Source organism: Haematobia irritans, chromosome 2 (assembly GCF_050003625.1).
Source record: "Haematobia irritans isolate KBUSLIRL chromosome 2, ASM5000362v1, whole genome shotgun sequence".
Taxonomy (NCBI): domain Eukaryota; kingdom Metazoa; phylum Arthropoda; class Insecta; order Diptera; family Muscidae; genus Haematobia; species Haematobia irritans.
In genome coordinates this window covers 85,665,032-86,241,747 of record NC_134398.1, presented here as the reverse complement: position 1 = coordinate 86,241,747, position 576,716 = coordinate 85,665,032, and the positions used below count along the sequence as shown (strand labels likewise).

The 576,716-nt window shown below is 34.0% G+C and overlaps 7 protein-coding genes and 6 long non-coding RNA genes across 37 annotated transcripts; 7 read left to right on the top strand and 6 right to left on the bottom strand.

Moving 5' to 3' along the window:
* The first annotated feature begins 45,466 nt into the window (after window positions 1-45,466).
* LOC142225700 (uncharacterized) lies at window positions 45,467-85,557 on the top strand. The gene is made up of 2 exons (XM_075295543.1): window positions 45,467-45,703; window positions 83,863-85,557. The coding sequence occupies exons 1-2, from the start codon at window positions 45,680-45,682 to the stop codon at window positions 85,192-85,194; spliced, it is 1,356 nt and encodes a 451-aa protein (XP_075151658.1). The 5' UTR covers window positions 45,467-45,679; the 3' UTR covers window positions 85,195-85,557.
* A 7,294-nt stretch (window positions 85,558-92,851) lies between these two features.
* LOC142225696 (uncharacterized) lies at window positions 92,852-189,671 on the bottom strand. Of its 7 annotated transcripts, XM_075295534.1 has the most exons (18): window positions 189,587-189,671; window positions 188,605-189,352; window positions 144,897-145,118; window positions 144,764-144,831; window positions 137,561-137,757; window positions 137,319-137,506; window positions 136,183-137,251; window positions 135,914-136,126; window positions 130,455-130,998; window positions 128,804-129,655; window positions 99,878-100,014; window positions 99,054-99,820; window positions 98,887-98,989; window positions 94,728-94,898; window positions 93,709-94,662; window positions 93,414-93,641; window positions 93,100-93,339; window positions 92,852-93,037 (listed from the first exon to the last, which is right to left on the bottom strand). In XM_075295534.1, exons 3-18 carry the CDS (start codon window positions 145,076-145,078, stop codon window positions 92,981-92,983), a joined length of 5,970 nt encoding a protein of 1,989 aa, XP_075151649.1. In that variant the 5' UTR covers window positions 145,079-145,118; window positions 188,605-189,352; window positions 189,587-189,671; the 3' UTR covers window positions 92,852-92,980. The 7 variants fall into 7 exon arrangements, with proteins under 7 accessions (XP_075151649.1, XP_075151648.1, XP_075151653.1 ...); XM_075295533.1 differs by having other exon boundaries at window positions 188,605-189,671; XM_075295538.1 differs by lacking the exon at window positions 130,455-130,998 and adding an exon at window positions 130,134-130,224 and having other exon boundaries at window positions 188,605-189,671.
* On the bottom strand, window positions 109,351-110,900 carry LOC142225699 (uncharacterized). Its single transcript, XR_012719368.1, has 2 exons — window positions 109,578-110,900; window positions 109,351-109,497 (listed from the first exon to the last, which is right to left on the bottom strand). It is a non-coding gene; the product is annotated as an uncharacterized LOC142225699 (long non-coding RNA).
* LOC142225698 (uncharacterized) lies at window positions 115,838-131,925 on the top strand. 3 transcript variants are annotated; one of them, XR_012719367.1, is made up of 3 exons: window positions 115,838-116,068; window positions 116,251-116,359; window positions 131,599-131,925. XR_012719367.1 is itself a non-coding variant. In XM_075295540.1 (3 exons), exon 3 carries the CDS (start codon window positions 123,382-123,384, stop codon window positions 124,510-124,512), a length of 1,131 nt encoding a protein of 376 aa, XP_075151655.1. In that variant the 5' UTR covers window positions 115,838-116,068; window positions 116,251-116,359; window positions 123,378-123,381; the 3' UTR covers window positions 124,513-125,076. The 3 variants fall into 3 exon arrangements, 2 of the variants coding, with proteins under 2 accessions (XP_075151655.1, XP_075151657.1); XM_075295540.1 differs by lacking the exon at window positions 131,599-131,925 and adding an exon at window positions 123,378-125,076; XM_075295542.1 differs by lacking the exons at window positions 115,838-116,068; window positions 131,599-131,925 and adding an exon at window positions 123,378-125,076 and having other exon boundaries at window positions 116,221-116,359.
* A 68,511-nt stretch (window positions 189,672-258,182) lies between the features above and the next one.
* LOC142225695 (uncharacterized) lies at window positions 258,183-268,209 on the top strand. Its single transcript, XR_012719366.1, has 3 exons — window positions 258,183-259,181; window positions 267,785-267,932; window positions 268,000-268,209. It is a non-coding gene; the product is annotated as an uncharacterized LOC142225695 (long non-coding RNA).
* Window positions 262,615-264,655, bottom strand: Fgop2 (Fibroblast growth factor receptor 1 oncogene partner 2). The gene has a single exon (XM_075295518.1). It carries the CDS (start codon window positions 264,464-264,466, stop codon window positions 263,420-263,422), a length of 1,047 nt encoding a protein of 348 aa, XP_075151633.1. The 5' UTR covers window positions 264,467-264,655; the 3' UTR covers window positions 262,615-263,419.
* A 4,351-nt stretch (window positions 268,210-272,560) lies between the features above and the next one.
* LOC142225694 (uncharacterized) lies at window positions 272,561-274,110 on the top strand. Its single transcript, XR_012719365.1, has 3 exons — window positions 272,561-273,332; window positions 273,397-273,502; window positions 273,568-274,110. It is a non-coding gene; the product is annotated as an uncharacterized LOC142225694 (long non-coding RNA).
* Window positions 274,111-278,550: 4,440 nt separating this feature from the next.
* Window positions 278,551-513,820, top strand: Nhe3 (Na[+]/H[+] hydrogen exchanger 3). 16 transcript variants are annotated; one of them, XR_012719364.1, is made up of 16 exons: window positions 278,551-279,101; window positions 284,471-284,595; window positions 284,656-284,844; window positions 284,898-285,187; window positions 285,255-285,396; window positions 287,453-287,761; window positions 287,820-287,931; window positions 288,001-288,154; window positions 288,225-288,276; window positions 288,466-288,498; window positions 317,570-317,700; window positions 338,410-338,518; window positions 368,733-368,873; window positions 369,975-370,120; window positions 439,045-439,153; window positions 513,617-513,820. XR_012719364.1 is itself a non-coding variant. In XM_075295520.1 (15 exons), the coding sequence occupies exons 1-14, from the start codon at window positions 278,822-278,824 to the stop codon at window positions 439,120-439,122; spliced, it is 2,145 nt and encodes a 714-aa protein (XP_075151635.1). In that variant the 5' UTR covers window positions 278,551-278,821; the 3' UTR covers window positions 439,123-439,153; window positions 513,617-513,820. The 16 variants fall into 16 exon arrangements, 14 of the variants coding, with proteins under 14 accessions (XP_075151635.1, XP_075151636.1, XP_075151634.1 ...); XR_012719363.1 differs by lacking the exon at window positions 513,617-513,820 and adding an exon at window positions 451,166-451,360; XM_075295520.1 differs by lacking the exon at window positions 369,975-370,120.
* LOC142223137 (uncharacterized) lies at window positions 455,155-457,171 on the bottom strand. Its single transcript, XR_012718596.1, has 3 exons — window positions 455,864-457,171; window positions 455,695-455,799; window positions 455,155-455,629 (listed from the first exon to the last, which is right to left on the bottom strand). It is a non-coding gene; the product is annotated as an uncharacterized LOC142223137 (long non-coding RNA).
* An 11,981-nt stretch (window positions 513,821-525,801) lies between the features above and the next one.
* On the bottom strand, window positions 525,802-527,314 carry LOC142223136 (uncharacterized). The gene is made up of 6 exons (XR_012718595.1): window positions 527,232-527,314; window positions 526,978-527,022; window positions 526,751-526,815; window positions 526,272-526,336; window positions 526,066-526,142; window positions 525,802-525,978 (listed from the first exon to the last, which is right to left on the bottom strand). It is a non-coding gene; the product is annotated as an uncharacterized LOC142223136 (long non-coding RNA).
* A 10,023-nt stretch (window positions 527,315-537,337) lies between these two features.
* Window positions 537,338-537,740, top strand: LOC142223135 (uncharacterized). The gene is made up of 2 exons (XR_012718594.1): window positions 537,338-537,469; window positions 537,527-537,740. It is a non-coding gene; the product is annotated as an uncharacterized LOC142223135 (long non-coding RNA).
* Window positions 537,741-546,530: 8,790 nt separating this feature from the next.
* LOC142225691 (uncharacterized) lies at window positions 546,531-547,579 on the bottom strand. 2 transcript variants are annotated; one of them, XM_075295516.1, is made up of 2 exons: window positions 547,361-547,502; window positions 546,531-547,196 (listed from the first exon to the last, which is right to left on the bottom strand). In XM_075295516.1, the coding sequence occupies exon 2, from the start codon at window positions 547,194-547,196 to the stop codon at window positions 546,984-546,986; it is 213 nt and encodes a 70-aa protein (XP_075151631.1). In that variant the 5' UTR covers window positions 547,361-547,502; the 3' UTR covers window positions 546,531-546,983. The 2 variants fall into 2 exon arrangements, with proteins under 2 accessions (XP_075151631.1, XP_075151632.1); XM_075295517.1 differs by having other exon boundaries at window positions 546,969-547,196; window positions 547,361-547,579.
* A 12,823-nt stretch (window positions 547,580-560,402) lies between these two features.
* On the top strand, window positions 560,403-562,008 carry Spn27A (Serpin 27A). Its single transcript, XM_075295515.1, has one exon. It carries the CDS (start codon window positions 560,561-560,563, stop codon window positions 561,905-561,907), a length of 1,347 nt encoding a protein of 448 aa, XP_075151630.1. The 5' UTR covers window positions 560,403-560,560; the 3' UTR covers window positions 561,908-562,008.
* Window positions 562,009-576,716: the final 14,708 nt, after the last annotated feature.

The window sequence follows — 576,716 nt, the reverse complement described above, 5'->3', positions numbered from 1 at the left end:
TATATGGGTGCTATATATAATTATGGACTGATATGAACCAATTCCTGCATGGTTGTTGGATACCATATACTAACATCACGTACCAAATTTCAACCGAATCGGATGAATTTTGCTCTTCCAAGGGGCTCCGGAGGTCAAATCTGGGGATCGGTTTATATGGGGGCTATATATAATTATGGACCGATTTCGACCAATTTTTGCATGGAGTTTGAGGCCATATATTAACACCACGTACAAAATTTCAACTGAATAAGATGAATTTTGGTCTTCCAAGAGGCTCCGGAAGTCAAATCTGGAGATCGGTTTATATGGGGGCTATATATAATTATAAACCGATGTGGACCAATTTCTGCATGGTTGTTAGAGACCATATACTTACACCATATACCAAATTTCAGCCGGATCGAATGAAATTTGCTTCTCTTAGAGGCCTCGCAAGCCAAATCGGGGAATCGGTTTATATGGGGGCTATATATAATTATGGACCGATGTGGACCAATTTTTGCATGGTTGTTAGAGACTATATACTAACACCATGTACCAAATTTCAGCCGGATCGGATGAAATTTGCTTCTCTTAGAGGCCTCGCAAGTCAAATCGGGGGATCGGTTTATATGGGGGCTATATATAATTATGGACCGATGTGTACCAATTTTTGTATGGTTGTTAGAGACCATATACTAACATCATGTACCAAATTTCAGCCGGATCGGATGAAATTTGCTTCTCTTAGAGGCCTTGCAAGCCAAATTTGGGGGTCCGTTTATATTGGGGCTATACGTAAAAGTGGACCGATATGGCCCATTTGCAATACCATCCGACCTACATCAATAACAACTACTTGTGCCAAGTTTCAAGTCGATAGCTTGTTTCGTTCGGAAGTTAGCGTGATTTCAACAGACGGACGGACGGACGGACGGACATGCTCAGATCAACTCAGAATTTCACCACGACCCAGAATATATATACTTTATGGGGTCTTAGAGCAATATTTCGATGTGTTACAAACGGAATGGCAAAGTTAATATACCCCCCATCCTATGGAGGAGGGTATAAAAAGTTAAAATTAACCATTAAAAATATGAAAAAGCATGTTATAAAAAATTGAATTAAAAGAACTTCTTGTGTAGTTAAAATAAAGAACATCATTGCGAGTGCATTTTCTGGAAGTGCTTTTAAAGTTGTGCCTTTGGAAGAACTTCCAAAATTTTTTGGTGGGTAGCATTTAACACCATCGCTCTAAAATGTCTTTTATTTTTCTTTAATATTAAGAAAATAAACCTTTTAAATTATTTTAGCTGCAAAACTCGAACTTAATGCCCGCTTTTATATTTTAACATACAAGCGGTTGCACAGAAATTGTTCTCTTTTGATTCTTTCGCTGTGTTATGTTGATATCTTTTGTCAACTCTCCCGGTTTCCATCTCTATTTCTTTCTCTATACTCTCTCTGTCGCTTTGAATAAAATATCACAACATATGTATGTTTAGTCGAAATTTGTAAATTTATATATGTTTGCATTCACACATATGATTTTTATGAAACATTCATGCCCAAACATAATATATTCTAACATATTTATATATTGTGTTTTAAAATTGTGCCCGAAACACATTTTGTTTATATCGGAACATTTAACAACATATTTTTCTAAGAGTGTAGATGATTTTGAAATGATGGAGCTGATTGAATGACCAATTTAGCTTAATTAAAGGAAATGAATAAAAAATATATTATTTTAGTACGTCTAATTTAAAAAGGCTCAATAGAAAACGGTATTCACATTTTACAATTGATTACCTTCAATAAGTGTAGATTGTGTTCCATGTTTACAATACCACAAAACACAGGTAATTCAAAATGCGTTCTGTCACATTTTGTCCATTTTGCCCATTTGTTGCTGCACACTTTATTTATTTCAACAGACAGGATGTCGCTAGTCTTGTTTTTCAATTTACGCGAACAACAAAAAACCAACCGTTCGTTACGTGTTACTTCCACAGACTGATCTATCCATCATACGTTGTTGAATAAATACACATTCCCTTGTTCTCTTTTCGCTTTTTCTCTCCATCACTCAAATTTCAATCACAAAGGTGATTGAATCAATCACATTTTAATTGAGAACGTAAAAGTTTTCAATCACGTTTGTAATTGAATATTGTTGCCGAATTTATTAACAAATTGATTGAATCAGTTAATATTTTAATTGGAAACTTAACAAATATCAATCATTTTTTTAATTGGTTTTTATTCAGATTCGATTAAATAAATAATTGAATCCATTAGCATATTAATTGAATCCGTTTCCAAATTCAATTAAGTGTCTAATTGAATAAATTTCGTTAATAATTTTTTGTGTGTAGTAAAATTGATCTTGATATGGCCCTTAAGATTTTTTCTGCTTGTCTAGTTTATAATTCTCTTAAATTTTAGTTTATCAATGGCATTGTATTTTATTTCAATTTTACAACACCATAAGATTTATATCCTACCAACTTAAAAATCCAGTATTATTTTGGTTAACTTGGTTATTTTTTCTTTAAAAAACCCAATGATAAAATTTGGTTAAGAGTCCCTTTAAAATGTCGACGAATGAACTATTTTCAATAAATTTTTCCACAATACATAGAATTTAAATAATTAAAGGAATAAAAAACCTTATACTATTAAGAAAATCTTTCTTTAAGCAAAAGTACTTCATTATAAAAACTTATGATGAAAGTTCTCAATACAATGGTTTTTGTGAATAAAAATTACCGGCACGTGGGAAGAGAAAGTAGTTCATTTTAAAATAAATTATGATAAAAAGTTCATAACATAAAAAGGTCACATTATAGTTAAAACCCCAAATTTTTGGAATAAAACTTACCAAATCTCTATTAAATTATACGCTAAGGAGAAATATAAAAATTTGTGCGAATCCATCTGGGGTTGCTCTGAAATTAAATATTTTTTTACAAAAAAGAAAAACATTAAACTGGTTCCCAAAAAATTGATTAAGAAATAATAATATACATAAAAATATCATTTTTAAAAGAAAACCACATTTTAAAACAAGTTAGTAAAGTCTAAAGTTGGGCGGGGCCATTATATTATACCCTTCGCCACTATGTAGACCCAAATTTTTGATACCATCTCAATTCCTTCAAATTTTCCCATATACACCCAGAAAAAACGTGACCCCTTCTTTATGTTAAAATGAACTCATTGTGAAGAAAGTTGAACTTCGTATAGCGCCAAAGACATTTTTATTTGTTTGAACGATATGATTTTCGTAGAAATTAGGTAGAATGCATTCCATATATTAGTTAGCATTTTCCTATATTTATGTACCACTATACTACAAAATGAAAAAATTTAACTGAATTGAATTCATATGTTATATGGAATGATTTTATTGAACTTTTTTCATTCATTTGGACAAATCTTACATATTTGTGGTAAATCTTTTACTTCAAAATTAGAACTACTTACCTTCGTTTTTAAATACAGTTTTATTTATTTATATAGCCATTTTTAAAAGACATGTTTTATTAATATATTAAATATATTTATTAAGAATTAACAGCATCGACTGGCCTTGAAATATTAGTTTATTATTCCACTATTTCCAATTTCCATATAAAGTTACCAACTGTAAAACGTGATGCTTTTCTTCTTCTTGTTCCTTTCACTTTTAATAAGATGCGTAACGACTTGTCCTCCTTTTAAAATTTCAATCCCTACAAATATAAAAAATCATACACCATTTTTTCACAAAAGGTTAGCGTCACTGTATGAATGTTACCTGATAATTGAAGATTCCAAAATGGAGATGAATGAAGGGGTTGTTATTCTGTTGCTGTTTTCTTTCTTTATACACCATCACGAACATTGATAGACTTATTGTTTGTTATTTATGTTCAATAATTTTGAAAAAAAAACGAAAAATTGTTTGTTATTTATTATATTGTTTTACTATATTATTTTTTAAAAATCTCTCCGTATACCATAACAACGCGATTCAAACTAAAAAACAACCCATGCGCAAACATATCGATTACATCGATGACAGGTATCAATTACAGGTAGATAAAAGAAATACAGGAAAATTTCCTATATTCTAACAAGTGTGTTTCCTTAAGTTTTGAAAGGATTGAATACTTCTTAGTACGAATGAACTAAAAAATTTTTCTATGCCAAGTGTTATTCGTATGTATGATAAGCTTTCTATAATAAAGGAATGCAGTGTTATCGTTTTATAAGAAATTTCACTAAATTTGAGGAAACTTGGTTTTAGTTCGGTTTTTGTTTATTTTTGCGAATGCTTTGTTATCAGTTAATAAAATTTTCTTGTTCAGTAATAAATTCTTATACCCAGCGAAGAAAACAGTATTAGTAAAATTCCATGCCTTATTCTAGTTAATGAACTATTCCTAACTGCTTTCAGTTTAGAATTTTTTTACTGAAACAAGTAAATTTTATTAATTCACACAAAAATTTAACTTAATGGAAATAAAATGGATAAACTAAATTTATAAACATTTATTCCTTTAGTTTCGAAGGCACTTTTTTTCTGGGTGTACAAATATTTAAATCAGAACCGATTTGGAGAAACATTTTTAGTCTTCTGGACTTTAAATTTAAATCGGCTACCGACCTGTAACGTAACACAATTAAGAAAAAACTATGAGAAATATAAAGCTAAAGTAATTTTATTTATTGCACAAAAGTCCATTTATGATTTATCCGGCGATACACATTTATTAGAGGTGTTTTTGCTCCTTAGTAGTAGTTATTTCACAAGGATATTGACTAGGGTTTTTTTCCCGGGAATTTGCTATTTTTTATATAATAGAGGGGTTTATATGGCAAATGACAGTTGAAATCTAGTTAAAGTGCACTGAAAAAACAGTGAACCCACCAGGAAAGAACATTTTAGTTAATTGTTGAAAATTTTGATTATTTGTAGAAAATTTTAACTAAACAGTATTATAAACGCAGATTTCGCTCCGATTTCGCTAAAACAAGTAAAAAATTTTCGACAAATTTGAGAAGATTTATCAGACAAAATTATTATTTTTCACTTATTAAAGAAAATTTCGTAGTTTGAAGGAAAAAATTGGAGTTCAAAATTGCAAAAATGTCTTTAGTGCTATACGAAGTTCATGATGGACGCATTATTGGTAAAATTTACAAATATTAAGGAATTCTGAACTATTTTGTGGGAGACACGAATTTAGTTCATCTTTATACTTCAATAGTGTATAATTTTTTCTTACTTACGTACGCAAAAAATTGTTAATGGCATGCAAATTTTCTTAAAACGTAATAATTCCATGAACTAAAAGAGAATTAAATCAGCTTTAGTGAAATATGGGGTTCACTTTTTTTTGAGTGTGGTCTTTGGAAATATAATGTGAATGACTATGGTACCAAGTAGTAGTAGTTGACTTGTGGGACATACATGGTAGTAGGTTCTATGCTCCCAATTGTTAAAAAGAAGGTTGCTCTTCCTAATTTATGATTGTCCCAGCAAAAACTCCTATTACCAGGTATGAGTACAAGTATGCCTGCGCCAAATTGGTAACAACTTCCTCGTACATATATCAGTAGTAATACTTTTACACGGGCATGACATTGGAGGAAAGTACTTCCGTGCAAGTATACCAGCAGTCGTTTTGTAATTCAACACCTGTTGTTTTGTAATTCAACACTCTATTGCACGCTCCACGACATGGATCTATTCAATGATGTTATTTTGTAATATAAATTATGTACAATACAACTTTAGAAAACGAAGGTATATTTTATTGACAATTTTTTCTGAAATGTAATTTGGCATTACTTATCGCTACTATTAACGGTGCCCACTGTAGAGCCGAACCTGGACCTCAAGATATGATTTTGATTACCGGTATTAATAGAAGAATCACTTTTTGCCTACACAGGTAAGTTATTATTTTTAAACCCCAGGTAATACTGCAAGTAATAACTTTTTGATTACCGGTATTACTGAAAGAATCACTAGTGCTTACCCAGTTTTTGCTGGGGTCATATATATGTAAACCGACATGCCGATAGACTGGTCGACTGAGTAAACCTTTATAAAGGTAAAATGTTCCGTACCTTATGTAACCCACGTTTGCAATTGCATAATTTCAAAATTTCATAATTATTGCAAGCAGGGCTGTGGAGCCGGAGTCGGAGTCTGAAGATTTTGCTGGAGTCGGGGTCGTAAAAATTTTGCTCGACTCCGACTCCGGCTAAACCAATTTTTTTAAAACACTTCACATTTTGTAACTGAGCAAGTTTTTACGCAAATTAGTTTCCATTGCGTTATTCATTCGATCAATGTACAGCATGATTGTAAATGAAAATCAACTTCCAATTACGGCTATCTTTTTATGTGTCCTAGAATGTTAGACTTGCAGATGGTCTGGATCGATCCAATTTAATGCCCATATCAATTTATTTGAAATATTTCTAACAATCGAAATTATATTTTTTTAATTTTATTTTAAGGCCATATACATATGTGGAATATTGACAGAAAATTTTTTCAAAGTTTTTTTTTTATAGAAAATTTTGTCAAAATGTTATTTCGTTGTTGTTTTTTTATTTCAGCTTAAAACCATACATTGACTAAACTACAAGAGTAGCTTAACCAAGCTTCCTCTGTTGGTTAAGCTACTCTTGTAGTTTAGTCAATGTATGGTTTTAAGCTGAAATAAAAAAACAACAACAATGCTTAAAGAACAAAACCAACAATAACAAAACAAAACAAATGGAAAATGTTATTTCTATAAAAAGTTTTGTCAAAATTTTATTTCTATAAAAAATGTATTTAAATTTTATTACTATAGAAATATTTTTTTCTATAGAAAATTTAGAAAATTTATGGAAAATTGAGTCAAAATTTTGTTTCTATAGAATATTTTGCAAAATTGTATTTCTATAGAAAATTTTGCAAAATTTTGTTTGTTACACAAACATTTTTTCATTTTTATTTCAATTGATAATTTTATTTCTATAAAAATTTAAGTCAAAATTTTATTTCTATAGAAAATTTTGGCAAAATTTTATAGTAATAGATTTTTTTATTAGAAAATTTGGTCAAAATTTCATTTCTATAGAAAATTTTGCCAAAATTTTATAGTAATAGATTTTTTTATTAGAAAATTTGGTCAAAATTTTATTTCCATAGAAAATTTTGTCAAAATTTTAATTCTTTAGAAAATTTAGTCAAAATTTTGTTTCTGTAGAATACTTTGCAGAATTTTATTTACTACACAAAAATTTTTCTAAAATTGTATTTTTATTGATAATTTTTTTCAAAATTTTATTTCTATAAGAAAAAATTGTAAAATTTTATTTCTATAGCAAATTTTCTCAAAATTTTTTTTCTTACTGATGCTCACTGATACTCACTGCTGTAAAAAATGTAGTCAAAATTTTACTTCTATAGAAAATTTAGTCAAAATTTTACTTCTATAGAAAATTTAGTCAAAATTTTGTTTCTATAGAATATTTTGCAAAATTTTATTTCTATAGAAAATTTTGCAAAATTTTCTTTGCTACACAATTTTTTTATTAAATTGTATTTCTATTGATAATTTTTTCAAACTTTTATTTCTATAAAAAATTTTGCCAAATTTTATTTCTATAAAAATTTTATTTCTATATATTTGGTCAAAATTTGATTTCTATAGAAAATTTTGCCAAAATTTTATTTCTATAGAAAATTTAGTCAAAATTTTATTTACTAGACAAAAATTTTTCCAAAATTGTATGCTCACTGATACTCACTGCTAAGTCGAAAACTTGTAAAAATGACTCAAATTTTTCAATGAATGAATCATAAATGCATTTTTGCGAAATTGTCTGATTTGAGATTTTATCAAAATGTAGATCTAAATACAAAGTTGTGCAGAGTATATTATAATCGGCCCGTCCGACCTTAGACTTTCCTTGCATTTGTATTTTTTGTTAAAATTGTGTTACGTCCCACAACGTTAGATTTAAATTTTAAGTACATAGATTTTGTAGAAGTATATACAATTTTGTCTAAATCGATTCGGATTCAAATTCATGCATATGGGAATATAAACCTTTATATAGCTCGCAACAAATTTAAAGGATTTGAGATAGTATCAATAATGTTGGTCCACAAATACATATACTGTTGGTAACTTCTCATATTATGATGGGTTTTATATCATTATTTTCTTTATTAAACATTGCCCTAAATTTGAAATATAGAGTTCAATTGGCATCTAATGTGAAATTAAGACCTTTTTTTGCACACATAACATAAATAAATACGATACATAAATAAATACGATAATAGAACCACAAATTAGTGGTATTAAAATGAGATTTAGTTATATTACCCGGAGTCGAGCTGATGAAAAATACAGGAGTCGGAGTCGGAGTCGGAGTCGAGCAAAATTGGCTCGACTCCACAGCCCTGATTGCAAGGATGTTTTAATGAAATATGAAAATTCTAAGCTTTATTAAGATAGTTATTTTAATTTCAAGTTTATACCTCATACACAATAGGATCGAAATCTATTAAAAATTGATTTTAAATCTCTTATTTATAAGGCAAATGACAGTTAAAATCTAGTTAAAGTGGATTTTGGAAGTGTAATGTGAATCAGGTATTAGGCGATAGTGTTTCCCTTTTGGGAATATTGACCGAATATGTGCATATAGTGACCCTATTTTAAAATGGTGAAATCGAAATAAGTTTCTTTCATTTCCAAACAGTTCTTTAATGTTCAAAAATCCCTCTATACTAATAGTGTGTTTCCGAAAACTATACCCAAAGAGACTGTCTTAACCATTGTAAAAAAAAAATTGTATTACAAAATATTTTGTATTTTAGTATGATTTATGGCTGATGTAAGAGATCAACAGAATATATATTGTCAGTTGTCCTGGTAGGGCCTTATATCCATAGCTTTAGGTTATTTCTAATTTATTCAAATGTCTAAATGTATACCACATCAAAGCAGGTTTCCCTTTGACCGGGATCCCGGGAAATTCGAAAAAATTCCCGCTTTCCCGGGAATGGAAAAAATGTGACAATATTTGGCCACATCGAGCGACATTTAGTGTGTAAATATAACCATAGCGATAGGCGGTAGGCGAACACTTATTTACGTGTATTTGTTATGGGAAGCCCAAAATCCGCGACGGAATACCGTGACGGCTAGCGGCGTGTCGCTAAATTAAAACTTATTCTAACTCCTTGGCGAAAACTGGTATAGTGTTGCCATCGCTTATCATTTTTTTTAACTCGACACTAGGAATTGCTGTTGCCTGGACACGTGTAGATTATTTTTTCTTGAAATAACTCAACAAATAACAAGCCATTGTATGTTTTTATTCAACTTCATTGTTTAATATTGTCAAAGCATGCTGTATTGACAACCAAAACGCTTTGAAACGTGAAAAAGGGAATTATTCGCCGTCAAGCTTATTGTATTTGCCGTTGCGGCAAAAATGTTTCGCCTACCGCCTATCGCTATGGTTATATTTACACACTTACACAGGTGGAACCTTATCTAAATCTTCTGTGGAAAGTATCGGGGACATCTTCTAATGACGTGAACTAAAAATAAGAAAAAAAGTTGTATACAAATATAGTGCACCATTTTACTAAAAAATAAAATAGTTCATATTTTCCTAAAATGGCAGAAGTTTGCTTAAATTGAGTTCATAAGTCTCTCAAATTAGTAAATTTTACTAAAATTGTACCTGTCTCGAACTTCGTACAGCGCTAAAAACATTTTAACAATTTTTAAATCCAATTTTTTCTTCCAACATATGAAATTTTTTTAAACAACAGAAAAAAATTAATTATTTTTAAAAAATTGTCTTCAATTTGACAAAAAGTATTAACTTATTTGTAACATGTTGCAATTAGAAAACTATTTTAGTTAAAATTTTCTAAAATAAACCCACATTTTCTTCCACGGGAGGTTAACTTTTTTTTTGGGTGTTGCTGCCAGAATAAGGTTTTCCACATATTTCGAAACAAAATGATTCCCGCCATTATGCGGGGCATCTTTGCAGCAAATACACCTTGTTGTAAAGTTTTTTCCTCATATTCATTTGGGAGCCACCGTGGTGCAATGGATAGCATGCCCGCCTTGCATACACAAGGGTTCGTGGGTTCGATTCCTGCTTCGACCGAACACCAAACAGTTTTTCACCTCAGTAATGCTGGTGACATTTCTGAGGGTTTCAAAGCTTCTCTAAGTGGTTTCACTGCAATGTGGAACGCCGTTCGGACTCGGCTATAAAAAGGAGGTCCCTTCTCATTGAGCTTAACATGGAATCGGGCAGCACTCAGTGATAAGAGAGAAGTTCACTAATGTGGTATCACAATGGACTGAATAGTCTAAGTGAGCCTAATACATCGGGCTGCCACCTAACCTAACCTAACCTAACCATATTCATAAAAGTTAACGTAAACTTTAATTCCACTATTACCATACAAATTCCTTAGATAAACTGTCAGTAAATTATTAGGAATTAGCGTTTGATGGTGTCCTTTTTATTTTATTATAATATTCTCAAGTTATTATGTTATTAATCAGTTAAAATAGTACATGTGAATTGCTTTGTACACTGAAAAAATTTTGTCGTGAGGCCAAAGATTTCATATCCTTCAAATACGAACGCGAATTTTGCTTAAAATAGCATTTGTGAATTTCTCTTATATAAACTATTTTTCTTGTCCAAAAGTCGACAAAGTCGTTTTGTCCTTAGAGTTAAGTTATTCAACTTAAAAATGGGTATCTTTACTTGAAAGAAAATTTTGTTAGGCTAGGTTCAACTATGAAAAATTCTTAAAATTAATGAAATAGTCTTCATATTTGTGGAGTTTTTGTATCTTGACCACAAACCAAAAAAGCGTTCAAAAATAGAAGATGTTTTTCAACACTTTATTTTAAAGACGTATTTTACTTGATACATAGAATAATCTCTACTTGAAGTTGCATTTGGAAATTTAAGTTGTCGTTAGCACGTTTTTAAAGTACTGTGATAGCTCATAAAGAAAAAGTTGAAAAACGAATAAATTCAAATTTGATTCGGAATCAATACCAAATCATTAGTGTACAAAATCTTTGGAACCAGGCATGCTTTTTCCAGTGTATGCAAGAAAAAATTAAGGAAATAAAGTGTTGAATTATGTATTAGTTTTCTAACATCAAAAAATACAATAAAAATATCGTATTGATAGGATCAAAACATTATTAAACGCGCGATAAAAACCAATCTGCTATTTATTAATGGAATGGAATTACATTTACGAAAATTGGACAATAAAACGTTTGTTTGGGTAATTTTCCAAAAAAGTTATTCAGTATGAAATTGCAAGACAGTAAGAATGGATTTACTCTCTTGGGTAAAATTAGCAAACATGTACGTTCATGAATGAATATCATTAATTAAGCGGTTTTAAACCAATTAAAACGAAACATATTGATATTTTCTAATGCACTTCTATGTGACGTTGTGCAATATATCGCACATTGAATTTGTTGATGATTAACCATCTGATAATTGCAAGTTTTTACTGGGAAAATTTTTCTTTTTGATGTAAACGAAGGACTTCCAGTAGAATTTTGTGATAGTAATCAAAATGTATCGAGTATGCAAATAGAGCTAATATGACTTAGATATTGTTGCAGTCTCACAGAAGTAGAATTAAAATAAATATAATTAAACGATAGTTAGTGCTACGTTAGCTAACGAACTCTTAAACTGTACTATGGACATATCTGTTATCTTGCCTATATATTCCATATGTCAGTTAGGAACTCAACTGCTGAAAAATTTTCAGTTAAATTTAACCGAAGAGAAGATATTTGAAATTTACTTTCTGTTAACTGACAGTTAAAGCCTAACGGAGCTACGTAAGTTAGTTAAATTTCAATCAATAATGTGAATTTTGATGCGTCAAAAAATTTACTTTTTTTCTAGCTTTTTTGGGGCAAATCTAGCGGTTTTTGCTCATATGACCGTATACGCCAAATTTTCACACCCAATCACGTAAAATTTTTTCACAGAGAGTATAATTGATATTCTACTAATCCTTGCTAAATTTGGTTGAAATCGGTTCAGATTGAGATATAGTTCCTATATAAAGGGTGATTCTTTTGAGGTTAGGATTTTCATGCATTAGTATTTGACAGATCACGTGGGATTTCAGACATGGTGTCAAAGAGAAAGATGCTCAGTATGCTTTGACATTTCATCATGAATAGACTTACGATCTGCCACAACGTCGAATTTTCAGTGAATGGGCCCTAGAAAAGTTGGCAGAAAATCCGCTTTTTTATCGACAAATTTTGTTCAGCGATGAGGCTCATTTCTGGTTGAATGGCTACGTAAATAAGCAAAATTGCCGCATTTGGAGTGAAGAGCAACCAGAAGCCGTTCAAGAACTGCCCATGCATCCCGAAAAATGCACTGTTTGGTGTGGTTTGTACGCTGGTGGAATCATTGGACCGTATTTTTTCAAAGATGCTGTTGGACGCAATGTTACGGTGAATGGCGATCGCTATCGTTCGATGCTAACAAACTTTTTGTTGCCAAAAATGGAAGAACTGAACTTGGTTGACATGTGGTTTCAACAAGATGGCGCTACATGCCACACAGCTCGCGATTCTATGGCCATTTTGAGGGAAAACTTCGGAGAACAATTCATCTCAAGAAATGGACCGGTAAGTTGGCCACCAAGATCATGCGATTTGACGCCTTTAGACTATTTTTTGTGGGGCTACGTCAAGTCTAAAGTCTACAGAAATAAGCCAGCAACTATTCCAGCTTTGGAAGACAACATTTCCGAAGAAATTCGGGCTATTCCGGCCGAAATGCTCGAAAAAGTTGCCCAAAATTGGACTTTCCGAATGGACCACCTAAGACGCAGCCGCGGTCAACATTTAAATGAAATTATCTTCAAAAAGTAAATGTCATGGACCAATCTAACGTTTCAAATAAAGAACCGATGAGATTTTGCAAATTTTATGCGTTTTTTTTTTAAAAAAAAGTTATCAAGCTCTTAACAAATCACCCTTTATATGTCTTCCACCCGATTTAGTTTCATATAACTACCGGAGACCAAATTTTCATTTCTATTTACTTGCCTTGGGAGTAGAATTAAGATTTTAGCATTATGTAATTCAAATTTGTTAAGATTTGGATATAGCGCTCATATATATATATATATATATATATATATATATATATATATATATATATATATATATATATATATATATATATATATATATATATATATATATATATATATATATATATATATATATATATATATATATATATATATATATATATATATATATATATATATATATATATATATATATATATATATATATATATATATATATATATATATATATATATATATATATATATATATATATATATATATATATATATATATATATATATATATATATATATATATATGAGCGCTATATCCAAATCTTAACAAATTTGAATTACATAATGCTAAAATCTTAATTCTACTCCCAAGGCAAGTAAATAGAAATGAAAATTTGGTCTCCGGTAGTTATATGAAACTAAATCGGGTGAAAGACATATATATAGGAACTATATCTCAATCTGAACCGATTTAGCAAGGATTAGTAGAATATCAATTATACTCTCTGTGAAAAAATTTTACGTGATTGGGTGTGAAAATTTGGCGTATACGGTCATATGAGCAGCGTTGCCAAAATTGTTTTACCAAAAACCGCTAGATTTGCCCCAAAAAAGCTAGAAAAAAAGTAAATTTTTTGACACATCAAAATTCACATTATTGATTGAAATTTAACTAACTTACGTAGCTCCGTTAGGCTTTAACTGTCAGTTAACAGAAAGTAAATTTCAAATATCTTCTCTCCGGTTAAATTTAACTGAAAATTTTTCAGCAGTTGAGTTCCTAACTGACATATGGAATATATAGGCAAGATAACAGATATGTCCATAGTACAGTTTAAGAGTTCGTTAGCTAACGTAGCACTTACTATCGTTTAATTATATTTATTTTAATTCTACTTCTGTGAGACTGCAACAATATCTAAGTCATATTAGCTCTATTTGCATACTCGATACATTTTGATTACTATCACAAAATTCTACTGGAAGTCCTTCGTTTACACCAAAAAGAAAATTTTTCCCAGTAAAAACTTGCAATTATCAGATGGTTAATCATCAACAAATTCAATGTGCGATATATTGCACAACGTCACATAGAAGTGCATTAGAAAATATCAATATGTTTCTTTTTAATTGGTTTAAAACCGCTTAATTAATGATATTCATTCATGAACGTATACATGTTTGCTAATTTTACCCAAGAGAGTAAATCCATTCTTACTGTCTTGCAATTTTATACTGAATAACTTTTATTGGAAAATTACCCAAACAAACATTTTATTGTCCAATTTTCGTAAATGTAATTCCATTCCATTAATAAATAGCAGATTGGTTTTTATGACGCGTTTAATAATGTTTTGATCCTATCAATACGATATTTTTATTGTATTTTTTGATGTTAAAAAACTAATACATAATTCAACACTTTATTTCCTTAATTTTTTTTTGCATACACTGAAAAAAGCATGCCTGGTTCCAAAGATTTTGTACACTAATGATTTTGGTATTGATTCCGAATCAAATTTGAATTTATTCGTTTTCAACTTTTTCTTTATGAGCTATCACTGTACTTTAAAAACGTGCTAACGGCAACTTAAATTTCCAAATTCAACTTCAAGTAGAGATTATTCTATGTATGAAGTAAAATACGTCTTTAAAATAAAGTGTTGAAAAACATATTCTATTTTTGAACGCTTTTTTGGTTTGTGGTCAAGATACAAAAACTCCACAAATATAAAGACTATTTCATTAATTTTAAGAATTTTTCAGAGTTGAACCTAGACTAACAAAATTTTCTTTCAAGTAAAGATACCCATTTTTAAGTTGAAAAACTTAACTATAAGGACAAAACGACTTTGTCGACTTTTGGACAAGAAAAATAGTTTATATAAGAGAAATTCACAAATGCTATTTTAAGCAAAATTCGCGTTCGTATTTTAAGGATATGAAATCTTTGGCCTCACGACGAAATTTTTTCAGTGTACAAAGCAATTCACATGTACTATTTTAACTGATTAATAACATAATAACTTGAGAATATTATAATAAAATAAAAAGGACACCATCAAACGCTAATTCCTAATAATTTACTGACAGTTTATCTAAGGAATTTGTATGGTAATAGTAGAATTAAAGTTTACGTTAACTTTTATGAATATGGTTAGGTTAGGTTAGGTTAGGTGGCAGCCCGATGTATTAGGCTCACTTAGACTATTCAGTCCATTGTGATACCACATTAGTGAACTTCTCTCTTATCACTGAGTGCTGCCCGATTCCATGTTAAGCTCAATGACAAGGGACCTCCTTTTTATAGCCGAGTCCGAACGGCGTTCCACATTGCAGTGAAACCACTTACACAGAAAAAAAAGTGTCTCGTAAATTTAAGAAGATTTTTACAATAATTTATTACAAGAATTTTCTAGAATTTTAGTTCATTTTTCGTATCTTTAACGAAAATTAACTACTCGAAAGGAAATTTTACAAATTTTAAGTAGCAATCGTTTAGTTTATAGCCTACAAAATACGATGGAAATTTCCTTAAAAATTTTCTTAACTGGTAGTTAAAAATTATTTCGTCATACTATAAAACTACTTATGAAATGTAAAATACTTTCTAAGTAATAAGTGTAATTTACTATAAAGAGTTTTTGTATGAGAAAATATTTTTTTACGAAAATTGAACTTGAAAGCGGATAGCAATTTCTTACTGGCAATTCCTATAGTTAATAACAGTTGGTACAACATTTCTCAATGAAATAATTTTAGTTCACATGTAATTAAATTTATAGACATTTTCGTCAAAAATGGGTAGATATCATTTCATGAAGTTTTTGCTAATTTTAAGTTAAACGTTACATCGTTCTGATACTGATATGCATTTAAGAGTATTGTTTTTAGAGTAAATTGTGGACAGATGCGATGAACTAATGCATAGTACACAGATCTTTCTCGTCAAAGTGGAATATGTGTAATGTAAAGATGATGTTACTTGAAATTTTTTTGAGAGTGAGAGCATGCAATGCAGTAATGAGAAATGGTAGCGAGTGATGGGGATGTTGTGTATATCTGAGCATGGGGTTGTTTTTATTTTGTTCTTTCAGTGGTGTGTGTGTGTTTATTATTCGCGAATGGATTATTTGTCTGGATTAGGTGTTGTTTTCAATGAAGGCACATGTGTTTTTGTTGTTGTAGAAATGTTTTGGTTTTGCTTGGTTTTGTTTGGCATGCTTCAGTTGTATAGTTGGCGTTGGCGTGGGCTGTTGCACCTTTTTAGCAAGTGTGTGACAAGGGAATATAAATGTATGGAATATTTTGGTTTTTTTGAGACATATATTGGTGTTTGTTTATTAAAACTTTTAAATGAAAGATATTAATATTTTAGCGATGAGTTGTACAATGGCGAAGTGATGATCGGTAGCTTTGAAAAAAGTTTTTAAGAATGTTCAATATTTAGGAAAAAATGCTGAAATGGAAAGTACATTGAAATTGTTTTATCTAATTTAATTTTTATTATTCAATGTAAAAAATAAATATTCAATTTCAGAGTAACTCCAGATGAATTTGGAAAATTGTTTGTTACACCTCGGCGTATAGTTTAATTATAAATAGGTAAGTGTTCTTTTTTCAATGTGGGTTTCTTTTAAAAAATAATATTCTTTATGTATATTATTATTTGCTAATTTTTATTATTTTTTAACCAGTTTCATGTTTTTCTTTGTTGTAAAAAACTATTTAATTTAAGAGCAACCCCAGATGGATTCGGTCAATTTTTTATATTTCTCCTCTGCGAATAATTCAATAGAGAAGTGGTAAGTTTTCTTTTAAAAATTTGCTTTCTTTTCACTAGAATATTTACGTTTTCATGACCTTTTTATTATTATCAAAATTACATGTTTTTAATATTACTTTAACTTATTTTAGTATTACTTTAATCAAATATTTTTGGAAACCAATTTAATATTTTTAATGTAAAAAACAAATATGTATTTAATTTCAGAATAACAATTTGGAAACATTTTTATGAATTGGCAAGCTTTCTTTAACATTTTTTAACCAGAATATTTACTTTTTTATGCATATTATTTCTTTAATTAGATTTTTTTGAAACCAATTTAATGTAAAAAATAAATATTTAATTTCAGAATAACCCCAAATTAATTTCGACAACTTTTTAACCTTAGTGTACAATGTAATAGAGAATTGGTAAGTTTTATATTAAAACTTTGGCTTTCTTTTAACAAGAATATTTATTGTATTATGTCCTTCACATCGATAACAACACAATTTTATTAGTTAATATATTACTTAATTCATTATTTTTCTAATTGTTTCAGGTACAAACTTTATGAGGTACGTTTATCTAAGAAAAGTTGAATTCCTTATACCATTTAATAAAATGCCCCCAAATATGGTAAGTTATAAGCTAATTTAAAGAGCTAAAAAATTATATTTTATTACATGTTAATTTTTAACAATTTTCATTATTCCTTCCATTTTTTTCAGCAAGATATGTGAAAAATATACTTACGATGAATAAAAAACTAAGGAAAAGTCAAAATGTCCAAAAAGCGAGTTAAAATAAATTACTTTCTTGTTCCACGTGGTCATAATTTTTATTCACAAAAACATTGTATTAAGAACTTTCACCATAAGTTTATGTAATAAAGTACTTTTGCTTAAAGAAAGTTTATTTTTATTGTATGAACATTTTCATAATAGTAAAACGGTTTGTTCTTCCTTTAATTATTTAATTTCTCTGTACTGTGGAATGATTGATTTAAAAATAGTTTAGTCGTCGACATTTTAAAGAGACTGTTAACCAATTTTTATTATCGGGTTTCCCAACAAATAAGCAAGTAAACCAAAATAATACACACTTTTTAACTTAGTAAGGGTATATAAATCTTATGGTGTTGTAAAAATGAACTAAAATACAATGTTATAGTTTAACTAAAATTTAAGAGAATTATAAACTAGACATGTTGACAAAAATCTTAAGGGCTAAATCATGGTCAATATTACTACAGTTTAGTTCATTTTGCAATGGAAAAGGGTTCACTGTTTTTTCAGTGTAGAGAAGCTTTGAAACCCTCAGAAATGTCACCAGCATTACTGAGGTGAAAAACTGTTTGGTGTTCGGTCGAAGCAGGAATCGAACCCACGAACCCTTGTGTATGCAAGGCGGGCATGCTATCCATTGCACCACGGTGGCTCCCAAATGAATATGAGGAAAAAACTTTACAACAAGGTGTATTTGCTGCAAAGATGCCCCGAATAATGGCGGGAATCATTTTGTTTCGAAATATGTGGAAAACCTTATTCTGGCAGCAACACCCAAAAAAAAGTTAACCCACCGTGGAAGAAAATGTAGGTTTATTTTAGAAAATTTTAACTAAAATAGTTTTCTAATTGCAACATGTTACAAATAAATTAATACTTTTTGTCAAATTGAAGACAATTTTTTAAAAATAATTATTTTTTTTTTCTGTTGTTTAAGAAAATTTCATATGTTGGAAGAAAAGATTGGATTTAAAAATTGTTAAAATGTTTTTAGCGCTGTACGAAGTTCGAGACAGGTACAATTTTAGTAAAATTTACTCATTTGAGAGACTTATGAACTCAATTTAAGCAAACTTCTGCCATTTTAAGAAAATATGAACTATTTTATTTTTTAGTAAAATGGTGCACTATATTTGTATACAACTTTTTTTCTTATTTTTAGTTCACGTCATTAAAGTTAGCAAAAAATTATTCATATAAGGAACATTTACTTCTAATCTTCATGAACTAAAATAAAGTTTAGTTGGCATTAGAGCCCCTTTTTTCTGGGTGAAGGCTTAAACGCCGTTTTATCCATATTTCAATAGAAACATGTCGAAAATAAAAAAAAAAATAAAAGGGTCATGAAAAAAGTCAGAAAAAAAGCTAAGAGCTAAATGCATTTTTTTTACGCTAAACGACTTAAAAAAGCCAAATCTACCGGGAAAATAGCTAAATTGGCAACGCTGCATATTAGTCTAAATCGGGCGAAATATAGGTATGGGAGCTACGAGTATATCTAAATCTGAACCGATTTCAAACAAATTTAGCAAGCTTTGGTAGAATGTCAATTCAACTCTCACGCAAATCGGTAGTAAACATTGGCCTCTGTGGTGATATGAGTTAAGAAAATGTAACAAAACTTTTTATTTTATTCACTTTAATGTCAACTTTTTTAATTATTTTAAATACATTCCTGAATACAAAAATACAGAAACTTAAAATAATTGAAGAAGCATTTTTGCAGATATTAATACAATGGCTTAATTGTGAACAATTATGACCCATAGCGGGAAAGTCATATTTGATTTCTATCAGCATTTTGTGTGATCTCCGCGTGCTTTCTTAATTGATTTTATTCTTTTTGGCATACTTTTTACGAGTTTATTTAACACTTCTGGATCAATATTTACCCAGGCTTCAATAGAACGGTCCCAAAGTTCATCAAGGGTCCTAGGCGAATAATTTTTAGAAAAAATTTTTCTGTTTAAAATAGACCAAAGATGTTCGATTGGGTTTAAATCGGGCGATTGGGGAGGCCAATCTAAAAGCTTGATACCATTTTCTTCGAACCACTTTTTAGACTTTAGCGTTATCCTGCATAAAGGTGTCGTTTTATCCTTGTTCCAAGCCAAATATGTCCAGACTTGGAAGATATGAGTCTTCAAGAATGGTGATATAGTCCGCAGCACACTTTTTACCTCTTATTCGGCGAAGTACTCCAAGTTGGTTTCCACGAAAACAACCCCTAGCCATTAATAAGCCACCTCCAAATTTTAGTGTCTGTCAAATATTTCGTTCTTCAAATCCAACGCTTTTATCCACCCATGTCCACTGCCTTCCATTAGAGCCAACGCTATTGATTTTTGTCTCATCTGACCAAGTTACCCGCATCCAATCGTCTATTGTGAAGTTTTCGTATTTTTGTTTTTTGCAAAGCCCAGGCCTTTTTTTCTTTCGGCTTCCGAGGCTTTGTTACTAATCTACTGGCTTTCAAGCTTCTACGAACAGTTTTGGTACACACGTCTAAGTTATGTTCCTCATTTAATATTTGCTTGACCTCAACAGTTGTATTTACTGCACCGGTAGCGATCAATCGCTTAGCTTCGCGCCTATCAGCCGGCGAAAGTTTTTTTGTGCGACCTGCTGGATTATCAATAATTTCCAAATTATTCTGATTTTTTACATTATTTATAAATCCAACTGAGATGTTATATTTTTTAGCGATCTCTCAAAATGGGGCTCCTTCTTTTAAATCTTTTACGACATTCTGTTTCAAAAGAGTACCTTGGTCCATCCCATCGCAAAAATAAACTAAATAGATAAGAAATTCAAAATATTGATGAAAAATCTGTAAGAAGGTATCGTCTAAACATTATTTTTCTTACTTTCTTAATCAAATTCGCAAACAACAATTTAAGTTTATTGAAATTGTTAGAAAACATTAACACAGAGTCAATATTGTTCACATATGTGGATTTATCGCTACATGAATATAAACAAAAGAAGAGTAAATTTGGAAACGAAAGATGCCATATTTTCACTAACTAGTCCCTTGCCCATAGACAAAGTATTAGAGTTACAAAGTCTCTATCTTTGATGTATATTTTTTACATTAATGTTTTCTCTATATTTTTTTTGGTGCCACCGTGGTGCAATGGTTAGCATGCCCGCCTTGCATACACAAGGTCGTGGGTTCGATTCCTGCTTCGACCGAACACCAAAAAGTTTTTCAGCGGTGGATTATCCCACCTCAGTAATGCTGGTGACATTTCTGAGAGTTTCAAAGCTTCTCTAAGTGGTTTCACTGCAATGTGGAACGCCGTTCGGACTCGGCTATAAAAAGGAGGTCCCTTGTCATTGAGCTTAACATGGAATCGGGCAGCACTCAGTGATAAGAGAGAAGTTCACCAATTTTTACATAATAAATACTAAAAACGTCATGCTTTATATGTAACTTTTCTTTTAAATTTTTCCCCTGATTGTTAATGCCTGCATAGTTGGTCAAAATGTATGAACCAATTTATTAAAACCCTTTAATGCCGCCAGCAAAGAACATAGTTTTATAATATTTTCTATTATTAATAAACATGAGCACCAACGCTTCCACACGGATGAAAAAGACTGTTTTTCATATGTTTGGCTATAAACATTATATGTTTGGAACACAAATTTTTAAACATATAATGCATATAATGTTCATAAACTAGCATAACATGTTTGGGACATATATGTTAATATGTTAGAACATATTATGTTTGGGACATAAAATGTTTGTAAATATAATATGCTTGGATGCAAACATATATTAATTTAGAAATAGCCTATAAACATATATGTGTTTAGTAGCTTGGAGCGCTATTTAACAGGGAGCGATATTGAATTAAGTTGGTGGTTGTTGCTTGTTATTACAAAATTAACATTTTATTTTTCCTTGGGCAATTGATCAGCTACTTCTTGGATCCTTACAAACTGTGTGGTCCGCTGTTCGAATCCCCGTCCGGCAAAAGGTAAAATTAAAATAAAAAAAATCATACAATTGAATAATTTCTTCTACAATGTTTGTATTACAGAAAAAGGTGCTAAGAACTAAAAAATCTCGTGGAAGTGAGAAAGATGTGGGGGAATATACAATTGGGCAGAAACAAAATTTTGAGCATTCAGGTCGAAAACCTATGTTGTTAGCACCTATATTACCTGTTTATTTTCATAATTCATTATGATTGTAAATATATAAATAAATAAATAAAATTTTGAGCACAATATTGTTTGCGAGAATTTTTTTTAGGCGTTTAATATTTTTGGGTGCAAAATGCTTCCAAACATATTATATGTTCACATAATAACATATTGTTTTTTGGAAGACAACATTATTGAATTTGGATGAAAAAATACAAAATGTTTGGAACTTAGACTACCCAAACATATATTGTTTAGATCAATATGCTTTCAAACATATTATATATTGGAAGAGATCAAACATATAAATGTTTGGGCAATACCCAAAAATATATATGCTTGAAGCAAAATATGTTTGGGAGTATATGTTACAGAAGCGATTTTTTGTGAGCGTGCAGTTAATATTGTTTTTCGTCAATTTTTTCTAAAGCAATAAAAAATCTTCGAATCGCGACGGCGCACAGTGGGGTTTTTGATGTCAAAAGTGGGAATTAATTCGAAGTAGCTTTCCCTGTTTATAGTTTTAACTTTTTTCGGCCAAATTCTCTAAAAGACATAAAACCAATCAAATTTTAAATATTTTTTAGTCCACATTTTATTTGTTTTCCATTAGTTAATTTGCAACAAAAAAAAGAGAATGAATATCTGCTTTTTGTTTTGTTTGATTCTTAACAATTATTATCATCATCGTCAGTAAAATTACTATATGTATCATTATCATCAACACTGGCATTTTGATCACCATCAAGATTTGACTCAAATATCAACATTTGAATTGCTTCCATAGGCAAATTGTGGGGTTTCTTCTCTTTTAATTTCTCATTTCTGATATAACTGGATCCGAAGTATGTTAATTAACAGTATTTTTAATATCTCTTCATTTGACTTTTCCATAGAACATTTTCGCAAAAAATGCTCTCTAAAATTTTTAAAATCTTTGTTTCTAGCTTCTTGCGCTTCTTGCGCTTCTTCCGACAACTGTCCAATTGGAAGTAAAGCGTGGTTAATTATTTCTGCTCCAAGTAATAAATATTTGTGCACAGTTGGGGACATATAGTACCAGGGGTTGAAAAATGTATTTCCATTTAATTTCAAAATGTGCAAAAAAGTGCAGACAACTTTTTCATCTATGCTTTCAAAAGAGTTTATTGTTTTAGAAAAAATAGACTTTTTTACTTAATTTGGCTTTATTCACAACTATTTGTCGACATATTTCTCGAAATCCTCTAATTTAAAGACTTACGAGCGAAACTAAATTTCAAATAATAACACAAGTCAAATATAAAAATAAAAAACACAAAAATAATCTTATTAACCTGAGGATGAAGGTTCCATTATTATTTTTTTAATTATCGCTTTAGAAAACACTCAAAACTAATCTTTAAGACACCAAAAATTTATATTTATATCGCACGCAAGGAAAACGTAAAATAACTCCAACTTCAAACATATATAGTGACACAACGGTAGTTGTCAAAGACACAATTTTTGCGCTAGTGATGTGGAATTTTGTGTACTTTTACCGACTATAAAAATTTTTTCGGTTCTCCTAAATTTCATTTTTCAATTAATTCCCATTTTTGGTATCAAAAACCCCAATGTGCGGCGACTCAAACTGTACTGAAAAACTCGAACACAAAAAATCACGTGTTGCCTCCAAAACGTTACGTTTCGGTTTTTGTCTCGTATTATATGATTGTATTGTATACATATGGGAGTAACTCTATGTTGTGGCTCTCTCACGCTAAGAGAAAACCAGTATTTTTGATATATTAAGTAAAATTTCATTAATTTTATGAAAACGTCTCTACATATTATTAAAAAATTCATAATTTCATAACAAGTATTTATGAAAACAATATATTATGTAAGTGTACACATTTTTTATGAAAAATTCCATAAATTTATAAAAATGTACAAATTTATGTACAAATTCATATTTTATTTGTTTGTGTGTAGTCTAAGTGAGCCTGATACATCGGGCTCCCACCTAACATAACCTTCTCTATAGTTTCGTGAACAATTCGTTTAATCGGGCTCAAATTTTGGCTATCCCAATATCTGGAAAGGGGATTCGTTTTGTGGGGTTGAGGCGAACAAGACTCCGACATTTTTTTTTTTTGCCCTATATAAGTTGCGGTCACTCTACTGGCTATTTTGCCAATAGATTTCAACAGTCAGTTGCCTTATGAAAAGGGGTTTAAAAAAGGGGATTTTTACATTTTGAAGAAATTTTTGAAAGTTTGAAACATTTTCGGCAATAAACGTGGAGTACTTTGGCTTTTCGAATTTGTCAAAATTTGTACAAATAATCATGATTCTTACACACTCCACAGCAAACATAGAAATTTTTAATAAGCTAAACTAAAATTAGATGATAGCGGGAGAATAATTCATTGGAAGGAATATTCTGTTCAAAAATGACCTATAATTAAATGTTATTAAATAACTCAAGTTGATGATTTAGTCAGAATGTGCAATAGAAATGTTTACCCAGCAAAAACTATGTAACCACATCGCATTACAATTGACATTACCAGGAGTAAAGCTGTCATTACACGTTGCATTACATTGCGGCGAGTTATAATGACAAACTTGTAATGACAAAAATAAATACTTCTCGGTAATTTTCGAATTGTTATTCTCAAATTTTTAGGCAGTTGTAGTTAATATAATTATTTACATAATCGAGCACTTACATAAAAAATCAAAAAGAAAATGTAATGTAACGGTAATTCTGAAGATTTTTCCGTTAGGAATTTTTTATCACAAATATTTCATAATAATTGTGTTTAATGACATTATCATATTATGTTTTAAATAAATACTTTCTTATACCTCATTCACATTACACTTCCAACATGCGTTTAAACTAAATTTCAAATGCCATTTGCCTTATAAAAAAGAGACTTAAAATCCACTTATAGTAGATTTCGAACCTTATGTGAATTGGCTATTGGATATATTGTATCGTAATTCACGAATCCAACTACCTTAAACAACCTACATTTATTTCTATTTTAAGTGTGAAATTAATTTGAGTGTAATCTTATTTAGATTATTTATTAGAATTTTTGTTTATTTATACAATATTCGTTTCTATTCAAGTAGTTCTCATATTACAGCACCACTCGCCATATTTTGATCCATTGTTATCGGCGATAGAAATCAATATTTTCGAGATTTGGTTGCCTGAGACAATAAGTGGCTATTTTGCAAGCTCTGGTGTATCTACGAATAAGTCATTACGTATTAGGTGATTATATGCTTTAAATGCACTACTTATTTTATGGCCGAAAGTATGCCTGGGAAGAAGTACTTCCCTCCTAGGACATGCGTATGTAAATGTAATCCGAAGCGATGCCAATTAATAAGTGGTTATTAATTTTTAAATAGGCTTACCTAAGAGATTACCGGGTAATGAGAGTTTTTGCTGGGTTACTAATTATGATGAAACTGGATTTTTTTCTTGAGTTTCGCAATATTCTACTTTTAAATAAAAATGTTACTGAAGTAATAATATTTTAGAAAAATAATTTTTTTGATAAAAAATTACAAAATATATTTGTTTAACCAGAAAATGATTTTTATGTTAATGTTATTTTTATAACGAAGTCAGTTTATGTGTGTGTGTTGTTTTTTTTTTTTTTTGAGATGCATAGTTGTCTACATTGATTTTCTGTTTTGCATATGAAATAAATACTTTTGTTTTATGTTTAACCAAGAAAATATGTTTAATTTTAATATTATTTACATTACCGATTTTTTGACGATTTTTGAAAAGCAAGTGCCGATTATGACGAGTTTTATTGAAAAAAGTCACGATTTGTCTTGAAAAGTTATTGGCAGCCCAGCGCTCGCTATCATTTTTATACCCACCACCATAGAATGGTGACGGGGGTATAATAAGTTTGTCATTCCGTTTGTAACACATCGAAATATATATATTCTTGATCAGGGAGAAATTCTAAGACGATATAAGCATGTCCGTCTGTCCGCCTGTCTGTCTGTTTTAATCACGCTGCAGCCTTCAATAATGGCGCTATCGTCCTGAAATTTGGCACAGATTCGTCTTGTGTTCGCAGGCAGGTCAAGTTCGAAGATGGGCTATATCGGTCCATGTTATGATTAGTCCCCATATAAACCGACCTCCCGATTTGGGGTCTTGGGCTTATACAAACCGTAGTTTTTTTTTCCAATTTGCCTGAAATTGGAAATCTAGAGGAATTTAAGGACCATCAAAAAGTGTACCGAAAATGGTGCCTATCGGTCCATGTTTTGCTATAGCGCCCATATGGACCGATTTCCCGATTTTGCTTCTTGGCGTCTAACCGATTTGCTTAAAATTGGAAATCTAGAGGTATTCTAGGGCCATAAAGAGGTGTGCCGAAAATGGCGTGTATCGGTTCATGTTTTGATATAGCCCCATATAGACCGATCTCCCTATTTTACTTCTTGGGCTTCTATAATCCGTAGTTTTAATCAAATTTACCTGGAATTTGAAATCTAGAGGTACGCTAGGACCATAAGGACGTGTGTCGAAAATGGTGAGTACCGGTCCATGTTTTGATATAGCCCTCATATAGACCGATCTCCCGATTTTACTTCTTGGGCTTCTAGAATCCGTAGTTTTTACCCACATAGACCGATCTCCCGATTTTACTTCTTGGGCTTCTAGAATCCGTAGTTTTTACCCACATAGACCGATCTCCCGATTTTACTTCTTGGGCTTCTAGAATCCGTAGTTTTTACCCAATTTGCCTGAAATTGGCAATCTAAAGGTATTCTAGGAAAATAAAGAGATGTGCCGAAAATGGTGATTATCGGTCCATGTTTTGATATAGCCCCCATATAGACCGATCTCCCGATTTTACTTCTTGCGCTTCTAGAATCCGTAGTTTTTACCCAATTTGCCTGAAATTGGAAATCTAGAGGTATTTTAGGACCATAAAGGGATGTGCCGAATATATTGAGTATCGGTACAGTTTTTGATATAGCCCCCTTATGAACCGGCCCTCAGATTTGGGGTCTACATTCTAGAACTACAATTAAATGTGCTGAATACTCTGTGTATCCTTCCATGTTTTGGTATAGCCCCCATTACACCGAACTCCCGACTTAACTCCTAGGGTTTCTAGAAATTGTAGTTTTTATCAGATTTCCCACAAATTGAAAATATACTAGCATTTTAGACCCATAACAAAGTGTATATGATTTAGTTTTATCGGTCCATTTACCATTTACCAAGGCCTCCATATAGACCGATTTCACTTATTGAGGGTATAGAAGGCGCACTGATCATGAAAATTGCTTGAAACTGATTGCAAAATTTCCAGATTTTACTTCTCGTAGTCATTTAAATAATTGGGATGAAAATTCACAGATTTTAGATTTCAAATCAAGGCGTTATTTCATTATTTTCTTGCACTTGCAAGAGATGTTTATGATTTTTGTAAAACTAAAACAAAAAATGGTTGTTATAAATTCTGAATCTGATCTAGTCTTATAGGTAAAATTTTTACATTTGAACTGATCTGCTTGGGAAAATATCTGTCATCAAACGCCCCTGATATTTTCAAAGGAAACTATTATATTTGATTCATGGTGGTGGGTATTTAAGATTCGTCCCGGCAGAATTTACTACTGTATATACTTGTTCATTATTGCATTGCTCCCTTACTGTCATGCTACATCTATTGCCTTTAGACATTTTGGCCAAACAGTCAGCTGCAACAACGGCTGTGCGGTTGCGCGAGCTATCGCTGTGGTCGGAAAAAATGTACGGTCATAGTTCGGTCTTCAAAATAATGCCAGATGTGCCTAACGTAGTGGATTATACCCTGGCAAAACCACTTTTCGACAAAAAGTTTGAAACTCTAATTCCCAACAGTGAGGCGTGGTGTACACAGACCCCGGGGAATAAAAGATATATAGATTTCTATACTGATGGCTCCAAATTGAATGGACAAGTGGGGTTCGGAGTATATTCTAAAGATCTGGAAATTCGAATAGCGAAAAGATTACCTAATCACTGTAGTGTTTTTTCAGGCTGAAATATTGGCAATAAGAGAGGTGGTGAATTGGCTGAGAAGTAATGTTCCAACAAATATTGGCATTAATATATACTCAGACAGTCAACCTGCAATAAAATCTTTGGACTCTGTGTTCCTTAACTCGAAAACGGCCATAGACTGCCGCAAATCTCTCAACGAGATGGCTGAGCAGTACAATATTCACCTAATATGGGTGCCTGGCCATAGGAACATACCGGGGAACTGCGAAGCAGATGTGTTAGCAAGGCTAGGAACTACCTTACATATTCCAGGGGAACTAGAATCTGTTGGTATGCCTCTGGCCACCTGCAAGCTCTTACTGCGTGAGAAGGTTGTTATGATGGCCAATATTCGATGGGAAAATTGCAAGGGTTGCAACGACACCAAGCAAATATGGCCCCATTTAAACTTAAACCGCACACTAGATATGCTAGTGTTCTCAAGGCGTCAGATAGCACTCCTGATATCTGCTATAACGGGTCGCTGCCTGATAGGCGAATTTGCAAAAACTATAGGTGCGAAGTATAATGACTATTGTATAAGCTGTCATGATGTGGAGGAAAAGAAATCAATTAAACACCTCTTGTGTGAGTGTCCTGCTTTTTGTGTAAGGCGTAAGCGAATTTTAGGAGCATATAGCTTTAGATTACTGGCTGACCTGGAAAACGTTAACTTAAGCAGTTTGTTAATGTTTTTGGAGCAATCTGGTTGGTTCCACAAAAGTAAATAATAGAGAAGGTTCAGTGGTTAAGACTAGAAGTGCCCATATACAATGCTTGCTCTCACCCTCAAACAAAATTTGAATTCCAACACAATTATATTGAACATATTCTGAAAATATATATACTTGAAGCGGAATATGCTTGGTTGTTTATGTTACGGAGGCGATTTGGTAACGCTAGTCTAAACAAAGATTCCCATTTTTTATCATTTGAAAATATTTTTATATGTACATCGTTGATTAAATTAATTATGCTATTCATATAAGTGAACCATTTAGTGTTATTAACGACAATAGCTACAGGCCATAATAAAGCCATCAAAAACTTTGTTCAAGTTTTAATGCAGCTAACACACATAATTTACCATAAATGTTGTCATATGGACGACTACATTGCTGGCATACAAAATGTCATATTATCATTGATTATTGTAGCGCAATTGCCATTAGCTACTTAATTTTTTTCTATTGATTTTATAGCTAATATCTTATGGCAAGAAACACAATTCATCGATAATCCATGACCTGACAAACAAAAACAAAAAAAAACTCGAGATAGCCGTGGACAAAGAAATAAAAATTAAGACGATACAACATTGGTGATGGCACAAATTTGTACGTGACAACCTTGTGACTGTTGCACAAGAATTCCCATAAATGTTCAATTTTTTCTCCCTCAAACGCTCCCGTCGAATTTTTTCTTGATGTATGGCTATATTAAATTTGTAAATTTTGATTCGGTTTGAAGCGAATTAAGGTTTCTTCTGTTTTGCAGTTAGAGAGCAACCAAATATGCACATGACCAGTACGTAGGCAGGAGTTATGCCAAAATTTCATTGAAATTTCCATGATATTTTACACAAAAGCACAATATAATCCACCAATAACGAAATACTACACATTCAAGTTGCTAGCCAGCGTCTTGCATCTCGCCAAATGGTTGATATTAGAAACGAGATTCCTCTATGTTGTTCGTAGCATAGGTTATGCAATTATTTTACATGACAGCAAGTGATGCCAACAAAAAAATTGGAAATTGGAATTTGCTATATTTGCATGAGCACAATGTCTGCGTAATTTTTTCCAAGCCTCCCAAATGGGGGGAAGCCTTGGTGCTTCCACTCACTTCAGTGTCTTTGAGATCGAATGCAATAAAATCATATCAAATATATCGTGGACTCAATGTTATGCAGCTGAATCAAGATCAGCAGTTAAGTGGATACAAAAAGAAAATAAACACATCAAGCTAAAGTTTACGCCACATGACCGGGTAATTCACTTATTTGTCTGGCATGCCAAGCAAGCAGCAATCGAATAGAAAAACGTGCCACAAAATTATCCCAAGGCGTCAAATGCTTACTAAGATTTATATTATTATTACTCTGATCATTTTGATATTTGGGTACGTAACAAAAAAACAAACATATATTTGTATACACTCAAAAAAAAGTTACTTGGATCCAAAGATTTTGGTATTGATTCCGAGCCAAAGATGCGGATTCTTTAAAATAAAGACATTTTTTTAGCGACCTATGTTGCTTTAAATCTAGGATCAATAAAATTAAAATTGAGTTGTTAGAGATTCCATTTATCGAATTTTCATTCCCTTTTCGTGGTATATTCATAAAGCTATTGACGTACAAACAAATGACACTTTAACAATCCAAATTATAACAGATACTTCAAAGAAAAATGTTTAATTCCAAATAAAAAAACTTTAAACCAAAGATGCTAAATCCTCAAGATAAGTCTTAGCCTATATTTGAAGCGTTTTAATCTTAAATTTAAAGATTCAATATTTCAGTTAATTTAAGGACTAATTCTTTAAATAAAAAATATGTTCCTTTACTCTAAGGAAAATTGGTTCAAAGATATACGACTTTAACCGAGGTACGCAAATTTCCAAAATTTGTGTCTCAAGTTTAATAAAAAATTTGAAGCAAAGATTATAAATTTCATCTTAATTAAAATTTCATTATTTTAAAGAAATTTGTTCTTAGTAATTTCTAAATTGCGCATCCCAAAATTTAGGTTGTGTAATCTTTAATATTTCGTAAATATTTTTTCAGTGTATGGAGATCTACTGACTTAGTAGGCTAAGTCGACTTGGCATGATGAGAAGAGTATCCTATAAACATGAAAAACCACCCCTACTGAATAAGTAAAACTACGCATTTGTGTGGTAATAATAATGATTTCGGGATGCAGATATGTATGGGAGACAAATCTAAATCCAAGTCCCAGTAGGAACCACCGCAATGCAATGGTTAGCATGCCAGCCTTGCATACACAGAGTCGTGGGTTCAAACCCAGTTTCGAGCAAAGATCAAAAAGTTTTTCACCGGTGGATTATCCCACTTCAGTAATGCTGTTGAAATTTCTGAGTGTTTCAAAGCTTCATTGAACTTAACATAGAATCGGGCAGCACTCAGATGATATCACAATGGACTGAATAGTCTAAGTGAGTATGAAATATCGGGCTGCCACTATACCTAACCTAAATCCCAGTCTACCCTTCTTGGATGTCAATTGACCCATTTTTCCTAGCAATTAGAATTCTAAGCAAAATTCTGTTCAACACCCTCAAAACAAATCGCTTCTCTAACATATGTTCCAAACATATTTTGCAGGAAGCACATATATTTTTGAATATTGCCGAAACATTATTATGTGCACATATTATATGTTTGGAAGAATTTTGAGCCAAAAATATTATATGCTTGGAAGAATTTTCTCCCAAAGAAGATTGTGCTCATTTCCTCACATAATTTTCACTTCCACGATTTTTTTTGTTCTTGGCACCTTTTTCTGTAATACAAATAATGTTGAAGAAATTATTCAATTGTATAATTTTTTTAAATTTTACATTTCGCCTGGATGGAGAATCGAACCGGGAACCATGCAATTTGTACTCCAACACACTACAACTGGGCTACGTAGCTGTTATAGTCACCAATAGACAATTATCGTTATAAGTTACATTTATATAGCATAGCTTGCAGTGCCCACGAGCCGATGCAAACAAAACATTATTCAACAGAAACATATATTTGTTGGCCACGTAGAGCAGTGGTTAGCATGTCCCCCGTGCATGCAAAGGGTCCTAGGTTCAAGGGTCCTAGGTTCAAGGGTCCTAGCTACCGTGGTGCAATGGTTAGCATGCCCGCCTGCATACACAAGGTCGTGGGTTCGATTCCTGCTTCGACCGAACACCAAAAAGTTTTTCGGCGGTGGATTATCCCACCTCAGTAATGCTGGTGACATTTCTGAGGGTTTCAAATCTTCTCTAAGTGGTTTCACTGCAATGTGGAACGCCGTTCGGACTCGGCTATAAAAAGGAGGTCCCTTGTCATTGAGCTTAACATGGAATCGGGCAGCACTCAGTGATAAGAGAGAAGTTCACCAATGTGGTATCACAATGGACTGAAAGTCTAAGTGAGCCCGATACATCGGGCTGCCACCTAACCTAACCTAGGTTCAATCCCTGCTCCGACCGAACACCAACATTTTTTTTATACCCTGCGCCATATTATAAGTTAGTGCATATGTTTGCAACACCCAGAAGGAGACGAGATAGACACATGGTGTCTTTGGCAAAAATGCTCAGGGTGGGCTCCTGAGTCGATATAGCCATGTCCGTCTGTCCGTGAACACATTTGTGTAATCAAAATCTAGGACGCAGTTTTAGTTTGGCTCAGAATAGAACCCTATTGATTTTGGAAGAAATCGGTTCAGATTTAGATATAGCTCCCATATATATCTTTCGCCCGATATGCACTTATATGGACGCAGAAACCAGAGTTTTAGCCCACTTTGGTTGAAATCTTGCACTAGGAGTACAATTAGTAGTGTAGTCAATTGTGCCAAATTTTATTGAAATCGGTTCAGATTTAGACATAGCTCCCAAATATATCGTTCGCCCGATTTACACTCATATGACCACAGTGGCCAATCTTTTACTCCGATTTAATTGTAATTTTGCACAGGGAGTAGAATTAGCATTGTAGCTATGCGTGCCAAATTTAGTTGAAATCGGTTCAGATTTAGATATAGCTCCCATATATAGCTTTCGCCCGATTTACATTGATATGACCACAGAGGCCAATTTTTGACTCCGATTTAGTTGACATTTTGCACAGGGAGTAGAATTAGCATGCGTGCCAAGTTTGGTTGAAATCGGTTCATATTTAGATATATGTTTTTGTGATTTCGACAAAAATGGTCAAAATACCAACATTTTCCTTGTAAAATCGCCACTGCTTAGTCGAAAAGTTTTAAAAATGACTCTAATTTTCCTGAACTTCTAATAAATATATATCGCGCGATAAATCATAAATAAACTTTTGCGAAGTTTCCTTAAAATTGCTTCAGATTTAAATGTTTCCCATATTTTTTTATTCACATTGTGTTCCAGCCTAGTGCATTAGCCGACTTAAATTTTGAGTCTATAGATTTTGCAGAAGTCTATCACATTCTGTCCAGATCGAGTGATACTTAAATGTATGTATTTGGGACAAACCTTTATATATAGCCCCCAACACATTTGAGATCTACAAAGTGGTGCAGGGTATAATATAGTCGGTCCCGCCCGACTTTAGACTTTCCTTACTTTATATTTATATATTATTAAATAAATTTTTTACAATGAAACTTCGAAATGTGTGTTATTAAAGCTTTATTTTATTTATATAAATGAAATGGACTGAACTTTTGGATAAAATATTATTTTTTAATTGCAAAAATAACAATTTTGTAACAAAAAAAATATTTTTGTTATAAAAGAAATTCAAAAACTCTACCAAAAGAAGAACGTGAAGTCGAGTATAAACATATATAATTTTAATATACACATAAATTTATTTAGGCGTGAACTATTTCTTACTAGCATTTAACACCATTTCAAATGCATTTAAAATTTATCGTATTTTGAAATACAAATTAATATGAATATTTATTAACGAATAAGTTTGTACTTAATTTCATTTATACCTTTAGGGCCGGAATTAAGTTGAAATAATCGCACTAAAGTGGCCATGTTTTCTTTTCTTTCATAATTTATTTTAAAGCAAATAAACTTTTTCAATTGTTGCTTTGGATCGAGTTTTGCCACTAAAATGAAAAATAATTTAGCGGCAAAACTCGAACTTAATGCCCGCTTTTATTTTTGAAAGTGTACGTCAACTCATTCTTGGACTACTTATTAATAACGAGGAACTAAACTTTTTTTCTGAAGATCCCTTTGTAATTTTTATATATATTCCACTTTTTTTTTAATTTCCTTTCTTGCTAAATATTTTGACTTACTCGTCGTACGTTCCAATTTCTTTTGACGAACCAACAAAAAAATTGTACCCATAATGCTAAAATGGTAAACAAAACACATGTTCACACATTCTTAAATTGCAGCTCTCAAGGCAAAAACACATGCTGTTTTGTTTAATGTCCAGTCTCTTGGTTCCGAATGTATATTCTCTTTACTCCGAATACGCAATTTAATGTTCAAATTAACTAATATTTAGACTTAAGCATATCTAATTTTTGGCGAAGCCTTATTAACATGGCAAGCGCATATCCAAAACTAATGAACACGTAAAACAGTTTTCCGAAACAACATACAAGCAGTTTCACAGAAATTGCTCTCTTTTGATTCTTTCGCTGTCTTATGTTGATATCTTTCGTCAACCCTCCCGGGTTTTTTTTTATACTCTCTCTGTCGCTCCTTGAATAAAATATCACAGCATATACTGTTGGAAAAATATGTTTTTCATATGTTCCGATATAAACAAAATGTGTTTCGGGCACAATTTTTAAACACAATATATGTAAGTGCAAACATGTAATGTTCCTAAACTAGCATTGAATGTTTCGGACACATATGTTAATATGTTAGAATATATTATGTTTAGGACAAGAATGTTTCATAAAAATAATATGTGTGAATGTAAACATATATAAATTTATATATATATATATATATATATATATATATATATATATATATATATATATATATATATATATATATATATATATATATATATATATATATATATATATATATATATATATATATATATATATATATATATATATATATATATATATATATATATATATATATATATATATATATATATATATATATATATATATATATATATATATATATATATATATATATATATATATATATATATATATATATATATATATATATATATATATATATATAAATTTATATATGTTTACATTCACACATATTATTTTTATGAAACATTCTTGTCCTAAACATAATATATTCTAACATATTAACATATTTGTCCGAAACATTCAATGCTAGTTTAGGAACATTACATGTTTGCACTTAAATATATTGTGTTTAAAAATTGTGCCCGAAACACATTTTGTTTATATCGGAACATATGAAAAACATATTTTTCCAACAGTGAAGAAATAAGAAAACATATTCCCAGTAAATAATTATTATAAAATTGGAAGCACCAAAATTATACAATTACTGTACACGCTCAAAAAAAATCGGCTCTGTAATCATGAACATTACTCATATAAAGGTTTACATTTCCGTATACAAAATTTCTCAAAATTCAAACCTGTAAAGTCCTGGGACGAAACACAATGTTAGTAGAGAATGTGGGAAACATTTAAATCTGAAGACATTTATGGGACGATACATACACGGACAAAGAGAATTTTTTTCATATGTTCTTACATATGTTCTTCTAAAGGGAAAACTTTAACAGCACTTCCAAAAATGTCCTCCCGCAGATGTCTTTATTTTAACTACACAGGAAGTCCTTTTAATTCAATTTTTTATGCCCTCCACCATAGGATGGGGGGGGTATATTAACTTTGTCATTCCGTTTGTAACACAACGAAATATTGCTCTAAGACCCCATAAAGTATATATATTCTGTCTCGTGGTGAAATTCTGAGTCGATCTAAGCATGTCCGTCCGTCCGTCTGTTGAAATCACGCTACCTTCCGAACGAAACAAGCTATCGACTTGAAACTTGGCATAAGTAGTTGTTATTGATTTAGGTCGGATGGTATTACAAATGGGCCATATCGGTCCACTTTTACGTATAGCCACCATATAAACCAATCCCCAGATTTGACTTGCGGAGCCTCTAAGAGAAGCAAATTTCATCCGATCCCGCTGAAATTTGGTACATGGTGTTAGTATATGGTCCCTAACAACCATGAAGGAATTGGTCCATATCGGTCTATAATTATATATCGCCCCATATAAACCGATCCCCAGATTTGACCTCCGGTGCCTTTTGGGAGAGCAAAATTCATCCGATTGGGTTGAAATTTGGTACATGGTGTAAGTATATGGTCTCAAACAACTGTGCCCAAATTGGTCTACATCGGTTCATAATTATATATAGCCCCCATATAAACCGATCCCCAGATTTGACCTCCGGAGCCTCGTGGATGAGCAAAATTCATCCGATTCGGTTGAAATTTGGTACGTGATGTTAGTATATTGTCTGTAATAACCATGCAGGAATTGGTCCATATCGGTCTATAATTATATATCGCTGCCATATAAACCGATCCCCAGATTTAACCTCCGGTGCCTTTTGGAGAAGCAAAATTCAACCGATCTGATTGAAATTTAGTACGTGGTGTTAGTATATGGTATCTAACAACCATGCAGATATTGGTCCATATCAGCCTCGATATAAGCGAACCCCATATTTAAATTTTGGTTTTCTAAATAAGTACTGTGCAAAAGTTCATATCGATTCGTAATTATTTGTAGACTTACCTATACATATCTTTTTTGTCTAATATATACCACGTATGGACTAACTTACAATCTAGAAGACGATGTTAAGAATTTTTAAGTATTACCACAACCCAAGTAATTCGATTGTGGATGACAGTCTTTCGTAGAAGTTTCTACGCAATCCTTTGTTTGTTTCAAATAGGTTAGGTTAGGTTAAAGTGGCAGCCCGATTAAATTTCATGCTCACTTAGACTATTCAGTCCATTGTAATACCACATTTAACCAAAAGTACTTTTAGTCCAACCCTTTCGACCCTAAAGTTGCCTGTGGGCAACTTTCTGTGTTTTGAGACTCGCTGTCAGCGTTGTTTTTGTTTTCGTTCATAAAAATGTAACGGTATCGAAACCTTCAAGTGTTTTCTTCAAGTTGAATGAAAAATCATCTAATTTGGTTGTCAATTAACAAACATTTTTTCATTAATACGCACGTGCCTCAAGAAAAAATATTTGCGAATTTAAAAAGAGATTTTTATACATGTGACCTTTTTTCAGAAATTTCAACTAAAATGTTGAAAGTTCTTATTAAATCCGTTGTAGTACATGTCGAATAAAATATTTCTGGAAGTCAAATCTTAGAATTGCAAAAACACAACCGATGAGAAATTTTTAAAATTGAAAAGTTGCCTGTGGGCAACTTTGGGTAATCGTGGTAATAAAATTACATATTTTTGAACATAACATAAAACTTCGATTGGGATGTCCCAGTGACGAGAAATGCGGCGATGATGTGGAAAATATATTTGCAGGGCAGTTTGAAAGGAATCGTAAAAAGGGAGGAAGTCACTTCTTGGAAACATACTAGTGGATTAGCACGAACATTGGCGCTTTATAATACTTTGGTTTTTTTTTTACACCGCCAGTAAAATTGACATGGGTTCAAAACAAAAAAAAAATAAACATTTTTGTGAGTCACGCGTGATTCACGCGAAGCCGTGAATGAGATTTAAACGAAATCACGTGAATGTGCGTGAACGTGACTAAATAAAAATGTGTGGCGCGTGATTAAAATTTCTCCGAAATCAAGGTCCCGATAAAAATTCACTTTCACGATCCAACTCAAGCTCACGATCCAACTCAAGCTCACGATCCAACTCACGCTAAAGATAAAATTCACGTTCACGATAAAATTCATGTTCACGTTAAAATTCACACTCACGGTAAAACAGAGACACAACAAGTCACATTCACGAACAAATGCACGTTCACGACTAAATTCAAGCTCACCGATTTTAATCACCTTTACTTATTTAATCACTCTTAAGATTTCAATAGGGTGAGTTACGAGAAATTTCGTGAATTACGAGAATTTTATTGAGCCACTAAAATATTCGTGAATCACAAGTTTTGTTGTGAAGTACGAAAATTGTCGTGAATCGTGCGAAAGCGTGAGGCATAAACCTTGTTCATGTGTGAGCGTGCGCGAGTATAACTTTTCATTTCGTGAATTAACGTGAGCGTGAATTCATGTCCACATGGCGTGCATGAGTACAAATATTTCTTCGTGAATGTGTTTGAGTGTGAGTGAAATTCCACTCACGCGCGCACCTAAGTATATATTTACTGTAAAATAACAAAAAACTTAAAAAAATCCAATAAAACGTAATACGTCTATCATTACAAAACAAACAATTTTGTAGCCACAATTGTCCAAAGTTGCCCACAGGCAACATTATCTACGGCCTAAACGAATGTGCGTGAAGACCCGAAATTTTGGCTAGACGCTTCTTAAATGACTTTAACATGATTAAAAATAAAAAACAATTTTAGCGGTCGAATTAATAAAATGGTACAATTTATTTAAATTTTGTAAAAAAAAATGATAAATCCATTCTATAAAAATTGCGAATTTTTGAAAATATTCGAGATCAAATGTTTCAGACAAACGTTATAAATTATAAAAAATTATAAAAAAAATATTATTTGATAAAATACCACGAAAAATTTTAATTCATAACAAAACACTGAATTCGGATCACACCTTAAGAAGTAAATTAAATTCAGTGCAACGGCTGTTAAAATGATGGACATTCGTCCTATGACAAGCCAAAGTTTCACTACATTTTTGGAGACGCTTTTGTTTTTCAGGGATTATTTTTAAGTGCATGTTAATGTGTTAGAACATATTATGTTTGGGATATAAACTGTTTGTAAATATAGTGAGCTTATGTAATATGTTGCATCCAAATATATTCATTTAGAAATTGTCTATAAACATATATGTGATTAGAAAGAGAGATCTAGAGTGTATGCTGCAAGTAAAAGAAATGAACCAATTGGCGCCTTAAAAATATATACAGACAAAGAAAATTTAATTAAAAATTTTTTCTACCAGTGCATGCCTAAGGTGAAACATAATCTGTTGGTTTCGACACACCTCTTTATGGTCCCAAAATACCTCTAGATGTTCAATTTCAGGCAAATCGGATAGTGAATACAGTTTCTAGAAGCCCAAGAAGCAAAATCGGGAGATCGGACAGTATAGGGGCCATACCAAATCATAGGTTAGGTTAGGTTAGGTAATGTGGCAGCCCGATGTATCAGGTTCACTTAGACTATTCAGTCCATTGTGATACCATAGTGGTGAACTTCTCTCTTATCACTGAGTGCTGCCCGATTCCATGTTAAGCTCAATGACAAGGGACCTCCTTTTTATAGCCGAGTCCGAACGGCGTTCCACATTCCAGTGAAACCACTTAGAGAAGATTTGAAACCCTCAGAAATGTCACCAGCATTACTGAGGTGGGATAATCCACCGCTGAAAAACTTTTTGGTGTTCGGTCGTAGCAGGAATCGAACCCACGACCTTGTGTATGAAAGGCGGGCATGCTAACCATTGCACCACGGTGGTTCCCATACCAAATCATGGACCCATACGGACCATTTTCGACTCACATCTTTATGGTCCTAAGATACCTCTAGATTTTCAATTTCAGGCAAATCCTATAGAAAATACTGTTTCTAGATGCCTAAGAAGAAAAATCGGGAGATCGGTTTATATGGGGGCTATACCAAACATGGACCGATGGGCACCATTTTTGGCACACGTTTTTATGGCCCTCAAGTACCTTTAGATTTTCAATTTCAAGTAAATTGGATAAAAACTACGGTTTTTATAGGCCCAAGACCCCAAATCGGGAAATCGGTTTATATGGGGACTATATCAAAACTTGGACCGATATAGCCCATCTTCGAACTTGACCTGCCTGCAATCACAAAACGAATCTGTGCCAAATTTCAGGACGATAGCGCCATTGTTGAAGGCTGTAGCGTGATTACAACAGACAGACAGACGGACATGCTTATATCATCTTAGAATTTCTCCCTGATCAAGAATATATATACTTTATATAGTCGGAAATCGATATTTCGATGTGTTACACACGGAATGACAAAGTTAATATACCCCCCATCACCATTCTATGGTGCACCCTCAAAAAAAATCGCCTCTCTAACATATGTTCCAAACATATTTTGCAGGAAGCACATATTTTATTGGATACTGCCGAAACATTAATATGTTTGTTTTATGTGAACATATTCTACTTTTGGAAGCATTTTGAGCCAAAAATATTATATGCTTGGAAGAATTTTCCCCAAAGAAGATTGTGCTCATTTCCTAACATAATTTTCACTTCCACGAAATTTTTTAGTTCTTGGCACCTTTTTCTGTAATACAAATAATGTTGAAGAAATTATTCAATTTTATAATTTTTTTTAAATTTTACCTTTCGCCTGGACGGAGAATCGAACCGAGGACCATACAGCCAACACACTACCACTGAGCTACGTAGCTGTTATAGTCACCAGAAGACAATTATCGTTATAAGTTACATTTATATAGCATAGTTTGCAGCGCCCACGAGCCCATGCAAACATAACATTATTTAACAGAAACATACATGTGTTGGCAACGTGGAGCAGTGGTTAGCATGTCTGCCGTACATGCAACGGGTCGTGGGTTCAATCCCTGCTCCGACCAAACACCAATTGTTTTTTTTTTTAATTTACACATTTATATTTATACTATATTAAATTTTTATAATGAAACTTCGAAATGTGGGTTATTAAAGATTTACAGTCAGAAAAAGTGCTTGATATAAACGAAATGGACTGATCTTTTGGATAAAATATTATTTTTTTATTGCAAAAATAACAATTTTGTAATAAAAAATTGGTTTTGGTATAAAAGTTTGATATTTTGGAAGGAATTCAAAAACTCTAACAAAGGAAGAACGTGGGGTCGAGTATAAACATACATAAATAATTTTATAATATACACAAATTAAATAATATTTAGACTTAAATTAAATAATATTTAGACTTAAGCGTATAAAATTTTTGGCCTTATCATAAAGCAGTTTCCGAAACAACATATAAGCGGTTTCACAGAAATTGCTCTCCTTCGATTCTCTCGCGTTAATTTGATATCTTTCGTCAACCCTCCCGGTTTTTATCTCTATTTCTTTCTCTATACTCTCTCTCTCCCTCTCTCTCTCTCTGTCGCTCTCTGAATAAAATATCACAACATATATATGTTTACTCGATATTTGTAAATTTATATATGTTTACATTCACACATATAATTTTTATGAAACATGCATGCCCCAAACATAATATATTCTAACATATTAACATATGTGTTCCAAACATTTAGTGTTAGTTTGAGAACATTACATGTTTGCACTTAAATATATTGTGTTTAAAAATTGTGCCCGAAACACATTTTGTTTATATCGAAACATATGAAAAACATATTTTTCTAACAGTGTGGTGGGTATAAGGCCATATAAGTGCATATCGGGCAAAACATATATATATGGGTGCAATATTTAAATCTGAACCGAATTAGCTGATATTCTGCGAGTTTTACAAAACTCACAAAATATTCGGATGTATGAAATTTGAAGAAGATCAGTGGATAAACACGTCAATTATGACCAGATCAGTGATAGATATATATGACAGTTATATATTTATATAGCGTTTGTCTTTGAGCCAAAGTAAGACCTCATGTCAAATTTAAGGACGTTCGGACTTACACTGCGAGCTGTACTTTGCACACAAAAACACACCGTACACCCTCAAAAAAATCGCTTCTGTAACATATACTCCCAAACACATTTTGCTTCAAGCATATATATTTTTTGGTATTGCCCAACCATTTATATATTTGATTTCTTCCAATATATCATAAGTTTGAAAGCATATTGGTCTAAACAATATAATATGTTTGGGTAGTTCAAGTTCCAAACATTATGTATTTTTCCATCCAAATTCAATAATGTTGTCTTCCAAAAAACTATATGTTATTATGTGAACATATAATATGTTTGGAAACCTTTTCAACCCAAAAATATTATATGCTTAGAAAAATTTTCTCCCCAAGAAGATTGTGCTTAAAAATTTTTTTCTGCCTAATTGTATATTCACCTCACATTTTTCTAACTTCCACGAGTTTTTTTAGTTATTAGCATCTTTTTCTGTAATACAAACATTGTAGAAGAAATTATTCAATTTTATATTTTTTTTTAAATTCTACCTTTTGCCGGACGGTGATTCGAACAGCGGGCCACACAGTTTGTAAGCCAGCACACTATCCACTGGGCTACGTAGCTGTTATGGTCATCAAGAGATAATTATCGTTATAAGTTATATTTATATAGCATAGCTAGCGGCGGCCACGAGCCGATGCAAACATAACATTGTTTAACAACATAACATTGTTATACATACATTTGTTGACGTCAGCCTTGCCAAGGATTCGATCCCTGCTTCGACTGGCGCCAATTTTTTATTTTTTTTACATATATATTCCAGATACGTTCGGAATATCCAGAAAAGGTGTTCAACATTACATACTACTATATTAAATTTTTACTACGAATCTGTAAAGTGTGTCTTATAAAAGACTTAAAGTCAGAAAAGAACAGTGCTTGATTTAAACGAAATGGACTGAGTTCAAATCATATATTATTTTTTTACTGCAAAAATAAAAATTTTGTAACAAAAAAGGTTTTTGTATACAAGTTTGAAATTTTCGAAGAAATTCAAAAACTCTTATCAAAGAAGAACGTGAAGTCAAGTATATATATATATAAATATTTTTCCATCGAATCCTAAGGTCTAAACAGTAATTTTACAACCAGCACATAAATTTATTTTGGTGTGAACAATTGTTTGCTAGCATGTAGCACCATTAATTTAGAAATCCAAATAAATATGAATTTTTATTAACGAATAATTTTGTACTTAATTTAATTCGTAAGGCCGGTATAAATTTGGCATTATCGCGTTAAAATTACCATGTTTACCCTTCTACTTTTCTTTAATAATTTATTTTAAAGGAAATAAACTTATTCAATTGTTGCTTTGGATCATTTCCCACCATGTTATAATACAATTTACCGAAAAAGTTATAATGTTATTCTGGTTTTACCGATTCGAGTTTTGACGCTAAAATGAGAATTAATTTTAGTGACAAACCTCGAACTCAATGTCCGCTTTTATTTTCGAAAGAATCCGTCAACTCCTCTTGGACTACTCATTAATAAAGAGGAACTAGTCTTTATTTTTATAGATCTTACTGTTTAATTGTTCACTGTTTCCCCCTGTTTTCATTTAATGTTACAACTCTAAAAAGAGTACACTGAAAAAAATATTGTCGTGAGCCCAAAGAGTTCATGTCCTTTAAAGAAGAATACAAATTTTGCTTAGCTTAGAAGACGCATTTCTCTAATATAAAGTTTTTTTTTCATGTTCAAAAGTCGATAAACTTTTCAATGAAGTCGTGTTATCTTTATAATTAAGTGATTTGACTTGAAAATGGGTATCATAACATGAAAAAAAATATTTTTGGACTAAGGTCAACTTGACTTCAATAATTCAGAAAAATTCTTTAAAATTAATGAAATTGTCTTTAAATTTGTTGCATTTTTGCATCTTGATTACAAAGCAAAAAATCGTTAAAAAATAGGACATGTTTTTTAACACTTTATTTTAAAGACGTTTTTAATTGAAACATAGCATAATTTCTACTGGAAGTCTTATTTTTAACGGACTTTTTAGAGCATATGAAAAAAGCTGAAAAAGCGAAAAATTAAAATTTGCTTCATAGTGTCAAATACACAAAACCCACATTTAAAAGAGAATTGTGTCTTAAAAGTATCCTTACTTGAATTCTCGGCTTCATTGGCTCGGAATCAATACCAAAATTGTTAAAGTAGAGACACAATTTTTGGAACCGGGCATGCTTTTTTTTCAGTGTATAGTGCCCCTTCGTTAGTTTTTATGAAGGTCCCTTTAATTATCTTTGTTTGAATATTTTGACTTACTCGTCCTACGTTCCGATTTGTTTTGACGAAACCAAAAAAATTGTGCCCGTAATGCAAAAATGATAAACATAAACAAAACTCATGCTCTTGTTTTTTCAAATGCCTTTTCTCTTGGTTCCGAATACTCATTTTAATATTTTTACTTAAGCATATACAATTTTTGTGCGAAGTCTTATATCACAACATACATATATATGTGTACTCCAAATTTGTAAATTTAGACTCGTTTATATTCACACATAGTATTTTCCAATCTTTAATGAAATTTTCTTTATGTATATATATTTTTAAGGCGCCAATTGGTTACTTTCATTATTTTACTTCCAGCATACACTTTATGTCTCTCTTTCTAAGCACATATATGTTTATAGTCTATTTCTAAATTAATATATGTTTGCATCCAAGCATATTATATTTACAAACATTTTATGTCCCAAACATAATATGTTCTAAAATTATAACACATATGTGTCCCAAACATATTATGCCAGTTTATGAACAGTATATGCTTGCACTTAAAAATATTTTGTTTAAAAATTTGAGTTCCAAACATATAATTTTTACACTCAAACATATGAAAAACAGTCTTTTTCGTCCGTGTATACTAAACGATGGGTCTCAGACTTGACCTTTTTGGCGTTCAATACAAATGAACTAACTTTTTATACACTACAGCGTAATTGATGAGAAAAAATTTCATTCAGTTGAATTTTCAAGGCTTAACTTATGAAGCAATACAAAGGATTTGAAAACGGAGTATTTTTGCCCATGTAAAATTTATTGGAGATGATACAAATTTAGCAAATTGGTGATGATCCTATTTAGCAAGTTAAGTCCAAATCTCTTTTTTGAAACATAGAAAAGGCTTAGTAAGAAATTCTATTTGTAGGAAGAGTCTTGCAAAATCCACACAGATGTTCTTTCGGGCATATTTGCATGACCCTGACAATAACGAAATAAATTCATATACATTTACTGCAATTAAAAGCAAACATTTCAATCATTTTGTTTTTTTTTTTTTCATTAATTAAAAATAATCATTTATTCCATTTAATTAATTCCAAAGAGTGCGGTCATGGATATGCAGATGCTCACATTTCCATGATCACACATTGACACTTACATTTACGGAAATATGTTAGAGTCTATTGAGAGGCGTACATACTCAATGAGGGTAAGCTTTTGTAGTTTGTTTACAATTTGCCCATAAAAAAAGCCGGTAAAAACAATTTTTACAACCACAGCCGTTACCAACTCAATGTATCTTCTCACACAGTTATGAAACCAAAAGTGATTCTCCCATTGAAGCTCAATACTGCCGCCAAGCACCATCAAACTCACTCAAAGCTTTCGCTTTCAATGCACTTTCCGCAATGCTCATACCGGGAAGATAGCCCTACATACATGCTCCAAAGCTCCCCACCATATGGGGAATATACCACATGCGTTGTTGTGATTTCAGCGGGCCATGTTCATGGCAACGTTTTGGAAACAGCATTACACAGGTTTCTGTTTGTTTTTGCCATTAGTTTCTCAACTGGGCTTTGTTTTGGTCGTTTTTTATTTTCGGGCAACTTGATAGGTGTGTGGCACTGCTAATATCATCTTTCGAGTATTTAACTGGAGTATGTGACCATTATTGAAACAGTTTATTCCTCACTGAGGAGTGAAGTAGTTTAAAGGTTTGACAGGCATCCCCGGCGCATCAACCAACTGCAAGCCATCGGAAGGATACATCTGGGGCTAATCTAACGATATAACGGAATTTTTTTATTTATTTTAACGCGGTCGTACTACCACCAAATCTAAATCTAAAAATAATTAATACAAATTAATTAAATGACCCGGGAGTCATGCGGATCCAGCGGAGTCTAGTGGTATGCAATCTATATTTAATGTGTGCTAAAAAAAAACAAGTAATATTAAATGGATAGTAAAAGACATTTAAGTGTTTTGTCAAAATAAACTATGTGAAACGAATCAATTTTGTTTATAAAGTGAATATAAGTCACACGATGTGGAAAAATTACATGAAATTTGTAACTGTGATATTATCTTGAATTTTTAAACCCCATTTCATGCATGGTTGGATCAAAAAGGAACCACTTACGCAGACCAACTCTAAAGATGTTTTAACATTTTATTGCCAACAATTGAAGCCAAGTGGAAAACATAATGCGTTTTTACATCAATTAGTTGTTGTTTTTTTTTATTCATGGCGCAGTCTTTTATATGTTATTCGTCAATAGATTTTTTTATGAGTTTTTCCTTCCCGTTGTGCGATTTCATTTATTTCATAAAGTTTATTAACACTCACGAATTGTGGAAGATTTCTGAAGTGATTTTTATTAGACCATTTTCCTTTTTCAACAAGCATTTTTCATTTCATTTGCAAAAGCAATGATGCCTACTTCGATAAAACGAAAGACTCAAGACACAAACGTTAGTTATGCCAGACGCAAGGTGGAAAAATTAATGGCAATGAATTTTGAATGTTACCATGGCTTCGTCATAGCCATCTATGTATGTTACGAGTATATCGCTGGACTGTGCAAAAACAAACCTGAAATGAAAAGCCAAAGAAAACAAAAAAAATATCAACTTTATCCTACGAGAAAATTCGAATGTGTGTTAATATGTATCAATTGAAATGTTGTCTAATTCAGGAAGTAAAATGATCCACATGCACAAACTTATATAACCTTCTTCGATTATTACATGAACAAATCAATTTCGTCACTAAGTAGGGTTTACTTATATCCTGTGGCATACGATATTGAATTTTTGTAGCCACTTTGCGGCTATTAGTTTTTTTTTACGAATTGATTAATTGTAATTTAACACGAATCATATAAATCAGTCAATGATTTTTTTTTATTTTCGGATTGCTACTGAGGAGTGAGCAGGAACAGTTTAACTTAAAATATCCAGATATGTGGGATATGGATAGAATGGGGTACGCTATGATGACGGTAAATATAGATGTCCTAGATTAGGCAAAGTTAAGCTTTGAATGGCGGCACGGACGAAAAAGACTGTTTTTCGTATGTTTGGGTGGAAAAATTATATGTTTGGAACTCAAAATTTTTAACACAATATTTTTAAGTGCAAGCATATAATGTTCATAAACTAGCATAACATATTTGGGACATATATGTTAATATGTTAGAACATATTATGTTTGGGACATAAAATGTTTCTACATATAATATGCTTAGATGCAAACATATATTAATTTGGAAATAGCCTATAAACATATATGTATTTAGAAAGAGAGACCTAGAGAGTATGCTACAAATAAAATAAAGGAAGTAACCAATTGGCGCCTTTAAAATATAAATTTTTTACTATCAGTGTATGCCCTAAGGTGAAACATAATATGTTTGAACAATACAAACAATATTTTGTTTGCACCAATCCTGAAAATATATATGCTTGAAGCAAAATGTGTTTTGGGGTAACATATATGTTACAGAAGCGATTTTTTTGAGGGTGTGTTGATGAATGTGGAATATTCATAGAATAGGAAGCGGAGGTGGATCCATTGTAGCACAATGGGTCCAAGAAGTGAGCATGAAAAGATACATTTAGCATGACAGAATCAAACAGTTTAATATATTTACGATAATGGCAGATGACAAACATGAAACCGGGATTAATTGAAGGCACGATAAGACAATATTCATTTCTTTTTGATTTTAAGAGGAAATAAAATGAAATGTTTTATTCGAAACAACATGTGCTCAAGCTTATAATCATTTAGCAAGAATTGATTTTTATTTGTACATACACTGAAAAAAAAGCATGTCCGGTTGCGATTCCAAGCCAAAGAAACTGAGAATTCAAGCGAGGATAACTTTAAAACACCATTATTTTTCAAATTAGAGTTCGGCGTACTTTTTTTAGGAAACAAATTTTAATTTAATAGTTTTTCCAGCTTTGTTCTTTATGTGCTACCAAACTCCTTTAAATACGTGTTACCTAAAACTTCCATTTCTATATTCAGACTCGAATTCAAGTCGAAATTATTCTATGTTTCAATTAAAAATTGTCTTTAAAATAAAGTGCTGAAAACGCCTCCTATTTTTGAACGTGTTTTTGTTTAGTTGTCAAAAGATATCGGTACCAGTCTATGTTTATGGTCGAATCCATCTTTTTTAGCAGGCATCTGAAAATGTAAATATGACCCTGATGCTATAACGTGCAATTCGCGTTGATTCCGAATCACAAAAATACACAAAAAAACCGTTTAGAATCATTTTAATCAAGGGATAGAATTGCTATAAAAGTGTTGGACTAAGTGTATTGAAGTTTCAGGAGATTATTTTGAAAAATAAAAATATTTTTGAAAAACTAACTATTCTCTTTCATTGATAGGCTAAGAAGTTTCCGAACCGCCCTCAACTTTTTTTTAATAATCCATAGAATATATTTTGTTGGACGTAAGCACAAAAAACACTGATTTTTGATAATATAAAGTGTTTGTCCAAAAGTCGATAAAGTTTCCAATTAAGTCGTTTTGTCCTTCTAGTTAAGTGATTCGACTTAAAAATGCATATCTGTTTTTTCTTTCATGTAGAAAATTTTATTAGATTAAAGTCAAATTGCGTTAACACAATGGACTGAATAGTCTAAGTGTGCCGGAATCAGATCGGGCTGCCACTTTAACCTAACCTTTAATCTTTAATGTCAAATGGCTCTAAAAAATCTGAAAAATTCATGAAATCATTTTTACATTCCTTGACGTTTTTATACCCACCACCATAGAATGGTGATGGGGGTATAATAAGTTTGTCATTCCGTGTGTAACACAACGAAATATCGATTTCCGACTATAGTATATATATTCTTGATCAGGGAGAAATTCTAAGACGATATAAGCATGTCCGTCTGTCTGTTGTAATCACGCTACAACCTTCAATAAAGGGTGATACGGTCAAAATTTGGTCAAGGGAAAACGCGTGTAAATCGGTGGAATCGTTTATTTAAAAAATCAAATTAAATTTCTTTTTCAAGTTCAATTAGTATAAAATTCAGGAAAAATATTCAGTTAGGCTTTCGTTTTTCCAAATCCGAATTGCCGGGCCTCACGCTTAAAACCTGCCATCAGATTTTGTACAGCCACCTTGTCCACCTTCTTCGCCGCAGAAAGCCAGTTTGGTTCAAAAAATATTCATATAATCTCATGTGTAGAAAATTTTATTTATGCATAGGTATGTATACAATATTTTTATACCCACCACCATAGAATGGTGACGAAATATCGATTTCCGACTATATAATGTATATATATTCTTGATCAGGGAGAAATTCTAAGACGATATAACGATGTCCGTCTGTCTGTTGTAATCACGCTACAGTCTTCAATAATGAAGAAATCGTACTGAAATTTTGCACCAACTCGCCTTTTGTCTGCAGGCAGGTCAAGTTCGAAGATGGGCTACATCGGCCCAGGTTTTGATATAGTCCCCATATAAACCGACCTCCCGATTTGGGGTCTTGGGCTTATAGAAATAGTAGTTTTTATCCAATTTGCCTGAAATTTGAAACCTAGAGGTATTTTATGACCACAAAGAGGTGTGCCAAAAATGGTGATTATCGGTCCATGTTTTGGTATAGTCCCCATATAGACCGATGTCCCGATTTTACTTCTTGGGCTTATAGAAACCGCAGTTTTTATTCAATTTACCTGAAATTGGAAATCTAGAGGTATTGTAAGACCACAAATACGTGTGCCAAAAATTGTGAGTATTGATCCATATTTTGGTATAGCCCCCATATAAAACGACCTCCCGATTTGGGGTCTTGGGCTTATAGAAACCTTAGTTTTTATCCAATTTGCCTGAAATTGGAAATCTAGAGGTATTTTCGGGCCATAAAGAGGTGTGCCGAAAACGATGAGTATCGGTCCATATTTGGTAATGCCTCCATATAGACCGACTTCACTTCTTGAGGGTGTAGAAGGCGCACTGATCATGGAAATTGCTTGAAACTCATGTAAAATTTCCAGATTTTACTTCTACAGATTTAAGATTTCAAATCAAGACTTTATTTTATAATTTTCTTGCACACTTACAAGAGATGTTAATGATTCCTCTAAAACTCAAACAAAAATGGTTCTTATAAATCCAGAATCTGATATAGTCCTCATAGGTGAAATCTTTAAATTTATCTTCGGGAATATCCTATAGTCCTCAAGCCCTCCTGAAATTTCAAAGGAAACCCTAATATTTGGTTCATGGTGGTGGGTATTTAAGATTCGGCCCGGCCGAACTTAGTGCTGTATATACTTGTTATAATATTAAATTGAGCCGACGGGCTTTTTTGGGCAGCAAATAAATCAATGACTTCTTCAGTCGGCACATTTATTCGGCGATGAACCGACATTAATGCCAATCCTTTGAGTCTACTCTCGATAGTCGAATTTCTAAGATACGTCTTTAATCTCTTCATTGTTGAAAATGAACGTTCGGATGAGCACGTAGTAACTGCAGGGATGGAAAATGCAGTACTATAGTACTTTTTTCAAACCTTTTTCACCCCGGTCAGTACCGTAGTACCCGCGAATGATTTAGTACCTTTTGTGTAGACATTTTTGAGTCGATATCAGATTTATGGTACAATAGCTTTGACAAAATATTTTAAAATTTTGAGAAAGTCTTTATCAACCTTATTTGCTAATAGTCTTTTACAAATATGGCAAAACAGACATGTTCATGTAGGAAGAAAATCTCGATTTTGTAAAAGACATAGTCAAAAACAGGATTTTATTGAACTTCAAGAAAGTTTTAGTCGAAAAAAGAATGCGATTCTATATTATCGATTTTTTATTTCGGTAGAAATAGTTGTCAACATTTTATTTCTATATAGAATTTTTGCAAAATTTAATTTTTATAGAAAATTTTGTCAAAATTTTATTTCAATTGAAAATTTTGTAAAAATTTTATTTCTATAGGAAATTTTTGCAAAATTTTATTTCTATAGAAAATTTTGTCAAAATTTTATTTTCTTTAAAATTCAGTCTCTTGACAATAATCTTCCAGTGAATTTTTTGTTGAAATTTAGTAAAAAGTACCTTTCCGCTCAAAAATACCTTTTTTGTACTTTCTTAAAAATTGTATTTTCCATCCCTGAGTAACTGGCAAAGTGACCAAAATTTTTAAAAGAATATGCACGTTTGGAAAAATCTCTTTATTGCTTCCATCGCTGAATTAGGCAGGTTCTTTTCGCAGGTTTTGCGCCATTTCATTTACACTGTGTGTTTGGCTGTTTCGAGTCATGTTCACAAAAAGAACAACAAACACACATAAAAAGCAGAAATACATTTTCCAAAAATGAAATTTGTGGTGCGAGAACAAAAATAATTTGTTTTTTTTTTCGACCGTCGTTTGACGGGCTTTTCAACTAGTATTCTTTGATTTGTGCAAGTTTTATAGGTAAGCGTTTTTCAAAATTAAACCTCCAGATTTTCTTCAACATCTTCGATAAGATTTTTCTATGCAGCTAAAAATATATATTTATTTATATAAAAATATTCATTCATTTCGGGGGGGGTTTGATCCCCCTCATCCCCCCCCCCCTGAATACGGCCTTGAGTCGATAGTCCTGCTCGTTTTTTGGCTCGATGCACGGTTGTAGACGATACATTTGCGGCATCTCGGAGAGAGAGGTTAGGGTTTCGCTTGAAACTACCGGCAACTCTCTTTGTCGTCTCATCGGCTTCCGGTTTTCGATTTCCCCCCGATCCAGACTTCCTGGCTGTCGACAAACGTTCCCCAAACACTTTTATTACATTTGTAACGGTTGATTTGGCAACTTTTAGCGATTTTGCCAGCTTTGCGTGCAAGTAGCTCGGATTTTCGCGAGCAAAATTTTGATACGCTGCTCTTCTTGCTTGGACGGCATTTTGACAACTGAAGAGTGAATTCCAAAATCAAAATAGGAGCAACATTCTACACACACACCTTCAAAATGAGGGGTTTTTAAATGCAAAATTGAAAGAAATACGTCAAGTTTTTATTGGCCAAATTTTGACTGTTTCACCCTTTAATGGCGCTGTCGTCCTGAAATTTGGCACAGATTCGTTTCTTGTTTGCAGGCAGGTCAAGTTCGAAGATGGGCTATATCGGTCCAAGTTTTGATATAATCCCCATATAAACCGATTCCCGATTTGAGGTCTTGGGCTCATACAAACCGTAGTTTTTATCCAATTTGCCTGAAATTAAAAATCTAGAGGTACTTGAGGACCATAAAATGTGCCGAAAACGGTGCCCATCGGTCCATGTTTTTGTATAGCCTCCATATAGACCGATCTCCCGATTTTGCTTCTTGGGCTTCTAGAAACTGTATTTACTATCCGATTTGCCTGAAATTAGAAATCTAGAGGTATTTTGGGACCATAAAAAGGTGCCCCGAAAATTGTGCCCATCGGTCCATGTTTTAGTATAGCCCCTATATAGACCGATCTCCCGATTTTGCTTCCTGGGCTTCTAGAAACTGTATTTACTATCCGATTTGCCTGAAATTGGAAATCTAGAGGTATTTTGGGACCATAAAGAGGTGCGCCGAAAATGGTGCCCATCGGTCCATGTTTTGGTATAGCCCCTTCTTGGGCTTCTAGAATTCGTAGTTTTTACCCAATTCGTCTGAAAGTGGAATTCTAGAGGTATTTGAGGAACATTAAGAGGTGATGAGTATTGGTCCATGTTTTTTGCACAAAAATTTAAATATACTGGAATTTTAGACACTCAAAAATCTGTATCAAATTTATTTTTACCGGTCCATTTGGCAACTCAAACAAAATTGGTTCTCATAAAACCAGAATCTGATCTGGTCTTCAGATCAGATTCAGTAGAATCTTTAAATTCAGTAGGTTAAGTTAGGTTAGGTGGCAGTCCGATGTATCAGGCTCACTTAGACTATTCAGTCCATTGTGATACCACATTGGTGAACTTCTCTCTTATCACTGAGTGCTGGCCGATTCCATGTTAAGCTCAATGACAAGGGACCTCCTTTTTAAATTCAGTAGAATCTTTAAATTTTTTCTTCGGGAAGCGTACTTGTTGAACTGATTTGCTTTGGAGAAGATTTGTCATCAAACCCACAGAATGCTATATATTATCAAGTAACCTACGCTACGACAAAGAGTTTTCAAAGTAAACTATTATATTTGATACATGGTGGTGGGTATTTAAGATTCGGCCAGGCCGAGCTTACTGTTGTATATACTTATTTTACTTTTACTTCTACTTGAAGTTGAATCTGATTTTGGAATAAATTTTATTTGTGTTATTTTGGCTCGGATCAATACCAAAATTTCAGTATATTTTGATCTCAAACGAAGAGTTGGACATATTTTTATTTTTACATGTAAAGTAAATGTACGAAAGGGCACACGGAAGCGAATTTATGGCAACTGTAAACTGTTTTGTGGAAAAATCAGAATCAGATTTTTATTTTGTTTTGCAACAAAATGAATGCAAAACAAAATATGTATCTCAAGTAGATAACCATTTGCTCTCATATGATTCTCACACTGTGTTGTGTTGATATCTCTGTTTTTATCTGCAAAAATTGTTCACGAAATCAATTGATCCAATTAATTTTTTAATTGAAGTGTCATCAATCACGAAAATGATAGTATCAAACACAGTTTTAATTGGGTATAAACAAATATTTGATAAAAAAGTTAATTGATTTGAAGTGAAAATTTCAATTCATTTTTTAATTGATTCAATTAAAAAGTTAATTGATGTTGATTGCAAAACTCAATTAATTTCTTCAATTAAAACGTGACCATTTTCATTTACTTTCTTATCTGACTTTATGTTTTTAGTTTGATTAAAAAAATTATTGTTTGAAATAAATTATTATTTCAATATTTATATATTCTGGGTCGTGGTGAAATTCTGAGTCTATCTAAGCATGTCCATCCGTCTGTTGAAATCACGCTAACTTTCGAACGAAACAAGCTATCGACTTGAAACTTGGCACAAGTAGTTGTTATTGATGTAGGTCGGATGGTATTGCAAATGGGCAAAATCAGTCCACTTTTACGTATAGCCCCCATATAAACCGACGCTCAGATTTGGTTTGCGGAGCCTCTTGGAGGAGCAAAATTCATGCGATCCGGTTGGAATTTGGTACATGATGTTAGTATATGCTCTCTAACAACCATGCAAAAATTGGTCCATATCGGTCCATAAATATATATATAGCCCCCATATAAACCGATCCCCAGATTAGGCTTGCGGAGCTTCTAAGAGAAACAAATTTCATCCGATCCGGCTGAAATTTGGTACATGGTGTTAGTATATAGTCTCTAACAATCCCGCAAAAATTGGTCCACATCGGTCTATAATTATATATAGCCCCCATATAAACCGATCCCCCGATTTGACTTGCGGAGCCTCTAAGAGAAACAAATTTCATCCGATCCGGCTGAAATTTGGTACATGTTGTTAGTATATGGTCTTTAACAACCATGCGAAAATTGGTCCGCATCGGTTCATAATTACATAAAGCCCCCATATAAACCGATCCCCAGATTTGACCTCCGGAGCCTCATGGATGAGCAAAATTCATCCGATTCGGTTGAAATTTGGTACGTGGTGTTAGTATATGGTCTCTAACAATCATGCAGGAATTGGTCCATATCGGTCCATAATTATATGTAGCTCCCATATAAACCGATCCCCACATTTGACGTCCGGAGCCTCTTGGAAGAGCAACATTCACCCGATCCGGTTGAAATTTGGTACGTGGTGTTAGTATGCGGTCTTAATTATATATAACCCCCATTTAAATCGATCCCCAGATTTGACCTCCACAGCTCTAGGAGAAGTAAAATGCATCCAATCCGGTTGAAATTTGGTATGTGGTGAAACTTGGTACATTGTGCTAGTATATGGCCGCTAACAACCATGCCAAAATTGGTCCATATCGGTCTATAGTTATATATATGCCCAAAAATAGTCTACCAAAATTTTATTTCTGTAGAAAATTTTGCCAAAATTTTATTACTATAGAAAAATTTGTCAAAATTTTATTACTATACAAAATTTTGTCAAGATTTTATTTCTATAGAAAATTTTGTAAAAATTTTATTTCTACAGAAAACTTTGTCAAAATTTTATTGCTATAGAAAATTTTGTCAAAATTTTATTTCTATAGAAAATTTTGCTAAGCTGAATTGTAAGTTAGTCCCCGTATGGACTAACTTACAATTGAGAAGACGGTGTTAAGAAGGTTTAAGATATCTTGCCATCGGCAAGTGTTACCGCAACCCAAGTAATTCGATTGTGGATGACAGTCTTTAGTACAAGTTCTTATGCAATCCATGGTGGAGGGTACATAAGATTCGGCCAAGTATATACGGCCGTATATACTTGTTTTCTGTGTGCTCTTTATTTTTTCTCTTTCTCTCATATGTGTCCCAAACATTATATGCTAAGGTAGGAACACTACATTTTTGCATGTAAATCCAACTCGTTACACTTTTTTACAACGGAACATACGAAAAACATTTTTTTTTTTATCGGGGTAGAACTAACGGTGCTTCATGAAATAGGGGTAGGTTGTACCCATAGATAAACTATTAAACTTAATTGTAATTCATTAAAATTTAACTTAACTTTCTTTCCTTATTTGCTTTCCCATGCACAAGTCTCATATTCCAGCATGGGAAGTTTAAAATCATTGTGTACAATTAAATAAGTATTATGTAATTACAATGTTAGGTTTCATGAAAAAATTTAATCAAAATAGATCTATAAGCTAATAACCTTAATATATTTTATCGAAAAACTGATGATAGACTCAAAAAATATTAAAATTTAAATTTGACAATTCTAAAAGAGGAGAAAATAATAATAATTAAAATAAAATTTATAATAACAGATAATGGATAAAAAATATTAGAATTGAAAAATTGAAAATAATAGTAAAAGGAAGAAAAAAAAATTAAAAGAAAATTTTTATAACAAATAAAGTAAAGGTATAAAGTATAAATAAAGTTTCATATTGCATAAAAACGAAAACAAACATTATTTTAAGATTTAAAACTGGATAGCAAACAATATAGAGAAAGAAAGAGAATAAACAAACTAGTTTAATTATTACTCAAAAACGAGATGATATTTTTCTTAAAAGCATCTGCGTTGCTTATACATTGGATATTATAAGTAAGTGAGTTCCACAGACGGATGGAGTTAATAAAATATTGCCACTCAGAGACCAAACAATTGTGGCGAAGCAAAATTAATCTTTTACCCCTATTAGATCTTGAGAAACGCAGGCGTTAAAATAAATGCACAGGGTGACCACTATAAATAACCCTATGCATTAAAACAAGGATTCTTAACTTAAGTAGATTGTGAAAAGTCATGTCATACAAGCATACGGAGAAAGCCGAAACACTGTCATATCTTCGTATACCATATACGTAGAGAGTAATGCTATTGAACGTCCTATTCATTCTCTGCATGCTTAAACATCGCAATTAGCAAACAGTTCACAACCGTAAAGCAAAATAGACATCAAGAATGATTTGGCTACACTGAAAAAAAAGCATGCCCGGTTCCAAAGATTTTGTCTTTATTTTAAAAATTTTGGTATTGATTCCGAGCCAAAGAAGCGGAGCATACAAGTAAGGATACTTTTAAGACACAATTCTCTTTTAAATTTGGGTTTTGTGTACTTGCTTCTAGGAAGCAAATTTTAATTTTTCGCTTTTTCAGCTTTTTTTCTTCATATGCTATCAAAGTCCTTTAAAAATGAGTTAACAACAACTTTATTTACCAAATTCAGACTCGACTTCCAGTAGAAACTTTGCTATGTTTCAAGTAAAAAACGTCTTTAAAATAATGTGTTGAAAAACGTGTCCTATATTTGAACGATTTTTTGCTTTGTAGTCAAGATGCAAAAAGACAACAGATCTAAAGACAATTTCATTAAATTTAAAGAATTTTTCTGAATTATTAAAGTCAAGTTGACTTTAGCACAAACATTTTTTCTTTCATGTTATGATACCCATTTCTAAGCGAAATCACTTAATTATAAGGACAATACGACTTCATTAAAGAGTTTATTGACTTTCGGACAAGGAAAAAAACTTTATACTAGAGAAAAGCGTCTTCTATGCTAAGCAAAATTTGCATTCGTATTTTAAAGACATGAAATCATTGACCTCACGACAATATTTTTTTCAGTGTAAGATAACCCTTACTTTTAGCGGAGGTCAACGTTGTGATTGCCATAGTATCCGAAGTATAGAATAGACACGCCCATACATGGCAGTAATGTGGTCGGCCCACGTCAGAGTACTGTTGAACATTACCCCAAGATTCCTGGCACGCTCTACTATCTCAATCGCCTGATTATCTATCTTTATGTCGACATTAATTGCGTCTGTCTTGTAACTCCAACTTTTTCTAAAATTGCTTGTTTTTAATAAATTTTATACAATTTGACTGAAAATAATAACTTATTTGTATTAGTAAATTATTTTAGTTAAATCTTTCCAAACAAGATCTATATTTTCTTTCATGGGGTGTTTATTCGATGTTTTTGATTTGTACAATGCGTTGTTAAAACTAGGAAAATGTAGTGGCCGTGTATGCTATTTGTAATTTTGTAAATAAAAAACATGAATTAAAGTTAAAGAAAAAACCATTGGCATCAGTTTAGCGACGTGTATTTTCTTTATGTGTAGCTAATGAATTTTATTTGATAGCAAAGTATATTTTTCCATGTCTTTCTCGATAGTTTTTTGTGTATAAATATTATTTTTAACAAATATTCCTGGTGACAATAACTTCGATTGTTATACAATACGCATTGGAAAGAACGCATGATTTTGCACCTTCAAAAAAAATCGCTTCTGTAACATATGCCCCAAACAAATTCTGCTTCAAGCATATATATTTTCAGGTTTGGTCCAAACAAAATATTGTTTGTATTGTTCAAACATATTATGTTTCACCTTAGGCATACACTGGTAGAAAAAAATTGTAATAAAAGTTTCTTTGTGTATATAGATAACATATTTTTTAAGGCACCAATTGGTTATTTCTATTCTTTTACTTGCAGCATACTCTCTAGGTGTCTCTTTTTAAACACATTTATGTTTATAGGCTATTTCTAAATTAATGTATGTTGGCATCCAAACATAATATATTTACAAAAATTGTAAGTCCCAAACATAATATGTTCTAACATATGAACATATATGTCCCACACATGTTATGTTAGTTTATGAACAATATATGCCTGCACTTAAAAATATTGTGTTAAAAAATTTAAGTTCCAAACATATAATTTTTACACCCAAACATATGAAAAACAGTCTTTTTCGTCCGTGTGGTAATGATTCCGAGCCAAAGAAGCGGATAATTGAAGTAAGGATATAGTTAAGACACAAGTGTCTTTTATATTTGAGTTTTGTGCACTTGATTCCAAGAAACAAATTTTAATCAATTCGTTTTTTCTGAGTGCTATCAAAGTCCTTTGAAACGTTAAAACTTAAATTTCCAAATTCAGACTCGATACCAAGTGGAATAGTATAATTGTTGTTGAAAAAATCGTATTTTTGGATGCTCTTTGCTTTGTAGTCAAGATACAAAATGTCAAAAAATTTAAAGACAATTTCATTAATTTTGACTTGACTGACGAATTTTTCACAATTATTAAAGTCAAATCATTTTTTTTTTTTTTGGTAGAGATACCCCGATTTAAGTCGAATCTCTCAATTCATTGACTTTATGTCACAGAAACTCAACTTCTATGCTAAGCAATATTCGAATTCATCTTGTAAAGACATAAAATCTTTGACCTTTTTAGTGCATGGCGCAGTGATTGGGGTACTCTGTAAAATCCCATTATCTCTACCAAAAAGTGTTGAGGCAACAGCATTATCCACGATTTGTCTTTAAACTGTCGTTATCGGTAAATTAGCACTTTCCCTTAACATCACGATCTTTGATTACAGCAATGCCAATAAATGTGGAACACCCGTACATTACGTTTACTCCAAGCCAAGGCTCTAATAAAAAGAAATGACATAATAATAGCTTTTCAACAATTATGATGTTGAGTTTCGAAGAATTATAGACCACAACCATGCTATTTTCAAATCTGTATGAAACGATAATCACAGTAGCAGACAGTGTACAATTAACACCTACGAAAACTTTGTCAGTTATTTCGATATAGTTCATTCCCCAAGCTACTCATATTACAGATCAAAACAAACGAAATATCCAGAAATCTATTAAAATCTATTTAAATTTTCAAGGTCGAACATGCTAACAAACAAATCGCATCTCTCACCCATAAAACAAAGTAGTTTTAGCTTATTTATTTATTTTTTTTTTTAATATTTAAATTACCATATAGAGCGCCAACTACAATGCCTTAATATATCAATAATTTTGCGACCGAAAAGCCAAACCACAGACAAAACAAAAAAAACACACACACAACGCATCATGCCTATTATACAACATGGTATTAGCATATCTGACTCAGCGTTTTTGAAACGTAAACATTCGCTTTTTCCCATTTTTGTTGGCTTCCAAAAGTCAATGGACTTTATTTGATTTTAGCTCATGATAGAGTCTGCGGTATATCATGGTGTGCGTATGACCTACTTATGACGATGAGCTAATTTAAATGAATGCTATCAATTAATAATAAAATATATTTAAATCGGTATGAATATTTCTGATAACATATTTCTTAGCCAGGAAAGGAAACTTGTTCAAGGTGTGTATGGACAAATGAAAGAGTTTGCGAAATTTTTTAAATTTCGTGACATCCTAATTGATTTGCATTGACATGGAATATTATTGCAACATGTGCTTTTCTTAATACATGTTAAGCAACGATATTTGGCGCAAGAAAAATTGCGTTTTCATTATCATACTCTGGTGAAGATTTCGAATGAGATAAATGGTAACGAAAGACTTAAGACACAAGCGGACATGATGAAAAGCAACACTTGGTACACCAATTATGAAGAGTATTCGAGGTGAATGTTTGTTGTAAATAGGAAAAAATGAATAAAGTCGTCGGAAACACATTAAACATTGCTGGCAATTTTTTCATAACAAATAATTGTGGATGGAAATTCGTAGTAAACATTTCTAATCTTTAAGTTCGATTTTCTAGACAGACTTAAAGAAATTATTCTTCCTTCTCGAACGAAATTTTAGAAAAACGACTTTTTTACCTCTGGGTTACGTACACGGAAGAAAACGTGTGTTTGTTATATGTTTGGATACAAAAATAACATGTTTGTAACACAATATGTATGGGTACAAAAACACTGAAAAAAAATATTGTCGTGAGCCCAAAGATTGCATGTCCTTAAAATACGAATGCGAACTTTGCTTAGATTAGAAGAAACATTTCTCTTCTTTGATATAATTTTTTTCCTTGCCCAAAATCAATGAAGTCATTTTGTACCTATAGTTAAGAAATTCAATTTAAAATTGGGTATCATAGCATGGAAGAAAATTTCGTTTTAGGACCACTTGTATTTAATACTCCTGAAAAATAACTTCAACGTTAATGAAATCGTCTTTAAATTTGTTGACTTTTTGCATCTTGGCTACAAAGCTAAAAAGTGTTTAAAAATAGGATATGGTTTCTAACACGTTATTTTAAAGACGTTTTTACTTGATACCTAGCATAATTTTTACTTGTAGTCAGTCTGACTATGGAAATTAAAGTTGTCTTTAACACACGTTATAGACTTTGATAGCACATGAATAAAAAAACTGGAAAAATTAATAAATTAAAATATGTTTCCTAGAACCAAGTACACAAACTCAAATTTAAACGAGTAATTTATCTTAAATGTGTCCTTACTTCAATTCTCCGCTTCATTGGCTTGGAATCAATATCAAAATCATTCTTTGGAACCCGGCATGTTTTTTTCGATTTAGTTTATTATGTTTGGAATCGATATGATAATATTTTACAACATAATATGTTTAGGTGAATAAATTTTTTAATACAAATAATGTTTCCACAAAAGCATACAATTCTTATAACAAACGTCGAAAACAGGGCTGAAGATTTTGCTGTAGTCGGAGCATGCATCGTAAAAATTTTGCTCGACTTATACTCCGAATCGTGGGTTCGATTCCTGCTTCGACCGAACACCAAAAAATTTTTCAGGGGTGGATTATCCCACCTCAGTAATGCTGGTGACATTTCTGAGTGTTTCAAAGCTACTCCAAGTGGTTTCACTGCAATGTGGAACGCCGTTCGGATTCGGCTATAAAAAGGAGATCCCTTGTCATTGAGCTTAACATGGAATCGGGCAGCACTCAGTGATAAGAGAGAAGTTCCTCACTGTGCACTATGGGGCAAATGAGCGGATTTTGCGGCAAAAAGTCAGTCTTTCGGTAGTTTAAATCGGAAAAACTGATAACGTCATTCTGTTTCAGACATCCCAGTAGCTCGAAATACAAAATATTAGACACATATGACAACTCATTGCTTTTAAAACAAGCTGGCTGGCTGTTTTTAGATAGTTTACATTTTGAATCGCTAGTCAAAAAAACACATTGTAGAAAATTTGCTGTAAAAACTAAACTAATAAGCGAATATACATTGTGTAAGATGGAAAATAGTACTAGAGGTACGTAAAATAATAAAAAAAAATATTAATAATTCGTTTGTGTTTGTGCGAAAAGAAATGTGTTGTGTTAAAGTGGTAAGTTTTTTATAATTTTCATGTAATGTTTGTGTTTCGTGGAATGGTACTATCCATACATTTACATTTTGGTATGGGAAGAAAGGTTATTGTGTGTACTTTCATGTGGTTTTAAGTTTAATTCCGGCAGCATCCGGCTTATAATGAAAAAAAAATCAAAAATTCAAAAAATTCAGTGTTTCTAAAAATAAAAAAATTGAACTCGTAACATTTTGACTGCAAAAAGGTCGGAATTCCTTTGGTGTCGTATTCCAAATTTTCAAGGAATGCAAAGTAAGCTTGCATGGCAAACATGTAATATTTTCACTCGAGCCAAACAAATGGAATGGAATAAACGCAGACAGCAGATGCGTCTCATTGACTGTTTGCGGGAATTGCTTCACTAAATAGAAATAAATGTTATAATATAGACTTAATCATGCAAAGAAGGACTCGAGAATTCAATTTTCAATAGAGCCATCTTTGTGTGCAATTTGAAGCAAATTAAGGTGAAACTCTGGCCTCTGGGACCAATAAAGTGCATATAAGGTGAACGATATATATGAAAGCTATATATAAATCTGAACCGATTTCCACCAAATTTGGCATGTATTGCTAGAATGTTATTTCTGATCCCTGTGCAAAATTTCAAACAAATCGGAGTAAAACTTCGGTTTCTGTGGTCACATTTGTGTAAATCGGACGAAGCATATATATGGGAGCTATATCTAAATCTGAGCCGATATCAACCAAATTTAGCACACTTGCAAATACTATCAATTTTACCCTTTGTGCAAAATTTGAAGAAAATCGGGGTGAAACTATGGCTTTTTGGGCCTTATATGTGTGTATCGGGCGTAAGATGTATATTGGAGCTATATCTAAATCTTAACCGATTTCCTCCAAAATCAATAGGGCTCTATCCTGACCCAATACACATACGTGTGCAGAATTTAAAGTCAATTGGTCTAAAATTGCGACCTAGACATTGAATACAAAACCACAGTCTAGTGCAGGGTTTCAATATTAAAGGTTTCAGTGGGCAGATCGATCTGAAAATTTCTATGAGCTCTTCTGACGTTATGCACAACACGTGTTCCAAATTTTAAGCCGATAATTGCCTTTTTGTAGTTTTTGACCCAAAACCAGGTCGTTGGCCCCATAGTTGGCTGTGGTATGAAAGTCCCCATATCTACCCGATATCCTTGGAAGCGGCTATTTTAATGTAAACCTCCGGAAACGTGCCAACTGAGCAAGTCATTTGGAGGCAGTGGGTTTCACCAAAGCCATCTAACATTCGTTACATTAAATTTATGGTCTTTAATCTCCATTACTGATACACAGTCGAAAAAGACTGTTTTTCATATGTTTCGGTGTACTGTATGTTTGAAACTCAAATTTTTAGCCCATTATTTTCAGGTGTAAGATTATAATGTTCGTAAATTACACCCAAAGAAAAAATACTTCCCTCCGGAACGAAATTTTAGACAAATTCCTTTAATGTAAAGTATTTTCGTTAAGAGCAAGTATATTGATTGATTGTCTTCAATACGTTTTATTTTCTGTTAACCTATTTCCTGCCATTGTACTCGCTTGAGTACAGAAAATTGGCAACATTTAATATCGCAGAACTTTGTTTACAACATTTAATATCGCAGAAATTACACTGGTACAAAAATGCTTCGTACTATTAACGAACGGGCTTCGTTGATTATTTTTCGTTATAAGAACGAACGTGATCGTTAATACAATGAAATCAATTGTAGAAAGACAATTTCGTGTTTTTGTTTTTCGTTATATGAATGAAATAAGTTTAGTTAATATTACGAATATAAACTTTGAATTTTTTTCGGGAATTAGAATAAACATGTTTGCAAAGATGGAATTATTATAATCATTTGCACATAGAGAGAAACTTTTGGAAAGCTTTAGCCAGTTCTTTTATATACTCCCTAATTGGAATTGAAAATTTCATTTATAAAGCGAATGTGATCGTTAATATAACGATACGGATCGTTAAAAAATAAATTTAAAATTGGTATCTTTCGTTATATTAATGAAATATGTTCATTAATAGTACAAATGGGACTTTGAGTATTTCTGTCTCTCTATACTCTCTCTAATACGCCTCTACATACTCTTTCTAATACGTCTGTGGCGCCTACACTCAAAAAAAGTTTACTTGGATCCAAAGATTTTGACCTTCCCTTAAGGAGTTTGGTATTGATTCCGAGCCAAAGATGCGGCTTTTTTAAAATAAAGACATTTTTACGGACCTCCCTGGCTTTAAATCTAGGATCAAATAAATTAAAATTGGACACAGATCTCATTCATCGAGTTTTTATTTTCTTTTTGCGATATATCAATAAAGGTATTTATGTTCAAACAAATTCCAATTTCAAAATCCAAATCATGCCAAATACTTCAAAGTAAAACCAGTTTTCTTAATGCTAAAAAAAAAAAATTAAACCAAAGATGCAAATCCTTAAAATAAGTCTTAGCCTATATTTGAAGCCTTTTTATCTTAAATTTAAAAATTCAATATGTCAGTTGAGTTAAAGACGATTTCTTTAAATTAAAAATATTTTTCTTTATTTTAAGGAAAATTTGCCTTACTTCAAAGATCTACAACTTCAGCAGAGAGACGCAAAATTTCAAGATTTGTGACTTAAATTTAATGAAAAACAAATTTTTTTGAAGCAAGGATTATAAACTTTCTTTTAATTAAAATGTCATCGTTTTAAAGAATGTTGTCCTTAGCATTGCGTAAATTTTGAGTCCTAAAATGTAACATGCATAATCTTCCATATTAGGTCAATATTGTTTTCAGTATATATAATGTGTACATACACATGTATATAAACTAACGGTAAAAAGTTCAACTGAAAAATTGTCTGATGGGCACCTTCATTTGGTCGTTTGTATTATACAACGTTTACGTTCTTTTCGCTGAAAAGTACAGATGCTCATTAGAGTTTCGTTTTGAATTATAAACACAGATCGTGGGTGAGTTAACTTATTTTATATTCGCAAGAAATTTGGTGTAAATTTTGGGAAGTGAACTTTCAGATGAAAACGTGTAACAATTACCAGAATCAACATAAATGGCAAAGAAATTGGAGGACTTGTATTATTTCCTACTATATATAAATTATATTTCTAACATCTTAACAAAAAATAAGAATTTGTTAGGTTTCATTAATATAACGTTTGTGTTCATTGATGCAACGTTCGTCTTTCATTCAGACAATGAATGATTTTCATTCATACAACGTATAAGCTGCATCCATTCAATGAATAAGATTCATTCATACAACGAATAATTTTCGTTAATTCAACGAAAAGGCTACGTTATAGCAACTTAATTATTCGTTAATACTACGAAATGTATTCCATAATGGGTTTTGTAAATAAAACGTAAAAGTTCGTTGTTATAATGAAATACTACATTGGCTGACTTTTACTCGTTATTTTTCCGTTAATACATCGTAGGAATTCATCGTATTAACGAAACTTTTTCTACCAGTGTAGGCAACGTTTCTTTTTGTTTTTATGTTTAATGTTTTTTGTATTTGTTTTTTATATTTTTTAACTGAAGTTAAGTGTAAATATATAAATGAATTAATTTTTTTTTATTTTAAATGTTAAAACGTAAACATTGCTTAAAACGTAAACATTGCTTATCTAAAATTTCGTTCTTGAGAAAACAAAACTCATATTTCAGTGTAGCATAACATGTTTGCGATATATGTATATGTTAATTTGTTAGAACATGTTATGTTTGGGACATAACACATTTTTACACACAAAGAAAATTTCATTAAAATTCAGCCAACGAAAAATTTTCATTGATATAACGAAACAATTTCATTAATAGAATGAAAATATTCTTTAATAGTACGAAACGTTACGTTGATTTACAGAAAATTCGTTATAATAACGAAAAACTTCGTTGTATTAACGAATTTATTTCATTGGATGACTTTTAACGACACATTTCGTTAATATAACGAAACTTTTTATATTAGTGTACATGTGGGTGCAAACATATACTAATTTATAAATTGCCAATAAATATACATTTAGAAAGAGAGACCGAGAGAGTAAACGCAAGATAAACTATGGAAGTAACAATAGTCCGTTACTATTGTGTGAAATAAATGAAATGAAAGTTTCATTAAAAGTTTTTTTTTTTTTTTTTACCAGTGCACTATGGCTGAAATCGCGATTTCAGCGACATAAAGTCAAATTTTCAACTTTAAATTTTTAATATATTCTAGATGGGGTTTACTAACTAACATATTAATAGTAAAAAATCAAAATAGATTGTTACTATTGGCATCCCTGTTTATGCACAAACAGCCGTTAATATTGACAAAACTTTTAATAGGTGGTAACAAGAGTAAAGCAGCGCAATTTTTGTAGAATTAAAAATTTTTTTTTTTATACATATTTTTATAACAAAAATATATGTCAATATGAGTTTTAATGCTCTAGGTGAGTAGTTTAAATATATACAAATAGAATTTGCTAAAATTCTTTGTATTTCGTGGTTATTTTGATGGCTTTTTTGTGAAATTTTGAAGTTTTATCGTTTTTCGTGGAGTAAAACTAAAAATGTTTTGAAGTGCCATTAGAAATTTCTACATGTGATTGTTTATAAAAACCTCCAGTTTTATGTCATGGCAAAAATGTCTGCTTTTGTCTGCTAATGACTGAATGAATGATATTTTTTCAGAAACACTCAGGTTTAAAAATTTTGAAATCTTTGAGTTTTTTTTTGGCAATTAAGAGAAATTATTCGAATTATATTATAAAGGGTGATTTGTTAAGAGCTTGATAACTTTTTTTTTTAAAAAAACGCATAAAATTTGCAAAATCTCATCGGTTCTTTATTTGAAACGTTAGATTGGTCCATGACATTTACTTTTTGAAGATAATTTCATTTAAATGTTGACCGCGGCTGCGTCTTAGGTGGTCCATTCGGAAAGTCCAATTTTGGGCAACTTTTTCGAGCATTTCGGCCGGAATAGCCCGAATTTCTTCGGAAATGTTGTCTTCCAAAGCTGGAATGGTTGCTGGCTTATTTCTGTAGACTTTAGACTTGACGTAGCCCCACAAAAAATAGTCTAAAGGCGTCAAATCGCATGATCTTGGCGGCCAACTTACCGGTCCATTTCTTGAGATGAATTGTTCTCCGAAGTTTTCCCTCAAAATGGCCATAGAATCGCGAGCTGTGTGGCATGTAGCGCCATCTTGTTGAAACCACATGTCAACCAAGTTCAGTTCTTCCATTTTTGGCAACAAAAAGTTTGTTAGCATCGAACGATAGCGATCGCCATTCACCGTAACGTTGCGTCCAACAGCATCTTTGAAAAAATACGGTCCAATGATTCCACCAGCGTACAAACCACACCAAACAGTGCATTTTTCGGGATGCATGGGCAGTTCTTGAACGGCTTCTGGTTGCTCTTCACTCCAAATGCGGCAATTTTGCTTATTTACGTAGCCATTCAACCAGAAATGAGCCTCATCGCTAAACAAAATTTGTCGATAAAAAAGCGGATTTTCTGCCAACTTTTCTAGGGCCCATTCACTGAAAATTCGACGTTGTGGCTCGTTAGTAAGTCTATTCATGATGAAATGTCAAAGCATACTGAGCATCTTTCTCTTTGACACCATGTCTGAAATCCCACGTGATCTGTCAAATACTAATGCATGAAAATCCTAACCTCAAAAGAATCACCCTTTAGGAATTACATATTGAAGTCTGGCGGTTTGAGATATGAATAACTCCTTTGCATGCGTAGTCTTGGCAGCAAATAAAAACACAAAATTAAAAAAAAATTGGTTCTTCATGTTGAAAAGTCGAAATCATACGACAGTGGAAACGGTGATGAAAATCATTTTTCGCACGAAAGAGAGAAGAGCTTAGTGAAATATTTTTCACAACATATGAATGGTCCCCGATGTCTGCCACAATATACAAAATATTACTATTACCGCTCGTAAGGATTCAAAGGTGCACAATATACTTCACATGCATCTCAGAGCTGGATAACTCTGGCTGATATATTTCTTGTTTATAAGAACCTACACATACCACACTCAAAAAAAAGCTTACTTCTATCCAGAGTTTGACCTCCCTTAAGGATTTTGGTATTGATTCCGAGCCAAAGATGCGGCTTCTTTAAAATAAAGAAATTTTTTAGCGACCCATCTGGCTTTAGATCTAGGACCAATAAAATTAAAATTAGGATACAGATCCCATTTATCAAATTTGCATTCTCTTTTCGCGGTTTATTAATAAAGCTACTCACGTACACACAAATTCAAGTTTAAAAATTATAACGGATATTTCAAAGTAAAAAATGGTTTCTTAATTCCAAAAAAAAAACTTTAAACCAAAGACGCTAAATCCTAAAAATAAGTTTTAGCCTATATTTGAAGCGTTTTTATCTTAAATCTAAAGTTTCAATATTTCAGTTAATTTAAGGATTTTAATAATGCTCATGTTTTCAGACACGTCGCTAAGGTAAATTGCCAATAAAATTATTCGTGAGTCGCGGTATTTTTAGTAAGTTGCGACATTTTCGTGCGTGAATGTACGTACACTGAAAAAAGCATGCCCGATTCCAAAGATTTTGTCTTTACTTTAACAATTTTGATATTGTTTCCAAGCCAAAGAAACAGAGAATACATGTAAGGATTATTTTAGACACAATTCTCTTTTAAATTTGGGTTTTGTGTACTTGCTTCTAAGAAGCAAATTTTAATTTTTCGTTTTTCAGCTTTTTTCTTCATATGCTACCAAAGTCCTTTAAAAGGGAGTTAACGACAACTTTATTTTCCAAAGTCAGACTCGACTTCCAGAAGAAATTATGCTATGTTTCAAGTACAAAACGTCTTTAAAATAAAGTGTTGAAAAACATGTCCTATTTTTGAACGATTTTTTGCTTTGTAGTCAAGATCCAAAAAGGCAACAAATTCAAAGACAATGTCATTCATTTTAAAGAATTTTTCTGAATTATTAAAGTCAAGTTGACTTTAGCCCAAAAAATTTTTCTTTCATGTTACGATACCCATTTTTAAGTCAAATCACTTATTTATAGAACAATATGACTTCATTGAAAAGTTTATCGACTTTTGGACAAGGAAAAAAACTTTATATTAGAGAAATGCGCCTTCTATTCTATTTTATTCTATTCATTGTATTTGTGCGATATATTGATAAAACAATGCACGTGCAAACAAGTGTCAGTTTAAAACCATACTTCGTTTGATTTAAAGGCATTTTCTTTAAATTAAAAATGGTTTTCCATACTTTAAGTAAAATTTGCCTTACTTCAAAGACCCACGAGCAAACTTTAAAATATGTATCTTAAATTTAATCAAGCAAATTTTTGAAGCAAAAATTGTTAATTTTATTTTAATTATAATTTCATTATTTTAAAGAAATTTGTCCTTAATATTGTGTAAATTGAATTTCAGTGCGGTTCACACATTTAAGACACAATTCTCTTTTTAATATCACCTTAGCATACTTTATACTACGAAACAAATTTGAAAATACGAGGGCGGTTCGGAAACTTCTTAGCCTATCAATTAAAGAGAATATTTAGTTTTTCAAAAATATATTTTTGTTTTTTCAATATAATCTCCTGAAACTTCAATACACTTAGTCCAACGCTTTTCCAGCAATTCTATCCCTTGATTAAAAGAGTTTTCCTCAAGGTCTTCAAAATAGTGGTTTACAACTGTAATTGCATCTTCATTTGAGGTAAAACGCTTGCCAGCAAGGAATTTTTTTAGATTGGGAACAAGTAAAAGTCACTGGGAGCTAAATCAGGAGAATAAGGTGGGTGGTCAAGCAACTCGTACTTTAATTCTTTGATTTTAGCCATTGTTAAAAAACTCTTGTGCGCTGGTGCATTGTCATAATGAAAAATTATTTTTTTTGTATTGTAAGCCAGGACGTTTTTCTCGAATTTGTACATTTAATTGATCCAAAAGGTTGCAATAGTACTCGGAATTTATTGTTTTGCCCTTTTGCAGATAGTCAATCAATAAAATACCTTTGAAGTCCCACAAAACCGTTGCCATAACCTTACCAGCCGATTGAATTGTTTTTGCCTTCTTTGGGGCACTTCCTCCAGCTTCAGTCCATTGTTTCGATTGTTCTTTTGTCTCTGGAGTATAGTGGTGGATCCATGTCTCATCAGCAGTTATGAAACGACGCTTAAAATCCATTTTATTTCACTTAAAACGATCCAAACAAGCTTGAGAAATGTTCATTCTTATGCGTTTTTGATCGACTATTAACAAATGCGGCACCCATCTTGGAGAAAGCTTTTTATCTGTAGTTCTTCATGCAAAATTAAATGGAGTCGATCATTTGAGATGCCCATGATATTAGCAATTTCACGCACTTTTATTCGTCGTTCATTTAATACTATATCATGCACTTTGGCTACAATTTCTGTTGTTGTTGCGGTTTTTGGACGTCCACTACGTGGTTCACCTTCAGTGCCTGTACGACCACGTTTAAATTCAGCAACCCAATTTTTTACTGTTGCATATGACATTCACCATATCATTATGAATTTCTTGTCCCGATAAACCATTTTTATGTAAATATTTAATGACACCACGCATTTCTAATTTTTCCATTGTAAAAAAAAAATTGCGAAGGCGTCTTTTTTGAACACCTGTTTCTATATGAAGGAGTTGCCAAATCGAAACAAAACTTAACATGTGTTAATATAATTATAATTATTAATTATAATTATCTAATTAATATTAGACATCAATGTATAATAAATAAATATTTTTACTTGATCAAGAAAATTTTGTAGTTTGAAGGAAAAAATTGGAGTTAAAAATTGCAAGAATGTCTTTAGTGACATAGGAAGTTCATGATGGACGCACTTGTAGTAAAATTTACAAATTTAAAGAAATAATGAACTATTTTGTGAGAAATAAGAACTTTAACTGTAAATCTTTATGCTTAATTTGTGTATAATTTTTTTCTCGTTTTTTTTTTTACTTCATGTAACTTACGTACGCAAAAAAATTATTAGAGTAAAGGAAACTTTCTCCAAACATAATAATTCCATGAACTAAAATATAGTTAAATTGGCTTTAGTGAAACAGTGATAAACAAAGGTCAACAATCCAAATTAAATGATTAATTAATTCTAAAAAATATTTCTGAATAATTAAAGCCAAATTGACCTTAGACCTACATAACTGTGGCTGTGCTAAGCAAAATTCGCATTCGTATTTTAAGAACACGAAAACTTTGTGAAATTGATATGTGTATTTCAAGGAACATGTTTCATCCCTTAATGTCAGTATAAAGTTCGCATTATGGGACGAAAATAGTAATTTGTTCATGGTTGCTTGTTCTTAATAATTCAAATTTAAAGAAAATAAAGTTTTGGTATTGGTATTTGGACACGAACCAATTTCATAACCAATTTGACACACATATTGTTTTAGCTACACTTGTAGGTTAGTCGACATATGTTTTTAAGATGAAATTAAAGCCGTACTGTGAATATTGAAAACGAAAGCAGCAAATTAGAAAATTTTACCATAAGCTTAAATGTGCCAATTTCCTTGCTTCATAATCTAGATTTACGTTTTCACGAATACTACCCAGCAAAAACTCTCATTACCCGGTAATCTTGTATATAAGCCTATTTAAAAATTAATAACCACTTATTAATTGGCGTCGCTCCGGATTACATTTACATACACATGTCCTAGGGGGAAAGTACTTCTCCCCAGGCATACTTTCGGCCATGAAATAAGTAGTGCTTTTAGAGCATATAATCACCTAATATGTAATCACTTATTCGTAGATATACCAAATTTGCAAAATAGCCACTTATTGTCTCAGGCAACCAAATCTCGAAAATATTAGTTTCTATCACCGATTACAATGGATCAAAATATGGCGAGTAATGCTGTAATAGGAGCACTACTTGAATAGAAACGAATATTGTACAAGTAAACAAAAAATCTAATAAATCATCTAAATAAGATTACACGCAAATTAATTTCACACTTAAAATATAGCATTTTCACTTCAAATGAAACCTTTTACATTTCAAATGAAACCTTTTTCAAATCAAATGAAAACTTTTTCAAATAAAATGAAACCTTTTTCAAATCAAATGAAACCTTTTTCAAATCAAACGAAACCTTTTTCAAATCAAATGAAACTTTTTGCAAATCAAGTGAAACATTTTTCATTTCAAATGAAACTTTTTTCAAATCAAATGAATCTCTAAAATCAAATGAGTGCTTACTGATGGATGAATTTTAATTAACCAACAATAATTATTTTCGGATAAATTTTTATATCACTAAAAGCAAAACTACACTTTTTTGTAAACATTTTGTTGAAGGATTATGCGTTACTTTCTTATGTGTATACTTAACAATTTCTTTTCAATGTTTTTTAGGAATGTAAACCTTCTTAAATAAAAACTCTTCTTAATTGAATATATATACATACATTTTATTCATCGATTGATTAGGACTTAAGTTTATAAGAAATTAAATTCACTACAATTAATTCATAAGAACTTACAAAATATGAATTATTGTTATATTAAAATTATAATGTAATATTAGAAAACAGTGTAATAATTTAAAGCATGATTTATAACTAATTCAGTGCAAGGGTTGTCGGCTTGCGGCTTGTGGAATTTTCAAGACCATGTCCATAACATAATTTTAGCAATCGGTTTGATTTAATTGTTGAATACTTTCCTCGATAACTTGTTAACGTTATGTTCAATTCCTATATTGCTTAGGATTGAACGTGCGTGGAATTTCATTTTGGAGAATGCTTTCTCAATGGGGTTCAGCATGGGAGAATATGGTGGTAGAAACTTTATGATACATCCTCTGCAATTTACCATGTTTGCGATATCCTGGCCTTTGTGGATACGTGCATTGTCCATAATAATGAAAGAATTTTCCAATTGCGGGTTAATTTTTTCCAGAAGCTGCGTCATAAACATTTTAAATCGTTCAGCATTCACCGTAGAATTGGATACGACCATGTGGTGGACCACACCTACATTGTTTATAGCTGCAATCAATGTGACATTTCGACCTTTGACTGTTGGAACAACAACTGGCGCTCTGATGCCCTTTCTGGATCTGGCTTGAGATCTTCTGAGATGTAGGTTAAACCCACACTCATCGACGAAGATTAACTTTTCCCGTTGATGTGGAACCCATTGTGTAAATTCGTTTGCATAATTTTCTCTTAATTGAATTGTTCGTTCACAGTTCATTCTATCCATCTCAATCGAAGCTAATTTCAACGTTATTTTGAGCTTTCTGAGCGCATTATTAATGGATGTTAATGAAATATTTATGCCCTTTTCTCGAAATAACTTAGTTTTTATAGTTTTCAATGTAATTCCAGGCTCACGTTCCACATATATTTCAATCCAATTAATAATGTCGTCCGTCAATACTGACCGCCGTTTTCCTCCACGTCTTGCTTCCACCAAATCTTCATTTCTTTTATACCGTGATATAATCGTTTTAGCTGTATTTATTTTAATGGATGGTAATTTTGCGGCTTCTCCAATGCATTTTCCTTCTTCATATAATTTTATAAAAAGCATCTTTGTGTCTTTTGTAATTTTTGAGTAGGTTCCTGGGTTTCTTTTTGGAACAGCTATTGCTCGCTCTTCATTGATTTTGACGTCAGACATGCTGCTTTCTAATTCGACTGGCATACTATGATTGGGCTCCCAACAATCGGAGCTTCCCGAACTAAAATCAGTCTCACTCATTGTAGTATCAATTTGCAACTAATGTAATGTTTCTTATTTTCAATGTAAAGAGCTGCTGATCTTTCCAATGAGTTTCTATTTTTAAAAATAACGGTTTATGTAAACAACAACAAGAAGGTGACTTTAAAGACAATTCTTTTGAAGACGCATAATCTTTTTCTAATATTATCATCGAAAATATCAACCAATCGAAAATCCACAATGAGTTATTGTAAACAGTTTTCGCACGAAATTTGATAATAAAAAATTGAAATCACATTTAAAATATAGGTTAGGTGACATTAAGTCAAAATATAAAAATATATTTAAATATAACACGCGCAAAAACCGAAAAATTCTAAATTAAAAAAAATTAACTACGAAAAAAATATCGCATATGACATTAGAGTGTCTAAATTTCGTTGTGGAGGAAATTATTATTTTTTTCAACATTTCCCATGTATACACATTATACATAGTAGAGCTCGACAAAAAAAAAGCAATAATCGGCCGAAGCCGATTATATTCCTCAAATTTGTAATTAAAGAAATTTGAAGTGTTTTATTCAATATTAGAATATTTATTTAGAATGCATACATACAACAATAAATGGCAATTCAGTCCAGTAGTTTGATATTATAATGACAATTTTTTTTTTATAATTTTTTAACGTTTTATTTGTACTGGGTGTTTGGACTGAAATAAATTCAACACTTGGACAAATCAATATCAAATAAATTATTCAAAAAGCTTCGGCTTCGCTTAATCGACTTCATGAAGCCGAAGTCCGATTCGTGGCCGATTATCGATTTTTGGCCGAAAGCCGAAGCCGGAGCTGATGCTTTGGTCGAGCTCTAATACATAGCAATTAAGCCCTAACCATCAATGGTTTATAGTAAGATTTCAACTAAAAATCTGGGTCAAATATAAATATATTTTACAATTAATTGCAAAAGATTCATTTGATTTGAAAAAAGTTTCATTTGAAATGAAAAAGGTTTCACTTGATTTGCAAAATGTTTCATTTGAATTGAAAAAGGTTTCATTTGATTAGAAAAAGGTTTCATTTTGTTTGAAAATGGTTTCATTTGAAATGTAAAAGGTTTCATTTGAAGTGAAAATGCTATAGAAATAAATGTAGGTTGTTTAAGGTAGTTGGATTCGTGAATTACGTTATAATATATCCAATAGTCAATTCACATTAGGTTCGAAATCTACTAAAATGGATTTTAAGTCCCTTTTTTATTATTGTGTTTAAAGGTATTTTAATAAGCGACACCTGTTCATGAAAACAAAAGATATAACAACTAGAATACTAAAATATAGGCATTTGAAATCTAGTTTAAGTGCATTTTGGAAGGGTAATGCGAATGAGGTATAAGAAAGCATTTATTTAAAACATGTTAATGGAATTAATTTAAAGCACAATTATTATGAAATATTTGTGATAAAAATTTCTTAACGGAAAAATGTTCAGAATTACCGTTACATTACATATTCTTTTTGATTTTTTAAGTAAAAACTCAATTATGTGAATAATTATACCTAATGGACCAACATTCTATTTTATTAAGTCATTAACAGTAAACTGCATAAAAGTTTGAGAATAACAATTCGAAAATTACCGAGAAGTATTTATTTTTGTCATTACAAGTTAGTCATTAGAACTCACCGCAATGTAATGCAACGTGTAATGACAGCTGTACTCCTGGTAATGCCAATTGTAATGAGATGTGGTTACCTAGTTTTTGCTGGGTACCAATTCATTTTGGTTTCATTTTTTTATTTTACATTTTCAAGCAATACTGCTTCTGCGCATTTTCTCTGGGTTACATTATTCGAATATGGCATTGCTTTTATAATCATTTAGTAAAGACATTAACCAGTTAATGATGATTCTGCCTTGGCAACGCTCTACTCATCGCTATCACATTCGTAGGTTTTGTACGTATTCTGTTTGGTGGGTGTGGGTGCTTGTTTATCTCAAAAATTGCTTTTTCAGTGAAATAAATAAATAAATAGCGAGTTATATATTAAAATTGCCAATTACTATTTCACTGACCATCGTTTTCCCTGAAGTTTAAATTCAAAACTAGTAGTGTCGAACAAATATTACCACAAAAGGCAAGTGGAATGAATCGTATTTTTTTTAATGTTAAAACTATGAGTAAGGTGTATGTTATGAATCAAAGGCCTACACAAGACATTTCTATATTCTAGTGTGGACAATAACATAAGGTGTCAACTTGTATAGAAATATCTACGAAAATATAAAAAACTAAGTCCACCAAAATCTTCCAAATTGCAACAATAGTATTGAAGAATCTGACCAAATTTTGGTTGTTGGTAGAGAACAAATAATTATAGTAATTTTCTTCAAAGAAATATTTTATTTTTAAGCAATATATTTCTTCAATTAAAAATTTAAGATTGATGTTTTTCGTTTATTTTTATTTCCAATATTTATTTTTATTTCCAAACACAGAAATTTTTCAAATGTATACCCACAAAAAAAAAATAATTCTTTCCTCCCAAACTATGTAACAGGGCGTGTTCAGAGAGTGAGGTTTGGGAATGTTCTTTCTAATCAATTTGATGTAATATCTGGAGCTCCTCAAGGTAGTCATCTTGGACCTGTCCTTTTTACACTCTTTATAAATGACTTACCCTGTGTTATTGAAAATGCTCATGTATTAATGTATGCTGATGATGTCAAAATCTTCTATTCTTTTTATGACCCTATTGATCAAACTTTATTACAGTCTGATCTTGAAAATTTCTCATTGTGGTGTGATATAAATTTGATGCAATTAAATATCTCAAAGTGTAAGCAGATGTCATTTTATAGAGTTAAACGCAGTAATACTAGTTACTTTCTTTACAGTCGTGAACTTGAAAGGGTTGAGACTTTTCTTGATCTTGGTATTCTTTTATATAATAGATTAAATTTTAAACAACATTTAACTATGATGATTAATAAAGCATACAGCTCGCTTGGTTTCATGAAGAGATGGTGTAAAGAATTTGATGATCACTGTGTCACAAAAATTCTGTACATTTCTCTTGTTCGTAGTACCCTAGAATATGGCTCAGTTATATGGGACCCTGTTTATAAAATATATTCGGATAAAATTGAATCAGTTCAAAAACAATTCCTTATTTTTTGCCTGAGAAATCGAGGAAGGACTTATCTTACACTACCTTCGTACAAATTTAGACTTGAACTAATTAAACTTCCGTCATTAATTAGTCGAAGAAAAATGTTAAATATTACGTTTATTATGAATATTATACATGGAAAACTTATTTCGAGTTTTATTTTGATTCGTATTAGTCTAACTGTACCTCTTAGACCAACAAGGAACTTCCGTTTATTAAGTATACAATACTTCCAGAGAGAGTTTGCAAATAATGATTCCCTTCGCCACTTATGTGATGATTTTAATAGGTATTATCACATCATTAATCTTTCTGAGGATAGAAATATGTTAAAACGTAAAATGATTCTTTATTTGAATGAATGAATGAATGGAATTTATAATATATTTCCGATCTTTATTGTGTATATATGTAGTTTTAAGTATTAGTCTGTAAGGATATTGTATCTATAGACTTAAATAATAAAAAAAAATTAGACAAACATATATAGTTTCCCGTTTGATTTTCGCTGTAAGGAAGTTTGTTTTGGAGAAATGTATATACTTTTTGTGATAAACTTTGATATTTATATAGGATGTAAAAATAATTTCATATGTTAGAGACTTTCTGGCATATTGCATTTATCTTCGCATAATTCTCACTTCCGCGAGGAAACACCTTCTTCTGTAATACAAACAAAGTAGAAAGAATTATTCGATTTTATAAATTTTACCTTTCTCCTGAACGGAGAATCGAACCGCGGACCATACAATGTTTTCATCAATAGACAATTATCGCTATAGCCATCAACGGAAACAGTAAAGCACGAGCCTATGTAAAGAAAGTTTATGTGACAGAAAACTACATTTAGTTGGCCACCGTGGATCAATGGTTAGCATGCCCGCCTTTAATACAAAGGGGTTCAATGTGGGATCGATTCCTGCTTCGACCAAACAGAACCAAATATTTTTTATACCTCCACCATCGAAATATTGGTCTAAGACCCCATAAAGTATACATATTCTGGGTCGTGGTGAAATTCTGAGTCAATCTAGCGATGCCCGTCCGTCCGTCTATTGAAATCATGCTATGGGTCACATCAGTCCACTTTTACGCATAGCCCCCATACAAACGGACCCTCAGATTTGGCTTTCGGATCCTCTTAGAGAAACATTGTTCGATATCGGTCCATAATTATATATAGCCCCCATATAAACCGATCCCCAGATTGGCCCCCGGAGTCCTTTGGAGGAGCAAATTTCATCCGATTCGATTGAAATTTGGTACATGGTGTTAGTATATGGTCCCTAACATTCATGCAAAAATTGGTCCGTATCGGTCCATAATTATGTTATATATAGCCCCCATATATAGCCCCCATATAAACCAATCCCCAGATTTGACTTCAAGAACAACTTGGAGGAGCAAATTTCATCCGTTTCGATTACAATTTTGTACGTTGAGTTAATATATGACCTCTAACAACCATATACAAATTGGTTAATATCGGCCCATAGTTATATATAGCCCCATATAAACAGCGCAAAAATTGGTTCATATCGGTTTCCTTGCCATCGGAAATAATTCGATTGTGGATTACAGCCTTTAGTAGAAGTTTGTACGTGGAGGGTACATAAGATTTGTCCTGGCCGAACTTACGGCCGTATATACTTGTGTTACATATATTCCAAAAAGTTTCGGAAAATTCCGAAAAGATATTCGACATTACATACTTAAAGGCTGAAAGTCAGAAAAAAACATTACTTGATATATGCGAAATGGATTGTGTTTTTGGATAAAAGAATTATTTTTTTATTTAAAAAAGTAAGATATCATTAAGCTGCGGAAAATTTCGTCAAAAATAATAAAATTTAACCACAAGCAAATAAATTTTTTCAAATAAAAATAAGTTAAATTGGCGTTAGTTTAACTATGGAATTTTTTTTCTGTGTGATAAAAGTTTGAAATTTTCTATATATTTTTAACTAACCAGTGTTAATATTGAACTTCGTATGTCGCTAAAGAAGCATGTACCTATAGTAAGTTCAACATTTTCCTATAGGTTAGTAATTTGCTTTAACTTTTGTCAAGTTAAAATTTAACTGTTCAGAAGTAAATTATTAACTAAATAATAAATTTGTTAAAAACGGAAAAAAAAATAATGTTCTGGATTTCCTAGACCACCTGGTGACTTGGAGCTAGGAGACCTCAAGGGGGAGGATCCCCATTTCTACATATCATATTATATTTAATACAAACCACTTACTCTTCTGTAGTACAAATCCTTTAGAATCATTTATTAGATTTTATTTTTATCATTTTATAAAATTTTACCTTTTGTCCGGACGGAGGATCGAACCGCGTACCATCAGTTTTCTAACTAAACACACTATCCAGTGGGCCACTTAGCTCTTATACTCATTAACAACCAAATGTCACTTTGTTTATTCTATTCTAGCTTGGCTGCATGTTTTCATAAACACATACAGTCAAGGGTGTCTATTTTTAGAAACACCACACGAGCACATGTTTCGGAGACGAACAAGTGTCTAGAAATAGATTCACTTAACGGTAGTTAGAACTGACATTCATCGTTAGTTTATTTAAACTAAAAATGGAAATTTCATGTCCAACTAGACTTCGTAATATTGTACAGTAAAAGTTCAGTAGCGCTGAGAAAATTTTTCGTACGTTCGAGAAAATACGTATTCCATATTATTATATTTGCTTCAGTCCATTTACGACCTCATTGGGAGTTCTTAATCATTTTGCTGGTAATGGCCGTAAGTTCAATTTACTTCCACTGAGTTAATTTTGTTCATCAATAGTTAAATTTAACTAACTGTGAGTACTCTTTTGAACTACTCAATAATATGGAATTAACTTGTAGTTACGACGTTCAATTTTCTAAGTGTATGTCTCAAAAATTTTATGAACTAAACGTGAGTATAAAGTTCAATGACCGTACACATAAGTTCAATATGAACTAAAGCAAAAGAAGATTTTCGTACGATTCCCAAAAATAATAAGAATGAACTACTGTATGGTTAAAATGGTCATGATTTGGCGCCAATGATTTTCTTCTTTGGTTTTAGTTAATTTTTTCTTCTATGAGATGATGTAATTTTAGTTAAAAAGTACAACAGGGCATTAAAAAGTACAACAGGGCATTAAAATTTTCTGGTTTTAACAACGCTTTGTGAAAATCTTAAAATGTGGACTAAAATTTAGTTCAATTGTCGTGCGAGATAGTTCATTAAAACAGTTCACGTTTTTTCGGTGTAGACTTCGCAATATTGCACAGTAAAAGTTCTGTAACGCTGAGAAACTTCTTCGTACGTTCGAGAAAATACGTATTCCCTATTATTATATTTGCTTCAGTCCATTTACGAACTCATTGGGAGTTCTGAACCATTTTGCTGGTAATGGCCGTAAGTTCAATTTACTTCCACTGAGTTAATTTTATTCATCAATAGTTAAATTTAACTAACTGTGAGTACAATTTGAACTACTCAATATTATGGAATTTACTTGTAGTTACGACGTTCAATTTTCTGAGTGCAAGCATGTTTTTCTTTTGTGTGCAATCACGAAAAGCCAACCAACCAATAAATTAAACAATTGATATAAATAGCATTTATTTTCGTGTGCACAGATTGGCACTCTATTTAACCCTAAATTTAAATTTCTCTTGTGCTTTTGTACTGTTCAACATCCGGTCGAAGGGGAAAAGTTTTTTTTAAATAGAAAAAAGCCAGTTGATTTTTTCACTTCCATGGAAATTCTTTTGAGAAGATTTTGTAAATTACTCGAGTATTCAATTTTTAGTTGAGTATAAGTAGAAAACATATATTTATAGAAAAATATGTGCCGAAAATAACAAAATTAAAACGATGTAGAACATAAAAAAAAATATTTTTGTAGAAAAATATTTAATAAGAACTCACCGCTGATGTGATTTGAACCTGCGTGTAGAATGTTACGCCTTGGTTTCATATTACGATCATATCACAAACACATTAATTGACGTTTCGATGCTTCATGTCCATTAACGTTTGTGGCTGTTGTGGTGCCAACAAACCCAGGTTCAACACCCGGTCAGAGCGAAAAAATTCTCAAATTGAAAAAAATTAGATAGCAAGAATACAAAAGTATTCTTCAAAGAACGGACTATTTCTGTCCTATGACACGCTCATGTAAAATTCATTGGAGATGATCCAAGTTTGCACTACACAAATTGGGGATCCAAACTACTTCTTTGGAAGCTCTTTTTTTACTGGGCACTTCTTCAAAAATTTAGAATCATGAAGAATAACAATGCAATTTTAAAGTTTGTGTCTAAATATATTAAATACCGATCAATTGACCCAACACGAAGATTAAGACTAAATTATATAACTAAATTATATATTAGCCACGCTGTAGTTCATTCTTATTATTATTATGTTTTAGCAAGTGATGTTATACCAACTCCTTAACTGCCATGCAAACAAAAATTGGTACAGAATTCTGCAGTGGGGAGCAAAACAGAGTGCATGTGGACCACTTAAGAGTACACTTTATTTGCTTAATAAAAACCGTCTATTGAGTCCAATTGCTACAAAATATATATTTCATTTATGCTTTATTTCCTGATAAACAAAACTGTACATTCAGATAAATTATATACCTACCAGTAAGTCTGAATCCAGTTTTGAAACTTTAGCCCACAGTCCTTTGTATTTATCTAATTATGGTTTAACTCTTCTTGACATACTTCTATTAAGTTTTTTATTATTTATGTTGAAATATCCGACTAATTGTGCTGAACTTTGCTCTAGATCTTATCGCTATTTTTTGGTGCTCTGTGGTGTAACTCAAGCCCATTTTAACCAGAGCCCATAAATTCTCAATAGTATTGAAATCAGGGCTTCGTGGTGGTATTCTGAGCATTTGAGAATTGAGCTCCGACAAGCATTTCCTTACTATTTTGTAAATATGCTAACGTTTGCCGTCTTTTAGAAAGACAACTTGATCCTCAAGGTAGGCGAAAACCTCCACAAACTCAGGCAAACTTTATTGCACAATATCAAGGTAGTCTCCGTTTTTTCATGATTCCTTACTATTAACCAATGGTCAAGTGTGTTACCATCCCCATACCACGAGATTTCCCCTCTATGTTTAACGCTTTGTGTGATGTGGAGAGTTTGCAGTTACCAGGTCATTATCAGTAATATTCGGAAGTCGTTACCAGTAATGTTCTTTTGCATCATATTAAAAACGGTTTATTTTTGTTTCATCTGACCATTTAACTTATTTCCAGTAATCACCGACCCAATCTGTGTGGGCTTTAATAGACATTTTCTATGTAATAAAGTTTGCACAAAGTGAAAATATTCGCTCGGTTTTGCTCCCCACTGTAAATAGTCCATATATAAACCGTCGCACAGTGGTTCTAAATCGCTTTTTTAATAACTCTGCACAGTGGTTCCAACTAGTGGGTCCACTAGTGGGTCCACGGGCTGACCGGTAGGCGTTGAAAGTTGGTCACCTCGGGGGTACCAAATTTTGTTTTAGCTGTCAAATCCGCAATTATGAACCGATTTCGATGATTGCTGGATAGAACTTGTAAAACCCTTCAAAAAAGCGTTTGTGATTATATTTTATAGTTTTCGAGATATGGGCCCACAATTTATTTTTTTGCAAAATTTTAACAAAGTGTGGTCAGAATTTTGAATCTACAGGATCTGTTTTTGGTCGATCCTTTTTTTTTATTAACTGCAATAAAATTTTATTTTTTTGATTACGAACATATCGATGCCCTCATTCCAGAGTACGCTAAGTCGACTTAGCATTTTTTGATGGATTTCGCTGTTATTTATTCGGATTGATGTGAATTGCATCCTGCATTTATTGGACACTTCTATCAAAAGTTATGGTTAATATTGTACTTAGCCTGTGACTAAAGTTTTAAAAAATGTCCAATCAAAAAAGGACAAACAGATTTGTTCGGTCTAAAGTGGTCTAAGTCATTTCTAGCCTTGTTCTATTATTACTATTTTGAGTTCGTACATACTAAAAAATATAATAAATATGATTTTAAGACCGAAAATAAGGGAATTTCTATTGTATACGGTTTTAAAAAGTGGTCTAAGTCATTTCTAGCCTTGTTCTATTATTACTATTTTGAGTTCGTACATACTAAAAAAAATATAATAAATATGATTTTAAGGCCGAAAATAAGGGAATTTCTATTGTATACGGTTTTTTGGGAAATTAAAAAAAAAGGCTTTGAACTTGCTTACTGTAAAATTCACTTTTTAGACTTAGCGTACTTTGGAATGAAGTCATGGTTGGGGAGACACCGTGTGCAATGGTTAGCATGCCCGCCTTGCATACACAAGGTCGTGGGTTAGATTCCTGCTTCGACCGAACATCAAAAAGTTTTTCAGCGGTGTATTATCCCACCTCAGCAATGCTGGTGACATTTCTGAGGGTTTCAAAGCTTCTCTAAGTGGTTTTACTGCAATGTGGAACGCCGTTCGGCTATAAAAAGGAGGTCCCTTATCATTGAGCTTAACATGGAATCGGGCAGCACTCAGTGATCAGAGAGAAGTTCACCAATGTGGTATCACAATGGACTGAATAGTCTAAATAAGTGAGCCTGATACATCGGGCTGCCACCTAAGCAAACTAACCTAACCTATGGTTTGCCTCAATGAACTTTGTTTGGCTTCTAGGAACAATTCTAACAATAAATGAAAACTTCTTTGGTCTAAAATGTCGTTTCCCAGAAACATAAATAGAAATTTGACGGTTCTCGTCGGATAATATTTAATGTATTCGCAAAACTATATTTATCTCTCTAGTTTACACATCGGGATCTTATTTCGATCCACAAATTCACGTATTTCAGATTTTAATTTTGTTCGCCCGTCCTTTAAAAATACTAAAATTCGATGGGGCCACGCCAATGACCATACTCTAAGTACTTCGATTGTGGATGACAGTCTTTAGTAGTACACAACCCATTGTGGTAATGTACTTGTTTTAATTAGCCTTTTTGTCCTTGAACCTCTCTTGTTTATGTTTTTAACACACAACAAACGTATTTTACATTTGAAATCTTCAGATATTGAATTTTGCGAGTATAACAACGAAATTTATCATTTCAACGAATGTATACATTTGAAAATTGAGATAAACTTGAAAATTGGTACCAATCCTCTGACAGGCTCGTCAATGGAAATTAGGCCGTGGGACTATATTACAGTAACTCATATTTTAATTCGATTACAATGTAAATTTGATTTTTTTGGAAATGGAGTAGCCGAATGAATTTATTGTAGATTTAAAATTATATGAATTTTACATTAAAAAAAAAAACAAATCTGTTTGTTTACTTTCTTTACAGTTATCGGCATTTAGTGTTTTACTCATATCCAGTTCTTTGGTCCATGGCAAAGCCGTACCCGAAAATGTTCAGAAGAATATTTTAGCTCAGGAAAGGGTTCCAAGCAGTAATACCGGTGATTTGCACACATCAGAGTCGCAAGTGTCGCAAGTAGCGCAACAGCGGATAGATTTCGATGAGTATCATCACCATCATCATGAACATCATCATGATCCAGGCTTTTGGAAAAAGAAAGTAACCTGGAAAGAGGGTTGGAAGAAAATCTGGAAACCTGCAAAGAAACAAATCTGGATACCACAATGGAAACAGATTTGGAAGCCTGTTTGGGTTCCGGTGAAAGTGCCATCATGGAAAGAAATTAAAGTACCAGCGTGGAAACAAATTTGGAAACCAGTGTGGAAGGAGATCCAAGTTCCGGCCTGGAAAGAAATACAGGTGCCAGACTGGAAGAAGATTTGGAAGCCAGTTTGGGTTCCCACTAAGGTACCAGCATGGAAGGATATTCAGGTACCAGCATGGAAACAAATCTGGGTTCCGGTTTGGAAAGAAATACAAGTGCCGGCTTGGAAAGAAATCCAAGTTCCAGAGTGGAAACAATATTGGACCCCAGAATGGATCAAGGTTGGCATTCCAGGTGAAAAGTTCTTAGGAAAAGATCATGATGGCTGGGAATACACTAGTCACGATTTATGGAAAAAGAAGTTGATATGGAAATCCCACTGGAAGAAGATATGGAAACCTGCCAAGAAACAAATTTGGGTACCCAGTAAGAAGCTTGAATGGAAAGAGGAATGGAAACAAATATGGAAACCAGCCAAGAAACAAATTTGGGTTGAAGACAAGAAACTCGAATGGAAGGAAGCATGGAAACAAATTTGGAAACCAGCCAAAAAACTGATATGGGTACCGGACAAGAAACTTGAATGGAAAGAAGCATGGGTACAAATCTGGAAAACAGCCAAAAAACAAATATGGGTCGAAGACAAAAAACTTGAGTGGAAGGAAGCATGGAAGCAAATATGGGTACCAGGCTGGAAAGAAGTTTGGGTTCCCGACTGGAAGAAGATCTGGAAACCAGTTATCATTTCCGAATGGTTCCCCTCACCCGATCACCATGACCATCACCACGAGGAACATGGCTGGGATCGCAAAGACGACAAATCAAACAAGGTGGTGTGGAAACGCGATGACAATGCAGTGGCCGCATCCAACGGAGGCCCAGCTCAGAAGTCTACTCAACTCCAACCGGTACAAACGGTGGACTTTGCAAATAAGCCAACAGCAAATGTACAAACAGAGACTTCAAAAGCCTTCAAATTTCCTGGAGCGTAAAGAAGACATCCATATGTAGTATTTAAAATTAATTTTATATAGGCCATTTTGATTGTTTGATAGAAATCAACTCTCTGTATATAACTGTCTTCTACATTGAATTTCATTTCTTCAACTTCCAAATCTTTCCAACCATATCATCTAACTGTAAGCCTCTTTTCAATGCTGTAACTCTTGAACGCTGTTTTACTCCCGAAAATCATTTTAATTTAAATTATTTTAATTGTATGTATATTTAATTTAAGTTATATCGCTCGAAGTGTTGACCGATCCATAGGATCCGTTACTCACATCCTAGCCTAAGTCATGTCTACAATAAGCAAAAGCAATTGTATTAAATAAAAAACCTTTTGAAATCTAAAAGTTACTAGAAATGTGTACTGCAATTTTGAAAACGAGGAGGGCATGCCAAGTGTTTAATTTTCTTTCACTAACTCTAGATCAAGATTAAACTTTGAAACTTGAAATCGACACGAGAATCTCTTACTAGGATTTTGGGGATCTAAGGATTCTATGAAACAATCTTCTTATAGGATTCAAATAAATCGACGAATCAGAGGAACTAAGGCTCCAAATGGGAATATCGCACGTATCTACAAATGATATACAGTGAATCCTCTGAAAGTTGGACACCTACGGTCGCCTAAATTTTGACCACATTTGGGAGGTGTCCACTTTTGAGAGGTTAATTTTAATGTGTTAATATAGTAAACGTCCCCAAACAACTGTCCACATTTGGGAGGTGTCCGGTTTTCAGTAGATAATAACAAATGAGAGGTTATGTTTGATTGATGAGACGGAAGTAGAGCGACTGTTTCAGTTGACACTAGAATCTAGAAGCAGCTTAAAACCAGATGATCGCGCAAGTTTTGCCCTCACACACACGAAAAGATGAAAAGAAATAGGCTGTCCATTATATCTCTTTTAAAGAGAACATATTCTCTTTTTGTGTTCGTATCTTTTTGTTCACTCCCTTTTTTTGGTGCCGTATTTTTATGTCTAACAGTGCTCTTTATGTACTCTATTTAAAAAAAATCCTAGATTGATGGAATTTTATTTATTTAGTAGGAATTCGCCACTTTACTGGGTTAAATATGTTGACAAATTAAAGCCGGAACACAATTGCGATGTTTCGACGTACGGTGTAAAAATTAGAAATGTAATTGAACGTACGACGTAAATAAGCCAATACGTTGTCGTCGTCAATTTATTTTGTTTCTTTTTTAAGAAAATGTGATTCTTTTTGTTTTTTATTGTTTTATTATACATTTATTTCGTTGTTTCTATCATTAGAAACTATTATTATTTTAATTTTAGCATCAATAAAATTATTAATTATTTAATAAAGAATTTTTTTTATTATAAACTCGTTTTTAGTTAAAATGTTTTCTTTTTTTAAAGCGAAAGTTCTCTTTTGAAAATTATCCATATGGAAATCCTAAAAAGAAACATAAACAACCATATACGGCCATAAGTTCGGCCAGGCCGAATCTTATGTACCCTCCACCATGGATTGCGTAGAAACTTCTACGAAAGACTGTCATCCACAAATTTCAACTCACTCGGATGAAATTTGCTCGTCCAAGAGGCTCCAAAACCAAATCTCGGGATCGCTTTATATGGGGGCTATAAATGATTATGTACTGATATGGACCACTTTTGGCATGGTTGTTAAATATCATATACTACCACCACGTACCAAATTTCAACCAGATCGGATGAATTTTGCTTCTCCAAAAGGCACCGGAGGTCAAATGTGGCGATCGGTTTATATGGGAGCTATATATAATTATGGACTGATAGGAACCAATTCCTGCATGGTTGTTGGATACCATATACTAACATCACGTACCAAATTTCAACCGAATGGGAAGAATTTTGCTCTTCCAAGATGCTCCGGAGGTCAAATGTGGGGATCGGTTTATATGGGGCCTATATACAATTATGGACCGATATCGACCAATTTTTGCATGGTCATTACACACAAAAAAAAAATTTTTTGATTTCAATCACGAAAATCGCGGATTCAATCATTTTTTTAATTGAAATGTCTTCAATCACGAAAATGATAGTATAAATCACCCATTTTGATTGAAAACCAACACGATTTTCAATAAAAAATTTAATTGACTTTTGTCACGGAATCAATTAATGGTGTGATTGAATCAATTAAAAACGTGATTGATTTTTAACATAAAATTCAATCACAGTTTTAATTGAATCAATTAAAATTTTAATTAATTTCGCGACAAAAATCAATCAACTATTTGATTCATTCAATTAAATAATTAATTGAAATTGGCTATAAATTTCAATCAAAAAATTTATATATTGCGACCCCAAAATCGTATTTAATTTTATTTGAAATAAAAGAAAATATGTGTTTCTTATAAAACATATTTAATATTTTATTATTTTTTGAATTATGCAATAGACAAATAAATTTGGTTCTTGTCATTTGTGGTTTGTTCTAACATAACTTACAAATACAATTACATAAATTATATAAATCAATATCTTCCTTATAATAATAACCATGTTAGCATGGTCCTTCTAATATGTAGATGCGCCTAGATTTCCAATAAATCAGCAACCTGTAAGCTAAATTAGTTTTTCTGAAAGTAAACAGAGTAATTCGAATTTAATTTTGTTCAATTAAAAGTTAATTTTGTTAAACATTACCTGCATAGAATATCAAGTTCAATTCTTAGTTCCAGGTTGCAGATTTATAATCTTCTTTTGCAGTTGTAGTCTTTTAGCATAAAAAGGCGTATTAAGGAGCTCGGTAATTTAATTTTAGTAACAATTCATTTCCAAAATTTCCGCACATTGAAATCGTCTATTAAAATTTGACCCAATCATAGACAAAAATAAATAAGCAATGTAATATTTGGTATTATATTGATGATACTTTGCAAATTCTAAAAATAGAAAAAATATATACATAAATGGGAAATACATATTTTTAATATTTTCGGATATTTTTCATATTTTTAAATCCAAAAGAAAGAACTTTTTTACAATTACATAATTCAGCTCATTAGTTTATATATCAGATATACTGCTCTCTACTTGGGTTCAAACTGAAAAAGGCAGGTAAAACAAAAATACAATTTAATGCCAACGCCACTTCGCAACATATTTGATAAAATGATGGAGTTGATGGGATTGATTGGTCAATTTCACGAAATAAAATTGGTCACTAAAAGAAATGAATAAAAAATATATTATTTTAGTCCGTTTAATGTAAACAGGCTTCAATGGAAAACGGTATTCACATTTCACAATTTCTTACCTTCAATAAACGTAGATTGTTTTCCATTTTTACAATACCACAAAACACAGGTAATTTCAAACGCGTTCTCTCATATATTTTTTCAAACCTTTACCACGTGGCCATTTGTTGTTGCACACTTTATTTATTTCAACCCTTTGCTATGATTTGTTGTTGCGTTCAAAATATTTATGCACACATTTTCAATGCAGCAGACAGAATGTCGCCAATCATGTTTTTCAATTTACGCGAAAAACAAAAACCCATCCGTTGACCATCATACATTGTTGAATAAATACCCATTCTCTTGTTCTCTTTTCGCTCTTTCCATTGCTCAAAATTATTCAATTTCAATCACAAAGGTGATTGGATCAATCACATGTGTAACTGGAAACGGTAAAATTTCAATCACGTTTGTAATTGAAAATTATTTCCGAATTGATTAACAAATTTATTGAATCAATTAATATTTTAATTGGAAACGTAACAAATATCAATCATTTTTTTAATTGGGTTTTATTCGGATTTGATTAAATAATTAATTGAATCAATTAACATATTAATTGAATCCGTTTCCAAATTCATTTAAGTGTTTAATTGAAAAAATGTTGGTGATAATTTTTTGTGTGTAGAGACCATATACTAACATCATGTACCAAATTTCAGCCGGATCGGATGAAATTTGTTTCTCTTAGAGGCTCTGCAAGCCAAATCGGGGGATCGATAGCTTGTTTCGTTCGGAAGTTAGCGTGATTTCAACAGACGGACGGACGGACGGACATGCTCAGATCGACTCAGAATTTCACCACGACCCAGAATATATATACTTTATGGGGTCTTAGATCAATATTTCGATGTGTTACAAACGGAATGACGAAGTTAATATACCCCCCATCATATGGTGGAGGGTATAAAAAGGGTATTCTAACGATTTCTGGATCCGTTTATTTAATAAAGGGTGATACGGTCAAAATTTAGTCAATATAAACTTGACGTATTTCTTTCAATTTTGCATTTAAAAAACCTTAACACCCCTCATTTTGAAGGTGTGTGTGTAGAATGTTACTCCTATTTGGATTTTGGAATTCACTCTTCAGTTGTCAAAATGCCGTCCAAGCAAGAAGAGCAGCGTATCAACATTTTGCTCGCGCATTGCGAGAATCCGAGCTACTCGCACGCAAAGCTGGCAAAATCGCTAAAAGTTGCCAAATCAACCGTTACAAATGTAATTAAAGTGTTTGGGGAACGTTTGTCGACAGCCAGGAAGTCCGGATCGGAGGGAAATCGAAAACCGGAAGCCGCTGAGACGACAAAGAGAGTTGCCGGTAGTTTCAAGCGAAACCCTAACCTCTCTCTCCGAGATGCCGCAAATAAGCTGGGTGTATCGTCTACAACCGTGCATCGAGCCAAAAAACGAGCCGGACTATCGACTTACAAGAAGGTAGTGACTCCAAATCGCGATGATAAACAAAATACGACGGCCAAAGCGCGATCCCGGAGACTGTACACGACGATGCTTACGAAGTTTGACTGCGTAGTAATGGACGACGAAACCTACGTCAAAGCCGACTACAAGCAGCTTCCGGGACAGGAGTTTTATACGGCAAAAGGAAGGGGAAAGATAGCAGATATTTTCAAGCACATAAAACTGTCAAAGTTCGCAAAGAAATATCTGGTTTGGCAAGCCATCTGTACCTGTGGCTTGAAAAGCAGCATTTTCATAGCTTCCGGGACTGTCAATCAAGAAATTTACGTGAAAGAGTGTTTGAATAAACGTCTGCTGCCTTTCCTGAAGAAACACGGTTGTTCCGTACTGTTTTGGCCGGATTTGGCATCTTGCCATTACGGTAAAAAGGCCATGGAGTGGTACGCCGCCAACAACGTGCAGGTGGTTCCCAAGGACAAGAACCCTCCCAACACGCCAGAGCTCCGCCCAATTGAGAAATACTGGGCTATTGTCAAGCGGAACCTAAAGAAGACCAAAAAAACTGCTAAGGACGAGCAGCAGTTCAAGGCAAACTGGCTTTCTGCTGCGAAGAAGGTGGACAAGGTGGCTGTACAAAATCTGATGGCAGGTGTCAAGCGTGAGGCCCGGCAGTTCGGATTTGGAAAAGCGAAAGCCTAACTGAATATTTTTCCTGAATGTTGCTCCTATTTTGATTTTGGAATTCACTCTTCAGCAAGAAGAGCAGCGTATCAAAATTTTGCTCGCGCATCGCGAAAATCCGAGCTACTCGCACGCAAAGCTGGCAATATCGCTAAAAGTTGCCAAATCAACCGTTACAAATGTAATTAAAGTGTTTGGGGAACGTTTGTCGACAGCCAGGAAGTCTGGATCGGGAGGAAATCGAAAACCGGAAGCCGCTGAGACGACAAAGAGAGTTGCCGGTGGTTTCAGCATTTTCATGGCTTCCGGGACGGTCAACCAAGAAATTTACGTGAAAGAGTGTTTGCATAAACGTTTGCAGCCTTTCCTGAAGAAACACGGTTGTTCCGTACTGTTTTGGCCGGATTTGGCATCTTGCCATTACGGTAAAAAAGCCATGGAGTGGTACGCCGCCAACAACGTGCAGGTGGTTCCAAGGACAAGAACCCTCCCAACACGCCAGAGCTCCGCCCAATTGAGAAATACTGGGCTATTGTCAAGCGGAACCTAAAGAAGACCAAAAAAACTGCTAAGGACGAGCAGCAGTTCAAGGCAAACTGGCTTTCTGCTGCGAAGAAGGTGGACAAGGTGGCTGTACAGAATCTGATGGCAGGTGTCAAGCGTGAGGCCCGGCAGTTCGGATTTGGAAAAGCGAAGGCCTAACTGAATATTTTTCCTGAATTTTATACTAATTGAACTTGAAAAACAAATTTAATTTGATTTTTTTAAATACACAATTTCACCGATTTACACGCATTTTCTCTTGACCAAATTTTGACCGTATCACCCTTTAAAAAAGGAAGAAAAATCCGCGTATGTGGACAAACAATGATTTCTGAAAATATCCACATATTCATGTGAGCAACGATTTGATAAGTTACAAATTATTTTTCGGCTAAGTTTCCTTCGAGTTGTCAAAGTTTTTTTTTTCAAAATTCCGTTTTAGATATATATATTTCTAAAAATTTCAACCAGAATTCTTTTTTTAGTGTAAATACGCCATTCGCTAAACTTTATCTAAACTTTTCGGCTGCTGAAGTGCAGACCAGCAGACCACAACTCATATACAGTATAGGTCTAACTACTGCAGTATACAGTCAATGTACAATTTTCGGTTTTAGTCCCCACTTTTGCCTATTGTTTTTTGCATGAGCACAAGGCTACCGTAGCTTTTGTCGCCCTTTCTTCAATATTCAGCTTCCTGTCCAATGTTACTCCAAGGTATTTTGCACCTCCACCAAAGGGAATTTCAATAACACCTAAGGAGATGGGCTTAACGTTTGCGTTCTTTGAAGCACATGACTAGTTCTGTCTTTTCATGAGGGCTTCCTGTATAATATCTCTAATTGTGGATGGGAATTTACCCCTTACTGCAAGAGCCACATCATTTACGTATGCCTTCACTATTTTTCGTTTTCTAGGGAAACCAGAAGGTTGTTTATAACAACATTCCAAAGAAAAGGTGATAGAACTCCTCCTTGGGAAGTGCCTCTCTTCACATATATCAGCGATCGCTGATAGCTATAGTCGTATTTGTGTCGATGACAACAAATTTAAAAATTTGCTTCTACATTGTTGGTATTACATAAAAAAATGCTGAGAACAGGCGTTTTTATGAGTTTTTATATGAATCACTCTGTTGTCTGACAGCTGTTTTGACAGTTTAAAGTACTGTCTCTACTCAGTATTGTTTGGCAAATAATCATGAATAGGTTAACTCCACAACAACGCTTCTAAATCGTGGAAATTTATTTTCACAGTTTCAAAGTTCAGTGTTCAATTAAAAATGTCGCGAATTTCTTCTCTTCAGTGATGAGGCGTATTTGGAGCAAAGATAATCCACACGCCGTTCAAGAAGTACCAATGCATCCCGATATACATATGTACTCTTTGGTGCAGTCTATGGGCTGGTGGTATCATCGGTTTTTATTTCTTTAAAAATGGGGAAGGACGACCCGTTATCATAAACAGAGTAAAAGACTTGAAAGTGAGATGCAATTAGTAAAAAGTAAAAAAAATATGTTAGTCTTTCATTTATTTCAGACCATGTAAAAGACAGCAGAATTTTTCACAGAAATTTTGCATATGGAAAATTCTTCCCTTTGAACAAGCTGTGAAATAAATCAAATAAAATTAACTAAGTGAAAATCAATGTACACTGTCGTTGCCCCTCTTTTCCTATTATCTTTTTCGAATAAATAATAGTTCCGCGATAAAAAACAATACGGTTCATAAAATTCTGTAACAGTATTTGTATATGTATAATTTAATTGATAAAAAGTTGCTATGGTATGTGAGAAATTAAAATAAAGTAAATTAAATAATAACAATACATATTACAAAAGAAATGTAATTACAATTAATTATCATTTGGCCACTTTCCTTTTTGTAATCGGAGTGGTAGGCGTGGGCGGTTTAGCTATCTGTAAGTGTGAAAAATTATCGATTAGAATATTTTGGCGGTGGAAGTCTAATTCTAATTTACCGATCGTATAGGTTTCGGTGTTACAGAATTTGCTGGGGGTGGATCGCGAGGCTGAGGTCCATTTTCATCACCCACCACTGTCACTGCCACGGGTCTATGCTCGTTGGACATTCTTTCTGTGCTGCCACTACGCGACGTTGATCCCGATCTTTTGAACATACCCGATAAACGTCCACGTAAATCCTTCTTACTCGCTCTCATATCACTAGCAACGCTAATGTCAGAATCTGATCCTTGAATCTAAAGAGTACAAGACAAATTATTTGAGCATTCACTTTAACTAGCTAAAGTAGGAATACGTAAGGAATACCCACCGATATTTCACTCTCGGAATTGCGACCACTCTTGGCGAGACTTCTAAGTTTACCCATGAGACTTTTCTTTTTCTTGCGTGGCCCTCGTGGTATATCACTTTGTGTGGATCCCCCAGAGAGACGCGAATCAAGTCGGGAATCGAAGCTTGAGTCCCGCACTAGACCACCCAACTCGGAATCGATGGACTGCATGGAAGAAACACTTCCATCATCTTGGCGCCAAATATTCTATGGAATCGAAATTGGGCATTTATTAGAAAATGTGTGTTTTTGAAATCACAAATCAACTGATTACCTGATCCTTTTGGATCGAATGATCCAAAGACAAACTCTTTCTAATCAAACTTCCATTATGACTAGATCTTGAAAGTTTTGTGCCATTTCTCTGCGTACTTGCGGAACTGGCTACTGAACTTTGGCTGCCATGGGGGTCATTTTCCTGTGAAGCAGCCCTTCTTAGATTACTTCGTCTCATACGATAGCGCTCATGTTCTTCTTCGTTGATCCGTTGGAACTTACGCATCTCTTCAGAAGCTTCAGCGAGTCTAGCTAATACACTAGATACAGTTGAAGGATTCATAGATGGCGATGGACTACGGTTTCGTCTTGCCGCTGCAGTTTCGGGTTTCAGGTCGTTCGGTGTTGAGCCACCCAATCTATTGGCAGTTAAGTCAGGTGCTATTTTCACCAGTTCATCAACTGTATGCAGTAGAGCTCCCAATTTACGTTCGCCCCCTTCTTGCTCCATGCGGCGCTTTATTAATTCCTTTTCGTAGCGTTCACGTTCTCTTCTTAGTTTCTCATTGGATGTTCTTAGCTTAGCGTGTACGTCTCTTAATTCTAAGAGATCGCATTGTAGCTCTGCTATCTTTCGGCGACCCTCTTCCATCTCTTCTTCTGTGGTTCGCTTCAATTGCTCCAAGCGTCTCTTGGACTCCAAACGTTCCTTGTCACGTTCACGTTCCACTTCGAACAAGGTTTGCCGCAAATCGCGAGCCAGAGTAGATGTTTCTTGCAATAACCTCTGTTGATCTTCGCGCTCCTTTTGCCATGATAGCTCAAGTTTTGTTTTCATTCCAGGAATCTTTGTGCGTCCTGATCCAATAACACGTTCCTCTTCGAACTCATTTAGTTTCGATTGCATTTCGGAAATTTTTATTTCATTAGCACTCCGTTCCGAAACTAATTCAGTCTTTACTTTGCTAACTTCCAAGCGTGCTTCGACCAGTTGATCTTCTAAGCTACCAATCTGCAAGGGAAAATTGTTCAGTCCCTTTGTCGTTATATAACTTATGATATCTATATACCACATACCTGTTGCTCCAAATAGGCAATCTTGCTCTTGTCATCTTCATCACTACTGTGCATGGATCCTCGGCTTTGTCTACCGGCATTATTGGCTTTAAGATCGCCAATTTTCTTCTGGGCCGATTCCAACATTTGCTTAAACGCATCTCGATCCTTTTTGAAACGTTCACATTGTCGCTAAAAGATTAGTTCAGTAGAGATAATGAATAAATTAACAGGTTGAAAAAAGTTCCGTATTTTTGCACTCGTAGATTTAAAGCTAACTGTCAAACTTATTTCGGCACATAAGGAATATGTTTTTACGAAGAAATCTGCAACATACAAGATTTTTATATCTTTGATATATTCCATCTCCGAAAAACAGAGATTGCAAAATTGTTGTTTTCTCTTGGCGAAAATACAGTTTAAAGTAAAAAAAAATACTTTATTTGCCAATGCACAGTGGTCGGTGCTGTATGGAGTCAGCGGCCAAAAATACTTCCAGTTTAGGTATCATTGTGAAACTTCGGCCACAGCTTTATAATTATGTCAGAACTATTTAATGATAAAATGGAATTGATTGATGACGTTTTGGTGTAGCCCCCTATATAGACCGATCTCCCGATTTTACTTCTTGGGCTTCTAGAAACTGTACTTTCTATGCGATTTGGCTGAAAATTGAAATCTAAAGGTATTTTAGGTGTGCTGAAAATGGTGTTTTAGTATAGCCCCCATATAGACCGATTTCCCAATTTTACTTCTTGGGCTTCTATAAACCATAGTTTCTATCCGATTTCAATGAGATTGGAAATCTAGAGGTATTTTAGGACCACAAATAAGAGTGCCGAAAATGTTGCCTCTCGGTCCATGTATTTATATAGCCCCCATTTAGACCGATCTTCCGATTTTATTTTTTGGGCTTCTAGAAAACATACTTTCTATCCGATTTGCCTAAAATTTAAGATCTAGAAGTATTTTAGGATCACAAATTGGTGTAACGGAAATGAGGTGAATCAGCCCATGTGTTGGTATAGCCCACATATAGACCGATCTCCCGATTTTACTCCAAGGGCAGTAGTTTTTATCCGATTTTCATGAAATTGCAAATCTTGTGGTATTTTATAAACAAATTCATTGTAAAACAAGATTGTTTTGAAAATTCATCCTATTTTCATCGATACATTTGAACCACTTAACTTATCACAGATCCAATTATACACGTTTGTTCGTCATCTCAATACCTTGCATTCAAGTACAAACAACGATATAATCGGACATTTCTAACTTGAGTTTGTTTAGTGAAAAAAAAGTCATAAAAACTAAAAATAACGGGATATCTCAAAAACGGTTCCATAAAAAATATTTTAACCTTCATTTTCGAATTCAGCAGATCAAAATACATAAGAAAAGTCATCAAACGTACATTTTCAATGTAACCTAGTGGTAACAACAACCACACAAAAATTCATATTTGGAATTAAAAAATAAGATCACTTCGGTATTAAAAATATAACACAAAGAGGAGCAAAAGAAAGCAGCTGATTTTATCAGTTTAGAATCTTGAAATATTAACTAATAAAACACAAAAAATCCCATTGGAGACTTCTGGGGGGAACACAACTAAAACTCTAGTTAAAATTTACATATAGGGACGAACGAACACGTAACAATGAGACTGAAAATTATTAATTTTATAACAAATTTAAAACAAATTTTACACATTGTTATTATTTTAAAATATAGTTAACATCATTTAATTCAATATTCATTTCGATTTATTTCGATAGAAGTTTTAATTCTTTTGTTTTATTTATTTTAAGTTGCACTTCATTTAATACTTTTTAACACTGCAAAATTCAACTGCTTACGTGCTCTCTCTTTTACTTAAAGATTACAAAAGGAATAAAACAAAAACAAATTTAAATTTTAAAACCTTGTTTGCATAAGAAACAGTTGCCACACTTTTTGACAAACTTGTAACTTTAATTTGTTATTGTTGGCCAATGGAATCGACCACTGTGCAATGGAAGACATTATCGAACTTGAAGTTCCATTAATTTGCAAAAACCAACATTGTACGGAGACTCTTTAATGTAGAAACCTGGTTCTGCAACATAATTGCTTATTTATAGCATTTTCTCTTCAAATGAAACTTATTTCAAATCAAATTAATACTTCTTCAAATCAAATGAAACCCTTTACAAATCAAATAAAACCCTTTCAATTTCAAATAAAACTGCTTTCAAATCAAGTGAATCTTTTGTAGTAATTATTAATGAAATTTTGACCCAGATTTCTATTCGAATTCATACTTTAAATCGTGGATGATTCGTGTACAATTACTGTGTACATATGCAATGCCAAGAAGGAAATAAACGATATTGCTAACAATTTTATACTTTAAGACTGATTTAAAATATTGACAAGAAAAACAACTCAGATTTGGTTCCGTACACCCATATCAGAATTTTCTCTTTTCTTGGTAAAATATTTTTTGAGAAAATCTATAATTGTTAGTTTTTTGTGCGTGCTTATATGATATGTGATATCTATTTCTTGCAAATAGGCACAATTTCGTAAAAATAAATATTGGTATATACATCGCAATATCTTGACTTATGATGAATTTTCAAAAATATGCATTTTTTTATTAATTAAACCAAAAATCAATCCCAACAAGTATATACGACCGTAAGTTCGTACAGGCCGAATCCTACCCAGCGAAAACTCGGTAACCACATCTCATTACAATTTACATTACCAAGAGTAATGCTGGCATTACACATTGCATTACATTGAAGTGAGTTATAATGACTAACTTGTAATGACAATAATAAATACTTCTCGGTAATTTTCGAATTGTTATTCTCAACATCTGTTAATGACTTAATAAAATAAAATAAAATAAATGATGGTATCATTAGGTATAATTATTCAAATAATTGAGCATTTAAAAACAAAACTCAAAAGTTAAGGAATATAATTCATGAATATTTTATAATAATTGTGTTTTAAATTAATGACATTACCATATTATGGTTTAAATAAATGCTTTATTATACCTCATTCCCATTACACTTTCAAAATCGACTATAACTAGATTTCAACTGTCATTTGCCTTATAAAAAAGGGAGTTAAAATCCACCTTTTGTAGATTTCGAACATAATGTGGCCTATTAGGTTTATTATAAAATATAACACGAATCAAACTCCCTTAAACATCCCAGTTTTATTTCTATTTTAAGTATGAAATTAATTTGCGTTTAATCTTATTTAAATGAATTGTTACATTTTTGTTTATTTCTGCAATATTCGTTTCTATTCAAGGAGTGTTCATATTACAGCATTACTCGCCATATGATCCATTGTAATCGGCTAGATAAGTCAATATTTTCGCGATTTGCAATCTTTGGTATATCTACGAATAAGTGATTACATATTAGGCGATTATATGCATTAAAAGCACTACTTATTTCATGGCCGAAGGTATGCCTGGGGAGAAGTATTTTCCTCCTAGGACATGCGTGTGTAAATGTAATCCGGAGCGATGTCAATTAATAAGTGGTTATTAATTTTTAAATAGGCTTACCGGGTAATGAGAGTTTTTGCTGGGTAATGTACCCTCCACCATGGATTGCGTAGAAACTTCTACTAAAGAATGTCATCCACAATCGAATTACTGGCAAGTTATCTTAAAACTTCTTCACATTGTCTTCTTAATTCCGCTACATATATTGGAATAACTTGAAAACGGTTCTACATATTAAATCTTTAAGCCGTCCTTACATTATTTTTCAATTTCCCAAGTAGTTTTAGAGATATCGTTCAAGTTTTGAACAAAAAATTGAAAATTTTAACAAAAAAAATTGTTTGTTCCTTAAAAATTCCTAAAAAATCAATATGGGATTGTGTAATAAAAATGGAGAAAGTAAGTTATTGGAGTCATCGGAAAGACAAGGAGATGAGGAAATCTGTAAATTTCCTGCAGAGGGATGCATGATCTAAGATATCCGCATTAAAATACTCCAGAAACTATGAGGGATAGAATGATGGAAGGAATTGTTGATATAACTTCGATACACGGGCCTTGGATCATTGGCAGCAAGATAAATGGATTAAACCATGTTTTGATTAATTGTCCTTTTAGAATAATTACACAATTAAATCCACCAGAATTAATAATTACCTGCATTGATGTCAGTTCCCCACTTAATGTTTTCACTTGTTGTTCATAACGTAGACGTGTCGTAGCGACTTCAGATTTCAATTGAAGTTCAGCACTCTCTAATCTAATGATTGAAAAGATTTAGATTAGTATCCGGGTCCCATAATATACGTTAAAGACGAACTTACTTCTTTCTTAGTGACTTAATTTCATTCTCCAAATCGACGCTGTGTCCATTTAGCGATGATTGGGCCTGTTCAATGCGGCTAAAATCATTTAGTTTGCGATTCAAATCGTCATTGTCCTTCCTCAGTTGGAAGACCAAATCAATGTTCATTTCATTTTCTCTCCTCAAACGTTCATACTCATGAGTTTTTTCGTCGAGTTTATTTTGCAACATCGTCCTTTCGTACTCCTTTGAGTTATTTTTCAACGTCTTGGTTTCCAGCTCTTGGATTTTCTTTTGTGCCTCATTCAATTTCTTGGCAAGTTCTGTTCGGTTTACACGAATCGATTCGAGCTCAGTTATCTTCTGATTGGCATTATTCAACTCTGTTTGGAGATTATTTTTCTCCGTTGATAACTGGGCCCTCATCAGAATTGTTTCTTCGGACATCTTCTCCCATTGAACATTGAGATCGTTGTACCGTTTGGATTCACTGTCCAAAGAGTTCTGAAGTTCCTCGAGTTGTTTCTTCAGGTCTTGAACTTGCTTAGAATCTGATTTTGAGGACTTTGTCTTCAATTCTTTGATTTCTTTTTCCATCGTTAGCTTGGTTTTATCGGCTGTTTTCCGTGCCTGCAATAACTCGCCATCTTTCTGGCTGAGTTTACCTTCAAGTTTTTCTCGATCCTTTCGTTCCTTTTCCAATTCCTTTTCAAGCTTGAAAAGTTTCTCCTTTTCGGATTTCATTTGCTGTTCCAGTGTGGCCTTGCTCGATTCCGTCTGCTTAATCTGCAAAGCAATACGATTGGTAGATCATTTATGAATAGAGATGCCGACAATATTTACCTGATTGTCTTGCTTCTTCAGTTTCTCTTCTAGGTCCTTTATCTTAGAGTTGCAATGTTTGATATCATCTTCTGATTTCTTAATTTGTTTCTCTAAATCAGAAAACTTCGATGATGTTGCTGATAGTTTAGATTTTTCTGTGAAAAATATGGACTTTAAAATCTTCACAAATAAAATAAAAATGTGGAAATTTAATAAAAGTGTGTACTTCATTTACATACATTTTTTTCTTATTTTTACTTCGCGTCATTAAAGTAAATAAAAAATAATTAAAACAAAAAAACTCATATTTGGCAAAATTTAATGGACAAAAATAATGTTGAATCAGCTATAAAAATTTTCATCCTTTTTATATAATCTGAGATATTCGTTCAAAGAAAATAAAATAATTTAAATCCTGCTGATCAATTGCCGAACTAATATCAAGAAACAACAGAACAACAAACGAACCTAAGTACGTTCTGAAAGGTATAACTTGATTTTAAGTATGTATTTTATTTGTTTTCTACACTGAAAAAAATAGAAGACGCATTTCTCTAGTATAAAGTTTTTTCCTTGACCAAAGGTCGATAAACTTTTCACGGAAGTCGTATTGTCCTTATAATTAAGTGATTTGATTTAAAAATGGATATCATAACATGAAAGAAAAAATGTTTGGGCTAAGGTCAACTTCACTTTAATAATTTAGAAAAAATCTTTAAATTTAATGAAATTGTCTTTAAATTTGTTGTCTTTTTGCATCTTGACTACAAAGCAAAAAATCGTTCAAATATAGGACATGTTTTTCAACACTTTATTTTAAAGACGTTTTGTACTTGAAACACAGCATAATTTCTACTAGAAGTCGAGTCTTAATTTGGAAAATAAAGTCGTCGTTAACTTGTTTTTAAAGGACTTTGATAGCATATGAAGAAAAAAAGCTGAAAAAGCGAAAAATTAAAATTTGCTTCCTAGAAGCAAGTACACAAAATCCGATTTTAAAAGAGAATTGTGTCTTAAAAGTATCCTTACTTGTATTCTCCGCTTCTTTGGCTCGGAATCAATACCAACTTTTTTAAAGTAAAGACAAAATCTTTGGAACCGGGTATGCTTTTTTTCAGTGTATGGTAGAATGAAGTTATCAAATTAACTTTGTTGTTTTGTTAAAAAATATTTGAAAACTATAAAACGAAATTGTTTGATTTTCCTTCCAAAACTGAATTCTTATAGATTATAGTTAATAATTTTTTTAAATCCATCCCAGTAAAAAAAGAGTTTCCAAAAAAGTAGTTTGAATCCCCAATTTGTGATCCGAAAGTAGTGCAATCTTGGATCATCTGCAATGAATTTTACATGGGCTTGCTTTAGAAGTTGTGCCTTGAAAGTTCATTTGGATGAAGAAATTAAAAAAATTAAAAAACCATTTTTTTCCATTTTCACTTTTTTAATCAGTATTTTTTGTTACACTTTTATTTTCTTATTATCCAATTTTTACAAATTGAAAAGCGTCTTCGTTTCCACCGGGGGTTGAACCTGGGTCTGTTGGCACCATAACAGAACGCCTTTGTACACTCGGCCACAAACGCCATTGAACACGACGCATCAAAATGTCTATTCAAATGTTTGTGACATGAACCTAATATGACACCATGGCATGATATTCTAACTACTTTCTGAGATGTTTTTTTTATTATTATGAATAAAAAAATAGAGAACGCTGGTTCAAATCTCACAAGCGGCATTTTTTATACCCTAAACCACGTAGGGGTCAGGGTAATAATAACTTTGTTTTATTAAATAATCGTTTTTATTTTGTTTGTTTTTTTTTCGGCATATATTTTTGTATAACTATATTTTTTCCATTAAAAATCAACAAAAAATTAAAATTTTTCGTAATTTCTCAAAAGGGCTTCCATGGAAGTGAAAAAGTCAATTTCTACAGGTTCAAACCCCAGCGGGGATGATTTTTTTACTTTTTTAATGATTTTCTATTCTTTTTTGCGAAATTTATATGTCCAAAACTTAAATTTAAATAAAATAAGACTTGTCCAAAAGGACTGCATTGGATGTGCTTTTAAAGAAATGTTTGTGGACTTGTCCAAAAGGACTACATCGGAAGTAGAAAAAATTGATGGGGGATTCCAGGATTTGTTATGCCATGAAATCGATTTAGCCCAATGTGGCTTTTAGATTATGAAAATAAGTGAATAAGTGAAATGAAAACATAGTTACCTATAAGAAAAAACTCATATCCGTTATCTACTTTATCACCCAAATGGATCAACAGTTTTTCCTTTCCTCACTACTACCCAAATCATTATGATGCTCTTAACGTTAAGAGCACCTATTCTTATACGGTTTTCTCACCAAAAATGTTTTGGGGTATGACATGTTTTCCCTTTACAAGCATTTCAAAACGAGTCGTTTTCTTCATATAACAAATTAAGGTCAAACACACAAGTTTAATCCTATCCTATACAATCCTGTACAAATCGGCTCGGATCTATGATGGGCCTTGACCGCATTTCTACTTTACGTACTCAAATTCACATGAGTGCACACACAGCATCTACCGAGTGTTCTATTGCCTTAACCAGAAACGATATCTAATTTTGTTTCAGCTCGGTTAGTGAAGGAGGATTGGAAGACAATATTTGTTGAATTCAGTCGCTATATATATTGAGGGCTTTATTTAATCCAAATCTATCAGAGATACGCACGGACGAAAAAGAATGTTTTTCATATGTTTGGGTGTAAAAATTATATTTTTGGAACTCAAATTTTTAAACACAATATTTTTAAGTGCAAGCATATAATGTTCATAAACTAGCTAAACATGTTTGGGACATATATGTTAATATGTTAGAACATATTATGTTTGGGACATAAAATGATTGTAAAAATAATATATTTGGATGCAAACATATATTAATTTAGAAATAGACTATAAACATATATGTGTTTAGAAAGAGAGACATAAAGTGTATGCTGGCGCCTTAAAAATATATATACACAAAGAAAATTTCATTAAAGGTTGGAAAAATGCTATGTGTAAATATAAACAAGTATAAATTTAAAAATTTGGAGTAAACATATATATGTTGTGATATAAGACTTCGCCAAAAATTGTATATGTTTAAGTAAAAATATTGAAATGAGTATTCGGAGAGAAAATTCATTCGGAACCAAGAGAAAAGACATTTGAAAAAAGAGTATGATTTTTGTTTATCATTTTCGCATTACGGGCACAATTTAAAAAGTCCGTTAAAAACAAGACTTCCAGTAGAAATTATGCTATGTTTCAAGTAAAAAACGTCTTTAAAATAAAGTATTAAAAACATGTCCTATTTTTAACGATGTTTGCTTTGTAATCAAGATGCAAAAATGCAACAAATTTAGAGACAATTTCATTATTTTAAAGAATTTTTCTGAATTATTAAAGTCAAGTTGACCTTAGTCCAAAAATTTTTTCTTTAATGTTATGATACCCATTTTCAAGTGACGTCACTTAATTATAAGTACAACTCGACTTCATTGAAAAGTTTATCGACTTTTGAACATGAACAAAAACTTTATATTAGAGATATGCGTCTTCTAAGCTAAGCAAAATTTTTATTCTTATTTTAAGGACATGAATTCTTTGGCCTCGCGACAATATTTTTTTCAGTGTACTCTTTTTAGAGTTGTGACAGTAAAATGAAAACAGGGGGAAACAGTGAAAAATTAAACAGTAAGATCTATAAAAACAAAGATTAGTTCCTCTTTATTAATGAGTAGTCCAAGAGGAGTTGACGGATTCTTTCGAAAATAAAAGCGGGCATTGAGTTCGAGTTTTGCCACTAAAATTATTTATCATTTTAGCATCAAAACTCGAATCGGTAAAACCAGAATAACATTATAACTTTATAAATTGTAATATAACATGGTGGGGAATGATCCAAAGCAACAATTGAATAAGTTTATTTTCTTTAAAATAAATTATTAAAGAAAAGTACAAGGGTAAACATGGCCATTTTAACGCGATAATGCCAACTTTATACCAGCCTTAAGAATTAAATTAAGTACAAAATTATTCGTTAATAAAAATTCATATTTATTTGTATTTCTAAATTAATGGTGCTACATGCTAGAAAACAATTGTTCACACCAAAATAAATTTATGTGTTGCTTGTACTGTTTAGATTTTAAATATAATGTGCTTTCGAATGGTTATCGTAACTTTAGGATTCGATGGAAAAATATTTATATATATACTCGACTTCACGTTCTTCTTTTGTAAGAGTTTTTGAATTTCTTCGAAAATTTCAAACTTGTATACAAAAACCTTTTTTGTTACAAAATTTTTATTTTTGCAATAAAAAAATAATATATGATTTGAACTCAGTCCATTTCGTTTATATTAAGCACTATTCTTTTCTGACTTTAAGTCTTTTATAAGACATACTTTACAGTTTCGTAGTAAAAATTTAATATAGTAGTATGTAATGTTGAACACCTTTTCGGGATATTCCGAACGTATCTGGAATATATGTAAAAAAATATATGTAAAAAAAATAGTGTCGGTCGAAGCAGGGATCGAACCCAGGACCCTTGGCATGCAAGGCGGGCGTACCAACCACTGCTCCACGTCGCCAACAAATGTATGTTTAACAATGTTATGTTTGCATCGGCTCGTGGGCGCCGCAAGCTATGCTATATAAATATAACTTATAACGATAATTATCTCTTGATGACCATAACAGCTACGTAGCCCAGTGGATAGTGTGCTGGCTTACAAACTGTGTAGTCCGCTGTTCGAATCCCCGTCCGGCAAAAGTAAAATTTAAAAAATTATAAAATTGAATAATTTCTTCTACAATGTTTGTATTACAGAAAAGGGTGCTAAGAACTAAAAAACTTGTGGAAGTGAGAAAAATGTGAGGGAATATACAATTAGGCAGAAAAAAATTTTTGAGCACAATCTTCTTTGGGAGAAAATTCTTCTAAGCATATAATATTTTTGGGTTCAAAATGTTTCCAAACATATTATATGTTCACATAATAACATATAGTTTTTTGGAAGACAACATTATTGAATTTGGATGGAAAAATACATAATGTTTGGAACTTATACTACCCAACCATATTATATTGTTTAGACCAATATGCTTTCAAACATATTATATATTGGAAGAAATCAAATATATAAATGTTTGGCCAATACCCAAAAATTTATATGCTTGAAGCAAAATGTGTTTGGGAGTATATGTTACAGAAGCGATTTTTTTTTTGAGGGTGCGATGAAGGAAACTCTCTACCAATAGGATCAGACTTTGGAAATTTTACGACTATATATCATGAAAATTTGGAACTGAATATTATCTTTTATTATTCTAAATAATTAATCGAAACGACGGACAAATGTTGTCAGGTTTGGCGTTTTCCCCCAATTTTAGGGTTTTAAAAAACATCTTACACTTTAAAAGGTGGAGAAATTATAAACCAAATTCGGAACATTTGTAAACCACATTCGGAACAATTCCAGAATGATTTTGCAGAAAAAAGATGAGGGAGGTCAACCTAAGTTCCACAATATATGCATTAACCCTTAAATGCAAAAGGTCACAAATTCCTCCGAAAAATATATAATATGCAAAATGGTGAATAAAGAATATCTGTACCCAAAGAATTTTACTTTGATCCAAAGATTTTGACCTTCCCTTAAGAATGGTATTGATTCCGAGCCAAATAAGGACATTTGTAGCGACCTATCTGGCTTTAAATCTAGGAACAATAAAACTAAAATTAGGATACAGATATCATTTGTCAAATTTTCATTCTCTTTTCGCGGTATATTAATAAAGCTATTCACGTACAAACAAATGCTAGTTTAAAAATCCAAATTATAACGGATACTTCAAACTAACAATGCTTTCCTAATTCAAAAAAAAAAAACAACTTTAAACCCAAATTTTTATATTGATTTAAGGATGATTTCTTTAAATCAAAGATGTGTTTTTTTACTTTAAAGAAAATTTGCCTTAGTTCAAAGACATGCGACTTTAATGGAGAGACGCAGATTTCTAAAATGTGTATCATAAATTTAATGATAAAAATTTTGAATAAAAAATTATAAACATTATTTTAATTGAAATTTCATTATTTTAAAGAATTTTGTCCTTAATATTTTTAAATTGCGCGTCCTAAACTGTAGGTTGCCTAATCCTTAATATTACGTAAATACTTTTTTTTCAGCGTGCATCCACACTTGTTAAAAAAATAAATTATATGCTTTTTTTGAAAAAATAGTAGTTGTATCTTAAAAAAAATACGGGTCCTGGTATCTCCTATAGATTTAATTGTCCAAAATTTGAGTTTAAATTAAATATTGGAAATAAGAATAGAAAATCAATAAAAAGGTAAAAAAATAATAAAAAAAAATTCATCCCCGCTGAAATTTGAACGTTTTCACTTCGATTGAAGTTCTTTTGAGAAGGTTTTACAAATTACGATAGTTTTTTAATTTTTTGTTGATCTTTAATTGAAAATATAAATTTATACAAAAAATTTATGCTAAAAAAAAACAAACTAAAACACATTGTTTTTAGTTTTTTTAGCATAAAGAACATTTTTTTAGAAAAATATTTAATAAAAAATTACCGCTGATGAGATTTGAACCAGCGTTATTTATTTCTTCATTCATAATAATAAAGAACATCTCAGGAAGTAGTTAGAATGTCATGCAGTGGTCATAATAGGTTTTTTTTTAATAAGTATTATTTATTTACAAAAATCGCTCCGCGTCACAAATGACATTTAAGGAGCAAGTTGAAAACTTTTAATTACCAACATACATTAGAATAAAATTATCTGCACTGAAAAAAATATTGACCTAATATGGAAGATTATGCAACTTAAATTTTAGGAATCGAAATTTACCCAAAGTTAAGGACAAAATTCTTTAAAATAATGACATTTTAATTAAATGAATGTTTATAATCCTTGCTTAAAATTTTTTTCATTAAATTTAGGACACGAATCTTGATATTTTCCGTCTCTCTCTGCTGCAGTTGTATATTTTTGAAGTAATTTTTCTTAAATAAAGAAAAACATTTTTAATTTAAAGAAATCGTCTTTAACTCAACTGACATATTGCATTTTTAAATTTAAGATAAAAAAGCTTCAAATATAGGCTAAGCCTTATTTTAAGGATTTGCATATTTGGTTTAAAGTTTTTTTTAACATTAAGAAAACTGTTTTTACTTTGAAGTACCTGTCATAATTTGGATTATAAATTGGAATTTGTTTGTACATAAATACTTTTATTAATATATCGCAAAAAGAGGATAAAAATTCGATGAATGAGATCTGTATCCAATTTTAATTTTATTTATCCTAGTTTTAAAGCCAGAGAGGTCCGTCAAAGATGTCTTTATTTTAAAGAAGCCGCATCTTTAGGTCGGAGTCAATATCAAAATCCTTAAGGGAAGGTCAAAATCTTTAGATCCAATTAAACTTTTTTTGAGTGTACAATCAAAATAATTTTTCGGAAGTAAAAAAAATAGATTTATATACACCAGCTTAATAACTTGCAAACATATACAATATGCTATATGTAATTATACAATAGTACACAATTTAATTTAGATTTTGATTCAAAGAAGCACTTGACCAAAAAATTATGGAAAAATAAACCAATGTTCTCTTAAAAACAAAGGTTTCCTTGAAATGAAGAAAATAGCAGGAATATTAGATATTGGTTTTTAAATATACTCCTGTAACATTTGTTGATGGTGAGCGCTCTTTTCTTAGTACAATAACTTTTTAAGACCTAACTAATGGGGAAAGCTTTGTGTTTGAAAACCTAAAAACACCTTGTTTACGCCAATAACGCAATATATTAAAACTGATCTCTCTTTTATGGACTTAGTTGCTTTATTTTTATTTAATTATACTTTAACACATTTTCAATGTATGGATTTTTTTCTTTTTATGTATTTTTGTATTTGTAAACATACACGTAAAAAAAATAATTCTTTCCTCCCAAACGAAATTTTAGACAAACAAAGTTCGTTTCTCATTTGCTTTTTGCTGTAAGGAAGTGTATTTGGAAAAAAAGTATATACTTTTTCTGATAAACGTTTATTCTTTTCCAGGATGTAAAAACAATTTCATAAAGACAAACTCAAAAAAAAAAATTTTTTTCTTGCTAATTGCATCTTCTCTCACATCCCCGAGATTTTTTAGTTCTTAACACCTTTTCCTGTAATACCAACAATGTAGGAGAAATTATACGATTTTATAAATTTTTTAATTTTTTTACCTTTCGCCTGGACGGAGAATCGAACCGCGGACCATGCACTTTGTAAGCCAACACACTAACCACTGAGCTATGTACCTGTTATGGTCATCAATAGATAAATATCCATATACGTTTTATTTGTGTAGCATAGCTTGCGGCGCCCACGAACCGAATAAATAAAGTTTATTTAACAGAAACAAACATTTAGTTTGGCACCGTGGAGCAGTGGTTGCTACGTCCGACTTGCATGCCAAGGGTCGTGGGTTCGATCCCTGCTTCGACCAAAGTTTTTTTTTGTTTACATATATTCCAGATATGTTCGGAAGATTCCGAAAAAATGTTCAACATTACATTGTAGTATATTAAATTTTGAACTGTAAAATGTGTCTTATTAAAGACCTAAGGTCAGAAAAGAACAGTGTTTGATATAAACGAAATGGACTGTGTTGTTGTTTCAAAAATAACTTTTTTTATTGAAAAAATAAAAAAATTGTAACAAACGAATTCGTTTGGTGATAAAAGTTTAAAATTTTCGAAGCAATTCAAAAAACTTTAACAAAAGAAAAACGTTTTCGGTACACGTTTTCCAAACGTTTTTTTTTCTTTGCGTGTATTAAGCTATTTATTGAATTGTTAATAGCCTTTTTGGTAAATTACTTGCAATATTTATTTTTAAAATAAAATATTTAAAAAATATTTCTAATTGCATATTTCCTGTTTTTTTTTTTTTTTTTTTGCATAATTTCCTATTTTAAGTGCACGTTTTATGCGCATATTTCCTATTTTTTAGTGCATGAGATTCTTTGCCCTACTGATGACATATCGATTTTATATCCATATAAACATGATACTATCCTCAAAATGGAAATGGAAAGGGGCTATGCACTAGATAGGGTCGCGAAAAAAAGTTCATGCAGTCACCCCCCAGTTTTGTAGCATATTTGAAGACAATTTCAGAACACTAAAACTTTTTTTTTTTCCGTGCACCCTACGACCCCCCGAAATGCAATTTACTGTACTGTGTCGTCATTTGAAGTCCGATCGAAAAGAAACGCATATCGTTGTTCATGGTTGATCAGGGGCTATATTTCGTGCATTGGTCATTTTTGACTCCGACGTCAAATTTGATTTTTAATTTTTTTATTTCGCTTCGTATACCCCTATGATGCCCATTTCTTATAACCATTATAAAGATCTTATCAAAATATGAAACTTTTGCTTTGGAAGTATTTAATTATATTCATAAACAAAAATGTTACAGAGATTTTAAAAAGTCAATAGGTCACCCTACACCATCAAATAGCTTTTGCTGTGTTGTCATGATATCCGATCGAAACCACATGCACATCGTTATTCACATCTACGAAATTAATTTGAAAGGTATTTAATATACACAAACTGTTTATCTGTAAATTTCTAACCGTATCATTGTATACATACTCGTTGTGTGCACTACGACATTTTCTGCGTTATGCAAAGTTCTTGTGTTTTTGCTTGAACAACTTGAGAGCCTACTGTTTTAAAATCTAACAATCAATCTAACAATAAAAGTAAGTGGTAACGGAATTGTGGAAAATTACGAAGATCGTTATGCTGCTTACACATTGGTTAAATTTCTGCCTTTCAACATCTGACTACGCCGTATTTTTTTTTGCGTTTTCTTGTCATCTTCACAATGGTGAGCAATGTTGTCACATGAGTAAATACTTTAAACAAGAAAATATTAGATTAGATTTGTATTTGATTTGAGTACATTTCATGTTTATTAATTGTACAATTTTATTATGCGGCTAACAACTTTTTAGAATTAATTTATAACAAATCCTGTCTAGAATCAAGTTTACTATGTTGTTGGCGACTTTTAATTTTGGATATTATATAACCCAATCGTTTATCGTCTGTAACATGACTAGTAGATTCATTTTTAACCTGCTTTCTTTAAATATAAAAGGAATTCAATAACTTGATGATTTGTTGGTAATTTAGTTTTGTCGATAACCCGAGCTTCGAATTTCATTTTGTTTTCACTTTTTTCAAATACTATCAACAGCCTTCTCTCACAAAAATATGGACAGACTTAAGAAATCATGTAGCGAAAGTGTTTGTTAGATTTTTTGCTAGAACAATTTGAGAGCCTACTGTTCTCAAATTGTTCTAGCAAAAACACATGCACTTTGCATAACGCTGAAAATGCCATAGTGCACACAACGAGTATGTATACAATGATACGGTTAGAAATTTACAGATAAACAGTTTGTGTGTATTAAATACCTTTCAAATTAATTTCGTAGATATGAATAACGATGTGCATGTGCTTTCGATCGGATATCATGACAACACAGCAAAAGCTATTTGATGGTGTAGGGTGACCTATTGACTTTTTAAAATCTCTGTAACTTTTTTGTTTATGAATATAATTAAATACTTCCAAAGCAAAAGTTTCATATTTTGATAAGATCTTTATAATGGTTATAAGAAATGGGCATAATAGGGGTATACGAAGCGAAATAAAAAAATTAAAAATCAAATTTGACGTCGGAGTCAAAAATGACCAATGCACGAAATATAGCCCCTGATCAACCATGAACAACGATATGCGTTTCTTTTCGATCGGACTTCAAATGACGACACAGCACAGTAAATTGTATTTCGGGGGGTCGTAGGGTGCACGGAAAAACAAAAGTTTTCGTGTTCTGAAATTGTCTTCAAATATGGTACAAAACTGGGGGGTGACTGCATCAACTTTTTTTTTTGCCTTAGGCCGTGACCAGAGAATGAAGCCGCCGAGTCGCGCCGCCGATTTTAGCCGCCGCCGACCAGTTTCTTCCAGCCGAAGCCGCCGCCGAATATATCGACTCATCTCGACTCATAATTAGCCGCCAAGTAATCAAAAATATTGATTTAAATCAGAAAAATTTATTAATAATTGTTGTATTTTTTGTTAAAATGTTTAACTTTCAACCCAAAATTCATCAGTATCATGTTTCTATAATAGCTTTGCAACCATTTAGCTCAGAAAATGTAAATGAAATGAAAATTTGATTGTAAGTTTGGTTGTACAACTAATCTCATTACCATTCGGATTACCTCAAATCGATTTTATAATGGATAATTGTCCGCCGCCGAATAGACGATTTTATATCGGCTTAGCCATCAAGCCGCCGCCGCCGGAGGCAAAAAATTAGTGTCAGCCGCCGCCGGCAAAAATGGGTCGGCTTCATTCTCTGGCCGTGACCCTACCTACTATGCACTTGCTAATGAGTATATGAGGTTAAACAGACTGGTTTTGAATACTGCTAGTAAGTTTTCGATCGAACTATTGGTCTAGTGGGGTGTAAATTATTTAGGTTTAAATCGGTGAAATCGAAGGTTTCGTCTGCTATTGGGATGCTGTATACGCTTAAGCGGAAATTAATTGTTGCGACGAAACTCCTGGTTTACAATGCTTTGATACATGGTCATTTGGAGTACTTAGCAGTGGTTTATTCTCACAAAAGCTGTAATGATTTGAAAGTTCTACAATCTGTTCAGAACAAATCTCTTAAATGTGTTTTTGATTTGATTGCTCGTCACAGTACCACATCTCTGTTTCGTGGTCTTGCCAGAGGTATACTTCCTATTAGGGGTATATACCAAAAACAATTACTTTTATATGTGTATAAGTCATTGATTTCTATGAGTCATCTGTCAATTAATTTTAATTAAAATTCGAACATACATAACACTAGGAACTCATCGAGCACCGTGTCGACTAAAATGAAAAAACAAAGGGTGGATTTTGCAGGCAGTGTTGAATTCAATAATTTTCCGGTTGGTATAAAAAGTAGTGGAACTTTCCCAATTTTTAAGACATTTTTATTATTATTTTAAATCAAAACATCGAAGTGCTTTCTACATCATTTATTTTCTTAACAAAATTATTTATTAAATCGACTGAATCTGCCAAAGAATTTGGTCCTAGTTTTTTTATTACTTCACATAAAAACCTATAATTGCTGTGCACAAAAATCAATTGAGATTTGAGAGAAGGCAAGTGTAGCAGTTCTTTTACGCGCTTAAACGTCCAGTGAGGAGACGCTGGAGATACTATTGGACAACAATTTCCTGGAAATCAGACGATTGAGCCAGGTTCTGGCGGTGCCACAGCTGCTCACCTGGCATTTCCTATCGAGGAAATTGTATCGGAATCTAGAATAAAATGGGCGTTAAATAGTTTTGGACCATTCAAATCCCCCGGACCTGATGGACTTACTCCGACGGAGTTACAAGCAGTGACTGACAGAATTATCCCCTGGTTGTCGGCGATATATACAGGATGTATCCGCTTAGCACATATTCCAGGAAAGTGGAGGGATACAAAAGTCGTGGTCATACCTAAAGCGGGAAAAGCCTCTCACTCGAGTGAGAAAGATTTCCGACCAATCAGCTTATCCTCATTCATACTTAAGACTCTGGAGAGGATGATATATATTTATCTTAGCACTAGCGTCGATTCAAGTTTGCTCTCGAAACGACAGCATGCATACTCGAAGGGCAGGTCAACTGAGACCACATTACATGAACTAGTCAGCTTTATTGAAAGCTCACTATCTGTCTATGAATACACAATCGTGGCGTTTCTAGACATCGAAGGGGCGTTCAATAACGTCCATCCGAGCTCGATATTAAATGGACTGACAACTCTGAATGTTGATCCGTGTATACTTAGACTGTTACTCGAACTTCTAATGAAGAGACGTATTTCAGCCACAATAGGACAAGGAAACATACAAAGGTATGTGAACAGAAGCACTCCCCAAGGTGGAGTTCTATCACCTCTTCTTTGGAATGTTGCTATAAACAACCTTCTGGTTTCCATAGAAAGAGAAAGGATAAAAATGGTGGCATACGCAGATGATATGACTCTAGCAGGGGAAAATTCCCATCCACAATCAGAGATATTATACAGAGAGCCCTCCGGATGACTGAGAAATGGGCGAAAGAGAATGGTCTTGGGGTAAATCCTGCAAAGACAGAATTAGTCGTGTACTGCAAAGATTGCAAAAGTCCCACGGTTAAGCCAATATCTTTGGGGGGTGGTGCATCTATTACCTTTAGACATTTTGGCCAAACAGTCTGCTGCAACAACGGCTGTACGGTTGCATGAGCTATCGTTGTGGTCGAAAAAAAGATACGGTCACAGTTTGGTCCTCAAAATAATGCCAGATGTGCCTAACGTAGTGGATTACGCTCTGGCGAAACCACTTTTCGGCAAAAAGTTTGAAACTCTAATTCCCAACAGTGAAGCGTGGTGTACACAGACCCCGGGGAATAAAAGATATATAGATTTCTACACTGATGGCTCCAAATTGGATGGACAAGTGGGTTTCGGAGTATATTCTAAAGATCTGGAACTTCGAATAGCGAAAAGATTACCTAATCACTGTAGTGTTTATCAGGCTGAAATATTAGCAATAAGAGAGGTGGCGAATTGGCATTAATATACACTCATACAGTCAACCTGCAATAAAATCCTTGGACTCTGTGCTCCTCAACTCGAAAACGGCCATCGACTGCCACAAATCTCTCAACTATATGACTGAGCAGTACAATATTCACCTAATATGGGTGCCTGGCCATAGGAACATACCAGGGAATTGCGAAGCGGATGAGTTGGCAAGGCTAGGGACTACCTTACATATTCCAGGGGAACTAGAATCTGTTGATATGCCTCTGGCTACCTGCAAGTTCTTACTGCGTGAGAAGGCTGATATGATGGCAAATGTTCGATGGGAGAATGGCAAGTATTGTAACGACACCACGCAAATATAGCCCATTTAAACTTAAACCGCACACTAGATATGCTAGTGTTCTCAAGACGTCAGATTTCACTTGTGATATCTGCTATTGGCGCGACGTATAATGACTATTGTAAGAGCTGGCATGATGCGAAGGAAAAGGAATCAATTAAACACCTCTTGTGTGAGTGTCCGGCATTTTGTGTAAAGGTGGGTATTAAATTCGAGTTTAGCCGCTACAATCGTAATTTTTTCACGATTACTTTTCTTTAATAATCCATTTTGAGGAATACAAACTTTGTGAAAATTTCCTTTTGGATATTCCCCATCAAGTTATAATGAAATCTGCAACAAATATGTATAATTTTATGGCCTTTTTTACTGATTTGCTTTTCACTTTAATTAAAAAATGACGATTTTAGCGGCTAAACTCGAACTTAATACCCACCTTAAGGCGTAAGCAAATTTTAGGGGCATATAGCTTTAGATTACTGGTGGACCTGGAAAACGTTAACTTAAGCAGTTTGCTAATGTTTTTGGAACAATCTGGTTGGTTCAACAGAAGAAAATAATCGAGAAGGTTCAGCGGATAAAACTATAAGGGCCCATATGTAATAAAGGGTGATACGGTCAAAATTTGGTCAAGGGAAGACGCGTGTAAATCGGTGAAATCGTTTATTTCAATTAGTATAAAATTCAATTAGTATAAAATTCAGGAAAAATATTCAGTTAGGCTTTCGCTTTTCCAAATCCGAATTGCCGGGCCTCACGCTTGACACCTGCCATCAGATTTTGTACAGCCACCTTGTCCACCTTCTTCGCCTCAGAAAGCCAGTTTGCCTTGAACTGCTGCTCGTCCTTAGCAGTTTTTTGGTCTTCTTTAGGTTCCGCTTGACAATAGCCCAGTATTTCTCAATTGGGCGGAGCTCTGGCGTGTTGGGAGGGTTCTTGTCCTTGGGAACCACTTGCACGTTGTTGGCGGCGTACCACTCCATGGCTTTTTTACCGTAATGGCAAGATGCCAAATCCGGCCAAAACAGTACGGAACAACCGTGTTTCTTCAGGAAAGGCTGCAGACGTTTATTCAAACACTCTTTCACGTAAATTTCTTGGTTGACCGTCCCGGAAGCCATGAAAATGCTGAAACCACCGGCAACTCTCTTTGTCGTCTCAGCGGCTTCCGGTTTTCGATTTCCTCCCGATCCAGACTTCCTGGCTGTCGACAAACGTTCCCCAAACACTTTAATTACATTTGTAACGGTTGATTTGGCAACTTTTAGCGATATTGCCAGCTTTGCGTGCGAGTAGCTCGGATTTTCGCGAATCGCGAGCAAAATTTTGATACGCTGCTCTTCTTGCTTGGACGGCATTTTGACAACTGAAGAGTGAATTCCAAAATCCAAATAGGAGCAACATTCTACACACACACACCTTCAAAATGAGGGGTGTTCAGGTTTTTTAAATGCAAAATTGAGAGAAATACGTCAAGTTTATATTGACCAAATTTTGACAGTATCACCCTTTAGGTACTTTTAGTAAATGTGGTATCACAATGGACTGAATAGTCTAAGTGAGTCTGAAACTTAATCGGGCTGCCACTTTAACCTAACCTAAGACGGCCTCATGCGTTCCTCCCCCTTTGACAAAAGCAAACTGTGATCTAGATATAAGAAAATTATCCCCTCAAATACCTCGTCAATGGACGATAAAAGTACAATCGGTATAAAATCTTCCGGCGTACAAGGATGTGAAACTTTCGGTATCGGTATAACCTTAGAACACTTTAAAATCTCCGGATATATCTACTCATTGATCCTAGTATTAAATATGTCAGCAATATAAGGTGATAAAATATCACAGCATAACTCAGTCGAAATATTATCACTAACAGAACTCTTTCCTTTCCTTAACGTCATTGTTTAAGTTCAAATTCGTATGGTCAAAATTTATTCGTTAGATGGGGACTTAAAATATTGTAAAATGATAATTTCCCCCTCGTTAGAAAATGTACCCTAAGCTCTGGATGCAGCTCTGTGCTTTCAGCACAATTCGTTACATTTCTCTAACGAGTCGCGCCATTACCGTCTTGCGGCGTCTAACTTTTGTTATTATTCGTTTCTGGATTACGTCCGTCCAACGATTGTTTTGTAAAAGGTAAATAATAATCTCCCAAAAATTCAATAAAATTACGTTTTATTGAAACATCATTGAAAAGAAAAACTAAATCCCTTGTGTTTTTATTTATTTTATTTCTCGGTGCTACGCAATCATTGGTCCTTCGGGCCGGATACTTGCTTACAGCAATTAATAAAGGGTTTTCTTTTTCTTTTCCAAAGGAAAGTGCTGATATTGTGAAGCAACAACAAAAAAGCAGCCAGTTTGCAGCCATATTTGTGGAGAATTTAAATTGAAAATTTATTTAAATAATTATATATCAACACACAGGTGCGTATGTCAGTGTTTTATTAAAATAATTGAGCAAATCGTGAGTGTTTTAAATTTAAACCGCGGTCGTTTTACAACATCGATACAATTATTTCGTTTTTGCCGACGGCAAATTGCATTTCAATAAGCACACATTCGTTGCTACATACGTACGCACATTTCTTTCGTTTGTTTGATTTCGTTTTGTTAAATGATATTCAAGTGAAAGAATAATCAAAATAAAAAGTGAAAAATCTATTGTATATATTGGTGTTGTGTGGTGAATTTAAACGTTGACAGTGCTTATTTACTTCAAAACATTATTTGCAATTACGTTGCCTTTAACTTGAAGTAAATAAAACAATAACAAAATACACGCAGACTCCAAAGGCTCTGTTGGTCGTATTACTATTGTAAACAAACATCAATCGTCACTGCAGTCAACGTTTGAATTACATACCTACGTATGATCAGTGATACACACACGTATATACATACATATTTTTTTTTGAGCTGTGTTTCTTTGGTTTATTTGTTAACCCTCACGGGGCCGCGAGTCGTAAATATTTTGAGGAAAATTATAAAAATTTTTGAAATTGAGTTTTTTGGGTTTTCGTGTTGTATGACCCATTAGCGTTACGCGCATTAGTAAAGATTATCGGTTTGGTCACTGTGCACCCTACAGGCGGTCCGGTACGATCGTATAATTTTTATTTTATCATATATATTACGTATATATTTTTATTTCTATATTTTTTATTATGTGCGATTTTTAATTTTTTTTGGGGAGATTATTTGGCGTGGAAGTGTAGAGGTGTATTTTACAGTCCGTGCACCCTACATTTGGTCTTACAGACATTTTTTTTATAATTTCTTATAATTTGTTGAATTTTTTTGATCATCTGGTTTTCGTGTGTGAAGTTTTGATACAAATTGGCGGCAGTCAGTATTCTTCGGTACACTGAGCGTAATTTTCGTAAATTCATTCATACACTGAGAGAAATAGTTCGAAGATTTTAGTAGAATTTTGAGATTTTTAGAATTTGACTTGAATAATTTGCCTATTTTTTGTACAAGGGGAAAATATTTTGTGATTCGGTACACTGAACGAAAATTAATTGTTTCTACACTGAGAGAAAAATAGTCCAATATTTTACAAATTGTTTGAAATTTTTGATTTTAAGTTTGAAGTGGTTGTTTTACGAACAATTGTTTACACTTCAAGAAATTTTGTGGTAATTTTGGTGCAGTGTGAGAATTTGATACACTGAAAGAAAAATTTTGTAAATTTTTGTTTTTGCATTTTTGGGCATTTTGTGCAAATTTATTGATTTTTCGGCCAGTTTTCGCTGTCGATAAGTGCGTGTTCACATACTTTACGAGTTTTTGTGAATTTTTGTGACGCTAAATTATTTTCAATATGCCAGTTAATACATTCGCGCGATTCATTAGAGCCGCTGATGCGGTTGTGAAGTTTGGGACACGGGTTAGCTCTTTGAAGGAGGAGAATTTAGATGTTTATTCTCTAAGGGCTCAGGTCGAAGAGGCGAAATCACTCTGGGAGAAAGTGAAAGAGAGGTATGAGGAGTGTTTAGACGATCTTCAGGAGGATTCAGATAAGGGAAAGGTAGAATCTGCTGACGGCAAGTATGAGGCAACTTATGATGCCTATATTCGTATTGTTTCCTCTATCGAAAGGAAAATAGACGGTCTAAAAGCCGTTCCTAGGGCGTCAACTCCTATACAGCAGGCCGATGTGGCGGATATTTCTGCTCGTTCTGGTAATGTGGATGTATCGGGAAATTCTCTTTTGTTAGGTGTTGACCATGGTGCGGTCCATAGTTTGGCGTTACCACCATGCGATATTGAGGTTTTCGATGGTGACTTTCAGTCTTGGCCAACATTTAGGGATTTGTTTACTGCTGTTTATGTAAAAAATTCCCGTCTGAGTGATATTGAGCGCTTGTGTCATTTGCTCAAAAAGACTAGTGGCGACGCCCGTGAAGTTGTAAGAAGATTTCCTCTCACTGATAGGAGTTTCGAGTTAGCTTGGAGGACGTTAAAGGAAACTTATGACAACTTGAGAATTTTAGTCAGCAATCAGTTGAAGCTTCTTTTTGACCTTCCGGTCTTAGACACCGAGACAAGTTCTGGGTTGAAGAACTTGCAGCGTGGTATAAACGCATGTATTTCGGCGATGGCTGTGAATAACGTTCCTACGAACGATTGGGATCCGATTTTGATATATTTGTGTGTGCAACGTCTACCGAAGATTAGTGTTACTTTGTGGGAACAGGGTATAAGTGATAAGTCTGCGTTGTCGTCTTGGGTGGACATGGATCGTTTTCTTACGGAAAGGATTCAGACACTCACGTGTCTCCGCGATTTGAAGGGTATCGATGCTTCGAAGAAAACTGATGGCAGGAAACTGCGAACGCATTTTACGAATGCAGTTCCGAAATCTTCGCCATCTACACAGTCTTACACAAGTTTACATACGATTTAAGAAATTGTATTTTCATTAATTATTAAAATATAATGAAATATGCATATATATGCATTAGATTTTGTAAATTAATTTGAAAAACAAAGTATTTGTCAATTTTCAAGAAGATGTTTTTAGTCTGGATTATAAACAACAACAAGAAACATGTTTAGTTATAAGGTAAAAACCTCAAGGGTATGTAAACTTATGTGAGACTGTGTATGTCGCGTAATTCGCAATACACTTCTCATTCTTCTAGAGATTCCGTAGATAAGATATGTGTTCTTTGTCCACGACAAAGCCATCATCTTCGTGTTTGTCCGAAATTTAGGAATCTTTCTGTGAATGATCGGTTGACTGCTGTGAAACGGTACCGCTGTTGTTTCAATTGTCTATCTCGTAGACATGACGTTAACAACTGTGCTACATCTCGCAGTTGTGAGAAGTGTCAAGGAAGGCATCATACTTTGCTTCATCGCGATTCTTCCCATTCTACGAATGTGGCGACTACGTCTTCGACGGTTTCGGCCGCTCGTCCTACGGATTCTAGCGGTTTGATTGACCCGCAGCCTTCCACTTCGTCTGGAATCGTGTCTGGCACTTCGGCCAGGCAAGTATTTCATGTTTCCCAGAACAGGTCGGTACTATTAGGGACGGCTATGGTGAACATCGTTCATCAGGGTATGACGTACCCAGCTCGGGCTCTTATTGACCCAGCATCGGAAGCCTCCTTTATTACCGAAAAAATGCAAAAGTTGCTTAGGATTTCGATAACGAGTGCGACGTCTTCGATATCGGGCGTGAATCAATCGGTTTCGATAACTTCTCGAGGTATTTGCCCTCTGAGTATAGGGTCACCCATAGATGGATCGGTCTTGGTAGAGGCGACTGCGTTGGTCCTGCCTAGGATTTCTGGGAATTTACCGTCTTTCCAAGTGAGTCGGAATTATATGTCACGTTTGCCAAATTTGCGTTTAGCTGATCCTAATCTGTTCGATAGTCGTCCGGTTGATCTATTGTTGGGGGCAGACGTGTATCCCAGAATTATATTACAGGGGGTTCAGTCTGGTATTTTAGGTTCGTTGATTGCTCAACAGACAGTCTTCGGCTGGCTCATTACTGGTTCAATTCCCACTTCTAATGTGACGGTTTTTTCAACGACTGTTGAATTTATGGAAGAAGATGGTCTTGACAAGACTCTTCTTCGGTTTTGGGAATTAGAGGACTTACCAAGACGGGCAATTTGTTCTCCCGCAGATAAATTTTGTGAGGAAAATTTTAAGAATACCACATATAGGGATTCCGATGGAAGATACGTAGTGACTCTTCCGATAAAACCCGAATTAAAGGGACACGTCTTGCTTGGACATTCGCGGACAAGTTGTTTGAAGCAGTTTATTCGTGGTGAGGCTTCGCTTTTACGAAAGCCTGAAACAAAATTAATGTATGACGGGGTGATTAAAGAATATTTGGACTTGCAACATATGAGACCAGTGTCGTCGACTTCTCCTGCAGATCAAACTGTGTGTTATTTGCCACACCACCCGGTAATCAATCCGGACAAATTGACGTCCAAACTTCGAGTTGTCTTTAATGCTTCGCATAAGACCTCAAATGGTAAAAGTCTGAACGACATTCTTTATGTGGGACCCACATTACAATTGGAATTGGTTCATTTGATTTTGAGGTGGAGATTTTTCAAATACGTTTTTAATTGCGACATCACACAGATGTACCGCCAAATTAGGGTAAATTCGGCCCATACTTCTCTGCAGCGAATTGTCTTTAGGGACTCCCCACAAAAAGATGTACAAGACTATGAGCTGCAGACCGTGACATTTGGAGTGAATTGTGCTCCCTATTTAGCTATACGGACGTTATTGCAATTGGCCGATGACTCCGAAGATGACTATCCCCACGCGGCACATATTCTACGAAGGTGCATGTACGTGGATGATGTTTTGACAGGATACCATGACGTGGATACTGCTGTTGAATCTAGGGACCAATTGATTAGAGTACTATCATCGGCAAAGTTCGAACTGAGGAAGTGGACTTCTAATGAGCTAGCCATTTTAGAATCGCTTCCGGCTGACCATTTGGTTGACGCCAAATTACTGGAGTTTGTTGAGGCCAGTAGTTCGAAACCGTTGGGTATTAGGTGGAATGCGCAGTTAGACTTGTTTTATTTTGAGATGAAACCGATTGAGCGAAAATCTCGGTTTACGAAGAGAGAGGTTTTATCGGCTATAGCTAGGCTATTTGATCCTGTTGGCTGGCTGGGGCCAGTTATTATAGTGGCGAAGATAATTATGCAACAGGTTTGGTTGGATAAGATAGGATGGGACGAGTCTCTTCCGTTACAAACTGAGCGACAATGGCGAAAGTTTGTCGAGACCTATCAGGATGTGAATCACGTTCGTATTCCTCGATGGGTCAATTACTCCACAGACTGTGAGGTAGAATTACATGTTTTTTCCGACGCCTCGGAAAAAGCATACGCGGGGGTAGTATATGTTCGTGTGGTTACGCCGCAGGGACAAATCTTCACCCATTTGCTATCTTGTAAGACTAAGGTAGCCCCCATCAAATCTATATCTTTGCCACGTTTGGAGCTTTGTGGGGCAGTTTTGGCCTCAGAACTTTACAAGTCTATAGCCAGGGAGTTAGATATTGAATTTCGACGTGTTTATTGTTGGACGGATTCTACGATCGTCCGCTCTTGGCTTCGAAAGACGCCATCTACGTGGTCTACTTTCGTTGCGAATCGCGTATGTAGGATTCAGGAGAATACTGGGGGACAGAATTGGTACCATGTTCGTTCTGAGGACAATCCGGCCGACTTGGGAAGTCGCGGAGTGTCGCCTGCAGAGTTGGCAGTTTCAACGCTTTGGTGGCATGGACCAGAGTGGCTGTGCTCAGCTAGTTCTCAGTGGGATATTAGTGATTTGACCCCTCTTGAGACTGACGTTGAGGTACGGGCGGTCAAGACTCACGCATCGTTTTTTACGAACTATGAGGACATTTTAGAGAGATTTTCTTCGTTAGATAGGGCTCTACGAGTCATCGCGTATATATTTAGGTTTTATCAAAGGACCCATTATTCACATGCTAGTCGAAATGTGTATCACGACACGACGTTGACGGCAACCGAATTAAAGGCAGTGAGATTACGTCTAGCTGTTCTTTCTCAAAGGGCTCATTATCCAGATGAGTACGGTTGTTTGATGGAAAAGAAACCGTTAGGTTCCAGGAGTTCGTTGTTGTCATTGAATCCATTCCTGGATGAGGAGGGGGTTATGAGGTTGAATGGTCGTTTGAGTAGGTGTCCTACCCTTTCGTATAGTGAGCGACATCCAATTATAGTGCCGTATAATAGTAGATTCGCTAGGTTACTGGTGAAATATGTTCACGACATATCTATTCACGGAGGAAACCAGTTGGTTCTACGTCTTATTCGGATTGAGTATTGGATTCCTCGTTTAACATCTTTGATTAGATCGACTATTAACCGGTGTAAACGGTGTCTGTTGGATAGGAAGAAGTCTTGTACGCAGATCATGGCGGCTCTCCCACCGGAGAGAACTGTACTTACCAGACCGTTTACTACGACTGGCGTTGATTTTGCGGGGCCTTTCGAAATTAAGTCATTTATAGGGCGCGCATGTAAGATAACAAAGGGTTATGTTTGCGTTTTTGTATGCTTTTCGACGAAGGCCATACACTTGGAAGCCACATCAGACTTGTCTACGACAACATTTCTGGCTGCCTTTCACAGATTTATAGCTCGGCGTGGTTGTCCCAAGACCATTTTTTCGGATAATGGTACAAATTTTGTAGGCGCTTCACGCGAAATGGAAAAAGAATTGAGAAGTGTTCTTAAGGAGGGACGTGATAAGGTGTGTTCCGCATACCAGTTTCAGCAGCTTTCCTGGCAGTTTATCCCTGCCGGGGCGCCACATATGGGTGGTCTCTGGGAAGCTGCTGTCAAAAGCTTCAAGACGCATTTTAGGAAACATGCATCTGGATTCAAATATACATTTGAAGAGTTTTCGACTGTTCTTTCGAGAATTGAGGCTTGTTTAAATTCTAGGCCGTTGTGCCCGATGAGTGAAAGTTCTCAAGAGTTGGTGGCACTTACGCCCGGCCATTTTTTGGTAGGATCTCCGATCTTGGCGCCTCCTGAACAGTTAGAGGAGGAATCACCACTTCATTTGGTGCATCGATTTAGGAAAATGAAGGCGCTGTCGCAACAGTTCTGCTTACGGTGGAAAGATGAATATTTGAAAGGCTTACAGAAAAGGTATAAATGGAAATTTCCGCAGCGTGATATCGAAGTAGGGGACTTGGTAGTAATTCGTGATGAACAATTGCCTCCTACATCGTGGAAGTTAGGTCGTGTGGATGACGTCCACCCGGGATCTGACGGTCGCGTTAGAGTTGCTGACGTGAGAACGGCAAACGGTGTTGTAAGACGGCCGGTGGTAAAATTGGTCATACTGACCGAATAGTTTTCGATCGTTCATATAGTAAGCGTCATCTTTCTTTTCGCAGTACAATGGAAAATATGAGGGAAATTGTTAAGACTCTCCCTGACTACGAGGATGACGTCCCGATGTCCGATGAGGAAAGAGAGATTTTAGAAAATGATGTTGCACCGGTTCTTCGCGAGCCGTTACCAGCAATCAAGCAGGTCCCTGACGTCGGGATGACCCCAGTCGTCGCCTCTTCACAAGAGGTAGTACCGGCACAAAGAGTTATCCCTCCGTCGGGGGCTGATACGGCTCCAGCTGAAGTATCTGCAACTAAGGCAGCAGAATCTTCGTCTTCCCCTACGGGGACTGCCCAAAGAAATTCGGACTCGAGCCCAAAGCTTCATTTGAACAATTGTGTGTTATGCAGGCGGAAGCATAATCTACGGTCGTGCCGCAGGTTCTTGAAAATGCGGTTGGAGCAAAGGCTGCGCACCGTAGTTCTTCATCGGGTGTGCTCCAACTGTCTGGGCAGGTCACACATGCGGTCGACCTGCAATAGTCGCGAAAGGTGTCGCGAATGCGGAGAGAGCCACCATACGCTTCTGCACTCCTTCGACCAGCAACAACGTCCTTCCGCTCCATCGTCCGATTTTTCTAAGAGAAAGTCCAAGTCAAGTTCGTCCGTTAACTCGTCCGCGTACTGTATCACGAATACCGCTCCCATATCTGGTCCGATGTTGGTTCTACAACCAACCGTCACGCTTGGTCCCACTATAGTCCTCTTGCTTGTCTTGCCCGATCGTCGAATTCCTGTCCGAGCTGTCCTCGACCCGTGTGCGGGGTATAGTATGATTTGTAGTAGTTTAGCTCTCAGCCTACGGCTTGTCTCAGCGATGACGTCGCATGACGCATTTTGTCCGCTTGTTGCTGTCTCCCGACACAATGCAGAAAGTAAATTGGTTTTTTCTGCCCGGGTAACAGACCTGACCCGTGTTGTCACCCCATCGTCGTCGGCTCCAGATACGATACGGGAACATTTCGAGTGTCTCCAGCTGGCCGACCCAAGGTTTTACCGTCCTTCCGGGGTGGGGTTGGTTCTAGGGCCCGATGTCTACGCACGGGTTCTAAAGACACAAATATTTTCGAGTCCTGGATTCCCATTGGCGCAGCTAACGATGTTTGGCTGGATAGTGTCAGGTCAATGCCAACCATAAGTGTCGTAGGTCATCCTGGCCAATAACCCAGACACTTCAGACCCTCCGGGTCAACGGCTCTACGAGCATTTAGTTAAGAATTCATGAAGTTTGAAAAAATTTAAAGAACTAATAAAAAAAAATTGCTCAATTTGAAAATGATACTGACAACGCATTTTATATTTATTTTGATATCAATATATTGTACATATGTAATATCCTATGAATTAATGAATTTCAATTACAACATAGCTGGATGTTGCAAGGCGGGCGGAATGTTTAAGTTCAAATTCGTATGGTCAAAATTTATTCGTTAGATGGGGACTTAAAATATTGTAAAATGATAATTTCCCCCTCGTTAGAAAATGTACCCTAAGCTCTGGATGCAGCTCTGTGCTTTCAGCACAATTCGTTACATTTCTCTAACGAGTCGCGCCATTACCGTCTTGCGGCGTCTAACTTTTGTTATTATTCGTTTCTGGATTACGTCCGTCCAACGATTGTTTTGTAAAAGGTAAATAATAATCTCCCAAAAATTCAATAAAATTACGTTTTATTGAAACATCATTGAAAAGAAAAACTAAATCCCTTGTGTTTTTATTTATTTTATTTCTCGGTGCTACGCAATCAGTCATTATAACATCATATATATCGCTAGTTCCAACTACACGAAAAGAAAAACTACGACCATGCATTCTGAGCGTCCTCAGCAGATTATAATTGTCTGTACCGCCCATAGGAATAGTAGATTTCAACAAACAGATTCAATAAGAAAGTTATTACGAACTTCCGATGTATCTAACACACAACCTTCTGCATCCGTTATGTTCAAATCACGATTACCTATCAGCATTGTACCTTAACAAATTCGCCGTTATGTTCAAATCACAGTTTTTAGGGTCAGCATTGTACCTTAACAAATTCGCCTCAAAGTAATTATTCTTCAGATTCAACAAGCCCATTTAACAATTTCGCTTATTCTCCACAATTTCCCACCAATATGGCCATTACACCCATATCTCTTCGATTTTTAAGAACCGTTTCTTCTCCTCAAACGAGGACCATAAGTTATTGGTTACATGGTGGCATGCCTCCAGTGATCCAGTTGTTTTAATGTCTCTTTTATACAAATCAATACTTCTTTAATAGGAGCATTATCATCACCTTAACATATATGACAGATAAACTCCTCGTTGTCACTATCCAATAATCGTTCAAACTCACTCTTTTCAAGCATCGTGAATTGAGCATGGAAAAATCTATTACAATCGCATGAGATATTATCATCCTCCACATCATACTCCACATCAACCGGCAATTTGCACTGAACACAAAATGTTTTTTTCCGGGCATATTGACCAACTTTGAAAGCACTTTTTAGAAGTTTTAATTTCTATACAACTATCACACTTGATAACAGATAGTTTCTTACATAAAATATTTTTTCTTTTAAGTAACTACGGAGCGATCACAATGCGTGTTTTTATTTAACCAGCGTTGCCAACTTTAATATCACAAACATTTTAATAGACGTTCAATGGCGTTTGTGGCTGAGGCGTTCTGTTATGGTGCTCCGATGGAAGCGAAGAAGTTTTTCAATTTGTAAAACTTGGATAATAAGAAAATAAAAGTGTAATAAAAAATACTGATAAAAATAAAAAGTGAACAAGGCACAACTTCTAAAGCAATGCAAAGGATCCAAAAATGGAGTACTTCCGTCCTATGACAAGCACATGGAAAATTCATTGGAGATGATCCAAGTTTGCACTACTTCCGGATCACAAATTTGGGGATCAAAACTACTTTTTTGGAAGCACTTTTTTTGTTGGGTTATTATGTTTACAGAAAGTTTCCTTTATTCTAAAAAAAATTTAGCGTGCGTTAGATAAATGGACAAAAAAACGGAAAAGAATTATACACAAACGAAGCATAGTTCATTATTTCTTAAAATTTGTAAATTTTACTGCAAATGCCCTCATCTTGAACTTCGTATGGCACTAAAGACATTCTTGCAATGTTGAACTCCAATTTTTTCCTTCAAACTACTAAATTTGCTTTAACAAGTGAAAAAAATTATTTATGTCTAATAAATTTTCTTAAATTTGTCGAAAAATATTTACTTACTTTTGTGATATCAGCGATTGTAATACTGTTTAGTTAAAATATTTTTAAATTATCTAAATTTTCTAAAATTAACAAAAATGTTTCCTCATTGTAGGTTAACTGTTTTTTCAGTGTAGTAAATAGAGATATATTTACACTACACGGCTTGTTTACCAACATTACTTTCACCTCTGATAAATATTATTTAACTTCCAATTTGTAGTTTTTTTACTTTTTTGTCAAAATTTGATTTTTGAGTGCACATTACACAGAAGTAGAACAAATTTTCCGGAAAAACATATTTTTAGAAAGAAATACAGCAAACTTGATTTTATAGAATTCGGTCAAAATTTTAAGACGTACGAATTTTTTCTGGTTGTTTTTTAAAAGACACAGCGCGCATTTAAGGTTTAACCATGCTGCGGAGTCGAAAGATTTTGCTGGTGTCGGGTTCGTAAAAAATTTGCTCGACTCCAGCCAAACCAAAATTTTATAATTTGGTTCCATTGAGATCTTCAATCGATCAATGGCTGCAATTGCGCTGCAACTTCCAATCATGGATATTATTCTTGAAGGTTAGACTAGAAGATGGGCTGAAATGATCCATTTTAATGCCCACACAGAAAAAAAATTTCCGTAGTTAAACTAACGCTAAATTTAACTTATTTTTATTGGAAAAAATTTATTTGCTTGTAGTTAAATTTTATTATTTTTATCGAAATTTTCCACAGCTTAATGAAATCTTACTTTTTTAAGTATGTGTCAAAAATGTTATGAACTAAACATGAGTATAAAGTTCAATGACCGTACACATAAGTTCAATATGAACTAAAGCAAAAGAAGATTTTCGTACGATTCCCAAAAATAGTAAGAATGAACTACTGTACGGTTAAAATGGTCATGATTTGACGCCAATTATTTTCTTCTTTACTTTAACTTATATTTTTCTTCTATGAGATGATGTAATTTCGTGAACTGCAGTTAAAAAGTACAACAGGGCATTAAAATTTCCTGGTTTTAACAATGCTTTGTGGAAATCTCAAAATGTGGAGTAAAATTTAGTTCAATTTTCGTGCGAGGTAGTTCATTTTTCCAGTTCACTTTTTTCGGTGCACCACCATAAAATTCTATTTTTAAAATTTCGATTTTAATTTTTGTATCTTTCACAACTACTATAATACATGGTTTAAATCGGTTCAGATTTAGATATAGCTCCCATATATCTTTCGCCCGATATGGATTTCATTTGTCTCAGAGGCCACAGTTTGGACTTGGTTTAATTCACATTTTTCAAGAAGCCAAATTTGGTTGAAATCGGTCCAGATTTAGATGTAACTTCTACATATATATCTTTCGCCCGATTTAGATTCATATGACCACCGGAGACCGAGATCTTCATACTGATTTACTTGAAATTTTGCACTGAAAGTAGAATTAATATTTTAGAAATATTTGCCAAATTTAGTTCAAATTGGTTAAGATTTAGATATAGCTCCCATATATTTGTACGCTCGATTTGGGGAAATATGATGCTAAATTTCATATTTTAAGGTGAGTACTATGTTCCATTTTTTTGTTTTCACCGAAACACTACAAAATTATGGATTGAAATGATATAATATATTGATTGCGAAACATTTAATATTTCTAAATTAAAGGCCGGTACTCTGTTCGGTTTTCGCGTTGAAACTCCATACAAAATCAAAAAATGCGAAAAATTTGCGAAATTTTTTCCATTTGTGATACTTTGTTTTTTCGTGTTGAAAAACTGACGTTTATAGCACGGCGCCATTTGCAATGTGAATTAAGAAATAATTTATTTATTAAAAACTATTTGTGCGGGTTTATAAATCAAACACGGACCATATTTTTGTTCCGAAACTATACAAAGGATCAAAGGAATAGCAGATCAATTGTCCAAGGAAAAATAAAATGTTATTTTGTAAAAACAAGCAACAACCACCAACTTAATCCAATATCGCTCCCTGTAAAATAGCGCTCCAAGCTACCTAAAAAAACGCCGCTTTCTATGTGCGAAATAATGGTTTCCATAAAAATTTTTCGCAAGAATGAACATAGTACCGGCCTTAATTGATTAAAAGAAGCAACCGTAAAAATAAACTGATTTTCAGCTTGAAAAGTGATTTTTTCGTCGTTGTGTATACGCTGCAACTAATCGAACATCGAAAAAAGGTCAATTTGTACTTACGTAAATCAGACTCAGCTTGCATTAGTTTCGTTTTGTATCTGTTCAATTCCTCTTCCAATGATTTCTTTTCAGACTGCAAATTTTGTAGGTTATATGCACCACTATTGGCAATAAGCGCTCTCATTTCGTTGATTTCGTTATCCAACTCCTCAACCCATTTCTTTAATTGATTCTTTGGCGTCAAATCTGTAACTCGAATTTCAGCTCGGGGAGGCAATTTGGTATTCGCATCTTGCAGTACGAGTTTCAATTTCGTTTGCAGGTTATCTCGTTCTTCCTCAACTGTTAAGAGTTGTTGTTTAAGTTTCGATAGTTCCCCAAGATTGCCGTTTTCAGAAGAAGACGTTTTGCGTAGAGAAGTCAATTGCAATTTCTTATTTTCTTTCTGGATTCGTTCATTCTCGGTTTCGAGAGCAGTAATTTTAGATCTAAGAACTACCGCCTCTTGTTCAACCATGTCCAATTGACGTTTAGAATTCAAACCCGCTCCTGATGTGGCCGTCGATTGCAAACGCTCAATTTGTTTGTCTTTCTCCGTTAGCGATTTTTGTAGTTTTTCAACTTCGTCATTCAAGGCCTTGAGTTTCTTTTCGGTTGTGGAGAATGGAGCCTTTTTGTCTGTTGCCAAAACTAGTTTGTCTTGTAATTCTCGAACTTGCTTCTTGGACTCTGAATTCTGTTTCTCCAATTCCTCCACTTTCTGGCGTAGTATTGAGGCTTCCTGTTCATTCAATTCTAAAAGAATACGCAATTCTGCCGGATCTTCCTCATCGGAAATGCCTTCATCACGTTCGGCCTGAACCTCTGGTGCCAAACGACGAGGCGCTGGACTAAGTTTTCGATTCGCCGAGGCTAGAATAGTTCATAAGGTTAGGGCTACATACTGCAAAAGAATCAAACTCAAAGCGCATGCGTAACACACATAACAATAACATTGGGATTCTCATGATAATTTAATAACATTTTAGAGGATAATGAGATTCAATTTTTGATCGACCAAATTCCTCGGCATGAGCAGCTGCAAAAAATGGCAATGTAACACAGGCGAGGGGTGAGTAATATTTGGGACTTTGGAATGAATGAGGTGCACAACATTGATAACAAGAATTAGTATACATTTGCAAAAGCCAGCTAGACGAGAATATGGTCTCATCGAACAATCCTTCAGAAGCTGAAGGGCCTCTGAAGGAAAGTTCCCGAAACACATTTCACAAGAGAATTTCACCTTCTCATCTAACAAAAGGGATTTTCTTTGTTTGCTTTATTTATTTCTTATACGAGTATTATTTTTGCAATTAGAGAACATTGAATAATTAACAACTTATCATACTTCGAGAACGTGTTGCCATTTTTTTCAACTGCATCATAAGAGAATCATTTTCATCCTCCATGCGGGCAACTTTTTTCCTTAAATTTTCCGCCTGTAAATATTAAACAAACAAAAATAGTTTAGCCAAAGAACAACGACAAGAAACATTTGCCGGAGTAGGCAATAATTTTGTGTATCCCAATTGATTTGTATGAAGGCAAAAGCTGTAGAAGGATATCGGTGACCGTAGCAGGCAACAGTTTTTGAACGTAATTAGTGATGAGTAACGAATAATTAAGAAACAAAGATAATTTTCACTACGATTGGATGTAATTGCAGTACCTGCCCCAGCACCAGATCTAAGAGCATGGGATATCATACTGGGAAAAATAAGAGACGATGGTGGAGCTATGGTCGCAAAGGTAGAGAGAGTAGCAGCAAACGGTGAGCGTTCGCGTTCCTGTATATTTCGGAATATATTCGATATTTTGATCGATTCATTTCCTTCCAGATCAATCGAGGCATTGAATTCATTCCTTTGCTTCGCAGCAGCATCTTGACTTTTGAAAGTTTCCAAAGTTTGAGTTTCTACATCCCGAGAGTCCAAAGTCGGATATGTTTGTATTTCTAGTACCTTCGTTGATATTATGTCATTGGTATCTGTTGCAGCATCTTGAATATTGGGTAAACTTGGATCTTCACTCTCTGTTTGAGTAGCCCATGTATGCAATTCCACAACATCAGTTTGGGTCCCCAAACAAATCGTCTGTTCTTTGCAGTTTTCTGTTTGAGTCGATCTTGGAAATTTCAAAATTTCATCTATTTCCAGTGTTTGAACTCCAATATTTACTAATGACTTTGACAATATCTTTTTGAAATTTTGCAACTTTATATTTGTAAGGGACATTACGTTAACAAATGGTATATGAACATGTTTTGTTTTGTATTTATGTAATAGCTTTCAAAGGCAGTTTGAAAAGGCGTAGAGGGGTTAGACAATTCAATCAAAAAATGTCCCTACCAAATATATTGATTTAAGACCCCATAAAATATGTACCCATAGACTTAGAATCTGCTCATTCGATCTGGCACTTTATGTACGTCTGTCTATGTTCGCAAGATTCCGGTCTCTATGACACAGGGGAACAAAATTGAACTTTTTTCGTGTTGATTTGAAATTTGTACCAAATTATTAGTAATTAGGGGTCGCTGAATCCAAATCTGCTCTTGGTTTTTTTTCTATCAGCTCGATTTTTCGAGATACACCGTTATGTTCAAAATCAAGGCACTTCGGCCACATATATTGGAATAACTTGAAAACGGTTCAACTTATTAAATTAAAAAAATTTAAGAAAATCCCTTACAATATTCTCTTTAAGCTGTCTTTACATTGTTTTTCAATTTTCCAAGTAGTTTTAGAGATATCGTTCAAGTTTTGCAAAAAAAATTTAATTTTTTGACAATTTTTTTTTAATCTTTAAAACAGAAACAGCAGAAACAAAGATCAAAATCTTGAAAACCTGAAAATCTTGGAGACTTCAGTGAAGAACAAGGTGAACGTTTCCATCAAGATATCAGCACTATAGAGGAGCGGTACCAGGGTCACTGGGATAAGCATATGATGGCGGACTATTGCTGGAGCATTAAAAATAATCCCTCTAAACAAGATTATTTAAGAAAATCTTATAAAAGAAAATTTTTCGATGAGTTGTAATTACATTGTAATATTTGTGTTTTAAGTTTTTATTTTTCTTAAAATTTCTCTTATTGTGTTAAATTAAAAAGTATAGTTGATAGAAATGAACAAAATCAATAGCTGTGGACAGATTATAATGAAATAAAACTAATTTTATTCGAAATATATTTAAAAAAAAGTTATTTTTGCAATATATGTAGCAGATGTGGCTTAATTTTGAACATAACGGTATATCTCGAAAAGTCGAGCTGATAGACAAAAAAACCAATTGCATATTTGGATTCAGCGTCCCAAATAATCTTAAAAACGATAATCCATTCTTAATCAACAGAACCGTAACAAAAATAAACTTATTATATACAAACACTTACCCATTAGAAAATGTTATTTATGTATGGAAATCGCGATTTATTTCAATTCAGTAAATCGTGAATAAAATCAAAAGTTGTGCACCGATTTTAATTAAATAAAGCTCATTCTATTGGAAATATATTTAATTAACTGTTTTTGGAATAAAACTGTGATTTTTGTACCATATTGTTTTTTTATGATTTTTTAAAAATCAAAAAAAAATAATTTTTGTCAAAAAATTCATCAATTTTCTTAAATTTTTTTAAATTTAATAAGTTGAACCGTTTTCAAGCTATTCCAATATATGTGGCGGAAGTGCCTTAATTTTGAACATAACGTTATATCTCGAAAAATCGAGCTGATAGAAAAAAACTGAGAGAGAGATTTGGATTCAGCGTCCCAAATAACCTTAAAAATGATATTCAGTTCTTAATCAACAAAATCACTGTTCCCCTGTGTTATGAGCCGATTTTGTTGGATTTCGGTATAAAGAGTTTTTCGGTGCAAGGACGAACGCTATTGAATTTGGAAATCGGATCAAATGTAGACATAGCCCACATATAACGCCCTGTTCCAAATTTCTTCAAGTTGGTTAATAATTGCGATCGGAATCCTGCGAACAACAAATACATAGACAGACGATCGGACGGGGAGGTGATTTTGAGTCGATTGGAATATATTTTATGGGGTGTAATCAATATTTCTAGTAGGCACATTTTTTTGCAGATCAACGTTTTTATACCCTGACCACTATAAGGTTTAGGTATAATTAGAATAGTTGCATTATTTAATTTTTTTTTTTTAAATTAGTTTTAAAATTCAATCAATATATTAATTGGAAAAATTATGATGGTGATACTTTTTTGTGTATGATTATTCAAGCCTTCGGTTTGATGTATTTATATTATACATTTTTTATTTTTTCTTTCGTTTTATAATTTTGTATTTAATATTTTATAAATTTTGGAATATTGGAAAATATTAAAAAAATTAACTAAATTTTCTACAGGGTTGTACCGAATCAAGGTGATCGGATGAAATATGCGCTCCAAGAACTAAAATCAAGGGATCGGTAAATATTGTGGGTTATAAACTCGAACGCATACATTAACGTCCCACCTGACTGAACGAAATCTATAGCTTTTGGAAGCTCAAAAAAATATATCTGAAAATTTAATGCTAACAGAAAAATATTCACCTATGTATTTCTAATTAATATTTGAATTGAATTTTCGAAAAAATTCAATTAAAAATTCAATTGATTCAACAATTTTTTAATTAAAATAAAATTCAATCACAAAATTTAATAGTGTCAATTAATTTTTTAATTTTTGGTGATTGATATTATAATTTCGTGATTGAATCCAGTGGTATACTACACGAAAAAAATCACCAAAAAAAAGTTAATTGAAGCCGAAAGCTCAAATTAAAAAGTATAGTCAGTTAAGTACATGATTGAATATATTTAATTAAAGTTTTTAATTAATTTATTAATTACACTAGTTTACAAAATAAAATCAAAATCAAATGTACATGAACATTTGATGAGATTTTACTTTTTTATGTATTTCGATATGCTGAATTCGAAAAAATTTTTAAAAAATTTTTTTATGGAACAGTTTTTGAGATATCCCGTTATTTTAAAATTTTCGCTCTTTTTTCACTAAACAAATAATATCTTGAGTTAGAAATGTCCGATTATATTGTGATACTTAAATGAAAGGTATTGAGATGACGAATAATAATTGGATATGTGATAAGTTAAGTGGTTCAAAAAATATTGATGTAATAAGGGCAAATTTTCAATAAAAATCATGTTTTGCAGTGGCCCTTTTCTGCCGGAAAAGTAAAAACCATATTAGTTTAGTTAAAAAAGAGCGAAAAAAAACTAAAAATAACGGGATATCTCAAAAACTGTTCATAATTTTTTTTAATTTTTTTCGAATTCAGCAGATCAAAATACATAAGAAATGCCAACTCTCATCAAATGTACATTTTCAGTGTAAACTAGTGTTATCATTGGGATATCACAAAAATATTTTCATTTAAAAATATGTTTGAAAACTTTGTTCGGAAATAATTAGTTCCTACATACCATATGTACTATTCAATGATTCAGTAAATTTTGTCAATCTGTACAGGATTATTTGAAAATACCAAATTGAGAATTCTACGAATTCGTCAACCAGAACAGGAGTCTGTCTACACTGAAAAATATTTTGTCATGAGGTCAAAGATTTCATGTCTTTAAAATATGAAATCAAATTTTGCTTAGCATAGAAGGCGCATTTCTCTAATATAAAGTTTTTTCCTTGTCCAAAAGTCGATAAACTTTTCAATGATGTCGTATTGTTCTTATAATTAAGTGATTTGACTTAAAAATGGGTATCATAACATGAAAGAAAAAATGTTTGGGCAAAGGTCAACTTGACTTTAATAATTCAGAAAAATTCTTTAAATTTAATGCAATTGTCCTAAGATCTGTTGTCTTTTTGCATCTTTACTACAAAGCGTTCAAATATAGGACATATCTTTCAAAACTTTATAAGACGTTTTTTAAAGACGTTTTTACTTGAACCATTGCATAATTTCTGCTGGAAGTACAGTCTTAATTTGGAAAATAAAGTTGTCGTTAACTCGTTTCTAAATAACTTTGATAGCATATGAAAAAAAAAGCTGAGAAAGCGAAAAATTAAAATTTACTTCCTAGAAGCAAGTACACAAAACCTAAATTTAAAAGAGAACTGTGTCTTAAAAGTAGTATCCTTACTTGTATTCTCCGCTTCTTTGACTCGGAATCAATACCAAAATTTTGTGAAGGAAACATTTTTTTAGGTTTGCGAGTGTCGCTATCGATATCCAAGATGATGATATGTGCGAAGAAGTTTCAATTATCAGGAATGTTCATAAAATTATTAACGAGTTTAAAAAAAAACTTGAGAATAGAGTTATTTCAATTGGAGACCAAAATTATTATGAACTACTCAATAGTGCAGTAAACGTGACGGTCGCTACTCGGTCATAATTAACTTTTCACAAATTTTTGCAGAAACTGGAAGAAAGGAAAACTACTTAAGTCTTGCATATATGAATTGCTGTCTAGAGAGAATTTTATAATCTCACTTTTTGTCTTATTATATTTCCAATTTCCATACTAATAATTTTTTTTTAAAATTGTTGCAAGTCATTTGCTGGTGCAACTAAAGCTTGTACGGTCATTTGGACCACGCAAAGCAAGAATAGTTTGAAGGTGCGAATGAAAGAAAGAAAACTAGTATATTTTTGAATAAATACAATATAAAAGCATTTCTTGCATCTCTTTTATCGGGGAGCCAAGCTAAATTAAATTAAAAAATATTCACAATTTCTTTAAGTCAAAATTAAGTACTATACCGTTGTAAACGTAGGTCGTAAAAGTCACAGTTTGCGATATGCCAACCCTGGTGGTAGGTGCGTGACAAGAGACCTGGTCGAGTCCAAACGTCGTGTCACCCTACTTATGAAACTACTTCGAGAACCTTTGAAACACTCAGAAACGTCCACAGCGTTACTGAGAGAATATAATAAACTGAAATTGAACCCAGCACCTTGCTGGCCCCTTTCATAGTGCTGTATGAATTACTAAGTTCATTTTCTCCTTTGTAAGGAAGGATAATCTATGTGTAAAAAGATCGTTTCGAATTGACCCCACCGAAATATCGAGTATCACTTTCAATCTGCCTTTGAATGATGGTCTTTGCTTTGTATAACTTACCTCCTCTTCAGCATATTTCAGTTGTTCTTTGAGATCCGATTCCCTCTCAACCGAGTCCTGTAGATCACGCATCAGTTGCTGTGGATCTTCTTGAGATCCACCTCTTGTTAGAGACTCACGAGTGAATCTGGCATCGGCAGAAGTGGATTTTCCCAAAACTCCCAACATAGGTGGTTTCTTTTTGCCAGGATTTCGTAGTTCATCTGCCTCAGACTGAAATGATTATGTTTGTGTAGATTACTTTTTTGCTCCCGTATATTAATACCCACCTGCAACTTCTTGGAAAGTTCCTGGGAGAATCGTAATTCATCTTCCAACTGCTTAATTTTAGCCAGTAGTTCGTTGTTACCATTGCTTTGACGTTCCTGTTCCAGGGTTTCGATTTTACGCTCACATTTCTTCAATTTAAAACTGAGAATTCTGCAATTTTTAGTAGTCTTCTCTAAATCCTTTTGGAGATTAGTTTTAGCTCTTATTTCATCGTCCCGGAAAGTATCTTGCATCTCATCCATTTCCGCATGCAAATTCAAATTTTCTTTTTTCAAATCTTGATTTTCTTCCATCAGCTCTTCACAAAGTTGTTCGGTGGCTTGAAGCTTCCTTCGAAGTTCATTCTCACCATTTTTCGGATTGTTTTCCAAATCCTTCATGCGAGAATTTAGCTTACGTTTCTCCTCGGAAATCTTGTCCAGTTGTTCCTTCATCTCGTTCACTCGCTGCTGTAACATAAGGGCTTCGGAGGCCGCGGTTCGGTTGGAAGCCATATCAATGGAAGCTAGCCGTCTCAACAGAATATCGCTTTTTTCTCGTTCTGCCTTTTCGGCTCGAGCTTTCATGGCCTCAAGATCCTTACGCAATTTGTTCAACTCATCCTGGGTCTCATTCGTTTCCGGACTTTCAGTCATCATCGACATATTATCACTGTTGGACTTCTTGTTCTGAAAGGCATTCTCTTTTATATTGAGCATAAATGCAACATCTTGAGCGGTTTTATGGCGTTCAACTTCTTTTCGTCTAGCCGCTGCCGAGGAGGATGATGATGTTGAAGAAGATGTCGTCGAAGTAGTTGTAGACGAGGATGGTGTTGTTTTTAGTTTTATTGGTGTCGGTTTCGCCGGCGTTGGTGGTAATGAATCCTTTGTGTCTGTTGCTGGTGCCGACGAGGGCCTTGGTGGGACTGTTGTGTTTGAACTCGAGCTGGACAATTTCTTCGGCGGTAAAGATGCATTCTTATTAGATTCTTTGGCACCGCTACTCCCACTGCCACCTGTGGACGACGAAGACTTGGAACGCTCAGGTCGATCTGGCGGTGTTTTATTTTCACTGTTTTCACCCTCCCTAAAAACAAAACGAATACAAAATATTTAGTTTTCGATTAAAGAGAGAGCGCGCTGAGCATTCTTACCCCTCATTCTTCCTAGGCAGAGATCTTTCGCGACTTGATTCTCTAGAATTTTGGCTCCGTTGTTTTTTCAATAGGTTCATTTTTCTCACTCTTTCCGCCAGGCTATCGGTGGACTGAATGACCAATTCATCTGGAATATTTTTCGCAGATGACGTAGTTGCCGCACTTTGCATCAACGAATTTTCTACCTACAAAATAAGGGAACAATTACCGAGAAAATGTCACAACTCAAAAAGTCTTACCTCCTTTAAATCCAATGTCGTCGTGTGACGCCTTGGAGGCGTGGGCAATTTTATAGTAACATTAACTTCATTATCGTCGGCTGCGGGCCTTCCACTAGAACGCGGAACAGCTCGGTTCTGGTCATCAACCTCATCTATATCGGGTGTGGAAGCCCACGATTGTGGTCGCTTCTTAAGCTCTACATTAAAGTGTACAACTGTTGTTGAGAAATCGTTCGTAAGATATCCGAAGCATGCAAACGATGCGCACGTTCGTATTCAAATTCGTGTGTGAGTACATTGCAGATTGCGAAGTGAGCGTTTACGTGGTAAGTTTTCACATTTTAAGGTATTAGTCACCAATCAAACCATTACAAGTTAATTCAAATACGCAATGTCCAATGAAATAGGGCACAACCCCGTTCAAACGACCATATGAAATGACCATCGAAACAACGTCCATTGTGGTTTTCACAGTAACGGATATAGTGATGAATATTGTCCAATATCAAAATTCGGACCAATTTAAGTTTTCCAATCACATGCCAATGGGATTACATAGAATAGTAGTGATGATAGTAGTAGCAGAAGTAGTTGTAATAGTATTAGTAGTAGAAGTGATAATAGATGCATTAAATCGAAAAGTAATAATGATGACGAACACATGTCAGTCGAACAGTTTTTGAGTATGCAAATGATACGAAAGTGAGGTATGACAGTCAGTAGAATTAGGGATAAACAAAGTAAAACTAATGAACATTCTTAGATTAGAAGGCGAGTTTCCAGAGGACGCCGTCAGCTCACAAAAATAATTCTTTCTTCAATGATGCTTATTTGTTGTTGTTAGAGTGGTTTCTTTAAAGGAAATCAAATTTATGGTAACCATTGCAACTTTTATCCGCAACGAACTTTAGTTGGCATTAAAAGAAAAAGTTTAATAGGAAGAGGAAAGTCAGTTTTTCCAAAATTTACGTTCAAAGAAAAGTACGAGCACGGGAACATAGTGATACTGAGAATATTACCTATTGACTCTTTGTAGACAATCAGGGCCGCCGTCGATTAAGTCGGTTCGTCTCTACTAAAACCTAATGGAAATGTGTTTATCAAAATCTGTTTTCTTTTTTTAATTTGTTATATTTTCTGCCATGAAACTAATTTAATATTACGATTATAGAAACTAATTTAATATTACGATTCTATAAACATTTTACAAAAATTAAAATTTGATTGACTGATTGGTTGTACAATTTATCTCATATCGGTTCGGATACTTTTAATTTGTTTCTTTCTTTATGGATAATTGACCGGAGTCGAATACAGTAGGAAACAGATATAATCACATCTCATATAAGAAAATAAATAATAAACTTTCATAAACACAGACGTAAACTCTCCCTAAATTTTTGTTTATTTAAAAAAGTAATGTAAATATATTGTTGTGCTGCTCACACCTAGTATGTTGCGCACACCTTGTGTACTAATATTTGTTATTTACGTAGATCTCCATCGAAGATTAACGAAGTTAGTCGAAATATTGGATAATACATTTAATAATTAATCAAAAATGGTAAAAACTGATTTTTTATTAAAAGGACCTCAAACCGAAATAATAATAAAATGAATTATTTAATATTCTTTGTAATCCTTTATTTTTTAGATTATTTTAAATACACCCAGAAAAAAGTGCCTTCGAAACTAAAGGAAAAAATGTTTATCAATTTAGTCATTTTATTTCCATTAAGTTAAATTTTTGTATGAAATAAAAAAATTTACTTGTTTCAGTAAAAAAATCCTAAACTGAAAGCAGTTAGGAATAGTTCATTAACTAAAATAAGGCATGGAATTTTACTAATACTGTTTTCTTCGATGGGTATAAGAATTCACTACTGAACAAGAAAATTTTATTCACTGATAACAAAGCATTCGTAAAAATAAACAAAAACCGAACTAAAACCAAGTTTCCTCAAATTTAGTAAAATTTCTTATAAAACGATTTACTATAGAAAGCTTATCATACATACGAATAACACTTGGCATAGGAAAATATTTTAGTTCATTCGTACTAAGAAGTATTCAATCCTTTCAAAACTTAAGGAAACACACTTGTTACAATATAGGAAATGTTCCCATATTTCTTTTGTCTACCTGTAATCGATACCTGTCATCGATGTAATCGATATGTTTGCGCATGGGTTATTTTTTTTAGTTGGAATCGCGTTGTTATGGTATACGGAGAGATTTTTAAAAAATAATATAGTAAAACAATATAATAAATAACAAATAAAATATTTATTATTTTAAAATAGTGAGAAAATTTTTCGTTTTTTTTTTCAAAATTATTGAACATAAATAACAAACAATAAGTCTATCAATGTTCGTGATGGTGTATAAAGAAAGAAAGCAGCAACAGAATAACAACCCCTTCATTCATCTTCATTTTGGAATCTTTAATTATCAGGTAACATTCGTACAGTGACGCTAACCTTTTGTGAAAAAATTGGTTTATAATTTTTTATATTCGTAGGTATTTAAATTGTAAAAGGAGGACAAAATCGTTACGCAGCATCTTATTAAAAGTGAAAGGAACAAGAAGAAGAAGAGCATTACGTTTTACAGTTGGTAACTTTACATGGAAATTGGAAATAGTGGAATAATAAACTAATATTTCGTCGATGCTGTTAATTTTTAATACATTTATTTAATATATTAATAAAACATGTCTTTTATTGAAGAGAAAATGCCTATATAAATAAATAAAACTGTATTTAAAAACGAAAGTAAGCAGTTCTAATTTGAAAAAAAGGTTTACCTTTTACCTTTGGCGCTATACGAAGTTCAACTTTCTTCACAATGAGTTCATTTTAACTTAAAAAACTGGTCACTTTTTTTTGGGTGTAGCAATTGTGGTACCACAAAAGACTATAAAACTAAGCACCTTTAAAAAATACATATTGACTGAATTTTTTTTAAGTTTTTTTTTTTATTCTAATTGTTCAGATTGGAGTTCTTAAATTTTACTTTTTTACTTTTTTCATAAAAACATTTTAAAACTATGAACCGAAATTTTGTTATATTTCTTTGTGAAATATATTCCAATAGGAAAGAAATTTCTTCTATAAATGTATGTAAGAAACTTTTTTCTTATATGCAATAATTGTCTATTAGAAAAAAAACGCATATAAGAAAAACATTGCGGTTTGACTGCGGAGTGAGTTTTTATATCCGTTACCCACTGTATAAAAATTTGTATTCGCTCTGCCGTCAAACCGCTGCAGCCGGTAGGAAAAATTGAGTATCAACTGCCGCCGACAAAAATGGGTCAACATCATTCTCTGGTATGTATACAGGCCATTGAGGGAAAATCTCGCTTATGGGCTCTAACATATACACCACTGAAACAAGTATTTTCGTGAGGGCAAACGTTTCATGTCCTTCAAATGCGAATAGAAGACGCATTTCTCTGATATAAAGTATTTGCCTTGTCGAAAAACTTTTCAATGAAGTCGTTTCGTCTTTATAGTTAAGTGATTAGGCGCCAATGATTTGTTTCTTTACTTCTAATTCCTTGATTCTTTTATGAGATGGTATAATTTCGTTTTAACAACGCTTTGTGGAAATCCCAAAATGTGGAGTATAATTTTGTTAAATTTTCGAACGACGTAGTTCATACTTGCTATAAAACAGTATCCTTTTTCTGTGTAGGCTCTCTTATAAATGAAAAAGCATTTTACTTTACATATTTATAATACGTCCATTATTTTTTTGTTTTAATTTGCTGCTTTAGGATACATCTAAACCATATAAAAATAATCTTGCCACCAATTTATATTCTCATTTATAATACTCTCAACACCCAGAAAAAAGTGACCCCTTCTTTAAGTTAAAATGAACTCATTGTGAAGAAAGTTGAACTTCGTATAGCGCCAAAGACATTTTTATTTGTTTGAACGATGTGATTTTCGTAGAAATTAGGAATAATGCATTCCATATATTAGTTAACATTTTCCTATATTTATATACCACTATACTACAGAATGAAAAAATTTAACTAATTTGAATTCATATATGGAATGATTTTATTGAAATTTTTTCATTCATTTCGACAAATCTTACACATTTGTGGTAAAACTTTTACTTCATAATTAGAACTGCTTACCTTCGTTTTTAAATACAATTTTATTTATTTCTATAAGCAATTTTATCTTCAATAAAAGACATGTTTTATTAATATATTGAATATATTTATTAAGAATCAACAGCATCGAATCTCTTTGAAATATTAGTTTTTTATTCCACTATTTCCAATTTCCGTGTGATATTATCAACTGTAAAACGCACTTTTTCTTCTTCTTGTACTTTTCACTTTTAATAAGTTGCTGCCTAACGATGTTGTCCTCCTTTTACAATTTCAATACCAACAAATATAAAAAATCATAAAACATTTTTGTTGCAAAAGGTTAGCCGCACTGAATATTACCTGATAATTGAAGATTCCAAAATGAAGACAAATGAAAGGGTTGTTATTCTGCTGGTGTTTTCTTTCTTTATACACTATCACGAACATTGATAGATTTATTTAAAAAAACGAAAATTTTTCTCACTAATTTAAAATAACAAATATTTTATATATTTTATTTGTTATTTATTATATTATTTTACCATATTATTTTTTAACAATCTCTCCGTATACCAAAACAACGCGATTCCAACTAAAAAAACAACCGACGCGCAAATATATCGATTACACCCACGCGCAAACACATCGATTACGATGACAGGTATCGATTACAGGTAGACAATAGAAATTTAGGAAAATTTCCTATATTCTAACAAGTGTGTTTCCTTAAGTTTTGAAAGGATTGCATACTTCTTAGTACGAATGAACTAAAATATTTTTCTATGCCAAGTGTTGTTCGTATGTATGAAAAACTTTCTATTATAAAGGAAGTCGCAATTATCATTTTATAAGAAATTTTACTAATTTTTAAGAAACTTGGTTTTAGTTCGGTTTTTGTTTATTTTTACGAATGCTTTGTTATCGGTGAATAAAATTTTCTTTTTCAGTAGTAAATTCTTATACCCAGCGAAGAAAATAGTATGAGTAAAATTCCATGCCTTATTCTAGTTAATTAACTATTCCTAACTGCTTAAAGTTTAGGATTTTTTTACTGAAACGAGTAAATTTTATTATTTTTCACAAAAATTTACCTTAATGGAAATAAAATGGATAAACTATATTGATGAAAATTTTTTCCTTTAGTTTCGAAGGCACTTTTTTCTGGGTGAAGTTAAAAAAGGAATGCACATTATTTTGTGTTCAAGAAAAAATTGGTAAATAAGGTTTGAATGTGGAAAGACATTCAAACCTTATTTACAAGGTCTGACTTGTAGACGTTGAAAGTTGGTCACTTCGGGGGTATGAAATTTTGTTTTAGCTGTGAAATCCGCAATTATGAATCGATTTCGATGATTGTTTCTTTGCTGCATAGATCTTATAAAAAGTTAGCGTGTACACTCAAAAAAAAGTGAACTCTCTATTTCACTAAAGCCAATTTAACTTTATCTTAGTTCATGGAATTATTATGTTTGGAGAAAGTTGCCTTTACTTTAATAATTTTTTGTTTACGTTAGTTAAATTAACTAAAACCGAGGAAAAAAATATACTCAAATGAAGCATAAAGATTAACTAAATTCGTGTATTCCACAAAATAGTTCAGAATTTCTTTAAATTTGTAAATTTTACCAAAAAGGCGTCCATCATGAACTTCGTATATCACTAAAGACATTCTTGCAATTTTGAACTCCAAGTTTTTCCTTCAAACTACAAAATTTTCTTTAACAAGTGAAAAAACTTAGTTATGTCTAATAAATTTTCTTGAATTTGTCGAAAAATATTTACTTATTTTTATGACATCGGCGTGATGCCAACGTTTGTAATACTGTTTAGTTAAAATTTTCTACAAATATTCAAATTTTCTAAAATTAACCGAAAGTTTTCTTCCTGGTGGGTTCACTGTTTTTTCAGTGTACGAATATCTTTTATAGTTCGCGAGATATGGGCCCCACAATTTATTTTTTGGAAAATTTCAATAAAGTGGGGTCGGTATTTTGAACCTACTTGACCAAAATGACCGAAAAAAGCTTAAAACGTATCTTCATTTGGTTTTCTATACGAAACTAGTTTGGGAGAACCCGTGTAAAAATTGAGGGATCTAATCAGATATGATTAGATCTTAAAATTGACCCCTTTAGATATAAGCAGATATACCCAATATGATGAGATAGAATTAGATATAAATGTATATAATTCCATATATGACAAGATCTAACATCAGATCAAATAATATATAGCGACAGATATAATTACATCTAAGACATCTAATTCCATTGTAATTAGATATGATTAGATCTTACCTTTTATGGGATCTACTCATATCTCATTGTATCAAATTAGATCTCTCAATTTTTTTCTCGGGAAGGAAAAAATGTTACGACAGAAAGAATAGGTGCCTTTTTCGAAAAAAAATTTTCAAATATCTGTATTTTTATAAAATTTCAAAATGCGGAGTCTACAACTTTTAATCTAAAGTACATAGATACATAATTTTTTCTTTAATCGTACGTAAAATGTAAGGAATGCAGCTAAGAAATTAAACGAACCGTCTAGGTTGAAAATACTGACCCCACTTTGTTCAAAATTTCCAAAAAAAAAAACAAAACGTGGGGCCCATATCTCGCGAACTATAAAAGATATTCGCAAACGCACAAGCAAAGAAAAAATCATCGAAATCGGTTCATAATTGCGGATTTGGCAGCTAAAACATAATTTCTTACCCCCAACGCCTACATGTTAGACCGTTGACCATCTAGGGACCCAGAAACTCACAACGAAAAAATTATGTTGATATCTTTATCCGTTCCAAAGTTACAGAATTATTAAAAAAAACGATTTGGAACCACTGTGTAATGCTGCAAACAACCGTCATATCTCAAATTATTTTTGGCTCTCTTCAGTCTTCACTAAAAATGTTCTTCGATAAAATTAGCAATAATTTCGTTAACTACGCATTCAAATATATGTCAGAGTCCGATTAAACAATCTACATTTTACGAAATCGTGCATTATAAATTGCTGATTATGTGTTAGTAAATTTGGAATTGCTCTGATGAAAATATTTGTTATTTCAAATAAAAACCATGGTCATATTTCAGAAATTACCATACCAATGTCGTTACTTCCACCGTTCGAGGTGGATAAATTCTGTGTAGAAGTCCATGTCCGGGACGAAGGCCTATGAAAGTAAGAAGAGGATTGAAGTGTTGTAGTTTAAACCACGTTATGACTCAATGCTCCTACCTTGAATTAAAGCCATCTGAGAGGTTTGGTGATGATGCAGCTACATCATCGATTCCTCGTCGCCCACCATGCTCTTTGTAGTCGCGAAAGCAACGCTTACATCTTGTTGGATATCTCGTTTGTGGATGAAATCCCAATGGACATAACTGATCTCCTTTTAAAGATGGATATAAATGATGCATTTAAGTTTTGATGATAATACCCAAATCATAAATATGTGTCCTGTAAATAAAATAAAATTGGCTTATTTGTTGAACAAATTGATTTTTACAACCTCCGAAAAGTCGATTATCTAACATAGGTCGTAGACATAGTTTGCAAATCACGTATATTCATAAATACATTCTGATATATATATTTTTATGTGAACTTATAATATTTTGGGAGCAGTTTGACCCAAACAATATAAAATATTTGTGTTCTTAAAAAGAGAAAATTATTTGTCGTAGGTTGCATATACACGAATAAAAAGACTGTTTTTCATATGTTTCGGTGTAAAAATTATATGTTTGGAAATCAAATTTTAACACATTATTTTTGAGTGTGTTTGGGTCATATATGTTAGAACACATTATGTTTGGGACATTACATTTTCTTACATTACATTTACTTACATTAATTTAGAAATTTCGTATAAACATTTATATGATAGGAAACTTCAGCGAGAGAATACAGAAAAAAGATTGCGACGAAGATAAAAAACGAAAGAAATGTAAAATATTTAGGATACTGAGTAAACATTCGTGACTGCATACCGACTTTTGTATATAAATAAATGTTAGGGGCTAATATTCAAATAAATTACAAACGAACATTTTTATTTGTGTAAATATAATTTATATTTAAGACATTTTTCTGCAAGCAAACAAATTTTTAGAACTTGGAATTGACTATTTGGGGCCTCAAAAAAGATAAGCTTAGGCTAAAACATAAAATATACACTCAAAAAAAGTTTACTTGGATCCAAAGATTTTGACCTTCCTTTAAGGATTTTGGTATTGATTCCGAGCCAAAGATGCGGCTTCTTTAAAATAAAGACATTTTTTAGGGACCTCCCTGGCTTTAAATCTAGGATCGATAAAATTAAAATTGGATACAGATCTCATTCATCGAATTTTTATTCTCTGTTTGCGATATATTAATAAAGGTATTCATGTACAAACAAATTCCAGTTTCAAAATCCAAATTATGCCAAGTACTTCAAAGTAAAGACAGTTTTCTTAATGCTAAAAAAACTTTAAACCAAAGATGCAAATCCTTAAAATAAGTCTTAGCCTATATTTGAAGCATTTTTATCTTAAATTTAAAAATTGATTTAAAGACGATTTCTTTAATTTAAAAATGTTTTTCTTTATTTTAAGGAACATTTGCCTTACTTCAAAGATATACAACTTCAACAGAGGGACGCAAAATTTCAAGATTTGTGTCCTAAATTTAATGAAAAAAATTTTTGAAGCAATGATTATAAACTTTCTATTAATTAAAATGTCATTACTTTAAAGAATTTTGTCCTTAGCATTGCGTAAATTTCGAGTCCTAAAATTTAAGTTGCATAATCTTCCACATTAGGTCAATATTTTTTTCAGTGTATATGCTTGAAGCAGAATATGTTTGGAAACATAACAGAAGCGATTTTTATTAGGCTGTATATATTAATATTTTCCCATCAAATCATATAGCTCTTTAACGACAACCATTCGCAAACACACTAGTTTTAAATCCTAAACAATATATTTTTTAATCCACACATACATTTATTCGTGAGTGAACTAGTTTTTACTTACAATTAAACCTTATCTGAATTGCATAAAACATTACATAACTCTTCATATGTAAAAAAATCAAACTTTAATTACTTATTTCCAAAAATGAGAGCAAATGGTGATCTATGCAAGAGGAGAGTCGCTAATAGAGTTTATCTTGCGCACTAACCTTGTAGTTTGCGATATGAATCATACGCAGATGATGTGGCTCTAGAAATCATGGGAAAATTCCCATCCACAATTAGAGATATTGTACAGAGATCCCTCCGGATGAAATGGGCGAGACATGTACTGCAAAGAAGTAAAAATTCCCATATTTAAGCCAATCTCCTTAGGGAGAGAAGTGCCCACACGGACGAAAACGACTGTTTTTCATATGTTTGGGTGTAAAAATTATATGTTTGGAACTCAAATTTTTAAACACAATATTTTTAAGTGCAAACATATAATGTTCATAAACTAGCATAATATGTTTGGGACATATATGTTAATATGTTAGAACATATTATGTTTGGGACATAAAATGTTTGTAAATATAATATGCGTGGATGCAAACATATATTAATTTAGAAATAGACTATAAACATATATGTGTTTAGAAAAAGAGACATAAAGTGTATGCTGGAAGTAAAATAATGAAAGTAACCAATTGGCGCCTTAAAAATATATATACACAAAGAACATTTCATTAAAGATTGGAAAAATACTATGTGTGAATATAAACAAGTATAAATTTCCAAATTTGGAGTAAGCATATATATGTTGTGATATAAGACTTCCCCAAAAATTTTATATACTTAAGTAAAAATATTAAAATGAGTATTCGGATAGAAAATTCATTCGGAACCAAGAGAAAAGACATTTGAAAAAACGAGCATGAGTTTTGTTTATGTTTATCATTTTCCTATTACGGGCACAATTTTTTTTTTGTTTCGTCAAAACAAATCGGAACGTAGGACGAGTAAGTCAAAATATTCAAAAAAATATATGTAAACAAGTATGTACGGCCGTAAGTTCGGCCAGGCCGAAGCTTATGTACCCTCCACCATGGATTGCGTAGAAACTTCTTCTAAACACTGCCATCCACAATCGAATTACTTAAGTTGCGGTAGCGCTTGCCGATGACAAGGTATCTTAAAACCTCCTAACACCGTCTTCTAAATTGTATGTAAGTCCATACGTGGTATATATTAAATCAAAAAAGATCGATCCAATACGTATATAATTCAGTTTTACAAAATTTTCTATAGACATAAAAAAATTTTAACAAAATTTTCGATAGAAATAAAATTTTCACAAAATTTTCTACAGAAAGGAAATTTTGATAAAATTTTCTACAGAAATAAAATTTTAACAAACTTTTCTATAGAAATAAAATGTTAACAACATTTTCTATAGAAATAAAATTTTTACTAAATTTTCTATAGAAATAAAAATTTTACAAGATTTTCTAAAGAAAAAAAAAATTTACAAAAATTTTCTATAGAAATAAAATTTTGACAACATTTTCTATAGAAGTAAAATTTGGAGAAAAAAAATCTATAGAAATAAAGTTTGGAAAAAATTTTCTATAGAAATAAAATTTTGACAAAATTTAATAGAAATAAAATTTTGACTAAATTTTCTATAGAAATAAAATTTTGACAAGATTTTCTACAAAAATAAAATTTTAACAAAAATTTTCTATAGAAATAAAATTTTAACAAAATTTTCTATAGAAATAAAATTTTGGTAGATTATTTTTGGCTCGAGTGGCAACCATGATTATGAACCGATATCATATGCTGACACCACGTACCAAATTTCAGCCGGATCGGATGAAATTTGCTTCTCTTAGAGGCTCCGCAAGCCAAATCTGGGGATCGATTTATATGGGGGCTATATATAATTATGGACCGATATGGACGAATTCCTGCTTGGTTGTTGAATACCATATACTAACACCACGTACCAAATTTCAACCGGATCGGATGAATTTTGCTCCTCTAAGAGGCTCCGGTCAAATCTGGAGATCGGCTTATATAGAGGCTATATATAATTATCGACCGATGTGGTCCAATTTTTGCATGGTTGTTGGAGACCATATACTAACACCAGTGTCAAATTTCAGCCGGATCGGATGAAATTTGGTTTTCTTAGAGGCTCCGCAAGCCAAATCGGGGGATCGGTTTATATGGGGGCTATATGTAATTATGGACCGATATGGACATATTTCTGCACGGTTGTTAGAGACCATATACTAACACCATGTACCAAATTTCAGCCGGATCGGATGAAATTTGCTTCTCTTAGAGCAATCGCAAGCCAAATTTGGGGGTCCCTTTATATGGGGGCTATACGTACAAGGGGACCGATATGGACCAATGTTTGCATGGTTGTTAGAGACCATAGACTAACACCATGTACCAAATTTCAGCCGGATCGGATGAAATTTCCTTCCACGTACCAAATTTCAACCGGATCGGATGAATTTTGCTTCTCTAAGAGGCTCCGGAGGTCAAATCTGTAGATCGGCTTATATAGAGGCTATATATAATTATCGACCGATGTGGACCAATTTTTGCATGGTTGCTGGAGACCATATACTAACACCATGTGCCAAATTTCAGCCGGATCGGATGAAATTTGGTTTTCTTAGAGGCTCCGCAAGCCAAATCGGGGGATCGGTTTATATGGGGGCTATATGTAATTATGGACCGATATGGACATATTTCTGCACGGTTGTTAGAGACCATATACTAACACCATGTACCAAATTTCAGCCGGATCGGATGAAATTTGCTTCTCTTAGAGCAATCGCAAGCCAAATTTGGGGGTCCCTTTATATGGGGGCTATACGTACAAGGGGACCGATATGGCCCATTTGCAATATCATCCGACCTACATCAATAACGACTACTTGTGCCAAGTTTCAAGTCGATAGCTTGTTTCGTTCGGAAGTTAGCGTGATTTCAACAGACGGACGGACGGACGGACATGCTCAGATCGACACAGAATTTCACCACGACCCAGAATATATATTCTTTATGGGGTCTTAGAGCAATATTTCGATGTGTTACAAACGGAATGACAAAGTTAATATACCCCCATCCTATGGTGGAGGGTATAAAAATAAAAATAAAAACAATGGTTTCGGTCGAAGCAGGGATCGAATCCAGGACGCTTGGCATGCAAGGCGGACGTACCAACCACTGCTCGACGTCGCCAACAAATGTATGTTTAACAATGTTATGTTGTTAAACAATGTTATGTTTGCATCGGCACCGCAATCTATGCTATACAAATATAACTTTTGTTATAACCATAATTATCTCTTGATGACCATAACAGCTACGTAGCCCAGTGGATAGTGTGCTGGCTTACAAACTGTGTGGTCCGCTGTTCGAATCCCCGCCCGGCAAAAGGTAAAATTTAAAAAAATTATATAATTGAATAATTTCTTCTACAATGTTTGTATTACATAAAAAGGTGCTAAAAACTAAAAAAAACTCGTGAAAGTGAGAAAAATGTGAGGGGATATACAATTAGGCAGAAAAAAATTTTTGAGCACAATCTTCTTTGGGAGAAAATTCTTCTAAGCATATAATATTTTTGGGTTCAAAATGTTTCTAAACATTATATATGTTCACATAATAACATATAGTTCTTTGGAAGACAACATTATTGAATTTGGATGGAAAAATACATAATGTTTGGAACTTAGACTATCCAAACATATTAGACTATCCAAACATATTAGACTATCCAAACATATAAATATTATATTTTTTAGACCAATATGCTTTCAAACATATCATATATTGGAAGAAATCAAATATATAAATGTTTGGGCAATACCCAAAAATGTACATGCTTGAAGCAAAATGTGTTTGGGAGTATATGTTACAGAAGCGTTAGTTAATGTGGTATCACAATGGACTGAATAGTATAAGTGAGCCTGAAACTAAATTGGGCTGCCACTTTAACCTAACCTTAACCTAACCTAGGGGTTAGGTGAGTGTGTAATATACGTTGGGGTTATTTTGGAAAATTGTGCATTGGCTGTACACGGCAGTGGTTCAACCTATCATGTTATATGGTGTTGTGGTCTGGTGGCCGGCACTTCAGCAGCCGTCAAGTTTAGATAAAGTTCAGCGAATGGCTAGCTTATGTATCTCAGGTGCATTCAGTAAGACAAGATCAGATTCTCTTAATGTCATCTATTGCACCAACGGCTGTGCGAGCTATCGCTGTGGTCGAAACAAGGCACGGTCACAGTTTGATCTTCAAAATAATGCCAGGTGTACCAATCGTAGTGGATTATACTCTGGCTGCACCGCTTTTCGACAAAAAGTTTGGAACTCTAATTCCCAACAGTGAGACATGGTGCAAACAGACGCCAGGGAATAAACGTTAAATGAATTTCTACACTGATGGCTCCAATTTGGATGGGCAAGTGGGTTTCGGAGTATATTCTAAAGACCTGGAACTTCGAATAGCGAAAATATTACCCAATCATTGTAGTATTTTTCAGGCTGAAATATTTGCAATAAGAGAGGCGCCGAATTGGCTGAGAATTAATGTTCCAACAAATGTTGGCATTAATATATACTCAGACAGTCAACCTGCAATAAAATCCTTGGACTCTGTGTTCCTTAACTCGACAACGGTCATCGACTGCCGCAAATCTCTCAATGTGATTGCTGAGCAGTACAATATTCACCGAATATGGATGCCTGACCATAGGAACATACTGGGGAACTGCAAAGCGGATGAGTTAGCAAAGCTATGAACTACCTGCGTGACTAGGCTGTTATAATGGCAAATGTACCATTTAAACTTAAACCGAACACTAGATATGCTAGTGCTCTCAAGACGTCAGATATCACTCCTGATATCTGCTATAACGGGTCGTTGCATGATAGGCAAGTTTGCTAAAACTATTGGCATGAAGTATAATGACTATTGTATGAGCCGCCACGATGCGGAGGAAAAGGAATCAATTAAACACCTCTCATGTGTGTAAAAACCCTGCTTTTACAAACGATACCACCTGAAGGCCCCCTATAAAATTATTTACTATTTATCTCTTTCTTGCACTAAATATTTCATATTCCATTTGTTTCTTGATTGACATTAAAATGACATTTTTAGTATCGCACTTGGCGCAACATGTTTTAGTTGTACAGTTGAATTCTTATTCACGGTCAGAGAGTATAGAGCGAGCTTTGAGTATTGAATAAACGAGTCCTAACCTTAAAATTTGAGCCTTACTTTATTTTGAAAGGGAAACAATTTATTGCATATTTTCGACATGTGAATGTACTGTATTTTGTGTAAGGCGTAAGCATATAGCTTTAGATTACTGGCGGACATGGAAAACGTTAACTTAAGCAGTCTGCTTATATTTTTGGAAGAATCAGGTTGGTTCAAGAGAAGAAAATAATCGGGTAGGTACAACCATTAAAACTAGAAGTGCCTACAAATAAAAGGTATTTTTAGTTAATATGGTATCACAATGGACTGATTAGTCTAAGTGAGCCTGAATCAAATCGGGGTGCCACTTTAACCTAACCTATATATGGCCTATATCAAAGCATTGCCCCCATATCGACAGAATTTAGAAAAGGCTTTTACAAAATTAAATTCGGATAAAAATGTCGGCTTTAATGTCATAAAGAAGCCAAACCAGGATATATATCGGAATGAATAGTCTAAGTAAGCCTAGGGAGCCACCGTGGTGCAATGGTTAGCATACCCGCCTTGCATACACAGGGTCGTGGGTTCGAACCCAGTTTCGTCCAAACACCAAAAAGATTTTCAGCGGTGAATTATCCACCTCAGTAATGCAGGTGACTTTTCTGAGTGTTTTAAAGCAACTCTAAGTGGTTTCACTACAATGTGGAACGCCGTTCGGACATTGAGCTTGATAAGAGAGAAGTTCACCACTGTGGTATCGCAATGGACTGAATAGTCTAAGTTAGCCTGAAACATCGGGCTGCCACTATACCTAACCTAAGCCTAATATATTGGGCTGCAGAATACCTAACCTAAGCTAATCTATATGGGATCTATATCAAAACATATACCGATATATACAAAAGTTAAATTTCAGGAAAATCGGATACAAGTAGAGGAAGTCTAAGTCGAAGATGGGCAAACAGAAAATATACACGAGAAGAATATCTCAACAGTTAGAACTCCCTTAAAAGGAAAGAAAACTCAGATGGAATCGGCTATTGACAAATCTCCAAGCAGAACCCCAAATAAATATCAAGCAAATGTAAAAGAAATTGAAATGGACATTTCCAGTTTGGGCAAAAACAGTTTGTTGGTAGAGTCTAAGGAAGAGAACAAACGATCCGTCGTATCCAAATTGGCGGAACGGAGGAACAATAGCAAATATATAAGGCAAATGACAGGGTGCCAACCACTCTACACACAGTTGGACTAAAGTTGCCGCCAAAGTGATGGATTGGAAGGAAGGACGACAAATCTCCATTCGCAAAGAAGGAAGAAAAGCACTCACTGCCGGAGTGAAAGGAAGAGGGGTGATGATGCGTTGGCGCCGGAAAAAGAAGATCCCGAAGGAGAAGATCCCAGCGTTACCACAAGGATTATATAAAGATTATTTCTGAATTATATTATTTCTTTTTTTATGATATCAACGCAGGCTGGTTTTTCATCCAAATCAATTACTTTACATTAATTAAAATTTTAAATGCGAGCTAATTGGACATGAAGATTAAGGAATTGGTATTATTATGCTATTGAAAAGAAAATGCCAGATACCCATCTTACAAGCCTGACTATACATATGTTTCAGTGTTGGCTAATCCACATTTCCATAGTCTCTAGTAAGATCTGGCTGGGTGAGGTGATTCAATTTGGGTCTTATATACTAATTTTTTATGGAAATTACACACGAGAATCATTTCTCCCAAGTTGAATCATTTTTTCATCACCACTGTGCATCATCTTCTCATATAGCTACAATCCCTTAATCTTATTTTTTCGATTTCAATTTGTTATTACATTACTGCAACAACAGATTGAAATCTATTTTTAGAGGCATTGCTGAATTCACCTGATTGGTGAATGATCACACAATGTCTTGTTTCTAGTCAACAACAAATACTGTGATAACTATTTGAAACTGGTTTCAAGGACACAACAACAATTCTTACGACAACATTAGTAGTGTTTTGTTTACCTTTTACGACGGGCTCATCGTAGCTTACTATTTTTATGTTAGCCTGATATCAACGCATTATTATTTCTAAATAACATTATTTGTAAAGTTCTCCAGCATACGTTAATCATTATAATTTTATATATCTTAAACATTAGAATGTAATTATATAATACAGTCCAGTAACTTAAGAATACAGCCCAGCAGAATGTTGGAAGATCTGGGCACTTTGCATTTATTTTAATTATCCTAATATCTCATTTTATAGAGGCTAATAGCAACAATATTAGGCATTATATTTTCCCGCCGGCAGAATGTTAAAAATAAATATGTTTTGAACATGAACGGCAACAATAAAAATATCTTAGGATTGGTCCCTATCATTGACGGAGATTAGGGACGCATTTGTTTACTTAGGGTCGCAATAAAAATCATTGCACTAGCTGATAAGAGCGCATATGTATGTACTTGGGATCTTAATGTAACAAAGTAGATAAGAGATAGTTGTGTGCTACGATCACTTGGTCTGATGTTGTAAGTGTATATAAGGAAGAACATTTTTATACCCTTCACCACTACTGTGGTACAGGGTATAATAAGTTTGTGCATTTGTATGTAACGCCAAGAAGGAGTAATCATAGACCAACCTTTTAGTATACGGATCGGCTAGAATTAAATTCTGAGTCGATTTAGCGATGTCCGTCTGTCCGTCTGTCTGTCTGCCCGTCTGTCTGTCTGTTGATGTATTTTTGTGTGCAAAGTACAGCTCGCAGTTTTAGTCCGATTGTCCTAAAATTTGGTATAGGGTCCTGCTTCGGCTCAAACACGATCCCTATTGATTTTGAAAAAAATCGGTTCAGATTTAGATATATCTGCCATATATATTTTTCTGATCTGGTCATAATTGGCGTGCATATCAACCGATCTTCCTCAAATTCCGTACATCCGAATATTTTATGAGTCTCGAAAAACTTGCAAAATATCAGCCAAATCGGTTCAGATTTAGATATAGCTCCCATATATAGCTTTCGCCCGATTTACACTCATTTGCCCACAGAGGCCAATTTTTTTGCTCCGATTTAGTTGAAATTTTGCATAGGGAGTAGAATTAGCATTGTAACTATGCGTGCCAAATTTGGTTGAAATCGGTTTAGATTTGGATATATCTCCCATATATAGCTTTCGCTCGATTTACACTCATATGACCACAGAGGCCAATTTTTAACTCCGATTTAGTTGAAATTTTGCACAGGGAGTAGAATTAGCATTGTAGCTATGCGTGCCAAATTTGGTTGATATCGGTTCAGATTTCGGTATAGCTCCCATATATATGTTTTTCTGATTTCGACAAAAATGGTCAAAATACCAACATTTTCCTTGTTGGAAATAAATTAGTATGAAATGAATACTCATCTAGTTTGGTTGATTATCCTAACAGAAATACAAGTATACATTTATTGTGATATGCGTTGTATTTTGAACAGAATATAACATTTTTTTCTGACAATGTAGAACGAATTGTTCGATAAATGCAGTAAAGCCTGAAAAGAACAGTTCTTGATATCAACGAAATGGACTGTGATTTAAAAAAAAAAGTATTGTTTTCAATTGTTTTTTTTTTTTTTTTTTTTTTTTGCATGATAAAGGTTTGAAATTTTCAAAGAAATTCAAAAGACTATAAAAAAAGCAACGTTTGCGATACCCGTTTTTTGCTTGTCGACGCACCTTGGTCACCTTGGCCTCGCAAGAATGAAATGATTCTCATATAAGTAACATGAGGAAATCCTGCAGGAAGCTCATTAAAAAAGCAAAGTCCACAAGAGTTCTGGAGAATTGGGACACTTACAAGATGAATCTGAGAGGATATAAACGAGAACTGAGAAAGGCTCAACATAACTCTTGGAATGAGAATACGTCAGAGGCTTCCAGACTGTGGAAGGTACTAGCATCCACTAACTCCGCTCCAGGTTTCATTAAAACATCGGAGGGCAATTGGACAACGTCCAGTGAGGAGACGTTGCAGGTACTTTTGGACGTTTGAACCATGTTCTGGCGTTGTAACAGAGGCTCAGCGGTCATTTCTAATCGAGGAAATTGTATCGGAATCTAGAATAAAATGGGCTTTAAATATCTTTGGACCATTCCGGACCTGATGAAATTATTCCGGCGGAGTTACAAGCTGTAACTGACAAAATTATCCCCTGGTTGTCGGTGATATATAAAGGATGTATAAACTTAGCATACACGCAGAGAAGAAACATGATTGTCACAATCATATTCGAAGAGCAAAATAATATGATAGCAGCTATTTTTGCGGCGACCATGTAACATTTTAACCTGCAACCATGTTGGCTCAGTGAACATGGTTCTAAGAAAAATACAATTGTCTTCATCTAAAATGTTATTATATTGATAAAAAGAATTTTGTTTCCATTAAAAGACAGTGGTCACGATTTAAAATGTTTTGGTATTCATTCAAAATGTTTTTCTTCCAGTTAAAAGAACATGGTCACAACCTAAAATGTTTTGATCTTTATGAAAAAACTTTTTTCGTCGTCGAAAAAAGGACGCCACTTGAGAAAAGAAAACACAAAATTAACTTTATTTATTTGTTTTTATTTATTTATAAACTAATTCATTGTTTATTTGTATTTATAATGCCGTTCAAGCAAACATCATATATTTTTACACACTCTATTTTATTTCAATTTCAACAATAAGTAATTATTCCATATTTACATCGTGCCCATCAAATGTACAAACGCAGGCATCATGTAACTGCAAATAAAAATAAATGATCCATATAGCAAAATGTAGAACAAAAAACAGGTACATTTTTCAATTACACTTTCCTTTTTTGTGTTCACATAAAACCACGTGCCACTTCTGAATAAATAAATTAACACAAAACACAGTAAATCGGTATTCTCCGTCCATTCCAAGAAACAATCAACACACGACTGACGCGCAAAATGAAAATCGTGTGTACCTGCTCAATGTTTTTATAAAATTCTTGTCGCTGCAAAAAAATTAAAAAATTAAATGGTTACGAAAACAATGTACATGGTCTTTATGGCCATGTAATGGTTGTAGACATGTCTATACGTAAACTATAAAAATACTTTTTTCTCTGCAAAAAAGTAAAAAAAATTGAATGGTCAGGTACATGATTTTCCTGACCATATAATGGTCTCAAATTCTATCATTTAAATAATAGAACATGTTTGCGGCATTTGAGAACCATTTAAATGCTTATTGCCAACATATATTTTTCTCCTCTCGAAAATTATTTTTACAAAGACAAAATACATCGTTTTCGCGACCATTACATACTCTAAATAAGCATTAAATGGATGCGGCAACCATGTCCAAACATGTTTTTTCTGTGCGTGTATATTCCAGAAAAGTGGAGGGAAACAAAAGTCGTCTTCATACCTAAAGCGGGAAAAGCCTCTCACTCGAGTGCGAAGGATTTCCGACCAATCAGCTTATCCTCATTCCTACTTAAGACTCTGGAGAGGATGATAGACATTTATCTTAGAACTAGCGTCGATTCAAGTTTGCTCTCGAAACGACAGCATGCATACTCGAAGGGCAGGTCTACTGAGACCGCATTGCATGAACTAGTAAGCTTTATTGAAAGCTCACTATCTATCAATGAATACACAATCGTAGCGTTTCTAGACATCGAAGGGGCATTCAATAACGTCCATCCGTTGCACTGAATTTATTTATTTATAATACAAAAAGCCGTATGGCCAAAAAAACTGTATTACATAGCATATAAATCCTTGAATTTGCATCACTTCTTTAGGTGTGATCCGAATTCTGTGTTTTGGATGTAAATTAAAAAATTCTGTGATATTTTGTCAAATAAATAATTTTTTTATAATTTTTAATGGATTCTAACGCTTGTCAGAAACGTTTGACTTCAAATATTTTCAAAAATGCACAATTTTTTCAGCTTAGATTTAGCATTTTCTCGACAAAATTTTTAATGATTTGTACAATTTTATGAATTCTTACTCCGTTTTTGACGTATTTGAAAGAAAAAACTTACCCATTAAAAGTATAAAAACACCAAGTTATATAAAATTAAATTAAAAGAACTTCCTGGGTAGTTAAAATAAAGAACATCATTGGGAGTGCATCTTCTAGTAGTGCTTTTCAAGTTGTGCCTTTGGAAGAACTTCCAAATTTTCTTGTTGGGTTAATATTGAAGAAAGGGCGGGAAAAGCCGCGGTAGCTTTGTATTCGTGCAAAAAGCAATAGGAAAAAAGTGGGGACTAAAGCCGAAAATTGTGCATTGGCTATACACGGCAGTGGTATATAATGCTATATGGTGTTGTACGAATAGTCTGGTGGCCGGCACTTCAGCAACCGACAGGTTTAGATAAAGTTCAGCGTATGGCGTGCTTGTGTATCACAGCCGCATTCAGTAAGACAGGAACAGACTCCCTTAACGTCATGCTGTAACCGCTATGCGGTTGCTATCGCTGTGGTCGGAAAATTTTACGGTCATAGTTCTGTCCTCAAAATAATGCCAGATGTGCCTAACGTAGTGGATTACACTCCACTCCACTTTTCGACAAAAACTTTGAAACTCTAATTCCCAACAGTGAGGCGTGGTGTGCCAAGACCCCGGGGAATAAACGATATATAGATTTCTCCACTGATGGCTCCAAATTGGATGGACAAGTGGGTTTTGGAGTATATTCTAAAAATCTGGAAATTCGAATAGCGAAAAGATTACCTAATCACTGTAGTGTTTTTCAGCCTGGGATATTAGCAATAAGAGAGGTGGGGAATTGGGAAGTAATGTTCCAATAAATATTGGCATTAATATATACTCAGATAGTCAACCTGCAATAAAATCCTTGGACTCTGTGTTCCTTAACTCGACAACGGTCATCGACTGCCGCAAATATCTCAATGAGATGTCTGAGCAGTACAATATTCACCTAATATGGGTGCCTGGACATAGAAACACACCGGGGAACTGCGAAGCGCATGAGTTAGAAAAGCTATGAACTACCTGCGTGTGTATGCTGTTATAATGGCCAATGTACGATGGTAGGATTGTATGGGCTGTAACTACCAAGCAAATATGGCCCCATTTAAACTTAAACCGCACACTAGATATGCTAGTGCTCTCAAGACGTCAGATATCACTCCTATAACGTGTCGTTGCCTGATAGGCGAATTTGCAAAAACTATTGGTGTGAAGTATAGTGACTACTGTATGAGCTGTCATGATGCGGAGGAAAAGGAATCAATTAAACACATATCTTGTGTGAGTGTCCTGCATTTTGTGTAAGGCGTAAGCAAATTTTAGGGGCATATAGCTTTAGATTGCTGGTGGACCTGGAAAACGTTAACTTAAGCAGTCTGCTAATGCTTTTGGAACAATCTGGTTCAACAGAAGAAAATAATCGAGAAGGTTCAGCAGTTAAAACTAGAAGTGCCTATATGTACTTTTAGTCAATGTGGTATCACAATGGACTGAATAGTCTGAGTGAGCCTGAAACTTAATCGGGCTGCCACTTTAACCTAACCTAACCTTTGAGGACATCGCAGGCCCAACGAAGTGGGCGGAATAAAAATATTTTTATGTTATTTTATATCAAAATAATAAATTGTCTCATATTCACGTCATAAAACTCCTCGTTACGCAAATAAGAACAATGTGTTATATTATGGAATTTACTGAAATAAAAAGCTGTTTATTTACGGCGCAAGTAAAAATAACAAAAATGTTCTTGGTCATAAAAAAAAAATATCAAAAAATTCGGTATATGTTCCAGAGAATTTTGTTATGGTCAAGTATTACGTTATAGGGCCCAACACATAGACTCCCTGACCGGCGCTCTCACCCACCATCGATTCATCTGTGTAACAAATATTTTCCTCTGACATTTGTTTTAGAATGATTAGAAAGTGGAATTTGGACGAACTGCTGCATCCAATTAATAGACAATTATGGTGCAGTCAACCTACTTTGAAATCGATTTACAAAAATTCCCAAATGTTTGAAAAATCACAAAAACCGAAACCATTTTATTTGATTGATATCGTCAATTAGAGATTAATGCCCATATTCTTAATAATTTACTGACAGTTTATCGACGGAATTTGTGCAGTAATGGTAGGTTTAAAGTTTACGTTAACTTTTATGAATATGGGGGTAAAACATTTATTGTCGGTATTGTGGCAACTACCTTCCTAACACCTCTATTTTATTTACTTGTTATTTTAAAATAATTATTAATCAAAACATGCTTTGGATTTGGTGAAGAAAATGAGTTGTCATTTTCAAATTGTAGAAAATACCTACAGTATCTCTTCCTTCGATTAGTACTTAACCGGAGTATAAACTATTGAAAAAATTTTGGAATTTCGATTTATCGACACGATAAATAATAACAAGACATTGAGTTGTATGTTTCTTGTTTATTTGTTCCCAAAAGAATCAACGAAGTTATTCATGTCAAATGTCAGCTCAAAATTAGCGATTTTCCGGTAAAATTGTTAATGTTAACTTATATGTTAATTGAGCTAAAGTGAAATTTAAACGTTTTAAATAAAAATATATTCGCAAACCATAGCTGATGACCTTAGCAGCCAATGGTACTTTTCTTTTTTATCATACGTTTACTGTATGATTAAAATAAACAATAAATAAATATTCGCAAACCCTTCGTTACGCATTTTAAATCTTTCAATAAACCCAGCTATCGCACGTATGAAAATAGAAGTGTCAAACATATTTTTTAGCATCCAAAATATTTATATCTTTTATGCAGGCTTGTCTGGCAGCGGTGTGTTCATTCTAATATTTTTTCTTCCGAAAATACGCAACATGCTCTTAAAATGTTGATGTCTACCCAAACGATAAACGATTATGTGTATGTACGTATTTATAGGCATTCATTCTGTATTTACAGTGGCCAAAAGCTCACATTCGGATGCCCACTATATAGCATGCATATATAGTAGACCAGTGCATGAGAACATTCATATTCATCGTGCACACAACTGCACTCTTGAAACGGTTCGAGAAGACTGAATCATCGTCGATGATCGAATGAATAGAATCAGGACTGCCAATTTAGTGGGCATTTTGACGATTTTCGAATCAAAAAAATAGCAAATGCCTATTTTCCGATTTTTTGCCTCAAAAATGACGATATTAGGTCCATTGAAAATTTTTTTAATGTAATTCATTTGTTTACCCGAAAATTCAGCAAACTAGGCAAAGAGAGTCTGGTGGCCGGCACTTCAGCAGCCGACAAGTTTAGATAAAGTTCAGCTGGAGTTCCCCAGGGATCCGTACTTGGACCCATACTACACCCAGAAAAAAGTGACCCCTTCTTTAAGTTAAAATGAACTCATTGTGAAGAAAGTTGAACTTCGTATAGCGCCAAAGACATTTTTATTTGTTTGAACGATGTGATTTTCGTAGAAATTAGGAATAATGCATTCCATATATTAGTTAACATTTTCCTATATTTATATACCACTATACTACAGAATGAAAAAATTTAACTAATTTGAATTCATATATGGAATGATTTTATTGAAATTTTTTCATTCATTTCGACAAATCTTACACATTTGTGGTAAAACTTTTACTTCATAATTAGAACTGCTTACCTTCGTTTTTAAATACAATTTTATTTATTTCTATAAGCAATTTTATCTTCAATAAAAGACATGTTTTATTAATATATTGAATATATTTATTAAGAAACAACAGCATCGAATCTCTTTGAAATATTAGTTTATTATTCCACTATTTCCAATTTCCGTGTGATATTATCAACTGTACAACGCACTTTTTCTTCTTCTTGTACTTTTCACTTTTAATAAGTTGCTGCCTAACGATTTTGTCCTCCTTTTACAATTTCAATACCTACAAATATAAAAAATCATAAAACATTTTTTTTGCAAAAGGTTAGCGTCACTGAATATTACCTGATAATTGAAGATTCCAAAATGAAGACAAATGAAAGGGTTGTTATTCTGCTGGTGTTTTCTTTCTTTATACACTATCACGAACATTGATAGATTTATTTAAAAAACGAAAATTTTTCTCACTAATTTAAAATAACAAATATTTTATATATTTTATTTGTTATTTATTATATTATTTTACCATATTATTTTTTAACAATCTCTCCGTATACCAAAACAACGCGATTCCAACTAAAAAAACAACCGACGCGCAAATATATTGATTACACACACGCGCAAACACATCGATTACGATGACAGGTATCGATTACAGGTAGACAATAGAAATTTAGGAAAATTTCCTATATTCTAACAAGTGTGTTTCCTTAAGTTTTGAAAGGATTGCATACTTCTTAGTACGAATGAACTAAAATATTTTTCTATGCCAAGTGTTGTTCGTATGTATGAAAAACTTTCTATTATAAAGGAAGTCGCAATTATCATTTTATAAGAAATTTTACTAATTTTGAGGAAACTTGGTTTTAGTTCGGTTTTTGTTTATTTTTACGAATGCTTTGTTATCGGTGAATAAAATTTTCTTTTTCAGTAGTAAATTCTTATACCCAGCGAAGAAAATAGTATGAGTAAACTTCCATGCCTCATTCTAGTTAATGAACTATTCCTAACTGCTTACAGTTTAGGATTTTTTTACTGAAACGAGTAAATTTTATTATTTTTCACAAAAATTTACCTTAATGGAAATAAAATGGATAAACTATATTGATGAAAATTTTTTCCTTTAGTTTCAAAGGCACTTTTTTCTGGGTGTACCCATACCTTTTATTTACTTCTGACCTTCGACAATCCGTCGAAGCTGTAATCGGAACATTTGCTGACGATACTGCAGTATTATCAGTAAACAGAAATCCAGCACCAGCTAGTCAAAAATTGCAAAGATGATGAAGATTGGAGAATAAAAACGAATAAATCAAAATCCACACAAGTAACATGTACGTTGAATAAAAAATCATGTCCTCCAGTTAAATTAAACCAAATCGAAATACCACAGAAAGATGAGGATTTGTATGTATCTCGGAATGCATCTTGACAAAAAACTGAACTGGAAAAAGCATATCGTAACCAAAAGGAAATCACTTGGTATACAGTTCAATAAACTAAACTATTTAATCGGTACTAGATCAAAACTTTCTCTAGAAAACAAAATTCTAACCTATAAGTGTGTCATTTTTGTTTCAACAAATTCTGAAAATATGTTTGGGAATATATGTTACAGAAGCGATTTTTTTGAGGGTGTAGTACAGTAGTTTTCGCTTAAGATTTAATATTATAATTGAATTAATTTTTTTTCTTGAAAATGTATCTCATTTATTTAAATATACACAGAAAAAAAAGTGTCTCGTAAATTTAAGAAGATTTTTACAATAATTTATTACAAGAATTTTCCAGAATTTTAGTTCATTTTTCGTATCTCCAACGAAAATTAACTACTCGAAAGGAAATTTTACAAATTCTAAGTAGCAATCGTTTAGTTCATGGCCTACAAAATACGATGGAAATTTCCTTAAAAAATTTCTTAACTGGTAGTTAAAAATCCGTTTGTCATGCTATAAAACTACTTGTAAAATGTAAAGTATTTTCTAAATAATAAGTGCAATTTACCATAAGATTTTTTTGTATGAGAAAATATTTTTTTACGAAAAATGAACTTGAAAGTTGATAGCAATTTCTTACTGACAATTCCTATAGTTAATAATTGTTGGTAAAAAATTTCCCAATGAAATAATTTTAGTTCACATGTAATTAAATTTATAGAAATTTTCGTCAAAAATGGGTAGATATCATTTCATGAAGATTTCGCTAATTTTAAGTTAAACGTTTCATCGTTCTTATACTGATATGCTTTTAAGAGTATTGTTTTTAGAGTAAATTGTGGACAGATGCGATGAACTAATGCATAGTACAGAGATCTTTCTCGTCAAAGTGGAATATATTTAATGTTAAGATGATGTTACTTGAAATTTTTGAGAGTGAGAGCATGCAATGCAATAATGAGAAATGGTAGCGAGTGATGGGGATGTTGTGTATATCTGAGCGTGGGGTTGTTTTTGTTCTTTCAGTGGTTTGTGTGTGTGTTTATTATTCGCGAATGGTTTATTTGTCTGGATGAGGTGTTGTTTTCAATGAAGGCACATGTGTTTTTCTTGTTGTAGGAATGTTTTGGTTTTGCTTGGTTTTGTTTGGCATGCTTCAGTTGTATAGTTGGCGTTGGCGTGGGCTGTTGCATCTTTTTAGCAACTATGTAACAAGGGAATATAAAGGTATGGCATATTTTGGTTTTTTTTTAGACATATATTGGTGTTTGTTTATTAAAACTTTGAAATGAAAGTTACTAATATTTTAGCGATGAGATGCACGATGGCGAAGTGATGATCGGTAGCTTAGAAAAAAGTTATTAAGAATTTTCAATATTTAGGAAAAAATGCTGAAATGGAAAGTATATTGAAATTGTTTTATCTAATTTAATTTTTATTATTCAATGTAAAAAATAAATATTAAATTTCAGAGTAACTCCAGATGAATTTGGAAAATTGTTTGTTACACCTCAGCGTGTTTTAATGATAAATAGGTAAGAGTTCTTTTTCAATGTGGTTTTCTTTTAAAAAATAATATTCTTTATGTATATTATTATTTGCTAATTATTATTATTATTTTTTTTTAACAAGTTTAATGTTTTTCTTTGTTGTAAAAAATATCTAAGTTAAGAACAACCCTAGATGGATTCGGGCAAATATTTATATTTCTCCTCAGTGTATAATTTAATAGAGAAGGGGTAAGTTTTCTTTTAAAATTTGGCTTTCTTTTCACTAGAATATTTAAATTTTTATGACTTTTTTATTATCAAAATTACATGTTTTTAATACATTATTTTAGTATTACATTAATTAAATATTTTTGGAAAATTTTTGTTACACCTCAGCATATAGTTTAATCATAAATTGGTAAGTATTCTTTTTAAAATGTGGTTTTCTTTTAAAAAGGATATTTTTTATTTATATCATCATTTGCTAATTATTATTATTATTATTATTTTTTTTTTTTTTTTTTTTGAAACTAGCTTAATGTTTTTCTTTGTTGTAAAAAAAATATTTAATTTCAGAGCAACCCCAAGATGGATTCGGGCATATTTTTATATTCCTCCTCAGTGTATAATTTAATAGAGAAGGGGTAAGTTTTCTTTTAAAATTTGGCTTTCTTTTCACTAGAATATTTAAATTTTTATGACTTTTTTATTATCAAAATTACATGTTTTTAATACATTATTTTAGTATTACATTAATCAAATATTTTTGGAAAATTTTTGTTACACCTCAGCATATAGTTTAATCATAAATTGGTAAGTATTCTTTTTAAAATGTGGTTTTCTTTTAAAAAGGATATTTTTTATTTATATCATCATTTGCTAATTATTATTATTATTATTATTATTATTATTTTTTTTTTTTTTGAAACTAGCTTAATGTTTTTCTTTGTTGTAAAAAAAATATTTAATTTCAGAGCAACCCCAAGATGGATTCGGGCATATTTTTATATTCCTCCTCAGTGTATAATTTAATAGAGAAGGGGTAAGTTTTCTTTTAAAATTTGGCTTTCTTTTCACTAGACTATTTAAATTTTTATGACTTTTTTATTATCAAAATTACATGTTTTTAATACATTATTTTAGTATTACATTAATCAAATATTTTTGGAAACCAATTTAATATTTTTATTGTAAAAAACAAATATTTAATTTCAGAATAACAATTTGGAAACATTTTTATGAATTGGTAAGCTTTCTTTAACATTCTTTTAACCAGAATATTTAGCTTTTTTATGCATATTATTTCTTTAATTAGATTTTTTGGAAACCAATTTAATGTAAAAAATAAATATTTAATTTCAGAGTATCCCCAAATGAATTTCGATAACTTTTTAACCTCAGCGTACAATTTAATAGAGAATTGCTAAGTTTTATATTAAAACTTTGGCTTTCTTTTGACAAGAATATTTATTGTATTATGTCCTTCACATCGATAACAACACAGTTTTATGAGTTAATATATTACTTAATTCATTATTTCTCTAATTGTTTCAGGTACAAACTTTATGAGGTACGTTTATCTAAGAAAAGTTGAATTCCTTACACCATTTAATAAAATGGCCCCAAATATGGTAAGTTACAAGCTAATTTAAATCAGCAAGATATGTGAATATACTAACGATGAATAAAAAACTAAGGAAAAGTCAAAATGTCCAAATAGCGAGTTAAAATAAACTACTTTCTTGTTCCACGTGGTCATAATTTTTATTCACAAAAACATTGTATTAAGAACTCTCATCATAAGTTTTTATAATAAAGTACTTTTGCTTCAAGAAAGTTGAATTTTAATGTATGAAAATTTTCATAATAGTAAAACGGGTTGTTGTTCCTTTAATTATTTAATTTCTCTGTACTGTGGAATGATTGATTTAAAAATAGTTTAGTCGTCGACATTTTAAAGAGACTGTTAACCACTTTTTATTATCGGGTTTCCCAAAAAATAAGCAGGTAAACCAAAATAATACTGACTTTTTAACTTGGTAGGGGTATATAAATCGTATGGTGTTGTAAAAATGAACTAAAGTACAATGTTATAGATTAACTAAAATTTAAGAGAATTATAAACTAGACAAGTTGAAAAAAATCTTAAGGGCTAAATCATGGTCAATATTACTACAGTTTAGTTCATTTTGCAATGGAAAAGGGTTCACTGTTTTTTCAGTGTATTTATAGCCATATTCCTTTGAAAGTGCGAAAGCAGTTATATACCAATTTGACATATAAAAGAATTTGCTTAACTGTCGAATTTTACATATTGTTCAAAAAAGGTATGCAACTATGGGTGTGGACTATAACGAAAAATTTGCACTAAATGTCACTAACTCGGGTAAAGTAATGTATTTCTGCAAATGTATGTTTATATGGGGCATATACCTAAATCTGGACCGATTTAAATCAAACTCGGCACACTTGACGATACTATCAAATATACTTCTTGTGCAAAATTTGAAGCAAATCAGAGAAAAAATCTGGATCTAGAGCCATATAAGTGCATATCGGGCGTACGATATATATGGGGGCTATATCTAAATCTGAACCGATTCCAACCAAACTCGACATGCATAGCTAGAATGTTAATTATACTACCTTCTAGGATTCGTAGAATTTTGTAGGGAATGCAGTTAAGAAGAAAAATTATGAATCCACTGAAAAACAGAACTTCTAGGTTTAAAATACTGACCCCACTTTGTCAAAATTTTGCAAAAAAATAAATTGTGGGGCCCATATTTTGCGGACGGTAAAAGATTATTGCACGCCTGTCGAAATCGGTTAAAAATTGCGGAGTTGGCAGCTAAAACAAAATTTCATACCCCCGAGGTGACCAATTTTCAACGCCTACATCACAGCCCGTGGACGCTCTAGAGACTTAGAGGAAAACACTTCGTCTTTCACACACTGAAAAAATTATGGTGATATCTTTATCCGTTCAAAAGTTGCAGAATTATTCCAAAACAAAAAAAAAACGATTTGGTACCACTGTGCGACGTGCAACTTCACCCTCAAAAAATCGCTTCTGTAACATATGCCCCAAACACATTTTGATTCAATCATATATATTTTCAGGATTGGTCCAAACTGTTTATATTGTTCTAACATATTATGTTTCACCTTAGGCATACATTGGTAGAAAAAAATTAATGAAATTTTCTTTGTGTATATATATTTTAAAGGCGCCAATTGGTTACTTCCATTCTTTTACTTGCAGCATACTCTCTAGGTCTGTCTTTCTAAACACATATATGTTTATAGGTTATTTCTTAATGAATATATGTTTGCATCCAAGCATATTATATTTACAAACAGTTTATGTCCCAAACATAATATTTTCTTACATATTAACATATATGTCCCAAAAATGTTATGCTAGTTTATGAACATTATATGCTTGCACTTAAAAATATTGTGTTAAAAAATTTGAGTTCCAAACATATAATTTTTACACCCAAACATATGAAAAACAGTCTTTTTCGTCCGTATACAAATACGTACAATACATATAAAAGTTATTGTTATTGTTACTATGTGAGTGCAAAAAAGAATCGAAATCCTCGATTCCTACACTCCATTTTCGAAAACAAATTGACCCGTTGTGTTTGATCGAAGACTGAAGTTATTTGATTGACCGTTTCATACAACACAAACGGGAAGCAGTTATGGTTTTATTCGAACGTACAAACATCGGTTCAATCGGGAACCAAAAACAATTGAATATGCAGATGGGAAATTGGCCGACGTCATACCAAAGGGTTCATTTACGGTGTTCGGAGCATACACGTTCGTTCATTTTTAATTTGCAATTTTTTTTTTTGTTAAAATCTCACAAATGATGTTAAATTGTGAGTAAATAATAACTAGAAACATTTGACCAATTTTTCTACGTCATTTCCTGATATTCTATTTTTATTCTTAGTTTAATTTTTGGAACAAAAAATAAACGACACGTTTGCAACGAACGCCGTCAATGGTTTGATACTCTCTGCTGCCATTTTCCTATCTTAATCTTCAATTGTTTTTGTCGGGAACAACTACAAATCTCTACCTTACTTGTTGGGCTTCGAGTTGTTCTCGAACACAAAAATATATGACCGATGCAACCAAAGATTATAGAAGAGGAAGATGGGAGATTGGCTACTGAGAAATTAAGAGCACGAAATAAATTTCCATAAAGGGAAAAATGTAATTATTTTTGTTGTTGCCTAAAATTTAACATTGTTTCATTAAGAAAATTAAATTTTTCATTTAAAAAATAAAAACTAAAAACTACTAAAAGATTACAAACATGTATTAAACTAATGTGGTAAATGCAACATTTAGTATGACGCAAGCCAATCTCCCTTCTTCCTCAAATCTATAATCTTTGGATGCAACGCTCTTGTACCATGTACACAGAAAACAATTTCATTTGGCGCCAATGATTTTCTTCTTTACTTTTAGTTAATTTTTTCTTCTATGAGATTATGTAATTTCATGAACTGCAGTTAAAAAGTACAACAGGACATTAAAATTTCCTGGTTTTACCAACGCTTTGTGGAAATCTCACAGTGTGGACTAAAATTTAGTTCAATTTTCGTGCGAGGTAGTTCATTCTTCCTATAAAACAGTTCACTTTTTTTCGGTGTATTGAATTAGTAAACCACAACTGCACAGTTCGAATTCTGAGTTATTTCGGCAAAACTCAAATCTCTAGAAGTAGAATAAAATAACTTTTTCGGCAAATTATATTATAACAAAGCAACAATTGAAAAGGTATATTTTCTTACAAATTAATTATTAAAGAAAAGTAAACGTGAAAACATGGCGTGTAAGTTATGGCTTTCATGATATTCATATGAAGATATACAAAAGCGAGCAGCCAAAGGACTCCGAAACGGACAAGCCGGTAGAGTCGAAGCCGAAGGAGACATAAAAACTGCAGACATTGACGAACATCGTATGCGGGAAGTTTCTACAGGATCAAACCTCGAGAGTCACCGAGATCTGTGAAGAAGAAGCTTTTGATGGCTCAATTGAAGTGACTGATGTGACGGTGGTTGGAAATTTGGGTCGTTCTACGGTTCCTCCAAATAAATCTTCACCATTGTAAGGCTGCTTGTGCTACCTTAAAAGTTCTCCTGATGAAAGGAGACATAGATATAGTTCTTATTCAAGAACCATACATATAAGAACAAGATCTGTGAATTAAACTAATTGCTAAAAACGAACTAAACTTTTTTCTGCTTCCTTCATTGAGCAACGCAGACACTGTCGTAGCCAGTCTAGAGATATCCAAATGCAAATATTTGGTATCTTCGGTCTACATGGGAGTTGATAGGGAGATGCCTCCATGTGCGTTAAGACCTTAGTTGAGGAGTCACTGAAAACAAAGATAAAACTCATTATGTGATGCGATGCAAATGCATATCATAGTATTTGGGGGAAGTAGTGATACTAATGCAAGGGGAGAGTCGCTAATAGAGTTTAGTTTGCGTACTAACCTAGTAGTTTGCAATAAGGGAGATGCACCAAACTTCAGTGTTGCCAACTCCCCAAGGCCAAAAAGCACCAAAAATATATTATAAATTCTAACATACCACCTTCCACCACAAAATCGAAAATTAAACGCACTACTAAAAAAAAAAAAAAAAAAACTTCCGAAGATGTATTATACAACTTTTGTGAATTGAATTTTAAGAAGTTAACGTGGGTATTAAGATCGAGTTTAGCTGCTAAAATTACCATTTTTCATAATTACTTTTCTTAAGTAATTCATTTTAAGGAATACAAACTTTGTGAAAATTTGCTTTTCGCTATTCCCCATCAAGTTCTAATAAAATTTGCAGCAAATATGCATAATTTTATGCCTTGTTTACTGATATAGTTTTCACATTAGCGGCAAAACTCGAACTTAGTACTCACCATTATGAACCGCTATTTAAGTATATACTTGGATTAGTTTTAATGCTTTCGTCCAATTCATTTTGATCAGTGATGTTTTTCAACTTTCAAAATATTAATATATGGAAGGAGTCTATTGCTTATTTCAGTTGTGCGTGCTTTTCTGAATCTAATACAAACGTTTTTAATGACATCTTTACAAAATTCAAAAATTCGACACTCATCGCTCGACTTTCCTACAGAATACCCTAAATAACAATATTAATTAAAAAATAATCAATACCAACTTCATAACAATAAAATTCTATATTTGGCAATAAATTTGAGTTTTTTCGGCTCTTGAAAGACTAATCAAAATTTTTGTATCAATTAAACTTAATACTGTTCAAAATAAAAAAAGCACCAAAAGCCCTAAATGAAAATGCCAGAAAGCACCAAGTTGGTGCTTTTTTTGAAAAGGCACCAAAAAGGCAATTTGGTGCTTTTTAGAAATCAAAAAGCACTAAATTTGGTGCTAAAAGCACCAAATTGGCAACACTGCCAAACTTAGTAACCAAAAACAGGCAAGAGGTTTTGGACGTCATATTGGTCTCTCCGGAACTGAATGATAAGATATCTGAGTGGCAAGCTTCTCAGCTCATCGCTACATCAGTTTCAGATTGGCTGTTCGTACTTCAAAGACCATATTTCCGCCAAATGTTAGGAAAGCTGATTGGAATAGGTATAGGGATCGTTCAATATGATGATACCGGAAATACCAGAGACAAATATGAGCACTGTGCAAGATATCGAACATGCAGTGGAGCGGATTACTAAGGCCTTCAACATGTCACTGAATGCTGCATGCCGTAGAGGGAAGCCAAGGGGAAAAAATCGACCGTCATGGTGGTCTACGGAGTTAAGTAATATGAGGAAATCCTGCAGGAAGCTCTTTAACAAGGCAAGGTCCACAAGAGCTCCGGAGGATTGGGGCCCTTACAAGATGAATCTGAGAGGTTATAAACCAGAGTTGAGAAGGGCTCAACATAACTCTTGGAATGATTACTGCAGCAGTATTGAGAATACGACAGAGGCTTCCAGACTACCGAAGGTACTAGCATCCACTAACTCCGCTCCAGGTTTCATTAAAACATCGGAGGGCAATTGGACAACGTCCAGTGAGGAGACGTTGTAGGTACTTTTAGACACACACTTTCCTGGATATCAGACGGTTGAACCATATTCTGGCGGTGTAACAGAGGCTCAGCTGTCATTTCTTCTCCAGGAAATTGTATCGGAATCTAGAATAAAATGCCCTTTAAATAGCTTTGGACTATTCAAATCCCCCGGACCTGATGGAATTACTCCGGCGGAGTTACAAGCAGTGACTTAAAGAATTATCCCTTGGTTGACGGTGATATATAAAGGATGTGTAAACTTAGCATATATTCCAGAAAAGTGGAGGGAAAAAGTCGTTTTCATACCTAAAGGGGGAAAAGCCTCTCACTCGAGTGCAAAGGATTTCCGACCAATCAGCTTATCCTCATTCCTACTTAAGACTATGGAGAGGATTATATACATTTATGTTAGAACTAGCGTCGATACAAGTTTGCTCTCGAAAAGGCAGCATGCATACTCGAAGGGCAGGTCTACTGAGACCGCATTGCATGAACTAGACATACGCAGACGATGTGGCTCTAGCAGTCAGGGGAAAATTCCCATCCACAATCCGAGATGTTATACAGAGTGCCCTCCAGATTACTGAGAAATGGGGGAAAGAGAAAGAATGAATAATCGAGGCGTTTATAGACATCGAAGCTCGATATTAAATGGACTGGCAACTCTGAATGCTGATCCAGATATACTTAGGCTGCTAGACGAACTGCTAATGAGGAGACGTACTTCGGCCACACTAGGACAAGCAAACATAAAAATGTATGTGAACAGAGGCACTCCCCAAGGAGGAGTTCTATCACCTCTTCTTTGGAATGTTGTCATAAACAACCTTCTGGTTTCTCTAGAAAAAGAAAGGATAAAAGTGGTGACATACGCAGACGATGTGGCTCTAGCAGTCAGGGGAAAATTCCCATACACAATCCGAGATGTTATACAGAGAGCCCTCCAGATTACTGAGAAATGGGCGAAAGTAAATCCTGCAAAGACAGAAATAGTCATGTACTGCAAAGATCGCAAAACTCCCACGGCTAAGCCCATATCCTTAGGGGGTATTCAAATTCCCTTTGGTGAGTGTGCAAAATACCTTCGCGCTATCGCTGTGGTCGGAAAAAGGTTACGGTCACAGTTCGGTCCTCAAAATAATGCCAGATGTGCCTAACGTAGTGGATTATACTTAGGTTAGGTTAAAGTGGCAGCTCGATTAAGATTCAGGCTCACTTAGACTATTCTTGTTTATTTTTCTTTGTTGAACCAACCAGATTGTTCCAAAAATATTAGCAGACTGCTTAAGTTAACGTTTTCCAGATCCGCCAGTAATCTGAAGCTATATGCTCCTAAAAGTTGCTTGCGCTTTACACAAAATGCAGGACACTCACACAAGAGGTGTTTAATTGATTCTTTTTCCTCCGCATCATGACAGCTCATACAATAGTCATTATACTTTGCGCCAATAGTTTTTGCAAAATCTCCTATCAGGCAGCGACCCTTTATAGCAGATATCAGGAATGATATCTGACGTCTCGAGAACATTAGCATATCTAGTGTGCGGTTTAAGTTGAAATGGGGCCATATTTGCTTGGTGTCGTTACAACCCTTGCAATTCTCCCATCGAACATTTGCCATCATAACAGCCTTCTCACGCAGCATGAGCTTGCAGGTAGCTAGGGGCATACCAACAAATTCCAGTTCCCCTGGAATATGTAAGGTAGTCCCTAGCCTTGCCAACTCATCCGCTTCGCAGTTCCCCGGTATGTTCCTATGGTCAGGCACCCAAATTTGCGGCAATCGATGGCCGTTTTCGAGTTGAGGAACACAGAGTCCAAGGATTTTATTGCAGGTTGACTGTCTGAGTATATATTAATGCCCGCATTTTTTGGAACATTACTTCTCAGCCAATTCGCCACCTCTCTTATTGCTAATATTTCAGCCTGAAAAACACTACAGTGATTAGGTAATCTTTTCGCTATTTGAAGTTCCAGATCATTAGAATATACTCCGAAACCCATTTGTCCATCCAATTTGGAGCCATCAGTGTAGAAATCTATATATTCTTTATACCCCGGGGTCTGTGTGCACCACGCCTCACTGTTGGGGATTAGAGTCTCAAACTTTTTGTCGAAAAGTGGACTCGCCAAAGTGTAATCCACTACGTTAGGCACATTTGACATTAGTTTGAGGACAGAACTGTGACCGTAACCTTTTTCCGACCACAGCGATAGTTCGCGCAACCGCACAGCCGTTGTTGCAGCTGACTGTTTGGCCAAAATGTCTAAAGGCAATAGATGCAGCATGACATTAAGGGAATTTGTTCCTGTCTTGCTGAATGCGCCTGAAATACACAAACACGCCATACGCTGAACTTTATCTAAACCAGTCGGTTTCTGAAGTGCCGGCCACCAGACTACAACACCATATAGCATTATAGGTCTAACCACTGCCGTGTATAGCCAATGCACAATTTTTGGTTTTAGTCCCCACTTTTTTCCTATTGCCTTTTTGCACGAATACAAAGCTACAGTTGCCTTCCTCGCCCTTTCTTCAATATTAAGCTTAAAGTTCAGCTTCCTGTCCAAAATAACGCCAAGGTATTTTGCACAATCACCAAAGGGAATTTCAATACCCCCTAAGGAAATAGGCCTAACCGTGGGAGTTTTGCGATCTTTGCAGAACATGACTAATTCTGTCTTTGCAGGATTTACCCCAAGGCCATTGTCTTTCGCCCATTGTTCAGTCATCCGGAGGGCCCTCTGAATAATATCTCTGATTGTGGATGGGAATTTTCCCCTAACTGCCAGAGCTACATCATCTGCGTATGCCACCACTTTTATCCTTTCTTTTTCTAGAGTAACCAGAAGGCTATTTATAGCAACATTCCAAAGAAGAGGTGATAGAACTCCTCCTTGGGGAGTGCCTCTGTTCACATACTTTTGTATGTTTGCTTGTCCTAGTGTGGCTGAAATACGTCTCTTCATTAGCAGTTCGTCTAACAGCCTGAGTATACATGGATCAACATTCCGAGTTGTCAGTCCATTTAATATCGAGCTCGGATGGACATTATTGAACGCCCCTTCGATGTCTAGAAACGCCACGATTGTGTATTCTTTGACAGATAGTGAGCTTTCAATAAAGCTGACTAGTTCATGTAGTGCGGTCTCAGTAGACCTGCCCTTCGAGTATGCATGCTGTCGTTTCGAGAACAAACTTGAATCGATGCTAGTTCTAAGATAAATATCTATCATCCTCTCCAGAGTCTTAAGTAGGAATGAGGATAAGCTGATTGGTCGGAAATCCTTCGCCCTCGAGTGAGAGGCTTTTCCCGCTTTAGGTATGAAGACGACTTTTGTTTCCCTCCACTTTCCTGGGATATATGATAAGTTGATACATCCTTTATATATCACCGACAACCAGGGGATAATTTTGTCAGTTACTGCTTGTAACTCCGCCGGAGTAATTCCATCAGGTCCAGGGGATTTGAATGGTCCAAAACTATTTAGCGCCCATCTTATTCTAGTTTCTGATACAATTTCCTCGACAGGAAACGACCGCTGAGCAACTGTGGCACCGCCAGTACATGGTTCAACCGTCTGATTTCCAGGAAAATGTGTGTCCAATAGTACCTCCAGCGTCTCCTCACTGGACGTTGTCCAATTGCCCTCCGATGTTTTAATGAAACCTGGAGCGGAGTTGGTGGATGCTAGAACCTTCCGTAGTCTGGAAGCCTCGGACGTATTCTCAATACTGCTGCAGTAAGCATTCCAAGAGTTATGCTGAGCCTTTCTCAGTTCTCGCTTGTATCCTCTCAGAATCTTCTTGTAAGCGTCCCAGTCCTCAGAAGCTCTGGTGGACTTTGCCTTGTTAAAGAGCTTCCTGCAGGATTTCCTCATATTACTTAATTCCGTAGACCACCATGGTGGTCGATGTTTCCCCCTTGGCTTTCCTCTAGGGCATGCAGCTTTCAGTGAGATGTTGAAGGCCTTAGTAATCCGCTCCACTGCGTATTCGATATCTTGCACATTTCTCATATTTGTCTCTGGTATTTCCGGTATCATCATATTGAACGATTCCCTATACCTATTCCAGTCAGCTTTCCTTGCATTTGGCGGAAATATGGTCTTGGTGGTATGAACATCAAATTTGAAACTGATGTAGCGATGATCTGAGAAGCTGTGTTCACTTAAAACATGCCACTCAGATATCATTTCATTCAGTTCTTGCGAGGCCAAGGTGATGTCCAAAACCTCTTGCCTGTTTTTAGTGACAAAGGTTGGGACATCTCCCTTGTTGCAAACTACCAGATTAGTACGCAAAATAAACTCTATTAGCGACTCTCCCCTTGCATTAGTATCACTACTTCCCCATATACTATGATGTGCATTCGCATCGCATCCCATAATGAGTTTCGTCTTTGTTTTCCGTGACTCCTCCACTAAGGTCTTAACGGCATATGGAGGCATCTCCCTGTCATGTCCCATGTAGACCGAAGATACCCAATATTTGCATTTGGCTATTTCTAAACTGGCAACGACAGTGTCTGTATTGCACATTGAAGGAAGCAGAAACAAGTTGAGCTCGTTTTTAGCAATTATACAGGCTCGATTTACATCATTACCACTATACTGCAATAGTTTGAACCCCGGAGTACTTAATTCACATATTTTGTTTTTATAAACATATGGTTCTTGAATAAGAACTATATCTATGTCCCCTTTCATCAGGAGAACTTTTAAGGCAGCACATGCAGCCTTACAATGATGAAGATTTATCTGGAGGATCCGTAGGACCATCGAGATTTTCAACAACCGTCACATCAGCCGCTTCAATCGAGTCATCAAGAATGTCCTCTTCAGAGATATCGGTGACTCTCGCAATAACCATAGGTTCAACTTTGGTGAGTTCTGAGGCAGTAGAAGCCTCCTCACGCATACGGTATTTATCCATGTCTTCAGATGTCTTGGTATCCCCCTCGACTTCGCAAGAGGATCCGCTTACTTCTGATTCAGACAGAGGCTTGTCCATTTCTGAATCCTTTAGCTGATCGTTTTTATACACCTTCATTTGGATATAATGAAAGCCATAACATACACGGCCCTGGGACTTTGCTAGATGTGGCAAAGACTGAGTGTTCAATATAAGCACTGCATGCCGTCTTGGCCCATCCACTTCATCCAAACGGCCAACCTTCCAATCAGCTGTTGGAAGATCTGGATTGCATTGTTTCAGTCTATTTCAAATAGATTCAGGGTCAGGAGGGTTTGCAGGTATCCACGCATGTGCTCTTGGTCTAGCCGGTATGTCTTTCTTCTCGACTAACTCTAGAGCAGCTCCTTCCCAAACTTCACCAATTAGTATCAGAGCAGCTTTAAAACATTCTATAGACCTCTGGTCCTCAAATGCGACTAGCTTAAATCGTCCTTGATACCAACCAGCCTCTTGGTGTCGAGGATCTGGGCCGGGAAACTTTTCCAGCACCTGTGAGTAGACGCCAGACAAAGCATTCTCAATTTCCCCCCATTTTTGCTTTGGAACCATACCGTCCAATGCTCCTTTATTAATGATAGCCATCACAAGGCTGTCTTTAGCAACTGAGGCAAACGATCGTTGATCCCTTTTGGAGGATGGCAGCTCGTTCGGTGATCGTTCCCTTTTTCCAGCCTCAAGAATTCCTTGAGCCCATTTTAAGGAATCGCTTTGTTTAGCCGACAACGTGCTTGGGTCGAGTGATCCTAATTTCTTTAGGATAAACAAAGCATTTCTGCGTTCTTTGAATCTCTTTCGTGAGGGATTACCTCCTTTTGATGCCGTTACCTTGGAAAAGGTCCGACTTGTCAAATTGTCGCCACCTGTCGACCCGTCTACAGGTCGACTAATTGGGCCTAACTCTTGGTCATTGCCCAAATTTATAACTCCAGTCGATACCCGTCCACTGGGCCCTGAAGTTAGCAACCCAGTGGATGTCTTTGAATTTCTTTGCATGGTGGCCTAATATCCCACCACACTTGAAATTCGTAGTAGGTACTTATTACGATGATTTTATCCGCTATTAAAAAACACGTCCGTTCCGTTCGACGGTTGAAATATATCATTATACTTTGGCGAGACCACTTTTCGACAAAAAGTTTGAAACTCTAATTCCCAACAGTGAGGCGTGGTGCACACAGGTCCCGGGGAATAAACGATATATAGATTTCTACACTGATGGCTCCAAATTGGATGGACAAGTGGGTTTTTGAGTATATTCTGAAGATCTGGAACTTCGAATAGCGAAAAGATTACCTAATCACTGTAGTGTTTTTCAGGCTGAAATATTAGAGGTGGTGAATTGGGAAGTAATGTTCCAATAAATATTAGCATTAATATATACTCAGACAGTCACCCTGCAATAAAATCTTTGGACTCTGTGTTCCTTAACGCGAAAACGGCCATCGACTGCCGCAAATCTCTCAACGAGATGGCTGAGCAGTACAATATTCACTAATATGGGTGCCTGGACATTGGAACTAGAGGTCTGCACAATTTGTAATTGCAGAGTACACGTGTACTTGCTAAATGAGTACATCTATTTGAGAGAGTCGCAAAACAATTGGTACACATTTTAATGAACACCAAAAGCCACGAGTAACTTATTGTTGCTACTCTGATGTCTTCACTACCAAAAAACACATATTCCTCTTTCTCTCTTATTGAAGTGTACTCAGAGTCATCACGTCGAGTATGTTGCGAGAACAAAACTTCATAGAGTACTCCATGTACCACGTGCAGTTTCAGAAATACAAGAAAACAGTTACTCTCCATAATATATGTTTTCGGATTGATATAAAGAACGGCAAACGTTAAGGTAAGTGTGTGACATAAATAAATATATGAAATATGTGACATACATACATATCTATGATTAATAATAATGGAAAGATTTGCTTCTCACATAGCTAAGCAATACTTGTGGTACCACGTGATACGAGATAATCCATGTTGTACTTTTTCTCAAGTACTTACATTTTTATTGTTCCTTTTTTCGGAACACATATTGTTTCGGATAAGTACTTGGTGGTATTTGACAAGCAAGTGTTCTCTTCACTTCACTACTTGCGCTCTGAGAGAAAGACAGTGTATGTACTATATTCGACAGCGAATTGCATACATGTAGTGAAAAGTTATTCGATGCAGACCTCTAATTGGAACATACCGGGGAACTGCGAAGCAGATGAGTTAGCAAGGCTAGGAACTATCTTACATATTCCAGGGGAACTAGAATCTGTTGGTATGCCTCTGGCTACCTGCAAGCTCTTACTGCGTGAGAAGGCTGTTATGATGGTCAATGTTCGATTTGCAAGGGTTGTAACGACAACAAGCAAATATGACCCCATTTAAACTTAAACCGCACAATAGATATGCTAGTGTTCTCAAGACGTCAGATATCACTCTTGATATCTGCTATAACGGGGGGCTGCCTGATAGGCGAATTTGCAAAAACTATTGGTGCGAAGTATAATGACTACTGTATGAGCTGTCAAGCTGCGGAGGAAAAAAAATCAATTAAACACCTCTTGTGTGAGTGTCCTGCATTTTATGTAAGGCGTAAGCGAATTTTAGGGGCATATAGCTTTAGATTACTATTTCGAAATACGATAAATTTTAAATGCATTTAAAATGGTATTAAATGCTAAAAAAAATAGTTCACGCCTAAATAAAGGGTGATTTGTTAAGAGCTTGATAACTTTTTTTTAAAAAAAAAAACGCATAAAATTTGCAAAATCTCATCGGTTCTTTATTTGAAACGTTAGATTGGTCCATGACATTTACTTTTTGAAGATAATTTCATTTAAATGTTGACCGCGGCTGCGTCTTAGGTGGTCCATTCGGAAAGTCAAATTTTGGGCAACTTTTTCGAGCATTTCGGCCGGAATAGCCCGAATTTCTTCGGAAATGTTGTCTTCCAAAGCTGGAATAGTTGCTGGCTTATTTCTGTAGACTTTAGACTTGACGTAGCCCCACAAAAAATAGTCTAAAGGCGTCAAATCGCATGATCTTGGTGGCCAACTTACCGGTCCATTTCTTGAGATGAATTGTTCTCCGAAGTTTTCCCTCAAAATGGCCATAGAATCGCGAGCTGTGTGGCATGTAGCGCCATCTTGTTGAAACCACATGTCAACCAAGTTCAGTTCTTCCATTTTTGGCAACAAAAAGTTTGTTAGCATCGAACGATAGCGATCGCCATTCACCGTAACGTTGCGTCCAACAGCATCTTTGAAAAAATACGGTCCAATGATTCCACCAGCGTACAAACCACACCAAACAGTGCATTTTTCGGGACGCATGGACAGTTCTTGAACGGCTTCTGGTTGCTCTTCACTCCAAATGCGGCAATTTTGCTTATTTACGTAGCCATTCAACCAGAAATGAGCCTCATCGCTGAACAAAATTTGTCGATAAAAAAGCGGATTTTCTGCCAACTTTTCTAGGGCCCATTCACTGAAAATTCGACGTTGTGGCTCGTTAGTAAGTCTATTCATGATGAAATGTCAAAGCATACTGAGCATCTTTCTCTTTGACACCATGTCTGAAATCCCACGTGATCTGTCAAATACTAATGCATGAAAATCCTAACCTCAAAAGAATCACCCTTTAAATTTATGTGTATATTGTTTATACTTGATTTCACGTTCTTCGCTGGTTAGAGTTTTTGAATTTCTTTCAAAATTGCAAACTTTTATACCAAAAACATTTTTTGTTACAAAATTGTTATTTTTGCAACAAAAAAACTAATATTTTATCCAAAAGCTCAATCCATTTCGTTTATATCAAGCACATTTCTTTTCTGGCACTAAATCTTTAATAACCTACATTTCGAAGTTGCGTTATAAAAAGTCAATAAAGTAATAATAATGTCGAACAACTTTTCAGAATTTTTGGAATATATGTAAAAATAAATGTAAAAAAATTGGTGTTTGGTCGGAACAGGGATTGAACCCACCACCCTTTTCGTGCAAGGCGGACATGCTAATCACAGCTCCACGTGTATGTTTCTGTTAAATAATTTTTTGTTTGCATCGGTTTGAGTGCGCCGCAAACTATGCTATATTAAAATAACTTATAACGATAATTGTCTATTGATGACAATAACAGCTACGTAGCCCAAGTGAATAGTGTTTTGGCTGGCAAACGGTATGATCCTCTGTTCGATTCTCCGTCCAGAAAGTTAAAATTTAACAAATTTATAAAATTGAATAATTTCTTTAACATTGTTTGTATTACAGAAAAAGGTGGTAAGAACCTCGTTGAAGTGAGAACGATGTTAGAACGATGTGAGGGAATATGCAATTAGGCAGAAATAATTTTTAAACACATTCTTCTTTGGGAGAAAATTCTTCCAAACATATGCTATTTTCGAGCTCAAAATGCTTCCAAACATATAGTAAGTTCACATAAAACAAACATAATAATGTTTTGGCAATATCCAAGAATATATGCGCTTACTGTAGGGATGCCAGACGTGCTCTTTTTTACAAAATGTTCTCTTAAAACAAGATAGGCCAAAAGAGCACGCAAAAGTGATCTATTTTTAGTTAAGTAATCTTTTTGTGCTCTTTGTATTCATCACAACAAATATTACTCCAACGCGATTCAATAAATGGTAAAAGTAAACTGAACATACGTAAATGTCATACTACGAAATGTTCCTACGCCGTTATTTTTTAATTAAATAGTGTTTTACTTTATATATCAGAGTCGAAGAAGGGCACGCCGATGTTGCTTTTTCATTTTTTACCCTTTTCTAAATGTAAACAAACTTCTTTCAATAAAATTTTTCACAAAAATACCAAACAAATGACTTACAAAGTATTGTAAGAAAATTAGCTTGAGTTGAAAGTGGTTTATTTTATGTATATGTTATGAACCTTTTTTATGTTTAAATAAATTATTATGGAATTAAATGTTTTTATTTTATTTGAAAAAGTGTGCTCTTTTTTTCGTATGTGCTCTTTTTATAAACTGAATTTGCTCTTTTTGTCTCTTCAAAATCTGGCAGCCCTAGCTTCCTGCAAAATAAATTTTTGAGGGTGCAAAACTATACATTAAGATAAATAATGTACCTATACTAATGCATTTATTAAAATGAAAGTATGTCTGAATCCAGTTTTGCACTTTATGTATAATGCATTAATATCAAATGTCTTAGTATTTAGCCCATAGTTCTTTATTTCTAATTAGGGTTTTAACTTGACTTGACATACTTTTACTAAGTTTTTTTTATTATTTCTTTTGGAATATCCGACTAATTGTGCTGAGCTTGTCTCTAGATCTCATCGCTATTTTTTGGTACTCTTTGGTGTAATCTCAAGCACCTTTTAACCAGAGACCATAAATCCTCAATGGGATTGAAATCGGGGCTTTGTGGTATCCTTTTGAGCATTTGAGAACTGTGCTCCAACAACCATTTCCCACGAGCCGATGCAAACAAAACATTATTTAACTGAAGCATATATTTGTCGGCCAAATGGAGCAATGGTTCGCATGTACGCCTTGCATGCAAAATATCGTGGGTTCAATCCCTGCTCCGATCGAAGTAATATGTAATGTCGAAAAGATGTTCGACATTACATATTACTATATTAAATTTTTACAATGAAACTTCGAAATGTGGGTTATTAAAGATTTACAGTCAGAAAAACAACAGTGGTTGATATAAACTGAGCTTTTGGGTAAAATATTATTTTTATTATTGCAACAATAACAATTTTGTAACAAAAATATGTTTTTGGTAGAAAAGTTTGAAATTTTGGAAGAAATTCAAAAACTCTAACAAAAGAACGACGTGAAGTAGAGTATAAACCAGTGCTGCCGCTACTACTTCAATCGAAGTATTTTGCTTCATTTTCATAAAATTTACTTCGTCACTCCTTCTTCCAAAAATCTGCTTCACTTTTTGTCCTGCTTCAAATTTTTAATTTTTTTCCCATATTACCTAATTTTTTTCCTATTCCTTTAATTACGATGAACATAGCGGTTTTAATCATTGAATTATTAACCGATGTGGAAAAATTTTTGCATAGTTGTTAGCAGGGCTGTGGAGTCGGAGTCGGAGTCGGAGTCTTGGAGTCGGAGTCTGAAGATTTTGCTGGAGTCGGAGTCGGAGTCGGAGTCGTAAAAATTTTGCTCGACTCCGACTCCGGCTAAACCAAATTTTTTAAAACACTTCACATATTTGTAACTAAGCAAGTTTTTACGCAAATTAGTTTCCATTGCGTTATTCATTCGATCAATGTACAGCATGATTGTAAATGAAAATCAACTTCCAATTACGGCTATATTTTTATGTTTCCTAGAATGTTTGACTAGCAGATGGGCTGGATCGATCCATTTTAATGCCCATATCAATTTATTTGAAATGTTTCGAACAATCGATATTATTTTTATTTTATTTTAAGGCAATATACATATGTGGAATATCGGCAGAAAATTTTTTCAAAGTTGTTTTTATACAAAATTTTGTCAAAATGTTATTTCTATAAAAAGTTTTGTCAAAATTTTATTTCTATAGCAAATTTTGTCAAAAGTTTAATTCTATAAAAATTTTATTCAAAATTTTATTACTATAGAAATATTTTTATACCCTGCTCCACACTGTGGAACAGGGTATTATAAGTTAGTGCATATGTTTGCAACACCCAGAAGGAGATGAGATAGATACATGGTGTCTTTGGCAAAAATGCTCAGGGTGGGCTCTTGAGTCGATATAGCGATGTCCGTCTGTCCGTAAACACATTTTTGTAATCAAAGTCTAGGTCGCAGTTTTAGTCCAATCGACTTAAAATTTGGTACAAGTATGTGTTTTGGCTCAGAATAGATCCCTATTGATTTTGGAAGAAATCGGTTCAGATATAGATATAGCTCCAATATATATATTTCGACCGATATGGACTTATATGGCCCCAGAAGCCAGAGTTTTACCATTATTTGCTTAAAATTTTGCACAAGAAGAACAATTAGTACTATAGTCAAGTGTGCCAAATTTTATTGAATCGGTTCAGATTTAGATATAGCTCCCATATATATCTTTCGCCCGATATGGACTAATACGGTCCCAGAAGCCAGAGTTTTACCCCACTTTGGTTGAAATTTTGCACAGGGAGTAGAATTAGCATTATAGCTATGCGTGCCAAATTTGGTTGAAATCGGTTCAGATTTAGATATAACTCCCATATATAGCTTTCGCCCGATTTACACTCATATGACCACAGAGGCCAATTTTTAACTCCGATTTAGTTGAAATTGTGCATAGAGAGTAGAATTAGCATTGTAGCTATGCGTGCCAAAATTGGTTGACATCGGTTCAGATTTAGATATAGCTTCCATATATATGTTTTTCTGATTTCGACAAAAATGGTCAAAATACCAACATTTTCCTTGTTAAATCGCCACTGCTTAGTCGAAAAGTTGTAAAAATGACTCTAATTTTCCAAAACTTCTAATACATATATATCGAGCGATAAATCATAAATAAACTATTGCGAAGTTTCCTTAAAATTTTAGACTTTCCTTACTTGTTAAATGTATGTATTTGGGACAAACCTTTATATATAGCCCCCAACACATTTGACGGATGTGATATGGTATCGAAAATTTAGATCTACAAAGTGGTGCAGGGTATAATATAGTCGGCCCCGCCCGACTTTAGACTTTCCTTACTTGTTTTCTATAGAAAATTTAGTCAAAATTTTATTTCTATAGAAAATTTAGTCAAAATTTTATTTCTATAGAAAATTAAGTCAAAATTTAGTTTCTATAGAATATTTTGCAAAATTTTATTTCTATAGAAAATTTTGCAAAATTTTGTTTGTTACACAAATTTTTTTTAAAATTTTATTTCTATTGATAATTTTATTTCTATAAAAATTTAAGTCAAAATTGTATTTCTATAGAAAATTTTGCCAAAATTTTATAGTAATAGATTTTTTTATTAGAAAATTTGGTCAAAATTTTATTTCTACAGAAAATTTGGTCAACATTTTATTTCTATAGGAAATTTTGTCAAAATTTTATTTCTATAGAAAATTTAGTCAAAATTTTGTTACTGTAGAAAATTTTCCAAAATTTTATTTCTATATAAAATTTTGCAAAATTTTATTTACTAGACAAAAATTTTTCCAAAATTGTATTCAGTGAGCATACAATTTTGGAAAAATTGCTGCTAAAATAAGCTTGTAGAAATGACTTAAATTTTCAAATTTTTCAATGAATGAATCATAAATGCATTTTTGCGAAATTGTCTATACAATTATAAATATTTCCCAAATATTGCCCGAGTTTTGTAGAAGTCTGATTTGAGATTTTATCAAAATGTAGATCTAAATACAAAGTTGTGCAGAGTATATTATAATCGGCCCGCCCGACTTTAGACTTTCCTTGCATTTTTATTTTTCGTTAAAATTGTGTTACGTCCCATAACGTTAGATTTAAATTTTAAGTACATAGATTTTGTAGAAGTATATACAATTTTGTCTTCAGATTCAAATTCATGCATATGGAAATATAAACCTTTATATAACTCGCAACAAATTTAAAGGATTTGAAATAGTATCAATAATTTTGGTCCAAAAATACATATACTGTTGGTATATTCTCATATTATGATGGGTATTTATATCATTATTTTATTTTTTAAACATTGCCATAAATTTGAAATATAGAATTAAATTGGCATCTAATGTGAAATTAAGATCTTTTTTGGCACACATAAATAAACACGATACTTTATATCGTCCACTTACGGTACCCCCACAATAGAACTACAAATTAGTGGTATTAAAATGAGATTTAGTTATATTACCCGGAGTCGACTCCGGAGTCGGAGTCGGAGTCGAGCTGATGAAAAATGCTGGAGTCGGAGTCGGAGTCGGAGTCGAGCAAAATTGGCTCGACTCCACAGCCCTGGTTGTTAGAGACCATATACTTACACCACGTACCAAATTTCAACCGGATCGGATGAAATTTGCTTCTCTAAGAGGCACCGCAAGCCAAATCTGGGGACTGTTTATATGGGGGCTATACGTAAAAGTGGTCCAATATGGCACATTTGTAATATCATCCGACCTACATCAACTACTTGTGCCAAGTTTCAAGTCGATAGCTTGTTTCGTTCGGATGTTAGCGTGATTGCAACAGGCGGACATGCTCAGATCGACTCAGAATTTCACCACGACCCAGAATATATATACTTTATGGGGTCTTAGAGCAATATTTCGATGTGTTGCAAACAGAATGACAAAGTTAATATACCCCCATCCTATGGTGGAGGGTATAATAAAATGAATTCTATTGTTTTGTTTTCAAAAATGTATGCTACTTCAATTTTATTCAATCTACTCCACTTCTTTCCAAAATCTACTTCACTCAATTTTTCACTAGCGGCAGCACTGGTATAAACATACACAATTTTACAATATACACATAAATTTATTTAGGCGTGAACTATTTTCTACAAGCATTTAACACTATTTTAAATGCATTTAATATTTATCGTATTTAGAAATATAAATAAATATGAATTTTTTCGAATGTCTATTCTCTCTACTCCGAATACCCATTTTAATATTCAAATTGAATAATATTTAGACTTAAGCATATCAAATTTTTGGCGAAGCCTTATTAACATGCCAAGCGCATTGTGGCTTGACGATTTGATTTTTATGACTTTTGTAAGGCTGGATGTGTCTTAAAAATCCTTCTGACGAAAGGAAGCATAGGTTATGGATTATAATCAATTTCAAGAAACTTTTTCCAAATTTAGAAAGGTTACTTTTTCAAATTATTAAAAACTCAAATTTCGAATTTTGCAGAAAAAATATTTTTTCTGATTCAATCACGAATTAATTAATACAATTAAATTTTTAATTGAAATTGCTTCAATCACGAAAATGATTTAAGTATCAATGACAGAATATATATAAAAAATAAAAATATTCTTGATTAAAGAATTAATTTGGATACTTTCAATAAATATAAATTTTTTCGAATGTCTATTCTCTTTACTCCGAATACCCATTTTAATATTCAAATTAAATAATATTTAGACTTAAGCATAGCAAATTTTTGGCGAAGCCTTATTACCATGCCAAGTGCATACACAGAAAAACAAATCATTAAAAATTTTCCAATTAAAACTTAATTGAGTTTTAAAAACTATTCAATTAAAAATTTAATTGATTAAACATTTCTTTTAATTGAAACAAAAATCAATCTCAAAACTTAATAATATCAATTAATTTTTTCATTGGATCAATTAATTTTTAAATTGATACTATCACTTCGGTGGTTGAAAACATTTCAATTAAAAATTGATTGTATCAATTAATTTCGTGATTGAAGACCAAAAATAATATTGACCAAATCCTTTGGTCTACTGCAGAATTCACAAAAATAAAAAATTGAATATGTTTTATAAGAAACGCATATTTTCTTTTATTCCAAATAAAACTATATAAAATTTTGGGGTGCAATATATACAGTTTTTGATTGAAATTTATTGCCAATTTCAATTCATTATTTAATTGAATCAATCAATTAGTTGATTGATTTTTGTTGCGAAATTAATAAAAATTTTAATTGATTCAATTAAAACATTGATTTTGATTATGTCAAAACCAATCACTGTTTTAATTGATTCAATCATACAATTAATTCCATGACAAAAGTCAATTAAATTTTTAATTGAAAATCGTGTTGGTTTTCAATCAAAATGGGTGATTGATACTATAATATTCGTGATTAAAGACATTTCAATTTAAAAAAATATTATTGAATCCGCGAATTTCGCGATTGAAATAAAAAAAAACAAATTTTGTGTGTAGTATGTAATGCAGGACATAATTTCGAAATCTTTCTAACATATTTGCAATATATGTACTCTTACACCGTGGTGCAATGGTTAGCATGCCCGCCTTGCATACACAAGGTCGTGGGTTAGATTCCTGCTTCGACCGAACACCAAAAAGTTTTTCAGCGGTGGATTATCCCACCTCAGCAATGCTGGTGACATTTCTGAGGGTTTCAAAGCTTCTCTAAGTGGTTTCACTGCAATGTGGAACGCCGTTCGGACTCGGCTATAAAAAGGAGGTCCCTTGTAATTGAGCTTAACATGAAATCGGGCAGCACTCAGTGACAAGAGAGAAGTTCACCAATGTGGTATCACAATGTACTGAATAGTCTAAATGAGCCTGATACATCGGGCTGCCACATAACCTAACCTAACGTACTCTTACTTTATTTCAATATCCAAAAGTTGTACTTTTAAGAAAGTGGCCAACTAAAGGTATGTTTCTGTTAAATAAAGTTTGTTTCCATCGACTTGTTTGCGCTGAGTTACTTGTGCGTTGATGGCTACAGCGATAATTGTCTGTTGATCAAATGACAGCTACGTAGCTCAGTGGATAGTGTTGGGATACAACCTGTATGATTCGAGGTTCGATTCCTCGGCCAGGCGAACGATAAAATTTACAAAATCAAATAATTTATTCTGCATTGTTTGTATTACAGAAAAAGTTTCTAACAACTAATTACCTCGTGAATGTAAAAAAGATGTGAGGGAAGATGCAATTAGCCAGAAAAATATTAAAATGAGTTAGTCTTTATGAAATTGCTTTTACATCCTGTAAAAGAATCAACGTTTATCACAAAAAGTATATAATTTTCTTCCAAACAAACATCCTTACCACGAAAAGCAAATGGAAAACGATATTTGTTTGTCTAAAATTTCGTTTGGGAGTACAGAATATTTTTTGGCGTGTAGAAGCTTCCGCCAATGAGACTCGCAAACGTAAAATTTTAAAATTTTTTATATGCTCCGAAACCTACTCCAAACATTTTGTATTAATACAGAGTCAAAATAAGTAAACACTTCTGTTTTAAGTGTATGTGAGGCAATATTTACTTTTGGCCACAGTATAGTTCGTCACACACATTTACGTACGATATACTACTTTGTGTGTAGATATGTGCCAGATTGTGTGGAAGTATTTTATGGTGCCTTAAATGTCGGCAGAAACACGATGCTAATATTACAAAAACCAAAAAAGATCTAAAGAAATAAATAAAAACGCCACTCTTACAAAGAACAATTTGGACATTACTTACAAGAATTTACAAATATCTGCTCAAATAGGGGCAAATACAAGAGCTCCCAACCAACAACAGGTTGAGCACAAGAGAACGGGTGGAGAAGTGATGCTGTTGAAAGATGTATGCTAATCGCTGGGCTTAGCTGCTGCTGATGCAGCACGCGCGCCGTTGGCTAACTGCAGGAAGTTCTTTGGTATGCCACACAAGCTAAAAGAAAATTCAAAACAAATGGCCCGGGAACGTAGAAAACAACAGCCACGACCGAAGAAGAAGGCACAATCACCGATGAGATGTTGCCTAGCTGGCGGTAAGTGGTTGCGGCTACTTTTTTCCGAGTCGCTTTGTAATTTCCGAACAAAGTTGCGTAACACTTTTTTCAGTGTACTTTTCTTTTCTAATTGCTCTAATAATGATCGTCGAAACACTCACTTGCACCTCCACTCCTCACTCACCAACAACAATCATTCAGTACTAATTTTTCTCAGCACTTTTTTTCACTTGTATTTTTTCTAGACCAGGAACGGTATAACAACGAACAAGTTGTGACATATTTCCAAACGATTCGTGATTCGTTCAGTGCGCATCCCTCACAGATTCTTGATTTATTTCATTCGATGGTGGACACTTAAATATTTTTCTTTGTTACTCTTGCGTTTTATAAATTTTGGAAACTTATTTAATATCGTGAGCGAGGGAGCGGGGAGGCAGTCTAGATTTATTTTGGAATTATCACCAAAAAAACAGAGTTCGTCGAAAAAATTAGCTGTGTTATAAAAATAGAACTCATTCGAACTAAATTGCAACACACCTAAAACAGAAGAACTCTTCCGCAGTACTCCAAATGAATTTAATTTTATTTAACGAAATTTTATAAATTTTACAAAAGAAACACAATTGATAGAAATATTCGTCGATTTCCAAAAGGGAAAATTCTAATATTTTTGCTGTGCACAATTCAATTCGATTTCTTAATGGATTTCACTATAGTATTGTATACCCGTCTCTTTCACACTTGCAGCATTTATGGGGCTGTTAAATAGTACGGCACAAATTTCACGGATTCGATTGTGGTAGCAACCATTAGCGGGTCCGGAGAAGAACTGAAATGAGAAAACGTCTGCTATAGATCACAAAGCCAAACCAAGAAAACTCTGCGAAAAATCGATTTTCTCTTGTGTGTTGCTGTCATCGCATATTGTTTTGTATGTATCGGATCATTTTCCGAAGATTTTTGTAGTGGCCACATTTACTGATAGAAATGACGATTTGATTTTTATGACTTTTGTAAGGCTGTAAGTGTCTTAAAATCCTTCTGACGAAATGTAGCATAAGTTATGGATCAAATTAAAGAAACTTTTTCCAAATCTAGAGAGGTTACTTTTTCAAATGATTAAACACTCAAATTTCGAATTTACCAGAAAAAATAATTTTTCTGATTCAATCACGAATTAATTGATACAATTTAATTTTTACTTGAAATTGCTTCAGTCACAAAAATGATTTAAGTATCAATTACAGAATATATATATAAAAAATAAAAATATTCTTGATTAAAAAATTAATTTGGATACTTTCAATAAGTTTTTTAATTTGTTCACTTAAATATTTAATTGATTTTTGCCACAAAACTTAATTAATTGTTTAAATGAGGTAATCAATTATTTATTTTTTATAGATTATTTTACTTTAGGTGAAGTAATTTTCATAGGATTTAGAGTTTTTTAACATTGCTTTTTTTTGGATTTTTCTTTGGATCTGAGACAAAATTTAGAAACTAATTACTTCGGAACAGAATTTTCAATTACATATGTTTTTATTTGGAAATATCTTTTCATTTGATTAAAATTTTAATTTGGATAGTTCATATTTTAATTAAACAAGTGACGATGTTCAATCATTTTCTTAATTGACATTATTTTTAATTTATTAACAAGTAAGGAAAGTCTAAAGTCGGGTGGGGCCGACTATATTATACCCTGCACCACTTTGTAGATCTAAATTTTCGATACCATATCACATCCGTCAAATGTGTTGGGGGCTATATATAAAGGTTTGTCCCAAATACATACATTTAAATATCACTCGATCTGGACCGAATTAGGTAGACTTCTACAAAATCTATACACTCAAAATTTAAGTCGGCTAATGCACTAGGGTGGAACACAATGTTAGTAAAAAAAATATGGGAAACATTTAAATCTGAAGCAATTTTAAGGAAACTTTGCAAAAGTTTATTTATGATTTATCGCTCGATATATATGTATTAGAAGTTTAGGAAAATTAGAGTCATTTTTACAACTTTTCGACTAAGCAGTGGCGATTTTACAAGGAAATTGTTGGTATTTTGACCATTTTTGTCGAAATCAGAAAAACATATATATGGGAGCTATATCTAAATCTGAGCCGATTTCAACCAAATTTGGCACGCATAGCAACAATGCTAATTCTACTCTCTGTGCAAAATTTCAACTAAATCGGAGTTAAAAATTGGCCTCTGTGGTCATATGAGTGTAAATCGGGCGAAAGCTATATATGGGAGATATATCTAAATCTGAACCGATTTCAACCAAATTTGGCACGCATAGCTACAATGCTAATTCTACTCCCTGTGCAAAATTTCAACTAAATCGGAGCAAAAAATTGGCCTCTGTGGTCATATGAGTGTAAATCGGGCGAAAGCTATATATGGGAGATATATCCAAATCTGAACCGATTTCACCCAAATTTGGCACGCATAGTTACAATGCTAATTCTACTCCCTGTGCAAAATTTCAACTAAATCGGAGTTAAAAATTTGCCTTTGTGGTCATATGAGTGTAAATCGGGCGAAAGCTATATATGGGAGATATATCCAAATCTGAACCGATTTCAACCAAATTTGGCACGCATAGCTACAATGCTAATTCTACTCCCTGTGCAAAATTTCAACTAAATCGGAGCAAAAAATTGGCCTCTGTGGTCATATGAGTGTAAATCGGGCGAAAGCTATATATGGGAGATATATCCAAATCTGAACCGATTTCAACCAAATTTGGCACGCATAGTTACAATGCTAATTCTACTCTCTGTGCAAAATTTCAACTAAATCGGAGTTAAAAATTGGCCTCTGTGGGCAAATGAGTGTAAATCGGGCGAAAGCTATATATGGGAGCTATATCTAAATCTGAACCGATTTGGCTGATATTTTGCAAGTATTTCGAGACCCATAAAATATTCGGGTGTACGGAATTTGAGGAAGATCGGTTGATATACACGCCAATTATGACCAGATCGGTGAAAAATATATATGGCAGCTATATCTAAATCTGAACCGATTTTTTCCAAAATCATTAGGGATCGTCTTTGAGCCGAAACAGGTCCCTATACCAAATTTTAGGACAATCGGACTAAAACTGCGAGCTGTACTTTGCACACAAAAATACATCAACAGACAGACAGACGGACATCGCTAAATCGACTCAGAATTTAATTCTAAGACTATCGGTATACTAAACGATGGGTCTCAGACTTTTCCTTCTTGGCGTTACATACAAATGCACAAACTGATTATACCCTGTACCACAGTAGTGGTGAAGGGTATAAAAAGTTAACTGTATCAGTTAATTATACCCACCACCATAGAATGGTGACGGGGGTATAATAAGTTTGTCATTCCGTTTGTAACACATCGAAATATCGATTTCCGACTATATAAAGTATATATATTCTTGATCAGGGAGAAATTCTAAGACGTCTGTCTTTTGTAATCACGCTACAACCTTCAATAATGGCGCTATTGTCCTGAAATTTGGCACAGATTCGTCTGTTGTTTGCAGGTCAAGTTCGAAGATGGGCTATATCAGTCCAAGTTTTGATATAGTCCCCATATAAACCGAACTCCCGATTTGGGGTTTTGGGCTTATAAACACTATAGTTTTTATCCAATTTGCCTGAAATTGGAAATCTAGAGGTATTTTAGGACCATCAAAAAGTGTATCGAAAATGGTGCATATCGGTCCATGTTTTGCTATAGCGCCCATATGGACCGATTTCCCGATTTTGCTTCTTGGGCGTCTAGAAAGTGTATTTTCTATCCGATTTGCCTGAAATTTGGAATCTAGAAGTATTCTAGGACCATAAAGAGATGTGCCGAAAATGGGGTGTATCGGTCCCGATTTTACTTCTTGGGCTTCTATAATCCGTAGTTTTAATCCAACTTACCTGAAATTTGATATCTAGAGGTATTTTAGGTGTGCCGAATATATTGAATATCGGTACAGTTTTTGATATAGCCCCCTTATAAACCGGCCCTCCGATTTGGGGTCTACATTCTAGAACTATGTTACAATTAAATGTACTGAATACTGTGTGTATCCTTCCATGTTTTGGCATAGCCCCCATTACACCGAACTCCCGATTTAACTCCTAGGGTTACTAGAAATTGTAGTTTTTATCCGATTTGCGACAATTTGAAAATATACTGGCATTTTAGACCCATAACAAAGTGTACGAGGGCAGCTCGGAAACTTCCTAGCCTAGCACAAAAAGCGCGGTATAAACAGAAAAATGTTAAGTGTTTTGGAAACTTCCATCTCTGTTCTGAACACATGTTACATTTTGTTTCGATCTGGCAACTCTTTCATATAAAAACAGGTGTTCAAAAAAGACGCTTTCGCAATTTTTTTTTACAATGGAAAAATTAGAAATGCGTGCTGTCATTAAATATTTACATAAAAAAGGTTTATCGGGACAAGAAATTCATAATGATATGGTGAATGTGTTAGGTGAAAGTGCTCCTTCATATGCAACAGTAACAAATTGGGTTGCTGAATTTAAACGTGGTCGTACAAGCATTGAAGATGAACCACGTAGTGGACGTCCAAAAACAGCAACAACAACAGAAATTGTAGCCAACGTGCATGATATGGTATTAAATGATCGACGAAAAAAAGTGCGTGAAATTACTAATATCATGGGCATCTCAAATGATCGACTCCATTTAATTTTGCATGAAGAACTACAGATGAAAAAGCTTTCTGCAAGATGGGTGCCGCATTTGTTAAGAGTCGATCAAAAACGCATAAGAATGAACATTTCTCAAGCTTGTCTGGATCGTTTTAAGCGACATAAAGTGGATTTTAAGCGTCGTTTCATAACTGTTGATGAGACATGGATCCACCACTATACTCCAGAGACAAAAGAACAATCCAAACAATGGACTGAAGCTGGAGGAAGTGCCCCAAAGAAGGCAAAAACCATTCAATCGGCTGGTAAGGTTATGGCAACGGTTTTTTGGGACTTCAAAGGTATTTTATTGATTGACTATATGCAAAAGGGTAAAACAATAAATTCAGAGTACTATTGCAACCTTTTGGATAAATTAAATGTACAAATTCGAGAAAAACGTCCTGGCTTACAACACAAAAAAATAATTTTTTTTTTAAGACAATGCACAAGAGTATTTTAACAATGGCTAAAATCAAAGAATTAAAGTACGAGTTGCTTGACCACCCACCTTATTCTCCTGTTTAGCTCCCAGTGACTTTTACTTGTTCCCAAATCTAAAAAAATTCCTTGCTGGCAAGCATTTTACCTCAAATGAAGATGCAATTACAGTTGTAAACCACTATTCTGAAGACCTTGATAAAAACTATTTTATTCAAGGAATAGAATTGCTGGAAAAGCGTTGGACTAAGTGTATTGAAGTTTCAGGAGATTATATTGAAAAATAAAAATATTTTTGAAAAACCAACTATTCTCTTTCATTGATAGGCTAAGAAGTTTCCGAACCGCCCTCGTATATGATTTTGTTTTATCGGTCCATTTACCAAGGCCTCCATATAGACCGATTTCACTTATTGAAGGTATAGAAGGCGCACTGATCATGAAAATTGCTTGAAACTGATTGCAAAATTTCCAGATTTTACATCTCGTAGTCATTTAAATAATTGGGATGAAAATTCACAGATTTTAGATTTCAAATCAAGGCGTTATTTAATCATTTTCTTGCACTTGCAAGAGATGTTTATGATATTTGTAAAACTCAAACAAAAAATGGTTCTTATAAATTCTGAATCTGATCTAGTCTTCATAGGAAAATATCTGTCATCAAACCCCCCTGAAATTTTCAAAGGAAACTATTATATTTGATTCATGGTGGTGTGTATTTAAGATTCGGCCCGGCCGAACATACTACTGTATATACTTGTTTTGTAATCGATTACGTTTTCAACTTAAATGAAATTTTTATACTTTTCCTCTATTGGTTAAGCTACTCGTGTAATTTAGTCAACGCATGGTTTTAAGCTGAAATCAAAACAAGAATCATTTCCTAAAATATGTAAATTTTACCAATAATGCACCCATATTGAACTTCGTATGACACTAATTTGTTCGTTCTTTAACAAGTAGAAAGCAATAATTATGTCTAATAAATTTTCTTGAATTTCTTGAAAAAATTATTTTTGTGAAGTCGGCGTGACATCTGCGTTTGTAATACACTTTATTTAAAATTTTACAAAATTAACCTAATTATTCTAAAAATAACCAAAATGTTCCTTCATGAAATCATTTAAATAGAAATGGAAACCAACTCGCTCGCGTTTTGTGAGTATTTTTGAAGAGCTTGTATGCTCGTGACGAAGTGGTTATTGTATTAAGCGCAAGCTTACGCAAAAAAGTGAACCATCTATTTCACTAAAGCCAATTTAACTCAAGTTTAGTCCTTGGGAAAACAAATTTCTTTACTCTAATAATTTTTTGCGTACTTTAGTTAAATAAACTAAAAATCGGGGGAAAAATAATACACAAATGAAGGAAATAGTTCCTTATGAACAAAATAGTTCATTATTTCTTTAAATTTGTGAATTTTACTACAAATGCGCCCATCTAGAACTACGTATGGCACTAAAGACATTCTTGCAGTAAAAAAAAAATAATTTTAAAACCAACAATAACTAACAAAATGGATGAAGATAGAGAAAGCAAGCTCAAAAACAAACCCAGCCAACTGCTCTTTTGAACCTATAAGCTTTTTTACAGGCTATTATTTCAAAAATGAAAACTCTAAAATTTTATAATTTTATTGATCCAAATTGATCGTTTTATTTGGCTGTAACACTGCAACTCTACTAACTATCAAAAAACAGAATATATACGGCCGTAAGTTCGGCCAGGCCGAATCTTATGTACCCTCCACCATGGACATGGACTGTCATCCACAATCGGACTACTTTGGTTGTGGTATCTTAAAACTTTTTAACATCGTTTTCTAAATTGTGAGTTAGTCCATACGTGGTATATAAAGGGTGATTTGTTAAGAGCTTGATAACTTTTTTTTTTTAAAAAACGCATAAAATTTGCAAAATCTCATCGGTTCTTTATTTGAAACGTTAGATTGGTCCATGACATTTACTTTTTGAAGATAATTTCATTTAAATGTTGACCGCGGCTGCGTCTTAGGTGGTCCATTCGGAAAGTCCAATTTTGGGCAACTTTTTCGAGCATTTCGGCCGGAATAGCCCGAATTTCTTCGGAAATGTTGTCTTCCAAAGCTGGAATAGTTGCTGGCTTATTTCTGTAGACTTTAGACTTGACGTAGCCCCACAAAAAATAGTCTAAAGGCGTCAAATCGCATGATCTTGGTGGCCAACTTACCGGTCCATTTCTTGAGATGAATTGTTCTCCGAAGTTTTCCCTCAAAATGGCCATAGAATCGCGAGCTGTGTGGCATGTAGCGCCATCTTGTTGAAACCACATGTCAACCAAGTTCAGTTCTTCCATTTTTGGCAACAAAAAGTTTGTTAGCATCGAACGATAGCGATCGCCATTCACCGTAACGTTGCGTCCAACAGCATCTTTGAAAAAATACGGTCCAATGATTCCACCAGCGTACAAACCACACCAAACAGTGCATTTTTCGGGATGCATGGGCAGTTCTTGAACGGCTTCTGGTTGCTCTTCACTCCAAATGCGGCAATTTTGCTTATTTACGTAGCCATTCAACCAGAAATGAGCCTCATCGCTGAACAAAATTTGTCGATAAAAAAGCGGATTTTCTGCCAACTTTTCTAGGGCCCATTCACTGAAAATTCGACGTTGTGGCAGATCGTAAGTCTATTCATGATGAAATGTCAAAGCATACTGAGCATCTTTCTCTTTGACACCATGTCTGAAATCCCACGTGATCTGTCAAATACTAATGCATGAAAATCCTAACCTCAAAAGAATCACCCTTTACAAAAAGGAAAACGAAAGAGAATGTAAGCGTGCTCTTATTTTTCTCGTTTATTCTTAATCTTCGGAACTGTCAAACATAGTTTGACACCCATGGTTCATCTATATGTATTCTATTGTCTATGGGCTCTCCCATAAGAATCACCAAGTTCATCTGAATTTGTTTTCTTTGGTAATACAACTGAATATTCACCAGGGAATAGACGCACTGTGTTTTGAATAAAATGTTGCTCACAGAACTCATCATCCGAATTAGGCTGCCCAGGGTTACCAAAACTCTTTGCAATATCATCTAACGATTCATGTTCGCCTTTTGTAATGGCCGATGCAGCGGCTAATGAACATGCATTCGAGTGAGATGCGCCCCCACCAGCCATCCAAGACGGGTTTTTTTGTAAAATTGTCGAATTATTTCCACAGCGTATTTGGCCAACACTCATTAATTCGAAAAATAGGCCAGCGCCAATAAGTAGATCTATTCTTCCCCTCTCACAAAAGCTAATTTAATATTATGAGGGATTTTAAATTCATTTACCTTAAGATTCCGATTTGGCTGGTATTCTGTAATCGATGGTATCACAACAGCTACGAATGAAACAGAATATTCACTGTGGAATGATTTCATTAATATTTCTGTCGATTTATATATTACAATATTTATATTACAATATTTGAATTTCTCACATTTAACTGGACCTGCTTGACAAATCGAGTTGTTATAAAATTTAGCTGGGAGGCCGAATCTAGAATCGCTCAGCATGGAACGAAGACACCAGAATTAGTTTTAACCAAAACGATAGCGGTCGCTAACAAAACATTTGTACCATCAGCAGTTTCGAATTTTTGGGTAGGATTTGATGAAACGAGAGTAGATTGTGTTTGTACTTGCGGTGGCTGCGAGGAAGATGGTGGGTGTCCTTGATTGATGTTGTTGCTAGCTTGTGAGGGTGTTGATTCAAAATTATTCTCGATATGTAATAGCGAGTGGTGTTTCATTTGACAGGTATTGCGGGGCCCAAACTTACATTTCTGGAGTCTATGACCTTTTCTTAATCAGTTAAGACACAAATTTAGCCTCTTTACTTCTCTAAAACGTAGCGTTGGGGCGAGATTTGAAAACTGCGAGCAATGATCATTTGCATTACAAAATGTACAAATCGGTTGTTTGGCTCCGGAAGCAATCAAAACATTTCGACTTTGGCAATTCGATTTCTTACTTGATTGTTGATTAGATGTGGTTGATTTCATAGAGCTCTCAAGATTTTCCATCATACGACATCTTCGTTCAAGAAAGGAAGCCATGAATGACTATGTTGGAAATCTATCATTTTGCAACCCTTCTTCCCACTTTGCTTGTGTTTGGTGATCTAGTTTAGAAACCACTACATTGACAAGAAATCCATCTGCCAATTGCTCTTTGGTACATATCGTTTCGAGAGCTCGTATATGGGCGTTGAGTTCATCGCTAAGCTGGCGAAGACTGGATGCAGACCCTTTTTCAACACTTTTCAACCCAAAAACTTCTTTGATATAAATACATCTGAAAAAGAAGCTATTTATTATCGAATCGATTTTTAAGTAATTCAATTGCTTTATCATAATTTGCATCATTCGGCTCCAAAGATGATATCGTATCCAATGCAGATCCTGTTAAGAGAGACCGTAGATGCTGGAACTTTTCTATATTGGTTAAATCCATACGTTGGCTATAACTGTGGTAAACATAGCAAAAAAGTTCGGCCAATCGGTGTATGAACCACTGAAAGCTGGAATTTTTAGCTCTGGCAGTCGAGTTTTGCGGATGTTTCTAGTTTTACCTTTGCTTCAAAATAAGATTTCATAAAATTATCTCTGATAGTTTCATCCAAATTATCTCCTTGATAATCTTCCAAAATTGATAGGAAATTTTCGAAATTTGTATTTAAGCTTTCAACATAATCGAGGGGGACGGACAGATCAGCTTCATCCAGTGTTTTTAATTCATCGGAGGTAATGCGCTTATTACACTTCTCCAGCTGCTTACCGATTAATTCCACTTTTTTATACCCTCCACCATAGGAGGGTATGGTGGAGGGTATGGTTTGTAACACATCGAAATATTGCTCTAAAACCCCATAAAGTATATATATTCTGGGTCGTGGTGAAATTCTGAGTCGATCTGAGCATGTCCGTCCGTCCGTCTGTTGAAATCACGCTAACTTCCGAACGAAACAAGCTATCGACTTGAAACTTGGCACAAGTAGTTGTTATTGATGTAGGTCGGATGGTATTGCAAATGGGCCATATCGGTCCACTTTTACGTATAGCCCCCATATAAACGGACCCCCAAATTTGGCTTGCGATTGCTCTAAGAGAAGCAAATTTCATCCGATCCGGCTGAAATTTGATACATGGTGTTAGTATATGGTCTCTAACAACCATGCAAAAATTGGTCCATATCGGTCCACTTTTACGTATAGCCCCCATATAAAGGGACCCCCAAATTTGTCTTGCGATTGCTCTAAGAGAAGCAAATTTCATCCGATCCGGCTGAAATTTGGTACATGGTGTTAGTATATGGTCTCTAACAACCGTGCAGAAATATGTCCATATCGGTCCATAATTACATATAGCCCCCATATAAACCGATCCCCCGATTTGGCTTGCGGAGCCTCTAAGAAAACCAAATTTCATCCGATCCGGCTGAAATTTGGCACTGGTGTTAGTATATGGTCTCCAACAACCATGCAAAAATTGGACCACATCGGTCGATAATTATATATAGCCTCTATATAAGCCGATCTCCAGATTTGACCTCCGGAGCCTCTTAGAGGAGCAAAATTCATCCGATCCGGTTGAAATTTGGTACGTGGTGTTAGTATATGGTATTCAACAACCAAGCAGGAATTCGTCCATATCGGTCCATAATTATATATAGCCCCCATATAAATCGATCCCCAGATTTGGCTTGCGGAGCCTCTAAGAGAAGCAAATTTCATCCGATCCGGCTGAAATTTGGTACGTGGTGTCAGCATACGATATCGGTTCATAATCATGGTTGCCACTCGAGCCAAAAATAATCTACCAAAATTTTGTTTCTATAGAAAATTTTGTTAAAATTTTATTTCTATAGAAAATTTTTGTTAAAATTTTATTTTTGTAGAAAATGTTGTCAAAATTTTATTTCTATAGAAAATTTAGTCAAAATTTTATTTCTATTAAATTTTGTCAAAATTTTATTTCTATAGAATTTTTTTTCCAAATTTTATTTCTATAGATTTTCTCCAAATTTTACTTCTATAGAAAATGTTGTCAAAATTTTATTTCAATAGAAAATTTTTGTAAAAATTTTTTTTCTTTAGAAAATCTTGTCAAAATTTTATTTCTATAGAAAATTTAGTAAAAATTTTATTTCTATAGAAAATGTTGTTAACATTTTATTTCTATAGAAAAGTTTGTTAAAATTTTATTTCTGTAGAAAATTTTATCAAAATTCCCTTTCTGTAGAAAATTTTGTGAAAATTTTATTTCTATCGAAAATTTTGTTAAAATTTTTTTATGTCTATAGAAAATTTTGTAAAACTGAATTATATACGTATTGGATCGATCTTTTTTGATTTAATATATACCACGTATGGACTTACATACAATTTAGAAGACGGTGTTAGGAGGTTTTAAGATACCTCGTCATACGCAAGCGCTACCGCAACTTAAGTAATTCGATTGTGGATGGCAGTGTTTAGAAGAAGTTTCTACGCAATCCATGGTGGAGGGTACATAAGCTTCGGCCTGGCCGAACTTACGGCCGTACATACTTGTTAAGCACTGCGATAGATCGGAGCTCTCTTTATCCGATTCCTTGGGATTAGATGTTGATGAAGTATTAAAACCTGGCATATTTTTCCAATTTTTAAGCAGAAATCCAAAATTCAATTATTATAATGGATTACGCAATATTCGCTGGTTGAGCAAGTCTCAAGTTTTTTTGGCTTACAATCCGACTAATTGTTTTCTTTTAGTACCCGACTTGGCACTAAAAATTTTGTAATTTTAGTGATCCAAATTGATGATTTTATTTGGCTGTAACAATGCAACTCTACTAACTATCAAAAAAACAGAATATAAAAAAAGGTTTCCAAGCAAAAAAGAAGTGAGAAAAAATATCAAAAGCATTATCATCTTCTTGTTGATCATTATCTCTTTAGGCAAGTTCATAGAATATCAATATGCATTTTTGCATTGCGTCGCATGTTGTTGTTGATTTTGTAGAGAGAGCGTAAACATGCATTTCAGGGGTAAACACACAAGCATACATATTTATGCGTGGCTGATGCAACGTTTGTATGTTTAGCCATAGGTATAATGCTGGATGCTGTTACTACGGGTGATATTGATGATATTGATTGCTATTTTTCGCACAGTGGTTTATCCGAACATGCTCCATGATTTGACGTTGGCAAAGGAAAAGAGATATGCTTGCAAATTTGTTTAGACAAAGCCGACTATCAAAATCCTTTTATCGGGTGGTTCAAGTGTACACACAAAAAAATTAAATTTGTACATTGTTAAAAATTTATGGACGTTCACGTAATATATTTTTTCGTAAATACATGTTATTAAAATATGAAATTTTTATTAATATGCATGAACTCTTTCATAAAATTAATGCAACTTTACAAAATATATCCAAAAAAAGTGTTTTTCTCTTAGCGTGATCCATAAGAGAGTTACTCTCATATACAATACAAGCATACTTGTATATGCAATACAAGCATATAATACGAAACAAAAAAACAAACATAACACAGCAAAGACAGTGTTTGTGTTTTTCAGTATAGCTTGAGTCGCCGTCGTGATACGACAAATATTTATTGCTGGAAAAGGGTGACGAAATAAAACAATATTAGGTGGAAGCGTTTGTGCTCATGCTTATATATAATATAAAATATTATAAAATGCATGTTCTTTACTTGCTGGACTTTAATGTGCTTTTTAAAAAATGGATTCATATACCCTCAAAAAATCGCTTCTGTAACATATACTCCCAAACATATTTTGCTTCAAGCATATAAATTTTTGGGTATTGCCCAAACATTTATATGTTTGATTTCTTCCAATATATAATATGTTTGAAAGCATATTGGTCTAAACAATATAATATGTTTGGGTAGTCTAAGTTCCAAACATTTTGTATTTTTCCATCCAAATTCAATAATGTTGTCTTCCAAAAAACTATATGTTATTATGTGAACATATAATATGTTTGGAGGCATTTTGAACCCAAAAATATTATATGCTGAGAAGAATTTTCTCCCAAAGAATATTGTGCTCAAAATTTTTTTCTGCCTAATTGTATATTGCCTCACATTTTTTTTCACTTCCATGAGTTTTTTTAGTTCTTAGCACCTTTTTCTGTAATACAAACATTGTAGAAGAAATTATTAAATTTTATAATTTTTTTTTTTCAATCTACCTTTTGCCGGACGGGGATTCGAACAGCGGACCACACCACACCATTTCCCGAAAAGGTGTTCAGCATTACATACTATTATATTAAATTTTTACTACGAAATTGTAAAGTGTGTTTTATAAAAGACTTAAAGTCAGAAGAGAAAAATGCTTGATATAAACGAAATGGACTGAGTTCAAATCAAATATTATTTTTTTATTGCAAAAATAAAAATTGTGTAACAAATAAGGGTTTTTGTATACAAGTTTAAAATTTTCGAAGAAATTCAAAAACTCTTACAAAAGAAGAACGTGAATTCGAGTATATAAAAATATTTTTCCATCGAATCCTAAGTATAACGATAACCATTCAAAAGCACATTATATTTAAATTCTAAACAGTAATTTTACAACAGCACATAAATTTATTTTGGTGTGAACAATTGTTTGCTAGCATGTAACACCATTAATTTAGAAATACAAATAAATATGAATTTTTATTAACGAATAATTTTGTACTTAATTTAATTTTTAAGGCCGGTATAAATTGGTATTATCGCGTTAAAATGGCCATGTTTACCCTTTTACTTTTCTTTAATAATTTCTTTTAAAGAAAATAAACTTATTCAATTGTTGCTTTGGATCTTTCCCCACCATGTTATAATACAATTTACCGGAAAAAGTTGTAATGTTATTCTAGTTATTTCTAATTTTAGCGGCGAAACTTGAACTCAATGCCCGCTTGTATTTTCGAAAAAATCCGTGAACTCCTCTTGGGCTACTCATTAATAAAGAGGACCTAATCTTTGTTTTTATAGATCTTACTGTTAAATTTTTCACTGTTTCGCCCTGTTTTCATTTTACTTTCACAACTATAAAAGGAGTGCACTGAAAAAATATTGTCGTGAGGCCAAAGAGTTCATGTCCTTAAAATAAGAATACAACTTTTGCTTAGCTTAGAAGACGCATTTCTCTAATATAGAGTTTTTTCCATGTTCAAAGGTCGATACTTTCAATGAAGTCGTGTTGTCGTTATAATTAAGTGATTTGACTTAAAAATGGGTATCATAACATGAAAGAACAAATTTTTGGACTAAGGTCAACTTGACTTTAATAATTCAGAAAAATACTTTAAAATTAATGAAACTGTCTTTAAATTTGTTGCATTTTTGCATCTTGACTACAAGGCAAAAATCATTAAAAAATAGGATATATTTTTCAATACTTTATTTTAAAGGCATTTTTTACTTGAAACATAGCATAATTTCTACTGGAAGTCTTGTTTTTAACGGACATTTTATAGCATATGAAAAAAAGCTGAAAAAGCGAACAATTGAAATGTGCTTCGTAGAGTCAAGTACACAAAACCCCATTTAAAAGAGAATTGTGTCTTAAAAGCATCCTTACTTGTATTCTTCGCTTCTTTGGTTCGGAATCAATACCAAAATTGTTAAAGTGGAGACACGATCTTTGGAACCGGACATGCTTTTTGTTCAGTGTATAGTGCCCTTTCGTTAGTTTTTATAAAGATCCCTTTAATTACCTTTGTTTGAATATTTTGACTTACTCGTCCTACGTTCCGATTTGTTTTGACGAAATAAAAAAATTGTGCCCGTAATGCGAAAATGATAAACAAAACTCATGCTCTTTTTTTCAAATATATTTTATCTTGGTTCCGAATGAATTTTCTCTCCGAATACTCACTTTAATATTTTACTTAAGCATATACAATTTTTGGCGAAGTCTTATATCACAACATATATATGTTTACTCATAATATGTTGAAGTTAGAATAAATAAGTTGCTTAATTTGTCGTTTTCGTTTTCTACGAATACTGGCAACTTTAATTTTGGTTTTCGTAGTGGGTAAGGTTTGTGCTACCTTGTTGCAACCCTGTGGAATTTTTACACAGATTTTACCGAGTAATTCGTTTGTTGTTGTTGTGGTTGCTGCCCGTAGAGTACCCTAGAGTCCCTACTGACTCACTGCGGTCGTTTCTGGACTACGATTAATTTTTTGGAGCACTTATGTGCTTATTGTGGTCCCTACTGGCCAATTAGATATAAGTTGAATTTTGAAAAGAATTGAATTAAATACTTGAAGAGAAAATTAATTGAATAAATGATAGAAAATATGAAACACTGCACTGTGCCTTTTAGTCATAAGCTTTGTATATAGTTAGTAACTAGATCGACTCAGAATTTCACCACGACCCAGAATATATATACTTTATGGGGTCTTAGAGCAATATTTCGATGTGTTACAAACGGAAAGACAAAGTTAATATACCCCCATCCTATGATGGAGGGTATAAAAACAACAACATCTGTTTTTATTCATATGACCTCAAGCCGAATTAAACAAATATAATGTTGATAAAATTTTCTATAAAAACAAAATTTTGACAAAATTTTCTATAGAAATAAAATTTTGACAAAATTTTCTATAGAAATACAATTTTGATAGAATTGTCTATAGAAATAGAATTTTGATAAAATTGTTTATAGATGTTAACAAAATTTTCTATAGAAATAAAATTTTGCCAAAATTTTCTATAGAAATAAAATTATGACAACATTTTTTATAGAAATAAAATTTTGATAAAATTTTCTATAGAAATAAAAATTTGATAAAAATTTTTATAGAAATAAAATTTTCACAAAGTTTTCTATAGAAATAAAATTCTGATAAAATTTTCTATAGAAATACAATGTTGATAAAATTTTCTATACAAATAAAATTTTGATAAAATATGGCCCACTTGCAATACCATCCAACCTACATCAATGACAACTACTTATGCTTATGTTTCAAATCGATAGCTTGTTTCGTTCGGAAGTTAGCGTGATTTCAACAGACGGACGGACGGACATGCTTAGATCGACTCAGAATTTCACCACGACCCAGAATATATATCCTTTATGGGGTCTTAGAGCAATATTTCGATGTATTACAAATGGAATGACAAAGTTAATATACCCCCTTCCTATGGTGGATGGTATAAAAAACAGACAAAAAATACAAAAATAAATTTACTTTTGCTATTTACATATAAAAACATAACAAATTTAAACATTTACCTTGTTAGAATTACTCATTTTGTCGTCAATAAGCTTAACTATTAATTACACACTTATATCTAACTTCTTTTCTCATTAAGCATGATTCCAAATTTTGCCATAACATTCTCGAGAACTTTGCAAATTCCCAAAGCTCCCGTTACATGTTCGAGTATTCTCGGTTATCTCGTTTCACCAAATGCAATCGAATGTTTGCTTGCGACCGAGAATTGAAACAAATGCACAAGTTCAATGATGTGACGTCACAACAGCATTCACTCGATACTGATTTAATGGGTTTGATTCAAACCATGTCTCATTCATACATTTACATTCATTCGAACCGATTCGATCAAGCCAGTGTTCTCATTTTATTCATTCGATCCAGTGTTGCCAGGTTAGGGGTTTTCCCCCTAAATTTAGGGGGTTTTTTCACGTTTAGGGGGATTTTTAGGGGTAACATTTATTTGGGGGGATTTTTGGGGGTAAAAAATTATTTCAGACCTTATAAAGTGGAGCAATTCTCAAGCAAATTCGGAACAATTCTACCATGAGTTATGAGAAAAAAGATGCGAAAAGTCAACAAGAAGATCCTAAATACAAACAAGTATCCAATAGCATTATTTTCGTTATCTCTTCTGTTGAAAGGGCATTTTTAATATTTGACAAAATTAAAAACAATCGTATTTTAACTTAGCAGCTGAAAGCTTTTTAATAGTAAGCCCGCTTTTTAAATTGATATACATATTGTATTATACATCCATAAAAAAAAATAATTTCCTCAGGGATGAAATTTTAAACAAACGAAAATCTCTTTTGTTTTAAAGTATTTTCTTAAATAGCAAATTTTATTTTTTATTTACTTCAAACGAAAAAAAAAGCATCAAAAGAAAACTTAGTTTTTCTAAAATTTCGTTTCTCAGGAAAGAACTCTTCTTTCAGGATATATATTTGTTTTAAATTTAATTCTTAAAGTGTATCACTACAGGATTTTTTCACGTAATTTTGGGACCACTTTTCGTACTTTTATACTCTGAAATTTTTTGGGGGTTTTTGAAAAAAGCTTAGACCAATTTAGGGGTTTTTTTCATAAGATTTGGGGGGAAGAATCAAAAATCACCTGGCAACACTGATTCGATCAACGAAGATTATTCAGTCTTCTCGAACCGTTTCATGAGTGAAGTTGTGTGTGCTATGAATGAATGTTCTCATGCAATGCTCTAATCTCTATACAGGACATACTTATCAACACCCTTAGTGTCATAGACGAATGGTCTAAAGTATCGGGAGCAAACATATCATTCGATAAAACCAAACATCTGCATATATGCAACAAACGGAACTGTAGACCTATTAATATTACTTACAACAATAACTATATTGAGAATTGCGATACATGTAAAATATTAGGAGAACATTTTGATCATAAGCATAATTTTAAGAATCATTGTATTCATTGGCGGAGCTAGAAATTTTCTCTGGGGGGGCTATGCCCCCCCCCAGACACCCTTCAACATTTTGTCGGAATTTCCGAAGCGATAAATTACGCCTATTGATAAAACTATACATCCTCAATTTTATTGCGGTGTTAAAGGCAATATGCAGCAAAATCAATCAAAAACAAAAAAAAAAACTCAATCACAAAAATTAGTTGTATCAATTAATTTTTTAATTGGCTTTGATGATTGATACTATCTTTTTTTTTTTTTTTTTTTTTATTGAATACATTTCAATTAAAAACAAGTAAGTAAAGTCTAAAGTCGGGCGGAACCGACTATATTATACCCTTCACCACTATGTAGACAAACATTTGTGTTACCATCTCAACTACTTAAAATTTGCTGGGAGCTATATAAAGGTTTGCATGTCCAGATACAAATACTTTTAATGGAAACAATTTTTTGTACTTCTACAAAAACTCTAGAATTAAAATTTAAATCGGCTAACGCCCTGGGATGATACACAATGTTAGTAAAAAATATGGGAAATATGAAGCGAGAGAAATTTTAATGCAATTGTACAAAAGAGATTTATGATTTTTCAGGCGATACATATGTATTCGAGATATAGGACAATTTGAGTAATATTTACAATTTTTGCTACTCAGCAGTGGCGATTTTACAAGGATATTGGTTAGATCTCGCCAAGATATGTGAAGGGCGACTTGGAGCCTTATTTAAAACTCATCCGTTCTGTGGAAATTTTGGCATTGCAGTGTGTAGGATATGACTAAGATATGGGGAAATCATCACAGAATTTTGTGTAAACTGTGAGAATTTTGGCCATATTTGTATTCTCTGTGGAAACTATCCAGTCAATTGGAGGAAAATCCCATTGAAAATGGGTCTAAAATATGAAACAGTCGACCATATTTCCCCAACTCTGGTGTACGTATATATGGGAGCTATATACAATCTGAACCAATTTTGACTAAATTTGACATGCATAGTTAGAATAATAATTCTGCTATCTATGCCAAATTTCACGTAAATGGGAGTATAACTTTGGGCCCCCTGGTCATATGAGTGCAAATCGGACGGGAGATATATATAAGAGCCATATCTAAATCTGAATCGATTTCAACCAAATTTGGCACAATTACCTATACTACTAAACGTACTCCTTGTGCGAAATTTGAAGCAAATCACGGCAAAACCCTGGATTTTGAGGCCATATAAGTTCAAATCGGACGAAAGATATATATGGGAGCTATATCTAAATGTGAACCGATTTCAATCAAGTGTACCAAGCATTGGTAGAATGCCAATTCTACCCTCTGTGCAAAATTTCATGGAGATCGGTAGTAAACTTTGGGCTCTGTGGTCATATGAGTCTAAATCGGACGAAAGATATATATGGTAGCTATATCTAAATCTGAACCGATTTGGCTGATATTTTGCAAGATTTGCGAGATTGATTAAATATTTGGATATACAGTATTTCAAGAAAATCGGTTGATAAACACGCTAACTATGACCACATCGTAGATAATTATATATGGCAGCTATATCTAAATCTGAACCGATTTTTTCCAAAACCAATAGTAATTGTCTCTGTCTCAAGAAAAGGCCCTATGCCAAATTTGAGGACGATCGGACTTAAATTGCGAGCTGTACTTTGTGCACAAAATTACATATACAGACAGAAAGACAGACGGACATCGCTAAATCGACTCAGATTTTAATTCTTACCCGATCGGTATACTAAAAGATGGGTCTATGACCACTATTTCTTGGCGTTATATACAAATGCACAAACTTATTAAACCCTGTACCACAGTAGTGGTGAAGGGTATAATTAATTAGATCAATTAATTTCATGGTTGAAGACAAAAAATATTTTATTGTGTGTGGGAGCCGGTTCCACGACACCGCTATAAATAATCAAATAGCAACTTACCATTATTTAATATAACAAAAAATAAAAGCATTGCTTTAAGTATGTGTTTGAAAAATATTTTATTTAAAATGTGTGTTTTAAAACAGGACTAGAAATCATAAAGCAAAACATAAACTTAACATATTCATCGTGTATAAAAAATACTAAGAATAAAAAATTAAATAAAAGGCAAAAAATAAATTGAATATTATAAAACGTCTATCTTCGATTAGTTTTAAAAATTCTCTGAGAACAGAATACAACGAAGCAACTGTCGAGAGCAGCGGTGCCAACTCTGTGGATTTTTCGTGATTTTGACGATTTTAGATGGTAAATTGGGCATGTGACGATTCATGATTTTAATCAACGTAGTTATAAATTGACTATTTTTGAAAATGTGCGTCTCAAGTTTCCTTTTAGTGTTTTTATTACGTGTTTTTAGTTGTAATGTAAATATCAATACTAAAAAATATGCTTAACATACTCTCTCTGCCACAATCTTAATTGGATTAAACACATCGCAAAGCTTGAATTAAAATATAAAACAACTGTAGCTTTGATTATTCTGGGTGGGCAAGAACTATTCTGGGGGGGGGGGGGGTGGTCATAGCCCCCCCCCCTAGCTACGCCAATGAATTGTATTAGTCTTACGAAGAGTTTACAACCCCGACTAAATATTATCAAATACTTATCGTCACCTCGTAGTCATGTGCATAGAAATAATCTTCTAAAAATCGCCCAAGCTATAATTCTGTCAAAAATAGACTATGGACTTATACTCTACAATGTTGCCCCGAAAGCCGCTATGTCTGCAATCGAGAGCACTATCCATAATGCAATCAGATCCAGCCTACGTGCTTTTAGAACAACTCCAGTACAAAACTTATTAGCTGAGAACAGATTCGAGTCATTACCCGAAACTGAAATGCCGACTCTCATACAAAACAATTTGCATACAACCCAACATCTTATCAAAGGAAATATTACTACTGGGTAAACGTAAGACTAACATACGATGTCCTTCTGCCCTTTGTGGTATATTCAAAATATCTAAAAATTTGGGTCTGACCAAGTTCAAAACACCTATTCATAAACACCCGCCATCGGCTTTATATACAAAAATATTTGATGCCTCTCTAACAAACCTGAATAAGAACAATACCAACCCAACAATTTTTCGTTCCTTATCTAATGAAAAATGGATGGTTGGGATAGAGTTGAACACCTCTTTCGCCGTTGTATCGGAAAATGGTGACATTCTATCAACAGGAATAGTCCATAAAGACGCTTCCATATATGATGCCGAAGATCTCGCAATTCAAAAGCATTGGAAATATGCAGTAAAAGACGGGGAAAACTTTAATATGTTCAGACAGCCGATCTGTTTTTAATGCGTGTTCTAATTGCTGGAATAAATAACATAAGCACGAATCTATTGTTCAAATCCAACAACTTATGCTTGATATGAAAAACATAGTAAAACTCATGTGGAGCCCCAGCCATGTTGGCATAGCTGGGAATGAAAAAGCCGACTGCATTGCAAAAGAAATTCCCAGTTATTTCCCCACTTACAGTTTTATACCTGCTAATAAAAAATGTTTGATAAAATTGGCGCTAACAAAATACAGATAACCATTGGGGTACATACAACCACCTGTATAAAACAATAAATCCTAACAGAACGCCTCTGAAGTTACCCCCCTATACATCCTATCAACCTAATAAATGTTTTACTCGTCTTCGACTCACTCACAGCAAACTCACGCATGGACATATTTTATCCCGAGATTCCCCACCATTATGCGACTACTGCAAGCAAACCAACCTCACTGCCAAACATTTTCTATCGGAACGCACATCACTTAAAATTATCTTTCAGAACGTGTTACAAACCGACGATTTAGTAACTATCTTGCAGCACCCCAGCCAGGATAATATTAATAACATATTCGCTCTTCTTAAATCTCATAACTTACAAAGCAAAACATAATGTACGTAAAACATAAAAAACAATAATTTTTATAATTTACTAACCCTTTTTATACCCTCCATCATAGGATGGGGGTATATTAACTTTGTCATTCCGTTTGTAACACATCGAAATATTGCTCGAAGACCCCATAAAGTATATATATTCTGGGTCGTGGTGAAATTCTGGGTCGATCTAAGCATGTCCGTCCGTCTGTTGAAATCACGCTAACTTCCGAACGAAACAAGCTATCGACTTGAAACTTGGCACAAGTAGTTGTTATCGATGTAGGTCGGATGGTATTGAAAATGGGCCATATCGGTCCACTTTTACGTATAGCCCCCATATAAAGGGACCCTCAGATTTGGCTTGTGGAGCCTCTAACAGAAGCATATTTCATCCGATCCGGCTGAAATTTGGTATATGGTGTTGGTATATGGTCTCTAACAACCATGCAAAAATTGGTCCACATCGCTTCATAATTATATATAGCCCCCATATAAACCGATCACCAGATTTGGCTTGCGGAGCCTCAAAGAGAAGAAAATTTCATCCGATCCGGCTGAAATTTGGTACATGATGTTGGTATATGGTCTCTAACAACCATGCAAAAATTGGTCCATATCGGTCCTTAATTATATATAGCCCCCATATAAACCGATCCCCAGATTTGGCTTGTGGAGCCTCTAAGAGAAGCATATTTCATCCGATCCGGCTGAAATTTGGTACATGGTGTTGGTATATGGTCTCTAACAATCATGCAAAAATTGGTCCACACCGGTCCATAATTATATATAGCCCCCATATAAACCGATCCCCAGATTTGGCTTGCGAAGCCTCAAAGAGAAGCAAATTTCATCCGATCCGGCTGAAATTTGGTACATGGTGTTGGTATATGGTCTCTAACAACCGTGAAAAAATTGGTCCACATCGGTCCATAATTATATATAGCGCCCATATAAACCGATCCCCAGATTTGGGTTCCGGAGCCTCAAAGAGAAGCAAATTTCATCCGATCCGCCTGAAATTTGGTACATGATATTGGTATATGGTGTCTAACAACCATGCAAAAATTGGTCCTCATCGGTTCATAATTATATATAGCCCCCATATAAACCGATCCCCAGATTTGGCTTGCGAAGTCTCCAAGAGAAGCAAATTTCATCCAATCCGGTTGTAATTTGGAACATGGTGTTAGTATATGATCTTTACCAAGCGTGACAGAATTGGTCCATATCGGTCCATAATTATATATAGCCCCCATATAAAACGTTCTCCAGATTTGACCTCCGGAGCCTCTTGGAGGAGCAAAATTCATCCGATCCGGTTCAAATTAGGAACGTGGTGTTAGTATATGGTCGCTAACAACCATACCAAAATTGGTCCAATCACACAAAAATTGGTCCATATCGGTTCATAATCATGGTTGCCACTAGAGCCAAAAATAGTCTACCAAAATTTTATTTCTATAGAAAATTTTGTCAAAATTTTATTTCTATAGAAAATTTTGTCAAAATTTTATTTCTACACGCAAAAAAATAATTCTTTCCTCCCAAACGAAATTTTAGACAAACAAAGTTCGTTTCTCATTTGCTTTTCGCTGTAAGGAAGTGTATTTGGAAGAAAAGTATATACTTTTTGTGATAAACGTTTATTCTTTTCCAGGATGTAAAAACAATTTCATAAAGACTAGCTCAAAAAAAAACATTACTTTCTTGCTAATTGCATTGTCCCTCACATCTTTCTCACAACCATGAGGATTTTTAGTTCTTAACACCTTTTCCTGTAATACCAACAATGTAGAAGAAATTATACGATTTTATAAATTTTTAAAATTTATTTTACCTTTCGCCTGGACGGAGAATCGAACCGCGGACCAGGCACATTGTAAGCCAACACACTAACCACTGAGCTATGTACCTGTTATGGTCATCAATAGATAAATATCCATATAAGTTATATTTATATAGCATAGCTTGCGGCGCCCACGAACCGAATAAACAAAGTTTATTTAACAGAAACAAGCAGTTAGTTTGGCACCGTGGAGCAGTGGTAGCTACGTCCGACTCTCATGCCAAGGGTCGTGGGTTCGATCCCTGCTTCGGCCAAAGTTTTTTTTTGCTTTTGTTTTTTTTTTTACATATATTCCAGATATATTCGGAAGATTCCGAAAACATGTTCAACATTACATTGTACTATATTAAATTTTGAACTGTAAAATGTGTCTTATTAAAGACCTAAAGTCAGAAAAGAACAGTGTTTGATATAAACGAAATGGACTGTGATGTTATTTCAAAAATAACTTTTTTTATTGAAAAAATAAAAATTTTGTAACAAACGAATTTTTTTGGTGATAAAAGTTTAAAATTTTCGAAGCAATTCAAAAAACTATAACAAAAGAAAAACGTTTTCGGTACACGTTTTCCAAACGTTTTTTTTCTTTGCGTGTAGAGAAAATTTTGTTCAAATTTTATTCGGTTCATAATAAAATTTTCATCATTGTGAAAATTTTATTTCTATAGAAAATTTTGTTCAAATTTTATTCGGTTCATAATCATGGTTGCCACTCGAGCCAAAAATAATCTACCAAGATTTTATTTCTATAGAAAATTGTGTCAAAAGTTTATTTCTATAGAAAATTTTGTAAAAAATTTATTTCTATAGAAAATTTTGTTAAAATTTTATTTCTGTAGAAAATTTTGTCAAAATTTTATGTCTACTTTGTCAAACTGAATTATATACGTATTGGATCGATCTTGTTTGATTTAATATATACCACGTATGGACTTACATACAATTTAGAAGATGGTGTTAGGAGGTTTGTGGATGGCAGTGTTTAGAAGAAGTTTCTACGCAATCCATGATGGAGGGTACATAAGCTTCGGCCTGGCCGAACTTACGGCCGTATATACTTGTTATTACCTCATTTATATCACCTACATTGATTAGTCATAAGCCGATAGCCTTAGTTGCTATTGCTTAATTTTCTTTTTATTTATTGTAATTTTAATTATAACAAATATGGAAATAAATAAATAACAATCTACAGCGCCAAAAAATTGTTATACATTAAACCAATTTAGTTTAATTCAGATTTATTATAACAACACGCAAAAAATAATTCTTTCCTCCCAAACGAAATTTTGGACAAACAAAGTTCGTCTCTCATTTGCTTTTCGTTGAAAGGAAGTGTATTTGGAAGAAAAGTATATACTTTTTGTGATAAACGTTTATTCTTTTCCAGGATGTAAAATCAATTTCATAAAGACTAACTCAAAAAAAATTTTTTTCTGGCTAATTTCATTTTCCCTCACATCTTTCTCACTTCCACGAAGTTTGTTAGTTCTTAGCACCTTTTTCTGTAATACAAACAATATAGAAGAAATTATACGATTTTATAAATGTTTAATTTTTTTACCTTTCACCTGGACGGAGAATCGAACCGCGGACCATGCACTTTGTAAGCCAACACACTAACCACTGAGCTATGTACCTGTTATGGTCATCAATAGATAAATATCCATATAAGTTATATTTATATAGCATAGCTTGCGGCGCCCACGAACCGAATAAACAAAGTTTATTTAACAGAAACAAACATTTAGTTTGGCACCGTGGAGCAGTGGTTGCTACGTCCGACTTGCATGCCAAGGGTCGTGGGTTCGATCCCTGCTTCGACCAAAGTTTTTTTTTTTTTTTACATATTCCAGATATGGTCGGAAGATTCCGAAAAATGTTCAACATTACATTCTACTATATTAAATTTTTACTATGAACTGTAAAATGTGTCTTATTAAAGACCTAAAGTCAGAAAAGAACAGTGTTTGATATAAACGAAATGGACTGTGTTGTTGGTTCAAAAATAACTTTTTTTATTGAAAAAATAAAAATTTTGTAACAAACGAATTTTTTTGGTGATAAAAGTGTATACTTTTCGAAGCAATTCAAAAAACTCTAACAAAAGAAAAACGTTTTCGGTACACGTTTTCCAAACGTTTTCTTTCTTTGCGTGAAGAAAAAAAAACAACAAAAGATCATAAGAGTAAATTAAAAAATGATTTCATATCGCTATATTACTCAGCAAAACATTTTAACCCTTTCACTACCGAAATAAACCTAATACTAAAAACTTTAATTTTTCTTCTATTTTTACTTGTACTAACAGCATGTAAATAGAACAAAAATTGTCATTTTGAATTGTCATTTGGGAAAATAGAATTTGGTGTCTTTTTCGAATGTCCTTCTAAGTGGACATCAGTGGTGAAAGGGTTAAGGGTTTTGATTAGTTTAGGTATATTTTCGCAAACTTGTGTTAATCCTTTTGTACTTTATCGCTTTAAGTAACTTCTTAGAAATATCATGGCATCCAAATTTTTATCCGGTAAATGCGATCTTGTCATATTTTAAATTCTTAAACCCCGAGAAGAAATTAGGGTTAGAAAAATTCCATACCTTATTCTTCACAGAAAAAAATTTCACGAAAATTTTTCCAATTAAAATTTTAATTGAGTTTTCAAAAATATTCAATTAAAATTTAATGGTTTCTACAATTTTTTTAATTGAAATAAAAATCAATCACAAAAATGAATAGTATCAATTAATTTTTTAATTGATCTTCAATTAATTTTTTAATTGATACTATCATTTCTGTGATTGAAGATATTTCATTAATTGGACCAATTAATTTCGTGATTGAATCAGAAAAAAATTTTTGTGTGTAGTTAACGAACGTTTCCACCTGCTTTCTGTTTAGGATTTTTATACCCTCGACCATAACAGATTGGGTGATAAGTCCCCGGACTGACACATAGATGGCGTCGCTAGTATTAAATGCATATTATTTTTATATAGTACCAAACTTCAAATGATTCGTGTCAAAATTTGACGGGTGTAAGTCAATTAGTTTGTGAGATAGAGCGTCTTTTGTGAAGCATCTTTTGTTATTGTGAAAAAATTAAAAAAAAAGGAATTTCGTGTTTTGATAAAATACTGTTTTCTGATGGGAAAAAATACGGTGGAAGCAAAAACTTGGCTTGATAATGAGTTGCCGGTCTCTGCCCCAGGGAAATCAACAATAATTGATTGGTATGCAAAATTCAAGCGTGGTGAAATGAGCACGGAGGACGGTGAACGCAGTAGACGCCCGAAAGTGGTGGTTACCGACGAAAACATCAAAAAAATCTACAAAATGATTTTGAATGACCGTAAAATGAAGTTGATCGAGATAGCAGAGGCCTTAAAGATATCAAAGGAACGTGTTGGAAGCTCTGTGCAAAATGGGTGCCGCGCGAACTCACATTTGACCAAAAACAACAACGTATTGATGATTCTGAGTGGTATTTGCAGCTGTTAACTCGTAATATACCCGAGTTTTTCCGTCGATATGTGACAATGGATGAAACATCACTACACTCCTGAGTCCAATCGACAGTCGGCTGAGTGGACAGCGACCGGTGAACCGTCTCCGAAGCGTGGAAAGACTCAAAAGTTTTTATCGATTATCTTGAGAAGGGAAAAAGCGGCGTTATTGGAGCGTTTGAAGGTCAAAATCGCGGCAAAACGGCCCCATATGAAGAAGAAAAAAGTGTTGTTCCACCAAGACAACGCACCGTGCCACAAGTCATTGAGAACGATGGCAAAAATTCATGAATTGGGCTTCGAATTACTTCCCCACCCCCCCGTATTCTACAGATCTGGCCCCCAGCGACTTTTTCTTGTTCTCAGACCTCAAAAGAATGCTCGCAGGGAAAAAATTTGGCTGCAATGAAGAGGTGATCGCCGAAACGGAGGCCTATTTTGAGGCAAAACCGAAGGAGTACTACCAAAATGGTATCAAAAAATTGGAAGGTCGTTATAATCGTTATATCGCTCTTGAAGGGAACTATGTTGAATAATAAAAACGAATTTTGACAAAAAAAACGTGTTTTTCTTTGTTAGACCGGGGACTTATCGCCAACCTGTTAGGATGGGGGTTTATTAACTTTGTCATTCCGTTTGTAACACATCGAAATATGGCTCAGAGACCCCATAAAGTACATATATTCTGGGTCGTGGTGAAATTCTGAGTCGATCTAAGCATGTCCGTTCGTCTGTTGAAATCACGCTATCTTTCGAACGAAACAAGCTATCGACTTGAAACTTGGTACAAGTAGTTGTTATTGATGTAGGTCGGATGGTATTGCAAATGGGCCATATCGAGCCACTTTTACGTATAGCCCCCATATGAACCGACGCTCAGATTTGGCTTGGAGGAGCAAAATTCATTTGATCTAGTTGAAATTTGGTACATGGTGTTAGTATATGGTCTCTCACAACCATGCAGAAATTGCTCCACATCGGTCCATAATAATATATAGCCCTCATATAAACCGATTTCCAGATTTGGATTGCGGAGCCTCTATGAGAGACAAATTTCATCCGATCCGGCTGAAATGTGGTACATGGTGTTAGTATATGGTCTCTATTAGAGGTCTGCACAATTCCGTTTGTAAATGCAGAGTTCACGTGTACTTGCTACATGAGTACATCTATTTGAGAGAGTCGCAAAACTATTGGTACACATTTTGATGAACACCAAAAGCCACGAGTAACTTCTTGTTGCTACTCTGATGTCTTCACTACCAACAAACACATATTCCTCTTTCTCTCTTATTGAAGTGTACTCAGAGTGATCACGTCGAGTATGTTGAGAAAACAAAACTTCATAGAGTACTCCATGTACCACGTGCAGTTTCAGAAATATAAAAAAAAACACTTACTCTCAATAATATATGTTTTGGTTTGTTATAAAGAACGGCAAACGTTAATGTAAGTGTGTTACATACATGAATATATGAAATATGTGATATACATACATATCTATGATTAATAATAATGGAAAGTTTTGCTTCGCATATAACTGAGAAATACTTGTGGTACCACGTGAAGTGAAGAGAATCCATGTTGTACTTTTTCTCAAGTACTTACATTTTTATTGTTCCTTTTTTTCGGAACACATATTGTTTCGGATAAGTACTTGGTGGTATTTGACAAGCAAGTGTTCTCTTCACTTCACTACTTGCGCTCTGAGAGAAGGACAGTGTATGTACTATATTCGACAGCGAATTGCATACATGTAGTGAAAAGTTATTCGATGCAGACCTCTAGTCTCTAACAACCATGCAAAAATTAGTTCACATCGGTCCATAATTATATATAGCCCCCATATAAACCAATCCCCAGATTTGACCTCCGGAGCCTCATGGATGAGCAAAATTCATCCGATTCGGTTGAAATTTGGTACGTGGTGTTAGTATATGGTCTCTAACAACCATGCAGGAATTGGTCCATATCGTGCCATAATTATATGTAGCTCCCATATAAACCGATCCCCAGATTTGACCTCCGGAGCCCCTTGGAAGAGGAAAATTCACCCGATCCGATTGAAATTTGGTACGTGGTGAAATTTGGTACATTGCGCTAGTATATGAGCGCTAACAACCATGCCAAAATTGGTCCATATCGGTCTATAGTTATATCTAGCCGATTCCCAAATATAATCTACAAAATTTTATTGCTATAGAAAATTTTGTCAAAATTTTATTGCTGTAGAAAATGTTGTAAAAATTTTATTTCTATAGAAAATTTTGTCAAAATTTTATTTCTATAGAACATTTTGTCAAACTGAATTATATACGTATTTAATCGGTCTTTTTTGTTTAATATATAACCCGTATGGACTAACTTACAATTGGGAAGACGATGTTAAGAAGTTTTAAGATACCTTGCCATCGGCAAGTGTTACCGCAACCCAAGTAATTCGATTGTGGATGACCGTCTTTTGTACAAGTTTCTATGCAATCCATGGTGGAGGGTACATAAGATTCGGCCTGGCCGAACTTACGGCCGTATATACTTGTTTCTACTAAAACAAGTAAATTTGTTTATTTTACACATAAATTTAACTTAATGAAAATAAAATGGCTAAACAAAATTGATTATCATTTTTTCCTTTAGTTTCGAAGGCACTTACTTGAATGTGCACGCAGAGTAACCGTGAAAACAAGCTGGTTTTCAGCTTGAAAACTGAACATAGTACTCAGATTTACACTTTCCTTTTTTGTGTTCACATAAAACCATAAGCATTAAATGGATGAGGCCAAAAATGTTTTTTCTTTGCGTGTATATACACTTGCGTGATGCTATTCATTCAGATGGTGACGTTCAGAATTTTGGACGTCTAACGATTCTCCCATCATCTTATACCAGAAGCCCACGTCACATGCACGAATACGCTCAAGATGCTATGACGTATGTGCGAAATTATTGAACTACGGATTTATTTGTTACGTTCACATGCAATCCGAATTGGACGGAAATTGAACGTGAGTTGGAACCGGGCCGAAAACCGCAAGATCGCCATGACATAATCGCCAGAGTATTTCAGCAAAAACTCAAGGTTATGATGGATGTCCTTACTACGCATCGAGTTTTTGATGACACACGTTGTTATAGCATATGTACTCGGTGGAATGGCAGCAGCGTTGACTACTACATGCTCATATACTAATTTCGTTGCTGAACAAATTACATTCAAAGGAAGTGGATAACATCATATCATATCATATCCGCTGAAATTCCTGATCCAGTCACTGATCCCCACCTACACGACATTGTGACAACACAGATGGTGCATGGACCGTGCGGTGCATTAAATCCATTATGGCCTTGCATGGCTGATGGAAAGTGCACAAAACGATATCCGTGATCGTTAGTTGCTGAAACAGTCACAGGTAACGATGGATATCCAGTTTATCGTCGGCGTTCAAAAGAAGATAATGGTCGAACTATCAAAGTTAAAGTCAAGATGTTGAGATCCGAAATTAATTTATTGTACCATATTGCCCGCTTCTATCACGAATTTTCGAAACATTCGTGATAGAAGCTCGACTTTGCAACCGAACTCCACTCTCAGTAAAAAAGACTTATCCCGAATTTGATAGAGGCAACCATTATTAACGGAAAGTAAGCAGGTGAAAATGTATGTATTCCTCGAATACCAATGATTCCGACTGATCTTCCGTTTGACTTCAAAAGATTGCAATTTCCAGTTCGCATTGCGTTCGAATGACCATTAAGAAGTCGTGAGGCCAATTGCTTAGTGTTTGCGGTATAAATTTAGAAAATCATTGTTTTTCACATGGTCAGTTATACGTTGCGTGTTCAAAAGTTGGGAAACCATCCGCTTTGTTTGTGTTAACGTCAGACCAAAAAATCAAAAAATGTGGTTTACCAAAGAATGAAACGAATAATTTGCGGACACGTATAACACTTCGATTCAGTAATTACGTAGGATTCACTCTCATTTAGACAAGTTCAACTAAATAACACTATATTTTTGTAATCGAAATAAATTCATTACTGCTGTGAAATGAAATAAAATTTTTCTTTTTAATATATAAAATAAAATTAAAAATTTTTCTTCATCTTTTAATCACCAAACGAAATGTTACATAAGACGAAGCTAGCAAAATGGCGAACGGAGTTTGCCGAGTTTGCTGGTTTATTTATAAACGAAATCATTGTCGTGCAAGCAAACATCACATATTTCTACACACCAAGAAAAAAAGTGCCTTCGGAACTAAAGGAAAAAATGTTCATCAATTTAGTTTAGCCAATTTATTTCCATTAAGTTAAATTTTTGTTAAAAAAAAATAAAATTCAGTAAAAAAATCCTAAATTGAAATCAGTTAGGAATAGTTCATTAACTAGAATAAGGCATGGAATTTTACTAATACTGTTTTCTTCGCTGGGTATAAGAATTTACTATTGACCAAGAAAATTGTACTCACTGATAACAAAGCATTCGTAAAAATAAATAAAATATGAACTAAAACCAAGTTTCCTCAAATTTAGTAAAATTTCTTATAAAATGATAATTCTGACTTCCTTTATTATAGAAAGCTTATCAAACATACGAATAATACTTGGCATAGAAAAAATTTTAAGTTCATTCGTACTAAGAAGTATTCAATCCTTTTAAAACTTAAGGAGACACACTTGTTAGAATATAGAAAATTTTCCTATATTTCTTTTATCTACCTGTAATCGATAAATGTCATCGATGTAATCGGTATGTTTGCGCGTGGGTTGTTTTTATACCCTCCATCATAGGATGGGGGTATATTAACTTTGTCATTCCGTTTGTAACACATCGAAATATTGCTCTAAGACCCCATAAAGTATATATATTCTGGGTCGTGGTGAAATTCTGAGTCGATCTAAGCATGTCCGTCCGTCCGTCCGTCTGTTGAAATCACGCTAACTTCCGAACGAAACAAGCTATCGACTTGAAACTTGGCACAAGTAGTTGTTATCGATGTAGGTCGGATATTGAAAATTCGGTATTGAAAATGGGCCATATCGGTCCACTTTTACGTATAGCCCCCATATAAAGGGACCCTCAGATTTGGCTTGTGGAGCCCCTAACGGAAGCATATTTCATCCAATCCGGCTGAAATTTGGTATGTGGTGTTGGTATATGGTCTCTAACAACCATGCAAAAATTGGTCCACATCGGTCCATAATTATATATAGCCTCCATATAAACCGATCCCCAGATTTGGCTTGCGGAGCCTAAAAGAGAAGCAAATTTCATCCGATCAGGCTGAAATTTGGTACATGGTGTTGGTATATGGTCTCTAACAACCATGCAAAAATTGGTTCACATCGGTCAATAGTTATATATAGCCCCCATATAAACCGATCCCCAGATTTGGCTTGCGGAGCCTCAAAGAGAAGAAAATTTCATCCGATCCGGCTGAAATTTGTAACATGATGTTGGTATATGGTCTCTAACAACCATGCAAAAATTGGTCCATATCGGTCCATAATTATATATAGCCCCCATATAAACCGATCCCCAGATTTGGCTTGTGGAGCCTCTAACAGAAGCATATTTCATCCGATCTGGCTGAAATTTGGTACGTGGTGTTGGTATGTAGTCTCTAACAATCATGCAAAAATTGGTCCACATCGGTCCATAATTATATATAGCCCCCATATAAACCGATCCCCAGATTTGGCTTGTGGAGCCTCTAACAGAAGCATATTTCATCCGATCCGGCTGAAATTTGGTACATGGTGTTGGTATATGGTCTCTAACAACCACGCAAAAATTGGTCCACATCGGTTCATAATTATATATAGCCCCCATATAAACCGATCCCCAGATTTGGCTTGCGAAGTCTCCAAGAGAAGCAAATTTCATCCAATCCGGTTGTAATTTGGAACATGGTGTTGGTATATGATCTTTAACAACCGTGCCAGAATTGGTCCATATCGGTCCATAATTATATATAGCCCCCATATAAAACATTCTCCAGATTTGACCTCCGGAGCCTCTTGGAGGAGCAAAATTCATCCGATCCGGTTCAAATTAGGCACGTGGTGTTGGTCCATATCGGATCATAATCATGGTTGCCACTAGAGCCAAAAATAATCTACCAAAATTTTATTTCTATAGAAAATGTTGTCAAAATTTTATGTCTACTTTGTCAAACTGAATTATATACGTATTGGATCGATCTTTTTTGATTTAATATATACCACGTATGGACTAACTTACAATTTAGAAGATGGTGTTAGGAGGTTTTAAGATACCTTGCCATCGGCAAGCGTTACCGCAACTTAAGTAATTCGATTGTGGATGGCAGTGTTTAGTTGAAGTTTCTACGCAATCCATGATGGAGGGTACATAAGCTTCGGCCTGGCCGAACTTTCGGCCGTATATACTTGTTTTAGTTGGAATCGCCTTGTTATGGTATACGGAGGGATTGTTAAAAAATTATATAGTAAAATAATATAATAAATAACAAATGAAATATATAAAATATTTGTTATTTTAAATTAATAAATTAGTGAGAAAAAATTATGTTCGTGATGGTGTATAAAGACAGAAAACAGAATAACAACTTCTTCATTCGTCTTCATTTTGGAATCTTCAATAATCAGGTAACATTCAGTGACGCTAACCTTTTGTGCAAAAATTGGTTTATGATTTTTTTATATTTGTAGGTATTGAAATTGTAAAAAGAGGACAAACTCGTTACGCAGCAACTTATTAAAAGTGAAAGGTACAAGAAGAAGAAAAAATGCGTTTTACAGTTGATGACATTACATGGAAATTGGAAATAGTGGAATAATTAACTAATATTTCGATCCTGTTGATTCTTAATAAATATATTTAATATATTAATATAACGTGTATTTTATTGAAGAAAAAATTGCCTATATAAATAAATAAAATTGTATTTAAAAACGAAGGTAAGCAGTTCTAAGTTTGAAGTAAACAGGTTTACCACAAATATGTAAGATTTGTCCCAATGAATGAAAAAAGTTCACCAAATTCATTCCATATATGAATTCAATTCAGTTAAATTTTTTCATTCTGGAGTATAAGGGAACATAAATATAGGAAAATGTTAACTAATATATGGAATGCATTCTACCTAATTTCAACGAAAATCACATCGTTCAAAAAAATAAAAATGTCTTTGGCGCTATACAAAGTTCAACTTTCTTCACAATTAGTTCTTTTTAACTTAAAGAAGGGGTCACTTTTTTCTGGGTGCACACTCTATTTTTGGTTTAATTTCAACAATAAGTAATCATTCCATATTTACTTCGTGCTCATCAAATGTACAAACGCAAACATCATGTAACTGCAAATAAAAATAAATGATACCATATAACAAAATGCAGAACAAAAAACAGGCATTTTTATACCCTCCACCATAGGATGGGGGTATATTAACTTTGTCATTCCGTTTGTAACACATCGAAATATTGCTCTAAGACCCCATAAAGTATATATATTCTGGTTCGTGGTGAAATTCTGAGTCGATCTAAGCATGTCCGTCCGTCCGTCCGTCTGTCCGTCCGTCTGTGGAAATCACGCTAACTTCCGAACGAAACAAGCTATCGACTTGAAACTTGGCACAAGTAGTTGTTATTGATGTAGGTCGGATGGTATTGAAAATCGGCCATATCGGACCACGTTTACGTATAGCCCCCATATAAACCGATCCCCAAATTTGACTTGGGGAGCCTCCCGGAGCAGCAAAATGCATCCGATCCGGTTGAAATTTGGTACCTGATGTTAGTATACGGCCTCTAACAACCATGCAAAAATTGGTCCATATCGGTCCATAATTATATATAGCTCCCATATAAACCGATCCCCAGATTTGACCTCCGGAGCCTCTTGGAGGAGCAAAATTCATCGGATCCGGTTGAAATTTAGTACGTGGTCTTAGTATACGGTCTCTAACACCCATGCAAAAATTGGTCCATGTCGGTCCATAATTATATATAGCCCCCATATAAACCGATCCCCAGATTTGACCTCCGGAGCCTCTTGGAGGGGAAAAATTCATCCGATCCGGTTGAAATGTGGTACCTGATGTTAGTATACGGTCTCTAACAACCATGCAAAAATTGGTCCATATCGGTCCATAATTATATATAGCCCCCATATAAACCGATCCCCAGATTTGACCTCCGGAGCCTCTTGGAGGGGCAAAATTCATCCGATCCTGTTGAAATTTGGTACCTGATGTTAGTATACGGCCTCTAACAATCATGCAAAAATTGGTCCATATCGGTTCATAATTATATACAGCTCCCATATAAACCGATCCCCAGATTTGAACTCCGGAGCCTCTTGGAGGAGCAAAATTCATCCGATCCAATTGAAATTTAGTACGTGGTGTTAGTATATAGTCTCTAACAACCATGCAAAAATTGATCCATATCGGTTCATAATTATATATAGCTCCCATATAAACCGATCCCCAGATTTGACCTCAGGAGCCTCTTGGAGGAGCGAAATTCATCCGATCCAGTTGAAATTTTGTACATGGTGTTAGTATATGGTATCTAACAACCATGCAAAAATTGGTCCATATCGGTCCATAATTATATATAGCAAAAGTCATCCGATGCGGTTGAAATTTGGTACATTTTGACAATATATGGCCTCTAACAGCCATGTAAAAATTGGTCAATATCGGTCTTTAGTTATATATAGCCGATGACTTATTACACAAAAATTGGTCCATATCGCCAAAAATAATCTACCAAACCTTTATTTCCATAGAAAATTTTGTCAAATTTTATTACTATAGAAAGTTGAAAGTTTCATTTCTATAGAAAGTTTTGTCAAACGTTTATTTCTATAGAAATGTTTGTCAAAATTTTATTTCCATAGAAAGTTTTGTCAAAATTTTATTTTTATAGAAAATTTTGTCAACATTTTATTTCTATACAAAATTTTGTCAACATTTTACTTCCATAGAAAATTTTGTCAACATTTTATTTCTATAGAAAATTTTGTCAAGTTTTTATTTCTATAGAAAATTTTGTCAAAATTGTATTTCTATAGAAAATTTTGTCAAGTTTTTTGTCAAACTATATTATATACGTATTTAATCGGCCTTTTTTTGTTTAATATATACCCCGTATGGGCTAACTTACAATTTAGAAGACAGTGTTAAAAAGTTTTACGATACCTTGCCATCGGCAAGTGTTATCGCAACCCAAGTAATTCGATTGTGGATGACAGCCTTTAGTAGAAGTTCCTACGCAATCCATGGTGGAGGGTAGATAAGATTCGGCCTGGCCGAACTTACGGCCGTATATACTTGTTTTCAATTACACTTCACTTTTTGTGTTCACATAAAACCACGTGGCACTTCTGAATAAATAATTTAACACAAAACACAGTTATTCCGTATTCTCCGTCCATTCCAAGAAACAATAAACACACGACTGACGCGCAAAATGAAAATCATGTGTACCTGGTCAATATAAAAAAATATACAAAAATTAAAAAATTAAATGGTGACGAAAACAATGTACATGGCCTTTTTGGCCATTTAATGGTTCTAGACATGTCTATACGTAACCTATAAAAATACTTTGTTCCCTGCAAGAAAGTAAAAAAATTGAATGGTCAGGTACATGATTTTCGCGACCATTTAATGGTCTCAAATTCTATCATTTAAATAATAGAACATGTTTGCGGCATTTGACAACCATTTAAATGCTTATTGCCATCATACACTTTTCTTCGAAATTATTTTTACAAAGACAAAATACATGATTTTCGCGACAATAACATACTCTAGATAAGCATTAAATGGATGCGGCAACGATGTCCAAACATGTTTTTTCTGTGCGTGTGGACAATGGTTCAATGGTCGGAATTAAGACCCAAAAGACGCCATTTGGTTACTTCCATTCTTTTACTTGCCGCATACCCTCTAGGTTTCTCTTTCTAGGTCTTTATAGGCTAATTCTAAATTAATATATGGTTGCATCCAATCATATTATATTTACCAACATTTTATGTTCCAAACACAATATGTTCTAACATATTAACATATATGTCCCAAACATGTTATGTTAGCTTATGAACATGTTAGTTTATACATATGAAATATAGTCTTTTTCGTCTATGTACGCTCTGCAAAAAATAAATAACGTACATCTCAACTTTCATAAGTCAGAAGTCTTTAAAAGCTTTTTGTGCTTGAGTGTGAGTTATTACGAATATAAGTTTACTTGAATCCAAAGATTTTGACCTTCTCTTACGGATTTTGATATTGATGCGGCTTCTTTAAAATAAACAAATTTCCGTTCTGGTTAATTTTAGAAAATTTAAATTCATTTTAGAAAATTTTAACTAAACTGTAACAGATATCACGCCGATTTTACAAAAATAAGTAAATATTTTTCGAATAATTCAAGAAAATTTATTAGACATAAATATTTTTTTCACTAGTTTTGGGAAAATGTCGAAGTTTTAAGGGAAAACTGGAGTTAAAAATTGCAAAAATGTCTTTAGTAGCATACGAATTTCATAATAGGCGCATTATTGGTAAAACTTAAAAATTTTAAGAAATGTTGAACTGTTTGTAGGAGACACGAATTTACAAAAAATTATTGAAGTCAAGAAAACTTTCGCAAAGCTTAATAATTCCTTGAATTAAAATGTAATAAAATTGGCTTTACCGTCATATAGAGTTCACTGTTTTTGAGTGTAGGATACAGATCTCATTTATCGAATTTGTATTCTCTTTTCGCGGTATATTAATAAAGCTAGTCACGTACAAACAAATGTCAGTTTAAAAATTCAAGATATAATGGATACTTCACAGTAAACATGTTTTCTTAATAAGTCTAAGCCTATATTTAAAGAATTTTTATCTTAAATCTAAAGATGCAATATTTCAGGCAATTTAGGGACGATTTCTTTATAAATTGAGTTTCTTTACTTTAAGGAAAATTTGCCTTTGTTCAAAGACATGCAGCTTTAACAGACGGATGCATATTTCCAAAATTGGTGTCGTAAATTTAATAAAAATTTATGTTAACGTAATTTGTCCTTAATACTTTGTAAATAACGCATCCTAAATTGTATGTTGAGTAATCTTTAATATCAGTGTGAGTAAAATATTACTCACGTGCACAACGCTGTATCCAGTAGCCAGTTCAAAATGTCTCATTACATTTTCCAATCATCAATAAGTGTTCTTTTCCGAAAAATTAAATTTTAGACAATCGAAGATTTAGAGACAATCATTGTAGCGTTTGTCATAAATTCGTGTTTAATTGCCCTCAAAGAGAATCCTATATAAGAAAGTGTAATTTCGTTTCGGAGGAAAATATTTATGTATGTTGCCCTCAATACGCCTTTCCCACCCATATATACGAATGGGAAAAATTAATTACATTAATGTTTATGTTACAGATTTATTATACGGTGTAAAATCGCAATTCTTTTGGATATGACAACGATGTAATCATATTTTCTGTCTTAGTGTTGTCCTGCTTGTAGACTGACACTTTGTTGAGGAGGCGCCTGTGTTACTGGATCTGGTGGGTACGGACTAGCTGTTACAATGGTTGTGATCAGTTGAACTGTACCATTTGGTTGCAGGACAGGTACCCTATTAATTCTTAGACCAGGGTACAGAACCTGAGAGACAGCCAAAATTAAAATACTCAAGAACAAAGTTGCTTGGGTCAACACCTGTTGAAATGTCCATAATTAATGCAAATTGTTTAAATAAGTATATTGGAAATAATTACCTTCATTTTATGCAGTGAGCACTGAGCGATAAATGAAAAGTGTTTGAAGCGGAATACTGAATTTGCTTGCTTTTTGGCGATATTTATATAAATTACAGCAGTGGATTTTTTAATTGCAAAGTATATAAAGTTAATTTAATTCTCCAAACATGAATGGATCTTGACCAGATGTTGATATTTTCGAATTTAACCAGTTTCATTACCGCATAACACAGTTTATCGTAAACAAATTTGAATTGATATAAAAGGTGGTAAATTTTAAGGGTCTATTTAAACAAATCACAAATTATATAGGAAATTATTGTCGTTGTTGTTTGTAACCACCACTTGAACATATATATCTGTCTCCATTGAAATTCTGAGTGAATCTAGTCATGTCCGTCCGTCAGTGTAAATCACTCTAGCTTTCGATCGAATCAATGCTTTGATCGAGTAAGCTTGAGACTTAGCGCAAATACAATCGAACTTCCCAATAATGAATCATAACGGGATATAATTTGCCAGAGGTGGTACGCTGGGTCACATATGTACAATGAATTACCAAATAGTCTGAGAAATATTGCTACAATATCAGATTTTAAAACCAAGATGAAATTGTACCTACACGGACGAAAAAGACTGTTTTTCATATGTTTGGGTTAAAGATTATATGTTTGGAACTCAAATTTTTAAACACAATATTTTTAAGTGCAAGCATATAATGTTCATAAACTAGCATAATATGTTTCGGACATATATGTTAATATGTTAGAACATATTATGTTTGTAAATATAACATGCTTGGATGCAAACATATATAAATTTAGAAATAGACTATAAGGTTAGGTTAGGTTAGGTTATGTGGCAGCCCGATGTATCAAGCTCATTTAGACTATTCAGTCCATTGTGATACCACAGTGGTGAACTTCTCTCTTATCACTGAGTGCTGCCCGATTCCATGTTAAGCTCAATGACAAGACCTCCTTTTTATAGCTGAGTCCGAACGGCGTTCCACATTCCAGTGAAACCACTTAGAGAAGCTTTGAAACCCTCAGAAATGTCACCAGCATTACTGAGGTGAGATAATCCACCGCTGAAAAACTTTTTGGTGTTCGGTCGTAGCAGGAATCGAACCCACGACCTTGTGTATGCAAGGCGGGCATGCTAACCATTGCACCACGGTGGCTCCCTCTATATATAAACTATAAACATATATGTGTTTAGAAAGAGAGACACAAAGAAAATTCCATTAAAGATTGGAAAAATACTATGTGTGAATATAAACAAGTATAAATTTACAAATTTGGAGTAAACATATATATGTTGTGATATAAGGCCGCCAAAAATTGTATATGCTTAAGTAAAAGACATAAAAAAAGCATGAGTTTTGTTTATCATTTTCGCATTACGGGCACTTTTTTTTGTTTCGTCAAAACAAATCGGAACGTACACTGAAAAAACAGTGAACCCACCAGGAAGAAAACTTTCGGTTAATTTTAGAAAATGTTGAATATTTGTAGAAAATTTTAACTAAACAGTATTACAAACGTTGGCATCACGCCGATGTCATAAAAATAAGTAAATATTTTTCGACAAATACAAGAAAATTTATTAGACATAACTAAGTTTTTTCACTTGTTAAAGAAAATTTTATAGTTTGAAGAAAAAACTTGGAGTTCAAAATTGCAATAATGTCTTTAGTGACATACGAAGTTCACGATGGACGCATTTTTGGTAAAATTTACAAATTTAAAGAAATTCTGAACTATTTTGTGGAAGACACGAATTTAGTTAATCTTGATGCTTCATTTGAGTATATTTTTTCCCTCTGGTTTAGTTAATTTAACTAACGTACACAAAAAAGTATTAGAGTAAAGAAAACTTTCTCCAAACATAATATTTCTATGAACTAAAATAAAGTTAAATTGGCTTTAGTGAAATAGAGAGTTCACTTTTTTTTGAGTATAGGACGAGTAAGTCAAAATATTCAAACAAAGGTAATTAAAGGGATCTTCATAACAACTAACGAAAGGGCACTATACACTGAAAAATAGCATGCCCGGTTCCAAAGATTGTGTCTCTATTTTAAAAATTTTGGTATTGATTCCGAGCCAATGAAGCCGAGAATTCATGTAAGGATACTTTTAAGACACAGTTATCCTTTAAATGTGGGTTTTGTGTATTTGACTCTATGAAGCAAATTTTATTTTTTCGCTTTTTCAGCTTTTTTCATATGCTATTTTAGTCCGTTAAAAACAAGAATTCCAGTAGAAATTACGCTACGTTTCAAGTAAAAATGGCTTTAAAATAAAGTGTTGAAAAACATGTCTCATTTTTTATCGATTTTTTGCTTTGTAGTCAAGATGCAAACTCGAATCGGTAAAACCAGAATAACATTATAACTCTTTTCAAGAGGAGTTGACGGATACTTTCGAAAATAAAAGCAGGCATTGAGTTCGAGTTTTGCCGCTAAAATTATTTCTCATTTTGGCGGCAAAACTCGAATCGGCAAAACCAGAATAACATTATAACTCTTTTCGGCAAATTGTATTATAACTTGGTGGGGAACGATCAAAAGCAACAATTGAATAAATTTATTTTCTTTAAAATAAATTATTAAAGAAAGCAAACAATTGTTCACACCTAAATAAATTTTTGTGTTGGTTGTAAAATTGTTGTTTAGAATTTAAATATAATGTGGTTATCGTTAACTTTAGGATTCGATGGAAAAATATTTATATATATACTCGACTTCACGTTCTTCATTTAAAAAAGAGTTTTTGAATTTCTTCGAAAATTTCAAACTTGTATACCTTTTTTTGTTACAAAATTTGTATTTTTGCAATAAAAAAATAATATATGATTTGAACTCAGTTCATTTTGTTTATATCAAGCACTGTACTTTTCTGACTTTAAGTCTTTTATAAGACACACTTTACAGTTTCGTAGTAAAAATTTAATATAGTAGTATGTAATGTTGAACACCTTTTCGGGATATTCCGAACGCATCTGGAATATATGTAAAAAAAATAAATAAAAATAACAAGTATATAAGGCCGTAAGTTCGGCCAGGCCGAATCTTATGTACCCTCCACCATGGATTGCGTAGAAACTTCTACGAAAGACTGTCATCCACAATCGAAATACTTGGGTTGTGGTATCTTAAAACTTCTTAACATCGTTTTCTAAATTGTGAGTTAGTCCATACGTGGTATATATTAGACAAAAAAGTTATGTATAGTTAAGTCTACAAATAATTACGAATCGATATGAACTTTTTGCACGGTACGTAGAGAGCCAGAATTGAAATATGGGGGTCGCTTATATGGGGGCTATATACAATTATGAACTTGATGTGGACCAATTTTTGTGTGATTGGAAATCGATTTGTCTGAGGAATATATATAACTATAGACCGATATGGACCTAGTTAGGCATGGTTGTTAACGACCATATACTAGCACAATGTACCAAATTTCAACTCACTCAGATGAAATTTGCTCCTCCAAGAGGCTCCAAAACCAAATCTCGGGAGCGGTTTATATTGGGCTATATATGATTATGGACTAATATGGACCACTTTTGGCATGGTTGTTTAATATCATATACGATCACCACGTACCAAATTTCGAGCAGATCGGATGAATTTTTCTTCTCCAAAAGGCACCGAATGTCAAATCTGGGGATCGGTTTATATGGGAGCTATATATATTTATGGGCTGATATGAACCAATTCCTGCATGGTTGTTGGATACCATATACTAACATCACGTACCAAATTTCAACCGAATGGGAAGAATTTTGCTCTTCCAAGGGGCTCTGGAGGTCGAATCTGGGGATCGGTTTATATGGGGGCTATATATAATTATGGACCGATTTCGACCAATTTTTGCATGGGAGTTTGAGGCCATATATTAACACCACGTACCAAATTTCAACTGAATCAGATGAATTTTGGTCTTCCAAGATCACCAGATTTGACCTCCGGAGCAAATCTGGTGATCGGTTTATATGGGGGCTATATATAATTATGGACCGATTGGACCAATTTTTGCATGGTTGTTAGAGACCATATACTAACACCATGTAAATTTCAGCCGGATCGGATGAAATTTGCTTCTCTTAGAGGCCTCGGAAGCCAAATACGTTTATATGGAGGCTATACGTAAAAGTGGACCGATATGGCCCATTTGCCAGGAACCCAGGACCCTTGGCATGCAAGGCGGACGTACCAACCACTGATCCACGTCGAACCACTGATTCACGTGAACCACTGTTATGTTTGCATCGGCTCGTGGGCGTCGCAAGCTATGCTATATAAATATAACTTATAACGATAATTAACTCTTGATGACCATAACAGCTACACGCTCACAAAAAATCGCTTCTGTAACATATACTCCCAAACATATTTTGCTTCAAGCATATACATTTTTGGCTATTGCCCAAACATTTATATGTTTGATCTCTTCCAATATATAATATGTTTGAAATTATATTGGTCTAAACAATATATGTTTGGGTAGTCAATTTCCAAACATTTTGTATTTTTGCATCCAAATTCAATAATGTTGTCTTCCAAAAAACAATATGTTATTATGTGAACATGTAATATGTTTGGAAGCATTTTGCACCCAAAAATATTATATGCTTAAAAAAATTCTCCCAAACAATATTGTGCTCAAAATTTTATTTATTTATTTATATATTTACAATCAACTTAATTCAATATCGCTCCCTGTTAAATAGCGCTCCAAGCTACTAAACACATATATGTTTATAGGCTATTTCTAAATTAATATATGTTTGCATCCAAGCATATTATATTTACAAACATTTTATGTCCCAAACATAATATGTTCTAACATATTAACATATATGTCCCAAACATGTTATGCTAGTTTATGAACATTATATGCTTGCACTCAAAAATATTGTGTTTAAAAATTTGTGTTCCAAACATATAATGTTTATAGCCAAACATATGAAAAACAGTCTTTTTCAACCGTGTAGAAATTGTGCTATGTTTCAAGTAAAAACGTCTTTAAAATAAAGTGTTGAAAAACATGTCCTATTTTTTAACAATTTTTGCTTTGTAGTCAAGATGCAAAAATGCAACAAATTTAAAGACAATTTTATTAGTTTTAAAGTTTTTTTTTTCTGAATTATTAAAGTCAAGTTGACCTTAGTTCAAAATTTTTTCTTTCATGTTATGATACCCATTTTCAAGTCAAATCACTTAATTATAAGGACAACACGACTTCATTGAAAAGTTTATCGACTTTTGAACATGGAAAAAACTTTATATTAGAGAAATGCGTCGTCTAAGCTAAGCAAAATTTGTATTCTTATTTGAAGGACATGAAATCTTTGGGCACACGACAATATTTTTTTCAGTGTACTCTTTTTAGAGTTGTTACAGTAAAATGAAAACATTGGGAAACAGTGAAAAATTAAACAGTAAGATCTATAAAAACAAAGTTTAGTTCCTCTTTATTAATAAGTAGTCCAAGAGGAGTTGACGGATACTTTCGAAAATAAAAGCGAACATTGAGTTTGAGTTTTGCCACTAAAATTATTTCTCATTTTAACGGCAAAACTCGCATCGGTAAAACCAGAATAACATTATAACTTTTTTAGGCAAATTGTATTATAACTTGGTGGGGAATGATCCAAAGCAACAATTGCATAAGTTTATTTTCTTTAGAATAAATTATTAAAGGAAGCAAACAGTGGGAGAAAAGATGATTCAATTTGTAAGAGGAAATTTCCCAAATGTTTTCTCCATAAGGAGTTAGCATAAAGGGCCCAAAATTGAGTTATCTCTCCCAGCCAGACTATACTAAAGGCTGTGGAAAGGTTCATTCGCCCGAACCGAAACATGTACAGTCCAGGCGTGTATAGATTGGTATCTGGCGTTTTCTTTTCAATGGCTCTATTAACCATGTTCCTTAATCTATATCTGTCCATAAAGCTCGAAAAATAATTGTATAATTAGATATAATGCATTTGGACGTCAATTGCCTGTTTCATTATCAGGCTAACATGAAATATAGCAAACAATTGTTCACACCTAAATAAATTTATGTGTTGGTTGTAAAATTATTGTTTCGAATTTAAATATAATGTGCTTTTGAATGGTTATCGTTAGCTTTAGGATTCGAAGGAATAATATTTATATATTACTCGACTTCACATTCTTCCTTTGTAAGAGTTTTTTGAATTTCTTCGAAAATTTCAAACTTGTGTACAAAACCCTTTTTTGTTACAAATTTTTTATTTTTGCAATAAAAAATAATATATGATTTGAAATCAGTCCATTTCGTTTATATCAAGCACTGTTCCTTTCTGAATTTAAGTCTTTTATAAGACACACTTTACAGTTTAGTAATAAAAAGTTAATATAGTAGTATGTAATGTAGAACACCTTTTCGGGATATTCCGAACGTATTTGGAATATACGTAAAAAAATATATGTAAAAAAAATTTAAAAAAATGGTGTCGGTCGAAGCAGGGATCGAACCCAGGACCCTTGGCATGCAAGGCGGACGTACCAACCACTGCTCCACGTCGCCAACAAATGTATGTTTAAGAATGTTATTTTGTTAAACAATGTTATGTTTGCATCGGCTCGTGGGCGCCGCAAGCTATGCTATATAAATATGACTGGCTTACAAACTGTGTGGTCCGCTGTTCGAATCCCCGTCCGGCAACAGGTAAAATTTGAAAAAATTTAATAATTTCTTCTACAATGTTTGTATTACAGAAAAAGGTGCTAAGAACTATAAAACTCATGGAAGTGAGAAAAATGTGAGGGAATATACAATTAGGCAGAAACAAAATTTTGAGCATTCAGGTCGAAAACCTATGTTGTTAGCACCTATATTACCTGTTTATTTTCATAATTCATTATGATTGTAAATATATAAATAAATAAATAAAATTTTGAGCACAATATTGTTTGGGAGAATTTTTTTTGAGCATATAATATTTTTGGGTGCAAAATGCTTCCAAACATATTATATGTTCACATAATAACATATTGTTTTTTGGAAGACAACATTATTGAATTTGGATGCAAAAATACAAAATGTTTGGAACTTAGACTACCCAAACATATATTGTTTAGACCAATATGCTTTCAAACATATTATATATTGGAAGAGATCAAACATATAAATGTTTGGACAATACCCAAAAATGTATATGCTTGAAGCAAAATATGTTTGGGAGTATATGTTACAGAAGCGATTTTTTGTGAGGGTGTAGTAATTAGATATTATTAGATATTACCATTTTCCGGATCTACTCATATTTAATCGTATGAAAGTAGATCTCTCAATTTGTACTCGGTATGGTCTATTCAGTCCTTTGTGATACACATTATCTAAAAGTACCTACAGTGCACTCGTGGTACCGTGAATTCCGATTTCATTTCAGCCTCAATAGAATGCTTATAACCTGATGTGATATTATTTGCATTTATATGTTAATTGTATCCGCCAGCACTTGAGCCTTTTCCTGATCAGAAATTATTTTAATGTTGTTTTGTTGTTGTTATTTTTTCATGCTATTCCCTTTGCCACGCAAACTTCTACGGATCCTCCAAAATGTCTTATCGCCAGACTTTAAATTTGACAGCAAACTGGTCCATTGCTTGTTACAATACATCCTAATCTGTTCATCAATTAATTTGCTCAAAAGTTTGCTCAAATTAGCCTCCACAAAGTTAGGTGCAGTTATTATTCAACCGTCGAACTGAACGGACGTGTTTTCTAATAGCGGAGTATTTCATCGTAATAAGTACTTATTACGAATTTCACGTGTGGTGGAAATAATAAACCACCATGCAGCGAAATTCAAAGTCATCCACTGGGTTGCTAACTTCAGGGCCCAGTGGACGGGTAACGACTAAAGTTATAAATTTGGGCAGCGACCAAGAGTCAGGCCCAATTAGTCGACCTGTAGACGGGTCAACTGGCGGTGACACTTTGGCAAGTCGAACCTTTTCTAAGGTGACGACATCAAGAGGAGGCAATCCCTCTCGAAAGAGATTCAAGAAACGAAGAAATGCTTTGTTTATTCTAAAGAAATTAGGATCAGTCGACCCAAGCACGTTGTCGGCTAAGCAAAGCGATTCCTTAAAATGGGCTCAAGGAATTGTTGAAGCTGGAAAAAGGGAACGATCACCGGATGAGCTGCCATCCTCTAAACGGGATCAAAGATCGTTTGCCTCAGTTGCAAAAGACAGCCTTGTGATGGCTATTATTAATAAAGGAGCATTGGACGGTATGATTCCAAGGCAAAAATGGGGGGAAATTGAGAACGCGATGTCTGGTGTCTACTCAGAGGTGCGAAAAAAGTTTCCCGGACCAAGTCCTCGACGGCAAGATGCTGGATGGTATCAAGGACGATATAAGTTAATAGCTTTTGCAGACCAGAGGTCTATGGATTGCTTTAAAGCTGCATTGATGCTAATTGGTGAAGTTTGGGAAGGAGCCGCTTTGGAGTTAGTCGATAAAAAAGACATACCGGCTAAACCTAGAGCACATGCATGGATACCGGCAAACCCTCCTGATCCTGAGTCAATACTAGAGAGACTAAAAGAATGTAACCCAGATCTTCCAACCGCCGATTGGAAGGTTGGTCGTTTGGACGAGGTGGATGGACCAAGACGACATGCGGTGTTTATATTAAACATAGAGTCGCTGCCACATCTAGCCCAGACCCAAGGACGCGTAAGTTATGGCTTTCATGATATCCATATGAAGGTATACAAAAGCGATCAGCCAAAGGGTACCGAAACGGACAAGCCTCCGGTAGAGTCAGCAGTGAAAAAATATCCTAGCGAAGCCGAAGGAGACATAAACCCTGCAGACTATGGCGAAAATCATATGCGGGAAGTTTCTACAGGCTCAAGCCTCACCAAAGCTGAACCGCGGATTGTTGCGAGAGTCACCGAGATCTGTGAAGAGGAAGCCCTTGATGACTCAATTGAAGCGGCTGATGTGACGGTGGTTGAAAATTTGGATGGTTCTACGGTTCCTCCAGATAAATCTTCACCATTGTAAGGCCGCTTGTGCTGCCTTAAAAGTTCTCCTTATGAAAAGAGACATAGATATAGTTCTTATTCAAGAACCATACATATATAAGAACAAGATCTGTGAATTAAGCACTCCGGGTTTCAAACTTTTGCATAATACCGGTAACGATATAAATCGAGCATGTATAATTGCTAAAAACGAACTAAACTTGTTTCTGCTTCCTTCATTGAGCAATGCAGACACTGTCGTAGCCAGTCTAGAGATATCCACATGCAAATATTGGGTATCTTTGGTCTACATGGGACATGATAGGGAGATGCCACCCTGTGCCGTTAAGACCTTAGTTGAGGAGTCGCTAAAAACAAAGACAAAACTCATTATGGGATGCGATGCAAATGCACATCATAGTATTTGGGGAAGTAGTGATACTAATGCAAGGGGAGAGTCGCTAATAGAGTTTATTTTGCGTACTAACCTGGTAGTTTGCAATAAGGGAGATGCACCAACCTTCGTCACCAGGAACAGACAAGAGGTTTTGGACGTAACGTTGACCTCTCCGGAACTGAGTGATAAGATATCTGAGTGGCAAGTTTTGAGGGAACATAGCTTCTCAGATCATCGCTACATCAGTTTCAGATTGGCTGTTTGTACTTCAAAGACCATATTTCCGCCAAATGTTAGGAAAGCTGATTGGAATAGGTATAGGGAATCGTTCAATTTGATGATACCGGAAATGCCGGAGACAAATATGAGCACTGTGCAAGATATCGAACACGCAGTGGAGCGGATTACTAAGACCTTCAACATTTCACTGAAAGCTGCTTGCCCTAGAGGAAAGCCAAGGGGAAAACATCGGCCGCCATGGTGGACTACGGAGTTAAGTAATATGAGGAAATCCTGCAGGAAGCTCTTTAACAAAGCAAAGTCCACAAGAGCTCCGGAGGATTGGGACACTTACAAGATGAATCTGAGAGAATATAAACGAAAACTGAGAAGGTATCAACAAAACTCTTGGGATGATTACTGTAGCAGTATTGAGAATACGTCAGAGGCTTCCAGACTACGGAAGGTACTAGCATCCACTAACACCGCTCCAGGTTTCATTAAAATATCGGAGGGAAATTGGACAACGTCCAGTGAGGAGACGTTGGAGGTACTTTTGGACACACACTTCCCTGGAAATCAGACGGTTGAACCATGTTCCGGCGGTGTAACAGAGGCTCAGCGATCATTTCCTATCGAGGAAATTGTGTCGGAATCTAGAATAAAATGGGCTTTAAATAGCTTTGGACCATTCAAATCCCCCGGACCTGATGGAATTACTCCGGCGGAGTTACAGGCAGTGGCTGAAAGAATTATCCCCTGGTTGACGGTGATATATAAACGATGTGTAAACTTAGCATATATTCCAGAAAAGTGGAGGGAAAAAGTCGTTTTCATACCTAAAGGGGGAAAAGCCTCTCACTCGAGTGCGAAGGATTTCCGACCAATCATCTTATCCTCATTCCTACTTAAGACCCTGGAGAGGATGATAGACATGTATCTTAGAACTAGCGTGGATTCAAGTTTGCTCTCGAAACGACAGCATGCATACTCGAAGGGCAGGTCTACTGAGACCGCATTGCATGAACTGGTCAGCTTTATTGAAAGCTCACTATCTGTCAAAGAATACACAATCGTGGCGTTTCTAGACATCGAAGGGGCGTTCAATAATGTCCATCCGAGCTCGATATTAAATGGACTGACAACTCTGAATGTTGATCCAGGTATACTTAGGCTGTTAGACGAACTTCTAATAAAGAGACGTATTTCAGCCACACTAGGGCAAGCAAACATACAAAGGTATGTGAACAGAGGCACTCCCCAAGGAGGAGTTCTATCACCTCTTCTTTGGAATGTTGCTATAAACAACCTTCTGGTTTCCCTAGAAAAAGAAAGGATAAAAGTGGTGGCATACGCAGATGATGTGGCGCTAGCAGTCAGGGGAAAATTCCCATCCACAATCAGAGATATTATACAGAGAGCTCTCCGGATGACTGAGAAATGGGCGAAAGATAATGGTCTTGGTGTAAATCCAGCAAAGACAGAACTAGTCATGTACTGCAAAGATCGCAAAACTCCCATGGTTAGGCCCATTTCCTTAGGGAGTACTGAAATTCCCTTTGGTGAGTGTGCAAAATACCTTGGCATTATTTTGGACAGGAAGCTGAATTTTAGGCTTAATATTGAAGAGAGGGCGAGAAAAGCCACGGTAGCTTTGTACTCGTGCAAAAAGGCAATAGGGAAAAAGTGGGGACTAAGACCAAAAATTGTGCATTGGCTATACACGGCAGTGGTTAGACCTATAATGCTATATGGTGTTGTAGTCTGGTGGCCGGCACTTCAGAAACCGACTTGTTTAGATCAAGTTCAGCGTATGGCGAGCTTATGTATCTCAGGCGCATTTAGTAAGACAGGAACAGACTCCCTTAATGTCATGCTACATCTATTGCCTTTAGACATTTTGGCCAAACAGTCAGCTGCAACAACGGCTGTGCGGTTGCGCGAGCTATCGCTGTGGTCGGAAAAACTGTACGGTCATAGTTCGGTCCTCAAAATAATGCCAGATGTGCCTAACGTAGTGGATTATACCCTGGCAAAACCACTTTTCGACAAAAAGTTTGAAACTCTAATTCCCAACAGTGAGGCGTGGTGTACACGGACCCCGGGGAATAAAAGATATATAGATTTCTATACTGATGGCTCCAAATTGAATGGACAAGTGGAGTTCGGAGTATATTCTAAAGATCTGGAAATTCGAATAGCGAAAAGATTACCTAATCACTGTAGTGTTTTTCAGGCTGAAATATTGGCAATAAGAAAGGTGGTGAATTGGCTGAGAAGTAATGTTCCAACAAATATTGGCATTAATATATACTCAGACAGTCAACCTGCAATAAAATCCTTGGACTCTGTGTTCCTTAACTCGAAAACGGGCATAGACTGCCGCAAATCTCACCTAATATGGGTGCCTGGCCATAGGAACATACCGGGGAACTGCGAAGCAGATGTGTTAGCAAGGCTAGGAACTACCTTACATGTTCCAGGGGAACTGGAATCTGTTGATATGCCTCTGGCCACCTGCAAGCTCTTACTGCGTGAGAAGGCTATTATGATGGCCAATATTCGATGGGAAAATTGCAAGGGTTGTAACGACACCAGGCAAATATGGTCCCATTTAAACTTAAACCGCACACTAGATATGCTAGTGTTCTCAAGGCGTCAGATAGCACTCCTGATATCTGCTATAACGGGTCGCTGCCTGATAGGCGAATTTGCAAAAACTATAGGTGCGAAGTATAATGACTATTGTATAAGCTGTCATGATGTGGAGGAAAAGGAATCAATTAAACACCTCTTGTGTGAGTGTCCTGCTTTTTGTGTAAGTCGTAAGCGAACTTTAGGAGCATATAGCTTTAGATTACTGGCTGACCTGGAAAACGTTAACTTAAGCAGTTTGTTAATGTTTTTGGAGCAATCTGGTTGGTTCCACAAAAGTAAATAATAGAGAAGGTTCAGTGGTTAAGACTAGAAGTGTCCATATGTAATAGGTACTTTTAGTTAAATGTGGTATCACAATGGACTGAATAGTCTAAGTGAGCCTGAAATTCAATCGGGCTGCCACTTTAACCTAACCTAACCTAACCTAGGTGCACGTTAACCTTCTCACTTTAATACATTTGAGGTAAGTGGTAGTTATCAGATTTATCTACTTTTGAGGTAGAAGCATCCCTTGCCTCAAAAATTAGATGCCTTAATTTTGAGATTTCAAAATCAATGGATTCTTTTAAATGAAAAAGATTGTCTTGTAAAACTATACTGGCTGCAATGTACCTTTTGTAATGTGCCCAGTTAGCAAGCTTATAATTGTAATGACTAGTGTCAACGTGTTTGGCGCTGGCAAACTTTACGGTGCACACAATCGGACGATGATCAGAAGGCAATACATAGTCAAGAACATCAATTGCGAAATCTAGATTCGAGTTGCTGATTGCTAAGTCAATATTTGGAGAGTTACGGCTGAGTTGGTGTATATAAACTAGGGCTGTCATCCCGAAATCCCGGGATTTTCGAGATGGGATTAATCCAGAATACCGGGATTTTTTATTAATCCCGTATTCCGGGATTTTTCGGAATCCCGAAAACTGAACTCAATTTGTTAAATTTGTGGTTTTTTTAAATTGTTTATTAATAAATTGGAGTCTTAATTCAGTGCAAACGGGGCTTAGATTTTATATCCGACAAATTGATTTAATAAATATTTATGGTGCACCTTGAGTAAGAATTTATTATACATACATATAAAAAGCATAATTTCATCAAACATCGAAGTAAACGATAAGGTCCTCCTTTGAACAATGAGTTCATGTGAAATGGAATTCGTGGCACATAACATAAAAAGCAATGATAAAAGGTCCGTCGATAACATGACAGGATTGTGTTTATCTGATAAGAATTTGGATGACATGATATTTTTAAGAAGTTACTTAAGACAATGAAGTACAAAAGGATTGACACAAGTGTACGAAATCTAATCTAATCAAAATGCTTAAAGTGCTCTGCTGAGTAAGATAGCGATATGAAATTCCTTTTTAATTTATTTTTGTCATAATTTTTTGTTTTCTTCATGTTGCTGAGTTGGAGAATGAACAAATCAAAGCAACATTGCGAGCGAACCAAATGGGAAAAATTGGTGGTTGTTGTGAAACTGCTTGTATGTCCCCGCTTGTCCGGGTAAGTAGTGAGCCGCTTGTCCGGGTATGTAGTGAATGCCTACTTATATGGCTACCAATTCGTCAACACACCTACTTATAATCCTGATTACCGCCCTTGTATTTGAGGGGAGAATTTAACGAGGAGATGTCGCTCAAAATAACCTATAGACTATTTTCTGCATTATCGGTAACCCCCCATTTGGTAGCTGAAAATTACCATATAATTTGTGCGCCCATTTCTACCCAGAGAAAAGTGCGGTGAAAATATGGTAGCCAAAAAAGCGCCTCAAATCTATACACTATGTGCTTGGCGTTAAGATGTTTTTACTATTAATTTGGGCCTTCTTTTTCCTCCACATGTGCAGAAGGTTATTTTTTCCTAAAATAACTTTCTGCACATGTGGAGTGCTTATATAAGTAGGGAAAAAACGACAATAGCTATTTACCATAGATCTTATGTATTTTGATCTGCTGAATTCGAAAAAAATTTTTAAAAATTTTTTATGGAAAAGTTTTTGAGTTTTTCGTTCTTTTTCACTAAACAAATTATATCTCGAGTTAGAAATGTCCGATTATAGATGGATAGAAAAAATGTTTTTTTTAATGTTTTATTTTTTGGCGGAAAATGTCCATTTTAAAATACGATTTTTTTGAAAATTTGGCCTTTTGGCATCGGTATTTTTTGAAACACTTAACTTATCACAGATCAAATTATAATCAAATTATACCTTTCATTTAAGTACCAACAACGATACAATCGGACATTTCCAACTCGAGATATAATTGGTTTTGTGAAAAAACAGCGAACAACTAAAAATAACGGGATATCTCAAAAACTGTTCCATAATTTTTTTTGTTTTAATTTAATTTTCTTAGTTGACCTTTGGAATTGTATAATTATTGGGATTTTTCGTTTGGCTTGAGGTCATGATAAATGAAAAATGCTGTTGTAATTGTTTTTCATTGTTTTATTATTGAAATATTGCTATTTCGGATATTTCTATACACCTTCGGTGATCATCTTCAGCGAGATATTATCTATAAAATATCATAATTTAAACATTTAACAATATTTACTTTCACAATGGTTATTAACAAAAATATAACAATGATTCTATATTTACATTTTACAAAGTAATAGATTTTCTCCTTGCAAAGCTCATATCTAACTAAAGCTATCTTACTTATGTTTGTGTCTTTGTATAAGATTTATATAAATCTGTGCACAGTGGTCTGTGTCGGTTTTGTAATTCATACGCTCGTCAGTGGGAGTATTTATTATATGTAACATCTCCAATGTGTATCTTCTCTTAGTATTCTCTTCCATCGTCAGTATTTCAACATTCTTGAAATTTGGTATGTGTCCTGTAGTCGTGCAATGTGCTGCTAGGGCCGTTTTTTGTTCTAGGGGCTTGTCTTTCATCTTTTGGTAGGACTTGTGGGCAGAAAGTGTAGTTTTTAATTTGGACCTGGTAGTGCCAACATAAGACATTGGACATGGATTGGTTTCGTCCCCATCGCATTTTATTTTGTATACCACATTCGATTTGTCTTCCATCTTTATCTTGGTTTTTGTTTTACTAAATAGGTCATTTATCGTCCTGTAACATTTTAGCGCTAATTTGTAGTTATCCTTTTTGTAAATATTTGATTTTTAAAATCTTTTGGAAAACTCCGGTACATATGTTTACCGGGGTTTGTTTTAATTTTTTCGAATCCAACAGATCAAAGTTAACGTTTTCCAGGTCAGCCAGTAATCTAAAGCTATATGCTCCTAAAGTTCGCTTACGACTTACACAAAAAACAGGACACTCACACAAGAGGTGTTTAATTGATTCCTTTTCCTCCACATCATGACAGCTTATACAATAGTCATTATACTTCGCACCTATAGTTTTTGCAAATTCGCCTATCAGGCAGCGACCCGTTATAGCAGATATCAGGAGTCATATCTGGCGTCTCGAGAACACTAGCATATCTAGTGTGCGGTTTAAATGGGGCCATATTTGCTTGGTGTCGTTACAACCCTTACAATTCTCCCATCGAACATTTGCCATCATGACAGCCTTCTTACGCAGTAAGAGCTTGCAGGTAGCCAGAGGCATACCAACAGATTATAGTTCCCCTGGAATATGTAAGGTAGTTCCTAGCATTGCTAGCTCATCTGCTTCGCAGTTCCCCGGTATGTTCCAGGCACCCATATTAGGTGAATATTGTGCTGCTCAGCTATCTCATTGAGAGATTTGCGGCAGTCGATGGCCGTTTTCGAGTTGAGGAACACAGAGTCCAAAGATTTTATTGCAGGTTGACTGTCTGAGTATATATTAATGCCAATATTGCTTGGAGCATTACTTCTCAGCCAATTCAGTCCGTGTACACCACGCCTCACTGTTGGGAATTAGAGTCTCAAACTTCTTGTCGAAAAGTGGACTCGCCAAAGTGTAATCCACTACGTTAGGCACATCTGGCATTATTTTGAGGACCGAACTGTGACCGTAACTTTTTTCCGACCACAGCGATAGCTCGCGCAACCGCACAGCCGTTGTTGCAGCTGACTGTTTGGCCAAAATGTCTAAAGGCAATAGATGCAGTATGACATTAAGGGATTTTGTTCCTGTCTTGCTGAATGCGCCTGAGATACACAAGCACGCCATACGCTGAACTTTGTCTAAACTTGTCGGCTGGTGAAGTGCCGGCCACCAGACTACAACACCATATAGCATTATAGGTCTAACCACTGCCGTGTATAGCCAATGTACAATTTTTGGTTTTAGTCGCCACTTTTTCCCTATTGCCTTTTTGCACGAGTATAAAGCTACCGTTGCTTTCCTCGCCCTTTCTTCAATATTAAGCTTAAAGTTCAGCTTCCTGTCCAAAATAACGCCAAGGTATTTTGCACACTCCCTAAAGGGAATTTCAATACCCCCTAAGGAAATGGGCCTAACCGTGGGAGTTTTGCGATCTTTGCAGTACATGACTAGTTCTGTCTTTGCACCCAGAAAAGGAATATGATCACCTCAAACATGTTGTAAGAGCAAAATGTTAATTTTGGGTGGTGACCATGTAACATGGTTGTTGCAACCATGTTATTTTCTCGGAAATTATGTATCTGATTTCGACAAGCAGGTTATGTTTGACGAGAATACAACATTTTTGTGACAAACATGTTACATGGTCACCATACAAAAATAACATTTTGCTCTTGAAACATGTTTGAGGTGATTATATTCCTTCTCTGCGTGTATTAAAGTGTGTACTTAGAGATAAGAGAGACAAAGAGAATAGACAGTTCGGCAAAACTTAGATTGTGTTTTTGTCTTGAGAGCAGACATTTTAATGTTCATTCGCATTATATGTGAGCGTTTTCGGTATCAAAACAAAACGAGACAGCAAAATGAAAATAAGTGGAAATGTAAAAAAAATAAACAGTGAGATGTATAAAACCAAAGATCAGATCCTCGTTATTAAGAGGGAGACCAAGGGAAGTTGACGGGCACTTTAAAAAATAAAGGTAAAAATTATATTTAGTATAAAATTACTCATTTGTATTCAATTTTGAATATATATATATATATATATATATATATATATATATATATATATATATATATATATATATATATATATATATATATATATATATATATATATATATATATATATATATATATATATATATATATATATATATATATATATATATATATATATATATATATATATATATATATATATATATATATATATATATATATATATATATATATATATATATATATATATATATATATATATATATATATATATATATATATATATATATATATATATATATATATATATATATATATATATATATATATATATATATATATATATATATATATATATATATATATATATATATATATTATACTCGAGTTGCGACAAATAATTTATTATTTCGGTAAAAACACAATCTTCTTTGAGAGAAAAGTTTTTCAATGTGCTTCTACACATATTAACATATATGATTGGGACTCATCGTTCCTTTTGTACAAAGGAACTAGTTCCTTCAAATCGTTCCATCGTTCCGGATTTGTATATTTGTCATCACTGTCATCTACTAAAGACAGACATTACATTGTTTGTTTACTTTGTGTAACGAAGTTCATGGTCAATTGAAAGATACAAAAATATGGAAAATTGAGTGAAATTACTTCAAATAGTTTATAGTAATATAGTAAGAAAAAAAAAATTAAAGGAATGGAAAATTTAAGAAAGTAACTAAATTCAGGAAGCCAAACTCTTTGGATGGATTTTTGGATTGAATAATACTATACTCTGTGCAAAATTATTCATTGCAAGAAATTACGATTTTTTGTCGTTTGTGAAGGGCCTGAGATGGAATTAATGATTCTATTAAATAGCAGCATATCAATCAATGATTTAAATACTTACGCGCCAAAATGAATGAATTGGCAAATAGCTCAAACAGAAGTAACAAATCAAACTGCGATTCGAGGAACGATGGAGCGTAAATTGAAAATAAAACTAATTCACAAAAGGAACGATGAAAACGAAAGAGATGGAACTAGTGACAGTCGTTCCTTTTAGTGAACCGTTCATTGGAACTAGTTCGTTCCGGAACGACACAAGACTACTTCCTAGAGTTTATTGTCTTTGGTTTATTTGGCTGGATGAGGTGTTGTTTTCAATAAAAGGGCTGTTTTCTTTTAACACTGGATGCAACATTTGTATGGACTATCCAGAACATCGTTGCACTGGTGTTCTATCCAGAACATCTCATCAGTGCAAGTCGCGCCGATGTTGCCAGGTTGTATTTTGATAAAGTGACCATTTTTCAATTCAAAGACAATAAACTCTAGGAAGATAGGAAATTGGCTACTGAGGAGATCAAACCATTTACCGTGTTAGTTTCATACTCGAACCAAACGCGTATACGACAAGTATTGACATAGCATTAAAATGCAAATAAGAAGAAATTAAGTGCACGAAATAAATTTCCTTTAACGGGAAAATGTAATTTTTTGTTATTGCCTAAAATTTAACATTGTTTCATTAAGAAAATTAAGTTTTTCGTTTAAAAAATAAAAACGAAAAACAAATAAAAAAAATTACAAACATGTATGGAATTAACATGGTAAATGCAACATTTGGCAGTGTTGCCAATTTGGTGCTATTAGCACCAAAATTAGTGCTTTTTAATTTCTAATAAGCACCAAATTGCCTTTTTGGTGCCTTTTCAAAAAAAACTCCAACTTGGTGCTTTCTGGCATTTTTATTTAGTGCTTTTGGTGTTTTTTTTATTTTGAACAGTATTAAGTTTAATTGATACAAAAATTTTGATTAGACTTTCAAGAGCCGAAGAAACTCAAATTTATTGCCAAATATAGAATTTGAATGTTATGAAGTTGGTATTGATTATTTTTTAATTAATATTGTTATTTAGGGTATTCTGTAGGAAAGTCGAGCGATGAGTGTCGAATTTTAGAATTTGGTAAAGATGTCATTAAAAACGTTTGTATTAAATTCACAAAAGCACGCACAACTGAAATAAGCAATAGACTCCTTCCATATATTATATGTTGAAAGTTGAAAAACATCACTGATCAAAATGAATTGGACGAAACCATTAAACCTGATCAAAGTGTATACTTGAATAGCGGTTCATAATGGTGAGTACTAAGTTCGAGTGTTGCCGACAAAGTGAAAACTATATCAGTAAAAAAGGCATAAAATTATGCATATTTGCTACAAATTTTATTATAATTTTATTATATTATGGGGAATAGCCAAAAGCAAATTTTCGCAGTTCCCCGGTATGTTCCTATGGCCAGGCACCCATATTAGGTGAATATTGTGCTGCTCAGCTATCTCATTGAGAGATTTGCGGCAGTCGATGGCCGTTTTCGAGTTGAGGAACACAGAGTCCAAAGATTTTATTGCAGGTTGACTGTCTGAGTATATATTAATGCCAATATTGCTTGGAGCATTACTTCTCAGCCAATTCACCACTTCTCTTGTTGCTAATATTTCAGCCTGAAAAACACTACAGTGATTAGGTAATCTTTTCGCTATTCGAAGATCCAGATCTTTAGAATATACTCCGAAACCCACTTGGCCACCTAATTTGGTGTAGAAATCTATAGATCTTTTATTCCCCGGGGTCCGTGTACACCACGCCTCACTGTTGGGAATTAGAGTCTCAAACTTCTTATCGAAAAGTGGACTCGCCAAAGTGTAATCCACTACGTTAGGCACATCTGGCATTATTTTGAGGACCGAACTGTGACCGTAACTTTTTTCCGACCACAGCGATAGCTCGCGCAACCGCACAGCCGTTGTTGCAGCTGACTGTTTGGCCAAAATGTCTAAAGGCAATAGATGCAGTATGACATTAAGGGAGTTTGTTCCTGTCTTGCTGAATGCGCCTGAGATACACAAGCACGCAATACGCTGAACTTTGTCTAAACTTGTCGGCTGGTGAAGTGCCGGCCACCAGACTACAACACCATATAGCATTATAGGTCTAACCACTGCCGTGTATAGCCAATGTACAATTTTTGGTTTTAGTCGCCACTTTTTCCCTATTGCCTTTTTGCACGAGTATAAAGCTACCGTTGCTTTCCTCGCCCTTTCTTCAATATTAAGCTTAAAGTTCAGCTTCCTGTCCAAAATAACGCCAAGGTATTTTGCACACTCCCTAAAGGGAATTTCAATACCCCCTAAGGAAATGGGCCTAACCGTGGGAGTTTTGCGATCTTTGCAGTACATGACTAGTTCTGTCTTTGCACCCATAGAAGGAAATAAACCAAAGACAATAAACTCTAGGAAGATAGGAAATTGGCTACTGAGGAGATCAAACCATTTACCGTGTTAGTTTCATACTCGAACCAAACGCGTATACGACAAGTATTGACATAGCATTAAAATCAGTGTTGCCAACTCCCCAAGGCCAAAAAGCACCAAAAATATATTATAAATTCTAACCAAAAACAATGGAAGATGAAGATTGGAAAATGGCAGCAGAGGGTATCAAACCATTGACGGCGTTCGATGCAAACGTGTCGTTTATGATTTGTTGTTCCACAAATTAAACTAAGAATAAAAAGAAATTTATATCAGGGAATGACGTAGAACAATCGGTCAAAAGTTTCTCATTATTATTTACACAAAATTTAACATCATTTGTGAGTTTTTAACAAAAAATATTGCAAATTAAAAATGAACGAACGTGTATGTATCGAACACCGTAAATGCAACTTTTGGTATGACGTCGCCCATTTTCCAATCTTCCTTTTCTCTTGCTTTTCATTCTAACATACCATCTTCCACCACAAAATCGACAATTAAATGTTCTACTAAAAAAATAAAATAAAAAAAAAACTTCCGAAGATGTATTAGAGAACTTTTGTGAATTGAATTTTAAGAAGTTAAGGTGGGTATTAAGATCGAGCTGCTACAATAGTCATTTTTGCACAATTACTTTTCTTTAATAATTTATTTTAAGGAATACAAACTTTGTGAAAATTTGCTTTTGGCTATTCCCCTTCAAGTTATAATAAAATTTGTAGCAAATATGCATAATTTTATGCCTTTTTTACTGATATAGTTTTCACTTTAGCGGCAACACTCGAACTTAGTACTCACCATTATGAACCGCTATTCAAGTATACACTTTGATCAGGTTTAATGGTTTCGTCCAATTCATTTTGATCAGTGATGTTTTTCAACTTTCAACATATTATATATGGAAGGAGTCTATTGCTTATTTCAGTTGTGCGTGCTTTTGTGAATTTAATACAAACGTCTTTAATGACATCTTTACCAAATTCAAAAATTCGACACTCATCGCTCGACTTTCCTACAGAATACCCTAAATAACAATATTAATTAAAAAATAATCAATACCAACTTCATAACATTCAAATTCTATATTTGGCAATAAATTTGAGTTTCTTCGGCTCTTGAAAGTCTAATCAAAATTTTTGTATCAATTAAACTTAATACTGTTCAAAAAAAAAGCACCAAAAGCACTAAATGAAAATGCCAGAAAGCACCAAGTTGGAGCTTTTTTTGAAAAGGCACCAAAAAGGCAATTTGGTGCTTATTAGAAATCAACAAGTATATACGGCCGTAAGTTCGGCCAGGCCGAATCTTATGTACCCTCCACCATGGATTGCGTAGGAACTTCTACTAAAGGCTGTCATCCACAATCGAATTACTTGGGTTGCGATAACACTTGCCGATGGCAAGGTATCGTAAAACTTTTTAACACTGTCTTCTAAATTGTAAGTTAGCCCATACGGGGTATATATTAAACAAAAAAGGCCGATTAAATACGTATATAATCTAGTTTGACAAAATTTTCTATAGAAATAAAATGTTGACAAAATTTTCTATAGAAATGAAACCTTGACAAAATTTTCTATAGAAATAAAATTTTGACAAAATTTTCTATAGAAATAAAAATTTGACAAAATTTTCTATAGAAATAAAAATTTGACAAAATTTTCTATAGAAATAAAAACTTGACAAAATTTTCTATAGAAATAAAATGTTGACAAAATTTTCTATGGAAGTAAAATGTTGACAAAATTTTCTATAGCAATACAATTTTGACAAAAATTTCTATAGAAATAAAATGTTGACAAAATATTGTATAGAAATAAAATTTTGACAAAATTTTGTATAGAAATAAAATGTTGACAAAATTTTCTACAGAAATAAATTTTTTACAAAATTTTCTATAGAAATAAAATTTTGACAAACATTTCTATAGAAATAAACTTTTGACAAAACTTTCTATAGAAATGAAATTTTAACAAAACTTTCTATAGTGATAAAATTTGACAAAATTTTCTATGGAAATAAAGTTTAGGTAGATTACAAAATTTTCTATAGAAATAACATTTTGACAAAATTTTCTATGGAAATAAAATTTTGACAAACATTTGTATAGAAATAAACTTTTGACAAAACTTTCTATAGTAATAAAATTTGACAAAATTTTCTATGGAAATAAAGTTTTGGTAGATTATTTTTGGCGATATGGACCAATTTTTGTGTAATAAGTCATCAGCTATATATAACTAAAGACCAATATGGACCAATTTTTACATGGCTGTTAGAGGCCATATATTGACAAAATGTACCAAATTTCAACCGTATCGGATGACTTTTGCTCCTCCAAGAGGTTCCGGACGTCAAATCTTGGGACGGTTTATATGGGAACTATATATAATTATGGACCGATATGGACCAATTTTTGCATGGTTGTTAGAGACCATATACTAACACCACGTACCAAATTTCAACTGGATCGGATGAATTTTGCTCTTCCAAGAGGCTCCGGAGTTCAAATCTGGGGATCGGTTTATATGGGGGCTATATATAATTATGGACCGATATGGACCAATTTTTGCATAGTTATGAGAGGCCGTAAACTAACATCAGGTACCAAATTTCAACCGGATCGGATGAATTTTGCTCCTCCAAGAGGCTCCGGTAGTCAAATCTGGGGATCGGTTTATATGGGAGCTATATATAATTATGGACCGATATGGACCAATTTTTGCATGGTTGTTAGAGGCCGTATACTAACATCAGGTACCAAATTTCAACCGGATCGGATGAATTTTGCCCCTCCAAAAGTTTCCGGAAGTCAAATCTGGGGATCGGTTTATATGGGGGCTATATATAATTATGGACCGATATGGACCAATTTTTGCATGGTTGTTAGAGACCATATACTAACATCAGGTACCAAATATCAATCGGATCGGATGAATTTTGCCCCTGCAAGAGGCTCCGGAGGTCAAATCTGGGGATCGGTTTATATGGGGGCTATATATAATTATGGACCGATATGGACCAATTTCTGCATGGTTTTTAGAGACCGTATATTAAGACCACGTACCAAATTTCAACCGGATCGGATGAATTTTGCTGCTCCGGGAGGCTCCCCAAGCCAAATTTGGGGATCGGTTTATATGGGGGCTATACGTAAACGTGGTCCGATATGGCCCATTTTCAATACCATCCGACCTACATCAATAACAACTACTTGTGCCAAGTTTCAAGTCGATAGCTTGTTTCGTTCGGAAGTTAGCGTGATTTCCACAGACGGACGGACAGCCGGACAGACGGACAGACGGACAGACGGACGGACGGACGGACATGCTTAGATCGACTCAGAATTTCACCACGACCCAGAATATATATACTTTATGGGGTCTTAGAGCAATATTTCGATGTGTTACAAACGGAATGACAAAGTTAATATACCCCCATCCTATGGTGGAGGGTATAAAAAGCACTAATTTTGGTGCTAAAAGCACCAAATTGGCAACACTATGCTGCATTTACCATGTTAATTCTATACATGTTTGTAATTTTTTTATTTGTTTTTCGTTTTTAGTTTTTAAACGAAAAACTTAATTTTCTTAATGAAACAATGTTAAATTTTAGGCAATAACAAAAAATTACATTTTCCCGTTTAAGGAAATTTATTTCGTGCACTTAATTTCTTCTTATTTGCATTATAATCAGTGATGCCAATTTGGTGCTTTTAGCACCAAATTTAGTGCTTTTTGATTACCAAAAAGCACCAAATTGTCTTTTTAGTGCCTTTTCAAAAAAGCACCAACTTGGTGCTTTCTGACATTTTCATTTAGTGCTTTTGAAAAGTATTAAATTTAATTGACGATATCTTCTCATACAAAAATTCAGAATAGACTTTCAAAAGCTTGAGAAACTATATTTTAGGGTATTCTTTAGAAATGTCAAAGGACGAGTGACGAATTGTTGTTTTTCGTTTTTATTTTTTAAATGAAAAATGTAATTTTCTTAATGAAATAATGTTAAATTTTAGGCAACAACAAAAAAATTACATTTTCCCCTTTATGGAAATTTATTTAGTGCTCTTAATTTCCTTTTATTTGCATTTTAATGCTATGTCAATACTTGTCGTATACGCGTTTGGTTCGAGTATTAAACTAATGTGGTAAATGGTTTGATGTGCTCAGTAGCCAATCTCCCATCTTCTGTAATCTATAATCTTTGCGTCAAACGACGGCCGAAAAAACAAATTGTTTTTTGTTCTCGCACCACAAATTTCATTTTTGGAAAATGTCTTTCTGCTTTTTGTTTGTGTTTGTTGTTCTTTTTGTGAACATGACCAAAGACAATAAACTCTAGGAAGATAGGAAATTGGCTACTGAGGAGATCAAACCATTTACCGTGTTAGTTTCATACTCGAACCAAACGCGTATACGACAAGTATTGACATAGCATTAAAATGCAAATAAGAAGAAATTAAGTGCACGAAATAAATTTCCTTAAGGCCGGTATGCACCTCTAGCGAAAAATTTCATTCCCATAAGAAATGCATTGCTATTTATGCTAACGAAATTTTCGGTAGCGTTCAATTTCGTAAGCTGGTACGCACCTCTAATGAAAATAACAGGGTTGTCAAAAGCATATTTTGGCAGCAAACATTTAATTTATTACAATTATTGTGTGCGTAAAAGTTTTAAAAGGTCTGTAAATAATAAACAATTTATTTGAGGAATATTTGGAACATATATTAACAATTTTTAAAAGCGATTAGGTGGTTTAAAATTTATGTACAAAGCCCTGTTTTTTGTTGTAGACTTAAATAAATTTTTGCTACCGAAAATTTCGCTAGAGGTGCATACCGGCCTTTAAACGGGAAAATGTAATTTTTTGTTATTGCCTAAAATTTAACATTGTTTCATTAAGAAAATTAATTTTTTCGTTTAAAAAATAAAAACGAAAAACAAATAAAAAAATTACAAACATGTATGGAATTAACATGGTAAATGCAACATTTGGTATGACGCAAGCCAATTTCCTATCTTCCTCAAGTTTATTATCTTTGGTAACACCTGTGTGCAAAGATAATAAAAGAGGAAGATGGGAGATTGGCTACTGAGCACATCAAACCATTTACCACATTAGTTTAATACTCGAACCAAACGCGTATACGACAGGTATTGACATAGCATTGAAATACACATAAAAAGAAACTAAGAGCACGAAATAAATTTCCATAAAGGGGAAAATGTAATTTTTTTTGTTGTTGCCTAAAATTTATCATTGTTTCATTAAGAAAATTAAATTTTTCATTTAAAAACTAAAAACAACTAAAAGGTTACAAACATGTATTAAACTAATCTGGTAAATGCAACATTTGGTATGACGCAAGCCAATCTCCCATCTTCCTCTTTTATTACCTTTGGTTTGACGGACTTTTCAACTAGTATTCTATGATTTGTGCAAGTTTTATAGGTAAGCGTTTTTCAAAATAAAACCTCCAGCTTTTCTTCAACATCTTCGATAAGATTTTTCTACACGCTCACAAAAAATCGCTTCTGTAACATATACTCCCAAACATATTTTGCTTCAAGCATATACATTTTTGGGTATTGCCCAAACATTTATATGTTTGATCTCTTCCAATATATAATATGTTTGAAAGCATATTGGTCTAAAAAATATATGTTTGGGTAGTCAATTTCCAAACATTTTGTATTTTAGCATCCAAATTCAATAATGTTGTCTTCCAAAAAACAATATGTTATTATGTGACCATATAATATGTTTGGAAGCATTTTGCACCCAAAAATATTATATGCTTAAAAAAATCTCCCAAACAATATTGTGCTCAAAATTTTATTTATTTATTTATATATTTACAATCATAATGAATTATGAAAATAAACAGGTAATATAGGTGCTAACAACATAGGTTTTCGACCTGAATGCTCAAAATTTTGTTTCTGCCCAATTGTATATTCCCCGACATCTTTCTCACTTCCACGAGATTTTTTAGTTCTTAGCACCTTTTTCTGTAATACAAACATTGTAGAAGAAATTATTCAATTTTATGATTTTTTTTATTTTAATTTTACCTTTTGCCGGACGGGGATTCGAACAGCGGACCACACAGTTTGTAAGGATCAAAGAAGAAGGTGATCAATTGCCCAAGGAAAAATAAAATGTTAATTTTGTAATAACAAGCAACAACCACCAACTTAATTCAATATCGCTCCCTGTTAAATAGCGCTCCAAGCTACTAAACTCATATATGTTTATAGGCTATTTCTAAATTAATATATGTTTGCATCCAAGCATATTATATTTAAAAACATTTTATGTCCCAAACATAATATGTTCTAACATATTAACATATATGTCCCAAACATGTTATGCTAGTTTATGAACATTATATGCTTGCACTCAAAAATATTGTGTTTAAAAATTTGTGTTCCAAACATATAATGTTTATAGCCAAACATATGAAAAACAGTCTTTTTCATCCGTGTATGCAGCTAAAAATATATATTTATTTATATAAAAATATTCATTCATTTCGGGGGGGTTTGATCCCCCTCACCCCCCCCTCCCCCCCCACTGAATACGGCCTTGGCGATAAGTCATAAATAAACTTTTGCGAAGTTTCCTTAAAATTGCTTCAGATTTAAAAATTTCCCATATTTTTTTACTAACATTGTGTTCCACCCTAGTGCATTAGCCGACTTAAATTTTGAGTCTATAGATTTTGTAGAAGTCTATCAAATTCTGTCCAGATCGAGTGATATTTAAATGTATGTATTTGGGACAAACCTTTATATATAGCCCCCAACACATTTGACGGATGTGATATGGTATCGAAAATTTAGATCTACAAAGTGGTGCAGGGTATAATATAGTCGGCCCCGCCCGACTTTAGACTTTCCTTACTTGTTTTATTTATTTTCATTTTATTTATCCATTCAATATAATACAAAGGCCTAGTGGCCCAAATGGTGTATTACACAGTAATATACACTGAAATAATTCAAGTAGTATAATAAAAAAATGTATAAATAACTAGTAAACAACCCCTTGTTAGCGAAAAAAAACTAAAGAACAGAGTAAAAATAGTCCAGTCACAGTCCTCACAAAAGATATAAGTGAAATAAATTCGACATCAAGCATTGAAATATTCGTATAGTTTTAGACGAAAGACATTACTATATTGAGAAAAAATGCCTAAAGAGTAGGGCAGCACCGAACAATTCTGACTACAAAAGACTTCATATAAATAAACAAAATTCCTCACAAGAGGAATGAATAGTTGAGGATTCCTTGTAGATCTACTGAATGAAAAGCTTTCATACACACCCTCAAAAAAAATCGCTTCTTTAACATATGTTCCAAACATATTTTGCAGGAAGCACATATATTATTGCATACTGCCGAAACATTAATATGTTTGTTTTATGTGAACATATTATATGTTTGGAAGCATTTTGAGCCAAAAATATTATATGCTTGGAAGAATTTTTCCCAAACACGATTGTGCTCATTCCCTAACATACTCGTAATTTTCACTTCCACGAAATTTTTTAGTTATTGGCACCTTTTTCTGTAATGCAAATAATGTTGAAGAAATTATTCACTTTTATAAATTTTTTAAATTTTACCTTTCGCCTGCGAGGAGAATCGAACCGAGGACCATACAGTTTGTAAGCCAACACACTATCCACTGGGCTACGTAGCTGTTATAGTCACCAGTAGATAATTATCGTTTTAAGTTACATTTATATAGCATAGTTTGCAGCGCCCACGAGCCCATGCAAACATAACATTATTTAACAGAAACATACATTTGTTTGCCACGTGGAGCAGTGGTTAGCATGTCTGCCTTGCATACAAAGGGTCGTGGGTTCAATCCCTGCTCCGACCGAACATTTTTTTTTTTTTTTAATTAAAACATTTATATTTATACCATATTAAATTTTTTTAAATGAAACTTCGAAATGTGTGTTTTTAAAGATTTATAGTCAGTAACAGTGCTTGATATAAACGAAATTGACTGATTTTTGGATAAAATATTATTTTTTATTGCAAAAATAACAACTTTAAAAAAAACTGTTTTTGTACAAAACTTTAAAATTTGGAAGGAAACCAAAAACTAACAAAAGAAGAACGTGGAGTCGAGTATAAACATACATACATAATTTTATAATATAAACATAAATTTATTTAGGAGTGAACATTTTTTTACTAGCATTTAACACCATCGCTCTAAAATTCCTTTTATTTTTCTTTAATAATTCATTTTAAAGAAAATAAACTTTTTAAATTGTTTTAGCTGTAAAACTCGAACTTAATGCCCGCTTTTATATTTGATGGTGTCCGTCAACTCCTCGTGGACTACTTTTTAATAAAGAGGAACTAAAGTTTGTTTTTTACATTTTACTGTGTAATTTTTCACTATTTCCTCCTTATTTCATTTTACTGTCCCAACTCTAAAAAGAGTATAGTGCCCTTTCGTTATTTTTATGAAGATCCCTGATTTATTTTAACGAAAAATTGTGCCCATAATGCCAAAATGATAAACAAACACATGTTCACACATGCATAAAATGCTGCTCTCAAGGCGAAAACATATGCAGTTTGTTTTTCAAATGTCTATTCTCTTGGTTCCGAATGTCTATTCTCTTTATTCAAATTAAATAATATTTAGACTTAAGCATATCAAATTTTTAGCCTTATCATAAAACAGTTTTCCGAAACAACATACAAGCGGTTTCACAGAAATTGTTCTTTTTTCATTCTCTCGCTTTGTTGTGTTGATATCTTTCGTCAACCCTCCCGGTTTCCATCTCTATTTCTTTCTCTATACTCTCTTTTTGTCGCTCTCTGAATAAAATATCACAACATATATATGTTTACTCGAAATTTGTTAATTTATATATGTTCACATTCACACATATTATTTTTATGAAGCATTCATGCCCCAAACATAATATATTCTAACATATTAACATAGATGTCCCAAACATTTAGTGTTAGTTTAGGAACATTACATGTTCGCACTTAAATATATTGTGGTTTAAAATCGTGCCCGAAACACATTTTGTTTATATCGGAACATATGAAAAACATATTTTTCTAACAGTGCAGGGCTAATGGTTGACCTCTTTTAACAATCTTATGAAATATGTGAAGTAGACGAATGTTCAAAAAATTCTCAAAAGAGCAACCCAAAAAATCCTTCACATAATCCGATATATGTTCACGTCGATTAACGTTAAACACAAAACGAGCAATAGTATTAACTATTCTAAATATTCACAACCAACAAATTACCATGGCACGTACCAGAATAAACTTCCAAACAGTAAATAACCTGAGATAATAACAGGCCATGAGCCAGACACATCCTGACAAATAACGGTAGAATCACTCTCGATGAGTAAATTCTACGCAAAGCACTCCAAACCCTACAACACACCAAATCAATATGCGGTCTAAAGGTAAGTCTACAGTCAAGAATCAAACCCAAACATCTCAACCGGTCAACCAACTCAATACGATTATTACCAAGGATTACATCCAAATCGTAGTCATCCTGATTAAATGATCCAAACGAAATAACCTTCGACTTCGATGGGTTAACGGAAAGGCCGTTACTAGAAGACCAACTCAAAAACCCAGAGATAGATTCATTGATTTCCCGCTCCAGAGTTCCAAGTTCACCGCGATTGCCACTAAAAAGGAAAAAAACATAATCAGCATAACAAAAAGATTTGCCCCTATTAAAAAAACCATCCGACATTTGCAACTTAAGAATGTGCTCCACCACTTTAGAAAGTGCAAGTAAGATAGATATTGGTCGATAGTCCTCTGGTCCCCGAAATACACGCCCTTTTGGAATCGGGACAACTCGAAAAATATAAGGGAAAATAAGTCTAATGAAGAGAATGGAAATACCTACCTTACACAAAGCCTTAATAAGTTCAGATTCAGTGATGCAGCGAAATGAAAACTTATGCTCACGGTCAGCAAAGTCCTTAATGATACCGTAATCATAATTCACAACAGCACTATCCCCAACAAAAAAACGATTCAAATCGTTAACATCAACCTCAAATTCACCATCGTCACCTGGAACATAACCACTAGCTTTCAGCACCTTCCACATACCTGCTGTATCCAACCCTTTGAAAACTCTTTCAAAATGTCCTCTTATGGCTACGTATGACACCCTTAGCCCGATTACGCAATCTTCGGTAAACCTCACAATTCTGAGGGGTGCGACTGGTACAGAAAGTAGAATATGCTAAATCTCTAAGATATCTAGCATAAACAATATCATGCGAGTTCATCCACGAATCAGTATCATATACAATTTTCCTCCTTGTCGTGGGGACATATGTGAGTAAATCTCTAAACAATGTGGAGATTTCCTCACGCATGGCATCAACATCTGTCGTAACAAAAAAATTAGAAAATTCATAGTTATCCAAATGTGCAGCTAAGCTATCCATATCGACTCTATTAAAATCAGGAAACTCAAAAAATTCATCAATCCGATTGATACAAAAATGGAAATATAGTAGTCAAGAAGGGATGTACAATTTCTCCTCACGTCAAAGTGCGTAGGCCTACAATTATGTAGCACAGATAAACGACAACGTAAAGCAAATGACCTCAAATGTTCCGCCTTAGAAATCTCAAATAAATTGCAATTGAAATACCCGCATACAATCACATTCGCATAATTCAAAACGATGTCACGGTGATTGCTCTCAAATGCGTCCAGATTACCACAAGGTAAGTAAACAACACCTTCTAAACAACGTAAGCCATTGAAAAGAATTTCAATAAACAAAGTCTCACCTGATGAAGCATCAGTGTACTTAAAAACTACCTTAAAATTAAGTTTCCTTCATATATAAATACATACATCACGCCCCACCCCCACCCATTTCATGCTATTTTTGAAGCTCGATTACACTAAAACATGTTTTATTTTTGCTAAAACAAATAAAAATGTCAACTTAGGAGCTATCCTAACATAATTAACACAATATTTTATGAATATCTATAGTATTTGACCAAAAATCTGAATATTTATCGAATTGAGACATAACAGCAAACAAAATGCTGATCGTATTTAGGAGCTTGTAAGTATATTACAGTGCAAAAATATACCAAAAAATACTTTTGGTTCTTAAATAGGCTTTGGGGAAAATTTTATAACTTAAAAATTTTATAAATTGTTGTTCATTGCGCCCTGAAGTACAAAAATATAACAGCAGACATCGACTGCTGTTTTTAGCAGACTTTTTTCTATGAGTGTAGTTATAATTTTAGATATAGTGAGAGACATTTTGTAATAAGCCTCAACTATTGAATCCCGCAACGCAAAAGAGGTAAATTTGACCATTAAAGCTTTTCCATTGTTGACATAATATACTCCATCAATCCAAGGCCAATAACTACCTCAAATAGGTCTGCCATCCCATTGGGTAAACCACTAATAATTATGTCATGCCTATTAAGCCTTTTGTGGAGGATATTAATATGAACATCAAATGCAGACATCCTCTTATTTGTCTGTGATTCAATATTGCCAACAAACATTGTACGATAGTCGACGAGCACAATCAGAACACATGGTTAGAGCACCTGAAGCAATGTAATCTAGGAACAGGTAAGTTGTGGTCAACAGTGAGAGCCCTCTCGAACCCCGCTATTAAGGATGTTGGTATTTCAGTCACCTTTGGCGACGTGACAGTGTCTGATCCGAAGAGGGTCGCCATATTCTTTAATCGACAGTTTGTCGAGTACCCCGAGAGTGATAGAGCGAAAAGGAGAGCCATTCCTCGCATCCGAGCCGACTACACACCACAATTTACCGCAGCCAAAGTTACCGAAGTCATCAACAGCGCGATGACCAAAGCACAGGGCCCTGACGGAATCTCAATGCTAATGCTGAAGCATCTGGGAATACTGGGAGTTGAGTACTTGACCAGACTCCTCAATTTGTCCTTAGAATCGCTCATTATTCCCGATGTCTGGAACATGGGTAGTGTGATTCCACTACTGAAACCAGGCAAAAAACTCGAGCAAGAGTGAATCGTACAGACCGATTTCCCTTCTCTCGCTAGTAGCCAAGACAATTGAGGCACTACTCCTCCCCAGGCTTGTGGAGAATTTTCCAGCTGCTAATCATCAACATAGATTCCACAAAGTACACAGTACGACAACGGCTTTGCATGCCATTTCAGCATTTATAAATAGGAGACTCAATCAGCCCAAGCCGTGTCACAGGATGATTGACATATCGAAGGCATTCGATACGTTCAACCATATCAGACTTTTCGAGGACATCGAAAACACGTCCCTACCGGCAGGAACCAATCGTTGGGTTACTAATTTTCTATGCGGGTGCCACTCGTACATGGAATTTAGGGATAGGGAGCCACCGTGGTGCAATGGTTAGCATGTCCGCCTTGCATACACAAGGTCGTGGGTTTCGATTCCTGCTTCGACCGAACACCAAAAAGTTTTTCAGTGGTGGATTATCCCACCTCAGTAATGCTGGTGACATTTCTGAGCGTTTCAAAGCTTCTCTAAGTGGTTTCACTGCAATATGGAACGCCATTCGGACTCTGCTATAAAAAGGAGGTCCCTTGTCATTGAACTTAACATGGAATCTTTATTCTCTTTCTTTATTTTGAGTATCCCTGTAACCGTATATGGCCATTTCGGCTTGGTTGTAAAATGAGTTAAATAAAATAAAAAAAAAATAAATCGGGCAGCACTCAGTGATAAGAGAGAAGTTCATCAATGTGGTATCACAATGGACTGAATAGTCTAAGTGAGCCTGATACATCGGGCTGCCACCTAACCTAACCTAACCTAAGACCCCGTAGAGTGCTACAGGGAGTTCCCCAGGTGGGGTGACATCTCCGGCACTGTTTAACCTCTACCTATCCTCTATTCCACCCCCTCCTGACGGCGTCGAGATTGTATCATACGCAACCGTACGATCATGGGCCCAATGTTGATGACATCTGAAATCGATTAAACGTCTACATCACTACCACCAAATCACTCTGGACACACCCCACCTTAGTTGCAGAGTTCCTCGATCTGGCTACAAGGTGAAGTACCAAAGCGTATAACATAAAAAAGGATGAAATCACAATAAACTGTCACAACAACAGTACCCACCTCATAGGTGGGTATTAAGTTCGAGTTTAGCCGCTAATTGGCCATTGCTCACGATTACTTTTCTTTAATAATCCATTTAAAAGACTATAAACTTTATAAAAAGTTGCTTTGGGCTATTTCCCATCAAGTTATAACAATATTTGCATCAAAGAGGTACAACTTTTTACTTTTTTTACTGATTTAGTTTTGATTTTAGCGGCTAAACTCGAACTGAGAAACCACCTTATGACAGAAAAGTATCGAAATAAATGGAGTATAAATGAAGTATAAGAATTACTTAATTTTTCTTGCGAAGGAGAAACAAAACCCCACCGTTCGATACGATGGGAATGGAAAAATTTTCAATCACGTTTGTAATTGAAAATTGTTTCCGAATTAACAAGTTAATTGAATTAATTAATTGTTGAATGGGAAACGTATGAAATATCAATAATGTTTTTAATTGAGTTTTATTCGAAATTGATTAAATAATTAATTGAATCAAATACAATATTAATTGAATCCGTTTCCAAAATCAATTAAGTGTTTAATTGCAAAATTTTCGGTGTTAATTTTTAGTGTAAGATTAGGCAAGTGCAGCCGCCTCAATTCCTACTAATTGAATAATTGATAGGAGTCCATCAGTAACCAAGGGCCACATGACACGCGGATCATAACCAGATCACTATGGATGAATCCTGAATTGGGTTGAATAGTCCAAGCAAAGCTAATACTTTCATATAACGAGTTGTCAGAATTGTATGTAGCCTAGTCTCGTCGTAGAGTTCCAGGATCTGGATACAACGCAACGATTAAATGGTCGACAAGACCTATATACTATTAAAACGGCGATCTATTCTGTCATCACTTCATTCGATCCACTGGATGCTACTGTGTCAGTAGACACTTCAGCAGCTTAAAACACAGCTGAAGGCCGATAAGTCAAACTTTTCAAAAATTTGAAACAATCGAAAGTCGACTTTGGTTCTGGCTATAATCCATGGGTCAACTGAGTCCGACACATAAGGTATAAAAAAATCTGTAGTCTCGGAAATTATTGTTATTTATTGAAATAATATACGAAAATTTATGGGTATAAGTTTTTTTTATAACAATTCAAGTGCTTATGTGTTGTGGTATTACAATGTGGGTTTCGCTTCGCAAAAATTATCGTAACTTAAATGATTACTTCAAGAAGGTATATGTGTACAAGTTTAGCAGCTTAGTAGTTAAAGATAGATTGTTAATGTTGATACGTATTTAAAACTAAAAAAAATTTCGATAGATACTGTCTCCAAAGCGATTATTTAACTTGAGAGAACAGATATTTTATGAATAGAGCGGGTTAGAATTTTTTGTTTATTTCACATACATGCATTTATTTATATCTGTACACACGTAGTATTTCTTACACATGTCAATATTAATTTGTTCGGTTTCTTGAATAAATTAAATAAATAGATAAATATGTCTTTGTGAAAGTATTACAGTATGTGGGTTTCTTTGAAATAGATATGAAACTGCATGTGGTGTGTGTGTGTGTTTGTAGAAAGTATACAAAGATGGATAGGTGCTTAGTGGGTCGAATTGTGACGACGACGATGATGACAATGGGCGCGAATGGGCTCTTGTTTTGTTTTATTAGAAATCCACAAGGTGTAAAAAAATATTTTCCAATTCATTCTAATCACTTTGTTTAATTTAATATACAATAGTTTGCATTTATATGGAGATGTTAGTACATACACATAATATAGATAAAATATTTTCTTATTGGAAAATAATTATTATAAGATATAAGATGTAGCAATTGTTCCACTGAAACGAAACTAGCGAGATGATATACAACATCATGTTGCAGTGGCAGTGGTCACGCTATTGGTATTTGAATTTGGAGACAGACCTTTAGTGATGGGGTTTGTAACATTAATTTGAGCTTCCATACCAGCAGAAGCATTTGGATTGTTATGGTCTACGGCATTCGCATCTGGCGACGTTTTGGACTCTACGTCGGTTTTGGAGCTAGTGGCAGCGATAGCAATACTTGTTGTTGATGAGGAATTCGTAGAGTCTATGGCAGGTGTTACATTGTTATTTTCACCCACATCACCAATACCATGTGAACTAAGTGAAGACGCATTATCTGTGCTTAAATTTTCGTTATTTGAGCAATGGTTCGCCAGATTTGGTGAAGTTGACCTGGTATCTATTTGAATAACGGAATTGTTGTTTGTATTCTCAATAGAAGCCCCAGAAAGTGACAGCTCATCGGCTGAATCATCAGCTCCATATTCTGTTTGTACACCCTTTTCTTCCAACAAATGTTCATTAACACGTATAGGTCGATTATAGGTTCCGAATTGTTTCGATATCTGGAGTAATTCGCGTAGTGTTTTGTTTTCTAGGCGTAAACGAGTAATCACCTCCAAGTCACAATCGTCGTCGATAGAGGCAGCTCTTTGCATTACAGCTGCCATTTCATTGATTTTTTCCCTCTGTTCACGAATAATCTTCCACAACTTGTCATTGTAAACCTCCTTGAAGTTCAATTTACTTTCCAATACTTTGCTGGTAGTGTGTTCTCTATACTTTTGCATTATCAAATCCATAGCTCTTTCATAATCCTCAATGCAGACCTTCAGTTCACGATTCTCTTTGAGTATTTCCGAGCTGTTAGCATTTTGCTGTTGAATGCGGTTAACCATTTCCACGTTAGATTTATTGTTTGCGATTCGATTGAGCGAGTCCATTTCATCCTGGTATTGGCGTAAGCTTTCGACGTATCGATTATTACCCTCGGCCTCTACTAGTAGGGCACTACTCAGGGCGTCCAGCTCTTTCACTCTACTCGCCATTCTCTGGGCATCCATAATAAGTTGTCCCACTGTTAGGGCCATAGTACGAATACACTTTTCTCTTTTAAGCTTTGCACAGATTCGATGACCAATTTATGTAGATATTTTGACTGATTTCTATATTATTTAGATTGTATTTTTTAATCTTTTTAAAATTTCTAGGTGAATCGATCCAAGGAAACAAAAGAAATTTACATTGACAGTTTGTATCGCCCAATCGTTTCTTCCTACTGACAGTTAATTAGAGATGTCAAATTTGAAACTCAAACTGAACATTTCTACGTTCACACTAGAACAAATATCTTTACATCCCAATGAACACATATGTTCGAAAAATGATAAAATTCAACAATTTTTCAAACATGTTTTAAAACAATTTTTCAAACATGTTTTAAAACAATTTTGGATAATATACTACGAGACATTATACTACGTTCTGACTACACTGCCAAAATTTTTTGACTTCCTAGAATCCCCACCACATCGAAAACAGTCATATACGAAACTCGTCGGAAAAGAGCCGTCATTATTGACAATTTGTACAACGTCAAGTTACTACAAAAAAGCATCACATGAGTGCAATTATTAGGTGCCTTTTTAATAAATAAATAAATAAATAAATTTAATAAGAGTCCCTTCAACCTATTAGAAAAAGTACATTGTGGTCAACTAATATACGATTGTTTAGAAGTTTATTAATTTGAATAACAATTTATTAATTATTCCAGGTATAACATTTTTACAAATAAAAACATATTGAACATAATGCCTTAAAAATGAATAATGTCGATATGTAAGTTGAAATTCTTATGAGGCTCCAGTGTTTATTTTTGATGGATACAGCTTGTCTGGAAAAATATCTGAAAGACTATCACACAAACAATAGTAGTTCCCACATTTTAACTTTTTTGACAATAGCATATAGCATTTCAAAGTTCCATTTCATCCTCATCGCTACCACAGACTCGTAAGTGACACTGCAACAATCGCCAACTGTGATAGTATTTTGCCATCACTATTGTTACAAGAGCCATTTTATATTTTGTGAAAAACCAAGCACAACTAGCTTCTTATAATTTATTTAAATAAACACGATAATGAAGTGCTGAAAACATAGTTATTTCGCTTAAAGGCCGGTATGCACCTCTAGCGAAATTTTCGGTAGAAAAAATTTATTTAAGTCTACAACAAAAAAACAGGGCTGTGTACACAAATTTTAAACCAGCTAATCGCTTTTAAAAATTGTTAATATATGTTCCAAATATTCCTCAAATAAATTGTTTATTATTTACAGACCTTTTAAAACTTTTACGCACACAATGATTGTAATAAATTAAATGTTTGCTGTCAAAATATGCTTTTGACAACCCTGTTATTTTCATTAGAGGTGCGTACCAGCTTACGAAATTGAACGCTACCGAAAATTTCGTTAGCATAAATAGCAATGCATTTCTTATGGGAATGAAATTTTTCGCTAGAGGTGCATACCGGTCTTTAAATTGTGAAAGGTATATTGGTGAACAATTTTTGACTTTCCAAATGGAATAAAGTGATAGTTTTTCAAATATTTTCCAGACACGCTGCCTCCATTGAGAATAAAAGCACTGGCTGATAGACGCTACAACATGTAACTTGCAACTTGTATCTCAACATCAATCTTTTATTAATGCATAAAATATATTGAATGTGATGTGATAGTCGTATAAATGTTATATTTATGAGAATTTTTAAATGTTTAATAAAATTAATAAACATCTAAACAATCGTGGTTTACTTGACCACAATGATTTTTTTACAATTATCTTAAAATGCACTTTCTCCGACTGAAGGAGCTCTTATTGGCGTCCTTCTAAATGTATCCAGAAGGGCACCTAATAATTGCACTCATGCGATATTTTTTGTAGTAACGTGGCGTGGTACAACTTCTCAATAGTGACGGCGCTTTTCCGAGGAGTTTTGGATATCGTATACGACTGTTTTCGACGTAGTGGGGATTCTCAGATGCGCCCCAAATTCAAAAAATGTTGGCAGGGTAGATGTCATACCCGACAAATTGAGTTAATAACAGTTCCGTTCGAGAACCCGATAATTTTTGATAATTATTACAAATTTTTACTGGAAGTCGTTCGTTTACACCAAAACGCCAGCAAAAGAGAGCCGGTGAGAGACTACAGTTATGAGTTAAGGTAGGTACTATGTTCGGTTTCTGCAGCGAAATCCCAAATACCAAAAATGCGAAAAACTACCGAAATATTTTTTCATTTGTGGTACTTTGCTTTTTTCGAGTTGAAAAACAGACGTAAAGCGCACAGTCCCTAATTAGATCGTATTAAATCCTTCCATATGTTGAGATTAGTTAGTTTCAAAACATGGCGCCATTTGCAATGTGAATTAAGAAATAATTTATTTATTCAAATGATTTGTGTGAAATTACAACACAAATCTGGTTCGCATTGTTATTTAAAAATGCAATAAGATCGATTGACAAAATAAAAATAACTTGGAGTGGTGTTTTCGTAATAAAGTCACCATGTAGCGGCTCCCCTGCCAACATTTCAAAGTTCCATTTCATCCTCATCGCTACCACAGACTCGTAAATGTCACCACAACCATCGCGAACTGTGATGGGGGAAGCATATCAAAAAGTACAAAATGTACATGAAAGTATTTTGCCATCACTACTGTTAGAAGAGCCATTTTATTTTTTGTGAAACGCCAAGCGCAACCAGCTTATTATATTTTATTTAAATAAAAACGAAAATAAAGTTCTGAAAACATAGATCCCTGCCAGCATTTCAAAGTTCCATTTCATCCTCATCGCTACCACAGACTCGTATGTGACACTGCAACAATCGCCAACTGTGATAGTATTTTGCCATCACTATTCGCATGAAAGTATTTTGCCATCACTATTGTTACAAGAGCCATTTTATATTTCGTGAAACGCCAAGCACAACTAGCTTCTTATAATTTATTTAAATAAAAACGATAATGAAGTGCCGAAAACATAGTTATTTCGCTTAATATTGTGAAAGGTATATTGGTGAACAATTTTTGACTTTCCAAATGGAATAAAGTGATAGTTTTTCAAATATTTTTCCAGACAGGCTGCCTCCATTGGGAATAAAAGCACTGGCTGATACGCTACAACATGTAACTTGCAACTTGAAACTCAACTTCAATCCTTTATTAGTGCATAAAAATATGTTAAATGTGATGTGATAGTCGTATAAATGTTATATTTATGAGAATTTATAAATGTTTAATAAAATTAATAATCATCTAAACACTCGTGTTTTACTTGACCACAATAATTCTTTTACAACTATCTTAAAATGCACTTTCTCTGATTGTTTGTAGTAACTTGGCGTGGTACAACTTCTCAATAGTGACGGCGCTTTTCCGAGGAGTTTTGGATATCGTATACGACAGTTTTCGACGTAGTGGGGATTCTCAAAAGCAAATTCAAAAAATGTTGGCAGGGATATTACGCTTAAAATTGTGAAAGGTATACGGTGAACAATTTTCGACTTTCCAAATAGAATAAAGTGAACGTTTTTTAAATATTTTTCCAGGCACGCTGTCTCCATCGAAAATAAACAAACTGGCTGATAGACGCTGCAATATGTAACTTGCTACTTAAAACTCAACATCATTCTTTTATTAATGCAAAAAATTATGTTAAATGTGATGAGATAAACCGAAAAATGTTATATTTATAAGAAATTATAAATGTTTAATCAAATCAATAAACATCTACACAATCGTGTTTTACTTGACCACAATGATTCTTCTACAATTACCTTAAAATGCACTTTTTCTGATAGTTTGTAGGGGTTCTTATTGGCGTCCTTCGAAATTGATCTAAATAGGCAACTAATAATTGCACTGATGAGAAACTTTTTCGTAGTAACTTGGCGTGGTACAACTTCTCAATAGTGGCGGCGCTTTTCCGACGAGTTTTTGATGTCGTATATGATTGTTTTCGACGTAGTGGGGATTCTCAGAAGCGCCCCCAAATTTAAAAAAATGTTGGCAGGGTCCCTACATGATACACGATAGAATAGAAATAATGTACATAACATGAAATTTATAGAAAAGTGTTAACAAAATAAAGTTCTATTTAGTGAATTTCATTTTAAAATCGTTTCTTTTTACTGGTTATAGGGATAATAAACACAAATGCTGGCCGTGCATCGTAATTATAAAGAAGGCAGTGCGATTGATGTTGCAGTACTATGGTAGCTACGAATGGAATCACAAGAATAAATTGCTATGTTCCAAAAATAAAATGCAAAAATTAATTATGCATATACCTTGCATTTTATCGATTCAAAACAGTGGTTGAATTTTATAACGTGACTGAAATAGTTATAAAATTATACATTGGGAGAGTATAACAAGAAACATTCTTCAGTAAACCAGCCACTTTGCATCTCAATGTATTAATTTCAGTCAACGAAGAGTTCCTGGTATATAACACTAACATCCGTTTGTGACGAATTATCTTGCGAAATATAAGTCGGGAATAGTGACTTTTGCTCAGGAACTACCCTTGAACGCGAGTTATAGGCTTATGCTGATTGAACAAAAAGTTTCACTTTGACTATAGCTATTGTATGGTGTACGTGTTTTAACTGTACGTGTTGTTCCCCTCGAGGTAACAACATTGGCAAATGAAATGGCGTTATTATCTTTTGTGGGTACCGTGGTGGTGACCACTGGATTTGAAATTGCTAGTGAGGCGGCAACAGCATGGGCATAAGTACACTCTTGTCCGCTGGTATTGCAATGCGATTGTATAGATATTGTGGACACCAATAGTCTTGGGCAAAATCGTTCACCGTAGTGATTGGGACTCATCGTTCCTTTTGTACAAAGGAACTAGTTCCTTCAAATCGTTCCATCGTTCCTTTTCGTTCCGGATTTGTATATTTGTCATCACTGTCATCTACTAAAGATAGACATTACATTGTTTGTTTACTTTGTGTAACGAAGTTCATGGTCAATTGAAAGATACAAAAATATGGAAAATTGAGTGAAATTACTTCAAATAGTTTATAGTAATATAGTAAGAAAAAAAATTAAAGGAATGGAAAATTTAAGAAAGTAACTAAATTCAGGAAGCCAAACTCTTTGGGTGGATTTTTGGATTGAATAATACTATACTCTGTGCAAAATTATTCATTGCAAGAAATTACGATTTTTTGTCGTTTGTGAAGGGCCTGAGATGGAATTAATGATTCTATTAAATAGCAGCATATCAATCAATGATTTAAATACTTACGCGCCAAAATGAATGAATTGGCAAATAGCTCAAACAGAAGTAACAAATCAAACTGCGATCCGAGGAACGATGGAGCGTAAATTGAAAATAAAACTAATTGACAAAAGGAACGATGAAAACGAAAGAGATGGAACTAGTGACAGTCGTTCCTTTTAGTGAACCGTTCATTGGAACTAGTTCGTTCCGGAACGACACAAGCAGGGTTGCCATTTTGGTCCGATCGGACCAAAATTGGTCCAAAAAATTATTAAATTTTTAATTTGGTCCGATGGTCGGACCAAATGGAATATGGTTGATTTTGGTCCATTTTCGTCAAATCGTTAATTTGTCCAAAATTTTTAAATTTCGACAAAATTTTCTGTAGAAATAAAATGTTGACAAAATTTTCTATAGAAATAAAATTTTGACAAAATTTTCTATAGATATAAAATTTTGATAAAATTTTCTATAGAATTAAAATTTTCTATAGAAATAAAATTTTGACAAAATTGTCTACAGAAATAAAATTTTGACAAGATTTCCTTAAGATATTAAATTTTGACGCAATTTTCTGTAGAAATAAAATTTTGACAAAATTTCCTTAAGAAATTATATTTTGACAAAATGTTCTGTCACCCACAAGCGAATTACTTGGGTTGTGGTATCTTCAATCGTTTTCTAAATTGTGAGTTAGTCCATACGTGGTATACATTAGACAAAAAAAAAGTATGTGTAGGTAAGTCTCCAAATAATTACGAATCGATATGGACTTTTGCACGGTACGTAGGGAGCCAGAATTGAAATATGGGGGTCGCTTATATGGGGGCTATATACGATTATTGGCTATATACAATTATTGATATGATTGTTAGATACCATATACTAACACCATGTACCAAATTTCAGCCGTATCGGTTGAAATTTGCTTCTCTTAGAGGATTCGCAAGCCAAATCGGTGGATCGGTTTATATGGGGGATATATATAATTATGGACCGATGTGGACCAATTTTTGCATGGTTGTTAGAGACCATATACTAACACCATGTACCAAATTTCAGCCGGATCGGATGAAATTTCCTTCTCTTAGAGGCCCCGAAAGCCAAATCGGGGTATCGGTTTGTATGGGGGCTATATATAATTATGGACCGATGTGGCCCAATTTTTGCATAGTTGTTAGAGACCATATACTAACACCATGTACTAAATTTCAGCCGGATCGGTTGAAATTTGCTTCTTGGTGGAGGGTATAATTAAGGCAGACTAATTCGATTAATTTTGGAAAACATAGTGACGATTTAAATAGCATGTCAAATTTTCATAAAACTAATATTAGCAAAAGACCAGGGTTGCCATTTTGGTCCGATCGGACCAAAATTGGTCCACAAAATTATTCAATTTTTCATTTGGTCCGATGGTCGGACCAAATGGAATATGGTTGATTTTGGTCCATTTTCGTCAAATCGTTAATTTGTCCAAATTTTTTAAATTTCAACAAAATTTTCTGTAGAATTAAAATTTTGACAAAATTTTCTATAGAAATAAAATTTTGACAAAATTGTCTACAGAAATAAAATGTTGACAAAATTTCCTTAAGATATTAAATTTTGACACAATTTTCTGTAGAAATAAAATTTTGACAAAATTTCCTTAAGAAATTAAATTTTGACAAAATGTTCTGTAGAAATAAAATTTTCACAAAATTTTCAATAGAAATAAAATTTTGACAAAATTTTCTATAGAAATAAAATTTTGAAAAAATTTTCTATAGAAATAAAATTTTGACAAAATTTTCTATAGAATTAAAATTTTGACAAAAATTTCTATAGAAATAAAATTTTGACAAAATTTTCTATAGTAATAAACTTTTGACAAAATTTTCTATAGTAAAAAAATTTTGACAAAATTTTCTGCAGAAATAAAATTTTGACAGAATTTTCTATAGAATTAAAATTTTGACAAAATTTTCCATAGAAATAAAATTTTGACAAAATTTTCTGCAGAAATAAAATTTTCTACAGAAACAAAATTTTGACAAAATTTTCTACAGAAATAAAATTTTGACAAAATTTCCTTAAGATATTAAATTTTGACAAAATTTTCTATAGTAATAAAATTTTGACAAAATTTTCTGCAGAAATAAAATTTTGACAAAATTTTCTATAGAATTAAAATATTGACAAAATTTTCTACAGAAATAAAATTTTGACAAAATTTCCTTAAGATATTAAATTTTGACAAAATTTTCTATAGAAATAAAATTTTGACAAAATTTTCTATAGAAATAAAATTTTGACAAAATTTTCTATAGAAATAAAATTTTGACAAAATTTTCTATGGTAATAAAATTTTGACAAAATTTTCTGCAGAAATAAAATTTTCTACAGAAATAAAATTTTGACAAAATTTTCTACAGAAATAAAATTTTGACAAAATTTCCTTAAGATATTAAATTTTGACAAAATTTTCTATAGTAATAAAATTTTGACAAAATTTTCTGCAGAAATAAAATTTTGACAAAATTTTCTATAGAATTAAAATATTGACAAAATTTTCTACAGAAATAAAATTTTGACAAAATTTCCTTAAGGAATTAAATTTTGACAAAATTTTCTATAGGAATAAAATTTTGACAAAATTTTCTATAGAAATAAAATTTTGACAAAATTTTTTATAGAAATAATGTTTTGACAAAATTTTCTATCGAAAAATATTCTATCGAAGTAAAATTTTGGAAAAATTTTAACTTTTAAATTATATTAATTTAATTTGGAAAAATGGTCCGCTGGTACGAATTTTGGTCCAATTTTGGAAAAATATTGGTCCAAAATAAAAATTCGTTGTGGCAACGCTGGACACAAGACTAGACACCAACGAATTAAGTTTGTTGATGAATGAGTCCACTGCTGCGCATGATGTAAAAGTTAGCATAACACCGGAATTATATGTTTGTTAGATGGGCGTTACAAATTGACGGTATCCATTTGGAAAAGCTGAAGAAGACGACAATGTACCACATGTCGTTAAAGCTGTTGCCGAACGTGGTAAGACACAATTATTAGTGTCCAGTGCTGTGTGAGGTTTGGTTGCAAAACAATTTAAAAACTGGTAGAAAAAACTTTTCAAAGCAATTATCATGAATGCGTGTGTGTAAACAATCTAATCAGCTGCTGCGTATACATATGTAATAATTTTATGACGTTTGGCGATGTTGTCAATTAAATTTCGGAGAAATAAACGAAATCTATTGTCAACACTCTCTAGGGATGCCAGACGTGCTCTTTTAAAGAGCACATGTGCTCTTCCCAATAAACACAAGATGAGCGTTTTTCAAATGCAACAACTTTTCAGTTTGAGGGTAAATATAATTTTCAACATAAATTCAACTTGACTTGAAATAGCTCATCTTCAATACATCTTCAAATTGTTTGCGAATTACTTCCAATTTGCCAAAATGTTGACGAAATCTTTGAAAAGGTGTTGAAGATAATATGAGAAAACTTTGACAAAACACTACCCTAAAATGCAACGAAAAAACCATGTGGTTTTTAATACTTATTTGTGCAACGAAGTTCGTGGTCAATTGCAAGAAATAAAAAAAATGGAAAATTTTAGACAAATAACCAAATAGTTTATAAAAAAAGGTAAGTGAAAATAATAAATGAAATAAAACTTTAAGGAAGTCACTAAATGTATATCTCTTTGCAGAAAACTAAAATTATGGAGTCTACGTTCTTGAAAACATTAAAACGCTGACCGATGAAAAAATGGTGGACAATTAACTGGAACTGCTTCAAAAAGTTTATAATAATTGGTACGTCAATATGAAAAATTAAATCAAAACTTTAGAGAAGTCACTAAATTTTAATCTCTTTGCAGAAAACTAAAATCTTTGGATGCTACATTCTTCCAAACATTAAGAAGCTGACCAATGAAAAATGAATGGCTTATCGACAAGAAAAAGTTTCCAGAAACATTATAAGTGCAACCAATTAAAATGGTTAAAAACAACAAATTGTTGAAATCAACAACTTCTGGATGAAAATGTGCATCACATCGTCAGTTTAATTCATATGCTATTATCAGTTTAAAATGGATATTTTGTGAATTCCTTCTGCTGGAAATCAATTCTAACACGCGGTCCTGTACGTTCCTAATTTCAAATTGCCCGCATGTTAATAAATTGTAATGCTGTTTTATGACACCAAAAGGAAGGAAATCGAATTATCAATGCAAAAGTGTTTACTAATAATGTTTAAGATATTTAACGTTTTGTTGTTTGTTTTTTTTTTGTTCTTATTTGTTGATATGTTTAATAAGATTATTATTTATCAATTGGTATTGTAGTGTATTATGTAGTGTAGTGTATTATTATATATTTTATTTTGATAAAAATGAATAAATTATACAAAATTAATAGAATTTTGGCTTTGACTTTCAATTTGAAGTGGGGATATCATTCATACAAATTTAGGTTGAAATGTATTTGCAACGATGTTAATTTTGAATTTGACTCGCATCGAAAATTATTTGACAAATTATTGAGTAGCGATGCATTTCAATTTGAGGATAACACTTGAGATATTATTGTTAATGTGTTGAATTTCACTGTTGAGGGTAATGTCTGTTTTTTGTTGAGAACGCGATTTTCTCAACAATTTCTCAACTTGAATATTACCCTAATCCTTTGAAAAAATGTTTGAAAAATTGTTGAAATTTAGCATTTTTCAAACGTTTGTGTTTATTGGGTTTTTTACAAAATGTGCTCTTAAAACAAGACAGGCCAAAAGAGCACGGAAAGTGCTCTATTTTTAGTTAAGTGCTCTTTTTATGCATCACAACAAATATTAATCCAAATCGATTCAATAAATGGTAAAAGTAAACTGAAAATACGTAAATGTTACACTAATGGTGTTTTCTTTTCTGAAAAAAGGGCTTTGCCTTCATTTTGTCTGTACAGAATGCGCATTTTTAAAATGTTACCAGCAACCTAAAAAAATGCTATCATTTCAGCGGGCAGAAAAGAATTCAAAGAAGGAAACAGGGCAATCGCAGCACTCTCGTTTGTAGGCAGTGCTGAAAATGCCCTTAATTTGCCTCTATGCGTGGCGCTATTTTCACAACAGAATGCGAAGCCTTTTCGCACTTTTGCCTGCTTTTTTAGAAAAGAACCTAAAAAGTAAATTTTCCGGGCAAAATGCAAAAAAGTGCGCATTTTTTACAAGAAAAGAAAGCGCCATAAGAGATTTTCCTAGCCGTTATTTTCTAACTAAATAGTGTTTTCAAAGATTATCTGATTTAACAACATGTCTATATGCTTCCTCTTTTTCCAATAGGCTCATGAGTTTAGCTCCATACATGTATGAGAGAGTTGGGAAAAAATAGGTATGATCAAGAACAAGAGGCAATTTGGACATCTTGTTATAATTACAGTCTTTGAGTGTTTTACTTTATATATGAGAGTCGTAGAAGAGCACGCCGATGTTGCTTCTTCACTTTGTACTCTGTTCTAAATGTAAACAAACTTTTTCTATAACGTTTTTCACGAAAACACCAAAAAATGACTTGCAAAGTATTGTAAAAAAATAAGCTTGAGTTGAAAGTGGGTTATTTATGTTTATGGTATGAACCTTTTTTGGAATTAAATGTTTTTCTTTTATTTGAAAAAGTGTGCTCTATTTTTTTCGTATGTGCTCTTTTTATAAGCTGAATGTGCTCTTTTTGCCTCTTCAAAATCTGGCATCCTTAACACTCTCATTTTTCAACGCGAAAGAATGATTTAGGGACTTTTTTTTTCGTGCCAATAAACATAGTACCTACCTTTATGAGATATGAAATTGCAAGCTTTTGCTAGAGATTTTTTTCCAAGTAAAGTCTTGCAAACCACAGAATACGTTACCACCTGGTTATTGATAACAAACAAAGTACCAATACAATGTACATGTTGGGAAACTACGATTGGAAGTTAAATATACAGGATTCGTTTTTTTTTTTCAATGTTTTAGCAGCTGAAATTTTCAATGTGCAAATAGTTACTGGATACCGTTCTTGTACTTTTCAGCAATTTTAAGCAAAGAGTGTAAAATACACCCTTACTCTCTTGCTAGTTTTTACTGGAAAAGTACGCGAAGTACGGTAGCAAAAATTTATTTAAGTCTACAACAACAAAAACAGGGCTGTGAACACAAATTTTAAACCAGCTAATCGCTTTTAAAAATAGTTAATATATGTTCCAAATATTCCTCAAATAAATTGTTTATTATTTACAGACCTTTTAAAACTTTTACGCACACAATGATTGTAATAAATTAAATGTTTGCTGCCAAAATATGCTTTTGACAACCCTGTTATTTTCATTAGAGGTGCGTACCAGCTTTCGAAATTGAACGCCTCCGAAAATTTCGTTAGCATAAATAGCAATGCATTTCTTATGGGAATGAAATTTTTCGCTATAGGTGCATACCGGCCTTTACGAAATTGAACGCTACCGAAAATTTCGTTAGCATAAATAGCAATGTATTTCTTATGGGAATGAAATTTTTCGCTAGAGGTGCATACCGGCCTTTACTGGAAGTAAAAATTTGGAGAGAAACTACATTTGACAGTTATCGATAGAGAAATTGCAAGTTTTTGCTAGAGATTTTTTCCCCAGAAAAATCTTACAAATCGTAGCATACGTTGCCGGCTGGTTGTCGATAACAAACAATCGGAAGTTTAAGAAGCATGATTTGATTTGATATTAAGCGAAATAACTATGTTTACTATCACAGTTAGCGATTGTTGCAGTAGCACTTACGAGTCTGTGGTAGCGATGAGGATGAAATGGAACTTTGAAATACTGGCAAGGTAAGGGCCGTTTGTACAGAATGAAGACTCCAATTTATTAATAAATAATGCTAAAAGGCCACAAATTTAACAAATTTGAATTAGTTTTTCGGGATCCCGAAAATTTTCGGGATTCAAAATAAAAAATACCGGAATTCGGGATTAATCCTCTCCCGAAAATCCCGGGATTTCTGGACGGGATTTATCCCGGGTGACAGCCCTGATTTTAAACCAAAGACCATGACTCAATAAAGAGGTTGAATTACGACTACAAAACAAAAATTTCAATATATTGTTTACAATTTTCAAAAAGTCAAAATCAGCTGATAAAAAAATCGTATGGCATTTGTAAAAGTGGCAATTATTTATTATTTCATTTGTCCTGAAAAAAATAAATCAAATCCAGAGAAAATTTAAGGTTAACATTTAAGGAACGCCGATATGAGACAAATAAGACTATAATACTCACCAAAGATAAGAATGGAATGGCTCTTCGCCAGCTATTAACAAAAACAGTTCATGATGCTGTTTAAACTGATGTGCGTGGTATTCTGGGACCGGAATACGTTATCAAGATACTAAAGTCGAATAACTCTCCAGCTATGAATGCGTGTGTTTGTTTTAAAGGGTGATACGGTCAAAATTTGGTCAAGGGAAAACGCGTATAAATCGGTGAAATCGTTGATTTAACAAATCAAATTAAATTTATTTTTCAAGTTCAATTAGTATAAAATTCAGGAAAGCTATTCAGTTAGGCTTTCGCTTTTCCAAATCCGAATTGCCGGGCCTCACGCTTGACACCTGCCATCAGATTTTGTACAGCCACCTTGTCCACCTTCTTCGCCGCAAAAAGCCAGTTTGCCTTGAACTGCTGCTCGTCCTTAGCAGTTTTTTGGTCTTCTTTAGGTTCCGCTTGACAATAGCCCAGTATTTCTCAATTGGGCGGAGCTCCGGCGTGTTGGGAGGGTTCTTGTCCTTGGGAACCACTTGCACGTTGTCGGCGGCGTACCACTCCATGGCCTTTTTACCGTAATGGCAAGATGCCAAATCCGGCCAAAACAGTTCGGAACAACCGTGTTTCTTCAGCAAAGGCAGCACACGTTTATTCAAACACTCTTTCACGTAAATTTCTTGGTTGACAGTCCCGGAAGCTATGAAAATGCTGCTTTTCAAGCCACATGTACAGATATTTCTTTGCGAACTTTGACAGTTTTATGTGCTTGAAAATATCTGCTACCTTTCCCCTTCCTTTTGCCGTATAAAACTCCTGTACCGGAAGCTGCTTGTAGTCGGCTTTGACGTAGGTTTCGTCGTCCATTACCACGCAGTCAAACTTCGTCAGCATCGTGGTGTACAGCCTCCGGGATCGCGCTTTGGCCGTCGTATTTTGTTTATCATCGCGATTTGGAGTCACTACCGTCTTGTAAGTCGATAGTCCGGCTCGTTTTTTGGCTCGATGCACGGTTGAAGACGATACACCCAGCTTATTTGCGGCATCTCGAAGAGAGAGGTTAGTGTTTCGCTTGAAACTACCGGCAACTCTCTTTGTCGTCTCAGCGGCTTCCGGTTTTCGATTTCGCCCCGATCCAGACTTCCTGGCTGTCGACAAACGTTCCCAAAACCCTTTAATTACCTTTGTAACGGTTGATTTGGCAACTTTTAGCCAGCTTTGCGTACGAGTAGCTCGGATTTTCGCGATGCGCGAGCATAAATTTTGATGATTTAACCTCTTTGTTCAGCCATGCCAAAGACTCAATATCACAACCTTTTGCCAAATTTTATGTAAATCGGTAGATCCCTTGAATTAATACACAGTTTGGGGGCCAAATACCCCACTTTGCGCTTGCAGGGTAGGTACCCGAACGCAGCTTATATAGCTATCGATAAACGAAGAATGTTGTCAACATTTTTTTTCTTTAATACGCTCCAATCATTCTGTTGCCCGCAACAGATGTTTGAAAATTTTCGATAAATGTACTTTTTAGGGATGGTGGGTCTTGTGAACAAATGAACGCTTTTGAATTTGATTTTATTTTCCTGTTTAAAGGGGAAGAGGGCATCAAAGGAACGGATTTTATTAACTGGTAAACATATTGAGAATAGCAATGCAAAATAATAATAATCAGTTTGGAGTTTTGTTGAGTTAGTCACCAGGCGAAAATTGTGCTATATATAACACTAACTCGGTATTAAAACTTTCCGTTACAACAAAAATAAAAAAGCATATTGATTAGTTCAACCGAAGAATTTGCTTTTTCACAAGAGGAAAATTTAGTCGTAGAACGTTTGGCATAAAGGACCATAATCAATGGTGATCTCTTGGCAGACAAGGAATAATGTTAATATCCCAGGCAACTTTTCTCATATGTTTGCCTTTTCACTTCTATGGATAGCTTTTTTATGTACCAGTTGTGATGCAACTGCAACGGATATTGCACTTGACGCCAAGGCAACATTAACACATCGAATAGACAGTCTGAATCTCCTTGTTTACACCTTCCTTCTAACATTGACTGTCCTGACAATATGGTTGTTCAAGCACCATCGTGTCTCTTGGCTTCACGAGACCGGCCTGGCTGTGATTTATGGTAAGTATTAATTATATGGAATATTTCCTTTAGTGTTCGTTTGCAGTCAAACTCATTAGTTTCTTTGTTATTGGTTTCTTCCATCTACAATGTGTCAGCCATTTAATGCGATTTAAATAAAAAAAAATATTTGCTGACTAAATCTATTGCGTTTTTGTTTGTGCGTTGCACAAAAAGGCAAGTTCCCGTCTCAGTTTATAGTATAAGGTTCTAGTTGAATATCCCTTGTGTATGTGATAACACCGGAAGCGATACCAGCGTGATGAGGTCCGTGGGACCCACAATGAAAAAAGGATGGTAGAGAGGTTCCTACGATATATTTCGATTATTTACTATAGGTGGACTCTTCTATGATGCACAAATTGCATATATAGATATTTGTTTGTAAATGTAGAGTTTTCATTAATTTTTAGTAGGATACAGATAATGTTAAAATTTTTTTATAAGTATTTTAGAAGCCCTGATGTTTGTCGCAGGCGTGGTACCTATAAATATCCTTATACGTACCAAGCAACAATATATTGTTTTGGTAGTTAAATGTTCTGAATAAACTGGATTTTTGAAGGAATCCCAATACTATTTTTTAGTGGAGTTCGTTTTGTTCGCAGTATTATGTTCATAGTGTTTGCTTCAAACTTGGTCCAAATTGAGGCAAATTTTGCCAAATACCAAGAGCCGATGGGTCTGGAACATGTATAGAAATATAAAAACTTAGATCGACCACGATTTCAATGAAGTTCAAATAATTTTTTTGCACTTGTAGTATCACTATATATCCGTAGTATCACCGATATATAAATTATGACTATCAAGCAACGAAACGAATGGAAACTTCAAAAATGACAAATTCGGTATTTTCTGAAAGGATGTTAGAGTTATTAATTGTTGCAAATACAAAACTCGCAATATCATTACGCTGCTTTTTAAACTGCTCTAAAACCACTAATGTAATTAGTGGTAGGTCCAACCTCATCACGCAGAATCGTACTAAAATTTTTCAAATACCTATAAAAACCGATTTATTTATTCAATCACATAAAAATGTAAAGCTTTCAACTTAAAACACTTTAATCAGTCAAAAACCATCACGCTGTAAATCAAATAAAAGAAAAAGTTATGTATGAATAAAAATCAAAAAGGTCAAGGGATATACACATCTGTGGATTTATGACAAAGCCTCATAAGTCTAAAAACTCAATTTTACAAGAGAGCGAAAATACACCTTTAAGGAGTCACAAAAACTTCTGTAGAAAAGATCTGGAAAATGTTTAATATTTATGTAATAGACCTTTTCGATAGCTCATTTTTAGAATTTGCCAAAACCACCTAGCACCCTCCGATTCAGACAAAGTTAGGAATTGCGAACTTATTTTGTTTTGTCATATGATATTTTATTTTAAAAAATGACATCTCTGTTTATGGTGTTTTGTCGCATTGAATCTTGATAATGTTCTGACTAAAAAACATCACAACTAAAGTTAAATATGTGCTTATCAAGGCAGATTTAGTAAGGTAGTTTTAGTATTACAAAAACAAGAATGTCAGTCGCCATATTGAAACTTTGATTGTCAGTAAAATTGAATTAAATTTCCCAATTATTGAACAATATGTTCAACAAGTGGTAAATTTAAAATAGTGGAAATCTGGAAATGTATCGATGTAACAGGTTGGCTGATAAGTCCCGGGTCTAACACATAGATGGCGTCGCTAGATTTAAATGCATATTATTTTTATATAGTACCAACCTTCAAATGATTCGTGTCAAAATTTGACGTCTGTAAGTCAATTAGTTTGTGAGATAGAGCGTCTTTTGTGAAGCAACTTTTGTTAATGTGAAAAAAATGGAAAAAAGGAATTTCGTGTTTTGATACAATACTGTTTTCTGAAAAAATTCACGAAAATTTTTCCAATTAAAATTTTAATTGAGTTTTTAAAACTATTCAATTAAAAATTTAATTGATTCAACAAATTTTTTTAATTGAATCAAAAATCAATCACAAAAATAATAGTATCAATTAATTTTTTAATTGGATCAATTAACTTTTTAATTGACCTTCAATTAATTTTTTAATTGATACTATCATTTCTGTGATTGAAGACATTTCAATTAAAAATTAATTGGATCAATTAATTTCGTGATTGAATCAGAAAATTTTTTTTTTGTGTGTGGTATTTGGTAGGGGGAGATGACAAGCCCATAAAACCCTTTAGCTACGCCTATGCCATTAAGCAAATACCGACAATCGAAGTTCTGCTCAAATGAAAAAATTGTAATCACCAGCTTTAAACTACCTTCCTAAATATATCTTAGTGTTTATTTTTTTTTTTGTTTTTCGACAATATACCATGACTCGAAATATGTTGTTTTGTAAAAAAATGTCAATTACACAAACCTTATGTTGTTTTGTCAAAAGTATTATACAAATATTTCGATTTTACTTTACAACATATCATGAGATATGTTGTTTTGTCAAACTTAAACATAAAATATTTGCGAGTTATGTTGTTTTCACCATTCTATATCTCCCGATCTAGGGCAGATATCAAAAATTTGTAAACACAGAAAGATGCGCCATCAAAACCTATACACAACATCCAAGTTTGGAGAAATTGTGCTGCACAAAAAAAATCTGATTCAATCACGAAATTAATTGATCCAATTATTTTTTTATTTGAAATGTCTTCAATCACAGAAATGATTGTACCAATTAATTAATTAATTGAAAGTCAATTAAAAAATTGATTGATCCATTTAAAAAATGAATTGATCCTATTAAAAAATTAATTGATACTATTATTTTTTATGATTGCTTTTTGTTTCAATTAAAACATTTGTTGAATCAATTAAATTTTTAATTGAATATTTTTTAAAACTTAAGATTTTAATTGGACAAATCTTCGTGAAATTTTTTTCTGTGTATCTCGGCTTATGGGGTTTTGTAATAAGTTCACAGATATAAATTCAACTATAAACTTGCAGGAAACATACTGTGGATAGTTATAATGGTTGGTAGGTCGCCAATTCCAATATATTTTAAATTTAACTAAATGGAAAAATTGCATTTGGCATTACAAATATTTCATTTACATACAGTGTTGTAAATTAACATTAATTGTGACTTAATTTGATACGGATTGGAATGATCAACTGTTTATCAAAAAATCTATCAAATTCGACTTTTAAGAGGCGAAATGTCGACATTGAATTAAAGGATGTTCGTAGAAGTTGTCATTTATTTTAAATTGTTTAGACATTTTTAGACATATAGTGAATATGAATAGTTTCACTGCGATATATTATCCCATGCTAGAGACATTGACACAGAAACCTGCATTGAATATTTTACTCCATGAAGAATGGATGTTCCACCGCGCACTTAAATCAACTACTCCTGCTTTCAAAGGATTCTTATTCAGAAATGTTTTAGAAGTGGAACTTTGGTCTGATGTTTCGAGTCACGTCCATCTCAGCCGGCGATCACGGGATCCCCATTAGATTTATTAAAATATTTCTGTCCATAGTACACCAAATTTGCCACTTTTTTGCCGGTGCCACTAAGTGTGATACTTTTTACGATTTTGTGCCACTTTTCCAAAAGTTTCAAGTTTATGGGAAGTTAACATCATAAATAGATGCGTTATTCAAAAATTGGATATTGTGTACCAACCATAAACAGATGTCGTCCGTTAATTCTTAATATATGTGAGCGGCTATGATTCAATTTATGTTATGTCCAATTAATTGTGGAGTTAAATATCGTTTCTATGATGATATGATAATTATGAAAATGTTTAAGGTTTGTAGTATGGAATAATACAAAATTCTTAAGTTTTTTTTGGTACATATAAGTTAATAAAAAAAATGTGCCACTTTTTAAAAATAATTGTGCCACTTTTTTTGACGTTTGCCACTTTTTGAAAATTCCCAACGGTAACACTTTTCCTAATAGAAAATTTAATTATTTCTTATAACTTTAATTATTTCTTATATGAGTTTTTTCTAGTTGTGAGTTGGGATTTTAGCTCGATAAGCCATGAAGTTCTTTTTTATTGGTTGTCGTTATCGACATGCAGTTTGTTGAAATCATTCCTCATAGAAAGGTTTTATTTTTCATTTATTTTATTTAATACACAATTTTTATTTTATTTTCAAACATCAATACATAGGAAGCCTAATAAAGCCTATAATACATTTATTGTAATATTGCCTACTACGACTAAGTTGTAGTATAACTTATTTAATTCTAAATTCCTTATCGACGATAAATATATTCGTGCCTGTTCTGGCACACACATGTATAATTTTTGTGTGGTGTCACACTTAAAAGGTGTTCTGGACTACACTTTACACCGTCACAGACCTGATTTAAAAAATCCATCTACAATTTGAAACAAAATTTCTTCTCACTGGTGTGTAAATTTGGGGCGTGTTTTTTGTCAGTTGTTTTTCATGTGTTCGAAACCGTAACGTTGCCACAATTTTTAAAAGACAACAACGTTTTAAGCAAAATTTTGATTGATTTTTGTGAACAATGTTTGCTTTCCTAAACAAATCCTAGTTTCTTAATGAAAATAGAGGACGCTTCCGGAATCAATTCTACAAAATTAATGGGCTAATAAAGGCGTATTTCACCAAATGTATTGCATGAAAAATATGACATGTGGTAAGAAAAGGAAAAATTTCTTAGTGAATTAGGCAAATGATCATAAACGAAGAACTCGAATCAAAAAGACTTTTCATATATCGAAGAATGTATGATAGGGACATCAATTTGAACATTTCGCGTTGAATTTATAAACGAAAATTTATTTACTAGAACTTCTGGTTTTCTTGATTGCATAATCTTAAAAAAATGAAGAACGGTACGCAGTTTCAAGTAATTGGGAAAAGTGCAACCAAGAAAATCAGAAGTACATGCATGAATACGATCATGATGATACCATTTAACATCATATATATATAGCGGACAATTCTGTGGACCAATTTCAATGCCATAGTTTACAAGAGGCATAAGTGAAGCATGGTCTAATTTACGTATATATCTGGTCAAACGGGCCAAATTTGTTCTCGATGTACATAAACTACGTATTCCAAATCTTGTCGTTTATGAGATGTAACGTATACGTACATGACTTCTCTAAACATTCCTTTGAATGGTTTTCCTCTCGAGAATGTAAGATGTTTGAACGTTTTGGGTATTGATGTAGACGATTAACTGAATTTCGACTTTCATATCTCCAGAGTAATTTCTAGGTCTACTTGCTACGGAAGGTTTATAATTCGGGAACCATACTGTCATTGAAACTTCTCACGGCTTTTTTTATTATTGTAGTTACTAGCTTCATTTCATACAAATGTTTACTTATAGGCTTGATCGTGGGAGCAGCTATACGTTATTCTGGCTCATCAACTCCCCTTGTACATCTAGAAGTTGAGCCTGAACCCGATACAAAGTTTAATCAAACACTTCCACCGGATACTTTGTGGTTAAAAGTATGACATATGCTTAGATATGCTTGTGGAGATGTATTCGTTTTTAAACTATTTTCTTAGTTTCCAGGCAAGCTGACCCCAAATGGAAGTGAACCAATGGATAATAAAACGTACGCCTATACATTTCGTAGTCAAGTTTACGATGTGGTGGAAAATGAAATAGACTTAAAAGCTACATTCGATCCTGAAATATTTTTCAATATTATTTTACCCCCCATTATATTTCATGCTGGCTACAGTTTAAAAAAGGTTGGATTTATATAAACAAAACGTTTGTAAACTTAACTGATTTTTTGTTCTAGAAATACTTCTTTCGCAATCTTGGCGCGATTTTAACATTCGCAATATTGGGGACAACATTATCGGCGTTCCTAATCGGTGCCCTCATGTACGGTTTTGTGAAACTGATGCCAACATACTTGAGTAGCAGTTTCACATTTCTGGACACGCTGTATTTTGGAGCGTTGATATCACCAACAGATCCACTAACAATTTTGGCAATATTTCATGATTTAAATGTCGACGTAAACCTCTATGCCCTGGTATTTGGTGAATCTGTTTTAAATGACGCCGTTGCCATAGTTCTTAGCGGGTGAGTACTATCTAATAAATTAAAAATATGGACTAATATAATATAAGCGTCACATTATTATTTTCAGTGCCATTCAGAACTATGGGGAACATTATTCAAGAACTGGAGAATTTGAGACATATGCATTCTTTAGAGCACTCAGTGACTTTTTTGGAATATTTATGTTGTCATTGCTGATTGGCGCTATGATGGGTTGTTTTACAGCATTGATATCCTTTAAAAACTATAACTTTATACTAACTTCGACATTGCAAAAAAAATCTTATCGGATATAATTCGTATGTGTTTAGCACACACAAACAATTTTTTTTTGATTTAATCACGATATTAATGGATCCAATTAATTTTTTAATTGAAATGTCTTCAATCACCGAAATGATAGTATTATTAAAAAATTAATTGAAAGTCAATTAAAAAAATTAATTGATCCAATTAAAAAATTATTGATACTATCAATTTTTGTGATTGATTTTTGATTGAATTAAAAAATTTCTTGAATCAATTTAATTTTTAATTGGATAGTTTTTAAAATTCAATTAAAATTTTAATTGGAAAAATGTTCGTGAAATTTTTTTCTGTGCACATGTCATGTTTAAAATCGAATGCCATTCTCTCCAGCATAAATATGGCAAAATTGTCCAATTATATGTTACGCTCTCAAATTCAGGCATTTAATGTTTCATAGATATACGTATCCTTGTAGTATTTACTAGAGGTCTATTTGTATATGAGTACACCTATCTAAAGTGTCGCAAAACAATTGCTACAAATTTGTATTAACAAAACATGTGATTAACTTCTTCTTACTTTAAATTCTTCAATACCAACGAATACATATTCCTCTTACGCTCTTACTCAAGAGTACTCATAGCGATCACGTCGAGTATGTTGCGAGAACAAACAAAACATTAGCTATGGGGCTAAATTTGCATTCATATGAAAAAACTTGCGACTAAGAGTTCGGAGTGATGGGGCACACTGCTATCAATTCCAAAATCTTACTAATGTTGCTTCATAGATACAGTAGCATTGTTGCTTCATACACACTGTACATAGTACAGGAGAAATTTAGCGACTACACCGTGCGAGGTACCGAGCAAAAACCGATATCACACATTAAAAAGCTAAAAATTCACCATCACTGTTATCACATTTAAATGTTTATTAAACTGGCGTTTATTTTGCTGGTTTCGACATTTATTTTTTAGTCAGGTTCTTTCCATTATTAATTTTAGCTTTAGATTAGCTTGGTGTGCTGGTGTGACTTATTTTCACGTTACACCAGCTATGCCATAGAGATAAACACGGAATCAGGCAGCACTCATTGGCTGCCACTGCCATTATATCTAACCAAAACTAACCTCTGACTTAATAATCATATTATGATTAATTGAAGTTATCTTCAGTGTTAAAGTGAAATCTCCAATGGCATTGCGAAGGAAATACGATTTACCCATTGCGTTTTCAGTCGGTGAGCAGAATTTCTCCATTTCTCCAAATATTATTGGGACCAAATGTTTGTGTTTAAGGTGTTTAAAATGTTAATTTAATAGTGTGTGTATTTCGTGGGAGATCATATTTCTCCGCGATGAAGATTGAGCGGATGGGTGAACCTCATCAACCAGTAATGATGAAAATCATTCTGAAATCATTCTTTCCCATCTGCATTGGTTTGGCCTTAAAGCAGGCCACAAAAGATAAAGGAAAGTTTAATTCTTTATCTTTTGTGGTGATCTCTGTATCAGAGCTATTATTATTTTGTTTGCTCCAATTTGTTTCAGTGATTCTATGATTTAAATGCCGGATTTTCAAAATTGCTATGGACTACTCTAACAGAAGTATGAGTAAATTAAAAACAACAATCTTAAGTCAAATGTTAATGTCAGTAGTTTAGCGTTATTTTCTATTAATGTGACTCCGTTTATGATCAAAGTGTTCTCATAGGAAACATTTTTCATATTAATTTAGTATTATTGTAGTTAGGGTTGCTTTATTTACCCCAATTTTCATGAAGCTCCGTTAATGTTACGTTAGCTAGCTAACTTTTTAACCGAACTATATAACTGTCATCTTGTCTATACATTCTATATGCCAGGTAGGAGCTTAACTGCTAGAAATTTTTCAGTTAAAGTTAACTGGAGAAAAGGTATTTGCAATTTTCTGTCTGTTCTGTCTGTTAACGGAGCTACATGAAAATGGCCGTTAATCGTTATTTTTATGATAATTGTATATCCATCTTGAAAATTTCCTTAACTCTTGAAACACTTGACTAAATTCACTCGTGTCCGAGATTTTCCTTTGTTGGAGTCGGCTCTTTTCGTCCTAATGTCCTACAGTACATTTTTAATAGCAGAAGCTTCCGAACTGACTGGAGTCGTCGCCGTATTGTTCTGTGGAATTTGTCAAGCGCATTACACCTTCAACAATTTGTCTGAAAATTCTCGTACTCGTACTAAGGAAATATTTGAGCTGTTGAACTTTTTAGCAGAGAATTTTATATTCTCTTACATTGGGGTCTCTATGTTTACATTCCCCAAACATCATTTTGATGCAGTCTTCATAATAACAGGTTTCGTAAGTATAATATTTGAATATTGTTTATTGTTTATTCGTTTCGTTTAATAACTATTAGATATGTGCGGCTATTGGACGTGCTGTTAACATTTACCCTTTGTCCTGGCTATTAAATTTAAATCGTAAACCAAAAATTTCCACCAATTTTCAACATATGCTCTTTTTTGCTGGTATGTAGATTATAATGGATTAGATGCGAGTACGTTACGATATTCATTATATTATATTTGTTGTTTTAGGTCTGCGGGGTGCAATGTCATTTGCATTGGCAATCCGTAACACATTGTCAGAAGCAAGACAAACAATGTTGACAGCGACATCACTGATTGTAATCTTTACAGTGATAATACAAGGCGGAGCATCTAACTTTTTCTTAAATTGGCTTCAGATTCCGTAAGTTTTTAAGAACCTTAACTTACTAATCGAAAAAAAAAAAACAAACAAGCATCAAAATTCTTTTCAGAGTTGGTGTAGACGAAGAAATAGAACAATTAAATAATTATCAAGTTCGCAGTGTGAGTATTTGTTTTTATTCCTTCTTGACTTTATGTATGTTTGTTTGTTTACCTATGCAAAGTATTCCTTTTTGTTGTACAGTTCCGTTTTGCTCAAATATTTGCTTTTTTTCTATTTTTAATTGGTCGTTTTTCACTCTTGTCCTCATTGTTCTTTTTAAACAACATTTTATGCAATAATTATAAAAGGTCTACAACTCGATGGAAAACACAACAAATGCGGTATGTCTACATATCATCATTCTCCTAAATTATTTCCAGTGCTTTGTTTTATAAATGAAATTATTCCTAAACATAATTGAACTTAACAAATGAAAATCCAAGGCATATTTAAAAAGGCACAATCGACGAATTTTGTTAATTATAACACAAAAGAATTGGTTATAATGATAGTATTTGTCTGCTAAAAAGGAGTAATTCTGGTTGTTTCAAGCTAACATATATTACAAACATATTTGCTAGAAATTTTAATATTGCACAGTGATTTCAAATGGCAATTTTTTTTAGTAAAAATAATTTTAATTTTTTTTCTGATTTTTGTGTAAAATCTAAAGTGCTTTCTGTGGGTCCACCGGGCCGTCTACGGGCATTGCATATTAGTTACCTTTGAGGTTTTTGCTTTAACTGCGAAATCCGTGCACCGATTCTCACGATCTGTTCTTTGCAGGCTAGAACTTTACTTATGTGCTTTATTGAAAAATATTAACAATGTGGGGTCAGTATTTACAAAAACATTTTTTTTCTAAAAAGTTGCTGATGATGTAAAGGAAAGAACTTGAATACCAGTTAGGCAATAAAAAGTTTAAGTTCTCTATAAGCAGCAAGTAAAAAAAGTTATTCTAAAAAGGGAAAAACAACAATTACGAATGGTATAATATAGGCGTCTTTAAAAAATAGAAAATTAAGAATTTTTTAGCTACAAATCGTGAAGTCTACAACTTTTGATCTGAAGCACATAGGTAGGTTAGGTTGGGTTAAAGTGGCTTACTTAGACTATTCAGTCCATTGTATATTCTGAAGAAAATAAACTGATTTAAAAGCGGTCCTTCTATATCCTAAATACTGACTCCATTATGTTAATAGTGTGCAATAACATATGGTCCATACTTTGCGAAAATTAATCCAGCAAAGGCAGTGGAAATCGCAGTGTAATTGTGGATTTGGCATCTAAAACAAAATTGCACACACCCCAGGTGACCAACTTTCATCGTCCATAGGTTAGCCTGTGACCCACTAGTCAACCACAATCTTGCCAATTTATAGGAAAACACCTCAGCTTAAAAACAAATAATTGTTTTTTAATGTTTATTCGTTTAAAAGATCCAGAATTGTTAATAAAAAAAAACTGAAACGAATGTCCATCTTGTTATTTTTGAAATAGTTCCACTACCTTTTTAAATATACCTTAATGAAAATCTGTTAAAATAGTTTTGACAATTACCCCCATCTTCATGAAGCCCCGTTATTGCTACATTAGCTAACGAACTTTTAAACGGTACTATGGACCAGAGAATGAAGTCGCTGAGTCGCGCCGCCGATTTTAGTTACGCTGACCAGTTTTTGGCAGTCGACGCCGTCGCCGAATAGTCAACACATCTTGTCTCACATTTAACCGCCAATTAATTAAAAATTGATTTATATCAGAAAAATGTATTAATAATTGTTATATTTTTTGGCAAAATTTTGAACTTTCCTCCCACAATCAATTAGTATCAAGTTGCTATAATAGTTTTACAAAAAAATTGCTAAGAAAATATGAATGAAATGTAAATTTGGTTCTAAGATTGGTTGTACAACTAATCTCATATCAATTCGGAAAACTTCAAGTTGATTTTATAATGGAGAATTGTACGCCGCCGAATAGACAAATTTATATCGGCGGCGGCTTTACGGCTAGCCGCAGCCGGAGGCAAAAATTTAGTGTCAGCCGCCGAGTCGCGCCGCCGATTTTAGCTTCCGCCGGCTATTTATTGCCAGCCGACGCCGCCGCCGAATATGTCGACTCATCTCGACTCTAATTTAGCCGCCAATTAATGAAAAATATTGATATATACCAGAAAAATTTATTAATAATTGTTATATTTTTTGTCAAAATGTTTAACTTTCCACCAAAAATCCGACAGTATCAAGTTGCTATAATAATTTTACAAAAATTTGAATGAAATGTAAATCTGATTGTAAGATTTGTTGTACAAATAGTCTCATTACGATTCGGATAACTTCAAATTGATTTTATAACGGATAATTGTCCGCCGCCGAATAGACAAATTTATATCGTCTTAGATTCAAAATTAGTGTCAGCCGCCGCCGACAAAAATGTGTCGGCTTCATTCTCTGGTTTGAAACTTAACTGCTGATTTTTTTTTCAGTTAACGTTAACTGGGGAGAATATATTTTATTTATTTTTTTTATTTCCCTTTATATAAGTAAATCAAAGGCTTAAGTGGCCGATTTAGCGAATCAAAATTTGCAATTTACTTTCTGTTAACTGGCAGTTAAAACCTAACGGAGCTACATGAGAATGGCCTTTAGTTTATAGTTATAAATCATTCACACCTACTCATTGTTTACCATATTTTGTGTACCCTTACTAGATTTATTTTGGAAGTACATATTGACGAAAACGAATAAAACGTTATATTAAAAGAAAATAGTTAAATATACCAAAACATGAGAAGTAAGTAAGGATTTCGGCCCTACTGAATTAATAAAGTATTACTGATATATTTACACCTGTTTGAATGTTACAACTTAATCTTAATGGATATGGGTTCTCCACCACTTCGAAAATAGGCGTATACGAGGCAGAATGTTTAGGGTAATAATATGCCTTCGCGAGAGGTATCCTAAAATATACATTGAACCGGAATCGAAAACTAATGCTAAAAACATAAGACTAATGATTAAAAAATTTAAGTAATATAACATATTCGTCTGAAAATCAGATGTAGCATAAAAACTGTCGTATGAATCAAATCGGCTAGTAAATTTGTAAATGAGGGAAATATGGTTATGTAGGAGGGTAGAATTAGTTTTTCTCGGTACTCTGTTTCCACTTTTGAAACTGTTTCACTCAATTATTCAGCATTTAGCTTTCTCTATTTCATCCAAATGATTATTGAGAGCTTTTAAGATATTAACCGTTTTCAAATCATTCCAATATGTGTAGCGGAAGTGCCTTAATTTTGAACATAACGGCATATCTCGAAAAGTCGAGCTGATAGAAAAATAAATGCAGATTTGGATTCAGCGTCCCAAATAACCTTAAAAACGATATTCAGTTCCTAATCAACAGAACCACTGTTCCCCTGTGTAATAGAAGCCAACACATTGGCAATAATTTCTCAAACACTGCGCACTGAAAAAAGTAAAAATAAGTTTATGGGAAAAAAATTTAACTAATTTGTACTCCACTTTTTAAAATTTCCCCAATGTATAAAAAAGCAAATATAATGATCTGGTATGATTTTAACTACAAATTACGAAATTACATCCATATTCACCTTACCTTTTGTATATATAATTATGAACGATCTAACATAACCCGGCCCGCTTCTCTGCGCCTCCCGGAGCATATTTTCGTTAACTTAGTCAACCATATCCTTCGATCTGAAAACAAATTCGAAAAGATTTAAACACTTTTTAAAAAGTAGGGCCAGGGGAAGTCTGGCACAAAAACTGAATTACTGATTAATCACACCATTGTTTTCACACACGTGTACCGTACATTTCAAAAATATCGGATTACTTGCTTTATAAACAGAAATAGGGCGGTTATGCAGATGTAAAACGGAACGCTTTAACAAACGTCGGGTAGGGGGTGTTTCCTATCAACCAATTTTTTGTTCTGTATTCAAATAATTGGACAATCTTTTACATTTCCTGTGAATTCGAAGCGTGGTTTGTCAAGGGGAGGTATACTTCTCCTCAACATACCGTCCAATAAATCGGAAAAAGCAATGTACTTAATAATTGACCATATTAACATTTTTTAAAGTGTTGGACATGGAGAACATGCCTTTCCCAAACATATACCGGAAGTTTTTTTACTTAAAAAAGTCTGACAGAAGCCTGTGGAAAAATCATAAAATTATGTGTATTTACACGCACACACAAACAAATTTTTTTCTGATTCAATCACGAAATTAATTGATCCAATTAATTTTTTAATTTAAATGTCTTCAATCACGAAAATGATAGTATCAATCACAGTTTTAATTGGGCATAGAAAAAATTCTTGATTAAAAAATTAATTGATTTCATGACCAAATTTCAATTAAGTTTTTAATTGATTCAATTAAAAATTTAATTGATGTTGATTGCAAAACTCAATTAATTTAGTAATTAAACAAAGGTAACTATTTTCAATTACATTCCGAATTGGCTTAGAATTTTTATTTGGATTAACAATTGATTGTTTGAAAAAAAAAATTAATCAAAAATTTAATCACTTTTATAACTGACTTAGTCTTCCGAATTTGATTAAAAGTTAATTGTATCAATTAACTTTTTAATTAAAAATTTTAAAATTTTCAATCATTGACTAAATTAACTTAATGTTTCTATCTTGATTAAAAAGTTAATTGTACCAATTAATTTATTAATTGAAAAAAATTTCAACTTCAATTAACTATTTAATTGGAAATATTTTGGTGATATTTTTTTCTGTGCAGAGAAGAAACATGATTGTTACAATCATATTCGAAGAGCAAAATACTATGATAGGAGCAATGTAACATTTTCACCAGCAACCATGTTGGCTCAGTGAACATGGTTCTAAGAAAAATAAAATTGTCCTCATCTAAAATGTTATTATATTGATACAAATAATTTTGTTGGAATCAAAAGAAAATAGGTTAGGTTAGGTTAAAGTGGCAGCCCGATTAAATTTCAGGCTCACTTAGACTATTCAGTCCATTGTGATACCACATTAACTAAAAGTACCTATTACATATGGGCACTTCTAGTTTTAACCGCTGAACCTTCTTGATTATTTTTCTTTGTTGAACCAACCAGATTGTTCCAAAAACATTAGCAGACTGCTTAAGTTAACGTTTTCCAGATCCGCCAGTAATCTGAAGCTATATGCTCCTAAAAGTTGCTTGCGCTTTACACAAAATGCAGGACACTCACACAAGAGGTGTTTAATTGATTCTTTTTCCTCCGCATCATGACAGCTCATACAATAGTCATTATACTTCGCGCCAATATTTTTTGCAAAATCTCCTATCAGGCAGCGACCCGTTATAGCAGATATCAGGAGTGATATCTGACGTCTCGAGAACATTAGCATATCTAGTGTGCGGTTTAAGTTGAAATGGGGCCATATTTGCTTGGTGTCGTTACAACCCTTGCAATTCTCCCATCGAACATTTGCCATCATAACAGCCTTCTCACGCAGCATGAGCTTGCAGGTAGCTAGGGGCATACCAACAAATTCTAGTTCCCCTGGAATATGTAAGGTAGTCCCTAGCCTTGCCAACTCATCGGCTTCGCAGTTCCCCGGTATGTTCCTATGGCCAGGCACCCATATTAGGTGAATATTGTACTGCTCAGCCATCTCATTGAGAGATTTGCGGCAATCGATGGCCGTTTTCGATTTGAGGAACACAGAGTCCAAGGATTTTATTGCAGGTTGACTGTCTGAGTATATATTAATGCCCACATTTTTTGGAACATTACTTCTCAGCCAATTCGCCACCTCTCTTATTGCTAATATTTCAGCCTGAAAAACACTACAGTGATTAGGTAATCTTTTCGCTATTTGAAGTTCCAAATCATTAGAATATACTCCGAAACCCACTTGTCCATCCAATTTGGAGCCATCAGTGTAGAAATCTATATATTCTTTATTCCCCGGGGTCTGTGTGCACCACGCCTCACTGTTGGGGATTAGAGTCTCAAACTTTTTATCGAAAAGTGGACTCGCCAAAGTGTAATCCACTACGTTAGGCACATCTGACATTGTTTTGAGGACAGAACTGTGACCGTAACCTTTTTCCGACCACAGCGATAGTTCGCGCAACCGCACAGCCGTTGTTGCAGCTGACTGTTTGGCCAAAATGTCTAAAGGCAATAGATGCAGCATGACATTAATGGAATTTGTTCCTGTCTTGCTGAATGCGCCTGAAATACACAAACACGCCATACGCTGAACTTTATCTAAACCAGTCGGTTTCTGAAGTGCCGGCCACCAGACTACAACACCATATAGCATTATAGGTCTAACCACTGCCGTGTATAGCCAATGCACAATTTTTGGTTTTAGTCCCCACTTTTTTCCTATTGCCTTTTTGCACGAGTACAAAGATACATTTGCCTTCCTCGCCCTTTCTTAAATATTAAGCTTAAAGTTCAGCTTCCTGTCCAAAATAACGCCAAGGTATTTTGCACAATCACCAAAGGGAATTTCAATACCCAATAAGGAAATAGGCCTAACCGTGGGAGTTTTGCGATCTTTGCAGTACATGACTAATTCTGTCTTTGCGGGATTTACCCCAAGACCGTTGTCTTTCGCCCATTTTTCAGTCATCCGGAGGGCCCTCTGAATAATATCTCTGATTGTGGATGGGAATTTTCCCCTGACTGCCAGAGCTAAAGGGTGATTTGTTAAGAGCTTGATAACTTTTTTTTTAAAAAAAACGCATAAAATTTGCAAAATCTCATCGGTTCTTTATTTGAAACGTTAGATTGGTCCATGACATTTACTTTTTGAAGATAATTTCATTTAAATGTTGACCGCGGCTGCGTCTTAGGTGGTCCATTCGGAAAGTCCAATTTTGGGCAACTTTTTCGAGCATTTCGGCCGGAATAGCCCGAATTTCTTCGGAAATGTTGTCTTCCAAAGCTGGAATAGTTGCTGGCTTATTTCTGTAGACTTTAGACTTGACGTAGCCCCACAAAAAATAGTCTAAAGGCGTCAAATCGCATGATCTTGGTGGCCAACTTACCGGTCCATTTCTTGAGATGAATTGTTCTCCGAAGTTTTCCCTCAAAATGGCCATAGAATCGCGAGCTGTGTGGCATGTAGCGCCATCTTGTTGAAACCACATGTCAACCAAGTTCAGTTCTTCCATTTTTGGCAACAAAAAGTTTGTTAGCATCGAACGATAGCGATCGCCATTCACCGTAACGTTGCGTCCAACAGCATCTTTGAAAAAATACGGTCCAATGATTCCACCAGCGTACAAACCACACCAAACAGTGCATTTTTCGGGATGCATGGGCAGTTCTTGAACGGCTTCTGGTTGCTCTTCACTCCAAATGCGGCAATTTTGCTTATTTACGTAGCCATTCAACCAGAAATGAGCCTCATCGCTGAACAAAATTTGTCGATAAAAAAGCGGATTTTCTGCCACTGATTTTGGTAATAAAATTCAATGATTTGCAAGCGTTGCTCGTTAGTAAGTCTATTCATGATGAAATGTCAAAGCATACTGAGCATCTTTCTCTTTGACACCATGTCTGAAATCCCACGTGATCTGTCAAATACTAATGCATGAAAATCCTAACCTCAAAAGAATCACCCTTTACATCATCTGCGTATGCCACCACTTTTATCCTTTCTTTTTCTAGAGTAACCAGAAGGCTATTTATAGCAACATTCCAAAGAAGAGGTGATAGAACTCCTCCTTGGGGAGTGCCTCTGTTCACATACTTTTGTATGTTTGCTTGTCCTAGTGTGGCTGAAATACGTCTCTTCATTAGCAGTTCGTCTAACAGCCTGAGTATACATGGATCAACATTCCGAGTTGTCAGTCCATTTAATATCGAGCTCGGATGGACATTATTGAACGCCCCTTCGATGTCTAGAAACGCCACGATTGTGTATTCTTTGACAGATAGTGAGCTTTCAATAAAGCTGACTAGTTCATGTAGTGCGGTCTCAGTAGACCTGCCCTTCGAGTATGCATGCTGTCGTTTCGAGAACAAACTTGAATCGATGCTAGTTCTAAGATAAATATCTATCATCCTCTCCAGAGTCTTAAGTAGGAATGAGGATAAGCTGATTGGTCGGAAATCCTTCGCCCTCGAGTGAGAGGCTTTTCCCGCTTTAGGTATGAAGACGACTTTTGTTTCCCTCCACTTTCCTGGGATATATGATAAGTTGATACATCCTTTATATATCACCGACAACCAGGGGATAATTTTGTCAGTTACTGCTTGTAACTCCGCCGGAGTAATTCCATCAGGTCCAGGGGATTTGAATGGTCCAAAACTATTTAGCGCCCATCTTATTCTAGTTTCTGATACAATTTCCTCGACAGGAAACGACCGCTGAGCAACTGTGGCACCGCCAGTACATGGTTCAACCGTCTGATTTCCAGGAAAATGTGTGTCCAATAGTACCTCCAGCGTCTCCTCACTGGACGTTGTCCAATTGCCCTCCGATGTTTTAATGAAACCTGGAGCGGAGTTGGTGGATGCTAGAACCTTCCGTAGTCTGGAAGCCTCGGACGTATTCTCAATACTGCTGCAGTAAGCATTCCAAGAGTTATGCTGAGCCTTTCTCAGTTCTCGCTTGTATCCTCTCAGAATCTTCTTGTAAGCGTCCCAGTCCTCAGAAGCTCTGGTGGACTTTGCCTTGTTAAAGAGCTTCCTGCAGGATTTCCTCATATTACTTAATTCCGTAGACCACCATGGTGGTCGATGTTTCCCCCTTGGCTTTCCTCTAGGGCATGCAGCTTTCAGTGAGATGTTGAAGGCCTTAGTAATCCGCTCCACTGCGTATTCGATATCTTGCACATTTCTCATATTTGTCTCTGGTATTTCCGGTATCATCATATTGAACGATTCCCTATACCTATTCCAGTCAGCTTTCCTTGCATTTGGCGGAAATATGGTCTTGGTGGTATGAACATCAAATTTGAAACTGATGTAGCGATGATCTGAGAAGCTGTGTTCACTTAAAACATGCCACTCAGATATCATTTCATTCAGTTCTTGCGAGGCCAAGGTGATGTCCAAAACCTCTTGCCTGTTTTTAGTGACAAAGGTTGGGACATCTCCCTTGTTGCAAACTACCAGATTAGTACGCAAAATAAACTCTATTAGCGACTCTCCCCTTGCATTAGTATCACTACTTCCCCATATACTATGATGTGCATTCGCATCGCATCCCATAATGAGTTTCGTCTTTGTTTTCCGTGACTCCTCCACTAAGGTCTTAACGGCATATGGAGGCATCTCCCTGTCATGTCCCATGTAGACCGAAGATACCCAATATTTGCATTTGGCTATTTCTAAACTGGCAACGACAGTGTCTGTATTGCACATTGAAGGAAGCAGAAACAAGTTGAGCTCGTTTTTAGCAATTATACAGGCTCGATTTACATCATTACCACTATACTGCAATAGTTTGAACCCCGGAGTACTTAATTCACATATTTTGTTTTTATAAACATATGGTTCTTGAATAAGAACTATATCTATGTCCCCTTTCATCAGGAGAACTTTTAAGGCAGCACATGCAGCCTTACAATGATGAAGATTTATCTGGAGGATCCGTAGGACCATCGAGATTTTCAACAACCGTCACATCAGCCGCTTCAATCGAGTCATCAAGAATGTCCTCTTCAGAGATATCGGTGACTCTCGCAATAACCATAGGTTCAACTTTGGTGAGTTCTGAGGCAGTAGAAGCCTCCTCACGCATACGGTATTTATCCATGTCTTCAGATGTCTTGGTATCCCCCTCGACTTCGCAAGAGGATCCGCTTACTTCTGATTCAGACAGAGGCTTGTCCATTTCTGAATCCTTTAGCTGATCGTTTTTATACACCTTCATTTGGATATAATGAAAGCCATAACATACACGGCCCTGGGACTTTGCTAGATGTGGCAAAGACTGAGTGTTCAATATAAGCACTGCATGCCGTCTTGGCCCATCCACTTCATCCAAACGGCCAACCTTCCAATCAGCTGTTGGAAGATCTGGATTGCATTGTTTCAGTCTATTTCAAATAGATTCAGGGTCAGGAGGGTTTGCAGGTATCCACGCATGTGCTCTTGGTCTAGCCGGTATGTCTTTCTTCTCGACTAACTCTAGAGCAGCTCCTTCCCAAACTTCACCAATTAGTATCAGAGCAGCTTTAAAACATTCTATAGACCTCTGGTCCTCAAATGCGACTAGCTTAAATCGTCCTTGATACCAACCAGCCTCTTGGTGTCGAGGATCTGGGCCGGGAAACTTTTCCAGCACCTGTGAGTAGACGCCAGACAAAGCATTCTCAATTTCCCCCCATTTTTGCTTTGGAACCATACCGTCCAATGCTCCTTTATTAATGATAGCCATCACAAGGCTGTCTTTAGCAACTGAGGCAAACGATCGTTGATCCCTTTTGGAGGATGGCAGCTCGTTCGGTGATCGTTCCCTTTTTCCAGCCTCAAGAATTCCTTGAGCCCATTTTAAGGAATCGCTTTGTTTAGCCGACAACGTGCTTGGGTCGAGTGATCCTAATTTCTTTAGGATAAACAAAGCATTTCTGCGTTCTTTGAATCTCTTTCGTGAGGGATTACCTCCTTTTGATGCCGTTACCTTGGAAAAGGTCCGACTTGTCAAATTGTCGCCACCTGTCGACCCGTCTACAGGTCGACTAATTGGGCCTAACTCTTGGTCATTGCCCAAATCTATAACTCCAGTCGATACTCGTCCACTGGGCCCTGAAGTTAGCAACCCAGTGGATGTCTTTGAATTTCTCTGCATGGTGGCCTAATATCCCACCACACTTGAAATGCGTAGTAGGTACTTATTACGATGATTTTATCCGCTATTAAAAAACACGTCCGTTCCGTTCGACGGTTGAAATAAGAACCACGATCTAAAATGTTATGGTCTTCGTCAAAAGTGGTTTTCTTCCAGTTAAAAGAACATGGTCACAATCTAAAATGTTTTGATGTTTTATGATAAAAACTTTTTTCGTCGTCGAAAAAAGGACGCCACTTGAGAAAAGAAAACACAAAATTAATTTTATTTATTGGTTCTTATTTATTTATAAATTAAATCATTGTTTATTTGTATTTATAATGTCGTGCAAGCAAACATCATATATTTTTACACACTCTATTTTGGTTCAATTTCAATAATAAGAAGTTATTCAATATTTACTTGTGGCAATCAAATGTATCAACGCCACACTGTGGAACAGGGTATTATAAGTTAGTGCATATGTTTGCAACACCCGGAAAGAGACGAGATAGACACATGGTGTCCTTGGCAAAAATGCTCAGGGTGGGCTCCTGAGTCGATATAGCCATGTCCGTCTATCCGTGAACACATTTTTGTAATCAAAGTCTAGTTCGCAGTTTTAGTCCAATCGACTTCAAATTTAGCACAAGTATGTGTTTTTGCTCAGAACAGAACCCTATTGATTTTGGAAGAAATCGGTTCAGATTTAGATATATATTTCGCCCGATATGGACTTATATAGCCCCAGAAGCCAGAGTTTTACCCTAATTTGCTTAATATTTTGCACAAGAAGAACAATTAGTACTATAGTCAAGTGTGCCAAATTTTATTGAAATCGGTTCAGATTTAGATATAGCTCCCATATATATCTTTCGCCCGATATGGACTAATGCGGTCCCAGAAGCCAGAGTTTTACCCCAATTTGGTTGCAATTTTGCACTAGGAGTACAATGTAGTGTAGTCAAGTGTGCCAAATTTTATTAAAATCAGTTCAGATTTAGATATAGCTCCCATATATAGCTTTCGCCCGATTTACACTCATATGACCACAGAGGTCAATTTTTAACTCCGATTTAGTTGAAATTTTGCACAGAGAGTAGAATTACCTTTGTAGCTATGCGTGCCAAATTTGGTTGAAATCGGTTGAGATTTAGATATATCTCCCATATATAGCTTTCGCCCGATTTACACTCATATGACCACAGAGGTCAATTTTTAACTTCGATTTAGTTGAAATTTTGCACAGGGAGTAGAATTAGCATTGTACCTATGCGTGCCAAATTTGGTTGAAATCGGTTCAGAGTTAGATATAGCTCCCATATATATGTTTTCTGATTTCGACAAAAATGGTCAAAATACCAACATTTTGCTTGTAAAATCGCCACTGCTTAGTCGAAAAGTTGTAAAAATGACTCTAATTTTCCTAAACTTCTAATACATATATATATCGAACGATAAATCATAAATAAACTTTTTCGAAGTTTCCTTAAAATTGCTTCAGATTTAAATGTTTCCCATATTTTTTACTAACATTGTGTTCCACCCTAGTGCATTAGCCGACTTAAGTTTTGAGTCTATAGATTTTGTAGAAGTCTATTAAATTCTGTCCAGATCGAGTGATATTTAATTGTATGTGTTTGGGACAAACCTTTATATATGTTATAGCGTTGGGGATTTGACGGATGTGATATGGTATCGAAAATATAGATCTACAAAGTGGTGCAGGGTATAATATAGTCGGCCCCGCCCGACTTTAGACTTACGTTAACAGGTTGGCTGATAAGTCCCCGGTCTAACAAAGAAAAACACATTTTGTTGTCAAAATTCGTTTTTATTATTCAACATAGTTCCCTTCAAGAGCGATACAACGATTATAACGACCTTCCAATTTTGTTATACCATTTTGGTAGTACTCCTTCGGTTTTGCCTCAAAATAGACCTCAGTTTGGGCGATCACTTCTTCATTGCAGCCAAATTTTTTCCCTGCGAGCATCCTTTTGAGGTCTGGGGGCCAGATCTGGAGAATACGGTGGGTGGGGAAGCAATTCGAAGCCCAATTCATGAATTTTTGCCATCGTTCTCAATGACTTGTGGCACGGTGTCTTGGTGGAACAACACGTTTCTTCTTCATATGGGGCCGTGTTGCCGCGATTTCGACCTTCAAACGCTCCAATAACGCCATATAATAGTCACTGTTCCCTTCTCAAGATAATCGATAAAAATTATTGAATACGCATCCCAAAAAAACAGAGGCCATTACTTTGCCAGCGGACTTTTGAGTCTTTCCACGCTTCGGAGACGGTTCACCGATCGCTGTCCAATCAGCCGACTGTCGATTGGACTCAGGAGTGTAGTGGTGGAGCCATGTTTCATCCATTGTCACATATCGACGGAAAAACTCGAGTGTATTACGAGTTAACAGCTGCAAACACCGCTCAGAATCATCAACACGTTGTTGTTTTTGGTCAAATGTGAGCGGCACCCATTTTGCACAGAGCTTCCGCATATCCAAATATTGATGAATGATATGACCAACACGTTCCTTTGATATCTTTAAGGCCTCTGCTATCTCGATCAACTTCATTTTACGGTCATTCAAAATCATTTTGTGGATTTTTTTGATGTTTTCGTCGGTAAGCACCTCTTTCAGGCGTCCACTGCGTTCACCGTCCTCCGTGCTCATTTCACCACGCTTGAATTTTGCATACCAATCAATTATTGTTGATTTCCCTGGGGCAGAGTCCGGAAACTCATTATCAAGCCAAGTGTTTGCTTCCGCCGTATTTTTTCCCTTCAGAAAACAGTATTTTATCAAAACACGAAATTCCTTTTTTCCATTTTTTCACAATAACAAAAGTTGCTTCACAAAAGACGCTCTATCTCACAAACTAATTGACTTACAGACGTCAAATTTTGACACCAATCATTTGAAGGTTGGTACTATATAAAAATAATATGCATTTAATACTAGCGACGCCATCTATGTGCCAGACCGGGGACTTATCAGCCAATCTGTTACTTGTTTCAATTACACTTTCCTTTTTTGTATTCACATAAAACCACGTGCCACTTCTGAATAAATAAATAAACACAAAACACAGTAATTCCGTATTCTCCGTCCATTCCAAGAAACAATCAACACACGACTTACGCGCAAAATGAACATCGTGTGTACCTGTCAATGTTTTTATAAAGTTATTTTCGCTGCAAAAAAATTAAAAAATTAAATGGTCACTAAAACAATGTAAAAAAATGAATGGTCAGTTACATGATTTTATACTATACACTGCAGTAGTTAGACCTATAATGCTATATGGTGTTGTAGTCTGGTGGCCGGCACTTCAGAAACCGACTTGTTTAGATAAAGTTCAGCGTATGGCGAGCTTATGTATCTCAGGCGCATTTAGTAAGACAGGAACAGACTCCCTTAATGTCATGCTACATCTATTGCCTTTAGACATTTTGGCCAAACAGTCAGCTGCAACAACGGCTGTGCGGTTGCGCGAGCTATCGCTGTGGTCGGAAAAAATGTACGGTCATAGTTCGGTCCTCAAAATAATGCCAGATGTGCCTAACGTAGTGGATTATACCCTGGCAAAACCACTTTTCGACAAAAAGTTTGAAACTCTAATTCCCAACAGTGAGGCGTGGTGTACACAGACCCCGGGGAATAAAAGATATACAGATTTCTATACTGATGGCTCCAAATTGAATGGACAAGTGGGGTTCGGAGTATATTCTAAAGATCTGGAAATTCGAATAGCGAAAAGATTACCTAATCACTGTAGTGTTTTTCAGGCTGAAATATTAGCAATAAGAGAGGTGGCGAATTGGCTGAGAAGTAATGTTCCAACAAATATTGGCATTAATATATACTCAGACAGTCAACCTGCAATAAAATCCTTGGACTCTGTGTTCCTCAACTCGAAAACGGCCATCGACTGCCGCAAATCTCTCAATGAGATGACTGAGCAGTACAATATTCACCTAATATGGGTGCCTGGCCATAGGAACATACCGGGGAACTGCGAAGCGGATGGGTTGGCAAGGCTAGGGACTACCTTACATATTCCAGGGGAACTGGAATTTGTTGGTATGCCCCTAGCTACCTGCAAGCTCATGCTGCGTGAGAAGGCTGTTAGGATGGCAAATGTTCGATGGGAGAATTGCAAGGGTTGTAACGACACCAAGCAAATATGGCCCCATTTCAACTTAAACCGCACACTAGATATGCTAATGTTCTCGAGACGTCAGATATCACTCCTGATATCTGCTATAACGGGTCGCTGCCTGATAGGCGATTTTGCAAAAACTATTGGCGCGAAGTATAATGACTATTGTATGAGCTGTCATGATGCGGAGGAAAAAGAATCAATTAAACACCTCTTGTGTGAGTGTCCTGCATTTTGTGTAAAGCGCAAGCAACTTTTAGGAGCCTATAGCTTCAGATTACTGGCGGATCTGGAAAACGTTAACTTAAGCAGTCTGCTAATGTTTTTGGAACAATCTGGTTGGTTCAACAAAGAAAAATAATCAAGAAGGTTCAGCGGTTAAAACTAGAAGTGCCCATATGTAATAGGTACTTTTAGTTAATGTGGTATCACAATGGACTGAATAGTCTAAGTGAGCCTGAATCTTAATCGGGCTGCCACTTTAACCTAACCTAACCTAACCTACATGATTTTCCCGACCATATATTGGTCTCAAATCCTGTCATTTAAATAATAGGACATGTTTGCGCCATCTGGGAACCATTTAAATGCTTATTGCCAACATATATTTTTCTCCGCTCGAATTTTTTTTTAAAGGCAAAATACATGATTTTCGCGACAATTACATACTCTAGATAAGCATTAAATGGATGCGGCAACCATGTCCAAACTTTTTTTTCTGTGCGTGTATCGACAATCCTCTACTTTCTATTTTCAAAAAATGGGGCAAAAGAGATCAGATATCGTAAATTCACGTACCCTATATTCATTCCACAAACTACCTTCACTAATTTCACTATTTTCCTTCCCCAACCAGACATCGAAAAATCATGTACTCTGTATAAATTTAATCATATTCTCCCAAATTCAAGTAAATAGGAGAAGGTTAGATTTTGCTCTATGTTTTGAAAAGGGACGTCACTTTCTCTGCAAATTCCAAGAAAATCTGTAAACTTTCATTCAAGTTACATAGTGTGGGGCAAGGAGAAGGTTCACGTCCAAATACCCAAAAATCAAGTACACCATATTGATTTCATAACCTTATCCTACGGCCTTTGTAAATTTCAAGCAAACTTGAGAATTCTACTTTTTTCAGTTTTAGAGGAGTTCTGACTCCCCGTCCCAATATCGAAAAATTATATAGCAGGGCAAGGGGGGCCCTCTTCCCTCTTTCGAATATCACAAAATCAGATATCCATTATAATAATATAACCTACCCCACATCCTCTGTAAATTTCAAGTAAATTGGAAAAGTTTAATTGTTTCACGGTATGTACTTGAGGAGAAATGAGTCACCCTGTGGCCTTTTATTCACCCTGTGGCCTTTTATTTTTCCCCGACCAAATATTAAAAAATCATATACCTCATATAAATTTCATAATCTCCCCCAAGTTCTCCATAAAATTTCAGTAAGTCGACAAATTTTAGTTTTTTCACTGTACTTTAAAAAAGTCGGACAAAGAGGAGGCCCCCCTCCACGACCAAATATCGAAAAATAAAGTAGCTGCTCTTTGCCTAGACGCCCCCTTCAACTTTCCCTGAAAATTCAAAGCAAATAGGATAGTTTTGTTCCAATTTTCAAAAAGTCGGACAAGGGGGATGTCCTCCTCCCCCACCAGATATAAAAAAATGAGGTACCATATTTTCACAAACTTTACGGAGCCCGAGACCTTTCCAACGAATTGAAAACCGTGGAAATCGGTTCGTGCGTTCTGGAGTTAAAACGTCAGGAAAGAAAACCCGACTTTTATATATTAGAAATGTCCAAACATTTCATGATTGAGATGCCTATAAAAATTGACTTCACATTTGGAAATGCAGTTAATCATGCATTATCATTTATAAGTACTATATGAAAGATTAATCAAATAAGAAACATAGAGACTTCTATGAGAAATTCAAGATCGATTTTGGTTATGTTCCATGATGTCATTTTAGTAGATTCGTAATATCTATTTAATAACGATAAATATGTAATTGACAATGTTTTTTATAAAAACGCCTGTCTCGTTTTATCATTGATTGCATCGTCCTTAGTTGATCTACCAAGTATTGCCTGTATTTCATAACCGATTTAATATAATAAACTAATTTAACCCAATCGCTTTCTTCATGGCCGTTTAATATATCCTTCATTGAATGATGATCATTCAATATTATTTTCCGGAAATAAGCAATACTAAATTCCTTGAGAACTGGAAAATATACAACACTTCCTATGATGTGTTGCTTATCCGCATTCAAATTAAGCAGACCACAGCGCGCCTTAAAAATCCAGATAATGGTATCCAAATGTCTGTTATGTAGGATAAACCCCTATTATAATTTAAGTGCTTGTAAAAGCGTTTGTTTTGTTTTCTAAATGTTATTTTGTATGCTACTTAACATTAGGGCCGTCAAAATATCAGTTTTAAATGAATTCCATCGTATAGTATTAGTTTTATTACCAGATTATACATTGGGTATATTCAAACTCGCCGCTTTTTTTCTCTAAGGTTATTTTCCCCAAATTTTTCTTTTATTCAATAGAATACTTGTTAGTAACTTCGGTAGCCTATTTTCCGGGCGCTGAGTTATTTTGTTTATATATTTTAAATGCATATCAAGTGTGGATATGTGTGAATCTTCCGCGGCAGTCTCCAGCATTAACATGTAGTTTGGAGTGTTCTTGGGGTAGTCTAAGCATTTTTTCATGAAGAATCGTTGCAGCTTATTTACTTAATCAAAATGCTGCATAGCTTTGCATAGATCTACACGCTGACAAATACACTTTCCATTTCATTCCCAAACTAATGTCTTTGTCGTCCATGATTTTGCTCCATGTAGAGTATAGAGCATTTTTTGCTTGCATCGTCCTTCTTTCTACGTGCTTCTGAAAACTTAACTGAGGAGTGAAAAGTACACCCTAATAATTGAATTCCGAAGTTATTATTACTTCCTCTCCATTTTTCCTACATCCATTTTTCTTGTCTGCTAGTCTTCCTCCCCTTCGAAACCCCATAATATGTGACTTGGTTTTATTCACTATAAGGATCCACAATTTACAATACTGCTCTAAATTGCTTATCATCTTCTGCAGTATTTGAACTTCATCGGCTTAGATGACAATATCATCAGCATATAACTGATGATATATCACTGTCGTGTAAAAATATTCTGATAAACCGTCTCCAGTCCACACTGCGCTTTGTGTATTACTATTTATATTTCTTATTAAATTAACCAGCTTGTATGAAACACCCATTTGAAACAATTTAAAAACTAAAGCTTGCCTGGATACATTATCGAATGCTGCTTTAAAATCTACGAAGAACGCATATAATTTCTTGTTTTCTTCAAATTTTATACTTGCATTTGCTGATAAGTTGTATATATTGTAGTGTGGGGAATATCCGCTTCGGAAACGTAAAAATTATTCGTGGCATTTATGAAGAACTCATAAGGAATTCTGTCTTCGCCTGGTGCTTTGTTGGCCTTATACCTTGATTTGGATCAAATTTATATATGAACCGTCCGATTTCAAGAAGTGGAGATATATGACTCCATAGTCTGAAAAATATCATTGAAATCGGTTCAGATTTAGATATAGTTCCCATATGTATGTTTCGCCCGATTTGGCCAATTTTGACCATAATACCCGTATTTATCAACCAATCTTACTCAAAGTTAGCTCAATGTGATCTTCTGCAAAAAATCATCGCAATCGGTTCTGATTTAGGTATAGCCGTTCTATGTACATATGTATCACTCGGTTTTCCGAAATTTGGCCATAATATTTATTGACCATTCATACTCCAATTTCAAATTTAGATGTATTAACCGATCTTATTCAAATATAGCTCCTACTTGTACATATGTGTGTATCACGAGATTTGCACAGTGCCAATATTATTGCAAAATATCAGACGAATGACCCTATTTCTCTCACGTATTACCCCGTTGTAACTTTAAATTTATGTAACTCACCCCTGTAAAATATCGTTCATATCGAAACCGATTTAGATATATCACCCATATATGTGCGCCATCAATCTATAAAGAAACTTTTAACAATAGCCGCAGGTATTAACCGATCTTACTCAAATTTAGGCATATCGGTTCAGATTTAGATAAAACTCCCATAAATATGTACCGCTCAATTTTTTTATATACGGACATAGAATAGAAGTACGAAAACCTAAATCGTATGAGATTTAGGTATTCTAATTTATTAGCGATGATATGATATAGTCGGCCCGCCAGACTTTATACTTTATTCGCTTGTTTAAATGTTGAAAAAGTCGAAAAATGAAATCTCTAAAGTCCCAATGTGGTCAAATATAGTAAATAAATCATTATGAGATGTTCATTTAAATGAATGGCTTGACATAAACTGTATACTAGAGCATTGCATCCAAAAACAATAGATGATGAAGACGGGAGAATGGGCGACGTCATACCAAAAGTTGCGTTTACGGTGTTCGATACATACACGTTCGTTCATTTTTAATTTGCAATATTTTTTGTTAAAAACTCACAAATGATGTTAAATTTTGTGTAAATAATAATGAGAAACTTTTGACCGATTGTTCTACGTCATTCCCTGATATAAATTTCTTTTTATTCTTAGTTTAATTTGTGGAACAAAAAATCATAAACGACACGTTTGCATCGAACGCCGTCAATGGTTTGATACCCTCTGCTGCCATTTTCCCATCTTCATCTTCCATTGTTTTTGATTGCATCGGTCATATATTTTTGTGTTCGAGACCATCTCGAAGCCCAACAAGTAAGGTAGAGATTTGTAGTCGTTCCCGTTTGGACCGATGTTTGTAAGTTCGAATACAACCATAACTCGTTCTCGTTTGTGTTGTATGAAACGGTCAATCAAACAACTTCAGTCTTCGGGATCAAACACAACGAGTCAAATTGTTTTCGAAAACAAAGTGAAGGAATCGAGGATTTCGACTCTTTTTTTGCCCTCACGTAGTAACAATAACAACAACTTTTATATGTATTGTACGTTTCTTTAGTTGTAAGTTGATGGAAAGGCGCTTGTGTATGAAGTAAAAAAAAAATAACATAAAGTGGAAAAAACCTTCTGCATTTCTATGTAAAAAGGCATTAACAGCAAAACAAAATATTGCTCTAGTTTTTAGGAGAAACATTTGGGATGATATTTTTGGGCATTATAGTAAGTAATCGTTAAAAATGCAATTCACTTTTTCGTATAAAAAATAAGGGGCATTCGTATTTAAAGGAAATGAAACATTTTTCCTTTTCCTATAGAAATAAAATTTTGACAAAATTTTCATTAGAAATAAAATGTCGACAAAATTTTCTATTGAAATAAAATGTTCACAAAATTTTTTATAGAAATAAAATGTTGATAAAATTTTCTAGAGAAATAAAATTTTGACCAAATTTTCTATAGAAATAAAATTTTGATTAAATTTTTTATAGAAATACGATGTTGACAAAATTTTCTATAGAAATAAAATTTTGAGAAAATTTCTATAGAAATAAAATGTTAATAATTTTCTATAGAAATAACATTTTTTTATAGATTTACTCGTTTGCGAATAAGTTCATTGTTCTTTACTTCTAAAAAAATTTCCCTGAAGACGAACATCGGAGATGTTTCGAAATATTGGATAATACTAAATAAAAATACAACTCAAAAAAACAACAACATCTGTTTTTATTCATATGACCTCAAACCGAACTATACAAATATAATGTTGACAAATTTTCTACAGAAATAAAATTGTGACAAAATTTTCTATAGAAATACAATTTTGATAGAATTTTCTATAGAAATAGAATTTTGATAAATTTTTTTATAGATGTTAACAACTTTTTCTATAGAAATAAAATTTTGACAAATTTTCTATAGAAATAAAATTATGACAACATTTTTTAAAGATATAAAATTTTGATGAAAATTTTTATAGAAATAAAATTTTCACAAAGTTTTCTATAGAAATAAAATTTTGATAAAATTTTCTATAGAAATACAAGGTTGATAAAATTTTCTATACAAATAAAATTTTGATAAAATATGGCCCGTTTGCAATACCATCCGACCTACATCAATGACAACTACTTATGCCAAGTTTCAAGTCGATAGCTTGTTTCGTTCGGAAGTTAGCGTGATGTCAACAGACGGTCGGACGGACATGCGTAGATCAACTCAGAATTTCACCGCGACCCAGAATATATATACTTTATGGGGTCTTAGAGCAATATTTCGATGTATTACAAATGGAATGACAAACTTAATATACCCCCTTCCTATGGTGGATGGTATAAAAAACAGACAAAAAATACAAAAATAAATTTACTTTTACTAGTTACATATAAAAACATAACAAATTTAAACATTTACCTTGTTAGAATTACTCATTTTATCGTCAATAAGCTTGACTATTAATTACACACTTATATCTAAAGAAACACAAACTGTATGACTTCTTTTCTCATTAAGCATGATTCCATTTTTTGTCATAACATACTCGAGAACTTTGCAAATTCCCGAAACTCCCGCTAAATGTTCGAGTATTCTCGATTATCCCGTTTCACTAATGCAATCGAATGTTTGCTTGCGACCGAGAATCGAAACAAATGCACAACTTCAATGATGTGACGTCACAACAACATTCACTCGATACTGAATTATTGGGTGTGATTCAAACCATGTCTCATTCATACATTTACATTCATTCGAACTGATTCGATCAAGCCAGTGTTCTCATTCTATTCATTCGATCAACGAAGATTATTCAGTCTTCTCGAACCGTTTCATGAGTGCGGTTGTGTGCGCTATGAATGAATGTTCTCATGCAATGCTCTACTGTATACACTTGATATTAGTATTCAAAGAAACACTTTCATAAATGTAATGAGTATAACGAATTTTCTCTACAATAGTTTTTTTTTATTGTGTTAAAAAATACATTGCCCTTTTTTATTTAATTAAAATGTTTGTTTAAAAAAAAAAAATACAATCATTTGTATACAATAAAAAACGAGGTTTCCACAATTACTGTCCCGAGGCACAACCGATGAAAAATTTAAATTAGACGAAAAGATTTTAACATCTTCAAGGTAACAGATACGTACTGTCTATATATGTACATTCCTATGAAACCACGGGAATGGACCAATATTGGTCCATAATTACATGTAGTAATGCAATAATGAGCGACGGTTGTTGATAGATTTGTTTACGTTATTGATGGTGGTGGGTACATAAGATTCGGACAGCCGACCGTGTATACTTGTTCGGATTTACTGCACTCTTTCTTCATGACCATTTCAACCAATATCGTTCCACAACTACCGTATTCGCCTGATTTGGCTCCGGTTGAATTCTGCCTATTCCCAAAATTCCACAGATTGCTTCGGAGAACGTGTTTCGAGTCGATTGAGGAGATGAAAGAGATATACTTGAAAACGTATAGCCATCAGAGAACGGCTGCGATCTACCGCAACCGACCAGGGTATTTAGTAAACACCAACATTTTTCAATCTTAAAACACCAATTGGTAAAAAAATTCAACCACCAATATCCAATGCAACCGACGACTGTCGGTGTTTGTTAGTATGAGTGTTGGTCTTTCGAAAACACCGTAGTAAAGCAATCACACAAATTGGTTACCCATACAGCGTTGCCACTACGCAATTTTATGTTGGACCAACATTTTTCCAAAATCGGACCAAAATTCCCTCCAGCGGACCAAATTTCCAACTTCGAAGAAAAATGCTTTAAAAAATATTTTATTGTTGCACATAGTGATTTTATTTTAAAAATAAAGTAAATCAGAAAGAACTGATATAATTTAGCGGTTGACATCAAAACGTCGACTTTTCAACTTTTTTTAAATATGAAAAAATTTGACTTTTTGAAAAGGTCGAATTTTAAAGTCAATTTTGGTTGACATCAACGCGAAACATTCGATTTTCTGTGATTGAAATGGTATCTAATCCCACACTGAAAAAATCAAAGATTTTGATTGTGGTATTGATTCCAAGCCAAAGAAGCAGAGAGACTAGAAGTGAGGAGAAATTTTCGTCACAATTCTTTTTTAAATTTGAGTTTTGCGTACTTGATTCTAGGACACAAATTATAATGTATTAATTTGTTTTTCTTCATGTGCTATCAAAGTCTATGGAAACGTCTGAACGACTTCTAGTTTTAACCGCTGAACCTTCTTGATTATTTTTCTTTGTTGAACCAACCAGATTGTTCCAAAAACATTAGCAGACTGCTTAAGTTAACGTTTTCCAGATCCGCCAGTAATCTGAAGCTATATGCTCCTAAAAGTTGCTTGCGCTTTACACAAAATGCAGGACATTCACACAAGAGGTGTTTAATTGATTCTTTTTCCTCCGCATCATGACAGCTCATACAATAGTCATTATACTTCGCGCCAATAGTTTTTGCAAAATCGCCTATCAGGCAGCGCCCCGTTATAGCAGATATCAGGAGTGATATCTGACGTCTCGAGAACATTAGCATATCTAGTGTGCGGTTTAAGTTTAAATGGGGCCATATTTGCTTGGTGTCGTTATAACCCTTACAATTCTCCCATCGAACATTTGCCATCATAACAGCCTTCTCACGGAGCATGAGCTTGCAGGTAGCTAGGGGCATACCAACAAATTCTAGTTCCCCTGGAATATGTAAGGTAGTCCCTAGCCTTGCCAACTCATCCGCTTCGCAGTTCCCCGGTATGTTCCTATGGCCAGGCACCCATATTAGGTGAATATTGTACTGCTCAGCCATCTCATTGAGAGATTTGCGGCAGTCGATGGTCGTTTTCGAGTTGAGGAACACAGAATCCAAGGATTTTATTGCAGGTTGACTGTTTTTTTGGAACATTACTTCTCAGCCAATTCGCCACCTCTCTTATTGCTAATATTTCAGCCTGAAAAACACTACAGTGATTAGGTATTCTTTTCGCTATTCGAAGTTCCAGATCATTAGAATATACTCCGAACCCCACTTGTCCATCCAATTTGGAGCCATCAGTGTAGAAATCTATATATTCTTTATACCCCGGGGTCTGTGTGCACCACGCCTCACTGTTGGGGATTAGAGTCTCAAACTTTTTGATGAAAAGTGGACTCGCCAAAGTGTAATCCACTACGTTAGGCACATCTGGCATTATTTTGAGGACAGAACTGTGACCGTAACCTTTTTCCGACCACAGCGATAGCTCGCGCAACCGCACAGCTGTTGTTGCAGCTGACTGTTTGGCCAAAATGTCTAAAGGCAATAGATGCAGCATGACATTAAGGGAATTTGTTCCTGTCTTGCTGAATACGCCTGAAATACACAAACACGCCATACGCTGAACTTTATCTAAACAAGTCGGTTTCTGAAGTGCCGGCCACCTGACTACAACACCATATAGCATTATAGGTCTAACCACTGCCGTGTATAGCCAATGCACAATTTTTGGTTTTAGTCCCCACTTTTTTCCTATTGCCTTTTTGCACGAGTACAAAGCTACAGTTGCCTTTCTCGCCCTTTCTTCAATATTAAGCTTAAAGTTCAGCTTCCTGTCCAAAATAACGCCAAGGTATTTTGTACAATCACCAAAGGGAATTTCAATACCCCCTAAGGAAATAGGCCTACCCGTGGGAGTTTTGCGATCTTTGCAGTACATGACTAATTCTGTCTTTGCAGGATTTACCCCAAGACTGGGTAAATCCTGCAAATCCATTGTCTTTCGCCCATTTCTCAGTCATCCGGAGGGCCCTCTGAATAATATCTCTGATTGTGGATGGGAATTTTCCCCTGACTGCCAGAGCCACATCATCTGCGTATGCCACCACTTTTATCCTTTCTTTTTCTAGAGTAACCAGAAGGCTATTTATAGCAACATTCCAAAGAAGAGGTGATAGAACTCCTCCTTGGGGAGTGCCTCTGTTCACATACCTTTGTATGTTTGCTTGCCCTAGTGTGGCTGAAATACGTCTCTTCATTAGTAGTTCGTCTAACAGCCTGAGTATACATGGATCAACATTCAGAGTTGTCAGTCCATTTAATATCGAGCTAGGATGGACATTATTGAACGCCCCTTCGATGTCTAGAAACGCCACGATTATGTATTCTTGGACAGATAGTGAGCTTTCAATAAAGCTGACTAGATCATGTAGTGCGGTCTCAGTAGACCTGCCCTTCGAGTATGCATGTTCTAAGATGATGAGATGCTAGTTCTAAGATAAATATCTATCACCCTCTCCAGAGTCTTAAGTAGGAATGAGGATAAGCTGATTGGTCGGAAATACTTCGCCCTCGAGTGAGAGGCTTTTCCCGCTTTAGGTATGAAAACGACTTTTGTTTCCCTCCACTTTCCTGGGATATATGATAAGTTGATACATCCTTTATATATCGCCGACAACCAGGGGATAATTTTGTCAGTTACTGCTTGTAACTCCGCCGGAGTAATTCCATCAGGTCCGGGGGATTTGAATGGTCCAAAGCTATTTAGTGCCCATCTTATTCTAGTTTCCGATACAATTTCCTCGACAGGAAACGACCGCTGAGCAACTGTGGCACCGCCAGTACATGGTTCAACCGTCTGATTTCCAGGAAAATGTGTGTCCAATAGTTCCTCCAGCGTCTCCTCACTGGACGTTGTCCAATTGCCCTCCGATGTTTTAATGAAACCTGGAGCGGAGTTGGTGGATGCTAGAACCTTCCGTAGTCTGGAAGCCTCGGACGTATTCTCAATACTGCTGCAGTAATCATTCCAAGAGTTATGCTGAGCCTTTCTCAGTTCTCGCTTGTATCCTCTCAGATTCTTCTTGTAAGCGTCCCAGTCCTCAGGGGCTCTGGTGGACTTTGCCTTGTTAAAGAGCTTCCTGCAGGATTTCCTCATATTACTTATTTCCGTAGACCACCATGGTGGTCGATGTTTCCCCCTTGGCTTTCCTCTAGGGCATGCAGCTTTCAGTGAGATGTTGAAGGCCTTAGTAATCCGCTCCACTGCGTGTTCGATATCATCATATTGAACGATTCCCTATACCTATTCCAGTCAGCTTTCCTAACATTTGGCGGAAATATGGTCTTGGCGATATGAACATCAAATTTGAAACTGATGTAGCGATGATCTGAGAAGCTGTGTTCACTTAAAACCTGCCACTCAGATATCATTTCATTCAGTTCTTGCGAGGCCAAGGTGATGTCCAAAACCTCTTGCCTGTTTTTAGTGACAAAGGTTGGGGCATCTCCCTTGTTGCAAACTACCAGATTAGTACGCAAAATAAACTCTATTAGCGACTCTCCCCTTGCATTAGTATCACTACTTCCCCATATACTATGATGTGCATTCGCATCGCATCCTATAATGAGTTTCGTCTTTATTTTCAGTGACTCCTCCACTAAGGCCTTAACGGCATATGGAGGCACCTCCCTGTCATGTCCCATGTAGACCGAAGATACCCAATATTTGCATTTGGCTATTTCTAAACTGGCAACGACAGTGTCTGTATTGCACATTGAAGGAAGCAGAAACAAGTTGAGCTCGTTTTTAGCAATTATACAGGCTCGATTTACATCATTACCAGGATACTGCAATAGTTTGAACCCCGGAGTACTTAATTCACATATTTTGTTTCTATAAACATATGGTTCTTGAATAAGAACTATATCTATGCCCCCTTTCATCAGGAGAACTTTTAAGGCAGCACATGCAGCCTTACAATGATGAAGATTTATCTGGAGGATCCGTAGGACCATCGAGATTTTCAACAACCGTCACATTAGCCGCTTCAATCGAGTCATCAAGAATGTTCTCTTCAGAGATCTCGGTGACTCTCGCAATAACCATAGGTTCAACTTTGGTGAGTTCTGAGGCAATAGGAACCTCCTCTCGCATACGGTGTCTATCCATGTCTTCAACTTTGGTATCTCCAGTCGATACCCGTCCACTGGGCCCTGAAGTTAGCAACCCAGTGGATGACTTGGAATTTCGCTGCATGGTGGCTTAATATCCCACCACACTTGAAATTCTTAGTAGGTACCTATTACGATGAGTTTGTCCGCTATTGAAAAACACGTCCGTTCCGTTCGACGGTTGAATAGAAACATTAACATTCTTAACTACAAGGACAAACCGACTTCATTAAATAGTTTATAGTCGTTTGGACAAGGAAAAAAATTTTATTTTAGAGAAATACCTCTTCTATGCTAAGCAAAATTCCCATTCGTATTTTAAGCATATGAAATCTTTGGCCTCACGACAATATTTTTTTCACTGCACATATACTATTGTGATAGAAATTTTAAATTCTAGGAAAAAATTATAAATTTGGCCAAATTTATGAAAATGGACCAAATTTCGTTTGGTCCGACCATCGGACCAAATTTAAAAATTAGAAATCTTTTGGACCAATTTTGGTCCGATCGGACCAAAACGGCATCGCTGTACCCATATCTCAGCAATTTGGTATTCTCTTATTTGGTACTCTCTCAACTCTCTTGAGCTAATGCCAACTGCTAGTTGTTGTTGTTGTTGTTGTAACAGTTTATTGTGATCTCATCCATTTCATGTTATACGCTTGGTACATCAGCTTGTTGGCAGATCAAGGAACTCTGCGACTAAGATGGGGTGTGTCCAGAGTGATCTGGTGGTAAGTCGGGTTGGTTTGGCTGGGCAAGAGAAAAGATGACGCGTGTCGTGTGGCCCTTGGTTGCAAATTGGACAAACGTCAGCTACGCTGCTATCAATCACCGATAAGTAGGAATTGAGGCGGCTGCACTTGCCTGATCTTAATTGGGCCAAAACTACCCTAGTCTGCCGTGGGAGGTCTCTTTCCTCCGGTGCTATGGGCGGTGGTCGGACTCCAAGAACAGGATTAACCTTGTAGCTTCTCACCGCTTCAGCTACAGTATCCTCATGAATCCTGTTCAAACCTGCCTGGTACGCTGCTTGATCTAGAGGCTCTCTTTTATAGCGCTGGATCTCGCGCTCTAGATTACGTATATCAACCCTTACGTTCCTGGGTGGTGGTTGTGTATCCATAAGATGGTGGTTTGGATGATTACTGCGATAACAACCCAGGAGATACTGCTTTGACAACATGTAGTTGTGTCTTCGCACAGGGATGATCTTTGTCTCCACATAAAGGTGATCCAGGGGTGTGCTGCGGAGACACCCAGTCGCAGTTCTAAGAGCAGCGTTCTGGCAGGTTTGTATGTTATTCCACTGCGTATCACTGGTCTGCGGTGTCCACACTGGCGCTGCATAGTTTACCACTGACCGGCCAATTGCCTTATAAGTAGTTAGCAAGGTTTCTTTGTCCGCACCCCAAGTACTGCCGGCTAGTGACTTGAGGACCTTGTTTCTACCACGGAGCTTATTACAAATTGCAGTGGCATGGGCAGATGACCTAAAAAGGCTGTCGAATGTGACCCCAAGAATCTTGGGGTAATTTGTGGTCGGAATTATTACTCCATCGACTCTGATATTCAACAGCCTGCGCACTTCTGCCGTCCATGTAGTAAATAGTGTGGCTGAGGATTTGGTGGGGGATATCCTCAAGTTTCTCGCAGTGAAATAACTGGTAAGATTAGCTATGTAGACGTTCAACCGATCGCAAATGTCATCAACATTGGGCCCAGATGCCAAGATTGTACAGTCATCCGCATATGATACAATCTCGACGCCGTCAGGAGGGGGTGGAATCGAGGACATGTAGAGGTTAAACAGTGCCGGAGATATCACCCCACCTTGGGGAACTCCCTGTTTAACTCTACGCGGTCTTGACTTTCTGTCCCTGAATTCCACGTACGACTGGCGTCCACACATATAATTCAGCACCCAACGCTTCGCTCCTGCCGGTAGGGACGTATTCTCGATGTCCTCAACTGCTAGTAATTGTTGTTGTTGAGTGCAATCACACTTAAGTGCCAACCTCGTTTTTTGTTTACCGAGCGTTGTTACGATGTCAATTGGTTTAAGATTGCAAGACACTGCATACGAACATTGTTATATACTATTGGTGTTTTTATTCTCGCATTTGTATCAATGTAAAAGATCGCATGGTAATTGGTGTCTTACTCACTGCCACCGACATTTTTCGAGGTTTGGAAAAAAGTTGGCATAAATGTATTTTAGTAAAAGGGGATAGGTAGAAATCATTTAGAATAATAAAAAATATTTTTCATTTTACTCATAGTAGTATGTTCTTCAAACGTTTATTCAAACATATATAATTAGTAAGATTATTAATTGTTCATCACATTAAGGCGACCATATAGTCTGAGTTATCATAAAATGAACAGGTATTAATTGCGCTATTGTTGCACTGAATTATTAAAAAAAATACTTTTCTCTTATACTCTGTTTTGTCTATTTACTTGACACGTTTCACAAAGATTCAAATAAATATTTAAAAATAGTCTGATGGTTATTTGCAGGACTGTGGTGATATAGATAACAATTCGGTAACGGGAAATGGAGGCAATGCTAGCCCACCAAGACGAAATGAAAAGGCGATTCTTGCTAGATTATGGGGAAGTTTCGACACCAAGTAAGTATGACTTTATTTACATTAGATAGTATTTATTAATAATTCTTTCCCCCCAAACGAAATTTTAGACAAAAGATTTACAAGCATTTCGCTGTAAAAAATTTTGTTTGGAAGAAAAGTATACAATTTTTGTGAGAATTACAAGGGCGTGGAAACTATTTAACAAGGATTAACTCGAAACACCAAAAAAAACTTTCTTACATGTGATGTATACAAATTTTGGAAACAAATAATTTAATTTTACATAAAGGGTGGTTAAAATTTCAAGGGCCGATGTTGATTTTGAATAAAACACAAACTTTTTAGGAAATTATTGTAATTTTATTTTATTATGATATATTGGTATTACTCAATTATGTATGGAACAAAATATCGGTCAAATGGGCGCCGCGACCTCGGTGGCACACCTTCATCCGATGGTCCAAATTTTCGATGACGCTGAGGCATAATGGAGGTTCTATGCCGTTAATGTGCCGAATTATCTCATCCTTTAGCTCTTGAATTGTTGCTGGCTTATCGACGTACACCTTTTCTTTCAAATAACCCCAAAGAAAAACGTCCAACCGTGTCAAATCACATGATCTTGGCGGCCAATTGACATCGCCATTACGTGAGATAACACGGCCATTGAATTTGTTACGCAAAAGAGCCATTGTTTCGTTATCTGTGTGGCACCGTCCTGCTGAAACCACATATCGTCCACATCTATATCTTCCAATTCGGGCCATAAAAAGTTCGTTATCACCTCACGATAGCGAACACCATTCACAGTAACCGCCTGACCGGCCTCATTTTGGAAAAAATACGGCCCGATGATGCCGCCAGACCATAAACCGCACCAAACAGTCACTCTTTGTGGGTACATTGGTTTTTCGACAATCACTCTTGGATTTTCATTCGCCCAAATGCGGCAATTCTGTTTATTGACCAAAGATTTTGACCTTCCTTTAAAGATTTTGGTATTGATTCCGAGCCAAAGATGCGGGTTCTTTGAAATAAGGAAATTTTTTTGCGACTTATCTGGCTTTAATCTACGATCTATAAAATTTAAATTAGGATACAGATCTCATTTATTGAATTTTCATTCTTTTTTTCCGGTATATTAATAAAGCTATTCACGTACAAACAAATGCCAGTTTAAAAATCCAAATTATGACGGATATTTCGAAGTAAAAAAATATTTTCTTAATTCCAAAATAACTTTAAACCAAAGATGCTAAATCCTCAAAATAAGTCTTAGCCTATATTTGAAGCGTTTTTATCTTAAATCTAAAGATTCAATATTTCAGTTAATTTAAGGACGATTTCTTTAAATCAAAAATGTGTTTCTTTACTTTAACGAAAATTTGCCTTAGTTTAAAGTCATGCAACTTTAACGAAGGGACGCAAATTTTCAAAATGTGTGTCCCAAAATTTAATGAAAAAATTTTTGAAGCAAAGATTATAAACTTTCTTTTAATTAAAATTTCATTATTTTAAAGAAATTTGTCCTTAATAGTGTGTAAATTGCGCATCCTAAAATTGAGGTTGCGTAATCTTTAATATCACGTAAATATTTTTTTTCAGTGTAGGATCCATAACAGAGAATGAAGCCGCCGAGTCGCGCCGCCGACCATTTTTTGCCAGTCGACGCCGAATATGTCGACTCATCTCGACTGAAATTTAGCCGCCAATTAATCAAGAATATAGCTTTAAACCAGAAAAATGTATTAGTAATTGTCGTATTTTTTGCTACAATTTTGAATTGAATTGGTTGTACAACTAATCTCATTACCATTCGAATAATTTCAAATTAATTTTATAATGGATAATTGTACGCCGCTGAAGAGACATATTTATATCGACTTAGCCGTCAAGCCGCCGCCGGATGCAAAAATTTTGTGTCAGCCGGCTTCATTATCTGATCCATAAAATTAAAATTAGGATACAGAGCTCTCATTTATGGAATTTTCATTCTCTTTGTGCGATATATTAACGAGCCTATTCACGTTCAAGCAAATGCCAATTTAAAAATCCAAAATATAACGGATACTACTTAATTCCAAAGATACAAAATCCTCAATATAAGTCATTGGACGCAAATCCAATCCAAAAATGTTGTTTTAAATTTACTTAAATTTTTAATTAAATTTAAAACAACATTTTTGGATTGGATTTTTCGTCCAATGACTTATATTGAGGATTTTGTATCTTTGGAATTAAGTAGTATCCGTTATATTTTGGATTTTTAAATTGGCATTTGTTTGAACGTGAATAGGTTCGTTAATATATTGAGAATTTTGTATCTTTGGAATTAAGTAGTATCCGTTACTACTTGACATTATTGGGGTTGCTCAGAACGTTTGGACATGCCAACAATATTTGTTTTGTTTACAGCAACTTAAAACATTCATCTCGCCTAAAAAATTGAATTAAATCGTGAACATTTTGGTACGATTATATTTTAAAACTATCGACGTGGATTAATTCAACAACAGTGTATCGATGAACTTAATTTTTGACGATGAAGCTCCGTCAAAGACCAGTGTTTATCGATGTTATAGAGCATTCAATCGAGGTCATAGTTCTCTCCAAGTCGAATTTCTTGAATGTCTTCCAAAATCAGTTGTTGTTCCGGAAACCAACAACATCAGTTGGCACACAGCATCAATGTGCGCCAACTGATGTTGCAAAATCTATTTGTGACCTCTGGTGAGATTGTGACAATCTTAGGCATTAGTGGGACCTGCGTACATTCAATATTGCATTAACCCTTAAATGCACAAGAACACCGAATCCTCCGAAAAATATATAATCGTGTATGTTCTGCGTTTCACATAAAAGACTTACGGGGAATTTTGCCCTCACAGACGGGAAAAATTTTCACGGATTTTTGATATAATAACATGGAAGCCCTTTAAAAACAAGATTTAAAAATATACCACAAATTGTCCAAGATTCCCCTATCACTTGTTGTAAAAATGGTGGTTGCTTAACCCTTCATTGAATGATTTAATTTGAGCAAGGATAACATTTTTTTGGTATGTTAGAATTGTTGTATATGGTGTTGATATCGTAAACCAATTTTCGTTCGATTCTGATCATGCATTTTCATTTTCTTTAGTGCACGACGTTATTTCCATATGTTATATCACACACAGAGGAGGAAGGTGATCACATCAAACATGTTTTAAGTGAAAAATGTTATTGCTGGATGGGGAAAATGGAACATTTTTACTAAAATTATTGTTTTCTCGCCAAACATAAAATGCTTACCAAAATCAGATACATAATTTCTGAGGTAATAGCAAGGTTGCGTCAAACATGTTACATATTCCCCATGGAAAACTAATATTTTACTTCTGAAACATGTTTGAGGTTATCGTGTATAAAACTATATACGTAGCGTTTAGTAACTTTTCATTTTATATTTACATTTAAAAAAAAAATTAAGAAAGTTTCATAATATTAAAACAAAAAAGTTCACTTTTTCGAGGTACTCAAAATACTTATTTTAATTTCACTTTATTTAAATGAACTTGTTTCGATACTGGATCAAATTCTTATCAAATATAATCTACGGCTTCCAAAATGTGAATAACAAAAAAATAGGGTAAAATATGTAAAATAGTAGGAGCTAGACGCAAGAAACTAACATTGCATATATGCAATGTCATGCAACGAAGGGCTGAAAGCAGCTGATTTTATGTATGTTCGAAACGACAGTGTTGCAAGATTTTGAGAAAACGCATTGAAACTTTTGTAATTGAAAATATGTGTGTTAATGCTTTTTAGATTACAACGAAGTGTGTGTATTATAGCGAAGTATGCAAGAGTAAGTCATTTATAATAAACTGCGTTAAGATTTGTCGCCGTCGGGAAAAAGATGTATGCTTCGGAAAATTATTTGTTTTTATTTATTCATAGAAGCACAAAATACAAAATAATACGCAATTTTGGATTTTTCAGACTATGAAAATTCATAAATTACTCTTGCAATAGATTTTAGTGCGAATATCAATATTTTTTTCTAAAGGCGTTAAATGTTTTGCGTGCGGTCATAGTTCCTCAAATTTGGAGCTTGGCTCTGAACTCTTCGATTTTTATAAATATTTTACAATTCAGTAGTTTTTCTTTACATTGGAGCACACGAGTTTATTCGCATTTCCTTAGCATTTTCCACAAAGTTAGAATTAAAAAGAATTGTACCACGTACGTGATTATATACACACTGTTAGAAAAATATGTTTTTCATATGCTTCGATATAAACAAAATGTGTTTCGGGCACAATTTTTAAACACAATATATTTAAGTGCAAACATGTAATGTTCTCAAACTAACACTAAATGTTTGGAACACATATGTTAATATGTTAGAATATATTATGTTTGGGGCATGCATGTTTCATAAAAATTATATGTGTGAATGTAAACATATATAAATGTACAAATTTCGATTAAACATATATATGTTGTGATATTTTATTCAGAGAGCGAAAGAGAGAGAGAGAGAGTATAGAGAAAGAAATAGAGATAAAAACCGGGAGGGTTGACGAAAGATATCAAATTAACACAGCGAGAGAATCGAAAGAGAGCAATTTCTGTGAAACCGCTTATATGTTGTTTCGGAAACTGCTTTATGATAAGGCCAAAAATTTTATACGCTTAAGTCTAAATATTATTTAATTTAAGTCTAAATATTATTTAATTTGTGTATATTATAAAATTATTTATGTATGTTTATACTCGACCCCACGTTCTTCCTTTGTTAGAGTTTTTGAATTCCTTCCAAAATATCAAACTTTTATACCAAAACCAGTTTTTTATTACAAAATTGTTATTTTTGCAATAAAAAAATAATATTTTATCCAAAAGCTCAGTCCATTTCGTTTATATCAAGCACTGTTTCTGACTGTAAATCTTTAATAACCCACATTTCGAAGTTTCATTATAAAAATTTAATATAGTATAAATATAAATGCGTACATTAAAAAAAACAATTGGTGTTTGGTCGGAGCAGGGATTGAACCCACGACCCTTTGCATGTACGGAAGACATGCTAACCACTGCTCCACGTTGCCAACACATGTATGTTTCTGTTAAATAATGTTATGTTTGCATGGGCTCGTGGGCGCTGCAAACTATGCTATATAAATGTAACTTATAACGATAATTGTCTTCTGGTGACTATAACAGCTACGTAGCTCAGTGGTAGTGTGTTGGCTTATAAACTGTATGGTCCTCGGTTCGATTCTCCGTCCAGGCGAAAGGTAAAATTTAAAAAAATTATAAAATTGAATAATTTCTTCAACATTATTTGTATTAAAGAAAAAGGTGCCAAGAACTAAAAAATTTCGTGGAAGTGAAAATTATGTTAGGGAATGAGCACAATCTTCTTTGTGGAAAATTCTTCCAAGCATATAATATTTTTGGCTCAAAATGCTTCCAAAAATAGAATATGTTCACATAAAACAAACATATTAATGTTTCGGCAGTATCCAATAATATATGTGCTTCCTGCAAAATATGTTTGGAACATATGTTAGAGAGGCGATTTTTTTTGAGGGTATACCTGAATATGCAAAATGATAAAAAAGAACTATGCAGATGCACATTTTTTTCTATATTTTTTTTCTTTGGTTTGGTTGTTTCTTAAAAGATACATTGCGCATTAAACTAAGTTTTTGTGTACGAATAAACAATTTGGTTGTCGTAGAGAATATATACACTGTTAGAAAAATATGTTTTTCATATGTTCCGATATAAACAAAATGTGTTTCGGGCACGATTTTAAACCACAATATATTTAAGTGCGAACATGTAATTTTCCTAAACTAACACTAAATGTTTGGGACATCTATGTTAATATGTTAGAATATATTATGTTTGGGGCATGAATGTTTCATAAAAATCATATGTGTGAATACAAACATATATAAATTTACAAATTTCAACTAAACATACATATGTTGTGATATTTTATTCAAAGCGACAGAGAGAGTATAGAGAGAAATAGAGATGGAAACCGGGAGAGTTGACGAAAGATATCAATATAACACAGCAAAAGAGTCAAAAGAGAACAATTTCTGTGAAACCGCTTGTATGTTGTTTCGGAAAACTGTTTTATGATAAGGCCAAAAATTTGATATGTTTAAGTCTAAATATTATTTAATTTGAATAAAGAGAATATACATTCTGAACCAAGAGAATAGACATTTGAAAAACAAACAGCTTATGTTTTCGCCTTGAGAGCAGCATTTTATGTATGTGTGGACATGTGTTTTGTTTATCATTTTGGCATTATTTTTTTCTTGGTTCGTTAAAAGAAATCAGGGGTCTTCATAAAAATAACGAAAGGGCACTATACTATTTTTAGAGTTGGGACGGTAAAATGAAATAAGGAGGAAATAGTGAAAAATTACACAGTAAAATGTAAAGAAACAAAGTTTAGTTTCTCTTTATTAAAAAGTAGTCCACGAGGAGTTGACGGACACCATCAAATATAAAAGCGGGCATTAAGTTCGACTTTTACAGCTAAAACAATTTAAAAAGTTTATTTTCTTTAAAATGAATTATTAAAGAAAAATAAAAGGAATTTTAGAGCGATGGTGTTAAATGCTAGTAAAAAACTGTTCACTCCTAAATAAATTTATGTTTATATTATAAAATTATGTATGTATGTTTATACTCGACTCCACGTTCTTCTTTTGTTAGTTTTTGAATTCCTTCCAAATTTTAAAGTTTTGTACAAAAACAGTTTTTTATTACAAGATTGTTATTTTTGCAATAAAAAATAATATTTTATCCAAAAATCATTCAATTTCGCTTATGTCAAGCACTGTTACTGACTATAAATCTTTAATAACGCACATTTCGATGTTTCATTTAAAAAAATTAATATAGTATAAATATAAATGTGTAAATTAAAAAAAAAAAAATGTTCGGTCGGAGCAGGGATTGAACCCACGACCCTTTGCATGCAAGGCAGACATGCTAACCACTGCTCCACGTGGCAAACAAATGTATGTTTCTGTTAAATAATGTTATGTTTGCATGGGCTCGTGGGCGCTGCAAACTATGCTATATAAATGTAACTTAAAACGATAATTATCTACTGGTGACTATAACAGCTACGTAGCCCAGTGGATAGTGTGTTGGCTTACAAACTGTATGGTCCTCGGTTCGATTCTCCGTGCAGGCGAAAGGTAAAATTTAAAAAATTTATAAAAGTGAATAATTTCTTCAACATTATTTGTATTACAGAGAAAGGTGCCAATAACTAAAAAATTTCGTGGAAGTGTAAATTACGAGTATGTTAGGGAATGAGCACAATCGTGTTTGGGAAAAATTCTTCCAAGCATATAATATTTTTGGGCTCAAAATGCTTCCAAACATATAATATGTTCACATAAAACAAACATATTAATGTTTCGGCAGTATCCAATAATATATGTGCTTCCTGCAAAATATGTTTGGAACATATGTTAAAGAAGAGATTTTTTTGAGGGTGTACTAGATACGTTTTTACACTACACAGATTGTTTACCAACATTGCTTTTATCTCTGGCAAATATTAATTATTCTCCCATTTGTAGTTTTATAAATTTTCGGGCAAAATTTAATTTTCCGGAAAAAAAAATATTTTTTAACTGTGTTATGATTAGCGTTTTTTCCGGACTTTTTCCATTCCCGGGAAAGCGGAAATTTTTTTCGAATTTCCCGGGATTCCGGTCAAAGGGAAACTTTCCTCGATGTGGCATATATTGAGACATTTGAATAAATTAGAAATCGCCTAAAGCTACGTTTATAAGGCGCGGTCTAATAATGTGTATTATGTTAATCTCTTATATCAGCCCTATATCATACAAGAAGCTTTTACAATTGTCACAATGGACAGACTCTTCCGATATAGTGCGATTTTTTTGTTGTAACATTAAAACTTGTATGTCAATGAAAAAAAACTTATTTCGATGTCACCATCGTAAAACAGAGTCACTATATTTCACTATATGCACACGTTCAATATTCCCATAAGGAATACACCATCTACACCCTCAAAAAAAATCTCTTCTTTAACATATGTTCCAAACATATTTTGCAGGAAGCACATATATTATTGCATACTGCCGAAACATTAATATGTTTGTTTTATGTGAACATATTATATGTTTGGAAGCATTTTGAGCCCAAAAATATTATATGCTTGGAAGAATTTTTCCCAAACACGATTGTGCTCATTCCCTAACATACTCGTAATTTTCACTTCCACGAAATTTTTTAGTTATTGGCACCTTTCTCTGTAATACAAATAATGTTGAAGAAATTATTCACTTTTATAAATTTTTTAAATGTTACCTTTCGCCTGCACGGAGAATCGAACCGAGGACCATACAGTTTGTAAGCCAACACACTATCCACTGGGCTACGTAGCTGTTATAGTCACCAGTAGATAATTATCGTTTTAAGTTACATTTATATAGCATAGTTTGCAGCGCCCACGAGCCCATGCAAACATAACATTATTTAACAGAAACATACATTTGTTTGCCACGTGGAGCAGTGGTTAGCATGTCTGCCTTGCATGCAAAGGGTCGTGGGTTCAATCCCTGCTCCGACCGAACATTTTTTTTGTTTTTTTGTTTTTTTTTTTTTTAATTTACACATTTATATTTATACTATATTAATTTTTTTAAATGAAACATCGAAATGTGCGTTATTAAAGATTTATAGTCAGTAACAGTGCTTGATATAAGCGAAATTGAATGATTTTTGGATAAAATATTATTTTTTATTGCAAAAATAACAATCTTGTAATAAAAAACTGTTTTTGTACAAAACTTTAAAATTTGGAAGGAATTCAAAAACTAACAAAAGAAGAACGTGGAGTCGAGTATAAACATACATACATAATTTTATAATATAAACATAAATTTATTTAGGAGTGAACAGTTTTTTACTAGCATTTAACACCATCGCTCTAAAATTCCTTTTATTTTTCTTTAATAATTCATTTTAAAGAAAATAAACTTTTTAAATTGTTTTAGCTGTAAAAGTCGAACTTAATGCCCGCTTTTATATTTGATGGTGTCCGTCAACTCCTCGTGGACTACTTTTTAATAAAGAGAAACTAAACTTTGTTTCTTTACATTTTACTGTGTAATTTTTCACTATTTCCTCCTTATTTCATTTTACCGTCCCAACTCTAAAAATAGTATAGTGCCCTTTCGTTATTTTTATGAAGACCCCTGATTTCTTTTAACGAACCAAGAAAAAAATAATGCCAAAATGATAAACAAAACACATGTCCACACATACATAAAATGCTGCTCTCAAGGCGAAAACATAAGCTGTTTGTTTTTCAAATGTCTATTCTCTTGGTTCAGAATGTATATTCTCTTTATTCAAATTAAATAATATTTAGACTTAAACATATCAAAATTTTGGCCTTATCATAAAACAGTTTTCCGAAACAACATACAAGCGGTTTCACAGAAATTGTTCTCTTTTGACTCTTTTGCTGTGTTATATTGATATCTTTCGTCAACTCTCCCGGTTTCCATCTCTATTTCTCTCTATACTCTCTCTGTCGCTTTGAATAAAATATCACAACATATGTATGTTTAGTTGAAATTTGTAAATTTATATATGTTTGTATTCACACATATGATTTTTATGAAACATTCATGCCCCAAACATAATATATTCTAACATATTAACATAGATGTCCCAAACATTTAGTGTTAGTTTAGGAAAATTACATGTTCGCACTTAAATATATTGTGGTTTAAAATCGTGCCCGAAACACATTTTGTTTATATCGGAACATATGAAAAACATATTTTTCTAACAGTGTATATTTGAAATTAAAGAAATCATAATAAAAGTTGCCATTTTCATATTTCATAAACACATCCTTGCAATAATTATGCAAATATTTTGAAAATATGCAATTGCAAATGTGGTTATATATGGTACAATGGCCCATTGTTTATAAAAGTTTGCTTAGTCTACCAGTCTATTGGAATACCGGTTTACAGAAATATGACGATAAAAAAGTGAGAAGAGTAACCTTCTTTTAACCATTTGGGAGGTCGTTAGACCCTGAGCTAGAACCCACGACTATATATGTCGGACAAGGTAACTATTTCTACTTGGTACCATATTCAAATAGGAGAATGCAATTTCCAAAGTAATTTTTACTTAAATTATTTCATTTCATAGTTTATTTTATCTAAACAAAAATACCAAAAAGAATTAAATTGTATTATATATTCTTCTCTACTTTGGCTAAATTATACCCCATTCACATGAGACTCAAAATGGATTTGAAGTCTCTTATTTACAAAAAAATGACAGTTGAAAATAGATAAAAAATAAAGATAAAGATTTTGGAAGTGTAATGAGAATGATGATTTACCCAATGGTACTAAACATAATGTTTTTGTAGTATTTATCCCTCCATTTTATATAGAATACTGCAAAAAAAATCCTGGGAATTCCCGCACTTAATTCCCGTGAAAGCGGGAGCGAAAATACCCAATATTTGCATTTGGATATCTCTAGACTAGCTACGACAGTGTCTGCATTGCTCAATGAAGGAAGCAGAAACAAGTTTAGTTCGTTCTTAGCAATTATACATGCTCGATTTATTTCGTTACCGGTATTATGCAAAAGTTTGAAACCCGGAGTGCTTAATTCACAGATCTTGTTCTTATATATGTATGGTTCTTGAATAAGAATTATATCTATGTCTCCTTTCATAAGGAGAACTTTTAAGGCAGCACAAGCGGCTTTACAATGGTGAAGATTTATCTGGAGGAACCGTAGAACCATCCAAATTTTCAACCACCGTCACATCAGCCGCTTCAATTGAGTCATCAAGGGCTTCCTCTTCACAGATCTCGGTGACTCTTGCAACAATCCGCGGTTAAGCTTTGGTGAGGTTTGAGCCTGTAGACACTTCCCGCATACGATTTTCGCCATAGTCTGCAGTTTTTATGTCTCCTTCGGCTTCGCTAGGAGATTTTTTCACTGCTGACTCTACCGGAGGCTTGTCCGTTTCGGAATCCTTTGGCTGATCGCTTTTGTATACCTTCATATGGATATCATGAAAGCCATAACTTACACGTCCTTGGGTCTCGACTAGAAGTGGCAGCGACTCTATGTTTAATATAAACACCGCATGTCGTCTTGGTCCATCCACCTCATCCAAACGACCAACCTTCCAATCGGCGGTTGGAAGATCTGGGTTACATTCCTTTAGTCTGTTTAGTATTGACTCAGGATCAGGAGGGTTTGTCGGTATTCATGCATGTGCTCTAGGTTTAGCCGGTATGTCTTTTTTTATCGACTAACACCAAAGCGGCTCCTTCCCAAACTTCACCAATTAGCATCAATGCAGCTTTAAAGCAATCCATAGACCTCTGTTCTGCAAAAGCTATTAACTTATATCGTCCTTGATACCATCCAGCATCTTGCCGTCGAGGACTTGGTCCGGGAAACTTTTTTCGCACCTCTGAGTAGACACCAGACATCGCGTTCTCAATTTCCCCCCATGTTTGCCTTGGAATCGTACCGTCCAATGCTCCTTTATTAATAATAACCATCACAAGGCAAACGATCTGTGATCCCGTTTAGAGGATGGCAGCTCATCCGGTGATCGTTCCCTTTTTCCAGCTTCAAGAATTCCTTGAGCCCATTTTAAGGAATCGCTTTGCTTAGCCGACAACGTGCTTGGGTCGACTGATCCAAATTTCTTTAGGATAAACAGAGCATTTCTTCATTCCTTGAATCTCTTTCGAGAGGGATTGCCTCCTTTTGATGTCGTCACCTTAGAAAAGGTTCGACTTGCCAAAGTGTCACCGCCAGTCGACCCGGCCCTGAAGTTAGCAACCCAGTGGATGACTTTGAATTTCGCTGCATGGTGGTTTATTATTTCCACCACACGTGAAATTCGTAATAAGTACTTATTACGATGAAATACTCCGCTATTAGAAAACACGTCCGTTCAGTTCGACTCTAAAAATACAACATGTATTTTCTTCGTTGCAGTTGTTTTATGACTTATAACTTTGTTATTTTTCGGTCTTTTTTCTTCTAGTTCTTATTACTTACGTTAGAGTATCATCTATACGACCAAGGAGAGAAAAATTAAATTGCGATTTTTTGTTTGTTATTGTTCGTTTATTCTTCAATCATTTTGTTTTTGATTTCAGATTAAAACCATGCATTGACTAAACTACAAGTGTAGCTTAACCAACAGAGGAAAATAATGTTTGTCAAATTAATTTGCGCAATGCCCTATAGACTGCAAGATGGTTGAATGGACGCACGTTTCGGAATTACCACATTCCTCATCAGCATCCTCTACTTGCAGTAAAACTATCAACCACTTATCAGAATAAATTTTTGCAGTTCACTAAACCCAAAGTGAACCACACTTGAAACTTCCGAAAAAAGATTTGTGAAAGCCGGCCTTTGCCGAAATAAATTTGTACAAACATGATTATTTGCAAAAATGGTGTAATAATATCCATGTGTTAACTTTTATGCTTTCAATACAAACAGTAAACTTTCCGCAAAATCGCACACAAAAATTTGTGAAAGCCGGCCTTTGCCGAAATAAATTTGTACAAACATGATTATTTGCAAAAATGGTGTAATAATATCCATGTGTTAACTTTTATGCTTTCAATACAAACAGTAAACTTTCCGCAAAATCGCACACAAAATAGCAAAGCCTACTCAACCTAAAATTTGAGTTAGTACGTGTATTTTAACAGGTGCTGACTTAGCACGTTTACACATCATTACCAAACAGAGATAAAAACAGATATTTAATATATTTTTTTGTTAAACTATGTATTTTTGATTTATCTGTCGATCTGCATCTTAATCCATTTTTTTATAAAAGGTTGACTTAGCACCTTTACACATTAAGCTAACGATATTTAAAAGTTCTTTCTACTCAGTGCATGAATTGTTGACATATACTAAATTCATGCTGAGTAGTAAGAATTTTAAATATATTCCAACAGTAAGAAATGCGATGATGATAAATATGACTTGGGTCACCAAATAACCCCTATATAGAAGAACAAGAAACTGCACTTAATCTATATTTTTTCGGCAAGACTTTACAGGAAGTGATATCCTATTTTTTGGGAACCACTGTGGTGCAATGGTTAGCATAACCGCCTTGCATACACAAGGTCCTGGGTTCGATTCCTGCTTCGACCGAACACCAAACAGTTTTTCAGTGGATTTCGGTGGATTATCCCACCTCAGTAATGATAATGACATTTCTGAGTGTTTCAAAGCTTCTCTAAGTGGTTTCTCTGCAACGTGGAACGCCATTTATAAAAACCAGGACCCTTGTTATTGAGCTTAACATAGAATCGGGCAATACTCAGTGATAAGAGAGAAGTTCACCACTGTGTTATCACAATGGACTGAATAGTCTAAGTGAGCCTGAAATATCGGACTGCCACTATACCTAACATAACCTAAGGATACCTATGTGGAAATGTCAAAAATAGTAATATAGATAAATAAAAATAGAGTGATATAGATAAATAAAAACTGGTTCGAAACCATTTGGGCTCTCCGTGAGCAGCAAAAAAATTTTGATGACTTCTTTACTATTGAACTTGGTTCAACAAATATTTAGTGTAATATATTTGTAATTTATGCTATTATGTGTCTTGTTATCATTGTGTTTTTTTCTAACAATAACTTACACACAATTGCCACTGAAAACTTAAGGGTTTCATACTAAACTATATAATCGATTCTCTTCCTTATCAAATTAGCCATTCTAGTATGTTCCTTCTAATATAGGCTCATCGACCTAAATTTCCAATAAATCAACAGTCTGTAGGCTATATTAGTTTTTATTAATGTATACAGAATAATTAGAACTTAATTTTGTTTAACTAAAAGTTAATTTTGTTAAACATTACCTGCATAGAATATCAGGTTGAATTCTTAATTCCAGGTTGCAGGTTTATATTCTTCCATTCCCGTTGTATTTGCAGGTGTATTAAGTCTAATTTATTACTGGAACTTCGTTTGCCAACAATACTTTGCAACTTGGTAAAATATCCAATGGATCCATGCCGTTCTTGTTTTTAAGAAAACTAGGCTTGAAAAGAGATTTCCACTTTTAAAACATCAATAAGGTATCCACCTATTGATTACAAAAATATTCTGTATACTAGATGATTTTTGATTAAAATGATGGAGTTAATTGATGGACCAATGTAATGTTCACTAAAAGAAATTAATTTTATATTTTATAACAAAAATTTATATGATTTTTGCCTGTTTAATATAAACAGGCTTCAATTGAAAACGATATTCACATTTCACAATTACTTACCTTCAATATACGTAGATTGTGTCCCTTTTTACAAAACCACAAAAATCAAACACAGGCAATTCCAAATGTTTTGTCATATTTGTTGTTACACACTAGAGGTGTGCACGTGAGTAATAGTTTGCTTACGCTCACGCGTACAATAAGTATAAGCTTAGCGCCGAAGCGTAAAAATAAGTTTAATAAATATTAACTTTTTCGGTTTCTATAGGCTGCTTTGTTGCTTACAGGTTTGTATATGGAAATATAAGTTTGTTTATGTTTATGAAGCGACAATTATGCTTTTCTACACTGAAAAAAAGAAAGAAAACTGTGAATCCACCAGGAAGAAAAATTCTTGTACTTTTTAGAAAATTTAGATTATTTTTAGAAAATTTTAACTATACAGTATTACAAACTCTGACCAATCCCACGGCGGCGGGTTCTTTGTACCGGATTGACCCGATGGATACTAATCACCGGCCAGCGGCTGCCACGTCAGTGTACGTGTTGTTTCGTCCGTATTTTTGTGTTGGAGAAGGTGCATCCCGGGCAGCCTTCTCCGCTTGCTTTTGGTCCGAGCCGTACCATGGTACTGTGCAGTTTGCCGAAACCAAATTCACCATCGCTCGGTTTCGGTGCACTTCCGGAACTGCTCCGGCTTAACATCGCTACGGGAGTATAGTCATACTGACTACGTGGCAGGATGGTGTGCCAACGACAGCAGCAGTGGGTCATCAGACTATGCGACCCCTCCGACATCTCCCGCATAACAATATTCTACGCCGCAGCTTCTGACACCATATATTGTTGTACCAGTTCCGGAAAGTGCACCATTTTTGCAATTTAATTGCAACGGGTTCCGTGGTAAGATTAGCGAGATCGAGGACTTTATGAATCGGGAAAGGATCAGGGTCGCGGCAATCCAGGAAACAAAGCTGAATCCCACCTGCAGCCTACGCCATTGTGATGGATACAATGTGCTAAGAAAGGATCGCACAAGAAATGGAGGTGGTGGCCTGGCTTTCATATTACACCGTTCCGTGCAGTATAGACCTATCCCGCTTGTGACAGACGCTAGTGACCCGTATATGAAATGTATGGGGGTAGCAGTCAAGTCTTGAGCTGCCGAGGTAGAGCTATACAATGTGTATATACCGCCGGTTGGTGGCTGTGCTCCAGGTTATAGCCCAAACATTGAGTGGATGTTGTGCGGGCATAACCGATTGGTTCTAGGAGACTTTAATGCCCACCATGAACTTTGGCATTCTCTCCTAGGTAATGACCAGAGAGGCATAGCTTTGGTAGAGCAGATAGACGACTCCACATTTTGCACAATGAACGAAGAGGCCCCCACGAGAATTATGGGTGATTGCAGCAGTTCGTCAGATATATCTTTAGCGTCACCCGGTCTGATAAATGACGTATCCTGGCCACCCGTCATTTCACTGGCATCAGATCACCTCCCCATAATTCTCACCATTAACCGACCCTCCGATTTCATAACCTCTGAACGTCGGACGTTTATTAACCAAAAGAAAGCAAACTGGAAGGCTTCAGAGAATACACAGATCGCCGCTACTAGGGATGATGGTATTTCAGTCACCTTTGGCGACGTGACAGTGACTGATCCGAAGAGGTGCGCCACATTATTCAAACGACTGTTTGTCGAGCACCTCGAGAGTGATAGAGCGAAAAGGAGAGCCATTCGTCGCATCCGTGGTCTCCGAGCCGATGACACACCACAATTTACCATAGCCGAAGTTACCGATGTCATCAACAGCGCGAAACCATCCAAAGCGCTGGGCCCTGACGGAATCTCTATGCTAATGCTAAAGCATCTGGGAATACTGGGAGTTGGGTACTTGACCAGACTCCTCAATCTGTCATTAGAATCGCTCATTATACCCGATGTCTGGAAAATGGGTAGGGTGATTCCACTACGGAAACCAGGCAAAGACTCGAGCAAGGGTGAATCGTACAGACCGATTTCCCTTCTCTCGCCAGTAGCCAAGACAATTGAGGCACTACTCCTCCCCAGCCTTGTGGAGAATTTTCCAGCTGCTAATCATCAACATGGATTCCGCAAAGTACACAGTACGACAACGGCTTTGCATGCCTTTCAGCATTTATAAATAGGGGACTCAATCAGCCCAGGCCGTGTCACAGGCCTCATAGCGCTTGACATATCGAAAGCATTCGATACGGTCAACCATGCCAGACTTTTCGAGGACATCGAGAACACGTCCCTACCGGCTATGCGGACGTCAGTCGTATGTGGAATGTAGGGATAGGAAATCAAGACCCCGTAGAGTGAAACAGGGAGTTCCTCAAGGTGGGGTGATATCTCCGGCACTGTTTAACCTCTACCTATCCTCTATTCCACACCCTCCAGACGGCGTCGAGATTGTATCATACGCAGACGATTGTACAATCTTGGCATCTGGGCCCATTGTTGATGACATCTGCGATCGTTTAAACGTCTATATCGCTAATCTTACCAGTTATTTCACTGCGAGAAACTTGAGGATATCCCCCACCAAATCCTCAGCCACACTATAAAAGGTTGGCTGATAATTAAATGCATATTATTTTTGTATAGTACCAACCTTCAAATGATTCGTGTCAAAATTTGACGTCTGAAAGTCAAATAGTTTGTGAGAAAGAGCGTCTTTTGTGAAGCAACATTTGTTATTGTGGAAAAATTGAAAAAAAGGGAATTTCGTGTTTTGATAAAATATTGTTTTCTGAAGGGAAAAAATACGGTGGAAGCAAAAACTTGGCTTGATAATGAGTTTCCGGACTCTGCCCCAGGGAAATCAACAATAATTGATTGGTATGAAAAATTCAAGCGTGGTGAAATGAGCACGGAGGACCGTGAACGCAGTGGACGCCCGAAAGAGGTGGTTACCGACGAAAACATCAAAAAAATCCACAAAATGATTTTGAATGACCGTAAAATGAAGTTGATCGAAATAGCAGAGGCCTTAAAGATATCAAAGGAACGTGTTGGTCATATCATTCATCAATATTGGGATATGCGGAAGCTCTGTGCAAAATGGGTGCCGCTCGAGCTCACAATTGACCAAAAACAACGTGTTGATGATTCTGAGCGGTGTTTGCAGCTGTTAACTCGTAATACTCCCGAGTTTTTCCGTCGTTATGTGACAATGGATGAAACACTACAACATTCACTACACTCCTGAGTCCAATCGACAGTCGGCTGAGTGGACAGCGACCGGTGAACCGTCTCCGAAGCGTGGAAAGGCTCAAAAGTCCGCTGGCAAAGTAATGGCCTCTGTTTTTTGGGATGGAATAATTTTTATCGATTATCTTGAGAAGTGAAAAACCATCAACAGTGACTATTATATGGCGTTATTGGAGCGTTTGAAGGTCGAAATCGCGGCAAAACGGCCCCATATGAAGAAGAAAAAAGTGTTGTTCCACCAAGACAACGCACCGTGCCACAAGTCATTGAGAACGATGGCAAAAATTCATGAATTGGGCTTCGTATTGCTTCCCCACCCACCGTATTCTCCAGATCTGGCCCCCAGCGACTTTTTCTTGTTCTCAGACCTCAAAAGGATGCTCGCAGAGAAAAAAATTTGGCTGCAATGAAGAGGGATAGCCGAAACTGAGGCCCATTTTGAGGCAAAACCGAAAGTACTACCAAAATGATATCAAAAAATTGGAAGGTCGTTATAATCGTTGTATCGCTCTTGAAGGGAACTATGTTGAATAATAAAAACGAATTTTGACAAAAAAATGTGTTTTTCTTTGTTAGACGGGGACTTATCAGCCAACCTGTTATTAGTGTCGATGGCGAAATAATTCCGACCACAAATTTCCCAAAAGATTCTAGGGGTCACATTCGGCAGCCTTTTCAGGTCGTCTGCCCATGCTACTGCAATTTGTAATAAGCTCCGTGGTAGAAACAATTTCCTCAAGTCACTTTCCGGCAGTACTTGGGGTGCGGACAAAGAAACCTTGTTAACTACCTATAAGGCAATTGGACGGTCAGTGGTAAACTATGCAGCTCCAGTGTGGACACCAGAACGCTGTCCTTAGAACTGCGACTGGGTGTCTCCGTATCACACCCCTGGATCACCTTTATGTGGAGACAAAGATCATCCCTGTGCGAAGACACAATTACATGTTGTCAAAGCATACTGCTCCTGGGTTGTTATCGCAGTAATCATCCAAACCACCATCTCATGGATACACAACCACCAACCAGGAACGTAAGGGTTGATATACATCATCTAGAGCGCGAGATCCAGCGCTACAAAAGAGAACCTCTAGATCAAACTTTTTTTTTCACTTGTTAAAGAAAATATTGTAGTTTCTATTTCTCTAGAATTACATAGTTTTGACAAGGTATGTAATTTATAAATTAAAGCTTTTCTTAATACATTGTCGAATGAAGCCTTGTAATCGTTTGCATACGTTTTCTTTCCTTAGCCAAAATTCAAATGAACTTTGAATATATATTGTACAACTTATCAACGGTTGAGTAATTTTTCAATGAAGTCGTTTTGTCCTTATAGTTAAGTGATTCGGCCTAAAATTCTTCAAAATTAAGTCGTCTTTAATTTTGTTGAACTTTTTCTACAAAGAAAACAAAGTTAGAAGAAACTTTACACTTTATTGTAAGACTTTTTACTTGAAACATAGCATTATTTTTACTTGTATCCGAACCTGAATTGGTAAATTTAAGTTGTCGTTAACAAGAAGAAAAAAGCTAAAAAATAATGAATTAAAATTTGTTTCCTAGAATCAAGTTCGCAAAACTCTTAAATGTATCCTTATTTCAATTCTCCGCTTCTTTGGCTCGGAATCAATACCAAAATCATTAGTCTAAATGCAAAATCTTTGGAACCGGTCATGCTCTTTTCAGTAAAATTACCGCTTTTATTATATGTTGAACAACAAAATAGACGTGCGATTTTAGCCATGTAAAAGCATTAAAAGAAATTAGAATCTTAATGTATTTTCAAAGTCCTGTTAAAAATTCTATTGTTACTAAAGGGTGATTCTTTTGAGGTTAGGATTTTCATGCATTAGTATTTGACAGATCACGTGGGATTTCAGACATGGTGTCAAAGAGAAAGATGCTCAGTATGCTTTGACATTTCATCATGAATAGACTTATTAACGAGCAACGCTTGCAAATCATTGAATTTTATTACCAAAATCAGTGTTCGGTTCGAAATGTGTTTCGCGCTTTACGTCCGATTTATGGTCTACATAATCGACCAAGTGAGCAAACAATTAATGCGATTGTGACCAAGTTTCGCACTCAGTTTACTTTATTGGACATTAAACCAACCACACGAATGCGTACAGTGCGTACAGAAGAGAATATTGCGTCTGTTTCTGAGAGTGTTGCTGAAGACCGTGAAATGTCGATTCGTCGCCGTTCGCAGCAATTGGGTTTGTGTTATTCGACCACATGGAATATTTTACGCAAAGATCTTGGTGTAAAACCGTATAAAATACAGCTCGTGCAAGAACTGAAGCCGAACGATCTGCCACAACGTCGAATTTTCAGTGAATGGGCCCTAGAAAAGTTGGCAGAAAATCCACTTTTTTATCGACAAATTTTGTTCAGCAATGAGGCTCATTTCTGGTTGAATGGCTACGTAAATAAGCAAAATTGCCGCATTTGGAGTGAAGAGCAACCAGAAGCCGTTCAAGAACTGCCCATGCATCCCGAAAAATGCACTGTTTGGTGTGGTTTGTACGCTGGTGGAATCATTGGACCGTATTTTTTCAAAGATGCTGTTGGACGCAACGTTACGGTGAATGGCGATCGCTATCGTTCGATGCTAACAAACTTTTTGTTGCCAAAAATGGAAGAACTGAACTTGGTTGACATGTGGTTTCAACAAGATGGCGCTACATGCCACACAGCTCGCGATTCTATGGCCATTTTGAGGGAAAACTTCGGAGAACAATTCATCTCAAGAAATGGACCGGTAAGTTGGCCACCAAGATCATGCGATTTGACGCCTTTAGACTATTTTTTGTGGGGCTACGTCAAGTCTAAAGTCTACAGAAATAAGCCAGCAACTATTCCAGCTTTGGAAGACAACATTTCCGAAGAAATTCGGGCTATTCCGGCCGAAATGCTCGAAAAAGTTGCCCAAAATTGGACTTTCCGAATGGACCACCTAAGACGCAGCCGCGGTCAACATTTAAATGAAATTATCTTCAAAAAGTAAATGTCATGGACCAATCTAACGTTTCAAATAAAGAACCGATGAGATTTTGCAAATTTTATGCGTTTTTTTTTTAAAAGTTATCAAGCTCTTAACAAATCACCCTTTACACGTGGTTTGCCTTTTTTTGATTTTTTTTTCATATTTTTACAGGTACATGAAACCATTATTGACACATTCACGACCAACATTATTGGAAACTTTGCCAGTTTGCTGCAATCCTGTTGCTCGCCTTTTAACTACAACGGAGCAGCTTACACAGGTAAGATTAAAACTGTAATTTCGCCACAGCACATACACTATTTTTGAAGTACGTATATTTGCAATCAATAGGCATTTGATTTTGTGTGTTTAAAATAGCAACAGTCATTGTTGATGTGAGAGAAGTTAGGGCTTGAATAGTCGAAATTCGAATGTTCATCTAAATGCATTTTAACCGAAGTGAAGTTTTGTAATCGCCAATTGGAAAAATCGACGATAATGAAAATTTAAACTTGACACAGCTTTAGTCGCATTCATTCTTTTATTAGATTAGCTGGCACGAAGTGATATTTAACATATTTATTGAAAGTTCATGTTTATAATCCACGTTATATAAACTTATAAAAGGCTATTGTTGACGATCACAAACACTGCAAAATGACCAAATATTTGTGTATCACACCACACTCGTAAATGGTTATAATGATCAAAGACAATACACAAAGGAAGATAGGAAATTGGCTACTGAGGAGATCAAACCATTTACGGTGTTAGTTTTATACTTTTCGTTTATCGAACCAAACGCGTATACGAGAAGTATTGACATAGCGTTAAAGTGCAAATAAAACGAAATTAAGAGCACGAAATAAATTTCCATAAAGGGGAAAATTTAATTTTTTTTATTCTTTAAGATTAATTCTAAATCGGGCTTTTAAGATCTTTAAATATGCAAATAAAAAGACTTTACTTCATATTTTTATCCGACGTTTCGTTGGTAATTTCCAACTTCTTCTGGGATGAATTTTATTGAAATCTGGCAACGATAGAAATAACAAAAAGGGGGACAAATTACATCTATGTGGAGTACCATAAGTACTAAACTTACATTTAGTCTTTTTTCATATTTTCGATATCATTGTTAAAAGGTAAAAAGTGACGGCACATGAACAACATAACCTTAAACTAGAGGTGTGCACGTGACACGAAATTGTCGTGACTCACGAACATTTTCGTGACTCACGCGTGAATCACGCTGACGGCAACGGCGTGAGTGTGCGTGAGCGTGATTAACCAACCAAATGTCGTGCGTGATCGTGACTCACGAAAATAATATATTCGTGAGTGTGCGTGAGTAACGAATTTCGGAAAAACACGCTCACGAAAATAATCCCGCTTACGAACATAAAATACTTACGAGTTGAAATCTTTTATAATTTTAGTGACATCCTAGTTGGTAAGAGTTTTATATCGCACTCGATTTTAACCATACTCATGTTTTCAGTCAGGTTCTATAGGTAAATCACTCATAAAATTATTCGTGAGTCACGAAGTTTTTCGTGAGTCACGACATTTTTCGTTAGTCACGATATTTTTCGTGAGTTATGACTTTTAAAAGATTTTCGTGCGTGAGTATAAATTTTCTTTTCGTGAGCGTGCGTGATCGTAAGTCCTACCAAAAAATATCGTGCGTGAGTGTGCGTGAATAAGATTTCTCCGACGTGAGTGTGCGTGAGCATAATATTACTCACGTGCACACCTCTACATTAAACACAAATTTAAAATAATTTCAAAAATAAATAAATAAAAAGTAAATTAATATCACAGAGCTTTTTTCTTATGGCTACGATCACAGATGATTCAACTTAAACTAAATGATTGCTAATGTATAAGAACCATTAGTGTTGTCTTTGTCCTCTTTTCTGTTTATTGCACATTGAATTCTTTGTTGTATTCTTAGATTCTCTAAAGTGTAACGTTTGTTTACTCTTCTCTCTTTGTCTAAGATTTCACCTTCTCCAAATCTGCTGTATGTCCGAACTCTATGCAGTGTTGAGCCAACGCTGTCGTTTGTTTTGCTTTTCTTATATCTGCTTCGTGCTCTGTTACCCTCGTAGCTAAGCTACGTTTGGTTGTCCCCACATAGTATTTGTTGCATGTTTCTTTGTCATTACATATGCATTTGATTTCATAGACTACGTAGCTTTGTTGTGTTTTCGTTAATTTTGTTTTGGTAAATATTGCATTTAATGTTTTGTTGGGCCTGTGAGCGAAGGTTATTTGATTGTCATCTATTATTTCTTTAAGCATTGCAGTTTCTGTGAGTTTTGGAATATATGAGAGGCTGTAATATTTTGTGATATTGCCAGATTGATTAACGTCGGTAGTATTTTGGGAATTTGATTTGGTAGTGGCTTTCTTATTTAAATTATTTATAATGTGTTGTGTGAATGAGTTGTTGATGAGTATATTTTTTACTTTTTGTATATTAGTTTCTTGGAATTTGTCATCACATAATTTAATTGATTTTTAAATTATCTCTAAGCTGTATTTATCTTTTGTTTAAGTGTTAATATTGTATCTCTATTTCTGTGTAGTTTTATGTCTAAATGTGGTAAGCAATTATTATTCTCCTTTTCGATTGTAAATTTGAGTTTATTGTGATATTTGTTGAATGTGTTAAGTATGGTATATTCATCATCTTGTTTGATTATAGCAAATAGATCCTCCACATATTTGGTTAAGAATTTAATTGTAATTTTCTTTTCCGTCAGTTCCTTTATGGTTTCCTCGAGCATAGTATCTAGAAATATATCTGCAATCGTTGGCGACAATGGGTTTCCCATTGGCATAACATATGTTTGGTAATACAGGGTTTCCCCAGGGGTTTGTTGTTGCCTAAAATTTAACATTGTTTCACTAAGAAAATTAAGTTTTTCATTTAAAAAATAAAATCGAAAAACAAATAAAAAAATTACAACATGTATTGAACTAACGTGGTAAACGCGACATTTGATATGAGCCAATTTCCTATCTTCCTAACGTTTATTGTCTTTGATGATGATACAAGCGAAACGCTACGGTGGTGGTTATAAAAACACAACACAAGTACTGTGAGTTTCTAAAACGCCCGATGCCGATCCGATTGAATTTTCTATTTTACCCATTTTAGGTTAGAACTCGATTTTACCGATACAGAGTAGTAGCCAAGGCAAAACGTCGTCATATCGACGGTTCCTCCAGATAAATCTTCACCATTGTAAGGCCGCTTGTGCTGCCTTAAAAGTTCTCCTGATGAAAGGAGACATAGATATAGTTCTTATTCAAGAACCATACATATATAAGAACAAGATCTGTGAATTAAGCACTCCGGGTTTCAAACTTTTGCATAATACCGGTACCGATATAAATCGAGCATGTATAATTGCTAAAAACGAACTAAACTTGTTTCTGCTTCCTTCATTGAGCAATGCAGACACTGTCGTAGCCAGTCTAGAGATATCCACATGCAAATATTGGGTATCTTCGGTCTACATGGGACATGATAGGGAGATGCCACCCTGTGCCGTTAAGACCTTAGTTGAGGAGTCACTAAAAACAAAGACAAAACTCATTATGGGATGCGATGCAAATGCACATCATAGTATTTGGGGAAGTAGTGATACTAATGCAAGGGGAGAGTCGCTAATAGAGTTTATTTTGCGTACTAACCTGGTAGTTTGCAATAAGGGAGATGCACCAACCTTCGTCACCAGGAACAGACAAGAGGTTTTGGACGTAACGTTGACCTCTCCGGAACTGAATGATAAGATATCTGAGTGGCAAGTTTTGAGGGAACATAGCTTCTCAGATCATCGCTACATCAGTTTCAGATTGGCTGTTCGTACTTCAAAGACCATATTTCCGCCAAATGTTAGGAAAGCTGATTGGAATAGGTATAGGGAATCGTTCAATTCGATGATACCGGAGATGCCGGAGACAAATATGAGCACTGTGCAAGATATCGAACACGCAGTGGAGCGGATTACTAAGGCCTTCAACATTTCACTGAAAGCTGCTTGCCCTAGAGGAAAGCCAAGGGGAAAAAATCGGCCGCCATGGTGGACTACGGAGTTAAGTAATATGAGGAAATCCTGCAGGAAGCTCTTTAACAAAGCAAAGTCCACAAGAGCTCCGGAGGATTGGGACACTTACAAGATGAATCTGAGAGAATATAAACGAGAACTGAGAAGGTCTCAACAAAACTCTTGGGATGATTACTGTAGCAGTATTGAGAATACGTCAGAGGCTTCCAGACTACGGAAGGTACTAGCATCCACTAACACCGCTCCAGGTTTCATTAAAACATCGGAGGGAAATTGGACAACGTCCAGTGAGGAGACGTTGGAGGTACTTTTGGACACACACTTCCCTGGAAATCAGATGGTTGAACCATGTTCCGGCGGTGTAACAGAGGCTCAGCGATCATTTCCTATCGAGGAAATTGTGTCGGAATCTAGAATAAAATGGGCTTTAAATAGCTTTGGACCATTCAAATCCCCCGGACCTGATGGAATTACTCCGGCGGAGTTACAGGCAGTGGCTGAAAGAGTTATCCCCTGGTTGACGGTGATATATAAACGATGTGTAAACTTAGCATATATTCCAGAAAAGTGGAGGGAAACAAAAGTCGTCTTCATACCTAAAGCAGGAAAAGCCTCTCACTCGAGTGCGAAGGATTTCCGACCAATCAGTTTATCCTCATTCCTACTTAAGACCCTGGAGAGGATGATAGACATGTATCTTAGAAATAGCGTGGATTCAAGTTTGCTCTCGAAACGACAGCATGCATACTCGAAGGGCAGGTCTACTGAGACCGCATTGCATGAACTAGTCAGCTTTATTGAAAGCTCACTATCTGTCAAAGAATACACAATCGTGGCGTTTCTAGACATCGAAGGGGCGTTCAATAATGTCCATCCGAGCTCGATATTAAATGGACTGACAACTCTGAATGTTGATCCAGGTATACTTAGGCTGTTAGACGAACTTCTAATAAAGAGACGTATTTCAGCCACACTAGGGCAAGCAAACATACAAAGGTATGTGAACAGAGGCACTCCCCAAGGAGGAGTTCTATCACCTCTTGTTTGGAATGTTGCTATAAACAACCTTCTGGTTTCCCTAGAAAAAGAAAGGATAAAAGTGGTGGCATACGCAGATGATGTGGCGCTAGCAGTCAGGGGAAAATTCCCATCCACAATCAGAGATATTATACAGAGAGCTCTCCGGATGACTGAGAAATGGGCGAAAGATAATGGTCTTGGTGTAAATCCAGCAAAGACAGAACTAGTCATGTACTGCAAAGATCGTAAAACTCCCACGGTTAGGCCCATTTCCTTAGGGGGTACTGAAATTCCCTTTGGTGAGTGTGCAAAATACCTTGGCGTTATTTTGGACAGGAAGCTGAATTTTAGGCTTAATATTGAAGAGAGGGCGAGAAAAGCCACGGTAGCTTTGTACTCGTGCAAAAAGGCAATAGGGAAAAAGTGGGGACTAAAACCAAAAATTGTGCATTGGCTATACACTGCAGTAGTTAGACCTATAATGCTATATGGTGTTGTAGTCTGGTGGCCGGCACTTCAGAAACCGACTTGTTTAGATAAAGTTCAGCGTATGGCGAGCTTATGTATCTCAGGCGCATTTAGTAAGACAGGAACAGACTCCCTTAATGTCATGCTACATCTATTGCCTTTAGACATTTTGGCCAAACAGTCAGCCGCAACAACGGCTGTGCGATTGCGCGAGCTATCGCTGTGGTCGGAAAAAATGTACGGTCATAGTTCGGTCCTCAAAATATTGCCAGATGTGCCTAACGTAGTGGATTATACCCTGGCAAAACCACTTTTCGACAAAAAGTTTGAAACTCTAATTCCCAACAGTGAGGCGTGGTGTACACAGACCCCGGGGAATAAAAGATATATAGATTTCTATACTGATGGCTCCAAATTGAATGGACAAGTGGGGTTCGGAGTATATTCTAAAGATCTGGAAATTCGAATAGCGAAAAGATTACCTAATCACTGTAGTGTTTTTCAGGCTGAAATATTAGCAATAAGAGAGGTGGCGAATTGGCTGAGAAGTAATGTTCCAACAAATATTGGCATTAATATATACTCAGACAGTCAACCTGCAATAAAATCCTTGGACTCTGTGTTCCTCAACTCGAAAACGGCCATCGACTGCCGCAAATCTCTCAATGAGATGGCTGAGCAGTACAATATTCACCTAATATGGGTGCCTGGCCATAGGAACATACCGGGGAACTGCGAAGCGGATGAGTTGGCAAGGCTAGGGACTACCTTACATATTCCAGGGGAACTAGAATTTGTTGGTATGCCCCTAGCTACCTGCAAGCTCATGCTGTGTGAGAAGGCTGTTAGGATGGCAAATGTTCGATGGGAGAATTGCAAGGGTTGTAACGACACCAAGCAAATATGGCCCCATTTCAACTTAAACCGCACACTAGATATGCTAATGTTCTCGAGATGTCAGATATCACTCCTGATATCTGCTATAACGGGTCGCTGCCTGATAGGCGATTTTGCAAAAACTATTGGCGCGAAGTATAATGACTATTGTATGAGCTGTCATGATGCGGAGGAAAAAGAATCAATTAAACACCTCTTGTGTGAGTGTCCTGCATTTTGTGTAAAGCGCAAGCAACTTTTAGGAGCATATAGCTTCAGATTCCATCCGATCCGGCTGAAATTTGGTACATGGTGTTGGTATATGGTCTCTAACAATCATGCAAAAATTGGTCCACATCGGTTCATAATTATATATAGCCCCCATATAAACCGATACCCAGATTTGGCTTGCGAAATCTCCAAGAGAAGCAAATTTCATCCAATCCGGTTGTAATTTGGAACATGGTGTTAGTATATGATCTTAAACAACCGTGCCAGAATTGGTCCATATCGGTCCATAATTATATATAGCCCCCATATAAAACATTCTCCAGATTTGACCTCCGGAGCCTCTTGGAGGAGCAAAATTCATCCGATCCGGTTCAAATTAGGAACGTGGTGTTAGTATATGGTCGCTAACAACCATACCAAAATTGGTCCAATCACACAAAAATTGGTCCATATCGGTTCATAATCATGGTTGCCACTAGAGCCAAAAATAATCTACCAAAATTTTATTTCTATAGAAAATTTTGTCAAAATTTTATTTCTATAGAAAATTTTGTCAAAATTTTATTTCTAGAGAAAATTTTGTTAAAATTTTATTCGGTTCATAATAAAATTTTCATCATTGTCAAAATTTTATTTCTATAGAAAATTTTTTTCAAATTTTATTTGGTTCATAATCATGGTTGCCACTCGAGCCAAAAATAATCTACCAAGATTTTATTTCTATAGAAAATTTTGTCAAAAGTTTATTTCTATAGAATAGTTTGCTAAAATTTTATTTCTGTAGAAATTTTTGTCAAAATTTTCTTTCTATAGAAAATGTCAAAATTTTTATTTCTATAGAAAAGTTTGTGAAAATTTTATTTCTATAGAAAATTTTGTTAAAATTTTATTTCTGTAGAAAATTTTGTCAAAATTTTATGTCTACTTCGTCAAACTGAATTATATACGTATTGGATCGATCGTTTTTGATTTAATATATACCACGTATGGACTTACATACAATTTAGAAGATGGTGTTAGGAGGTTTTAAGATACCTTGCCATCGACAAGCGTTACCGCAACTTAAGTAATTCGATTGTGGATGGCAGTGTTTAGATGAAGTTTCTACGCAATCCATGATGGAGGGTACATAAGCTTCGGCCTGGCCGAACTTACGGCCGTATATACTTGTTTAAATTGTAAAGAACTCAAAAGTCAACATCATCATTCTCCAGCGAAATATCAATAATAATCCGTTTTGAAGGGCTCTCTAAATAAGTTTTTACGGGTTCGTGTCGCAAAATGACCTTGTAGTGAATTTCCACTTTTCATCACCTGTAACATGCGATGAGAAAAGCCGAAATCGGCTTCTGGTAATCTAAAAATTTGACTAATCGACTCGAATATAATACACTCAAAAATAGTGGATTATCTATTTCACTAAAGCCAATTTAACTATATTTTAGTTCATACATTTATTATGTTTGGAGAAAGTTTCCTCTACTCCAATAATTTTTTGCGTACACAGAGAGTACAGATTGGTTGTGATAATCGAATTTATTGCCAACCTCCTTTTGGCAGTTACAACAACTATCTTCTGGCAGTTGTGATACCCGAAAAATTCGGTCGGTATGGGAAATCCAACTAATACTATATATGGAGTTGGTTGTATTAGACAATGAAATTGGTCGTTACTCCCTTCTTCATTTGGTTGTATCGCCCAACTTTACTAACACCTTAACCGAATTGAAAATAATTTTTTCCGCAAAATATTGTATTTTATGTATATTTCTACATAATAGAAACGTACATAAAATCACTTTATACCTGAATACAATACGTTGATAACAATTGTAAAAAATGTTCACCTTTAAAAGTATAGCCGTTAGCATGGATTGCAGAATTGACAGGCAATGGGAGTTAAATCTTTGGGACTCTTAGTACTGTAGTAAATGGGGTCCGACCTGAGCACATAGTGGTACCATAAAATGGACCAACATAGCCAGTCTAAAAACACTACAAAAAATAGTGTGGAGTTTTAAAAAATAAACAGGAATCTACTCGCCATGATTACTTCCTTTGGCAGCCGCATTAAAGTCGTTACATGGTTTAAAATTTTGCCCTTTAAGGCAATAAAATTGTTCCACATCTAAAACTATATATGAACTCGATTTGCATTTGACTCGTGCCTTGCGTATCCTGAAGCTTGTGAGAGTTGTTCGTAAAACCATTTGACAGCCAGTACACCGAGGAGTCAAATAAACTTGGAAACGGCTGAATTTTTGTCAGTGGTTTTTATCTTAAATTAAAAAAAAAAAAACACGTTTTCCTTCAACATTGAATAATTGGTAATAACATTATTGACATTTAAAAATACTTCCAAAGCAATTCGGCTGTGAGTATCAATTGGAAGTTCTGAATACTAAATGACAGTTATGAGGGGTTTGTAAGGTTGGTGTGCTTATCGAATTCGATCAAAATTTTTCAAAAGAGAGACAGTTAGTTCAGACAACTATTTGACTTGTATTATAAACAAAAATCTATAATAATAGGCGCCAAATGGTAGAAGGAACGAAATAATGGTTGTAAATAAAATGGTTGTAAATAAAATAGATTGACACAACTGTGATTTCATTGTAAATGCAGGATTTTCATTACACCAATCCATTTTCAACCAATATCTTCTCTGTGTGTACGTTAGCAAAATGATCTAAAAAACGGGGAAAAATTATACTCAAATTAAGCATAAAGATTTACTAAATTCGTATTTCTCTTTCTAAATTTTACTACAGCGTCCATCATGAACTTCGTATGTCACTAAAGACATTCTTTTTTTATTTTTATCATCTATGGAGTAATCCTTACCGACTAACAATGGTATACTACAATATTTACAAATGGTATCTTATGCCTAAGTATTTAATAATAGTTGTATATTTCTTTTTATAGTATATTTATCTCCTGAAAGATCAAAATACTTATAGTATTTATTAAACTCATCACATAGTCGGCGAACAGGATCGTTATTTTCAAAGTTTGTGCGAAAGTACTGAATGCGAAGCAGTTCAAAATTACGAGTAGGTCTTGACGGTATATTGAATGAGATACTGTTAAGAAGGAACTCAGATTTAAATCTACCATTAATAACATCAACCATAAAACAGATATTCAGCATAGTACGTCTACTTTTCAGTGTAGGCAATTTGACAAGTGAAAGTCTTTCCTTGTAAGATGGCACGGTTTGAGGAGTCCAGTTGTTTCGACGTAAACAAAACAGTAGAAATTGCTTTTGTACAGATTCAACACGGTTGCAGTGTATTTGGTACTGTGGGTCCCATATTACAGATCCATATTCAAGGATTGGACGCACAAGTGAAGTGTACAAATTCCTTGTTACAAATGGGGAAATCCTTACTCCAGCGTTTGACAAATCCAAGTGATCCATATGATTTATTGACGGTCATAGATATGTGAGATCTAAAATCTAGTCTCCGATCCAACAGTATTCCGAGATCCTTAAAGGATTCAACAATTTCAAGCATGTCGTTATTATACCCTCCACCATAGGATGGGGTATATTAACTTTGCCATTCCGTTTGTAGCACATCGAAATATTGCTCTAAGACCCCATAAAATATATATATTCTGGGTCGTGGTGGCCCCATATAAACGGACCCCCAAATTTGGCTTGCGATTGTTCTAAGAGAAGCAAATTTCGTCCGATCCGGCTGAAATTTGCTACATGGTGTTAGTATATGGTCTCAAACAACCATGCAAAAATTGGTCCATATCGGTCCACTTTTACGTATAGCCCCCATATAAACGGACCCCCAAATTTGGCTTGCGATTGCTCTAAGAGAAGCAAATTTCATCCGATCCGGCTGAAATTTGGTACATGGTGTAAGTATATGGTCTCTAACAACCATGCAAAAATTGGTCCATATCAGTCCATAATTACATATAGCCCCCATATAAACCGATCCCCCGATTGGGCTTGCGGAGCCTCTAAGAAAACCAAATGTCATCCGATCCGGCTGAAATTTGGTACATAGTGTTGGTATATGTTCTCTAATGACCATGCAAAAATTGGTCCGCATCGGCGCATAATTATATATAGCCCCCATATAAACCGATCCCCAGATTTGACCTCCGGAGCCTCTTAGAGGAGAAAAATTCATCCGATCCGGTTGAAATTTGGTACGTGGTGTTAGTATATGGTCTCTAACAAACACGCAAGAAGTGGTCCATATCGGTCCATAATTATATATAGCCCCCATATAAACCGATCCCCCGATTTGGCTTGCGGAGCCTCTAAGAGAACCAAATTTCATCCGATCCGATTGAAATTTGGTACGTGGTGTTAGTATATTGTCTCTAACAACCATGCCAAAAGTGGTCCACATCGGCCCATAATTATATATAGCCCCCATATAAACCGATCCCCAGATTTGACCTCCGGAGCCTCTTAGAGGAGCAAAAGTCATCCGATCCGATTGAAATTTGGTACGTGGTGTTAGTATATTGTCTCTAACAACCATGCCAAAAGTGGTCCATATCGGTCCATAATTGTATATAGCCCCCATATAAGCCGATCCCCAGATTTGACCTCCGGAACCTCGTAGAGGAGCAAAATTCATCCGATCCGGTTGAAATTTGGTACGTGGTGTTAGTATATGGTCTCTAACAACCATGCAAGAATTGGTCCATATCGGTCCATAATTATATAAAGCCCCCATATAAATCGATCCCCAGATTTGTTCTCCGGAACCTCGTAGAGGAGCAAAATTCATCCGATCCGGTTGAAATTTGGTACGTGGTGTTAGTATATGGTCTCTAACAACCATGCAAGAATTGGTCCATATCGGTCCATAATTATATAAAGCCCCCATATAAATCGATCCCCAGATTTGTTCTCCGGAGCCACTTGGAGGAGCTAAATTCATCCGATCCGGTTGAAATTTGGAACATGGTGTTAGAATGTGGTCTCTAACAAACACGCAAGAATTGGTCCATATCGGTCCATAATTATATATAGCCCCCATATAAACCGATCCCCAGATTTGACCTCCGGAGCCTCTTAGAGGAGAAAAATTCATCCGATCCGGTTGAAATTTGGTACGTGGTGTTAGTATATTGTCTCTAACAACCATGCCAAAAGTGGTCCACATCGGCCCATAATTATATATAGCCCCCATATAAACCGATCCCCAGATTTGACCTCCGGATCCTCTTAGAGGAGCAAAAGTCATCCGATCCGATTGAAATTTGGTACGTGGTGTTAGTATATTGTCTCTAACAACCATGCCAAAAGTGGTCCACATCGGCCCATAATTATATATAGCCCCCATATAAACCGATCCCCAGATTTGACCTCCGGAGCCTCTTAGAGGAGCAAAAGTCATCCGATCCGATTGAAATTTGGTACGTGGTGTTAGTATATTGTCTCTAACAACCATGTCAAAAGTGGTCCATATCGGTCCATAATTGTATATAGCCCCCATATAAGCCGATCCCCAGATTTGACCTCCGGAACCTCGTAGAGGAGCAAAATTCATCCGATCCGGTTGAAATTTGGTACGTGGTGTTAGTATATGGTCTCTAACAACCATGCAAGAATTGGTCCATATCGGTCCATAATTATATAAAGCCCCCATATAAATCGATCCCCAGATTTGTTCTCCGGAGCCACTTGGAGGAGCTAAATTCATCCGATCCGGTTGAAATTTGGAACATGGTGTTAGAATGTGGTCTCTAACAAACACGCAAGAATTGGTCCATATCGGTCCATAATTATATATAGCCCCCCATATAAACCGTTCCCCAGATTTGATCTCCGGAGCCTCTTGGAGGAGCAAAATTCATCCGATCCGGTTGAAATTTGCAACGTGGTGTTAGTATAAGGCCGCTTATAACCATGCCATAATTGGTCCATATCGGTTCATAAACATGGTTGCCACTCGAGCCAAAAATAATCTACCAAAATTTTATTTTTATAGAAAACATTGTCAAAATGTTATTTCTATAGAAAAATTTGTCAAAATTTTAGTTCTATAGAAAATTTTGTCAAAATTTTATTTCTATAGAAAATTTTGTCAAAATTTTATTTCTATAGAAAATTTTGTCAAAATTTTATTTCTATAGAAAATTTTTTCCAATTTTTATTTCTATAGAAAATTTTTTCCAAATTTTATTTCTATAGAAAATTTTTTCCAAATGTTACTTCTATAGAAAATGTTGTCAAAATTTTATTTCTATAGAAACTTTAAACTTAATTATATACGTATTTAATCGGTCTTTTTTAGTTTAATATATACCTCATATGGACTATGTGGTATACTCGTATATTACGGTGTTAGGAAGTTTTAAGATACCTTGCCATCGGCAAGTGTTACCGTAACCCAAGTAATTCGGTTGTGGTCGGATGGGATTGCAAATGGGCCATATCGGTCAACTTTTACGTATAGCCCCCATATAAACGGACCCCCATATTTGGCTTGCAGACCCTCTTGATCCACATCGGTTCATAATTATATATATCCCCCATATAAACCGATCCCCAGGTTTGGCTTGCGGAGCCTCTAAGAGAAGGAAATTTCATCCGATCCGGTTGAAATTTGGAACATGGTGTTAGTATATGGTATATATATGGCCGCTAACAACCATACCAAAATTGGTCCATTTCGGTCTATAGTTATATATAGCCGATCCCCAATAACACAAAAATTGGTCCATATCGGTTCATAACCATGGTTGCCACTTGAGCCAAAAAAAATCTACCAAAATTTTATTTGTATAGAAAATTTTGTTAAAATTTTATTTCTAAAGAAAATTTTGTTAATATTTCATTTCCATAGAAAATTTTGTGAAAACTTTATTTCTATAGAACATTTTGTCAAAATTTTATTTCTATAGAAAATTTTGTCAAACTGAATTATATACGCATTTAGTCGGTCTTTTTTAATTTAGAAGACGGTGTTAGAGGTTTTAAGATACCTTGTCATCAGCAAGCGTTACCGCAACCCAAGTAATTCGATTGTGGATGGCAGTGTTTAGAAGAAGTTTCTACGTAATCTATGGTGGAGGGTACATAAGCTTCGGCCTGGCCGAACTTACGGCCGTATATACTTGTTTTATGTTCAGTTCCATCATATTTATATAACACCAGTTGTACATGCTATTTAACAGGTTGGCTGATAAGTCCCCGGTACAACAAAGAAAAACACATTTTTTTTTTGTCAAAATTCGTTTTTATTATTTAACATAGTTCCCTTCAAGAGCGATACAACGATTATAACGACCTTCCAATTTTTTTTATACCATTTTGGTAGTACTCCTTCGGTTTTGCCTCAAAATAGGCTTCAGTTTCGGCCATCACCTCTTCATTGCAGCCAAATTTTTTCCCTGCGAGCATCCTTTTGAGGTCTGAGAACAAGAAAAAGTCGCTGGGGCCAGATCTGGAAAATACGGTGGGTGGGGAAGCAATTCGAAGCCCAATTCATGAATTTTTGCCATCGTTCTCAATGACTTGTGGCACGGTGCGTTGTCTTGGTGGAACAACACTTGTTTCTTCTTCGTATGGGGCCGTTTTGCCGTGATTTCGACCTTCAAACGCTCCAATAACGCCATATAATAGTCACTGTTGATGGTTTTCCCTTCCAAAGATAAACACCGCTCAGAATCATCAACACGTTGTTGTTTTTGGTCAAATGTGAAATCACGCGGCACCCAGTTTGCACAGAGCTTCCGCATATCCAAATATTGATGAATGATATGACCAACACGTTCCTTTGATATCTTTAAGGCCTCTGCTTTCTCGATCAACTTCATTTTACGGTCATTCAAAATCATTTTGTGGATTTTTTTATTGTTTTCGTCGGTAACCACCTCTTTCGGGCGTCCACTGCATTCACCGTCCTCCGTGCTCATTTCACCACGCTTGAAGTTTGCATACTAATCAATTATTATTGATTTCCCTGGGGCAGAGTCCGGAAACTCATTATCAAGCCAAGTTTTTGCTTCCACCGTATTTTTTTCCCTTCAGAAAACAGGATTTTATCAAAACACGAAATTCCTTTTTTCCATTTTTTTCACAATAACAAAAGTTGCTTGACAAAAGACGCTCTATCTCAAAAACTAATTGACTTACAGACGTCAAATTTTGACACGAATCATTTGAAGGTTGGTACTATATAAAAATAATATGCATTTAATACTAGCGACGCCATCTATGTGTCAGACCGGGGACTTATCAGCCAACCTGTTAGATCAGATTGAAGTAATGCTTGGTCATCACTATTACGGATAATTTTCATAATTTTAACATCGTCAGCATACATAAGTATATTACCAAATCGAATTGCTGATGGAAGGTCATTTATAAATAAACAGAACAATAAAGGTCCAAGATGACTGCCTCAAGGCAGTCAAATACTACATATAATGTTATCAAATACTACACATTGAGTGTGAATTGTCAGATAACTTTCAAGCCAGGATACCATTAAGTCACTGAAACCCATGCGATGTAATTTGTACAGTAGAAGTGAGTGATTTACTTTATCAAACGCTTTACTAAAATCAGTATAGACGACATCGGTCTGTAAACGATCTCTAAAGCCTTCATTAATCATTGTGGTCAGTTCCAAGACATTTGTTATGGTTGAACAAGATTTACGGAAGCCATGTTGTTTAGGTGATAGAAAAGAGGAGACTTGATGAACCAAAATATCAGATATAATATTCTCCATTAGTTTTGGAATAGCACTCAGTTTAGCAATGCCTCTGTAGTTAGTAATATCAGACTTGTTTCCACTTTTAAATAGTGGAATGATAAATGAGTGGGAAAGATACCAGTTCGCAAAGATTCGTTAAATAGAATAGAAAGAGCAGTCGATAGAGAATGAGCACAATACTTGAGTATGTTACTGGGGATACCATCAGGCCCCAGACAAAAAGAACATTTTATCTTTTCCATGTAACTCAGCACGATATTAGGAAATATAAAAGGAGTGGAGAGTGTAGAATGTTCCATTATCTTATATGGGTACATATGGGTACATTATCGTCCGCCTCAACAGTACCATAGTGAAGATTTCTTGGATAAACATTCGATTGACGTTTGGAATTAACAAATTTGTAAAATGATTTTGGGTGAAGTTTCAATTCATTTTGGATTTTTGATAGATAATTATTGTATGATTGTTTATTCCACAAGCATTATTCCGAAGGAGCGATTGAGTAATTTGCGTAATCAGTAGCTGAGCCAGATTTTTTGTACTTTTTGTAAAGTTTATTCTTCCTGTTTTTTAAGTTACTTAATTTATTGTTGTTCCAGGGCGGACCAGTGTAATTAGTAACGCGAATTAATGGGACAGATTTACCAATGAATGAGTTCAAAGTTTCGTAAAATATATTTATTGATTCCTCCAGATTGTTGTAAAACTGACTCAGTTTTCCGTAGTCAGTTTTACAAAAACAGTATTTCATTTCAGTTTTCGTGTCAGTTTTATTTCGTACAGATCTTGAATAGGACATATTTATATTCATACAGACAGTGGGATGATAAGGGTCTTCTGGATTTATAATAGCGTTGATGCGTGAAAGGAATACATCTTCTAGTTCATTCATTAGAATCAAATCCAATCATTTATTCTTATAATTTAGAATGTTGTTGACTTGAAAACACCAGCCTTCAATAGATTTTCGATAAATTCAGAATGAAATCCGTTACTTATATTTGGTACAGAGTGATTCATATCCATACAAAAATTCCATGAAATAGATGGAAGATTAAAATCGCCAGACACAACGATCAAATCAGAGGATCTTGCAGTAGCCATGACCGATCGAATAGCAGTCAAATGAGCATTATAAACATCGTTACAAGAACCTGGAGGAATATAGGAGCAAGTTACAAACAAAAATTTGTAGCCGCACCTTATTTTCACTCCCAAATACTCAATTTGATGTTTGTTAGGAATATCAAGTTTTGACAAAACATACTGTTACGTTTTTATATTGAGGCGTGTTTAATAACCCGATAATTAAAACACAGTTCTTTTCAAATAACGACAATCTACAATTTATTTGTTTAACTGATAGGTTTCACTCATTTGCTCTACGATGTGTACTGTATAAACTTTAGCTTACGACTGACTTCACAGCTCTCTGTGTCAGCTCTTTTATAGTACTGTATAACGATATCGAAAATTCTCGGTAGTCTGGCCTACAACATTCTAGACTATTCTACTACTACCCGGTAGATGTCGCACGGGCGATATCGCACATATTTATCAGCTTATGTTCATTGTCTTGGCTACAATCACCTGGAACATTCTACTATATGGTAGATGTCGCACAGGCATAGATGATTATGGTCATATTACTACAACTATAACAATAAGCAATGAAGATAACAAAACAAAAGGGGTTACTTTACAATGAACGATTGGGAAACTAAGAACACAAAAGATGTTTAGGAAGGTACTAGAAAATAAAAAAAAATGATTTTGACAAGTGATGACGTAATTTGACCGTTTCAATTTGAAATTTTATATTAACGGAAACTAATATGAATAAACTTAAATCTAGAAATATCAATACTTTGTAGATACAGCAATTAGGACACCACCACCTGATTTCTTCAAGCCATTAGTGCGGTCTCATCTGTAAATTTAGTATCTATCGCATAAAATTTCAGTATTCACGACATTGTTCTGAAGCCAGGTTTCAGTAAATATAATTAAATCGTAATTAAAGCCAAAGCTATCTGTGTAAATTACATAAATTACATAATTTGGTATTAAGTCCCCCAACATTCTGGTAAACCATAATAAAATTTATATCAGACAAGGTTGTATTCAGTTGTTTGATGGCTCGACAGTACGTGGAGGTAAACGGGCAACTCTATCTTTGAAAACAAATTCATGAACTACAGCTCTGTACGGCCAGAAATCCGGGTTTACCACAGTATCAAAATGTCCTCAGGCACAAAAATTTTAAATGATGATTTGTTCCTTCTCTCCATAAACTGCAGTTTAGATACTTTGACATCAACATTTGTATTAAGTTTAGATTTAATGTAGAATTGAATGTCATCCTCATTTGTTTCCGGAGCAAAACGAGCAGCAAAATTAGTTTTCATTGGCGGTAAGACTCAATGATTTTGGTGCAGTACCAGCATGTAACTGATTTGTAGGCGTATTGAAAGGGGAATATAAAGTATTAGTACGCTTACAATCTCTTTCGTTTTCATTTTTTGTAGTTTGCCAATTTTATACAAAATTAGAACGTTTATGATGCACCAGAGGATTTATAAATAAATGAATATATTAAAAGTTTATATTTGAACAAAAAATTGTGACCACAACCGCGAAAATATGAAATTTAATTTCGAGCAGCATTGCTCTTTACAAACAAAACAAAAGCAAATGCACGAAAATTAATGTTTGGCACTGACTCTTTACGAAAAAATCAAAACGAAATGTCAGAAAATTAATTTTTGGAACTGACACATTTTTTTAAAGAGAATAGTGGACCATCTACAGTCGACTCCGCTTTAGCGCAATGCGCTTTACTGAAAAACCTCGGATAACTGAAATCGATCGCATTCCCCAGTTGTTTTTTCTGTCCATTTCATTTAAATTACTCCGCTTTAGTGAAACTCCGCTTAACTGAAAAAATCGGATTACTGAAAAGTTTTTTGTGTTCAAATGAGTTTCGTCACATTAGTATGACTTCGCTTTACTGAAAATGCCACATTCTCGCTATTGAGAGAGAGTACATTTTCTTCTCCGTATTGAGAACGCTTTATTTCAAGTGAAGATGGCACTTTCAAAACAGTTTAAATCACTCTGTAAATAAAATCAACTGAAAGGTAAAATTGTAGATGGCACACACACGGAATCAAACACCTTGTTTTTATTATTTTATGTACATAGCATTGGTCATAAGTTCGGTTAACTGAAATTGAGTGGATTTTTTTCCAGTTATACGGAGTCCGCTTTACTGAAACTTTTTCAGTTATCCGAAGTTCGCATTACTGGAAGTTTTTTTCAGTTATCCGTAGTCCGCTTTAGCAAAAACTTCGGATAACTGAAATTAAATGGCTGCATTTTTAACGTTTCAGTAAAGCGGAGTCGACTGTATGTCTATGGAAACAACAACAAAACTGGAATCGCTTTGGTTTCAATGTTTTTCAATTTTATAAAACAGCAAAAAATGCAGCTTTCAGCACAAAATACCTCGAAACGAATATTAAATACGAGTAGATTGCAAAAGCATTAATTCACAATTTAGCACAGTTTTTAGTACCAACTATGCGGTGTATCCACAAAGAATTTTAATTTTATTTGGAGCAGCTTAAAAACACGTCCACACAATGTAACAACTTCTTGTTCGTCTTGCAATTTTGAACTCCATTTTTTCCTTCAAACTACAAAATTTTCTTTAACAAGTGAAAACAATTATTTACGTCGAATAAAATTTCTAGAATTTGTCTATTTACTTATTTTTGTGATATCGGCGTGATGCCAGCGCTTGTAGTACTGTTTAGTTAAAAATTTCTTAAAATATTCAACATTTTCTAAAATTAATCAAGAGTTTTCTTCCTGGTGGGTTCACTGTTTTTTCAGTGTAATCAACTTTTGGTGGTTAAGGTTTGTATCATAATTATTCAACGGGTAGATCTTTTCATACACCTACGTTTAAAAATCGTGAACGTAAAAAGTCAAATCTCAACCTTTTCACAATATTTAAAAGTCAAGAAGAGTATATTTCCAAATTAAAAAAGTCGAGTTTACCAAATTAGAAAAAGTCGAGTTTTCGAAAATTTTAAATGGTTGAAAAGTCGACCGTTGCAACCCTTGCGCAACAACAAAACTAAAATGACTCGTGGTAAGCTAAAGGGTGATTCTTTTGAGGTTAGGATTTTCATGCATTAGTATTTGACAGATCACGTGGGATTTCAGACATGGTGTCAAAGAGAAAGATGCTCAGTATGCTTTGACATTTCATCATGAATAGACTTACGATCTGCCACAACGTCGAATTTTCAGTGAATGGGCCCTAGAAAAGTTGGCAGAAAATCCGCTTTTTTATCGACAAATTTTGTTCAGCGATGAGGCTCATTTCTGGTTGAATGGCTACGTAAATAAGCAAAATTGCCGCATTTGGAGTGAAGAGCAACCAGAAGCCGTTCAAGAACTGCCCATGCATCCCGAAAAATGCACTGTTTGGTGTGGTTTGTACGCTGGTGGAATCATTGGACCGTATTTTTTCAAAGATGCTGTTGGACGCAACGTTACGGTGAATGGCGATCGCTATCGTTCGATGCTAACAAACTTTTTGTTGCCAAAAATGGAAGAACTGAACTTGGTTGACATGTGGTTTCAACAAGATGGCGCTACATGCCACACAGCTCGCGATTCTATGGCCATTTTGAGGGAAAACTTCGGAGAACAATTCATCTCAAGAAATGGACCGGTAAGTTGGCCACCAAGATCATGCGATTTGACGCCTTTAGACTATTTTTTGTGGGGCTACGTCAAGTCTAAAGTCTACAGAAATAAGCCAGCAACTATTCCAGCTTTGGAAGACAACATTTCCGAAGAAATTCGGGCTATTCCGGCCGAAATGCTCGAAAAAGTTGCCCAAAATTGGACTTTCCGAATGGACCACCTAAGACGCAGCCGCGGTCAACATTTAAATGAAATTATCTTCAAAAAGTAAATGTCATGGACCAATCTAACGTTTCAAATAAAGAACCGATGAGATTTTGCAAATTTTATGCGTTTTTTTTTAAAAAAAAGTTATCAAGCTCTTAACAAATCACCCTTTATTAGCAAACTAGGGAAGATTTAAAAATAGAAGTGGTGACGTGATTTGAATTGCTATATCAGTTTCAAGTGCTTGAAGTGGTTATTTCCTACCAAATCTTGTCAATGATAAATTCTTATTTGTTCCACTTGTGGTAGCATAAATTTGACACTAATTTAATTTCATGGATTTTTCCAAATTTTTTTTGACAAAGTATTATTTTCCTTTCAAATGGGCCGAATATTATAAAACCAGTATATTTTATATTTATATTTTTTTTAAATTTCAATAGAAAAATATTTAAATTAAAAAAAAAAACATAAACATAAACTAGTAAATCAGATCACGTCGTACATTAGACATTTTTTGTTGCCCCTATTCGACACATATTTTCCCTTCTGCAAATATATTTTATCTTACGTTCGTTGTCTTGCTTTGATCCGTATGCATATACGTTTCCAAAACTCTCCACCCAAAGAAAAAATACTTTCCTCAGGAACGAAATTTTAGACAAGTGAAATTCCCCTTTCTTATAAAGTATTTTCTTTTAGGCCAAATAAACCCAAATTTATGATATGCGATTCAACGATTGGCTCCAATTCATTTTTTACTGCCTTTAAAGAAAATTCTTGACCGTCAACAGAAAACTTTGCTTGTCTAAAACTTCGTTCCTCAGAATTACCCTGTACACATGCCAGACAATATGTACATTGGATCCATTGCAAAATTCTTATGTTGCACTTACTTTTCAACGATGTTCGCCGATTATGCGTCGATAGTTTTGTTTATTGTTCTATTCCGCATTATAACCATCTAGTCCAGTCCAGGCTTTTATAGGCTCGGTTACTTGAAACTGTTGTAAGGATCCGATAAGTATATCGGCACTATCGTTGCACCGAAAAAGGAAATATTTTTTATCTGCAACAACGAAATAAATTAATCCAATTATTTTATAATTGCAATTACTGCAGTCGCGGAAATGATCACATTATTCACAAACGTCAATAAAACAAGTGTATACGGCCGTAAGTTCGGCCAGGCCGAATCTTATGTACCCTCCATCATGGATTGCGTACAAACTTCTATGAAAGACTGTCATCCACAATCGAAATACTTGGGTTGTGGTATCTTAAAACTTCTTAACATCGTTTTCTAAATTGTGAGTTAGTCCATACGTAGTATATATTAGACAAAAAAGTTATGTATAGTTAAGTCTACAAATAATTACGAATCGATATGGACTGCACGGTACGTAGAGAGCCAGAATTGAAATATGGGGGTCGCTTATATGGGGGCTATATAGAATTAAGAATTTGATATGGACCAATTTTTTGTGATTGGAAATCGCTTTATCTAAGGGATACATATAACTATAGACCGATATGGCATGGTTGTTAACGACCATATACTAGCACAATGTACCAAATTTCAACTGACTCGGATGAAATTTGCTCCTCCAAGAGGCTCCAAAACCAAATCTCGGGATCGGTTTATATGGGGCAATATATGATTATGGACTGATATGGACCACTTTTGGCATGGTTGTTAAATATCATATACGATTACCACGTACCAAATTTCAAGCAGATCGGATGAATTTTGCTTCTCCTAAAGGCACCAGAGGTCAAATCTGGGGATCGGTTTATATGGGAGCTATATATAATTATGGGCTGATAGGAACCAATTCCTGCATGGTTGTTGGATACCATATACTAACATCACGTACCAAATTTCAACCAAATGGGAAGAATTTTGCTCTTCCAAGGGGCTCTGGAGGTCAAATCTGGGGATCGGTTTATATGGGGGCTATATATAATTATGGACCGATGTGGACCAATTTTTGCGTGGTTGTTAGAGACCATATACTAACACAATGTACCAAATTTCAGCCGGATCGGATGAAATTTGCTTCTCTTAGAGGCCTTGCAAGCCAAATCGGGGGATGGGTTTATATGGGGGCTATATATAATTATGGACCGATGTCAACCAATTTTTGCATGGTTGTTAGAGACCATATACTAACACCATGTACCAAATTTCAGCCGGATCGGATGAAATTTGCTTCTCTTAGAGGCCTCGCAATTCAAATCGGGGGATCGGTTTATATGGGGGCTATATATAATTATGAACCGATGTGGACCAATTTTTGCATGGTTGTTAGAGACCGTATACTGACACCATGTACCAAATTTCAGCCGGATCGGATGAAATTTGCTTCTCTTAGAGGCCTCGCAAGCCAAATCGGGGGATCGGTTTATATGGGGACTATATATAATTATGGACCGATTTGGACCAATTTTTGCATGGTTGTTAGAGACCATATACTAACACCATGTACCAAACATCAGCCGTTTCGGATGAAATTTGATTCTCTTAGAGGCCTCGCAAGCCAAATTTGGGGGTCCGTTTATATGGGGGCTATACGTAAAAGTGGACCGATATGGCCCATTTGCACTACCATCCGACCTACATCGATAACAACTACTTGTGCCGAGTTTCAAGTCGATAGCTTGTTTCGTTCGGAAGTTAGCGTGATTTCAACAGACGGACGGACGGACGGACATGCTTAGATCGACTCAGAATCTCACCACGACCCAGAATATATATACTTTATGGGGTCTTAAAGCAATATTTCGATGTGTTACAAACGGAATGACAAAGTTAATATACCCCCATCCTATGATGGAGGGTATAAAAATGAATCGCCTGAATTGATTTTTGTTTTGATTAGTTAAATTATGTTTTTAATTATTTCGATGCTTCGACTGTAAATCTATCTCTATACAAAAGTACAATCTCATTATACCCTGCTCCACACTGTTGAACAGGGTATAAGTTAGTGCATATGTTTGCAACACCCAGAAGGAGACGAGATAGACACATGGAGTCTTTGGCAAAAATGCTCAGGGTGGGCTCCTGAGTCGATATAGCGATGTCCGTCTGTCCGTGAACACATTTTTGTAATCAAAGTCTAGGTCGCAGTTTTAGTCCAATCGACTTCAAATTTGGCACAAGTATCTGTTTTGGCTCAGAATAGATCCCTATTGATTTTGGAAGAAATCGGTTCAGATTTAGATATAGCTCCCATATATATATTTCGCCCGATATGGACTTATATGGCCCCAGAAGCCAGAGTTTTACCCCAATTTGGTTGAAATTTTGCACAAGGTGTAGAATTAGCATTGTAGCTATGCGTGCCAAATTTGGTTGAAATCGGTTCAGATTTAGATATATCTCCCATATATAGCTTTCGACCGATTTACACTTATATGACCACAGAGGCCAATTTTTAACTCCGATTTAGTTGAAATTTTGCACAGGGAGTAGAATTAGCATTGTTGCTATGCGTGCCAAATTTGGTTGAAATTGGTTCAGATTTAGATATAGCTCCCATATATATGTTTTTCTGATTTCGACAAAAATGGTCAAAATACCACCATTTTCCTTGTAAAATCGCCACTGCTTAGTCGAAAAGTTGTAAAAATGACTCTAATTTTCCTAAACTTCTAATACATATATATCGAGCGATAAATCATAAATAAATTTTTTCGAAGTTTCCGTAAAATTGCTTCAGATTTAAACGTTTCCCAATTTTTATACCCTGCTCCACACTGTGGAACAGGGTATTATAAGTTAGTGCATATGTTTGCAACACCCAGAAGGAGACGAGATAGACACATGGAGTCTTTGGCAAAAATGCTCAGGGTGGGCTCATGAGTCGATATAGCGATGTCCGTCTGTCCGTATGTCCGTCTGTCCGTGAACACATTTTTGTAATCAAAGTCTAGGTCGCAGTTTTAGTCCAAGCGACTTCAAATTTGGCACAAGTATGTGTTTTGGCTCAGAATAGATCCATATTGATTTTGGAAGAAATCGGTTCAGATTTAGATATAGCTCCCATATACATATTTCGCCCGATATGGACTTATATGGTCCCAGAAGCCAGAGTTTTATCCTAATTTACTTAAAATTTTGAAAAAGAAGAACAATTAGTACTATAGTCAAGTGCAGCGTTGCCAATTTAGCTTTTTTCCCGCTAGATTTGGCTTTTTTTGAAGACGTTTAGCGGGAAAAAATGCATTTAGCTTTTAGCTTTTTTCTGGCTTTTTTTCATGACCCTTTTAGCTATTTTTGGTTTTTTTATTTTCGACATGTTCCTATTGAAATATGGAAAAAAACTTCGTTTTTATCTAAGTCTTGCTGCCAGAGTAAGGTTTTCCGCATATTTCAAACCTCAATTGAAGCCTTAATAATTATTCCAGCCATTATGCGGGCATTTTTGCAGCAAATACACCTTGTTGTAAAGTTTTTTCCTCGTATTCATAAAAGTTATCGTAAACTTTAAATCTACTATTACCCTACAAATTCCTTATATAAACTGTCAGTAAATTATTAGGAATAATAGCATTTGACTCGTTTATCCGTTTTATGTTATTTTAATACGTATTCTAAAGTTATTATGATATTACTAAATTAAAATAGTAGATGTGAATTGCTTTGTACACTGAAAAAATATTGTCATGAGGCCAAAGATTTCATGTCTTTAAAATACGAACGCGAATTTTGGTTATAAAAGCATTTGTGAATTTCTCTTATATGTTATAAACTCTTTTCCTTGTCCAAAAGCCGATAAAATCGTTTTGTCCTTATAGTTAAGTGATTCAACTTAAAAATGGGTATCTTTTCATGAAAGAAGGCTAGGGTCAATTCTAAAAAATTCTTAAAATTAATTAAATAGTCTTTAAATTTGTGGAGTTTTTCTATCTTGACCACAAACCAAAATAGCGTTCAAAAATAGAAGAGGTTTTTCAACATTTTATTTTAAAAACATATACACAGAATAGTTTCTACTTAAAGTCGAGTCTGAATTTGGAAATTTAAGTTGTCGTTAGCACGTTTTTAAAGCACTGTGATAGCTCATGAAGAAAAAGCTGAAAAAACGAATAAATTCAAATTTGACTCTGAATCAATACCAATACCAATCTGAATGGAACCGAACATAGAAATAATTAAGGAAATAAAGTTTTGAATGTGGTATTATTTTTTTTTAACATAAAAAAATTCAATAAAAAATTCGTAGTGATAGGATCAAAACAAATCTGCTATTTATTAATGGAATGGATTTACATTTACGAAAATTGGATAATAGGTTTGTATGGGAAATTTTCGAATAAAAGTTATTCAGTATAAACTTGCAAGACAGTTAGAATGGGTTTTATTCTCTTGGGTAATATTAGGAGAAGTGTACACGTTCACGAATTTATCATTTATTCAGTTAAAACGAAATATATTGATATTTTCTAATGCAGTTCTATGTGACACTGGACTTGTTGATGATTAACCAGCTGATAATTGCAATTTACCGGGAAAAAAGTTTTTACTAGGAAATATAAATGAAGGACTTCCAGTAAAAATTTGTGATAGTAATTAAAATGTATCGAGTACGCAAACTGAGTTAATATGACATAGATTTTCTTACAGTCTCACCGAAATGGAAATAAAATGAATACAATTAAAATAATATGCATTTTAAGTGAAATAAGGCCTTTAAGTTTGTTAAATTTCTATCAAAAATGTGACTTTTGATACAAAAAAATTTAGCTTTTTTTCTAGCTATTTTTAATTTTTTTTTAGCTTTTTTTGGCTAGTTTTTTGGACAAATCTAGCGGTTTTTGGTGAAACAATTCTGGCAACGCTGGTCAAGTGTGCCAAATTTTATTGAAATCGGTTCAGATTTAGATATAGCTCCCATATATATCTTTCGCCCGATATGGACTAATACGGTCCCAGAAGCCAGAGTTTTACCCCAATTTGGTTGAAATTTTGCACAGGGAGTAGAATTAGCATTGTTGCTATGCGTGCCAAATTTGGTTGAAATTGGTTCAGATTTAGATATAGCTCCCATATATATGTTTTTCTGATTTCGACAAAAATGGTCAAAATACCACCATTTTCCTTGTAAAATCGCCACTGCTTAGTCGAAAAGTTGTAAAAATGACTCTAATTTTCCTAAACTTTAATACATATATATCGAGTGATAAATCATAAATAAACTTTTTCGAAGTTTCCGTAAAATTGCTTCAGATTTCAACGTTTCCCAATTTTTTTTTTCTAACATTGTGTTCCACCCTAGAGCATTAGCCGACCTAAATTTTGAGTCTATAGATTTTGTAGAAGTCTATCAAATTCTTCCAGATCGAGTGATATTTAAATGTATGTATTTGGGACAAACCTTTATATATAGCCCCCAACACATTTGACGGATGTGATATGGTATCGAAAATTTAGATCTACAAAGTGGTGCAGGGTATAATATAGTCGGCACCGCCCGACTTTAGACTTTCCTTACTTGTTTTTTATATAACACAAAAGTCCAAGTTTCGCATTTACGTACAACACTTGATCATAAGCTACTAGATCACAAACATACCCATGAAGGTCCTTTGATTAACCCTTTCACTACCGAAATAAACCTGATGTTAAAAGCTTTAATTATACCCTGCTCCACACTGTGGAACAGGGTATTATAAGTTAGTGCATATGTTTGCAACACCCAGAAGGAGACGAGATAGACACATGGTGTCTTTGGCAAAAATGCTCAGGGTGGGCTCATGAGTCGATATAGCGATGTCCGTCTGTCCGTGAACACATTTTTGTAATCAAAGTCTAGGTCGCAGTTTTAGTCCAATCGACTTCAAATTTGGCACAAGTATGTGTTTTGGCTCAGAATAGATCCCTATTGATTTTGGAAGAAATCGGTTCAGATTTAGATATAGCTCCCATATATATATTTCGCCCGATATGGACTTATATGGCCCCAGAAGCCAGAGTTTTACCCTAATTTACTTAAAATTTTGCACAAGAAGAACAATTACTATAGTCAAGTGTGCCAAATTTTATTGAAATCGGTTCAGATTTACATATAGCTCCCATATATATCTTTCGCCCGATATGGACTAATACGGTCCCAGAAGCCAGAGTTTTACCCCAATTTGGTTAAAATTTTGCACAGGGAGTAGAATTAGCATTGTAGCTATGCGTGCCAAATTTGGTTGAAATCGGTTCAGATTTAGAGATAGCTCCCATATATAGCTTTCGCCCGATTTACACTCATATGACCACAGAGGCTAATTTTTTGCTCCGATTTAGTTGAAATTTTGCACAGGGAGTAGAATTAGCATTGTAGCTATGCGTGCAAAATTTGGTTGAAATCGGTTCAGATTTAGATATAGCACCAATATATAGCTTTCGGCCGATTTACACTCATATGACCACAGAGGCCAATTTTTTGGTCCGATTTATTTGAAATTTTGCACAAGGAGTAAAATTAGCATTGTAGCTATGCGTGCCAAATTTGGTTGAAATCGGTTCAGATTTAGATATATTTCCCATATATAGCTTTCGACCGATTTACACTCATATGACCACAGAGGCCAATTTTTAACTCCGATTTAGTTGAAATTTTGCACAGGGAGTAGAATTAGCATTGTTGCTATGCGTGCCAAATTTGGTTGAAATTGGTTCAGATTTAGATATAGCTCCCATATATATTTTTTTCTGATTTCGACAAAAATGGTCAAAATACCACCATTTTCCTTGTAAAATCGCCACTGCTTAGTCGAAAAGTTGTAAAAATGACTCTAATTTTCCTAAACTTCTAATACATATATATCGAGCGATAAATCATAAATAAATTTTTTCGAAGTTTCCGTAAAATTGCTTCAGATTTAAACGTTTCCCAATTTTTATACCCTGCTCCACACTGTGGAACAGGGTATTATAAGTTAGTGCATATGTTTGCAACACCCAGAAGGAGACGAGATAGACACATGGAGTCTTTGGCAAAAATGCTCAGGGTGGGCTCATGAGTCGATATAGCGATGTCCGTCTGTCCGTATGTCCGTCTGTCCGTGAACACATTTTTGTAATCAAAGTCTAGGTCGCAGTTTTAGTCCAATCGACTTCAAATTTGGCACAAGTATGTGTTTTGGCTCAGAATAGATCCCTATTGATTTTGGAAGAAATCGGTTCAGATTTAGATATAGCTCCCATATACATATTTCGCCCGATATGGACTTATATGGCCCCAGAAGCCAGAGTTTTACCCTAATTTACTTAAAATTTTGAACAAGAAGAACAATTAGTACTATAGTCAAGTGTGCCAAATTTTATTGAAATCGGTTCAGATTTAGATATAGCTCCCATATATATCTTTCGCCCGATATGGACTAATACGGTCCCAGAAGCCAGAGTTTTACCCCAATTTGGTTGAAATTTTGCACAGGGAGTAGAATTAGCATTGTAGCTATCAGGGTTGGCCTGTCACAAACTGTGACTTTTGCGACATACATTTGCGACGGTATAATACGTATGTCGCAAGAGTCGTAAACCTACTGTAGAAAACCAAATTTTGAATAGAAGAAATCCTGAACATTTTTTAATTTAGTTTGAGAGCATTCGCTGTGAGTTTATACAGAAATTTGTGAAAGTTTTTCCATGGTCAAGCCCATTTTCTTAGGTGGTATCGAAATTCCCGTTGGTGAGTGTGCAAAATACCTTGGGGTTATATTGGACAGGAGACTGAACTTAAAGCTAAGAAAGGACGAGAAAATCCACGGTTACCCTGTACTCGTGCAAAAGGCAATAGGGAAAATGTGGGGACAAAAAACCGAAAATTGTGAACATTCCTAAGAATTGCAACTTCTTCGCACATACCATCGTCTTGGATATCATCGAATTCGCTGCCTAGCTGACGCGACTAAAGTATTTTGAGTTTGCGACTTTTGTTACTTTTTCTACATTTACGACGCGTATGTGACGTTTACAACTTTGCGACAGTCGCAGACCTAAAAATGTTTGATACAGACCATCTCTGGTAGCTATGCGTGCCAAATTTGGTTGAAATCGGTTCAGATTTAGATATAGCTCCAATATATAGCTTTCGGCCGATTTACACTCATATCACCACAGAGCCAATTTTTTGCTCCGATTTAGTTGAAATTCTGCACAGGGAGTAGAATTAGCATTGTAGCTATGCGTGCCAAATTTGGTTGAAATCGGTTCAGATTTAGATATAGCTTCCTTATATATGTTTTTCTGATTTCGACAAAAATGGTCAAAATACCACCATTTTCCTTGTAAAATCGCCACTGCTTAGTCGAAAAGTTGTAAAAATGACTCTAATTTTCCTAAACTTCTAATACATATATATCGAGTGATAAATCATAAATAAACTTTTTCGAAGTTTCCGTAAAATTGCTTCAGATTTAAACGTTTCCCATTTTTTTTTCTAACATTGTGTTCCACCCTAGAGCATTAGCCGACCTAAATTTTGAGCCTATAGATTTTGTAGAAGTCTATCAAATTCTTCCAGATCGAGTGATATTTAAATGTATGTATTTGGGACAAACCTTTATATATAGCCCCCAACACATTTGACGGATGTGATATGGTATCGAAAATTTAGATCTACAAAGTGGTGCAGGATATTATATAGTCGGCACCGCCCGACTTTAGACTTTCCTTACTTGTTTTTCTTCTGTTTTTACTATATGAGCTATTTGGTCTATAATATCTTTCGAAGTGTAAGATAACTACAAAAAAAAGAATGCCAATTTTATAGAGACATACAATAGAAAAATGTTCTCAAAATTTCGAATCTTACGTTTATTGTTAAAGAAGTTTATACAAATGCATTTTAGTGCTCACCAATATGGTAAATATTTATATCTTATTTAGATTGAAGCCTCCACTTTAAAATCGATAAATAATTCGAAACTAAGTGGGAAAATTGAGTTCGTTGTTTTGGAATGTCCTCCTAAGTGGCCATCGGTAGTCAAAGGGTTAATCGAAGTTTTTCAGTTGATCCTCGAATACATTTGTACACCCTAATAGAAACATTAATACCATACATACATACATACATAACTAATAACACATAAATTACTGCAAATATTACATTACTAATAACGATGCATATACATTTTTATGCACTTCTCATACGCATTGCAACATTTTAATCAGGATGGTAATTTGAGACGGACTGATTCGGATTCAGACATATGCATCGATGATAGTGATTTGAGCCGTAATCGTAGTGGAAGCGGTGGTGGCGGTTCTGTAACAATAGGCTCTGGAGATCCGCGGCGTAATTCCATTAATCGTGTAAGTATACTATTCGTGGCGAATAATCGTAGTACATATGCAAGCTATAAAAACTGTGACTAATGTAAAAACTAAATAATATGGCATTCAATATGTACTTAACCATTTGAAAGATTATATCTTCAATTCCTTACACTTCTACCTATGTATAACAATTACTAGTCATTGAAACAATTAAAATTACCAAAGATATGCAAATTTGTATAATTTTATGTATTATTCTACTGTATATACATACACACGTATTCCCATTTAATTAATTAGTTTAGAAAACAAATTGGTTCATATTGTACACTGTACATACATGTGTTTGTCAGAATGATGGTCCAAGAATCCAATGGATTTATAAAAAAATAACCAAAGACTTGCATTCCAGATTATGCATAATATTTAAGTTCTGTATAAATTAAATCTGTTCGCCATTATTTTCTGCGACACATATATGCCTACCACGAAGATGAATTCCTCTTCCTCTTTGTAATGAAAATAACGAACACTAGTATAAGTTATGTACTTGTATGCTATTTGGAATAACAAATTAATGCTTTTTCCCAATTAACTTTCTTTTCTCTTTAGTTTTTATTTGATTAGTTAAAAGTCATATAAATATATATTATGTATGAGTCATTGTAAATATGTATGTATATAAATTGTTGTTATACATTAACGTCTATTGCCCATATTCATAATAATTTACTGACAGTTTATCGAATGAATTTGTAAGGTAATAGTAGGTATAAAGTTTACGTTAACTTTTATGAATATGGGGCTATATGTTTATACATACAAATTTATTTGTATATCTGATGTTGCATGCCGTTGTGATTCGAAATAATAAAGAAATACTAAGAGTTATACTACACAAAAATTAACAAACAATTGTTTAACTTTTCTTTTTTCTTCTTCTTTTCCATTAATGTTGTTTTGGTTCTCTTTTCTTGTTCTAACTTATGGACCTAATCTCTCGAATTATTATATTGAACTAACATAACTGAAACTCTCCACCACCATAATTATTTAATCCCAAATCCATTGTCAACCAATTCATCATCATGGCTTTTCAATAAACTCAAAATCCTTGAAATCCAACGAACAAAAAAGTCAAATGTGTTAAATGAAACTAATCAAATTATTGCCGATCTAAGTGTGGTAACAAATAATTTTATGTAAAAAAAAAAAAAACAAAACAAAACAATAAATGAATTAAAGCTATAAAAATAATATCAATCAAGAAATATCGAATAAAGGTTGGTTTTCTTTTCTTTAATATTGCATTTGTTCATGCATTTTCCAATCATCCAATTATTAGTCACTAAACGCAAATTCACATAATAACATGATTGAAAATAGCCAGCACGAGAGCTCTGATTTAACACTGCAAGTATGCATGAATGCTTAAAATTAGTGTTCAAGCGATTATATCACAACATGAGTTTTTTATGGTTTGATATTAAGTGAATGAATGAAGTTGAATGTTATGTTGTTCCCACTGACTCGTTTTTCCAAAACTTTTAACCGTTCCCGCCGAGTTCAGATGTTTTAGTATGACAGTTACCATGGAAACTAGAAATTCCCATTTACTCCAAATTCAAATATATGCAACGTTTGTTCAAATAAATACCGCGACCGCCAAGGAAACAAGATTTTTAACTTATTTTCATATTCCTATGTGCTTCTAATCCTTTGCTTATTCGTTTTTTCTATGAAATTTATTTCCATAATTTGACATATATTTTGAAAAGACTATGTTCAGTCAGAGCTTATTCCAAAATTGGGGCGTTCATATAATAAAATTGGCGCGTTTTTGAGGAAAACTTGTGTTATACCCTTCACCACTACTGTGGTACAGGGTATAATAAGTTTGTGCATTTGTATGTAACGCCAAGAAGGATAAGTCTGAGACCCATCGTTTAGTATACCGATCGTCTTAGAATTAAACTCTGAGTCGATTTAGCGATGTCTGTCTGTCCGTCCGTCTGTCTGTATATGTAATTTTGAGTGCAAAGTACAGCTCGCAGTTTAAGTCCGATCGTCCTCAAATTTGGCACATACACGCAGAGAAGGAATATGATCACCTCAAACATGTTTCAAGAGCAAAATGTTATTTTTGTATGGTGACCATTTAACATGTTTGTAGCAAAAATGTTGTTTTCTCGTCAAGCATTACATGCTTACCGACATGTTATACATACTTTCCGAGAAAATAACATGATTGCGATGAATCATGTTACATGGTCACCATCCAAAATTAACATTTTGCTCTTGAAACATGTTTGAGGTGATCATATTCCTTCTCTGGGTGTAGTTTTACATTGGCTCGAAGACAATCGCTATTGATTTTGAAAAAAAAATCGCTTCAGATTTAGATATAGCTGCCATATATATTTATCATTGATCTGGTCATAATTGACATATTTATCAACGTATTTTCTCAAAATTTCGGGCAGCCAAATATTTTGGGGCTTTCGTAAAATATGCAAAATATCAGCTAAACCGGTTCAGATTTAGATATAGCTCCCATATATATCTTTCGTCCGATTTCGACTAATATGGCCTTAAAAGCCAGAGTTTTGCCCTGATTTGCTTCAAATTTTGCACAAGGAGTACTTTTAAGAGTATCATTCAGTGTGCTAAATTTGGTTAAAATCTGTTCAGATTTAGATATAGTTCCTATATATATCTTTTGCCCGATTTAGACTCCTATGGCCTCAAAAGCCAGAGGTTTGCCCTGATTTGCTTCAAATTTTGCACAAGGAGTACGTTTAATAGTATCGTTAAGGGTGCAAAATTTGGTTCAAATCCGTTCAGATTTTGATGTAGCTCCCATATATATTTTTCGTCTGATTTGCACTTATATGGCTTCAAACGCCAGAGTTTTTGCCCTGAGTTGCTTCAAATTTTGCATATGGTCAAATCGGGCGATTTACACCCATATGACCGCGGAGGCCAAAATTATTCTCCCATTTATGTTTTTTGCTGAGATAGCAGGATAATTATTCTAACTATTTTAGTCAAAATCGGTTCATATTTAGATATAGCTCCGATATATATGAACGCCAAAGTAGGGAAAATATGGTAGAATGTTTCATATTTTAGACCCATTTTTAATGGGAGTTTCCTCCAACCGACTCGAGAATACATTTAATATGGTGTTTGATAGTGTCATCTTGATCTAATATGGTCAAAATGGCCACATTTTACACAAAATTCTGTGATGGTCTCCCCATATCGTAGTCATATTCTACACACTGTAATGCCAAACTTTCCTCAGAATGGTAGAATTTTAAATAAAGGTTCGACTTGTGGAAATAAATGTATTCTCTGTGGAAACTATCGAGTCGATTGGAGGAAACTCCCATTAAAAATGGGTCTAAAATATGAAACATTCTACCATATTTTCCCTACTCTGGCGTTCATATATATCGGAGCTATATCTAAATATGAACCGATTTTGACTAAAATAGTTAGAATAATTATCCTGCTATCTCAGCAAAAAACATAAATGGGAGAATAATTTTGGCCTCCGTGGTCATATGGGTGTAAATCGCCCGATTTGACCATATGCAAAATTTGAAGCAACTCAGGGCAAAAACTCTGGCTTTTGAAGCCATATAAGTGCAAATCAGACGAAAAATATATATGGGAGCTACATCAAAAAATCGTCACTGCTGAGTAGCAAAAATTTGAAATATTACTCAAATTGTCCGATATCTCAAATACATATGTATCGCCCGATGAATCATAAATGCTCTTTTGTACAATTGCATCAAAATTGCTCTAGATTTATATTTCCCATATTTTTTACTTACATTGTGTTTCATCCCAGGGTGTTAGCAGATTTAGTTTTTAATTCTAGCGATTTTGTATAAGTACAAAAAATTGTCTCCAAATCGTTTCAGATATAAATATTTGTATATGGGAATATAAACCTTGATAATAACTCCCAACAAATTTGAAGGAGTTGAGATGGTAACACAAATTTTGGTCTACATAATGGTGAAGGGTATAATATAGTCGGCCCCGCCCGACTTTAGACTTTACTTACTTGTTTTAACTTGAGTTTTTGTATGGGAAAACTACTCGATTTGAAATGCTCATTAAAGGTGTGCGAGTGACACGTAATTCTCGTGACACGCGTGAATCACGTGAGTCGTGAATAAAATCCAAAGCAACTCTCATGAATCACAATGAACTGAATACTCTAAGTGAGCCTGAAACTTAATGGGGCTGCCACTTTAACCCTTGTGTACTCCTTGGATAAGTGCCCTCTCCACGTGCGGATTATGGAAATATTTTACTTTTACAATTATCTTCAAAAAACATACATTTCGTCCCTGTAATGGATAAATAAAAGTTTCAAAAAAAAATATCCAATAACTAATGGAATAAAAATTACGTTTTAAAATCAATGTTGGGTCAAATTGACCCAAAGAGTGCACAAGGGTTAACCTAACTCTCGTGAATGTGCAGGAATGGGACTAAAATAAATATGTCGTGCGTGAGAGTGTGTGAGAAATAAAATCGATTCGTGAATGTGCGTGAATAAAATTTCTGCAAAATCACGCTTACGAAAAAATCAAGATTTAATTCATATCCGTACGTTAACTGAAATTAATTTAGCTCTCGAACTATATTCTATTTTTGAATTTTGTTACCTTTGCTGATTTCCGTTTGGAAGATATCGTGAGTCTCGTGAATTTGTCGTGAAACACGTGAATTTTCGTGAATCGTGCGTGAGCGTGAGTCTTTGAAAGTAGTTCGTGCCTGAGTACTGGTTTTCATTTCGTGAATGTGCGTTAGTGGGATTGGCTACCACACGTATCGTGCGTGAGCGTGCGTGAATAAACATTTTGCTTCGTGAATGTGTCTGAGTGTGAGTGAAATTTCAGTCACGCGCACACCTCTAATGCTCATAAACGGAAAACATTTGAAACCCCAAAACATGATTGGTGAGAACGCCGTATTATAGAAGATAGGCCTATACGTGATTATCTCCTCTGTTCTGGTTCACGAATTCCCAAAACGCAACCGATATTTTTAGACATAATTTTTTTAAATTAAATTCCGTATCGATAGAAACAGCTTGTGATATTTTCGTATTATATATTGTAGTGGTTCCGAAAATAAAGATTGAGAAAATTTTGCGTTTTGCGAATTCGTAAACCAGAACAGCGGGGTAAGAAGTATCAAATTTATGACGAGCAATGGAACGATTGTTTCAAAAGAAATTTTGTGTCAAAGGATTTGTTCCTTGAAAAAGAAAACTCTTCTTGCAGTGTGCAATGCGAAAGTGCCAGATTCTAGATGCACCCGTGCTGGCTCTGGGAAAAATAATGTCCATGCGCAAATTCTTCTAAACCGGTCCATTCTATAAATATAACTCATCTAGTGGATAATAGTGGGGAAACTTGACTTGTAATGTAATCTGTAATTTAAAAAACAGGCTCCCACGATATTCGACTGCATTGAAGCCGAAACGAAGTTAAAATGAACTTAAGGATTTTCATATCAATTTCTCCAATCTGCTACAACAACATTTTAATTGGCAGTACTCCGTCGCGTATTTAGTGCATCATATGAAAACACACCTAGGCTTTGGTTATGTTTATACACTAACACTATGTTCGCAATAGGCACAGAATCTCGATTTTAATACCAAAATCTCTTTAGTGTTCATAAGACACGGACGAAAAAGACTGTTTTTCATATGTTTGGGTGTAAAAATTATATGTTTGGAACTCAAATTTTTTAACACAATATTTTTAAGTGCAAGCATATAATGTTCATAAACTAGCATAACATGTTTGGGACATATATGTTAATATGTTAGGACATATTATATTTGGGACATAAAATGTTTGTAAATATAATATGCTTGGATGCAAACATATATTAATTTAGAAATAGCCTTTAAACATATATGCCTTAAAAATATATATACACAAAGAAAATTTCATTAAATTTTTTTCTACCAAAGCATGCCTAATGTGAAACATAATATGTTTGAACGATACAAACTATATTTTGGTTGGACCAATCCTTGAAATATATATGCTTATGTTTGGGGCATATGTTACCGAAGCGATTTCTTTTTGAGGGTGTAGGAAAAATTGGAGATGTCCTTTCTTTACAGATGTAACAATTGTTTTTTGTTTAAAAACAGACATTGATATATTTTCACATTGAATATTCTTATATTAATACAAAATCAACTATTGAGTTTTTAGTTTCCAAACAATTGAGATCCATATGTTTTTTGCCAATACAAAATAAACCGTATACGCACAAGTATACACAATGAAAATACCGCAAAGTTACAAAAAGTGGAGTTTTATTACTAAAATCACAGTTTTATTAGTAAAATCACAGTTCAATGTAATGGACTTTGAACGAGATGTTGTTGAAATCCACTACGAGCTTGCTGATATTTCCCCATTGTAAATCTACTGATACTATTCGTCCGTCCGATTTTTGCGCTAGAGGTGGTGCTTATTAATGGGTCATCATGTTGGTACTTAATATTTTTTGTACGAGCTATCCAGTAGAGGTCTGCACACGTAGTTCATGATTTTTTCTAAGTGTGTTCAAGCAAATAAAAATATCTTTGGCGCAATACGAAGTTCAACTTTTTTGCAACATTACTGTATTTTACATAAAGAAGAGGTAACTTTATTATTATTGTTCGTTTATTTGCTTCCCCATTTACAAAACCACGAAAGTCTAATATTCCAGCATGGGAAGTTTGAAATCATATTGTACAATTCAATAAATATGTTGTTTTCTTAATTAAGCAAATAAATCTATAAGCAAAATAACATACAGTTTTTCAATAAATTATTTTCAAAATTAAAAAAATAATGAAAATCAAACTAACTGGAATTAGATAAGGAAAACAAAATATTAATGTTTTATTTTATTACATTTTTTGTTTAACTTCTATAGGACAGTAAATCAAAAAAAAAAAAATATAAAACGAAAACCAGAAACAAGCTAAATGAAAAATAAATTCATTTTTTTGGTGTCAAAAAATTCTTTGCAATTTATAAAAAAGAGCTATAATACATTAACATCATATAAGTAGTTTGGAACTAGTATATGGTATGGCTTCCTTTGGCTTCAATAACCACTTTTAAACGTCTCTATATCGAGGTAATAAGCTTTTTAATGTCGGCCCCCTCTGGAATTCTCTCCTATTCCTCCTTTATGTATCAAATTAGGTCATATTTCTTTATCGGTTATCTTTTTGCAACTTTTTTCTTTAAATGAACCTACACATTTTCAATGGGGTTCATAACTGGGCTTTGTCAGGATTATCTGTTACTTTACTGCAATTATAGATAAGCCACGATCTACCTAGATGGGGATATCTATCTTTTCGTACAGACTCATGCGATATCTGTTTCCCACAGTCATTTTTCAAGTCTCGTGCAAGTTCTCTAGTACTGCATTGGGGATCATTATAGACAGATTTAATCACCCTTATTACTGAAGTCGCCGTCGCTTTTCGTCTGTCGCCACTAATTGGTATTCCGTTCGTCGATATATTCTGCTATCGACGAAAATCGGTATTCCTAGTGTCGCCAATATCGTCACTTTTTGTCGCCGTTAGCGACGAGATTAGTGTATCATTTTTGAAGAAGTTTTTTAGAATTATTAATCGAACATTTGAAAAATAAATTTAAAAAATGGAAATTGATAAGAGGAAATGTGACTAATCTTCAATAATTACAAAAAATGGGAAAAAAATCTGTATGTACACTTAAAACAAAGTATGCCAGGTTCCAAAGATTTTGTCTTTACTTTAACAATTTTGGTATTGATTCCGAGCCAAAGAAGCGGAGAATACAAGTAAGGATACTTTTGTGTTCTTGCTTCTAGGAAGCAAATTTTAATTTTTCATTTTTTTAGTCCTTTAAAAACGAGTTCACGACAACTTTATTTTCCAAATTAAAACTCGACATCCGCACGCAGAGAAGAAACATGATTGTCACAATCATATTCGAAGAGCAAAATAATACGATAGGATCTATTTTTGCGGCGACCATGTAACATTTTCACCAGCAACCATGTTGGCTCAGTGAACATGGTTCTAAGAAAAATAAAATTGTCCTCATCTAAAATGTTATTATATTGATACAAATAATTTTGTTTGAATCAAAAGAAAATGGTCACGATCTAAAATGTTATGGTATTCGCCAAATATGGTTTTCTTCCAGTTAAAAGAACATGGTCACAATCTAAAATGTTTTGATCTTTATGAAAAAAAAATTTTTTCGTCGTCGAAAAAAGGACGCCACTTGAGAAAAGATAACACCAAATTAATTTTATTTATTGGTTTTTATTTATTTATAAATTAAATCATTGTTTATTTATATTTATAATGTCGTGCAAGCAAACATCATATATTGTTACACACCCTATTTTGGTTTAATTTCAATAATAAGAAGTCATTCAATATTTACTTGTGCCCATCAAATGTATCAACGCAGACATCATGTAACTACAAATAAAAATAAATTATACCATATATCAAAATGCAGAACAAAACCCAGGTACATTTTTTGAATTACACTTTCCTTTTTGTATTCACATAAAACCACGTGCCACTTCTGAATAAATAAATAAACACAAAACACAGTAATTCCGTATTCTCCGTTCATTCCAAGAAACAATCAACACACGACTGACGCCCAAAATGAAAATCGTGTGTACCTGTCAATGTTTTTATAAAATTCTTTTCGCTGCAAAAAAAATAAATGGTCTCGAAAACAATGTACATGGCCTTTTTGGTTCTAGACATTTAATGGTTCTAGACATGTCTATACGTAACCTATAAAAATACTTTTTTCCCTGCAGAAAAGTAAAAAAATTGAATGGTCAGGTACATGATTTTCCCGACTATGTAATGGTCTCAAATTCTATAATTTAAATAATAGGACATGTTGGCGCCATCTGGGGACCAACAACACGTGGAATTTTCTTTTCTATGATGTGAATGTGATAACCATAACTACTATATATACAGATCTTTGTCAATTTAGTATAAACAGCGCATTTTAATATCAATAGATTAGGGATCGTGGTCAGCTCAGGGCTCCTTGATATAGAACATGAGTTCCTCAAATAGTGGAAGCTGGAATAAATACTTGAACAATATAGATTTTTTAATAATAGTCACAGCTTTTCTACCATTTGATACAATTTGTCTCTAAAGACCAAAGGCATTGAACTACAAACCATTTGTTCCAACCGGTTTTAAATCACTGGAGTCAGTCTAGCTCATCTAATGGCTGATCTCTAGTTCCTTTTTTAATTTTTTTTTTTTAATTTTTAAAGATTAGTCTCTTTACCTCTTACCAATTTCCATTTTTTAAATTTATTTTTCAATTGTTCGATTAATAAAGTCTAATAAAATTTAACGGCGACAAAAAGCGACGCACACAAAAAAATTTTCTGATTCAATCACGAAATTATTTGATCCAATTAATTATTTAATTGAAATATGTTCAATCACAGAAATGATAGTATTAAGAAAATGACTCAATTAAATTTTTAATTGAATATTTTTTAAAACGCAATTAAAATTATAATTGGAAACATTTTCGTGAAATTTTTTTCTGTGCGACACCAGGAATACCGATTTTCATCGATAGCAGAATATATCGACGAACGGAATACCAATTAGGGGCGATAGACGAAAAGCGACGGCGAAGGAGACTGAAGGAATAAGGGTGAATTTGTCTTGCTTCCAGCTTTCATTCAAATAGAATACTTTTTGATAGTATTGGACTTAATAACATAAAAAAAATAAAAAAATTGTATATTAAGTTATGGAAAAAGACGTTTATGTAATAATTTTCATTTATATTTTGTAAACATTTTATTGGCAAACTGTAAGTATATTGATTTGAGTATTGAATAAAAGAGAAGCATAATAAAACTACTAAAGGTACTACATCACAGTGTCAAAAACATGTATTGTTACTATTGGTTACATTTTACATTCCACAGGTTACTATTGTCAAAAATATGTATGGTTACTATTGGTTATATAGGTAACTATTGGTTACATAGGTTACTATTGGTTACGTAGATTCTATTGGTTACATTTTACATGCCACAGGTTATAATTGTCAAAAACATGTCTGGTTACTACTGGTTACATAGGTAACTATTGTTTATTTAGGTTACTATTGGTAATTGGTAAAATGTAAACAAAACAAATTGAAAATATTTAATATCTTTTGTTTACTAACATTAAAATTATAAACAAAACTGACATTTGGATGTACTTGAATTCTGTTGTTTTTGTAATACTGCAACTACCTGGGAATTATTGTACAATGAAGGAGAAGCAACCAAACCGAAAAGTATTCAAAAATTAAAGAATAATACACTTTGGCCAATAAAATATTTTTTCTAAAAAAATCCGAAAAAGTACAAACATTTTACATGAAATAGAAAGCTTTCTGAAGAAGTACAAATGCCTTTCATTAAAAGTAAGAAACTTTTTTTCATACACTGAAAAAAATATTGTCGTGAGGTCAAAGATTTCATATCTTTAAAATATGAGTGCAAAGTTTGCTTAGCATAGAAGACGCATTTCTCTAATATAAAGTTTTTTTCCTTGTCCAAAAGTCGATAAACTTTTCAATGAAGTCGTATTGTCCTAATAATTAAGTGATTTCGCTTAAAAATGGGTATCATAACATGAAAGAAAAATGTTTGGGCTAAGTTCACCTTGACTTTAATAATTCAGAAAAATTCTTTAAATTTAATAAAATTTTCTTTAAATATATTGTCTTTTTGCATCTTGACTACAAAGCAAAAAATCGTTCAAATATAGAACATGTTTTTAAACACTTTATTTTAAAGACGTTTTTTACTTGAAACATAACATATATTCTACTGGAAGTCGAGTCTTAATTTGGAAAATAAAGTTGTCGTTAACTCGGTTTTAAGGGTCTTTGATAGCATATGAAGAAAAAAAGCTGAAAAAGCGAAAAATTAAAATTTGCTTCCTAGAAGCAAGTACACAAGACAAAAATTTAAAAAATAATTGTGTCTTACTTGTATTCTCTTTGGCTCGGAATCAATACCAACATTTTTAAAGTAAAGACAAAATCTTTAGAACCGGACATGAATTTTTTTCAGTGTGGAATATCGGGCTGTCACAATACCTAATCTAACAGGCGGCAGATAATTCCTCGGTCTAACAAAGAAAAACACATTTTTTTTGTCAAAATTCGTTTTTATTATTCAACATAGTTCTCTTCAAGAGCGATACAACGATTATAACGACCTTCCAATTTTTTGATACCATTTTGGTAGTACTCCTTCGGTTTTGCCTCAAAATAGGCCTCAGTTTCGGCGATTGCCTCTTCATTGCAGCCAAATTTTTCCCTGCGAGTATCCTTTTGAGGTCTGAGAACAAGAAAAAGTCGCTGGGGGCCAGATCTGGAAAATACGGTGGGTGGGGAAGCAATTCGAAGCCCAATTCATGCATTTTTGCCATCGTTCTCAATGACTTGTGGCACGGTGCGTTGTCTTGGTGGAACAACACTTTTTTCTTCTTCATATGGGGCCGTTTTGCCGCGATTTCGACCTTCAAACGCTCCAATAACGCCATATAATAGTCACTGTTGATGGTTTTTCCCTTCTCAAGATATTCGATAAAAATTATTCCATGCGCATCCCAAAAAACAGAGGCCATTACTTTGTCAGCGGACTTTTGAGTCTTTCCACGCTTCGGAGACGTTTCACCGGTCGCTGACCACTCAGCCGACTGTCGATTGGACTCAAGAGCGTAGTGCTGGAGCCATGTTTCATCCATTGTCACATATCGATGGAAAAACTCGGGTGTATTACGAGTTAACAGCTGCAAACACCGCTCAGAATCATCAACACGTTGTTGTTTTTGGTAAAATGTGAGCTCGCGCGGCACCCATTTTGCACAGAGCTTCCGCATATCCAAATATTGATGAATGATATGACCAACGCGTTCCTTTGATATCTTTAAGGCCTCTGCTATCTCGATCAACTTCATTTTACGGTCATTCAAAATCATTTTGTGTGTTTTTTTTAATGTTTTCGTCGGTAACCACCTCTTTCGGGCGTCCACTGCGTTCACCGTCCTCCGTGCTCATTTCACCAGCTTGAATTTTGCATACCAATCAATTATTGTTGATTTCCCTGGGGCAGAGTCCGGAAACTCATTATCAAGCCAAGTTTTTGCTTCCACAGTATTTTTCCCTTCAGAAAACAGTATTTTACCAAACACGAAATTCCTTTTTTCCATTTTTTTCACAATAACAAAAGTTGCCTCACAAAAGACGCTCTATCTCACAAACTAATTGACTTACAGACGTCAAATTTTGACACGAATCATTTGAAGGTTGGTACTATATAAAAATAATATGCATTTAATACTAGCGACGCCATCTATGTGTTAGACCGGAATTATCAGCCAAACTGTTAACCTATGTCGGCTAGTGCCAAGTATAGTAAACCCTAAAAAAGACAAACTTTGGGGCAAAATTTTATACGCATAATGTTGCCAGTGCTAGTCTACTATTAAGGTTATATGAATCTAAATCGACGGGACTGGTTAGGTTAGGGTAGGTTATGTGGCAGCCCGATGTATCAGGCTCACTTAGACTATTCAGTCCATTGTGATACCACAGTGGTGAACTTCTCTCTTATCACTGAGTGCTGCCCGATTCCATGTTAAGCGCAATGACAAGGGACCTCCTTTTTATAGCCGAGTCCGAACGGCGTTCCACATTCCAGTGAAACCATTAAAGAAGCTTTGAAACCCTCAGAAATGTCACCAGCATTACTGAGGTGGGATAATCCACCGCTGAAAAACTTTTTTGGTGTTTGGTCGTAGCAGGAATCGAACCCACGACCTTGTGTATGCAAGGCGGGCATGCTAACCATTGCACCACGGTGGCTCCCAAGACGGGACTGGTACATCGAAAAATTCTCTCGTATAAAAATATATATACACAAAGAATAAAAATATATATACACAACGAAGAATGCGCGCATCATAGCTGATCAATGCATTTTCAAAGAAAATTTCATTCATTCATTTCAACATAATATGTTTGAACAATACAAACAATATTTTGTTTGGACCAATCCTGAAAATATATATGCTTGAAGCAAAATGTGTTTGGGGCATATGTTACAGAAGCGATTTTTTTGAGGGTGTAGGAAGAACGAAACTTGACATTAAAAGAAGGAAATGTTACACTCTTTTAACGAACTGTTATCATTATAATTATACCCTGCGCCACACTGTGGAACAGGGTATTATAAGTTAGTGCATATGTTTGCAACACCCAGAAGGAGACGAGATAGACACATGGAGTCTTTGGCAAAAATGCTCAGGGTGGGCTCCTGAGTCGATATAGCCATGTCCGTCTGTCTGTGAACACATTTTTGTAATCAAAGTCTAGGTCGCAGTTTTAGTCCAATCGACTTCAAAATTGGCACAAGTATGTGTTTTGGCTCAGAATAGAACCCTATTGATTTTGGAAGAAATCGGTTCAGATTTAGATATAGCTCCCATATATATCTTTCGCCCGATATAGACTAATACGGTCCCAGAAGCCAGAGTTTTACCCCAATTTGGTTGAAATGTTGCACTAGGAGTACAATTAGTACTATAGTCAAGTGTGCCAAATTTTATTGAAATCGGTTCAGATTTAGATATATCTCCCATATATAGCTTTCGCCCGATTTACACTCATATGACCACAGAGGCCAATTTTTAACTCCGATTTAGTTGAAATTTTGCACAGGGAGTCGAATTAGCATTGTAGCTACACACAAAAAAAATTTTTTTGATTTCAATCACGAAAATCGTGGATTCAATCATTTTTTTAATTGAAATGTCTTCAATCACGAAAATTATAGTATCAATCACCCATTTTGATTGAAAACCAACACGATTTTCAATTAAAAATTTAATTGACTTTTGTAACGGAATCAATTAATTGTGTGATTGAATCAATTACAAACGTGATTGATTTTTAACATAAAATTCAATCACACTTTTAATTGAATCAATTAAAATTTTAATTAATTTCGCGACAAAAATCAACCAACTATTTGATTCATTCAATTAAATAATTAATTGAAATTGGTTATAAATTTCGATCAAAAATTTTATATATTGCGACCCCAAAACCGTATTTAGTTTTATTTGAAATAAAAGAAAATATGTGTTTCTTATAATATTTAATATTTTATTATTTTTTTAATTATGCAATAGACAAATAAATTTGGTTCTTTTCATTTGTGTTTTGTTCTAACATAACTTACAAATACAATTACTATCAATAACAACTATAGGGTGAAAAAATTATATAAATCATTACCTTCCTTATAATAATAACCATGTTAGCATGTTCCTTCTAATATGTAGATGCGCCTAGATTTCCAATAAATCAGCAGACTGTAAGCTAAATTAGTTTTTCTGAAAGTAAACAGAATAATTCGAATTTAATTTTGTTCAATTAAAAGTTAATTTTGTTAAATATTACCTGCATAGAATATCAAGTTCAATTCTTAGTTTCAGGTTGCAGATTTATAATCTTCTTTTGCAGTTGTAGTCTTTTAGCATAAAAGGTGTATTAAGGAGCTCGGTAATTTAATTTTAGTAACAATTCCTTTCCAAAATTTCCACGCATTAAAATCGTCTATTAAAATTTGAACCAATCAAAGACAAAAATAATGGGAAAGCAATGTAATATTTGGTATTATATTGATGATACTTTGCAAATTCTGGAAATAGAAAAAATATAAATGGAAAATAAATATTTTTATTATTTTCGGATATTTTTCATATTTTTAAATCCAAAAGAAAGAACTTTTTTACCATTACATAATTCAGCTCATTAGTTTATATACCAGATATACTGCTCTCTACTTGGGTTCAAACTGAAAAAGGCAGGTAAAAAAAAATGCAATTTAATGCCAACGCCACTTCGCAACTTCAAGGTGAATCTTCCACCAAGCCCATACCGCTCTTGGTTTTAAGAAAACTAGGAGTGAAAAAAAATTATAATTTTAAAAGATCAATACGGTACCCACTTTTTTATTGCAAACATATTCTTATATATTTGATAAAATGATGGAGTTGATGGGATTGATTGGTCAATTTCACGAAATAAAATTGGTCACTAAAAGAAATGAAAAAAATATATTATTTTAGTCCGTTTAAAGTAAACAGGCTTCAATGGAAAACGGTATTCACATTTCATAATTTCTTACCTGCAATAAACGTAGATTGTTTTCCATTTTTACAATACCACAAACACAGGTAATTTCAAATCCGTTCTCTCATATATTTTTTTGCAAACCTTTACCACGTGGCCATTTGTTGTTGCACACTTTATTTATTTCAACCCTTTGCTATGATTTGTTGTTGCGTTGAAAATATTTATACACACATTTTGAATGCAGCAGACAGAATGTCGCCAATCATGTTTTTCAATTTACGCGAAAAACAAAAACCCAACCGTTCGTTATGAGTTACTTCAACAGACTGATCTCTCCATCATACCTTGTTGAATAAATACCCATTCTCTTGTTCTCTTTTCGCTCTTTCCATTCCTCAAAATTATTCAATTTCAATCACAAAGGTGATTGGATCAATCACATGTGTAAGTGGAAACGGAAAAAATGTCAATCACGTTTTTAATTGAAAATTATTTCCGAATTGATTAACAAATTGATTGAATCAATTAATATTTTAATTGGAAACGTAACAAATATCAATCATTTTTTTAATTGGTTTTTATTCGGATTTGATTAAATAATTAATTGAATCAATTAACATATTAATTGAATCCGTTTCCAAATTCAATTAAGTGTTTAATTGAAAAAATTTTGGTCATAATTTTTTGTGTGTATGCGTGCCAAATTTAGTTGAAATCGGTTCAGATTTAGATTAGCTCCCATATATAGCTTTCGCCCGATTTACACTCATATGACCACAGAGGCCAATTTTTAACTGCGATTTAGTCGAAATTTTGCACAGGGAGTAGAATTAGCATTGTAGCTATGCGTGCCAAATTTGGCTGAAATGGGTTCAGATTTAGATATAGCTCACATATATAGCTTTCGCCCGATTTGCACTCATATGACCACAGAGGCCAATTTTTAACTCCGATTTAGTTGAAAGTTTGCACAGGAAGTCGAATTAGCATTGTAGCTATGCGTGCCAAATTTGGTTGAAATCGGTTCAGATTTAGATTAGCTCCCATATATAGCTTTCGCCCGATTTACACTCATATGACCACAGAGGCCAATTTTTAACTGCGATTTAGTCGAAATTTTGCACAGGGAGTAGAATTAGCATTGTAGCTATGCGTGCCAAATTTGGTTGAAATCGGTTCAGATTTAGATATAGCTCACATATATAGCTTTCGCCCGATTTGCACTCATATGACCACAGACGCAAATTTTTTGCTCTGATTTAGTTGAAATTATGCACAGAGAGTAGAATTAGCATTGTAGCTATGCGTGCCAAATTTGGTTGAAATCGGTTCAAATTTAGATATAGCTCCCATATATATGTTTTTCTAATTTCGACAAAAATGGTAAAAATACCAACATTTTCCTTGTAAAATCGCCACTGCTTAGTCGAAAAGTTGTAAAAATGACTCTAATTCTCCTAAACTTCTAATACATGTATATCGAGCGATAAATCATAAATAAAATTTTGCGAAGTTTCCTTAAAATTGCTTCAGTTTTAAATGTTTCCTATATTTATACCCTTCACCACTACTGTGGTACAGGGTATAATAAGTTTGTGCATTTGTATGTAACGCAAAGAAGGAGTAATCATAGACCAACCTTTTAGTATACGGATCGGCTTAGAATTAAATTCTGAGTCGATTTAGCGATGTCCGTCTGTCTGTCCGTCTGTCTGTCTGTCTGTTGATGTATTTTTGTGTGCAAAGTACAGCTCGCAGTTTTAGTTTTGGAAAAAATCGGTTCAGATTTAGATATAGCTGCCATATATATTTTTCACCGATCTGGTCATAATTGGCGTGTATATCAACCGATCTTCCTCAAATTCCGTACATTCGAATATTTTCACAGTCTCGAAAAACTTGCAAAATATCAGCCAAATCGGTTCAGATTTAGATATAGCTCCCATATATAGCTTTCGCCCGATTTACACTCATTTGCCCACAGAGGCAAATTTTTTGCTCCGATTTAGTTGAAATTTTGCACAGGGAGTAGAATTAGCATTATAGCTATGCGTGTCAAATTTGGTTGAAATCGGTTCAGATTTAGATATAGCTCCCATATATAGCTTTCGCCCGATTTACACTCAAATGACCACAGAGGTCAACTTTATGCTCCGAATTAGTTGAAATTTGCACAGGAAGTAGAATTAGCATTGTAGCTATGTGTGCCAAATTTGGTTGAAATCGGTTCAAATTTAGATATAGCTCCCATATATAGCTTTCGCCCGATTTACAATCATATGACCACAGAGGCCAATTTTTTGCTACGATTTAATTGAAATTTTGCACAGGGAGTAGAATTAGCATTGTAGCTATGCGTGCCAAATTTGGTTGAAATCGGTTCAGATTTAGATAAATCCCCCATATAGCTTTCGCCCGATTTACACTCATATGACCACAGAGGCCAATTTTTAACTCCGATTTAGTTGAAATTTTGCACAGGGAGTAGAATTAGCATTGTAGCTATGCGTGTTAAATTTGGTTGACATCGGTTCAGATTTAGATATAGCTCCCATATATATGTTTTTCTGATTTCGACAAAAATGGTCAAAATACCAACATTTTCCTTGTTAAATCGGCACTGCTTAGTCGAAAAGTTGTAAAAATGACTAATTTCCCTAAACTTCTAATACATATATATCGAGCGATAAATCATAAATAAAATTTTGCGAAGTTTCCTTAAAATTGCTTCAGATTTAAATGTTTCCCATATTTTTTTTTTTACTAAAATTGTGTTCCACCCTAGTGCATTAGCCGACTTAAATTTTGAGTCTATAGATTTTGTAGAAGTCTATCAGATTCTGTCCAGATTGAGTGATATTTAAATGTATGTATTTGGGACAAACCTTTATATATAGCCCCCAACACATTTGACGGATGTGATATGGTATCGAAAATTTAGATCAACAAAGTGGTGCAGGGTATAATATAGTCGGCACCGCCCGACTTTAAACTTTCCTTACTTGTTTTTACTAACATTGTGTTCCACCCTAGTGCATTAGCCGACTTAAATTTTGAGTCTATAGATTTTGTAGAAGTCTTCAAATTCTGTCCAGATCGAGTGATATTTAAATGTAAGTATGTTATTTGGGACAAACCTTTATATATAGCCCCCAACACATTTGGCGGATGTGATGTGGTATCGAAAATTTAGATCTACAAAGTGGTGCAGGGTACCCATTTTTAATTTGAATCACTTAATTATGGGGAAAAAGCTACTTTATAGAAAAGTTCATCGTCTTTCGGGCAAGGAAACAAACTTTATATCAGAGAAATACAATATTTTTTCAGTGCAAATAAAATTATTAAACTAATTATTGGCAACAAATGTTCGAAGAACTACTACTTGGTTTGAGATGTATCTTATATCAAGGGAATATAGTGTAACACACTAAGTAAATATGTACACGAAGATAAGGAATGGAGATCATATTCAGGCATGTCTCAAGAGCATAATCTTATTTTTGAACTTGGAATATGGAACATATTTGTCGCACAAATAGTGTTTTCTCGCCAAACGTAAACATGCTTGCCGAAATTAGATACATTATTTCCGAGAAAATAGCACGATTACGGCAAAGATGTTATGTTCCCCTTCCCAAAATAAATTATGCTCTTGAAACTTTTTGAGCAATGTTTAATCTATAAAAATATTATTTTTTTCAATTTTCATTTTGTAACATTCATCATGTATAACTTTTTTATTTTACTTTTTTTACTTTCAGAATGATAATCAATTTCGCAATTTTCATTTGTAGCTGACGAGTTCCTTCAGTTTTTAAGCAACATTTATTATGTGCTTTTAACATATTTATTATTATATTTATAAACTTATGTATTAAAAAGCTTGTTATTTTTATTGTTGAACATAATCACTTTATTTGTTTCTTGAATTTTCCTAAAGTTGTGATTTATTTTAAGTTGTGTTTTAAGTGAAATTTTATTACTTAAAATATTTAATTGGGGTGATATTTTATTTGAACAAGTTAATGTAATAATATTAGTAGTAATAAAGAATAGCCTTAGCCATGTATCCGTTTAAGTTATGATCCACAACGTGTATAAGTTTTTCGAATATATGTGGAATATAATTTTATTTTACAAATACCGTTGTAGATCCAAGTTTTCGTACTAAACAAAAAATTAAAAATATATACCGGGAGTTTTCACTCCCTTTTTTATTTACCTTTGTTACTGCGAGTTTAAAGATAGCTTTAATTCATTTCCTAATATTGTATTAAATTTTAATATAGTTAGAGAAATTGTTTATATAAAAAATCATATGGAAATTCGTGTCCAGAAATTGTATGCCCATATAAATTTTGGCATTACGACAGGACCGAAGAGCCCAATAGAAGCTATATTATATTTTAAAAAACATCAAAACTTATTTGTGTAAAAATAAACAATTTGACTTTTGAATTCGCGATATTTTTATCTATTTATTTGCTCCTTGTTAATATTTTATGACCGTAACAAATTTTAAGTTGTCTGTTGAATCTTCAATTTTTATACCCTCCACCATAGGATGGGGGTATATTAACTTTGTCATTCCGTTTGTAACACATCGAAATATTGCTCTAAGACCCCATAAAGTATATATATTCTGGGTCGTGGTGAAATTCTGAGTCGATCTAAGCATGTCCGTCCGTCTGTCCGGCTGTCCGTCCGTCTGTGGAAATCACGCTAACTTCCGAACGAAACTAGCTATCGACTTGAAACTTGGCACAAGTAGTTGTTATTGATGTAGGTCGGATGGTATTGAAAATGGGCCATATCGGCCCACGTTTACGTATAGCCCCCATATAAACCGATCCCCAAATTTGGCTTGCGGAGCCTTCCGGAGCAGCAAAATTCATCCGATCCGGTTGAAATTTGGTACGTGGTCTAAGTATACGGTCTCTAACAACCATGCAAAAATTGGTCCATATCGGTCCATAATTATATATAGCCCCCATATAAACCGATCCCCAGATTTGATCTCCGAAGCCTCTTGGAGGGGCAAAATTCATCCGATCCGGTTGAAATTTGGTACCTGATGTTAGTATACGGTCTCTAGTATACGGTCTATACCATGCAATAGTATACGGTCTATACCATGCAAAAATTGGTCCATATCGGTCCATAAATATATATAGCTCCCATATAAACCGATCCCCAGATTTGACTTCCGGAGCCTCTTGGAGGAGCAAATTTCATCCTACCCGATTGAAATTTGGTACGTGGTGTTAGTATATGGTCTCTAACAACCATGCAAAAACTGGTCCATATCGGTCCATAATTATATATAGCTCCCATATAAACCGATCCCCAGATTTGTCCTCCGGAGCCTCTTGGAGGGGCAAAATTCATCCGATCCGTTTGAAATTGGGTACCTGATGTTAGTATACGGTCTCTAACAAGCATGCAAAAATTGGTCCATATCGGTCCATAATTATATATAGCTCCCATATAAACCGATCCCCAGATTTGAACTCTGGAGCCTCTTGGATGAGCAAAATTCATCCGATCCAATTGAAATTTAGTACGTGGTGTTAGTATATGGTCTCTAACAAGCATGCAAAAATTGGTCCATATCGGTCCATAATTATATATAGCTCCCATATAAACCGATCCCCAGATTTGTCCTCCGGAGCCTCTTGGAGGGGCAAAATTCATCCGATCCGTTTGAAATTGGGTACCTGATGTTAGTATACGGTCTCTAACAAGCATGCAAAAATTGGTCCATATCGGTCCATAATTATATATAGCTCCCATATAAACCGATCCCCAGATTTGACCTCCGGAGCCTCTTGGAGGAGCAAAAGTCATCCGATGCGGTTGAAATTTGGTACATTTCGTTAGTATATGGCCTCTAGGTTAGGTTAGGTTAGGTTATGTGGCAGCCCGATGTATCAAGCTCACTTAGACTATTCAGTCCATTGTGATACCACAGTGGTGAACTTCTCTCTTATCACTGAGTGCTGCCCGATTCCATGTTAAGCTCAATGACAAGGGACCTCCTTTTTATAGCCGAGTCCGAACGGCGTTCCACATTCCAGTGAAACCACTTAGAGATGCTTTGAAACCCTCAGAAATGTCACCAGCATTACTGAGGTGGGATAATCCACCGCTGAAAAACTTTTTGGTGTTCGGTCGTAGCAGGAATCGAATGGCCTCTAACAGCCATGTAAAAATTGTCAAATTTTATTACTATAGAAAGTTTTGTCAAAATTTCATTTCTATAGAAAGTTTTGTAAAAAGTTTATTTCTATAGCAATGTTTGTCAACATTTTATTTCCATAGAAAATTTTGTCAAAATTTTATTTCTATAGAAAATTTTGTAAAAAATTTATTTCTGTATGGACTAACTTACAATTTAGAAGACAGTGTTAAAAAGTTTTACGATACCTTGCTATCGGCAAGTGTTATCGCAACCCAAGTAATTCGATTGTGGATGACAGCCTTTAGTAGAAGTTCCTACGCAATCCATGGTGGAGGGTACGTAAGATTCGGCCTGGCCGAACTTACGGCCGTATATACTTGTTTTATTTGTCGTGTTCTAGATTTTCCCAATACTTATTTTTCTGTATTATGGTATCAATATTGGCGGGTAGGCACTATATGATCTATTTGCCATTCTTCCTACATGCATAGAAGATCATATTCGAGGATCAAAATAATAAGATTGGACACTTTTTACGGCGACCATATAATATTTTCATCACAATCATGTTCACTCAATGAACATAGTCTAAATAAATGTAACAAAGTTGTTATAAGATATTGACATCTCGAAGAAAATAATTTTGTTCGAATCGAAAATTAATGAGAACCTGTTTTTTGGAGAAAATAAAATAACACTTATGAAAGAAGAAAGAAAGAACCGACAGGGTATTTGACTGTAAATAACTTTTCATTGTAATCCACGCGACACATGAAACAAAGAAACAAGTATATACGGTCGTAAGTTCGTCCAGCCCAAATTGTATGTACCCTCCACCATGGATTGTATAGAAACTTCTACTCATGGCTGAATAAGGAGGTTGAATCACGATAAAAAAACAACAAATTTCAATATGTTGTTTACAATTTTAAGAAGTCAAAATCAGCTGATAAAAGAATCGTATGGCATTGGTAAAAGTGGCAATTATTTATTCTTTCAATTGTCCTGAAAAAATAATTAAAATCCAGAGAAAAATAAAGGTTCAAATTTAATTGCGTCACCTATGAGTAATTGTGAAGTGGATAATTCATCCGAGGAACGCCGATATGAGACAAATAAGACTATAATACCCACCAAAATTAAGAATGGAAGTCAGTCAAATGGATCTTCGCCATCTATTAACAAAAACAGTTTATTATGCAGTTTAAAAACTGATGTGCGTGGTCTGGAATATGTTATCAAGATCCTCAAGTCATCTTTGAACAATTCTCCAGCTATGAATGCGCGAGTTTGTTTGAGATGCATTTGCTTGCAGTGTCAGTTGGAGAGCTGCAATCACCATAAACATATGATTTTGACATCTTAAAATTTTGTCGAAATAAAAAAATTGTAATCATATGGGCCCATGATTTAACCTTCTTGTTCAGCCATGCTTTTACTAAAGACTGTCATCCACAATCGATTTACTTGGGTTATGGTAATACTTACCGATGGCAAGGTATCTTAAATCTTCTTAACATCGTCGTCTAAATTGTAGGTTAGTCTATACGTGGTAGATTTTAGACAAAAACAAGGATATACGGCCGTAAGTTCGGCCAGGCCGAAGCTTATGTACCCTCCATCATGGATTGCGTAGAAACTTCTTCTAAACACTGCCATTCTACAGAAATAAAATTTTAACAAAATTTTCTATAGAAATAAACTTTTGACAAAATTTTCTATAGAAATAAAATCTTGGTAGATTATTTTTGGCTCGAGTGGCAACCATGATTATGAACCGAATAAAATTTGAACAAAATTTTCTATAGAAATAAAATTTTGACAAAATTTTCTATAGAAATAAAATTTTGACAATGATGAAAATTTTATTATGAACCGAATAAAATTTTAACAAAATTTTCTCTAGAAATAAAATTTTGACAAAATTTTCTATAGAAATAAAATTTTGGAAGATTCTTTTTGGCTCTAGTGGCAGCCATGATTATGAACCGATATGGACCAATTTTTGTGTGATTGGACCAATTTTGGTATGGTTGTTAGCGACCATAAACTAACACCACGTTCTTATTTGAACCGGATCGGATGAATTTTGCTCCTCCAAGAGGCTCCGGAGGTCAAATCTGGAGAACGTTTTATATGTGGACTATATATAATTATGGACCGATATGGACAAATTCTGCCACGGTTGTTAATAACACCATATTCCAAATTACAACCGGATTGGATGAAATTTGCTTCTCTTGGAGTCTTCGCAAGCCAAATCTGGGGATCGGTTTATATGGGCGCTAAATATAATTATGGACCGATGAGGACCAATTTTTGCATGGTTGATAGAGACCATATACCAATACCATGTACCAAATTTCAGCCGGATCGGATGCAATTTGCTTCTCTTTGAGGCTTCGCAAGCCAAATCTGGAGATCGGTTAATATGGGGTCAATATATAATTATGGACCGATGTGGACCAATTTTTGCATGGCTGTTAGAGACCATATACTGACACCATGTACCAAATTTCAGCCGGATCGGATGAAATTTGCTTCTCTTTGAGGCTCCGCAAGCCAAATCTGGGGATCGGTTTGTATGGGGGCTATATATAATTATGGACCGATGTGGACCAACTTTTGCATGATTGTTAGAGACCATATACCAACACCATGTACCAAATTTCAGCCGGATCGGATGAAATATGCTTCTGTTAGAGGCTCCACAAGCCAAATCTGAGGGTCCCTTTATATGGGGGCTATACGTAAAAGTGGACCGATATGGCCCATTTTCAATACCATCCGACCTACATCGATAACAACTACTTGTGCCAAGTTTCAAGTCGATAGCTTGTTTCGTTCGGAAGTTAGCGTGATTTCAACAGACGGACGGACGGACGGACGGACGGACGGACGGACGGACATGCTTACATCGACTCAGAATTTCACCACGACCCAGAATATATATACTTTATGGGGTCTTAGAGCAATATTTCGATGTGTTACAAACGGAATGACAAAGTTAATATACCCCCATCCTATGATGGAGGGTATAAAAAAAACAAACAGATTATAATTCAGTTCTTGACTAGTATATAGGAAGTCTACAAATAATTACGACCGTATATGAAGTTTTATGCGGTAATTAGAAAGCCAGAATTGACATATGGGGGCGCTTTATATGGAGGCTATAAACCATAGATGCCCAGTAGTGGCTGATTTCAGCAATTTCAACCAGTGTTGCCAGGTTAGGGGTTTCCCCCCAAATTTAGGAGTTTTTTCACGTTTAGGGGTTTTTTTTGGGGGTAAAATTAATTTGGGGGGATTTTTGGGGGTAAAAAATTATTTCAGACCTTATAAAGTGGGGCAATTCTCAAGCAAATTCGGAACAATTCTAGCATGAGTTATGAGAAAAAAGATGCGGAAAGTCAACAAGAAGATCCTAAATACAAACAAGTATCCAATAGCATTATTTTCGTTATCTTTTTAAACTCTTCTGTTGAAAGGGCATTTGTAATATTTGACAAAATTAAAAATAATCGTATTTTAACTTAGAAGCTGAAAGCTTTTTAAGAGTAAGCCCGCTTTTTAAATTGATATACATATTGTATTATTACATCCATAGAAAAAATAATTTCCGCAGGGATGAAATTTTAAACAAACGAAAATCTCTTTTGTTTTAAAGTATTTTCTTAAATAGCAAATTTTATTTTTTATTTACTTCAAACGAAAAAAAAAATTAGCATCAAAAGAAAACTTAGTTTTTCTAAAATTTCGTTTCTCAGGAAAGAACTCTTCTTTCAGGATATATATTTGTGTTAAATTTAATTTTTAAAGTGTATCGCTACAGGATTTTTTTCACGTAATTTTGGGACCACTTTTTTACTTTTATATTCTGAAATTTTTTGGGGGTTTTTGAAAAAAGCTTAGACCAATTTAGGGGTTTTTTTCTTAAGATTTGGGGGAGAAGAATCAAAAATCACCTGGCAACACTGATTTCAACTCACATGTGTTCTTACGCTCTTTTGTTTGATCGTCAATCAACCAATAGGAAAACAGAAATATGAGTGGGAGAGACCAAAGATAATACACAAAGGAAGATAGGAAATTGGATACTGAGGAGATCAAACCATTTACGGTGTTAGTTTCATACTTTTCGTTTATCGAACCAAACGCGTATACGACAGGTATTGACATAGCATTGAAATGCAAATAAAAAGAAATTAAGTGCACGAAATAAATTTCCATAAAGGGGAAAATGTAATATTTTTGTTGTTGCCTAAAATTTAACATTGTTTCATTAAGAAAATTAAGTTTTTCATTTAAAAAATAAAAACGAAAAACAAATAAAAAAAAATACAAATATGTATGGAACTAACATGGTAAATGCAACATTTGGTATAACGCAAGCCAATTTCCTATCTTCCTAAAGTTTATTATCTTTGGGAGAGACAAGCTACACTGGCCGAAGTTCTGTGTCTTATTTACATTTAATGGTGATCGAGACCAAAGATTATAGAAGAGGAAGATAGGAGATTGGCTACTGAGCACATCAAACCATTTACCACATTAGTTTAATACTCGAACCAAACGCGTATACGACAAGTATTGACATAGCATTAAAATGCAAATAAAAAGAAATTAAGAGCACGAAATAAATTTCCATAAAGGGGAAAATGTAATTTTTTTGTTGTTGCCTAAAATTTAACATTGTTTCATTAAGAAAATTAAATTTTTCATTTAAAAAATAAAAACGAAAAACAGCTAAAAGATTACAAACATGTATTAAACTAATCTGGTAAATGCAACATTTGGTATGACGCAAGCCAATCTCCCATCTTCCTCTTTTATTATCTTTGATCGAGACTGTTGATAGTGAACACATAAACTGAAATTATTGCGATATGTTAAATATGTCATTTGAAAAGTATTTTATGTTACAAAATGCTTTTGATGACATGCAATGTGTTATTTGTTATAAGACATTAAAAAAATAAGAAATATAATTAAAACAAAACAAAAAACATTTTGAAACTGTTCATAAAGACATGAATTATTTACAGGGGGAGAAAAAGAAAAACTATATATGAAAAAGACTATAATTTTCCATTTCTGTTTTTTGGTTGTTTGTTATAATTACGTATGTATGTATTATATATAAAGGGTGGTTAAATTTCAAGGGCCGATGTTGATTTTGAATAAAACACAAACTATTTAGGAAATTATTGTAATTTTAATTTATTAAGATATATTGGTATTACTCAATTATGCATGGAACAAAATATCGGCCAAATGGGCGCCGCGACCTGGAGGTGACCTGGAGGTTCTATGCTGTTAATGTGCCGAATTATCTCATCCTTTAGCTCTTGAATTGTTGCTGGCTTATCGGCGTACACTTTTTCTTTCAAATAACCCCAAAGAAAAAAGTCCAACGGTGTCAAGTCACTTGATATTGGCGGCCAATTGACATCGCCATTACGTGAGATAACACGGCCATTGAATTTGTTGCGCAAAAGAGCCATTGTTTCGTTAGCTGTGTGGCAAGTGACACCGTCCTGCTGAAACCACATATCGTCCACATCCATATCTTCCAATTCGGGCCATAAAAAGTTCGTTATCATCTCACGATAGCGAACACCATTCACAGTAACTGCCTGACCGGCCTCATTTTGGAAAAAAATACGGCCCGATGATGCCGCCAGCCCATAAACCGCACCAAACAGTCACTCTTTGTGGGTGCATTGGTTTTTCGACAACCACTCTTGGATTCTCATTCGCCCAAATGCAGCAATTCTGTTTATTGACGAATCCACTGAGGTGAAAATGTGTCTCATCACTGAAGATGATTTTCTTCGAAAATTGATCATCCACTGTTGCCATTTCTTGGAACCATTCTGCCCATTCACGACGTTTGAAATGGTAAAGAGGCTTTAGTTCTTGATCCTATTGCACCTTGTAAGCATGTAAATGCAAGTCTTTATGCATAATGTTCATCAACGACGAGCGTGAGAGGTGCAATTGTTGGGCACGACGACAAGTTGAGGTGGACGGCACTTCAGCCACACTATCGCGAACAGCTGCAATATTTTCAGCAGTACGAGCTGTACGAGCATGCACTGGTGTTCTCACATCTTCTACAGACCCGGTTTGCTCGAATTTTTCCACGATTTTTGATATTGTACGCACATTTGGACGATTAAATTGACCAAAAAAATCACGAAGTGCACGATATGCATTTTGATTTGAACGCCTATTTTCATAATAAGTCTGGATAACTTTAACACGTTGTTGGATTGTGTATCTCTCCAGGGTTCAAATTGAGTAAGTCTGAAATAGAGAAATGTCAAATAAAATTCGGAAAAAAACTTGGCGTTTAGGTGTGGTTCACATTCAACATCGGCCCTTACAATTTAATCACCCTTTACATATACATTCATCGAGAGTATTACTAAAATAAATGCATTTATCAAGAGTATTACTAAAATATGTACATTCATTAATTTTACATTTCCCAGAAACAGAAAAAAATGACGACATCCGCCACACATGTGCTTTCGTCGCTATCTCCTTGACGACTAAATAAAATGAATAGAAAAATCTTTTCTTCCAGTGTTATTTCGTCGCTCTCACCAATACTATTACATTGGGCATCTATGCTATAAACAATTATGAACGGATATGGACTACCAGTGCTGCCGCTACTACTTCAATCGAAGTATTTTGCTTCATTTCCACAAAATTTACTTCGTCACTCCTTCTTCCAAAAATCTGCTTCACTTTTGGTTCTGCTTCAAATTTTTAAATTTTTCCCCATATTACCTAATTGTTTGTCCTATTCCTTTAATTACGATGAACATAGCGGTTTTAATCATTGAATTATTAACCGATGTGGGCCAATTTTTGCATAGTTGTTAGAGACCATATACTTACACCATGTACACCAAGAGAACCAAATTAGAGGCTCCGCAAGCCAAATCGGGGGATCAGTTTATATGGGGACTATATATAATTATGGACCGATGTGGACCAATGTTTGCATGGTTGTTAGAGATCATATGCTGAAACCATGTACCGAATTTCAGATGGATCCAAAGCCAAATTTGGGGGTCCGTTTATATGGTGGCTATACGTAAAAGTGGACCGATATGGTCCATTTGCAATACCATCCGACCTACATGAATAACAACTAATTGTGCCAAGTTTCAAGCCGATAGCTTATTTCGTTCGGAAGTTAGTCAACAGACTGACGGACATGCTCAGATCGACTCAGAATTTCACCACGACCCAGAATATATATACTTTATGGGGTCTTAGACCAATATTTCGATGTGTTACAAACGGAATGACAAAGTTAATATACCCCCATCCTACACGCAAAGAAAAAAAAACGTTTGGAAAACGTGTACCGAAAACGTGTTTCTTTTGTTATAGTTTTTTGAATTGCTTCGAAAAGTAAACACTTTTATCACCAAAAAACTTCGTTTGTTACAAAACTTTTATTTTTTTCAATAAAAAAAAATATTTTTGAACCAACAACACAGGCTATTTCGTTTATATCAAACACTGTTCTTTTCTGGCTTTAGGTCTTTAATAAGACACATTTTACAGTTCATAGTAAAAATTTTATATAGTAGAATGTAATGTTGAGCATTTTTTCGGAATCTTCCGACCATATCTGGAATATATGTAAAAAAAAAAAACTTTGGTCGGAGCAGGGATCGAACCCACGACCCTTGGCATGCAAGTCGGACGAGCAACCACTGCTCCACGGTGCCCAACTAAATGTATTTTTCTGTTAAATAAACTTTGTTTAATCGGTTCGTGGGCGCCGCAAGCTATGCTATATAAATATAACTTATATGGGTAATTGTCTATTGATGACAATAACTGCTACATAGCTCAGTGGATAGTGTGTTGGCTTACAAATTGCATGGTCCGCGGTTCGATTCTCCGTCCAAGCGAAAGGTAAAAAAAATTTAAAAAATGTTTAAAATCGTATAATTTCTTCTACATTGTTTGTATTACAGAAAAAGGTGCTAAGAACTAAAAAATTCGTGGAAGTGAGAAAGATGTGAGGGAAAATGCAATTAGCCAGGAAAAAATTTTTTTTAGTTAGCCTTTATGAAATTGTTATTACATCCTGGAAAAGAATGAACGTTTATCACAAAAAGTATATACTTTTCTTCCAAATAAACTTCCTTTCAATGAAAAGCAAATGAGAAACGAACTTTATTTGTCTAAAATTTCGTTTGGGAGGAAAGAATTATTTTTTTGCGTGTATGGTGGAGGGTTTAATAAAAAGAATTCTATTGTTTTGTTTTCAAAAATGTATGCTACTTCAATTTTATTCAATCTACTCCGCTTTTTTCCAAATCTACTTCACTCAATTTTTCACTAGCGGCAGCACTGTGGACCACTTTTTGTGTGATTGCGAATAGGTCCATCTGGGGACTACATATATGTTAACTATAGACTGATATTTACCAATTTTGGCATGATTGTTAGCAGCACAATGTACCGAATTTCACCCGAATCGGATGAATTTTGCTCCTTCAAGAGGCTCCGGAGGTCAAATCTGGGGATCAGTCAGAAAAAAGTGCCTTCGAAACTAAAGGAAAAAATGTTCATCAATTTAGTTTAGCTATTTTATTTCCATTAAGTTAAATTTTTGTGTGAAATAATAAAGTAAATTTTATTTTATTTCATTAAAAAAATCCTAAACTGAAAGCAGTTAGGAATAGTTCATTAACTAGAATAGGGCTTGGAATTTTACTAATACTGTTTTCTTCGCTGGGTATAAGAATTTTCTATTGAACAAGAAAATTTTATTCACTGATAACAAAGCATTTGTAAAAATAAACAAAAACCGAACTAAAACCAAGTTTCCTCAAATGTAGTAAAATTTCTTATAAAATTATAATTCTGACTTTCTTTATTAAGAAAGCTTATCATACATACGGTATACGGAGAGATTGTTAAAAAAAATTAGTAAAATAATATAATAAATAACAAATAAAATATATAAGATATTTGTTATATTAATTAGTGAGAACATGTTTCGTTTTTTGAAAATTATTAAACATAAACAACAAACAATACGTCCATGAATGTTCGTGGTGGTGTATAAAGGAAGAAAACGCCAGAAGAATAGCAATCCCTTCATTCGTATTCATTTTGGAATCTTCAATTATCAGGTAACATTCAGTTACGCTAACCATTTGTGAAAAAATTGGTTTATGATTTTTTTATATTTGTAGGTATTGAAATTATCAAAGGAGGACAAAATAGTTACGCAGCATCTTATTAAAAGTGAAAGGAAAAAGAAGAAGAAAAGCATTACGTTTCACAGTTGGTAACTTTACATGAAATTGGAAATAGTGGAACAATAAACTAATATTTCAAGGCCAGTCGATGCTGTTAATTCTTAATAAATATATTTAATATATTAATAAATCATGTCTTTTATTGAAGAAAAAATGCCTATATAAATAAATAAAACTGTATTTAAAAACAAAGGTAAGCAATTCTAATTTTGAAGTAAAAGGTTTACCACAAATATGTAAGATTTGTCCAAATGAATGAAAAAAGTTCAATAAAATCATTCCATATATGAATTCAATTCAGTTACATTTTTTCATTCTGTAGTATAGTGGTACATAAATATAGGAAAATGTTAACTAATATATGGAATGCGTTCTAACTAATTTCTACGAAAATTACATCGTTCAAATAAATAAAAATGTCTTTGGCGCTATACGAAGTTCAACTTTCTTCACAATGAGTTCATTTTAACTTAAAGAAGGGGTCACTTTTTTCTGGGTGTATGGACCAAGTTTTCCATGGTTGTTAGAGACCATATACTAACACCACGTACCAAATTTCAACCGAATCGGATGAAGTTTGCTCCTCCAACAGGCTCCGGAGGTCAAATCTGGTGATCGAGTTAAATGGGGGCTATAAATTATGGACCGATATGGACCAATTTCTGTATGGTTGTTAGAGATCACATACACCACCACGTACCAAATTTCAACCGAATCGGATGAAGTTTGCTCCTCCAACAGGCTACGGAGGTAAAATCTGGGATCGGTTTATATGGGGGCTATATATAATTATGGACCGATATGGATCAATTTTTGCATGGTTGTTAAAGACCATATACTTACACAACGTATCAAATTTCAACCGGATCGTATGCATTTTGCTCCTCCAAGAGGCTCCGCAATCCAAACCTGGGCGTCGGTTTATATGGGGGCTATACGTAAACGTGGTTCGATGTGGCTCATTTGCAATACCATCAGTTTCAAGTCGATAGCTTCTTTCTTTCGGAAGTTAGCGTGATTTCAACAGACGGACGGACATGCTTAAATCGACTCAGAATTTCACCACGACCCAGAATGTATACATTATGGGGTCTTACAGCAATATTTTGATGTGTTACAAACGCAATGACAATGTTAATATACCCCCATCCTATGGTGGAGGGTATAAAAACGCACATGGCGCTTAAGGCCACACATGACGAAAGTATTAACCAAATATGAAGGATAACACAAGGGAACATGGTTCTGTTGATTAAGAAATGAATATTGTTTTTAAGGTTATTCCAAATATGGAAATCGCGATTTATATCAATTCCGTAAATCGTGAACAAAATCAAAAGTTATGCACCGATTGTAATGAAATAAAGCCCATTTTATTCGAAATATATTTAACTAATTGTTTCTAGACCAAAACTGTGACTATTGTGCCATTTTTATTTTTAGGAATTTAAAAAAAAAAATTTTTTGTTAAAAATTGTATTTTTTTTACTTGAACGCTATCTCTAAAACTACTTGGAAAATTGAAAAAAATTTAGGCACAGATTAAAGAGAATATTGTTTGGGAGTTTCGGATTTTTTTTTAACTTAATATGGTGAACCGTTTTCGAGTTATTCCAATATATAACGGTATATTTCGAAAAGTCGAGCTGATAGAAAAACGCCAAGTGCAAATCAACACAAAAAATGTTCGATTTTGTTCCCTTGTGCAATGGACTTACGTTTTCGGAAACACAATATTAAGGACAAATTCGTTTAGAATAAAGACATTTTAATTAAAAGAAGGTTTATAATATTTGCTTTAAACCATTTTTCATTAAATTTAGGACACAAATCATTGAAATTGATGTATCATTTAAAAATATAATCTTTAAACTGAAATTAAGAAAAGTTTTAAATTTCAATTCATAGAAAAAATATAAAATTATATTAGATAAAAATTATGAATCACAATGATGAAAAACCATGAGAATGATTAAAAACCATTAAGAATAACAATGTTACTGAATGCTAATATAAAAGAGTTTACGTAGATATTTTGACAGAAGTTTAGCCGTTGCAGGCGTAAGCGAATTTTAGGAGCATATAGCTTTAGATTACTGGCTGACGTTAACTTAAGCAGTTTGTTAATGTTTTTGGAGCAATCTGGTTGGTTCCACAAAAGTAAATAATAGAGAAGGTTCAGTGGTTAAGACTTGAAGTGCCCATATGTAATAGGTACTTTTAGTTAAATGTGGTATCACAATGGACTGAATAGTCTAAGTGAGCCTGAAATTTAATCGGGCTGCCACTTTAACCTAACCTAGCCGTTGCAAATAAAAGGTAGTAAACGACTAGTAATGGAAAAACTACACTGAAAAAAATATTATCGTGAGGTCAAAGATTTCATGTCTTTAAAATACGAATGCAAATTTTGATTAGCATAGAAGACGCATTTCTCTAATATAAAGTATTTTCCTTGTCCAAAAGTCGATAAACTTTTCAATGAAATCGTATTGTCCTTATAACTAAGTGATTTCACTTAAAAATGGGTATCATATGTTAACATGAAAGAAAAGTTGTAGTTAACTTGTTTTTAAAGGACTTTGATAGCATATGAAGAAAAAAAGCTGAAAAAGCGAAAAATTAAAATTTTCTTCCTAGAAGCTAGTACACAAAACCCAAATTCAAAAGAGAATTGTGTCTTAAAAGTGTCCTTACTTGTATTATCCGCTTCTTTGGCTCAGAATCCATACCAAAATTTTTAAAGTAAAGACAAAATCTTTGGAACCGGGCATGGTTTTTTTTTTCAGTGTACAACAAATTATTATATTGCATGTAACTTCTACTCTTTTCTCACTTTGGTTATAAATTGGTATTTCGAAATGTTTCGTACACTCAAACCAAATTACTTGGATCAAAAGATTTTAACCTTCCCTTAAAGATTTTGGTATTGATTTCGAACCAAAGAAGCGGCTTCTTTAATTACTTTTCCTGAAATAACCTAAATTTTAAATGAAAACAGACATATTCCTGTAAAGTCTTGCTGAAATCTAAAGGAACAAACTGCACGTCAATTGAGTTAATCTATCTGCTTTATATTGAACTGTTTTAATAAAGTAATTTCAACGCAAAAAGCGAACATACTTACCTTAATTTGGTATTCCTGTGGAGAGGCGACGACGACGACTACTTTTTGTACCAATTACTATACTCGGTAATCAAAGGCCGATATCACTAGAAAACAATTAGCTGATGTGCAAAAACATTAATTTTAATTTTTTCGGTTTAAAATATCATTATTTGTGACGCAATTCTGAATTCTGAAGTCTGAATATCCAGAAAAAATATTAAAATTGACGCGGGAAAAATGTGGATATATATACAAGGACAGTAAAAGCATCCAAAACTATAAAAATGGCACAAGGATCATCGTCAAAGAAAATAATCAACTGATGATGATATTTGCGTTTACAATGCTGTTTGTTTGTAAATAATCCAATTTTGAATTGGAAAATCAAAATAAATAATAAATTTGACTTGGGAAATGATATGTTGGCATCTAATAAGGACAACAACATCCGGCTTATACAATTGGAACGACGCACAGTGGTTCCAAATCACTTTTTTTTGGAAATAATTCTGTAACTTTTGAATGGATAAAGATATCAACATAATTCTGTGTGGGAAAGCTGAAGTGTTTTCCTATAAGTTTACCAATTTGTGGGTCCCTAGTGAGACACGAGCTGACCTGAAGGCGTTGAAAGTTGGTCATCTGGGGGGTATGCAATTTTGTTTTAGCTGTAAACTCCGCAATTTTGAACCGATTTCGATGATTTTTTCTTTGCTGAGTAGAATTTGTCGTCAAATGTGTTAAGTTTGATTTAAATCGGTTCAGATTTGTGTATAGCCCCCATATAAACGTACATTTGCAGAAATGCATTAGTTTACCTGACACTGGTAGAAAAAGTTTCGTTAATACGATGAATTTCTACGTTGTATTAACGAAATTCTTCATTAAAAGTCTGCCAATGAGCATTTCGTTATAACAACGTAATTTTACGTTATATTTACGAAACCCTTTATGGAATACATTTCGTAGTATTAACGAATAATTACGTTGATATTACTTAGCCTTTTCGTTGTATTAACGAATATTATTCGTTGTATGAATGAAATTTATTCATTGTATGGATGCAGCTTATACTTTGTATGAATGAACATCATTCATTGTAAATATGAACCCAGTTTTTTCATTGTATGAATGAAAGGCGAACGTTGTATAAATGAACACAAACGTTATATTAATGAAACCGAACCAATTAGTGCATTTGAGTGTAGTCATTTAGGAAATAATATTTACTGATAAATTAAGTAATTTAATAATCATATGTTGTGACTTTCGCTTAAGAAAAAAAGCCTCTTATTTCTAAGATCAAAAAATGATCAATGTTAACTAATATATGGAATGCGTTCTAACTAATTTCTATGAAAATTACATCGTTCAAATAAATAAAAATGTCTTTGGCGCTATACGAAGTTCAACTTTCTTCACAATGAGTTCATTTTAACTTAAGGAAAGGGTCACTTTTTTCTGGGTGTATGGACCAATTTTTCCATGGTTGTTAGAGACCATATACTAACACCACGTACCAAATTTCAACCGAATCGGATGAAGTTTGCTGCTCCAACAGACACCGGAGGTAAAATCTGGGATCGGTTTATATGGGGGCTATATATAATTATGGACCGATATGGATCAATTTTTGGTATTCCGATGCAGAGGCGACGACGACGATTACTTTTTGTACCAATTACTATACTCGGTAATAAAAGGCCGATATCACTAGAAAACAATTAGCTGATGTGAAAAACAGTAATTTTAATTTTTTTGGTTTAAAATATTATTTGTGACGCAATTCTAAGTCTGAATATCCAGAAAAAATATTAAATTTGACGCGGGAAAAATGTGGATATATACAAGGACAGTAAAAGCTTCCAAAACTATAAAAATGGTACAAGGATCATCGTCAAAGAAAATAATCAACTGATGATGATATTAGCGTTTAAAATGCTGTTTGTTTGTAATCCAATTTTGAATTGGAAAATCAAAATAAATAATAAATTTGACTCGGGAAATGATATGTTGGCATCTAATAAGGACAACAACATTCGGCTTATACAATTGGAACGACGCACAGTGGTTCCAAATCACTTTTTTTTGTGAGTCCACGAGCTGACCTGAAGGCGTTGAATGTTGGTCACCTCGGGGGTATGCAATTTTGTTTTAGCTGTAAACTCCGCAATTTTGAACCGATTTCGATAATTTTTTCTTTGCTGGGTAGAAATTGTCGTCAAATGTGTTAAGTTTGATTTAAATCGGTTCAGATTTGGGTATAGCCCCCATATAAACGTACGTTTGCAGAAATGCATTAGTTTACCCGAGTTAGTGACGTTTAGTGCAAGTTTTTGGCGCATTTGGCTAAGCACGGGTATAAATATAACACATCGTTGGAAAGGTATTTGAGAGAGCTTTATTACTATGCAATTTTATAAAGAACAAAAAATACGAATCTTTGAAGTTTTTTGGGGCACAGAACAATTTTTTTCAAAAAATCTGATTTTTTGGGAATTAAAACTATGACTTGAAACCTTAATAACTTTTGAACTAATTGTGATATCATTATGATTTTTATTGATTTTTGCAGGGAAATTTGTTTTAAGAAATATTGCTGAATATACCATTCCCAAAATTGGTATAAAAAATCCCCAAAGTGGGGACATATATTGAAAAAACGTTATTTTTTGTAATTTGCATATTTCCCAGCTGTTTACTGGTATGATGTTGAAACATTTTACAGTTATTTAGTGAACAAATAGGGCTTTTTAGAAAACAGATCGGCTTAGCAATCGGTGCTTTACCGAATGAGAATTTTTGAAAACAAAATTGTTTCTTTTTGAAAAACTGCCGATTTTGGGAGGAGAATAACTTTACCAAAATGGCCGATAAAAGCTTAAAACGTATCCTTATATGGTCGCCTATAAGAAAAAGTAAAAAAAGATTTGGAGAAATCTACAAAAAAAATGTTACGACAAAAAGAATGTATGTGCTTTTTTCCAAAAAAATGGTCAAAATTCGATATCTTTTTGTGGACTTTACAACTTTTTATCTAAAGCACGTCGGTATACATTTTTTCTTCTAGGATTCGTAGAATTTCGGGTTCCTTTGAGTTCTAGGTTCCAAATACTGACACCACTTTTGCACAAAAAAAAAATAAATTGTAGGACCCATATATTGCAAACGGTAAAAGATAGTTGCACACGCACGCTTTTTGTAGAGCTTTACAAGTTCTACCCAGCAAAGAAAAAATCATCGAAATCGGTTCAAAATTGCTAAAACAAAATTGCATACCCCCGAGGTGACCAACTTTGAAAACCTACAGGTCAGCTCGTGGACCCACTAGGGACCCACAAATTGGCTAACTTAGAGGAAAACACTTCAGCTTTCACACAGAAAAAATTATGGTGCTATCTTTATCCGTTCAAAAGTTACAGAATTATTTCCAAAAAAAAAAAAAACGATTTGGAACCACTGTGCGACGTTATGTGTCCAAGGATCATTTAAGGATCGTAAAGGACACAATTGTTATCTAAGTTTGGTGCTAAATAAAATTGACCTTGAAGTGTTTCTATTAAAAATAAATGGAATTGAGAATCAACACGTTTACTTTAAATGCATTTCTATGATGTAAATGTAATGACCTTAACTACTATGTATTCTGATCTTTGTCAATTTAGTATAACATAAATAGCATTTTTATATCAATAGATTTGTAATCGTGGTCATCTCAGGACACCTTGATATAGAACATGAGTTCCTCAAAGAGTGAAAGCTGGAATAAATACTTGAACAATATACATTTTTTTAATAATAGTTACAGCTTTTCTACCATTTGTCTCTAAAGTCGAAAGACATTGAGCCACAAACCATTTGTTCCAACCTGTTTTAAATCGTTGGAGTCAGTCTAGCTCATCTAATGGATGATCTCTAATTCCTTTTTTCCATTTTTTGTAATTGTTGATGATTAGTCACTTTACCTCTTACCAATTTCCATTTTTTAAATCTATTTTTCAATTGTTCGATTAATATGTCCCAAATAGGAGCCACTTACCCACAGAAAAATGCCACTCGGCCACACAAGAACGCATTTTTGTGTGGGTCAGTGGCTCATATTTGTATGATTTGGCATCGGGTTTATTTACTCAATTACTTATAACTTTGTAATTTTTCGGTCGAATTTTTTCTATTTGGTATCATCTTTACGAACATGAAGAGAAACATTTGTTTTTAAATTTGCCCTATTTTCTTCGATATATTTTGAACCACTTAACTTATCACAGATCCAATTATACAAGTTTGTTCGTCATCTCAATACCTTGTATTCAAGTACCAACAACGATATAATCGACATTTCTAGCTCGAGATATGATTTGTTTAGTGAAAAAAGGCCGAAAAACCTAAAAATAACGGGATATCTCAAAAAAAAAAATTTAACCTTCATTTACGAATTCAGCAGATCAAAATACCTCTCATCAAGTGTACATTTTCAGCGTTGCCAGAATTTTTTCACCAAAAACCGCTAGATTTGACAAAAAAAAATAGCTAAGAAAAGCTAAAAAATGGCTAGAAAAACGATAAATTTTTTGTATCAAAAGTCAAAGTTTTCATTGAAATTTCACAAACTTAGAAGCTTTATTTCACTTAAAATGCATATTAATTTATTTGTATTCATTTCAATTCTACTTCTGTGAGACTGCAACAATATCTTAGTCATATCATTAGAAAATATCAATATGTTTCGTTTTAATTGGCTTAAATCCGCTGAATTAATGATAAATTCGTGAACGTGTACATTTTCGGTAATTTTACCCAAGAGAGTAAAACCCATTCTTACTGTCTTGCAAGTTTATTCTGAATAACTTTTATTGGTTAAGTTTTAAGTTACAAAAACATCACCAAATTCTTCTCTAACATATGTCTCAAATATTTTGCAGAAAAAAAAATATATTTTTGGGTACTATGTCCCAAATAGGAGCCACTTACCCACACAAAAATGCCACTCGGCCACACAAGAACGCATTTTTGTGTGGGTCAGTGGCTCATATTTGTATGATTTGGCATCGGATTTATTTACTCAATTGCTTATAACTTTGTCATTTTTCGGTCGATTTTTTTCTATTTGGTATCATCTTTACGAACATGAAGAGAAACATTTGTTTTTAAATTTGCCCTATTTTCTTCGATATATTTTGAACCACTTAACTTATCACAGATCCAATTATACAAGTTTGTTCGTCATCTCAATACCTTGTATTCAAGTACCAACAACGATATAATCGACATTTCTAGCTCGAGATATGATTTGTTTAGTGAAAAAAGGCCGAAAAACCTAAAAATAACGGGATATCTCAAAAAAAATTAACCTTAATTTTCGAATTCAGCAGATCAAAATACCTCTCATCAAGTATACATTTTCAGCGTTGCCAGAATTGTTTCACCAAAAACTGCTAGATTTGCCCAAGAAAATAGCGAAGAAAAGCTAAAAAATGGCTAGAAAAAAGCTAAATTTTTTGTATTAAAAGTCAAATTTTTCATTGAAATTTCACAAACTTAGAAGCTTTATTTCACTTAAAATGCATATTAATTTATTTGTATTCATTTCAATTCTACTTCTACAATATCTAAGTCATATCATTGGAAAATATCAATATGTTTCGTTTTAATTGGCTTAAATCCGCTGAATTAATGATAAATTCGTGAACGTGTACATTTTTGGTAATTTCACCCAAGAGAGTAAAACCCATTCTTACTGTCTTGCAAGTTTACTCTGAATAACTTTTATTGGAAAATTACTCAAACAAACCTATTGTTGTCCAATTTTCGTAAATGTAGTTCTATTCCATTAATAAATAGCAAATTTGTTTTTATCGCGCGTTTAATAATGTTTTTATCCTATCAATACGATATTTTTTATTGTATTTTTTATGTTAAAAAAATAATACCACGTACACTGAAGAAAAGCATGCCCGGGTCCAAAGATTTTGTGCACTAATGATTTTGGTATTGATTCCGCTTCAAATTTGAATTCATTCGTTTTTTTAGCTTTTTCTTCATGAGCTATCAAAGTGCTTTAAAAACGTGCTAACGACAATAAATTTCCAAATTCAGACTCGACTTCTCGTAGAAATTATTCTACGTAACAAGTTTGTGGTCAAGATACAAAAACTCCACAAATTTAAAGACTATTTCAATAATTTTAAGAATTTTTCAGAATTGGCCCTAGCCTAACAAAATTTTCTTTCATGTAAAGATACCCATTTTTAATTTGAATCACTTAACTATAAGGACACTAACAAAAATACTTGGTTGGCCTTTGGACAAGGTAAACAGTTTATATAAGAGAAATTCACTAATGCTATTATAAGCAAGATTCGCCTTCGTATTTTAAGGACATGAAATCTTTAATCTAATCTTTAATCTAAATCTATTTTAACTTAGTAATGACATAATAACTTGAGAATATAGTATAACATAAAAAGGACACCATAACCGTGTCATATACTGACAGTTTATCCAAGGAATTTGTATGGTAATAGTAGATTTAAAGTTTACGTTAACTTTTATGAATATGAGCATTACAGCAAGGTATATTTGCTGCAAAAATGCCCCGCACAATGGCTGGAATCATTAATAATGTTTAAATTGAGCTTTGAAATATGTGGAAACCCTTATTATGGCAGCAAGGCTTAGATAAAAACGCTGTTTTATCCATATTTCAATAGAAACATGTCGAAAATAAAAAGGCTAAAAATAGCTAAAATGGTCATGCAAAAAGCTAGAAAAAAAGCTAAAAGCTAAATGAATTTTTTCCCCTCTAGACGACTTCAAAAAGCCAAATCTAGCGTCAGAATAGCTAAATTGGCAACGCTGATTTTCAGTGTAAACTACACGCAGAGAAGGAATATGATCATCTCAAACATGTTTCAAGAGCAAAATGTTATTTTTGTATGGTGACCATGTAACATGTTTGTCACTAAAATGTTATTTTTTCGTCAAATATAACCTGCTTGCCGAAATCAGATACATGATTTCCGAGGAAATAACATGGTTGCGAAAACCATGTTACATGGTCACCATCCAAAAATAACATTTTGCTCTTAAAACATGTTTGAGGTGATCATATTCCTTCTCTGGGTGTAGTGTTATTAATTTAAATTGATATATTTCCATACCCACTGATATTTTTCCGATCTCTATGTTAATGTTTTTATGAAATTACATTTATAATTTAAGTTTTTAATATTAATAATAACAAAAGACAATCACGACAGAACGTGTTAAACTCCTGATTATGGCTATGTTTTGTTTTGAAATTCAAAGTTCGCTAATGTGAATATTTTCGCTAACTTGAACTCTCTTGGTTTTAATTAGTTAGTGACGCGAGTGCACTGTATTCAAAGCTCAAATATAAAGGAGAATTATTTCTTAAATGGCTCGGAAATAATACGAAAATCATTAGTGTAAAGATAAAATCTTTGGATCCCAGCAACAATTTTATTAATCACTTCAACTGTTTTCATTTGAAAAACTTTAAGTGGAAAATTTCAAAGTGGTGGTGCCAACTGCTTTGGGGTGAAAATCGTAAACTTTTAAAATATTTTTTGTCAAATCGCCACCCATAAAATAGACGAAAACAAAGAGGAAAAAAATGTACTCAAATGAAGCATAAAGATGAACTAAATTCGTGTCTTCTATAAAATAGTTTAGAATTTCTTTAAATTTGTAAATTTTACCAAAAATGAGTCCATCATGAACTTCGTATGTCACTAAAGACATTCTTGCAAGTTTGAACTCCACGTTTTCCTTCAAACTACAAAATTTACTTTAACAAGTGAAAAAACTTAGTTATGTCTAATAAATTTTCTTGCATTTGTCGAAAAATATTTACTTATTTTTATGACATCGGTGTGACGCCAACGTTTGTAATACTGTTTAGTTAAAATTTTCGACAAATATTCAAAATTTTCTAAAATTAACCGAAAGTTTTCTTCCTGGTAGGTCCACTATATTTTTAAGCACTAGATGTCTAATAAATTTTCATAATAATTTCCCATTTTCCAAGCGAATTTATTGAATTTACTTGCTCATGTATAATTTTTATTAGTATTACTATTTGCATGCATAACTTGCTAATGAATTAAGTGAACGGTAATGAATAAAGTGAATTTAATCTACATTGGAGTCAAATGTGGCTGGGAGCAAGCTAGATAAAATCGTCATAGAATTGAGATTAAAAATTCTTGTTTACATTACAACTTATGAAAAATCGTCATGAAAGGAAACACTTGAGTCAAAATGTTTCAAACATTTCAAAACTACGTTGCTTAAAATCGCCATTAAATTGTCACAGACCAAATTTACCATAAAAAATCGTCAAAATGATGAAAAATCGTCCGAGTTGTCACCGCTGGGTGAAGGACTTGCAAGCTATTCAGAGATGGTCCAAGCAGCAATCTTATGGGTTTTCTACTGTCAAAAAGTTGTAAACGTCATAAAAACGTAGTAAATGTCAAAAACTCTTAAAGGATCCTTAGATTTGATTTCAAAAACTATTTTCAATATCCCAAAGTAAGTACTACAAGTACTGCACTGAAAAAAATATTGTCGTGAGGTCAAAGATTTCATGTCTTTAAAATACGAATGCAAATTTTGCAAGCATACACCCAGAAAAAAGTGACCCCTTCTTTAAGTTAAAATGAACTCATTGTGAAGAAAGTTGAACTTCGTATAGCACCAAAGACATTTTTATTTGTTTGAACGATATGATTTTCGTAGAAATTAGGTAGAATGCATTCCATATATTAGTTAACATTTTCCTATATTTATGTACCACTATACTACAGAATGAAAAAATTTAACTGAATTGAATTCATATATGGAATTATTTTATTGAACTTTTTTCATTCATTTGGACAAATCTTACATATTTGTGGTAAACCTTTTACTTCAAAATTAGAACTGCTAATTATATAAGCATTTTTTCTTCAATAAAAGACATGTTTTATTAATATATTAAATATATTTATTTAGAATCAACAGCATCGACTGGCCTTGAAATATGTTATTAAAACACAGTTTTTTCTTCTTCTTCTTCTAGTACGTTTCACTTTGAATAAGTTGCTGCCTAGCAATGTTGTCCACCTTTAACAACTTAAATACCTACAAATATAAACAAATAAATCCTAAACCAATTTTTTCACAAAAGGTTAGCGTCACTGAATATTACCTGATAATTGAAGATTCCAAAATGAAGTCGAATGAAGGGGTTGTTATTCTGCTGGTGTTTTCTTTTTTTATAAACCAATTTTCAAAAAAAAAACCAAAATTGTTCTCACTAATTTAAAATAACAAATATTTTATATATTTTATTTGTTTTTTATTATATTATTTACTATATTCTTTTTTAACAATCTCTCCGTATACCATAACAACGCGATTCCAACTAAAAAAACAACCCACGCGCAAACATATCGATTAATTACATCGATGGCAGTTATCGATTAAAGGTAGATAAAAGAAATATAGGAAATTTTCCTATATTCTAACAAGTGTGTTTCCTTAAGTTTTGGAAAGATTGAATACTTCTTAGTACGAATGAACTAAAATATTTTTCTATGCCAAGTGTTATTCGTATGTATGATAAGTTTTCTATAATAAAGGAACTCAGTGTTATCGTTTTATAAGAAATTTTACTAAATTTGAGGAAACTTGGTTTTAGTTCGGATTTTGTTTATTTTTACGAATGCTTTGTTATCAGTGAATAAAATTTCTTGTTCAGTAGTAAATTCTTATACCCAGCGAAGAAAACAGTATTAGTAAAATTCCATGCCTTATTCTAGTTAATGAACTATTCCTAACTGCTTTCTGTTTAGGATTTTTTACTGAAACAAGTAAATTTTATTATTTCACACAAAAATTTAACTGAATGGAAACAACATTACTGCGAGGAGATAATCCACCACCGAAATAATTTTTGGTGTTGGTCGGAACTGGGATTGACCGTGACCTTTTGAATGCAAAGCGGACATGCTAACCAGTACACCTTATCGAAGTACAGTACACTTTATCGAAGGAACACAATTAAAACAATTATATTAAATTTCTTAATTTTCTCAGCTTGTCTAGTGTTAAATTTGTAGAGTTGTGTAGTTCGCGAACGAACTAGTTCAATTGAACTACTATTTCTAATGAACTAGGTGAACTAGTTCCAAGCAATCCGTTCTTTTAGTTCAGCAGCTCATTTGTTCTTTTCTTTCACTTGTTTTTCGTTCTTTGTTCGCTCTTTCGCTCATATGTCAGCTCAATAGAGTGTTGCCACTCTAAATTCAATATGCCAAATGCCACCTAAATGGAAACGATTGATTCCGTGTTGTATTTTTAGACGCCGTTAGTTTTAGAACAAATTACCAAATTAAAGTTTACAAAGTTAAAAATAAATTATAATAATGTCTTCACGAAAGCACAGTGCTATTTGGTTTCATTTTTCCGAAGACGGTGATAGAAGAGCCAAATGCAACTATTGCAAAGCCTCAATTAGCATTGCAAACGGTTCTAATGGAAATCTTTCAAGGCATATGAAAACAAAACATCCTTTTTCGCCGTTAAGTCTTGAAAGGCAGGATCCAAGTCCAAACGTTATATCTGTTGACGATGGTGAAATGCCTTGTACCAGCTCCCAATCAATGATCCCCGCCAGACTACGCCAGACACAACCACAGCAGACCATTACTCAATTCATCCGCAGGCCTCCTCCAATACAAAAGTCCCAAAAAATCGACAAACAAGTTCTAAAATTTATAGCTAAAGGCAACCATTCCCTAAGAGTTGTCGAAGAACCCGAATTTAAGAACTTAATAACGGCAGTCTCGCAGTGTCCTGGTTATGCATTGCCATCAAGAAAAACGTTGTCGCAAAACATTCTGCCAAATGTACACAATGCTATCATGGAGGAGGTACAAATGTCGGTTAAGAAGGCGACAGCAGTATGCCTCACTACTGATGGTTGGACGTCAAGAAATCACTCCAGCTATGTGGCAGTTACAGCCCATTTCATAGACGAAACCACATCTATGAAATCGCACTTGTTAGCATGCGAAGAGTTTGATGAAAGGCACACAGCGGGCAATCTAGCAGCATTTCTCAAGGAGGTAGTCGAGAAATTTGAAATTGCCAACAAGGTAACGGCCATAGTGAGTGATAATTCTGCTAATATTACCGCAGCTATACGGCTGGGTCAATGGCGTCCAATTGGATGCTTCATTAAACCTTGTTGTGCAGGCAGCTTTAAAAGAAATTGATGTGGTACTGACAAAAGTCAAGCGAATTGTGGAGTATTTTCAAAAAAGTTCACAGGCCCTGAACAAACTTCTAGACACGCTAAAACAGATGCAACTGCCAGAGCTTAAATTAAAACAGGATGTCGCTACTAGGTGGAATTCAACATATGATATGTTAAAAGGAACCATGTTGTGAAGGATGCAGTAATAGCTACGCTGTCACTGACAAGGCCAGAATTGATGCTACCGCTTGAAGACTGGGACCTCATTAAAGAAGTCATTCCCATACTTAAGCCGTTTTATGAAGTAACTATCGAAATATCGGCAGAAAAATGTGTTACTCTTTCGAAAGTCACACTTATGTGCAAAATTCTGGAGGGTCATATGTCTAAGTGCACTTCCGAAAACAATCACGTCATAGCCATGTTGTTAACCATCCGGAGTGATCTTAATAATCGCTTTGGCGGTTATGAAAAACAAGTTTTGTACAGCGAAAGTACAATTTTGGACCCTCGATTTAAAAAATTTGGCTTCAAAAACGTTTCTAACTACGAAAACGCTGTGAAGATATTGAGGGCAAATATAACCAAAATAACATTGCCAGATTCCAATAACCGAGAAGAAACTCATATAATAGAAACAAACGACAATGTGAATACAAATGATTTTTGGAGTGATTTTGACAAAAAATTCACTCATACAGTTCGTCCTGAAAGTAATTCGGCAGCAGCAATCAGAGAGTTTGACAAATACCTCAACGAAGAATATCTGGATAGAAGGAAAGATCCACTAGATTGGTGTAGAGAGAGGAACACTATTTATCCGAGAGTTTATTGCTATTTTTTAAAACGGTTGTGCGTTGTGGCAACTACAGTGCCCTGCGAAAGGATTTTTTCAGCTACGGGGCAAATAATAAATGAAAGACGGACTTTACTAAAATCCAGTAATGTCTCAAAGTTAATATTTTTGAACAAAAATATGTAGTAATGTAAATATTTTTTTTAAATTAATTTATTTTAGAAATGAGTAACAATAGTAAATGATAACTATTATAATAGCAAAAGACTGAAGTATATAATACAAAACATAAATATGATATTTAATGTTAAACTCTATTCCATATTTTTTTACTTTAGACTTAAAAATAAATCCTAGTTGGTTGAATCGACTTGAGAATACCCAAACCATTACAAAATTTGTTTTAATTATATTATAGTAAGTAAGAACTTCATTTGAAAAAAAAAAAATATTAAAGAATCCATCATAAAAATAAACCAAATTAAATAAAACAATTTTAATAGTATTATGCATATTTGTTTGTTATAAATTCATAAAAGCGCATAACAAGTGAGCTATATTGCGATTATGAGCTAAAAAATGTATTGCAGTTCACATAACGACCGAACTACAATACGCTGATTGAGCTACTTTGTGAATTTGAGCTAATGAACTACTGAACTAAAAGAGCGAACTAGTTCACTTCAAAGAGCTGAACTAAAAAGAGCGCTCTGCTCACTGAACTAAAATGCCCAACACTATAAATTTGTCAAAAGTGATGCCCCTGACGGTGTTGACATTTGACATAATGACATTGAGGTTGTTGTTAAAACTGATGGATCGTTCACACTAAAAACATGAAGCACTTTTACAATGTATAGAACCCATTTATTAGAACGTATGATAGATAAAAAAAGAAAATTTTGTTATTTGAAATTTAACAAGTACAATATTAATTGCGTAATAACAGTAAAACGCATTAAATTTACTATATAAATATTAAATTCATCTTGACCAGGGCTGTGGAGTCGAATCAATTTTACTCGACTCCGGCTCCGACTCCGACTCCAGCATTTCTTATTAGCCTCGACTCCAACTCCGGAGTCGACTCCAGGTGCTGTACCTAAATCTCATTTTAACAGTATTCCAATTGTAATTTTAAGGTGTAGTGTTCCAAAAATAGACCGATATAAGTATTCTATTTTGCCATATGTGTTTATATGTCCAAAAGAACTCTAATTTTAATTTTTGATACGACTCGACGACAAATCTAAGCATTTTAGGAATGTAAAGAACATTAGCGTAGCTAGACAATTTTCCTAGGGGGGGGGGGGCTACAGCCCCCCTAGCTAGAAATTAATGGACGGAAGTTAAAGGTTCAATTAATGTTTTATTTTATAAAAATAAATAAAAAAATCAGACTTAGCTTTACTAGACAATTAATTTATAATAAAGCAACTAAAAGTAGTACCACACTTTTTCCAGCAAAAAATTGGGAGTTGTTATAAAGGCACAACTTTAAAATCAAGTCCAAAAATGTCCTCACAAAGAAGTTATTTGTTTTAATTACTCAGAATGTGTTTAAATTCAATTTTTATAACTCGTTTTTTTATATTTTTAATGGGCATTTTTTTCAAATAGGATAAAAAAGTAAGAATTAATAAAATGATACAAATTATTTAAATTACGTCGACAAATTGCAAATTCCATTCTAGAAAAATTGCAAATTTTTTAAAATATTTTAAAATTGGTCGTTCCAATTTCCCATTATTTATTTGGAAAATATCACAATTTTATTAATTCACACTGAATTCGGATCACACCTTAAAAATGATGCAAATTCAGTGCAACGGTTGTTGAAATGGTGGGCATCCGTCCTATGACATCGCTTCTGCGCCAATTTTGTACCACTTCCGAACACAAAAAGAACAGTTTTACTTCTTTTTTGGCGATTCGTTTTTTGCAGCGTTATTAAGATATTCATTTATGAAATAATAGTTTTAATATTATTTAATATTTTTTTAAAATTAAATCGACTAAAACTCTGGCTAAACAAAATAATAAAGGTAGTTTGGTTATTAAACTAAACATAAATTTAGGAACTTAAATCATAAGTTCAACCCCAGTTTCATTTTATAAATATCAGATGTCAAACATTCACTTATAATAATTCACTTATATAAAAAACTATATATTGCCATCGGCATTTGCTACCATGAATGTTTTTAGCGGATCTTTGCGCGGTTGTATTTACTTGTTTAATATTATATAAAAGCAATGGAAAATCGGGTCTAAGCCACCTCCCCAGAGGCCTTCATACGCTCTACATTTCAATTTCAGGCCAATGAATTAAAATACGACACAAGACTATATAGAGACCACATCAAAATAAGGGTAGATAACAATAATCAACAGAATATGAATTTATAAAAACACAAAATTTAAAAAAATAATTAGGCTTCGAGATGTTTAAGAAGTAAAATCCTGGTATTGGTCTATATAGGCATTTTATAAAAAATAAATCTGTATAAAAAAGAAAAATACACAAAAATCCAAATGTCGGGCTAATCAGATAGAAAGTTTAGATGTTAAAAAATGTAATGTGTCGGATATATAAAACAAACATAAACTGTCATAAATTAGGACGGGCGGAATTTTAAATAACCACTACCATACAACAGATGACAGGAATAGCTGGATAGTTACGAATATTGTTTCTATAGAAGTAAAATGGTGAAACATCGATTTATAAATGGTCTATCAGTTATGGTCATTAGAGGTCATTAATTTAATGTAAAGAATTTGGAGTGACATTGATGAAACATACTTTCTCCCAAAAGTCCTCCTCAGATGGCACGTTGGCAGAGGTTTAATTCTTTCCTCCCAAACGAAATGTTAGACAAATAAAGTTCGTTTCTCATTTGCTTTTCGCTGTAAGGAAGTGTATTTGGAAGAAAAGTATATACTTTTTGTGATAAACGTTTATTCTTTTCCAGGATGTAAAAACAATTTCATAAAGACTAACTCAAAAAGAAAAAAACATTGTTTTCTTGCTAATTGCATTTTCCCTTACATCTTTCTCACATCCACGAGGTTTTTTTAGTTCTTTACACCTTTTCCCGTAATACCAACAATGTAGAAGAAATTATACGATTTTATAAATTTTTAAAATTTTTTTTACCTTTTGCCTAGACGGAGAATCGAACCGCGGACCATGCACTTTGTAAGCCAACACACTAACCACTGATCTATGTATCTGTTATGGTCATCAATAGATAAATATCCATATAAGTTATATTTATATAGCATAGCTTGCGGCGCCCACGAACCGAATAAACAAAGTTTATTTAACAGAAACAAACATTTAGTTTGGCACCGTGGAGCGGTGGTTGCTACGTCCGACTTGCATGCCAAGGGTCGTGGGTTCGATCCCTGCTTCGACCAAAGTTTTTTTTTTTTTTTGTTTATATTTTTTTTACATATATTCCAGATATGTTCGGAAGATTCCGAAAAAATGTTCAACATTACATTGTACTATATTAAATTTTGAACTGTAAAATGTGTCTTATTAAAGATCTAAAGTCAGAAAAGAACAGTGTTTGATATAAACGTAATTGACTATGTTGTTGTTTCAAAAATAACTTTTTTTTATTGGAAAAATAAAAATTTTGTAACAAACGAATTTTTTTGGTGATACAAGTTTAAAATTTTCGAAGCAATTCAAAAAACTCTAACAAAAGAAAAACGTTTTCGGTACATGTTTTCCAAACTTTTTTTTTTTCTTTGCGTGTACAAAATCTGGGCCGACGGTAAATTTCCGCATTTATTAATGGATCTCAAATAACTCAAAATTTCTGACAAATCTTATGAAAATTTTAGACTGGGAAAAATTTCTTAAAACAAATCGGAGATGGGTTTATATGTATCACAAAATTGTTCGGTATGATCCATCTTCGAACTCAACATGCCTGCCAAAAATTCAGAACAGCTCTACTGCTATATTGCCTTAAAATTGTACCTTTATCAAGAGTATATAGGCTTAAAAATTGATAGTTTAATATGTTAAAAATGGACTATACAATTGATCATTTCAGCTCATATTCTAGTAAAACCTACTCTTTATATCACCGTGAAATTTCACCCATATAAATACACTTTGAATGGCCTGAAATCCAGTACTTCGTTGATCGATTAAAAACCCCAATCGAATCTAATTTGTCGAAATGTTTCTTTTGTTACAATAATATGAAGTGTTTCTCAAATTTTGTTTCGCCGGAGTCGAGCAAAATTTTTACGACTCCGGCTCCGACTCCACAGCCCTAATGTTGACTAATGAGGCTCATTCCATATCGGTGCCTGCGTCAATAAGCAAAATTGCTTAGAAAACCAAGAAGGTATTGTTGAGAAGACCCCATCCTCAAGCTACGACTGTTTGGTGATCTGGGCAACGTTTGTTTTTTACAATTACGACAAGGAACGAAACCATTGCTCTTTTGAAAGAAGCGTTTCCCGCGATTAAAAATATTTTAACTAAAATGTAAATTAATATCTCCGCGTGGGACATATATTAAAAAGGGCGACTTGTTCAGAAATGTTATTGCATAATCAAAATCTACCAAATGTTTTTTAACGTTTGAAGTTCGATTATTCAAGCAAACTACTAACTTTTGGGCAGTATGTCTGTTATTCCAAACTAACAGATTGTTTGCTACTTTAGCAGAAAAACTGCTAAAACAGCACTTTTTGTTTACCGAAAAAACAGCAGTCAGTGTTTCCTATTAACAGCAGTTTTTTTTATATGAGTATATCTCAAAATAAAAAATCATATAGTATATGTCGTTCCCAAAAGCATGGGAACGACAAATACTAAATGAGTGTTTTGATGAAACCCACACTTTTTCTTACTACGCGAGGTGTAAAATAGATAAAAATATCCCTTTTATATAAAAATACCAAAACTAATATCTATACAGTACAATTAAAAAAAGGCGAAATTCTATTTGGGTCTATTAATTGTTTCTTTGCGCATTTTCAACAATTTATTTTTATTACTATTTTTGACGTCAACCAGCAGTATGCGATAAAACTAAAATTTCCAAAACTGACTGCTTTAGATTGTTAAAACTATCTGACGTGAAGGAGTTCAACCATGTTCTGAAACTCGAAAAACATGTTTGTAAACTGCCAAATACTTTAAAATGTATTATGTAAGTTCGTTAAATAAACAAAAGTTATTTTTCCATCTGTAACTTTGTGTATATATCTCGAGTAGTTTTTTAGACGTGTATTTCAAACATCTTTTTAACTTGTTCATGATTTTTTTTATTATAATTTGGACCGTATTTAACCCCATTTATAGTCAGATATGAAGTTATATCTACCATATCTTATTAGATATAGTGCTATATATGGTCCTATCCAAGCATATATTATTAAGTGAGATTTGCAATTATATCTAACCAGATCTAGCACCATATATAGCATATCTGTGCATATCTAATTATGTCTGAACCAATATCTGAACAGATCCAATTAGATCCATTTTGATATTATTAGATAGGATTGGATCCTCCAATTTTTCACTGGTTTACGACGTTTTTGACGTATGGTAAAATACGTCGTAGATATATGTCCCAATAAATATATCAAATATCTTACAGTTTACGACAGACCATCTCTGAAGTTATTAGTTACAAGCATATTATGTGGGTAAACGCATTGCCGAAATCATAATAAAAACGAAGTCTGCGGTACATGAGTTGTAAAAAATAAATCAAAATCCACGTAGTCTGTTAAAGAGAGTTCTACCGTTCGGTGGTGGGAGCCACCGTGGTGCAATGGTTAACATGCCCGCCTTGCATACACAAGGTCGTGGGTTCGATTCCTGCTCCGACCGAACACCAAAAAGTTTTTCAGCGGTGGATTATCCCACCTCAGCAATGCTGGTGACATTTCTGAGGGTTTCAAAGCTTCTCTAAGTGGTTTCACTGCAATGTGGAACGCCGTTCGGACTCGGCTATAAAAAGGAGGTCTCTTGTCATTGAGCTTAACATGGAATCGGGCAGCACTCAGTGATAAGAGAGAAGTTCACCAATGTGGTATCGCAATGGACTGAATAGTCTAAGTGAGCCTGAAATATCGGGCTGCCAACTAACCTAATCTAACCTACCGTTCGGTGGTATTTTATTGTTGAAATAAATTACACTTTAATGCAATGATAGTACTATTCATGCACTGTTAGAAAAATATGTTTTTCATATGTTCCGATATAAACAAAATGTGTTTCGGGCACAATTTTTAAACACAAGATATTTAAGTGCAAACATGTAATGTTCCTAAACTAACACTAAATGTTTGGGATACATATGTTAATATGTTAGAATATATTATGTTTGGGGCATGAATGTTTCATAAAAATAATATGTGTGAATGTAAACATATATAAATTTACAAATTTCGAGTAAACATATATATGTTGTGATATTTTATTCAGAGAGCGAAACATTTCTTGCTTCGTTAAAATAAATCGGAACGTACGAGGAGTAAGTCAAAATATTCAGGCAAAGGAAATTAAAGAAAAAAAAACGGTATAAAATATACAAAAATTACAAAGGGATCTTCATAAAAATAACGAGAGGACACTATACTCTTTTTAGAGATGGGACTGTAAAATGAAAAAAGGAGGAAATAGTGAAAAATTAAACAGAAAAATGTATAAAAACAAAGTTTAGTTCCTCTTTATTAATAAGTATTCCAAGAGGAGTTGACGGGCACCTTCAAATATAAAAGCGGGCATTACGTTCGAGTTCTGCAGCTAAAATTATTTTTCATTTTAGCGGCAAAAGTCGAGTCTCAAAAAACAGAATAACGTTATAACTTTTTTGGGAAATTGTATTATAACTTGGTGCACGCTCACAAGAAATCGCTTCTGTAACGTATACTCCCAAACATATTTTGCTTCAAGCATATATATTTTTGGGTATTGCCCAAACATTTATATGTTTGATCTCTTCCAATATATAATATGTTTGAAAGCATATTGGTCTAAACAATATATGTTTGGGTAGTCTAAGTTCCAAACATTTTGTATTTTTGCATCCAAATTCAATAATGTTGTCTTCCAAAACACAATATGTTATTATGTGAACATATAATGTTTGGAAGCATTTTGCACCCAAAAATATTATATGCTTAAAAGAAATTCTCCCAAACAATATTGTGCTCAAAATTTTATTTATTTATTTATATATTTACAATCATAATGAATTATGAAAATAAACAGGTAATATAGGTGCTAACAACATAGGTTTTCGACCTGAATGCTCAAAATTTTGTTTCTGCCTAATTGTATATTCCCCCACATCTTTCTCACTTCCACACGGATGAAAAAGGCTGTTTTTCATATGTTTGGCTATAAACATTATATGTTTGGAACACAAATTTTTAAACACAATATTTTTGAGTGCAAGCATATAATGTTCATAAACTAGCATAACATGTTTGGGACATATATGTTAATATGTTAGAACATATTATGTTTGGGACGTAAAATGTTTGTAAATATAAAATGTTTGGATGCAAACATATATTAATTTAGAAATAGCCTATGAACATATATGTGTTTAGTAGCTTGGAGCGCTATTTAACAGGGAGCGATATTGAATTAAGTTGGTGGTTGTTGCTTGTTATTACAAAATTAACATTTTATTTTTCCTTGGGCAATTGATCAGCTACTTCTTTGATCCTTACAAACTGTGTGGTCCGCTGTTCGAATCCCCGTCCGGCAAAAGGTAAAATTAAAATAAAAAAAATCATACAATTGAATAATTTCTTCTACAATGTTTGTATTACAGAAAAAGGTGCTAAGAACTAAAAAATCTCGTGGAAGTGAAAAAGATGTGGGGGAATATACAATTGGGCAGAAACAAAATTTTGAGCATTCAGGTCGAAAACCTATGTTGTTAGCACCTATATTACCTGTTTATTTTCATAATTCGTTATGATTGTAAATATATAAATAAATAACTAAAATTTTGAGCACAATATTGTTTGGGAGAATTTTTTTAAGCATATAATATTTTTGGGTGCAAAATGCTTCCAAACATATTATATGTTCACATAATAACATATTGTTTTTTGGAAGACAACATTATTGAATTTGGATGCAAAAATACAAAATGTTTGAAACTTAGACTACCCAAACATATATTGTTTAGACTAATATGCTTTCAAACATATTATATATTGGAAGAGATCAAACATATAAATGTTTGGGCAATACCCAAAAATGTATATGCTTGAAGCAAAATATGTTTGGGAGTATATGTTACAGAAGCGATTTTTTGTGAGCGTGCACGAGATTTTTTAGTTCTTAGCACCTTTTTCTGTAATACAAACATTGTAGAAGAAATTATTCAATTTTATGATTTTTTTTATTTTAATTTTACCTTTTGCCGGACGGGGATTCGAACAGCGGGCCACACAGTTTGTAAGGATCAAAGAAGTAGCTGATCAATTGCCCAAGGAAAAATAAAATGTTAATTTTGTAATAACAAGCAACAACCACCAACTTAATTCAATATCGCTCCCTGTTAAATAGCGCTCCAAGCTACCAAACACATATATGTTTATAGGCTATTTCTAAATTAATATATGTTTGCATCCAAGCATATTATATTTACAAACATTTTATGTCCCAAACATAATATGTTCTAACATATTAACATATATGTCCCAAACATGTTATGCTTGCACTCAAAAATATTGTGTTTAAAAATTTGTGTTCCAAACATATAATGTTTATAGCCAAACATATGAAAAACAGTCTTTTTCAACCGTGTGGGGAATGATCCAAAGCAACAATTGAAAAAAGTTTATTTTCTTTAAAATGAATTATTAAAGAAAAATAAAAGATAATGCCAACTTAATACCGGTAAAAGTTAAGTACAAAATACGATAAGTTTTAAATGCATTTAAAATGGTGCTAATTGCTACACCCTCAAAAAATCGCTTCTGTAACATATACTCCCAAATACATTTTGCTTCAAGCATATAAATTTTTGGGTATTGCCCAAACATTTATATATTTGATTTCTTCCAATATATAATATGTTTGAAAGCATATTGGTCTAAACAATATAATATGTTTGGGTAGTCTAAGTTCCAAACATTATGTATTTTTCCATCCAAATTCAATAATGTTGTCTTCCAAAAAACTATATGTTATTATGTGAACATATAATATGTTTGGAAACATTTTGAACCCAAAAATATTATATGCTTAGAAGAATTTTCTCCCAAAGAAGATTGTGCTCAAAAATTTTTTTCTGCCTAATTGTATATTCCCTCACATTTTTCTCACTTCCACAAGTTCTTTAGTTCTTAGCACCTTTTTCTGTAATACAAACATTGTAGAAGAAATTATTCAATTTTATAATTTTTTTTAAATTTTACCTTTTGCAGGACGGGGATTCGAACAGCGGACCACACAGTTTGTAAGCCAGCACACTATCCACTGGGCTACGTAGCTGTTATGGTCATCAAGAGTTAATTATCGTTATAAGTTATATTTATATAGCATAGCTTGCGGCGCCCACGAGCCGATGCAAACATAACACTGGTTCACGTGAATCAGTGGTTCGACGTGGATCAGTGGTTGGTACGTCCGCCTTGCATGCCAAGGGTCCTGGGTTCCTGGCAAATGGGCCATATCGGTCCACTTTTACGTATAGCCCCCATATAAACGTACTCCTAAATTTGGCTTCCGAGGCCTCTAAGAGAAGCAAATTTCATCCGATCCGGCTGAAATTTGGTACATGGTGTTAGTATATGGTCTATAACAACCATGCAAAAATTGGTCCACATCGGTCCATAATTATATATAGCCCCCATATAAACCGATCCCCCGATTTGGCTTGCGAGACCTCTAAGAAATCTACAGTTATTTTAGTATACAATGGAATGGTTTTATTTTTTGTAGTCTGTAAGGAACATTGTTCTATAGACTTAAATAAATAAATAAATAAATATAAAATGAGAAATAATTTTAGCGGCAAAACTCGAACTCAATGCCTGCTTTTTTTTTCGAAAGTATCCGTCAACTCCTCTTGAAACGAGTTATTATGTTATTCTGGTTTTACCGATTCGAGTTTGCATCTTGACTACAAAGCAAAAAATCGATCAAAAATGAGACATGTTTTTCAACACTTTATTTTAAAGACATTTTTACTTGAAACGTAGCGTAATTTCTACTGGAATTCTTGTTTTTAACGGACTTTGATAGCATATGAAAGAAAAAATGAAAAAGCGAAAAATTAACATTTGCTTCGTAGAGTCAAGTACTCAAAACCCACATTTAAAAGAGAATTGTGTCTTAAAAGCATCCTTACTGGAATTCTCGGCTTCATTGGCTCGGAATCAATACCAAAATTGTTAAAAGAGAGACACAATCTTTGCAACCGGGCATGCATTTTTTCAGTGTATAGTGCCCTTTCGTTAGTTTTTATGAAGATCTCTTTAATTACCTTTGTTTGAATATTTTGACTTACTCGTCCTACGTTCCGATTTGTTGTGACGAAACAAAAAAAATTGTGCCCGTAATACGAAAATGATAAACAAAACTCATGCTCTTTTTTCAAATGTCTTTTCTCTTGGTTCCGAATGAATTTTCTCTCCGAATACTCATTTTAATATTTTTACTTAAGCATATACAATTTTTGGCGAAGTCTTATATCACAACATATATATGTTTACTCCAAATTTGTAAATTTGTACTTGTTTATATTCACACATAGTATTTTCCAATCTTTAATGAAATTTTCTTTGTGTATATATATTTTTAAGGCGCCAATTGGTTACTTCCATTATTTTACTTGCAGCATACTCTCTTGGTCTCTCTTTCTAAACACATATATGTTTATAGGCATATTATATTTACAAACATTTTATGTCCCAAACATAATATGTTCTAACATATTAACATATATGTCCCCAACATATTATGTTAATTTATGAACATTATATGCTTGCACTTAAAAATTTGAGTTCCAAACATATAATTTTTACACCCAAACATATGAAAAGCAGTCTTTTTCGTCCGTGTAGTAAAAAACTGTTCACGCCTAAATAAATTTATGTGTATATTATAAAATTTTTTATGTATATACTCGACTCCACGTTCTTCTTTTGTTAGAGTTTTTGAATTCCTTCCAAGATTTCAAACTTTTATACCAAAAACAGTTTTTTGTTACAAAATTGTTATTTTTGCAATAAAAAAATAATATTTTATCCAAAAGCTCAGTCCATTTCTTTTGTATCAAGCACTGTTTCTGACTGTAAATCTTTAATAACCCACATTGTGAAGTTTCATTATAAAATATTAATATAGTTATAATTTATTAATATAAATGTGTAAAAAAAACACGACCCTTTGCATGCAAGGCAGATTGCTAACCATTGCTTCACGTGGCCAACACATGTATGTTTCTGTTAAATAGTGTTATGTTTGCATGGGCTCGTGGGCGCTGCAAACTATCCCAGTAAAAAAAGCGTCGCCAAAAAAGTTGTGAAAATGTTCTTTTTGGATCCGGAATTTTGAATTTGAATTTAACATGGGCTTGTCATAGGACCGATGTCCACCATTTCAATAGCCGTTGCACTGAATTTGCATCACTTCTTACTCTATGATTCGAATTCAGTGTTTTGGATGTGAATTGAAAAATGTTGTCGTATTTTGACAAATAAATAATTTTTATAATTTTTTATGATTTTTAATGCATTCTAACGCTTGTCTAAAACGTTTGAATCAAAATATTTTGAAAAATTCGCAATATCTTTTTAACGGATTTAAATTTTTTTCGACAAAATTTCAATAATTTGTACCATTTTTTAATGCTTACTCTGTTTTAACCTTTTTGAAACAAACAAATTTAATTTACCCATTAAATATAAGAAAAAAATCGAGTTGTAAATAATTGAATTAAAAGAACTTCCTGTGTAGTTAAAATAAAGAACATCTTTGGAAGAACATCTTTTGGAAGTGCTTTTAAAGTTGTGCCTTTGGAAGAACTTCCAATTATTTTTGCTGGGATACTATATAAGTGTAACTTATAACGATAAGTGTCTACTGGTGACTATAACAGCTACGTAGCCCAGTGGATAGTGTGTTGGCGTACAAACTGTATGGCCCTCGGTTCGATTCTCCGTCCAGGCGAAAGGTAAAATTAAAAAAAAATTATAAAATTGTATAATTTCTTCAACATTATTTGTATTCTAGAAAAAGGTGCCAAGAACTAGAAAATTTCGTGGATGTGAAAATTATGTGAGGGAATTAGCATAATCTTCTTTGGGGAAAATTCATATAATATTTGTGGGATCAAAATGCTTCCAAACATATAATATGTTCACATGAAACAAACATCTTAATGTTTCGGCAGTATCCAATAATATATGTGCTTCCTGCAAAATATGTTTGGAACATATTTTTTTTTGAGGGCGTGTCTGTTCTGGATCTCACCGCACTGTGCACCACACTATACACTTTTTTCACACTACACAAGAAGTTAGTTGTTCCGACTTACACGTGAGAACACTTTTTTCGGACGTCGGGGGGGGTCCAATGTAATTTGTTTCGATAACAACATCAATCAAAGACGAATTGGTGCCACTATGTAGTTCGAATTCGAGATGTAAATTTTCTACAATCGGAAATTCTGTTCGATTATCGAAAATGTAGCAACTATGTATCACGGTTGTAAATGTCAAAAGTGTTCGTTTCGAAAAAATACCATTCGATTCCATTTGAGTTAGCGAAAAGGCGAAAAATGCAAGTTATTTTTGTTATTTTTCATACAAAATTATGTAAAATATATTTTTTTTAATTTAATTTTTTTGAGGTAATGGTGGATTTTTTGTCGAAGCATCCTGATTAGGAAAAACGTTTTTTGAAATCACCCGATGCAAAGACCAAATCCCATAATCTGTGGAAAAGATTGGAAGGCGATATTAACATGATGGGTCCACCTGTACGTGATGTGTCAGGTTGGAAAAACTTTATTTCTATAGAAGGCTTGAGTGCCAATAAATTCGGCATAAATAATACACCAACCAGCTTGTCTCCCGCAGACTAAATTTTATTGGAGAACGAGCTACCTGTGTGTACGGTTGACGATGAACAAGGAGCTGAACAACCACAGAGACCAACAACTTGTCCGTTTACTGCTTGCCTTCCAACACCCACTCGTCGTGTGCGCCAATCCAGCAACACGATCTTGGCCAATTTGATGTTGATATCCATTCCTTGGTCAAGGAATTTTAATTTGGCAGCTAACTTTATTTCGGATTTTTCCGCTGTATTTTGTCCATTACATAGTTGAATGCTTCCTTTGACAATCTGAAATTTTTAATAAAACTAACAACGCACTCATTCAGGCGGTTAAATAAACAAACATATTTATTAACTTTTATCCGAAAGCGATGATATATTTATGTCATCTCTCAATATTCTCCGGCACGTACATTGTTTCTTTCAAACCACAGAACAACACTATCCATTTTATTGTATTTACTAATTTTTTTTTATTTTTTGTTTATCAATTTTTGACAGTCACTGACAATGCTGCCAAATTACACCTTTTTTATTACTCGTAAGTGGTGCGATTTTACGTTATAAGCTGGCTACGCTTTTTGGTGAATTCGATAGTATTACATAGTACGAAAGAAAATTCGAATCAAAAACTTTTTCTGCAATGCATTTTGTTTGCAGACAGAAACTATAAACTAAACATATTTTGATGATAATTCATACAATATAATTACACTAGACTGTGGAATTAAAAGCAAAAACACAGCCAGATTCTTGTTACCAGTTCATACTATAAGGAAGAACGCATTTTATAAAGGGTGATTCTTTTGAGGTTAGGATTTTCATGCATTAGTATTTGACAGATCACGTGGGATTTCAGACATGGTGTCAAAGAGAAAGATGCTCAGTATGCTTTGAATTTTCAGTGAATGGGCCCTAGAAAAGTTGGCAGAAAATCCGCTTTTTTATCGACAAATTTTGTTCAGCGATGAGGCTCATTTCTGGTTGAATGGCTACGTAAATAAGCAAAATTGCCGCATTTGGAGTGAAGAGCAACCAGAAGCCGTTCAAGAACTGCCCATGCATCCCGAAAAATGCACTGTTTGGTGTGGTTTGTACGCTGGTGGAATCATTGGACCGTATTTTTTCAAAGATGCTGTTGGACGCAACGTTACGGTGAATGGCGATCGCTATCGTTCGATGCTAACAAACTTTTTGTTGCCAAAAATGGAAGAACTGAACTTGGTTGACATGTGGTTTCAACAAGATGGCGCTACATGCCACACAGCTCGCGATTCTATGGCCATTTTGAGGGAAAACTTCGGAGAACAATTCATCTCAAGAAATGGACCGGTAAGTTGGCCACCAAGATCATGCGATTTGACGCCTTTAGACTATTTTTTGTGGGGCTACGTCAAGTCTAAAGTCTACAGAAATAAGCCAGCAACTATTCCAGCTTTGGAAGACAACATTTCCGAAGAAATTCGGGCTATTCCGGCCGAAATGCTCGAAAAAGTTGCCCAAAATTGGACTTTCCGAATGGACCACCTAAGACGCAGCCGCGGTCAACATTTAAATGAAATTATCTTCAAAAAGTAAATGTCATGGACCAATCTAACGTTTCAAATAAAGAACCGATGAGATTTTGCAAATTTTATGCGTTTTTTTTTTTTTAAAGTTATCAAGCTCTTAACAAATCACCCTTTATTACTTCTCAAAATCTAGTTTTGATTTGGTTTTTACATTCCAGATCTAAGTCACTCTTAAAGAAATAATCGCTGTGCCGTTCATTCATTTTTGACGACGGAAAAGGTTTTATATTCTTTATTTTGTTAAACATGTTTTTGGTATCCCGTAATGATTAAAATGACAGTTTTTTTAACTTCTAAAATATTTGCAATAATATTTCAAACAATCAAACAATTTCAAGTGACGGCTTACATCAATAGAAATATAGTGGCTGCGTTAGCTTTTGTTCATTAGCTCTACCAAGAACACTTTGCAGAAGTGAAGATGCCATATTTTTCATGCAATAAATTTGGTGAAATTCACTTTTATTAGACCATTGATTTTGTAGAAGTGATACTGGATGTGCCCTCTATTTTAATTAAAAAGCTAGGATTAGTTTAGAAAAGCTAATTGCTAATATCATGGGCATCTCAAATGATCGAGTCCATTTAATTTTGCATGAAGAACTACAGATGAAAAAGGGTGCCGCATTTGTTAACAGTCGATCAAACCGCACACGGATGAAAAAGACTGTTTTTCATATGTTTGGCTATAAACATTATATGTTTGGAACACAAATTTTTAAACACAATATTTTTGAGTGCAAGCATATAATGTTCATAAACTAGCATAACATGTTTGGGACATATATGTTAATATGTTAGAACATATTATGTTTGGGACATAAAATGTTTGTAAATATAATATGCTTGGATGCAAACATTTTATGTCCCAAACATAATATGTTCTAACATATTAAAATATATGTCCCAAACATGTTATGCTAGTTTATGAACATTATATGCTTGCACTCAAAAATATTGTTTCTTTCAAACCACAGAACAACACTATCCATTTTATTGTATTTACTAATTTTTTTTTATTTTTTGTTTATCAATTTTTGACAGTCACTGACAATGCTGCCAAATTACACCTTTTTTATTACTCGTAAGTGGTGCGATTTTACGTTATAAGCTGGCTACGCTTTTTGGTGAATTCGATAGTATTACATAGTACGAAAGAAAATTCGAATCAAAAACTTTTTCTGCAATGCATTTTGTTTGCAGACAGAAACTATAAACTAAACATATTTTGATGATAATTCATACAATATAATTACACTAGACTGTGGAATTAAAAGCAAAAACACAGCCAGATTCTTGTTACCAGTTCATACTATAAGGAAGAACGCATTTTATAAAGGGTGATTCTTTTGAGGTTAGGATTTTCATGCATTAGTATTTGACAGATCACGTGGGATTTCAGACATGGTGTCAAAGAGAAAGATGCTCAGTATGCTTTGAATTTTCAGTGAATGGGCCCTAGAAAAGTTGGCAGAAAATCCGCTTTTTTATCGACAAATTTTGTTCAGCGATGAGGCTCATTTCTGGTTGAATGGCTACGTAAATAAGCAAAATTGCCGCATTTGGAGTGAAGAGCAACCAGAAGCCGTTCAAGAACTGCCCATGCATCCCGAAAAATGCACTGTTTGGTGTGGTTTGTACGCTGGTGGAATCATTGGACCGTATTTTTTCAAAGATGCTGTTGGACGCAACGTTACGGTGAATGGCGATCGCTATCGTTCGATGCTAACAAACTTTTTGTTGCCAAAAATGGAAGAACTGAACTTGGTTGACATGTGGTTTCAACAAGATGGCGCTACATGCCACACAGCTCGCGATTCTATGGCCATTTTGAGGGAAAACTTCGGAGAACAATTCATCTCAAGAAATGGACCGGTAAGTTGGCCACCAAGATCATGCGATTTGACGCCTTTAGACTATTTTTTGTGGGGCTACGTCAAGTCTAAAGTCTACAGAAATAAGCCAGCAACTATTCCAGCTTTGGAAGACAACATTTCCGAAGAAATTCGGGCTATTCCGGCCGAAATGCTCGAAAAAGTTGCCCAAAATTGGACTTTCCGAATGGACCACCTAAGACGCAGCCGCGGTCAACATTTAAATGAAATTATCTTCAAAAAGTAAATGTCATGGACCAATCTAACGTTTCAAATAAAGAACCGATGAGATTTTGCAAATTTTATGCGTTTTTTTTTTTTTAAAGTTATCAAGCTCTTAACAAATCACCCTTTATTACTTCTCAAAATCTAGTTTTGATTTGGTTTTTACATTCCAGATCTAAGTCACTCTTAAAGAAATAATCGCTGTGCCGTTCATTCATTTTTGACGACGGAAAAGGTTTTATATTCTTTATTTTGTTAAACATGTTTTTGGTATCCCGTAATGATTAAAATGACAGTTTTTTTAACTTCTAAAATATTTGCAATAATATTTCAAACAATCAAACAATTTCAAGTGACGGCTTACATCAATAGAAATATAGTGGCTGCGTTAGCTTTTGTTCATTAGCTCTACCAAGAACACTTTGCAGAAGTGAAGATGCCATATTTTTCATGCAATAAATTTGGTGAAATTCACTTTTATTAGACCATTGATTTTGTAGAAGTGATACTGGATGTGCCCTCTATTTTAATTAAAAAGCTAGGATTAGTTTAGAAAAGCTAATTGCTAATATCATGGGCATCTCAAATGATCGAGTCCATTTAATTTTGCATGAAGAACTACAGATGAAAAAGGGTGCCGCATTTGTTAACAGTCGATCAAACCGCACACGGATGAAAAAGACTGTTTTTCATATGTTTGGCTATAAACATTATATGTTTGGAACACAAATTTTTAAACACAATATTTTTGAGTGCAAGCATATAATGTTCATAAACTAGCATAACATGTTTGGGACATATATGTTAATATGTTAGAACATATTATGTTTGGGACATAAAATGTTTGTAAATATAATATGCTTGGATGCAAACATTTTATGTCCCAAACATAATATGTTCTAACATATTAAAATATATGTCCCAAACATGTTATGCTAGTTTATGAACATTATATGCTTGCACTCAAAAATATTGTGTTTAAAAATTTGTGTTCCAAACATATAATGTTTATAGCCAAACATATGAAAAACAGTCTTTTCATCCGTGTACAAATTCGAGAAAAACGTCCTGGCTTACAACACAAAAAAATATTTTTTCATCAATACGACGCACCACCGCACAAGAGTGCTTCACAATGGCTAACTAAAATCAACGAATTAAAGTACGAGTTGCTTGACCACCCACCTTATTCTCCTGATTTAGCTCCCAGTGACTTTTACTTGTTCCCAAATCTAAAAAAATTCCTTGCTGGCAAGCATTGAGGAAAACTATTTTAATCAAGGGACAGAATTGCTTGGCTAAGAAGTTTCCGAACCGCCCTCGTAGACCGATCTCCCGATTTTACTTCTATTCTGATCTAGTCTTCATAGGTAGAATCTAGAATTTATCTTCGGGAAGCGTACTGGTTGAACTGATCTGCTTGGGAGAATACATGTCATTAAACCTCCTGAAATCCTACACACAAAAACATAATACATTTATTTTATAAATAGTGTTCACAAAACTTTTCAAAAAAGTTCATAAATTAAAAAAATACAGGTTTTCATTGACTGACGATCGTATACATAATATTAATGAAATTTTTAATATTATAAATGAAATATACATATTTTTCGACATTGAAAAATATGTACTTTTACATTTTACAATGTAACTTTTCTTGCATAATTGAAAACCGCATTAAAACCCATTAAATAAAGAACATAATTTCATAATATCTTACATTACTTGTAAAAGCCTTTATTTAATATCGTTTTATTTCGTGAACCTTTCCCAGCGCTAAATAATCTTCGAAACACGACGGGGACTCAAACTGTACTGAAAAATCCAAACATAGCAAAGACATGGGTTGCCTTCAAAAATGTTACGTTTGTTTTTTTGTTTTGGGCAGATAATCGGCAATTTTTAAAATATTTTTCGTCAAAATCGTCAAAAAATAAAAGATTTATTTTATTAATTTTAATTACAGAAATATACCGTTTATTTTAAATCCTTATTATTGGTAATGAATAATGTGAATTTGACTTATGCGACTTCGTAACAATTATAATTATTTAGCTTTAAACAGTTGTTGTACAATTTTAGTTTTATATAACTATATTGTCTGCTTTGAAATTTCTTCCTACATTGGAGACGAATGTGGCTGAGAGCAAGCTACATATTAGTTACCATTAGATAAAAAAAGCTTGTTTACATTACAACTTATGACAATCGTCAACTTATAACTACGTCACCCTGAAAAATCGTCAAATTGTCATAAAAAATATTAAGAGGAAACGCTTTTCAAAAATCGTCAACTCATAACTACGTTGCTTAAAATCGTCGTCAAATCGTCAAAGACTAAATCGTCAAAATGACGAAAAATCGTCAGAGTTGGCATCACTGCTTGTATTGTATACATATGGGAGTAACTCTATGTTGTGCCACTCTCACGCTACGAAAACCAGTATTTTTGGATATACACGCAGAGAAGAAACATGATTGTCACAATCATATTCGAAGAGCAAAATAAAATAATACATTTTCACCTGAACATGGTTGAAGATTATACTTATCTTTGTGTAATATGCCTACTGGCGAAATCTAGAGGTGAACTAAGGTTCGTCAAGACTCCTAATGTTTTTCAATAACAAAGAACTTAGGTTCATGAAAACACCAGTGCTTGGTTGGTGAGTGGAACTTAGGTTCCAATAGATAAAATAAGTTAAAGTTGGGAACTCTAGAAAATACCCCAAGTTGCTCCGACGAAATACTCCCGGCAACCCAAATTGAAACAGGTGGGATTTTGTGTCACTTACATTTATTATGGTTGAGAGACGAGAGAGATTCCTATGGGCGACGAGAGGCAACGATGTGTTCTGGTTGACAGTCAAACGGCAAGAAGAAGGAGGTTTCCTGTTTTACATGACAGGAACCCTCTTATAAAATAAGAGCGGATAAAAAAGATAAAAGGAGTTGCCAATCGTCATTACAAAAATCTTAATTCAGTGTTGTATTGTTCTTAATTCATTGCTTTACAAACTAGAAGTGATTTTTATAGAACTATACAATTCAATAGAATACATTTCAATTCAATAAATTTCAATTCATTACAATTCAATACGTTTCAATTCAATACAATTCAATAAGTTCAATAAAGTTGCATGAAGACCAAACTGCGTTCGACAATGGTTCTAAGAAAAATAAAATTGTCCTCATCTAAAATGTTATTATGTTGCTGAAAAGAATTTTGTTTGAATCAAAATACCATGGTCACGATCTAAAATGTTATGATAATGTCAAAAATGTTTTTCTTCCAGTTAAAAGAACATGGTCACAACCTAAAATGTTTTGATCTTTATGAAAAAACTTTCTTCGTCGTCGAAAAAAGGACGCCACTTGAGAAAAAAAAACACAAATTTAACTTTATTTATTTGTTTTTATTTATTTATAAACTAATTCATTGTTTATTTGTATTTTTAATATCGTACAAGCAAACATCATATATTTTTACACACTCTATTTTGGTTCAATTTCAATAGTAAGTAATCATTCCATATTTACTTCGTGCCATCAAATGTACCAACGCAGACATCATGTAACTGCAAATAAAAATTATACCATATATCAAAATGCAGAACAAAAACGGGTACATTTTTTCAATTACACTTCCCGTTTTTGTGTTCACATAAAACCACGTGCCACTTTTGAATAAATAAATTAACACAAAACACAGTAATTCCGTATTCTCCGTCCATTCCAAGAAACAATCAACACACGACTGACGCGCAAAATAAAAATCGTGTGTACCTGCTCAATGTTTTTATAAAATTCTTTTCGCTGCAAAAAAATTAATAAAGTCACGAAAACAATGTACATGGTCTTTATGACCATGTAATGGTTCTAGACATGTCTATACGTAACCTATAAAAATAATTTTTTCCCTGCAGAAAAGTAAAAAAAATGAATGGTCAGGTACTTGATTTTCCCGACCATGTAATGGTCTCAAATTCCATCATTTAAATAATAGAGCATGTTTGCGGCATTTGAGAACCATTTAAATCCTTATTGCCAACATATATTTTTATCCGCTCGAAAACTATTTTTACAAAGACAAAATACATGGTTTTCACGACAATTACATACTCTAGATAAGCATTAAATGCACGCTCACAAAAAATCGCTTCTGTAACATATACTCCCAAACATATTTTGCTTCAAGCATATACATTTTTGGCTATTGCCCAAACATTTATATGTTTGATCTCTTCCAATATATAATATGTTTGAAAGCATATTGGTCTAAACAATATATGTTTGGGTAGTCAATTTCCAAACATTTTGTATTTTTTCATCCAAATTCAATAATGTTGTCTTCCAAAAAACAATATGTTATTATGTGAACATATAATATGTTTGGAAGCATTTTGCACCCAAAAATATTATATGCTTAAAAAAATTCTCCCAAACAATATTGTGCTCAAAATTTTATTTATTTATTTATATTTTTACAATCATAATGAATTATGAAAATAAACAGGTAATATAGGTGCTAACAACATAGGTTTTCGACCTGAATACTCAAAATTTTGTTTCTGCCCAATTGTATATTCCCCCACATCTTTCTCACTTCCACGAGATTTTTTAGTTCTTAGCACCTTTTTCTGTAATAAAGGGTGATTCTTTTGAGGTTAGGATTTTCATGCATTAGTATTTGACAGATCACGTGGGATTTCAGACATGGTGTCAAAGAGAAAGATGCTCAGTATGCTTTGACATTTCATCATGAATAGACTTACTAACGAGCCACAACGTCGAATTTTCAGTGAATGGGCCCTAGAAAAGTTGGCAGAAAATCCGCTTTTTTATCGACAAATTTTGTTCAACGATGAGGCTCATTTCTGGTTGAATGGCTACGTAAATTAGCAAAATTGCCGCATTTGGAGTGAAGAGCAACCAGAAGCCGTTCAAGAACTGCCCATGCATCCCGAAAAATGCACTGTTTGGTGTGGTTTGTACGCTGGTGGAATCATTGGACCGTATTTTTTCAAAGATGCTGTTGGACGCAACGTTACGGTGAATGGCGATCGCTATCGTTCGATGCTAACAAACTTTTTGTTGCCAAAAATGGAAGAACTGAACTTGGTTGACATGTGGTTTCAACAAGATGGCGCTACATGCCACACAGCTCGCGATTCTATGGCCATTTTGAGGGAAAACTTCGGAGAACAATTCATCTCAAGAAATGGACCGGTAAGTTGGCCACCAAGATCATGCGATTTGACGCCTTTAGACTATTTTTTGTGGGGCTACGTCAAGTCTAAAGTCTACAGAAATAAGCCAGCAACTATTCCAGCTTTGGAAGACAACATTTCCGAAGAAATTCGGGCTATTCCGGCCGAAATGCTCGAAAAAGTTGCCCAAAATTGGACTTTCCGAATGGACCACCTAAGACGCAGCCGCGGTCAACATTTAAATGAAATTATCTTCAAAAAGTAAATGTCATGGACCAATCTAACGTTTCAAATAAAGAACCGATGAGATTTTGCAAATTTTATGCGTTTTTTTTTTTAAAAACGTTATCAAGCTCTTAACAAATCACCCTTTACAAACATTGTAGAAGAAATTATTCAATTGTATGATTTTTTTATTTTAATTTTACCTTTTGCCGGACGGGGATTCGAACAGCGGACCACACAGTTTGTAAGGATCAAAGAAGTAGCTGATCAATTGCCCAAGGAAAAATAAAAAAAATGTTAATTTTGTAATAACAAGCAACAACCACCAACTTAATTCAATATCGCTCCCTGTTAAATAGCGCTCCAAGCTACTAAACACATATATGTTTATAGGCTATTTCTAAATTAATATATGTTTGCATCCAAGCATATTATATTTAAAACATTTTATGTCCCAAACATAATATGTTGTAACATATTAACATATATGTCCCAAACATGTTATGCTAGTTTATGAACATTATATGCTTGCACTCAAAAATATTGTGTTTAAAAATTTGTGTTCCAAACATATAATGTTTATAGGCAAACATATGAAAAACAGTCTTTTTCATCCGTGTGGATACAGCAATCATGTCCAAACATGTTTTTTCTGTGCGTGTATTATGTAAAGTGTCATTAATTTTATAAAAGAGTCCATGCACATTAATAAACTTTTAATAATGTAATAACATGTATTTACGAAAAAATGTATTACGTAAACGTACATCTATTTTATGGAAAAGTCCATAGATTTTTAAATGTAGAAGTTTATGTAAAAATTCATATATTTCTTGGTGTGCATATCTTATCAAGTAACCCCCTACGACGAAGAGTTTTGCAGGGGAAACTATTATATTTAATTCATGGTGGTGGATATTTAAGAGTCGGCCCGGCCGAACTAACTACTCTTGTTTTTTCAATAAAATTGTGTAATATATTTGCATACAACTCATTTTCTCATTTTTTGGTTCACGTCATTAGTAAGTAAGTAAGCAAAAATTACTCAAATAAGGAACATTTGCTCACATTGGGCAAATTTTAACTAAAATCAACTAATTTTCATGAACTAAAGCATGGTTAAGTGTGCATTAACGCCGCCTTTTTTGGGTGTACAAAACTGTGTGGTAAAACTGAGATAGACCGAATTAATTTTATATTTTGAGCGGATTTTTTGTGTTCCAAAAGCATGATATTTATATTTTACATATAATGATTGTTTTTTCTTTGTCCCAACGATTCCCGGAATGTATGGCTCAAAGTCACGGATTTCGACAACCATCATCTGGCAACCTTACTTTTATGTCGCAATTATACTTCTTCGTAATTTCAATGAAAAATGTTCGGGCAATTAATAAAGGAATTTTAACGCAGAGTGTTTCGTAAAAAACTTCGTTAAAAGTACGAACTTTATACGAAGAAAAGTTAATGTAGTATATTTCGTAAGCATTTCGTATAATCGCGAAAAGTTCTTCGTAAAATTTATGAAAACCAGTAAAAATTTCGTGATTTTAATAATGAATTAACGAAGAATAGTTAATGGAGAATGTTTCGTAATATAAACGAAGAGAATTTTATCAGTGTACTCCAGTTCGGAGGATAATGGGAAAATGTTTCTTATTCTTACATTATTTGGCAAGAAAACTAAAGCAACCTTTTCGTTTGGATCCCATCCACGGCGTTGGATGCTGATATGTTTTTTGCTGAAATAAGATTTATACCAGGCGTTAAATGTGAGAGCTTTGAGATCGTTGTTACATACATGCAATAGATTATTCAAATAATTTTAAACATTAATTGATTTAGTTCATTTTGCGATTATTGTTTGTTTTTAAATCAATAATGCCTTTTTTCTGTGTAATGTAATCTTTAATATACAACATATATTTGTTTTGTTTGCTCACTGTAATATGTGCTCCTATACCCATCGGCACATGTTTATATTTCTTAATATACATCCATGATTTCAACCATAAATAGTGTTTTATTAATATTTTTCTAATTTTTTTTATATACTTGTATGTCTATCGAAACGTTATGCTATAAATAGATGGAAATTATGGAACACGCCCAAAATCCTGTCTCAACACGGATTCAACTCCTGGGGTTTTACGGCAAGAATTTATAGAGTAATCTGATGATTTCCCAGCAAAAACTGTGTAAGTAGTTGATGTGGAAAACTGCTTATCATTTGTATATGTGCCACAATCCCAGCAATACCGTATGCTTGCGAATTATGACTTACCATCACCGGATAGTTTATACAGAATCAATTCATTTGGCATAGATGAGGTTTTAATGAGTCCTACCACATAGCACATACATTTGTTGTTTATTTCTCACATACTACAGTTTTTCACGCTTATAACTTAGCTCTCGGCAAGGCTGCAGAGAAGTACTTTTTTCATAGACTATGTTTTTGCTAAAGTAATCAAAATTTCCATGTCAAATTTGAACTAGTTATCTCTAACATTATTTGGCAATGAGTGTTTTTGCTAGGTGCAAAAATAGGTAACCACATCTTATTACAATTTGCATTACCGGTAGTAAAACTGTCATTACACGTTGCATTACATTGCGGTGAGTTATAAATACAATAATAAATCATTGTCGGTAATTTGTGATGATTATTCTCAAATTGTAATGCAGTTGACTGTTAATGACTTGACAAAATAGAAACGCTAATTTATAATATTACTCAACTTAATTAAGACGTTTTTCTACAATTGTGAAATCATTTCGTGAGGACTCAGGCGTAAATGTTGCCCTCTCGTCAGTGTTAATCATTAATTTGGATATAGATATGATGAAGATGATTCACCTTCATATTTATTTACCACCCAAGTCAAGTTTCCACTACAGATGACCGAACGTCCATATTTGAATTTTGGAACTTATGGAAGACGATCACCAGTCTCCGGTTTCCGATTTTGTGTCGATTTTTTTGCTTCGAAATATTGATCTACTTGCAAGCTGATATGACAAACATTTTATACATATATTTTAAGTTTTTAAATCCTTACTGACACAGAAGAGCCTATTTCATTATTTTTTATATTTCATAAAAACTTGTCTAAAGTTTATTGGGGATTTTTATGGTGTATTTTAATTTAACTTGGAGATTTTTGGGAACGAAAGGGCACCAATTTGGGGATGATATCCAAAAAAAATACTGCACTGAAAAAAAACATGCCCGGTTCCAAACATTCTTTACTTTAAAAATGTTGGTATGGATTCCGAGCCAAAGAAGCGGAGAATACAAGTAAGGATACTTTTAAGACACAATTCTCTTTTAAATTTGGGTTTTGTGTACTTGCATCTAGGCAGCAAATTTTAATTTATCGCTTTTTCAGCTTTTTGTCTTCATATGCTATCAAAGTCCTTTAAAACGAGTTAACGACAACTTTATTTTCCAAATTAAGACTCGACTTCCAGTAAAAATTATGCTATGTTTCAAGTAAAAAAGTCTTTAAAATTAAGTGTTGAAAAACATGTCCTATATTTGAATGAGTTTTTGCTTTGTAGTCAAGATGCAAGAAGACAACAAATTTAAAGCCAATTTCATTAGATTTAAACAATTTTTCTGAATTTTTCAAACATTTTTTCTTTCATGTTATTATACCCATTTTAAGTGAAATCACTTAATTATAAGGACAATACGATTTCATTGAAAAGTTTATCGACTTTTGGACAAGGAAAAAAACTTCATATTAGAGAAATGCGTCTTCTATGCTAAGCAAAATTTGCATTCGTATTTTAAAGACATGAAATCTTCGGTCTCACGACAATATTTTTTTCAGTGTGGCAACTACTGGTTACCTGAGACAATAAGTGGTTATTTTTCAAGCCTTGGTATATCTACAAATAAGTGCCCAACTTGGAAGTTGTTCCACAAACATTTCTTTTAAAGCGCATCCCAGAATCCCCATCGATTTATTTCAACTTCCGATGCAGTTAATAAAAATAATAATAACATAATTTTCATCCCCGCTGGTATTTGAACCTGTGCCGTTGACTTTTTCCCTTCCATGGAAGTTCTTTTGAGAAGGTTTTGCAAATTTTATTTTTTTTTGTGGATTTTTGATGGAAAAAATATATTTATACGAAAATATATATAGATAATAGGAAAATAACAGTGTAATAAAAAATTTGGATGAAAATAAAAAGTGAAATTGGTTGAAAAAAATGTTCGCTTTTTAAATTCCTTTGTTCAAATGAACTTCCAGGGCACAATTTCTAAAGCAATGCAAAGGAGCCAAAAAGGGTGTACTTCCGTCCTATGACAAGCCCGTGTAAAATTCATTGCAGATGATCCAAGTTTGCAACACTTCCGGATCATAGATTGGGGATCCAAACTACTTTTTTGGAAGCTCTTTTTTTTGCTGGGTGATTACATATTTGGTGATCATATGCTTTAAATGCACTACTTATTTCGTGGCCGAAGACATGCACTAGTTTACAAAATATAATTATTTTCATGTACATTTTATGAAATGTGACATTTCTTATGTATTTTGATCTGCTGAATTCGAAAAAACTTTAAAAAAATTTTTTATGGAGTAGTTTTTGAGATATCCCGTTATTTTTAGTTTTTCGCTCTTTTTTCACTAAACAAATTATATCTCGAGTTAGGAATGTCGGATTATATCGTTGTTGATACTTAAATGAAAGGTATTAAGATGACGAACAATATAATTGGATCTGTAATAAGTTAAATGGTTCAAAAAATATCGATGCAAAAAGGGCAAATTTTCAAAAAATCATTTTACAGAGACCTTTTTCCGCCGGAAAAGTACAAATCATTGAAAAAATTCGTTCATAGTCGTATAGATGATACTCTAACGTAAGCAGTAAGACCAACTGGTGTTGTGGTCTGGTGGCCCGCACTTCAGAAGAAAATGGCGTGCTTATGTATCTCAGGTGCATTCAGTAAGACAGGAATAGATTCCCTTAATGTCATGCTGCATCTATTACCTTTAGACATATTAACCAAACAGTCAGCAGCAACAACGGCTGTACGGTCGCGTGAGCTATCGCTGTGTTCGGAAAAACGCACAGTCACAGTTCGGTCCTCAAAGTAATACCAGTACAATATTCACCTAATATGGGTGCCTGGCCACAGGAACATACCAGGAACAGCTACTGCATAAGCGGTCATGATGTGGAGGAAAAGTAATGAATTAAAAACGTGAGCGTCCTGCATTTAGTGTAAGGCGTAAGCGAATTTTAGAAGCATACAGCTTTAAATTACTGGCGAACCTGGAAAATGTTAACTTAAGCAGTCTGTTTTTGAAACAAACTGGTTGGTTCAGCACAAGAAAATTATCGAGTATGCTCAGTGGTTAAAACTAGAAGTGTCCATTTGTAATAGGTACTTTTAGTTAATATGATATCACAATGGACTAAATAGTCGAAGTGAGTATGAAAATAAATCGGGCTGCCACTTTAACCTAACCTAACCTAAACTATCCCAGCAAAACCTTGGTAAGTGAGGTGAAAAACTCATTATTAAAAGCTCTTGTGACTTCTGCTTGGAAATAATGACTTGCTATCGATGAATGCTTTCAGTTGCCAAACAAACTTTTGCATTAGTACTACAATCCATGTTGCATCTTGTGATTCGCTTTCGAGTACCGGCAGGAAATAATCTTTAAATTACCCAGCAAAAATTATGTAACCATATTACATTACAATTGCATTGCATTACCAGTAGTAAAACCGTCAATACATGTTCTATTATATTGCGGTGAGTTATAAATATTAACTTATAATGGTATTAAATACTTCTCTGTAATTTGTGGTGATTGTTCTCCAATTGTGATGCAATTAACCGATAATCTTTCGATGAACTCTCAATAAATTAACCCTGCGGGAAATTGGTGAAGCTTGCCGCTGACGGACCGGTGTTCCACAGGACTGGTACCGGTGTTCCAATTTGTCGGGATTGGATCTACATTTACTGAAATACAATTATTAGAATATTCTAACTTAAAAAAAGTTTACTTGGATCCAAAGATATTGACCTTCTCTTCAGGATGTTGGTATTGATTTCGAGCCAAAGATTCGTCTTCTTTAAAATAATGACACTATTTAGGAAGCTTTCTAGCTTTAAATCTGGGCTCTTTAAAAATAGGATACAGACTACATTTATAAAATATGCATTCTCTTTTTGCGATATGTTTATAAAGCTATACACGTACCAACAAATGCACCCAGAAAAAAGTGCCTTCGAAACTGAACGAAAAAATGTTCATCAATTCAGATTAACCATTTTATTTCCATTAGGTTATATTTCTGTGTAAATTAATAAAATTTACTTGTTTCTGTAAAAAAATCCTAAATAGAAAGCAGTTAGAAATAGTTCATTAACTAAAATAAGGTATGGTTTTTACAATCCCTGATTTCTTCTCGGCGTACAAGAATTTACAACTGAACAAGAAATTTTTATTCACTGATAACAATGCATTCATAAAAATGAATAAAAACCGAACTAAAACCGCGTTTCCTCAAATTTGGTAAAATATCTTATAAAATGATAAATCTGACTTCCTTCATTATAGAAAGCAGTGGACTGTAAATCCTTAGGCCGCTGGTTCATATCCGGCTCGAAGGACCATGTTTAAAGTTGGGGTTATGGGGGGATTGGTGACGGCAACTGTTGTTAGAGAGAGAGTAGTGGACACCAATTCCTGGAGTAGAGTGTGTGTGGACTGTATAACAGATTGTGGAGGAGGCACTAGGAGAATTGTGGTAGATCAGTATGTGGTATAAATTCTCAGTGGATGAGAAAATATACCATCAAGTTTAGCAACGCAGAGATAGGGAAAGATTTGGAAATAAAAGGACAGGAGTTACAATTTTGAAGTATGATTGGTTTATTTGTGGTAGTCGTAAGGGATAGTGGTTTAAAAGTTGATTTGCTATGGTGCTGAATTCATTTCAGACGTAGACGAAGTTATCTGTACCAATGACAAATGTTTTTTTGTCACATATATATGAATAAGACTTAGCATAGAAAAATATTTTAGTTCACTCGTACTAGGAATTTTAGTTCACTCGTACTTGGAATCCTTTCAAATTTTAAGGAAACACACTTGTTCGAATATAGGAAATTTTCCTATATTCCTTTTTTCAGTTGGAATCATGGAATCGCGTCACAAAATATAGCGATGGCTAAAAAAATATAATAGTTGGTACTGTTTGGTAAAATACAAATAACCCTGTCGTACGTGTAGTTAACTTTAAATTAATTTAAAGCTAGCTACACTCAAAAAAAAGTGAACTCACTATTTCACAAAAACCAATTTAGCTATATTTTAGTTCATGAATTTATTATATTTGGTGAAAGTTTCATTTACTCTAATAATTTTTGCATACGTTATTTAAATGAACTAAAAGACGGGAAAAAATTATACACAAGTTAAGGATACACAGATAAAAATAAATTTGAGAACCAATAACTTTTGTTGGAAAACCAATAACAAAATTTGTTAATTTTCCTGCAACAAATTAATTTGTACTTTTAATAACCATTATTACAAAAAAGTTGTTAGCAATCGTTATCATCAGAAGGCAACAAATAATTTGGGTTCTCAATAACATAATTTGTAAGTAATTTGTTGAGCATCCAACAGTACAAAATATTTGTCGTTGAACGTTACGTTTAATCCTCAAAAAATATTTTTGAATTTGAACGAAAAAATTTGTATGTGGTTTGTTGGACTATCAATGCTCTGTAACAAATTTATTGGTGTATTGACAAAAAATTAAATTGAAATTGACAGAATTATTGCACCAAAATTGCAAAATTGCCGGAACGATTTTGGAGATATTTTGTTAAGTACACACAGAGAAGGAATATGACCAAAATGATACTTTTGGACGGGGAACATGTAACATTTTTGTGTCGAAAATCCTATACTCAGTTTTGTAAATGTAGGACGATTTTAAATTTTAGTAGTCCAGGGTCTAGCAAGCATTTTGACAACTTTTTGCCCAGTGATATATATTCTAGTTAATTACAATTGTAATAACTCTAATCCCGATATTAATATGGTTTTATTAATTATCTCATACAACAAACACATTTAAGAAACTACCAAATTTAAAAAATATAAATTTTTCACAAACATTTATAAATGCTTTTCTGTATTCTCTGATGAATGAGCTCTTTGCTTGCTATCATACACGTGCATGTGCGCATACCAGGGATTTTGACAAAATTTTCTATATAAATAAAATTTTGCAAAAATTTTCTATAGAAATAAAATTTTGCAAAAAAAAATCTGTAGAAAAAAAATGTTGCAAAATTTTTTCTATAGAAATAAAATTTTGCAAAAATTTCCTATAGAAATAAAATTTGTACAAAATTTTCAATTGAAATAAAATTTTGACAAAATTTTCTATAAAAATAAAATTTTGCAAAAATTCTATATAGAAATAAAATTTTGACAACATTTTCTACTGAAATAAAAAATCATGTGTAAATCAGTAACTAATCAAAAATCGATAATATAGAATCGCATTCTTTTTTCGACTAAAACATTCTTGAAGTTCAATAAAATCCTGTTTTTGACCATGTCTTTTACAAAATCGAGATTTTTTCCCACATGAACATGTCTGTTTTGTCATATTTGTAAAAGACTATTAGCAAAGAAGGTTGATAAAGACTTTCTCAAAATATTTTGCCAAAGCTATTGTACCATAAATCTGATATCGACTCAAAAATGTCTACACAAAAGGTACTAAATCATTCGCGGAGGTACTACGGTACTGACCGGGGTGAAAAAGTATTGAAAAAAGTACTATAGTACTGCATTTTCCATCCCTGGCGCATACTCATTTTGTTCTAACGGTATTCTTCGCATACTTCTTTTAGCTTTCGTACATGTTCTCAGCGATGTGCGCGTAACCAGTCTTGTATTTTTGTTTTCGTTTTCATATCGATAGCAGTCAACTGTTTTCGCAACAAAACAAGTTGTTGAAAATTCAGAATATTTCTATTATTTCCTCTGTCAACCCATCTACAAACACATTTCAACAACAAATGCCTTATATTCAATAGACAAATTTGTTGGGCATCAGCAGATTTTACATACAAATAAAGTTGTTAATATTTATTTGCAGTTATTTTTTTGTGTGTAGAGATTTACTAAATTCGTATTTGTCATAAAATAGTTAATTTTTTCTTCAAATTTGTAAATTTGACTACAAAAGCGTTCATCATGAACTTCGTATGTCACTAAAGACATTCTTGCAATTTTGAACTTTTTTCCTTCAAACTACAAAATTTTCTTTAAAAAGTGAAAAAAATTATTTATGTCTAATAAATTTTCTTGAATTTGTCGAAAAATATTTACTTATTTTTGTGATATCGGCACGATGTCAGCGCTTGTAATACTGTTTAGTTAAAAATTTCTAAAAATATTCCAAATTTTCTAAAATTAATGAAAAGTTTTCTTCCTGGTGTGTTCGCTGTTTTTTCAGTGTATTTCTCATTTAGTAGTGATTGACACTTGGATTGATTTTATATGGACTCAAATAACTATTTTAACATGGCGATGGCATAGGAAGTAGTCAATTGCGCAACGCTGCACTACTTTTAATTAGCTTAACATGCAGAGAAGAAACATGATTGCCACAATCATATTCGAAGGGCAAAATAATATGATTAGAGCTATTTTTGTGGCGACCATGTAACATTTTCACCCGCAACCATGTTGGCTCAGTGAACATGGTTCTGTCTGCAATCGGAAGCCATCGGTTGCCGTTAGCGAATTGTTGTATACACTTTTATTAATGTAATTTCTGCATTGCATACACGGACGAAAAAGACTGTTTTTCATATGTTTGGGTGTAAAAATTATATGTTTGGAACTCAAATTTTTAAACACAATATTTTTAAGTGCAAGCATATAATGTTCATAAACTATAACATGTTTGGGACATATATGTTAATATGTTAGAACATATTATGTTTGGGACATAAAATGTTTGTAAATATAATATGCTTGGATGCAAACATAAAATAATAAACATATATATACACAAAGAAAATTTCATTAAAGATTGGAAAATTACTATGTGTGGATATACACAAGTATAAATTTACAAATTTGGAGTAAACATATATATGTTCTGATATAAGACTTCGCCAAAAATTGTATATGCTTAAGTAAAAATATTAAAATGAGTATTCGGAGAGAAAATTCATTCGGAACCAAGAGAAAAGACATTTGAAAAAAAGAGCATGAGTTTTGTTTATGTTTATCATTTTCGCATTACGGGCACAATTTTTTTTTTGTTTCGTCAAAACAAATCGGAACGTAGGACGAGTAAGTCAAAATTTTCAAACAAAGGTAATTACACGCAAAAAAATAATTCTTTCCTCCCAAACGAAATTGTAGATAAACAAAGTTCGTTTCTCATTTGCTTTTCGCTGTAAGGAAGTGTATTTGGAAGAAAAGTATATACTTTTTGTGATAAACGTTTATTCTTTTCCAGGATGTAAAAACAATTTCATAAAGACTAGCTCAAAAAAAAAACATTATTTTCTTGCTAATTGCATTGTCCCTCACATCTTTCTCACATCCACGAGAATTTTTAGTTCTTAACACCTTTTCCTGTAATACCAACAATGTAGAAGAAATTATACGATTTTATAAATTTTTAAAATTTTTTTTACCTTTCGCCTGGACGGAGAATCGAACCGCGGACCATGCACATTGTAGGCCAACACACTAACCACTGAGCTATGTACCTGTTATGGTCATCAATAGATAAATATCAATATAAGTTATATTTATATAGCATAGCTTGCGGCGCCCACGAACCGAATAAACAAAGTTTATTTAACAGAAACAAAAATTTAGTTTGGCACCGTGGAGCAGTGGTAGCTACGTCCGACTCTCATGCCAAGGGTCGTAGGTTCGAACCCTGCTTCGGCCAAAGTTTTTTTTTGCTTTAGTTTTTTTTTACATATATTCCAGATATATTCGGAAGATTCCGAAAAAATGTTCAACATTACATTGTAGTATATTAAATTTTGAACTGTAAAATGTGTCTTATTAAAGACCTAAAGTCAGAAAAGAACAGTGTTTGATATAAACGAAATGGACTGTGTTGTTATTTCAAAAATAACTTTTTTTATTGAAAAAATAAAAATTTTGTAACAAACGAATTTTTTGGTGATAAAAGTTTAAAATTTTCGAAGCAATTCAAAAAACTCTAACAAAAGAAAAACGTTTTCGGTACACGTTTTCCAAACGTTTTTTTTCTTTGCGTGTAAAGGGATATTCATAAAAACTAACGAAAGGGCACTATACACAGAAAAAAAGCATGTCCGGTTCCAAAGATTGTGTCTCTACTTTAACAATTTTGGTATTGAAGCGGATAATTCAAGTAAGGATACTTTTAAGACACAATTCTCTTTTAAATGTGGGGTTTGTGTATTTGACTCTATGAAGCAAATTTTAATTTTTCGCTTTTTCAGTTTTTTTCATATGCTATAAAAAGTCCGTTAAAAACAAGACTTCCAGTAGAAATTATGCTATGTTTCAAGTAAAAAACGTCTTTAAAATAAAGTTTTGAAAAACATGTCCTATTTTTTAACGATTTTTGCTTTGTAGTCAAGATGCAAAAATGCAACAAATTTAAAGACAATTTCATTAATTTTAAAGAATTTTTCTGAATTATTAAAGTCAAGTTGACCTTAGTTAAATCACTTAATTATAAGGACAACACGACTTCATTGAAAAGTTTATCGACTTTTGAACATGGAAAAAACTTTATATTAGAGAAATGCGTCTTCTAAGCTAAGCAAAATTTGTATTCTTATTTTAAGGACATGAACTCTTTGGCCTCACGGCAATATTTTTTTCAGTGTACTCTTTTTAGAGTTGTGACAGTAAAATGAACACAGGGGGAAACAGTGAAAAATTAAACAGTAAGATCTATTAAAACAAAGATTAGTTCCTCTTTATTAATGAGTAGTCTAAGAGGAGTTGACGGATTCTTTCGAAAATAAAAGCGGGCATTGAGTTCGAAATTATTTCTCATTTTAGCGTCAAAACTCGAATCGTTAAACCAGAATAACATTATAACTTTTTTCGGTGAATTGTATTATAACATGGTGGGGAATGATCCAAAGCAACAATTGAATACATTTATTTTCTTTAAAATACATTATTAAAGAAAAGTAAAAGGGTAAACATGGCCATTTTAACGCGATAATGCCAACTTTATACCGGCATTAAGAATTAAATTAAGTACAAAATTATTCGTTAATAAAAATTCATATTTATTTGTATTTCTAAATTAATGGTGCTACATGCTAGCAAACAATTGTTCACACAAAAATTAATTTATGTGCTGGTTGCTGGTTATTAAAGATTTACAGTCAGAAACAGTGCTTGATATAAACGAAATGGCTTTTGAATAAAATATTATTTTTTTATTGCAAAAGTTTGAAATTTTGGAAGAAAATCAAAATCTCTAACAAAAGAAGAGTATAAACATACATAAATAATTTTATAATGTACACATAAATTTATTTAGGCGTGTACCGTTTTTTACTAGCATTTAACACCATTTTACATGCCTTTAAAACTTATCGTGTTTTGTACTTAATTTCATTTTTACCTTTAAGGCCGTTAAAAAATGTGTGTCCATAATGCCAAAATGATAAACAAAACACTTGTCCACACATACATAAAATTCTCCTCTCAAGGCGAAAACACATGCTGTTTTTTTCAAATCTCTATGCTCTTGGTTCCGAATGTCTATTCTCTTTACTTCGAATACTCATTCTAATATTCAAATTAAGTAATATTTAGACTTAAGCATATCAAATTTTTGGCCTTATCATAAAGCAGTTTTCCGAAACTATATACAACCGTTTCACAGAAATTGTAAACATATATATGTTTACTCGAAATTTGTAAATTTATATATGTTTACATTCACACATATTATTTTTATGAAACATTCATGCCCCAAACATAATATATTTTAACATATTAACATATTAACATATGTGTCCCAAACATTTTGTGTTAGTTTAGGAACATTACATGTTGGCACTTAAATATATTGTGTTTAAAAATTGTGCCCGAAACACATTTTGTTTATATCGGAACATATGAAAAACATATTTTTCTAACAGTGTGCCTTCCAAGTTGTTCCTGCTAACCTATTCCGTCTGTCAACAAATTGTTCCGGCCACTACCGTTCTCTTATTTTCTTCTATTTACTGTTTCCTGATTGCCGTCTCATCGATTCCTGCAATCTGATCGCTTCAATTGTTCCTGTCATCGGCTTACATTTTATGTTCCTGTTTGTGACTATCCCTTTATTATGCCAACGTACACCAGTTTTTTTTCTTCTCAACTTCTTTTTTCTGGTTGTAATAGTAACTTTTTTATACTCTAAGGAAGTTGAATTTATTTTAATCATTTAAACCAGTTTTTTATATCCTAAACTATTTTTTTTTTGTCTGTATTTATTTTAACTGGTACCCAGAAAAAAGTGCCTTCGAAACCAAAGGAAAAAATTTTCATCAATTTAGTTCAGCCATTTTATTTCCCTTGAGTAAAATTTTTGTGTGAAATAATAAAATTTACTTGTTTCAGTAAAAAAATCCTAAACTGAAAGAACTGATAACAAAGCATTCGTAAAAATAAACAAAAAACAAACTAAAACCAAGTTTTCTTAAATTTAGTAAAATTTCTTTCAAAATGATAATTCTGACATCCTTTATTATAAAAAGCTTATCATACATACGAATAACACTTAACATAGAGAAATATTTTAGTTCATTCGTACTAAGAAGTATTCAATCCTTTCAAAACTTGTTAGAATATAGGAATATAGAAAATTCATCTACCTGTAATTGATACCTGTCATCGATGTAATCGATATGTTTGCGCGTGGGTTGTTATGGGCGGCCTTTATAAATAAATAAATATATAAAATATTTGTTATTTTAAATTAGTGAGAAAATTTTAGGTTTTTTGGAAATTATTGAACATAAATAACAAATAATAAGTCTATCAATGGTCATGAATAACAAGCCCTTCATTCGTCTTCATTTTGGAATCTTCAATTATCAGATAACATTCAGTGACGCTAACTTTTTGTGAAAAAAATTGGTTTATGATTTTTTATATTTGTAGGTATTAAACTTGTAAAAGGAGGACAAAATCGTTAGGCAGCAAGTTATTAAAACTGGAAGGTACAAGAAGAAGAAAATAATACGTTTTACAGTTGATAACATTACATAGAAATTGGAAACAGTGGAATAATAAACTAATATTTCAAGGCCAGTCGATGTTGTTGATTCTTAATAAATATATTTAATATATTAATAACACATGTCTTTTATTGAAGAAAAAACACAGGTAAGCAGTTCAAATTTTGAAGTAAAAGGTTTACCACAACTATGTAAGATTTGTCCACATGAATGAAAAAAGTTCAATAAAATCATTCCATATGTGAATTCAATTCAGTTAATTTTTTTCTGTAGTATAGTGGTACATACACGGACGAAAAAGACTGTTTTTCATATGTTTGGGTATAAACATTATATGTTTGGAACTCAAATTTTTAAACACAATATTTTTAAGTGCAAACATATAATGTTCATAAACTAGCATAATATGTTTGGGACATATATGTTAATATGTTAGAACATATTATGTTTGGGACATAAAATGTTTGTAAATATAATATGCTTGGATTCAAACATATATTAATTTAGAAATAGCCCATAAACATATATGTGTTTACAAAGAGAGACAAAGTGTATGCTGGAAGTAAATAATGAAAGTAACCAATTGGCGCATTACAAATATATATACACAAAGAAAATTTCATTAAATATAGTAGTATTTTTCCTACGTGTGAATATAAACAAGTATAAATTTACATATTATGAGTAAACATATATATGTTGTGATATAAGACTTCGCCAAAAATTGTATATGCTTAAGTAAAATATTAAAATGAGTATTCGGAGAGAAAATTCATTCGGAACCAAGATAAAATATATTTGAAAAAAAGAGCATGCGTTTTGTTTATCATTTTCGCATTACGGGCACAATTTTTTTGTTTCGTCAAAACAAATCGGAACGTAGGACGAGTAAGTCAAAATATTCAAACAATGGTAATTAAAGGGATCTTCATAAAAACTAACGAAAGGGCACTATACACTGAACAAAAAGCATGTACGGTTCCAAACATTGTGTCTCCACTTTAACAATTTTGGTATTGATTCCGAACCAAAGAAGCGGAGAATACAAGTAAGGATGCTTTTAAGACACAATTCTCTTTTAAATGGGGCTTTGTGTACTTGACTCTACGAAGCACATTTCAATTTTTCGCTTTTTCAGCTTTTTTTCATATGCTATAAAATGTCCGTTAAAAACAAGACTTCCAGTAGAAATTATGCTATGTTTCAAGTGAAAAATGTCTTTAAAATAAAGTATTGAAAAATATATCCTATTGTTTAATGATTTTTGCCTTGTAGTCAAGATGCAAAAATGCAACAAATTTAAAGACAGTTTCATTAATTTTAAAGAATTTTTCTGAATTATTAAAGTCAAGTTGACCTTAGTCCAAAAATTTGATCTTTCATGTTATGATACCCATTTTTAAGTCAAATCACTTAATTATAACGACAACACGACTTCATTGAAAGTATCGACCTTTGAACATGGAAAAACTTTATATTAGAGAAATGGTGTTACATGCTAGCAAACAATTGTTCACACCAAAATAAATGTATGTGCTGTTGTAAAATTACTGTTTAGAATTTAAATATAATGTGCTTTTGAATGGTTATCGTTAACCTTAGGATTCGATGGAAAAATATTTTTATATACTCGAATTCACGTTCTTCTTTTGTAAGAGTTTTTGAATTTCTTCGAAAATTTTAAACTAGTATACAAAAACCTTTATTTGTAACACAATTTTTATTTTTGCAATAAAAAAATAATATTTGATTTGAACTCAGTCCATTTCATCAAGCATTTTTCTTTTCTGACTTTAAGTCTTTTATAAAACACACTTTACAATTTCGTAGTAAAGATTTAATATAATAGTATGTAATGCTGAACACCTTTTCGGGAACTTCCGAACGAATCTGGAATATATGTTAAAAAATATATTTAAAAAAAATGGTGTTGGTCGAAGCAGGGATCGAACCCAGGACCCCCGTCACGCAAGGCGGACGACCAACCACTGCTGGCTTACAAACTGTGTGGTCCGCTGTTGGAATCCCCGTCCGGCAAAAGGTAAAATTTAAAAAAATTATAAATTTTAATAATTTCTTCTACAATGTTTGTATTACAGAAAAAGGAGCAAAGAACTAAAAAACTCATGGAAGTGAGAAAAATGTGAGGAAATATACAATTAGGCAGAAAAAAAATTTGAGCACAATCTTCTTTGGGAGAAAATTCTTCTCAGCATATAATATTTTTGGGTCCAAAATACCGCCAAACATATTATATGTTCACATAATACCATATAGTTTTTTGGAAGACAACATTATTGAATTTGGATGGAAAAATACAAAATGTTTGGAACTTAGACTACCCAAACATATTATATTGTTTAGACCAATATGCTTTCAAACATATTATATATTGGAAGAAATCAAACATATAAATGTTTGGGCAATACCCAAAAATTTATATGCTTGAAGCAAAATATGTTTGGGAGTATATGTTACAGAATCGATTTTTTTTGAGGGTGTATATAGAATGCATTCTTCCTAATTTCTACGAAAATCACATCGTTCAAACAAATAAAAATGTCTTTGGCGCTGTATGAAGTTCAACTTTCTTTAAAATCAGTTCATTTTAACTTAAAGAAGCGGTCACATTTTTCTGGGTGTTCCAGCTTAAAAATCCTAATTATAAAATGATAATTCTGACATTCTTCATTATAGAAAGCTTATCATACATACGAATAACACTTAACATAGAGAAATATTTTAGTTCATTCGTACTAAGAAGTATTCAATCCTTTCAAAACTTAAGGAAACACACTTGTTAGAATATAGGAAATTTTTTATCTATGATACCTGTCATCGATGTAATCGATATGTTTGCGCGTGGGTTGTTTTTTTAGTTGGAATCGTGTTGTTATGGTATATGGAGAGATTGTTAAAAAATAATATAGTAAAATAATATAATAAATAACAAATAAAATATATAAAATATTTGTTATTTTAAATTAGTGAGAAATTGTTTCGTTTTTTGAAAATTATTGAACGTAAATAACAAATAATAAGTCTATCAATGGTCGTGCATAACAACCCCTTCATTCGTCTTCATTTTGGAATCTTCAATTATCAGATAACATTCAGTGACGCTAACTTTTTGTGAAAAAATTGGATTATGATTTTTTATATTTGTAGGCATTGAACTTGTAAAAGGAGGACAAAATCGTTAGGCGGCAAGTTATTAAAAATGGAAATGAAAACCTAACCTAACCTAACATTACATGGAAATTGGAAATAGTGGAATAATAAACTAATATTTCAAGGCCAGTCGATGCTGTTGATTCTTAATAAATATATTTAATATTGTTACGAATTTGATAATTATAGATATAAGTTTATTTAAATTAGTTTCCGTTAATTTAAAATTTAAAATTGTAACGATAAAATTTCGCTATCACTTGTTGGAATCATCTATTCATTTTCTAGTATTTTCCTGAATTTCTTTTATGTTCTTTTGTTTGCTTACCGAAATGTTAGTTCTTACCCAATAAACACAAACGTTTGAAAAATGCTAAATTTCAACAATTTTTCAAACATTTTTTCAAAGGATTAGGGTAATATTCAAGTTGAGAAATTGTTGAGAAAATCGCGTTCTCAACAAAAAACAGACATTACCCTCAACAGTGAAGTTCAACACATTAGCAATAATATTTCAAGTGTTATCCTCAAATTGAAATGCATCGCTACTCAATAATTTATCCAACAATTTTCGATGCGAGTCAAATTCAAAATTAACATCGTTGCAAATACTTTTCAACCTAAATTTGTATGAATGATATCCCCACTTCAAATTGAAAGTCAAAGCCAAAATTCTATGAATTTTGTATAATTTATTCATTTTTATCAAAATAAAATATATAATAATACACTACACTACATAATACACTACAATACCAATTGATAAATAATAATCTTATTAAACATATTAACAAATAAGAAAAAAAAAACAAACAAACAACAAAACTTTAAATATCTTAAACATTATTAGTAAACACTTTTGCATTGATAATTCGATTTCCTTCCTTTTGGTGTCATAAAAAAGCATTAAAATTTATTAACATGCGGGCAATTTGAAATTAGGAACGTACTGGACCGCGTGTTAGAATTGATTTCCAGCAGAAGGAATTCACAAAATATCCATTTTAAACTGATAATAGCATACGAATTAAACTGACGATGTGATGCACATTTTCATCCAGAAGTTGTTGATTTCAACAATTTGTTGTTTTTAACAATTTTAATTGGTTGCACTTGTAATGTTTCTGGAAACTTTTTCTTGTCGATAAGCCACTCATTTTTCATTGGTCAGCTTCTTATTGTTTGCAAGAATGTAGCATCCAAAGATTTTAGTTTTCTGCAAAGAGATTTAAATTTACTGACTTCTTTAAAGTGTTGATTTAATTTTTCATATTGACGTACCAATTATTATAAACTATTTGAAGCAGTTCCAGTTAATTGTCCACCATTTTTCATTGGTCAGCTTTTTAATGTTTTCAAGAACGTAGAATCCATAATTTAAGTTTTCTGCAAAGAGATATACATTTAGTGACTTCCTTAAAGTTTTATTTCATTTTTTATTTTCACTTACCTATTTTTATAAACTATTTGTTTATTTGTCTAAAATTTTCCATTTTTTTTATTTCTTGCAATTGACCACGAACTTCGTTGCACAAATAAGTATTGAAAACCACATGGTTTTTTCGTTGCATTTTAGGGTAGTGTTTTGTCAAAGTTTTCTCATATTATCTTCAACACCTTTTCAAAGATTTCGCCAACATTTTGGCCAATTGGAAGTAATTCGCAAACAATTTGAAGATGTATTGAAGATGAGCTATTTCAAGTCAAGTTGAATTTATGTTGAAAATTATATTTACCCTCAAACTGAAAAGTTGTTGCATTTGAAAAACGCTCATCCTGTGTTTATTGGGTACTCTCTCATAGAATATCAACCCCTTTGCTTTGTTATTTTGCTTTCTCATTTCATCTCATTGTCTATTGTCATTGTTGTTGTAGTAATGCGAGCATATATCTATGTGAGTGTGTATGTGTTTGGCAGCCACCAGACGAATTACTTAATGGTCGTAGATCCTTCTAGCATTGTCTAAGAATGTTCTGGCGTTGCCAGAATATTGTAGTGCTACCAGAATGTTCTCGTATTGCCACACCGTCATATATAAAAGCGCTCGCATGCTGCTTGCGAGTCAGTCTTAATTAAAGCGTCAAACGAATAACTTCAGTGTGAACGAATTGTAAAGTGTGAAGTCATAGTAAATAAATTGTAGATTGTCGTTATTTAAAAGAACTGTGTTTTAATTGTCGGGTAATTAAAAACGCTTAAATATAAAAACGTAACAATTGGTGTCGGAAGTGAAATAACGAAAAAAAAATCTACAATGAAGTTTAATGAGCTTCGAGTGGAAGACTTAAAAAAGGAATTGAGCAAACTGGAGCTGCCGACAACAGGCAATAAGGCCCAGCTTCAAAAGCGTCTACTGGAAGAGTTTGAACGGCGTAATATGGACATCGCGACGCATGAGTTTGATTATAAGGAAGACATTGATGAATCAATACTCGTCAATACAAGCACTGTAGAAACTCCATCTGTGGCTTCGAATGTTGTGGATTACACATCAATGCTCAATGCTTTGAGCAAAATGATGGAAGAAAATTCTAGAAAAATGGAAGAAAATTCTAGAAAATTGGAAGAAAAATTCGACGAAAATTCTAGAATGGTCAACGAAAAATTACAACAAATTTCTGAAGGCATGGAGAAACGTGTGGACCATATAGAAAATCAAATTGTGGAATTGGATAAGAAAGTTCTTTCCGTGGATGAGAAAATTATGGTTCATGATGAGAAGTTTCTGCACATCGAGAAAAAAATGTCAGAGCTGGAAATTAAAGGTGGTCCCGTGCGCGTAATCGACGGCCCAAAAATCAAAACTCCTGTTTTTGATGGCTCAACGTCATTTGATGTCTTCAAATTCCAATTCGAAATGGTTGCTTGTAAAAATTTGTGGAATGACGATGATAAAGCAATTGAACTTCTATTGGCATTAAAGGGCAATGCTGCTGATGTGATACAAAGCATTCCCGCTGCTTGTAGAAATAACTATAATGAAATAATAGCGGCACTTCAACGCAAGTATGGTGGAGAGCACAAGCAGGACATCTTCAGAATGGAATTGAGAGGAAGAATCCAGAAATCGAATGAAACCCTACAAGATTTCGCAACAGAAGTTGAGCGGCTAGTGCTTTTGGCATACCCTGGAGAGAATCATCCTCTTATAGATCGTATCAAGATTGAGACTTTTGTGAATGGCATTCGAGACCCTGAGATAAAATGTGCAACATATGCCGCACAAAAAGCTACATTCACAGAAACAGTAACATTTGCACTTGTACAAGAGACTGCGAGATTGCTGGCACGGCCTCAAATTCACAAAGTACGCAGAGTAGAGACCGAGTGTGAAGAAACGAAATCGGTCATTGAATTGGTAAAAGAGGCTCTAAAGCAGATAATGCAAGAAATGAAGCAGCAGGCAAATAAATCTAGAATAAAATGCTATAACTGTGATAAGGCTGGACATCTTTCCCGGGAATGTAAAGCGTGGCGTAAAACGTCGGGGTCAATCTCGCCATCTCCATTAAACAATAATCAGAAGAAGGCGACCAAAAAGCCAAGCGACTCAAATTCAAATTTTGAGGTTAATAGAAAAGGTGGCAAACAAGTTATTGATCAAGCCTTGACACGACGGCAATGCAATGTAGAAAGCAGACGCTACTCGAAGGCTGAACCAAAGGAGATAGTTGTAAATGTCAGGCAGTTACACATCGAATCTGGCACAGACTGGTCAACAGAGCAACGTAAAGATCCCATTCTGAGAAAAATTATTTCGGCAAAACAAGAAAATAAGAAACCCAGCAAGAAAGACATCGCAGCCGAAAGTCCACTTATGAAATCATACTGGGCTCAATGGGATAGTTTAGTTCTAGTCAATGGATCCCTGCAACGTAAATGGGAAAGCGAAGATGGCAAGAGCAGCCGAAATTTGATAATCGTTCCAGATTCCAAAATAAGAGATGTTTTGGCGGAGTTCCATAATGGTCCCAGTGGAGGTCATCTGGGAATAACCAAAACCGCCGAGAAAGTGAAGCAACGATTCTACTGGGTTGGATGCCAGAAATCAATTGCTGAATGGGTAGCCAATTGCGAGAAGTGCATGAAGGCGAAAGGTCCAACAAGGAAAAGTCGAGGTCCTATGCAAGAATATAGACCAGGAGCCCCGTTTGAAAGAATAGCAATGGACGTGGCAGGCCCTTTCCCAGTAAGTGATTCTGGAAACCGTTATGTCCTTGTGGTCATGGATTACTTCAGCAAATGGCCGGAGGTGTATGCAATTCCAAACCAAGAAGCAAAAACGATTGTGGATGCTGTCAACAAAAACTGGATATGTCGCTACGGTGTGCCGTCCGAGATTCACTCAGACCAGGGAAGAAATTTTGAATCAGCCATATTCAAAGAGATGTGTGAATCCCTTGGTATCAAGAAAACGAGGACTACACCATTACATCCACAATCCGATGGCATGGTAGAAAGGTTTAATCGCACTCTGGAGGAACATCTTCGAAAAGTAGTGGACAACGGCCAGAGGGACTGGGACGATCATATACCAAAGTTTTTGCTGTCGTATAGATCTGCCATTCATGATTCCACCTCTCGAACACCTGCCAATGTTCTATTCGGAACTGAGTTGAAGTTGCCTGGTGATCTGATATTCGGTGCTAAACCTAATGAGCTCGCCATGGAAGAAAACAGAAACGACATCCCAAACACTTTCGGTGAAGTTCACGAATCAGTGCGCAACAAAATAAAAATGGTCAGCAACAGAATGAAGGCGAGATACGATCGTGCTGTAAATACTGAAGGCTTCCAAGAAGAAGAATTGGTTCTGCTATTTAACCCGCAACGAAAGAAAGGATTGTGTCCTAAACTGCAAACACAGTGGGAAGGCCCATACAAAGTCATCAAGAAGATCAATGATGTTGTATACCGGATTCAGAAGGACGACAGCCCTAGATCAAAGATGAAAGTTGTACATCTGGAACGATTGGCTCCTTACGGAACAGGTTCTGTGCCTGTTCGGGACGAACAGGCTTAAGCGGGAGGCAGTGTTACGAATTTGATAATTATAGATATAAGTTTATTTAAATTAGTTTCCGTTAATTTAAAATTTAAAATTGTAACGATAAAATTTCGCTATCACTTGTTGGAATCATCTATTCATTTTCTAGTATTTTCCTCAATTTCTTTTATGTTCTTTTGTTTGCTTACCGAAATGTTAGTTCTTACTCTCTCATAGAATAACAACCCCTTTGCTTTGTTATTTTGCTTTCTCATTTCATCTCATTGTCTATTGTCATTGTTGTTGTAGTAATGCGAGCATATATCTATGTGAGTGTGTATGTGTTTGGCAGCCACCAGACGAATTACTTAATGGTCGTAGATCCTTCTAGCATTGTCTAAGAATGTTCTGGCGTTGCCAGAATATTGTAGTGCTACCAGAATGTTCTCGTATTGCCACACCGTCATATATAAAAGCGCTCGCATGCTGCTTGCGAGTCAGTCTTAATTAAAGCGTCAAACGAATAACTTCAGTGTGAACGAATTGTAAAGTGTGAAGTCATAGTAAATAAATTGTAGATTGTCGTTATTTAAAAGAACTGTGTTTTAATTGTCGGGTAATTAAAAACGCTTAAATATAAAAACGTAACAATATATTAATAAAACATGTCTTTTATTGAAGAAAAATTGCTTATATAAATACATAAAATTGTATTTAAAAACGAAGGTAAGCAGTTCTAATTTTGAAGTAAAAGGTTTACCACAAATATGTAAGATTTGTCCACATGAATGAAAAAAGTTCAATAAAATCATTTCATATATGAATTCAATTCAGTTAATTTTTTTCTGTAGTATAGTGGTACATATATAGAATGCATTCTTCCTAATTTCTACGAAAATCACATCGTTCAAACTAATAAAAATGTCTTTGGCGCTATATGAACTTTCTTTAAAATTAGTTCATTTTAGCTTAAAAAAGGGGTCACATTTTTCTGGGTGTTCCAGCTTAAAAATCCTAATTATAACACATATTCAAATTAATATATGGTTTCTTAATTCCAAAACAACTTTAAACAACTAAAGCCATGCAAAGATGGAAAATCCTCAAAATATTGCATAGTCTATATTTGAAGCGTTTTTATCCTTAATCCAGAGATTCAAAATATCAGTTATTTTTTCTTTAAATTAAAATTTTTTTCTTTACTTTACGGAAAATTTATCTTAGTTCAAAGTACGGAGGGACGCAAATGTCCATGATTCGTGTACTAAATTTAATGAAACAAATTTTTAATGCAAAGATTTTAAAATTTCTGTTAATTAAAATTTTCATTATTTTAAAGTAATTTCTCCTTAATAATGTGTAAATTGCGTGTCCTAAAATTAAGGTCGCAATCTTTCATATTAGGTGAATATTTTTTTCAGTGTTCTTGCTTAACATATTCGAAAAATGTTTCCTTTCTGTTGCGATTCGTAGTTATATAAATGTTTTTTTTATGTTTGGCATATCTACGAATAAGTGATTACATATTAGTTAGGTGATCATATTTCATGACCCAACGTATGCCCGGGATGAAGGAACTTCCATGTTAATTATTAATTGCACTGAAAAACAAAGCATACCCGGTTCCAAAGATTTTGTCTTTACTTTAAAAAATTTGGTATTGATTCCGAGCCAAAGAAGCGGAGAATACAAGTAAGGATACTTTTAAGACACAATTCTCTTTTAAAATCGGGTTTTGTGTACTTGCTTCTAGGAAGCAAATTTTAATTTTTCGCTTTTTCAGTTTTTTTTTCTTCATATGCTATCAAAGTCCTTTAAAAACAAGTTAACGACGACTTTATTTTCCAAATTAAGACTCGACTTCTAGTAGAAATTATGCTGTGTTTCAAGTACAAAACGTCTTTAAAATAAAGTGTTGAAAAACATGTCCTATATTTGAACGATTTTTACCTTTGTAGTCAAGATGCAAAAAGACAACAAATTTAAAGACAATTTCATTAAGTTTAAAGATTTTTTCTAAATTATTAAAGTCAAGTTGACCTTAGCCCAAACATTTTTTCTTTCATGTTATGATATCCATTTTTAAATCAAATAACTTAATTATAAGGACAATACGACTTCATTGAAATGTTTATCGACCTTTGGTCAAGGAAAAAAGTTTATACTAGAGAAATGCGTCTTCTATGCTAAGCAAAATTTGCATTCGTATTTTAAAGACATGAAATCTTTGACCTCACGACAATATTTTTTTCAGTGTGGTTATTACTTTTGGAGTAGGATTACCTACAAGATTACTGGGCAATGAGAATTTTTTCTGAGTAGTTATACATATTTTTTTAGTTTTGTTAACGGTATTTGAAATTGTTATGTTTTTTGTTTGGAATTGTGATTTTTTTACTATAATGTGAGGATTTAGTTCAAAAAGTATTCGTAATTAATACTAGACACAATTACCAATATTCAAAGCAATGCTATGACTTTTTTAGATTTCTCTTTCTGGCATACAATTTTATTCCATGTAATGCTGCAGACAGTGTTACCGTTGGAAATTTTGAAAAAGTCGCTTTTTCTAAAATAAAAAAAAAGTCGCACAAAATAGTCGCTTACATGTTCTATAAAACAACACAAAAACAATAAAGAACAGTCCCTTTAACATAAAAGATGTTTCACCAACAAAAAATCCAGTAAAACGTAAACTTTCAAGAAATTTACCAATTTACCATCAGTCAATTTAAAGCCTTTAAATGAATTAAAATAACAAAAATATATGTTTTTTATACAACAATTCTAATTGTCCCTGTGAAATACAGTGCTGTTCAAAACATTTGCAACTAGACTTACCATGAACTTAATCTAGCTATATCTCCCATAATCAGTGTTGCCTGGTGATTTTGGAATCTTACCCCCAAATCAAAAGAAAACCCCCCTAAATTGTTCTAGATTTTTTCAAAAATCCCCCAAAAATTTTTTAGTAATGCAAATAGGTAAAAAATGGGCTTCCCAAATTTGTAAAAAATAATACTATAGTAATGCACTTCCAAAAATCAATTAAAAAATATATATAGTAATACAATATGTATATCAATTTAAAAATCAGATCAGACAAAATAATTCAACGAATAAATGTTTTAATTCACATTAATTCTGAAAAATTATAAATCACAAAAATCAACAAAAGTAAAATTCAGTTTATGCATTCAAAGTTTAAATGTTCTCAGTGTATGATTTGTTGGAAGTAAACATTTTAAACGTTTCACTTGCAAGTGTAAGAAATTTAAGGAATAATGCAGGGAATATTTAACTCTTAAAATGCTTTCAGTTGTTAATTTGTTTTTAACCATGTCGAATATTAGATATGTCCTTTCAATAGAATCATTTGAAAAGGGTAGCGAAAGCCATGTTAATGCATACTTGCATATATCTAGGGATTTGTGTTGATCTCCTGCCGATATTTTTCTCCAAATTCTTGCAAGAATTGTTCCGAATTTTATTGAGAATTGTTTTATTTTATTAGATGTTAAATATTTTTTACATCTAAAAACCCCCAATCGTGTAAAAAACCCCTACATTTGGTGGAAACCCCCCAACCTGGCAACACTACCCATAACAATAATTTTATTGTTTAGCTACCCCTTAAAAATAATCTTTATGGAGTGGTATTTCCAAATTCTTATTGGGTAAATGAATGGACTGTTATAAAATATTAATATTTACCGAAAGTTAAAGAATTGTATGATTCGATCTGTTCACAACATTTGCAACTACCTAGCACCCAGTAGTATTTTCTTATTTAAGGTCATTATTTGTTGTATTTTTAACCTGAAATAGTTATAGGGACCTATAAGAGGATAGGTTAAGCGTGCAAAAAGGACAATGTAGGAATATCGTTAAGTTCATTGCCTAATTTGGCCATAAAATGATCACCATATGCCTCTACGATCTATTTTTAGAATAATTCGACAAAATGACCGGCAATAAGCCGGTCATTTTGTCGAATAAAAAGCACAATATCGATAATTTTAAAGTTGGGGTATCACAAAAATGAATTTCGGAAGAGTACATTGTCCACAAATCAACTGCGTCTCGAGTTATAAACAGAGGATGCACTAAAACTGTGCACTGAGGTAGAAGAAACCTAAGACTATGCTAGAAGAAGATCATATAGTCAAATGAACTATGCAACAATTCACTGACATATTATCTAAAGTTGTCAAAAATTAAATTAAACTGGATATATCAACCATAACGATCAGATGTAGAGCATTAGAAGCCGGAGTGCGATTACACAAAAATTTCAAAAACCACTTATTTCCACGAAAAATAGGTTAACGCGCCTTTAGTTTTTTCAAAAATGCCTTAAATGGCATGAGGAGCCGTGAAATATTTTACTACGACGCAAAGTTTAACTTGCATGGATCGGATGGTAGAAATTTAGTACGAAGGGTGCAGGGAAAGCCTTGATCCAAGAAATACAAAAAGTTACGTCAATCTTGGTGGGGGCAATATTATGGTCTGCGGGTGTTTTTTTTTTTGTTGGACAAGTTATTGGCCCGATTTATAGAGTCGAGGGTATTATGTTGGAAATGTTTTGAACAGGTGAAAACTCTTATTTTTGAATAATTTTCTAAATTATCAAAAGTCCTTGTCATTCCCATAAATCTTTAAAATTGACATAATAAGCAACAAGATTGCATTAAAAGTTTGGTTTTAATATTTTTATTTTCATTGTAATTACGGTTTATTTTCAACAGGGAATGTGGTTGCAAATGTTTTAAACAGCACTGTATATTGCACGTATGACAAACTCTTACAAGTTTTTACTGACAAAAAATCCTTAGCAAAAACTTGCAACTTCGCTATTTCTCAAATGTCACATTTGATCTTAGAGTAAACCAACGACTTCCAGTAAAAATTTTTGATAATTATCAAAAATTATTTGGTACTATCTAGTGGTTGGTATGGATCTAGTGGTTGATATGGTATGCAATAAAACAACGACTGAACAAACAGAACACCGTGTAGGTTAGGTATCGTAGGTTGGATGTCTATTGTGATACTCTACGTGATTTACTTCTCTCTTATTAATGAGTGCTTCTTTGGGTAGCTCAATGACAAGTAGGTTCCTTCTTATACACCCACAAAAAAGTGACCCCTTCTTTAGGTTAAAATGAACACATTGTGAAGAAAGTTGAACTTTGTATAGCGCCAAAGACATTTTTATTTGTTTGAACGATGTGATTTTCGTACAAATTAGGCAGAATGCATTCCTATATTAGTTAACATTTTCCTATATTTATGTACCACTATACTACAGAATGAAAAAAATTAACGGGATTGATTTCATATATGGAATGATTTTATTGAACTTCTTTCATTCATTTGGACAAATCTTACATATTTGTCTTAAACCTTTTACTCCAAAATTAGAACTGCTTATCTTCGTTTTAAATACAATTTTATTTATTTACATAGGCAATTTTTTCTTCAATAAAAGACATGTTTTATTAATATATTAAAAATATATTTATTAAGAATCAACTCTTCTAATATTTCCATGTAATGTTATCAACTATAAAACGTAATGTTTTTCTTCTTGTTGTACCTTTCACTTTTAATAAGTTGCTGCCTAACGATTTTGTCCTCCTTTTACAATTTCAATACCTACAACTATAAAAAATCATTAACCAATTTTTTCACAAAAGCTTAGCGTCCTGAATGTTACCTGTTGAATAAAGTGGTTGTTATTCTGTTGATGGTTTCTTTCTTTGTACACCATCACGAACATTGATAGACTTATTGTTTGTTATTTATGTTTAATAGTTTTCAAAAACGAAAAATTTTCTCACTAGTTTAAAATAACAAATATTTTATATATTTTATTTGTTATTTATTATATTATTTTACTATATTAAAGGATGATTCTTTTGAGGTTAGGATTTTCATGCATTAGTATTTGACAGATCACGTGGGATTTCAGACATGGTGTCAAAGAGAAAGATGCTCAGTATGCTTTGACATTTCATCATGAATAGACTTACTAACGAGCAACGCTTGCAAATCATTGAATTTTATTACCAAAATCAGTGTTCGGTTCGAAATGTGTTTCGCGCTTTACGTCCGATTTATGGTCTACATAATCGACCAAGTGAGCAAACAATTAATGCGATTGTGACCAAGTTTCGCACTCAGTTTACTTTATTGGACATTAAACCAACCACACGAATGCGTACAGTGCGTACAGAAGAGAATATTGCGTCTGTTTCTGAGAGTGTTGCTGAAGACCGTGAAATGTCGATTCGTCGCCGTTCGCAGCAATTGGGTTTGTGTTATTCGACCACATGGAAGATTTTACGCAAAGATCTTGGTGTAAAACCGTATAAAATACAGCTCGTGCAAGAACTGAAGCCGAACGATCTGCCACAACGTCGAATTTTCAGTGAATTGGCCCTAGAAAAGTTGGCAGAAAATCCGCTTTTTTATCGACAAATTTTGTTCAGCGATGAGGCTCATTTCTGGTTGAATGGCTACGTAAATAAGCAAAATTGCCGCATTTGGAGTGAAGAGCAACCAGAAGCCGTTCAAGAACTGCCCATGCATCCCGAAAAATGCACTGTTTGGTGTGGTTTGTACGCTGGTGGAATCATTGGACCGTATTTTTTCAAAGATGCTGTTGGACGCAACGTTACGGTGAATGGCGATCGCTATCGTTCGATGCTAACAAGCTTTTTGTTGCCAAAAATGGAAGAACTGAACTTGGTTGACATGTGGTTTCAACAAGATGGCGCTACATGCCACACAGCTCGCGATTCTATGGCCATTTTGAGGGAAAACTTCGGAGAACAATTCATCTCAAGAAATGGACCGGTAAGTTGGCCACCAAGATCATGCGATTTGACGCATTTAGACTATTTTTTGTGGGGCTACGTCAAGTCTAAAGTCTACAGAAATAAGCCAGCAACTATTCCAGCTTTGGAAGACAACATTTCCGAAGAAATTCGGGCTATTCCGGCCGAAATGCTCGAAAAAGTTGCCCAAAATTGGACTTTCCGAATGGACCACCTAAGACGCAGCCGCGGTCAACATTTAAATGAAATTATCTTCAAAAAGTAAATGTCATGGACCAATCTAACGTTTCAAATAAAGAACCGATGAGATTTTGCAAATTTTATGCGTTTTTTTTTTAAAAAAAGTTATCAAGCTCTTAACAAATCACCCTTTATATTTTAACAATCTGATATTAAAGATATTAAAGATTACGCAACCTCAATTTTAGGATGCGCAATTTACACACTATTAAGGACAAATTTCTTTAAAATAATGAAATTTTAATTAAAAGAAAGTTTATAATCTTTGCTTCAAAAATTTTTTCATTAAATCTATGACACACATTTTGAAAATTGGCATCCCTTCGTTAAAGTTGCATGACTTTAAACTTAGGCAAATTTTCGTTAAAGTAAAGAAACACATTTTTGATTTAAAGAAATCGTCCTTAAATTAAATGAAATATTGAATCTTTAGATTTAAGATAAAAACGCTTCAAATTTAGGCTAAGACTTATTTTGAGGATTTAGCATCTTTGGTTTAAAGTTTTTTGGAATTAAGAAAATATTTTTTACTTCGAAATATCCGTCATAATTTGGATTTTTAAACTGGCATTTGTTTGTACGTGAATAGCTTTATTAATATACCGGAAAAATAGAATAAAAATTCGATCAAAGATATCTGTATCCTAATTTTAATTTTATAGATCCTAGATTTAAAGCCAGATAGGCCGCAAAAAAATGTCCTTATTTTAAAGAACCCGCATCTTTGGCTCGGAATCAATACCAAAATCCTTAAAGGAAGGTCAAAGTCCTTGGATCCAAGTAAACTTTTTTGTTAGTGTACCATAACAACGCGATTCCAACTAAAAAAAACAAGCCACGCGCAAACATATCGATTACATCGATGACACGTATCAATTACAAGTAGACAAAGGAAAATTTCCTATATTCTAACAAGTGTGTTTCCTTATGATAAGAAAGTTTACTAAATTTGAGGAAACTTGGTTTAAATTCGGATTTTGTTTATTTTTACGAATGATTTGTTATCAGTGAATAAAATTTTCTTGTTCAGTAGTAAATTCTTATACCCAGCGAAGAAAACAGTATTTTTTTGTTCAGTAGTAAATTCTTATACCCAGCGAAGAAAACAGTATTAGTAAAATTCCATGCCTTATTCTAGTTAATGCTTTCAGTTTAGGATTTTTTTACTGAAACAAGTAAATTTTATTATTTCACACAAAAATTTAACTTAATGGAAATAAAATGGCTAAACTAAATTGATGAACATTTTTTCCTTTAGTTTCGAAGACACTTTTTTCTGGGTTTAGCCGAGTTCAAACGGCATTTCATATTACGGAGAAGTACTTAAAGAAGCTTTGAAACACTCTGCATCCACCGCTGAAACACATGTTGCTGTTTGGTCGAAATTGGGGTTGAATCCATGACCAAGAAGGGCCATTGCACAACGGTGATGAACGTAAGGCGCACGGTGATGATGCACAACCCAGCAAAAAAAGCGTCGCCAAAAAAGTAATGAAAATGTTCTTTTTGGATCCGGAAGTGGTGCACAATTGACGCAGAAGCGATGAATTTAACATGGGCTTGTCATAGGACGGAAGTCGTCCATTTCAACAGCCGTTGCACTGAATTTGCATCACTTCTTTAGGTGTGATCCGAATTCAATGTTTTGGATGTAAATTAAAAAATTCTGTGATATTTTGTCAAATAAATATTTTTTATAATTTTTAATGGATTCTAACGCTTGTCGGAAACGTTTGACCTCAAATATTTTCAAAAATTCACAATTTTTTCAAATTGTATTTAGCATTTTTTTCCACAAAATTTAAATGATTTGTACCATTTTATAAATTCTTACTCTGTTTTTAACCTATTTGAAGCAAAAAAGTTAAAATTACCCATTAAAAGTATGAAAAACCCAACTTATAAAAAATTGAATTAAAAGAACTTCCTGGGTAGTTAAAATAAAGAACATCATTGGGAGTGCATCTTCTGGAAGTGCTTCTAAAGTTGTGCCTTTGGAAGAACTTCCATTTTTTTTTTGCTAGGAACGTAAGGCGCACGGTGATGAATTCCCATTTATAAAAATTGTTTCAAATTGATGTACTTCCCTTTTGTGCGACTTTAGTCGCACGCATGCGAACATTTTACATATTTTAAAAAAGTCGCATGACATCAGAAAGGTTGCAAAATGCGACTAAAGTCGCACAACGGTACCCATTTTTGAAATATTACCCATTTTATACCACCAAGATTTCTTAGTAATGAGGGTTTTTGTTGGGAAAGTTTCAGTAAAAACAGGGTGACCAATTGAGGCAAAAAACTACTCACTAAGAGCTGCGAAACTATCGATAGACGCACCATTTGATATTTTCGATAGCTTAAATAAAAACAAGCTATAGTATTGATACTACACTCATTACATTTCACTAAAGCCAATTTAACTTCATTTTAGTTCATGGAATTATTATGTTTGGAGAAAGTTTCCTTTACTCTAATAATTTTTTGCGTACGTTAGTTCAATTAACTAAAATCTAGGAAAAAAATATGCACAAATGAAGCAAATAGTTCAATATTTCTTTAAATTTGGAAATTTTACTACAAATGCGTTCATCATGAACTTCGTATGTCACTAAAGACATTCTTGCAATTTTGAACTCCAATTTTTTCCTTCAAAGTACAAAATTTTCTTTAACAAGTGAAAAAAACTTAATTATGTCTAATAAATTTTCTTGAATTTATCGAAAAATAATTACTTATTTTTATGATATCGGCGTGATGCCAGCGTTTGTAATACTGTTTAGTTAAAATTTTCTAAAAGTATTCAAAATTTTCTAAAATTAACCGAAAGTTTTCTTCCTGGTGGGTTCACTGTTTTTTCAGTGTATCAGATTTTTTGCAATAACTAATTATTTCCGATTTGAAACGTTTTTTATTAAACACAAGTATGATAGTTTTTCTTGTGCGAAGGATGATCATTTTTCTTGCACGCAGAAAAAAGTGACTCCTTCTTTAAGTTAAAATAAACTAATTTTCCAGAAAGTTGAACTTCGTATAGCGCTAAAGACATTTTTATTTGTTTGAACGATATGATTTTCGTAGAAATTAGGAAGAATGCATTCTATATTTTAGTTAATATTTTCCTATATTTATGTAACACACTACATAATAAAAAATAACTGAATTGAATTCATATATGGAATGAGTTTATTAAACTTTTTTTCATTCATTTGGAAAAATCTTACATATATGTAGTAAACCTTTTACTTCAAAATTAGAATTGCTTGCTTACGTTTTAAAATACAATTTTATTTATTTATATATGTTAATTTTTTCCTCAATAAAAGACATGTTTTATTAATGCATCATTATCAGTGAATAAAATTTTCTTATTCAGTTGTAAATTCTTATACCCCGCGAAGAAATCAGTATAAAATTTCATGTCTTATTCTACTTAATGAACTATTCCTAACTGCTTTCAGTTTAGGATTTTTTTTCCTGAAACAAGTAAATTTTATTATTTCAGGTAAAAATTTAACTTAATGGAAATAAAATGGCTAAAATAAATTGATGAACGTTTTTTCCTTTAAGGTGGGTATTGAGTTCGAGTTTAGCCGCTAAAATTGACGAAAGATATCAACATAACACAGCGAAAGAATCAAAAGAGAACAATTTCTGTGAAACCGCTTGTATATTGTTTCGGAAAACTGTTTTATGATAAGGCCAAAAATTTGATATGCTTAAGTCTAAATATTATTTAATTTGAATAAAGACAATGGACATTCGGAACCAAGAGAATAGACATTTGAAAAACAAACAGCATATGTTTTCGCCTTGAGAACAGCATTTTATGTATATGAATTCCTTCCAAATTTTAAAGTTTTGTACCAAAAACAGTTTTTTGTTACAAAATTGTTTTTTTTTTTGCAATAAAAAAATAATATGTTATCCAAAAATCAGTCAATTTCGTTTATATCAAGCACTGTTACTAACTATAAATCTTTAAGAACCCACATTTCGAAGTTTCATTATAAAAATTTAATATAGTATAAATATAAATGTGTAAATTAAAAAAAAAGTGTTCGGAGCAGGGATTGAACCCACGACCCTTTGCATCCAAGGCAGACATGCTAACCACTGCTCCACGTGGCAAACAAATGTATGTTTCTGTTAAATAATGTTATGTTTGCATCGGCTCGTGGGCGCTGCAAACTATGCTATATAAATGTAACTTATAACGATAATTATCTGCTGGTGACCATAACAGCTACGTAGCCCAGTGGATAGTGTGTTGGCTTACAAACGGTATGGTCCTCGGTTCGATTCTCCGTGCAGGCGAAAGGTAAAATTTAAAAAAAAATTATAAAAGTGAATAATTTCTTAAACATTATTTGTATTACAGAAAAAGGTGCCAAGAACTAAAATATTTCGTGGAAGTGAAAATAACGAGTATGTTAGGGAATGAGCACAATCGTCTTTGGGAAAAATTCTTCCAAGCATATAATATTTTTGGGCTCAATATGCTTCCAAACATATAAAACAAACATATTAATGTTTCACATAAAACAAACATATTAATGTTTCGGCTGTATCCAATAACATATGTGCTTCCTGCAAAATATGTTTGGAACATATGTTAAAGAAGCGATTTTTTTTGAGGGTAAACTAAAACCACAACCCACGCGCAAACATATCGATTACAGTTAGATAAAAGAAATATAGGAAATTTTCCTATATTCTAACAAGTGTGTTTCCTTAAGTTTGGAAAGGATAGAATACTTCGTACGAATAGTACGAAGGAACTAAAGTATTTTTCTATGCCAAGTGTTATTCGTATATATGGTAAATAAGCCTTCTATAACAAAGGAAGTCAGAATTACCATTTGATAAGAAATTTGCTTAAATTTGAGGAAACATTGTTTTAGTTCGGGGTTTCTTTATTTTTACGAATGTTTTGTTAACAGTGAATAAAATTTTCTTCTTCAGTAGTAAATTCTTATACCCAGCGAAGAAAACAGTATTAGCAAGTAAATTTTATTATTTAACACAAAAATTTAACTTAATGGAAATGTATGTCTCGGTTGTTTTATTCTTCAATATTTCGCAATTACATTGAATTGCTTCATCAGGAGTAGATCTACAATGTAGATCTATGTTTATTCAACCGCACCCTCAAAAAAAATCGCCTCTCTAACATATGTTCTAAACATATTTTGAAGGAAGCACATATATTATTGGATACTGCCGAAACATTAATATGTTTGTTTTATGTGAACATATAATATGTTTGAAAGCATTTTGAGCCCAAAAATATTATATGCTTGGAAGAATTTTCCCCAAAGAAGATTGTGCTCATTCCCTAACATAATTTTCACTTCCACGAAATTTTTTAGTTCTTGGCGCCTTTTTCTGTAATACAAATAATGTTGAAGAAATTATTCAATTTTATAATTTTTTTAAATTTTACCTTTCGCCTGGACGGAGAATCGAACCGAGGACCATACAGTTTGTAAGCCAACACACTACCACTGAGCTACGTAGCTGTTATAGTCACCAGTAGACAATTATCGTTATAAGTTACATTTATATAGCATAGTTTGCAGCGCCCACGAGCCCATGCAAACATAACATTATTTAACAGAAACATACATGTGTTGGCAACGTGGAGCAGTGGTTAGCATGTCTGCCGTACATGCAAAGGGTCGTGGGTTCAATCCCTGCTCCGACCAAACACCAATTTTTTTTTTTAATTTACACATTTATATTTATACTATATTAAATTTTTATAATGAAACTTCGAAATGTGGGTTATTAAAGATTTACAGTCAGAAACAGTGCTTGATATAAACGAAATGGACTGAGCTTTTGGCTAAGATATTATTTTTTTATTGCAAAAATAACAATTTTGTAATAAAAAACTGGTTGGTATAAAAGTTTGAAATTTTGGAAGGAATTCAAAATCTCTAACAAAGGAAGAACGTGGGGTCGAGTATAAACATACATAAATAATTTTATAATATACACAAATTAAATAATAATTAGGCTTAAATTAAATAATATTTAGACTTAAGCATATACCATTTTTGGCCTTATCATAAAGCAGTTTCCGAAACAACATATAAGCGGTTTCACAGAAATTGCTCTCTTTTGATTCTCTCGCTGTGTTAATTTGATATCTTTCGTCGACCCTCCCGGTTTTTATCACTATTTCTTTCTCTATACTCTCTCTCTCTCTGTCGCTCTCTGAATAAAATATCACAACATATATATGTTTACTCGAAATTTGTAAATGTATATATGTTTACATTCACACATATAATTTTTATGAAACATGCATGCCCCAATATATATTCTAACATATTAACATATGTGTTCCAAACATTTAGTGTTAGTTTGAGAACATTACATGTTTGCACTTAAATATATTGTGTTTAAAAATTGTGCCCGAAACATATTTTGTTTATATCGAAACATATGAAAGACATATTTTTCTAACAGTGCGTCGAACGGAACAGACGTGTTTTTTAATAGCGGATAAACTCATCGTAATAGGTACCTACTAAGAATTTCAAGTGTGGTGGGATATTAAGCCACCATGCAGCGAAATTCAAAGTCATCCACTGGGTTGCTAACTTCAGGGCCCAGTGGACGGGTATCGACTGGAGTTATAAATTTGGCCAATGACCAAGAGTTAGGCCCAATTAGTCGACCTGTAGACGGGTCGACAGGTGGCGACACTTTGACAAGTCGAACTTTTTCTAAGGTAACGACATCAAACGGATGTAATCCCTCACGAAAGAGATTCAAGGAACGCAGAAATGCTTTGTTTATCCTAAAGAAGTTAGGATCAGTCGACCCAAGCACGCTGTCGGCTAAACAAAGCGATTCTTTAAAATGGGCTCAAGGAATTCTTTAGGCTGGAAAAAGGGAACGATCATTGGATGAGCTGCCATCCTCCAAAAGGGATCAAAGATCGTTTGCCAGTTGCTAAAGACAGCCTTGTGATGGCTATCATTAATAAAGGAGCATTGGACGGTATGGTTCTCTGTCTGTCGTCTACTCACAGGTGCTGGAAAAGTTTCCCGGTCCAGATCCTCGACACCAAGAGGCTGGTTGGTATCAAGGACGATTTAAGCTAGTCGCATTTGAGCACCAGAGGTCTATGGAATGTTTTAAAGCTGCTCTGATACTAATTGGTGAAGTTTGGGAAGGAGCTGCTCTAGAGTTAGTCGAGAAGAAAGACATACCGGCTAGACCTAGAGCACATGCGTGGATGCCTGCAAACCCTTCTGACCCTGAATCTATTTTAAATAGACTGAAACGATGCAATACAGCTGATTGGAAGGTTGGCCGTTTGGATGAAATGGATGGACCAAGACGTCATGCAGTGTTTATATTGAACACTCAGTCTTTGCCACATCTAGCAAAGTCTTAGGGCCGTGTATGTTATGGCTTTCATTATTTCCAAATGAAGGTATATAAAAACGATCAGCTAAAGGATTAAGAAATGGACAAACCTCTGTCTGAATCAGAAGTAAGCGGATCCTCTTGCGAAGTCGAGGGAGATACCAAAGCTGAAGTCATGGATACACACCGTATGTGAGAGGAGGTTTCTATTGCCTCAGAACTCACCAAAGTTGAACCTATGGTTATGGCGAGAGTCACCGAGATCTCTGAAGAGGACATCCTTGATGACTCGATTGAAGCGGCTGATGTGACGGTTGTTGAAAATCTCGATGGTCCTACGGATCCTCCAGATAAATCTTCATCATTGTAAAGGTAGAATTACATACCATGCGTTCAATGCGTACTATGCGTCCGATGATTGAAGAGTTGAAATTTCTCTTTGAAATCAAAAGCTCGAATAGTCTGCGGCAAACAGAAAAAAATCAACCCTTCCATCAACGCACGGATTGACGCATGGTGTGTTATTCAACGTTAAGGCTGCATGTGCTGCCTTAAAAGTTCTCCTGATGAAAGGGGACATAGATATAGTTCTTATTCAAGAACCATATGTTTATAGAAACAAAATATCTGAATTAAGTACTCCGGGGTTCAAACTATTGCAGTATATTGGTAATGATGTAAATCGAGCCTGTATAATTGCTAAAAACGAGCTCAACTTGTTTCTACTTCCTTCAATGTGCAATACAGACACTGTCGTTGCCAGTTTAGAAATAGCCAAATGCTAATATTGGGTATCTTCGGTCTACATGGGACATGACAGGGAGATGCCTCCATGTGCCGTTAAGACCTTAGTGGAGGAGTCACTGAAAACAAAGACGAAACTCATTATGGGATGCGATGCGAATGCACATCATAGTATATTAGGAAGTAGTGATACTAATGCAAGGGGAGAGTCGCTAATAGAGTTTATTTTGCGTACTAATCTGGTAGTTTGCAACAAGGGAGATGCCCCAACCTTTGTCACTAAAAACAGGCAAGAGGTTTTGGACATCACCTTGGCCTCGCAAGAACTGGATGAAATGATATCTGAGTGGCAGGTTTTAAGTGAACACAGCTTCTCAGATCATCGCTACATCAGTTTCAAATTTGATGTTCATATCACCAAGACCATATTTCCGCCAAATGTTAGGAAAGCTGACTGGAATAGGTATAGGGAATCGTTCAATATGATGATACCGGAAATAACAGAGACAAATATGAGAAATGTGCAAGATATCGAACGCGCAGTGGAGCGGATTACTAAGGCCTTCAACATCTCACTGAAAGCTGCATGCCCTAGAGGGAAGCCAACGGAAAAAAATCGACCACCATGGTGGTCTACGGAATTAAGTAATATGAGGAAATCCTGCAGGAAGCTCTTTAACAATGCAAAGTCTACCGGAGCCCCTGAGGATTGGGACACTTACAAGAAGAATCTGAGAGGATACAAGCGAGAACTGAGAAAGGCTCAGCATAACTCTTGGAATGATTACTGCAGCAGTATTGAGAATACGTCCGAGGGTTCCAGACTACGGAAGGTTCTAGCATCCACCAACTCCGCTCCAGGTTTCATTAAAACATCGGAGGGCAATTGGACAACGTCCAGTGAGGAGACGCTGGAGGTACTATCGGGCACACATTTTCCTGGAAATCAGACGGTTGAACCATGTACTGGCGGTGCCACAGTTGCTCAGCGGTCGTTACCTGTCGAGGAAATTGTATCGGAAACTAGAATAAGATGGGCGCTAAATAGCTTTGGACCATTCAAATCCCCCGGACCTGATGGAATTACTCCGGCGGATTTACAAGCAGTAACTGACAAAATTATCCCCTGGTTGTCGGCGATATATAAAGGATGTATCAACTTATCATATATCCCAGGAAAGTAGAGGGAAACAAAAGTCGTTTTCATACCTAAAGCGGGAAAAGCCTCTCACTCGAGGGCGAAGTATTTCCGACCAATCAGCTTACCCTCATTCCTACTTAAGACTCTGGAGAGGATGATAGATATTTATCTTAGAACTAGCATCTCATCATCTTAGAACATGCATACTCGAAGGGCAGGTCTACTGAGACCGCACTACATGATCTAGTCAGCTTTATTGAAAGCTCACTATCTGTCAAAGAATACATAATCGTGGCGTTTCTAGACATCGAAGGGGCGTTCAATAATGTCCATCCGAGCTCGATATTAAATGGACTGACAACTCTGAATGTTGATCCATGTATACTCAGGCTGTTAGACGAACTGCTAATGAAGAGACGTATTTCAGCCACACTAGGACAAGCAAACATACAAAGGTATGTGAACAGAGGCACTCCCCAAGGAGGAGTTCTATCACCTCTTCTTTGGAATGTTGCTATAAATAGCCTTCTGGTTACTCTAGAAAAAGAAAGGATAAAAGTGGTGGCATACGCAGATGATGTGGCTCTGGCAGTCAGGGGAAAATTCCCATCCACAATCAGAGATATTATTCAGAGGGCCCTCCGGATGACTGAGAAATGGGCGAAAGACAATGGTCTTGGGGTAAATCCTGCAACGACAGAATTAGTCATGTACTGCAAAGATCGCAAAACTCCCACGGTTAGGCCTATTTCCTTAGGGGGTATTGAAATTCCTTTTGGTGAGTGTGCAAAATACCTTGGCGTTATTTTGGACAGGAAACTGAACTTTAAGCTTAATATTGAAGAAAGGGCGAGAAAAGCAACGGTAGCTTTGTACTCGTGCAAAAAGGCAATAGGCAAAAAGTGGGGACTAAAACCAAAAATTGTGCATTGGCTATACACGGCAGTGGTTAGACCTATAATGCTATATGGTGTTGTAGTCTGGTGGCCTGCACTTCAGAAACCGACTTGTTTAGATAAAGTTCAGCGTATGGCGTGTTTGTGTATTTCAGGCGCATTCTGCAAGACAGGAAAACATTCCCTTAATGTCATGCTGCATCTATTGCCTTTTGACATTTTGGCCAAACAGTCAGCTGCAACAACGGCTGTGCGGTTGCGCGAACTATCGCTGTGGTCGAAAAAAAGTTACGATCACAGTTCGGTCCTCAAAATAATTCCAGATGTGCCTAACGTAGTGGATTACACTTTGGCGAGTCCACTTTTCGACAAAAAGTTTGAGACTCTAATCCCCAACAGTGAGGCGTGGTGCACACAGATCCCGAGAAATAAAATATATATAGATTTCTACACTGATGGCTCCAAATTGGATGGACAAGTGGGGTTCGGAGTATATTCTAATGATCTGGAACTTCGAATAGCGAAAAGATTACCTAATCACTGTAGTGTTTTTCAGGCTGAAATATAAGCAATAAGAGAGGTGGCGAATTGGCTGAGGAGTAATGTTCCAAAAAAAGTGGGCATTAATATATACTCAGACAGTCAACCTGCAATAAAATCTTTGGACTCTGTGTTCCTCAACTCGAAAACGGCCATCGACTGCCGCAAATCTCTCAATGAGATGGCTGAGCAGTACAATATTCACCTAATATTGGTGCCTGGCCATAGGAACATACCGGGGAACTGCGAAGCGGATGAGTTGGCAAGGCTAGGGACTACCTTACATATTCCAGGGGAACTAGAATTTGTTGGTATGCCCCTAGCTACCTGCAAGCTCATGCTCCGTGAGAAGGCTGTTATGATGGCAAATGTTCGATGGGAGAATTGCAAGGGTTGTAACGACACCAAGCAAATATGGCCCCGTTTCAACTTAAACCGCACACTAGATATGCTAATGTTCTAGAGACGTCAGATATCACTCCTGATATCTGCTATAACGGGTCGTTGCCTGATAGGCGATTTTGCAAAAACTATTGGCGCGAAGTATAATGACTATTGTATGAGCTGTCATGATGCGGAGGAAAAAGAATCAATTAAACACCTCCTGTGTGAGTGTCCTGCATTTTGTGTAAAGCGCAAGCAACTTTTAGGAGCATATAGCTTCAGATTACTGGCGGATCTGGAAAACGTTAACTTAAGCTGTCTGCTAATGTTTTTGGAACAATCTGGTTGGTTCAGCGAAGAAAAATAATCGAGAAGGTTCAGCGGTTAAAACTAGAAGTGCCTATATGTAATAGGTACTTTTAGTTAATGTGGTATCACAATGGACTGAATAGTCTAAGTGAGCCTGAATCTTAATCGGGCTGCCACTTTAACCTAACCTAACCTAACCTACAATAAAAATGATTTGATAATTTTAATCATGACATGTAAATTATTTATCAAAAAATTCTTTTTCAAATTATAAGTAATAGCGTAACCCGGCCCGCTTCGCTGCGCCTTCCGAAGCATATTTGGAGGAATATTTTGCGTTAACTTAGTCAACTATATCCTTGGTGCTGAAAACAAATTCGAAAAGATTTGAATTCTTTTAAACAAATCGGACTACTTGATTTTTCGTTTATAGGTGCAAATACGGCGGGAGAGGGTGTACATTCTTCTATATTTCTTCTATATTTCTTGTGAATTTTAAGTGTGGTTTGTCAAGGAAAGGTATCCTTCTCCTCAACATATCTGAAAATTATGCTCTATATTATAATAACATACAAAGAATTACTGTTTCCCATCCAATAAATCGGAAAAAGCAAAAAAAGTAACAAATTTTACCACATTAACATTTGCTAAATTTTGGAAAATGATGCACCCTCTACGTTGGCTGGCAATTTCATGTAAATTTAAGTTCTTTACTAAAAAGAAGTCTGGCAGAAGCCTGTGCACAAATCATAAAATTATGTACCGAGTTCCCATTTACGGACAACCCTCTACTTTCAATTTAAGAAAAAAAAAACGGACAAAAGGGAACCCTCCCCCCACCTTCGCTCCACTCCGACCTGATATCGGACTATCACGTACCCTATATTAATTTCGCAACTACTCAATGGTCCCTATAAATTCTATCGAAGTAAATCGACAAAGTTTATTTCAATTTTCCCCTTCCCCAACCAGATATCGAAAAATCATATACTAATTTAAAAATCATGTATAAATTTAATAACCTCCTCCCACGTTCCCTGTAAATTTCAAGTAGATCTGCGATGTTCAAATTTTGCTCTATTGTTTTAAAGGGACGTCACTTTCCCCGATACAATATCGACAAACACCGTAGTGAAGAGCACCCATAACCTTCCCTGAAAATTCTTGAAACTTTCCTTCAAGTGTGGGGCAAGGAAGGTTGCCTCTTCGTTCATAACCTTCCACCACTGCCTATGTAAATTTCAAGAAAACTTAAGAATTGTTGTTTTTTTTGCAGTTTTAGAGGACGACCTCCTCCCCGACTAAATATCGAAAAGTGATGTAGCGTATCTTTTGTAAACGTCCCAGAAAATATCAAGCAAATTATAAGCCTAAAGGGGCGGCCTCTCTTCCGTCCAAATATCACAAAATCAGGTATCAACTGTTAATATCGTAACCTCTCCCCAGTCCTCTGTAAATTTCAAGTAACTCGGTAAAAGTTTAATTTTTTCTCTGTATGTACTTAAGAGAAGCGGATGTCTCCCTATGCCCTTTTATTTTTATTAAAAAATCGAGAACCTGATATAAATTTCATAACCCATTTTTTCCGTAAAATTTCAGTCGGGGGAGTTTAGTTTTGTTTGTACTTTCAAACAAAAAAATTCGGGCAAAGGGGTGGTCCCCCTCCCCGACCAAATATCGAAAAATAATGTAGCGGATTTTTGTCTAGATGCCAACCCCAACATTCAATGAAAATTTCAAGCAAATCGCATAATTTTGTTCCAAGTTTCAAAAAGTAGGGCAAGGGGGAGGTCCCCCTCCCCATCCACATATGAAATCATCGGGTACCCCATATTAATTCCATAACCTCACCACATGTTCTCTGTAAATCTCAGATAATTTAGAGAATTTTAGTTTTTTCACTGTACTTAAAGTCGAACAAAGGGGAGGTCCCCCTCCGCCACTAAATATCGAAATAAAAAGTAGCGGATCTTTGCCTAGATGCCAACCCCAATCTTCAATGAAAATTTCAAGCAAATCGGTCAACTTTGGTCTAATTTTCAAAAAGTCGGACAAAGGGGAGGTTCCTCTCCGCGACCATATATCAAAAAATGAGGTACCCTATTTTCAGCACATGAGTGCCCCCCACGATCTCTGAAAGTTTCAAGTAAATCGGTTCAGCCGTTTTCGCGCCAACCCGGAACATACAAATAAACAAACAAACAAATAAACAAACATAATTTGAATTTTATATATATAGATTATAGTGATTACTATTGATTTCAGTTTACAAATTTTTTTCTTAAATAATTAAAGATTTTAACAAATGTATATCAACAAGTATCGGGAGAACAGGAAATACAAAAAGAATTTCATTATACACTTACGTATACAAAACATTCAAGTGGAAAACAACAACAACACATAAAGCTTACAACTTGAGTAGTATCACTACGTTCGTCTGTTACTTTTATTGCACTGATTTCCCTCATGTGCGTGAAGATAAATTGTAAATAGCTAAGACACAAACCAGACAGATGTAGCCGCGCACCGAATGGGTTAATTGAGTTATGATAAGGCGACCAAAAAATTGTTATATATATTTTGACTACTTTGGACCAATAATAAATTAACTAAGCGACCAATTTGATGCTTAGTTAATTTATTTACAATTTATCTTCACGCACATATTTCCCTTTTGCTTTCTCTGATGCTGAGTACTTGTATATCTACTTGTCTTATTTATGATTTGTCTGTATATGTGAGCAATGTTATCTGTGTCTGATTTGTAGTTCATTCTCTTCTCTGTTGGTACATTGTTAATGTGCAGCATTTCTAATGTTAATCGTTTGATGTTGCCATAGACCTTTTAATACGTAGATTATCCACTATTCTCTTTAAAAAAATGTGTCAGTTCCAAAAATTAATTTTCTGACATTTCGTTTTGATTTTTTCGTAAAGAGTCAGTCCCAAACATTAATTTTCGCGCATTTGCTTTTGTGTTGTTCGTAAAGAGCTACGCTGCTCAAAATTAAATATCGTATTTGTTCATATTTTTTTGTTTAAATATGAACTTTTAATATATTAATTTATTTATAAATCCTCTGTTGCATCATAAATGTTCTAATTTTGTGTAAAATTGGCAAACTACAAAAAGTTATACGAAAGTGATTGTAAGCGTGCTCTTATTTTTCTCGTTTATTCTTAATCTTCGGAACTGCCAAACATAGTTTGACACCCATGGCTCATCTATGTATTATAAGGTCTATGGTTGTTGCTACTCTCTCTCCAATACTCTCACATCGTCAAAGTTCGGTGATGTTTCGTTTTCGCACAGTGTGTTGCAAGCGCTGTTTTGGAGTTTGTTACTATTGCGAAGTTTTATGTCTGATTTGTTTCCCAACAGTCTTGTTTTTAATTACTATGTTGTGGGAAGAATATAGTTAAACTCATTCAAAATATTCCTGCTATCCGGAAAAATGAACAAGTTTTTGGGAAACCTGTATTAAGAAATTGGTTTGAAATAAACTGTTTGTCAGTATAATTTTCAAAAAAGTACACTGAAAAAACAGTGAACCCATTTCCATTGCAAAATGAACTAAACTGTAGTAATATTGACCATGATTTAGCCCTTAAGATTTTTTTCAACTTGTCCAGTTTATAATTCTCTTAAATTTTAGTTCATCTATAACATTGTATTTTAGTTCATTTTTACAACACCATAAGATTTATATACCCGTACCAAGTTAAAAAGTCAATATTCTTTTGGTTTACTTGCTTATTTTGTGGGAAACCCGATAATAAAAATTGGTTTAAAATGTCGACAACTAAACTATTTTTAAATCAATCCTTCCACAGTACAGAGAAATTAAATAATTAAAGGAACAACAAATCGTTTTACTATTATGAAAATGTTCATACATTAAAATTAAACTTTCTTTAAGCAAAAGTACTTTATTATAAAAACTTATGATGAAAGTTCTTAATACAATGTTTTTTGTGAATAAAAATTATGACCACGTGGAACAGAGAGTAGTTCATTTGAACTCGCTGTTTGGACATTTTGACTTATCCTTTTTTTATTCATCGTAGGTAATTTTTTCACATATCTTGCTGAAAAAAATGGAAACAATAATGAAAATTGTTAAAAATTAACACCATGTAATGAAATATAATTTTTAATTCTTCATTTTAGCTTGTAACTTACCATATTTGGGGGCATTTTAAATGGTGTAAGGAATTCAACTTTTCTTTGGAAAACGTATCTCATAAAATTTGTACCTGAAACAATTAGAGAAATAATGAAGTATTTTATATAAACTCATAAAACTGTGTTGTTATCGACGTGAAGGATATAATAAAATAAATATTCTAGTTGAAAGAAAGACAAAGTTTTAATATAAAACTTACCAATTCTCTATTAAATTGTACGCTGAGGGGAAATATAAAAAGTTGTCCAAATTTATTTGGGTTACTCTGAAATTAAATATATATTTTTTACATTAATTAAAATTATTAAATAGGTTTCCAAAAAATCTAATGAAAAAAATAATAATATGCATAAAAATATTATGGTTAACCCTAGACAGTCATCATTTGTCAAAATGACGACACGTAATTTCATTTTCGATTTAAAATGCATTTTAGTCTTTTGGAAAATGGTAAATTTAAGTTATACTAATTCGACCGTTTTATGAATTTTTGTGTTATACTACTTAAAACCAAATTGAATAAGAAAATAAATTCAAGTTTGGTTCACTTTTTCGCTCACGATGAAAATTATAGCGTCTTGAAATGAGCCGTAGTCAAAATGACGAAGGATGACGTTAATGTACAAAAAATAAGGATGACTGTACAGGGTTAAAAGAAAGTTAAGGAATCCTTACCAATTCACTATTAAATTACAAGCAAATTTCCAAATTTTTAAGGGGTTATTCTGAAATTAAATATTTGTTTTTTACATTAAAAATATAACATTGGTTTCCAAAAAATTTGATTAAAGAAATACTAACATAAGGTATTAAAAACCTGTAATTTTGATGATAAAAAGGTCATAAAAACGTAAATATTCTAGTTGAAAGAAAGCCAATTTTTAAAAGAAAACTTACCAATGCTCTATTTTTTAAATTTGTTTGAATCCATCTGGAGTTGCTCTGAAATTAAATATTGCTTTTACAACAAAGAAAAACATTAAACTGGTTTCCAAAAAAATTAATTAACAAATAATAATATACATAAAAAATATTCTTTTTAAAAGAAATCCATATTAAAAAAATACTTACCAATTTATGACTAAACTGTACGCTGAAATATAACAAAAATTTTCCAAATTCATCTGGAATTGAATATTAATTTTTTACATTGAATAATGAAAATTTCAATACACCTTCAATTCCAACATATTTTACTAAATATTCTTATAGATTTGTATCTGGCGTTTTCTTTTCAATGGCTCTATTAACCATGTTCCTTAATCTATATCTGTCCATAAAGCTCGAATAATAATTGTATAATTAGATATAATGCATTTGGACGTCAATTGCCTGTTTCGGTATCCGGCTAACATGTAATATATTCTTAATAACTTTTTTCTAAACTACCGATAAAATATTAATAACTTTCATTTAAAAGGTTTAATAAACAAACACCAATATATGTCTCAAAAATCGAAAATATTCCATGCCTTTATATTCCCTTGTCGCATACCTGCTTAAAAGATGCAACAACCCACGCCAACGCCAACTGTACAACTGAAGCATGCCAAACAAAACCAAGCAAAGCCAAAACATACCTACAACAACAAAAACACATGTGCCTTTATTGAAAACAACACCTCATCCAGCCAAAAACCATCAATGAATAACAAACACACGCACACACAAACCACTAAATGAACAAAAATAAAAACAACCCCACGCTCATGTATACACAACAAAATTCAAGTAACATCATCTTTACATTAATCACATTCCACTATTCCGATAAAGATTTCTGTACTACTCATTAGTTCATCGCATCTGCTGACAATTTACTCTAAGAATAATATTCGTAAAGGCACGTTTAACTTAAAGTTTGCAAAATTTTCATGAAATGTTATCTACCATTTTTGACGAAAATGTCTATAAATTTAATTACATGTGAACTAAAAATATTTCATTGGGTAATTTTTTACCAACAATTATTAACTATAGGAATTGTCAGTAAGAAATTCCTATCCACTTTCAAGTTCATTTTTCGTAAAAAAATATTTTCTCATACAAAAAAATCTTATAGTAAATTGCACTTATTATTTAGAAAATACTTTACATTTCACAAGTAGTTTTATAGCATGACAAACGAATTTTTAACTACCAGTTAAGAAATTTTTTAAGGAAATTTCCATCGTATTTTGTAAGCCATGAACTAAACGATTGCTACTTAGAATTTGTAAAATTTCCTTTCGAGTAGTTAATTTTCGTTGAAGATACGAAAAATGAACTAAAATTCTGGAAAATTCTTGTAATAAATTATTGTAAAAATCTTCTTAAATTTACGAGACACTTTTTTTTCTGTGTAGAGAAATTGAGGAATCAAAGGTACAACAAGCCTGTATACAACTAAGAAATTTTTCGTACAGAACAAGTCAATTTTCTATAACCACCAGTATCTTATTTCAAAAAATTATTGTTATATTACACAAAACTATGGCTTATGATATACAATAAAGGAAATATTTTTATTCGTACGTAGGATGCAGTTACTTGTCGGTAGTTAGTAATTGCTTCTTCATAAGAGTAATATTCTATGTTATTAGGACTAAGCTAATTAATTTAAATTTCCATGTTTTCTATCCATATGAAAGATATATGTGGCACAAGTTGCTATATTCATTGAATTGTTCTCCAATTTCATCGATTTTGGCTAACTTTTGTTGGGCGGATTTTTCTTATAAGCATCTGAAATTGCAAAGTTATACAAAATATAAGAAAAATATTATCAAATTCTATCGTTCATATTGATTTTTAACTTACGGGTTTCAAGAGTATTTCCTAGAGCCAATAAGGATATCAGCTTAGTTAGCATTAAGAATATTTAAAAAAATTACCATTGCAAGACCTGTCTACCTGAAATTGAAAATAATTATTTTTAATAAATTGAAATTTTGGTTTTATTAAAAACGGACAAAATACCGTTTATAGAAAAACTTACCACATTGAAAAATACATCTAGTAGGTACATTATTAGAATCATATCCATGGACTAATGGGGCGTTTTTGAAATTATTCTCAGAATATACTTGAAATAAAAAATATTATAAAATTAGACATAATTTCCACTTGTCAGTATAGCATTTAGTATTTAAGGAGGATATTAATTTCGAGTTTAGAGGCTAAAATCGCAAGTTTCATGATAAGTTTTCTTTAATAATCCATTATAAAAAAATAATCTTTATAAACTTGTTTTGGGCTATTCTCCATTAAGTTATATTTAAATTTGTATCGAAGACGTATAATTTTATACTTTTCTTAGGGATTGATTTTTCATTTTAGCGACTAAACTCGAACTTGTTACTCACCTGTAGGAATTGCTGTAACATAAAAAAATATAGATCCAAAAAAATGGTTGCATCTCCAACCTGTGATCCAGATATAGAATAAATATAGATCATCCTTTTACCACTCATGTTGTATATTTTTTATGTAAATCAATTAAAAATCCGCACTAATTTTAAACTGTTAACAGAAATATACATTTCCTTAATCTGTTATTTGTTTTTATCAATAAAAAGCGTTTTGATTTCTCTAACATCACATCATTCACTTTTCAGTTTCTAACATGTTTCGAAATAAATGTATTTTCATTAATAAACACCAATACCGCACGTACAATTTTGCAAAATTAAAACCACGAGTGCACTTCATAAATGCATCAACAAATAGTCATAAAGGATACATACCTGTCGTAAAGAAAAAGAACTCCACACACACACGATCCCTTTCTGATCTCGCTATTGCAAGAAAACAACTCTCACCACAAAAGATACCAACAACACACAAGGAACATTCCATTGTCTCTAGAATCAAAACAACCATCAACAGCATATGTTAAATGACGCAATAAAAAACCCAAACAATCATACGAGATATACACAAAAGGTCTCTAAAAACTCCCTCACATGATGCAATGATTTCATTACTCTCTTCTCACTTTATTTTCCAGTAGCACGTTTATTGATTAGTTGGAATTCTATCTATAAGTTAAGGTAAAATATATACCAAATTTATGATGAATCTATAAAAAAAGATATACACCCGTCAAGAATTATATTAACTACTTTTTATTCTACTTTATCTAAAATTTTCAATGAGAGGAAAAACCCTTCAACATATAATAAAGAGGGAAATAGTCTGTAGGTAGCCATCATACGAATCGGTAATGTCGTTAAGTTAATTTTGACTACAAAAATGTTTTTCCATACAAAATTTTTTCTTAGTAAATTGTCCACATTTCGTACTAAAATGTTTATATTGCCCATGTATTTTTATAATAGAATCAATGATGCATTAACTACTGTGTTGGAAATTTATTTAAGGAAAAATCCTTCCCATTTCGTAGTAAGTGACTTAAAAACATTTACTGAATTTTTATAAGTTTTCTTTAGCTAAAATAATTTTCGTTGTGGTTACGAAAAATGAACTATATTACAGTAAATTTGTTAACTATGTGAAAGTTAAAATGGTCCTTAAATTTACAAGACACTTTTTTTCTGTGTAGTAACCACTATAATTACTTGTAATTTGAAAAACAATTTTTTGATAAATAATTTACATGTCATGATTAAAATTATCAAATCATTTTTATTGTAGATCTACCCCTGATGAAGCAATTCAATGTAATTGCGAAATATTGAAGAATAAAGAAACCAATACATACAAAAAACGATCTCAAGCTTGAATAATTATTTTCTATCAAATAAAAGAAAGATCGAATAAAATCAACATGTCTAACTTAAAAACTGGAAATGGCTAAACTAAATTGATGAACATTTTTTCCTTTTTTTTTGGAAATTTGCTTACACTTCATTCAATATTTATGGTCAAATTCCAATATGTTTATGTATTGAACTACAATTCTATCGAGTGGAGTTACCGACCTTTGGTACACGGTTATGTTATTGAAATAACCCAATAATTTGATCTATTTATTTATCCATTTTAGCGCACAACCCTATTTTTATTAATATTCATTGTTTACATTTGAAATATATCCTATATAAGTCCCGTACTATGCTTGGTCCGCTAAAATAAAAAATACATCAGTAAAAGAAATATAAATTTGTACCTCTTTGATGCAAATTTTATAATAACTTTAAGGGAAATAGCCCAAAGCAAGTTTTTATAAAGTTTATATTCTTTAAAATTCTTTATTAAAGAAAAGTAATCACAAAAAATGTTGATTTTAGCGGCTAAACTCGAACTTAATACCCACATTTACTTAAAAAAAGTAAAAACTATAAATATATATACACCGAAAAAAAGTGAACGGTTTTATAGGAAGAATGAACTACCACGCACGAATATTGAACTAAATTTTACTCCACATTTTGAGATTTCCACAAAGCGTTGTTAAAACCAGGAAATTTTACTTTTTAACTGCAGTTCACGAAATTACATCATCTCATAGAAGAAAAAATTAACTAAAAGTAAAGAAGAAAATCATTGGCGCCAAATCATGACCATTTTAACCATACAGTAGTTTACTCTTACTATTTTTGGGAATCGTACGAAAATTTTCATTTGTTTAAGTTCATATTGAACTTATGTGTACGGTCATTGAATTTTATACAGACGTTTAGTTCATAAAATTTTTGAGACATACTTAAAAAAAAAAGTAAGATTTCATTAAGCTGTGGAAAATTTCGATAAAAAATCCAATAAAAATAAGTTAAATTTAGCGTTAGGTTAACTACCGAAATTTTTTTCTGTGTATTAACATATATTAATATATTCCTGTTTGACAAAAAACTAGATAGAAAGAGCATACGTTTCTTCTTTAAAAGTAATTACCACGAATATTCCATGCTCAAACTGAATATCCCAACAAAAAACGTCTCCAAACAAGTAGTGAAAATGTTCTTTTTGGATCCGGAAGTTGTGTAAAATTGGGGCAGAAGCGATTAATTTAACCTGGGCTTGTCGAAGGACGGATGTCCACCATTTCAAAAACCGTTGCACTGAATTTGCATCACTTCCTAAGGTGTGATCCGAATTCAATGTTTTGCTTGTGAATAAAAAATGTTGTGATATTTCACCAAATAAATAATTTTTTGTAATTGTGTATAATTTTTAATGCGTTCTAACGCTTGTCTGAAACGTTTGACCTCAAATATTTTCAAAAAATTCACAATTTTTCTAGGATGGATGGAGCATTTCTTTCGACAAAATTTAAATAATTTGTACCATTTTATTAATTCTTACAATGTTTTTAACCTACTTGAAATCAAAAAGGTACCAAATAAAATATTTCCAAATAAAAATATGAACAAAGCTAGTTATTAAAATAACTTCCTGTGTATTTGAAATAAAGCACATTTAAGGAAGTGCCTTTAAAGTTGTGTCTTTAGAACAATTTCCAAAATTTTTTCTGGGATGGTGCATTATTTTGACTTTGATTTTGAGAAAAACATTGTGGCTTGCTTTAAGATATTAAGTTCGACGTTAAAGCAATTTGGTATAAATGAATTATATATGTGCCCTCACAAATTACAAATACTCCTTTTGTTGTACGTAATCTTAAGAAATTTGTGAAAAAGTAATGAGTCAAAATACGATGTGTTTTAATATCGACTTAAATAATTTGAAAATGGAATCAACTCAATAAACTGTATAAATATGTGTCTAGACTTATATATGAAATAGAAAATAATAAAAGTAAATAAAGTACTATTAATACTACTACTACTAATAAAAATTTTTTTAAGTTAATATAAGAATTTATTAAATTAATTTAATATTAAAACCTGAGCTAGAAAATATATAATTTACTAAATCTATTATATTTTGTATATCGTTGATATAGGCTAGACTGTTATATCACATCTGCAATCATGTTATATAGCATAAATGGCCTCGAAAATAAATTATTGTACCCAAAAATATTCAAATACCTAATGAGTTTTTATGAAGTGTGAAAAAGTGCATGGATTCATAATTAGTTTGTACAATTTTATCAGCAAATAATTTTTTTACAAAATTTTTATTTTTCCATTAAAAACATAATTTTTATTTCAAAATCACAGACCATTTCGTTTATATCAAGCACTGTTCTTTTCTGACTTTAAGTCTTTAATAAGACACATTTTCATGTTTCATAGTAAAAATTTAATACAGTAGTATGTAATGCAGAACATATTTTATAAATCTTGCGAGCATATTTACATTATTTACGTCTTCAAAAGTTGTATTTTTAATAAAGTGGCCAACTAAATAAAGTTTCATTACATCGGCTCATGGGCGCCCAAAAGAATGCTCTAAAAATATAAGTGCCTTGACTCTATATGTTGCTTGTGCGGCTATAGCAATAATTATCTGTTGATGACAATAACATCTACATAGCCCAGGGGATAGCTTTTGGGCTTTTAAACTGTATAGTCCGATGTTTGATTCTCCGTTCAGACGAAAGGTAATATTAAAGAAAAAATTTATATAATCGAATAATTCTACATTACATTACATAAAAAGGCGGAATGTGAGAACGAGGGGAGATGCTATTATCCAGTTTTTTAGTTGGTCTTTATGAAATTGGAAAAAACAAAGGAAAGAATTATTTTTTTGCATGTAATCATTTGTTTTAACTTCATTTGCTTCATAGACCATGAAAGGTATAGAGGACGTCTGTACCTTTTATTCGACTATGATTGGTTTATCTCAAATATTGTTTTGCCCTTCCAGTTAAAACCGCTACATTATTTTACATCCCAGCAACAAACAAAAATTGGATAAAATATACGACGAAACTAACAAAATAAAAGCGTTGTAAATATAACGATCATATCACAAACATTTGAATTGACGTTTCGACGCTTCGTGGTCAATGGTACTTGTGGCCGAGGGTGCTAATGCGTTCTGTTATGTTGCCAACAAACCCAGGTTTAACCCCCGGTAGGAGAGAAAAAGTTTTTCAAACTGTAAAAAATATATAATTTTTAATTTCATCAATGTAGATGAATTTAACATACGTCTGCTAATGTATGCGGACGATATTGTAATAATATCCCATAGCCCAATCTCGAATCATACTGTCAGACGTGGGGAATGGAAGTCAACCAGACAAAATCTGAAATAATGATATTTAGAAAAGGTGTAAGACTGGGAGTGGACTCACATAGGGGAAATGCTAAGAGTAGTAAGTGAGCACAAGTACATGGGACCAATACTAATTCCAAAACTATAATTAGCAAAACACGTAGTAAAAAGGTAAGAAGCAGCAAAACTATTAATAAATTCAACATGGAGAAACTTCATCACAAAGCCATCAGTGACACTAAAGGCAAAATGGAAAATGTTTTTAGCAGTATGCACACTTCGACGATGTGGAGAAACTAAAAATATGTGAAAAATACAAGGACAGTGCCTACCCACATTTGGATAACATTAAAAATCGAAAAAATCGAAAATTCTTTCTTGTTTAAACGATTTATGTTTTCTTAAAAGGTAGAGACAAAATTATGTACAACATTTTTGTTTGGGTGTAAAAATTATAAATATGTTTGGAACTCAAATTTTTTAACACAATATTTTTAAGTGCAAGTATACAAAGTTCATAAACTAGCATAACATGTTTGGGACATATATGTTAATATGTTAGAATATATTATATTTGGGACATAAAATGTTTGTAAATATAATATGCTTCGCTACAAACATATATTAATTTAGAAATAGCATATAAACATAAATGTGTTTAGAAGGAGAGACCTAGAGAGTATGCTGCAAGTAAACGAATGGAAGTAACCAATTGACACATTAAAAATATATATACATAAAGAAAATTTCATTAAAATTTTTTTCTACCAGTGTATGCCTAAGGTGAAACGTAATGTGTTTGAACAATTGTTACTGAAACGTTACTAGAGTACAGACGCGTTTATTTTCGCTTCGATAAAACATTTAAAAAACTAAAGTTAAACACCGATTTATCCAAACTGAGCTATCTTTCTTGCTGATCGACAAGTTGGGGAACCGTTGAATTTAATTGCTGCGGCCTACTGTTGCTGTTTATTGGCAAGTTTCAACACTCAAAATACATCAAATTTATTTTTAGACATCTGTTGTTGCTTTTGGGCTTTTAAGGTCAGGTATTTTTATGCGAATAGATTAGTTTATTCCATTTTTTTCATCCAACGTTTCGCTGGGTGATTCCAGCTTCTTCAGTGATGGTATCTTTATCGTTAAGTCGATATTCAACTGTGATCTAGATAATATTTAGGAAAGCTCTGTGATATGTAGTTTTAAATCTGATTATTTTCAGCAAATGTTTAAATTTTTGTGTTTGTCTCATGTTATATGTTAGCGAATAAGAAAACTTTAAAAGTGCAATAGAAAATAACCTGACTAAAGATTAAATTGCCAGATTCAATAAAGATACCATCCCTGAAGAAGCTTTGAAAATGCTTCTTGTTTAGAAAAATTTTTACAGTCTCCCATTGACGCAATTCGCATGCGTAAAAAGCCAACAATTCGTACAGAAGACACCGATCATTCCAATAATGTAGCAATTAACTCGAATATGTCTACTGAACCAAGCAATCAATTAAACAGTGCTGTATCGTTTCCTTTGATCCAATACAAATAATTTCACAGTGTAATATCAGTTCACCACTAAAAATTACTCCATCTACTTCCACTACATCTACTCAACAAACTGCAGCGACATCTATTCCAAATGTACATACATTACTTACGGCTACACCTTCTGGATCTAACAGATACCACACACCATTAACCTCACCTTTGTCAGCTGTTCCTCCAAAACCTTTAGAAGTGGTTACACCAAAAAATTTTTGCTGCAAGATTTGCAGCTCAAACTACGATAGAAGACATATCCTATTATATTAAATCAAAATTGAATAGAGATTTTGAAATAAGCATTTTCAAATTAAAAATCGTGAAAGGCGAAGCAAATCATCCTTCAAAATTATTGTACCAATGGAAATCTATGAAACAATTGTTAATCCAAATTTTTGGCCACCGTTAATGGCCATCCGTTAATGTTCCAAAAAACTAATAACTTCTTCTACCGATCTAATATCTATCGTATATCAAAATGTTAGAGGCTTAAATACGAAATTAGCAACTCATTATTCAGACAGTTTTGGTTAAGATTTTCAAATTTTAGCTTTTACAGAAACATGGCTCCAAAGTAAGATTTACGATATGGAAATATTGTGTTCCAAATACAAAATTTACAGGGGTGATCGCAAAAGTACAGTTAAGAAGACTGGAGGCGGGGTATTAATCGCAGTCTCCACTGATTATCCTTCAGAACAGATCCTTGTTGTAGATAACATTGAAATTGTTATTCTAAAGGTAAATTTGGCCAACTTTTCATTATATATATCCTGTTCATATGTTCCTCCTTCATCTGATAATGAAATCTATTCACAATACCTTTCGGCCATTAAGTCTGCCTTTAACTCTTCTTTACCGTCCGATATTTTAGCCGTCTTGGGTGACTTCAACTTATCATCAGTATCATGGATATTTTCTTCAGACTATAACAGTCTTCTACCAATAACTCCTAATGGGTTTTCTAACTATTTTCTTCATTTCTTGTTCAATTTCGGGCTTTTTCAAATAAATAATATATTTAATTCCCATGGCAAACTACTTGATCTAGTGTTTGTCAATCAAACATCGGATACTTATATTGAATCATGCGAACCAATAACCTTTCCGGCAGATACATTTCATCCTACCCTGAGTGTAAATATATCTACTCCGAACCACTAAAAAACGTGACGGTGAGAAAAGAATATTGTTTTGCGAAGGCAAACTTTACTAGACTTAGATCATTGCTCTCAGAATAAATTGGGATAACGTATTATTTTCGAATTCGATAGACGAGTTGTCTTCTTGCTTTTACTCAATTGTATTAGATTGTATCTCTAAATCAGTTCCTAAATGTACAGTTGATCGTACTTCCGGTCCACCTTGGAGTACCAGAAACCTTTCACAGTTGAAGAATAAGAAGAATAAATTATATAAAAAATGTAAAAGATCAGGATCTACTCAAGATTTACAAAATATTCATTTGCTAGGTCACAATACAATTTGGAAAATAAGCTGGCTCACAATAATTATTTAAATAGGATGAGGGATCAGTTGAAAGTTAATCCTAAATCCGTCTATAGATTTGTAAATTCTAAACGTCGTTCAAATTATATACTGAGTTATATAAAATATGGTTCTATGTCAGCTGATAATGATGTTGATATATGTTATCTAATATTTTCGCAGATTTCTTTGCGACCACCTACTCTGACAAATCCTTTAACCAAAATGTGATTATCCCTACGATAATTGGTTGGCTGATAAGTCCCCGGTCTGACACATAGATGGCGTCGCTAGTATTAAATTCATATTATTTTTATGTAGTACCAACCAGCGTCTTTTGTGAAGCAACTTTTGTTATTGTGAAAAAAATGGAAAAGAAGGAATTTCGTGTTTCGATAAAATACTGTTTTCTGAAGGGAAAAAATATGGTGGAAGCAAAAACTTGGCTTGATAATGAGTTTCCGGACTCTGCCCCAGGGAAATCAACAATAATTGATTGGTATGCAAAATTCAAGCGTGGTGAAATGAGCACGGAGGACGGTGAACGCAGTGGACGCCCGAACGAGGAAAACATCAAAAAACTCCACAAAATGATTTTGAATGACCGTAAAATGAAGTTGATCGAGATAGCAGAGGCCTTAAAGATATCAAAGGAACGTGTTGGTCATATCATTCATCGATATTTGGATATGCGGAAGCTCTGTGCAAAATGGGTGACGCGCGAGCTCACATTTGACCAAAAACAACAAGGTGTTGATGATTCTGAGCGGTGTTTGCAGCTGTTAACTCGTAATACACCCGAGTTTTTCCATCGATATGTGACAATGGATGAAACATGGCTCCATCACTACACTCCTGAATACAATCGACAGTCGGCTGAGTGGACAGCGACCGCTGAAACGTCTCCGAAGCGTGGAAAGACTCAAAAGTCCGCTGGCAAAGTAATGACCTCTGTTTTTTGGGATGCGCATGGAATAATTTTTATCGATTATCTTGAGAAGGGAAAAACCATCAACAGTGACTATTATATGGCGTTATTGGAGCGTTTGAAGGTCGAAATCGCGGCAAAACGGCCCATTTGAAGAAGAAAAAAGTGTTGTTCCACCAAGACAACGCACCGTGCCACAAGCCATTGAGAACGATGCCAAAAAGTCATGAATTGGGCTTCGAATTGCTTCCCCACCCACCGTATCCTCCAGATCTGGCCTCCAGCGACTTTTTCTTGTTCTCAGACCCCAAAAGGATGCTCGCAGGGAAAAAATTTGGCTGCAATGAAGAAGTGATCGCCGAAACTGAGGCCTATTTTGAGGCAAAACCGTAGGAATACTACCAAAATGGTATCAAAAAATTGAAAGGTCGTTGTAATTGTTGTATCGCTCTTGAAGGGAACTATGTTGAATAATAAAAACGAATTTTTACAAAATAAATGTGTTTTTCTTTGTTAGACCCGGGGCTTATCAGCCAACCTGTTATAAGTAATTCCAACCTGATTGACGTTTCTTTTATAGATGAAAATACGGTTTTAAGAAATTTGAGAACAGTCAAGTCATCATATAATGCGGGTCCATGTGTATTGAAAGAGTGTGCTGACAAACTTTCTTATCCCCTATCAATACTGTTTAATAATTCTTTAATTTCTGGATATTTACCACGGATATGGAAAGAGTCTTTTATAATACCTTTGTTTAAATCAGGCAGTAGAAATGTAGCTTGTAATTACAAATCTTTGCGCTATTCCTAAACTTATGGAAAAAATATTGACTGAATCGATTTCTCACCAGGTATCGTCTATACTCTGCACTTGTCAACACGGATTTATGAAATCTCGAGTTACGATTTTTAACATTTTAGAGTTTACATGTCTGATAAATGACGCCTTCAGAGGTCGTAACCAGACCGATACAATATATACAGACTTCAGTAAGGCATTCGACAAGGTCAATCATTCCATTCTATTGATGAAACTTGATTCAAGCGGTTTTGGAAATCTATTATTAAAATGATTAAAATCCTATTTAGTTGGTAGAACACAGAGAGTGAAATTTGGTTCGGCTATTTCTAGACCTGTATATGTCTCTTCGGGGGTTCCTCAGGGGAGTCATCTAGGTCCCATATTGTTTTGTCTTTTTATACCCTCCACCATAGGATGGGGGTATATTAACTTTGTCATTCCGTTTGTAACACATCGAAATATTGCTCTAAGACCCCATAAAGTATATATATTCTGGGTCGTGGTGAAATTCTGAGTCGATCTAAGCATGTCCGTCCGTCCGTCCGTCTGTCCGGCTGTCCGTCCGTCTGTGGAAATCACGCTAACTTCCGAACGAAACTAGCTATCGACTTGAAACTTGGCACAAGTAGTTGTTATTGATGTAGGTCGGATGGTATTGAAAATGGGCCATATCGGCCCACGTTTACGTATAGCCCCCATATAAACCGATCCCCAAATTTGGCTTGCGGAGCCTTCCGGAGCAGCAAAATTCATCCGATCCGGTTGAAATTTGGTACGTGGTCTAAGTATACGGTCTTTAACAACCATGCAAAAATTGGTCCATATCGGTCCATAATTATATATAGCCCCCATATAAACCGATCCCCAGATTTGACCTCCGGAGCCTCTTGGAGGGCCAAATTAATCCGATCCGGTTGAAATTTGGTACCTGATGTTAGTATACGGTCTCTAACAACCATGAAAAAATTGGTCCATATCGGTCCATAAATATATATAGCTCCCATATAAACCGATCCCCAGATTTGACCTCCGGAGTCTCTTGGAGGAGCAAACTTCATCCTACCCGATTGAAATTTGGTACGTGGTGTTAGTATATGGTCTCTAACAACCATGCAAAAACTGGTCTATATCGGTCCATAATTATATATAGCTCCCATATAAACCGATCCCCAGATTTGACCTCCGGAGCCTCTTGGAGGGGCAAAATTCATCCGATGCGTTTGAAATTGGGTACCTGATGTTAGTATACGGTCTCTAATAAGCATGCAAAAATTGGTCCATATCGGTCCATAATTATATATAGCTCCCATATAAACCGATCCCCAGATTTGAACTCTGGAGCCTCTTGGATGAGCAAAATTCATCCGATCCAATTGAAATTTAGTACGTGGTGTTAGTATATGGTCTCTAACAACCATGCAAAAATTGGTCCATATCGGTCCATAATTATATATAGCTCCCATATAAACCGATCCCCAGATTTGACCTCCGGAGCCTCTTGGAGGGGCAAAATTCATCCGATCCGTTTGAAATTGGGTACCTGATGTTAGTATACGGTATCTAACAAGCATGCAAAAATTGGTCCATATCGGTCCATAATTATATATAGCTCCCATATAAACCGATCCCCAGATTTGACCTCCGGAGCCTCTTGGAGGAGCAAAAGTCATCCGATGCTGTTGAAATTTGGTATATTTCGTTAGTATATGGCCTCTAACAGCCATGTAAAAATTGTCAAATTTTATTACTATAGAAAGTTTTGTCAAAATTTCATTTCTATAGAAAGTTTTGTAAAAAGTTTATTTCTATAGCAATGTTTGCCAACATTTTATTTCCATAGAAAATTTTGTCAAAATTTTATTTCTATAGAAAATTTTGTAAAAAATTTATTTCTGTAGAAAATTTTGTCAACATTTTATTTCTATAGAACATTTTGTCAACATTTTATTTCTATAGAAAATTTTGTCAACATTTTATTTCTATAGAAAATTTTGTCAAAATTTTATTGCTATAGAAAATTTTGTCAACATTTTACTTCCATAGAAAATTTTGTCAACATTTTATTTCTATAGAAAATTTTGTCAAGTGTTTATTTCTATAGAAAATTTTGTCAAAATTTTATTTCTATAGAAAATTTTGTCTAACTGAATTATATACGTATTTAATCGGCCTTTTTTTGTTTAATATATACCCCTTATGGACTAACTTACAATTTAGAAGACAGTGTTAAAAAGTTTTACGATACCTTGCCATCGGCAAGTGTTATCGCAACCCAAGTAATTCGATTGTGGATGACAGCCTTTAGTAGAAGTTCCTACGCAATCCATGGTGGAGGGTACATAAGATTCGGCCTGGCCGAACTTACGGCCGTATATACTTGTTATTAATGATTTGCCAACGGTAATAAGGCATTCTAACGTCTTGATTATGAATGGTGTAATGTTAATTTGATGGAGTTAAACATATCTAAGTGTAAATTAATGCGATTTTCAAGAGGAACTCCTCTCAATACTAACTATTTTTTGAATCTAACGAGCTAGAAGCTGTAGATTCCTCTAAAGATTTAGGTATACTTATGGACCAACGTCTGAACTTTCGTAAGCATATTCTAATGGTACAAAGCTTACACTGCCCTTGGTTTCATGAAACGGTGGAGCAAAGAATTCAATGACCCCTTGGTCACGAAGAATTTATACACGTCATTAGTGAGACCAAACCTGGAATACGGTTCTGTGGTTTGGGACCCCTATTATGCCATTTTTAAGAATATGATTGAATCTGTTCAGAAGCAATTCCTTTTATTTTGTCTTCGCGGACGTGGGTGGAACCACAGCTCACTTCCGTCATACGAACGTAGACTAAATATTATAAAATTACCCTTATTGTCAAGTAGGAGGACTATGTTAAATGTAACTTTTGTGATGAATATTATTCAGGGAAAAATTGAATCAGAATTTCTCCTTAGTAGAATTCTGATCAACGTTCCGATCAGGCCGAGTAGAAATTTTGAACTTTTACGTATTTCATACTACTAATTATGGTAATTATGATCCTTTTCGTCGATTATATCTACAATTTATTCAACTTTATGGTATTATAAACCTGTCTGCAAATCGAGATTCATAAAAAATAAATATTATTTTACATTTAAATAGATAAGAAATAATGTATATATTAGTCTGTAAGTATGTATATATCTATAGACTTCAAATAAAAAAAATAAAAAAAAATACAAGCAATATTTTGTTTGGACCAATCCTGAAAATATATTTATGCTTGAAGCTGAATTTGTTTGGGGTATATGTTACAGAAGCGATTTTTTTGAGGGTGTATAACTGACTGATATACGTGTGAAAAAAATTTAAACCTATTACCACAAAGCCGTAGTGTTACATTAGTACTTAAGGTTGGATTACACACCATGCGTCAATCCGTCCGTTGATGGAAGGGTTGATTTTTTTCTGTTTGCGGCAGACTATTCGAGCTTTTGATTTCAAAGAGAAATTTCAACTCTTCAATCATTGGGCGCATTGAACGCATGGTATGTAATTCTACCTTTATTTGCGGACCCTTTGTTATCCAGAACATCTTCTAGGCATTGAATCGCCCAAATTTTGGAAAAATATAGCGGTATTTCGTTCCACGCATCCAGAACTCATCTATGTCTTCTTACGTGGTGGACAACTCTATCACAAGAAAACAAGTTTACTTTTGTTTCATCGGGCCACAGAATATTACGCCATTTTTGCTAAGGCCAATCGATTTGATTTTTAGCTAACTTTAATCCTTGTTTAATATTCTTTTTGTAGAACTCTAACAAATTTTGTCAGGATCGGGCCAGATTTAAATATATATATGCACTGGTAGAAAAATGGCGGTACGTGGCCATTACCGTTTGGTATTGATAGACTGGTTCACGATACCTATTAATTTTAATACCACTTTATATTAAATGATTTACATCCGGTATTATTATGGTATTAACTATCACATCCCGGTAACATATGGTATATCGCCGTTGATAAAATCTAATTGGTCACCTTTGTAGTTTATTTTCTGCACATAAAGCAACTAGGCTAGTAAATTACAACATTTCTGGGAAATCTACATAAACGTAAATTTGTGAACATAGCGAAGCATCGGTAAGTATAATATGTTTTAGCATTATTAATGTTTGCTAATTCAGAATCCTCCTCTCATTAGATGCGTGCGAGACATACATAAGCTTTCCAAATCTCACTACAATCAACTTTACTGCATGCCTCAGTGCCTGCGATGGAACATACACCCATAGAAAAATTGTTACCATACGGGCTCAAATCAATACCGTACGTTATTGATAGTTAGCCAACCCCGTATGGTACAATATCAATACCGAACGGTACAGGCGGTACACAAAGCATGAAAGTACCATACGGTATTATGAAAATACCAAAATGGTATTAAAAATAATACCTAAGCGTTATTAATATTTATACCATTAAGTTATTGATGTATAAACAGTGTGGTATTTCCAAATAATACCAAAACGGTATTGGGTTTAGTACAAACCCGGTATTTATTCTTATAATACATATTAGTTCAATAAAACACACGTAACAATGACTTTTCCTTTAATACATTTATAAAATACATAGTACATACACTTCACCACTTTTTTCATGCAAAATTATTGTTTGAATTTTATATCCCATCACAGGCTCTGTATCAGAGAACTGCAACCGGTGGCTTTTTTCGTATTGCAATCTTACCCACAAAATGTCGGTGGCAGTGAGTAAGACAACAATTATCATGCGATCTTTTACATTGATACAAATGCGAGAATAAAAACACCACTAGTATATAACAATGTTCGTATGCAGTGTCTTGCAATCTTAAACCAATCGACATCGTAACAACGCTCGGTAAACAAAAAATGAGGTTGGCACTTAGGTGTGATTGCACTCAACAACAACAATTACTAGCAGTTGGCATTAGCTCAAGAGAAATGAGAGAGTACCAAATAAGAGAATACCAAACTGCTGAGATATGGGTAACCAATTTGTGTGATTGCTTTACTATGGTGTTTTCGAGAGACCAACACTCATACTAACAAACACCGACCAATTGGTGTTTTAAGATTGCAAATGTTGGTGTTTACTAAATACACTGGTCGGTTGCGGTAGATCGCAGCCGTTCTCTGCTCTGTATGCCTCAAGCTGTCTGTTGTGAGATTTGGAAAGCTTTTGTATGTCTTTTATGTATCTAATCTCTTCCGAATTAGTAAACATTAATAATACCAAAACATTTTATACTTACAAATACTTCGCTATATCCACAAATTTAGTATTTTCAGTCATCATGTTTTCCAAGAAATATTGCAATTAACGCTTCTGTTTACTTTATGTGAACAAACTAAACTACCAAGGCGACAACTTAGTTAGACATATCATATGCTACGGGTATGTGATAGTTAATACCATAATAATACCGGATGTAAATGATTCGATAGAAAGTGGTATTAAAATTTGAAGGTAACGTGAACCAATCAATACCAAACGGTAATGGCCACGTACCGCCTTTTTTCCACCAGTGTAGAATTTAGAGAATAACTTTGCATGAAAAACTGTATTTTATGTATTAAATACATACATTAAAGGAAAAAGTCTTTATGTGTTTTATTAAACTAAAATTAATTAATAAATTCGGATTTGTACTAAACTCATTACTCTTTTGGTATTATATGGTAATACCGCACTGTTCATACATCAATACCTTTATGGTATAAATATTAATACTGCTTAAGTATTATTTTTAATTCCATATTGGTATTTTCATAATACCGTATGGTACTTTCATGCTTTGCGTACCGCCTGCACCGTTCGGTATTGATATTGTACCATACGGGGTTGGCTAACTATCAATAACGTACGGTATCGATTTGAACCCGTATGGGAATAATTTTTCTATGAGTGTGGGAACATAATCTTTTATATATAGCACCAGTTTTATATATAGTTGCCAGTATTGGGAATTGGGGATATTTTTAGTGGATGGGGGCAAAATTTTTGAGTTGGGGACTTGGGGATTTGTTGGGGAATTTCCACAAATTTGGGGATTTTTGTGGGGAATTTTCGAAATCTATTCAGTATAATAAATCATATGTGGTTCATATGAAGTTCTTTACTTCTAAATGCTTATTGAAAATCTCCAAAATATGAAAAAAAACGTTCCTCCTCTTTATTCCACGGCATTTATTTTGGGGCCCAAACGCTACTTTTCAATTCACTGTGTTGGCTAAGAAATGTTTTACTAAGGGCCTGTTCGAAACCAAAACTTTTTACTATGGTGAGATATCGATTTACTATGGTGAAAAACAATTGATAATTTGTTGTACTCATTTCTTTAACAAATAAAACTACATTTTTTTCATTTTGATATAATCAAAACATGCCAAGCCCAGTGATGTCGTAAATGTCAAGAATTTTCAACAAATGTCAAATTTCGTACTAGCCCCCTGGGCTAGTGAAATTGTACCCACCTCGATTTACGTCAAATTTTTACCAATGCTAGTAAAATGTTTCGGTTTCGAACAGGCCCTAATATGAAATTATTTCGTAAGGACTCATCTGCGTACAGCACTTATTTGTATTATACATATAGAATAGAGTTCATATCGGGACAACAACGCCTTTTGATTGATCACCCAATTATATTTATTGACTATATATAACTAAGTTTTGATTCATAAATACACATGTTGACCGAACCGAATTTTTATTTCTCGAGCATTTAGAAGATGATTTGCATAATTTTATCTCTTTATACCAATAATTAACTCTGATGAGGGCTTGTATCGGATGATATTTTGAGCATCCTCCTCCTAGTTTTGTGTTTTGAAATCTTAATCTTTTTGTAACTCGCAAATTGCACATTTTACTTTTTGTCGAATTTTCCACAGCAAATTCGTCCAAGTTGGAGATTTTTGGGGATGAAAGCGTTCCATTTTGGGCACAAAAGCCATGAAAATACTGGCAACACTGTATAGCACCCAACAGATTGGACGAATTTGATATGCTATCGAAAATGTGGATGAACAAAGTGGTGCAGGGTATAATATTGCTTTGTTGCTAAATCTATGAATTCTATTATCCAAAACATTCATTCCACAAATTTTCAAATGTAGGATGGAAGAATTACAAGGATTGTAACGACACCAAGCAAATATGGTCCCATTTAAACTTAAACCTCACACTAGTGCGGTCAATATCTATAGATATGCTAGATGGGCAAGTTCACAGAAAAACAATTCACGAAAATTTCTCCAATTAAAATCTTAATTGAGTTTTAAAAAATATTCAATTAAAAATTTAATTGATTCAACAAATTTTTTAATTGAAATAAAAATCAATCACACAAATTAGTAGTATCAATTAATTTTTTAATTAGACCAATTAATTATTTAATTGACTGTCAATTAATTTTTTAATTGATACTATCATTTCTGTGATTGAAGACATTTCAATTAAAAAATTAATTGGATCAATTAATTTCGTGATTGAATCAGAAAAAAATTTTTTGTGTGTTTGCAAGTATAATGACTACTGTATGATCTGTCATGATGCGGAGGAAAATAGAACAGTTAAACACCTCTTGTGTGAGTGTCCTGCGTTTTGTTTCGTTTCTTTTTACTAGGCATAGGGAAAAACACAAAACGAAATGTCAGAAAACCCATTTGGGCTTCTTCAACATTTTCTGGAGAGCGACAGGTCATCTATTAGTTAGTTATCTACCCTGTGGTGTTGGAGGTATCATTCTGCACAATGTAGTTGGTTCTTCACCAATAATTTGGTATACTAACTCCTTTCTGCATACAAAGTAAACGGAAGGTTTCCTATAAACTCTGGAATGCCACGAAGTAATCTATAAAAAATACCATTTAAGAATTCTGAGAGTACCGAATTCAACGTTGAAAAATAAAAAACAAAACGTATTTGTCAGTCTTTCTCTAATTTGGTGGTGTTCGGATCGTTTTTGTTTCATATATTTGGTAAGTACGTCAATTATTAGTTATATTAAGAAATTATACTATTTTTCTAAATTTTAGACTTCATTCCAGTGACCGAAGTTTCCCAATCAGCAATGCAATCCAATTTCAGAAAAAGGGTAACTTAAAATTGGAGCGGAACGACTCAAATTTATTATTTATTTAAGCTAAACTTTTTGTATTCATTTTTTTTTCAAGATTTATATTTTATACTAATTATTTTTATTAAATAAATAAAAACTTAATTTAAAAAAAAAATATTTTTCTGAACTTTTGAAGTTATTTAAACATTTGACCATATATGATTACAATGTAATCGTTTAGGAACCATTGCTCAATGGTTTCGTTCTACTACCACAACTCAAATAACTAAACAACTAGTTCTGATACGGCGAAATGGAGGCAATTCATACTCGCGTAGGACATGCCCATGTTAAATTCGCCACTTACCCATTGAACGTGATCAGAAGTAGAACTACACTAATAGAAAAAGTTTCGTTATATTAACGAAATGTGTCGTTAAAAGTCAGCCAACGAAACAAATTCGTTAATACATCGAATACAACGTAACATTTCGTACTATTAACGAATATTTTCATTGTATTAATGAAAATGTTTCGTTATATCAATGAACATTTTTCGTTGGCTCACTTTTAATGAAATTTTCTTTGTGTGTACTACACTTTACTCGATGTATGGCTACATTCTGGAACAAAACTAGCTCCTTGTACCAGCGGGTATGTACGCAACTAGTGGCTCGATTTACACACACACGCATACATAATAATTAATTTGAAAAAGAAGAAACAGAAGAAGTTATTTTACAAATAACTTTGGATTTAAAAAAACTAATTTTACAATGCTGCATTTTATTTTTTGGAACGTAGCAATTAATTCTTGTGATTCCATTCGTTGCTACCATAGTACTGCAACATCAATCGTACTGCCTCCTTTATAATTACGATTCAAGGCTAGCAGCATTTTGCTATCACGGTATAGTTGAAGTGCTAATGCTTGTTTTGCAATATCAATTCCTGTGCTCCTGTGTTTTGTGTTTATTATCCCGATGCCCAGTACAAATGAAACGATTTTAAAATGTAATTCACCAAATAAAGCTTTTATTTTGTTAACATTTGTGTTTAAATTTCATGCTATATACATTATTTATATTCTACCATATAGTATCGAGCGGCTATATGTTGGTTGCTAGTTTATTACGGAAATACAACTCCATGTTATACTTTGTTTTATCAATCGATCAGATTGCATTTTTTTAGTTATAATCCGATCCATTTTGTATTATAAATTTACAAAAATCAGTTTAATAAATAAATTATTTCTTAATTCACATTGGCGCCATGGTAAGAAAACACTGCCTGCGCGATTTACGTCAGTTTTTAACATTTTATTTTTCCCTGGACAATTGTTATTTAATTGAATTAAGTTTTTCAATTAAATAATAACGAAAAACAACAACAAAATACAAACATGTGTGGAACTATGCAACATTTGTTGTGACGCATGCCAATTTCCCATCTTCCTAGGTATATTATCTTTGGTTGGTACGAGAAATGAAATTATATACTCTATTTCTGTTACCTAAAGAATATATTTTAAAATTGTTTATTCCTTTACGTTGGAGCACCACTTTGTCTTGATATGTAAGAAAGGACCACGTTTCAAGAAGATGTTTAATGGAGGTTGTATTTTTACATTTGCAGCATTCATTCTTTGTATTTTCGTTAAGTAGGTGTTGATGAACAAAGATAATAAACTTGAGAAAGATAGGAAATTGGCTTGCGTCATACCAAATGTTGCATTTACCATGTTAGTTCCATACATGGTTAGGTTAGGTTAGGTTAGGTGGCAGCCCGATGTATCAGGCTCACTTAGACTATTCAGTCCATTGTGATACCACATTGGTGAACTTCTCTCTTATCACTGAGTGCTGCCCGATTCCAGGTTTAGCTCAATAACAAGGGACCTCCATTTTATAGGCGAGAGCGAACGGCGTTCCACATTGCAGTGAAACCACTTAGAGAAGCTTTGAAACCCTCAGAAATGTCACCAACATTACTGAGGTGGGATAATCCACCGCTGAAAAACTTTTTTGGTGTTCGGTAGAAGCAGGAATCGAACCCACGACCTTGTGTATGTATGCAAGGCGGGCATGCTAACCATTGCACCACAGTTCCATACATGTTTGTAATTTTTTTATTTCTTTTTCGTTTTTATTTTTTAAATGAAAAACTTAATATTCTTCATGAAACAATGTTAAATTTAAGGCAACAACAAAAAAATTACATTTTCCCGTTTAAGGAAATTTATTTCGTGCACTTAATTTCTTTTTATTTGCATTTTAATGCTATGTCAATACTTGTCGTATACGCGTTTGGTTCGAGTATTAAACTAATGTGGTAAATGGTTTGATGTGCTCAGTAGCCAATCTCCCATCTTCTGTAATCTATAATCTTTGATTGAGGTGTGGCATAAGCCGGGTTAATATATGTATAGTGCTGGTGATGGTAGTTTCTGCACCCTCATAAAAAATCGCTTCTGTAACATATACTCCCAAACATATTTTGCTTCAAGCATATACATTTTTGGGTATTGCCCAAACATTTATATGTTTGATCTCTTCCAATATATAATATGTTTGAAAGCATATTGGTCTAAACAATATATGTTTGGGTAGTCTAAGTTCCAAACATTTTGTATTTTTGCATCCAAATTCAATAATGTTGTCTTCCAAAAAACAATATGTTATTTTGTGAACATATAATGTGTTTGGAAGCATTTTGCACCCAAAGATATTATATGTTTAAAAAAATTCTCCCACACAATATGGTGCTCAAAATTTATTTATATATTTACAATCATAATGAATTATGAAAATAAACAGGTAATATAGGTGCTAACAACATAGGTTTTCGACGTGAATGCTCAAAATTTTGTTTCTGCCTAATTGTATATTCCCCCACATCTTTCTCACTTCCACGACATTTTTTAGTTCTTAGCACGTTTTTCTGTAATACAAACATTGTAGAAGAAATTATTCAATTTTTTTTATTTTAATTTTACCTTTTGCCGGACGGGGATTCGAACAGCGGACCACACAGTTTGTAAGGATCAAAGAAGTAGCTGAACAATTGCCCAAGGAAAAATAAAATGTAAATTTTGTAATAACAAGCAACAACCACCAACTTAATTCAATATCGCTCCCTGTTAAATAGCGCTCCAAGCTACTAAACACATATATGTTTATAGACTATTTCTAAATTAATATATGTTTGCATCCAAGCATATTATATTTACAAACATTTTATGTCCCAAACATAATATGTTCTAACATATTAAAATATATGTCCCAAACATGTTATGCTAGTTTATGAACATTATATGCTTGCACTCAAAAATATTGTGTTTAAAAATTTGTGTTCCAAACATATAATGTTTATAGCCAAACATATGAAAAACAGTCTTTTTCATCCGTGTGAGATTAGACAATGTATTTTGTTTGTGTTGTGATTATAAATTTTTTAATGTCTTCTTTTTCGATCAAAGTGTCAGTTAATATTGGTGAGAAACAAGCAAGTTCAGCCGCGGAGTCAGCAAGTATGTTTCCGTCATGTCCTGGTTTCCAGAAGATTTTTAATTTGTTCTTGTTACAAGTTATGATGTCACGGATTTTATTTATACAGTTCCAGCTTGAGTTGCATATATTTGGTGAACAATTTTCGACTTTCCAAATGGGGAAAAATGATAGTTTTTCAGATATTTTCCAGGCACACTGCCTCCATCAAGACTAAACACTCATAGACGCTGGAGCATCCGCCGAATATAGCAGAATTGCAACTTCTAAATCAACATCATTCTTTTTATAAGACAATGTTCAGTGTGTTTTTATTTGTTATACCTGGAATAATTTATAAAATTTTATTCAAATTAATAAATATATTAACAACCGTATTTTACTGAACCACAATGATTTTTTTTCAACTATCTTAAAATTCACTTTTTCTAACAATTGCCATTCTAACAATTTCTTTTTCTAATAATTGCACTCATGCGTTACTTTTTTGTAGTAACATTTAGTAAATTTACTTAAATTAATAAAAATCCAAACAATCGTATTTTACTTGACCACGATTCTTTTACAACTATCTTAAAATTACCTTTGTCTAACAATTTGAATGGGATCTTACATAATTGCACTCGCATGAGTGCAATTATTAGTTTTGGATATCGTATACGACTGTTTTCGACGTGGTGGGAATTCTCCGAAGCGCCATCAAATCAAAAAATGTTGGCAGGCGACTGAACACTGGATACTTAACACATCTATTACTCGCATGATGGTGATCAGCCCTATTTGAAGTATAGAAGTTCACCATATGTCGTACCACAATGGACTGAAGTAACCGAGTAAAGGCCGAAACACAATGAAAAAAAGCAGGTGGATGCTTTAGCTTTTTTCTTTGTTTTAAAGCGGCTTTTTTCCAACACACATAGAAAAGCGCAATGCTCGCTTCATAAACATAAACAAATTTATATTTCAATTACAAACTTGGAAGCAACAAATGTTTTTAACGTCAAAAACAAAACAGCCTACCAACAAAGATAATAAACTTGAGAAAGATAGGAAATTGGCTTGCGTCATACCAAATGTTGCATTTACCATGTTAGTTCCATACATGGTTAGGTTAGGTTAGGTTAGGTGGCAGCCCGATGTATCAGGCTCACTTAGACTATTCAGTCCATTGTGATACCACATTGGTGAACTTCTCTCTTATCACTGAGTGCTGCCCGATTCCAGGTTTAGCTCAATAACAAGGGACCTCCATTTTATAGGCGAGAGCGAACGGCGTTCCACATTGCAGTGAAACCACTTAGAGAAGCTTTGAAACCCTCAGAAATGTCACCAACATTACTGAGGTGGGATAATCCACCGCTGAAAAACTTTTTTGGTGTTCGGTAGAAGCAGGAATCGAACCCACGACCTTGTGTATGTATGCAAGGCGGGCATGCTAACCATTGCACCACAGTTCCATACATGTTTGTAATTTTTTTATTTCTTTTTCGTTTTTATTTTTTAAATGAAAAACTTAATATTCTTCATGAAACAATGTTAAATTTAAGGCAACAACAAAAAAATTACATTTTCCCGTTTAAGGAAATTTATTTCGTGCACTTAATTTCTTTTTATTTGCATTTTAATGCTATGTCAATACTTGTCGTATACGCGTTTGGTTCGAGTATTAAACTAATGTGGTAAATGGTTTGATGTGCTCAGTAGCCAATCTCCCATCTTCTGTAATCTATAATCTTTGCCTACCAATGCCCAAAAAGTTAAAATCAAAGACAATTAAAGAAGAAGACATGAATTGGGCATGTTGTTATTCTTTTTTCTCAAGAACCAGAGATTAGCCCCATACATGTTCGATGAGAAGTTGCAACTTTTTTTCGGTTTCTCTTTTCATTTTGCATTCGTAACAAAACTTAATTCTCTTATTTTAGCAATTTTTTTAACTTTTAAAAGAACGAAAACACTTCATGAAACATTTAATTAATAATTTAGTGCAAACGACACAGAAATTTGCAGGAACTATTGAGAAAATAGCAAAATAAAAATTGTCTGTATCAAACCAGTAAGTTCGAAGCGCTTTTCCTACAAGTATGGGGCTAATCTCTGGTTCTTAGCACTAACACTATCATGTCTTCTTCTTTAATTGTCTTTGGTTAAAATATTTTAAAGTGTTTTGAAGTTTCGGCGCCAAGTTTACATTTATTATGTGCAGGCTCATATAATTACGTGTGCTTCAACTTTTTTTTTAAAGCAAAGCATATAGCGAAGAATTAAGCGACGTGTTCATTGTGTGTCGGCCTTAACAGTGTAACGGGAGAATTTTACTTGCGTAAGAAAAGTGTAAAAAACAAATAAGGCAAGAGGATAAGTAAATATTTGATATTGCATGGTAGTAACAACACATTAAGAAAGGCTTCAAAAGAGAGAACAAGTAAGCAGTTGATTGTTGCAGTGTGAAAAGTAGAAAATAATAAGTGGGTATAAAATAATAATAAATAAAACAAAAGAAAAAAAAAAACTTCTATCGAAATAAATCTAAATGAATATTGAATTAAATGGTATTAACTATATTTCAATATACCCTGCCAAAAATTTTTTGAATTTGGCGGCGCTTCTGAGAATCCCTACCACGTCGAAAACAATCGTATACGACAACCAAAACTCGTCGGAAAGGCGCCGTCACTATTGAGAAGTTATACCACGCCAAGTTACTACAAAAAAGTATTGCATGAGTGCAATTATTAGGTGCCTTTTTAATAAATTTAGAACGACGCCAATAAGAACCCCTTCAAACGGCGGTGCCAACTCTGACGATTTTTCGTCATTTTGACGATTTTTGATGGTAAATTTGGCCTCTGACGATTTGACGACGATTTTAAACAACTTAGTTATGAGATGACGATTTTTTTAAATGCTCGACTCAAGTGTTTCCTTTTAAGGGTTTTTGACGATTTTTCAAAGAGATGTAGTTATAAGTTGATGATTTTCATAAGTTGTAATGTAAACATGTTATTTTGGATCTCAATAATATGACAATTTATATGTAGCTTGCTCCCAGCCGTCTCCAATGTAGAAAGAAATTTCAAAGCAATCAATATAAATAAACCTAAAATTCGAAATCCCTTTGAAACATAAACATTGCAAGGTATTCTTTTGTCTATAAACTATTTAAAGCGAAATAATTTTGATTGCTATGGAGCCAGTTTAGTTAAATTCAATTTATTTATTTATTCATTACCGATAATAGTAATAATAAAAAAAATTTATACATGAGCAAGTAATAAGGATTTAAATTCGCTTGGAGAATAGGAAATTTTTCTGTCAAGAAAATTTTGTTAAACAATGTAGTACATATGGTCACAATCAGATATACAGTAATTTAAATTAATTAAAAATTTATTTCAATTAATCGTCGTTTAAAAAACTGGAAACTATATGACTTACTTAGAGATTTAAATGTAACTAAAATGAATAACCACCTTTTTTAATAACAGCTTTATTGTGTATACAATATATGGATGCCTCAGATGTTTGAATAAAATTTTTATTTTGTTCCTTAATTTTTTTTCAACTGTTTTATGTGTGACGATTTTTTGACGAATTCTTTGGGATGAATTGACGATTTTGACGAAAAATATTTTTAAAATTGACGATTTTCAGCCCAAAACAGTTGGCACCACTGCCTTCAAACTATTAGAAAAAGTGAATATTAAGGTAGTTGAAAAGAATCACTGTGGAAAAGTAAACACGATTGTTTAGATGTTTATTAAGTTGATTAAACATTTATAATTTCTTATAAATATTACATTTGTACGACTATCATATCATATATAACATAATTTTTTGCATTAATAAAAGAATGATGTTGAGTTACAAGTTGCAAGTTACATGTTGCAGCGTCTATCAGCCAGTGTGTTAATTATCTATGGAGGCAGCGTGTCTGGAAAAATATTTGAAAAATTATCACTTTATTCCATTTGGAAAGTCAAAAATTGTTCACCAATATGCCTTTTACAATTTTAAGCGAAATAACTACGTTTTCAGCACTTCATTATCGTTTTTATATGAATAAATTATAAGGAGCTAGTTGCGCTTGGTTTTTCACAAAATATAAAATGGCTCTTGTAACAATAGTGATGGCAAAATACTTTCATGTACATTTCATACTTTTTTTCCCCGTCACAGTTGGCGATTGTTGCAGTGTCACTTACGAGTCTGTGGTAGCATGAGGATGAAATGGAACTTTGAAATACTGGCAGGGTAATAACAATGTGTAAAACTTGTTTTAAATTTGTTATAAAATAAACATTTTTCAGTCTCGATGTTACGTGTTCGTTCGTTCATATATGTAAATTTTAACTAGGGTTTTAGATGTGTTCCCACTGAAGTCTCCAATGAGATTTCTTTTGGCTTATTAGTTAATATTTCAAGATTCTAAATTGATAATATGAGCTGCTTTCTTTTGTGTTATTTCCCTCAGACCGAAGCGTTCTTGTTGTTGATGTTACCATGCAAGGACAAATTAATTTTATGAAAATCTCTATTGAATTACTAGATTAATTTTGAAGCCGGTTTTCATTTAAGGGATGTTGCTACTAAAAACAGTCTTAATATTAACAATTTCAAAACTGTTACAAAAAAGAATATGCAATGTTTTTTATTATTGTTTTATTTCAGAGTATTTATCTTTATATTAAAGAAAACCTTCGTATTTTTAATATTTTTCATTACATATTATTTCATATGAAATTAGTCAATATTTTTATTTTTTTTTTTAACTAATCTTGTAAACCAATTTTGAACATATCAATTAAAACATACTACCTCAAGAACACCGATTCAAATGATACACTTCCCGAAGTTAAATTTAAAGTTTCTACGTATTGAGACTACAAGATTCTCAATTTGAAGATATTGAATTTATAAAAAATAGTTTTGTTTGGGTTTACATGAGTCTTAAACATTCCGATACAGGATTTTGTGTGCCATAAAACCTCGAGATTTACAATTTCATGAAGGTCGTATAAAAGCTACTGTTTCTAGAAGCCCTAGGAGTGAAATCTGGAGGTCGGTCTATACCCTGCCAGCATTTCAAAGTTTTATTTCATCCTCATCGCTACCACAGACTCGTAAGTGACACTACAACAATCGCCAACTGTGATATGGGGAAGCGTATCAGAAGTACAAAATGTACATGAAAGTATTTTGCCATCACTATTGTTACAAAAGCCATTTATATTTTGTGAAACGCCAAGCGCAACTATCTTATTATAATTTATTTAAATAAAAGCGAAAATGAAGTGCTGCAAACATTGTTATTACGCTTAAAATTGTGAAACGTATATTGGAGTACAATTTCCGAATTTCCAAATGGAATAAAATGATAGTTTTTCAGACACACTCCCTCCATCGAGAATAAACTAACTGGCTGATAGACGCTGCAACATGTAACTTGCTACTTGTAACCCATTCTTTTATTAATGCAAAAAATTATGTTAAATATCAAGTTATCTTAACTATCTTAAAATGTACGTTTTCCCATTGTTTGAAGGGACTCTTATTGGCGTCGTTCTAAATTTATCTAAAAAGGCACCTAATAATTGCACTCATGCGATACTTTTTTGTAGTAACTTGGCGTGGTACAACTTCTCAATAGTGACGGCGTTTTTCCGACGAGTTTTGGATATCGTATGCGTCTGTTTTCGACGTGGTGGGGATTATCAGATGCGCCGTCAAATTCAAAAAATGTGGTAGGGCACATTTAATAAATTACAAATTACTTCATGAATTTCAATATACTGGTTTTCCATTGAATTGAAGTGGATTTTTTACGTTTCTGGATTAGATTCATATATTTCTTAAATTTCCAACCAGCATTCACTACCCATCACTAATTTATTTGCAGAAATGCCTGTTTTTATTGTGAAAACCAATTGGTTTTTGATAATGTTTGGCGAACATCCCCTTATGCCTAATGATTTGTGCCTCCCAACCAGACAAAATCAAAGTTGTTTTGATTTAATGCCAACACGTCCCCGTAATACGCTAACATGACCTTATACTAGCGGATTTGTCGCCGCAACGTGTTGTGTTGAAGGGTTTTCCGAACGTATAAGGTCCTCTTTATAATGTGGCCAATATCTGGGATATGTTCGAAACGAGCACTGTCGTCCAGATAAACTTATAATCTGGACGGCGCATAAACGGCACTACACACCTCAAATTGTTAATTGGCGCTACTAGCTTAAGGCCGGTACGCACCTCTAGTGAAAAATTTTATTCCCATAAGAAATGCATTGCTATTTATGCTAACGAAATTTTCGGTAGCGTTCAATTTCGTAAGCTGGTACGCACTTCTAATGAAAATAACAGGGTTGTCAAAAGCATATTTTGGGAGCAAACATTTAATTTATTACAATCATTGTGTCCGTAAAAGTTTTAAAAGGTCTATAAGTAATCAACAATGTATTTGAGGAATATTTGGAACATATATTAACAATTTTTAAAAGCGATTAGCTGGTTTATAATGTGTGTACACAACCCTGTTTTTTTATTGTTGTTGTAGACTTTTGCTACCGAAAATTTCGCTAGAGGTGCATACCGGCCTTTATTATAATTTTTTTAAATAGTGGGTTCCTTTGTATTGATGTCTTAATAAATGTAATGAAATGAAATGAAAAAAAAACGAAAATGAATTGCCAAAAACATAGTTATTACGCTTAAAAGGTATATTGGTGAACATTTGTCGATTTTCCAAATGGAACAAAGTGATAGACGCTCCCTGCCAGCATTTCAAAGTTCCATTTCATCCTCATCGCTACCACAGACTCGTAAATGACACTGCAACAATCGCCAACTGTGATGGGGGAAGCATATCAAAAAGTACAAAATGTACATGAAAGTATTTTGCTATCACTATTCTTAGAAGAGCCATTTTATATTTTGTGAAACGCCAGGCGCTACTAGCTTATTATAATTTATTTAAATAATAAGGGAAATGAAGTGCTGAAAACATTGTTACTCTGCTTAAAATTGTGAAAGGTATATTGGTGAACAATTTTGGGATAAAGTGATTGTTTTTCATATATTTTTCCAGATACGATGCCTCCATGGAGAATAAAAACACTGGTTGATAGACGCTGCAACATGTAACTTACTACTTGTAACTCAACATCATTCTTTTATTAATGCAAAAAAATATGTTAAATGTGAAGTCGTATAAATGTTATATTTATGAGAATTTATAAATGTTTAATCAAAAAAATAAACATCTAAACAATCGTGTTTTTCTTGACCACAATGATTCTTTTACAACTATCTTAAAGTGCTCTTTTTCTGATTGTTTGAAGTGGCTCTTATTGGCGTCATTGTAAATGCATCTAAAAAGGCACTTAATAATTGCACTCATGCTAAACTTTTTTGGTAACTTGGCGTGGTACAACTTCTCAATAGTGACGGCGCTTTTCCGACGAGTTTTGGACGTCGTATACGATTGTTTTCGACGTGGTATGATTCTCAGAAGTGCCGTCAAATTCAAAAAATGTTAGCAGGGCTGGAGCATCAACCGAATATAGCAGAATTGCAACTTATAAATCAACATAATTCCTTTTTTAAGACAATATTGAATGCGTTTTTATTCGTATAAATGTTATAACTGGAATCATTTATAAGTCTTTATTTAAATTAATAAACATCTATACAATCGTATTTTACTTGGGCACATTGATTCTTTTACAACTATCTTAAAATGCACTTTGTCTAACAGTTTTAAGAGGCTCTTACTGGCGTCGTTCTAAATGTATCTAAAAAGGCACCTAATAGTTGCACTCATGCGATGCTATTTTGTAGTAACTTGGCGTGGTACAACTTCTCAATGGTGACGGCACTTTTACGACTAGTTTTGGATATCGTATACGACTGTTTTCGACATGGTGGGGATTCTTAGAAGCGCCGTCAAATTCAAAAAATGTTGGAACCAGTCAGAAAAAAATTTTGTTCAAAATTTAGATGTTTTCTTCTTTTAATCGTATTTCGTTTACAAAAATTAAATTAAAGTTTCAAAATTTGTTAATTATTTATGTTAAAAAATCTTCTAACTGCCCTGCCAGCATTTAAAAGTTCGATTTCATCTCTATCGCTACCACAGATTCGTAAGTTGCACCACAACAAACGCCTACTGTGATTGGGAAAAGCACCAAAAAGTATGAAATGTACATGCAAGTATTTTCCCATCACTATTGATACCAGCGCAATTTTGCTTCTTACAAACGCAAATTGCTTCTTACATAATCAATTTGCACTCCTTTATTCGTGTGTGTCGTTGGTTACTTTTTGAGCGCGAGTTTTTTGGAAATTTTTATATTTTCTTCGGCTTAAAGCGTTTTTTTTTCTGAACTTTTCGAGCTGAAGGAGTAAAGTGACATTTGTGAAAGGTGACCGACATGGGGGATAGGGAGAGCCCGCCCCCGGAAGGCAGGTTTAAGGTCAGCCGAGACAGGAGTCGGAGCATTCCGTTTGTAACACATCGAAATATTGCTCTAAGACCCCATAAAGTATATATATTCTGGGTCGTGGTGAAATTCTGAGTCGATCTGAGCATGTCCGTCCGTCTGTTGAAATCACGCTAACTTCCGAACGAAAGAAGCTATCGACTTGAAACTTGGCACAAGTAGTTGTTATTGATGTAGGTCGGATGGTATTGCAAATGGGCCATATCGGTCCACTTTTACGTATAGCCCCCATATAAACGGACCCCCAAATTTGGCTTGCGGGGACTCTAAGAGAAGCAAATTTCATCCGATCCAGGTGAAATTTGGTACATGGTTTCAGCATATGATCTCTAACAACCATGCAAAAATTGGTCCACATCGGTCCATAATTATATATAGCCCCAAATATAAACTGATTCCCCGATTTGGTTTGCGGAGCCCCTAAGAGAACCAAATTTCATTCGATCCGGCTGAAATTGGTACATGGTGTAAGTATATGGTCTCTAACAACTATGCAAAAATTGGTCCCACATCGGTAAATAATTCAATGATTAAAACCGCTATGTTCATAGTAATTAAAGGAATACGAAAAACAATTAGGTAATATGGGGAAAAAATTTGAAGCAGATTTTTGGAAGAAGGAGTGACGAAGTAAATTTTGTGAAAATGAAGCAAAATACTTCGATTGAAGTAGTAGCGGCAGCACTGATAAGAGGCCTTTCATGGTATACGTGGAAAACATCGGTGATGCGCGTCAGAAGTCCAATCAATGTTATTGCTTTATCGCGTTTGCTGGAGCAACTAAAAATGTATGGTGTGACAGCGGTCACTAAAATTGGATATTGTTATGTTTGTGTCATTGAAACGCACGCTTGGAGAGCTATTGTGAGACTATTTTATTTATTGCTTTATCGCGGTTGCTGGAGCAACTAAAAATATATGGTGTGACAGCGGTCACTAAAATTGGATATTGTTATGTTTGTATCATTGAAACGCACGATTGGAGAGCTATTGTGAGACTGTTTTATTCAAAGTAGTTAGAGATGGCTTAAGGCTAACATGAATCAATTTATCGTACTAAATTGAATTACCGATAACTACATTTTGAACTTTTATACAAATTGCTACCACACACGCACGAAAAAAATACTTTTTTTATCTCGTCGCCAACGGTTATGTTTGAGTAATTGAAACGAACGCTTAGAGAGCTATTGTGAGACTGTTTTATTCAAAGTAGTTAGAGATGGCTTAAGGCTAACATGAATCAATTTATCGTACTAAATTGAATTGTCGATAACTACATAAACTAAAAATCGTAGCCAATTTATAAAAGATATAGTCGAGCCGAGGTATTGTGTAGCAGAGGTCTGGCGGTTAATGCTTTTGCGAACGATGTGAGATTGGTGGGGGCTGGTTATCAAAAGTTTTTGCATATTTTGTGTCCAAAATTGGTATGATTTTTGGTGTACCTGCAGAAATATCAGAAGAGGAACTAATGGGAATATATCGGCAGAAAGGGAAATTCTAAAGATAACAAGAATATTTCGATCGGAGAAGGGCGAAAAACTACCATGAGAATTAAGATTATTTTCAAATGAATAGAAATTCCTAAGTTTGTGAAGTTCTACCAATACTCTAGAGATCGGTTAAGCACTATATATCGATGCTAAAGTTGCCTTAAGTTTAATCATTTTTCTGAGCATTGCAAAAAAAAAGATTTCACAATGTAAAATGTGCTTCATGTTGCATTCTATAGAGGAGGTATGTCCAGTAGAGAAAGTGTATGAATTGTGGCGGTGCACACTCACCGCTGGAAAAAAAACATGTCCGGCTAGGGAGAAGGCGTATCAGTTGAAAATGACTATGACAATTGAAAATTTGTCCTTTAGTGAAGCTAAGTTGAATTATTCGACTGCTTTTCGAATCGTTTTGACATACTGGCTGATGTCTATGATCAGGCATTCTCTGAAATCCAAACAAGAGGCAAGGGCAGAACCAGTAATGAAGGCACAGTTAACAATACACTCAAAAAAAGTGAACCCTCTATTTCACTAAAGCCAATTTAACTTTATTTTATTATGAATTATTATGTTTGGAGAAAGTTTCATTTAATCTAATAATTTTTTGCGTACGTTAGTTAAATTAACTAAAAAACGGGAAAAATTATACACAAATGAAGTATTAAGATTTACTAGTTTCATTATTTCTTTAAATTTGTAAATTTTACTACAAATGCGCCCATGCTGAACTTCGTATGGCACTAAAGACATTCTTGCAATTGCACTCCAATTTTTTCCTTCCAGTTACAAAATTTTCTTTAAAGGCCGGTACTATGTTCATTCTTGCGAAAAATTTTTATGGAAACCATTATTTCGCACATAGAAAGCGGCGTTTTTTAGGTAGCTTGGAGCGTTATTTTACAGGGAGCGATATTGGATTAAGTTTGTGGTTGTTGCTTGTTTTTACAAAATAACATTTTATTTTTCCTTGGGCAATTGATCTGCTATTCCTTTGATCCTTTGTATAGTTTCGGAACAAAAATATGGTCCGTGTTTGATTTATAAACCCGCACAAATAGTTTCTAATAAATAAATTATTTCTTAATTCACATTGCAAATGGCGCCGTGCTATAAACGTCAGTTTTTCAACACGAAAAAAACAAAGTATCACAAATGGAAAAAATTTCGCAAATTTTTCGCATTTTTTGGTTTTGCATGGAGTTTCAACGCGAAAACCGAACAGAGTACCGGCCTTAACACGTTAAAAAAATTAATTATGTTTAACACATTTTCTTAAATTTGTCGAAAAATATTTACTTATTTTTGTGAAATCCGCGTGATGTCAGCGTTTGTAATACTGTTTAGTTAAAATTTTCTAAAATTAATCTATTTTTTCTAAAATTGACTAAAATTTTCTTTCCTGGTATGTTCACTGTTTATACCCAAAACCACATAGTGGTCAGGGTATAATAAGTTTGATCTGCCAAAAAATGTGCCCACCAGAAATATTGATTTAGACCCCATAAAACATATACCGAACGACTCAGAATCACCTCCTGAGTCGATCTAGCGCTTGGTGTCCGTCCGTCCGTCTGTCCATGTATTTTTTGCCAAATTTGGCCGTAAAACCCTTATTTATCAATCGATCTTACTCAAAGTTGGCTAAATGTAATCTTCTATAGCACTAGCTATATGTGGACAAAATCATCGAAATCGGTTCAGATTTAGCTATAGCTCCCATATATATGTACCGCCCGATTTTTCTAAATTTGGCCACAAAACCCTTATTTATCAACCGATCTTACTCAAAGCTGGCCAAATGTAATCTTCTATAGCACTAACTGTATGTGCAAAATATCATCGAAATCGGTTCAGATTGAGATATAGCTCCCATATATATGTATGCCCGATTTTCCCAAATTTGGCCATAAAACCCTTATTTATTAACCGATCTTACTCAAAGTTGGCTAGATCCAGTCCTCTATAGTACTAACGGTATGTGCAAAATTTCATCGAAATCGGCTCAGATGTAGGTATAGCTCCCATATATGTATCGCCCGATTTTGAAAAATTGCCTCTAATAACCTTATGTTTGACCATAGAGGCCTCATTTCTTAACTGATCAAATTTTGCACAAGGTAACCTTTTGTCGTATTAATCAAACCCGCAGAATATTATGCAAATTGGTTCAGATTTACATATAGCTTCCGTATATATGCATCGTTCGATTTTCCCTAATTTGGCCATAATTTATTAACCAATGTTACTCAAATTTCAAATTTTGATGTACTAGCCGATCGTATTTATACCTACTTGTAGCTTTTACATAAGAATATTGCTCGATTTTTACAAATTTGAGCGATTTTCTCTTTTTTATTAATGGGCTCAATATTAGTGGCATACTAACCCCGTAGGTGCAATATCAACTACACACGGATGAAAAAGACTGTTTTTCATATGTTTGGCTATAAACATTATATGTTTGGAACACAAATTTTTAAACACAATATTTTTGAGTGCAAGCATATAATGTTCATAAACTAGCATAACATGTTTGGGACATATATGTTAATATGTTAGAACATATTATGTTTGGGACATAAAATGTTTGTAAATACAATATGCTTGGATGCAAACATATATTAATTTAGAAATAGCCTATAAACATATATGTGTTTAGTAGCTTGGAGCGCTATTTAACAGAGAGCGATATTGAATTAAGTTGGTGGTTGTTGCTTGTTATTACAAAATTAACATTTTATTTTTCCTTGGGCAATTGATCAGCTACTTCCTTGATCCTTACAAACTGTGTGGTCCGCTGTTCGAATCCTCGTCCGGCAAAAGGTAAAATTAAAATAAAAAAAATCATACAATTGAATAATTTCTTCAACAATGTTTGTATTACAGAAAAAGGTGCTAAGAACTAAAAAATCTCGTGGAAGTGAGAAAGATGTGGGGGAATATACAATTAGGCAGAAACAACATTTTGAGCATTCAGGTCGAAAACCTATGTTGTTAGCACCTATATTACCTGTTTATTTTCATAATTAATTATGATTGTAAATAAATAAATAAATAAATAAATTTTTGAGCACAATATTGTTTGGGAGAATTTTTTTTAAGCATATAATATTTTGGGGTGCAAAATGCTTCCAAACATATTATATGTTCACATAATAACATATTGTTTTTTGGAAGACAACATTATTGAATTTTGATGCAAAAATACAAAATGTTTGGAACTTAGACAACCCAAACATATATTGTTTAGACCAATATGCTTTCAAACATACTATATATTGGAAGAGATCAAACATATAAATGTTTGGGCAATACCCAAAAATGTATATGCTTGAAGCAAAATATGTTTGGGAGTATATGTTACAGAAGCGATTTTTTGTGAGGGTGTACACAGAAAGTTTTTATACCCTCCACCATAGGATGGGGGGTATATTAACTTTGTCATTCCGTTTGTAACACATCGAAATATTGCTCTAAGACCCCATAAAGTATATATATATATATATATATATATATATATATATATATATATATATATATATATATATATATATATATATGTATATATATATATATATATATATATATATATATATATATATATATATATATATATATATATATATATATATATATATATATATATATATATATATATATATATATATATATATATATATATATATATATATATATATATATATATATATATATATATATATATATATATATATATATATATAGATATATTCTGGGTCGTGGTGAAATTCTGAGTCGATCTGAGCATGTCCGTCCGTCTGTTGAAATCACGCAAACTTCCGAACGAAACAAGTTATCGACTTGAAACTTGGCACAAGTAGTTGTTGTTGATGTAGGTCGGATGGTATTGAAAATGGGCCATATCGGTCCACTTTTACGTATAGCCCCCATATAAACGGACCCCCAAATTTGGCTTGCGAGGCCTCTAAGAGAAGCAAATTTCATCCGATCCGGCTGAAATTTGGTACATGGTGTTAGTATATGGTCTCTAATACCCATGCAAAAATTGGTCCACATCGGTCCATAATTATATATAGCCCCCATATAAACCGATCACCAGATTTGACCTCCGGAGCCTCTTGGAAGACCAAAATTCATCTGATTCAGTTGAAATTTGGTACGTGGTGTTAATATATGGCCTCAAACTCCCATGGAAAAATTGGTCGGTATCGGTCCATAATTATATATAGGCCCCATATAAACCGATCCCCAGATTTGACCTCCAGAGCCCGTTGGAAGAGCAAAATTCTTCCCATTCGGTTGAAATTTGGTACATGATATTAGTATATGGTATCCAACAACCATGCAGGAATTGGTTCCTATCAGTCCATAATTATATATAGTTCCCATATAAACCGATCCCCAGATTTGACCTCCGGTGCCTTTTGGGGAAGCAAAATTCATCCGATCTGCTTGAAATTTGGTACGTGGTGATAGTATATGATACCACAACCCCAGTAATTCGATTGTGGATGACAGTCTTTCGTAGAAGTTTCTACGCAATCCATGGTGGAGGGTACATAAGATTCGGCCTGGCCGAACTTACGGTCGTATATACTTGTTTTATTTCATTTTTTCATATTTTAATGCGTAATTTTTTGTTTACTTTAAAAAAAAAGTAAGAATAAATAAAATGGTACAAATTATTCAAATTTTGCCACAAAAATGCTAAATTCATTATAGAAATTTTTATAGAATTTTTGCAAATATTCGAGGGAAAACGTTTCAAACAAGCGTTAGAATGCATTAAAAATCATAAAAAATATAAAAATTAATTATTTGGGAAAATATAACAAAATTTTTTAATTCACATTCAAAACACTGAATTGAATTTGGATCACAACTTAAGAAGTGATGCAAATTCATTGCAACGGCTGTTGAAACGGTCGACATTCGTTCTATGACAATTTCATATTACATTCATCGCTTCTCCGCCAATTTTGCACCACTTCCGGACCCAAAAAGAACATTTTCACTTCTTTTTGGCTATGCTTTTTTGCAGCATTATTAAGATATTAATTTATGAAAGAATAGTCTCAATTACTATTTTTTTTTTAAATTAAATTGACTAAACCAGACTAAACAAAATAATAAAGGAGCTTTAGTTATTCAACTAAATCAAAAGTTCAACCACAGATTTATTTTATAAATATCAGATTTCAAACATTGCCATCGGCAACTGCTACCACAACCAAAGTAATTCGATTGTGCATGAAAGTCTTTAGCGGAACTTTGTACGGTTGTATATACTTGTTTAATTTTTAGAAAAATGTAAAATCGTAAATGGGTTTTCAAATTCTGGGGGGGGGGCTAAAATTTTTCTGGGGGGGGTCTAAGCCCCCTCCCCAGAGGCCTTCCTACGCTTATGTGTAAGATGCTGCGGCGGAGAATATTGTTGTGCGGGAGATGTCGGGGGGTCGCATAGTCTGACGACCCACTGCCGCTGTCGTTGGCACAGCATCCTGCCACGTAGTCAGTATGACTATACTCCCGCAGCGATGTTAGGCCGGAGCAGTACCGGTAGCGCACCCACTCCAAGCACCGAAACCGAACGGTGTTGGATCAGGTTTCGGCAGACTGAACAGTACCATGGTCCGGGGGGGTCAATTATCTATTCAACGTCGAACGGAACGGACGTGTTTTCCAATAGCGGATAAACTTATCGTAATAGGTACCTACTAAGAATTTCAAGTGTGGTGGGATATTAAGCCACCATGCAGCGAAATTCCAAGTCATCCACTGGGTTGCTAACTTCAGGGCCCAGTGGACGGGTATCGACTGGAGTTATAAATCTGGGCAATGACCAAGAGTTAGGCCCAATTAGTCGACCTGTAAACGGGTCGACAGGTGGCGACACTATGACAAGTCGAACTTTTTCTAAGGTAACGACATCAAAAGGAGGTAATCCCTCACGAAAGAGATTCAAGGAACGCAGAAATGTTTTGTTTATCCTAAAGAAGTTAGGATCAGTCGACCCAAGCACGCTGTCGGCTAAACAAAGCGATTCCTTAAAATGGGCTCAAGGAATTCTTGAGACTAGAAAAAGGGAACGATCGCCGGATGAGCTGCCATCCTCCAAAAGCGATCAAAGATCGTTTGCCTCAGTTACTAAAGACAGCCTTGTGATGGCTATCATTAATAAAGGAGCATTGGACGGTATGGTTCCAAAGCAAAAATGGGGGGAAAATGAGAATGCTCTGTCTGTCGTCTACTCACAGGTGCTGGAAAAGTTTCCCGGCCCAGATCCTCGACACCAAGAGGCTGGTTGGTATCAAGGACGATTTAAGCTAGTCGCATTTGAGGACCAGAGGTCTATAGAATGTTTTAAAGCTGCTGTGATACTAATTGGTGAAGTTAGGGAAGGAGCTGCTCTAGAGTTAGTCGAGAAGAAAGACATACCGGCTAGACCTAGAGCACATGCGTGGATACCTGCAAACCCTTCTGACCCTGAATCCATTTTAAATAGACTGAAACGATGCAATCCAGATCTTTCAACAGCTTATTGGAAGGTTGGCCGTTTGGATGAAGTGGATTGACCAAGACGGCATGCAGTGTTTATATTGAACACTCAGTCTTTGCCACATCTAGCAAAGTCTTAGGGCCGTGTATGTTATGGGTTTCATTATATCCAAATGAAGGTGTATAAAAACAATCACCTAAAGGATTCAGAAATGGACAAGCCTCTGTCTGAATCAGAAGTAAGCGGATCCTCTTGCGAAGTCGAGGGAGATACCAAAGTTGAAGACATGGATAGATACCGTATGCGTGAGGAGGTTTCTACTGCCTCAGAACTCACCAAAGTTGAACCTATGGTTATTGCGAGAGTCACCGAGATCTCTGAAGAGGACATTCTTGATGACTCGATTAAAGCGGCTGATGTGACGGTTGTTGAAAATCTCGATGGTCCTACGGATCCTCCAGATAAATCTTCATCATTGTAAGGCTGCATGTGCTGCCTTAAAAGTTCTCCTGATGAAAGGGGACATAGATATAGTTCTTATTCAAGAACCATATGTTTATAGAAACAAAATATGTGAATTAAGTACTCCGGGGTTCAAACTATTGCAGTATTGCTTAAAACGAGCTTAACTTCTTTCTGCTTCCTTCAATGTGCAATGCAGACACTGTCGTTGCCAATTTGAAAATAGCCAAATGCAAATGTTGGGTATCTTCGGTCTACATGGGACATGACAGGGAGATGCCTCCATGTGCCGTTAAGACCTTAGTTGAGGAGTCACTGAAGACAAAGACGAAACTCATTATGGGATGCGATGCGAATGCGCATCATAGTATATGGGGAAGTAGTGATACTAATGCAAGGTGAGAGTCGCTAATAGAGTTTATTTTGCGTATTAATCTGGTAGTTTGCAACAAGGGAGATGCCCCACTAAAGACAGGCAAGAGGTTTTGGACATCACCTTGGCCTAGCAAGAACTGAATGAAATGATATCTGAGTGGCAGGTTTTAAGTGAACACAGCTTCTCAGATCATCGCTACATCAGTTTCAAATTTGATGTTCATACCACCAAGACCATATTTCCTCCAAATCTTAGGAAAGCTGACTGGAATAGGTATAGGGAATCGTTCAATATGATGATACCGGAAATAACAGAGACAAATATGAGAAATGTGCAAGTTATCGAACACTCAGTGGAGCGTATTACTAAGGCCTTCAACATCTCACTGAAAGCTGCATGCCCTAGAGGGAAGCCAAGGGGGAAAATCGACCACCATGGTGGTCTACGGAATTAAGTAATATAAGGAAATCCTGCAGGAAGCTCTTTAACAAGGCAAAGTCCACTAGAGCCCCTGACGATTGGGACGCTTACAAGAAGAATCTGAGAGGATACAAGCGAGAACTGAGAAATGCTCAGCATAACTCTTGGAATGATTACTGCAGCAGTATTGAGAATACGTCCGAGGGTTCCAGACTACGGAAGGTTCTAGCATCCACCAACTCCGCTCCAGGTTTCATTAAAACATCGGAGGGCAATTGGACAACGTCCAGTGAGGAGACGCTGGAGGTACTATTGGACACACATTTTCCTGGAATCAGGTTGAACCAGGTTCTGGCGGTTTCATACCTAAAGCGGGAAAAGCCTCTCACTCGAGGGCGAAGGATTTCCGACCAATCATCTTATCCTCATTCCTACTTAAGACTCGAGAGAGGATGATAGATATTTATCTTAGAACTAGCATTGATTCAAGTTTGTTCTCGAAACGACAGCGTTCAATAATGTCCATCCGAGCTCGATATTAAATGGACTGACAACTCTGAATGTTGATTCACGTATACTTAGGCTGTTAGACGAACTTCTAATGAAGAGACGTATTTCAGCCACACTAGGACAAGCATACAACCAAAGGTATGTGAACAGAGGCACTCCCCAAGGAGGAGTTCTATCACCTCTTCTTTGGAATGTTGCTATAAATAACCTTCTGGTTATCCATTCACAATCAGAGATATTATTCAGAGGGCCCTCCGGATGACTGAGAAATGGGCGAAAGACAATGGTCTTGGGGCAAATCCAACAAAGACAGAACTAGTCATGTACTGCAAAGATCGCAAAACTCCCACGGTTAGGCCCATTTCCTTAGGGGGTATTGAAATACCCTTTGGTGAGTGTACAAAATACCTTGGCGTTATTTTGGACAGGAAGCTGAACTTTAAGCTTAATATTGAAGAAAGGGCGAGAAAAGCAACGGTAGCTTTGTACTCGTGCAAAAAGGCAATAGGAAAAAAGTGGGGACTAAAACCAAAAATTGTGCATTGTCTATACACGGCAGTGGTTAGATCTATAATGTATAATGTCCTAAGTGGCTACCTTGAGGCACGCCAGGTGTCACATTTATAAGCGTAGATAAGCAATTGTTAAATGCAACTCTCTGAGTTCTACCATGTAAGTAGGAATCGATCCTGCGGAGAAGGATATACTGAAAAAACAGTGAACCCATTTCCATTGCAAAATGAACTAAACTGTAGTAATATTGACCATGATTTAGCCCTTAAGTTTATAAATCTCTTAAATGTTAGTTCATATATAACATTGTATTTTAGTTCATTTTTACGACACCATAAGATTTATATACCCCTACCAAGTTAAAAAGTCAGTATGATTTTGGTTTACTTGCTTATTTTTTGGGAAACCCGATACTAAAAATTGGTTAACAGTCTCTTTAAAATGTCGACGACTAAACTATTTTTAAATCAATCATTCTACAGTACAGATCAATCATTCTTTAAGCAAAAGTACTTTATTATAAAAACTTATGATGAAAGTTCTTAATACAATGTTTTTTGTGAATACAAATTATGACCACGTGGAACAGAGAGTAGTTCATTTGAACCCGCTGTTTGGACATTTTGACTTATCCTATTTTTATTCATCGTAGGTAATATTTTCACATATCTTGTTGGAAAAAATGGAAACAATAATGAAATGAACACCATGTAATGAAATATAATTTTTAATTCTTCATTTTAGCTTGTAACTTACCATATTTGAGGGCATTTTGTCAAATGGTGTAAGGAATTCAACTTTTCTTTGGAAAACGTATCTCATAAAATTTGTACCTGAAACAATTAGAGAAATAATGAAGTATTCTAAATAAACTCATAAAATTGTGTTGTTATCGATGTGAAGGATATAATAAAATAAATATTCTATTTGAAAGAAGGCCAAAGTTTTAATATAAAACATACCAATTCTCTATTAAATTGTACGCTGGGGGGAAATATAAAAGTTGTCCAAATTTATTTGGGTTACTCTGAAATAAAATATTTATTTTTTTACATTAAATAAAATTATTGAATAAGTTTTCAAAAAATCTAATGAAAAAAATAATAATATGCTTAAAAAACCAAATATTCTTGATAACCTTAGACAGTCATCATTCGTCAAAATGACGACACGTAATTTCATTTTCGATTTAAAATGCATTTAGTCTATTGGGAAATGGAAAATTTAAGTTATACTAATTGGACCGTTTTATGAATTTTTGTTTTATACTACTTAAAACCAAATTGAATAAGAAAATAAATTCAAGTTTGGTTCACTTTTTGTCACGATGAAAATTATAGCGTCTTGAAATCAGCCGTAGACAAAATGACGAAGGATGACGTTAATGTACAAAAAATAAGGATGACTGTCGAGGGTTAAAAGAAAGTTAAAAAATCCTTACCAATTCACTATTAAATTACAGGCAAAGGAGTACTAAAAATTTGTCCAAATTTTTAAGGGGTTTTTCTGAAATTAAATATTTGTTTTTACATTAAAAATATTACATTGGTTTCCAAAAAATTTGATTAAAGAAATAAGGTATTAAAAACCTGTAATTTTGATGATAAAAAGGTCACAAAAACGTAAATATCTAGTTGAAATAAAGCCAGTTTTTAAAAGAAAACTTACCAATTATCTATTTTTTAAATTTATTCGAATCCATCTGGAGTTGCTCTGAAATTAAATATTGTTTTTACAACAGAAAAACATTCAATACACTTTCAATTTCAACATATTTTCCTTAATATTCTTAATAACTTTTTTCTAAACTACCGATAAAATATTAATAACTTTCATTTAAAAGGTTTAATAAACAAACACCAATATATGTCTCAAAAATCCAAAATATTCCATGCCTTTATATTCCCTTGTTGTATACCTACTTAAAAGATGCAACAGCCCACGCCAACGCCAACTATACAACTGAAGCATGCCCAAAGACCATTAATAAAGAAGACGTGAATTGGGCTTTGATAGTGTTAGTAATAGAAAACGGAGATTAATATCATACTTGTTGGAAAAGCGCTCCGAACTTAATGGTTTGATGCAGACAATTTTTATTTAGCTAAAGGGTGATTCTTTTGAGGTTAGGATTTTCATGCATTAGTATTTGACAGATCACGTGGGATTTCAGACATGGTGTCAAAGAGAAAGATGCTCAGTATGCTTTGACATTTCATCATGAATAGACTTACTAACGAGCAACGCTTGCAAATCATTGAATTTTATTACCAAAATCAGTGTTCGGTTCGAAATGTGTTTCGCGCTTTACGTCCGATTTATGGTCTACATAATCGACCAAGTGAGCAAACAATTAATGCGATTGTGACCAAGTTTCGCACTCAGTTTACTTTATTGGACATTAAACCAACCACACGAATGCGTACAGTGCGTACAGAAGAGAATATTGCGTCTGTTTCTGAGAGTGTTGCTGAAGACCGTGAAATGTCGATTCGTCGCCGTTCGCAGCAATTGGGTTTGTGTTATTCGACCACATGGAAGATTTTACGCAAAGATCTTGGTGTAAAACCGTATAAAATACAGCTCGTGCAAGAACTGAAGCCGAACGATCTGCCACAACGTCGAATTTTCAGTGAATGGGCCCTAGAAAAGTTGGCAGAAAATCCGCTTTTTTATCGACAAATTTTGTTCAGCGATGAGGCTCATTTCTGGTTGAATGGCTACGTAAATAAGCAAAATTGCCGCATTTGGAGTGAAGAGCAACCAGAAGCCGTTCAAGAACTGCCCATGCATCCCGAAAAATGCACTGTTTGGTGTGGTTTGTACGCTGGTGGAATCATTGGACCGTATTTTTTCAAAGATGCTGTTGGACGCAACGTTACGGTGAATGGCGATCGCTATCGTTCGATGCTAACAAGCTTTTTGTTGCCAAAAATGGAAGAACTGAACTTGGTTGACATGTGGTTTCAACAAGATGGCGCTACATGCCACACAGCTCGCGATTCTATGGCCATTTTGAGGGAAGAAATGGACCGGTAAGTTGGCCACCAAGATCATGCGATTTGACGCCTTTAGACTATTTTTTGTGGGGCTACGTCAAGTCTAAAGTCTACAGAAATAAGCCAGCAACTATTCCAGCTTTGGAAGACAACATTTCCGAAGAAATTCGGGCTATTCCGGCCGAAATGCTCGAAAAAGTTGCCCAAAATTGGACTTTCCGAATGGACCACCTAAGACGCAGCCGCGGTCAACATTTAAATGAAATTATCTTCAAAAAGTAAATGTCATGGACCAATCTAACGTTTCAAATAAAGAACCGATGAGATTTTGCAAATTTTATGCGTTTTTTTTTTTTTAAAGTTATCAAGCTCTTAACAAATCACCCTTTATTTTCTCCAACATTTCACGCAAATTTCTGTGTCGGTTGCACTAAATTATTAATAAAATGTTCCACAAAGTGTTTTTGTTCGTTTAAGAGTTAAAAAAATTGCTAAAATAAGCGAATTAAGTTTTGTTACGAATGCAAAATGAAAAGAGAACCCGAAAAAAAGTTGCAACGTCTCATGGAACATGTATGATATTAATCTCTGTTTTTTCAAGAAAAAAGGAAGAGCAAGCTTATCTCACGTCTTCTTTATTAATGGTCTTTGAGCATGCCAGACAAAACCAAGCAAAGCCAAAACATTCCTACAACAACAAAAACACATGTGCCTTTATTGAAAACAACACCTCATCCAGCAACAACAACACACACATACAAACAAACAAAAATGAAAACAACCCCACGCTCATGTATACACAACAAAACTCAAGTAACATCATCTTTACATTAATCACATTTCACTATGCCGATAAAGATCTCTGTACTATGCATCAGTTCATCGCATCTGCTGACAATTTACTCTAAGAATAATATTCGTAAAGGCATACCAGTTTATGAACGATGAAACGTTTAACTTAAAATTTGCAAAATTTTCATGAAATGTTATCTACCATTTTTGACGAAAATGTCTATAAATTTAATTACATGTGAACTAAAAATATTTCATTGGGTAATTTTTTACCAACAATTATTAACTACAGGAGTTGTCAGTAAGAAATTGCTATCCACTTTCAAGTTCATTTTTCGTAAAAAAATATTTTCTCATACAAAAAAATCTTATAGTAAATTGCACTCATTATTTAGAAAGTACTTTACATTTCACAAGTAGTTTTATAGCATAACAAACGAATTTTTAACTACCAGTTAAGAAATTTTTTAAGGAAATTTCCATCGTATTTTGTAGGCCATGAACTAAACGATTGCTACTTAGAATTTGTAAAATTTCCTTTCGAGTAGTTAATTTTCGTTGAAGATACGAAAAAGGAACTACAATTCTGGAAAATTCTTGTAATAAATTATTGTAAAAATCTTCTTAAATTTACGAGACACTTTTTTTCTGTGTAGGTGGAAATCCCAAAACATCCAATTTGTAAAGTAGCAACCTATGATTCAACTTGTTAAACGCCTTGCTGAAATCCGTATAGATCACATCCAATTGACGTCTCCGAGAGAATGATTCGAAGACATGACCAACAAATTCCAGTAAATTGGTCACAGTAGACCTACTGCTCATAAAAACATGTTGGGATTACGAAATATTGGAAATGGAGCACGAAATTCTCCTAGTTACCAAAAGCTCAAACAGTTTAGGTATCACACTCAACTTAGCTATACATCTATAATTCTCAATGTCCGTTCTTCTACCTTTCTTGAACAAGAGAATGATATGACTAACCTTCCATATGTCTGGGAAACTGCCAGCCCTCAAAGACAAGTTAAACAGATGTGTCAGATGTCTTCACAAAATTTTATGTAAAATTTTTTGGCATTTTCTTTATCGCTATCAACATTATCTGAGGATATAAATAGATCTACTTCTGTCTTCTATATTTACATGATTAGCGTTTAAATTTATTTTCGAAATTGGGGGTGTTATCTAGAACTGATTTGGTCAAAAAATTTCGTGCCAACTGCTTAAAGAGAAATTGCATTCTTGGCAAAAATATGTGCATGCGTGCGTGATTGCATTTCCAAATTAATAGTATTTATAATCTTAAGTACGTATTGGAGAAATAGAAAGTGCATTTTATAAAATTTATTCGACAGAACCGATAATAAAAAATTAACTTTTTCTTTCTTCGACTCCAATTCAAAATCGCACAACGCAAAATAATCGGGTATGTTCTGGATTTCCCTTCAAAAAGTTTTCACCTTCCACTTTGATTTCCCCCCAAAAATTTTTGGTTGTTCTTGGCTTCCCGTGAAACACGAAATCGCTTGCCGAAAAATCATATGATTTGCAGAGAAAAATGTAAACATATAATCAAATATGTGGCACAATTCTTTTATTTCTAGGTTTGTGGTAAAATGTTAAGGAAATACGAAGAAACTCATGTTCTGCAATCTAAAGAAAAACTACTGGATTGTAAAATACTTATAAAAATTATTAAATCGTTCTTACATTTTTGGCCAATTATCTTTTGTTTACTATTGTAAGAGTTCAGAGTCAAGCTCCAAATTTGAGGAACTAGGACTGCACGCAAAACATTTAACGCCTTTGGAAATAATATTTATATTCGCACTAAAATCTATTGCAAATGTAATTTATGAATTTTCATCGTCCTTTAAATTCGCAAAATGGGTATTATTTTGTATTTTATGCTTCTATAAATAAATAAAAACAAATAATTTTGTGAAGCATACATTTTTTCTCTCGACGGCGACAACTCCTAACGCAGTTTATTATAATTGACTGACTCTTGCGTGCGGCACTTTGCAGAAGTTATGTTGCCCAATCGTTTATAGCAAATCTGTGATCAAAAATATTGTTTTAATTTGTCTTATCTGGTTCAAAAATGTGTTTGTTTTCTATTTAAAATTTAAGCATTATCATATTCATACATACTTCGTTGTAATCTAAAAAGCATTAACACACATATTTTCAATTACAAAAGTTTCAATGCGTTCTCTCAAAATCTTGCAACACTGTCGTTTCGAACATGCATTAAATCAGCTGCTTTTAAGCAACCACCATTTTTTTGCAACATGTGAAAGGGGAATCTTGAATAATTTGTGGTATATTTTTAAATCGGGTTTTTAAATGGCTTTCATGTTATTTTATCACCCAATATTTATGAAGTATGTAGAAAACATATGAAAAATTGAAAATAAATGATTCGCTTTGGTTTTAAATCCTTCGTTTTGCAAATATAAAAGATTCCACTAAAAAAATGTCCGTGCAAAGTACTCCCATCTGTGAGGTGAAAAGTTGCATGCAGAACAACTCCTACGGGAACAATTCCCCGCAAGTCTTTCATGTGAAACCCAGAACATACCCGAATTCTTCAAGGGCCCCCATTGTTCAAGAATTCGATTAATAACATCTTGTCGAGATAGCCACCGTGTTGAAGAGTATTTAATAATATTATGAGTATCGGTTCCGAAATATTCTTGAAATTTAATAAAGTCTGCTTTACGTTGTGCGCTGTTGCAAAAATAAAAATTTAATTCAGTCATAAATTTTTCAATATCATTTGGAATTGCAAATTTAAATGCTGCGCATGATACCAAATTTAAAATATGACAAATACAGCCATTAGGTTAGGTTAAAGTGGCAGCCCGATTAAGATTCAGCATTAACTAAAAGTACCTATTACATATGGGCACTTCTAGTTTTAACCGCTGAACCTTCATGATTATTTTTCTTTGTTGAACCAACCAGATTGTTCCAAAAACATTAGCAGACTGCTTAAGTTAACGTTTTCCAGATCCCTAGCTTTGCCAACTCCCCCGCTTCGCAGTTCCCCGGTATGTTCCTATGGCCAGGCACCCATATTAGGTGAATATTGTACTGCTCAGCCAACTCATTGAGAGATTTGCGGCAGTCGATGGCCGTTTTTCGAGTTGAGGAACACAGAGTCCAAGGATTTTATTGCAGGTTGACTGTCTGAGTATATATTAATGCCCACATTTTTTGGAACATTACTTCTCAGCCAATTCGCCACCTTATTGCTAATATTTCAGCCTGAAAAACACTACAGTGATTAGGTAATCTTTTCGCTATTCGAAGTTCCAGATCATTAGAATATACTCCGAAACCCAATTGTCCATCCAATTTGGAGCCATCAGTGTAGAAATCTATATATTCTTTATTCCCCGGGGTCTGTGTGCACCACGCCTCACATTAGAGTCTCAAACTTTTTGTCGAAAAGTGGACTCGCCAAAGTGTAATCCACTACGTTAGGCACATCTGGCATTATTTTGAGGACCGAACTGTGACCGTAACTTTTTTCCGACCACAGCGATAGCTTGCGCAACCGCACAGCCGTTGTTGCAGCTGACTGTTTGGCCAAAATGTCTAAAGGCAATAGATGCAGCATGATATTAAGGGAATTTGTTCCTGTCTTGCTGAATGCGCCTGAGATACACAAACACGCCATACGCTGATCTTTGTCTAAACTTGTTGGCTGGTGACGTGCCGGCCACCAGATTACAACACCATATAGCATTATAGATACAGTTGCTATTCAACCGCCGAACTGAACGGACGTGTTTTCTAATAGCGGAGTATTTCATCGTAATAAGTACTTATTACGAATTTCACGTGTGGTGGAAATAATAAACCACCATGCAGCGAAATTCAAAGTCATCCACTGGGTTGCTAACTTCAGGGCCCAGTGGACGGGTAACGACTAAAGTTATAAATTTGGGCAACGAGCAAGAGTCAGGCCCAATTAGTCGACCTGTAGACGGGTCGACTGGCGGTGACACTTTGGCAAGTCGAACCTTTTCTAAGGTGACGACATCAAGAGGAGGCAATCCCTCTCGAAAGAGATTCAAGGAACGAAGAAATGTTTTGTTTATCCTAAAGAAATTAGGATCAGTCGACCCAAGCACGTTGTCGGCTAAGCAAAGCGATTCCTTAAAATGGGCTCAAGCAATTCTTGAAGCTGGAAAAAGGGAACGATCACCGGATGAGCTGCCATCCTCTAAACGGGATCAAAGATCGTTTGCCTCAGTTGCAAAAGACAGCCTTGTGATGGCTATTATTAATAAAGGAGCATTGGACGGTATGATTCCAAGGCAAAAATGGGGGGAAATGAGAACGCGATGTCTGGTGTCTACTCAGAGGTGCGAAAAAAGTTTCCCGGGCCAAGTCCTCGACGGCAAGATGCTGGATGGTATCAAGGACGATATAATTTAATAGCTTTTGCAGACCAGAGGTCTATGGATTGCTTTAAAGCTGCATTGATGCTAATTGGTGAAGTTTGGGAAGGAGCCGCTTTGGAGTTAGTCGATAAAAAAGACATACCGGCTAAACCTAGAGCACATGCATGGATACCGGCAAACCCTCCTGATCCTGAGTCAATACTAGAGAGACTAAAAGAATGTAACCCAGATCTTCCAACCGCCGATTGGAAGGTTGGTCGTTTGGGTGAGGTGGATGGACCAAGACGACATGCGGTGTTTATATTAAACATAGAGTCGCTGCCACATCTAGCCCAGACCCAAGGACGCGTAAGTTATGGCTTTCATGATATCCATATGAAGGTATACAAAAGCGATCAGCCAAAGGATTCCGAAACGGACAAGCCTCCGGTAGAGTCAGCAGTGAAAAAATCTCCTAGCGAAGCCGAAGGAGATATAAAACCTGCAGACTATGGCGAAAATCATATGCGGGAAGTTTCTACAGGCTCAAGCCTCACCAAAGCTGAACCGCGGATTGTTGCGAGAGTCACCGAGATCTGTGAAGAGGAAGCCCTTGATGACTCAATTGAAGCGGCTGATGTGACGGTGGTTGAAAATTTGGATGGTTCTACGGTTCCTCCAGATAAATCTTCACCATTGTAAGGCCGCTTGTGCTGCCTTAAAAGTTCTCCTGATGAAAGGAGACATAGATATAGTTCTTATTCAAGAACCATACATATATAAGAACAAGATCTGTGAATTAAGCACTCCGGGTTTCAAACTTTTGCATAATACCGGTAACGATATACATCGAGCATGTATAATTGCTAAAAACGAACTAAACTTGTTTCTGCTTCCTTCATTGAGCAATGCAGACACTGTCGTAGCCAGTCTAGAGATATCCACATGCAAATATTGGGTATCTTCGGTCTACATGGGACATGATAGGGAGATGCCACCCTGTGCCGTTGAGACCTTAGTTGAGGAGTCACTAAAAACAAGGACAAAACTCATTATGGGATGCGATGCAAATGCGCATCATTGTATTTGGGGAAGTAGTGATACTAATGCAAGGGGAGAGTCGCTAAGAGAGTTTATTTTGCGTACTAACGTGGTAGTTTGCAATAAGGGAGATGCACCAACCTTCGTCACCAGGAGCAGACAAGAGGTTTTGGACGTAACGTTGACCTCTCCGGAACTGAATGATAAGATATCTGAGTGGCAAGTTTTGAGGGAACATAGCTTCTCAGATCATCGCTACATCAGTTTCAAATTGGCTGTTCGTACTTCAAAGACCATATTTCCGCCAAATGTTAGGAAAGCTGATTGGAATAGGTATAGGGAATCGTTCAATTTGATGATACCGGAAATGCCGGAGACAAATATGAGCACTGTGCAAGATATCGAACACGCAGTGGAGCGGATTACTAAGGCCTTCAACATTTCACTGAAAGCTGCTTGCCCTAGAGGAAAGCCAAGGGGAAAAATCGGCCGCCATGGTGGACTACGGAGTTAAGTCATATGAGGAAATCCTGCAGGAAGCTCTTTACCAAAGCAAAGTCCACAAGAGCTCCGGAGGATTGGGACACTTACAAGATGAATCTGAGAGAATATAAACGAGAACTGAGAAGGTCTCAACAAAACTCTTGGGATGATTACTGTAGCAGTATTGAGAATACGTCAGAGGCTTCCAGACTACGGAAGGTACTAGCATCCACTAACACCGCTCCAGGTTTCATTAAAACATCGGAGGGAAATTGGACAACGTCCAGTGAGGAGACGTTGGAGGTACTTATGGACACACACTTCCCTGGAAATCAGACGGTTGAACCATGTTCCGGCGGTGTAACAGAGGCTCAGCGATCATTTCCTATCGAGGAAATTGTGTCGGAATCTAGAATAAAATGGACTTTAAATAGCTTTGGACCATTCAAATCCCCCGGACCTGATGGAATTACTCCGGCGGAGTTACAGGCAGTGGCTGAAAGAATTATCCCCTGGTTGACGGTGATATATAAACGATGTGTAAACTTAGCATATATTCCAGAAAAGTGGAGGGAAACAAAAGTCGTCTTCATACCTAACGCAGGAAAAGCCTCTCACTCGAGTGCGAAGGATTTCCGACCAATCAGCTTATCCTCATTCCTACTTAAGACCCTGGAGAGGATGATAGACATGTATCTTAGAACTAGCATGGATTCAAGTTTGCTCTCGAAACGACAGCATGCATACTAGTGTTGGGAAAGTAACGAGTATTTGATTACAAGTACTCGTTACTGACTAATTTTTTGAGTACTCGTTACTAGTAAAAGAGTACTCAATATCTTCAATGCCAGTTTTTTTCTTCTGACGGTAAGTAAGTTGGCGGTTTGGAAGTAAAATTCTTGACTTCTTGGAAAATATTAATTGAAGTTTTCGAAAATCGTTTTATCAGTTAAAATAACACGAAAAGGATATATGGCTTCACCTTTGAACAAAGTGAAAAATTTATCTGATTTCTTAAAAACGTTTGCATTTGAAAAAATTTGCATTGGGTGTAGGTGGGAGCTATAATTTAAAGCATCACATGGATCACGTCTCATGCGAATAGTATGAATAATAATGTCGTTGACTTCAGCTGGTTCAATCCAATTGTTTTCAGAGAACCCTGACGAAAAAAATTCCAAATAGTGAATACGAAATTGGCTCTAAATATTTGAATGATTGGTGAAAATCTTTTTCTAACGAGACCCATATATCTACAACACATTTTATAACACTAGAATAAAACTGGATAATGTAATTTGCTTTTCTATACTGTTTTTAAATTTAAAAAAGAGGAAGATATTATTAAAAAGTGCCCACAATGTCTTTTTTAATTATTTTACAAAAGTAACGAGTAGTAACGAGTACTCAATTGAAAAGTAACGAGTAGTAACGAGTAGTCAAAAGTAATCAAAATTTACAACACTAATGCATACTCGAAGGGCAGGTCTACTGAGACCACATTGCATGAACTAGTCAGCTATATTGAAAGCTCACTATCTGTCAAAGAATACACAATCGTGGCGTTTCTAGACATCGAAGGGGCGTTCAATAATGTCCATCCGAGCACGATATTAAATGGACTGACAACTCTGAATGTTGATCCAGGTATACTTAGGCTGTTAGACGAACTTCTAATAAAGAGACGTATTTCAGCCACACTAGGGCAAGCAAACATACAAAGGTATGTGAACAGAGGCACTCCCCAAGGAGGAGTTCTATCACCTCTTCTTTGGAATGTTGCTATGAACAACCTTCTGGTTTCCCTAGAAAAAGAGAGGATAAAAGTGGTGGCATACGCAGATGATGTGGCGCTAGCAGTCAGGGGAAAATTCCCATCCACAATCAGAGATATTATACAGAGAGCTCTGCGGATGACTGAGAAATGGGCGAAAGATAATGGTCTTAGTGTAAATCCAGCAAAGACAAAACTAGTTATGTACTGCAAAGATCGCAAAACTCCCACGGTTAGGCCCATTTCCTTAGGGGGTACTGAAATTCCCTTTGGTGAGTGTGCAAAATACCTTGGCGTTATTTTGGACAGGAAACTGAATTTTAGGCTTAATATTGAAGAGAGGGCGACGGCCACGGTAGCTTTGTACTCGTGCAAAAAGGCAATAGGGAAAAAGTGGGGACTAAGACCAAAAATTGTGCATTGGCTATACCCCTGCCAGCATTTCAAAGATCCATTTCAACCTCATCGTTACCACAGACTCTTAAATGTCACTTCAACCATCATGAAAAGGTACATCAAAAAGTACATGCAAGTAATTTGCCATCCCTACTGTTAAAAAGGCCATTTTTTTTTTGTGAAACGCCAAGCGCAACCAGCTTGTAATATTTTAATTAAATAAAAACGAAAATAAAGTTCTGAAAACATAGATTATACGCTTAAAATTGTGAAAGGTATATTGGTGAACAATTTGGTGATTTTCCAAATGGAATAAAGTGATTGTTTTTCAGATATTTTACAGACACGCTGCCTCCATGGAATAAAAACACTGGTTGATAGACGCAGCAACATGTAACTCGCTACTTGTAACTCAACATCATCATTAATGCCAAAAATTATGTTAAATGTAATGTGATAGTGGTATAAATGTTATATTTTTAAGAATTTGTAAATGTTTAATCAAATTAATAAATATCTAAACAAACGTGTTTTACTCGACCACAATGATTCTTTTACAACTATCTTAAAATGCACTTTTTCTGATTGTTTGGAGGGTCCCTTATTGGCGTCGTTCTAAATTGATCTATAAAGGCACCTAATAATTGCACTCATGCGAAACATTTTTGTAGTAACTTGGCGTGGTACAACTTCTCAATAGTGACGGCGCTTTTCCGACGAGTTTTTGATGTCGTATATGATTGTTTTCGACGTAGTGGGGATTCTCAAAAGAGTCCCCAAATTCAAAAAATGTTGGCAGGGACACGGCAGTAGTTAGACCTATAATGCTATATGGTGTTGTAGTCTGGTGGCCGGCACTTCAGAAACCGACTGGTTTAGATAAAGTTCGGCGTATGGCGAGCATTTAGTAAGACAGGAACAGACTCCCTAAATGTCATGCTACATCTATTGCCTTTAGACATTTTGGCCAAACAGTCAGCTGCAACAACGGCTGTGCGGTTGCGCGAGCTATCGCTGTGGTCGGAAAAAATGTACGGTCATAGTTCGGTCCTCAAAGTAATGCCAGATGTGCCTAACATAGTGGATTACACCCTGGCAAAACCACTTTTCGACAAAAAGTTTGAAACTCTAATTCCCAGCAGTGAGGCGTGGTGTACACCGACCCCGGGGAATAAAAGATATATAGATTTCTATACTGATGGCTCCAAATTGAATGGACAAGTGGGATTCGGAGTATATTCTAAAGATCTGGAAATTCGAATAGCGAAAAGATTACCTGATCACTGTAGTGTTTTTCAGGCTGAAATATTGGCAATAAGAGAGGTGGTGAATAGGCTGAGAAGTAATGTTCCAACAAATATTGGCATTAATATATACTCAGACAGTCAACCTGAAATAAAATCCTTGGACTCTGTGTTCCTTAACTCGAAAACGGCCATAGACTGCCGCAAATCTCTCAACGAGATGGCTGAGCAGTACAATATTCACCTAATATGGGTGCCTGGCCATAGGAACATACCGGGGGACTGCGAAGCAGATGTGTTAGCAAGGCTAGGAACTACCTTACATATTCCAGGGGAACTAGAATCTGTTGGTATGCCTCTGCCACCTGCAAGCTCTTACTGCGTGAGAAGGCTGTTATTATGGCCAATATTCGACGGGAAAATTGCAAGGGTTGTAACGACACCAAGCAAATATGGCCCCATTTTAACTTAAACCGCACACTAGATATGCTAGTGTTCTCAAGGCGTCAGATAGCACTCCTGATATCTGCTATAACGGGTCGCTGCCTGATAGGCGAATTTGCAAAAACTATAGGTGCGAAGTATAATGACTATTGTATAAGCTGTCATGATGTGGAGGAAAAGGAATCAATTAAACACCTCTTGTGTGAGTGTCCTGCTTTTTGTGTAAATGTGGGTACTATGTTTGTTGGCACGAAAAAAACTTCACTTAAAGGCCGGTATGCACCTCTAGCGAAAATTTCATTCCCATAAGAAATGCATTGCGATTTATGCTAACGAAATTTTCGGTAGCGTTCAATTTCGTAAGCTGGTACGCACCTCTATTGAAAATAACAGGGTTGTCAAAAGCATATTTTGGCAGCAAACATTTAATTTATTACAATCATTGTGTGCGTAAAAGTTTTAAAAGGTCTGTAAATAATAAACAATTTATTTGAGGAATATTTGGAATATTTATTAACAATTTTTAAAAGCGATTAGCTGGTTTAAAATTTGTGTACACAGCCCTGTTTTTTTTGTTGTAGACTTAAATAAATTTTTGCTACCGAAAATTTCGCTAGAGGTGCATACCGGCCTTAAGGCCGGTTTGCTGCCTTTAAGGCCGGTATGCATCTCTAGCGAAAAATTTCATTCCCATAAGAAATGCATTGCTATTTATGCTAACGAAATTTTCGGTAGCGGTCAATTTCGTAAGCTGGTACGCACCTCTAATGAAAATAACAGGGTTGTCGAAAGCATATTTTGGCAGCAAACATTTAATTTATTACAATCATTGTGTGCGTAAAAGTTTTAAAAGGCCTGTAAATGATAAACAATTTATTTGAGGAATATTTGGAACATATATTAACAATTTTTAAAAGCGATTAGCTGGTTTAAAATTTGTGTACACAGCCCTGTTTTTTTGTTGTAGACTTAAATAAATTTTTGCTACCGAAAATTTCGCTAGAGGTGCATACCGGCCTTCAACCATTCTTTCGCGTTGAAAAATGAGGGTGTTGACAATAGATTTCGAACGAAGAAAACAGCTATTTTGGAACTATTCTGCGTTTATTTCACAGCAATTTAATTGACAACATCGCCAAACGTCATAAATTTATTACATATGTATACGCAGCAGCTGATTAGATTGTTTACACACACGCATTCATGATAATTGTTTTGAAAAGTTTTTTCTACCAGTTTTTAAATTGTTTTGCAACCAAACCTCACACAGCACTGGACACTAATAATTGTTAAGAATAAAACGCTAGCCGCTCTACTCCTGGTGTCTTACCACATTCGGTAACAGCTTTAACGATATGTGGTATATTGTCATCACCTTCAGCTTTTCCAAATGGATACCGTCAATTTGTAACGCCCATATAACAAACATATAATTCCGGTGTTATGCTAACTTCTACATCATGCGCAGCAATGGACTCATTCATCAACAAAATTCGTTGGTGTCCACAATATCTACACAATCGCATTGCAATACTAGCGGACAAGAGTGTACTTATGCCCATGCTGTTGCCGCCTCGCTAGCAATTTCAAATACAGTGGTCACCACCACGGTTCCCACAAAGGATAATAACGCCATTTCATTTGCCAATGTTGTTACCTCGGGGGGAACAACATCATGGGGCGACCAGTTAAAACACGTACACCATACAATAGCTATAGTCAAAGTGAAACTTTTTGTCCAATCAACATAAGCCTATAACTCACGTTCAAGGGTAGTTCCTAAGCAAAAGTCACTGTTCCCGATTTATATTTCGCAAGATAATTCGTCACAAAGGGATGTTAGTGTTCTATACCAGGAACTCTTCGTTGACTGGAATTAATACATTGAGATGCAAAGTGGCTGGTTTACTGAAGAATGTTTCTTGTTATACTCTCCCAATGTATAATTTTATAACTATTTCAGTCACGTTATAAAATTCAACCAGTGTTTTGAATCGATAAAATGCAAGATATATGCATAATTAATTTTTGCATTTTATTTTTGGAACATAGCAATTTATTCTTGTGATTCCATTCGTAGCTACCATAGTACTGCAACATCAATCGCACTGCCTTATTTATAATTACGATGCACGGCCAGCATTTGTGTTTATTATCCCTATACCCAGTAAAAAGAAACGATTGTAAATAGAACTTTATTTTGTTAACACTTTTCTATAAATTTCATGTTATGTACATTATTTCTATTCTATCATGTAGTAGGGAGCCGCTAGATGGTGGCTTTATTACGAAAATACCACTCCAAGTTATTTTTATTTTGTCAATCGATCTTATTGCATTTTTAAATAACAATGCGAACCACATTTGTATTGTAATTTCACACAAATCATTTGAATAAATAAATTATTTCTTAATTCACATTGCAAATGGCGCCATGTTTTGAAACTAACTAATCTCAACATATGGAAGGATTTAACACGATCTAATTAGGGACTGTGCGCTTTACATCAGTTTTTCAACTCGAAAAAAACAAAGTACCACAAATGAAAAAATATTTCGGTAGTTTTTCGCATTTTTGGTTTTGTATGGGATTTCGCTGCGGAAACCGAACATAGTACCTACCTTAAGGCGTAAGCGAATTTTAGGAGCATATAGCTTTAGATTACTGGCTGACCTGGAAAACGTTAACTTAAGCAGTTTGTTAATGTTTTTGGAGCAATCTGGTTGGTTCCACAAAAGTATATAATAGAGAAGGTTCAGTGGTTAAGACTAGAAGTGCCCATATGTAATAGGTACTTTTAGTTAATGTGGTATCACAATGGACTGAATAGTCTAAGTGAGCCTGAAATTTAATCGGACTGCCACTTTAACCTAACCTAACCTAGGACCTGTACTGTTTAATCTATATTTGAACGATCTTCCGTCGGTTATCGTATCATCGAAGATTTTGATGTACGCAGATGATGTTAAGTTGTTTCTTTCCTTCACTCTGTTTTCGAAAACAATTTGACTCGTTGTGCTTGATCCCGAACACTGAAGTTGTTTGATTGACCGTTCAATACAACACAAACGAGAACGAGTTATGGTTGTATTCGAACGTACAAAAATCGTTTCAAACGGGAACGTCTACAAATCTCTACCTTTCTAGTTGGGCTTCGAGATGTTCTCGAACACAACAATATATGACCGATGCAATGCTCTAGTATGTAACTCAATCTTAAGAACTGAATATCGTTTTTAAGATTATTTGGGACGCTGAACCCAAATCTGTACTTGGTTTTTTTTTCTATCAGATCGATCTTCCGAGATATACCGTTATGCTCCAAATTAAGGCACTTCCGCTACATCTATTGGAATAACTTGAAAACGGTTTATCATATTAAATTTAAAAAATCCGAAATCCCATACAATATTCTCTTTAAGCCGTCTTTACATTGTTTTTCAATTTTCCAAGTAGTTTTAGAGCTATCGTCATTTGGATCATACTACTCTTATCAGGGCTGTGGAAAATGTCCTTATTTTCGTACCGAAAGGCAGAGAAGGTGTAGACAAATCCTAACGGTGGGAATACACTTAAAAATGATTATATCATTGAGCAAAACTAATAAAACGGCATTTGAACTTAAACATGATTCTAAGAATTAAACAAATTAAGTAATAAAAACATATTATTTTATGTTTATTGTTTATTGTTTATTTTTTATGTTTATTACTCATAACGCCTATAAATTTTATTGTTCCTCTATGAAAAAAAAACTTACTTTCATTCTTTTCCGAAGACGATGAATTTGTTTATTGTTCAGATGTTCGTGGTTTAGTAACAGCGATGGGATAATAAGAGGCGGGGCTGTGGAGTCGAGTCAATTTTGCTTTTCTTATTATCCTCGACTCCGGAGTCGACTCCAGGTGGTGTACCTAAATCTCATTTTAACAGTATTCCAATTGTAATTTAAAGTTTTCTATTTTGCCATATGTGTTTAAATGTCAAAAAGAACTCGAATTTTTGATACGACTCGACGACAAATCTCAGCATTTTAGGAGTGTAAATAACTCTACATTTTAATTTCGGGCCAATAAATTAAAATACGACACAAGGCTATATAGAGACCACATCAAAATATGGGTAGATAACAACAATCTCGAGAATATGAAGTTATAAAAACAAAAAATTTCAAAAAAAAATCAAGCTTCCAGAAGTTTAAGAAGTAAAATCCTGGTATTGGTCTATTTAGTCATTTTATAAAAAAATAAATCTGTATAAAAAGAAAGATACACAAACATCAAAATGTCGGGCTAATCAGATAGAAAGTTTAGATGTTAAAAAATATAATGTGTCGGATATATGAAACAAACATAACGTTAGCTTAATGTGTAGAGGCGCTAAGTCAACCTTTTACAACAAAATGGATTAAGATGCAGATCGACAGATAAATCAAAAATACATAGTTTACCATAAAAAAATATATTAAATATCTGTTTTTATCTCTGTTTGGTAATGATATGTAAAAGTGCTAAGTCAGCACCTGTAAAAATACACGTGGTAAATCAAATTTTAGGTTGAGTAGGCTTTGCTAAAAAATTTTAATAGCAATTGTTTGTGTGCGATTTTGCGGAAAGTATACTGTTTGTATTAAAAGCATTTATGGTAACTACATTTACAATTTTTCGAAAATAGGTTTATTTCACAATTTATTAAGTTTTTTGCCTCTCCTGTAAAATTTCACAAATTTGACTTTTTTGACTTTTACACATTAAGCTAACGATAAACTGCCATAAATTAGGACGGGCGGAATTTTAAATAACCACTACCATACAACAGATGACAGTTACGAATATTGTTTCTATAGAAGTAAAGTGGTGAAACATCGATTTATAAATGGTCTATCAGTTATGGACATTAGAGTCCATCAATTTAATGTAAAGAATTTCGAGTGGCTTTGATGAAACGAACTTTCTCCCAAAAGACCGGCTCAGATGGCAGTTTGACAGAGGTTTAATTTAAAATTATAGCTGCCAAGGACATCGGACATAGAAAAAATTACGTTCCATAGTCATGAACAGACGGTGACAAAATTAAACGGAAACGTTCACAAAAAATCAAAAAGGCATGTTCACAATTTCGTCCACGGGGGTTCAGGATTTCATGAAGGGCATTCGTTTTTCTTTGGCCATGAAAAGTCTTAAAATAATCGTTAGACGTTATTATGGCAACTCCCTCAGTGGTGCAATGTGCTAAGGCGACTGTTAATGCGTATGGTGCAGAAAACACAGGTTGGAGTCACGGTAGCGGAAATCTTTTTAATTCTGTTTATAAATTCGTAACCATAACGTTTTCAGATCGTGAACGCTGGTTGTTATTTCGACAACGCATGGTGTCACTTTATCGTTGTCAGATTGACACCGTCTGTTCTCCGTTCGACACCACATGCTTGTTGATTCACTTTCATGAACGAATCGTTTTTAAATGAGCTCGCCGTGCAAGATTTTTTCTATGAGTGTATGGAGATTTCTCAAGTAATTATCTCCATATACAAAATCTGGCCATGCCAGCCAAAAACAGAACGTTAGGTTCCACTGCTATATTGCATTAAAATTGTACCTTTATCAAGAGTATATATAGGGTCATAAATCTGTAGTTAAATATGTTAAAAATGGACAATACAATTGATCAATTCACCCCATATTCCAGTAAAACCTACTATTTATATCATCGTGAAATTTCACCCATATAAATACACTTTGAATGGCTTGAAATCCAGTACTTCGTTTTTCGTTGTTCCTAATGGAATCTAATTTGTCGAAATATTTCTTTAGTTACAAAGATATGAAGTGTTTTTCAAATTTTGATTCGCCGGAGTCGGAGTCGAGCAAAATTTTTACGACTCCGACTTCGACTCCAGCAAAATCTTCAGACTCCGACTCCACAGCCCTGATAAGAGTAGCATGATCCAAATGACCTTAGCTCTAAAACTACTTGGAAAATAAAAAAAAAAAACAATGTAAGCACGGCTTAAAAAGAATAGTGTTTGGGATTTTCGAATTTTTGTAAAATTTAATATGGTGAACAGTTTTCAAGTTATTCCAATATATGTAGCGGAAGTGCCTTAATTTTGAACATAGCGGTATATCTCTAAAAGTCGAGCTGATAGAAAACAAGCAAGTGCAGATTTGGATTCAGCGGCCTCAAATTACTAAAAATTTGGTATAAATTTCAAATCAACACAAAAAAAGTTCAATTTTGTTCCCCTGCGTTATTAAAGAAAATTAATGTCAATTTAATTGGTCTTTAGTCGTAAACATGTTATACATTAAAGAATTTATACATTTTTCTTATAATTACTAAACGATTGTTTTTTACTTGACCACAATGATTCTTTTACAACTACACTCATAGAAAAGTCTGCTAAAAACAGCAGTCGATGTCTGCTGTTATATTTTTTTTACTTCAAGCTCCTAAATACGATCAGCAAACATTTTGTTTGCTGTTATGCCTCAATTCGATAAATATTCAGATTTTTAGTCAAATACTATAGATATTAATAAAATATTGTGTTAATTATGTTAGGATAGCTCCTAAGTTGACATTTTTATTTGTTTTAGCCAAAATAAAACATGGTTTAGTGTAATCGAGCTTCAAAAATAGCAGGAAATGTTTGCTATTTCAGCAAACAATGACTGCTGTCCCTTTTTCAGCAGATTTTCTGCTGTTTTAGCAGACTTTTCTGCTGTCCCCACTAACAAATTTCTTTGGGTGTACCTTAAAATACACATTGTCTAACAGTATAAAGGGATTCTCACAAGAGCCGTCAATTTCAAAAAATGTAGGCAGGGTGTGCATTCGATAGCTGGACCACACAGATAAATAGTTCGTGTACATTTTGCAGGTCTGTGACGGTGTAAACTGTAGTACAGAACACTCCTTAAGTATGACACCTCCCTAAAGCGATACATATGTGTACCAGAACGGGCACGAATATTTTGCCCATATTTGCGATAATATATCTTATCACTTTGAGGGGTGTCATCTTTGCGGAATGTTCAATTTTGAATATTTCGAATCATTGTTGTAAAGCATTTGATATTTTTTTTTTCGCCAGAGTAAAGTATTTAACCTGTAGCTTTGATAGTTGTTAAATTGCTATTACAAATATTTACGACAAATATATCTCGAATGAACGGGGATCAAAACAGGCGCAGGACAACATAGTACACAGGCGAGAACGAATTTAGTCCACGCACTTGCACAAAGATAATGGGTTACTCGTATCCCATATTTGTCGCGTATTGATTTTATATTTACATCATCCTACGAGTTAAAACGTTGGGAAAATATAAAGAAGTATGGATCCATTAGTCGATATCGGACGACAATTATAAAGGGAAAGTGTTGAAATTATTCTAGAAATTATGCATTCGTTGAAAATGTATCTAAAACAGTACACTGTTTCCGATCTCTTTGAATTTTATTTCTTCCAATACAAATTAATTATTGCAACCCTCCAAATGAATTGCATTAAAATGAGTCTCTAAAAACGCCTATATAATTCAATATTTCTTCCCAATGTTTAATAATTGAGGTAATTTTAATTAGTTTTCAAACTGTCGCTTGATCTTATAAAAGCGTACTTTGAACTTGAAGACATGTGAATTTGGTGGCATTTTATTCTGTTTTTATTTCAAACTAAAATTCAATAATATACATTCTTTTTTATGATTCCGACAGATTACTTATATCCAACTTAACAAAATAAAATAATAAAAACAAAAATTTCATATTCATTGAAATTTTAAAAATGAAATTAAACCGAAACTACTCCAACTGTTGAAAAAGAACTCATTCAGATCCAGTTGAAACAGTTGCATTCAGGTTAATTAATTCCCTGCAGACAAACATTTTATAGTTCATTACTTTTTCTTCCATTCTGGTGAAATTAACTTAAAATTTAGTAAGAAGTTTGAGTTTGTAAGGTAGCACTCTATATTGTTAATGATAAAAGAACGTTATGAATTCATATAACTGCTTCTATCCTCTGCTTTAGAAAGTACAAAGCGCATAAAAGGCCATGATGAAATGATTAAACTATGGTCAGGTTCTATCTTGTTAATATATTTCATTTTCCTTTGAAGTATGTTGGAGTTCACGTTGGAAGATATAATCCGCCACTGCTTCTGCTTCTTGTCGATGTTTCCTCTCAAATTCTGGTTTTAAAAATACTTTATAACCAACTGCAATTACTAGAGTTGAGAATATGCCAATAGTCATGAGGCCAATAGAGGAAGTAGAGTACTGCTTTAAATTGCTAATGATAGTCATCTGAAAATAAAAAAAAAAAAATTACTATACATTTGCCACTGTTGTATTACAATGAAAGTGACTGCAATTCTTCTAAATGGAAATTACGATGCTTTTTTGTATATATAAGTATTGTGAACGTGCGAGATCGTATAAAAAATATAGAATTGTAAATCCATACTAACTTTGGCGTAGTTGTTGTTTCCACGGTACTAGTATTATTTGATGAACTACTTTCGTTTTTCCACTTCAAAATAAGCGGTTTCCAAATGTATACCCCTCCCAGAAATCCAACGGCAGTTACGACCATTAACTGTTGGGTTGTAACACCTCGAGGACGACGAATTTGCATGATATAGTTGTGAATGTTAAATAACTAAAAACAGTGGATACCGCCAGACCATATGATTTACAATTTGTATACCAATGCAACTAAATGACTACGGTAGCGCCTGCGACATACGCTTCGATTACTAGCAACGTATAATGCCACACGTATTTTATCGTACAATGATATCGCTACACAACATACACTCAAAATAAAGTGATCCCCATTCTTTAAGTTAATTAATTTTAAATAAAGTTGAATTCGTGCCAAAGAAATTTTTATTTGTTTGAACGATGTGATCTTTGTAGAAAATAGGAAAAATGCGTACTATATTTTAGTTAACAATAAAATATAGTACAATAATTTATGCACAACTCTACAACAGGATAAAAATGTAATTTAATTATATTGATACATCGAATGTTTTTATTGAAATTTTTTTCATGCTTGTGGACAATGCTTACATCAGTTTTACAGACGGTACACAGGTCCACATTTTCGTAACTAAAATACATGTTTTATTAATTTGTTAACAATCACACCAGTGTCTACTGGTATTGACATTTTATTTTATTAATACCCAATGCCGCACCCCTGCCAGCATTTCAAAGTTCCATTTCATCCTCATCGTTACCAGAGACTCGTAAGTGATACTACCACAATCGCCAACTGTGATGGGGGAAGCGTAACAAAATGTACAAAACGTACATGAAAGTATTATGCCATCACTATTGTCACAACTGCCATTTTATATTTTGTGATACACCAAGCGCTCAGGAGCTCAAGTCATCTATTTTGGAAGCATGGATCAATATGGATCCTCAAATTTGCAAAAATGTTGTGTCTTCAATACCAAAGAAGCTACAAGCTGTAATATCTGCTAAAGGATATGCGACAAAATAATAATAATAATACGCTTTTTGAATAATCCGGTTAGATGTGTGGAATGAATTTCATATGTTTTATTACATTTTTTAAATTTATATATTAAAAGTGGCCGTTTTGTGCCTTTTTGCTTTATAATAGAATAATAAACAAAACTTTTTTTATTATGGTGTATAATTTTGCCCATAAATCTATATTTTTCTCAGAGATTTGATAAAATTAAACCCAACGTTGGTAGCGTCCGGTTAGACGTGTGAGTCACTGTAGCTTGTTATAATTTATTAAAAAAATGAAAATGAAGTGGTGACAACATGAAAACGCTTAAAATAATAAATACTGGAGCATTAGCCAAATATAGCAGAATTTCAACTTATAAACATAATTCGTATTTAAGGCATTATGTCCCTGCCAACATTTTTTGAATTTGGGGGCGCTTCTGAGAATCCCCACTATGTCGAAAACAGTCGTATACGATATCCAAAACTCCTCGGAAAAGCGCCGTCACTATTAAGAAGTTGTACCACACCAAGTTACTACAAAAAAGTATCGCATTAGTGCAATTATTAGGTGTCCTTCTGCATACTTTTAGAAGGACACCAATAAGAGCCCTTCAAACAATCAGAGAAAGTGCATTTTAAGATAGTTTTAAAAGAATCATTGTGGTCAAGTAAAACACGATTGTTTAGATGTGTATTAATTTTATTAAACATTTATAAATTCTCATAAATATAACATTTATGACATTTTAAAATATGTTAAATGTGATGTGATAGTCGTACATCACATTTAACATATTTTTATGCATTAATAAAAGATTGATGTTGAGTTACAAGTTGCAAGTTACATGTTGTAGCGTCTAACAGCCAATACTTTTATTCCCAAAGTAGGCAGTGTGTCTGGAAAAATATTTGAAAAACTATCACTTTATTCCATTTGGAAAGTGAACAATTGTTCACCAATATACTTTTCACAATTTTAAGCGAAATAACTATTAATGCATAAAAATATGTTAAATGTGATGTGATGGTCGTATAAATGTTATATGTATGAGAATTTATAAATGTTTAATAAAATTAATAAACATCTAAACAATCGTGTTTTACTTGACCACAATGATTCTTTTACAACTATCTTAAAATGCACTTTCTCTGATTGTTTGGCGTCCTTCTAAATGTATCCAGAAGGGCACCTAATAATTGCTCTCATGCGATACTTTTTTGTAGTAACTTGGCGTGGTAAAGGGTGGTTAAATTGTAAGGGCCGATGTTGAATGTGAACCACACCTAAACGCCAAGTTTTTTTCCGAATTTTATTTGACATTTCTCTATTTCAGATTTACTCAATTTGAACCATAGAGAGATACACAATCCAACAACGTGTTAAAGTTATCCAGACTTATTACGAAAATGGGCGTTCAAATCAAAATGCATATCGTGCACTTCGTGATTTTTTTGGTCAATTTGATCGTCCAAATGTGCGTACAATCGCAAAAATCGTGGGAAAATTCGAGCAAACCGGGTCTGTAGAAGATGTGAGAACACCAGTGCATGCTCGTACAGCTCGTACTGCAGAAAATATTGCTGCTGTTCGCGATAGTGTGGCTGAAGAGCCGTCCACCTCAACTCGTCGTCGGGCCCAACAATTGCACCTCTCACGCTCGTCGTTGATGAACATTATGCATAAAGAGTTGCATTTACACGCTTACAAGGTGCAATTGGCTCAAGAACTAAAGCCTATTGACCATTCCAAACGTCGTGAATGGGCAGAATGGTTCCAAGAAATGGCAACAGTGGATGATCAATTTTCGATGAAAATCATCTTCAGTGATAAGGCACATTTTCACCTCGTGGATTCGTCAATAAACAGAATTGCCGCATTTGGGCGAATGAGAATCCAAGAGTGATTGTCGAGAAACCAATGCACCCACAAAGAGCGACTGTTTGGTGCGGTTTATGGGCTGGCGGCATCATCGGGCCGTATTTTTTCCAAAATGAGGCCGGTCAGGCAGTTACTGTGAATAGTATTCGCTATCGTGAGATGATAACGAACTTTTTATGGTCCGAATTGGAAGATATGGATGTGGAAGATATGTGGTTTCAGCAGGACGGTGCCACTTGCCACACAGCTAACGAAACAATGGCTCTTTTGCGCAACAAATTCAATGGCCGTGTTATCTCACGTAATGGCGATGTCAATTGGCCGCCAAGATCATGTGATTTGACACCGTTGGACTTTTTTCTTTGGGGTTATTTGAAAGAAAAGGTGTACGTCGATAAGCCAGCAACAATTCAAGAGCTAAAGGATGAGATAATTCGGCACATTAACGGCATAGAACCTCCATTATGCCTCAGCGTCATCGAAAATTTGGACCATCGGATGAAGGTGTGCAACCGAGATTGCGGCGCCCATTTGGCCGATATTTTGGACCATACATAATTGAGAAATACCAATATATCATCATAAAATAAAATTACAATAGTTTCCTAAATAGTTTGTGTTTTATTCAAAATCAACATCGGCCCTTGAAATTTAACCAACTTCTCAATAGTGGCGGCGCTTTTCGGAGGAGTTTTGGATATCGTATACGACTGTTTTCGACATAGTGGGGATTCTCTGAAGCGCCCCCAAATTCAAAAAATGTTGGCAGGGACGTGTCGTTTTCGTATTAGCTGATCAAAAACAAACGTCATCGATTGAAAGAAGAAAAATGCGATTATTGTGAAAATATATTTCATTAAAAGTATACTATTGCGTTGTTTTTGGTTAAAATGAACGATGAAAAATTAATATTTTTCGTGAAATTAAATTTAAAGGTGGGTATTAAAGGGTGATACGGTCAAAATTTGGTGAAGGGAAAACGCGTGTAAATCGGTAAAATCGTTTATTTAAAAAATCAAATTAAATTTCTTTTTCAAGTTCAATTAGTATAAAATTCAGGAAAAATATTCAGTTAGGCTTTCGCTTTTCCAAATCCGAATTGCCGGGCCTCACGCTTGACACCTGCCACCAGATTTGTACAGCCACCTTGTCCACCTTTTTCGCCGCAGAAAGCCTGTTTGCCTTGAACTGCTGCTCGTCCTTAGCAGTTTTTTGGTCTTCTTTAGGTTCCGCTTGACAATAGCCCAATATTTCTCAATTGGGCGGAGCTCTGGCGTGTTGGGAGGGTTCTTGTCCTTGGGAACCACCTGCACGTTGTTGGCGGCGTACCACTCCATGGCCTTTTTACCGTAATGGCAAGATGCCAAGTCCGGCCAAAACAGTACGGAACAACCGTGTTTCTTCAGGAAAGGCAGCAGACGTTTATTCAAACACCTTTCACGTAAATTTCTTGGTTGACAGTCCCGGAAGCTATGAAAATGCCGCTTTTCAAGCCACAGGTACAGATGGCTTGCCAAACCAGATATTTCTTTGCGAACTTTGACAGTTTTATGTGCTTGAAAATATCTGCTACCTTTCCCCTTCCTTTTGCCGTATAAAACTCCTGTCCCGGAAGCTGCTTGTAGTCGGCTTTGACGTAGGTTTCGTCGTCCATTACCACGCAGTCAAACTTCGTCAGCATCGTCGTGTAGAGCCTCCGGGATCGCGCTTTGGCCGTCGTATTTTGTTTATCATCGCGATTTGGAGTCACTACCTTCTTGTAAGTCGATAGTCCGGCTCGTTTTTTGGCTCGATGCACGGTTGTAGACGATACACCCAGCTTATTTGCGGCATCTCGGAGAGAGAGGTTAGGGTTTCGCTTGAAACTACCGGCAACTCTCTTTGTCGTCTCAGCGGCTTCCGGTTTTCGATTTCCCCCCGATCCAGACTTCCTGGCTGTCGACAAACGTTCCCCAAACCCTTTAATTACATTTGTAACGGTTGATTTGGCAACTTTTAGCGATTTTGCCAGCTTTGCGTGCGAGTAGCTCGGATTTTCGCGATGCGCGAGCAAAATTTTGATACGCTGCTCTTCTTGCTTGGACGGCATTTTGACAACTGAAGAGTGAATTCCAAAATCAAAATAGGAGCAACATTCTACACACACACACCTTCAAAATGAGGGGTGTTCAGGGTTTTTAAATGCAAAATTGAAAGAAATACGTCAAGTTTATATTGACCGTATCACCCTTTAAGTTCGAGTTTAAGCCTAGTACTAAGATGACGTTTTCGCACGAAAAACTGTTATACTCCATATAAAAAAACCTTTGTGCGAAATAAATGCGAAATCTTTGTATTGAGAATTTTCAAACACATATTTATGCAACCCTGGATTTTTCGCACGAAAAAATAGGCAGGTATATTTTTTCGCATAAATAAGTTAACATATCTGGGATTGAGACCCTATTTGCGGAGATATATGAAGATGTTCGTTTTTCGCAGAAACGAACTTAGTACTAAGCATTAGACGCTAAAATCGTCATTTTTCCACGATTACTTTTCTTTAATAATCCATTTTAAGGAATACTAACTTTGTGAAAATTTGCTTTGGGCTTTTCCCCATCAACACCCAGAGAAATGGTTGGTTGCAATTCGATAATTACAATGAGGAAATGATGTCAGTAACTTATTTTTTGTTACAAGAACAATGTTTTGATTATTTTCCCCATTATATATTCAACACGACCATAAAAAAATTCACAGGATCAAAAAGAAATTCCCATAACCATTCAATTGGTTACAATAACCAATGCCGATAAATTTGGTTTTATGATGCATAAAATTGTTGAGCTAACCACCAGCATAGTGAGACCTACATCATGGGAATCAACAAATGGTTGGTACAACCTAAAGTTGAGTATACTAATAGAATCTTAGTTCAATTATAGGACGGGCGTAAGGTAGTTGTTGCAACAAATAAATATTTATATCAACATCGACATGGTAAATGGTATGACGCTACAAAATTTGCAAAACGGGGAACAGCATTTACTTGATAATAGTCCGCAATACATTGAATAAAGTTTATCCCATAGAAAAGAAGTTGCCTTCAGGTAAGTATCGCACCGATTTATAAAAAAGGAATATTACAAAAGTTTCCATAAAAATTGCAGGCTTCATACACCAACAAACACAAATAATTTTTACGGCGAACTTTTTTATTGTATTAAGAATACAGGAAGAGTCTAAGTCGATCTGTATTTATATCTAGAGGATTAAGGAAGAAATTTCTGGCAAGTATATATTGAATTAGGTTCTGTAGTTTGACCACATAATTGCAACCTAATAACCATCTGTCATTGGTATACAAACATTACCTATAAAAAATTGTAAATTGTAATGTAAATTGATCTCACATATATGTAGATCAAAAGCCTTTCTTGTTAGCACCTTTTGTATTTATTTTCGTAGTTTATTATGATTGTAAATCTTGTAATAAATTAATAAAATCTCAATATAATCTGCCCTTTCATTTGATATTGGAATTTGGTTAGGATAATAATAAAGAAAATCGAGGGCGGTTGCACCAACAAACAAAACAATTAATATGAAATTGCGACAAACAATGCAAAGTTGATCCAACATATTACCATGCAGTTACAATTGCCAAATGTTAGTTGTGCTGACAGATATCATTGATAGTTGATGGAACCACCTGCTTTCGGTTGGCAAATAATTCGGTTGAGGCAACGAATTGGTTTTCTGTGTGAAGTTATAAAAAATTTGCAACAAATATGTATACTTTTATGCCTTTTTCTTACTTATTTAGTTTTCACTTTAGCGATTTTAGTGGCTAAACTCGAACTTAGTACCCACCTAAGTGTAAAAAATCAACATTTTTTCTACCCAGCGGTGCCAACTCTGACGATTTTTCGTCATTTTGACGATTTTTTTATGGTAAATTTGGACTGTGAGGATTTGATAGATTGTTGGTACGTTTTTTCAATTAGTCTAATGACCAAAAAATAATACGTTATGTTACGGCTACGGTACATTTTAAGATGCATAACCAGGCATTAAGTAAATATTTGTCAACACTTTGGTACATATACGAATAAGTGATTAAATACTGGGTATGCTTTAAATATACTACGAAGGTATGTCTGGGGGAAGGACTTTCCTCCTAGGAGATGCATATCCAAATGTAATACAGAGCGATGCCTATTGATAAGTGGTTATTACTTTTTAGTAGGATTACCTACATGATTAGTGGGTAATTGAGAGTTTTTGATGTTAGTAACACATCGAATAAAAATATTGTGATATAAGACCTATTTTTATAAAACATCGCACGAAATTTACAATGAAGGAAAAGTAGTGTAACACCAAGGCAACATAGTTTTTGCGAAACGAAAACGCCCTAACACTTCTAAAATATTGCAACATTTTCACCTTATATACCTTTGTTGTACCTATGTCTTGTTGTACCTATGTACCTGTCTTATTTTTTTTCGTAATTTATTACTTATTTAAATGAAAAGGGAAATGAAGTGCTGAAAACATTGTTACTATGCTTAAAATTGTGAAGGGTATATTGGTGAACAATTTTTGACTTTCCAAATGGAATAAAGTGATTTTTTTTCAGATATTTTTCCAGACGCGCTGCCTCCATCGAGAATAAACAAATGGGCTTATATTCGTTACAGACCGTACTAGTAAACTTAGTTTATTATGATTCTTTTCTTTGTGTCCTTTGTATACCTGGTGTAGGTCTTACACAATAGGTCTTACACAATTTTACATACCCCTGATTTTTTACCTTTTAACTAAACAAGTTTCTTGTTGTTGTTTATCAACCACGCCGAAAAAATCATCTTGAAAATTAACAGATACATTGTTTTTCAAATAAATTTACTAAAACTAAAGTAAATAATTTATTATATTTTATAATTTAAAGAAAATACAAATTCTTTAATCGTATGTAAACTATTGATAGACTGTGTATGTGATAATTGCATTTTCGTAGCTTATGAGTGAAATTCCAACTACGACTCCATATTGTTTTATAATCATCATACAAGCTTCCCAGCAAAAAAAAATTGAAAGTTCTTCCACTGGCACAACTTTAAAATCACTTGCAGAAGATGCACTCCCAATGATGTTCTTTATTTTAACTACCAGGAAGTTCTTTTAATTCAATTTTTTATAACTTGGTTTTTTCATACTTTTAATGGGTAATTTTAACTTTTTTTGTTTCAAATAGGTTAAAAACAGAGTAAGAATTCATAAAATGGTACAAATCATTTAAATTTTGTCGAAAAAAATGCTAAATCCAATCTGAAAAATTGTGAATTTTTAAAAATATTTGATGTCAAACGTTTCAAGCGTTAACGACAAGCGTTAGAATCCATTAAAAATTATAAAAATTATTTATTTGACAAAATATCACAGAATTTTTTAATTTACATCCAAAACATTGAACTCGGATCACACCTAAAGAAGTGATGCAAATTCAGTGCAATGGCTGTTGAAATGGAGGACATCCCGTGTTAAATTCTTCGCTTCTACGTCAATTTTGCACCACTTCCGGATCCAAAAAGAACATTTTCAGAACTTTTTGGCGACGCTTTTTTTGCTGGGTCATAACACTTGTTGATATTCAACGTGCTTTCAAAAATTCAGATCGAGTTTAGCCGCTAAAATCGAAAATAAATCAGTAAAAACAGCATAAAATTCTATTAAAACTTGATGGGGAATAACACAAAGCAACTTTTCACAATGTTTATATTCTTTATAATGGATTATTAGAGAAAAGTAATCGCGAAAAAATTGAACTCGATCTTAATACATGCCTTATATGAGAAATTTTAGAGAAAATAAATAGAAAAAATAAATCGCATTCTAAAAAAACAGACATAACCATCAGTAACAGGGCTGTGGAGTCGAGCCAATTTTGCTCGACTCTGACTCCAGAATTTTTCATCAGCTCGACTCTGACTCCGAGTAATATAATTAAATCTCATTTTAATAACACCCATTTGTAATTCTGTTGTGGAAGGTAAAGGGTGATTTGTTAAGAGCTTGATAACTTTTTTTTTTTAAAAAACGCATAAAATTTGCAAAATCTCATCGGTTCTTTATTTGAAACGTTAGATTGGTCCATGACATTTACTTTTTGAAGATAATTTCATTTAAATGTTGACCGCGGCTGCGTCTTAGGTGGTCCATTCGGAAAGTCCAATTTTGGGCAACTTTTTCGAGCATTTCGGCCGGAATAGCCCGAATTTCTTCGGAAATGTTGTCTTCCAAAGCTGGAATAGTTGCTGGCTTATTTCTGTAGACTTTAGACTTGACGTAGCCCCACAAAAAATAGTCTAAAGGCGTCAAATCGCATGATCTTGGTGGCCAACTTACCGGTCCATTTCTTGAGATGAATTGTTCTCCGAAGTTTTCCCTCAAAATGGCCATAGAATCGCGAGCTGTGTGGCATGTAGCGCCATCTTGTTGAAACCACATGTCAACCAAGTTCAGTTCTTCCATTTTTGGCAACAAAAAGTTTGTTAGCATCGAACGATAGCGATCGCCATTCACCGTAACGTTGCGTCCAACAGCATCTTTGAAAAAATACGGTCCAATGATTCCACCAGCGTACAAACCACACCAAACAGTGCATTTTTCGGGATGCATGGGCAGTTCTTGAACGGCTTCTGGTTGCTCTTCACTCCAAATGCGGCAAGTTTGCTTATTTACGTAGCCATTCAACCAGAAATGAGCCTCATCGCTGAACAAAATTTGTCGATAAAAAAGCGGATTTTCTGCCAACTTTTCTAGGGCCCATTCACTGAAAATTCGACGTTGTGGCAGATCGTTCGTCTATTCATGATGAAATGTCAAAGCATACTGAGCATCTTTCTCTTTGACACCATGTCTGAAATCCCACGTGATCTGTCAAATACTAATGCATGAAAATCCTAACCTCAAAAGAATCACCCTTTACTAAAAATTGACCTATACAAATTAGCTTATTTACGTATGGGTACAAAAGGGCTCTAAATTTAACATTTGACGCCAAAAGAACTCAAGGCCAATTGGTTCCTATGCTTAATAAATTTAATTATGAAATAATTCTATGCAGATGCCCCTTCACAATATGAGCAGTAGAGTTTTCTTTTTTCCCGGACTTTTTCCATTCCCGGGAAAGCGGGAATTTTTTTCGAATTTCCCGGGATCCCGGTCAAAGGGAAACCAACTTTGATGTGGCATACATTTAGACAGTTGAATAAATTAGAAATCGTCTAAAGTTACGGTTATAAGGCGCTGTCTGGACAACTGACAATATATAATGTTGATATCTTACATGAGCCATAAATCATACTAAAATACAAAACATTTAGTAATACAAAAAATTTTTACAATGGTTTCTTTCGGTATAGTTTTCGGAAGAACACTATTAATATAGTGGGATTTTTTTGTAACATTAAAAAAAACTGTTTGGAAATGAAAGAAACTTATTTCGATTTCACTATCATGTAATATCTCATTCACATTACAGTTCCAAAATCCACTTTCACTAGATTTCAACTGTCATTTGCCTTATAAATAACTATTAATAGTACAGTGTATTGCGCTTTGTCTATGGTAATCGCTGTAGGAATGACTATGAGCATTACGGTAAGGAGTTTCTGGGATGCTCGTTTGATGATTTCATTAGTTCGAGTTGTTTAATAGAGCATTTCAATAGAGCAATTTTTGAACGCTCATTTGCTATTCGTATTTCTAGGCTTTGAAATCGTCTCCCTGCAAGCATCAAAGACTTTAAATTTGTAAATTTTACCAAAAATGCGTCCATCATGAACTTCGTATGTCACTAAAGACATTCTTGCAATTTTGAACTCCAATTTTTTCCTTCAAACTACAAAATGTTCTTTAACAAGTGAAAAAACTTCGTTATGCCTAATAAATTTTCTTGAATTTGTCGAAAAATATTTACTTATTTTTATGACATCGGCGTGATGCCAACGTTTGTAATACTGTTTAGTTAAAATTTTCTACAAATATCCAAATTTTCTAAAATTAAACGAAAGTTTTCTTCCTGGTGGGTTCACTGTTTTTCAGTTTGGAGGCTTTATCTAAATCTGAACCGATTTTGATCAAATTCGACACACTTAATAGAATACCAAATCTATTCTCTGTGTAAAAGCCAATTCGAGTAAAATCCCTTTGAAAAAGCGTGTACAAAATTAAATATTCTAACATGCTTCCCCAAATCGGGTACATATATATGGCAGCTATATCTAAGGCATAACCGATTTTAACTAAATTCCGCACACATTATTAAAATGGTAATTCTACGGAGGTATTACGAGACTCAGATATACGAAATTTTAAAAAAAAAACAGTTCATAAACACTGTAATTGTGACCAAATTGGTGATAAATATATATGACAGCTATATCTAAATATAAACCGATTTTTTCCAAAATCAACAGGATTTGTTTATGAGCCGAAAAAACCCTATGCCTAGTTTGAGGACGTTCGAACTTAAACTGAGAGCTGTATTTTGCTCACAAAAATACATGAACAGCAGCCAGACGTTGTCTTGGCTTCTTTCTTGGCGTTACATACAAATGCACAAACTGTTCCACAGCATTGCTGAATGGTACAAAAATTGTCCGGTGTGAACTATCTTCGAGCGTTAACCCTGCTGATATAAATAAAATTGAAACAAATTAAAGTAAATAATAAAAACCAATGTTTCGAAAAAATTTTAAATAAAATGTTATGGTGGTGGCTTAATGCCCATGGACCGATTTAGCCCATCTTCTAGAAAACATACCATAATCTCTATCAATGGAAGTTGCAGCCATGCCGTTTATTGATCGATTGAAGAACTCATTGTAAGCAAACTTGCGTAAATATTTGTTTAGTTACAAAAATATGAAGTATTTTTAAATTTCTGGTGTAGCCGGAGTCGAGCAAAATTGTTAAGACTCAAACTCCAGCAAAATCTTCAGACTCCGACACCGGCTCCACAGCCCTACTCAGTAGTATGTATGCAGTATGATGAATCACAATGGACCAATATGGTCTAAGTTTAAACCAATTTCTTTTCTACGGATTACAGTCGTCCTCTATAACCTAACCTAACACTCAGTAGTAAAATTAAAAAAATTGGCAATGACTTTTTAAATTGAAATAAATTTCTCAACATATTAGAGAATGTGTTGAAGGCAAGCACTTTTTAATACCAGTTGAATTAACTTTGAAGATCGGATTCATACCCAATTCATATGCATTGTACCCAATTGTTCATTAGGTGATACGTTTTATATAACCAATATTTCTGGTAGGACCAGAAATAAATTGGCGGTAAAATACTACATCTGTGGATACTTCTACGCCATACATTTTGCTCCTATTGAAGTCGTAAATTTGAAGCATGATATTTGTCTATATAAAATTAAAAGCTTTCCTGCATACAATCGATTTTGAATCTTCGAGCGATGGCAATTAAATATTAGAAAAAAATAGACCACAAAAATATTCAATATATTAACGATTAGCCCAAAGGTAACAAATTGCAATTATTATAATTTTTGAACTACTAATCTGCTTACTTCATTTATACCATCACCTACAATTTACAGCAAAGAGATTTTTTTTTGGAAAAAAAAAAGTTAAAAAGTCTTGATTTTTAGTACTTCGATGGATACTTTCAATGCGAAGCTGTTAAATATCATCAACGGCCTTCAGAATGAAACTAATATTTTGTATATAAACGGACAATGTGAATAATTGTAACACCGCGTTAATGTTTTGTACACAGCCTTCTTGCGTTATGACTTATTTATGGATTCTGAAAACACATCTTCGAATAAATATAAGATTTGCTGATTTATATATCATTGTAAAATTGAGTACACACTCATATACAAATTGCAACACTCTCTATTTTATAATAATCATAAATGTGTGTATGTGTCTTCAAATGAGAGACTTCTTCAAAAGTAGCGGGATTCTCCACAAAATAAATAAAAACATGAGTACTTTTTGTTCATACAAACGTACGTATACACATATATGTAGTAATAAACCATATTCTCTTATATGTTCGACGAAAACTGGTTTTAAATGCGAATTCTCAATATGGATCAATACATTAAGAATTGAAACGTGGAGAGGAGAAGACGTGTCGAGGTTCACAGCGCATAACAATCAGCGCCATTTAAATAGATTGAAAGAATTCAAAAATTGATTGAAGTGATAGTAAAAAAATAGACATACTATAGATAATAAATACGGTTTAGAAATCACAATGCATATAAAACTTTTAATAATTGGTATTGTATTATTAATTCTTAAAACAAATGTTCAAGCGACAAAGGCCAATTTAGCACCGGCACCAGAGGTTATACCAACAACAACAACCAGCGCAACTAATGCTGTGACTCCAACGGGAATTTTCAATGTAATTCCCCAAACATTTGAGGCAGGCTATTTTGCGTATGACGATATAGATGATTATGTGCCATTCAGTAGCGATGCCCATGATCATTTCTCATGGGAGTTACTGAGAAACGTACTGAAAGAAGAAAAGACAAATGTGATCATCTCACCGTTTTCGGTGAAATTACTTTTAGCCTTGCTGGCTGAAGCTGCTGGTAACAACACACAGACACAACATGAACTGGTGAAAACCTTGGAAGTCATCAAATCTCCGGACAATTTGCGTGGTTTTTATAAAAAGATGTTGACGTCATTAAAAAAGGAAAATCCCTACAACGTATTAAATTTGGAGACAAAGATGTTCACAGATGAGTTCGTTGAACCCAAGCAGAGATACGCTGCTATGTTGGCGACTTTTTATGGTACTGAGATTGAACGTCTTAACTTCATGGATACCGAGGCATCGGCAAATCTCATTAACAGATGGTGTAAAAATGTGACCAATGGACATATACAAAATCTTGTCACCAAAGATAGCATCAAGAATAGTGTAATGATTTTGGCCAATGCTATATATTTTAGTGGAATGTGGCGGCGTCAATTCAATGAGACTTTTGATGGAGTCTTTTTTACAACACCTGAAAAGCAAAGCCGTGTACAGTATATGGAACAAACAGAATATTTTTACTATTATGATCACAGCTCCTTGGACGCTAAGATTTTAAGATTGCCATATAAAGGCAAAAAATTTTCTATGTTCATATTACTACCAAAGACCAAGGGTGGTGTCGAGGATTTAACACATGTTTTGCAAAATGACCAGGTCAAACGCATGCAATTTATGATGGAAGAAGTTAAAATAAAGGTGGTCATACCCAAATTCCAGTTCCAATTTGATAAGAATCTAAAAAGCACTCTATCCGCCTTGGGCATACGAGAAATTTTTACAGACGAAGCATCTTTGCCAGGGCTTGATAGAGGGGCAAATGTTGCCGGCAAATTGAAAGTGTCTAACATCATTCAGAAAGCGGGTATCGAAGTTAATGAAAAGGGTACTGAGGCATTCGCATCAACAGTAATTGAAATTGGCAATAAATTCGGCGGAGATGCGACCATTGAAGAGTTCATTGTAAATCGGCCATTTATATTTTTCATTGAAGAAGAAGCTACTGGCAGTATTATATTCGCAGGAAAGGTTTTGGACCCAGTTGTTTAAACTACGACTTAAACTAATATAAGTATTTTTATTATTTATTCCTATGTATGTGACCATTGTAAATTTCGCAATATAAAAGGACATTTAAAATATAGACTCGACCCCTATAGTTTTTTATTCAATTTTAAAGCGAAAACAATATTCTCACGTGAATCGAAATAAATCGATATAGTTATTTTTATGGGACGGCACATGCAAAATTCGAAAAATTACTCAATATACACGACTTTAAGTAAATAAGACGATGAAATACACTTTACCAAAGAATAAAAATTATGGTGTTCTTAACTCATTATTGACAGGTGCTACACAAGTTTGCAGGTGCAAAGCATCGATATAAGGAGCCTGGTTGCTATGAAGGATGGCTTCAGTTATTCGTATTTGTTGAGCAGCACTGATCGCAGTTTTCAGCAGTCGAATTACTGCCATTTTAGCTGTTATTTTGCTGTAACAGTTTTGCTGCTAAAGTCTATAGATTGCTAACATGGTTGCTATTTCAAGCTAGATTTTAAAAATTATATATCACCGGCTTGGAGTAGACTTATCATTGAACATAAGATCGAGATAAGATCATAAAACTGAATATATATGTTGTTGTGTGTTTCTAATGTTGCAAAAAACTGTATTCCTAATTTAAATTTGACACAAGAGCAATTTGATTAGAATGATTTTTCTAAAAATTCTTAACACCAAATATATATTCAGCTATAATTTCTGCAGTTGTGCTGAATCAAGTTTTCCTTTGATTTATTTGGTGTTTTTCTTTAACGAACGGCTTCAACGCCCACATGTCCGCCGCGTGGGCATCGTGTCCACGTCTCCACATTCATAAAATGGTGTACACGCACAGAAAAAACATGTTTGGACACGGTTGCCGCATCCATTTAAAGCTTATCTGGAGCATGTAATTGTGGCGAAAACATGTATTTTGTTTTTGTGAAAAGAATTTTCTAGACGAGACAAAAATTTTTTCATAACGATTCATAACTGGGACGAAAACATTTTTGACGAATACCATAATTCTCAATTCTCTTGAGCTAATGCCAACTGCTAGTAATTGTTGTTGTTGAGTGCAATCACACTTAAGTGCCAACCTCGTTTTTTGTTTGCCGAGCGTTGTTACGATGTCGATTGGTTTAAGATTGCAAGACACTGCATACGAACATCGTTATATACTATTGGTGTTTTTATTCTCGCATTTGTACCAATGTAAAAGATCGCATGGTAATTGGTGTTTTACTCACTGCCACCGACATTTTATGGGTAAGATTGCAATACGGAAAGCCACCGGTTGCAGGTGAAAATGTTATATGGTCACCACAAAAATAGCTCCTATCATATTATGTTGCTCTTCGAATATGATTGTGACAGCCATGTTTCTTCTCTGCGTATACGCACCATGGCTCAGGTCACAGAGAAAATAACTCACCAGTCGATTATATAAAATACAAATATCAATATTTGGTTTTAAATATTGATATTCAAAATACTTGTAAACCAATACTATGGTTAGCATCAATAAGATGATAAGAGAATTAAAATCTTCAAATCTATATCAAATCGAACATCAATATATAAAAAACATAAAATTTAATAACTCCATTTTCCCTTTAAATGAAAATAAAATAAAAACATTAAAAAGCTGTTTCACTTTGCAAAAGATACTCTTTTTCATTAGAAATTCTTTTTTCATACAATTAGTTTAGCAAGATTTAAAATATTTGTTTTTCTTTGTACGATTGATTTATCTCTCTGATAGTATAAAATCAATGTTGCTGATTCTATCGTCATTAGACCAAAGATTCCTGAACTTAAAACGAACTATTTATTAATGTGATTAAACACACTTCGTAAATGTTGAAATACCACTTGGCATAATTAAGAAGAAAAGGAAATTATTTTTCTTATACTCTTTAGAAATAAGTATAAATGTAAAGAAAAAAACAGAAATGGAATGTTATGAAATAAATGAAAAAAAAAAACGAACAGGAGTACTCCAATAGGTTTACTTATTATGTCCCATATCACTACTTCCTCTTTTTCCTATTCCTGTTCTTTTATTTTACTTATTGCCAAAAATTAATAGAAATGCGTTATATAGCAATTGAAAATGAATACTAAAGAGTTCATCTAAAATTTCTTATAGAAAATATATTGGTAATGTCAAAAAGTCAAATTGTTCTTATATCAGTTTTTTCTTATACGGATATAAGCACATCTCATATAAGAAAATTTTCTAGAAACAGCATGTTTTTTGGTTTCGAACAGGGATCCGGAGCAGTCCACTTTTTCCCTCCGCTCCGGAGAAAAAATATTCGCTCGCTCCGAGAAAAAACATTTCGCTCCGCTCCTTCTTAGAGAAAATTATAGTACACATATTGTTTTATATTGCGAATTCATTTTTATTTTTCAACAAGTAAGTAAAGTAGAAAGTCGGGCGGGGCCGACTATATCATACCCTAAACCACCCTTACTGAATTAGTAATCATAAACATTTGTGGGGTAACATTGATATAGGTCTGGAGATAAACTGCAGTTGCATATTTAAGAAAATTAAGGGGCACATGTTTATGAGTGCTTTGACTCAATCTGAGTATAGAACATAGTAAATGTTACCAAGGAAAATGTTCAGTTTACCCTACAAGGACAAAAAAAGTTACAATATACAATTTTCCCTACAATATTTTTCGTTTAATTTAAAAAATTTTACAAAACAAAAATGGTTCTAAGTACTTTATTATCTTAAAACATGAATATGCAACGTATATGACTTAGAATATAAATTTGTATTACCAACACGGTTGCCACAGTTGGTAGAATTCTACCCAAAATAGTAAACTTTTTTTGTTAAATCTCTATAAAAATAAAATTTTGGAAAAAGTTTCTATAAACAAATTTTTGCTAGAAATTTTTCTATAGGAATAAAATTTTGACAATAAATTCTATAGAAATAAAATTTTGAGAAAAAATTATATAGAAATAAAGTTTTGAGAAAATTTTTTATAGAAACAATATTTTGAAAAAAAAAAAAATCTATAGAAATACAATTTTGACAAAATTTTCTATAGAAATAATATGTTGGCCAAATTTTCTACAGTAATAAAGTTTTGACAAAAAATTCTATAGAAATGTTTGTTTGGTAGATTTGTAGTAATCTTTAAATTTTGTTAGAGTTTTTTTGGCACGAGTGGTAACTGTTGTTACCACACATTGTTAAAGATCAAGCCTTGCCGGCTTCTAATTTCCTCCTCTAGAGCCACCAAAATGTAAAAATTATTACAAATTGTGTGGAGTGAAAATGTCCCTAAATTGTGGCCCTACGTCGCTACAAGACGCTAAATATTAGAAAAACCATACATATAGGGAATTTCCCCTACTTCTAGCGACACTGGCTGTGTTGATACTGCACCTACGGAGTTAGTATGCCACTAATATTGAGCCCATTATTAAAAAAGAGAAAATCGTTAAATTAGTGTGGGTAATAAATACAAATTTGTAAAAATCGAGCAACGATCGAGTACGATCGGCTAGTACATCAAAATTTGAAATTTGAGTAACAATGGTTAATAAATAAGAGTACTATGGTCAAATTTGGGAAAATCGAGCGATGCATATATATGGAAGCTATATCTAAATCTGAACCAATTTGCATAACATTTTGCGGGTTTGATTAATACCACAAAAGGTTACTTTGTGGAAGATTTGAGTAAGATCAGTTAAGAAATTAGGCCTGTATGGTCAAACATAAGGTTATTAAGGGCGAATTTTTCAAAATAGGGTGATACATATATGGGAGCCATAAGCGTAGGAAGGCCTCTGGGGAGGGGGCTTAGACCCCACCAGAAAAATTTTAGCGCCCCCCAGAATTTGAAAACCTACTTACGATTTTACATTTTTATAAAAATTAAACAAGTATATACTGGTACAACGCAAAAAGTTCCACTAAAGACTTTCATGCACAATCGAATTACTTGGGTTGTGGTAGAAGTCTGATATTTATGAAATAAAGCTGTGGTGGAACTTATGATTTAGTTGAATTAAAAGTAATTGATATTAAAACTATTCTTTCATAAATTAATATCTTAATAATGCTGCAAAAAAGTGTCGCCATAAAAGAAGTGAAAATGTTCTTTTTGGGTCTGGAAGTGGTACAAAATTGGCGGAGAAGCGATGAATGTAATATGAACTTGTCATAGAACGAAAGGTGTGATCCCAATTCAGTGTTTTGAATGTGAATTAAAAATTTTGTGATATTTTCCCAAATAAATAATATTTATACTTTTTTATGATTTTTAATGCATTCTAACGCTTATTTGAAACGTTTCCCTCGAATATTTTCAAATATTATCGATTTTTCTATAATGGTTTTAGCATTTTTGGGGGGAAAAATTGAATAATTTGTACCATTTTACTTATTCTTACTCTTTTTTTAACTATTTGAAAAAAGAAAACAAAAAATTACGCATTAAAATATAAAAAAATGAAGTAAAAAAACTTCCTGTGTAGTTAAAATAGTTAACTTCTTTGTGAAGACATTTTTTGAAAGTTGTGCCTTTAGAACTACTCCCAATTTTTTGCTGGGAAAAGTGTGGAACTACCCTACGGGAAATGGATCAACCACAGAACTGGTACAGGACTATTCCCTGGTGTGTATGGACCAGTCCCAGTTCTGATCAAAACGTATGGAAGGGACCGTCCACTTTAACATGGGTTTGTCATTGACGGAGTAAACTTACATTTTAGGACGCGTCTTGGACTCATCCCAAAGGACACGTCCTGATACAATTTAGCAGGAGCAACCCATAAACAGGTCCTCAGGAACCAGTCTCGGACAAACTCTTAGAAATCTCTTTCAATTTGGGCTCCTAATCGAACCCGAAATTAAAAAAAAAAAAATTTGAAATATGTCGAACAAAAGGTTATTCTGATAATTTTATTTCACTAAATGTGAAAATTGCAACTAACTGCACACAAAAAAAATTCACGAAAATTTTTCCAATTAAAATTTTAATTGAGTTTTAAAAAATATTCAATTAAAAATTTAATTGATTCAACAATTTTTTTTAATTGAAACAAAAATCAATCACAAAAATAATAGTATCAATTCATTTTTTAATTGGATCAATTAACTTTTTAATTGAAAAATCGGGGGGTACATATATATGGGAGCTATAGCTAAATCTGAACCGATTTCGATGATTTTTTGCACATATAGTTAGTGCTATAGAAGCCAACTTTGAGTAAGATCGGTTGATAAATAAAGGTTTTGTGGCCAAATATGGGAAAATCGGGCGATACATATATATGAGAGCTATATCTAAATCTGAACCGATTTGGATGAAATTTTGCAGACTTGAAGGGCGATGGAAAAGATTACCTTTTGCCAAATTTGGTGACGATCCGTTTGAAAAAACGCGCAACGTGACCCCATTTGTCGAAATCGGGCGATACATATATATATGGGAGCTATATGTAAATTTGATCCGATTTCTTCCAATAGCGTTCGTCCTTGTGCCCAAAAAACTCCCTGTACCAAAATCGGTTAATAATTGCGATCGGAATCCTGTGAACAACAAATACATGGACAGACAGACGGACGGACGGACGGACGGACACCAAGCGCTAGATCGACTCAGGAGGTGATTCTGAGTCGATCGGTATATATTTTAGTCTAAAATCAATATTTCTGGTAGGCACATTTTTTGGCCGATCAAACTTATTATACCCTGACCACTATGTGGTTTAGGGTATAAAAACAAAAAAACATACTACTACAGGTCTATCACAAAAGAAACCCCGTAAGGAAAGTCTGGCGGGGACGATTATATTATACCCATATACCGATACCATCTTAAATCGTTCAAATTTGTTGGGTGTTCTAAAAATTTTCTAGAATTAAAATTTAAACCGGCTAATGCACGGGCACGATGCATAATGTTAGTACCGATAAGGAAGAAATATAAACAAATTCATATTCCAATTATATATATTTAAAACCGAACCGATTTGGAAAAATTTTATACTTCCACAAAATCTCTAGGTTGAAAATTTAAACCGGCTAATGCCCTGGAACGCAAAATGTTAGTAAAAACAAGTAAGTAAAGTCTAAGATGGTACCAAAATTGTTGATACCATCTTAACTCCTTCAAATTGTTGCGAGCTATATAAAAGTTTATATTCCCATATACAAATATTTAAATATGAACCGATTTGGACAAAGTTTTTAGACTTTTACAAAATCTCTAGACTCAAAATTTAAATCGGCCTAAATCTAAATCCACTGCATAAAATTTCGCAAATCTGTATTTAGGATTTACCGGTCGATACATACGAATTAGAGTATAGGTAAATTTGAAACATTTGTACGAGTTTTCGACTTAGCAGTGGCGATTTTACAAGGAAAATGTGGGTATTTTGGCCATTTTTTCCCCAAATCGGAAGAACATATATACGTTGGTTTAATCTAAATCTAAGCCGGTTTTGACCAAATTTGGCACACATTACTAAAATTTTAGTTGCACTCCTTGTGCAAAATATCAAAATTTTCGGAGTGAAAGTATGGCCTCCGTGGTCATATGAATCTAAATCGGTAGAATGATATATATGGGAGTAATATTTCAATATGAATTGATTTTTTTTATCAATATGAAATTCTTGTCTCTGGAGCCATATAAATGCATATCGGGCGAAATAAATATATTGGAGCTATATATAAACATGGACCGATTTGGCTGATATTTTGCAAGTTCCCATTTACGGACAACCCTCTTTAAATTTTCAAAACATTGTTGTTGTTTTTATTACAGCTTAAAACCATACATTGACTAAACTACAAGTGTAGCTTAACCAACAGAGGAATAGAATGTTTGTCAAATTTATTTGGGCAAAGCCCTATAGACTGCAAGATGGTTGGATGGACGCACGTTTCGGAATTACCACATTCCTCATCAGTATCCTCTACTTGCAGCAAAACTATCAACCAATTATCAGAATAAATTCAGGCAGTTCATTAAACCCAAAATTAAGCCCAACAATAACAAAAAGAATTTTTAAAACATTTGAGAAAAGAGAACTCTCTCCCCACCTTCGTTCCGCTCCCACCTGATATCGTAATATCACCTACCCTATATTAATTTCAACTACCCAATAATCCCAAGTAAATCGACAAAGTTTATTTCACCTTTCCCCCTTCCCAACCAGATATAAAAAATCATGTACTAATTTAAAAATCATTTATTAATTTAATCGCCTCCTCCCACGTTCACTTTAAATTTCAAGTGGATCGGAGAAGGTTAAATTTTGCTCTATTGTTTTAAAGGGACGTCACTTTCCACGATACAATATCGACAAACACCGAAGTGAATAGCACCCTTAACCTTCCCTGAAAATTCCAAGAAAATCTAGAAGCTTTCCTTCAAGTGTGGGGCAAGGAGAAAGTTCCCTCCCCGTCCAAATTCCCAAACAACACCACATTGATATCATAACCTGCACAAATCCGTGAGAGGTCTCTGTAATGTGGACTGTATTATTGTTGACTCACAGTTTGTAAATGCAAATTTCCCAAATATGAAAAGAAAAAAGGAAGCAAAGGTTTTGGTTTTAAAATTGAGTTCACATTTATTTTCCTTCTCTTTTTCTGCTGCTTACCACTTCGATTTACAATGCTTAAGTAAGTAATGATTACATGACAAAAGAATCGGAAAGCAATTGTAATGGATATTCAGCAACAAAATAATTGTAACAATAAAGATAAACTCAAACATGTAACCATTTTATCCGTTTGAGCGAAAGCTTTTCAGCATAGAGTGGGTAAAGAATTCAATTCAGGTTAATAATAGAAATTTATAGTAATTTTAGATACATTTATAAATTCATTCTATGATTCAAATTACATCTAGAACATAAATTCCATGTAATATCAACTAAAACTACGTATTTGTTAAACACATTTGAACATGCCGAACCCTCTTGCGATATCGCAGCCTTAATAATATCGACGCCTGAAATAACCCAACCAAAAACAGTGCTTTGGGCGATTGGCATTTGGCTAGCTGTTTGAATCAGCCCCGCTTTTAGAATCTTCAGCATTTCATCATTTCCGGCCATAATCTCAATATTAACGGGATGGTAGAAGTGTGGGTCTATAGATTTTTTCCAAAATTTTGTCCCTGACTTGTTCAGGCAGTGTTGTGTTAAGTTTCTCACGTACCACTGCATGGATTTGTACTTTGAATGCTTTATCGTGAAATGACTGGAGATTTAAGGTACAAAATTCGTCGCTACCTTTCTTTGTTGTTTAGAGTTGATGTCTCACTACAAATGATCTTAAGATTACAGATTCCGTAGTCCCGGAGTTAAGAATTATACGCGTCTTGTTCGTACCAGATTTAGTAATGGCTCTGGCTAGAGCCGTTGGTAAAAAAAACATGCTTTCTGGATTTCCCTCTGAGGCGGTCCTGTATATTTAATTTTGATTCTAGTACTAAATGTTTTATTGAGAATACTCTGTTTCGCTTCTGTGGTGTGTTGGAAGTCGACGTTTTGATATGGTTTAAGGAGCCACGTGATGTGGATTTACTAGGATCAGAAGTGTTTTTAAGTCTCTCCGTCTCTGGTTTCAGACAGTTGAAACAATATCCATTTTCCTTGGCCACCTTTACTCTCTCCAATACGGTCATTTTGTTGAATTGACGACAGAATCGCAAGTGATGTTTTTCTTGACAAATTTTGCATTTTTGGTTGTTATATAAGTGGTATAAGTTACGATTATTATGCAAGATAGGGATTTAGTGTGAGTTATTTATTATTTGGCAAAATGCATAATTTTACAAGAGGTCGAGTAAGTGTTCCGTCTTGAGTTCGTATATCAGCTACTCGAACCCCGGAATCGTTTCCTGTCCTTAACCACCCGCCCCAGCCTCCACTCCGTTGGATGGAGGTTATCATCCTTTATGACAACTAGATCATGCTCGTTCAAATTTTGTTGAATATTCTTCCACTTATATCTTTTCTGTAATTCCGAAATATACACCCAAAGAAATTTGTTAGTAGGGACAGCAGAAAAGTCTGCTAAAACAGCAGAAAATCTGCTGAAAAAGGGACAGCAGTCACTGTTTGCTGAAATAGCAAACATTTCCTGCTATTTTTGAAGCTCGATTACACTAAAACATGTTTTATTTTGGCTAAAACAAATAAAAATGTCAACTTAGGAGCTATCCTAACATAATTAACACAATATTTTATGAATATCTATAGTATTTGACCAAAAATCTGAATATTTATCGAATTGAGGCATAACAGCAAACAAAATGTTTGCTGATCGTATTTAGGAGCTTGTAAGTATATTACAGTGCAAAAATATACCAAAAACTACTTTTGGTTCTTAAATAGGCTTTGGGGAAAATTTTATAACCTAAAAATTTTATAAATTGTTGTTCATTACGCCCTGAAGTACAAAAATATAACAGCAGACAACTATGAGTGTACTCATTCTTCCAACGTCTGGCAAAATGTAATTGTAATACATTTAGCCGTTGACATCTATTTATAAGAGAAATGTCGTCCGAATATTCTTCAGGTATCGCGAGTAATGGAGATCCTTTTATGAAATGGCCTGGGGTTAGAGCAATAATCTCCGAAGCGGTTTCACTTATAGGCGTAATATGTCGTAAATTTAGAATACTTTCAATACGCACCAAAAGTGTTGAAAACTCCTCTAACGTAAATTTAAGATTCCCAGCAACTTTCTTTAAATGCAACTTCATACTTTTTACTCCCGCCTCCCATATCCCGCCCATGTGAGGTGCCTGGGGGGAATAAAATGCCACGAAAATCCATGAATATTGTATTTATCTACCAAAGCCTTTTCTGCTGTTCTTAAGAACTTCTTGTACTCATTCAAAAGTATCCGATTAGCGCCAACAAAATTGGTGCCATTGTCGGAAAACATTTTATATGGATAACCTCTTCTACCTACAAACCGGTCAAAGGCGGCCAAAAATGCCTCCTCCCACGACCTTTGTAAATTTCAAGAAAACTTGAGAATTTTAGTTTTTTTCTCCCCCGACCAAATATCCCCGTTCACATATGAACAGATCATGTACCCCATATTAATTTCATAACCTCGCCGTATGTTCTCTGTAAATCTCAGGTAATTTAGAGAATTTTAGTTTTGTCACTGTACTTTAAAAAGTCTTACAAACAATTTTGGGTGACGTATTGTTGAAATATAGTAACATATTGGTACCGAAAACTTTAAGACACAAATGGAGTATTTAGATGTCAGAATATTGCTCGTTCATTTATATGCTGGTCTAAAATTTATAAGGAAATTGAGGATTTGGTATTGAATTGTGAGATTTGTGTTAAGTATCAGAATTCTAGTAGTAGACCTGAGTTAATGCCTCATGAGGTAGTCGATGTTCCTTACACTGATAAAAAAGCATACTCGGTTCCAAAGATTTTGTCTTTACTTTAAAAAATTTGGTATTGATTCCGAGCCAAAGAAGCGGAGAATACAAGTAAAGATACTTTTAAGACACAATTCTCTTTTAAATTTAAGTTTTGTGCACTTGCTTCTAGGAAGCAAATTTTTTCGCTTTCTCAGCTTTTTTTCTTCATATGCTATCAAAGTCCTTTAAAAACGAGTTAACGGCAACTTTATTTTCCAAATTAGGACTCGAATTCCAGTAGAAATTATGCTATGTTTGAAGTAAAAAACTTTTTTAAAATAGAGTTTTGAAAAACATGTCCTATATTTGAACGATTTTTTGCTTTGTAGTCAAGATGCAAAAAGACAACAAATTTAAAGACAATTTCATAAATTTAAAGAATTTTTCTGAATTATTATTATGAAGTCAAGTTGACCTTAGCCTATAAATTTTTTCTTTCATGTTAAGATACCCATTTTTAAGTCAAATCACTTAATTATAAGGACAATACGACTTCATTGAAAAGTTTATCGACTTTTGGACAAGGAAAATAACTTTATTTTAGAGAAATGCGTCTTATATGCTAAGCAAAATTTGTATTCGTATTTTAAAGACATGAAATCTTTGACCTCACGATAATATTTTTTTCAGTGTAGGTTAGGTTATGTTAGGTGGCAGCCCGATTTATCAGGCTCACTTAGGCTATTCAGTCCATTGTGATACCACATTGGTGAACTTCTCTCTTATCACTGAGTGCTGTCCGATTCCATGTTAAGCTCAATGACAAGGGACCTCCTTTTTATAGCCGAATCCGAACGGCGTTCCACATTGCAGTGAAACCACTTAGAGAAACTTTGAAACCCTCAGAAATGTCACCAGCATTACTGAGGTGGGATAATCCACCGCTGAAAAACTTTTTGGTGTTCGGTCGAAGCAGGAATCGAACCCACGACCTTGTGTATGCAAGGCGGGTATGCTAACCATTGCACCACGGTGGCTCCCGTCGATATTCCTTGGTACAAAGTGGGTGTGATCTTTTTGAGTTTCAGAATAAAACATATTTGCCTGTGATTGACTATTTTTCGAAATTTCTAGCGGAACGTACGGTTCAGACTATGACGGAACTTCTTATGAAATCGATAGAAAGCAGACCTGATCCATATGTAGCACTGTTGCATTATAGGACAATTCCAAAGGGTGATTTACCACGTTCATCTGAACTGTTGATGTCTAGAACTTTGCGTACTGAAATTCCTTCTGTTGCCAAAATGTTTGATTCAAATTAATAAATAAAACTGAATAGTGACAGAATATTATAATGCTAAATCAAAAGTCTTAAAACCAATGCATGAGGGTGGCAAGGTAATGTTCAATAAGAATACTCCAAGTCGTTGGTATACGGGAAAAGTTGCAGAATTTTGCAAGGAACAAAGGTCATATATTAGATCAAAATGGCTCTAAATTTAGAAGAAGTTATGATTATAAAAGAAAACCACTCCAGAGTAGTTTAAATCATGCTAATATTGAGAATGGTATGAATTCAGATAATAACGAAAACACTACGAATATACAGGAAACAGAAAGGTTTATACAAAATAATTTATCTGAGGAGCAAAATGCCGAAAATTATATTACTCGAAGTGGCAGAATAGTTAAGGAACTGATGAACTTATTTTGTAATTTTGATATATAAATAACATTAAATTTATTAAATATAAATGTATTCATTTTATGTTCGAATGGGAGATGTTGTATAAGTTAAGTGTACACTTATAAGCATTCAAATTAACTATGTTCATAGTTTGGATCCCCAATCTGTGATCCGGAAGTAGTGCAAACTTGGATCATCTCCAATGAATTTTACATGAGCTTGTCATAGGACGGAAGTACTCCCTTTTTGGATCCTTTGCATTGCTTTAGAAGTTGTGCCCTGGAAGTTAATTTGAATGAAGAAATTTAAAAAGCGAAAAAAACAATTTTTTTCAACCAATTTCACTTTTTTTCATCCATATTACACAATTATATTCCTATTATCTAATTTTTACAATTTGAAAAATTTGTTCGCTCCGACCAGGGGTTGAACCTGGGTTTGCTGGCACCAAGGCCGTAGCCAGGATTTTAATTCGGGGGGGGTTCAACTTAAAAAAAAAATATTCATATAAAAATTTTATTTATGCATAGGTATGTATACAATATTTATACCCTGCCCCACACTGTGGAACAGGGTATTATAAGTTAGTGCATATGTTTGCAACACCCAGAAGGAGACTAGATAGACACATGGTGTCTTTGGCAAAAATGCTCAGGGTGGGCTCTTGAGTCGATATAGCGATGTCCGTCTGTCCGTCTGTCCGTGAACACATTTTTGTAATCAAAGTCTAGGTCGCAGTTTTAGTCCAATCGACTTCAAATTTGGCACACGTATGTGTTTTGGCTCAGAATAGATCCCTATTGAGAAATCGGTTCAGATTTAGATATAGCTCCCATATATATATTTCGCCCGATATGGACTTATATGGCCCCAGAAGCCAGAGTTTTATCCTAATTTGCTTAAAATTTTGCACAAGAAGAACAATTAGTACTACAGTCAAGTGTGCCAAATTTTATTGAAATCGGTTCAGATTTAGATATAGCTCCCATATATATCTTTCGCCCGATATGGACTAATACGGTCCCAGAAGCCAGAGTTTTACCCCAATTTGGAATTAGCATTGTTGCTATGCGTGCCAAATTTGGTTGAAATCGGTTCAGATTTAGATATAGCTCCCATATATATGTTTTTCTGATTTCGACAAAAATTTTCCTTGTAAAACCGCCACTGCTTAGTCGAAAAGTTGTAAAAATGACTCTAATTTTCCTAAACTTCTAATACATATATATCGAGCGATAAATCATAAACAAACTTTTTCGAAGTTTTCTTAAAATTGCTTCAGATTTAAACGTTTCCCATATTTTTTTACTAACATTGTGTTCCACCCTAGTGCATTAGCCGACTTAAATTTTGAGTCTATAGATTTTGTAGAAGTCAATCAAATTCTGTCCAGATCGAGTGATATTTAAATGTATGTATTTGGGACACACCTTTATATAGCCCCCAACACATTTGACGGATGTGATATGGTATTGAAAATTTAGATCTACAAAGTGGTGCAGGGTATAATATAGTCGGCCCCGCCCGACTTTAGACTTCCCTTACTTGTTTTATAATATTAAATTGAGCCGACGGGCTTTTTGGGCAGCAAATAAATAAATGACTTCTTCAGTCGGCACATTTATTGGGCGATGAACCGACAATAATGCCAATCCTTTGAGTCTACTCTCGCTAGTCGAATTTCTAAGATACGTCTTTAATCTCTTCATTGTTGAAAATGAACGTTCGAATGAGCACGTAGTAACTGCAGGGATGGAAAATGCAGTACTATAGTACTTTTTTCAAACCTTTTTCACCCCGGTCAGTACCCCCGCGAATGATTTAGTACCTCTTGTGTAGACATTTTTGAGTCGATATCAGATATATGGTACAATAGCTTTGACAAAATATTTTAATATTTTGAGAAAGTCTTTATCAACCTTATTTGCTAATAGTCTTTTACAAATATGGCAAAACAGACATGTTCATGTGGGAAGAAAATCTCGATTTAGTAAAAGACATAGTCAAAAACAGGATTTTATTGAACTTCAAGAAAGTTTTAGTCGAAAAAAGAATGCGATTCTATATTATCGATTTTTTATTTCGGTAGAAAATGTCAAAATTTTATTTCTATATAGAATTTTTGCAAAATTTTATTTTTATAGAATATTTTGTCAAAATTTTATTTCAATTGAAAATTTTGTAAAAATTTTATTTCTATAGGAAATTTTTGCAAAATTTTATTTCTATAGAAAATTTTGTCAAAATTTTATTTTCTTTAAAATTCAGTCTCTTGACAATAATCTTCCAGTGAAATTTTTGTTGAAATTTAGTAAAAAGTACCTTTCCGCTCAAAAATACCTTTTTTGTACTTTCTTAAAAATTGTATTTTCCATCCCTGAGTAACTGGCAAAGTGACCAAAATTTTTAAAAGAATATGCACGTTTGGAAATATCTCGTTATTGCTTCCATCGCTGAATTAGGCAGGTTCTTTTCGCAGGTTTTGCGCCATTTCATTTGCACATGTGTGTTTGGCTGTTTCGTTGTTGTTGCTATGGCCAAACAAAGCGAGTCAGGTTCACAAAAAGAACAACAAACACACATAAAAAGCAGAAATACATTTTCCAAAAACATGAACAAAAACAATTTGTTTTTTTCGACCGTCGTTTTACGGGCTTTTCAACTAGTATTCTATGATTTGTGCAAGTTTTATAGGTAAGCGTTTTTCAAAATAAAACCTCCAGCTTTT

Bases quoted from the DNA above. Each gene is read 5' to 3' on its own strand.
- LOC142225700 (XM_075295543.1), top strand. From the start codon at position 45,680: ATGCGGATCCAGCGGAGTCTAGTG. The intron at 45,704-83,862 runs GTATGCAATCTA...CTTTCTTTACAG, and splicing joins GGATCCAGCGGAGTCTAGTG to TTATCGGCATTTAGTGTTTT.
- LOC142225698 (XM_075295540.1), top strand. From the start codon at position 123,382: ATGGAAAATATGAGGGAAATTGTTAAGACTCTCCCTGACTACGAGGAT.
- LOC142225696 (XM_075295533.1), bottom strand. From the start codon at position 145,078: ATGCATCATTTATATCCATCTTTAAAAGGAGATCAGTTATGTCCATTG. The intron at 130,999-135,913 runs GTAAGTTATACA...ACAAATATAAAG, and splicing joins TGAAATATGCTGAAGAGGAG to TTGCAAAATTTCAAAAAGAT. The intron at 93,038-93,099 runs GTAAATTAGAAT...TCACACTTACAG, and splicing joins CACCGAAACCTATACGATCG to ATAGCTAAACCGCCCACGCC.
- Fgop2 (XM_075295518.1), bottom strand. From the start codon at position 264,466: ATGGCCCTAACAGTGGGACAACTTATTATGGATGCCCAGAGAATGGCG.
- Nhe3 (XM_075295520.1), top strand. From the start codon at position 278,822: ATGGTGATCTCTTGGCAGACAAGGAATAATGTTAATATCCCAGGCAAC. The intron at 285,397-287,452 runs ATATCCTTTAAA...CTCTTGAAACAC, and splicing joins TGGGTTGTTTTACAGCATTG to TTGACTAAATTCACTCGTGT. The intron at 288,277-288,465 runs GTGAGTATTTGT...TAATTATAAAAG, and splicing joins ATAATTATCAAGTTCGCAGT to GTCTACAACTCGATGGAAAA.
- LOC142225691 (XM_075295516.1), bottom strand. From the start codon at position 547,196: ATGACTATCATTAGCAATTTAAAGCAGTACTCTACTTCCTCTATTGGC.
- Spn27A (XM_075295515.1), top strand. From the start codon at position 560,561: ATGCATATAAAACTTTTAATAATTGGTATTGTATTATTAATTCTTAAA.